The sequence below is a fragment of the Podarcis vaucheri genome (assembly GCF_965113315.1).
Source record: "Podarcis vaucheri genome assembly, chromosome: 14".
NCBI lineage: Eukaryota > Metazoa > Chordata > Lepidosauria > Squamata > Lacertidae > Podarcis > Podarcis vaucheri.
Window position 1 is genome coordinate 21,250,264 of NC_138752.1, and position 512,883 is coordinate 21,763,146.

The window sequence follows — 512,883 nt, forward strand, 5'->3', positions numbered from 1 at the left end:
TTGCCAAGGGCAAAACAAGGATTGTCATGATATATGACAGTCTGTCAGAGAGACAGTGTAGTATAGTGGCTAAAGCACTGGAGTAGGACCTGGGAGACCAGGGTTCAAATCCTCACTCAGCCATGAAGCACACACTGAATGACATTGGACTGGGGCTGTCTCTCAGCCTAGCCTATATAGTCTAGCCAACTATTTAGAATATTGATTTGTGTTTTAACCTGTTTTTAGTTTATGGTTGATTTTATTTTTTGAATGCTTAAAATTTTTGTTTGTAATATTTTTTATCTGTAACTTTATTAGTTTAACGTGTGTGTGTGTGTTTAAAAAAAAACAATCAAGGAGTGTATTAATTTTATGACATAAATAATAAAATAACCTACCGCACAGTGTTGTTTTGAGGATGAATTGAGGAGTGTGCATACCACATTCAGCTCTTCCGAAGCAAGACAGGATGTAAATGTAATAAATAAACAAATAAATAAAACGTGAGGGGTGGGAAACAGAAGGAAGGGATGAAAAGAGAAAAAAGACAAGTGTAATAAGGGACTGATGCAAGTCGATGCAGTTTCCTAAGTTTAGGGGTTGTTTTGATTGCAGATGGGCAAATTGACTAAAACTGTTGAATTATGCAATAAAAAACACGCAATTAAAACCTGCTTTTTAAAGGGGATGTTGCCATTTAAATCCCCCGTCTCAAGATAGAAGCCCCTATTTATGTTACCCTCTAACCAGCATTGATAATATTTTATTCTAATTTAGAGGCGCCTGTGCCTTTAATGAGAACAACAACAACAACCAGCCTGTACTGTACTGCACTCCTTTCTTTCCCCCCGCCCCTTTGGAGACTTTCAGACCAATCCTACAGCTCCACCCAAGAATCTTTCCCCCGCCATCTGATTGGTGAATCAAAGCGCTGAGCCACTCGCCTTTTCTCTCCCAGGAGACGCATCGATTGGCGCGGCCGGGTCACTCGTCACAATGCTCCCTCTTCTGATTGGCTGCCTTGCACGTAGGCTGCAACCTCCACCTCCTGTTTGGGGAAACTAGTTACTTTGATCACCCCCCCTCCCCATTACATTGTATCATGTGAATGAGTTACTTTTAAGTGGCGGGGGAGAGGGCATGAGTGCTAATCAGCGGAGGAATCTACTGTGATCTGCGAAGTGAACCATCATCCTGGAGAGATCTTGAAGGTGAGTACTGTACTTTTGATAGGCGCTCTTTTATGAAGCATCCTTCCTGGGGGCGAAGAGGCGTCACACCGGAGGGAAGAGTCGGTACTGGAGAAGTTAACATACAGAGCGCTGATCTGGATGCAAACGAGATCCAAGTGGGGCCACTGCTGTTACCTCTGAGCCCAGCCTGGACAATCCAGCTCCGACGAGTCCGCGCGAGAGGTCAGGGGTTCGGAGAGAGGGCTCTGCTAGTTGCTGCCTGCCAGGGTTTTGCGAGCAGGGTTTAAGCAATTTGCAAATAATGCTGGAAATAAGCAGAAAGGCAGGGAGGGCGAGAGAGAGCGCGCGCGCGTTCAGGAGGTGCAAAAACCCTGACTTTGAAAAAACAACCCGCAACGCGTCCAAAATCAGTGTTGCTGTCTGAGTTTCAAAACTAGAGGTGGGTTCTATTCTCACCCCCATCCCGATTGTTTTATCTTTTGATGCAAAACCTTTTGGCCTGGAAACAATTTTTTTTTAATGCATGCTAGCTTAAAAACATTGACACCTTTTCTAATATATAGTCATGGTGTTGTAAGGGAAACGCTTTCTTGCGGATTCGGGTTAAAAAACATCAACTCCTTTGTTTACTACATAGTTATATGATGGCATATGAGGTTAGGATAATACCAGGACAAGCCTACGGTTCGCAGTATGGGATCTGAGCTTTTTTTTGGTTGTTGAATTAACACCCATCTTTTTTCTTGAGCTGGTTGTTTTAAAATATACTCCGAAAATCAATGTGGGGTTATTGTGGACGGATGCGTGCTCTATATGAGTGTCTTTTAATGTGTGTCTGTGGTTTTGAGAGAAGGGAGACTTTACAGAACAGCTTTTAGAAGGTGATGTGGACTGCAACATAATTATTTCCAGAACCCTTTCCTGCTCTCTTGAGTGCATTTGAACGCCCAGGGAGACCTTAATTAGGGTCACGGATTGCTGCTTCCCTACATTAAATACCTAACTTCCCTGCTGATGCTGGTATATGACACTCTGGAATGATGTCGTCTTTGTCTGCTGAGCTAAGACACAGCTTTAAAATCCACGATCACCATTCTTTTTTGTTGTCCAAATTCTTCTGAGATAATATATATATATATATAAAACACACACACGCATGGAGGTGGGGGAGAAAAGAATATGTTGTGTGACCTATATCAGACTATTATGTGTGTGAGACTAAGACTGCAGGAAGCTTAGCTAACTGGATGTGTTTGTTCATTAATTTCATATAGCTAGAAATACACTGAAAGTGATATTTGGGTCACCACAGGGTGCTGTTTACTGCAAAAAGCCCCCATTTCCTGCAGTACTTAGCCAAGCCGTTTATAATCTTATTCAGCAGCAAACAATGGATCTTGCTTTGGAGGGCATGCATGCTAGTAAAAAAAGAATGATTGTCTGGAAAGTGACACCCAGAGAACCTTTGTGTGTGTGTTGTGTGCCATTGTATGCAGAATCACCTGATTCAGGCTAATTTAGTTTGAATTGCTTGCTATTTAGGCTGTGGTTGTTTTTTTACATACTTCTTCCCTCACATCAGGAATATTCCTTTATCCCTGCTATCTTGATTTATTTTTCAACAGTACATTTTCCAATATAGTTTTTTTAATGTTAATGAACATGACTAACTTAGGTCTGAAATTTCACTGGTGAATGCCGGCCCCTCCATGAGGCAGATGGAGGCAGCTGCCTCAGGCAGCGGAATCCTAGGGGCCCTTGGGCAGGCAGGCACCCCTTGATGCCTCTGCAAGAGAAGGGAGGAGAAGAGGCTGGGGTGGCTTTGGGGTCCACTGAGATCTCACAAGAGCAAAATCATGCAGAGGCCTCTGCAGGGCTCTTACATTTTTCACTAGTGGATGTTTCCAAACATTTTTTTTTTTTAAGGATAGCCTTGTGCACAATGCATTGCAGTAATCCCCTCCTGTCTCCAGCACAGTGCTGCAGCTTGTGTTGGGATGGGCCCAGGTTCAGTTTCTGACACACCCCCAGTTTATAAGAAAGCACCTCTTGCAGAAGAAGTGGCAAAGAAAAGAAAACAAAAACCACATTTGAAACCTTGGAGAATCATTGCCAGTTAATAACCTACAAGTCTTGCAGGATCTGACCAAAGGCCTATCCTGTTTACAGTAGTGTGCCCAACACTGGGGCTTGCTGCTTGCAATCCTGGAGGCAGCCTATAAGCAGTGAGGGCTAGTCCTTTAGCTACCAACCTCAGTCTGCCTCCCTTCCCACTTATCACCAGACCAGGAGATTGCATGAGATGTCAGCTTCTTCCTCCTATTTCTTGCTGTTGTTTAGTCGTGTCCAACTTTTCGTGACCCCATGGACCAGAGCATGCCAGGCACTCCTGTCTTCCACTGCCTCCCGCAGTTTGGTCAAACTCATGTTGGTAGCTTTGAGAACACTGTCCAACCATTTCGTCCTCTGTCGCCCCCTTCTCCTTGTGCCCTCCATCTTTCCCAACATCAGGGTCTTTTCCAGGGAGTCTTCTCTTCTCATGAGGTGGCCAAAGTATTGGAGCCTCCGCTTCAGGATCTGTCCTTCCAGTGAGCACTCAGGGCTGATTTCCTTAAGAATGGAGAGGTTTGATCTTCTTGGAGTCCATGGGACTCTCATGAGTCTCCTCCAGCACCATAATTCAAAAGCATCAATTCTTTGGCAATCAGCCTTCTTTATGGTCCAGCTCTCACTTCCATACATCACTGGTGGGAAAACCATGGCTTTAACTATATGGACCTTTGTCGGCAAGGTGATGTCTCTGCTTTTTAAGATGCTGTCTAGGTATATCATATTAATAGACCACCTTTTCTCCAAGTAGCACAAGGTGGCATACATGAATCTCTTCCTCCTCATTTTCTCCTCATAACATCCCTGTGAGGTTGGGTTAGGTTGAAAGACTGTGACCGACCCAAGGTCACACTGTTAATTTCTTGGCTGAGCAGGAATGGTCCCAGGGTGGTTGACACAATATAGTGGTACCTCTGGATACAAACGAGATCCCATGATGACTTTCTGTGATTTATATTTTATTAGAAGATTTTCATTTATAAAAACATAGTGACCAAAAAGAGAAAAAAAAGTGTGAGAATGAAGAAGGGTGGAAGTCAGTTACATTACCATACATTAGTATAAAGATGTTTATAACTTATTATCTTAATACATTTAATACATATAAATAAACCCCACCTAATATATTCTGTATAAACTCATTCCAAATATCATTATATTTATTTAGTGAAAGTCTGCATCCATAAGCAGTTTGTCCTCATGTTGCTAATATTGTCATGTTGTCAAGCCATTGATCATATGTCTATTCGTCCACTTCATCTCCACCATTAGAGCATGTAGAATCCAAAACCTGGGATACTGTGGTCAACAGTATCAAAATCCACCAAGAGATCACAGAGGGTGAGCAGGTTCACATTTCTCCCTCCTCTCTCCTGATAAATGTCATCAACCAGGGTGACCAAGGTAGTTTCAGTGCCATGTCCAGACCTGAAGCCAGCTTGGAATGGTTTCACAAACAACACTAATCTGGATAAACGGAACCCATATAGAGAGGGAAATGGGATCATAGTGGCAAATGCCAGCCCCAAACTACACACACTTAGTTGGTCATGGGAACAAACCTTGTGTGTATGGGCTCGGAACATCCAGCCGTAAACTCTGTACATAAGCACATGTACATTGCATTGTCTCCACACTAAGAGCCAGTGTGTTGTAATGGTGAGGGTTCAGGTCTCCACTTGGTCATGAATCTCACTGGCTGAACCTGGGGCAGTCCTCCCCTATCTACCTAACGTACCTCAGAGAAAAGGCAGGGACTTTGTGGGGCTTCCCTTGGGAATGGTCTGGAAGGTGCAGCTTGGATAGGATGTTGTGGCCAGGTTGTCAAGTGGAACACCTGGATGTGCATATTACACCTGCGCTGAAGGAACTGCAGTGGCTGATGATCAGCTAGAAGGCCATGCTTAAGGTACCTGTTATTAACCTATAAAGCCCTCAACAATTCAGGACCAGGTTGCCTGAAAGACTCTTTGCCCCTATATAGACCCGTAAGATCACTTAGATCAGTGTTTCCCAAACTTGGATCGTCAATTGTGGTTTTTTTGGACTTCAACTCCCATCATCCCTGGCCACTGGTCCTGCTAGCAAGGGATGATGGGAGTTGTAGTCCAACAACAGCTGGAGACCCAGGTTTGGGAAGCACTGACTTGGATCATCTAGGGAAATTCTACTCATGGCACAGCACTCTACAGAATATCATAGGGCAGTGACACAGAAATGGGCATTTCCAGCTGTTACCCCTGGTCTGTGGCGTGCCCTTCCCTCTGCCATACATGAGGCAACAACTATTAGCTGTCTTGTGAAAACTTATCTCTTTGTCCAGGCTTTCCATGAAACATAAGATGCTGCTGCTTTGTTGGAGTTTTTTTGGGTTGTTGTTCCATTTCTGTTTTAATGACAGTCTTTGCTTTTCTATTGTATACTGCTTAGAGATCTTTAAAAATATTATAAATGGCTTTGAAAAAAATCAAATAAAATGGGTGTGTTGGCAGAAGGATGGAGAGATATGTATGCTAATAAGCTCATGAGCTGAAAGATGGGATAAAAAGGTTGTTGTTTAAAAAAGAAATTGTGATTAGCATGTATTACTGAAACTGCTGCGTTTTTAACACTTGGCTATAGTTTTTCAGTTATCCCTACAATGATCCTGTAAGGTAGCGAGCATGACGACTCTGAAATCACCGGGGGGGGGGGGAGGTTGAGCATGAGAGCTGCTATCAATTTCTGGAGGCAGTCCATGGATTCCTGCCTGAGATGAGGTCTGAACCAGGGCCACCCTGGCTAAAAAGCTCCCTTCTCTCCACCAGTGTGCTTCCTTTAATCTAGTTAAAGCACAAACTGTGAGCCTCATCTCCATAATTCCAAAGCAATTTGCTGGTTCATCAACTTCTTAAGCAACAATCAGAGTCGGGAGCAAGTGGAACAAGATAGACAGGACCAGGTTAAATGTGTGGACAGGCTACAATTAAGGACGTGCCGCAGAACGGTATATACTCTGTGCTTGAAAATCTAGCCTCTGTCCCAAGTTGAGCAAGATTTTGGGCCTAAAATATTTAGTTCTGCAGCCTGAGTACAATGTAGACATGTGTCTCTGTTTTATCCATATCTGTTGTTTTATCTACTAACTTAAAAGAGGTGAATCTTTCCAGCCAGTATTCCCGAAGAAGGCAGCTTGCAGAGAATGTCTGCCGTGTCCTTTTTTTCTAATGGAACAATAAAAAAACTGAGTTGTGAAAACTGCAAAAGCTGTAAAACAGTGTAAGAGCAGTAGAATAAAACCGTATTTTAAAAGGCCTGAGAAAAGTAAGGGCACATGATGGCAAAAACACACTACAGAATAGAGAAGGGGACCAAGCAGCAGCTCCCTGGGAGATGGTGCCACAGCTGAAAAGGCCCAGATCTAAGCATCTGACTAAAATCTGGATGTGCAGGCAAATACATGTGAGAAAGCAACAGTACCTGTGTTTCTGCCTTCCAGGGGAAATGACTTGTTGGAACTATGTACACCTTCAGAGTTCTTAGATGACTGGCAGCCCTTGTGATTCATGCATCCCCTCAATCCTGAGGACTAGCGCCTTGCATTTTATTAAAAACTGAAAATCTTATGGTTCGGAAGGTGCAGCATTGCACATCACACACCAGATTGCCTGCGGGTAGAATACATCATTAGAGACCAGGAGCAGCCAAGAATTTAAGCCTACAAGGAAAAAATCCAGCAGCAAGCAACAGGAGATCTGAGTCGTTGCGGACAATCCCAAGCCAAATAGATGAGGCTTGCATTTATTTAGGTTGCATCTCTCCAACTGTTGCCAGAGATGCTTGGCAATCTGCTGGCCGGATGTACTGTAGGAAAAGGGCAGGTGAATTGGAAGTGCAAATGTTGAAGCTTGTTTATGGAGAGTTGCATTTCTTCCTTTCCCTTGCCAACAGTAAATTAAATTGCTCTGATGCTGCCTAACAGGACCCCGTTCTGACAATCCCAAGCCCACAACCACCGACTTGACTTTTAACCACAATCACATCAATGCGTCTTTCCTCATCAAGTTTACATCCCCACAGTGACAATTAGCACTGCTTCAGCTGGCCAAGGAGCCCTTTCTGCCAATGCTGGGCAGTCCTTTTGCAACTTGTCTGATTTGCAAACTTCCAGAGGCTTTAAATTCTGATTTGTCGGCCAAAGGCCAGCCTGCCTTTGCCCTTCATTCCAGAGGCAGAGATGGGTGCCTTTGATTTATTAGGCGGGGTGTTCATGAAGGCCAGAGTGAAATAGGGGGAGGGCATGGTGTTGTGGCCTCCTAACCTATGGACCACTGTGGAGTCATATTGTGGAACAAACTCTTTTCCATTCCAGTGTTAGAAACTCAGATATATAAGCTAGGCACCAAATGGCTCTTAAAACCAAGGTTACAGTCGCCAAAATAGAATGTCCTCTTGTTGTTTTGGAGCAAGATGTCTCTAAAGTCTTATTTTTCAGATGATGGACTGATTGATTCCCAATTAAAGTTCAGATGACCTTGAGCTAGATTAAGAGCTTTTAGAACTTAAAGAAGAAAAGTCACTTGATCCAGCGAGAGTCCACGTATATATTGGCCTATTCTGACCTCTTTATCTTAACGGTAGCTACTCCTGCTAGACGCGGGTGGCGCTGTGGGTAAAACCTCAGTGCCTAGGACTTGCCGATTGCATGGTCAGCGGTTCGAATCCCCACCGCGGGGTGAGCTCCCATCTTTCGGTCCCAGCTCCTGCCCACCTAGCAGTTCGAAAGCACCCCTAAGTGCAAGTAGATAAATAGGTACCGCTTTATAGCGGGAAGGTAAACGGTGTTTCCGTGTGCTGCGCTGGTGCTGGCTCGCCAGAGCAGCTTCATCACGCTGGCCACGTGACCCGGAAGTGTCTCCGGACAGCGCTGGCCCCCAGCCTCTTAAGTGAGATGGGCGCACAACCCTAGAGTTGGACACGACTGGCCCGTACGGGCAGGGGTACCTTTACCTTTACCTTTTACTCCTGCTCAGGTTGCACAGAAAAAGCAATTTGGTTTCAGAATTCATTCTGATTGTGCAGATAAAATATAACCGATAGAATTCTACAGGACGGGGTATTAAGTTTGTGAAAACAGTCCAGATCCAATGATCCCCAGATGGTGGAGACGTCAGGCCCCATCCTGGCACCCAGGCATGGTAAAGGTAAAGGACCTCTGACAGTTATGTCCAGTTGCAGATGACTCTGTGGTTGCGGACTCATCTCACTTTACTGGCCGAGGGAGCCGACATTTGTCTGCAGACAGTTTTTCCAGGTCATGTGGCTAGCATGACTAAGCCGCTTCTGGCAAAACCAGAGCAGCGCACGGAAACGCCATTTACCTTCCCGCTGGAGTGGTACCTATTTATCTATTGCACTTTGACGTGCTTTCGAACTGCTTGGTTGGCAGGAGCAGGGACTGAGCAACAGGATTCGAACCACTGACCTTCTGCTTGGCAAGCCCTAGGCTCTGTGGTTTAGACCTGGCGCCTGGCTAATTTCGAACACTGCCTTTGGCATAGCCTAAGTGCTGTGTGCCGCTCCGATCAAGAGTATCTGTCAACTTCATGCTTTACCAAGATCTTGTTTGCAGCCTCTTGAAACACACAAAAGCAAAGGTATCTATGTACCACTGCCCCCTGAGAAATTCCATAGTAAGGTAGTGTCTTTAGTTAGACCACTGCAAATATCAGAGAACAGAGAGCAAGGCCTCCATTGCTCAGTGGCTGAGCATCTCAAAAGGTCTCAGGTGCAATCCCCAGAATCTCTAGGAAGAGCAGGAAAAGACTCCTGTTTGAAAACTGCTGACAGTCAGTTTGAAGAGCCACTGACTGTGGAATATACAGGTTTGGGGTGGATCAATGGCCTGAATTGGTATAAGGCTGCTTCCTGTGCTTCTAAGCTTTTGAGATCCTGAACGCTTCATCAGCGGGAGGGGAGGAGGTAAGTGAAGCGGAGGGTGGGGAGACATTGGTGTTAAAGCGATTGGCCTTAAGGCAGAGTGTGGGAAGAAGTAGCTGGCTTACTAGAATAGGCCAACCTTTCCCAGGCTGGGGACTTCCAACTGTTTTAGACTGTTTTCCCATCAGCCTCAGCAAGCACAGCTTCATGTTAGCATTGTAGCTCAGTGTCCAAACATCTGCTCTGCATGAAGATGGTCCCAGGTCCAGTTCCTAGACCTGGACCTATTAAAACCTCCTTGTCTAAAACCCTGGAAAGCCACTGCCTGTCATTGGGAACAGGACTGAGTGAGATGGACCAATAGCCAGGCTTTGTGCTGGATGAAGAAATGCACAACATCTGATGCCCTGGTTTTGAAAACAAAATCCAGCAGTTATCTTAGATCTCTCTCCAGTCTTAAACACAAAGCAAAAAGGTTCTTTGTGCTAGAGAACAGCAGTAAAAAGAAACCTGGTGATTATTATATTAGCAAAACTAGAGTTTAAATACATACTTTCGAAATAGATATTCCTGGCTATTTCAGGGCATTGGCCAGACAGGACTTAGGCATTGTTAATGCCTCCGAAAAAACAATGGCAATTTGCAATGCTCAGTAAGCTGAAGGCATCAAAGCGTTGGAGCTGCATTGCAGCAAGACTTCAGCGCAATGTTCCTGACTTTGAATCAACAATAGAGCAAACTTTGAAAAGAAAGTCCCTAGAGGTACAAATACATGCTTCATTTGCACACACATGAAAAAGCATTTCTGCTTACAGAATTGAGGTTTCCCCTCCTTGCTTCCACTGTCTCCCAGCTTTAATGATAATAGTAGTGTGGTTGTACTTGATAAATGAAGTCAAATCTAATGGGTAATGATGCGTTATCTTTGGGGGCAAGCTTGCTTCTGAGAGTCCACACACAAGCTTGTTGGGCTAGAAGCTTGCATGGTTCAATGTATGTTGGAAAAGCAAGAGAGATAATTTTGGGCTTAACTAATGTACAAGATACCTTCAAAAAGATTTCCCCTCCCTGAGGATCCCCAGCAGCTCAGCTCAGGGGTGCAGATCTCTTCTAAAGAGTTTTGAATGTGCTCACCCAACTATTGTTTCCATTTCCAGAGGGGTATTATTACTTGTGTTTCAGTGCAACGGACAAAGGGTATTTTGGCACCTTAGATAGGGGGACATTTATTATGGTGCAAGGTTTCGTGGACTGTACTTCATCAGATCCACTTGCATCTAGTGAATTGGACTCTAGTCCGTAACCCGTGGAAGCTTAAGGTGCCAGAAAATTCTTTCTTATAGTTCCCATGACTCTCAGGCCGGGGACGGTTCTCCAAATGTGGCCCCCTGGTGTCTCTCTGTCCATTGGGTCTCTCCCAAGGACACACCCCTTTCTTTCCAGGCCCCCTCTTTCAGCAGCTTTGCTTCCTTGAGTGCTTTTTCCTGTCTGGAAGTATTCTGAGATTATGGTAGCACTTTTTCTTTCTTTCTTGCCTGGATAGAGAGAAATGTGTACAGCAACCTCAGATTTTTGCATGGTTGGAATGTAACCTAGTACACAAAGGCAAGAGTTCCATCCATTGCTTCATGTGCTTTTACCTCTGTTCCTGCCCAGCAGTGGCCCCTGGAAGGTTGCCCATGAGGCAGTGTGGCCCTCTTGCTGAAACAGCTTTCTCACCCCTGCACTAAAATGCACCATCTATTTTGTATCCCTGGGGCTCCTGCAGCAACTGCAGTCTCTAAAATGTTTCTAAGCCTACCTAAATCTTTTTAAAATAAATTTTATTTTTAAAAGATTTTTACATTATTCTTTGCATTACACCACAAACAATCCCAGTATCTTTATGGGGATTCTTCTAACCCCCGGACTTCCCCCCACTCCTGTCCCTGGTTTCCAATATTTATCTCTTCTCGTTTCTACGTCTAAATACCTTTATACAAACTATTAATTTTCCTTGTTGATGTCCTTTACCAAATTATATTACAAGTGCTAATCCAATCCTGCTAACGTTTTTAGGTGCTTACAGTGTTCCTTCATGTATTCTACAAAAATAATCCATTCTCTTTTAGATTTCTTGTCCTCTTGGTATCTGATCTTCCCGGTCAGTCTCGTCATTTCAGCATAGTCCATCAATTTCCATAGCCATTCTTCTTTCGATGGGGTTCTTTCTTTCCGTAAAGGTAAAGGTAAAGGTACCCCTAACCATTAGGTCCAGTCGTGGACGACTCTGGGGTTGTGGCGTTCATCTCGCTTTATTGGCCGAGGGAGCCGGCGTACAGCTTCCGGGTCATGTGGCCAGCATGACTAAGCCACTTCTGGCAAACCAGAGCAGCGCACAGAGACACCGTTTACCTTCCCGCCGGAGCGGTACCTATTTATCTACTTGCATTTTGACATGCTTTCGAACTGCTAGGTTGGCAGGAGCAGGGACCGAGCAACAGGAGCTCACCCCACTGCGGGGATTCGAACCGCTGACCTTCTGATCGGCAAGCCCTAGGCTCTGTAGTTTAACCCAGAGCACCACCCACGTCCCTTAATCTTCGTTCCACAAGGCTACCTAGAGCATTGCTTTGGCTGCAGTCCTTAAAGAACTTAACAAAGTGCATTCATTTGAGCCCAAGGAAGCTGCTCAGACTGAAGGCGAGGTTGGCTACACCCAAACTTGTGCTGCTTAAAATATAAATGGGGGAACACCCTTTGCTGCTAAGGGTAAGCCAGGACGGCCTTTTCGTAAGGCATTGGCCAAGGGAGCGCCACCCTCTCTTCTCCGGTTGTCTTGCATTAGCCTTGTGGAACTGAGGACATTGCCTACCTAAAATTAATTGGCAGCCCCCGCCTATAAAGGTACAATATCTTTTCTTGTAAATGGGATGGGATGCTTCTTTCAAAACCATTTTTGGCAGCTTCTGGGAGTTTTGCCACCACCAGTTCCCTCTTTTCGTGCTAAGTATAAGTTGCTATTTTTACTCCTCCCTTTCTAAATGTTTACTGGGAGGGTGTAATTAGCAACAAACATCTGTTTAGGCCCAACCAGCTGCAGTGGCCCGTGGGGAAATGTGTTGCTGCAAGAAAGGCCTGGAGGAAGATGATTTGGTTTCTGACTTCAGGAAGATTCCCTCCTTAAAGGCTCTGGTCCTCTGTGGGATGGAGCAAGTGGGAATGTCCAGCTGGAGGCTGGGTGTATCAGTGACCTTTGGATGTCCCAGAGGTGCCAATTGTTCTTATGCTCCATTATAAAGACAGGTTTATAGGTTTATATCGAGAGATTTACTCCTACTCCTCAAAATGATCACGGCACTTCCACAGCATGGATGGGGGAGAAATTCCATTCACATTTCAAGGAAAATTTGACCTAATCCACACTTTCTGAAACATGTGTGAACTGAAAGAGTGCTGTCTTTTGAAATTTGCAGGTCTCTGACCTTTTCAGTGCCAATCTCCAGCCAAGTAAAGTGTACAAAAATATACACTAGTGTATAAAAGTGCAGTATATTAGAGGAAATTGCATACAAACATGTGTATATTAGGAGAAATTAAAATGATTGTGAATTTTTGGAAGTTCTTTTTTAAAAAAAATCTCATATGGATATGGAGAACTGAATTTAAGATACGGAAAAATGAGAAACTGAAATCGACATCTTTGCCTAACCCTATTTCACCCTACCCACAAAACTGAAATTGGGCACACATGAAGCTCAGAATGCCCTGATTTCCAGGAAAGTCTAAGCGGGTTAAAAATGAAGAACATGTGGCACACCAGAGAGCTGGTGTAGCACGATGGCCAAAAGACTGAGCTGTGGATCAGGAAGACCCTGCTTTGAATTTTGCCTCTGCCATGAGCTCACAAAGAATCCTTAGGCAAGCCTGTTTCTCTCAGCCTCTGGCCTCCCATTTGCTAACTAGGGATGCTGAGAGTTGTCCAAAACATCTGTAAGGCCCTTGGTTATCGTAAGGCAAGGTTCGGGAGCCTCTTCCACCTCAAGGGTCACATTCCGTTCTGCGGCAGCCTTCCAGGGGCCACATGAGTGGTGAGAGGGGCCAGAGGCAAAAGAGGGTGGAGCAATTGATACAAATATGACCTTTGCCCAACAGCAGTGATGGCAAACCTTTTAGAGACCGAGTGCCCAAACTGCAACCCCAAACCCACTTATTTATCACAAAGTGCCAACAAGGCAATTTAACCTGAATTGGTGCATAATCTGCAGTAGCTGACACTACTCTGACTCCTAAGGTAAAGGTAAAGGTACCCCTGCCCATACAGGCCAGTCTTGACAGACTCTAGGGTTGTGCGCTCATCTCACTCTAGAGGCCGGGAGCCAGCGCTGTTCGCTGACCCTTCTGGGTCACGTGACCAGCACCAGAGCAGCACACGGAACGCCGTTTACCTTCCCGCTAGAAAGCGGTACCTATTTACCGTATTTTTCGCCCCATAGGACGCACCGGCCCATAGGACGCACCTAGTTTTTTTGGGGGGAAATAAAGGGGGAAAAATTATTTTTCCCCCAGGTGCGCTGTGCTAATCCCGAAGCTTGGGGCGTGCAGAGCTCATCGCGCCCCAAGCTTCTGGGTGCAGGCAAGCTCTTCGCTAGCCGTGGGAGAGCCGCGTGACTCCGTGCGGCTCTCCCACGGCTAGCGGACTGCTGCGCTAATCCCAAAGCTAGGGGCGTGTGGAGCTCAGCGCGCCCCAAGCTTCTGGGTGCCGGCAAGGTCTCCGCTAGCTGTGGGAAAGCCGCGTGGCTCTCCCAGGGCTAGCGGAGCCCTGCGCTAATCCCGAAGCTTGGGGCGTGCAGAGCTCAGCACGCCCCAAGCTTCTGGGTGCCAGCAAGCTCTCCGCTAGCCCTGGGAGAGCTGCGTCTCCCACGGCTAGTGGATAGCTTCCTGAAGCCTGGAGAGCGAGAGGGGTCGGTGCGCACCGACCCCCCTCGCTCTCCAGGCTTCAGCGAAAGCCTGCATTCGCCCCATAGGACACACACACATTTCCCCTTCATTTTTGGAGGGGGAAAAGTGTGTCTTATAGGGCGAAAAATACGGTATCTACTTGCACTTAATTGTGCTTTCGAACTGCTAGGTGGGCAGGAGCTGGGACTGAACGACGGGAGCTCACCCCGCCACAGGGATTCGAACCACCGACCATGCGATCGGCAAGTCCTAGGCTCTGTGGTTTTACCCACAGCGCCACCTGCGTCCCTCACTCTGACTCCTACTTCGCCCTTAAGAAAGAAGTACCTGGTTACCATATTGCATTGCATTGTATCTGGGGAATTTGTGTGAAGTCTAGGCAAGCTCTGTCAGTGTTTGCACTGAAAGAGAAGATGCATATAGATCTTTTTGCCGTTCATTAACCCAACAATTGCCCATTCTCAACACCGTTGTTTGCCTTCATGAAGGTTAAGTGTAGTTAATATGTTTTGACCAGGTTTGTCTTCTCTATGAGATACTCATCTTCACTGTGAGGATAAAATATTTGTTTCTGCAGCAGCCGGAGCAGCTTGTAGAGAAAATAAATTCCAGCAGTGTTTTCCCTGCTCCCTCGCCCAGCCCCGACTGGCCCCTGCGCAGGGTGTCCGGCGTGTCCCAGGGCACACCCTCACCCGCTGCACTTGGCTGTGGTTGAGCTCGGTGAGGAAGCATGCCAGTAAGTGGGAGGCGATCATGGCGTGGCGAGGCTGCTGGGGCCCAGAACACCCTGCTCAGCGCCTCCCTTTGGCCCCGGCCAGAGGGTGTGTAAAGCCTCAGCCTCATAGCAGCAGCAGGAGGAAGGTGGCTGCTTGGCTGCCCAAGTTGAGCTGAGGACTCAACACACCGCCCTTGCCTTCTGCCGGCTCTCTGCTGGGGCGACGGTGCACATGCCCACAGAGAGGGCACTGAATGCCCCCTCTGGCATGCGTGCCATAGGTTTGCCACCACTGACCTATAGGCTAGTTTCTAGCCACACTTACCTTATATCCAAGCAAGGAAGAGGCATTGTCAGAGTTCAAGGACACATTCCCACCACTCAAAAGGTAAAAGGACCCCTGACCATTAGGTCCAGTCGCGGACGACTCTGGGGTTGCGGCGCTCATCTCGCTTTATAGGCCGAGGGAGCCGGCATACAGCTTCCGGGTCATGTGGCCAGCATGAGTAAGCCGCTTCTGGTGAACCAGAGCAGTGCATGGAAACGCCGTTTACCTTCCTGCCGGAGCGGTACCTATTTATCTACTTGTACTTGATGTGCTTTCGAACTGCTAGGTTGGCAGGAGCAGGGACCGAGCAACCCACCACTTAAGGAGAGTATAAAACAGGGGTGTAGGGGGTGTTACCAGAAGAAAATTCTGAGGGTCGTATTTGGCCCCCTGGGCCCGAGATTCCCCAAACCTGTAATAAGGGTTGCAGCTAGAAAAGCATGTGAAGTAGCATAGAAAGTAGCATAGAAATGTTTGAGGGTGGTTATTCCTCCCATGTGTTTATTCAATGAAACAGGAATTCCGTGCACAAGTCACCCAAGACGGGGCAGGGGTGGGGTGGGGATTCCCACTGGGAGGCAAGTAGGTAGATCTGTGCCTGCAGCATGTTAGCTGAATGCGCTAGCGTGCATCCCGTACAACATATAAGTTGTACAATGCAAGCTGGCATTGAAATGGCAATTAAAGGCAGTGCTGACAGAAGGATTTATTCCCTTATCTTATTTGTATTTGTCATCTTGCTTCTAGCTGTCCTCAGCAAAATTCCCCCTCTGCTCCCCAACGTAGCGTCTTGCTTGCTGTTGATCCCTGCCCAAAAGTTTGAACCAGGTGCCTTCAAACTCCGGCATATTCATCTTTGGCAGATTAGGTGAATAATTAGCTCTCGTGTTTACAGAACACTTTGCCCCTTGAGTCACTCTCCAGAGGAGAAGCTGCTAAATGCCACACAGGATGACGAGGGCAGACATTAAGGGAACTCCACCTCTTGCAAACTAAACTCAATGGGTGGAATATCATCAAGTGGTTAAGGATCGATCAAAGTCAACACCTGGCTAGGAATCCGCTGTGGAACCAGGGCTCGGGAGGGTTGTTTTTTTCCAGACACAGCACTTGGATCGCATCAATGAGGTTGTTGCCTGATTAACAGACTGAGATTTTATATAATTATTTAACTTTGCATGATGGGGGGGAAAACAAGGTTCTGCAGCCAAAAATGATGACGCAGAGATCAGTTGCCCTTCTCTTAAAACTGGGGTGGGCAACCTTGTTTCTGTCTACAGTAGTACCTCAGGTTACATACGCTTCAGGTTACATACGCTTCAGGTTACAGACTCTGCTAACCCATAAATAGTGCTTCAGGTTAAGAACTTTGCTTCAGGATGAGAACAGAAATCATGCTCCGGCGGCGTGGCGGCAGCAGGAGGCCCCATTAGCTAAAGTGGTACTTCAGGTTAAGAACAGTTTCAGGTTAAGAACAGACCTCCGGAACGAATTAAATACTTAACCAGAGGTACCACTGTACTTACAAAGAGTAGTATTGGGTAACTGCCTTGGCCCACAGAAAATTGCAGGTGACACCATGGATGATTTTGTTGTTTAATATTGATATGAACCTGCTAGGTATGAGACAAGCTGGTACCCATATACTGATGATACCAAGCTCCGTTTCCTGTGTAACATCTGAATCAGGAGAGGCTGTTCATGTCCTGAACCGTAAGAACACAAGAGGAGCCTGCTGGACCCATCTAGTCCAGCATCCTGTGCTCACATTGACCCAAGCAGGACAGCAGAAGAGCACTTTCCCTCCTCTGTGTTTTCCAGCATTCTGGTGTTCTGAAGCATCACTGCCTCCAGCCTGGAGGTAGAGCATAGACATTATGGCTATCAGCCATTGATAACCACCTTCTCCATCAATTTGTCCAACCATCTTTTAAAGCCATCCATGTTGGTGGCCATCACAGCCTCCTGGGGGAACGGGTTCCATAGTTTAACTATGCAATGTGTGAAGAAGTCCTTCCTTTTATCCGTCCTGAACTCCAACATCCACCGGATGTCCACAAGTTCTAATATTACAAGAGTGGAAGAAAAGTTTTTCTCCATTTGTTTTCTCCATACCATGCAGTTTTATAAACTTCTATTATGTCATGCCATATTCACTCCCCCCCCTAAACTAAAATGTTCCAAACACTGCAGCCCATGCCTGGAATGTGAACTACTAAATAGCAACAGAATCCTGACAAGACAGAGGCTGCATCCATACCACACATTTAACACATTCTTATTCCACTTTAACAGGTATGGCTTTCCCAACACAATTATGAACGTGGGCCCTTTCCGTGGCACTTAGGTGCTACACCACTGAGCTGTGGAGGCATTTGAGTAGTCACTGTGGGTGTCAGGATGCTTGACAAGATGACTTATTGGCTGGGTGGTGCTGTGGTCTAAACCACTGAGCCTCTTGGGCTTGCCGATCAGAAGGTCGGAGGTTCAAATCCCTGTGAATGGAGTGAGCTTCCGTTGTTCTGTCCCAGCTTCTGCCAACCTAGCAGTTCGAAAGCACGCCAGTACAAGTAGATAAATAGGTACCGCTCCGGCGGGAAGGTAAGCACCATTTCCATGCGCTCTGGTTTCCGTCACAGTGTCCCGTTGCGCCAGAAGCGGTTTAGTCATGTTGGCCACATGACCTGGAAAGCAGTCTGTAGACAAACGCTGGCTCCCTTGGCCTGAAAACGAGATGAGCACCGCAACCCCATAGTCACCTTTGTCTGGACTTAACCATCCAGGGTTCCTTTATCTTCTTACCTATTAATTTCAAGTATTACTAAGCACTGGTGTGCTGTGGTAAAAATGGTTTGCGTCACATCAGCTGAATGCCTTTGCACCCAGAGCGGCTTCAGTGCCACATCTGCAAATCCGTCATGATTCAGACTAGTTTAAAGGGAAGAGGCAATAAAAGTATGCAGTGCGTACGCCACTCTGCAAAGTTTAACAGTGTGTTTTCTTTTAAATTGTTTCAAATCCTCCGAGCCTTCAGGGATCAGCACAGGAAAGTGAAAGCTTTAAGTGGGTGCTTTTGCATGCTGGGAAAAATGAAAGTGTTGGTTAACTCACTTCTCTGCACAAGCTTAGGTATTTACTGGATTGTGTGGGTACCTGAGGAGACAGATGCCTAAATTGATGCCTTTGAGTAGATTCATACATATTTCATTTGTTGCTGCTTTGGTGATGCTGAAACCTCTTGCATCTGCGCACATCCATCAAATATTGGGCTAAGCCCCAAACTTTTAATTCAGAGTTGATGTCTTCTTGATGACTCTTGGTTACCCCTGGAATCAGCCCTTCAGGAGCAGAAGCAAGAGCTCTGGTGGGCTTGATTATCTCTGTAGCAACGGGAACCTCAATCTTGCCAATAGAGTCCTGCCAGAAGCGCTTTGCAATAATGTACATTGCACATAGAGCCAGGCTTGTTCAAATAACACTCAGCTGGTCACCTGTAAAGGAGTGAAAGTTACCTCTAGGTGAGCAGGAAAGGAATACTTACGCAATGCTCCTTTTTTCCTTGTGTTTCTGGAAAACTCTCCCGATAGCTAGAGAAGGAGCTGAATTGAAATATTTAATTGGTGGTGGGAAATTCAATAAAGCATGATGCATGCAGTTTAAATTTTATAAGCAAACAAATTCAAAGCTTTACTTGTAAATATTTTAAGGTATTTGACCTCTATAGCAAACACTTCCCTTACATTATTTATATTTGCTGTGGGGGGCAGGGTGAAGGCACTGCAAACATAGTAATTTTAGCAAGCCTGAAAAACTGCATGTTTCCTAGGAATACTGTATTGACCTAAAATAAAAGCAAGTTAGATTTGATGGGCATTATATTCCTTCCAGTTGTCCTTCTTTTTTTATCTTGCCTTTTTTCATTACGCTGCCAGTTTTACTGAAACAATGCATTTCTGTCGAATGTTGTTCTGGGGAAATGTCCAGAAATCTCCCCATTTATGCCCCACACCAGTGACCTGCCCCCCTCAAGTTTCTTCCCCAGGGATTTGAGTCTCTTTCCATTCCCAGAAACATTATAATTGAAACCACCAGTCTCTTTACCTATCATCTGGGAATGTGTACCAGGAAGGCGAGGGGGGGGGAAGGGAGGGGAAACCACCCCTCAATTATTATTCTGGGATTTTAGCTTTGTAATTTTCCTCTTTATTTCTTGCATGTGTGGCCAAAAATAAAATGAAATAGGCTGTTCCCTCGAGCTAGATCCTAGTCAGCGGGAGTGAGCAATGTGGGCAATTTGCAGCAAAACAAACCCAAATTGGGGATGGATTCTTTGTGTGGGTAAATAACTCTTGGCAAGGCCTTGTTGTAGCAAGTGGAAGGATGTCTGGAATCCAGATGAGTCACCTCTGAACAGCAGGTGAGAGGCCTGGCTTGCCAGGAGCCAATGACCACCAGGTGGGCCTGCGCAATTCGTGACCCACCAACCGAGCACAGCCTGCTGGCAATGTGCTGGGGCTGGAAAACACTCCCCAGCACTGCCGCCTTTAAAGAAAAAAATAATATTATTTCTGCAGGCTGAGTTCAAAAGGGTTTGTCAAGCCCTGGAAGGGGGGGGGGAGCATGGTCAGCTGACTGCAGTTGCTATTTGTCGTATCTTCATAGAGGAGATGGGAGCACTGTTGACCTGGGCTTTATTCATACAGTACCATACATTTAAGCGCTGCCAGGGCCAGATTTAAGTTTGATGAGGCCCTAAGCTACTGAAGGTAATGGGGCCCTTTATATGTCCAGCTGTCCTTTGTCAACAACAAATTGTCACTTTTTTGTGTTGAATATATGCTATATGGTAATTTATGGACCTAATAGGTATCTAAAGCCATTTGCACTTAACAAAATATGTATTTTATCAAAGTAATTGTTGAACTGAAACCAGTGATATTTTAGGGAGCAGGCTAGCAGGCAGCGCCCATTACTTACAGTACATCATAGGAGCCTACACAACACAAAACACTGTTGCTGTGTATAGGTTTTATTTTATTTGTTTTTAATCTTATATTTTGGAAATGTACATCCAATTTTTCCCCCTTTAATATTTTTTGGGGCCCCCAAGAGAGTGGGGCCCTAAGCTATACCTTGTTTAGCTTATACGTAAATTCGGCACTGAGCGCTACTATGCTACTTTAGAGAGTCATTTTAAAAAAGGTAAGGGACCCCTGACAGTTAAGTCCAGTTGCAAACAACTCTGGGGTTGCGGCGCTCATCTCGCTTTACTGGCCGAGAGGCGACGTTTGACTGCAGATGGTATTTCTGGGTCATGTGGCCAGCATGACTAAGCCGCTTCTGGCAAAACCAGAGCAGCGCACGGAAACACCATTTACCTTCCCGCCGAAGCGGTACCTATTTATCTACTTGCACTTTGACGTGCTTTCAAAGTGCTAGGTTGGCAGGAGCAGGGACTGAACAACGGGAGCTCACCCCATCGGAGGGATTTGAACCACCTACCTTCCGCTCGGCAAGCCCTAGGCCCAGTGGTTTAGACCACAGCACCACCCATGTCCCTGCTTAGAAAGTCATGGCTTCCCCCAAAGAATTATTTGTACCCCGATTTTCTACACGTAGGTCACTAAAACATACTAACATAGAAAATAAAAGATGCATACTAAAAAAAAAACATCTCTCCAAGCCTTGCTGTCTGAAATATTTTAGGTGGAGCTTTCAGAGGCTGAACCTGTGTTACGTAGTGACTGGGAGTATTGAAGAAACCCAGTTTCAAATCCCTCATCTGTCCTAGTTCATAAGTTTATTGTTCTGGCCAAAGACCATGACACACAAACCCCTCGTCAACCATGGAAACTAACCTGGTGACCTTGGGACAGACACTATTTCTGAGCCTGCCCTACCTCACAAAGTTGTTGCAAGGATTATGGGTATATGTGAGGGGACTTTCTTTTGGGGGAAGGGATATAGGTTTGTGGTAGTGTCTGCCCTGCATGTGGAAGACCCGACATTCAATCCCCATAATCTCCAGGTAGATCTGGGAAAGTCTCCCTTCCTGAATTCCTGGAGAGCAGCTGTAGGTCAGTGTAGGCTCTACTGAGCTAGATGAACTCATGGTCTGATTCCTACATTTCCATGTGTGCACCACCTTCAGTTTCTTGGAGGTAGGGTGAGGTGAAAATGCAATAACCTTGCGACCTTGCTATGGTTGCTTTCTAGATGGAGGACAATTTCGGTGGAGTAGCTTCAAGACATGTAGCTGTCGATTTGCCAGCTGTTCATGGGGTTCCATTAACTCATGTTGTGTTAGCCTGAAGATTGTTATGCTATGGGCGTAGCTTGCCAAGAGATGCAAGACTGTCATATCCATACAAAAACACTCTAAATAACCATCTAGTTGGGCGGGCGGCTTTGGGAGTTATTTGTTTTGTTTTAAACCAGTTGGTAGACAGGTAGGCCTACCCAATTCCCTGATGGGAGCTTAAACCTGTTTTTTTGCAAAGCAAATGAGTCTGGCAGAATTGGGAGCACAAGGCTGTGCAGAAGCACAGGCTCAAATCTCTGCACCTTGCTAATAGCCACCTGTTTTATAAAGAAGCCAAACAGCCTGCCTGCAAATTGCAGCAATTTCTTCTTGCACTCAAAGCCAGCAAGACCCAGGCTAAGCCAAGAGCAGCGCAGCGCCCTTTTCTCTGAAAATACTGTTCCCTTGACCAGGCTTACGAACGCCTGTCTGCATGCAGAGTATAGATTTATTTCTCTTCAGTGTCCAGTGGGAGAATGGTGTGAAATTTTCATTTATTTTCATATTTGTTTTGAAAAAAAAGAATGATTTCTTGCGAAATGAATCCCTCCTGACACCCCACGGTTCATGTACAGTTAGAATTGAGAAAATGATGTTAACAGGATTTTTCAGTGTTTGGATTGCAAAACTGAGCCGAGCACATGTCAAAAGGGTGCAGTCTCTGATTTAGTAACTCCTGGAAATCAGAGTAGAATTAAAATCAAGAATATAATAAAGTGCAAAAAATAACAATAAATTTAATAGCAAGGATGATTTATAATAAAGCTTTATTTGAAACACGCTCGAGTATTCCAAGTGTTTCCTAATTGGAATCTTTGCAGCAACTCTGTTAATTTAAGTCAGTATTGTGATCCCCCATATTGCAGATGGGGGGGATTGAGGTTTAGAGAGTAAATAACTAGCCAAACGGGGCAATCCTATGACGAGATCAACTGAGATAAGCAGTTTAGGCTGCACTGGATCTCCAACTCAGAAGCTTATTCCTAGTTCAGCTGGATTTAAGGCCTCAACCAGGGCTGGCCTACCCATGAGACAACCGCCTCAGGTGGCAGGATTCACAGGGGCAGCAGACCCCAATGCAGATTTTTATTCGGCTCTTGTTCATGATGTAGATAGCTGCTTTTCATTGATGTCACTGTTGGATCTGAAGAAGTGTGCATGCACACAAAAAACATACCCAGAACATACTTAGTTGGTCTCTAAGGTGCTGCTGGACAAGTTTTTAATTTTTTTATTTATTTTGACTGTTGGAGATGGATTTAGTCATTCTCCTAGGTGCTCACCCTCAGCGCCTCATAACTGTAGGCATACTTCTACGGAAACAAAACGTTGCATTTAACTGTTTGGGGCAATATGCAATACATGTTTCTGGCTCATTTTCTTGAATGGCTCTTGGTAGCGTACAAAATGTGTGTCCCCCACCCCCCTTATCCTCACAACAACTTTGTGAGGCAGACTAGACACTGTGACTAGTACAACATTGTCTGCTGAATTTTCCAGCTGAGGATGGGCTTGAAACTGGGTCTCCCTACTGTTAGTTGAACTTTCTAAGCACTCGGCCACATTGGGTCTTGATAGCTCATGCTCCATGATTCTTGGTTTTTGTAGCGGTGGACCTGCATTGCTGATCTCAGGTGAGAAAAAGCAGCAGGTGCCAACCTATTCATTCCTCTGAAACTCAGAATTTCTATGTTCATTTTCTTACAGATAGCAGTCCAGTAGTCATGTCAGTCAGCGTCCATGAAAACCGCAAATCCCGAACGAGCACTGGTTCAATGAACATCTTGCTGTTCCACAAAGCCTCCCATCCGGACTGTGTCCTGTCTCACCTCAACACCATGAGGAAGCACTGCAAGTTCACTGACGTCACCCTCTGGGCCGGGAATAAGTCCTTTCCATGCCACCGGGCTGTGCTTGCTGCTGCCAGCAGGTACTTTGAAGCCATGTTTAGCAACGGCCTTCGCGAGAGCTTGGGCGACAAGGTGAATTTCGACGATAGCCTGCACCCAGAGGTGTTGGAGCTGCTGTTGGACTATGCTTACTCCTCCAAGATCATAATCAACGAGGAGAATGCAGAGTCCCTCCTGGAAGCAGGGGACATGTTGCAGTTCCAGGACATCAGGGATGCAGCTGCCGAGTTCCTTGAGAAGAACCTGCACCCTTCCAACTGTCTGGGCATGATGGTCCTTTCAGATGCTCACCAGTGCAAGAGGCTCTATGAGCTTTCTTGGAGGATGTGCTTGGTCAACTTTGAGACAGTCCACAGAAACGAAGATTTCAATAACCTCTCCAAGGACACCCTGCTGGACTTGATTTCCAGTGACGAGCTGGAAATTGAGGATGAGGAGAAGGTCTTCAAGGCAGTCATGCAGTGGGTGAAACATGACTTGGACAAGAGGAAGTCTTTCCTCCCAGAGATGTTGAAGCACGTGCGACTGGCCTTGCTGCCTTCCGAGTGCCTGAAGGAAGCCATGACCTACGAGGAGCTGATCACGGCGGAAGACCAGAACAAGCAAATCATGGATGAAGCTCTTTGGTGCAAAAAGAAGATCTTGCAGAACGATGGGGTGGTCACCAGCCCCTGTGCCAGGCCTCGGAAGGCTGGGCACACTTTGCTCATCTTAGGGGGCCAGACGTTTATGTGTGACAAGGTTTACCAAGTAGACCACAAGGCGAAAGAGATCATCCCCAAAGCTGACCTCCCCAGCCCTCGAAAAGAGTTCAGCGCCTGCGCCATTGGCTGCAAAGTCTACATCACTGGAGGCAGGGGCTCCGAAAACGGGGTCTCCAAGGATGTCTGGGTCTACGACACAGTGAACGAGGAGTGGTCCAAAGCTGCCCCAATGCTTATCGCTCGGTTTGGACATGGGTCAGCCGAACTGGAAAACTGCCTCTACGTCGTCGGTGGACACACCGCGGTGGCCGGGGTTTTCCCAGCTTCTCCTTCAGTTTCACTGAAGCAGGTGGAGAAGTACGACCCTCTCGCCAACAAATGGACCATGGTGGCCCCTTTGAGGGATGGCGTCAGCAACGCGGCCGTCGTCAGCGCAAGGCTGAAGCTCTACGTCTTTGGTGGGACCAGCATCCACCGCGACATGGTGTCCAAAGTCCAGTGCTACGACCCGCTGGAGAACCGGTGGACCATCAAAGCCCAGTGCCCCCAGCCCTGGCGCTACACGGCGGGCGCTGTCCTGGGTAGCCAGATCTTTATCATGGGTGGAGACACGGAGTATACGGCGGCCTCCGCCTACCGCTTTGACTGTGAAACAGACCAGTGGACGCGGATTGGGGACATGACGGCCAAGCGGATGTCCTGCCACGCTTTGGCCTCTGGGAACAAGCTTTATGTGGTGGGTGGCTACTTTGGGACCCAGAGGTGCAAGACGCTGGATTGTTACGACCCGACCTCAGACACCTGGAACTGCATTACCACTGTGCCTTACTCTCTCATCCCAACAGCGTTTGTTAGCACTTGGAAACACTTACCGGCTTGAGGCACACAGTCTGCAGGAGAGAACTGAGGAGCTTGAGGAGGTAAGGTATCTTAACGGAAGTTTCTGCTGATGCCTGCAGATTCCTCTTTTGCATGGACTTCTAGACAGGAACCCCAGAAGCTTAACAAATATAAAAGATGTGACAACCCTGCAAAGGTGTGTATTTTGATGGCGTCTTTGCTCTGGTACCATGACAAACATTTATTCATTTATTTTTGAGTTTTGTTGTTTTAAGAAAAATTATACAGGCCTTCAACTTTTCTAGGGTGAGTTTATAAAAGCAACAACTAGAGACTTTTTTGTGGGGTGGATGGGAACTGTGCTGAAAGCATTCCAAGCAGAAATAAAAATGCCCTAGTGATTGCCAGCTCTTGAGGGGGTTACACTTCTTTGCTGTGGCTTGAGGCTCAGTTGGCTTGTTGCCACAGAGCACTTTCCATCAGCTTTGGCTGGTAGCCTAGCTGCACACCTACCTATCTGGACAGGGATAGCCTAACTTCTGCCGTCTGGTAACATCTAGGGCTGAGTCTACACACGGGAAAACCCCGCTATAAATAAGTCAGAAAAGAAAAGAAAAACGCTATGGAAAATTGTGTAGATTTATTTATTTTTTACCCTCCAGTACCATCTAGTGTTGCATGTTTATAACGCATTCAAAACGTGGTTTCTTTCCCAGTGTAGCTGAGCCCCGAGTTGGATTAATGCAACACATTGCATGTTAGGCTGCCACTGAAGATGGTTCATAAACTTCAGCCGTTTCAGAATTCAGCAGCCGGGTTACTCACCGAGGCAAGATGTTTTGAGCATAGGACGCCACTCCTGGCCAGCTGCACTGGCTGCCAAGTGGTACCTGGGCCCAATTCAAAGTGCTCGTTTTGACTTACAAAGCCTTAAATAGACCAGAACTGCCTTCCATCAAGGACTGTCCTATGAATCAACCAGATCAACGAGCTTGAGAAGGCCTGGTTAAGCTTGCTGTCCTCTTTGGGGTTCTAACACAGAAAGAAGAGGTCTGCTCTGCCATGAAGCAGCTGCTTGCTGCTGCTATGGGACTGACCTGTGTTTCCCCCAGTTCCAGCCTCCAGTCCTTTCACACCCCATTGCTGCCCCTTCCCACTCCCTCCCCTCCATGCCGCACTGCCTGACAACTGACACAGCCACTTCAGCATCTAATTAACTGCCGCTAAGCTATTAAATACTGCTGCAGAATGCATTGAGGAGTCCATCTTTTCTCCAGCTCAGGTTACAGGGCTTCCCCTTAAGAGCTGCTTTCACACTGGAGATTAATTTTATGGGCCTGCCATGCAGCTGCGTCCCACGTAGTGAAGGGCCAGGATGCTTGTATCAGCAGCAGCTGAGGATAATGGCTGGTGGTTTTCTTCCCCATAAGAAAAAGACCCAAGCTTTCGCCATTCTTAACAGAAAGAGGTTTCCACCAGGAAAGCTGTTTCAGCTGGGTATAAGTTGTCACAAAATGCTCTCACATACCAATACATATTAGCTTGTAATTATCCTTTCCTTCTGTCCCTGCACTGTCTCTCAATAACAATAACATCAGGTCCCAGAATGGGAAGTCTCCTGAACAGCAAACTGCCAATGTTTTCAAGCCACCTTCAAGGGAATAAAGGTAAAGGGACCCCTGACCATTAGGTCCAGTCGTGGCCGACTCTGGGGTTGCGGCGCTCATCTCGCTTTATTGGCCAAGGGAGCCGGCATACAGCTTCCGGGTCATGTGGCCAGCATGACTAAGCTGCTTCTGGCAAACCAGAGCAGCTCATGGACTCACCGTTTACCTTCCCACCGGAGCAGTACCTATTTATCTACTTGCACTTTGATGTGCTTTCGAACTGCTAGGTGGGCAAGAGCAGGGACCGAGCAATGGGAGGTCACCCCATCACGGGGATTCGAACCACTGACCTTCTGATCGGCAAGTCCTAGGCTCTGTGGTTTAACCCACAGCACCAGGGGATACTCTGCCCTAAAAGGGTTGAGAATGAGATAGTTTTACACCTTAAATGTTTGAGCCAGATTTTACTGGGGATTTCAGGCTACCTCTGCTGACAAACAGGTTCTTGGGCTTTTTATAAGCAAAACTGTTGTGTCCCCAATGTGCTCTGTAGTTTAGCAGCAAAACCTGTGCCAAAGAGCAGTGAAAAATCAAAGTTGAAACAGCTAGAAAAACAGTGATGAAGTGTTTGCTGAAATATATACTTCTGTTTCTTTACCGTTTACATGTATATACACGCACACACATACCTTTAATGTCAGTGATGGGGAAACCTTTGGCCCTTTAGATGTTGCTTGACACCAACTCCCATCAGCCCCAGCGAGTGCAGTCAGCCTTCATCCATGATGGAGTTGCAATCTAGCAAGACGGGAAGGGCCCAGATTCTCTTCTTTGCCCAGTATGTTTTCACAAACAGAGCTTGTCCCCTGCAATTAGTACTGGGGCAGGAATGATATCGGCAGAGTCAGATAGGATGCCTCTACCTTTTTTTGCAAAGGAGAGGGCCTCCATTTCAAAGCAAAATGTTGTTGTGAAAAGATATGCAACTCTTAAATCACACTTTCTCAATAAAGGGACCTCCACCATTTTTCAGACTACGACTCTCATCAGACCAGGCCAGTGTGGCCAGTAGCTATTGGGAGTTGTAGTTGAAAACATCTGGACGTCACCAGGCTGGGAAGGTTGTCCTAACCTTTCAAGATCTTACTTGGAGGTTTGTAAATCTGAGCCAGAGATGAGCAGGAAGCTCCCTGCTGGAAGTTCTTGCTGCTGCGGTGGGGACAGATTGGAGTTTTCAAACTTCTGCCTTAACTGGCATTCTCCCTGACAAATTGGCTTCCTAAGGGCTTGAGTTCCTTGTAGTACCAGCAAGCATTCATCCATTCAACTTCTCCCTACCTTCTGTCCTCCAGGAGCTGCTGCATGAATTGGATCAGCACTTGCCAGTACCCCCAGAAGCCTGTCCTCCCTCTTCTTTAGAAGTGATTTAAAACAAAACAAAACGAGGCTGGAATAATCTATGATGATATCGACAAATTGAAGCATTGCCCCTGTAACATATATGCGTAATAATGCTGGCTATAAAGGAGGAATGTGACCTGGATTGCCTTTCCCTGGTGTTAATCGCATTAGATCATATTTCAGAATGAATTCTCGTTTGCTGACCAGAACGTCCAGTGACACTAATTTATTACGCAGGCAGTAATTCTGCGGATTAACTCTGATTAACATTGTGAAAGTAAAGCCCAGATATGCTTTCCAAACACAGCACGATGTCCTAGATTTCTGTGCTGTAAACTGGCTGCTAGTGCTCCATAAAAATGGATTTCAGGTTATATTGGCTCACCATCCCACTGCTGTCCTCGATGCTCACATGATTATCTCCAACCTCCTCTTCCATTTACATATATTTAATGCTGTATTGTTTTTAACACTCGATTGGGAGCCACCCAGAGTGGCTGGGGAAACTCAGCCAGATGGGCAGGGAATGAATGAATGAATAAATAAATAAATAAATAATTACAATAAAACTCTCCTTTTCGTTTGTTGTTTTACTATGTAAAAACCACAGCCTAAATGAGCGTTCCCCAACCTGGTGCCCTCCACATGTTTTGCAGGTGGCCACAATTCCAATTGTTGGGAGCGGATGGGAGTTGCAGGCTAAAATATCTGGAAGGCACCAGGTTAGCAAAGGTTGGCCTCGACTACCAGTTGCCAAACTAGTACGATTTTGTTGGCCTAGCTTGGAAGAAGAGTGAGGATGTGGTGCTGAACTTCTGGCTCCTTTGCCAATCAACCCATTTATAGTTAAGCAACCCATGGGCCTCAGGGAGTTCAAACACCACGAGTAATTAATTATAGATGGCTCCCCGTGACTCATCTGCTGTGAAAAGCTGCCAGCCATGAAACTCTGCAAGAAGCTGACTGCTTGGCAAGTGAGGTACTCTGGCATTTCCAGTTCATTTGGCACATTTCTGCATTTGGATCTGCACAAGATCCAACCACGCAACTCACCTGCTTCCTCCCTCCCTCCCTCCATTTGTGGAAATCTTGTTTTTCTCATCTGGGGCTGTAAAAGCAAGCAATCTGCTTAATGTACCAACTTGTGTCTTCTCACAGTGGCCAGCAAGATGCTTATGGGAAGCATGCAAGCAGGACTCTGACCACTTGTGGTTTCCTGCAGTTATAATAATAAAATAATGATGGTGATGATGATGATAATTTATACCCCACCCATCTGGCTGGGTTTCCCCAGCCACTCTGGGCGGCTTCCAGCAAAATATTAAAATACAGTAATTCATCCAACATTAAAAACTTTCCTAAACAGGGCTGTCTTTAGATGTCTTCTAAAAGTCAGATAGTTGTTTATTTCCTTGCCATCTGCTGGGACTCAATTCCACAGGGTGGGTGCCACTACCAAGAAGGCCCTCTGCCTGGTTCCCTGTAACTTTGCTCCTCACAGGGAGGGAGCCGCCAGAAGGCCCTTGGCGCTGGACCTCAGTGTCTGGGCTGAATGATGGGGGTGGAGATGCTCCTTCAGGTATCCTGGTTTGCCAAAGCATACTGCATCTGACAGAGGAAACACTCCAGGTTTTCAGGCCGGGAACATTCCCAGTCTTACCTGGAGATGCTGGGGATTGAACCTGGGACCCTGTGCATGCAAAGCAGAAACTCTACCACTGAGCTACAGCCCTTCTCCAACTAGTACCCATTGAGAGCCTCCAGCAGTCCTCACCTAGATAGAGGGGGATCTTGTGTTGCTCAGTTCTTTGGCTGCTAGGGACTTCAACGTGTATGACTGACGGCTCTCGGCATCCCAGATTTGCTTTCCCTTTCCATCCATTTTAGGCTCCCTTTGTCTTGCATCCTCTTCCTTTTCCAGACACCTCCTTTCCTACCCTTCCTCACCTGCTCTACTCCATGGTAGCTTCTACACAAGCTCATCCAACAAAGAGCCAAAGGGCCTTTAGTTTTAGAGCAGTTCCGCCAACAAAATCTAGAGCCCCGTCCTCCTCTGACATCAGAGCAGTTCAGCCAATCGTCACCTCAGCATTCCTCAGCTGCTGCGAATCCACGTTGTTGGGCTTGAGGTGCATTGCCTCGCAAGGAGGAATTAACTGGAATGTCCTCTGTAACCTGGGTGGGAGAAGACTGGCTACGGAAAACGGGCTGGTTCTGCGGAGCAGATGGTTGTCTCCAGAGCCTGTTTATCAAGCCAAGCTGGGTGGGAGTGGCTGCCTTTTGGAAACAAGGTGTTGTGCAAACCAAGCTCTAGCCAAGCCTGGATTGAAATCATAAGGTACGACACAAGCACCAGCACAGAGCACTCTTACACAGCAATAAGGGGGAAAAGGCAACCCTTCTCCTTCCTAACATGATGGTCCTGTGCCCAGCATCATGGGTAGGGGTTTCTGAATGTGCCAGGGAACTCTCCAGGTATGCAGAAGATATATTAGGTAAAGGTAAAGAGACCTCTGACCATTAGGTCCAGTCGTGGCCGACTCTGGGGTTGTGGCGCTCATCTTGCTTTATTGGCCGAGGGAGCCGGCGTACAGCTTCAGGGTCACGTGGACAGCATGACTAAGCCGCTTCTGGCAAACCAGAGCAGCGCACGGAAATGCCGTTTACCTTCCCGCCAGAGCGGTACCTATTTATCTACTTGCACTTTGACGTGCTTTCAAACTGCTAGGTTGGCAGGAGAGAAGATATATCAGTTTGCATTATAAAACCCCAAATAAACTCCTAATGGTCTGATGAGGACTAGGGGCATGCAATCCCCCGCAGAAGCCACAGAATATACAGCATTCAATCCCATCTGCACGGTGCATTTAAAGCAGTATCCTTCCACTTTAAATAGTCATGGTTTCCCTCAAAGAATCCTGGGAACTGTAGTTTGTCATGGGTGGTGCAAGTGCTTAGGAGGCATCCCCCCCCCATTCGCCTCACACTTTACAATTCCCAGGGTTCCCCAGAAAGAGGAATTGGTTGTTAAACCACACTCTGAATTATACTTCTTTGAGGGGAATAGGGGTCTTCTCACAACCCTTCACAAACTTACAAAGTCACTCAAACAGTTCCTATCAACAGCTTGTTGCCAGCTTTTTGATTTGAAAGATTCTGGCCCCTCCACCCAGTGACTCTGAGCATGTGCAAAATGAAGTTATGCTGACTGGAACAAGAGAAGTTTTAGTTTGTTAGAACTAAACAAACTAAATGGATGGGGGGCATTGTTAACAAAAGCAAAATTTACTGAACTTGCATTTAGCTCTTCTGCCTGTGCTTAAGGCGGCAAACAACCCAGACACAACACACACAAGTAAAATGGCAAGACGTATAATTAAAAACATGAAAAAGAGTAGCACTTGCAAAGAGTCCAGTCATCAAAATCTTAGCAAGCTCCAGTAACCAAAAACGTAAAATACAGGTCCTGAAGCAACATAGATCTGAAAATCTAAATGCTGCGACAAAAGTTCGGCCTCACAGTAACTTCTGAAACAGTGTTGGGAAATTTGTGGTCTTCCAGATGTTTTTGCCCTGCTGGCTGGGGCTGATGGGAGCTGGAGTCCATCAACATCTGGAGGGCCACAGGTCACCCATCCCTGAGAAATAATAATAATAATAATAATAATAATAATAATAATAATAATAATAATAATTATAAACCCCCCCCATTCTGGCTGGGTTTCCCCAGCCACTTTGGGAGGCTCCCAATAGAAAAAAAAAACAGAATAAAACACCAAATTAACCCCTGAGAAGGGAAGGCAGCAGGGGCCTTTAGGTTGCACATCCAGAGTTTGCACCTGAAAACCAGACTGAGCTGGCCAACAGGGCACCTGGTCAGAGTCCTCCTTAAATGGGCATTTTCATTTGTATTATAGTAATTATTTCCAAAGGTTTGCCCATGCCTAAAAAATGAGCACATTTAATGCAAATCCCCGTGGTCTTCTGACAACTTCTTTTGGATATACATAAGGGGCCACCCTAGCGACGGGACTCAGTTGCTATGCAGTTCTAATCTCTGGGCTCAAGATAGAGGACTAGCTCTGGACTGGTGCCATTTTGCTTCGCAGAGGGCAGCTTGGTTTGCTGGTGCTCAAATCACCAGCTGCTGCACTGACACATGAAATCAGATAGCTGGGAGAAGGAAAGCAAATAGTCCCACTGTTGGTAGGTAACTGGGAGGCGGACTGAGAGAACGAGGACTGGGCAGTCCATTTCTCTGAGGTGGTTCCTGCAAGCTTTAGTTTATTGTCCAAAAAGCCTTTCTGGAAACAAGAGGCCTCCTCCAGATACTTTGGACTCAAGGGAGCATATAAGTAGTTGTGTGGTCAGGATATTAATGTTTTATTCCCTCTCTCCCCACAGATAGCGACACTGAATTTGTATGTCAGTAGTGATACTGGAATCTGCACAAGTGGCTACTGGCTTTGCTGTCTACTGCCTCCCACAGGGCTCATTCCTCGCTGCCTCAGTATGGGGAGGGATGTCAGGCTGCTCCAAGAAGTAACCAGATGGATGGATGGATGGGGAACCTGAGCAAATCATATTGGTTCGCTCGAAGGTAAAGGGAGCAACGCACTGTGGACATCCTTCGATGGCGGCAGCTTTGCCAGCGCCACATCGGTGCCATGTTGGCATCGGCTGGGTTTGGAAGAGAGCCCAGTAAGGGAAGGGACTGAAAAGCCTCAGCATCTTTCTTCAGACAAAGGAAGCCTTTTGAGGACTTCAGAAACTCGTCTCTCGGCTGCACCACATGAATGAAGCACAGGCAACTCTGGAAGGGCTAGATTTGCGTTGAGTTGTTTTGGAAAAAAGAAGCACGTCTTTCTTTGTACTACTTTGATGGTTCCCCAGGAGTTCTGACAATTTTAATAAAAGCTCTTTGGGAAGCTGTCTGCTTTGGACGGGGCTGCTTCTTTTTGAAGTACACCTGATGTAGGGATAATGACAGGGCTAGTGAAGCAGTAATTACAAACACACTGTTCCCTGGTATGGTACAGCCTGCAAAACACCGCCGTAGAAATCGAAGCAATGCAACACTGGCAAAAGCGAGGTTGGGGGGGAAGAGGGACAGATACTGAGGCTCTGCTGCAGAACCTGGGAGGGTTAGAGTTAAGCCCTTGTACATAGGCAACCTCTGTGGGCACAGGCCTTCCCCTGGTGCCCACAATGCCTCATTGTCCCTGCCAGGAACTCCTTCAGCACCCATGAAATATACCCTCAAAAATACACAGCTCACGATTTGGCTCCCCCTACTCTGTTCCTGTCTGCACTGGCGCTCAGCCTATCATGCATTAAATGTGCCCACGTTTCACCAGATGCCAGGATTGGGCACCCGCCCTTTCTTCCGTCCAGGTCAAATAGCTTCTCTGTGAGTGAGCTTGGTGGTAGCTCCTTTTTCCTATTGATGGGACGACTGCACCCTTTCGTCCTCTGGTCTGCTCCTTTAGGTGTGGTTTCCATTTTATATTATGCCACACACTCCGCAACAGGGGTCAGCAAACTTTTTCAGCCATGGGCCAGTCCACCGTCAGACCATGCGGTGGGCCAGACTATATTTTGAAAAATAATAATGAACAAATTCCTATGCCCCACAAATAACCCAGAGATGCATTTTAAATAAAAGCACACATTCTACTCGTGTAAAAACACGCTAGTTCCCAGTCCATCTGCGGGCTGGATTGAGAAGGCGATTGGGCCGCATCGGGCCCACGGGCATTAGGTTGCCTACCCCTGCTCTACAATAGCCATTTTGTCATTGGTACCCCCTACAAATATCACTCAAGTGTCCCACTCCTGTGCTGCAAAGATGGGAGCCTGTGTCATGTAGCTAGGCTAGGATGGGTAGGAAAGGGACCCAGGTTCAAATCTTTAATCGGCTCTGAAGTTTACCGGGAAAACCTGGGCCGTCTCTCAGCTTCACCTACCTTACAAAGTTGTGAGGACAACAAGGGGTTGGGAGAGTAGGGGGGGGGACCATTTATATCACCTAAGATTCCTGGATCTCTTGGATCCCCTCTCTGTTCCTCTTCTATTGAGCTACTTCTGCACTCCTCTCTTTGTTATTATTTATTTTATACAAACGCATTATTCTTCTTTTAAAAGAAACACCCTAAATCTGAAGAGGTAGTTTAAATTATGCAAAGGAATTCAAACACATGCAAACATATTTAATTTCCAAGATTCTGAACGCAAAGATTAACATTCTTCCGCAAAGAATTTAAGCAAGCACCTATGTGTTTGGGGTTTTGTTTTGTTTTTATAATCGTACAAAACACAACATAAATAAATACATTTATTTATATGTCACTGAATGCTCAAATAGGCTCCTAAGCAGTTTACAAATATCCAAAATTAAAATACACAATCAGATAATTGCACAGGTAAAATAACAATTCAAAACAGAGACTTGGGTGCATTGCAAAAGACAAACAACAGATTCACGTTTTGGGTCTTTTAAAGCTAGTTTTTCTCTTCTCCCTTGAAAGGCCCGAGCAGGGAGAAGGTTGGGGGAAGAGGGGTCTTACTGGAGGACAAAAGAATGAGAAGTTATTTGTTCCTCTTTAATCTTTAGACTGGTGTTGGCCCAAAAATCCAATTCAGAGGCGATTGGCAAAAGCAAGAGTAGCCCCCCACTGTCTGTTGCTAAGGGATTAAGTAGGAGGGGGGCACAAAAGAGTCTTTGCGATAGCTGAATAATAAGGTTCAGCCTGAGGGACATTTTGGTTAATGCTTTGGGGAGGGGGAAAGAAACGCTGCATGCTAATACCCAGCCCCAGATTTATTCTCCAGGCTGAAAACAAAGAGCATTTTGTAAACAATGATGGGTTGTCTGCCTTTCAGGGTCAACTGCTTACCCCTTTCTCATGCCCCAAGTCCCAGACGCTGCATCCAAGTTGACTGAAAAGAGGGATCAATCTCTGGCATCGTTCCTGGGACATGAGTGTAGCAGAGTATGGCCATCTTGTTCTGTCAGATCAGCCTGCTCAGATTTATCTCCTATGATGCACAGAAGCATGAGGTGGCCATTGCTGTACTAGGCTCCATTTGCAACATACAGTGGTACCTCGGGTTACATACGCTTCAGGTTACAGACTCCGCTAACCCAGAAATAGTGCTTCAGGTTAAGAACTTTGCTTCAGGATAAGAACAGAAATTGGGCTCCGGCGGCGTGGCAGCAGGAGGAGGCCCCATTAGCTAAAGTGGTACTTCAGGTTAAGAACAGTTTCAGGTTAAGAACAGACCTCCGGAACGAATTAAGTACTTAACCCGAGGTACCACTGTACACTGAAAACACAATGAGACTACTTCAATAGACATTGCCACCGCCCCACCCCCAGCTTGGCAAATAACCCTGGAAACTAGTTAGTTAAGAGTGCTGGCATGTTATGTGACACCAAGAATACTGACCGTGGAGGCCCCAAATTAGGACATTAAATCTCATTAGTTACAGAGTGTAAGTGAGATTCGTAATAAAAAGATGAATATTACCAGCAGTGAAAATTCATAGCCCAAGCCTATTAGTCTCCAATTTTGCCAGCTCATTACCAAGCAGCAGTGAGGAGAAGGGCTGCAAATTCATTGATTTCAAGGTTTGCTCTGTGCGCTGGGTTTCTAAAGTATGAACGACCTACGCTGTGTAAGAATTACATGGAAAAGCGGAGGACAAAATGGCGTTGTCCACGCTCATCTTTTCCCTTTCATCAGGGTCCATTAAAAGAAGCAAAGCTAGGGACTGACTGCCTCGCGAAACAGCCACGTGAATCCCAAGATGAGCAACTTGTGGCACGGTCACAACCAAAGCAGCTGTCATTTCCAGATAACCCAACAGCCGCCTGCTTTAACTAATCCCGTCTTCACGCTGCCAGCATTCTTCGTGTCCCCGGCTCTCCCAGGCAAAGGTGGTGTGCTCCACCACTGGCTCCCTTCCATCGACAAAAAGAGGCCTCTAAAACCCAACTCAAGGGGTTAACCCAGGTTACTCACACAAACACACACACACACACACAGAGAGAGAGAGAGAGAGAGAGAGAGAGAGAGAGAGAGAGAGAGAGAGAGAGACAGTACAAGGGAAAGTGAAGCATTAGAGTGGAACTGAGCCAAGAGCTCAGCATAAGGAAAGCCCTGCTGGTTTAGATCAAAGGCCCGGCAGCCTATTCTCACAGCAGCCAACATCTGGGAAACGCAACAAGAAGAGCAAAAACCCCACATTTGTGATCCCCAGAGACTGGTATTCAGACGCAGTCCAGAACCAGATGCACTGATGAACCTAAGGCAGTTTCCTATGGCCTAAAGCACTCTTCCAGTGGGGAGTCGTTGTGGTCCATAAGGACTTATGAAGAGCCCTACTACATCGCACCCAAGGCCCATCTCATCCAGCCCCCCGTTCCCACAGCAGCCAAGCAGAGGCCCGTAGGCAATGCTTTTATTTTTGGTTGAAGAAATGAGGTGCCCGTACTCTTCGATAAAGGTGCTGTAGGTGCCAGCACAAAATGGCCGCCAATGACAGCCCGTCCCCCCTGGCCACGGTGAAGACAAGATTCTGGTCTAGATGGACATTTAGGTCTCATCCAGCAGACCTCTTTTTATGTTATTTCTTCCTTACCCAGAGCCTCATGAAGGCATCCCTACCACCCTCACTGTGGGCACTTACATTTTCCTTCTTCTCTTCCTTTGCTGCATGGGAAGAAAATGAAGTATCGAATCCAGGCGTTCAAAGGAAGGGCTTTGAAAATTTCCATTCAACGCAGTTTGATTTGACATGAAAAAACAAACGCACGCAGGCAGGCAGGCAGAAATTCATCAGACTTAAAACCAAGATTTATTTAGAGGGGAGGGGGAAACGACTTTACAAGAAATTGCTCTCATTAATTAATAAGGAAGGCAGATAAATAAAAGCTATTACAAAAATCTGATTTTTTTTCTTCTTTTTTGCAAATTACGAGGGGGGGGAGCTTTGTAAAATTTTACAATCAGTAACCTACTTTTTACATAATTACAAATTAACATACAGCGGTTTAGGTTGTTGGTCTTTTTTTACCCTCTTCACTGTTGTATGTTTCTATTTTTAAAGTGTGTTTTTTAAACATTACTTTCAACCAGAAATATGAAACAGGTACCCTTATACAAGCCTAGATAGTGGGGTGGGTGGGAGAGAGAGAGAGAGAAAGTCCAAATGAGTGGACAACATCATTATAATACATTTCTCTGGCAAGTATGCAAATGTACTCGTTCATTGTCAGAAAGGAATTATCATACCTTTATTTTAACCATATATAATTCAGCTTTCCCCAACCTGGTGGCCTTGAGATGCTTTGGGTCACAACAACTCCCACTGGAAGGAACCAGGTTGAGGAAAGCTGAACCAGAGAATAATTGAATAGAAGGAACCTTTGAACACCTACTGATTTTATTTAAATACACAAATGCATATCTCCTTTTTTTTTTACATGTATGTAACACCGGACTCTCTGTGTGAAGAAAAAGAACAATGGCAGCAGACTTTTAGAAACTTTTCTTTTTCTAAAACGTTACCACATGAAATAGCATTCCATTTTGCTCCCAGCCTCTGGTGCCTCTCGGCATCCATGCAACGACCCACGGACAATAATAATACTAGATTAAACCATTCGTCTTGAGCTTTAAAACTGAGCTGCACTGCTAAAGGGGAAACCCTGTGGATCGTGGTCCTTTGCATGGATGAAAACTGGATTGTAAAGCGCGGACGGGGAAGGGGATGGAGGGGGAAACCATCAACAACAGCTAGTCTGCTATAATTAAATAAAGTTGGAGACAATAGTTTTTGAGAGGAATGAAGGTGGTTCCAGGCAGGCTCTGCTTTCTGTGTCCTATACATGCTCATTTTCTCTCACTGCCACCTCTGGACAACCTGCCTTTAGATCTCTGAAACGTGGCGAAGAGACACTGGGTTTTAGAGGTTGTTCCCTAGCAGTGATCAATTGCATTCAATGCTCTACAGGTCATTTTTTTAATTTATCGATTTAATATTTACAGAAGCAAAAAAAAACAACACCCCACTTTGGGCTTGACAAAACAGCTCAGTAAACGTTTCTCTCATCTTCTTTTTTAATCCAGATCTCTTTCAAACAAACAGAAAGATTTATTTATTTTTATGGCAAGCCCAGCTTGCAGTCAAGAGAACAAGCAACAACAACAACAACAAAATAATTAAAGTAACAACAATAATAAAAAGTAGACCTCCACAGCTGCCTCCTGCTGCGCTTTTGGAGAGTGAATTGCTTAGAGAGCTTTCGGACTCAGCCAGGCTGAGGGAGGTTCTCCATTGCTGGCCAAGACAGACCCGACGTACCTGCCGCGGTCCCAGCACTGAAGGCTTGTTAAAGAGTTTTCTCTGATTTTCCGCGCAAGATTCTTGCACGGAAAAAAAACAACACAAATCCTGAGATGCTCTAAAGGGAGAAGGCATCAGGACAATAGTGCAAACCTTTCGTTAAAAAACAAGTCTGAAAACGTGGTAGGAAAAGGAAGCTTTCAAAATGCTTCAGGGATTTGGCGGGGCAGAGGCAAGGCGAGAGAGAGAGCACTATTTGTGCCCTTTTCTCCAGTCTACAGGAGTAATCTCTGGGGAGTCTATATTATTAAAAAATATCATAACTGGGGACCTTTCATCTTCCCTTGGCATCACCACATAAGGAACTACTTTGCCAGCTTGTTCCACAGTTCTTTTTGTATTGGCACAAAGTGCTAGGGAGAAAGTCCTTTCACACACCAACTCCAAAAAAAATTCCACTGGGGCTGCATCCCTCTCTGCCCTGCTGCCTTCCTGCTCCCAGTGCAATGAAGGATGCAGTTGAATCTCTTCACCCACTCAGGGTCACCGCTTGCTTTGCAGAAGGAAAAAGAGCTTTCTGAGATTCCATACAGAAAGCACCAATCTCACAGGATGCATTTCTGAACCTGATAAAGCATCACCTGTACAGGAATCAGCAGGTGCGCCTATTAAGTGTGACTGGTGGAGCAACGCCAAATAGTCAAGAAGTCATTGGATCTGGCCTGACTGCCTATGCTTGTATCCGCCAGAGTGAAGGATGCTTAGTCTGCGACTCAAACACTGGAGTGTGCATGGCCAGAAGAATGAACTGGAGTCCAAAAAGAAAAGAAGGAAGAACTATGCACCAAACCCTCCAAAAGGCTGAGCCATCCAATCATTTAAAAGCTGGGAAACTTGCCATGAATGGATTCCTCCAACCCACGGGGTTCAAATTGCAAAGGGAATTGTCAAAAGTTCACCCATATCACATGGTGCTAAGTCCGAGAAACAAATCCAAGTATTTTCAGATGTTATAAGGAAACATTTTATCAGTTGGGGGGGGGGGCATTATTTATCTCTTCCACCTCAAAATGATGGTCTGCACTGACGCAACCTGTGATGCCAAATTTGGAACTTTGCAATTCTTAAAGGTGGCAAAACTGTGGCCCTCTAGCGGTTGTCTGACTACAACTCCCATCATCCCTGACCATTTGGCTGTGCAGGCAGGGGGCTGATGGGAGTTGGAGTCCTACTGCAATTGGAAGGCCACAGCGTTCGCTCACCCGCCAAGTTCCCCTTACCAGATGAGGAATGTTCAGAAGCTACAATGGACTCCGCTATGCATGGAAATGAAAGGCCATTGCACTTCTGCTTATATGGCTCATTTCCCACCCAAGTTGCCGTCAGTTGAACACCCTTCAAAATGGCTATGAAGGTAGCACTTCTAGCAAAGAGATGAACCAGCAAATTTGGAGAAAAGCAAGAAGCAGAAAGCCAAGGGAAGAGAAATAAGGATTTGGGCTGCTGTTGATTTTTGCCTCTAACCATCTCTTGGGCAAAAGCAGTCAGTGATCTCTATGGTGAATTAGTGGCTTTCTAGTTGAAACTACTATTAATACTGAAGGCTGAGATGGGAGAGCCGGGAAAGGAAGTGTTATTGGGCCAGGGAGTCGGGCCTTCCCTTGTGCTCATTTCAAAAGGGACTTGAGAGTAGTTGTGATTTAAACATTGGCCTGTTGCGGCTTTCCTGAAGTGGCTTCTGAAGAAGGGAAGGGGAGCATGTGGCTCTTAAGAACTTGTTGGACTACAGCTCCCATCAGCCTCAGCCAGCATGGCCAGCAGTCAGGGATGATGGGAACTGGAGTCCAGCAACTTCTCAAGAGCCACAGATTCCCCTTCCCTGTCCCTAAAACATACACTCCATCTCTTTCAATTTTCAAAGATTGCCCGTTCATATTTCATTCCGACTTGGTAGCCTTAGCCAGCTCAAATCCATTCTTACACTTTTGCTTCTATCAAGCAGAAGATGCCTGATACTGTCCTTGGAACTGTGAACCAGCCAAGTGCCTCCAGTATTCCCACAATGCACCTGTGTGTGGATCCTGCGGCACAACTTACTCTGTGTGCAAACAGGTCCTCAGAGCCTCTCTAATGGGAAACCACCTTCCTAACTGAGTTGGCCAATTTGCCGCTACGTGGCCTTGAGTCCATTCCCCAACACACAGATGGATATTTTGGGGGAGAAGGTGTTTTTGCCAGTGGAAGAAGCACTAGGACAGAGTGCCGACAAGTAAAGAGATATTTAATATCAACACAGTCCCTGAACAGTTTCAGCTAAACCTTTAGGGAAGAGCTAAGCTCAGCCAGCTTTTTTCTGTACAGAATTAAAGCATACCCCAACGGATATACAGCTACATTTTCTATATTTATATTTATATATAAGTATATATACAGTACTATCTATATATATGGCAATGTAGAAAACATTGCATTAAAGAGCCCCATGCTTTTGCTATAGAGGGCGATGGTTTTTGGTGGACTTCCCCAATAGAAGATCAGCCAAGCTGCCACCCGGGACGCACTTTCCCCCCAATCTTTGGAGATGAAAACAGAAGCAGGGAGTGTCTGTCTTAACAGCCAGCATTGCACACAGAATGGATGCTTTTCTTTTCCTTTCAGAGAGACACGTGCAGCCAAAACCAAGCCCGCCCAGTCTGGCCACGCCCAGCGTCTGAAGCTTTTGCCTCCCCTGCTTCCTTTTAAAAGGTAATGGATCCAGGACACGGGCAGAGCCAGCAGCTGGGAGCAGGCGGCAAATTGTAGGCACGCAGGTGGGTTTGCGCTGCAAGGACAATTCAGTTCAAGGCAGACAAGAGTCGCTGCTGCATCTGCCCTGTGCTGGGGAGAGCTCTGCAGGGCACAGCACGGGGCAGCCTCATCCTTGCAGGAGGTGGAACAGTGGGGTCAGCAGAAGATTTCCTCGCCCTCCGGTGCTGCTTCTGGCGACTGAGCCTCTGGACAAGGGAAGGAAATCACAAGCAAACGACATCAGGACCATGCAGAAGGGGCACGTATTTCCTGCTCTCCCTGCTCATAGCTGTGAAGACCTTAATGCCCAAATTAAATATTCCTTGAAGGTGCTCCTGACCTGCTTTCAACCCCACCGCTGGGTATCGCAACGAATCTTTCCTTGGGCAACAAACCTGTGCCTTCAAAGCAGGCAGTAGTGACAGGCTGTTGTAGCGGCAGATTTCTGATTCCCTTTCCAAGGCACGTCAGGAGCTACAGAGGAACCAATTCTCTCCTGTCCGCACCGGAGGAAAGAACTGCAAGCAGTTCACATCGAGGCATGGTGCACCCAAATCCTGGCCCTGAGAATCAGATGGCCCTGGCGGTGGTGGAGCTTCATGCTCCGGCACCAGGGGGCGGAGAGCAGGCAGGGGCAGGGCGCATCCTGGGGGTGTGGTGCACCACCCACAGGGGCGGGGCATGCTGCCTGCGGGGGCGTGGTGCCCAGCGCTGGGGGGTGGACAGCCGCAATGGCACCCTGCCAGGATCGCTCTGCTGGGGGCGGTGCACTCCCCCCGCACTCCTCTTCCTCCGCCAGTGGATCCTGGAGAAGATTGCCCGCATTGCTTAAAAGGCACCTCTTCCCCTTCCTCACTTCTTATTTCTTCTAAGTGCCCAAACAGGGCTTGCCTGCTGCTGCCTCTTCCTTCCCTGCTCCAAATAGCTGCTTCCTTTCCAGGTGTGAGGGCTGGTCCCTTATGGCAAATGGGGTGCTGCCCCACTAACCTCAGTCTGCCCAGAGCCAGCGCCCCACTTGTCTGCCTTCTTACTTACAACCGCTTCAGGGGGTAACTATGGCTGTTTGCTTCCTCCTCCTCAAGTCTCAGTGTTGCAATTGTATAACTTAGCAGGGAAGAGAAAGATGGGGACAAAGCTACAATTAATTGGCCCTCGCACCACCTACTGCTGGGCCTCCCAGCCTTCTGCCCTATCTGTCTCAATGGGCAGCAGCAACCACTGCAGGTAAGTTGGTGGAAGGAGGTCTCATGAAGACATCTTAGCAAGTAGAAAGAGCCCTTTGCTTACCGGCTGGCTGAGAGCGGTGCCCTTTGCCCTTCTTCTTCTTCTCCTTCTTCTCCTTCGGCTTGGCCAAGCCAAAGAGGCGGTTCTGCACCTGACCCTGTCCGTCAGCTGCCTTGTTGGCTTGGCTCGACGTCGTCGTGCCAAGCAGGTGGAAAGCGCCTTTCTCCTTGTGTGTCCTTGTGAGGCTGTTCCTTTTGGGCGACGCAGACAGTTCTTTCTCCAAATGGCCCTGTTGCCTGGAAGACGAGTCGTCGGGCACAGGAAGGGAAGGTGTCCTGGTCATCTTGCCGTGCTGGTTGGAAAGCTGCAAGGCAGGAGGCAAAACAAGTGGTAGAAGTGAAACAGGTGTGGCAGCAGCAGCACCAGGAGTCCAGGCATCACACGGATAGGAGCAATGCCTCCCCACCATGAAAATAAGAGGCTGCCTACTGGATGCTTTAAGCCAGTGTGACACTGTTTTGCAATGAGCAGTCTGCAGGTGATTTGGCTGCGCAATCTGTTCCGCAACAATTTTCCGCTAGGAAGAGATCACAGGATGGCCTGTGGGAAACTAAGCAGGGCCCCAGCACAGGAACACCCTCCTCTCCTGCTGTTTCCAGCAATTGATATTCAGAGGCATGACTACCTCCAGCTGTGAAGGCACAGCACTGCCATCTCGTCTAGCGGCAACTGATAGCCCTTCTCCCCCATAAATTTGTCTAATTCTCTTTCCAAGTCATCCAATTCGGTGGCCATCACTGCCTCCAGTGGGAGTGAGCTTCACTGCTTAATATGCACGGTGCGAAGAGATGCCTTCTTTCATCTGTTCTGAAGCCTTCAATCAGCTTCCTTGGATGCCCCCAGCATCTACTGTTAAGTGAGAGGCAGAAAAGCTTTGCTTTCTCAAATAGGGCTACCCCAAAACCCTGGAGAGTTGCCCCACTGGGCTTCAACTGGTAAATAAGGACCCAGCACTGGGTCTAAGATGGGTCACAGCTGCAGCACTACGGCCATACAAATACGAAGTTTTACAAAAATAACCAAAACGGGTCTCCTGTTAGAAGGTGGGTCTGATTTCTGAAAAGGCTCAAGTCTTCTGGTGTGGGCCAGTGGGACCAAACTCAGAACAAGGTGGCTTCCTATACGCACCTGCCTTTGCCAAAAACTAGAGTGAGGAGGTGACTTACTGGACTGTGGTTGGGCTCTGCCCGCAGCTGGGAGATCTGCTCCATGTCCCTCTTGAGCTGCTCCTTCTCCTTCTCCAGCTGCTTCTGGGCTGCGCGGAGGTGCTCCAGATCAAGCTGGTAGGTGGCCTTCTTCTGCTGCAGCTCCTCCTGCTCCTTCTCCAGGCTGTGGTGCCCCTTCTGGAGCTGCTCCTCCCGCTGGGCCAGCCGGGCCTCCCGCTCCGCCACCTCCTTCTCGCGGGCCTCCCACTCCCTCTCCCTCTTCCGCTTCTCCTCCTGGTGCTGGGCCTGCTGCTTCTGAAGGTTGGCCAGCTCCTGCCGCTGCTTCTCCAGGCTGCGCTGCTTCTCCTGCTCAATCAGGGAGTTGGGGCGCAGGGAGCTGCGGGTCAGGGCCCTCTCCGTCAGGAGAAGCTTCTGGTCCTCAATGTAGGTGTCCTGCTGCACGACAACAGCCTGTGGAAGGGAGGGAAGGCTTAGGGAAGGCTGGAGCTCGGGGCTTTGCATGCAGGAGACGCCCTGCCCTCCAGTTCAACCCCTGCTTCTCTCCAGGAAAGGCCCGGAGAGACGCTTCTCTGAAAGGACAGGAAGAGACTCCTTTCCTTGGATTGCCACTACCAGGTGTTGTAGAGAAGAGATGGGGAACTTGAGCCCATATGTGGCTCTCTAGACTTCTATATCTGAACTTGGAGTTCTACTCAGGCCATGTCACTTCCCTATACCATGTTGTCCTCTGGTCCTGGCCCTGCACCCTCCTTTAGTGTTCTTGCCTGGCTGCAATGTGTCCTTGAACACAATAATACCTCTTATTTGCCTGGTGCATAAGAGTGGTGTATTTCTGGCCATGCCCAGTTTGGCCCCATTATCATGTGGCTCCCAGAAGGCTGCCAGCGAGGGAAGGTGGCTCTCGGCTTGAAAAAGGTCTCCTACTCGTGGTGTAGACAAGACAGAGCTAGTTGTGCCCATGGCCCGAGTGGGTATGAGGCAGCTCCCTCTATTTCGGACCTCTCCACGCAACGGGGCTGGCTTGAGAGGCATTGTATCCTGACAACACCAATGCCATGCTCTTCCCTTGCACATAATCATCCCTGCTTCTGGGAGAGACCCTTTATTTCGCTGGACCCCTTGCTAGAACTGAGGGCTCCCCCAACATTCTGCCAGCAAGTACACCAGCAGAGGGAAGCTTAGTCTAAGCCTAAGCATCCCAACCCTTCTGATATGGAGAGGGCTTGTGAAGACTTTAAGCCAATATTACATGGTGCATTGTGCAAGCAGAGAATCCACACAGCAAAGAGCCCTCGGCCAATGGCCATATTCCTCTCCACCCCTTCCTCCTGGAAGTTACTCACCTGCAACATACCCAGCAAGCTGTGGAGGTGAGTGATGCTCTGGAGAACTTGCTGCAGGAGGGGAAAAAAGAAATAAGCTGCGGTCAACTGCTGATTCAGTTACTGGCGACACTGATCTGCTGCAGTGTTTTAGCCCAAGAGGGGCAGAAGGGAGAGCACACTCTACTATTGATCAACCATTAGCAAACCTCAAGTGAGCCTCTGTAACACTGATCAAGCATCTGACACAACAGAGTGTTCTGGACTGGTGTTCATTGTGCTCCTCATGCATGCAAAATTGTTTTGCAGTGTCCACACAATGTGTTTGGCATCAAAATGCAAGCCCGTATCCTGCTCCTTCCACAAACTTAAGTGTGGATATCTGCTATTTTTTATTTATTTTAAAGTCTTCTTGCAACAACCCATCTCCAGATTAGACCCTCATCTGGAAGCACCCATATTCTTTGGATATCGAGTTTTTGTTCTATTTCCCTGCTGGTTGAAAACGTTTTGATTGTTTTTAATTGTGTTGCATGCTGCTTTGGAAACCGTGTTCCTGAAAAGCGGAGACCAGGTTCCTTTGGCTGTGTTCCTCAGCAAAGAAGGCCAAGTGAGAACAGGAATGTTTACCTCATTGTTCCTTTTCAGCACAAACATCAAGTTAGCTGTTCCTCCCTGGGAAGAGAGCAGACAGTCTTAATGAGAACAAGGCAGAGGAAAGATAGCAAGGATCAAAGTCAGCCTCAGGCAGCAACACTGATCCCCAGGAGGAGACAACCTGTGACCCTCCACTTATGGATGGACTACAACTCCCATCATCCCTGACACATTGGCCACGGTGCCTGCAGCTGTGGGGAAATGGAATCCAACAAAATCTGGAGGCCCACAGGTTGCCTGCCCATGCCTCGCATCGGGTGTTTAGTCCATTTTGCATCAAACTCTTTGGAAAGGGGAGACAAGGCAGCAGCTCAGAGGTAGAGCATTTGCCTTGCATGCAGAAAATCCCACGCTCAACTTCCAGGCAGGGCTGGAAGGACCCTCTCTGCCAGTCAGTGTGAACAAAATAAAATAAAATAATTAAAAACAAGGCTTTATGTGAAGGGGTTTTAATGTTCCAGAACGGTGATTATTTTTTATTTTGTTTGTTTAAATTGTTGTTGTTTAGTCGTGTCTGACTCTTCGTGACCCCATGGACCAGAGCACACCAGGCACTCCTGTCTTCTTTCTTTAAATATCAGGCCTCAAAGTTCATGTTTTTCAGGAGGAAAAATAAGGCGCTGCTGAATGAGCCAGAATGAGCCCCAAGGAAATTGTCTGGGTGGGCACCCCCATGGGAGACTGTGGCGTTTGCCTCCTAGTTTGGGTCAAGGAAAGGGTTAAAATGGGTGTGATGTGATTGGCCAGTGAGAATGCAAGGGGGGAGTAAAAGATAGAGTGGGAGGTTTTGAAAGTCAGTTGAGGTTTGGGAGTTGGGAGTTGAGGCTTGGGTGTTGGAGAAGGAAGAGGGTGGAATAGGCAGTGGGTTGGTAGAGTTGTATTGTGAGAGAGTGAGAGGAATTGTTAGGTGGAGTCAGATAGATAGTTGAGAATAATTCAGTTTGGAGTTGTTAGGAACTAAGATTAGGAAACTGACAAGAGAAAAATAAACTGCAACCATACGCTTGTTCCTGCATTTAAAAATAAACTTGATTATTTGTTTATGTTAACAACTGTCTGGACTCCATGTGTCCCCGTGAGAAGCGGGGTGGTGGCAGCGAAGAAAGCTATCGCAGTGGTGGCACAGGGTCAATAGACTGTGAAACGTCCGGGGGCCCTGTGTGATCGCCACAGAGACCTTTTTAAAAAATGTGCCTTTTTAGTGAAGGCTTTTATCCCATCTGTATTTCTGTTGGATATGAAATTGTTTGTATACATGCAGCTGCTGTTTCAACTGTTCATGGGCTGTTTTTTTGTTTAATTGCTCTGAGGTGTTTCATAGGAAAGCGATTCATGAAATATGCAGCCTTCTAGACCTCTGGCACATTGGATACAACACTGTCTCTTCCAATTTGCAGGTGCACTCCAAGGTCTTAATAGCTGGAGATGCTAGGGAACGGACATAAGAACATCCCAAGAAAAGGCCTGCTGGATCAGGCCAATGGTCCACCTACTCCAGCAGCCTGTTCTCACAGTGGCCAACGGGGTGCCTGTGGGAAACCTGCAAGCGCTAGAGGACTCCCTCACCCCACCCGCTCCTGTGGCTTCCAGCCACTGGTATTCAAAAGCAGTGCTGCCTCTGACTTTGGTGGCAGAGCACTGTTGTCACGGTTAGTAGCCATTGACAGCCCTATAGGCAATGCATCTACTGCTAAGTGAAGGACCCGCCTCAGTTCCATACTGTCAGGGAACTGACATCGGAGCGAGAGGCGAAGGGGAGGCTCTCAGATGATGCTGGCGAAGGACCCAGCAGCCGGGGGAGAAACAGCTCAGTAGAGGGGGAAGCCAATCGGCACAACACCAGGGAGAAAGGGGGGCAGATGGGGGAATCAGAGGGAGGGCTCCAGGACTCTTCACTGGACATCAGCGAGGAGAGCCCAGGTCCTCCGCTACCCACGCCTTCCCTGCGCAGAAGACTCCCGCGCAGTGAGAGGAGGAGGAGACTGGGTGTCAAACAACTTTTATGCTGGAAGAGGTTCAAGAAACGCCCACTGGCGGATTCTGCCAGTGACTGAGGCAGCCATGGGAAGAAGGGGCTGTGCAGTCAGAAAGGTTTAACAAGGGAAATTAACCGAGAAATGCACCAGCTTACGCACGAGTAACTCATACCCACTACACATACCTTCTTCAAAACACTGTCCGACTCTGTCCTCCGAAGATCCTGCACATCGTCTCCTTCAACCTTTTCCACCCCTGAAAAGTCAGATGTTAACGTGAGTTCCTTAGGCCCAGGAAAAAACATAGAATGAATGCAATATTCCAGCCGTATTGCTGAGGGCAGTCTAGAACCACCTCTCCGCATTCTTGTTTGAAATGAAGTCCTCCACTTTCTTTCTTTAATTTTTTTTAAATCATTTTTTAAAAAAGCAGTTTACAGCAATCACACACACAAACACACAGAGAGAATTACAAGTCACTATTTCAGAAAATTGTGGCGATATTTTGAGGCAATCTGCTAAGATGGAGCACAGAATATACTTTAACTTGTATAATCAACTCTAACTATTATACAAACATGCTTAATATCTGAGTGTATAATTTACATTGAATATGCACGGAATATTCCTGGGGGTGGGGGTGTGACACCATACAGGGATTCTTCGTTCTGTGTACTTTCAGAAACCAAAAAAAGAAAAGAAAAAGTTTTGTTTGTCCAGTTGACAGGGCCTTGTCTGTAGCAGCCCTCTATTAGTGGAATGGCCTCTTGGATGAGGTGTGTCTGTCTTCCTCATGATTGACTTTCAAAATGAATTTAAAAATACTACCATCCATGAAAGAAATGGTCCCTACCAACCCTGAAATCACTGTTGGAGATTTTGTGTGTGTGTGTGTGTGTGTGTGTGTGTGTGTGTGTGATTTTTATTGATAAGTTTCTCACCATAGACACCTTCAGGAGGAAGAGTGGGAATATAAATGGAATAAACAGATTTTAATAAAATGTTTAAATGGTCTGCATAAGACTCACAGTATAAATAAGTTTTCAGCAAACATTTCAAGACTAACACAAAAGATGCCTACTGAATCTCCATGGGGAAAGCATCCCACAAGATGCCACTAAAGACTCCGTTTCCTGTTGATGTCAAATGAGCCTCACCAATTCGGGGGACAACCAGCAAGACTCCCTACAGGTGATCTCAGCGATCGAGCTGAAGCAAAAGGGTTCAGGCGGTCCCTTAAGGTGCCCCAGACCGAAGCTTTTCAGGAATTTACAAATTAAAACGAAGACCTTGGAGCAGATGGGCATGCAAAGACCAACACAAAAGCAGTGTGAATTCTAGGGAACACCATGGCAGATACTCACCCTTGCAGACATTCATTTGGTGACTGTCAAATCCTCCAAATGTCTCTGCCCTCCTGGGGAGGGAGACGGGTCCCACACCCTCTTGCTCCAAGGTGAGGCTGCTCATCTGCTGCCCAAGGGCACTTCCGAGGCTCCTGCTCACCAACCCTTGCAACAGCTCAACTGAAAGGAGAAGAAGTAAGCAACCAGAAGAAGTTGATTATATGACCAAACTCCATCCATGCTCACCTGCTAAGGTAAATTTGAATGTTAGGAAGAAACTAAGTTGTGAAGGCAGTGGTGGGTGACTTATGGGAGTCTGCAAAGTCACCCGCATTCAAGCTAGACATCATGAGGATTCATCCAATGCTTGCAAAGCACACAGGGCTTTACAGAGAGAGTAACATTAAGATGAAAAGTCCCTGCACCCAGAAAAACTCCCAATCTGCACTGAGACAAAGAGGAAGGGCAAGAGAAACAGGGCAAGAACACGTGCAAATGAAATTATAAACGCTTATGCTAGACTTTGGCAACCTGGTGCCCTACAGAAGCCTCAGCCAACATAAATGTGCTTATGTATCGGGACCTTTCAGCAATCAGTCTTTAGGTAAAGGTAAAGGGACCCCTGACCATTAGGTCCAGTCGTGACCGACTCTGGGGTTGCAGCACTCATCTCACTTTATTGGCCGAGGAAGCCGGCATACAGCTTCCAGGTCATGTGGCCAGCATGACTAAGCCGCTTCTGGCAAACCAGAGCAGCGCACGGAAACGCCGTTTACCTTCCCGCCAGAGTGGTACCTATTTATCTACTTGCACTTTGACGTGCTTTCAAACTGCTAGGTTGGCAGGAGCAGGGACCGAGCAATGGGAGCTCACCCCGTCGCAGGGATCTGAACCGCCGACCTTCTGATCGGCAAGTCCTAGGCTCTGTGGTTTAACCCACAGCGCCAGCCGCGCCCCCAATCAGTCTTTACTTTCCCTATAAACAAAACTCCACAAGAGCAGCAACATCTAACAACTGCAACAGTCAACAGGCTAAGTAGGGCTGATGGGAGTTGGGAGTCCAAAACGTCTGAGGAACACTGGGTTGGCAAAAGCTGTCTTAGGCTTAAGTTTCAGAAAAGGATGAAGGTTAAGGGATTAAGAATTGGGTTGTGGGTTCAGGAGAGATTTGAAATGATGGTGTGTGGGTGCGCATGCCACCAAGCACAGGTGTCCTGCCTGGGAGACTATGCCCCCTGACCTGGGCAAAGTGGTGGACAAAACGGGGGACCAATTCCAACTTCATTTCCTAAATTAAATCTGTCTAACCACATTAGATCTGTCTCACCTTTGCTGCAGTTTAGATCCCTGCATCCTAGCTTAGGATTGTCTACACTGACTGGCAGCAGCTCCCAGGCCTCCAGACGGGGGATGATGCTCCCTGCCCTCACCTGAAGATGCCAGAATTGAACCTGGAACCTGGAAGCAGACACTGCCGCCCCTGAGCTACTGTGCATTTGCTAAGGCTGAATATACAGGTGAATATACAATTCCTTCTGGGGAGAGGGCAGTGAATGGAAGCTTACCTTCAGTTATCACGCTCTTCATCACACTTTCCCCCTTGGGTGCCTCTTCCGTGTTGGCCCGGAACAAGGTCCTAGCCCCCGAGCTGTCCTCGTGCCCGCTGCAGTCTGTCATGTCCCGAAAGATCTTCTCCTTCTCCTCCAGCAGCGTGATAATCTGCTGGTCTTTTTGATGGAGCTGTTCTGTGGGGTAGAAGGGGAAGGTCAGTCGAAGAACTGCTGCAGAACACAGAACGTGCCTCGGCAACTCAGTGGGACTCGCAATCACTGAGACCCAGGCCCCACCTTCTGGCAAGTCAGGGAATCACAGGAATCGAGAGAAACTCGGGTCACAGAGAGTTATTACCATGGGGAAAGGATGCTTTGCAAAATGAGGGGACAGGGCAAACTGATGCAAAGCAAACCAACACTGTACCTAGGCAGACCATTATTCCTTCCAGCTAAGAACTGTGTAGACGTTCGACTGAGATTCGCACCCATCCTAGCCAACTTGGCTAACAAACAGGGAGTTATAGTCATGTAACATCCAGAAACCCCCAGGTTTGCAAAAGCTGGCTTAGGTTTAGTTTCAGAAGGTTTATCTCGAGCGAGACAAAGCATGGGTTTGGATGACAAGTTAAAACAAAACTGTGGTTCAGCTCACAGCAGCAGCAAGACTAGAGGAGGAACGAAGTGGCCACAATGAGCTACCTCTGGGAGCCCGGCACATTCACACTAAACCATGGTTTGGCTCAGTATTACATATGAACTGAGTCAAAATAGAGTAAGTGAGGGGAGGTTTAAGAGCCAGCGCAGTGCTATAATTAGCGAGTTAGGTCTCAGTACAGGGCATTTGGAATCAAAACACCGTGAAGTTTACTGGGTAGCTTCTAAAAGGCCTGTGGCCCTCCAGTTAGTGCCATCATCACTGACCACAGTGGTTGGGGCTGCTGGGCTTATGACTCTCATATTTGGATGGGCGTTGGTTCCCCAGCTCTGCACATTTATGGCATGTTTTAGGCAAAGGTTTTGGTCACAGCTTCTGTTGTTTTTACCTTTCAGTTCCCGGGCTTTGGTGTCAAGCACTCGCTTTTCCTCCTCCGATTCACTAGGGATGCCTTCATCTTCTTCCTTATCCCTGCAGGAAGAGCCAAAACAGAGTAGAACAGGGCAGGAAAAACATCAACATCTCTGCATCTTTTTTGAAACCCCTGAAGTGCTCATTTGGGATGTCAGTGGGAAGCAAATGTTTTAGGAGGAAGGAAAAGGCTTTCATTCTTTGCAGAGGTGACAAGATTTCTGGCAAGGCTTAGAATGCCTGGACTTGAATATAAGCAAACTTTTAACAAACATTACAGTAAGTCGGCCAGTAGGTGGCCAATTTTGCCTACTGATGTCCAGCATTGGGCAATTTTACATCGGATGGATTTGTAACTTGCATTATTTAGTAATTTGTTTATTTTGTTGCTATTTGTACTGCATTCTCGTCTGGCGGTACATCTTTTCCCGGTTTATTTAACTTTACAGTAAGACACTATCAGTCATATTTAGTTTTATGCTCATTTAAAGTCGTATATAGACAAGATACTTAGCTGTATGTACAGATGCTACTTATTTATATAACAATTCAGTTTTAGCAGCCTGCGGCTAAAAAAGCAAAGTGGTTGATTGATGATTAAACTGCAGAAATGCAGTGGATTAGCGTATCTTAGAATTGCTTTTGTATACCTCATTAACTTTAACAACGATGTCAACACAGCTCAGTTACACAGAGACCTTTTTCCAACAAAGGGATCTGTGTCTTTTGCATGCCTGCTTACTATATAGTCCTGTTTAATAGTTTACAACAACAATCAGCATGTAGAATGCTTGAGCTAGCCAGAAATTTTGGAACTCCTCCCTTTTATTCAATGTGATGCAAGGACACCGAGCTTAGGAACACAGGAAGAGCTGCCTTATAACTGAATCAGGCCGTTCGTCCATCTAGCTCAGTAAGGTTAAAACCCCTGGACAGTTAAGTCCAGTCAAAGGCAACTATGGGGTTGTGGCTCTCATCTCGCTTTCAGGTCAAGGGAGCTGATGTTTGTCCAAAGACAGCTTTCCGGGCCATGTGGCCAGCATGACTATAAACTGCTTCTGCCGCAACGGGACATCATGACGGAAGCCAGAGTGCACAGAAAAGCAATTTACCCTCCCACAGCAGTGATACCTGTTTATCTACTTGCACTGGCATGCTTTCAAACTGCTAGGTTGGCAGAAGCTGGAACAGAGCAACAGGAGCTCACTCCGTCGTGGGGATTCGAACCGCCGACCTTCCGATCAGCAAGCCTAAGAGGCTCAGTGGTTTAGACCACCTGCATCCCTTGTCTAGCTCAGTACCCTTACTACCCTGTCTGGAAAGTTGCTCTCCAGGGTTTCAAACAGAGGTCTGCTCCAGCGCTAGCTGGAGATGCTGCGGAAGGCATGCAAAGCAGATGCTCTACCAGATCTATGATCCTTCCATTCAACATGGCACCACAACACCATCAAAAATGGACATGTGGGTCCTTGACCTGCACATCCTAAGAGCATTCAAATACTGGAGCAATGCTCTAGGGCAGCCTCCACCTTGATGCCACCCTGCCACAGAGACACAGCCAATCCTAAACTTGATTGCAATTGCATTCCACACACAATGCCCATGCATTCCGCAGACCAACCACCAGCTGCTTACATAGTATTCATGGTGTCCTGGATGCTTTGTATCCAGCTGTTGCGCTCTTCCTTTGAGCTGGCGCGAACTTCCACCATTTCTGGGTCCTTCCCTCCCATGCTGATAAGGAACAAACCCTTCTCCTCATGGGCTACTTCTCGGACAATCAACTTCTTCAGAGATATCACTGTGGATTTTTGATCCTTTTGGGAAGAGAGAGGAAAACAAATCAATCAGCTTTCAGTCTGATGCAGCCTGACAGGCCTACTTTTCTATCTTAACCACTACAAGCCCTAACCAATGGATTATTTAATACATATCCCACTCTAAAGTACTTCAGTTTAAACACACACACAGGTGCAGGGAGTTTCTCAAGCCTGCAGCCAATCTTTTGTTTTTGTTTTATTAAAGATTTTCTTGTTTTACAGAAGTATGTGTAATGTCTCTCGTATTTTTTCCATGTAACGTTTTTACAAATCAGTTTCATTACCTGCAGCCAATCTTAGATGCTGTGGCGAATGAGAGCAAGCGACTTACTAAAGCATTTCAGTAGGTTTTAATGGTAGGGAGAATTTGGACTAGGAAAACATCTTGGCTCAACTCTTCACTACTGCTCTGATTTGTCCAACACAAGTCCACCTACTATATAATGAAGCTGCCCTAAATCACAGCCTAAATGGGGCTCTAGATGTTGGTTTAGATTGGATTCATTGTACAGCCGAGGAGGAGAACCAGTGGCCCTTCAGAAGTTCCTGGAGTCCAGTTCTCAGCATCTTTGGCCACCGGTCATGCTGGTTGCGGCTAATGGAAATTGGAGCCCAACAACATCTGGGGAGCCACAGATGCCCCATTCGTGTTGCAGAGAGTCCGGAAACTGACTCTCTTAAGCTGTGTGTTGCTTCCTGACAGTATATTTCCTTACTTATACCAACACAGGAACATCATCACAGATTGCCAAATACATTTCTGCGTCTCTGCAAAGGGTAGGACTGAATGGGAAAGGAGAACAAAAAACTTTTGAAATGCACAGTTAGGTAATCACTACTGCATGTTATGGCCTTGAGGTCAGCTAATGCAACGAAGACTTCTGGGGAACTTAATCGCTTGCTGCAATCTTGTGGCATTTTGGTTGTTTCTAATAAAGACATTGCCCCACTGGGCATTTTGGAGGTTCCCCCCCTTAAAGATCAAAAGCACCATTGCATTTTATAGGTTTTTGAAAAGATTTTTAAAAACCAGCTTTTTAAATCCCATTTTGTAATTTCATTCTGTACAGTTCTGCTGTTTTAACGTGCTGCTTTATTCCTGCTATTTCTTGCTCTTTTAATAACGGTGAGCTTTGCCCAGAAGGGAGCAAATGCTTTAATAAAATAATAGTAATAAATTTGAAAGATGCTAAGGAAAATGTACACAGAGAAAATGGGAGCCAGGAATTTTTTGCCCCCAAACAAATATATTCAGAGGCTGTGTGCCTTTCCTTAAAAATGGTAAAAAGGAGTGAAAGGAGCAGATAATTTAAAAAACAAACAAAAACTAAATACAAGAATCATCTTTGATTCAGTAACTCATTTTTCAGCCAAATGTATATTTATCATAATTATTATTATTGATTAGAAAGTACTAAAGATCTTACCAGAGATGCAAACACATATTTCTGGTCCTTTTCCTGAAGAAATATCAGAACATCTGAGAGGAGAACAGCCTGGACTTCTGGCAAAGAAAAACACAACAGACCATGTAAAAACACACAAACACTTGCTCACTTCTAAACCTCAAGTCCTTTGAGAGACCTGGAAGTTTAGGGAAGAGGTGGCTAAGTGGGCAGGAGAGCGCAAATGCTCCTTATTCACAATCAATGCTTTTGTCCCAAGAGGAAAAGGTGTTAAAACGCTGTTTTTCTAAGGAGTGGTTTTTGCTGGGTATAACTCTCATTGGCTGCAGGCAGCTCTCCACCCACCCACCTCGACCATCAGTATCAAAAGACCAAAGTGTCAGGTCAAGGGGAGTTTCTCCAAAAGTAGTGGCCACAAGCAGCAAGTTTCTTCCACAAGGTGCAGCAATGGCAGTGTTTGAAGCTCATCATTTCACTGTACATGAAGTATTTATAGAATACTAGTTTCTGGAAACTAAAGACGAATTCTCCTTGACACATGGCAGGATGCTTACAGGACAACCAATATGTTCCAGGGTGAGAGTTCACCCAGAAGGAGAGTTTAACCATCTCCCCCAGACTAAGGTTACCAGACGTCCTCGTTTCCCAGGGACAGTCCCTGGATTTACAAATCAGTCCCCATACAAAATCCATTGAAGTTGAAAAGTGTCCCTGGATTCATTGAAAAAAATCTGGTAACCTTACCCCAGACTGAAGGTGGCACATCCTGGAGCAACTTAGAAGGCAATGGCAAACTTGGTTTGCACAGCCCCACGGGCTAAACACTATTCGAGCTGAATCACGCTGTACAAGAAGCAATTCATTCTTTAGGATCCACCTCTGCTATTCAGATAGTTTCCCAGGTACCATATAACAAGTGTCCAGCAAGTATGATGTACCACCTGGGTCTGTGTGCTGGACAGAAGCATCAGAAGCATCACACGGCTGTGCAGGAAAAAAATATCCCTACAGGTAGCACTGGGAGGGACTCACTTCTGAAATCCTGGAGAGGCCACTGCCAGTCAGAGTAGATAATACTGAGCTAGATGGGCCGATGTTTTGACTTGGTATAAGGCAGCTTACTATGCAGGGGTGGGGAAAACTGTGGCCCTCCAAATACTGGGGGGCTCCGACTCCCATCAACCCCATCTAATAGGGGCAATAGTCAGGGATGACAAGAGCCAGGGTCCAGCAACACCTGGGGGGTTAACTCTGCATGAAGGTCATCCCCCAAGGCCCTGTTGGTGGGCAGCTACACAGGATGGGAGCTTTGCAGCAGTGACATCCAAACTCCCACCCTAGAGAGATTCACCTTGCTTCATCTTGGCTGGGGTTTGGAGAGCACATTAAAGCATTGCAGTTGCAAAAGGCTTATGGGGGTTCACTGCTAAGTGAGGGTTGCTGCTGCTGCCGTCTTATGCCAATATTGCTGGCTTTATTGGCTGTTATTATGGTCCTGATTTTTCTCTCTCTTTACAACACAACAGTTTTAAAGTACTGTAGGCCTTTGGAAATCCAGTGGGGAAAATGCAGGGCGCACATTTTTAAATAAGCAGCTGTGCTTAAGCAGTCTAGGAATTTAAAAGACTGTCCCAATGTGGAGGGTCCAACAAATTACACCTTTATCCAATATGCAGGGACAGGAAGGGAATACAGATGGCAGGGCTCACTTACCTTTCAATTTGCTGGCTGCATTTCTCAGGGAGATGGGCCCGTCCCGGACAAACTTCCTGCGCCGCAGGTCCTCTCTGGCGAACATCTGCCCGCTCTTCATTCTCATGATAGACTTGCTGTCCGTCCGGGTGTAGATTTCATTGAGGCGCATCTTCTTCTCGTAGTTGCTGACTTTGCTGTTCACAGCAGTGATTACTTCCTTCACCAGGTTTAGGGACAGCACCAAATCTTGATGTTCCTCGTCGTTTTCTTAAAACACAAGGAGACCCACTTTTCAGTTCTCGCTTAATTCTTTTCGCCCAGCTCTTGAGCTTTAGCTAACTTCTTTTACATTCCCTTTCCCTGACTCTCCCAGCTATTTGCTGAGCACACATTTGACAGTGACACTTAGATCTCGCTCAATTTGTGTAGAGTTGAGGTGGGGAACCTTGGGGCTTGGGGTCGAATGGAGCCCTCCAACCCTCTCTGGCCTTCAAACTCTCCCCTGGCTAAACCCTTTAGCTGGCCCTTCTTCACACCTAGAGTGTTTTTTGGCTCTTGCTTGCCTTGCTTGTAGGGGTGTGGAGAGACAAGCTAACTGTATGGAGGTAAAATTAGCATCGTGATACAGTACAAGTGCCAAAACAGGGATCATTGCCAGAAGCAGCATGAAGAATCAGCAGACCCACACAAACCTACACTTGTGCAATTGAACTAAACAGAAACAACTTAGAAGAATGAGGGTTTCAGAAGCCGCAGGACCATTTCCATGAAATGGAGGCTGCTGTAGAGACAGCTTTCTTTCACCTAGAATATATCCTAAGACAACAGTCTCTCAGCAAGCAAGCACAAAGGGATGCTAAAAGGTTTTGCAATGGGTGCTTTCTATGCCACAAGCCCAATTATAAAATGCCAAGGTTTCTGAGGTCCATATCGCCATTGGCTCACCAAGGTGGAAAATGGCAGCTTTTCTCCTACCTTTGGTATGCTGCAGTATTCTTTGTAGCAGCACAGGATATTTGGTGATCCTCTGTGTTACTAGCAAGATGCACTCAGGAATGCCCAGACGCCTCACCACAGAGCTGCTCATCTTTTTCTAGGGAAAGAATAATGAAATGAAAGATAAAGGGTACACTCCTCACCATTAGCCTGCTCCTGCTGCTGCTGCTGCTGCTGCTGCTGCTGAGCAGTTATTCCTTGCAAACTACCCCTACCTCACCCCACTTTGATCACACACACATATTCTGCCTATAAACTGGATACTAGAAGCCCAGGGTTAAATATCTGGAGGGCCACAGGCTCCCTATCTTTGCAATATGTGGTTGACTTTGGTGAAAGAATCTGGATTTTTAAGGAGGAAGCACAATATACAAGAAGCTTCACCTGCATGCTTCTTCCCCCTATTCCCTACCCCACCTCTATACAAGAGAACATTTGCAAAACACCGGTGTTACCTTGATGAATGCTTGAAACCGTTTCTCCTTGGAATGAAGGTCTTTAAAATAATTCACCGCCTCATTGTGGTGCCCACAGAACTTGCCGTAGGTTTTCTTCATTTTCTCAGCGTTCTCCCCAGAAAACTGCCAGAAGTTAAAACATATGTTAAGAGTTCACCAGCGGTCTCCCCAAGTGGGTAAGGCGACCTAATCATCAGCCACTCGCTCAGTTGAAACATCACAGCAGACCATGGTTTGTGCTAAACGTCCCAGCACTTCTTGTGGGAAAATGAAAGTGGTGCCTCTCACGGTGGTATTAATGCTTTTATTCATTTATAATTGTTTACTTATGTCCCACTTTTCACCATCTTATGTCTCAGAGTGTCTTACAACTATAAAAATCCCATAAATTAAGCCTTAGAAATTTAATCTCTTGGAAATTTAAAGGAAGAACATCCATGATGCAAAAGCCTTCCAAAATAAAATGGTTTTAACCAGACACCTGGAACTTAGCAGGGACAGGGCCTGTCTGACTTCTAGAGGGAGGAAGTTTGACAGAAGTGGGCCCACAGCACTGAATGCATCACTTCTTATTGATGCAAAGCTGTGTTTCTGATCCATGGGAGACCACTAATAGTGCCCCTCCCCCCGATGATGTCAGTGATCAACTTGGGACACTTTTGCATAATATTAAGGGTTACAGTTTTGTTTTTTAAAGCCCCTTTTACACATTTAGGGTTATAACTGGACCTCAGAGAGCTATGAGTTATGCAATCTGACTTCCCTGAGGTTGTGCCCCTTCTTCAGTAAACATGCCGTTCCTTCTGTTGTGCTTCAGTTCTGCTCCCATTGTGGTTTTGCTGCTGCGTGTTTTTCCACTGGATCCACTAAAAGAGCTATCTGACTCCAATCAAGTGAATGTTTAAAATAATCTCAAAATAAATAATGTAAGTGTCAATCTTTATGCATCACTGTACAGCATCATTTGGAGCGCTCCACAGAGATGCTGCAAGGAATCAAATAGGTCTGTTTGCAAAAGCAAATACAGCCTTTGACTTCACTAGAACGGCTGGATCCTGCCTCGCGCCTACTGAGCAGGATTTGCAGCGACGTGGGGGCTTTAGGACCCGATATAGCTACTTGCTCCTGCTCACACCTGGCAGAATAAATTGTGCAAAACAGACACTTAATTTGCTAACAGAGGCTGCAGAATTCTGCCATTCCTCACACAGAATCATGGCTTTTAGTTTGCTGCATGTGCAACCCAGATTAGTCGGACTGAAACACAGACTCTGTGCCCTGCGCTGCTCTCAGATACACTTCCCAGTGCTTACTTGGTTCACAAGGATGTCCCCTATCCTCTTGATGACAAAATTCTTCTCGCTTCTGTCCGCCAGCGACTCCTTCTTCCTCTCCAGAATCCGCTGGAAGAACTGGGTGTGGATGTTTAGCAGGTCGTCCAGGCAAGGGAAGACTTTTTCCACCATCTGCTGCTCATACTGCAATTCCTGCACCATTCCTCTGCTGTACACGTCACTCATGATCTTCAAGGTGCGGACGTGGTGCATTTCCGTCTGCATCAGTTCTGAAGAAGAACAGAGAGGGGTGAAGGCAAGACAGACACAGGGGGTGTTAGCAGAGAAGGGCCTGGCAAAGCAGAGAAAAGCCACAAAATGTAGCACTGGCCATTACAACGTTTTCCAGCCTGAGGGCCACAGTCCCCTCTAGGCAAGTTTCCAGTGGCCACATGACAGCAATGGGCCAGAAGCAAAAGAGCAACTCATGCTAATTTTGCTTTTATATAGTAAGTTGGTTAACTACACACCAAGGATAGCCAAGGTGCTGCCCTTCGGATGTTGTCCAACCACAACTTCCATCATTCCTGACCACTGGCCATGCTGGCCGAGGCTGATGGGAGTTGTAGTCTAGAAACATTCAGGTGGCATCAATTTGGTATCCCCTCTGTAATATATCTTTTTCTACCCTCCATCCAAACAAGCATGAAGAATCATCTGAGTTTAAGGGCTCATTCAACATAGGCGAAAATACTCAAAGGCATTGCAAAGCAGGACTAGTTAGGAATGTGTCCACAGAGTGCGAAGATTTCTGAAGGCCAGATAAAAAAAGGCTTGGAGGGCCACATCTGCCTCTATAGCTAGAGGTTCCCCTTCCCTGGGTCACAGAACTTGGCTCTCGAAGCATCTCAGCTCTGGTTTAGTAACTGAGGACGTTCCTATACTTGAAATCAGAACTTTCTTGAGGCAGTTCACAGACAATATAAAAGGCAACAAGAATCTCCAAGAATACACACATCAAACAGTAGCAACGTGATAAAACAGGACAGCAAAACAAACAACAGCATCTTAAAAGGATGAATTCTAGAAGAAAAAGAAAACACCAAGGGGGAGAATGCCTTCTGAAATAATGAATGAGATTGGGGGAAAGGGGCTTCAGTCGTCTCTATACCATCTTGTCCCTCCCTGGGATTAGCAGCAGAAATAAATGTAAAAAAAGAGAAATCACACACTTTTGCTAATGTACAAAGGTTGCAGAATTTTGATTAAATTAGAATTAAATTGTGACGCTCACCATAAATGACATCTTGTCGCTTCACAACATCCTTCTTTTGTTGCCGGAGAAACTTGGCGTCTACGACTTGACTCCAGGACTGGGCTTCCAGCTGCTTTGAGTCTGTTTCGAAATCTCCCATGAGCTGGCCTTCATTCATATCTGCACCTGGGTAGTGGAGAGAGGAAATCTGAATGACAAATGCTCCTAGTATTTTTATCCCCAAGTTTGCTGAGCTGCAGGGTTGATGCTTTTAACAATACATGTGCTACAAAATATAGTATTGGCGTCTCATCAGATGATGACCCAAATTTAGGATCACCTGTCCAGGAAGCCTAAGGACCGCAGAATTCATAGAACCTCCTTGAAGACATGTCAGAATCTGAGTTAGCGGATCCTGAACTTTGGAAGAGCTTTTGGGTGGGGAGCTTCAGACAATCAAATCCTGGCTTAATAAGGCTTCTCTGTGCTTCTGTGCTTCCTCATACAGCCCCTTCGTGCAAGAAAGGATTAAAAAAACCCCCACCAAAAACCAAACCAAGAGCTGGAAGCCAGCTTTAGATCACAGCTTCATAGGCCAGGTCACACACAAATGGAAAGTGCAGCTCCCTAGTTTGCTTCCCCACTTCCATGAAGAGAAGAGCCAAGTGGTAGCAAATGGGTAACATGGGTGCACAGAGCTCACGAATATTCTGGCTTACTGAGCCAGGATTTGAGCACATGAACCTGTTCCACCCACCACCCAGAAGTGGTTCAGCACAATGAAAATGTACTAGATTGGTTCTGTTAGTGCTTTCGCCTCACTCTTCTCAACACCTTGACCTGCTCTCTCCTAGTAAGTAACAGAGACCCATCTGCAAGGAAGCTAGAATTGAGGCTTTGTCCCCTCCACCCCGCAAGTTCTGTCTGCTTATCTTCCACTGGGGAAGACAAGAGCACCACCGAGGCCATTCCAATGCGCCACTTACAATTTAGTGCACTTTAGTTCAAGAGGCAAGGCTTTGGGAGACATCAGGCCCTGCCTAGGGATGCAAGGACTCAACGGAGGACTCAGCAGAGTCAGCAAGCATTTTGCGACTTCCCTGGGAACTCTCCTGGCAAAGTCCAGGCCTCTATTAGGTCTCTAAAATCTGCACTCAGCCTCTTCAGCTGAACTGCTCCTACTGAAGCTTACTCTCCTTCAGTTTTACACCCCAGGGGCTTGGAAGTTACCAATACGGGAAGCATCATTATGTGAATTGGACAGGAGAAGTAACTAGTAGAGATGAACAGAGGAAGGAAGGAAGGGTGGTGCATTTTACAGGGCAAGAGGAACCTCCCCAAGCAATATCATACCCACCCAAGCAAAAATTTTGGAGGAAGGGTCTTTTTTAATCCCATTCTGAGTGAAGGCAAGAAGGAATATCCTCAGTGTAGTTTGAGTTCATGATGTTGTTGCACAGTAAAATCTGACTGGCTAAAGGTTGCTTTGATGTCTTTATCACATTACCGAGCGTTGAGATGATCGTTTGTAGAACCATTAAACTCCATTCGGGTAACCATGTAATTCTTTTACCCCCCTTTTGTTTTTCAAAAGTCTTCCATAAGTTACTTGGTAGTTAATGCTTAGTAAATCCGCAATTACAGTGTATATCTCCGAGAGCGAACCATTTATGTAATGACATGTAATTGCATTGTAATTAAGGTGCAATTTATCCGCCTTTGTTTACTCTGGTGAAATTAACAGAATGGTTGAAAGGGGCTCTGCGAAGCCTGCAAATTCGAGCTATGAAAGCAATTAACAGATGAGCCTGGAGCCGAGGATTATCCAGCATAGCAGCATATCGCGCAGCGAGAGAGAGAAGGAAACTGCTTACTTGTACTCTGAATACAATTTTAGAAAAAAAAAATCTGCTACCAAAGCAGCCACTGCTCACTGCTGCTTGAAAGGACACCATTTTGTGTGTCTTAGCTGTGCCTAGATAAAATGAATTAACGGATGGGCTATGTCCTGGCGCACAAAGAAATTTGGTTTCCAGGTCCAAAACAACCTACTCAGACATTGAACAGAAAAAGTAATCATTTGATTTGGGAACTATGAAAAGATAGCAGGCCACATAGTGGCAGCAGTCACATACTAACCCAAACCACGTGTGGTCTCCCAAGGAGGAGATTGCAGCCACTCTTCTCCCTCATCCTTTTAGCTTAGTAAGTTGCAGCAACTAAACCAAAGTTTAGTTTAGCACACTTTTCAAAACTGGGATTGTGGTTAAGATCTCTCCCCCTTATCCACAATCTGGAGTGAAGGTTTGGTTTATGATTTTTAGGCTGTGGTTAAGAAGGAAAATGCTAAACCATGATCCTGGGCTCAGGTGACTTAGTACTGTATTCACTCGAGTCTAATGAGCCATCAAATCTAATGCATACCTCAGTTTTCAGAACTTTGAAACAAAACAAAAAAAGGATTTGCTGGTGAATGTAAATTGTGCCGTTGAATCTAATGCGCACCTTAATTTTCTCGATGTAATTTGGCCAAAAAAAGGTGAGCGTTAGATTTGAGTAAATACGGTAAATCAAACCTTGGCTTAGCTGCCTTGCTGTGATAAAAAAAAACCCAGGAAGGAGCAAAGTGGGTGCAATGCCTCTCCAGGAATAAGCACTGGATCACCATGACATGCAAACCAGACCAGTATATAAGAGTGTGAGAATTGTGTTATAAAAGTGAAACCCCTAATCGTAATTGCCAGCCGCAATTAAATTTGGAGCCTAGTTCTAACTGAGGCAATAATCTTGTGTCTAGGCCGTAGCACAGAAGTTTGGACCTCCGGATGCTATTTGGCTACAAAGCCCATCAGTCTTGATGAGCCTTGTCAGTCATCCCCCCCAAAAAGCTCAACAACTCCAGTCCATTCTCCCGCACCCTCACTGCGAGTAGATCACAGTCTCTTGGGAGTTGGACGTGCCTGCAAAAATATATTTGCACATAGTAAAACTAGTCCATCAGGAGGCAGTCTACAATAGACCTAATTTGATTTGGTGGATGTTTTCAAGGACATTTTGTACACATAGGATGCTTCAAACCATCACCACTTGCAGTTGAATCTTGCTTGCTGATTTTAGCCACTGTGAGAACAGGATGCTGGACTAGATGGGCTATTGGCCTGATCTAACATGCTCTTCTTATGATCACTACTTGAGCCTGTTTTACTGCTGCCACTTACCTTCATCTGTTAATGACTCCATGGATTCGTTCACCCGGCTTATTTTATTCAAGGAATCCGTTGACTGGGAGAGGAACTTCCATGAAAGTATGTTTTCATCGTTCCCAACTCTGCAGGGACACAGAGGCAGAAAAGAACAGGCCATTCAGAATTTTACCTTTGCTGGACAGCTGACTCAGGAAACCTGGGTCTCCACTGAGGAATGCAGGAAGGATGTGATATGAGATGGGGAAGGGGCAGCTGCCTGCATCTTCTCCCCTGCAACCCCCATTCCTCCAATAGCATTCCTACCTCAATCAATTGCTTGAAATCTCCAATTATTCAAACACATCGATTATTAACATCCTTCTGCCAGCAGGAGACAGCATTTATGCCCAGATGTGGTTATGGTATCCAAAACCAGGGATGGGATACCTGTGATTCTGCAATTATCGCTGGACTAAAACTCCCAACTCCCATCGTCCCTGACCATTGACCATGCTAGCTAGGGCTGATGAGAGTTGGATTCTAGTAAACTCTGGAGGAGCAGCGCAGGTTCCCCATCCATACTTCAAATCACCTCACCATACGAAGGTGCGAACCTCCACTCAACACGCCAGGTTGTCTTACAAGGGTGAGGAACCTTTTTGGCTTGGTGGGCCGGATTGTTACCTGTCCCCATCCCCATGGGCCAACGTTGACAGGTGAGCAGGGCAAACCTCCTGTTGATCACCTGACGTTATGACACCCAGTGAATGGTAGCTGGGTTGTCCTACCCATCCTTTGCACAATGTTTGGGACCAGCAACAGCAGAGGCTTTCTGCATGGGCCAGCAGTGCAACAATAGTTCCCCCATGGGCGATTATTTTGTGTAATCAATCCAGCCTACGTATAATGGCACGCAGAGACAGATAACAGCAGGTAAACAGGGTTGGGCAGAAACAGCCAGAATGGAATCCGTGCTGGGCCAAATATGGCCCATAGCCTGTAGCTTCTCCACCCCAAAGTGAAACCACGTACAGAGGAGTAAAACTACTGATTCATCTAGGCCAGCGGTTCTCAACCTGTGCGTCCCCAGATGTTGGGGGACACTTAGCTAGCAATGCCAGAGCTCAGGGATGATAGGAGTTGTAGTCCAACAACATCTGGGGACCCACAGTTTGAGAACCGCTGATCTAGGCAGTCGCTCTCCACTCTGATTCGCATTAGTTCTCCAGAGTTTCAGGCAGGGTTCTCTTGCAGCCCTGCCACTTAAAATCCTTCCATTTGCAAAATAATAATAACCAGGAACTAAGCCTGGGATTTTCTTCACAGGCTCTTCCTTTGAGTTGTGCCTCTACTCACTGTTCAACTCATCAAACCATGCACTTATTAGTGCCAAATGTACCTGCCCAGAAAGAATGTCCCTTACCCAGCAATGTTCTGGATGGAGACACTTTTCGAAAGGGAAGGGTTATGCTGGGATCGCCTGCTATTGAACATGGAGGTCACGGTGTTCTCATCAGGGGCTAGAATCGCAGATCGAGGTCTCTCCTTTGGCTGAGAGGCTGCAAAGGGGGACATACTGTCATCATCTCTTTAGTTACAGTCAACAGGCCTGTGAGAATTTTATAGCAACTTACAATAATGTGAATAAAAATACACACATCAGTACAAGTGAAAAAAAAACAGAATTAAACAACACACACACGGCAATCGTGAGTGGTATAAGAAGAACAGGCATAATTACGAAGCTTTGCAGCTGCATTTTCAGCACAACATTCAGAATTCATGCACCACCAAGGTAAGAATATATATATATATGCTGGAAAAGTCCTACTCCAGAGTAGACCAGCTGAAATTAATGAGCCTATGTTAGTAATGTGACCAGCACTGGCTACCACTTTATGTTCTGCTCATGATCTTAAAGCACATACAACTGCTTCTATGTCATAATTACAATAAGAAAAGAAAAAAAAAGCTCTGGTGCCATCTTTTGAGGTGCTGCAGCGAGAAGTAAAGAAGGGGGGGAAGGTACTCACGCTTATTTCTCATAATTACTGTAGGTAACGAGGAAGTATCATTGACTAGAAGGCCTCCTCCTTTCTGGAGATGGAAAGAATAAAGAGAACAAATGAATTGATACTCTGCATTAGAAACAATTTGTTGAAGGAGCTTAAAACATACACAGGCACCTCCACATTTACCCTTAAAGTGTGACACAGCCACCCTGTTAGTATTCTGAAGACTTTCGTTTCATTCCAGCAGGCATTTTAACTGAATTCTGCTTCTATAGGTTAAGTGGATTTTTACTCTTTTGTACTGAACTTTTGAAAATTTCTTGAGAGGCCTCTGTAGTTAAGCAGTATATAAATTAACAGAATAAATATGTCCAACCATGGTTTGCTTTGTTCAAGCTAACCATGATGATGAACCAAAGTTTGTTCTCACATATGCAAGAACCAGGGCTGGAAACCAATGTATGAACTGCCCCCAGTATGAACTGACACGGACCCTGAAATCCTCATCTAAGGCTTCTCTCCATGTGCCCAGTCTATGGGAGGTCTGGAGAGCAGCAAAACAAGAACAGGCATTTTCAATGGTGGCTCCCTGCTTGTGGAATGCTATTCCAGAGAGGCTCGCCTGGCGCTATCATTACATATTGAGGTTTTAACTTTTTGCATGTCTTAAATTATGGTTGTAAGTCTCTTAGGGATTTGTAAACCACTTTGTAAAAAAAACCCAAACAAACCTCAAAGTGGTTTACAGTCAAGAAGTACAAAAAATTATCTACCTGTCTTTAGGTGACAGGCAAATACAATTTCTCCTAGACCTCTGACTTTTAATTATCTGCTGTCTTATTCAGGGAATGCGATGTTTAAGTCCTGCCTTTTCAAAATGGGAATGAGGTTTATATTTTTCTCTGTTTAAAGTGGTTTTAATGTATGTTTGTTTCTTCTTGTAGGTCACTTTGAGTTCCGCAGTAGAAAAAAAATACTGAATAAACAAACATTTAAAAACAGCAGAAAACGTGAGATTTTTCAAGACAGAGAAAACCTGCTCTTCTAAAAAGCAGCGGTCTGTGTTCCAGACATCCTGGTCATATTACTACCATACGATTTCTAGGCACAAAGAGAAAATTTTGGATAGTTGTCTCTTTTTTTGCACAAAAGGAAACAAGAGCACTCTTACCTTCATTTTGGCTTTGGCACAAGCAACCACGCTCTCCTTGCAGTTTTTATGGACCAGAATACCACAACCTGTATAAAACGAAGGGCAGCAGTAAATGTCAATATTTGCCTAGTTTCTCATGATGGTCTTCAGAGTTTAACAATTCAGACCTCCTTATGCGCCCAGCAGCCATCGGGACAGCTAAAATTTGCTTTCCTTTGTGTTAATTATTTATGCCACCCAAATGAAAGACTGGCTCCTCCTAGCATCCTGCCACCAAATCTTCCAACTTTAAAATGCAGAAGAATGGGGAAATATCAAGTTCAGTGGGAAATGAGATGTAAAAGAAAGCCAATGGACCAACATCAAAGTAAATAGAGACATTCTCCATTCCCCCTTCCCTTACTATTCAGATTTCCAGTAAAGGAACCCTTTGCAATTTGTAAGCACCCAAAACTCACTTCCCATTCCTTCCTCTACAGAATTCACAAGGAGCACTGGTCTTGCTATACACATGCCCTATGCCATCACACCTGGGCTTGCCATCATTGAGAATTTGTGATAAAGCAGCTACAGTCAATCTGACTCCTGGGCAAGATGAGCACTTATGGGAGCTGTTATCTGTCCAAACTAGCTGCCTAACTAAGCTATGTTTTTCCATTTCTGCTCTGAGCTTCTTGAGGGAGAGAAATGTTATGTGTTGTCACAGAACATCAGAATAAGTTGTCAACTCTTCCCATCACAAGCCCTACGGCGCTACGTTATGCATACAAGACTTTGGGGGTGGGTGCGAAGAAAGCCGAGCTACTTTCGTTTCTCATAATCCTCGTCATCGCCACAGTCAATACTGGTTGGGCAACAGAAAAATGTCTAATCGGTTAACCTTTGCATTTTCACCTGAGTCAATAGCAACAGACCAGCAACTTCAGGTTCTCAGACGAGGAAATGCCCCGTGGAGATAACGTGGCTCAGTTTTGACATTGTACACGTTAGGCAAAGGAAAATACTGAATTGCGTCACAACCTGTGAGTCAGGTATAGATCCCCCAACCCAATGTCAGTTTAACAGATAGCTTTGTTTTATTTACTTATTTTGCTCAAAAGCCTCACTTGAACCCAAACTCATTTTGATTAAGGGCTCACAGCACATGCTGACTTTAAAAGCCCTGACGTAAGGGTCAGTATTCTTAGGTTTTAAAAGGGACTATACAAGGAATATTCTATTCCCCTTCTGAACACTTCCTCCCCCAGGAAACTAGCTTGTTAGATGTAATGCCATCATTTTCTATCTGGAAACAATAATAATAATTTTGACCTGATTTTTGTGCTATGTTTCCTGGAATGAAAGGAGGAGGGGATTTGTCTCTGGCTACTTCCGTACACAATGACTTACAGTTCAGTATTCACCCGCATCACTAAAGAAAATTTTACATTCTGAAAGGCATCACCTTTTGCCCGGTCATGTGAATAAACTAATAAGCATATAAACTGAAGACCAGAACTACTAGATGTGTGAGAAGTGATTGAAAATGAACGCATTGCAGTCAAGAAGGTCATTAGCAGAGGTATGCAAACTCCTAACAGGAAAGCAAGGATTTTAATGAATACTTCCTTATGAAAATGGTCCTTACTGCAAAACCGATTTTCGTTTTTTGCAATGATGTCATACACCAAGGGCAAAGGGTTTCAGCTCTCCTGACACTGAACCATTCAAACACCTCCTGATTTCAACTTCTGGAGGGGGGGGGGCACACCAGGTCTCTAACAAAGAACAGCACCCCCATTTTTAATATCCACAACCTTGCAAGCTAAGACTGACTCAAGGTCATCCGTTCATTTGAACCCAGATTTCCCTGGTCTAAGTCCAACACTCTCTAACTCTGCCACAGCACAATGGATTTTTTTTTAATGATTTTTTTTTTTTGGTCCTTGTTTCTTTGCTGCTGTTTACTTTGTACAACACTTAGCGCTGGGTGAAGACTGGATTCAAATCTCCCAAATCATCCATGGAGCTCAATGGGTCAGCTTGCGGCCAGGACCCAACTCTCACCTTAATCTACATCACAAGGTTGTTGGGTGGATAACACATAAAGGCAAGATATAAAATAAATAAATTTGGCTTGTCCCGGGTGTTCAAATTGGCCTTATTGTTGGAACCAATTTGGAGTCTATGAAATTGCTCTCTGGGACCAAAATGGCAGCCACTTTTGTTAATTTCACCATCATCCATCTACATTTTGATTGGAAAATAATGCTCCACGTGTCTGTCCGCAATAGAACACAGGGCAGAAAAATGCCACTCACTTGCACAGGCAAAGGAATCCTTGTTAAAAGGCTTCAAACAGTGGCAACAATGGACAGGCCCCACCGTCGGAGTGGCACTGAAGAGGTGCCCGTTTATCATCTTCTTGTCCTTTTCTTTGGAGTCTCTGTCCTTCTCTTTTGTTTTCTCCTTATCTTTCTCTTTTTCCTAAAAGAAAGAAAGAAAAGAAATGTGTGAGGATGGGAAACCCCAAAGACAATGAGCTCTTTGTTTTGTGTGTGTGTGTGTGTGTGTGTGTGTGTGTGTGTAAGACACTTTTCACCTGAGGGAGAACATATTTGGGAGCCATATCACTGGACACCACAGGTATTCTCACCTCCCATTCTGTCTCACACCAAGCTCAGTCCTGAGTCATTGGCTGTGGACATTCAGAATGAGGCACATCTGAATCAGCCACATGACCAAGGCTGTAAGTATTTACCTTTGCAAGTGCCTGTGGACATTCACTCCTGTAAGATTTTTTACTATTGCACTTTTATTAATTTATGAATCACCTTTCTTTGCGTGTGTCAAGGCAATTTACAAACGTATCATAAAAACGGTTAAACTAGGTGGTGGTTGCTTTTAAGTACAAAAAATAACAAGCTAGGTTTAAAAGCAACACAAAGCAAACATCTACAGGAGAAATATTTTCTTCTAGCTGGAAAAGCCTGTTGAAAGAAAAATGTGTGTGTGTGTGTGTGTGTGCAATTAATTTTTTCAAACATTTTCACAATAACCTTCAAATCAAACAATTACATTATTTCACGAGTTGACTTCCCACTCTCACCTCCACTGTGCTTTTGTTCAAACCTTTTCTTCTGCATTTTATCTTTATCTACAACCAAAAATCCTCTATTACGATTATCTTGTCGTTTTTCTTCCACTTGCTTTTATCTCGAATCCCACTCGCAATTTCATTTGACTCTAATGCTTTTTTAAGTAGTCCACGAAAGACCTCCATTCCAAAGAAACATGTTTTCAATTGCTTCTGGAAAGCATAAATAGTGGGTGCCTATCACAGTGATAGCCACCAACTTGGATGGTTTTTTGGGTTTTTTTTAAAAAATGGAGATTAGATAAATTAACACAGGATAAGGCTATCAGTGGCTGTTTAACCATAGGGCAATGGTTACCTCCACTGTCAGAGGCAAGGCATTATGCCTCTGAATACCTGTTGCCGACCATCAAAAGTGGGAAGAGTACTACTGGACTCAAGTCCTTCTTTTAAGTTTCCCATGGCAGTGGCGTAGCGTGGGGGGTGCAGGGGGGGCCGGCCGCACCGGGCGCAACATCTGGGGTTAGGGCAAATCCACGGGTTAGGGGGCGCAAATCCACGGGTTAGGGGGCGCAAATTACTTGCCTTGCCCCGGGTGCTGACAACCCACGCTACGCCACTGTCCCATGGGTATCCAATTGGTCAATATAAGAACAGGATTCTGGGATATATGGACCCAATTTGGTCTGATTCAGCAGTCTCATTATTTTCTTATGACTGATGAACTCGCTCATATTTAGTATGAATCGGCAGATATTTATGGCACTTGTCAAGCCACAGACCTCAAATAGTATTTCAGAGGGCAAAAGATGATTTGCAAGTCTGTTTAATTCTATCAATTCCAAGTAGCTGCCAGAGCGGCAGCGACACAGGTAACTGCAGGAGGGAAGCTGAAAGGGTTGGCAGCGATAGCGGAACGGCGACAAAAATTATGGCAAGCCCTGCAGTCTTCAGGGGGAAAAGCTCTGAGCCCCCTGGATGACACATGCAAATCTTGGTAACATGCTACGTAATTCTGCATCTCCGTGTCTCTCTGAATTCAGTCCTAAGTGTCTCGAGAAGCACAGCGCATACCTACAATTCTGACTGTAACCCCTGAGGGAAGTCTTATCAGCCCCATTTCAAGCACTACATTCCAAAGCGAGAATGCAAAGTTATAAAGCTGTAGCAAGCAGTCGTTCTTTCAACTAGGCCTGTCTGAAGCATCAATCCTTCTGTAAACACACTTTCTCGGAAGTAAGAACCACTGAATTTTGTGAGACTTACTTTCAAGTAAACGTGAGCAGGGCTGGGCTGCTTGTTTGCTGTGGCTTCCATGGGTGTTTTATCCTGAGCCTAAGTTTGCTACCCTGATTCCAAGGATGCAATGACTTGGGAGAGTAGTGGAGGCTACTAAGGAAAGATACTTTGACTGTGGCCTTAAACCTGGGGTAGCCTGCGTAATGCCTCCAGATGTTGCTAGACTGCAACACCCACCATCCCTGGCCATTAGAAAATAAAATAATAATAATAATAATAATAATAATAATAATAATAATAATAATATTTTATTACTTATACCCCACCCATCTGGCTGGGTTTCCCTAGCCTCTCTGGGCAGCTCCCAACAGAATACTGTATTAAAAACACGATAAAACATTAAACATTAAAAACTTCCCTAAATTAGACCATGCTGGCTGGCTGATGGGAGCCTGTCAGTTTCCAGACTGCATTATGTTGGCTACCTTTGCGCCAAACACATTGCCAAGAGTTGTTGAAAACTACACTCACTGTCAAGCCGGTTTCAATCCAAAACTTACTTCTTTTCTGAAACCACGGAAGCTTTCGTTACTATTGAACTCCTATCAATGATACAAATCGTGAATTTTAATCTGGGAAAGACATTGCTGAGTGAAGAACGTCACGCCCCCCCCAAAAAAATAAATCACTGGAACAAAGAACAACTACACTGGACGTTGCTGCTTTAAAATATTCAGTAGCATCTGGAACATTGAGGAGTAGGAATTTACAACATTGCCATTCTCAGGATTCAAATGAGATCCTTCAGTCTGCAAAAACAAGTTGGAGCAAAAGAAAAACATACTTTCACCCCACAAGGAATAAATTTTGCTCTTTTTTGCATCTGCCTTTCACACACCTTGTGTCCCCCCCTCCCCCGACAACATGATCTGCACACAGTGTTTGAGGAACTTTAATCTCACTCTCAGGAAGCCCTTCTGCCAATTTAACCCTTTTGTTTGTTTGTTACACAAGAAAATCTTGAATAAAAGATAATTTTACAAACAGCCCTCCTGCCTCAATGTGTTGAACATGAATCTGTGCTGAACCACGTGGGGTCTCAAAGGATGGAACTCTCTCTCTCATGCACGTATAACCCCAAAAACCTACACAGAAAAGGCTAGGCTGAAATCCTTGTCTTTGACATGCAAGTTTTCTATGTAAAGGAAATGCTTTTTATAAGGAGAGGCATTCTGTCACACAGGCCCCCACCTGACTGAAATGGTACAACCCAGATGGAGGTTTATTGCGTCAGTGAGAACTAGACCCAAGAATACTGGAAGAAAGTTGCTTGGTGCTGTGGCTAACATCGTGAAATTTACAATTTTACCTTAGTCATGAACTTACTAAGTGGCCTGACGACACACACTTCTCTTATCTTCAACGCTTCCTGAACAGAGCAAGCTTGGGCCAGATTAAGCATAACCATTGGGAAGGCAATATCTTTCTGAACGCCAGTTGCTGAGAATCTGAAGCAGAGAGTGATGCTGTAGTAGTCAGGTTCTGATTGTGAGCTTCCTACAGGTATCTGGTTCTCCACTGTGAGGACAGGATGCAGGCTAGATGGATGGACCACTGGCCTGATCCAACAGGGCTCTTCTTCTGCACTGTAGGAGGTTATTTGGAAAATCCAGGAGGGCCATGATATAGCTCCTAGAGCGCTGGCTGAGACCAGTTTTGAAAGAACATACCAGAATGGTTCTTAAATACTGTCACTGGTTAGCTGCCTGTTTGCTGGTTTAGGACCCAGGTTACCCAAGGACTGTCATCTATGCCTAAATGAACCTGCCCAAGTATTGAGATTATCTTCGGAGGCCTCTGTCCGTCTGAGATGACATGAGTTGAGACTGAAGAAAGGGCCTTTTCGGTGGTGGCACTACAGTCATGAACTCTCCCCACAGAGAGACATGCCTGGTAATGAATCCTTGGCAAGAAAGGGCCTTTTTATTTGCCAGGGTTTTTCAATGATCCACAGCTTTTAAGTGTTAATGGCTGCTGATCCCTACTGTGTCCTCAAAACAAGCCTGAGAGGTAGTTTGTGTTGGTCACAGGGAATTTCAGCTGAGGGTCTTCCAGTGAGTTTCACGGCTTAGTAGCAGTCTGGACCCAGAACTGCCTCACTCCCAGGTTCTGTGCCACACTGGCTCCATATACTGTAACTGCAAAGAACTATTCTATTCTATACTTGTAAGACGCCTAATTGAAATGACGGGTACGATGTCGAATTTTTACAAAAAGCAAACAAACAGGAGAGGGTAAATAACACCAACTTATTGAAGGCAGCTGTTGCAAGGATTACTCAGTTAATATGTTTTGAGATGCTTTGAAGGCTCTGAAAAGACTGTGTAAACACTAAGTAGCATTATTGCTTAATCCCGTCTTCTCCTTTTGACATCAAAGAGCACGGATAACTCAAAGAGGCTAACAAGACGCCTACACGCGCAGCATGAATTCTAAGTTTTCTTCTCAACACCTATGGCTCAAGGAGGCTTCTGTGTGAGTCAACAATCCTTCACTTCCAGGACTTTAAGAATCCATTTGTCCATTAAAAAGATATATTTTACCTGAGCGCTTTGCTTCTCAGCCAGCAGGACCAAAGCTAGCACCAAGATTCTAAATTCCCCAACAAACATAGCCCGTCTTTTTAAGGGATTGTATGGCTTTTGTTTGGTTTAGGACCAGCCTCACTCCAATAATGAGAGAGAAAAGGGGGGCGGGAGGAGGAGAGAGAAGAGAGAGACAGGCAGGCAGGCAAGCAGATACTGGCTTCAGTTAGAAAACAGGAAATGGTATATAACAGCTTCAGCAATGGAAAAGGCCTTTTCAAAACACCAATCAAAAAATGTTTTGTTTGTTTTTTAAAGAAACCCACGACCCATCATTGAAAGCAGATAAAATGGAATCTTCTTCCAAATCCAGTAGACATGGCATGAAAGTTCAGGCCGCACTAGAATGAAAAAACTGTTTTTGGAGGATTTGTTCCACCAGACAGCCAAACCTGGACTTTCAAGACATCAGCCTCCAAATCAGGAACAACCAACTAATGCTTTCTGTGTTTAACACACACACACACACAAGCCTCAGCATCCAAGGGCCGTAGCTCAGTGGTAGAACATTTGCTCTGCATGCAGAAGGTCCCAGATTCAATCCCTAGCATCTCGCCTCCAGGTATGGCTGAGGGTATCCCCTGTCTGAAACCCTGGAGAGCCTTTGAGGTAGATTGAGGTATTGAAGTAGATGACCCAATGGCCTGTTTCAGTAGAAGGCCACTTCTTCGTTTATCTGGCGAGACACAGACTCTTACCTCCAAGTGCCACCGTCCAATCAGCCTCACCGTGATCTGGGGTACGTCGGATAGTCTGTTCCATTTTAGGGACATGTTTCCCAGAGATATTAGTGCGAGAAGAGCAACGCCGGACACCTATCCATCCATAAGGTTAGTGCGGGGTGTGTGGGGAGAAAACCCTCCTTGCTTGCTGCTAAGGCTGCTGTCATGTAAGGGAGTTTGGGGGAAAGGAAGTCAGAAACAAGTTGAGCAAGAGAAGGAGGGAGGGGAGAAGGAAGGGCTGTTTCTTGCGAGTTTCCTCGAAGAGGATCTTAACCCTTCCGATGCTAGAGAGGTGACAGCTGTTATCTCTCAGAGATTTTAAAGAAATTTAGAAAAAGTAGTGGATGAGTGCAGGGGAAGCGCGCTCTCTCTGACAGACACACACACACACACACACACACAGAGAGAGAGAGAGAGAGAGAGAGAGAGAGAGAGAGAGAGAGAACAACAAGAGTTTATCTCACACCCTTGCTAATAATCATTTCCGATTGCTGGTGGCAAACCAGCAGACTGTAATGATTTGCACTGCTCACTACGGCTTCCCTGCAAGTTTCAGGTACAGAGTCGGTTCCAAAAGAAACAGCTGCATCTTTAAGAAAGATGGTAACGGCAACCTGCAATATTAAAAGCAGGCACTGAAAAGAGACTTCCTGTTTCACTTCCTCTTTTGAGATTTTTTTTTTCTTGAAACAGAAAGAAAAGAGGGGAAAGGACACCCGTACACATTTAAAAGCAGAAGAAAAAGCCCATGCCTCCAGCAATTCAAGACAAAGGAAGCTCTGCCTATGTGTGATGGTTAAAACTGTCAGAACACAACCAGGAGTTCTTTAACTGATGGTGGACTTCATGTTGGAGGGAGCTCATGATGACCACCTCAAGTGGCGGGCGTTCATCAAGCTCCCTGCTCCTGACATCATGGGAGTGCGCATGAGAAGTTAGCACAGGGATAGCATATGCGGCTGACACAGACGGCCATGTTGAGACACACACTGTCATGGACTAGCTGGGTGCAGAGAAGTGGTGGGAGGCATTGGCTGGGGAACCTCCAAGGGCATCGCCAGGGGAAGAAGGCTCAGAGCCAAGGGTGGTGGAGCGACAATGAGTAGTCAGAGGGAGAAGAAAGAGCAGACTGGGAGGAGAAGGTGTCGGAAGCTGAAGAGGCAACTGTGTTTGGTGAGAAGGAAGAGGCTGTGGCAGAGGGTATGGGGTCAGGAGACAGGCTACGGAAGAAACCAGGGAGTCTCCCCCTCTTGCTGCAACCAGCTCCCCTACCCCTGGTCTCCTAGAACATGCAAAGAGGGCAGAACAGAGAGGGGTTGTGCACAGGCACTGTTTGCAACTGCTTGGGAAAGACCCTGGAGAGGAGGAGCTTTAGGACGTGGTGAGAAGGCAGGGACCTTCAGTCCTTGCAACTGCCTTATTGGAGCAAGACCTACTGGGATGAGCTGCTGGGATCACTAGACCTGTGCTGTTTTGGTTTCTTGAACAAAGAGTTAACTTCAGTGGCCTCAGTGTTTGGCTTTGATTGCTGACCTACGCTTGACTCCAGTTACACACTGTGGCTCTTCAGATCTTGTGGGACTCCAGCTCCCATCAGGCCTAACCTACATAGCCAACAAGAAGACAATATGGAGCCCACTAACAACTGGAGTACCACAGGTTCCATGCCCCTAAGTTACTGGAATTTTGGGGGTGGAATGAGCGAAATCTCAACATAGCTACTGATTTCAGAAGCAGCCCAGCTTTGGTTTCTTACAACATGTAGCTCTGCTTCAAGATGAGGACCATTCTTCTGAGTGTGGCATAGGAGTGTTGGGACCAGGACCAAAAGATCAAGAATTCAAATCCTTCACTCAGACATGAAGGTCACTAGATGGCTTTGGGCCAGTCATTGTGTCTTGGTCTAAACTCCATGACAGGGTTGTTGTGAGGATAAAATGAGGAGGGGGAAACTGTTGAGCTTTTTGGAGGAAAGGTCAGATATAAATGTAATAAATCTATAAATAATTTGTTTAAGCCAAGGGTGAGGATTCTCCAGGTGCTGTTTGACTCAAACTCCCATCAACACCAGCTAGCATAAAGGTAAAGGGACCCCTGACCATTAGGTCCGGTTGTGGCCGACTCTGGGGTTGCGGCGCTCATCTCGCTTTATTGGCCAAGGGAGCCGGCGTACAGCTTCCGGGTCATGTGGCCAGCATGACTAAGCCGCTTCTGGCAATCCAGAGCAGCTCATGGAATCGCCGTTTACCTTCCCACCTGAGTGGTACCTATTTATCTACTTGCACTTTGACATGCTTTCGAACTGCTAGGTTGGCAGGAGCAGGGACCGAGCAACGGGAGCTCACCCCGTCACGGCGATTCGAACCGCCGACCTTCTGATTGGCAAGTCCTAGGCTCTGTGGTTTAACCCACAGTGCCACCCGCGTCCCCCACCTAGCATAGCCAATGGTAAAGGATGATGGGAGTCGTAGTCCAGCAACATCGGGGGAGGAAAGGTGTTCCACCCCCAGTTTTAAGCAATGAAAATTTTAGTTTAAATTGCTCTTTTTTATCCACAGGAGGATGAAAAATAATAACAATCGCTTGCTTTGTGTATAGTACAGTAACAATTTCTGACTATAATCCGGAGAAAGCCTGGCTGTGAAATCGATTGAACTGATAAAGCAACTGGGAGCTAAGCTGTTATATGTACGTGCAATATCACTTGCTGTACCCTGAATGTTTTATTTTTAAGAATGTCTAACAGGCTTCATGGAACAGTGTGCAAAGCGAATTAAGTGGTTTATTGAATGTTCTCTCATAAAGGCATAACCTGCATAAGGCAATGGAAACTGAGACCTCCACACCAAATAGCTAAAGCAGGAGCAGTAAACTGCACAGGGCCCAAAGGGCCACATCACATTGTGGTCAACCCTCCACCACGCACTTGTCAATCACCTGAGTTCAGGTGGATTCAACTCCAGCCAAAATATGTGCAGCTTGCATTCAACATCAAAGGTAAACAGCGCTGAATGCAAAGTGTGCTCGCAAAGGGGAAACTGGGAGCAGACCCTAAGGTCGTTTCTTTACAGCCACAGCTGGCCTGTCCCACATCTGACATCACATGTGATGTCAGTTGAGTGACAGAAGGGCATGGTCCGTGAAAAGCAGCCTCACACACACACACACACACACACACACACACTTTGAAATAAGGAGTGTGGTTTTCCCCTCTCACCATCTTCAGACAAACTCTCACGAAGTCTGTACACACAAGAGACACACACACCCGCAAAAGGAAGCCAGTGTCCCTTGCACAACTTTGTCTAACAGTGTTGTAATCTTTAGGAAAGATAATCACCGGCACATTAAGGCAGCTTTTTACAATCATGTTGTATATAGCAACCAAAGTGCTATTGATACACAGCAACTCCACTTCATATCAAATAGTTGTTCTGGATTCTTTCCTTATTAACTTTTGAATTCCTTTTCAGATTACTGAATTGTATGAAAAATTGTGGGACAATGCAGTGATATTTAAGATACCAAATCCCCCCCCCCAAAAAAAAAGAAAGTCGTAAGGAAGAAATTCTGGGTGTAGTCAACTGAGTTTTACTCAGAATAGACCCACTGAAAATAATGAACATGATTAAGGGCTTATCCATACTTACCTTTAGCTCCGCTGTTTCCAGGCAGAGCTTAAAAGCTCTCTGTGTGTTTTCCCTGTAGCTTTCCCCGCAAAAACCTGATCTTTAGTGCTCAACTGGAGCAAACCTCAATTTGGGCTTTCCGTGGATTGCTGTTTGCTCCAATTCAGCTTTAAAGAATGGTTTCTATCTAATCTAATCTATCTATCACAGGGGAAATTCTGGAGCAAAAGAAAGAACACTCAGATATGGAGCTTTAAAGCACAGACCATGCCTAAAAAGAGCAGAGGAAAGTGTGGATAAGCCCTAAGTCAGGTCCATTAATTACAAAGGGTTTACTGTAGTAAAACTTAATTGACTACCACCCCCTTTTTATATCGAAACGAGTCTTTGTTGTTTTTGCAATTTGAGGATGGACAGCTCTAATACTGAAAGAATTGCTATAGCTAAGGCTTTGTTTTCCTTTTTTTGAAGGTTTAATTTAAGAAGAAAAACAACCCCGACAAACTTCTGCTTTTAAAGCTCCTGACTTTTACATCATCCTTCCAAGGCATCATCCGTATTCATCATACAGTCGTCTGCTTCCAGTGTCCTAGCTGTGGACTATCGCTAATGCGATCACGTAGCTCTGCCAAAGGAGAAGTTATTGGCACACCGCATGGGAAAGACTAAGTTAAGCTCAGCTTTCCAAACCTCTCCTGGCAAACGTCCTTCCCACCAGTATTTCTTAGAAGAGCAGAAGGGTTGCAGGAGACAGGTGATCTCGCTTGACTCTCAGAGCATGACTATGAGAAATACAGACTTTCTGAGTAGGTTTGAATGTAGGAATATAGGAGGACAATTCCACAGAAGCACAGCTGGTTACCCATTGATTACTAATGTGATTATGATTGTAGCTGAACACGGCTGTGCAGACAGTGTTAAGAACAAATGAAGATCCCTTAGCCAGCATCCTGTTCTCAAAGCAGCCACACAAATGTGTGCGGGAAACCCACAAAGCAGCAACTAAGTGCAACAGCAGCACCCCTTCCTGTGGTTTCCAGAAACTAGCATTCAGAAGCATATTCATTCTAAAGCACCAGATTACTGGTGCTATTGGGTGTACAGAATACACAGGATTACCCATACCTCCTTGATGACCCTGGGCATGCTGGGCACACTTCCAGGCAATAGATAAAAAACAGTGGAGACTGGTGCTCTGCCCCACTAACCTCAGCCTGCCCTCAGCCAGCCTCAACCCAGCTGCTTCCTTGCTTACAGCCAGTCCTGGAGGGCCGGCCCTACCTGCCAGTGTCCTCTTCCTTAGTCTCTGTCGCTCTTGCAAAACACCAGGAGTATGAAGACAGAACTAGAATGAGTTGGCTCTGCCTGTTATTGGCTGCAGCACCTTTGATCTCTCTGCCACCAACCCTACCAGTACCAATGGGCACCAGCCGCCATGAATAGTCAGCTTTTATCTGAATGGGGATGCCTTACTTGTGCACGGAGTTTCCAGCAGACTTCTCTGTGACAGACTAGTTGAATATGGGCAAAGTTCCCCCACAAATAGGGAAACATTCAAACCATGCAATCCCACCACCATCACCCGTACTATGACATGATACAATCCAGGAATCACTTTTCCATCTCTCCTGCTGTTTACTTGAAATTGATTTTTGATTATCTCTGCCTTCAGCTAATCGTATTTTGTTGATAATTTTCTCTATTAGGACCAATTCTCTATCAAGCCGGTTTGATGGCCCTTCCAAGCCTTTTAAAACTGGGCTATAACATGTCTAACTGCTAAGAATAAATAATATCTTCATTCTGACAAGTTTTCAACTGCTAATAGTAAATAACTAATAGTAAAATATCTTCATTCTGACCATGAAGTACATTCAATAAAGATAACTCAGGGGTCTGAATGACATGTTGAAAAGCAGTATTACGTATTTCTAGAAAAAAAAATCTCCCCAAAACCTGACACCTTGATGCAATACCACCACAAAACGTGGTATGACTTTACCCTGAGTCTCACATCTTCACGAACAGAGCAGGTGACAGGAAGGGTTGATACATGCAAGACAAAACAGGTTCAATATGCCCGTGTCACACTATTTTCAGAGAGAGTTCCTTTGTAGACTTCTAGCTCCTTCCTAAAACCAGACAGCCAGGATGAAGAGGCTGGAGCCACAGCCATCAGAAATGGCCACGTTTCCCCCTGCAGCTTTCCGTTAACAAAGAGTCATTTGCTAAACCTGCTGTTGAGAGTAAAGCCATTCTGGCTCTCTGTGCTGAGAGATCCTTCCTTACTCTGGAACTGAGCGCACCCACCCACCCGTTCAAGTGTTTTGTACCCTCCACCAGAGGGGGAAGCAATTATGTAGGAAAAGAACCTCAGATTATGAGAATCTCATATTTAACACAAGATCAACCTCCACGCTCTTCCTGCCATGCTCAGTGCGCCGAACCGCCAAGGCCGAGTGAGCCACAAACATCTGGAGCTACTTACTTTGCTCTTCTTACTGCTGACCATTTTATTCTTGAGGTAGCTGAACGTGCGGCTGACTTTCGTTCCACTTTTGCTGTCCAAGTCCTTTCTGGATGGGCTGGGAGGCAGGAAACTGCCGCTCTCCTCGCAGATGCTGGAAGCCAAGAGACACAACATTGTCAGGGAGCGCACAGAACCCCCTTCTTTTTCCCACTTCAGACAGCAGAAACTGATTTTGTTTTGTTTTGTTGTTCTATGTTACCAAGAATTCCAGCCCATTCGTGTCTTTAGATCGTGCATCTTTTTATGACAAAATCCAGCTTAAGTTAATGACAACTGCAGCTGCCAACTCTCCTTTACTGACCCTGCTCCTGTGCGGAAGGAGACCACAGATACGAGGGGCTGCTGGTTTGGAGAGTGAGCACATTCAGGAATCTGCCAAAGGAAAAACCACCCTTTGGGGTAGATCCTTTGGAGGATTCCAGGCACTGCCCAGAAACCCTGCTCTGCTGGCAGCAGCAAAGGGGCAGCAACAACAACCTGCTCCTCCTCCTCCTCCTCAGTACAGTGGTACCCTGGTTCTCAAACGCCTTGGTACTCAAACAACTTGGAACCCAAACGCTGCAAACCCAGTAAGCGTTCCGGTTTGCAAACTTTTTTCGGAAGCCAAATGTGCTCCGTTTTGAGTGCCACACTTCCATTTTGAGTGCCACACTGTTTTTGCTATTTATTTTGTGTTTTTGTTTTTGAGGCTTTTTGTTTTGTTTTTGTGACTGTGTGGAATCCTGTGTGGCTGCTGATTGATTGTGTGACTGCAATACATTGTTTATTGCTTTCATTTTATAGATCAATGGTCTCGTTAGACAGCAAAATTCATGTCAAACTGCTGTTTTAGGGGTTGTTTTTAAAAGTCTGAAACAGATTAATTCATTTTGCATTACTTTCTATGGGAAAGTGCACCTTGGTTTTGGAACTGACTTCTGGAACAGATTAAGTTTGAGAACCAAGGTACCACTGTATTAATTTTAATGATACTTATGACCTGGTCCAGTTCAAGGTGCTACTAGTCATACATAAAGCCCCAAACAACTTGGGACCAATTCACCTGCAAGATTGCCTTACCCAATATATGCACACACAACTGCTTCGATCAATGGAACTAGCACCATTTACAGGGGCCACTTAATACTTGTTCCACAACTGTAAGAAATTGAACTTTTAGTGAGGCAACACCTACATTTTGGAACTCTCCCCGCCTACTGCCATCAGGCAGATGCCTTAACTGTGCTTTTTCAGTGCCTGCTCAAAACCTTTTTGTTTAGACCAGGCATAGGCAAACTCGGCCCTCCAGATGTTTTGGGACTACAACTCCCACTGGTCCTGTTAGCTAGGGATGATGGGAGTTGTAGTCCCAAAACATCTGGAGGGTCTAGTTTGCCTATGCCTGGTTTAGACCAGCCTATCCAGATGTGTAGAATGCCAAAGTTTACTTCAATCTTTTTTCTTTTTTCTTACTATCAATTTTACTTTTTGATTGTTTTTAAAAAAATACTTGCTTTATACTGTCTCTTATTGATAATTTTAACAATTTAATCTTTTATAACATTATATAAATGTTGTAAGATAACTATACCAAGCATGCCATTAAGTATTTTATGTTGCATCTTTGCTGTTTTTCACTGCAAGCCACTCTGATTCCTGTTTTAAATTAAAGTGGTGCATAAATATTATGTCCTGGCAAATATTTTGACAGGCAGAAATTAAGCAGGTGAAGCTTTATCTATGGCTTCATCTCTGCTCAAGGAAAAGCTTCACATGTTGTTGTTGTTGTTGTTTTAAAAAATTGCTCTCAGATTTTCTACAGCCAAGCAGTATATAAATTGCATGAAATAAAGTAAATACATTTTAAAACGATAAAAAGGTAAGGTCCATGGGGGGGGGGGGGAATCTGGCAACTCTAATGAAAGCTGCGTTGCATCTTGCCAATGGGCCCAGCGCCTTCTTATCTCAAACAAGGCCTGTTGTGCCTTCAACAGGTGAGGCTTTTTTACCCCCAAGCTTCTCTGGTTGCCATTTTCCCTTAAAGGCCAAAGGAGTCCCGCCAAGAACAGGCAACCAACCAGCCTAAGTGCGAAGAATCATATGCATGCTCCAAATACCCACAGTGCCCTCTGCTGTCTGAAAGTGCAAGTACAGCTTCCTGGAAGATGAGGAGGAAATAGAAAGCAGTTTGTGCTGTTTCCGGTAGGCATTTAGGGTGTATGATTTTCTCGCCCCCTTAGATTTGAGTAACATGTTTCATTTAGCCAATCAGCACACACAAAAATCAAGAAACTGGGAAGGTGTCTTCCACTCTTCCCAATTTATCAGTAAAGGTAAAGGGACCCCTGACTATTAAGTCCAGTCGCGAACGACTCTGGGGTTGCAGCGCTCATCTCGCTTTACAGGCCGAGGGAGCCGGCGTTTGTCCGCTTCCGCAGACAGTTTTTCCGAGTCATGTGGCCAGCATGACTAAGCCGCTTCTGGCGAAGCCAGAGCAGCGCACGGAAATGCCGTTTACCTTCCCACCAGAGCGGTACCTATTTATCTACTTGCACTGGCATGCTTTCAAACTGCTAGGTTGGCAGGAGCTGGGACCGAACAACGGGAGCTCACCCCGTGGCGGGGCCTTGAACCCCTGACCTTCCGATTGGCAAGTCCAAGCGGCGCAGTGGTTTACACCACAGCGCCACCCACATTCCAATTAATCAGTAGGCTAATCTAATTATTTAAAATTATTTTAATACAAGAACTTATAAAGATTGCAGATAGCTAGGGCCAGTGTTATTTTTCTATTAAAAATGTTTAGGGGTACTCTCCTTTTCCTACTCATATTGAAATACTGCCCCTCCATGAAGCCAAACTTAGATTCAACAAAATGTTTAGGAGCATGCGTACCCCTGCATACCCTCAGAAAAAAAGGACCGGCTAGGGCCATTTCTGACGCACCCCCACCCCATCCCTAAAAAAGGAGTAACACCTCTTTTTAAAGCTGATATCTGCTTTTACAGGCATACATCATCTAAAATAAGTAAATGAAAGAAAAGAATGATTTATCCCCTTTAGAAGTATTGTCCATTCCTATCATATGCAAAGCCATGCAGTTTTAGTCACTTAACTAATGAACTGACTAAAACTCGCACAGTTAAATCAGCATGATTTCTCTTGATTGGGTGACAGCCCTGATTTTTCTATTTCAAGGAAATGGAGAGAGTTTTAAGAGTTTGCATAACAAAACAAAACCCTGCCTTCAATTTTAGGGGGGGAAACCAAAAGCTCACCTTTGAGTCAATGAACTGCCGGTACTGCTGAAAGATCTGTTACCTGAGGAAAGACAAGGAGAAAATGTTTTTAATTAACAATAATTGCACCTGGGATTAACCTTGACGGCTATGACACATTCTAACGCAAAATCCCGGTGGAAAATTGGTCCATTGGGTCCACTAAAGGTTTATTAACCATGGTTATAAAAGTACAGTGGTGCCTCGCAAGACGAAAAGAATCCGTTCTGTGATTCTCTTCGTCTAGCGGTTTTTTCGTCTTGCGAAGCAAGCCCATTGAAGGATTAGCAGATTAGCGCTATTAGTGGCTTTTAGTGGCTTATCTGCTGATCGGATCAGCTGATAAGCGGCTTAGCGGCTTAGAAAGGGGGGGGGACCAGCAGGAACTCGCAAGACATTGTCGTCTTGCGAAGCAAGCCCATAGGAAATTTGTTTTGCGAAGCACCTCCAAAACGGAAAACTCTTTCGTTTAGTGAGTTTTCCGTCTTGCGAGGCATTTGTCTTGCGGGGCACCACTGTAGTAACTCTGAATGGGTTTTTTCCCATTCTTTCTTTACAAAGTCCTGAATAATGAAGACAAGAGGGGCTTGCTTGTTCACTTGTTTCCAGATGTTAACACAACTGTCTCCAGAGATACCCTCCGGAGCATCCCAGAACTGGTTACTACTGGCATCTCAGGACCTATGATTTACAAAATAACCAACACAAAAGTTGCCCAGAATCCCAAGCAGATTCCTGCATAGCTGGAGAAAAGCGACTCAAACATGACTGTGCAAGCATCACAGGCTCTTATTGGATAGCAGATATGACATCATTGGTGATAACTGGGAAGTAGCCTGCAACCTAAAACTGACAGCTCTCAAGAAAAAGTACAGAGAAGCCCCTTGTTTAGTTTCACCTCCAGGCTGCAAACTGGGTGGATATCAGGCTGTGACCTTTGCAAGACTATCTTGCAAAAGCGGAGACGCAAGCAGAGCGTGCTTTGAGCTAATTGTCAAGATGACTTCATGGCAAGAAGCTCACTATTTGAAATTCCTGTAGTCTTTAGAGGCTCCACCCCCCACTAACAGTTTAAAGCTGCACAGAGCTCCAGACTGTGGTTGACCAAGTGCTAAAGGCAAGTGATTATAAACACTGCTTTGAGTTCTATCCGCCTCTCTCTGCAAATTAAGAAAGTGATCATCACCTGTTCTGATTATCTGGACTGCATCTATGGAGGCCCATGCCAGTTAAAGTCTCAACTTCTCAAAACATAAAGGTGTTGGAATAACTTTAACTAGGAGAACTGCCCAGGACCTCCATTTCCCATCCGTAACCTGGGCAAACCAGGGATCTCTATATCACGTGCACCAGAAGCATTATCAAGAAATTTCTCAAGTAAATAATTCAAATGAATTCCTCACCCCTGCTATATATCAAATGTACAATTCCCAAGCAAACACACACGGTTTAAAAACATACACATATCCGTGACTCTTACTGTGAAGCTTTTGACATGCAAGAGTGTGACGTGGCAAAACTACAATGGTGGCGTTGAACCATTGCCCAAAGCAAACCCCTTCCCCTTCCTCGCCAAGGAATGACCCACAGTGAAACAGCAAAACAGATTTTCAAAAAGCTTGAGCGCCGTGGCATCTACAGGAGACAGCACAAAAGCACTCTTGGGAGTACCAACGTTTGTAAGCAGTTGCGAAGGGAAGGCATCCCTTTTATGATGCAGCATGTGAAGTTCAGAAGCACAAAGAAAGGGATGAGGCAACTTTAGCAAGCAGCACTTGCATTAAAGAAAAGCCAGAAAAGCCAGGTAAAATGTAAGCGCTTCCCTGCCTAGCGCCACCCCAAAGCCAGCTTCATTCTATCCAGGCAGATTACTTACTATCCAACTCCTCATCCTCATCACTGGAAGAAGAGCCAATAGAAAAGACAGTTTTAGACTTAGGAATGAGTGGAGAGATGCTGAAGGAGAAGGAAATTCGTCTGGATGGCCGAGTCCGTCCCTGGGCTGAGAAGTGGGTTAACAGCAGACGTTAAAGCATGCATTTCAACAACAACAAACAATAGTAGATAAAGGAGAGGGGGAATGGCAACAGGAGCAGCCAAGAGCAAGCCAAAGAGGGAAAGCAAAACCAATGCAGAGCAGAAGGCTTTCTTTTTTAAGGAGAGAGAGAGAAAAAAATAACACAGGTTTCATTCAATCTGTAAACTATAGGCTTGAGGCTTTTTATTTACTGGCAACCTTTCCCACAGCAATTCTTCAAAGGCAGAGGTTCAAGAGCAATGCTATAAGATGCAAGCATCTCTCTTTAGTGACCCCTGGATGGTCAGCCCTCATTTGCGCAAGGATCTGATTGAGCATGGTGCAACACGGCTATTCAAATCCGCAGACACCTTCTTCTTCAGCTGTGAGCACAAATCCTCTCCAGCATAATAGCTTGGGGAAAATAGGGACCCACCCCATGACATTAAGACCCCTTCAAGCAACTTGGCCGAGGAAGGTATAGCAGGTTTAAGGCATGGCTTATAGCATACCATACCATGGTGAGCCAACACGGCTGATGTTTACAATCTACAGAGTCATCCCTCTGCGATCTACATCAGGACTTGGTGCTATACTCCTTAAATCAGTTATATCCCAAACCTCTAAGCACTTAAGGTACATTTTTGGATGAATTAAAATTGAAGGTGCAGCCACATTTCGCCCATTAAGTTTGCTTTTGGAGTGTGGATGAGAAAGAATCAGACAAGCACCCACCTGCCCACCCCCATTCCCGCATGAATCATTAGTCTGGATATACCTCCTGGTTGGAAGGAGGAATGCTCAGAGCAGTGACTCTTGCAGGGAAGCAGCAGGGAAGCTCCTCCAAGGGTAGGTAGTTTCAGAGACTTCTCTACATCAAGACTGATTGGATGATCCCAAACATATCTGGTGTAGAGCAGTGTTTCCCAAACTTTTTTGGGCAACGGCACACCTGTTTAATGAAAAAAATCTCGCGGCACACCACCGCGGCACAGCCCCGTGACGTCAGCGCGCAGCGTCACGCCGGGAGGGACGCACGAAAGTGAAAGTTTTTTCCCTCCCCCTTGCCGGGGAACCTCCAAGCTTTGGGGGTGGGAGGAGGCAGCAGAGCGAGGGACTGAGAGGCGGCGGCGGCTGTTGTGGTGGTGGCGGCGATAGCGGGCGGAGGAGGGGGCGGCGGCGGGGCTTGAGGAGCCGTCGCCGGGAGTTGCTGCTGCTGTTGTTGCTGCTGCTGCCCGGACATGCCGGCCTCCTCCTCCTCCGCTGTCTCGCGCTCCTCCCTTTTGCACGCGCTGCCCCGCCGCTCGGCACCACCACCGCGGAGCCGCCCCCGGCTCGACGCGGATCCTCGCCGCCGCCGCCTCTCACCGCCCAACTCGCCCGCCTCCCTCCCACGGCACACCAGCCAATGTCTCACGGCACAGAAGTGTGCCGCGGAACACCGGTTGGGAAACACTGGTGTAGAGAGAGGGCCAAAGTTACCCTTGGTCCAGTTCACAGGAAGGAGAGCAGAGCAGAGCAGTAATGTGAGCAGAGTCACAATGGGCAATCCCCTTTGCATGTTGGTGGGGACTTTGGGGTCACAAAAGAAACTATTAAGTTTGTTGATGGAAGGACCATAGCTAAGGAGTACAGTATGGCCTCTGTATGCAGAAGGGCCTTCAATAAATTAAAATGAGCATTGTTCTATGTGGAACAATGTTTTTAGATGGAAGAGGGTTGAATCACTGAGTCCTTCACCTGCAAGCTAAAGTATGACTTGCTAAGATGCAGAGGGAAAGGACTACAGTCCAGCTACAGAGCATTTGCTCTGCACACAGAAGTTCACAGACTCGATCTCAGTCAGCTCCAACCAAAAGGCTCAGGCTTAGGTTATGGGATAGATGTTCCTCTGTCTGAAATGTCAGAGTTGCTGCCAGTCAGTGTATACTGAGCTAGATGAATACACAGGCTGCCCTGGGAAGTTTCCAAGTTGTTGTCTCTCATAGCACATTAATGGGCCCACCCCACAGTGTTGGGAAATTACTGGTTTAAAACAAGACAAACAACTAAACAGAATTTAGAGGGTACAATACAAGGCAGCATCACCACAGGTAGCAGCAGAAAGCCACCACCCTGAGCAGAACTATCTCCTAAAAGGAACAGCTCTCTACTGCAGAAGGCTCCAAGTGCAACCTTACCTTGCAGAAACCTTTTTACAAGATCCATGTAATTCTTTAGGGCTCCTCCTGCCCATTAACCCCACAAAGCAATAAGGGTAAAGATAAGGGTAGTTAACTCTCAACTGCAATCAAAAAAAATATTTTGGAGAGTCCTGGCTCTACAATACTAAAGATATTCTGCATGGAAATACATCCAATTTCTTTCAGGGAAGCTTCCACATAATGAACAAAATCCAATCCAAATTGATCATACCCATAATCCCAATCAATTCATCTATGGAGATTTTAAAGACATGTTTGACTTTTCCACTGAAGTTAATGGGGGTTACTGTGCATGTAACCCTAAACCTTGGTTTAGCATTACATGCACAAGCCAGAATGAGCCTGAGCAAAGCCAAATGTCCATCTTCCCTCTCCCATACAGCCAGGAAGAAGGGCTTTGTTAAAGTTTAATTTATGGTTTCAAAGAATCCAGGGTTGATATGTTGGATCATGCTTTGAAATAAACTCTGGTCAGTTTCTTTAAAAAACAACCCAAATCCAACTCATATGAGCTGGTTTATTCAACTAATCAGAGTCTGTTTCAAACCACAATTGCTGGTTTGTATGTAACAAACCTGGATTCACTGAGACTAACTGCTAGGAAAGTCCTTCTCCCAGGATCACAGGAGAAGGGGATGGAAGGAAGAGCACTCAAACCCAAGACTTCACTCAGCAACTTGTTTGCATTCATTCGTGTAGGTTCAAACCATGGTTTGGCGTTACATGCAAATTCAGCCCAACAGCACCTGAAAGACGCTTCATTTTGGCTGGACTGCACCTGATGTGTAAAGCATAGCACACAGCTTTGAAGACTCTTGATGCTCTTTAGTAAAAGCCAGGCCCCATCTCAGCAGTTAAAAGCCTCTGCACAAGCTCAAGGTTTTGGAAGCGGTACATTTGTTTAAACTTTAAATGAATTAGCAAGCACAGGAAAAGGAACAAAGTCAAGCTATTGTCCGGTGGCTTAAATCCTCAGTACTGAGGTCCTACCCCTATAGAACCACCCGGGGGGGGGGGCGCTTTAACAACTTTTCTTCCCTTAGCTGACCCTTACAGTTGTTCACAAATGGCACTATTACTTCAAAAGGTAAATACACACCCTACTGTATTAAGCTATCAAAAGGGTTCAGTAGCCTTCTTCATAGTATTCTGGCTATTCTTGGAATTCCCCTGAGAAATGCCACCTTTTCTATCGGACCCCTCTTGTGGCTTTCTCAGATATTTCCCTGCAGGAGGAACCTCCAAATTCACTGCAAAATCTCAATCCAAGAAAAACGTCTTTGGGAATTGTAACTTACAGCAGGAAAGGCAAGCAAGACTCAAAACCGAAACAGGTTCGCTTCAATGAACTCCCCGCCATCACCAGCATGCCCTTGGTCCTTCCTTCACTGGGGGGGGGGGATTTCATTCTTTAAAAGCTTCTGGCTGCCTTTAACTACCTCTCACCCCCAGCATTTTCCCCACTGATTTTTTATATTTTTTATCCCCAGGTTAGGAGCAGCCTTTGGGACATTCTGGCAGAAGAGCTCTTCTAAAACCTCCACTTCTACAAAATGCTGACGATGAAGAACGGCCAAGCATCTGCTTGCCAGCAGCCTGGGGGGGGGGGGCGGGAGGGAAGTGCAACAGCTCAAGGCTCCTACGGGGCTGAGGTTTCCCTCTGGAATGCATCAAGCCAACAGATCCCACATTCTGAGAGAGAGACAAAGAGAGAGACTTAAGCCTGCTTCGCTTTCTCTCAGCTTGTACTGAGGGAATGCAGGAACCCTCAGGCGAAAACGCCTTGTTAGTGCTAATTGAGATCTGAATTCAACCAGACCTTTGGGCAGGCATTTGGCTGTCACTCAAGAGTGGTGGCACCACTCCTCCTCCTCCTCCATCCCCACCCCAAAAATTGCTGGGACTACAGAGCATCCACTGCGCTGCATGTTTCTTTGCTGCAGTTCACTGGCTCTCTGCAGGGGAAGATCCGCCGTGCAGTGATGGCATTTTTGGGGAGTGGGTAGGATGAGGGGAGAACAGTACAGCGGCAGAGCATGTTTTCTGCAGGCAAAAGGCCGCTGCTTCAATCCCTGGCATCTCCAGCTGTGTCTGGGAATGGTCCCTGCATGAAATCCTAGACAATCACTGCCAGTCACTGCAAGCCAGAGATAGGAAAAGGGCAGGTCAGGATCTCCTGGTAGAGACTTGGGTGATCTGCAACAGAACACCAAGGATTTTCAAATCCCAATTGTTCAGGTGTGGGGAACCTTTGGTCCTCCTGCTGAGCTACAACTCCCACCAGCCCTAGCAAACATGGCCAATGTCCAGACGCAATGGGAGTTGTAGCTCAGTAACATCTGGAAGGGCAAAGGTTTCCCATGGCTGAATAATAGCAATAGCTCACCACCCTCCACTAATTAGGCGGCTGAAACAAAATCGGTTTGGAGGCAACCCAAGAATGCATTTTTGCATTAAAGAGCTATGCGCTCAGTTGAAAAAAAAAACAAATTCCTGGGCTATGTTGCACTCAGAAGTGCCCTCTTCCTTAATTCTATACCTGCTCCCTTTTCTAAGCCACTATTTGGACTTGGATCCAGGCTGATGGTTCGACGAAAAAGCAAAGCAGATCGCTCAAGCTTGCAGTCTGCCCATTCCTGCTGCAGACAAAATACTAAGCTAGATGAGCTAATGGTCTGACTCAATGAGAGGCAGCTTTCTAGATTCCTACTGGATTTCCTTGAGGCAGAGGAACAGGGTGGCAGTTTCAACAGCAGTTACACTTGTGTACAACCATCTACTTCCCGTCAGAGATGTGATGCTTGGTTGCTCTCAAGAGTCCACTGTGCATCCTCCAGATGGTCAACTGCAATGCTGACCCCCACATTTTTATGAGAGTTCTTTCCCCATACCTGCCAAGTCCCAGTTGGTAACATATGCAAAAGGAGATTCTGCAGGGAAGGAGGGAGGAATGTGCACAACGAGCCACAGTTTGCCTCAGACTGATGCAATGCCACTCCTTCCAAGTTGGATGGAAAGTTTTCCTCTAATGGAACAGGCAGGGGGAATCATTCATTTGTCAGGCAAGCCTGTTTTCTGGGAAGAAATCTCCCCCCTCTTTTTATTTTTTGCTTTTAGTGTTTGGTTAGCAACTGAGGAAGAAAAAGATACCAAATGGTTATTTCCTGTTTCTTTTTCTTTATTTTTTAAATGACAGGCTTCGGGAGGGGAAGGAAAATTGGTGCAATAAGGCAAAGCAGATGAAGCGGTTATTTTAATAGATGGACAGCTTAGTGCTTTGGTTACTATTGCTAAGGGACAACAACCTCTAGTCAACATCTTTATTAGTCACAAGTCCTGAGAATGGTTTTTCTAAAAAGGCTTTCCTCCTTGTGAAGCATCCTTAAGAAGCTCCCTAATCAAAAGGGTCTCTCTCCTGTAAGAGCACCCTCTTTGCTAAAATGCTTCAGGAGGGTGACACTTCTGCTTAAAAATAAAGGGTCAAACAAAGGCTGTTGCTGGCTGATATTGATGGGAGTGGCTGTCATCTGGGAAAGACTTTTTTTAAGGAAATGGCAGAAGTCACCTATGAGTCAAAATCCAGATTTCTGAATGAAAATGAATATGGGGCAAATCCAATCAGATGCTCAGGGCTGGCCCAACACATTTTGCTGTCTGAGGCAAAGCAGCAAATTGTGCCCTCCTTGAATTCAAGGCACATAATTCCATTACTATTTTGGCACCTGAGACAGAAAATTTCACAAGTGCCTCTCCCTGGCAGTAAAAATAGAACAGAAACATATCGCATAACTAACCCTTGATCCATATTTCCCCCCCCCCTGGATTTTTACAACCCTTTTATAATAAACCAAAATCAGCTGCCTGAGGCAGCCGCCTCACTCAGCCTATTGTTAGGGCCGGCTGTGCAAATGCTGCAATCTCAAAACCAATATGGAATGGAACTCCTCCACCTAGCGCAAACACTACTATCAGCACACTGCAGAAAAGGTTCAGGCATGGGTACAAAGCATTATAGCAATGACTTCGTTCTCACGTAAGAACAGCATTGCTGGATTAGGCCAAAGGCCCATCTATAGTCCAGGATCCTGTTTTCTTGCAGTGGCCACCCAGATGTTTGTGGGAAGCCTACAAGCAGGATGGGAGAGCAACAGCACTCTCCCTGCTTACTGTTCCCAGAAACTGGTATTCAGAGGCAATTCTGAACTAGGTGGAGCAAAGGTGTGACTTAGCATAAGGCTGTTCCCTATCACCTAAGGCACCTTTCCCCATGGGAGTTGTGCTGGTCCTTAAGAACACAAAAAAGTCCTGCTGGATCAGGATGAAGGTCCATTTAGTCCAGCATCTTGTTCTCACAGTGGCCAACCAAATGCTTTAAGGAAATCTGCAAGCAAGACATGAGTACCACAGTGCTCTTGCCACTCTATATTCCCAGTAATTCAGAGGCAGAACACAGTCACTGCACATGTGTCAAGGCTCATGAGATGCTCAGTGGATCTGTGCAAACCAGCACTTACTGACATAGCTCTGGCATCAACAAAACACCCTCAAGGCACACAGTCATCTAACAGGTGTGTCATCGCATATCCGCTGGAGAGTGGAGCAGATGTAGAGATTACTTGTTCTCCACGTCTCTCAAAACTCCAGAGATACGTAAAATCACCAAGTGGGTATTTTTCAAAAGGGGGAGAATGTTAGTCACAGGGAGCTTTTTGAGGACCACCAAAGAACCAGCTGCTTCTGATGTGAGCTAGCGCTGTTGGAAGTGGAAAGGTGCATCAGTGCTGTTTTTCTGGAGGAATGAAGTCCATCCTTGTTCTCTGCAACCACCTCCACCCCAACTTTGTTTATCTGAAGATTGCCAGAAAAGATTGACAGCTCAGTGGGAGGCTGCATGCTTTGTATTCCTAGGTTCAATTCCAGGCAACTCCAGTTAAAAAGACTCTCTGGCAGCCAAGCTGGGGAAAGCCTCACCCTGTGTCTCCTTAGAGAATCACTGCTTATTGGAAGTGGGCAGTACTGGCCGCGATGGACCAAAGGCCTGACTCAGGATAAAGCAGCTCAGTGTGTTTGTGTTCTGCTCCAGTTATTTATATCCAAGCTGCCATGGCACAGGAAAAGGGGAAGGTGCTATTAGTACACTCAAGGTGCAGTCACCACCAAACGCTGTATGCAGCAAGAAAGACAAAGAGCCACGTGTACTCACTGTCTGGTCCAGCTTGGCCAATGGTCATCAATGACATGGACTTAGTCAGTGGGGGAGAAACAGGAGTTGCAGTGAAGCTGAAGGCACGGGGCTGAGATCTTTGGCGTATCTGCAAAAAACAAGACAGCAAAGCTGAACTACAAAACCTCACTGCACAAAGGGGGACAGGAAACCCGTTGCCAAGAGGTCCAATCCCTAGCATGATCCCATCTGAAGCCCTGGAGAGCTGCTTCCCGTCAGGGTCGACAATACTGAGCTAGACAGCTCACAGGAGCCCTGAGGAAATTCCCATTTGACTTCCAAAGCAGCAGACTCCAATCCCAAGCACGTGGTCTCTATTATTCACCTGAGTCAATTTCTCCTGTGCAAGCTGAGACCCACCAAGTAAAAGGTTGTTTAACTCTTTCCTCACCAGCATGAGCAAGCAACAACATCTTCAGCAGAGCACCTGTGCATCTCATCTGACCAGTCTCCATTTGCTGACTGCCTTGTGCTGGCGAGTTAAGCAGCTGAGATCGATAATAAGCAGAGGGCTATGTCCAAGTCTCTGTTAATGCTCACAACCGGGGAAGAAGCAGCTAAAGAGCCCTTTGCCTGGGTCTTTGCTTAGGCATGGATGAAACCAATTCAGCCCTCTGGAACTTGGGGACAGAGGAAACACTTGGCGAATCTAACATCCACCAACACCGTGGAACCAAAAAGGCACCCAAGCGGACTCCCCATTGTAGGACCACCTTACACACAGGTTCAGACACTAAGTATGCCACAAATGCTAAGCAGGCGCAACACAGAAAGGTGAATGCAGAGTAAATAGCTCAAAGTGGCACAAGCAAGCCCATCAAGACTAGCCACATGCTGTACATGGGTCCCTCACCACCACCCCAGAAAATATCCCCAGGTGATCTGAAAGAAAGAAACTCCCAGGTTCAATTCACAGCATCTCCACATAGTAATGAGAAGCTCCTGCCTGAAATTCTGGAGAGCCACTGCCAGCCAGTGTGGGCAATGCTGAGTGAGCTAAATGGACCGGCAGTCTGACTCTGTGCAAGGCAGCTTCTTCCTATGAAATGGGTTTAAACGCGCAAAACTGCCCATTTTTCATCTCCATAGCAGCCTTCCCATACCTGGTAGCCCAAAACATGCGGAGCATACAGCTCCCACCATCCCTGGCTACTGGCCATACTGGCTGGGAGCTGTAGTTCATCTGGAGGGCAGCAGGTTGGGCAAGGCTGAAAGAAATATAATTTGCCCTCTTCTCTTAAGCTGTATAAAAGCAGGGTCACAGAGTGGGAGGCAGGCAGATCAAATGAGGAACAACCTGCTACAGATCTATTCAAGGAAACTGGAGTTCCCTTCTGGCAGGAAACGGCCCCCTTATGTCCTCACTACGACACGACAGTCTTTCCGTTGACTCATGTCACTTCTGCCGATATCTGACTGGGTCACACTCAGACCATACATGGGAGCCGCTGAGAGTTGTTAGGAAACCCATAGATTCCCCTCACAGAGGTACAATTCCCAGAGTTCCCTGTGATTAACAACTCCTGTAGCTCTGGGAGGGGAATAGGAGTCTCCTAACAACTCTCAGGGCCCTTAACAAACTACAGTTCCCAGAAGCCTTTGGGGGGGAGCCTTTACTGTTTAAAGTGGTATCATAGTGCTTTACATATATATGGTGCAAATGTGGCCTGGATGGGCTACTCAGCTCACCGTAGATATCATACAGATGGAATTAAACTCTTAATGGGGGGGAGAGGGGGAGAAGAACCTTGTTTACCTGGCGGTTAAGACTTCTAATTGCCCCTTGCTCTAGTTCCAGCTCCTCTTCGGTGAGTGAGACTAGAGAACCACGCTCATCATTTGCCAGGGGGCTTTGCCGGAGATCTTTGGTGTTCAGAGTTGTCGTTTCGAGGCCGGAGGGGGGCTTCTTAGTACCATCACCCTCCCCAGCAAGGCCTTCTAAGCTGTAACTAAAGAGAGAGAAAACAGATCTCAAGCTTCTGCAGATTCTCGGTGGATCAACATACAAGCTCACTGCATATCTGAGAGGAAGCTTCCAATCAAAAATAGGTTTTAAAATCAGGGGTCGCCAACTTTTTTGGAGCTAGTGGGCACATTTGGAATTTTGAGGAAGTGCTGTGGGCACCACTCATAAAATGGTTGCCATTGAGGCATGGCATAACACCAAACTGCCACATCTAAGTGAGCAGAAGAATATAAAAGCAGGACCACAAAATGGTTCAACCATACTCCCCACCCCCACCCCCTAAACCAATATGGCGGGGATGGGGAGGCATATATATCAGCTCCTTGCAGACACCACTACATTGGCAACCCCTGGTTTAAATGATTCGGTTGCAAGCACCCTCATATCTATCTCATCTCCTTGGTTAGTTAACGTGATCTACTGTTAGTGCAGTTAGCAGCGGAGACAACAACTGAATGGAATATACTGGAAAAGGGCTTCGTTGGCTAGCTCAAACCCTGAACAGGAGCACTTCACACTGCAGTGACTTCCCCAAGGCGAAAGATGCTGAAAAGGATGACCAGTTTGAAAAGCTATTTTGCAATGGTATTTCGTTGGTTTTATGACTATGCTATATACCTACTTGTCAAACGTCTTGAGAATTTTTTTAGATGTGATTTTCTAGCAGCCACTGACAGCCTTATCATCCTTGAATTTGTCTAGCCCTCTTTTTAAGCCATCCATGAGGGTAGCCATCACTACATCTTGTGGCAGTGAATTCTGTATTTTTAAATATGCACTGTGTGAAATTGATGGCCCTGAGTTCCAGTACCAAACACACCAACATACCCCTTCTTCAAGTTTGCATGGAGGAAGGGCCACCACAAATTCTGGCTTGCCAAACTTTGAGCATGTGCTCAAAGGCTTCAAAAGGAAGCAAACCAGACAGAGACTGAACAATACTCAAATCAGCAGACACACAGCGACACCACAAGGCTACAACGCCACACCAGAAGCCGATAACTTGGGGTTTGCAAGCTCCCTCTATGGCTGCAGCACATTTATGTATACTCTACCTTCTGCCATTCAGATCAGCACCCATGGCAGTGCACTGGACATCAGAGGGACACCAGCTCAAACTGAGGACACCAAAAGGCAAAAGAGAGAGCAAGAAGGCAGCCATTACAGGGCGGTCAGAGAGGCAGGTGCTAACAAATCCTGCTATCCATTAAAAGGAAAACAGCTCTTTTAAACCAAAGCACCTGATGCTCATTTGTTAATGAGGGAGAGTAGTGGATTGGCAGGCATGCCTCAGCTTTGCAGTAGTGATGTCAGCAAAGAGCTGCTTTCCCCCCATTAACTTTGCATGGACCAGTTTGTGAATGCCTGGACATGTGTTCAACACATACACTGCCACAAAGAAGTCCCTTTCTTCTGATCTTCACAAGTGAGAGGGTCTGAGGCGAAGGAGGTGGTCTCTCCTTAGAGAGTTAGAACTTGGGTGGGTTAAGTTCAGGCCCACAGTGCCTGAGAGAAAGCTATGTCTATGTAATTAACTAAAACCTAGACTAGCTATTGGGTGAGCTGCTCTGATGTCACAGAAAACCCACAGACACTGCAGCTCCTAGGGAAGTTTAAGTCCACAGAATATTGACCAGGATTGGGGGGTGTTAGTGAGAGAAAGAGAACAGCCAGTTTGGCTGGGACAGCCCCAATGGAAAGGATATGGCTGAGAGAAATAGGGGTAGGAGTGAGTTTAGGAGACAAGAGAGTTTAACAGATAAGGCACCCAGAAGACAGGGTAATTAAGAATCATGGAACCTTGGGAAAGAATGAATGGAGGAGGTGGAGTTCTGAATGGATGGATAATTCATGAAGGTGATTAATGGAACATTCACATGAGAGGGAGGGTTGAGGAAGAACATCACCCAGGATTAGGGATAGCAAGAACTGAGTTTTATTGGCACTGAACAGAATAGAAAGGCAGAAAAAAAATCTATGAAAACTATGGAACTGTGGGCCAAAAAAGCCTATGTAGGAGACCAGGAAGAAGGGGTGTGCGTGCCTGAATACTGAAACAGTTCAGTTATCGTATGTTTGGGCTACATACCTTTATTTAAAAGTATGCCTAAACTCCCAAATGTTTTAAAATCTCTAAGTGGTGTACACTGTGTGCAATATACAAATATCCATTACAACAAAAATACAGCCTAAAAATCAATGAAGCAGAATAAAAACATAAAAGCATATAAAAGGATTCAAACAGATTCAGGCATCTAAAACAGGGTCCAATCTAATGGGTCAGGGAAAGTCTTGTCAAAAGGTTAAGTTTTTACAAGGCACCTGAAGCAACTTTTGTATGCGTTATTAACACAATCGTGCACTAAATGCGTTGAGACTGACATTTCCTCTTTTCTTTCTTTAATGGGTCTAACACGGTACAGTGGTGCCCCGCAAGACGAATGCCTCGCAATACAAAAAACTCGCTAGACGAAAGTTTTTTCCGTTCGCGATTTGCCTCGCAAGACGAATTTCCCCTATGGGCTTGCTTCGCAAGACGAAAACGTCTCGCGACCTTTTTTCTTTGACTAAAAACAAAGACATGTTTTGTTTATAAAGTTAATTTATTTTCCCTTAAATTTTTGAACTGCTCTTTACAGTATGTGTGACTTTAAAGAGCAGTTAATAAACTGTTGTTGTACCAAATTTGGCTTTGTTTGGACTTTTTTTGACCATAGGAACGCATTAATTGATTTTCAATGCATTCCTATGGGATTTCGTGCTTCGCAAGACGAAAAATTCGCTAGACGACAAAAATTGCGGAACGAATTAATTTCGTCTTGCGGGGCACCACTGTATACCATGGCTGGAGTCTTCCTCTTTCAGCATTTAAAGCTCAACAGTGTGCGTAATAATAATAATAATAATAATAATAATAATAATAATAATAGACAATCAAATTTCTAAGCCACCTTCTGCCAAATTTGTAGAAACATGTTTTTTGCAAAAATCACCACTCAAGCATGGGATGCCCTATTAATTCTGGCAGGATTAGGCTTGCTGAGGTTTTTTGGTATGGAAATCTACAAATCTGCCTCAAGCAGCGTGTTTAAATTTAAATTAGAGGGTGGAGGAAAAATTCGTTGAACACAGAACGTAACAAAAAACAGGGAGCAGGAACAGACTTATATACCCCCAGCTTTCAAGGGAGTTAGACTGTTTTTGTTTTGTTCTTAAAGGAAAGGGATAAAGAAAAGAAGACCAGCCAGATCATGGGTACTGAATATTTTGTAAATCTGTTTCATCTCCTTCACATCTGCCTATTCTGAAAAATCTAGGGACAGTTTTGCAAAAAATCACCGTATTTTTTGCTCTATAATACTCACTTTTTCCTTCCTAAAAAGTAAGGGGAAATGTTGTGTGCGTCTTATGGAGCGAATGCAGGCTGCGCAGCTACCCCAGAAGCCAGAACAGCAAGAGGGATTGCTGCTTTCGCTGTGCGAAATATTTTTTTCTTGTTTTCCTCCTCAGAAAACTAGGTGCATCTTGTGGTCTGGTGTGTCTTATAGAGCGAAAAATACGGTAATTATATTTAACTGAACTGTTTATATTTTGAGTACTGCCATCTAGTCAAAAGGTTGTGCAGATAGTAGCTCAGTTTACATGGGATGGGCTTTATCCAATACTGGAGCTCTGCTCATGCAAGAAGCTTCTGTGCATGCGATGGAGCTTCCTCTTCTCTCTCCTCCACTAAATTGCACCCAAATTAGTTCAGGAGAGTTGGGGGACCATCTGGAGAAGATATGGGGGCATGGGCGGGGAGGAGACAGAGTGGAAGTCCTGTTTTGCGAGTGGAAGTTCCCTCATGCAGGATGGGATACAACCCAATGTTTCCACTCCTCTAAACCACCACTTGGGAGGAGTGGGAACAAGTCTTGTGTTTGCACTCTCCCTCCTCCTCTCAGTCAATTAGTTACTTCCTGGCTTGGCAAACCATTGTTTCCTGTTACAGTCAAATAGCCAAATTACAGCTTGCACTACCCCACCCTCAAAATCAAACCTAGAAAGGAGTTCCAAACCATGATTTGCAATTCCTGGACTCTAGACATAGGGGAGAGGAGGTGGGAGGGTGGAGTTACGCAAGCACAAGGCTTATTCCTCCTCAGAAACACTGTGTGTCAACTGATCCATTTTATGGTACATAATAGAAGAACATACAATGGGGTGGGGGAAGGATCCTGCACATTTACAAAAAGAACGCAACCCCTCAAACTATGCTCTGTTCCTGCCACCTCAAACAGCAAATCCAGCCATCCAAGGAAAGTAGTCCAGGAACATTTTGCACTGTCTCAAACTTGAGGGGCAAAGCTGCTAACAAGCTGGCCAGTTGTGTTGGGATAAACGAAGAGATGTTGGCATAAAAGCAAGATGTTAGTAGCCATTCAAATGCAACATGGTTAGTCAGCATCAGAGTGTGGTGCTGTACCTTCTCCTATGGGTGGGAGGCTTCCTTACACCATCCCCCAGCACTCGCATTGAACTGAAAATGAATCATGGACAATGGTCAGTCAGCAATGACAAAGGCGTAATATGAACAAATGAGCAATCCCCCAGACTGGGACTGGCCGGGGAAGTACTGGGTAAAAGAATGTGGAACAAGAAGTGGAGAAAGGCAACATGTAAATAAGGGCATGTTTTATAAAGCTCCAGCAACGTACCCAGAGAGCAGTAAGAAAGTCACCTTGGGTCTAAATCAACAGACTCAAAAGGTGAAGCTTTTGCAGGACCAGTTCCACTTGTGAACGAAGGTGCAGGAGAGTTGTACGCTTGGATACATCTACACCAGGCATAGGGAGCCTGAGGCCCAGGGGTCTTCAAGCCTCTCTCTGTCTGGCCCTTGGACTCTCCCAGGCCCCCTCCCCTTCCTAACTAAACCCCAAACTAGCTGTGCTTTGTGCCCTCTGTTTTTGCAGGTTGGAAAATATCCTTGACCTCAGATAGTGCTTGTCTCAATGGAAGATAAGAGAGGGATACAGAAACTAGCAACAATTTGCATTTCTTGCATTTCCTGTTTCAGCCTCTGGCCCTGCCCACTGGCTGGCATGTGGCCCCCAGAAGGCTGACGCTAGGGGAATGTGGCCCTCAGACAGATAGAGGTTTCCCATCCCTGTTCTACACATATGGGAAAAGCAGGATGTCAGGGTGAAGGTTCAGACTAACCTGACATCCTATTTTTCTATGTGCATGGAGGGTGTTCTCACCATCACGTGATCATAGGAATGAGCCAGAAGGAGCACAATCTAGGGCAGATTTTGTTCTTTATTCTGCTTATTGTATTTACTGACAGTCTGTCGATTTAAATCGGGGTGGACCCAAGCAATCTTAATGGCCCCCAAAGCCACCCCAGAATTATATGCATGGATTTCAATTTAATAATAATAATAATAATAATAATAATAATAATAATAATGTATTTGGGAGGGAGAGTAGATGCACAAACTTCAGTCTGCACTCACTTTTAAATTTAGCTTTGGCATGCAGCCCATGGAGGGTTTGCAGTGAGGCAATATGGTTCTCAGATTAGAAAAAAATTACACCTCCCCTGCTTTAAATGCACAGCTATAATGTCAGATGACCCCCCCACCTGCCAACACTACCTACCTTCCTTAATCTTGAAGCCTGAAGTGTTACCTGCTTTGCACCTGTAAGCTCATCAGCCACTCCCCACCTTCACCCCCAGTGCATGAGTGATGAGGCAATAATATGAGTTACAAGAATGACTTTGTCCTAAGAATCCTACTAGGTTATAATCACACCGTTGATTGTACACAATCTGGCTTTCTAGTATTCTGTCAATTTTCTTCAGCTATCCCGTTTTTACTTAACACGCACAAACAACCTGAAATTAAAGGTTTCCGGCTGCCCCATAGTAACAGACAACAGGGCAACAGGGAAAAAAGAAAGTTTCACTTCAATCTGTAAAACCTAAAGTAACATCTGGGGTTGGATTTTATGGCAAAGAGCGAAGTAACTATCTGATTGCTTCTCTTCATGCCATGAAACTTCCAGCCCTGTGCCCTGGACTGAAGTGATGCAGTCCAGCAACACACTTCTACCAAGCAGACAAGCAGAGGAGGGATCAAGCAATCCGCTCCTCTTAGCAACCTGTTGCATTTCCATGTGGGTTGCTAAGAAGGGCTTTCCTTCCTCTGTAGCTAGGATACAAGAGCCACCTGCCCCCCTCCAATCCATTCACTCACCTGTGTGAAACTTAAGACACAAGGCTGCTTTAATGCTTTCTGTGGCTTGCTGCGACCCAAGCGCACTCGTTCCAAAACCAAGGACTCGTGCTTGCACTTGTGGGACATGTATTTAGACCTCTCAAATTGAAACAGAAAGTTTTGCTCTGGGACTGCACGAATACACGTGACACCTCATCGTTGGTGAGTGCAACTTTCGTTTTCTTGAGCACTTGGGAGAAAAGGGAGCAGAATCTGTGACCAACACCCTTGGAGAAGTTCAGAAAGCAGTGCAAAGTGTCTCTCTGAGTTCTGAGCTTCTCCGTAGCTCAGTGCAGCAGGGAAGAGATAGCCACACATGCCTCCAGATTGTGGAAAGAGGCTTGTTCTATCATTCAGTGTGTGTCCGAAGTTTAGCCAGACGACAGACAAAACCCCTGGTCTGTGGCATGCATAATTTTGTCTGGTTTCTAAAGCTGGCCCCAATTTTTGCCCCCATATTCTGCTATGCTGTATGTATTTATGCTAACAACATTTTTGTTGTTGTATGATAATCAATTTTGTCAGTAACAAAAATATCCAGCCAGTATTTCTACAAATGAGAGGTGGACATGCTATTGATTTGTCTCAATACAGCTTCATGGGTAGATAATTTCTAGCTGATGAACACCGTGTGTCAGCTAACTGAATTTACTCACTGGAACCCATAAAATTGCTCAAAGATCAAAATAATGTTGTTGGGTTTTTAAAAAAATGTAAAAATCCAACCCACAGGTACAAAGAAGGGCTTATGGCGATTGACTGTCACAGAATTTGCCCCCTTAGAACTCAAGCAATAAAAGACAGCGGTGCTTTTGCTGACCTTAAAACTCTTCTTACTGCAGCCTTGTATTTAAGAACTAGACAGGCAAGAAGGTGAGGAGGCTGACAAGGGAGGGACCGATCCTTCCATTCCTCCTTCACTATCCCACTTGGTTTCTGTGCTCGCTGCAGAGGAAGTAAAGCATCTTCCCTCCACATCCAGCACGGCAGCTACAAAGGCCGGAGCGGGGAGACAGATCACCCCTGTGCCTCTTTCACTAGTTTGCTTGGTAGAAGGCTATTTTTAACACTGCTTTGAGAAATTGATTCTCATGCTGGCTGCAGAAAAAGGAGCTCCCATTCTTCCACATGGAAATATCAGCTACTGTTCCCTTAGGTGGTTAGTAAAAGAGTAATAATAAATATTGGGTTGTATTCAACTAAGTCCTACTCAGAGTAAGACCGCTGGGTGGTATTCCATGGACCTGAGCTAGTCCTATCTGGATATACTCTGAGTAAAACTTCACTGCATACCACCCAAAAATTGCAGGCTAATAACTTTTACGAGCTTATTTGCAAGGCTGCCTTACTGCCCTCTCCCACCCCCCAAAAAATAAAGATCACAAGGCTGAAGTTGCCACAGCTATGGGTCACTGGGTGCCCACATCCTTTACTCACCTTCGATGGTTCATCTCGGCCTCGTTGCTGCCATTCTTCCCAGGGCCCCAGCTATGCCGGCGGAAAGGAGACAGCGGCCTCATGGAGCTCTTCAGGGCAGAGGCAGGAGGGGGCACTTCCGTGATGCTGTCCAGCTCTTCGTCCAGCTCTCCGGAGACGCCAGCTTCGCCATCTTGGCCCTCGGCGCTTGTTGCCATGTTGAAGCAGCTGCCATCCAGGCTGTACCGATCCTTGGGCCTGCTGATGCCTAGCGCCTGAGCGAGGGAGATGTCACTCCCAAGGGACGAGTTCCTTTCTAGGGACAGCGTATCGTCGGCAGAGAAACTAGAACTTGTGCTATCGCCCGCCGACTGCTCCTCTTCGGGCTGCTGTGAAGCAAGGGTGGGAGCAAAGGAGGAGGACAACGACAAAACAAGCAGAAACTGTATTAATCTATTTAAAATTATTTGCAGATAATCAAGGCTGCAGGCAATATTTACACAGACCTACATGGCACAATCGGGTCGCAGGTGGCGCTGTGGCTTAAACCACAGAGCCTAGGACTTGCCAATCAGAAGGTCAGCGGTTTGAATCCCCGTGATGGGGTGAGCTCCCGTTGCTCGGTCCCTGCTCCTGCCAACCTAGCAGTTCGAAAGCACGTCAAAGTGCAAGTAGATAAATAGGTACCGCTCTGGCAGGAAGGTAAACGGTGTTTCCGTGCGCTGCCCTGGTTCGCCAGAAGCGGCTTAGTCATGCTGGCCACATGACCCGGAAGCTGTACGCCAGCTCCCTCGACCAATAAAGCGAGATGAGCGCTGCAACCCCAGAGTCGGCCACGACTGGACCTAATGGTCAGGGGTCCCTTTACCTTTACCTTTACCTTTACATGGCACAGTAAGATAATGAGTTATTTGAAACACCTCCACAGTTATAAAAGTCTTAAAACTACAACCAAATCCATCAAACACCAGCTGAAGGTTGCTGAACGTCTTGCAGCGTTTACAGAAACAAAGAAGAGAGGACCTTCTTTTAGAAAAGAAGACCTGTTCCAAAAGTTGAAGCCCACTGCAGTAAAACCCCTGCTTCTCACAGACACAGTGAAGAAGGTGAAGACGAACCCTGCTGGATCAGGTTGAAGGCCCATTTAGTCCAGCAGCCTGTTCTCGCACTGAGTAGCTAGCTAGATGCTTATGAGATGCTCACAGCAGAAGATGAACACAGTGACATTCTCTTGACCTAGGATTTCCAGCAACTGGAATGTAGACACATAATGCCTCTGGCATTGGAGGTGACATTAGAATTTTAGGAATTCTAGGTGCCAAAATCCCAAGGGAAAAGACGATTTATGTATGTGACCATGGCTGTGCAGATGTTATTGGCCCAGAGATGGAAAGAAGATAAAGTACCTACCAGAGAAGAATGGCAGGTCAAGTTGATGGATTATGCTGAAATGGCTAAAATGACCGGGAATCAAAAATCAGGAAGACCAAAATTTTAATAAGGAATGGGGAAAATTTATAATTGATCTTAAAAACCACTGTAAACAGTTAAAATCATTAGTAGGATTGGAATATCACTTGTAGATTAATGGTGAATTTTGGATACAATGGAGAGGTAAAAGGTTTGGATTATTATAAAATATGCAGGAGGAAATGATTAACAATAGAACCCACAAAGGGGAGGAGGGAATGCCAGAAAATTCTCTGGAATCTTGTTTTTATGTTGTATACTGGATATGTGACTGTAAAATTTTAATCTGAAAACCAAATAAATAAATTTATATTTTAAAAAAGACCTTGGAGGTGGATCTCATCTCCTCCAGGAGCCCATATAAACCCCTAAGAAAGCCTTCTCTACATCTCACAGGAAAGAATTCCATAGTTAAACTATGTGCTTTCCATGCTGGCGCTGTTCATATTGGAGGGCCACAGCTCAGTGGTAGAGCATCTGCTTGCATGCAGAAGGTACCAGATTCAATCCTCAGCATCAGGTAGAGCTGGGTGTATCCCTTTGGCTGAAACCTTGGGAGAGCAGCTGTCATTCAATGTACACAATACTGAGCTAGATGGACCTGTGGTGTAAGGGTCTTCCCTGACCAGTGATAGGTTGTTGACCGGGGCTGATGGGAGCTGGAGTGCAAGAACATCTGGACGGGTGACAGGTTTTGCATTCCTAGCCTACTATTCATTTGCAAGAGATTGTCAACAACGCCTCAAGGAAAGCTGCAGATTAACAACAAACATGCCTAGATGCGCCTATTTCTCATTATAAATGCAAATAAAAATAAAAATCTAGCTGCCCTGTGGGCCTCCAGATCTCATTCACATTAAAGATAAATGAATGTGTGTTAGAGGGCTGGAACCAATATTAGTTCTACTAAGAATAAAATATACGATTCTATGAGTATCATAGGTCCTTTAGCTACAAAGGGTCTACATTGGGCAGACATATGATTTAAAGATTTTAAAAGTTTTTAAAGATTTCACAGCCAAATTCTGAGATTAGTATTTGGCAGATGCTGTTGGCTTTCTTTTTCTTTTTTCGAATCTTTTTTGAAGTATGACATGGGGTATAACTGTTCAGGATAGCTAGGTTTTTAGTCATGTGTTTTAAAGATTATTATTTTTTGACCATGTAACTTCCATTATATTTTTAAACATCATGGTACTAATATTGCCCCTTTTTGTCTACAACTCCTGAAGGAGTTCTTAACTCTGAAACACCGAGCATCCTCCTGCTTGGTTAACCCCGGCCCCAAATTAAATGTAGAAAGATGAGGCAGCAGAGATAGCTAGGAAGGGTGATCTCACTGGGAACCAACTCTCCCGGAGGGGATTTACAAAACCCTTGCCAGTTATTTACAAGACAACGTAAAGAAGAAGTGCCTCCCACATCCTCCTTACATAACTGTGACTTTGCACAGAGATGTTTGACAGAAATCCCCTTGAGCATATTTTATGCATAAACTGAACATAGATACCGCATGCAGCATAACACATCACATGGCGGGATGGATCACGAGCCTTACATGAATATTGTTGCAAGAGGTTGTTTTTGAATCCCGGAATTTTTCCATCGCGGTAAAATCAAGAAGATGCCACTTAGATTACAATTAGCATGGTGCAGTGATTACAGTGTTCACAAGGACCGAGGAGACCCAGGTTCAAATCCTGACTTGGCCAGGAGGCTCACTGGGTGACATTGGGCCAGTCAACTATTTCAACAAAACCTCGCCGGGTTCTTATGAGCATGAAATTGGGGAGGGGTGAGAGAAGAGGCACACAAGCCACCTTTAATCTCAGTGGAGGAAAGATGGGAAACAAAATGTAATAAATAATAATACTGTATTGCATCCTCACCAACTCGTAGATTTGCTTCAAGGAACTGTAGTAAAAGGTAAAGTAAAGGACCCCTGACAGTTAAGTCCAGTCGCAGATGACTCTGGGGTTGCAGTGCTCATCTCACTTTACAGGCCGAGGGAGCTGGCGTTTGTCCGCAGACAGTTTTTCTGGGTCATGTGGCCAGCATGACTAAGCCTCTTCTGGCGCAACGGAACACCGAAACTAGAGCAGTGCATGGAAACACCGTTTACCTTCCCGCTGGAGCGGTACCTATTTATCTACTTGCACTGGCATGCTTTCGAACTGCTAGGTTGGCAGAAGCTGGGATCGAGCAACGGGAGCTCACCCCGTCACGGGAATTCGAACTGCCAACCTTCTGATCGGCAAGCCCAAGAGGCTCAGTGGTTTAGACCACAGCGCCACCCACGTCCCGAACTCCTGAAATGTCTTACTGCCTTTCTTTTTAAGAACACAAGAACAGCCTGCTAGGTCAAGACCAGTGGCCCACGTAGTCCAGCATCCTGTTCTCACAGTAGCCTACCAGATGCCTGTGGCAAGTCTGCAAGCTGGACATGAGCACAACAGCACTGCATACATGGCGGTTTCATGCAAGGATCATCTGCATTCAGATGAAGGGATGGCTGCAGTTGGGTTGGAGAGCTTGGAAGGTGAAGTTAAGTTCAGGAGGAGTTTGACAAATGCTAGAATTAGAGTATCATTGTGATCTACTGAGTGACCTTTCTTAGGAGGCACACACCCTCTCACCAGACACAGGTTGACAGGTGAACCTGAGAGCCAAGGGAATCCCTGGCGTCAAGGCCTAAAATCTGTTTTTAGGCCTCTGCCAAACTCCAGGAAGTCTGCAGGTGGGGTGAGGCAGGAGATGTGCCGCAAGCATGGATCTCGACAGAGCAAGAACCAAAATACACGGCCGTTCTCAGGTTGAGAAAGAGACAAAGAGGGCCAAGGCAATCAGTAGGGCTACTCAATGACCACAAAGTTGCTCAAACTGAGATGTTGGTTTGGATGCGAGGGCTTCATAAGACCAGGAGGGTTCCTGTTCCCTTTGGGTCAGCTGCTCATGTTTGGGGAAAGTTATCGGCAGATCATATTCCGGCTAAAACTGCAGCCTGTTTTTTTATTATTTTTTTATTTATATACTGCTTAATTGTAAGGGGATGGAAAAAAGACCTCTAAGCAGTTTACAATAAATGTTAGAATTATCAGTAAAAACAATTAAAACCAGTAATTAAAAAAATTATCTAAAAACAGTTAAAATCAGAACTAGACTTAATGATTAAAACGTAACAACCTACAGACTGCTCCTTATCCAGATAATTTGGTGGTCTCTCCTCAGTAGGAGACATGTGATGTAGGAACCTGGGAAAGGACCTTTTCAGTGGCAGTTCTTTATGTGTGGAATTCTCTAAAGAGGTGAATCTGGCCCCATTTCTCTATAGTTTTAGGTGGTTAGTTAAGATACATCTTTTCTAGCAGGCATTTGGAGGAGGAGGAGAAGCCCTGGTTGCTGCTGCTGCTATGTGACTTGTAGTGCTCTTGTGTTCGAATCTTGCTTGTGGGTTTCCCAGAGGCATATGGGTGGCCATTGTGAGAGCATGATGCTGGACTAAGATGGGATACTGGCCTGATCCAGCAGGCTCTTATGATGTTGCTGTTTTCAAAGCACTATGTCAATGTATGTATTTCCTTTGCCTTTTATGAACCTCCCTGTGGCTTGTGCAAAGGATGGAATGCAAATAATTTGAAGAAGCATTTCATGCCTGGGGTGCAGTTCTCTGCCCACTCTCCCCCAATTTAATACGCTTCACTCTTGGGTAGGCATTTCTTCAGGCACCTTCCAGAACAAAAGGCAGGCGCATTCTCACTGCAACTGTGAGATACTGCTTGCTATTACTGCTTCCAGGCACCCTCTCCTTGCTCAGTTGCAGTCAGGGCTCAGGGAAGCATAAGACGCTTCCTGGGAATTCTCTTGGCTTCTGTCACATCCTTGGTCACGCTCTTGGGATGATGTCACTGCTCATCATTTACTTGCAGAGGGAGAAGGAATGAATGCCTCATGCAGCTTCACTGCTCTCACAGGCAATGATGAGAGGACAGCAATGTGGTTTCCCTGAACAAACTTTGGCCAGCTCCAATTGCAGCCCCAATAACAGAGCGTTTATGCACCCCGGCACACAATCTGAGGATCCACCAACAGAGGTAATGCAATAATAGGTGCTCTGCCAGCACTTCCAAGAACACTCTCATCTGGTTTCAATACTGTGCTCCAAATATTCTACTTATAAACAACTTCCTTTTCAATTCTTTGGTGCTACATTACACAGATGCACGTTAAAAAACAAAAGTCTCTCACAGAGAACAAGAAAGAATAGAAAACCGTTGCAGCAAAGCCAACTATTAGGAGATTTTTTTGTGTATGGGGAAAAAAATCTGAATTGCATTAGTGGTAGTTGATTTCCCCCCTTTCCCCCACCCCCCTGGCCAGAAACCAAAGCCAGAATTTTGCAGATGAAAATTACAATTCATCTCTATGCCTCACCCTTTCCTCCGGCACTCCCTGGCTTGTGCACACAGCTGAAGGAGTTGGAAAGTCATTTCTCAACTCCATGTCCAGAACTTTTAGTCTGCTGGCCGGGTGCCCTGTGGCTCTTGTCAATGCTCATCAAAGCACCACCGAGCACGGCACCTATTTCGGCAAGGACCTGACGCTTTATAATTTCAACATAGCAAAGTTTCTAGCTTGTACAAAGGACTCTGAAAAGAAATTAGGTCTTGGAACGCTAAGGTCACTGGACGTTCAAGGGTCTGCTGGGGAAAGTGACTGGGGCGGGGTGGAACAGAGGGAGGGAGGGAGGCTTTAGCAGAGACGACTGCAGGAAATGACATTAGAGAGCGTGATTCACTCAGATGGGAGAATGTCGCAATGTCTGCCCATAGCACTGAGTGATCATTCTGAGAAAGGATAATGAAGAATAAATCCATTGTGCATAAACAATGGGACCCAGCCCAGGCCATTGCACTGGTGTTGCTGAGTGCGTATCATATCGCCAGATCTCCCCAAGATACTTACTACAGGGCATTTCACAGGGACTAATAATCTCTTACTAAACATCTGTGATAACAGGATGCTAGACTAGGTGGGCCATTGGCCTGATCCAGCCGGGCTCTTCTTGTGTTAAGAGTTTCATTTAGGTGCATCTATGCAGCACCAAAAAAGCAATAATCAAACATGACCAAGACTCAAGCCTTACCTTCCCAAAGTCCACCTCGTCCATCCCATCTCCTGAGAGAGGAAAGAGGTCACATTCGCTCTCAGATCTTCTTTTAAGTACGTCTTGCGATGAAGTACAATCGCCACTTAGTCCATCTTCTAGGAAATTATCACTTTCTGGGGAGGGGGAAATGAAGGGGGGTGGGGAATATATGGCAGTTTGAGATTGCTCACCAAACTAATGCAAGTGTCATTCAAGAGCTACAGTAGTATAAATATGAACCAAAATATGAATTATCATTGAACTATGGTTCTTCTCCCCCATTCCAAGGAATAATAAAAAAGCTTAACATTTCTATAGCATATTCTGAAGTTCAAAGTGCCTCACAATCAAGGGTTATTAAATCAAGAACCCTTGCAATAACCCTCTAAGGTAGGCCAATGTTCTTCCATGCTAAGAAAAAGAAGTAAATTCTGCACCCAGGAAATCCCATTTCTGCATTAAGAAAAGCTAAAATTCTGACTGTGACATGTATTCCTTTCTGCAGATTTGCATGATTTCTCATATTCAGCCCATTTCTGAAAATTGCCATTCTGCATACTTTAGGCTGCAGTCCAATAGCTCTGAGGAAGATCAGGTCTTCCCTCTCTGAGGGGAACAGAGCTCTGACATCAGAGGAGGAAATCCAATGGCAGAGCCTGCTTCCCTGCCACTACCTGATCCACTGATGCGCTGGCCCCAACCACCAAAGCTGGAGTTCAAACACTGGTGGGGCCCAAAAATGGGAGCACCAGGGGAGGACACAAGGCCATCTGGGTCCCAACATGCCCCTAAACTGGGGAGAAATACAGGCAAGTTCAGGAGTTCAGCCAAGTCTCTTCCTCTTATTTCCCTTCCATTGTTCCCATTGGGAAAGTTGGTTTTTTTTCTTTTTAAACAAAGCTGCAAAAATAACAGAGTTGAACCTTTCTCCGTCTTCACTTGAACCCAGCAATGCACTGAATATGCTGGTCAAGCTACCTTTAACCTCCCCCCCCCCTTTTTAAATGAAGTCTTTCACAGGCAGGGGCTGAGAACAACGCATGCTACTAAAGCCAAATCCAACAGGAATCATATCCATCCGGACCTCCTGTTTCCACGGATTCTACCCATATCTTTCAAGTACAGTGGTACCTCTGGTGATGAATTTAATTCGTTCCAGAGGTCCATTCTTAACTTGAAACAGTTCTTAACCTGAGGTACTACTTCCAGGTTAGCGGAGTCTGTAACCCGAAGTGTTTGTAACCCGGGGTGTTTGTAACCCGAGGTACCACTGTATATCTTCCCAGCCACAAGGCCTAGAAACTTTCCTTTGAAAAAGCAAAAACCTGAGCTTCCCAGAACTGCATGCAGTGGTACCTCGGGTTACATACGCTTCAGGTTACATACGCTGTTACAGGCTCTGCTAACCCAGAAATAGTGCTTCAGGTTAAGAACTTTGCTTCAGGATGAGAACAGAAATCGTGCTACAGCGGCGCGGCAGCAGCAGGAGGCCCCATTAGCTAAAGTGGTGCTTCAGGTTAAGAACGGACCTCCGGAACGAATTAAGTACCGTATTTTTCGCCCTAAAGGATGCACTTCTTCCCCTCCAAAAATGAAGGGGAAATCTGTGTGCGTCCTATGGAGTGAATACAGGCTTTCACTGAAGCTTGGAGAGTGAGAGGGGTCGGTGCGCACCGACCCCTCTCGCTCTCCAGGCTTCAGGAAGCTATCAGCAAGCCTGGGGAGCCCGCGGGAGTTCCTGCAGGGCTCCCTAGGCTGCGGATAGCAGCCTGCCGCCTGGCGCGCCCTGAAGAACAGCGCCCCACGCGCCGGGCAGACATCTGCAGTGTGGGGAGCCCTCCCGCAGGGCCCCCTACGCTGCGGATAGCAGCCTGCAGCCCGGCGCACAGGGCGCCCTGAAGCAGAGCGCCCCACGCACCGGGCAGACATCGGCCAGCCCCACAAGCTCGGGGGACAGCGGGGAGGCGGGGCGCTGCCATACCACTGTTCCCCGACCTGGTTTGGTTTCCCCGACCTGGTTTTTGGGGGGAAATAAAGGGGGGGAAATCTCCTTTATTCCCCTCCCCCCAAAAAACTAGGTGCGTCCTATGGGACGAAAAATACGGTACTTAACCCGAGGTACCACTGTATTCTTGTAGAATCAGGGCATAGACACATCCCTGCCATTAAACGACACCAGCATTACTGCTCCCATGTTGCAGACTGTGGCTGCAACACAGCTAGGCTTCCTTACAGCTTGAAAAGCAATTCTTTGGCTATGCAAAGAGTCAACGCACATTCTGCATCCTCAATGCAATAGGCCTATTTCACGCACCAGAAAAACTCTGCTGGGGGAGATGAGTACCAGGAGTGGAAATACTGGCATTCCACAGAGGAGCTTCCACACCGCGGAGGGAATAGCTCTTTTATTTTATCAGGTGCAGTTTCTTTCCCTGCACCTTCTCCACTTTCAACCCAACCTTGGCAAGTCTGCGTTTCTTTTCCATTGTAAGTGGGAAAGGAAAAAGTTGGGATATGTGCGGGTTGGGGAGGGGGGAAGAGACAGAGAGAGGCAGGGGCGGGAGAGAAGACGTAACAAACTGCAAGCCAGCATTCCCACCAAATCCAGCTGGCAATTTAACAGACCATGTCCCACCACATTCCAGACGGAAAAACAAGCCGGCTCCGCAAGAAAGCTCAGATGGAAAATTGAAAAGGACGTTCCAGGCTGGCCACTGGGCACATACCTTGTCCAAAGAAGTTAATCAACTCACATGCTGAGAAAAGGTACAGCTAGGTCAGCAAGAGGGCATGAGGAAGGTATGAAAGAAAGCACATCTGCCCCCCCATAGTAGCAGTAGTAGTAGTACTAGTAGTAGTAGTACTACTAGTAGTAGTAGTAATAGTAGTAATAATATTAATAGTAGTAGTGGTGGTGGTGGTAATAATAATAATAATAATAATAATAATAATAATAATAGGAACTGTAGCTTACCCCTCACATGAGCTACAATTTCCATCACTCTTAACAATCTACACTTCCCAGAATTTTGGGAGGGGGAGCAAAAGTGTTTCAGGTGTGATTTAAATGTGTATGCAGCCTCTCACCCCTCTTTCACTCTCATAACGTTTGTCAAAATCACTTTACTATTCTAATACAGTCGTCTTGGTTCTCGAACGCCTTGTGACTCAAACATTTTGGCTCCCTAACGACGCAAACCCAGAAGTGAGTGTTCCGGTTTGCAAATATTTTTTGTAAGCCGAACATCCGACGTGGCTTCTGATGGAGTGCAGGAAGCTCCTGCAGCCAATCGGAAGACGCACCTTGGTTTTCGAACATTTTTGGAAGTTGAATGGACTTCCAGAACGGATTCCGTTCAAGAACCAGGGTACAACTGTAGTGGGATCATATTGACTCAAGTTTTGTCACTGTGGTTTTTTAAAGAAGTGTATAAAACGGGGTGAATTTGACAATGGCCTGAGTCCAGGCACAATGCAAAACCATGGTTCCCTGCTATGAGAAGGATGGAGAATCTGAGGTCCTCCAGATGTTGTTGGACCACAACTTCCATCATTCCTGACCATTGGGCCATGACAGCTGGGCTGACAGGAGCCCAGCAACATCTGTCAAGCCCCAGGCTCCTTGTGTGAACAAACCATAGCAAATCGTAGCATATCGCAGGTGGTGACAGGAAGCTTTTCCTTCCAATTTTAAAAGCACACCACAGTTCCCTGTTACATCCAAACATGGGGAAAGTGTTTTTTTTTTAATAAATAAATAAATCTTGAGCTGCTGAGCAAACCAGGATCAGAAACAGTGGTGTTTGATCCTAGCTTCTTCTCACTAACAAGAGTTTAAAAAACTTAAGTTAAGATGTAACAGGGTACTGTGGCTTGCTGAAAATGAGAAGCAACAGTTTCCCATCTACTTCTCTGGTGCATGGAAGGAGAGGGGGGGAATGTGCGAGTCAATGGTTTGGTAGGGTGTTATTTGTGTAGTATAAAACCACGACTTCTCATTGCCTCCAAAATGGTCTACCGATTCCAAATTAATGTAAAAATATGAACATGTATTAAGGATTATTTTCAGAAGAACATTGGAGATGGGGAATGGAACTATGGTACTGGATGCCATCTAGGGCTGTAATAACCCCATATACCTTTGTTGTGCTTTTCCTCCTATAACTCTAGAACTCCTGCAAATGTGATTTTAAAAACACACACCCAGAGAATGAATTGTTGAAACCTCTTTATGATGGATGATGGAGTTAAAATAACATAATTACTGGCATGAAAGGATGTCTTTCATCAAATCTGGGCAAGTTAGACCCCAAATACCTTGGAAATGCAACTTGCTATTTCCTTACAATCGTTTAAAAATTGGGGCCCGAGTGACCACAATGCCCTTTTACTGAAAGCCTCAAACCATACACACATGCCAGGCTTGAAACACCAAAGGGCAATTAAAGCCTCTGCTATGGAAGAACAAAGGGAGTTATGAAGCAGCACAGGTTTCAAGGAAATTGCTTTTCTCCCACTAGAGTTAGTTATGACCAGAAATGTGTAGAAGGAATCAGAAACAAAGAAGTGTTGAGAAATGGGTGTGGGGGAGGGAGAGAATAATTTGTCCTATGTGCTCTGAGAAGGTTGCTTTGGAAGTGTACCATGTCTTCTCAGGTAAAGCCTGGTTTATTGTGGGGGTTTTTATTGCCTTTGTTTTAAGTGTGTGCCTGTGTGTTGTGCAATCTGAGTCCGTTTCCACCTCTACTGATGGCTTGATAAGCCCCTACCAATGAAAACACCATCACAACAAAGCTGGAAGGATGACAACAAGTTCCTAGCACACGTGCCACGGGCTTCCTGAGCACGAGCGATTTAGGGCTTGCATCCGTCAACATCCATCACTTGCAAAGCTCACAGAAAACGACACTGGGGACCTTTCCAATGTAGAGACTGGCAGAGGCTCCCTGGTCTAAAAACGCAGCAAGAATGAGGTGGTTCAAGGCCAGGGAGGGGAGAACACATGGCTGTACCTCAAACAGCATTTGGGGAAACCTAGTGTCACTTTTATACATTTTCCACCGTATTTTAGTACAAGTCTTTACAAGGTGGCTCACAATCAAATAAGTCGCTTGTTTTTAAATACTCTTCTATGTTAAAAACTTCCTGCAACAGGAAACCAGCATAGCAGGCAAAGGACTAAGCAAGAACGTCTACCATTGCTGTGCTGGTTCTCTGTCTGTAGAGAGGTATCCTCTCTCCTCCCCTTTAAAATAACTAACTAAAAGGAAGCATTTAAAAATCTACGGCCCTGGACAACCTGTGGCCCAATCACCTGAGAGAATACCGTCTCCCATCCAAGTTGGTTGGAATCTCAGGATCTCTTGGTTGTCCTACCAACTGCACAGCTACATCTTGCAGTGACCAGGAGGTGGGTCTTTTCTGCTGTGATGCTCCACCTTTGGAATCACCCCCCCCCCCCCGTTCCAAAGGTAAGACAAGCACCACCCATGTCAAAGAAGTTTCAGCACCTTTTAAAGATCCACCTGTTCGCCCGAGCATTTGCTGATGTGTTTTGTTATTACTACATCATCTTGATGGCGTAAGAGGATATGGGGTTTGCCCATTGGGGTGCAGCTTGTATTAAGACTGTGTCTTTCCACAAGGCAGGACTGTCCCACATACGTGAAAGGTTCTACCATCTTGCCAACAAGGATAGCAGCTGGGAGGTTATGCAGCCACCAGAGGGCATATTTAATATAAACTCAGTTTGCAGAGAGATTATATGATGCTGGCTGCTTCTTCAGCATTTATTCCGAGCTGCTTGCAGAGAGGTTACATGACGTTAAGTCAAGCAATCGTGATCCTTTGTGTTCTAATGCAATTTCCCATCACTTTCTTTACAGCAAAAAGCCCAATTTGGGGAGGGGGAAGTGAGTTTGTTGCACACAAGCATTAAATCTCATTGCACAATTTGAGTGTTAGTGTAAAATGCATGGAGGGTCACAGGTTCATCACCCCTGGTCTACACTGATTGGCAGCAGTCAGCACTGCTGGGTTCCAGACAGGGTCTTTGGTCCTCTCCAATTCTTCCTGGAGATGCCAAGGATTGAACCTAGGACCTTCTGCACGCAAGGCATGTGCTCTACTGCTGAGCTACGGACCTTCCCAGGGCCTTTTAAAGTTTAGAATTTGCACTGAATCGTGCTTGGAAGCCAACCTTGCCCACTTTAGGCTAGCAAAGAGTTCCAGAGAACTCAAATGCTCTGTGCAGCCTCTCACCCAGAGAAGCCAGCTCAGTAACAACAGCTTGCCTTTCTGATTTTGTATCTCGAAGACTAAAGAATTCATCTTACCTGCAGAACGACATGGATGCTTTGGCTCCAACAGTGACGGATCCTGAGCAGTTTCAACAGGACTCCAGCTTTCACGGTTAATCTAACAGAAAGCAAGAGAGGTGAAAAATTAACGGGTTGCCTCTGTACTCATGCCAATGGCATCAGACTAAACAGATCCAAAGTTCAGCAAATAAAACCCATTGGTGCCTGGATAAGAGGGAATAGTCTAAGGCTATGCATTCCTTAGAGTGCTGACTTCAGACACACAAACACATGTATAACTCTGCAAGAAACTGTTTGAAATTCCCTCTCTTTTTAAAGAACGTGGTTATGTAAACTGCTTCTATCAAAATATATGATAGCTTGTTGGTGGTTGGTTGGTTTTTAAGAAAACTATTTGGAGAAACAATTTAAGACACAAATATAAGATGGGCTATCAACTCCCTGATGATCCATGTAAGAAAATATACAAATGGAATTTAGCAACAACACCACATGTAAATATTGATACAAGTTTCAATAAGATGCCATTATCAAGTAGTACCCAAAAGACTTCAGAGAATATATAAATTTACCCGACTTCGTTTATACTTCAGTGAACACAAGGACAGTGCAAGTTCTTATTATAGAAAAAGTTTGAAGGAAACTGCTTGACTATATAAAGTATATTGTTTGGGTTCTCCCTGCTAAGACTTAACGCCCTTCTTATGCACCCTGAAAGACGGAGGCTAAAACTCAAAGCCTTCGAGTCAAACCTAGAGACTGTGTGCTATGCTCTTGATCGCCAACCCCAGATGAAAGGTGGTGAACCTAAGAGAGATATCAGCAGACTTGGGAGAATCAAATGCTTTATTTATTTATTTATTTAGAGAGAAATGGAGGAGGGGAGAATGTGACAGACAAATGAAGACATAGTGAGTGTTGGACTACAATCAGAAGCCTGGGGTTCAAATCCTCACTCAGCCATGAAGCTTGCTGAGCGACCTCAGGCCAGCCACAATCTTTCAGCCTAACCCAAAAGGTTGTTGTGAGGATAAAACACAGAGAGAAAAGAACTAGAGAAAAGCTGGAACATAAACGTAGTAGTAGTAGTAGGAATAAAAATAAATATAAATATAATCTCACTGGGAATGGAGTACTGACCAGCTGTTGGGGCAGAAAAGAAGTACAAAACCTGAACACGAGCACTTCACGCTGCAACGTTTTGTTGTAGGTCCCACTTATAAACATGTAAACATACGCAAACCTGTCATGTACAGAGTTGGATGGTTGGTCCATAGAGCTCAGTACTACCTACTATTACTCGTTACAGCTCTTCAAGGTTTGAAGCAAAGGTGTTTTCCATCACTTGTTGTCAAAGAGTTCCTTTTTAAATTGGCGATGACAAGAACTGAACTCAGGACTTCATGCATTTAAAGTATGCCTTCCACCACTGAGCTATAGCCCCCTCTCCCAGGTCACCTCAGTACACTTCACACATTTTTTGATGCTGGAAAAGCTCCCTAAATATAAGTGTTTTTGCAAGATTCACCCTTGCTGATATAGCTATAAAATCAAACCAGAATCACTGGGGGTGGGGGGAGATTATTTTTAGCTTTCATTTCCTTTTAAAACCCTCGGATCTGCATTTCCTTTAATCATGTTTTAATTTAGCCTCCAGTGTGCAAAGGACACACTTTATTTTCCTGTTTTGATAAAAGGAACTTCTGATCCCTGTACAATATCAAGCCCACGTCTGTATTTTGGAGGGAAAGAAAGCAAAGTAGTTCAGATGCTGTAAGAAGATTCCTAGCCATGAAGTTGATAAGTAACCCACCTCTCCAGAGTTTTGACTATTTTGGATAACCCCACCCCAACCCCCCCAAAAAACCCTTGCAGGGTGCCAAGCTGAGGGGGCACAAAATTGATAACAACAACAACAGTAATAATTTATTTATACCCTGCCCGTCTGGCTGGGTTTCCCCAGCCACTCCCCAACAGAATATTAAAAACATGATAAAACATCAAACATTAAAGACTTCCCTAAACAGGGTTGCCTTCAGATGTCTTCTAAAAGTCAGATAGTTGCTTATTTCCTTGACATCTGTTGGGAGGGCTTTCCACAGGGCAGGTGTCACTACCGAGAAGGCCCTCTACCTGGTTCCCTGTAACTTGGCTTCTCAAAGGCAGGGGGAACCGCCCTCAGAGCTGGACCTCAGTGTCTGGGCTGAGTGATGGGGGTGGAGACGCTCCTTCAGGTATACTGGTCCGAGGCCGCTGAGGGCTTTAAAGGTTAGCACCAACACTTTGAATTGTGCTCGGAAACGTACTGGGAACCAATGTAGGTCTTTCAGGACCAGTGTTATGTGGTCTCGGCAGCCGCCCCCTGTCTAGCTGCCACATTCTGGATTAATTGTCGTTTCCGGATCACCTTCAAAGGTAGCCCCATCATTGGGAAGATCCATTTGGGGTCGCCGAATTTTGGCCTTGCTCAGGGCACCATACTACCAAATACTACTGAACAGGTACACCATGCTCGCATCACACATGCAAAACATGCAACACATCAGTGTGCCTCACAGAGTACACAAGTGGCGTCAGCATGCCACAGGGCGTGACCACGCCACAGGGCATACTAACATCACGTGGACACACTGCGGGGCATACTGATGTCATGATTGCAGGCTATGGGGGTGTGCACGCCTGGCATGCTGATGTCTTGCGGCCGTGGCCCCCTCAATCGCGGGGGCAAGGCAGTGCGTGTACTACCCAAGTCAACCCTGGAGGAAGACAAGAGAGAACGGGCTATCGCACAATTCCTGCATGAACAGAGCCGTCAACTTGCTTCTCTAATTACCGTATTTTTTGCACCATAACACTCACTTTTTTCCTCCTAAAAAGTAAGGGGAAATGTCTGTGCGTGTTATGGAGGGAATGCCTACGGGTGGCATGCCTACGGATTTTCCTCCTCTAAAAACCACGTGCCTGTTATGGTCGAGTGCGTGTTATAGAGCGAAAAATACGGTAGCTGCTTCTTTCCAGGTGAATCAGAAATAGGTACTTCACCAAAGTGCACGAACACTTACTTAATATGGGAGGGAAACCTGCATGGTTGATTATAGCAAGAACAGAGTCGTGAAAGCCAGGTGGGAGAGAGAACCACCATTCATTTTCCCAAGTTGTTTTTCCTGGCGTTTCATATCTGGAGAACTTTAGGACTGGGGGCTAAATGCAGGTATCCAAATCTCTCTATCTGGCCCTTGGGACTCAACCTGAAGCCTCACACCCTCTCCACAAACCACACCTGTCTTGGGTCCAATTTGTACTCTGCATGTTTTTGCTTGGCTGGAATGCATCCCTGAACTCTGATAATACCATAAATGTTTAATTTGCATCCACTGCTCCACCCACTTTTGCTTCTGGCTCTGCCTATCACTTGGCCCTTAAAAAGTTTCCCAGAAGGGAATGCGGCCCTCACCCTGGACGACAGCATCAACTCAATCTATTATTAACACAGGAAGTCACTGGCCAATGAGAGAAAGCTATCACAGCACTGAAAAGTCGCATTTAAAACACAACCTCCAAGAGCACCTTCACAGTCACCCTTATTAACAGCATCTAGCAACTGCATCAGGCTAAACTAGCTGTCCCATCACTCAGCACATCACATCACACATTTAAAGCACACAACTTCCCCAAAGATACTCTATGGCAGGATAAGTTGGGATATGAATGAGGATTTCCTAACTCCTAACCATTTCATAGTAAGGGCAAAAGAACAGTGACTTCCAGTTATAGGAAAGTTGTCAGAATCTGGTTCAATTCACCTGATGGCTTTCCACAAATCTGCCTTACAGCCAGATCTGTGTCATGCTTTGGTTCTGCAGGACGGAAAGGAAAGTGTGACGTTGGATATTAAGCACAGAATCCAGATTGCTAATAATTTCACCTTCAGTTTTGAAAGGACTTCGCTTTCAGCCTCCAAACTGCAACAAGATGCTTCAAAGTCTAAGGGCGCTGTTGGCTAAAACCTCAAATGCCACAGAGGTGGCCAAATGAAATTTCCAGTGGCTGGAGGTGTTACTTCAACAATCTGTGTGACTCCCTTTTCCCAATTCCATGATAGCAAACCAGAGTTATATCTAAGAGAATGGCACAACCAGTTCTGCAAAAATATTGGCAGAATTTCTGTATATTTGCTGAATTCATGCAGCTCACAGAACTCTGCCCTGTGGGATGCAAGATTCAAGTCACCTTAGCACACAGAGTTTTATTTTTCATTTTTAACTTCGCAAGTTTGATCAGGACAGTTTGGGTTTCTGCTTTGTCTTCCTCCCTCGATGAAAACCAATTGAACTAGACACTTTTGAAATCAGGAACGGACTGGGAAATCTTATGTGCAATGCCCCTTTAGCCTCCATTTCAGAGAGGTCCCTCCTTCCCAACTTTATATCCTAGCCAGACTGCATTGGCCGTTGAACTGGCTGCCTTCCTCCAGTCGCCTTCTCTGCCAGGAAACTAAAGCTCTTAAGAGTGACAAAACATTCCCAGACTGCCACCTTACTGTTTAGTGGAGCAGTTACTAATTTTAGATTTGGGGGCGGGTGGAGGGGGTGAAGAGGGAGAGGGAATGCTAAGAACCGTTAGCCAAGAGAGGTATTTGCAGCTCCCGCCTACACACCCTATTTAAAGGCAAAACTAAATCTTTATTCCAATGAGGAAAAAGAAAACACATATACACAAAGTTCGGGTGGCGGAAGGAGGGGGAAGAGGGAGGCACCCAGCTTTATATTAAAATGCCTTTTTTAGGCAGATGACAAAGTCATCCACACAAAACAAATGGGAACTCAAATTACTTGCATTTTCAAAATCAGTCTCCTGGCGGTGTGGCAACTTGCCTGCTTGGTACAGAAATTTTAATTTCTGGGGGTACACAACTCTTGAAAGATTTGTATTCACGCACACTTGGTTAGACTGTATACACTGGACAACGATGGGTTCAGAACTGAAAGGAAATGGGAATAACTCTATTCACTTGATGGGAAAATGTCGTTCTGTTAGGGAGGGATTAGTGTGTTCCCATCCACTGACTGTAGAAGAGCAAAATTTGGAAGGGGGAAAGGAGTAAGGAATCGGCAGTTTAAAAAAACGCACCTAGAAAACTTGTACTACTACTACCAATTTACATGCCATAAGTAAGTAGTTCCTGCACTAAGTACAGGAGGGGTATTCTCATGAGGGTTGGACCAGATGACACTTGGGAAAAGCAGAAATTGCCCCCCCCAAAAAAAAACCCCCGGTTGCATTAGGATGCACAGAGTTCAAATTCTCTCTCTACCGTGAAGCTCACTAGTGACTGGTTAGCTGAGCATAATCCAGGGAGCTAATACTGGTTTGATGGACAGAGCACATCATTCGGAATCTGACTGGGGGAAAACCCATTCATATCCATCACTTAGCAATGAACTTTACTGGATGACCGTGAGACTGTCCCTCTCACTCAGCTTAGCCTACCCCAGAAGGTTGTTGTGGCAATAGAGCACTCCACTCTGAACAGCTTGGAGAATACAAACAAAAACAGTGACCAGCAGAATGACTACTGTACAGAGTACACCAAATGCAACCGAGTCAGATAACTATACCAAAAGCCACCAAATGGACAAGTATAAAGAGAACATTGCCCATCTTTCTATTTTATTTCCATTATTGTAAGCGCACTTGTACTGGGCTTATTACCTCTGCGTTCACCTATCGAACCACCGAGAAAAATGTTTAAGCGAAGGTTGTGTGGGGTCCCCCCTCTTTTCTGAAAACCCTGTGCAATTTTGCCTGTGAACATTGCACACCTCACTTCTGAGTCAACGTGCAAAGGGATCACACTGCAAAATACTCAGCTTCTTTGCAGTTTTAAAGCATGCTGTCAGAGCTGCTTGAAGATCCTAGCTCACAGAGGATCACGCTAGCCAGCGATCATTAAGTAAAAGTCTTTATTGAATTACAGTTTCCATTCTCACGCTGCTGCGCGCAACTCTACGTCTAGTAGCTAGATCGACGAAGCTCCGTCTGAGTCTCCGCCCCGTGCGCACCAACTTAATATCCTAGCCCTGCTCCACCTTTTCCGCCTGACTGTCCTCCTCTGGGTCCCTCTACCCCCCGGGGCTTCTTCCTTCCGGGATTCTTCTGACGCTGACCCGGACCCTCCTGCCTCCTTGCGCCGGGCTTTAGGACCTGGCTCCCTTTCCGGGCTGCTTACTGCGCCGCCTTCCTCTGCATTTGAACTTGGCGCGCGCGCCCAACCTTCCACTTTCCTCTTAACCGTTTCTTCGCTCCCCGATGGAGGTGTGGCCACTCCTGACTCATGCCCTCCCTCCTGTGGTGAGCTGCCAGCGCTTGCCCCCTGGCTCCCTTCCTCTTCCCTGCTCTCTGGTGGTGACGCTGGTCCCGATTTCCAACTGCTCTCCTCTGAGTCCCCTCTGGCTCTATCTTCCTGGGGTGCCCCCCTAGACTCCCCCCTTGCCCTGGCCACTGGTGCTCCTTTCTGTGAATCCTCTGATTCACTGGAAAGACTCGGAGATCTCGGGTCGTCGTCATCACTCATCTTTTCTTCTGCCTCCTCCCCTTCGCTCTCTGTTTCCTCCCTTGCCCTTGCCTCTGCTCCTAAACCCCTGACATCCATCCCCCCCTCGAAGCCCCCCATTCCCCCCTCCCCTCCTTCCGGTGCTGGAGCTGGGGTCTGCTGTTGCAAAGGGACGAACGTCGGATATCGGTCGCTTCCCGTGGCGGGCCTCCATCTGAAGTCTCGCGGGTCTCCCTCCCTGCTCTCGTCGACGACGGTCACCTCCGCTTCCATCTCTGTGCCGCCGTGCTCGAAACCAGGGTCGTCCCCGAAAACGTCCATGTCCGTCTCTCCCTCACTTCCTCCTGGCGGCGTTGCTCGTCCTGGGCCTTCCAGCCACCTTCTGCGGAACTGCTCCTCTGGTCTATCGTCCCACCAATACGAGGGTTCTGATGCAGATCCCGAGGGTGACCCCTCCGGGGAACGGACGTCTTGTGTCGGGTCCTCGTCCGAGTCGAACCCCCGGAAAGTGCTGGCCGAAAGCGTGGGCGTGAAAAGCCAGTCGTCGAAAAAGTCTGCTGGCATAGGTCTATGTGGGAAGAGGGCATGAAACTCGTCTTTGAGTAGAGGTTCGTCCAAGGCGTAGCCCGGCACCCAGCTGTTCGCACTGGCCGGGGTGCCCTCCTTGGCGAGAAAGTATTCTACCCCCTCTTCCCCCCATCTGGAGTCCAAAATCTCCGTGACGTCATTGATGCGCTCCTTCTGTGCCACTCCCGCGTGCCCCGTTCTGTCTCTGACCGGACTCGGCGCCGTTCCGGGTTCCTGGAACCTGTGCGGTGCCTTGTAGGGAGTGAGCACCGATCTGTGGAACACCGGATGCATTCTGGAACCCTCCGGAAGTGCCAGTCTGAAAGCTACCGGGTTGACCTGCTCTTCGACTTGGTAGGGCCCCAGTTGTTTATGCCCTAATTTCTTCTTGGCCAACGACCTGGCCGGCACTGCGTGGGCTGCTAACCAGACCCAGTCTCCCACGTGGAGCTCTTCGCCAACCCTTCTGTGCCTGTCCGCTTGTACCTTGTATGCGTGTTTGGCCAGCTCCAGGTGGCGCCTCAGCTGATCGTGGCCTTCCTGCAGCTCCGACGCGAACGCATCTGCTGTCTGCGGCTCCCCCTCCCCCATTCTTTCCAGTCCCGGGAAGGTTCTGGGGTGCCTCCCGTTGTTGGCGAAGAACGGCGTGACCCCCGTGGACACGTGCTTCGTGTTGTTGTAGGCGAACTCGGCAAGCGGCAGGTAATCCACCCACGTCGCAGGCTGTTGATTCGCATAGCATCTCAGGTACTGCTGCATGATGGCATTGACCCGCTCCGCTTGCCCGTTGGTCTGCGGGTGTCTCGCCGACGCCAGGTTGATCTTGACGTTTAGGAAGCCCATCAGCTTCTGCCAGAAATTCGAGATGAACTGCCGCCCGCGGTCGGACAGAATAGACCGCGGCAGACCGTGAACCTTGAACACGTGGTCTATGAACAGTTTGGCGGTTTGCTCCGCCGTGGCCACCTTCGCACACGGAATGAAATGTGCCATCTTGGAAAACAGGTCCACCACCACCAGCACTGCCGTCTTGCCCCTCGAGCTGGGCAGATCTGTGACAAAGTCCAGAGCCACCCTTTCCCAAGGTTCGACCGGAGTTTGCAGCGGTTCCAACAGTCCTGCCGGCGGTCTGTGCACTGGTTTGGCCCTCTGGCAGGTGTCACACCTCGCCACGTAGTCTGCGACCTCCCCTCTCATTCCAGGCCACCAGAAGTCTCTGGCGACTAATTCCACCGTCTTCTCCTTGCCAAAGTGCCCGGCCGTGGGCGCGTCGTGCAGCTGCTGCAGCACCTTGGCGCGAAGGTCGTCTCCCGGTACGTAGATGGCCCCTTTACGGATGAGCAATCCATCTCGTAGCTGGAAACCGTCGGCCTCAGCCTTGCCCCTTTGCACCTCTGCCATCTTTGCTTGCGCGAAGGAGTCATCCTGCAACGCTCGCCGCACCGCCTCCAGGTCCACGGTGGCCGCGGCGCACGCCCATACTGTTGGTGCGAAGATGTGCATGGCGGCCGCTGGCGTTGCGTCCTCCAGATACTGTGGCTTACGGGAGAGGGCGTCCGCCATGATGTTAGTGTCCCCCGGGACATACTCTATGCGGAAGTCGAAGTTCGCAAAAAACTCAGCCCAACGTATCTGCCTCTGGTTTAGGAACTGTGCCGTGCGCCAGTGCTCCAGATTCTTGTGGTCCGTGCAAACCTGCACCGTGTGCTTGGCGCCGATCAGGAAGTGCCTCCACGCTTTGAACGCTGCATGAATGGCCAGCAACTCCCTGTCCCAGATGGTGTAGTTCTGCTCGGACTTGCTGAGCTTCCTGGAGTAAAACGCTCCCGGCCGCCACACCCCCTGCTGGTCCTTTTGCAGCAGGACCGCCCCCACGGCTCTGTCCGAGGCGTCTGTCTCCACCCTCATCGGCCTGCTGGGGTTGACGTGAAGCAGCTGCTCTTCCGACGCGAAGAGACGCTTGAGTGCCTGAAAGGACTGCTCCGCCTCCTCTGTCCAAACGAACTTCTTCTTCTTGGAGCTAAGCGTGTCGGTGATGGCCACTGTCTGCATAGCGAAGCCCTTGATAAACTTGCGATAGAAGTTCGCAAAGCCGACAAACCTTTGGACCTCTTTCCGGTTGCGTGGACTCTTCCAATCCAATACCGCTCGAACCTTGGCGCTGTCCATGGCGAGCCCCTTGTCAGACAACTTGTAGCCCAGAAAATCCACCTCCGTCACGTCAAATTGGCACTTCTCCAGCTTGGCGTAGAGCCTATGTTGCTTTAGTCTGGTCAGCACTTCCTTGACGTGTCTGTCATGCTCCTGCTGCGATTCCGAAAAGATCAGGATGTCATCTAAGAAACAGACGCACGTCTTGTAGAGAAGTCCCGCCAACACGTGATGCATGAAAGCTTGAAAAACGTGGGAGCCATTTTGCAATCCAAAAGGCATAACTCTGTATTCGTAGGTACCCAGGGGCGTGAACATGGCCGTCTTCCACTCATCTCCCTCCCGCATGCGAATGAGGTTGTACGCCCCTCGCAGGTCTAACTTGGTGAACACTTTTCCCTTCCGCACCTTCGCCAGGAGGTCGTCTATTCGGGGCATGGGGAAGTCCGACGGCTTGGTCCCATTGTTTAAAATGCGATAGTCCACGACCAGTCTTTTTTGGGGCGTGTCTCGCTTTTTAACAAAGAATACAGGACTGCCCCCCGCTGCCTTGGACTCTCGGATGAAACCGCGCTCCAAATTATGATCTAGGAACTCTTTGAGTTCCTGCAGCTCGTCCTCTGACATGGAATACAGTTTCCCTTTAGGCAGCGCCGCCCCCGGAAGCAGGTCAATTTTGCAGTCATATGGTCTGTGAGGGGGTAGCCTGTCCGCCTCCTTCTCGCAGAAAACTTCCAAAAATTCTGCATACTTGTGGGGAATCGCTTGCAGCGTGCCTAGCAGCATCTGTGACTCCTCTTGCTCCCCTTCCTGCCGGGGCACGATGCAGTGTTCAGCACAAAAGGAAGAGCCGAAGATCAGCTGCCTCTGGTACCAAGCCAGCGTCGGGCTGTGCTTGTCCAGCCAACTCATTCCCAATACAATGGGCGTATCTGATAGTTGAGTGACATTGAAGCTGATGATTTCTTTGTGATTCCCAAGTCGCATCGCCATTGGCGGCGTCTGCTTCACCACTTGCCCCCCTAGCAACTCCCTGCCATCCACCGTGACAACCTGCAGGGGCAGTGTGGCCGGCAGCAACTGTATAGCGTGCTTGTCGACAAACTCCTGCCCTATAAAGTCCGCGTTGCTGCCCGAGTCGATAGTAATTGGCACGTCCATGGTGATTCCATTGGGCAGCTGGAGAGATGCGGTGAGCCTCACCACTGGTTTGGGCGGGAGGGGGTTCACGGGCTGTAAAATCTCTGGGGACTGCGTCACTAACACGTCTGGCTGGGCCCCAGGGCCTCTTCCTCCAGCCAGACTGCTTCGTTTCCCTGCTGTGGTCCTCCTTGCTGCGTTGCTGCAGCCACCATTGCTGAGGCTGCAGTGAGCTTGTGGAGCCTCTGGGGACACTCTTTCGCCATATGCCCTGGCTCCTCACAGACGTAACACTTCCTGTTCCCTCTAGGAGGCTTCGCTTTCACTGCTGCCGGTGCTAGGGCTCTGGTTGCTGACTGAGCCCTTGCACCTCCAACCTCCATAGGTTCGGCTCCACCTCCTGGCGGAGGCGTGGATTGCGCCCGCGCTGCTTCTCTGGGAAGGAAGGAGGGGCCCCTGGCTGGTTCGCGCCCTCCACGCCCTTCGTCCCTGCTCCACGGACGTTCTTCCAGCCTCACCCCCACTGCCAGTGCCCTCTGAACGACCTCCTGGGTGGTTCGGGGTCTCTCCCCCCTCGCGATCTCATCTTTAATCGAGCTGTGCAGCCCCTCCCAAAAGAGGTCTCTTACCGGGGCCGAATCTCTGTCCCATTCCAGGGCACTGACCAAGGCGAAAAAGCGGGCATGGTACTGTCTGACGCTGGCTCTCCCTTGTCTTAGTCCATGCACCTCCTTCCGGGCAAGATCCACGTCAATACTTGATAAAAAACACCCATCCATCGCTTTAATAAAGGCATCTGCATTCTGGAGCGCCGGATCCTTATCTCTCCATAAATTGCGTAGCCATGCTTTAGCATCCCCATGCAAATGGGACATGATGAATCCCACTCTCTCTTGCTCATCTCTAAAGTCTTTATGCAGCAGTTGCAGTGCGCACAGTACGTCTGCTCTAAAGTTGGGATACTGTTGCAGGTTCCCATCGAAGTGAGAGACCAGCCCGCCTGTCCGTCTCGCCAACCCAATTCCCTCCTGCCGGGGTGTCTGCTTCGTCAGCACGTCTAACCTGACCTGGAGATCCCTGCAGGCGGCAGCTGCCTCCTCCTCTCTCTTCCTGGATGCGAGAGCCTCGGCATTCAGTTGTGCCACTGCTTTTCTGAGTTCCTCTATCTGCTGCTCAGCCGTCATGTCGTCTGCTGTTCGTGAGCTCACTAGTAGGCACCTGTTTCTCTCCCCTCCTCGGGGCTGTAGATGCCCACAATTTGGAGACGGAGCTTACTGTCGGAGCTGCTTGAAGATCCTAGCTCACAGAGGATCACGCTAGCCAGCGATCATTAAGTAAAAGTCTTTATTGAATTACAGTTTCCATTCTCACGCTGCTGCGCGCAACTCTACGTCTAGTAGCTAGATCGACGAAGCTCCGTCTGAGTCTCCGCCCCGTGCGCACCAACTTAATATCCTAGCCCTGCTCCACCTTTTCCGCCTGACTGTCCTCCTCTGGGTCCCTCTACCCCCCGGGGCTTCTTCCTTCCGGGATTCTTCTGACGCTGACCCGGACCCTCCTGCCTCCTTGCGCCGGGCTTTAGGACCTGGCTCCCTTTCCGGGCTGCTTACTGCGCCGCCTTCCTCTGCATTTGAACTTGGCGCGCGCGCCCAACCTTCCACTTTCCTCTTAACCGTTTCTTCGCTCCCCGATGGAGGTGTGGCCACTCCTGACTCATGCCCTCCCTCCTGTGGTGAGCTGCCAGCGCTTGCCCCCTGGCTCCCTTCCTCTTCCCTGCTCTCTGGCGGTGACGCTGGTCCCGATTTCCAACTGCTCTCCTCTGAGTCCCCTCTGGCTCTATCTTCCTGGGGTGCCCCCCTAGACTCCCCCCTTGCCCTGGCCACTGGTGCTCCTTTCTGTGAATCCTCTGATTCACTGGAAAGACTCGGAGATCTCGGGTCGTCGTCATCACTCATCTTTTCTTCTGCCTCCTCCCCTTCGCTCTCTGTTTCCTCCCTTGCCCTTGCCTCTGCTCCTAAACCCCTGACACATGCAATTGGAAATGAACGGATTTCCACGTCCTACCAAGTCCCATCATGACAAACAGCTGGGAAGAACAACAGCGGGAGAGAAAGCAAGAAACATCTGGCTTCTTCCTGCAACAGGAGCTAACAGAGATGCAGACCATGAAAACCATGAAAAGAAGCAACAGCACCATACCTTTAAGAGAACAACATCCACAGTCCTGTCCACCTTCGAAATGTCACACAGGCTGTATCGTCTCTTGTGACGTTCGTACATTTTGTCTGAGGATTGGGGTTATGAAGAGCAGGGCTAATCATCAACTCCAGGGTAGATTCAGCAAGCAAGAGAGAACTAAAAAAAAAGCTCTCTCTCCCAGATGTGTTTTTTTGCTAAGGGTCCTGGAGTCTCAGCAAGATCTCTCTCTCTGAATCACATTGAGTCTGGCCAGTTCTCTCAACAGGAAGAAAGGGGGGAGAGAAACTTCACCACTGTGACTGGTTGATTTTTTTTTTTAAAAAAAAGACTCACTGGAACATAGAGCTACTTGTATAAAAGATGCAAGCAGTACGCAGGATGGATATGGTTGGCTATGCAGAAGGAGATTTGCTGCTTGGGACAGGGGCACGCCAAAACTTCCTTGAATCTTTTTGCCACCGAAAAGTTTCCCAGTCTGGTTTGAAAAGACTTCAAGATCCAAGGAAGAAGAAAAAAGAGGGAGGGGATAAGGACCCAACAGCCAACAAAATCCAGATGTTTGAAACAGGAACTTTCTATAAACAAACCAAAAAAAGGCACGTTGTCGTCTCCCCGTGCAAAAATAAAATAAGATCCAGGCTAGACTAAATCCCAATGTGCCTAATTCAAATGGAGAACAGTATCAAAACACAAACATTAATTTTGCTGCAGAGAGAGAAAGTAACCGCCAGAGATGTGCCACACTTTTCCTTCTGATCTTCTCTGTGAGTATAGTCAGTCTTCACCAAAGGTTGCTCTAGAGTAAGTCAAAAAGTCTAATGACAGAAGACAGCTGGAGGTGGTGGAAAGGATATAAAAACCACTCCCTCCTGACCAGAGCTGAGACGTCACCACTTGCTCACTGCCCTGGTGTTGTGTGAGAGCTGAAAACTTAATTGTAATTTTGGGAATGTGATTCATCTCTTTGGCTGGGAGAGGAAGAGGAAGAGGTTCCTCCTTTCGGTTCGCCTCTTCCACCTTGAGAAGTAGCCACTCTTGCTGCAAGAATAAAAACCGAGGCTAAACCTCCAATTTTGTTTCTGAACAAAAAAACCAGGGCTCTTAGAGGAGCAGTCCCACCCGCTTCTCTCTCTTGTCCTGGCCCTTGCCTACAAGCGGTGCCTCTTTTGCTCACAATAACTTACAGTGGTACCTCGGGTTACAGACGCTTCAGGTTACAGATGCTTCAGGTTACAGACTCTGTTAACCCAGAAATAGTACCTCAGGTTAAGAACTTTGCTTCAGGATGAGAACAGAAATCGTGCAGCAGCAGCAGGAGGCCCCATTAGCTAAAGTGGTACCTCAGGTTAAGAAGAGTTTCAGGTTAAGAACGGACCTCCAGAACGAATTAAGTTCTTAACCCGAGGTTCCACTGTATTCACATCGGCCAAGCCTAGAGAATGAAACACACACTGCCACACAGTTCCTGATTTCAAAATTGACAGGAGCCCCCTTCAGTCTCCACCCCTGGTCTCTCAGGGGACAGGCTCTTTTTTTGTATTTCTGCTTACTTTACTTGAGTTCTTTGCTTCAGAGTCAAAAGGACTCTGTGCAGGGAAAATCGGGGGTGGAGAATTGGACGATGAATCAGGGGGGAAGGATGGCAACTTTTCCATCAATTTCATTACAGGAGAGCAGCTATACCAGCTTGACACACTGAACACCCAACGTCTGCTTCTTCTCCAGTGAAAAAAGGGTACTCATAAGTAACGCTTGAGGAATTCAGTCTTTGCAAACACTTGCATGCAGTGTGTCCCAAATCCACACCTTTCAGAATAACATGCAGGTCACCATTTAAAGCAGGGATAATGGATATCTCTGAATGCTTTTTGACTCTGAATCCAGTGCTCAGCTAATGAATCAAACTATGTACACTTTTTCAAACTCCCTATATATGTAAGTATCAGTTTCAATGAGGCTGGTTGTTGTTGTTGTTGTTGTTGTTGTTGTTGTTGTTGTTTAAACAAAATAATGGAACAGAAGTACAGCTGAACCTATGCAAAAAGTGACACGGCCCAGAAATAGTTTTGTCCTTCCCTGATCAACAAAGCAGTAACATGTTGGGCAGAGAAACAGCACTCTTATGAGAGTGAACACAGAAAATGTTCACAGTAGGACCGTAGCTCAGTGGCAGAGCGTCTGCCTTACACGCAGATGGTCCTGGGTTCAATAATCAGCTTCTCTGGCTAGGGCTGGGGAAAGGCCCCTGCCAGAAATCCTGCAGAGCCGCTGCCAGTCAGACTATACAGAGTTAGATAGACCAATCATCTGACTCAGTATAAGCCAACTTCCCATGCAATTGGCACCACACATACAGGTATCAAAAGCTGAAAGCTGGTGCAGCTTTCTAACATGTCTCTTTCTAACATGGTTTAAACTGTCTGTGAGCCTTTAAAATAACTAAAGTGGAACATATCTGTAATCTATTATTATTATTATTATTATTATTATTATTATTATTATTATTATTTACTGGCAAACATGTTGAATATAGCTGCAAAACTGCTCTGGTGATAGGGAGCCAGGTGCATTGGGAATGTCACAAATGCTTGCCGATAGAGGTGTCCTCCACAGCTGGTTTCTTCTTTGTTTAAAGGAGGGGTGAATAAACCTTCTGGGCCTTCCAGATGTTGCTGTGGACCACAACTTCTATCATTCCTGACTACGCTGGCTGGGGATGATGAGAATTGGAGTCCAATAATATCTTACTGGGCTGGGGTGCCAAGTTGGGGAAGTCAAGGATAAAGGATTCACGGAGCATAATACTCTCTAATGCTACAGGTTCAGAGGCAGCATGCTAGCGACAAAAACTGGAGAGGTCTATTTGCCTGGAGGGGCATGTGCAGCAAATCTGCTTCGCCACTGTGGGAAAGGTTGCTGGACAACACAGGCCTTTGGTTTGATCCCACAGGGCTCTTCTGGAGTTCTTATTGTAAAATAGGGAGCATGGGCTACGTGAGATGAACTCAAAAAGCAGATCATACATGATTAGGCAGATGTTTGCCTGATCTGATTAAACCGGGGGGGGGGGGCTGTGTTTTCCCATTAAAGATGAGGAGGGAAAACATGTTTAAGGTTTCGAAAAGGAGGCATGACGTGTGGGGAAGCTGATTAACCATTTCCCCTCCAGCCACCACCAAAGGATATTGCAAAAAGGTTCATTCATGCCTATTTTCCACTGTACTGATTTCAGCGATAAGCATCCTCTTCTCCGCCGGCCTACCTTTGAAGGGGTACACAGTCCAGGCAGGTCACGGCATTAGATGCAGATCAGGCACATTTTCATAGGCCACAGAATCATATGCTGAGGACACCACAGTCGGAACAAAGATTTGTGGCAAGAAGAGCGCCAGGATTAGCAGAAGGGCCCACAAATGTCCTCATCAGTCTTTCCTGGAAACCTGAAGCAACTCCTATTGCCTTTAAGAGTAGCTAGCTGTTAGCTGGGTCCATCAGCTATGTGTGTGAGCATTGAGGCCATGACATTATTGAGCCCTGTTTACTTGCTATGTTAATATAACCATACCCTTCACCCCAATGCCCTCAAGACTGCTTTCAACTTGCAATGATGGCATGCCATCCAACAGCTGTGATACAAAAGGAAAACTGAATGGGGAGGGCAGAGGAAAATAAGCACGTCCGTGCTCTCACTTTCACAACAAGGTTACCAAGTCGTTATAATGAGAATGTTGAATGGCTGCTGAAGGAGATGCTTCTGGGCCGGGAGGAGCAAAATGGTGGTTAGCTCCAGCCAAGACTATGGAGGGGCCCAGCCGTCTTCCCTCTCTGCTGTAGAGCCAATGGAAGGGGGCCTCAGTGGACACATTCACACCATACATTTGAAGCCCCCCCCCCATGGCTGTAGTTTGTTAGGGGTGCTGAGAGTTGTTAGGAGACCCCAATTCCCCTCATGCAGCTGCAATTCTCAGTGATTTCACAGTCAATTACTCTTGCCAGGGAACTCTGGGGATTGTAAAGCTGAGGGGACAAGGGGTCTTATGGCGGCTCTCAGCACCTGTCACAAACTACAGCTCCCAGGATTCTTGGGGAGCTGTTTAAAGTGGTATCATAGTGCTTTAAATGCATGGTGTGAATGTAACCACTGCCTCACCTCTCAAAGGCCAGGCTGAAGGTGTGGGCTTTGTCATCTAGCCCTCTCTCACCCTACAGGCTAAAGAAAATGAGAAATGGAAGGCACCAGCCAAGGAACAAAGAGAGGTGGCTGCAAAAGGTGCACTTAAAACAATTTGACCTCAAAGCCTCTTCAAGTCTGAGCATTCTTCTTCAGGGACAAAGAAACGTACCCCACCAAAAGATAGCTAAAAAAAAATCTGTTAACATGGCCTGTGCAGTTCACATGATATCAGAGAAGTCACATGCTTCAAGAAGGAGTCTTCTTTATCAGAGCCGCTGGGCAGAAACTCATGGCATTGGCGTTGTGCAATCGAGGGGTTTCTCTGGCTCTGCACAAAGCCAGAGAGAGAGAGAGAAATTACGAAGAGGATCGATAGTCACCAAACTAATCGAGGCGCCTTCTTCTTCTTCTTCTTCTTCTTAACAGGCAAAGTTTACTTGTAGGCAGGGATGACTCAGCTCCACTTCCTTCTTGGACACATAAAATGAACTTTTATGAGCTCTGCTGCAAGAAGACCTTCTAAGCTAGAGACTTGGAAATTAGCAGCATTGAAAAATGGCAAGCAGCAAAACCGGTAACATGCTACAGCTCAGGGTACTCAGGATTTGCCCAAGGTACAGCACACTCTGGTTGCCCCGACCCCTTCACTTGGAAAACACGGGGAAGGCAATCTTGAGAATTTCTCCCGACTGCTTCCAGCTTTTTCAGGCCCTCCATACAAAGCGAGAATGGTTGTGCTGTTTGGAGTGGCGGGCCTTATGCCAAACTTGGGATCCAAACACATGTTCCTGCTCCAGTGTCAAAGGCAGCATGTGCTTCTGCTGGGAATCATGAGTGGTGAGAGGTCCTGCTGTATTCAGGTCCTGCTTGTGGGCTCCCATCTGCATCTGATTGCCCAGTGTAAGAACAGGATTGCTGGGCTATAATGAGTCTTCTTATGACATTAACTGTGCCACGGTTTAAACCATGCGTCCTTCCGGTCTGTCCCATTTATTTTCTTTAAAAAAACCACACTTCTTCTTCCTCCTCCTCCTCTTCTTCTTCTTCGGCGATCACTCGTAGCCAAGTAAGATTGTCTTCCATGAACAAGGTTTTAACAGTGAGTCTGTAAGTGACTGTGGAGGCCAATTCTGGATCCACACGTCCTTCCACAGTGGGGACATTGGTTTCCGGGAGGGAGTTGATCACAGTGTGGATTTGCCAAGCGTGCCTTCCTCTTAGCATGTTTCTCCCTTGCGTCCTGAGTTTGAGTGTCTTCAAAGCCCATGACACCTTTGGTAAAGGCTGTTCTCCAACTGGAACGCTCACAGGCCAGTGTTTCCCAGTTGTCAGTGTTTATACTACATTTTTTTAGATTTGCCTTGAGACAGTCTCTAAACCTCTTTTGTTGACCACCAGCATTATGCTTTCCATTTTTAAGTTCGGAATAGAGTAGTTGCTTTGGAAGACAATCACACATACTAACAGCACTTCACTCCGGAAAGTATAGTTCTTTGAAGCTGGTTCTTTTGCTGCATTTAATTTAATATACATATGAGAAACGGTTCCACCTGATGTATTGCCTACCCTGAAACAACATTAATGAATCATGCTCTGTAGCTTTGCCTTCGGCGACAGAGAAGCTCCTGAAAGTTGAAAGATTGGAAATCTGATGGCTCCTCTCACCTTGTCCTCCATTCTTTTGTATATTGCCAGGTTATCCCCATCCTAGGAAAAACAGCACTGGACCGCTAGCACCACTCAGCCTGCTTGGCTCAGAAGATGGGGCCTGGAACCACTGATCAACATTATCAACCCAGACACTTCTGCTTTCAATATTACGACATGTCTTTGCAAATGGCAAGAAGGGGGAACTTTTCTGGAGCTGCAAATGGCAAGAAGGGGGACTTTTCTGGAGCTGCTCTCTTGCATCCCTGCCTGTATGCCACCAAACAGCATAAAAACTCATGACAGGTCTTCCCCATTACTCATGCCCCAGTACAGAAAGTGGGGAAAATCCACACACCCCACAAATAACTTCCAGTTTACAAACAAAACCCTTCTGCCGCTTGATCCAGGAAAGGGCCACAACGAGGAACAACGATGAGTGAAAAAGGAGGTGCGTAACATGACAATGCAATTCTTTTTGGGAACTCCTGTAACTTGCTGTGACGTCCTGTGGAACCCCAAGCCCCTATTGCAGACAATCCCACTTTCTGAGTAGAGCAGCAGGAGTGAATGGTGGTACCACAGAGGAACCTTAACGCAAGAGTTTGCAACATTTCACATCACTCCTGAGGGACGGTGGTGGACTAAAGGATTCTGTGAAGCCTCAGATGAAAAAATAAATACAGCCTTCCAGTTCATTTCACTAAGGGCTTGAACTGATTTATGTCATGTGTAATTAACCCCACTGATATGTGCTTTCCTTTGGACCACAACAGCAAGGCCAAGTCTTGTCATCTGGGCAGCCCAGGACCTCCATACACATGGCTCAGACTTGCGCCCTGCTGAGGTCACTTCCGTGCTGTTACCCAGCAGTTTGACTTCACCCCTGGAAGTGCACTCCATTGTCTCTCAAGGCGAAGGCCAACAACAAGCCTTCAGAGTTTATATTATTAATCCCTGCCCCACTCCTAATATTAGAGATAGGGAAAGGTGTTTTATTTATTACCTTTATATACCCTACCTTTCCTCCAATATGCTTCTCATTCTCCCCATTTTATCCTCACAACAACCCTAGGAGGCAAAGTAGACTGGCAGACAGTGGCTGGTCCAAAGGTCACCCAGTGAGCTTCATGGGCGAGTGGGGATTTGAACCCTAGTCTCCCCAGTCTCAGTCTATTACTCTAACCACTACACCACAGTGGGACGATCCTCATCTCTTCCACCTTCCAGATTGCAAGTTTTAACCAACAGCCAGTCGGCAAGACTTGCAAAGCACTATGCAGGTACAACTCCCCTTTTGGCCCAGCCATGGCTTTTCCTGACCCACAATATGTCAGGTGTAAGGTGGGTGGACATGGCTTGGCCAAAACAGCCTCATGGGTCAAAGTGGATGGCCAAATTCTCCTTCCTCATCCTATAGACCTTGCAGATCATAGGTAAACATCATGGTACACTTCAGATGTTGCAGGAATCCAACCTAGTTGGCCTGACCAATGGCCGGGGATGGTGGGAGTTGTAGCCCAACAACATTTCCAGTACACCAAATGTTTAGTTACCCCCAGCATAGACAATTCTAACCTAGATGAAGCACCAGGCATACTTGGTAGAAAGCAGCTTCCTAAATCCATATGAAAAAGCCTTCTGCCTATAAGTCCACAGAACGTTTCACCATGGTCAAGACCTCATTCTACATGCCTCAAGCTTACCGAGATCTGGAAAATAAAGCCCTACCGAATTGAACCATAAGTCGGTTGCAATGGATTTCGGCAGTAACGCATGAACAGCAGACAATATCAGACAACCCTTGCTTGATGTGATAAACGACATTGGTCACATGTAAAAGGTCTCTTGCGTTGTGATGCAAGGTCCACAACAGACCAAAATCCAAGGAATCCAGAGTTGCAAACTTGGCTACCGAATTCTATCTCAAACAGATTTCTGTAGCACCCGCAAATACACAAATTGCATGACTGTTGTACACAGATCAATCTTCCTGTTCCCCATGACCACACCTCCCTTATTCAAATCACAGCTTCCTTGGTTTAATTTTATATCTGCTTCCATTTCCCGGGGCCTCAGCTGTATACAATTACTGATCACAGCCCCCTCCCCTTCTTGGTCTGGGGTTTGGGCCACCTCAAGCTTCTTTATGCTGTAAACAGCTGTGGTAAGGAAACGGCCAAACTGCTTGCACACACAGTTGTGAGGAAACCCACTGCACTCTTCTCACATTTGGATAGAATCTCTGCTGCTCCATCGCCCACAGATGGCAGTTCTCGAATTTCAGACGCAAGCAAAGGGCTTTAAACTGTTGGGTCATGTTGGAACATAGGAAACTGCCTTCTACTGAGTCAGACTTGCTCAGTACTGCCTACAATGACGGGCAGCAGCTCTCCAGGGTATCAGGCAGGAGTCTCCATCTGGAAAATGCTGGGGATTGAACCTGAGACCTTCTATGTGCAAAGATGATGCTCTGCCACTGAGCTACGACCCTTCCCATATGTGTTCCATTTGTGTTTCTCCAATTTAAACTCATACAGGTAAACTCACTCAGCCCAAGGGCCACATTCCCTTGGGGGCAATCTTCCAGGGACTGTGCACCAGAAGTGGCCAGAAAAATACATGTTTTCCTTTGCACAGTAGTATAGTTTTCTCACTAACTCAAGCACCCTTTTTGTGCCAGATGGAACAAATTCATTAAATAGTTAAGATCCAGCATGCACACACCAAGAAGGAGAATACTGTACACACAGTTAACAAAGTTCTAAACTATCTCCAAGGACACAGATAGATGACTGGGTGCTTGTACAGGCAGTGGCCATTTTGCTTGGGGGTTCTGTTCCCCGCCCCGCATGCATGCATCAGCAGAGAGCGCATAAGACCAACCCTGTTTGGGGGCCACTTCTGGGTAGGCAGCAACGGTCGTGAGCATGTGCATGCGTCAATCAGACACACATAAAATGCTTGCTGCCTGTACACAGCAACCTTTTTAAAAAAACCAGGCTGGCTGCCAATTTGTTTCTGGAACAAAGCTGCAAATATCCTTAAAATTTTTTATCAGAGGTAGGGAGTCTTTTTCAGCCTGGGGGCCCCAATCCCACAGTGGGTGTGGCGTGGCCAGAGGCAAAACTGGGTGGAACAATGGATGTGACTCTTGGTAAAGGTAAAGGAACCCTGGATGGTTAAGTCCAGTCAAAGGCGACTATGAGCTCATCTCGCTTTCAGGCTGAGGGAGCCAGTGTTTGTCCACAGACAGCTTTCTGGGTCATGTGTCCAGTGTAACTAAACCACTTCTGGCACAACAGAACACCGGGACATAAACCAGAGCACACGGAAATGCTGTTTACCTTCCCATCGCTGCGGTACCTATTTATCTACAGTGGTACTTCAGATTAAGTACTTAATTCGTTCCAGAGGTCCGTTCTTAGCCTGAAACTGTTCTTAACCTGAAGCACCATTTTAGCTAATGGGGCCTCCTGCCGCCACGCTGCCGGAGCCCAATTTCTGTTCTTATCCTGAAGCAAAGTTCTTCATAGAAGAACTATTTCTGGGTTAGCGGAGTGTGTAACCTGAAGCGTATGTAACCTGAAGCGTATGTAAACCGAGGTACCACTGTACTTGCACTGGAGTGCTTTCAAACTGCTAGGTTGGCAGAAACTGGGACAGAGCAACGGAAGCTCAGCCTGTTGGGGGGGATTCAAACCACCGACCTTTTGATCAGCAAGCCCAAGAAGCTCAGTTATTTAGACCACAGCGCCACCTGCGTCCCATGTGACTCTTACCTTTGTACAACAGCCTACATTCCAGCCATGCAGCCACTGTAAAGTAGGGATCACTAACAGGCTGGCTTACTTTTTTCTTCCTTGAAAACTGCATAGAGCTGAAGGAGGAAGTTGGAAGAAAGATGCTCTCTCTCACTTCCTCTTTCAACTCCATGTGCCGTTTCACGGCTCAGATTAATTCTACTGGATTCCACTCTTACGCAGATCCCCTTGGAAAGGCAAAGTGCGTACATGTGCACTCTTATCTTTGTCTCTGATGTTGGGAAGAAGTATAGATCTGGGGAAGGGGTTGGGGAGAAGTAACCGGAGGAAGTGGCACCCATAGCACTCACTGAACAACCCAAGTGTGCCCACGGGCAAAAGAAGCTTGGTGACCCCTCTTTTAAAGAAACTTGCGAACGAGAAGTGCTCAAAACAGAGCAAGGACGAGAAAACCCAGCAGCTAAGCTCTCTAGACTGCTGATGCGACAGTTCCAAGCTGCATTATTAAAAACATCTGGAAGAGCTGCAGAATTGTGTTTAGCAGAGCTTTTTTTCTTTTTCTTTTTTAATGGAAGCTAACCAGTCATTTCAATTCCAAACCAAAGTCTAGGGCTGCAGTTTTCAAAAAGACACCCCCCCCACACACACACAAACTCAATTGTGTGGTACTTCATCCAGAAAATCCTCCTCCCCGTATCATCCCCTTCCACTTGCTGACCTTTTAATAAGGAGGAAATCACAGCCACGCCGAAAACAGAGAACCTCTTTGATATCTGTTTTACATTAGGCTTGTCATGTTGTTATGAAAGCCTGAAAATGATGCAATCTGCAGAAATACTGCAGAGCATTAACGTCCTAAACCGTGTAGCTCTACAGATTAGAGGGGAAAGATGGCAGCTGCTCTTCTTAGCCTGAATCAGACCGATTACCCAAAATCACACCAGATTTCCACAAAAAGAAATAGACACAACCCTAAGAGGTTAGGCATGTCACACTAGGACTTGAGAGGCCCAGAATCAAATCCCCACTCTGCCGTGAAGGTCACTGTGGGAAAGTAGCAGGCTGCAGAAGGGTGAGGAGAATTGAGGTAAGGGCTGCTCATGGTGGGTTCAAATTATTTGCTTATCCCGAAGCACCTCATTGCTCCCACCTTCTGTGAAGTTTCACTGCAAATCAGGGGGAAATCCCTTTACTCAAAGGGACACACACCTTCTCTCAGCTATTCACAGCAAATTCTGGAGGACAGGATCTTTGTGCTGGATGGGAGAACGAGGGGAGGTCACTGTGAGCCTCCTGGCAAGTGACTGCATAGACCTCCGTTTTCAAATTTCTTTCCTTGTTTTCATTGGTCTGTTCGTGGAAGAATATGTCCATCTCTGTGCTTTTGCAGAGGGTTCCAAACACGTCCTAGGACACACATACAGCTCACAAGGGACACAGACTAGACCTCACTGCATTGCATTGCATGACTAGAGTGTGCCCCCCCCCACACACAATGGTTTCCTTGATACCCATAGCAGTAAAAAGTTCGGTAACAGTGGGCAAGCTGCCTTTTGAGAAAACCATTCTGCCATTCTTGATATTCTCCACCAGGAACTGCTGTGGTAAGCCTTGGAAAAAAATCCCCAAACACCACTCAGAAACCTCCAGATAGGTTATCACGCTTCCTGTTCTTTGATTCCCCTACACTCAAGTGCCTTCCAGGTAGGAAACATATTTGGAACTACATTCCGTTCAACTGGACCAACTGCCAGAGAAATGTGTTCTAGATGGAGATGCTAGAAAACATTTTGTTTCTTTGGGCAGAAGTAGCTACAAAGGAGAGGGAAACAAGCAACAAGGGGCAGTCTTTAATTTTGCTTTTTGAGGGGGTGGGGCTTGCTTTTGTGTGGAACAGAGAGGCAAAAATTCACTGGATTTAGAATTGGGGTGGAGAACAAATTGGTTTGCATCCATGTCACATATTTAATATATATTTAATCTCTAATGATAACTGGCTGTAATTTTTGCATCTCATTGCCATTCAACTCCTGCCTTACTCTACTTTAGATTTCACTTTGTGCATCTCATGAACAAGGTTCGAATCCATGAAAGCTCATGGCCATAACACATTTGCTAGCCTTTAATGTTGCACAAGACTCTTGATTGTTTTTACTCAGGAATGGTGCTTTGACAGGTGTACAGGTGACTCTGCAAATTGCCACTGTGAACCAGTTTCTAGGGCTCAGCAAAAATGGCCTCTCAAAATACTTCACATTATTTTTAGGCAGCAAAACTTGAGAAGCATTTCACCTTGGGAGAAAGAAGTGCATTTCTTCAACTATTTTCCTTAGAAAATCATCTTCCACTGAACACAACTCTTACTATTAAGCCATACTGAAAAATCTTATTAAATCTGAATCTACAGTTGCACCCAAAGTTAAATGATGGTGAAGAGGAGGGAACAATATTGCCAAATATTCTTCAGAGGAAGAAGGAAGTTTTCAAACAGTTGTGGTCCTAGACAACTGGGGGGGGGGGACCCAGTGCTTTTAACCATTTTTCAGAAAACTCTTTTGAGAGATTTCACCTCAGCCCTGCCAACTGCTATTTAGGATCACACTTAAAGTGTGCAAGCATACTGGATATTAAGATTCTAAACCAGGAAAGCAAAGCAGATTCATGATGAGGAGATAGCTTTCTGGAAAAGAAAGAAGCTTAGTCTGTGGTATCAAAAATGACTGATTTATTTGTGGTTACGCGCTCTCATGGGCAAGAGCCATATAAGTGAAGGATTGTACTTTGCTCTTTTATTTTATTTTTTGCTTTCATTATGAAAGAACAAGCACACTGGCAGCTGATGTGGCAGAGACTGCCAAGATCTCGCATTCTAAAGCACAAGTCCCCACCTCAAGATGGCATCCACAAACTTACGAGGTAATGAGACAGCTAAGACCCTGCCTGCATGTTACATTTAAAGAGGGATTACTCTACCTTAAACAATCATGGCTTCCCGCAAAGCATCCTGGGAACTGTAGTTTGTTAAGGGTGCTGTTCAGAAACCGCTATTCCCCTCACAGAGCTACAATTCCCAGGGTGGTTTAACAGCCAATTCCTCTTCCCAAGGGACCCTGGGAATTGTAGCCCTCTGAGGGAAATAGGGTCTCCTAACAAGTCTCAACATCCTTAGCAAACTACAGCTCCCAGCTTTTTTGTGGGGGGGAGGAAGCCATGACTTTTTAAAGTGCTTTAAATGTTTAGTGCCGACGGTGCCCAGATTAACAGGCAACTAATAAACACACGGATGCGGGTGGCGCTGTGAGTAAAAGCCTCAGCGCCTAGGGCTTGCCGATCGAAAGGTCGGCGGTTCGAATCCCCGCGGCAGGGTGCGCTCCCGCTGCTCGGTCCCAGCGCCTGCCCACCTAGCAGTTCGAAAGCACCCCCGGGTGCAAGTAGATAAATAGGTACCGCTTACCAGCGGGAAGGTAAACGGCGTTCCATGTGCTGCGCTGGCTCGCCAGATGCAGCTTTGTCACGCTGGCCACGTGACCCGGAAGTGTCTCCGGACAGCGCTGGCCCCCGGCCTATAGATGTGAGATGGGCACACAAACCCTAGAGTCTGTCAAGACTGGCCCGTTCGGGCAGGGGTACCTTTACCTTTACCTTAATAAACACAAATAACAGGTGGCCTTAGGCAAGTCTCTGCAAGCTTTGTGCAAGCGAACCAGGATGGTCATTAAACAGGGGTTTTAGCATAAATGCTATTACTTTCTAGAACAGAATGGGTCTTACATAGATCTTAGACAAGATCTAGAAAATCTAGGTTAGGCAGGAGACATGCTTTTACATGCACAAATCCCAGCTTGATCTCAAATAAGACAGCTGCCTAAAACTTCTGGAGCATCACTATGGACAACACTGAGCTAGATACACCAATGGTCTGGACTCAATATACAAAGGCAGCTTCCTCTGTTCCTAAGAGCTCAGCCTCTTTTTTCACCCTCTGTTAAACAGAGCTCAGAGGAAGACCTTACAGTACATGACAATAAAGACTTGAAAGTAGATCAAGCTTGAACGCCACCTAGTGGTACAATAATAATAATACAGTGGTGCCCCGCAAGACGAAATTAATTCGTTCCGCAATTTTTGTCGTCTAGCGAATTTTTCGTCTTGCGAAGCACAAAATCCCATAGGAATGCATTGAAAATCAATTAATGCGTTCCTATGGTCAAAAAAAGTCCAAACAAAGCCAAATTTGGTACAACAACAGTTTATTAACTGCTCTTTAAAGTCACACATACTGTAAAGAGCAGTTCAAAAATTTAAGGGAAAATAAATTAACTTTATAAACAAAACATGTCTTTGTTTTTAGTCAAAGAAAAAAAGTCGCGAGACGTTTTCGTCTTGCGAAGCAAGCCCATAGGGGAAATTCGTCTTGCGAGGCAAATCGCGAACGGAAAAAACTTTCGTCTAGCGAGTTTTTTGTATTGCGAGGCATTCGTCTTGCGGGGCACCACTGTAATAATATTTTATTTATATCCCGTCCTCCCCAGCCGAAGCCCGGCTCAGAGCAGGGAAAAAAGGCCGGGTTTCTGAACTAGTTTTATGGGAGGCAACGACAGATGCTGCTGACTCCGGACATTAGCTAGTAAAATCAGGAACTACTGAGAAGCATCAACCAATACTTTCTCACATCTTATTTATCTCGTAAAATATCAATCTCGGTGTACTGATCAAAGTTCGCTGCGCTCCCTGCCTCTTCACAACAAATCCCTGCCAATTTGTTTCTGCAAGCCATAGTTTTGCAGCTTGGCTGTAGCTGCAAACTATGGTTTGCCCCAAAGCTGGAAGGAAACTAACCAAGCAGAGTGTGAGAGAGGAGAAGGGTAGAGTGCCTGATTAGAAGACTCATTCCCACAGGCCAGTGCTATGGCTTGGTATGATGCATGAACCAACCTAACTTATCAGTACACCATAACCATGGCCACAATGAAAAGCAGGCTTCTTTCTTGTGTGCCCCCACCAACATACTGTTCCATTAACAAATGAAAACCAGAAGCGGATGGCTTATAAGAAGCAGGGTCCTTTTGGTAGTGGTGCCAGGTTCACGTGCTGCTCCTCTCCAGAGAGCTCTGCCAAACCCCTAACCCTGGCTTCTTTCACTGCTGACTAGAAAACCGCTGGCTAACATTGTTGTGATTAGAATCACAGAATCGTAGAGTTGGAAGGAACCCCAAGAGTCATCCAGTACACCCCCGACAATGCAGGAATCTCAATATGGCGTTCCCCATCCATTCTGAAACCATACCGGACCCTGCTTAGCTTTGCAAAAGCGTTAACGGTTTTTACTGCTGCACCACTAGGACTGGTCTGTTTTGGTTTTGTTTTCTTCCACTATTGGGGATGTTCTCCCAATACTATTCTGAAAGAAAACTGAGGCATGCCTTAATAAATTAATAATATTTATAATTTATGCAAAATGAGGGGGCAGGAAAGCTGAATAGCTTTGATCAATGAGGATTAGAAGCCATAAGGTAAAGAAGAAAGCAGAAGGAGATCAAGTGCAGAAACTTCACAAAGAAGTAGCAGTGATGGGAGTGGGAAAGTGTTGTTTGCAAATGCTTTGAAAGGATGTGGCTACACTACCAACTTAAATTGGGTTTATACACTTTATGGCCCCTGCCCCACAAAATCCTGGGCGATATAGTTTGGCAAATAGAATTCTCCATTAGAGCTTCCTTTTCCAAAGAACTACAGTTCCCAGGGTTCCCTAGGAAGGAGGAGTTGGCTGTTAAACCAGTTTAAAAGGTAAAGGGACCCCTGACGATTAGGTCCAGTCGTGACCGACTCTGGGGTTGCGGCGCTCATCTCGCTTTACTGGCCGAGAGAGCCGGCGTACAGCTTCCAGGTCATGTGGCGAGCATGACTAAGACGCTTCTGGCGAACCAGAGCAGCACACGGAAACACCGTTTACCTTCCTGCCGGAGCGGTACCTATTTATCTACTTGCACTTAGATGTGCTTTCGAACTGCTAGGTTGGCAGGAGCTGGGAGCAAACAACGGGAACTCACCCCATCGCGGGGATTCGAACTGCCAACCTTCTGATCGGCAAGCCCTAGGCTATGTGGTTTAACCCACAGCGCCACCCGCGTCCATTTAACCAGGTTAAATGTGCCCAACACATTTTCTCCTGCGTGTTTTGTTTAAAGCTATCACAACACTTGGAATCCATGTGGTTTTGTTTACAGTTCCTGCTGGGCATCCTGATAAAAGTCCGAATGAGAAAGGCGGTCCTCCCCTTTCTCAATTTAGCAAGATAATACAGCAGACAAGGAAACAGTGAGATTAAAGTTGATGTGCAGAAAGCATTTAGCATCCAACTGTATTTCCTGGCCAATTGTTTGCTTCATTGCCAATGGCAAGGAGCAGAAGGGATGAAGACACTGGAGTTACTTGTTTCGTCCCTCATTTTTTTCTATTTAGGGCGGCTGGAGGCACCCTTGGACTCCATCATCAGTAATTGGAACAGATCTGTGATTACAGCAAAGGAACTTCTCTGCCCACGGAACAAGCCAGTAATTACCATTCTAATTGGACCCCATATCCATGCTTGTTTGGAAACAAGACAGTTGCAAACAGGGAAATCTAATCCTTCGCCTCCAAAACCCCTTGCAACCAGTGGCAGAATTTATAGACAAATGAATGCACTTCATAAAGCAAGGGGAAACAATCAATAATGTAATTTTAAAAACTCAATAAAACAGAACTTGGCATGGTTGAATTCATTGGAGAGAGACTAAAGCCCCACCTTTTCCTAACATCTCTAAACCCTAAACTCTCATGACACTTTCAAAATGTTCTTAGCCTTGATTTTTGAAAATTCAGGATGTTCAGGAAGGGGACTGCATTGTCTCCTTATGCCCTGGGGTGAGCAAGATGCATGTTTGATTGGGTCACTAAGTCAAGATCTCCCTTGTGAAAAGCTAGCCTACCCAGGAGGTGGGTAGGCGGCGTTCTGCATGGGGAGAAAGAATTTAACATGGAGCACACACTTGCCATGTTAAAACTCTCAAAAGGCACCTTCCCCTCTCAACTGTGGATGGTTATGGATGCTGAAGTCCAGTCAAAGGTGACTATCGGGTTGCAGTGCTCATCTTGCTTTCAGGCCGAGGGAGACAGCTTTTGTCCACAGCTTTCCGAGTCATGTGGCCAGCATGACTATACCACTTCTAGCACAACAGGACACCATGACGGAAACCAGAGTGCACGGAACCTTCCCACTGCAGTGGTACCTATTTATCTACTTGTGCTGGCATGCTTTCAAACTGCTAGGTTGGCAGGAACTGGGACAGAGCAATGGGAGCTCACCTCATCGCAGGGATTCGAACTGCCGACTTTCTGATCGGCAAGCCCAAGAGGCTCAGTCCCTGTATGCAGCCCTTGAAAGGTCTCCTGGGAGCGAATGCATCCCTTGATATGCCAAGTGCTTCCCAATCCCTACCCCCTGGGCTTAGAGCTATTGAAAGTTCAGGCATGGACCGCTTTGAATATCATCCCCTCAAATATCAGCTGGAAGTTTAGGGGGAAAGATGCAACAGAGGAAATGCCCTTTGAAATTCCCAGGACACTGAAGCACCCAACCATTTATTGAGCCAACCACAAGGAAAAGCCCATGGATAAATCCCACAAAAGCAGATTCCAGTGAAATCAATACAGAACAACAATAAGGGGATTTGGGGGCCTAACAAGGATTACAAGAGATTATTTTGCAAAGCAAGGAAAGAAGGCGGAAAAAAAGAAATTCCGTCCAGTTTGGGGATAGTTAATTAGTTGGTCGGCAACCCACTCCTCGTCTATTTACCTCCGTTAGCAGCCTATTGTTCAGGATCAACGTCTGATTTTATTTTTTTTACATCCACAAAAACCAAAACAAAAGACCTCCTTCAAAACATAACACAAAAAAATTAATCAATCCCATATGGAGACATTGACATTATTCCTTGTTTTCATAAGAGGATCAAGTTCTGCTAAAGAAGCTTATTTAATGCAGATGCTGGGGGGGGGGGTAGCGGGAATACAGCATAAGATCTAACGGAGAAACTTTTTTCCCTTTAATTTTCTAGTAGAGAGAAGAAGGGACAAGCTAAGGCGGCTGAACAGCTACAAAGAAGCTGGGCTAAGCAGTAAAGTATGCTTCCTGCCCACAGACCTGGTGGATGGGTCACTCGCCATGCCTGAATACTGAAGATGGCCAACCCTGAACTAAGCTAGACGTCTGTAAGGGGACCTATCATTTTGCTTTATAGGAGCCAGGGTAAGAAAAACAAGCCAGAACTGAGGCTAATTAGGGTTCAGCAGTCAGCCAGAACCAGCTCTCTCTTCCTTCACCACACCTAGATTAGGAATCTCTGACAGGAAGCTGCAAGTGATGATGGCAGTAGAGTAGGGTTGCCATAATTTCCCGGACATAGCCGGTATTCGGCCCTTGTAAACAGAGTATTTTGTAAACAGCAACTTTTGTGTCCAGATTTTCGCTTTTTGAAACTTGGCAAACCTTACCATAGAGTCTTCTAGCCTCCACCAACTATGGTGCCCTCTAGATGGAACTACAACCCCCATCAGTCCTAGCGCTGTCTGGGGCTGATGAGAGTTGTAGTCCAAAACATCTGCAGGAAGCTAACCTGGCAAAGGCTGCTCTAAGATTACATCAGCTTCTTGCCATCATTCTTTAAAAAATGGGGAAGGAATCTAATTCCGTCAGAGTTGGGGAGGGAACATATACAATACATTTCTCAGAAAATTTCAGAGAATTTATTTTATTTTATTTTTTGCAATGTATCCGAACACAAAGGTGCAAAATAGGGATGTTGAAGAATTCTAATGAAAATAAAATGCAGAGGACAGTACTAATGCTTGCATATTCATCTCACATCTGGAACAGAAATCCATCTGACAAATACAATCAGTATTTGTTGCTGTTGTTGCTTTTGGTCTGTAAAGTACACATAAATCATTATGTGCCCCCCACAACATTGTGCTTACTTTGTATTGAAATGAACGTGGCGAAAGAATGGGGTGACATTATTTTTTAAAAGTGGAGAAGGAACTCTTTAGCATCTTCTCCAAGGGACAATTCTTCAAGAGACATCTCTCAGATTATTTGCTACTAGGGCTGAGCAGTATCCGGTTTTCAACACTGTGAAATATCACCAGCTAAAAACATTGTGATATATTACCAATATATCACAATGTCTGAAATAAGGATGAAGATATGTAATGGCATTGGCTGGCTTCAAGGCTTTTCCTGCATTGTGATTTTTGCCGGAGCTGGCTCTTGCGATTCGCTGCCCCCCTGTATGAGGCAGCGGAGAGTTGAGCCAGTAGAGTTAACAGAGGCTGCAGGAATCGAGAGACACATTGGCTGGCTTCACAGTTTTCCCACATTGTGATCCCACACCCCATGATTTGCGATATATTGCCAGGGCAAAAATTCTGAAACCGATATAACGATATGGACTTCAAACTGGGTTTGGACGATATATTGCCCGGCCCTATTTGCCACTGAGGGGAAAGGCATGAGCTTTCTGCCAACAATACCACGTCGTTTCCTCTTGGAAGGAGAACACAAGGCCAACCACCTTGCAAGGTCCAGAAATGTAGGATCACACACACACACACACACACACACACACACAGAGAGAGAGAGAGAGAGAGAGAGAGAGAGAGAGAACAAGGAAATAAATGACTAAGCCTCCCCTGGTGATAGTGACATGGCCCAGCTGTCTCCATCCATCAGAGTTCGCGTGTCAGATAATCATCAGTTAAGAACTGCACCCACAGCACTCGGAAAAAGCAAGGGAGACTTCAGGGTGCCAAGCATCAGATTAGAATCAGAGAAGGAAACTGTATCTCCATCTTCCTTGTCGCTGCACTACACCACCAATGCGGAATTTAAAAAAAATCAGCCCAGCAACATTTGAAGATGCTGCGTCACAGCTGAGCAAAGAGACCGTGGACAGAGAACTGGGATTTAGGCACGGGTTCAAATCCTCGCTTCACTATGAAGAAGACCCCTGTGCTTTTAAGCTCTCAGCCTAATCTACCCCACAGGGTCATTGGGAGGAATGGGAGAGAGGATCGGAGCTCCTTGAAAGGGGGGTAAAAAATTAAAAAGGAAGAGGGGAGGAAGCAGTCAGGCAGCTAGGATCTAGAGCTTGGCTCTGAATTGTTGTGACATGTACTATTATCTCAGACGGAAAAAAGTCCTGATGTTGAACAGACCCAATGCCAAGTCTCTGACCTAATGTGTTTGCCCGGCGCTCCTATCTTCTTTCAAGCAAGAATTATCAACGTATGAAATGGCCGTGGTGTTTGGAGGAAGGGGAGGGGGGCATGAAGCTCAAGATATTCCCCCACATGCTGGAGGTAACAAATAGCAGGAAGGTTGGATATGTCAATTTCTGCTCGGCTCTCTCTATCTTCGTAAAAACGTTGAAAGCTGGCTTGCAGTTTGGGCTTACAGCACGGGTAGGCAAACTAAGGCCTGGGGGCCGGATCTGGCCCAATCACCTTCTAAATCCAGCCTGTGGACGGTCCAGGAATCAGCGTGTTTATACATGAGTAGAATATGTCCTTTTATTTAAAATGCATCTCTGGGTTATTTGTGGGGCATAGGAATTCATTCATATTTTTTTTCAAAATATCTGGCCCCCCACAAGGTCTGAGGGACAGTGGACCGGCCCCCTGCTGAAAAAGTTTGCTGACCCCTGTTACAGTGCACCTGCCTGGCAGCTGCACTTGGAAGCTGAGCTTTTGCTGAAAAGCTCACCTGGTCTTGCAGGTTCTCTCTTGCAAAGTGTATTTCCCTTTCTTTCAATAAGCAGCAGGGGTGGCGAAACCAAAGAAAATTATCTTCAAGGCTGCATGCAGACTTTTAACATCTTGCCCTCACTTCTGCCAAAAACCTGTACACAGGCCTAACGTTTGAGAGACTCAATTGAGGCATCCAGGAAATTGACCTTGTCATGTGTTATAAGGATGAAGCAGATCCACCCCCATAGTGAGTGTTTGTGTTCAAAACAAGTACCTGGATATGTGGATGGTAACCATACAAAAAGGACCAGAATTTTACATTAGATCTTCGGTAGTCGGCATGGTGTGCAGTGACTAGGACCTGGGGAACCAGGGTTCAAGTCCCCACTCAGCCTCTTAGTCTAACCCTACCTCACAGGGCTGTTGTGAGGGAAGAATCATGTACACCAGGTCTGTCCAACAGGTCGATCACGATCTACTGGTCGATTGCGGGGCGCCCCTGGTCAATCGCGTGATCCTGAGCGATCTACACACACACACACCCCAAAAAATATGCTGCACAGCACTCAACGTCTGTGAGAGACACTGTGGCTTTGGAGCGCGCAGGCTTCCCACTGCCAAAAAAGGTCCCCTGCTGGCTCTCACTCAGCTGTAGGGCAGCCAGCAAGGCAAGTGATCGCCCCCCAAAAAGCTCAACAAATTTGGGCAGATCACTGCCATTTTTTTAATAGTGAGAGTAGATCGCAGTCTCTTGGGAGCTGGACATGCCTGTGTACACAATTTTGAGGTCCTCGAGAGAAAAAGCTGGGATACAAATGCAAAAAAAAACCCCCCCCAAAACAAATCTATGTTGAGGACTCTGCTGGCTGGAGTTAATGGGAGTTGAGAGGACACCACATTGGCTAAGTAGGACAATATGAAGAGGTGGACGACCACCACACTTCCTCATTTTCAACCTTTTTCATTGCTTTCAAGGAACACCCTTTCCCCTATGAACCTGCTAGGACACTGCAATAGGCATCTGACATCCTCTGTGCCCCACTAAGTATTGGGGGCGCTGGCCAGAGAACAGGCCTTCTTTGCAATAGCTTGTCCCCAGAATACTCTCCCCAGATACACCAAGTTCCAACTTCACTATCATTTCGGCATCAGGTGAAAGTGTTGTTTTTTTCCTGGGCAGCTTTAATGGCACTGTTACAGCTATGCAATCCAGGCATAAGCACGGGTGGTTTCTTTAACAATTGTTATTACGCAGCTATTTTGTATTGTTTCAAAGCTTTTCTGGCATTTTATTGTCTTCTACATACAATAGAGACAAGAAGCTGCCTTATACCAAGTCAGACCACTGGTCCATCTAGTTCAGTATTGCCTACACTGACTGGCAGCAGCTTCCCAGGTTTCCAGGCATGGGACACTCCAAGCCCTACCTGAAGATGTTGGGGATAGAACCCAGGTCTTTCTGCAGGAAAAGCAGGTGGTCTACCACTGAGCTATGGTTCTTTCACTAAAACAAGACTAATAAATCAAAATCAAATCACTTCCCTCGAACTGAAACTTCCAGACAGTCCTCATGCACAAAGAGCACGTTGCAGGATTTTAATCAAGGCAATGAAGGATTGCTCTCATACTCGATGCATTTTGGTTGGGGGGGGGGAATTGTAGACCTCAGCAACACATTTCAGTTACAGTCCAGTGTACCTTTTGCTTCTCTCTATAAACATGCCTAAGGAGCCAGGACTTCAAAGCTGCTTGCTGGAGTAATCCAAAAACAAATAGTTTATCCTGAGATCTGCTGAGCTCAGAGGCAGCGTTTGCAGTGAACATGACCTTTGCACGGTTCAGTCACGAAGCAAATTGAGCTGGGTATTTACCAGCGGTGAGATTTGCTTCATTCAGAAATTACCATGTTTTTTGCACCATAACACTCACTTTTTTCCTCCTAGAAAGTAAGGGGAAATATCTGTGCATGTTATGGAGCGAATGCCTATGGGTGGCGGGGGGGGGGGATCTGCTGCAGTCGTGAGCAGAGGATCCATGGTTCCCCTTCCTTCCCTCCTCCGTGGCTCGCTTTGAAACGGAGAGGAGCCACTGAGTGGGGAGGAGAGAGGGACAGAGAGCCTGCTTGCTTTAAAGGAGCAAAGCGGGAGAGGAGAGGAGCCTTCTCCCCTTATACTCCTCTTCTTCATTATTAGCAGCATCCTTCTCCACACACCCCATGCGTGCTCCTTGTCCCTTGAGTGCTTTTCCTTCCCTCCCCACTTAAAACGTGGTTACAAAGCACGGATCCACATGGATCCTCAGGATTTTTGCACTGGGTCACCCCAAATTCACCATCAGATCACATGTCTGTGGCCACAGCATGAACCACAAAAATCATACACCCACTGTTTCGTTTAGAATATTTTTTTCCTTGTTTTCCTCCTCTAAGAACTATTTGCGTGTTATGGTCGGGTGCGTGTTATAGAGCGAAAAATACGGTAACTACGCTCAAGAAAACAGACAGGGGATTCTAAAAGGGCCAAGCCATCAGCTGTTCCAATGCCTACACGTCCTCATGCGCGGCCTTCGCTGCCCTATGGCAGACCCCAGTCAGAAAGAGGATGCTGGTGGGTGTGAGAGAGGCAATGACTGGACTGATGCACTGCTCTACAGGCTATGTCATGCTTCCTGGAACAAACAAATCTAGCAGACACAGCCCAGTCGGTAAAGCGCCTGAGCTTCTCTCATCAGGAACCACAAAGTGGAACAATACTAGATGTAATCATTTAGAGCACTGGGTTGCTGCACTCCACATTTGCCCCAGGGTCAACCCGATACTGATCCCATTAGAACACAAAGAAAAGACTTTCTGAATCAAACCATAGGCCCATCTAGTCCAGTACTGTATTTTTTGCTCTACAAGACTCACTTTTTCCCTCCTAAAAAGTAAGGGGAAATGTGTGTGCGTCTTATGGAGCGAATGCAGGCTGTGCAGCTATCCCAGAAGCCAGAACAGCAAGAGGAATTGCTGCTTTCACTGCGCAGCGATCCCTCTTGCTGTTCTGGCTTCTGAGATTCAGAATATTTTTTTTCTTGTTTTCCTCCTCCAAAAACTAGGTGCGTCTTGTGGTCTGGTGCGTCTTATAGAGCAAAAAATACAGTGTTCTGTTTTCACAGTGGCTAAAGGGATGCCTAATGGAAGCCAAGCTCCAGCAGGAAACTCACATCCAATGCATTTATAAGATGAAAGGTTCTTTCTAGGTAAAATGTCACAGCACCCTTCATTCTGAACATGTGCATCTCTCCTTGACCAGCTCCAAGGAGACTGAAGGACAGGGATGCAGGACAGAAACCTCCTCCTCGTCATCATCAATAAGTTTATTGTACTAGCCAAAGGTAAAGACTATTTCAGAACAGTTTGCTGAACTACAAACCATAATAAAAACATAGGCCAAAAATATAAAACAAACCTCAGTAACAGGAAGAAAGAGAAGTCAGAAAAAGCACTGCCTAGCTCAAACCTAGCTCAGCTTCCAATTAAACCTCTGTTTCTCCATATCAGCTTATAGCAATGTTCTCTCTCTCTAATCATTTTTGCAGCCAGTGCATAAAGCACCATGTTATGTGTCACAAAGCTGTTAGGATCACTCGAAACGGAACCATTTTTGCCACAGTACGCCTACTTCCATGCATCAGCAAAGGTTTCAAAAATCCAGATCCCTGTAGATGGGGCAAATTAACAAATAATGGATAATGTCTTCCACCTGTGGCTGGTCACAAATACAAAATCGGCCACCCGGGTGGGACATTATTGTAGCAGCCATCCAAGACTGCAGTAAGCATCACTTGAAACCACATCTCATTAAAAGCATTTAAAGAGACAGGCATGAGTTTAGTCAAATAACAGGTTCCAGCTTCTGCCAACTTAGCATTTTGAAAGCATACCAGTGCAAGTAGATAAATAGGTACGGCTGTGGCAGGAAGGTAAACGGTGTTTCCATGTGCTCTGGCACTCGTCACAGTCCTCTGTGCACCAGTAGCAATTTAGTCATGCTGGCCACATGACCCGGAAAGCTGTCTGTGGACAAACTCCAGCTCCCCCGGCCTGAAGCGAGAAGAGCGTCACACCCCATAATCGCCTTTGACTGAACTAAACCATTCAGGGGTCCTTAACCTTTTACCTTTTTAAAAACACACTCTTTTTAAAAACACACCTTTTACCTTTTTAAAAACACATGGTACCATGGAGGAAACTTGGAGTTCCAGATAGGAAAATGGGAAACTGCCTTACACAGAGTCAGCCCATTGATCCATGTAGCTGAGTATTGTCTACACCACTGGTCTGATTTAAGGTGGGTTGCAACAGGTGCATGACCATCATGCAGATGTATGGTGAAAGAAATGGCTCCCCAAATTGCATGTTTGGATTAAAAGTGTGTCCAGGGTCTGAAAAGGTTGGTGGACTGACAACTGACTGGCAAGTGTTTTAGACCAGATTCCCTCCCAGCACCTCGGTTAACGAACTTAATCCGTTCCAGAATTCCGTTCTTAAACCGAAAACATTCTTAAACCGAGGTGCACTTTCCCTAATGAGGCCTCCCACCACCGGTGCCCTTCCACCATTTGGATTCCGTTCTTAGACCAAGGTAAAGTTGGCAAACCGGGATACTACTTCCGGTTTTGCGGAGTTCGTAAACCGAATCGTTCATAAACAGGACTGTTCTTAAACCAAGGTACCACTGTAAATAGGTAACACTGCAGCAGGAAGGTAAACAGCGTTTCCATGCGCTCTGGTTTCCGTCACGGTGTTCCACTGCACCAGAAGCGGTTTAGCCAAAGGGTGGAAGGGAGAGAAAGTTCCAACAAAAGAGGAGTGGCAGATAAAACTACTTGAGTATATAGAACTTGGAAAGATGACAGAAATAATCAGGAATCAACCAAATCAAAAGTTTAAAAAAGAGTGGGAGTGTTATAGAGTGTACTTAAAAAAAAAAACATTGTTCCCAAGTAACATCTTTGATGTGCTCTGATTAATTTTCGCAGAATATATGACAGACAGATAATGTATTACATATAATACTGGTGAACTGTAAGATGATAAAGGATGCAGTTAAAAAAGGAAGAAAGGACCCGAGGTGAGGTGGACAGAAGTCACATTGAAACAGTAGAAGGTTAATTATTTGTGATTTATTGTATCGACAGCTTTTGATGTTGAATCTTACTATCATGTTCTGATGTTTCTTGTGGTTTTTTTTACTGTTGAATTTGTTTGTTTGTTTGCATCCCCACCCCTCTTTTATTTTTATTATATTTTTAACAATGAACAGAATAGTTGTAACACTTAATAAAATCAATAAAGAGCATTTACCAAAAAAAAGAGAGAAGTGATTTAGTCATGCTGGCCACATGAGCCGGAAAGCTGTCTGCGGACAAACGCCGGCTCCCTCGGCCTGAAAGCAAGATGAGCTCCGCACCCCACAGTTGCCTTTGACTGGACTTAACCATCCAGGGGTCCTTTACCTTTTTTTTATCTTAGATGAACTGAAGATCTGACTCAGCCCTTTCTTCAGATCCATGAGGACTAGAATCATACTTTATTTTTACATCAAGGGCCACAGTTCAGTGGTAGAGTTTCTGCTTTGCAAACAGCTTCAATTCCCTGCATCTCCAGGTAAAGCCTGGAACCCTGGAAAGCCACTGCTCATCTAGGTAGATAATAGTGAGCTAGATGGACCTATGGTCTGACTCAATATAAAGCAGTTTATTATGTTAACACCTGCGTACAGAAATTAATGGGAGGTATATACTGGTGACTACTCATTTGGGATTTATTGTGAACCTAAATGTGTCGGAGGGTTACACAGAGTTCTGAAGATTTTAAGCGGTGTTAATACAGTGCTGTTGGCTTTTCTTAAAAAAAAATATATATTCCATCAAACTTAGCAACAGGAAACTGTGGTCACCAATCCAGCCGCAAACTTTCCATTTGCCTTGGCACTCCCAATCCTGTACCAGAACAGCCAGATTCTGGAGATGGGTTAGAGAGGGAGGCAGGCAGACAAACAAACAGAGAAAGAGAGGCAGGAAATGATTGGTACAAGCTCATTTTCCCCCTGCAGGGGAACAAAAGAGAAGAGCAAAATAGAAGCTCCAACTTGTATCGCATAATGATGACACTTGTTTTCAAAAGGGTTGCTGCTTTATCCCTTTTCAACTGCCGCAAAAAAATGAGAGAGAAGAGGGCATTTTGATGCCAACTTGTAAGAGGCACCAAGTGTCCTCTAATAAGAGGCAGGTTTGCTCATAAGACGGAACATGAAACAAAATACAGGGTGTATTCTTGTGGCACTCTCTTTGACAGATGGCCTTTCTGCGCAAAGCAAACGCCCAAGGATTAGTCACAGAAATTATCTATAATAAGATGTGTAGAGCAAGTCAGCAGCAGCACCTTTTAACTTTCTGGTGGCCCAACTCACTTATTATTTATTTAAAATGTTTTAACCTTGCTCTCCAGCTGGAAAAAAAAGAAAAGAAAAGCAGCAGCTCCCCATCAGTAATGAAACTATCCTTTCCCTCAGGCTTGCAATATAAAAGACACAACACAAAAGGAAAAGGGAATGGGAGGGAGAAGGAAAAACATAAGTGCAGGGGTGGCACAACCCATTTAACCCTGGCGGCACCCCTGTGCCTCCCACTCCAACTCCACTGGCGCAGAAATCTTGCACACTCCATAAAATCCCATGAGATCTCGCTATAAATTGGCACCAACTTCTCTGCTGGTGGGGGGCAGAAGGGAACCCATGGGGGCACCGGCTTGGGGGCTTCTGGCACCCATTGGGGCAGCTTCACCCCACCTCATGGGTGGGATATGCTTGCGTAAGTACAGACCCTAGTTCTTTGTTTTGAAAGCTCCTGTTAGTTATTCTTTCCTGCAAGGGAGAACAGCAAGTTTTTTCTTCTCTGCCTGATGGATGGAACCAGGTTGGGCTCCCCTTTGCCGTGATGTTTTTCCTGGGAGGCAGAGGAAGCAGGTCAGAGTGTGCTGCCCTTCATCTGGAAGCTGGGAGCTGAATGTTCTTCTGGGCAAGAGAAGCTTTCCTTCTCTAGCTGATAGATAGAACCAGGCTGCTCTCCCTCTTGCCACAGCAGTTATTTCAACAAAGTCTATGCATCCCATTGGGGAAAAAGAAAGCTGATTAGCTTGATGACCAACCTAAAGCAAGTGCCTAGGAGATCAAGCTACGGGTCAGCAAGACCCTGCTTTGAATTTCACCACTGCCAGAAAGTCATCGGATGGCCTGAATCTCCGCTCCTGTCTCTGGGTTGTATCCAATAATATGCCTACTCAGAGTAGACCATCGAGGTAAATAGACACATGACAATTTTAAGTTCAATAGTTTCAACAGGTCTACACAGTTGGAAGAGCATGAGACTCTTGACCTCAGGGTTGTGGGTTCAAGGCCCCACGTTGGGCAAAAGATTCTGCATTGCAGGGGATTGGACTGGATGACCCTCGTAGCCACTTCCCACTCTATGATTCTATGCAAGCCTTTCCTTCCCCTACCCCACAATTTTCAACATGGAGATAATAATAACCTAACTTGCACAGGATTAGAGCAATAATATAATATATGCAGAAGGCTTTGAATACTTTGAAATGCTATACAGCAGGGATGTCCAAATTAAAAGAGACTGCAATCTACTCCCACTATTAAAAAAACTGGCGGTGATCTGCCCATTGGATTGACTAAAGTTGCTAACCTTTTTTTTTTTTTAGGGAGAGCCAAAGAGCTCTTTTAAGGGAGTCGAAATTATTGAGATTTTTTTTTTTGGGGGGGGGAGGATCTCACGATCAACCGTGATCTACCACGGAGACGGAGATGGAGACACACACACACCCGTGATCGACCAGTAGATCACAACTGACCCGTTGGACATCCCTGCTATACTGGACTCTGACTCTAACCACAGTTTAGTGTGAATATGCAGGTTTCCAGAGTCATCTGCTCCTCTTGATCGGCCAGGGGAAAGGACACTGTGGCAGTGATTGGGCAACCCAGAATGGACAATAAGAGAGGGGTGATAATCTCATTCCTAAAGAGTGCAAGCCAGAAGGGCATTGCCCCACTGATTTGGTACTGCCATCTCCACAGGGACATAAGCGTTTTTCATGTGGAATATGTAGGAATCATTGCTCAAGTACAGCCGAGGGTAATACATTCAATCTTGCGAGGGTAAAAGTGCGTCTATATTTTGGGTTTGCTGTATTTTGGGTTTGCAGTTGATTGAGCTTTTTTCAGGAAGTTGTTCAGCTTCGGGGGGGAGGTTGATTTCGTGATCAACCATGATCTACCACAGACGATCGACCAGTAGATCACGATTGACCTGTTGGACATCCCTCCTATATCGGACTCTGACTCTAACCACAGTTTAGTGCGAATATGTAGGTTTCCAGAGAGAAGACTGCAGCTGCTTTGATCCTCCCTCTGGTCCCTTCTGGTACCATATAAGCCATGGTGAGACCTAGCATGTCATCCAAACACAGGCTTTGCAGCTTCTCTTGCTCCAGAGCTGTAACCATAGACCACAGTTCATGGCTGGTCTGCGGACAGGGCAACCAGGTAAGCAAAGGCTGTTGTAGGCACACACTCTGTGGAGCACTTTCAAAGCAGCCCAACATTCCCAAACTGTGCACATATGAATAGAGTATGAGACTTAGAATTCACCCCAGAACGCTCTGCAAACATGTACAGAGATCCATGGTGGATTAGTCAATCTGAAAACCACCACTGCACAAGAACAGCTTCAAAAGTAGACTTAAACATCACAAGAAAGCAAATCTTTACACAGTTACAGCAACTGTTTGCTGGCATCGACAGCAATACACCAGATGCTGTATACCAAACTAAGATGACAAAACCGGAGTCTATCACTACAGCAGAACCACACACAAGACAATGGCGACAGCTGGTAAATTTTGCAAGCTGTTTTTCTAAAGCAAGTAACCTTACAGAATGAGATCTTATGCTTTGTTGAGACTGTGATTCCTCCAAGGCACCCCAAGTTATCCCAAGTTGCTCACACCAGGTATTCAGCTAAAAGCACACAGGCATAAAGAGTCCAAAGAATTTACTGAAACGGAACAGAGCTCTCCTCGTCACTTTGCAAGCATCCAATGTGGTTTCAGGATGGTGGGGTGGGAATTCAGCATAAAGAGCACAGCCTCCTTATGCAGGCAACACATATGCCCCATACATGCAACTCACTAGTCCCAGGTATGTGATGCAGCAACTCAAGTTGACACTAAACAGCTCTGTGTTCAATCAATGCTTAGACAGGAAACCCCATTTATTTAACGCATTCCAAAAAGTCTGGTACCTAAGGGTACGTAGACTTGTAACTCCACCTTAACAACCTACAGTTCCCAAGATTCGGGGGTGGGGGGGAGAGAGAGAATGCGCTTTACATGTGTGGTGTGCAAGAAGAGACTCGGCTCACTTTAATGCAAGAGGGTAGGTTGAAAATAAGCTCTTTTTTGCCGAGCAAAGAGCTGCCTAGATAATAAAAGTACATCTTCTGAATCAAGTGATATATGGAAGGAAAGGGGGGCAGATTCAGCTGCCAGTTGCTGGTCACTGGCATACACAAGACAACTCAGTGGAGGATGACGACCAGAAACCAAGGAAGCGTGTTCAGAAAAGACCAGAGCAGTCATCCCTTGACTGTCAGTCTAGCTTTCCAAGCTACTCTGGACCAGGGCAGTTTCTTTCATCTAGCATATGCCAATGAATCACCCCAAGGCAAGCAGGCATGCAATGACAACTCCATTCTTGGAGCAGGACAGGAAAGATCAACCCACAAACTGACTGGGCATAATCCGCAGGAATTTTTCCAGAGAGGGAGAGGGAGAAGTGCCTGTACCAAAAAAAATGAGATTTAGTGCCTGTACATTTTGCTTCGTATCTCAGGTTCTACAAATGCTAGAAACTTATTGTTTTCTCCTTTTCTAAGAAAGCAGAGAATCTGGGAATTATTGTGCACAGAGGGTGCACAAGACAGCAGGCAGGCGGGCAGATGGGTGGATGGGTGGGGGAAGAGAGACAGATCACAGCAGCAAACCAAATGGCCCAAACTATATTCCTTCCACCATGAGACCAAAAGATCTCCCAGAAACAAAACACCAACTTCAGAAACAATAGTGCTTTCCACAAAAGGGAGAGAAGGAAAACTTGAGGTTGGCTTCCTCATAACAAGGGGAAGGGAGAGAAGGAAAATGGCCATTTATGGCACAGAGATTTACTTTCAGACATGATTGAAACAGGAGATATACACAAGAACTCACCATTCCTTCAGAAGCCGAGCTCTCAGCGAGATCCCTCAAGAAACCCACCTCTTCTTCAGTCTTCATCTGTACAGCCTCTGCAGTGACAGAAGGAGAACAGTCATGGGGCTTTTCGACAAACTTCCCTTCTCGCACCACCAGTACTGCTGATACAACTTTGCTCACCCAAATGCATTCTCAGTCACTCAGCAAGCTCTTCCCACCAATTCCCCTCACCCCATCTGCTTTCCACACAGCTGGTTTGTTTTATGTCATTTCTTAAAAACAGCTTGATTTTACAGTAACTCGAAAAGGACAGCACAGTGTGCTGAGAAGCTTCAAGACAAAGATAATGTGAATTTGGAGAGCAGGCAACAAACAGCTCATTGGTAGAGCACACTTGCTTCACGTGCCGAATGCCCAAGATTCAATCACGGCCATCTCCAGTTTCAAAGGATGGGGTGGAATCTGATGAGAAAGACATCTCCCAAACAGAGCAGGGAACACAAGGCTAGCTGGACCAATGGTCTGACTCAGTATAAGGCAGTTTTGTGCGCTCACGTGACAACAGCTTACAGGCATGCACCCAGGGGTGTTTTTGTACATTTGATGAGAACTTTTTTGGCTGCTACTATGACCCACATTGTACTGGCCTGCTAGCCTTCTTCAGGCTGCATTCCCTCCCAGACAAACTTCCACTTGTCACACATCAGTGGTGGGCAGGGTCAGGAGGAAGTGTGGGCAGAGCAACTAATGTTCACACACTCAAACACCCTCTCTGTTTAATAGGTCATTGCATTTTAGTGTTCTGTTGGAAGCCGCCCAGAGTGGCTGGGGAAACCCAGCCAGATGGACAGGGTATAATAAATTACTATTATTATTATTATCATCATCATCATCTTCATCTCTGTATCCTCCCATCCAGACAAGCAAGAAGCCCTTTCAGAATCGAAGGACACGTTTCAGCCAGGCAGAAACACTTAGGATTTGATGCAGGGCCAGCAAGGGCTGTGACCTAGGGAGAGCTCCAAGGGCTGGAGGGCCACATTTGGCACCCCGGGGCCCAAAGTGCCTCACCCCTGCTTTAATAGACATTCAAGAAGGAACACACATACAGAAACTGTTCCTTCAGGTTGCCTAAACAGTGACAGATTGAAGAGATTGAATGCGAGGAAAGAAATCAAAGTTTGGTCTGACCTAGCAATGTCAAAATTTCAATGCTGGATTCAAATTATTTAACACACACATCTAGCAATCTGGGGAGTCATCTTACAAGCCTGCATAAAGGTACCCTACCACTACGACTAGGAGTTTTATCAGGCAGCAGCATCCCCCCAATGCCGGCATAATTTGTGAGGGAGGCACTTCTGGTAACACAGCTCAGCATTTTGACAACTTGGCAACAGTTGTAGAAAGATCCAGAGAAATAATGTTGCATTGTTGTTGTTTGGTTGTGAAGCCCCTCTCCTCTCACACAACAAAAGGAGCTGCCAGAAGAGGATTTCATGTTTGTTTTTGTAGCGTAGCGGTTACTTCTCCACAGACTCAAAAGAAGTGCAACTTATGACTTGGCAAGCAAGAACAAGTTCAGCTCCAGCTCAGAACAAGCATTCCAGGCATCCATGGCCAACAAAAATTACACACACAAACGCACACAGAGTGGTACCTTGGTTTATGAACTTAATCCGTTCCAGAAGTCCGTTCTTAAACCAAAGCATTCTTAAACCAAGGCGTGCTTTCCCATAGCAGCGGGGGACTCAATTTTCAAATGGAACACACTCAACAGGAAGCAGAATATGTTCTGCTTCCAAGGCAAAGTTCACAAACCAAAACACCTACTTCTAGGTTTGCTGCGTTCTTCATCCAAGTTGTTCACAAACAAAGCTGTTCTTAAACCAAAGTACCACTGTATATATAAAGTCGTGGTGATTTGGACCTTTCAGAAGATTTTGCAACAGAACCTTGGAGACAGAAAAGGGGAAAGGAAACCCACCACTTCATCTCTCCAATGAGAGTTGGAAAAGGTTAGAGAAAGGGATCAGGGGCTCAAGGGCAACCTGTGGCCGCTACAGATGTTGTTGCACTCCAGCTCCCAACAGCCCTCAGTCGCCATGGCCAATAGTCAGGAATGATTGGCGCTGTGGTATATCAAACATCTGGAAGGTGCCAGGCTCACACTACCCATGCCACGGGAGGAAAGTCAAAAGTACACAGGTGTCTTTAGTTTAGAGAAGAGAGAAAAGATGGGGAACTCATGAGAGAGAATTTATTATAATCAGCCTGTTCCTCCCCACTCCCCACCCCAATATAATACAGGGTAGGAGAGAAGCATGGGGGTTACCAAAAAGAATCACCCAGCAGGAAGTGCTTGACTGACAGAAGGAACTAGTTATTCACCTGATACATAATCAACTTATGTAATCCCCAGCTGCAAGATGTGCTGAGGCCCACCAGCTGAAATGGCTTTCAAAGGGGTTGGAGGCCTATCCTTCCACAAGTGATGGCACCCCAGCTATGGAACTCCCTCCCCACTGCGATCTGACTGCCCCCTACATTGCATGCAGTCAGATGGCAACCTCTTTGTTCCAACAGGCCTTTGGAGCACAGACTGCATTCTCATGGCAGTTTATTCAGTTTTCACAACTCTTCCTTAGCTGTTAATGCTCTGCATTGCATTTGAGCTTTCACATGACGGATAAGCTACTTCTGGAACTACAGTGGAAGATAGTTCAAAATCAGTGCTCATTTCCATGTTATTTGCTTCCGGGGGGGGGGGGATCATTTGCAAATATGGAAATGAATACTAAAGATGTGTTATATTCCACTGCAGTTCCATGATTCTTCACTTCAGTTCTGGAAGAGACTTTTATGTTGTGTGAAAGCTCAAATATAATGTGGAAATTAATAGTCAGAGAAACATTGTGAAAATGGAATAAACTGCCCATGAATGCAGCCATTGTAAAACACAGATTACCACTCAAAGACTCAAGGAGATTTACACAGATTAAAACAACACAGATAAAATATAGAAAGCGGGGGAAATAAAAGATAACAATTAAAAAGTCGTTAAACAATACTAAACAATTAAAACTATTTAAAATGATCTATTAAAATACAGATAGTAAAAACAGCACATTGCTATTTAAAAGCGCTGTTAGTCACTTTCCTCACAAAAGTGACCCAAAGTGGCTTTAAAACACATAAGCACTTATATTTGCATGATTCAATGTCAAACAAATTAAAGCAAGATTCAAATTATGTAACATAAACATCTAGAACCCTGGGAAGTTACTTTCCATGTCTGCATAGATGCACCTCTACTAACTCTCTGTATACGTTTAATTTTCAGAACTGCAGAGTTGAAAGGATCATCTAATCCAGGCACGTCCAAAGTCCATTTGTGGGGCCTAATCTGGCCCCTGTGGCAGTTTATGTCCTAGAGTAAAATCCTCAACAACTTTGGGGCAAAACCATGAAAAAAGCTCAACAACTTTGGTCTGCCCTCACGGCCCTTCACTTCATCAAATCTGGCCCTCTTTGTAAAAAGTTTGGACACCACTGATATGATCCAACTAAATTAATATACAAATACAAATTTGTGCTCGTGTAATAATTTAGTCCACTACAATTCGCATTGTGCTTACATTTGATTTTTAACATTGTACTATTTTGTCGTTAGCTACCTGGGTTCTCTTAAAGGCTGGGCAGCATCAGTAGCTGCAACATCACCACCATTCATGGTTAGAAACAGGACAAGAACAGAAGAAGAGGAGAAGAGCCTGCTAGATCAGGCCGGGGGTCCATCTAGGGCAGCATTCTGCTTTCACAATGGACGACCAAATGCCTGTGAGAAATCTGCAAAGCCGGACCCGAGTGCGAGAGCACTCTCCCCTCCTCAGGTTTCCAGCAACTGATGTTCAGAAGCATTTGTGTCTCCAGCCGTGGAAGGAGCAAAGTCAACTAGGTGGCCTTTTAGTCTGATCCAGCAAGGCTATTATTATTATTATTACGCAGCTGGACTCGGCAGAAAAGGGAAGGAGACCACCTTTTGCCTCTGCAGCCAATAAAGCAGCAGGAGAAAAGTGCTGTAACCTCACCTTCTCTTCCCTCTCAGAACAGCAACAACAAGCCGGGAGGGAGGAACCAGCAGGTGCTCCAGGGATCAGCAAGGAGGGACTGCCAGGGGAATAGGAGGCAGAAGAGACACGCAAGGCGGAAGGGGTAAAATGAAGGCTATGGATGCTGTCTTTCCAGGGTGTCAATGCTTTCTCCAAGGAGCCTGTTTGCCACACGCTGGAGGCAGAGGGGCAGATGGGCACAGTATGAGCAATGGGAATAAATAAATATGGGACACACTCTAAAGCTGTAGAGATGAGACAGGCACAAGGAAGTTTTCAGAAACACGGAAAAACTGGGTTGCATCCAATGTTAGTCACACTCAGGATCAAATGGACATGGCAACGCCCCATCTGCTCTACACATTTAAAGAAGCATCATTTGTGGTCAGGACTTTTATTGCCTAGGTTCAAATACTCAAGTTGGCCACAAAATTAAGGTCCGCTTCACATTAAGGCCCTTCTGTCGGCACTGTGTGTTCAAAGCCGCATCGTACCACTTTTAAGGGTGTTGTGAACTCTATTCCCCTGACAAAGCTACAATCCTCAGAGTGGTTTAATGGGCAATCCCTTTTCCCAGGGAACTCTGGGAACTGGAGTTCTGTGAGGAGAATAAGGTCTTCTAACAATTCTCTGCTCCCTTGACAAACTACAGCTCCCAGAATTCTTTGGGGGAAGGCCTTGCTGTTTAAATCAGTACGACACAGCTGTAAATATATAGAGCAGATGGGGCCTAATCTGGGTCTATTAATTAAGATGGGTCACCCTACAGTGATTAAACTACATGCTACACTCAGCTGTGTCATAGATAAGGTGGCATACCTTTGTTACTTATTATATATGTATGGATTGCCCCATAAAATAAATTATCTAGGCATCAAACAAATAAGAGAGTGTACAATAAAAGCCATAAAATCATACGCCAAGAAAACCACAGTAAGCTTAGGAGGGGCAAGCTAGCATAAAACCCCACACCCAAAACAGCACTATAAACTACTACATTCAGCACAGAACTAAAATCAATCACATACATTAAAACCACCAACCATACTACAGATCTTTAAAATCCAGGGGGAAACATACATGCTGAGCTGGTGCCAGAGACAGCAATATGAATGCCAGCATTCCATAACTGGGAGGCCACCACAATAAAAGGCCCTGTGTTTTGTGGCCATTAAAACGGGTACTCTCTTGAAAAGCATGCAGGAGCAAACTTCATCTCAAAATCCTTGCCCCATTATCCCATTGTGAGCTGTTAGACAAATCAAGGTAAACGAGGCAGGTCTCAACTTTGAAAACGACTCTGCAGATTCTGCCAGTCATCCCTGAACAAGCCACTTGGGCAAAGATGCCTAAACAAACAACCACCCTCTGCTTTGTCAATTTCCCCCTTGCCCGACTGCCTGGAAACCGCGCCTGCTTTGCATAAGCAAATAGGTCCAAGGCTTTTCAGAGACACTCTGCAACAGCCTTGCCTTGAGCTGGTGCCCTCCATCTGCTTTGGAGGGTTGTGGTCCAAAACATCTGAAGGGCATCAGGTTGAGGGAATGCTGCACTACCAAAAAGCAAAGCAAAAAACAACAGCAACAGCTATTTAGCAGACCCAGCTCTGTTATCGGTGAACAACCTCCTACCTTTTCGCTGAGAAAATGGCGGCGGCTGGTGTTGACAGGAGAGGAACGCTTGCCTCTGCTGTGCTCTGGCATGGTAGGCAAAACTACAGCTTAATCCTGCTTGTTTGTTCTCTTCAGCTGCCCAAGAGCCAACGCCAAACTGCACTTAACAAACGGTGCCTGGGCAAAAACAGCATCTCTCCCCACCCACCCCTTCCAGTCCCAGCATCAAGTTTACAGCAGGTGCAGAGCAGGAAGTACTTCTAATTATAGGCTTCCATTCTCAGCCGCTGGCTTGCACCTTCCTACACTCTCTGGCCAACAACACTCCCCAACAAAGCTGTTTTGGATGCACTGATGGCTTTCTCTCTGTTTAAGCTTCCTGCGAAGCCCACCACAGGCAGATAAACCCCCTTGCTTTCCTGAGTCCTCCAGACCTTTCGAGACACGCAGCAGCACTATTATTAGCCACTTGCCAGCCCACCTGGTGAGCTGTCCTTAATTATATCTAGAAGCCATCACTGGGCATGGCGCTTTTCTTTTTAGCTGAAGTTGCAAATGCGGCGGCGTGGCTTCCACCCTTCACCTTTTCCTATTATTCCCTGCACCCATCAAAAGTTTCCGAGAAGGAAAGGTGGAGAAATAAATTTTAGGAAGCAGCCGCTGACGTCCGGAAGGAGGAGGAGGAGCTCTCATGAAGCCAACACTCCAGTGTCTCCCTTGCAACCACTCCCATGCTATTGAAACATCAAACTAAAAATACAGCGCAAAATTAAAATGAAATGGGAGCTTGTTAAATGCTGATTCACGCCAAGCAGAGGTGGCAGCTAGATTTTCCACTTTCACATCTAGTTCTTTTTTTCTTCACCACCTGTACACATGGCCCTAAGACATTTCAGCAGCCAGAAACTACTCAAATCTTTTACTCTATTTGCCAACCAGATTGTTATTATTTATGAAAGAGGGGAGGTTTAAGCTTTTATTTCATGCACCAGCACTTCGATTTGCAGCTCTACTTTGTATTAAGTCTGCTGGCACTAATTTGTTGCAGATCAACCTTTGCTTGAGATGGGATGGGGCTGCTTGCCACACCTGTGATTCCTCGGGGCAAAACAGCATAATAGCACCAGACACCATACACATACGCACACAAAAAAGGGAGGGGGGAGGGAAGGGAGGAATCAGCTGTTTACATTTTAACAGCTGTCTGAGCAGGTGGGGCCCAAAAAGCCTGCATTAAAACTATCATTAAGCGTTGCTAAAGATTCCGCCTCTAGGATTTCAGCTCGGATTGGAAAAAGTCCCTCTCTTTCTCACTTTTTAAACCTTTTTTGTTTTCATTTTTTAAAAGGAAACTAAAAAGTGTTCAATGAACTCTTGTTGCAGATGAGGCAAAATGCTTTAATAAAGGTGCCCGACCGGTTTGTCCTGATGCTGTCAAGTCCTCTCCTGTCAAAGTTTGCTCATCAGCCAAAATCCATCAACCCTTTGTTTTGTCAAGTCGGAAATAAAGGCTTGAATCCCAGATCCAGCTCTTAAATGTGCTGGGAAGGGCATAATTGTGTTCGGTCAGGGTTTCAGAAATGCAAAAAGGGGATCCGGGTGGGGGCAGGGAGGGGAGTAAGACTCTTTCTCTCACTGTGCTGTGTGTGTGTGTGTGTGACCTAAAAGTACCACATTTAGAAACTGGCAGGCTCAGACTGGAAGGACACTTTTAGAACTTCAACAGCTGACATGAGGGAGAAGCTTCACACATAGCCCTTCTGGGTTCTCCAATTCCAAGTTAGCAGAGAAAGTTAGCACAAGCGAAGTTTGGATCAGCTTGGGCACTTGTTTTAGAAGAAAAAACATAAGGTATAAAGCCCCAGTTGCTAACTATTTAACCATACATAGCCTCTCTCACTAAACAATAAAACGTTTAGTGTTTGTTATCCTGGGCTTATTTATATAGCAGCACAGGTGCACATTTATGGCAATTAAAAGAAGTAAAAAAATGAGGACAGGGCGAGGTCTCTGCCTCAAGGGGCTTACAATCTGAATTTCAACTACAGGAAAGAGAACAAGCAGCAGGGAGGGACAGGAGAGAACAGCCAGGGAGACATAAGATTCTCTATGGATTGTGGAAATGCAGATTCTGGGAAATTGCTGACAGGATCCATGAAAACAAAATAATGGAAGGAAGATGGGGGAGAAGAAAGGAAGTGGTAACCTCATCCCCTCTTTCACACACAACAAGTTCCCATGAACCAAAGAACACATTCCCTTTGCTTGCCTAGGAAAAACACAAATCCCAAGGCGCTATCGTAGAATCAGTCTAACTTCACTTACCTGCAACAGGTGAACAGCTTGGAAGTGCTGGGCTTGCAGCTCCCTCCGCCAGTCCGCCAGGCTGCAAACTTAAATCCGCTTCTCCATTAGGGATGGATCCAGCATCCGTCGCATGCTGTGCCTCAGATCTGGACTCTGCTAAGGGGGCGATTTCCACAGAGCTTCCAGCCAGAGACACCAAGGGATCACATGCTTCTGCCACGGCTGTCGCCTGATCGGAGCTTGTAACTGTCTTGTCAACATTATCCACCAAGGGACCGTCAGCTTCTTGAACAGAATCTGCTGCCTCCCCTTTTCTCAGCGGCTCGACAGCCAGGCAGGGAGAGGGTTGCAAAAGCTGGGAATCCTGTTCAGCTTGGCTTCCCTCCCCTGTGCCATTGCTGGGCTGAGCTAGGCCCTCCATCTCGGCTGCTTCAACTCCAGGCCTAGCTTCCCCCTCGCTGGCCAAAAAGAACATTTCAGAGCCAGGGTCCCCATCGCACGGGGGCTCTTCGGCAATCGGCTGAAGCAATACTCTGGAAGGCACGTTCTCCACCTCCTCCCCTCCTTCCCGTGGAAGAATGGCTGCAACAGGTAGATCGCTAGTGACCAAGGGGGCTTCCATTAAATCAGACACCCCACCAGGTGGAGGGGCTGCACACTGATCTGGGCAGCTGGGCTCAAGTTCTTGGTTCAGCGTAGCATCGGGGAAGGGGGCCCCGCGGGGGCACAGAGAGCCATCCTCTGGCGGCCCAGGGCCTGGCAGAGCATCCCCAGAGACACCCGCCTTCGCGTTCTCATCTGTGCCTGAGCTGGAGGCTTCTCCCTTCAACCCTGCTTCAGCATTACTTTCGTTGCCTCCAAGCTCCTTGCCCTGACGACAAGGAGGAGGGGATTGCACAACAGCTGCTGGTGCCGGGCCCTCCGACAGAGCCTCCTCTTTGCCAGGCAGCTCCTGTCCGCTTCCAGGCAGCTGTGCGGAAAAGCCCTCTTGGTTTTCTCCCCGGTGATCCACCAGAGAGAGAGTCTCTGCCGTTTCCTCGCTGCAAACAGGGCTTCCCTCTGCGGCAGCTGCCGTCAGCTCTGTTGCTGTCTCTGCTGCTGCTGCTGCTGCTCCTACTTCCTGGATTTGTTTGGATTCTCTATTATGAATAGCAGAGGGTGTGCCCATTACATTATCCTGTGCACACTCGGTGCCCTTGCCACACAAAGGTAGGGCAAGGTCCTGGTGGTGCAGAGATGCCTCCTGGCCAACAGGGGCCGCTCTGGCCTTGCTCTCCTGAGCGACGATCAGCTGGGCCTGCTGGATCGCTTCTTCGACAAGCAAGGAAGAAGCCAGGGCAATGAATTCCTGAGCGCTTTTGCTAAACCGGTCCAGCTCTCGGCTGCTTTCCTCCACTTCTGCCTGTTTGGGAAGGGAAAGAGGCTCCTCTTGGGCAAGGGACGACACTGGAGGGCTGAGCGAGTCTGCCTGCAGTTCAGAGGCATCAGCAGAATCCGTACACAATACAGGGGCGCTAACTTGTTCCTCAATGTTGACAGCTCCTTTCTGAACATCGCAAGTATCAGATGCCCCCTGGCTGAGGCTGGTAGAGGCAGCACTTCCTCCACAGCCACAGTTAGCAGTTTCGGTTCCCGATTGCATCGGCTCAAGGTCTTTTTGCTTATCCCCCACCTCGGCCACAGGCTCTGTTCTCTTATCAGTGACGCCAGGGGCTTTGGGCTCCACCACAAACGTTCGACCCAACTCATCATTTTCCACATTGGCATCAGAATGAGTGTCAGCAGGCAGGTTTCCACCTTCCAGTTTCTGCCCACACTCATGCACTTCCACCCCAGGGTCACGCTTTGGAGAAGACTCTGAAATCCCTGTCACGTTCACTGCTGCTGCCGTCGCTTCTGTCGCAGGGCTCGGGCTTGTGCTCTGCGCCTCCTCACCAGGAAGCTCACAGCCCTCCGGACACTTTGTAAAATCCTCCCTCCCGCTGTCGCTGGGAGTCTCTGATCCCGCCGTTTTGCTACTTCCGCTCTCGAAAATACTAACACCTGCGCCACTACCTGCAGGTGCATCACTTTGTAGGTCCACCACTTCAACCCCCTCACCTTTGTGCGCAGCAGAAGCAGCGCTGTCTCCTGGGAAGTTTGCAGCAAGCTCTCTCAGCACTGCACCGGCTGGAAGCAAAGTTTCAGTGGCTCCAGCAGGCTCACAATCCCTCTCCCCATTCGCCACACGCTGCTGGGTTGCAGCATCCGCAGTCCCTGTACAGCTCCTGCATTCGCCCTGCCCCATGCTTGCATCCTGGTCCTTGCGGGAAGTCGGAGGCTTCAAAGGGACACTTCCAGCTTCTTTCACTTCAGCTGTCTGCACTTCCTGGTCAGAGGTACCCCTTCCACACAGGTGTTCTTCCTCCAAAGCAACGCTGGGGGTTGTCATCCCAACTTCCTGGCTTGTATTTCCACAGGGCGGGAGGCCGACAGCACTGTGAAGTCCAGCAAGCGGGCTCAGCCTGCCGTCATTTGCCTCCAGTATTGCTCCGGCCTCTACAGCAAAGGCTGACTCCGCCTCTTCCTCTTTGTGCAGCCTGGTAACTGTATTTTGACTCTCACAGGAAGACTCTGGGTTAGCCACTTCCTCCAGCCTCAACGAATCTTTTGGCGTGTCTAAGGGCACCTTCAGCTGTCTATCTTCCTCAGGGCAGGCAAGGGCCAAAACCTGCATCGCAGCAAGAGCCAGCGGGACAGAAGCATCTCCTTGGTTTCCTTCTGACGTCATTTCACCAGGATGGCAGCTCGGAACAGCTGTGTGGCCCTCAGCTCCCTGGCCCAAATTACAGTCTTCGCAACTGGTTTCCTGCTCAGGGTGTGGGTGTTCCCTGGTATTCTGGAAGAAGAGGAGAGAGATTTAACATTCATTTTATCGTACCATGCTCTGGAAGCAGACGTGCTCTGTTTCTGAGTAACTTTAATAGTTTTCTGCAACAGTTCTAAGTAATTGTTCATAAAAGAAACCACACAGACAACAATTAACCATAGGAAGACATCAGTCCCAGGGTGGCAATCACAGGGACATAAAAAGATAGACCATTGGTCCATCTAGCTCAGTATTGTCTTCACTGATTGGCTCCCCATTGTTTGAGGCAAGAGCCTCTCCCAGCCTGACCTGAAGACGCCAGGGATTAAACTTGGGACTTTATGCTTGCAAAGCAGATGTGTTTTCTGTTAAGATTCTTGCAGCCTTTTACCATCCTGTTTTTCAACTAGGTTTTGTTGGAGCGCCTCTTTGGGATGTGGCCCTCGCCTCCCTTCCACAAGGGAAAAATGTGTGCGCAGACACAGGCACACACAGCAAGGTCCATTGCCCCAGCCTTCATTAACAATTTGCCTCTAAATGCTGTTGATGTCAGAGACAATATGCCCCTGAGTACCAGTTGCTGAGGATCACAAATGAGGCTGTTGCGCTCAAGTCCTGCTTGTGAGCTTCTCACAGTCACCCGGTTGGCAATTGTGGCAACAGGATGCTGGACTAAGATGGGCCACTGGCCTGATTCCAACAGGCCTTTTATTATGCTCTTAAAGTGGCCATGGAAGACCACCTCAAATGGAGGACTGGGCTCAAAGCTGCCAGCTGACAACTACTTTTCACAGGAGACCCTGTGGCCCTTCCAGCTCCTATCAGCCCCAGTCAGCATGGCAAGTGAGGAGGGATTAAGGGAGTGGTAGTCCAACAATATCGGAAATGCCACTAGTTTCCTGCCCCCAGCCTTTCCTCTGCAAATACCCAGAGCTTCACTGAGCTTAGCTGCTTTTGGTTTATGACGCACTTTTGCCCAGATTGACCTCCCTAGCTGCTTTTATCATTTCAGGCTGTAGGCTAGATTACTCTCTTCTTTATTATTTCCTTCCCCAGCCCCCAATAAATAGAAAATGCAATTATGCCCTGCATGAAGAAGTTGCAGACTTTCCATGGGCACCTGACTGACCACTGTGAAAGCAGGATGCTGGGCCAGATATGCTTTCGGTCTGATCCAGCAGGGCGGCTCTTATGTTTTTATCTTACCCTTTGCTTTAAACACGCACACACAGAACTCTGCATAAAGTAACTCAATCTCACTTTCGTGAAAAGCTGGTCTCCCTGAATTATGTTAACATCATACAAACTGAGCAATTAAAAGTAGTTCTGAACAATTTGACACAACTTAGCTAGTGAACGGCATCCAAAATGACAAGGACTCAGGACACCCTCCCCATAAGGAAAGGCACTGAAGCTTTTTAGTTTGTGGGAAGAAAGACAACTGAGAGGGGACTTTTCTAGAATGATGAATGGTGTTGAAAAGAGAATTAGAATTCAGGGGAGCAGGTAGAGGGTGGGCTGGGGGGTCAAAGTGATTAGCAGTACTGTTTAAGATAGGCCAAAGGAAAGAACTTCTGAAATTGAGTGTTTAATGTAACATAATTTGCTGCCACAAGTCATGGAGAGACACACTTATTTAGCTGGCTTTAAATGTTAAATTATGCAAGTTAATAGAGAAGTATTTATTAACCGTTACAGCGATGTGAAACCTCCAGCGACAGAGGCAGTCTACCATTAAATTCCAGCTGCTCTGGAGGACAAAACTGCTTGCAAGTTTTGCAATGACCCTAAGTATCTGCTGTTGAAAACAGAATGCTGGACTCTAGCTAAACCTTGCAAGGCTTTTGTTATGTGGAGGCGCAAGGAATTATTATGTCAGGCAGAGAACTGCTATCCTCTGGAAATCGTGCTGAACACACCTAGCTGCCTCTCCCCCTGCTTCTATGATTTCACCATGAACAGAAGAGGCCTGCTGGATTAGATCAAAGGCCCATCTAGTCCACAATGTCCAACCAGGTGCCTGTGGGAAGCCCATAAGCAAGACCTGAGCACAACAGCACTTGTGATTCCCAGCAGCTGAGATGCAGTACAGAGCTAGCCTTGATAGCTGCAATGCTCACACACATTTCCAAGCCTACAAACTTGACTTTTTAAAATCCAAAGCGGGGGCTCTCTCGGGATGCTGAACCCAGCGTTCAGATTCTGCGCTTGCATGGTGCATGAGAGCAAAGCGCACACAGCTGATTCGTAGAAGTAAAGGCGCCTCTACTCTCGCTCTTTGTTGCAAGTATCACCCACACGTCAGAAAAGAATAGATTTCTCTCCCCTCCCTCTCTGAAAATTATCAGCACAAGTGGACACACACTCAAATGAAGCTTCAGCTGAATCTCCTGTGACTATTGATGCTGCTGCAAGAGCAGAGGGAGAATTTTCAGCTGGTTCCCAGCCAGCACCATGAGGGGAGACAGGGACAAGTGTCACTTGTTCTGGAACACAGAAGTGTCCTGGAGAGAAGCAAAGAGGGAAATGGGAGTTGTCCATCATCCTCTGAATGAAGTCATTCTGCTTCCACACAGACTGAATTGGGGGGGGGGACGACTCAGTCCCTTTCCAGAGGAAGCCGACAGCCTCTCAGCTGACCCTGCACGAACTGAAATGAAATAATTACAGGCCCTGGTCCAAATCCAAATTAGATTAGATGTGAAGCAAACCAGGCCTCAGAGGAAGGCCATCTAAACATAGCCTTTCCGATTTGTCAGACATGATGTACCCGTATCCAGTGCTTGCGCTATCATTTAAAAAAATCCTGGTACATGATGTGTTGCTGGCTGCACTTTACCGCTAGCTGAAAACCAGTGGGAGTGTGAAGCAACAGGTTAAAGTGTTGTTCTATTTTAATACATACACACACTCCTCTCAATAACCTAGACTCTATTTTACTAATTGGGGTTCCAGGAGCTGATGAAATCTGGACATTTCTCAAAAGAAACACAGTGTTCCCTATTTCCTCCTGCTTAATCTATAATCTATAATGCAAGATGCAATTACGGCTGGGGTTAAGGAGCCATTTTCAGTCTCAGGGCCACATTCCCTTCTTTGAAACCTTCTGAGGGCCACATGCCGGTGGTGGGAGGGTCCAGAGGCAAAACCGGGTGCAGCAATTTATGTAGTTTTTCTACCTCTGTACAGTGAGCTACTTTCTACACACAACTCTCTCCTCCATTCAGGCACACACGAGGCAATATCAGAGTGGAAGGACACATTCCAGCCAAGCAAAGCACTCAAGTTGCAGAGTCGTGTGAGAGTCAGGTGGCCGTGGTTCAGGGGAAAGAGCCTTGTGAGCCAAACTGGGACCCTCGTTGGGCCAGATTTGTCCTGCAGGCTGGACATTCTCCACTCCTGCCGTAAATGCACGTCATTCCCTCCCTTCCAAAAACGGGAGACAAACAACCCAAATTGTGCGTGAGCAAAAAAAAGCAGGCAATTAAGCACCCATGAAATTCTGAACTGAATGGCTGGAAAGTTTTTTTAAACTCCTTATATAAACTCCAAACTTGGTGTGCCAAACTGACACAGTCCTCTTGCCCTCACCATGTGCTGATGGTTCTGTATGTGCGCTTGGAGGCAGACGACATCGCTCTCCATGCTCGATCCTGCTCCTTCCTTCGTTTCGACCGTCAGGGTATAAATGTTTAGCCCCCGGTGGTACTTCACACAGTACTCCCCGGAATGCACTGTGTGCGACAAGGCGCTCCAGGAATCTGGTTCGCTGGCTCCTTCTCTGAAATGACAAACAGCACCAAAGGTTAAACCCACAAACTCGAGTTAATGCATGACAAAGTTGGCCAACGGGCTATATACTGTAGCCCAAACTAGCTTATTAACGGTACAGTCAAAGCATATCTCTCCAGCTCCTTCCAAGCCCACTCAGGAATCATCAGGAATGCTCTCTTGGAGGCATATTATCCAAAGACAGTATAGATTACTCTACAAAAATCATCTGCTAAGTGTGATGGATAGAGCATTTGAACAGGGTGACTGAGGTTCAAAATCTTACCTGTCTTTGATTGAGCTAGAGTGTGATGATGGAATACCTTATGAATCTTCTACCTGTTCAATTCCTTTTGTAAACTGCTTTCAAGTTTCATTACAACCACACGATATTATAAAACAAAACAAATAAATAATCCTCATTTCAGCTACTCGCAGGATCACTTTACTTCATGTGCCAGCCTGTGCAACTGGCACTGTCATTGCAGGATCTCACCTGCATAGGTTACATTAACTGCATCCCTCTCTCCTCTCCCTTCTTTAAAAAAAAAAATTGAACGGATTGCAATTCTACTTATGTAATTAACTTATTATTATGAGTCACACGCCACTTTTACACAAAGAAGTGAATGGGGACGAAGTTAACAAGAGCACTGTGCTCTGCCCCAGCAACCGGCTTTGTTGCCAGGTGTCCTTCTACAAGATGTTATGCAATTATTTCCTTGGTAGAACAGGTAGAAGACTCAGAGGGTGCTTCCCAATGACCTGTTTACTGAACGTTCATCCTAATTTGCTTGCAGGGAGATGAGACAGCATTGGCTGTTTAACAAGCATTTATTCCAATTTGCTTGTGCAGAGCTTAGATGTTTATTCCACACCTGCATAATGAAGTTTCCCATAACTTGCCTTTTTGCCGCTGCCCCCCCCCAAAAAAGTCTGATCTTTTGAGGAAGTGGGTTAGTTGCACAAGAGCTCCTAGACCAGCTGTAATGGCACAACCTTAATTTGCTGGTGTGTAGCTGAATCCCAGAGGGACGCGGGTAGTGCTGTGAGTTAAACCACAGAGCCTAGGACTTGCCGATCAGAAGGTCCCTGCTCCTGCCAACCTAGCAGTTCAAAAGCATACCAGTGCAAGTAGATAAATAGGTACCGCTCCGACGGGAAGGTAAATGGTGTTTCCATGTGCTGCTCTGGTTTCGCCAGAAGTGGCTTAGTCATGCTGGCCACATGACCCAGAAGCTGTACGCCAGCTCCCTCGGCCAATAAAGTGAGATGAACACCACAACCCCAGAGTCGGCCACGACTGGACCTAATGGTCAGGGGTCCCTTTACCTTTTTAGCTGAATCCCACCCCCCAAATAGCAACTGTCTGCAAGGACCCAGAGAAGCAACAAAACTCCTAGGGCACAACCCAAGTAAGCAGGGTCACATGAACACCGTACAAAAAATCCTGGGGAACCACCCTTATACCACCCTTAACATACCAGAGTTCCACGGATTCTCTGGGGGAAGCCATGTGGTGGCTTAAATCCATGTTGTGGTGCCAAGCACACGGTTTTACCCCTGCTCTTCAGATTTCTCTCCCCTCCCCTCACCCTCCAAGCATACACAGAGCTATTCTCACAGGTCAGCAGGGAGCGTTCCCCTCCTCCAAGAGGACAACACCTTTGTAAGCCAACCTGTTTTGAAATGTTCACATTGGATGCCGTGTAGCAAACAAACAAAAAAGAAAACTGCACACAACAGCAGTCGCTGGGGTTACTGCGGCATACGTATTATAAATTCCAGTTGCTGTAATTGCCTCCCATTAGGAGAATCCTGCCTCTGGCTGTGGTTCTCACGCCCATATCAGCTCAGAAATCAAAGTGCTCTTTGGCCACCTGGTGGCTCACAAAGGATCCATGCACACCACACATTTAAAGCTTGTTATTTCCCCCCAAAGGATCATGGGAGCTGTAGTTTGCTAAGGGTGCTAGGGAACGGAGCTCTGAAAAGGGTAAACTACAGCTCCCAGGATTCTTCAGGAGAAATAATGTGATTTAAATGTCTGGCCAAAAACAGACAACTTCCTTTCAGGATAATCCACCAAGCTGCCCAATAAAGTGCTTTGCCAGCTCAGCACAAGCGTTTGGAACCATGTAATTAAGGTTCTTAATTGCTTTGCTCCCCTTTTTCTTCTTTTCTCTTTTTGTTTTCAATTTTCAGTTATAATATTAATTATTGTTGCTTAAAGTTTACTCAAAATTTTATGTATTCTTCTAAATTCTAACTATCGGCTTGTTTTCATTTTGGTTTTTTAATTCGCAATGTACTGATATGTACATAATTCTAATGGTGGTGGTGGTGATGTAATTCTTGGGTTCTTATACTCTGGATTGAAGATTAACTAAGCCTGAGTACAAAATGGAACTGTTAAAAAACGTTAGCAGGCTGCAATTTTTTAAGGAAGGAAGTGGCCAAGTCTTTCAAGCTCATGTCTCTGCTACAGGGGTGGGGGACGTTATCCAGCAAAAGGACCAGATTCCCTTCAGGTCAGCGTTTTCCCACAGGCCAGGAAGCAGGGGGTTCTTTTCCTTGGGGGGGGGCATTCAAACAGGCCCTCACCTGCAGCCTGAAGTGGTCCAGTTCAGGGAAAACCTTCAGACTCTGCTGAATGTATACAATACAGTGGTACCTCGGGTTACAGACACTTCAGACTACAGACTCCGCTAACTCAGAAATAGTACCTCAGGTTAAGAACTTTGCTTCAGGATGAGAACAGAAATTGCGCAGCGGCAGCAGGAGGCCCCATTAGCTAAAGTGGTACCTCAGGCTAAGAACAGTTTCAGGTTAAGAACGGACCTCCAGAATGAATTAAGTTCTTAACCCAAGGTATCACTGTACAAACCTAGACCAGGAACATAAGGTGGATAGCTCAGTCAGTAGAGCAGGGGTCAGCAAACTAAGGTCCAGGGGCCGTATCAGGCCCAATTGCCTTCAGGGTCCAGGCTGCTGACTGTCTGTGGATCAGCGTTGGGATTCTGTTCATTCAGGGTGCGCCATTTTCCCCCCTACGCCATTCCATTCCCCCCCCTCCCTCACACACACCGCGGCGGCGCCTCTTCCCTCCCTCCTCCTGGCTTTTCCCTGCCCTGCCTAGAGGAGGAAGGAGGCTGGGCTGGCCCCTTCCAGCTCTATGATTCTATATACTGAGTCAGATCCTTTGGTCTACCTAGCTCAATACTGTCTGCAGTGACTGGCAGAGGCTCTCCAGGGTTTCAGACTGAGGTCTTCTCCAAGCCCAGCCTGGAGAAACTGGGAATTGGTCCTGGGAAGCTGGCAACTTCTGCATTAAAAGCAGGTGCCCTCCCACTGAATTACAGGTGCCACTACCAAGAAGGCCCTCTGCCTGGTTCCCTGGAACCTCACTTCTCGCAGGGAGGGGACTGCCAGAAGGCCCTCAGAGCTTGACTTCAGTGTCCGGGCTGAATGATGGGGGTGGAGATGCTCCTTCAGGGTAAAGCCATTGAGGGCTTTAAAGGTCAGCAACATCACTTTGAATTGTGCTCGGAAACATAATGTAAGTCTTTCAGGACCAGGCAGCCACTCCCAGTCACCAGTCTAGCTGCCACATTCTGGATTAGTTGTAGTTTCTGGGTCACCTTAAAGGTAGCCCCACATAGAGAGCATTGTTGTAGTCCAAGAAGGCACCATGGAATCAGTTCTGCTAAGAGACCACCACTGTTTGGGATGGGCAAGGATTTCCTGTTTGGTTCAATGGGTCAGACTGAACTTGACAGCCACCTTCTGGCTCTGAAATGAAAAAGCCGTGTTGTGCTTCCTTGCTGAAGAGGCGATTTACAGCTTCACAACCTGCTCAGTAACCCTTTATCTTGCAGCTCCAAGCCACATTTGCTGAAATAACAGACACATTAAAAAGAAATGCCTGTCCCCCAAAACAAATGACTCCAAGCTTAGAGGAAATTGCTCTAGGATTTGAATATACCCCTTCAAACTTTTAGAATGTAATATGCATGGCAGTCGACGGAGGGGGTGACTCATTCTGGCTCCTAGTACTTCCCTCGATGCTGCCAGGGCCATGATTAGCTGCACAGAGATTACAGGCACTTAGATTAAGAGCTCTAAAGCTGTTTAGGAAGGTGGTACTTGGCAGATGGATGTGCAAGTGGAAAAAGAGGGGACTCAGAGGCAGGAACAGTGATAAGAACATAGGGTTCTTCATAATAATAATAATAATAATAATAATAATAATAATAATAAATTTGATTTATATCCCGCCCTCCCCGGCCAGAGCCGGGCTCAGGGCAGCTAACACCAATAAAATCACAGTAATAGTGGGGGGAAAGGAGAGAGAGAGAGAGAGAAAACCAATTTAAAATACAGGTTAAAATGCAATTTAAAATGCAGCCTCATTTTAAAGTAGCCGATAAATCAAGACCATAAGGGGAGGGAAACATAAGGGTCAGACTGAGTCCAAACCAAAGGCCATGTGGAACAGCTCTGTCTTGCAGGCCCTGCGGAAAGATATCAAGTTCCACAGGGCTCTAGTCTCTTGTGACAGAGCGTTCCACCAAGTAGGGGCCAGTACTGAAAAGGCCCTGGCCCTAGTTAAGACCAATCTAACCACCTTGCGAACTGGGACCTCCAAAATGTTGTCATTTGTGGACCTTAATGTCCTCCGCGGGGCATATCAGGAGAGGCGGTCCCGTAGGTACATGGGTCCTAGGCCGCATAGGGCTTTAAAGGTCAAAACCAGCACCTTAAACCTGACCCTGTACTCCACCGGGACCACCTCTCCACATGTGAACATGGCCAGGCTCTGAGATCACCATCTGAGGGGTTTCTCTTCATGCGGCCTCCAAGGGTGGCAAGAGAACAGGAAGCTGGAATGGATGGGCCATTGTTCTTGTGACCACAGAACAGACCCTTTCCGTAGCTCGCCATCTACAGAACGCTCTCTGGCATCACCTTGGTCATAGTTTTGGCACCAGGCACTGATGTTTAGGCCTTCCTGGGTATTTTGGAAGTACCAGTGATAGGGTGTTTTTTATTCCGATTAGATTATTTAGGGGTTTTGTTTTGTTTTGCTTTTTTCTACCGTTACATTGTATTTTATCCTTGTGGGTCATTTGAGGCTGTTGTGGGAGGTGATAAATACACTGAATAAACTAACTAAGAAAAGAAAAAGAAAGAAGAAAAAGAAAAACTAACTGCCGAATTAGACAATTTGCTAGTATAATTATGACTGGCAGCCAGTCTCCAGGGTTTTTCCCACCGCCTGCTAACTGGAAATACCACAGATTGATTATGGGAGCTTCTGAAGGCAAAGTCTCCTCCTCCCTCAACAGCCTTAATTCCACTCATTAATTTGTTATTAAGTTTGTATCCCAACTTTCGTCCGAGGAGCTCCAGATGGTGTATATGCTTCTCCCCTCCCCCCCCCCCAATTTTATGAAGCAGGTTAGGCAGAGATACACAATGACTGGCCCAAGGTCACCAAGTGAGCTTCACGGCTGAGTGGGGACTTGAATCCAGGTCTCCGAAGTCCTAGTCCAGGCTTCCTCAACCTCAGCCCTCCAGATGTTTTTGGCCTACAACTCCCATGATCCCTAGCTAGCAGGACCAGTGGCCAGGGATGATGGGAATTGTAGTCTCAAAAGCATCTGGAGGGCCGAGGTTGGGGAAGCCTGTCCTAGTCCTACACTCTAACCACTACGCCACACTGTAGAATTGATAGGGATACGGGCTACCTTGGCACTGGTCAGCACACTAACCAGGGCTCCTGTTAAAACTGAAACCAGTTTTACAATGCTAAACCCTGGTTATCATCAACCACAACCAACATCATGCGGTGGTGACACTTTATCATGGCTAAGGTTGTTCAGGAAAGGAATCTGTGCACGTGAGGCGAGAGAGCAGCTACAGAAAACAAAACAAGCATCCCAGGGCATGGTTCATGCACAATGCAGTGGAATAACAACAATAACAACAACGATAACGATAACAATAATAATAAATTATTTCTACCCTGCACATCTGGCTGGGTTTCCCCAGCCACTCTGGGCAGCTTCCAAGTGAATATTAAAAACTATACAGCATCAGACATTAAAAACTTCCCTAAACAGAGAACAGTTGTCTTTTAAAAGTAAAATAGTTGTTTATTGCCTTGACATCTTCTGGGAGGGCATTCCATAGGGCAGGCACCACTACCGAGAAGGCCCTCTGCCTTTTCCCCAGTAACCTCACTTCTTGCAGAGAGGGAACCACCCGAAGGCCCTCAGAGCTGGACCTCAGTGTCTGGGCTGGATGATGGGGGTGGAGACGCTCCTTCAGGTATACAGGACCGAGGCCGTTTAGGGAACTGGCAATGTTACAAGTGCCACCTATTACTCGTGCCGCATTTGTAAGAAACCTGTCTTTTAGTATGGAATGGTTCGTAACGCTCTGCCTACTGATATCAGGCAGGCATCTTCACTGTACTCAGAATGTTGGGGTGCATATTAATCTAGCTTTTAGCTTATCATTGATTTTAATTATTTTCTTAATGTTTTAACTGTCCTCCTGTTGATAATTTCATTGTGGGTTTTCTTGGGGGGGGGGAGGAAACTGCTTTGAGGTTGTTGTTTTTTAAAACAATCAATTTTATGGAATAAAAGAAAACAACCTCACTGAAGCTGAGCACGTATGGGTCTGGTCAGTGCTTGGATGGGAGACCACTCGGAAACCCCTTGAGTATGACGTCGGGATATAATAAACAGAATCACCACGGCAATCAGAAAGTTAGCCTTACTCTGTCAGGAGTTGATGCAGCTTCTGATATCCCTTCTCCAAGGCCAAGCTCACAGGAGTGGCTCCTTCACGGTTGGGGACACTGAGGGCTCCTCTTCCGCCTGGCTGTTGCAAGAGGAACCACGTAAGTCGCAGCAGTCCAAGCCTTACAGCAAAATGCATCAGTGTCTCCCGGGCAACATTCTCTGAGAGGAAGAAGAACCAGAAGGAAACAAAAGGGGTTTAGCTTTAATGCCATCTCTAGAAATCTCCATTACTATAAGGAGGTGGAATGAGTGAACATTTGCACTCTCTTTCTCTCACATAACACACACACACACACACACACACACACACACACACACACACACAGTCAAACAGCTGGTATTAAAGGCCAAAGTGCCATTGCGAGCCAAGAGGAGCTAATAATTAAATCAGTTGGGAAACATATAACAGAGAGCTTATTGGCTCAAACTCAGAAGTTGTTGATCATCCAGGCCTGATTCAAGGTGTTGACATTCGTCTAAAAAAGCCTAAAGGTAAAGGGACCCCTGACCATTGGGTCCAGTCGCGAATGACTCTGGGGTTGTGGCGCTCATCTCACTTTTTTGGCCGAGGGAGCCGGCGTACAGCTTCCAGGTCATGTGGCCAGCATGACTAAGCTGCTTCTGGTGAACCAGAGCAGCGCACGGAAACGCTGTTTACCTTCCCGCCAGAGCGGTACCTATTTATCTACTTGCACTTTGATGTGCTTTCGAACTGCTAGGTTGGCAGGAGCAGGGACCGAGCAACGGGAGCTCACCCCGTCACGGGGATTCGAACTGCTGACCTTCTGATCGGCAAGTTCTAGGCTCTGTGGTTTAACCCACAGCACCACAATAAACACTTTCCATAATACCTGTCTGCCTTAAGATCTGCTGTGATTCCAACTGGGTCTAAACTGAGGTAGGTGGGGGGAAACAGGGGCGTGTGCCCAGGGCAGCAGGTTAGTGGGTGGCAAACTGCGTCCTGCTCAGCCCCCAATGATGATGCAGACACGGTGTGGGGGGCGGGGCATGCCCTTGTGTGCTAGGTGACTTGAATTCGGCCCCCAGGGCTGAGGTTCTCTAACCCTACTCTGAAACAAGATACAATACAACCTTTCACTCAATATGCAATCTACATTTAAATGCCACCAAGCACTATCCTGTTCCCAAATCAAGTAGGTAGCTAAGAGAATTTCTACACCACCTTAAAAGAAAAGCTGGCTTACTGCCTTCATTAGCAGGCTGTCTCTCTCCTTCTCATATCCCATTTCAAATAAATCAGGATTTTGGCATTGCTGAAAGGCAATATGCAACTCAAACACACTGGATTTTTCCAGGACGTAGTAAGAACAACAGGCAGAAAACACGCCAGAGACAGAAAAGAACAGTCCAAAATTCTCTCGCACAAAGGAAATGCAAGACATGTAAACAAAGCGGGGTTTCTTGTTTGTTTGCAGAAAGACCTACTTTGCAGTGAAGCTTTTAAGGAAACAGGATTGCCTGCATTTGTATTGATCATTCCTTTTTTATACTGCACTTTGCAGAGTACTACAGAGGCAGTTCTCTGCACAAAGGAACATTATTTAAGGACACACAAACATACGCTTTAGGTAAAAAGGCTTCTACAGAAGCTTACAAAAATCAGTGTGTGTTTTTATCTTAAAGATATGGCACGAAAGGAAAAAGGGATGAGGAGGGCAGCAGTCCAGTTCGTCTAATGAGTAGCTGGGATGGAAACAATTTAGGTAGCCAGATGGAACAGCCAGCACTAGGTGAACACGTGAGCGTTGACCAAAGGCAGGATTTGGCAAGGTTTCACCTGCCTGGGCTGGTCAAGTCCCACGGAGATCTCTCTGTGGGCCGGAGCATGTGCATGCAATTTCCGGCATCTGGGCATGCGCAGACGCGATTTCCGGCTCTGCGAAAGTGAGTCCCCGCGCCGTGCTGGTTCAGCGCAGCGCATTGGGACTCGCCAAGTGGGCGGTTCGGGGGCTGGTTAAACTGCCCCTGTGGGCTGCTTGTGGCCCATGGGCCGCAAGTTGCCGACCCCTGACCAAAGGCATCTGGTCTTGGCAAAACTTAGAGGATAAGCACTGCTTCACTCTCCTCCCTCTGTTCTGTGTACAACACAATCTATCAGCATGTGTATGTATCTTCTGGATGACACCTAGCAAGGTCCGAAACAGAATGTTCCTTACCGTATTCTCTCCCCATGGTTGACAGACACCACTTGATAGTTTGATAAAATTAAATCTGAGCTGATAGATAGATAGATAGATAGATAGATAGATAGACAGAATTTTAGATTTTATTCTATTTTAGTTTCAAGCTGGTTTTACCGTATGCGTTGTTTTTTGTTGTAAATTGCTTTGAGTTACATTTTGTTTAAAAGGTGGGGGGACTAATACGTTCAATAAACAAATAAAATCATCTTGTCTGTCTCAGTCTGTAACCAACTTGAAAGAACTCATCTGCACTACGTGGAATGTATTGTACAGCATTTATCATCTCTGCATTTAGAACTCCTGAGGACATTTTTTATTAATAATGGTAGCATTATAAATGATGTTTGCTTCTGCTACCGCATAGCTCGCTAGAGCACAGCTGCAGCAATTCAATCAAGCAAAGAGCTCTGGAAGAGCACCTTGAGCGATAATAGCAGTGATTTATGAGTTTATATAAAACAGGTTGGCTATGAGACCCACAGAAGAAGTTTCCAGTGAAAACCACAACTCTTTCTAGTTTGTCAATGAGTTAACTGTGGTCTCAAGTGTACAGGTATAAGCCAGGACTGTGTGTTACTTGGCAATGATGATGATGATGATGATACAGTGGAACCTTGGTTCTCGAACAGCTTGGCTCCCAAACAAATCAGCTCCCAAACGCTGCAAACTCAGAAGTAAGTGTTCCAGTTTGCAAACGTTTTTCGGAAGCCAAATGTCCGATGCGGCTTCCGCTTGAGTGCAGGAAGCTCCTGCAGCCAATCGGAAGCCGTACCTTGGTTTTCAAACGGTTTCAGGAGTTGAACAGATTAAGTTTGAGAACCAAGGCACCACTGTGAAGCTTGTGCTCACTTCTGTGACCTGTAAAAAAAAGTATACCAAAATGCCATTTTAAAAATTTGCTTCTTACTATTTCCCATCATTTCTATCCATGGGCTGTTAGGCTGCTAAATGAAAAGATAAGAACAGGGAAACTGACTTTCGGGTTTGGTGGTTATGCGTCAGTAAAGGAGGGGAACCAAGGCTAAGAGAGCTGAGTGGGGGGTGCTCATGTAATCTCACTGTATACAAGTTGTACAAGTGACAATAAAGTATTTCAATTTCAGTTTAGACACAAGAAAGGGAGTGGGTGAGGGACACAAGAAACTAAAGACCTTCAGTCTTGGACTTTTTATACCACCAAACCAAGTAAGTATAGCTAATCATAGGAAAATAGCAACATACAAAGCTATCTTACGCTGAGTTACACCCAGTGCTGTTTTTCTAGAAAAAGAGGTTCCAGAATTCACCATGAACGCCTCCCTTGTTCTCTTATAATGGCAATGGCGCCCACCTGAGGGGTGCCAGAGTTGAGTTCTGGCTAGGAAAAAAAAGCCCTGGTCGCATCATTAGTCCATCTAGCTCAGTATTGTCTCCACTAAGTGGCAGAGGCTCTCCGGGGGGTGGGGGGTTAAAGGAGGGAATCATTTCCAGGCCTACCAGGAAATGCCTCTGGAGGCTACATTTCTGGCCTTCTGCGTGCAAGGCTGAAGCTCTGCAACCTTTCCCTCAGTGGAAGCTGATGGGAGTTGGAATCCAGCCATTTCTGGTACCTGGAACTGCCCTGAGAGCTACAGGTATAAGGGCAGTATGCAAATTTAATAAATAAATAATGCCTATAGGCAAGAAGGAATTATATGGCAGAAGTTTGGAGTGCTCTGCCCCTCACCTGTGCCCAGGCATAGAAACACAGAGAGTTCCTACAGGACAGGAATTCGTTGTCCCACCTCTGCAATCCCTCAGCAGTCCAGTAATTATTATTATTATTTTGAGATTAGTAACTTTTGCAGGCTTATAATTAGAAGGCTTATTGTCCTACTTCTAAACATACCCTCACAACCATGAGGCCCAGAAGCAGCTTGCTTTGTTTTTACAATTAAAGATTCAGGTAAGTAGCCATGTTGGTCTGACACAGTCGAAACATAAAAAAATAAAAAATAAAAATGTCCAGTAGCACCTTAGGGGCCAACTAAGTTTGTTCTTGGTATCAGCTTTCATATGCATGCACACTGATATCTGAAGAAGTTTGAATGCACACGAAAGCTTATACCAAGAACAAACTTAGTTGGTCTCTAAGGTGTTACTGGACATTTTTAAATTTTATATGTTTTTTACAATTAAAGACAGAAATTCTCAGAGAGCTGGGCTCTACACCCCTCACGAGTGCCACAAACTCCTGGGCTCCTGGAAGCTGTCCCATTCAGGCCAACAGGGTACTGCCCCCCCAAAAAACCTCAGCCAGCCCCCAGCTGCCTGCCTCCTTGCTTACAGCCACTCCAGTATTGCCCCTTGTATAACTCAGCAGGGAGGACAGTAGGGACAAACCCAGAATCAGTTTTGCCTTTCATTTGCTGCAGGTATTGCCTTTCATTTGCTGCAGCTTCACATACAGTTGGGATCCCTGCCTTCTGCCCCACCAACCCCAATGGGCACCAGCAACCATTACAGACACCTGGTTGATAAGGACATCTAAATAAGATCTAGGTTGCCACTGAGGTCATGAAGAACATCTCTCCTGCTACCTGGGGCTCCTGGAACATTTCACCAGCTCCTAAATTTTGCAAACACTTTGGCATACACATCGTCAGAACATAAGGACCTTGTTTCAGTGCTCTGAGTCAAACAGAATTTGCTGTGTGACTCAAAAGCACTTGGGCTCCTTAACCTGTGCTCACAAGCCAAAAATGGTTCCTGGGTCCTGGCACGCCTCCCCAAGCATATTTGAATTAAACTTGGCAGGAAGCCACTGCAGCCTCACCCCGATAAGAGCCGAACAAGGAATCAACACCTTGTGCGCTTGGTAGCAGGTTTCAAACACACCTGGAACCGTTCAGAGAAAGGAACGCAATTGATCTTGTTCAGAGGCAATATTAATTTGAAGACAGGTAATCTGTTCCTGTCCTGGCTGGAGATGCTGGGGACTAAACCTAGGGCCTTTTGCGTGCAAAGCAGTTGCTCTACCACTAAGCTACTCCTTCCATATCCTGCCTCAGGGTCAGCTCAATAAATTTTGGCACCCAAGGCAAGCCACGAAATGGTACACAAACACAAACACACACACACACACACACACACACACACACACCCCAAGCCAGGGAAGAAGTGGAAAGTGAAACTCTACATCAGGAATGGGTGGGGGGTGAAGATCTACATGCAATGTGTTGCTTGGGGGGGTCGCATCTGCTGCCCTGGTGGGTCCTGCCACCCGAGGTGGTCGCCTCACCTTGTGTCTCATGGGAGGGCCGGCCCTGTCCTGCCTCCATCAGCAGCTCTGAACTGCAGGTGGCAACGTTCTACATGCAAAATCACTTTTTTCACAACACAAGAGATGAAGAAATCCACAGGCACAGAATCAGCTTTCTGGTGGCATTTAACTCCGGGATTAACTTCCAAAATCCTTTCTAATTCTCAGGAACCAGAGCAGATCCTTTCGGTGGCTCATTTCCAGCCTTTCTGATCATGTTCCAATATAACCTTTGAGGCTCACTTTCTCAACGAGTTGAAATCTGGTCACCGGGCAAGTCTTTCCAGATACCATCAGCTTAACCTACAGCAAACATGGCTCCCCCACACGAATTTTATGTGCAATTTCCCCATGTAGCTATTTTTCTCTTCTTGGGGCTTCAAACACCTTTCTGTGCCCTTCTTATGCCATTTCTTTCTGATCGCATTTATCCCCTGCCCCCAAGGAGCTCAAAGTAGTGCTCATGGTCCTCCCTCTCCTGTTATCCCCACAACAAACATGGAGTGAGTGCAGGCCCCCAAACATGCCCGGGACCCTTCTGCGCCACACAGGGATCTCGTGAGCATAAGAAGAGCTTGCTGGATCAGGCCAATGGCCCATCTATCCCAGCATCCTGTTCTCACAATGGCCAACCAGATGCCCGAGGAATAAACCCTGAAGCAGGACCTCTGAATTCAAGAGTTTTCTCCTGCAGTTTTCAGCAGCTGGTGTTCAGAAGCATTACTGCATCTGTCTGCCTCTGAAAGAGGGGAGGTTTTTTTGTCTGGTGAGCAGAAATGCTTGTGCTGATGGAATGATCTCCTTAGTGTGTGTGTGTGTGTTTTTACTGTGACACTGAATTCCACCTAAAGAAATAAAGCAACGTGGCTTAATTTAGGTCCATTCATTTCAATGTGTCTACTGTAACTTGGATGCAGCCCATTGACTTTGACATGCTCAGTGTGATTTTTGGCTCTTGAGCAGCAGAACAGCTGGATCACACATTGCTTTGGGAAGCCCCTCCACCCCGCCGCGTGTCTGAGAAATCTTTTGTTATGTGGCATGGCGGGGGGGGGGGGTGGACAACTATTATCAATGCCAAGCCTAAAGCCACCTCCCTCGGGTGTATGGAAATTGCAGGACTCCATCAGGCCTCGTCTCCAGTCTCTTGGAAGCCCACTTCCACCAGAAGAGGGGATGGCCAACAGCTTAGATGGCTTCAAAAGTCAAATTCAATGACTACTAGCCAGGATTGATTTACATGGCCCCCAGTGTCAGAGGGAGTGTGCCACTTGTTACTACTTTAAACAAACAAAACCCAGCAGTTTTCCAAAAAGCATTTAGATGGAAAACAAAAGTATGTTCTTGTGTTGGATGTTAGCTTTGGAATATTTTGCCCCTGGCTGTACCTTATTTCACCCACCGCCAACCACATTGCTGGGCCAGAAGTGGAATTGGTTAGTTGGTTTTCCAGGCTTTCTGACCTCTGCTTATTCCAGCTAAAACCACTTCCTCCCCCCTATTTCTTGAGTTTTGAGAGGGAGGGAATGTTTATAGAGGGAGAATGGTGAGATAAATGCACACATACTCCCATAATCTCATACATATACCTCATTCTCCAAACACCCATACCTATGTCTCCAAACAGCACCACTCACACATACAAAACCAAAGTACTGAAGTGCAGAACATATCAGAACAGAAAACCAGAAATGTTGGTGCCTTTTCTCTCTACGCATATAGTTCTCAGAGTGGTTAAGTAGTCCCTCTTCGCCCACAATGGGGTGAGCTCCCGTTGCTCGGTCTCTGCTCCTGCCAACCTAGCAGTTCGAAAGCACGTCAAAGTGCAAGTAGATCAATAGGTCTACTTCCCTCCGGGGGGAAGATAAACGGCATTTCCGTGTGCTGCTCTGGTTCGCCAGAAGCGGCTTAGTCATGCTGGCCACATGACCCGGAAGCTGTACACCGGCTCCCTCGGCCAGTAAAGCGAGATGAGCGCCGCAACCCCAGAGTCGGCCATGATTGGACCTAATGGTCAGGGGTCCCTTTACCTTTAAGTGTTGAGTGGGAGGGAGAATAATTTCTGCCTCTGAATGTGGAGGCAGAGCATAGCTAGTAGCCGTTGATAGCCTTATCTTATGTTGCAAGAGCGCCTTGGAAGCTGAATCAAGGTAGAGTTTCCTGGCAATTGGAGGTTTACAGGAAAGAGCTGTGGCTCAGAGGTAGAGCATCTGCTATGTATGCAAAAGGTCCAAAGTTCAACCCTAGCATCCCCTGGTAGGGCTGGCGAAAGACCCCTGCCTGAAACCTCGGAGAGCAGCTGCCAGTCAAAATAGAGAATACTGAGCTGTTGGTCTGGCCCAATAGAAAGCAGTCTCCTCTCTTCCCAAGTTTGAAGAATGAATGAGAGGATGTGGAGCACTCATGGGTGGTTGATTATGTAGTGCAAGCACGTCATGGCATGCAGAGTGGTTGGGCTTCAGTTTCAAGAAAGCCCACTGAATGCAAACATTGTGACCACTCAGAAACAATTGCTGGTTCAACTGCGGCCGCTTTCCTCATGTTTTCCTTGTTTGCATAAAGAACAAATGGTGGTTACTATACAGTAACTCGTGAGCAGCAGCCACAGGGGGGTGGAAGGGGAAACAGCCAGGCAAAGAATCAACCACCATTTAAGAGCATCCCATAGTAACCTGAAGATTCCCCACATATTCAAAAGGAGGGGAAACAGCACAGAGCACAGAGGTCACAATCCCAATTCACCCCTGAAGACATTTTCCACAAGTCACAGAAAGAAAGAAGCAACTGAATGGAATCATTTGCAAGAAAACTGAAATAAAAAGTTTTTTTTAAAAAACCCAATATCAAAGTCCCATTCAAATATTAGTGTCCAAAACTCATTCAGGTATTTTAATTTAGATTTTCCGCTCTACCTTTTGATTCAGTTCCATTTAATTTGGCAACATGGATATAAAAGGATCTCAACAAACCATCTTACCATTTGCAGTGTGGTCTGCTCCCAGCACATTCCACCCAGCCGGCAATTTCAGATGACGAAACGCCAAAGCCACTTTCTCATCCAGGAAGTCCACATCCCCAGCCGGCGGCCTGGACCTGTCCAGGAACCTCGTGAAGTTCAGAGCCTGCTGGTTGCCAGCGCAGGTTGCCAAGAACTGAGCTGCGTCATAAGCTTCATCCTGAACAAACTGAAGGCTGTCCTCTGCCACCACCAAGAAAGGGGAGCCTTGCTTGGCAGCGCAGAGAGAGACTTTCACCGTCTCGCAGCAATCGTGGCCTGTGGAACAAGAATGGACACAGCTGACAGTCTCCATCTGCAAAAAAAACCTTCATTGCACCCTAATTCTACTCCTAAAACCACATTGCAGCCAATTATTCCACTGTAGCATCTACATGATGGATTCAAATGCTGCTTAAACATTGCACCAGCTTCCTTTCAGATTTGTTCCGCTATGGGCATAGAAAACCATTGTAGCAGTCCCATGCTTATTAGTACTGAGGAAGAATATCAGCTTGTGCACCACAATGTAATGAGCCTGGGATTAGACTAGATGGGGTTTTGTGGTCACCTCCAGTCCTGTGATTTTAAAGCGGCAAGATGGGATTCTGTAGGAAACGAGGACCACAAAAATTATCAAAACACTTCCTTTCTTAAGTAAATAGCCTACCCAGGTCTGTTAAGTAACTGTTTGTAATTAAGTTAGAAAAGGGTTCCCATCATTCCTGACCACTGGTCCAGCTAGCTAGGATTGATGGGAGTCGCAGTCCAACAACTGGAGACCCAAGTCTGTGAAACCCTGAGCTAGCACAATGAGTTGCTACAGACACTAAATAGCTAGAGACCCTTCTAAAAGGCGAGTGCAAACACAGATCATTGCACTACAACTACCAAGTGGATTCAGGTTTCGGGGGGGGCACACAGGGCAGCATCGGTGCCAGTGTGGTGGAGTGCTTAAGAGTGCCAAACCAGGCCGTCAGAGACCACAGTTCAAATCCCCTACTCAGCCATGATATAGCACACTGGGTGACCATGGGTCAGTTGCTGCCTCTCCACCTGACTCACATCACAGGGTTTAAATGAGAAGAAGAGGAGGAGGAGGAGGAAGAAGAAGAAGAAGAGGAGGAGGAGGAGGAGGAGGAGGAGGAGGAGGAGGAGGAGGAGGAGGAGGAGTTTGGATTTGATATCCCACTTTATCACTCCCTTTAAGGAGTCTCAAAGCGGCTAACCTTCTCCTTTCCTTTCCTCCCCCACAACAAGCACTCTGTGAGGTGAGTGGGGCTGAGAGACTTCAGAGAAGTGTGACTAGCCCAAGGTCACCCAGCAGCTGCATGTGGAGGAGAGCGGAGACACGAACCCGGTTTGCCAGATTACGAGTCTTCCGCTCTTAACCACAACACCACACTGGCTCTCTGAGGAGAACCACATACACCTCCTTGAGCTTCCGGGGGGAGGCAGGGTATAAATAATAGAATTGTAGAGTTGTAAGGGACCCTGCGGATCATCTTGTGCAACCCCCTGCAATATGAAGCAGAGGTGTTGCAAGGTGGGTGCAGTGCGCCCCGGGTGCCACCTCCGAGGGGGATGACAAAATGCTGTGCGGCAGTCAACGGCTGTGAGAGACGCTGTTGCCTTGGCACACGCAGGCTTCCTGCTGTCAAAATGATCTGCCCGCCAGCCCTCCCTCAGCTGTAGGGCGGCCGGTAGGTTTCTTGCTGCAAGGCACACAATCTCCCCAAAAGAAGATGAGGGAGGCGAGAGTAAATATTTGAACTATATGAAAGGCAATTGTAATAAACAGATTATGCTAGTAGGATTGCAAGAAGTTCTGTAAGGAGGACTTTGTGAAATACTGCAAGGAAGACTATGAAAAGAATTCTTAGTTAAGGACAATCAAAAGTAATAGAGAAATTAAGAAATGCAGAACAAGTGATAAAGAACGGAAAATCTTCAGAGGCTGTTGATGGAAGTCTAAAATATTGTACAGTGGTACCTCGGGTTAAGTACTTAATTCGTTCCGGAGGTCCATTCTTAACCTGAAACTGTTCTTAACCTGAAGCACCACTTTAGCTAATGGGGCCTCCTGCTGCCGCTGCACCGCCGGAGCACGATTTCTGATCTCATCCTGAAGCAAAGTTCTTAACCTGAAGCACTATTTCTGGGCTAGCAGAGTGTGTAACCTGAAGCATATGTAACCTGAAGCGTATGCAACCTGAGGTACCACAGTATAAGATAAGAAGTTATGTTAAATGATTGTTGGAAATGATATGTTAAAAAAAATGATAGATGATAGAGATAGATAGATAGATGATAGATAGATAGATAGATAGATAGATAGATAGATAGATAGATGATAGATAGATAGATATAGATAGAGATATAGATAGGAGATGAGGGAGGCGGATGAAGAGCTAAAGGGTAGCATGCAGATTAGAGCCCAACATCGCCATGCATTTTATTCTCTCTCTTTTTCGAGTGTTTGTGTGTGTGTATAGATCTCAATTGCTGTCCCCTTTCTCCCCCACCTTGGCTGACACGCACTGGGATCATACCCCCCCCCTCCTCTGGCCACGGGGCTGGAGAGAGACAGAGGTATGCATGCATGCACCAGCGAAGCCCTCACCAATGGGATCGTTGGCGAGGCGCTTTCAAAATCTTTGCAGCTCAGTTTGGCCCACCTCTCTGTCCTCTCTGCAAACCCAGATGCTCGTGGGGGACAGAGAAGGAATCAGGGCAGAAGCTGTTGCTTTGGCGCCCAGCTCCTGCTTGAAGGTAAACTTGGCTGCGGCCATCAACAGCTGTGAGAGACGCTGTTGCTTTGGTGCACGCAGGCTTCCCGCTGCCATAATGATCTGTCCGCTGGCTCTCCCTCAGCTGTAGGGCGGCGAGCAGGTTCCTCGTCGCAAGGCACACAATCTCCCCGAAAAGGCTCAACAACTTTGGTCCCCCCCCCAAAAAATGAAATGAAGTCAAACCATAGTTGCAGACAAAAGAAAAGAAAAGAAAAATTCAGGGGGGGGGGGAGGTGACAAGAAATTTTCTGCACCAGGTACCACCTAACCTTGCTCCGCCACTGATATGAAGCTGCCCCATACGGGGATTGAACCTGCAACCCTGGTATTATCAGCACTATGCTCTAACCAACTACATGCAATAAATAGATAATAAATACGAATTTATGAGCCTAAGTACTTGAAGGGGGAGAGAGGTGGGGAAGAAAGAGTGTGTTTGGGGCACGTCTTTGAATTTAACCGTCCAAGCAAGTTGTGCAGACCCAGGAAACGCGTGACGAACTTCAAACAGCATGCTGAGAGGTGGAAGTTTCATATTTTCAGCACAGCCATTGTTCCATAATTGCCAGCCCAGCCCCCTTTAATAGTCAGGTTGGTGACTTATGTCCTCTGCAGGCTCTGTACCCTCCCTCTTTCCCCACTGATGCACTGACGTCAGGACTCCTTGTGCCAGAACAGCAGAGACCATTCACTAATTACTGGAAAAGTTGCTCTGCCCCATTACCTCAGTCTCTGACTGTGTGAATCAACTCTTATCCTCCTTTTCTCTTTGTTTTTAATTGCATAAATGGAGTCGGATCCCTCATCGCCCCCTTTGCCACCGCCCAGAAAGAAGCTTGAAATTTACAACTAGCTCACTTGGGACAGTGGCAGGCGGGAATGTTCCTTTTCCAGAAGTACAGAAAAGAACTTTGCTCCCAGTTGAAGAGAAGAACCCCCCCACCATCAAAGCTGAAATTACAGGCTCAAGCAGACTAGGAAGTTTTAAATAATTGTGACTTCACGAGCAAGGAAAAGGAAGCAGCTGGGGTTGTTCTTTACAGCACTGACTGCATTCATTTCTTTAACCTAGGGAGAAAAACTCAGCCGCTTCGCTCCTCCTGTGCTATTGGGGACTAAGCCATAGTTTTGCTGGTTACATCCAAACCCAGAACTGTGGCTTGTTTCCCCCCCAAAAAAACAAACCATAAGCAATAAAAAGCCAAGAAAAAAGACATTGGTTACAGCTCGTGAAAGGTCTGGAGCCAAACAAACCATGAACCCGGGTTTGGTCACAATGCTAATCCAAACCATGGCTTAGCTCTGGTTAATATGGCAGGGACGTGGAGCAGGGGAAGGGGGAAGCAGCCATAACTTTCTCACTGTGCACCAAACCATATTGCAGCTTCCAGTTATGTGTGAACGAGTATTATTAAGTACAGGGGCAGGGACTCAGGTAGCGAATTGGGCTGTGAGAAGGGTCACGCATACACACACATACCTCTGCCTATTTTCACCAGTGAAATTCTGGGAGGGGATGCAGAACTAAGCAGCATCTGAAAAACCCCAGCTTTCAGAGACTTGGACGAGGTGACAAATTGGATTTGATCAGATCAAACGCATATCCGGCTACAGCAAAGGAGTTTAATGTGTTCCTCGAGGGCAACATGTTCAGTCCCTTTCAAGTGCTTTGATGTCCCCCCCCCTTCCCTTGCAACTGACAAAGATTTGAGGCCAAGAGTGGGGGGGGGGCCTTGGGGCGGGGGGGGGGGAGATAAGTTTTTGACTTTGGCAATTAGTTCAAAAGATCAGGGGAGCTATTCCATAATGAGCAAGCAACTCCAGGAGGCCCCGAACCTGTCACTTGAAATTGTCTGCCTAGTTTCTGCAATAGCCGAAAAGAGAAAAGAATTACGGACACAAAATAGGCCTTGCTAAGGCTTTGCGCTACAAATGTAGTCGAATGCAGAACCAAAACCAACTTGTTAAAAACTGCATAACCCTCCACTCCACCCAAATATGGGAAATGTTTAAATTAAACCCCTATCATTAGGTCTCCTGCATTTCCAGAGCTCTCCTCCAAACAAAATGCAACTCTGCAGCCACTGGGCAGAGAAACCAAACCAAGGATTTCACAGCAAGCTGAGGCTTTTCCTCCCCTATTTATTTTCCCATCTCCATCATGGCTGCTCTTAAGTGGAATTTAATGTTGTGTGGCGCATGCATTTTATTGTTTGTTTGTTTGCACTGTAATTTCAAAGGACAAAGGTAGAACAGAATGCAGCAGCACCTCGGCTTAGGTTACCTTTGGGTAATGTAAACTTCGGGTTGCGAAAGTGGCAAACCCGGAAGTGTTTCGCCGCGCGCACATGTGCAGAAGTGGCCCCTCCGGTTGCGGAAACCTCAGGATCCAACTGGAGCTACGGAACAGATCCTGTCCACAACCGGAGGTACCACTGTAGATAGATAGATGATGATAGATAGGTGATAGATGATAGATAGATGGTAGATAGATACAGATAGATGATAGATAGATAGATAGATAGATAGATAGATAGATGATAGATAGATAGATAGATAGATAGATAGATAGATAGATAGATAGATAGATGATAGATAGATAGATAGATGATAGATAGATAGATAGATAGATAGATAGATAGATGGCCTCCAATATGACAGACCCTCCAAGTTTCCCTATTTTCCATGCCTTTCCCTAACTTGTAAATGGTAATAAATACCTAATTCCTCACTCTGGACACCGCATGCCTGTCAGCACTGTGACACTGTCCGGCACTTGGAAAAACCACGGGTCACAGCCAATAATAGTCCTTCTCAGAGCAGACCAACTGAAATTTTGGCAAATGACTAACTTAAATTCATTGACTTGACTGGATCTACTCTGAATAGGTACCACTCCGGCGGGAAGGTAAACAGGGTTTCCGTGCGCTGCTCTGGTTCGCCAGAAGCGGCTTAGTCATGCTGGCCACATGACAAAGAAGCTGCACGCCAGCTCCCTCGGCCAGTAAAGCGAGATGAGTGCCGCAACCCCAGAGTCATTCGCAACTGGATCTAACGGTCGGGGGTCCCTTTACCTTTTTACTCTGAATAGGATTAGCAATCAATAAAACACCATGACACTGCTTGCTGATTTTTGCATTTGCGCAGCAGGAATGAGCTCCTGTTCTCCTGTGCGGTGAGAGAAGGGGCTCACCGCAATCCCCTCCATATACACACAGTTGGGCTGAGTTTTACACGTGAATTAATTTCAGAAGACCATGCCCTCCCCCCACTGTCTCTGGTCTATGCTCCTTCAAAATACACTTTGCAGAATTCTTTGGGACTCTTTAAAGATACTGCTTTAAATGCAAAGTGCAGATAGGGCCTTAGTGCGAAACGGACCTCAATTCTGTGGCCAGTTTGAGTGTTTGAACCCATTGGCCTATCTTTTGAGATAGGGAAGGCAACAAAAGTCTAGACAGGCAAACAGCAAAAAGTGGCGCAGCCCACAGTTCAGCATTTTGGCTCGCGTCACGGTCAGCCGTTTTCCGAACGAGTGGTAGCCATCCAAGCAGGCTCCTTTATCGTCAAGCTGCATGGAGACAAAAACACTGCTGTAGCTAAACAAGTGGCAGCTGGAAGCCAAGCTCAGCGCATGACTTCATGGCCTGTCCAGCCAGGAGTGGAAGTCGACCCGTCCAAGAGCTCCTATTTTGAGGACTCGGATCTCACAGAACAAACAATGGGCGTTCAGCTCCAGCAGCTATTTTTAAGTTTCCATAGAAAAGGCAGGATAGCATTGCCTCTGCAGGCAACCGCAGACAGCAGCTCACCAGGACTGAAGTCTGGGGGTGCAAATCTCAAAGTGCATAAAACTAGATTAGGCATCTCTAAAAAGCACCCTTGTGTGTACGTGCACCACACTAAAAGTAGTTTAGGACATGAAAAGGGGGGGTTAACTTATTAAGCTGCATTTATTGGCCACTTAATGTAAAAGAGATGCCTCAAAGCAAGTTAAAGGTAAAGGTACCCCTGACTGTTAGGTCCAGTTGCAGACGACTCAGGGATTGCCGCTCATCTCGCTCTATAAGCCGAGGGAGCCGGCGTTTGTCCACAGACAGCTACCGGGTCATGTGGCCAGCATAACTAAGCCGCTTCTGGCAAACCAGAGCAATGCATGGAAACGCTGCTTAACTGTGTGTTTCTGGGCCCAATTCAAGTTGCTAACATTAAACTCTAAAGCCCTAAATGGCTTGGAACTGGGTTGTCCAAAGGACTGCCTTTGCCCAAATAATCCTGCCATTAAAACCAACTACTGAGTGCTTGCCAAGACAGTCAATTAGATTGATGGGCACAATAGATTCCCTGTGCTGGCTCCCATAATTATAGAACTCCCCCTCCAATGGGCTGCACCCAACATTTTCTGTCTGCTAGTATGAGGGAACTTGTGTTAGTGAACAGGTGAGTTTTAATGTCGCACGAGAGAGGAATCAAATGCAGAAGCTGCGCTAGTGGGAAACCATTTGTGCAACAGACTGTGCAATTCATTGTGCATCGAAGTCACCAGCAACCTTTGCATTATCTTGTGCAACAACATTTCTCCAGCAGAACAAGTACCACTAAGTGACTTTACCTTAACACTAAATTTGATGCAACCACATGAACTATCTCTTCAGTACAGGTCTTCAAATGTCAAAGACCCATTTGTTCTCGTGTGCCTTCCTTCCTTCCTTTCTTTCTTTCTTTCTTTCTTTCTTTTAATGCCACTGTCTTTACGTAATAAAAGTTAATGGTCAGCCCCTTTAAGATGCCTTCTAAGAAAAATTCTTGCTCAACAGGGCTTCATGATGCTCTCTTTTGCCTTTGGGGTGGGGAAATGATGCTATGTTTCATACGAAAGGGTATTTTTTAAGAAAGGAAAATCAAGGCCACATGACTGTTGCTTTCAAGTGACCATCTCTTACACAACTTGTTTACTCTTGTGGTCTCCCAGGACAAAGATTATTTCATAAAAGAAAGAAGGGAAGAGAATTATTTTTACAGCAAACATTTAAAAACTCACAAGAAATTGAGAGAGGGTTGCACCCTGGGCAAAAATAGCAAAATTAACGTATTTATATTTATTAACCTAATTGAACGAAAAGTTAGAAAGCATGCCTTTTTTTTTTCTTTTTTTACAAAGCTGCAGATCTTCATAGGCAACTAAGTTAAGAAGGGTGCAGCTGCTCACACAGCCTGTTCCTTGGGCTAAGCAACCACAGACACACAGGGGACACTTCCTTAGCCATGGTTAAATGGTCAAGAGAGTGCTGAAGGTTATGTGCTTCCTTACGCTGCCCCATCTCTTCCCCACCTCGAGTTGCCCCATCTATCTAAACCACAGTTGATGTTCCCCAGCTACACATCATTTCGCCGGGCTGGAATGTGTCCTTGAATCCTGATAAGGCCTGTTGCTTGCCAGGGAGGAGGGAAAAGGGTGTGTGTTTATAGAAACTAGCCTACTGTACAAATCTAAAGACCCCCAATTTTGCCTCTGGTACTGCTCACAAACTGCCACAGGCTGTCCAGAGAGGAAGGCTGAAAAACTTACCAGGAGCAATGGTCTCCAATGTCCCTGAATCAAGCTTCCTAGTGCTGGTGCAGTGCTGAACGGCGGATCCAGTAAACACAAGGTAGAAAACTACATCATCGCTCCCAGCTTTGTCATCCTCGGTAAGCAATACGGTGATTATGCAGTCGCCCTAAAAGGAGAAGAAGATCATAAGGATTTAATATTTCTGGAATTTATTTTTTGCATTTCTGGCTCACAGCCTTGTGAGAGAAGGTGACTGCGAGCTTCATGGCTCAGAGCGGGGATTTGAACCCTGGTCTCCCAGGCCCTAATCCAATACTTCATCCATCCAAAGGTCTGGGGTAAAGATACAGCCTAACAACCTCCTTTCCCTTTCCCAAGAAGCACATTTAAAATAAAACGTGTTGGTTTTTTATAATAAAAAAGAATACACAAAGACACAGCCAAAGAGAAGCAATAATTTACTCCTTTCCGTGGGGAGAGCAAAATCCATTCAGCTGCTACCACCAAGATCAAGCTGCCAGCAGGCACTGAGGAATTCTCTCACACCTCCTAATCGCCAATAAGATAAAGGAAGCATGAATAAAAAACATCAGACCTGGAACTCCAAGACCAGAGTTCAGGTTCCCAGTTACAAAGCTCAGCAGGTGACCTAGGGTCTGCTCTCAGTCTAGTCTACCGAATAGGATTGCCAAGGGGAGAAATCCACACAGGGCCCTAAATTCCTTACGGAAGGGGGTCTGGTACAGATGAGATACTTAGTGCATGTTTTCCAGCTGCGAATTCTTAGGAAAAATTACCACCACCGGTTCTTTCTTTCTTTCTTTCTTTCTTTCTTTCTTTCTTTTTAGTAAAACTGGGTCCAGAAATATGTTTCCCTCCCACACACATAATAAACCCTGTCAGTAATATAAATTCACAATTTCTGGTGTAAGGTTCACGGTTTTAAACAACTCTGGAGCTACAGCAAAGCGCAGATGAATTCCTGTAACCTAGGAAGGCAATCTGTTTCCAAAAGCACTGCTGCCCTCAACCCAGAGAGAGACGTTTTAATTCATGCATGTTTACCTTTCCTCATTTATTATTACCCAAATAATGTCATCTGCTTGAGATCACTACCACACAAGGTGGTTATTATAACCCCGGTTCATTTGAAGCAGCCAAGCCGGGCAGCCAAACCCCATTTGGAGAAAACTCTCCCAAGATCAAAAGAGCCTCTGGCACAGGCCGGCAAACAAAAGTATAACTTAATTTCGTACCTAGCTTTGATTGACTAATGTTTACCTGGCTTGGTGCCCCGCTGCCAACGAAAACATGCCATTTAACTCCACCGCACACAAAGGTCACCTTTACTTTCAAGTCAGGAACCTTTCAGAGACGTTTACCTGGAAGTAGCTGTGTCTTCACAGCCCAATCCATTTTTAGCTACAAAAAGAGGGGAAAGCTACACCAACAGTCCGACAGCCAAAAGGCAGCTAGCAGCAATGGTCAAGAGAGCCCTGCTAGATCAGGCCAAAGGTCCAGCATCTTCTTCTCCCAGTGGTCAACCAACTCCAGGCCGAAAGCAGGCCCTGGTCATAGCAGCCCTCTCTCTGCTCATGACCTCCAGCAACAGGTAAAGGTAAGGTAAGGGGACCCCTGACCATTAGGTCCAGTCGTGACCGACTCTAGGGTTGCGGCGCTCATCTCGTTTTATTGGCCGAGGGAGCCGGTGTACAGCTTCCGGGTCATGTGGCCAGCATGACTAAGCCGCTTCTGGCAAACCAGAGCAGCAGCGCACGGAAACGCCGTTTACCTTCCCGCCGGAGCGGTACCTATTTATCTACTTGCACTTTGACATGCTTTCGGACTGCTAGGTTGGCAGGAGCAGGGACTGAGCAATGGGAGCTCACCCCATCGCGGGGATTCGAACCGCTGACCTTCTGATCAGCAAGTCCTAGGCTCTGTGGTTTGACCCACAGCGCCACCCGCATCCCTCCAGCAACAGGTACTCAAGAGGAAATCCTGAGCAATGGTCTGGCTTAGCATAGGGCAGTTTGCTATGTCCTACATCAGCCTTCTCTAAGGGAAGACTTAAGAACATAAGAGGAGCCTTGCAGGATCAGACCAGAGGCCCATCTAGTCCAGCCTCGTGTTCTCACAGTGGCCAAACGGATGCCTATGGGAAGCTGAAAAGCAGGACCTGAGCAATTGACGTTCAGAGCACACTGCCTCCAATGGTGGGGACTGCACACAGAATTTGTCTCAATTCACTTAGGGAAGGAATGGCTAACCTTTTCCCGTCTGAGGGCAAGAGTGACCCACCCTTGCACTTCCTAATGTGGCCCTGGGGAGTGTCCCCCTTTCCCTCCAAATATGAAAAAGAAGGGCAGGTTTTCCTTCAGAGCCAACAATTTGCTCATCGCCGGCAAGCGCATTTGCAAACCACGGTGTCACAGCTACCGCAAGATAGGGATGGCGCTTAAACAAAAGTGTCCACCTACTCTAAACCTACAATCTAATGAAATCCAGACGTCAACACAATGGCTTTTGTTTTCTTTTCAACTGAAGGGCAGCAATTCTTTGCAAAATTAAAAAAACAGCGTGCCAAACGGAATGAAAAACTAACAGTCAACACTTGCTCATAACGCAGCCATTCTCCGCACTAGCAGAGGATTGTTAATACTAAGCAAGCAAAGCCTCTGGTGACAGTTTGCATCAATCCCTTCGCAGCAGGACTGGCCACCAAACCGTATCGCAGATGGTCAAGGACGATTTCCCAAAGTGGCTGCCCACAAAACAGACCTGACACCTTTCATCAGCTCCCTTTGTAAGCAGGCGTTAGCCAGGGGAGCATCTAACACTTTGTTAAAGGTTTCTGCCTGGGAGTTAGATTAGATAACACAGACCCATGAACATGTCTAGCTGTTCTACATTTTTTTTCAATAATAAAATAAAATCCAATTATGTCTCCTGGAGTTAATGTGCAGGTTACATTCTGGGACGAGGGCTACATTCACACCATACATTTAAAGCACTGTGACACCAATTTAAATACCCATGGCTTCCCCACCGAAGAATTATGGGAAGTGTAGTTTGTTAAGGGTGCTGAGAGTGGTGCTGTGGTCTAAACCACTGAGCCTCTTGGACCTGCCAATCAGAAGGTCGACGGTTCAAATCCCCATGATGGAGTGAGCTCCCCTTGCTCTATCCCAGCTCCTGCCAACCTAGCAGTTCAGTGCAAGTAGATAAATAGGTACCCCTGCAGCGGGAAGGTAAATGGTGTTTCTGTGCACTCTGGTTTCCGTCACACTGTTCCATTGCACCAGTAGCGTTTTAGTCATGCTGGCTGCATGACCCGGAAAGCTGTCTGTGGACCGGAAAGCTGCATGACCCGGAAAGCTCCCTCTACCTGAAAAGTGAGATAAGAACCACACCCGATAGTCGCCTTTGACTGAACTTAACCGTCCAGGTGTCCTTTACCTTTACTCTTCACAGGGAGTTACGAATTGTAGCTTTGTGAGGTTTAACAAGGTTTGCTGATTTTATCTGTGTTTTATTCATAGAATCTTAATACTAGCAAACTCACACCAATCGCTCCGGAATTCTAAAAGATCACACACACACACACACCAGTGCCATTTTGAAATCAGGGATTAACGTTTGTGCTGTTTTGAAAACCTCAGTTCGCCATCTTGATTCAAAATGGGATCCAATTGCATCCAAACAGACGAAAACTTGTCCTTTCATCTCAGGAGCCATCATGCAAATGCATGGTGAACAAACAACATTTCAAAATATATAGTACATTATTTTATTATGTACACCACTTAAGAGAGATTTTTCTGATTAAGCAGACTATTCATTTTTCTAAACCAATGAAGTAAAATAAAGTAACTATAGACCAGTGGCATTGGCATGGGAAAATTACCACCCACCAACCCCTAGGCTCTTGCTTATTTATACAGGTTACAAAAATGGTATGAGCTTTAAAAAGAGGCAGCCTCCAATTGCAAACTTACAACCCAAAGGATATACATCCCCCTGTCCTGCTCCACATGGAAAGATGCCAGGAAAAATGTGCAAATCATATGGGAAAAGGCAAAGAAAGGAGTCTTTAAAAATTCGTCTTCTGGGTAGTGATGGATGAAATAAGACAGATCTGCAGGGTTGCAGGGTGGGGTGGGGGGTGGGGGAGAATAAGCTTGGCAGTCACGCCGGTGTAGTCACGTGAGCTAAGTCACTAAGACCCCTAGTCTATATTCGCTGGACTTTAACTGGAGAGATCTGGGCCCAAACTCACACTCATGAACTTCGCTGGCTCACCTTTCCTCAGCCACTCTCTCTCATACGAATCTGCCTCTCAGGGTTGTTATGAGCATAAGAACATAGGAAGCTAGATGATACCATTAGCCCATTGAGACCAGTCTTGTATGCTCTGACTGGCAGCCGCTCTCCAGATGTTCAGACACATTCCCCGTATTGCCTGCTACCTGGGGATTGACCTTGAGAACTTCTATTTGCAAAGCAGATATTCTGTCGCTGTGGCGGAATGATCTCCACGTCATACTGAGTTCCTTGCGACCAACTATGTAAACTAAGGAACCTGTGGCTCTCCAGACTCCCCCCCCCCCATCCCAAATCAATATGGCCAATGATCAGGGATGATGGGAGCTGTTTGTGCAGCAACAAAGGTTGCCTGGCCCTGATGCAAACCATTCCATCACCCAGCCTCAAACTTTTGTCTTTGCACATTTACCCAGAGAACAACACCTGGAAAACTGCCTAGGAATGCACGGGCTTTGCAGGGCTGCAGGTGATGGGTGTTCATAACGTAAGCCTGTCTCTGAAGCTCAAGAGATACCTGTTTGTGCAACAACAACAAAATAGCCCCCAGTAAAAACAGTGACCTGGGTCAAGAACGCAGAGAAAGAGACATATGTCATATGCCGGCTTCAGCAGATAAATGCCTCCAAGGGAAAAATTCCAGAAATAAATGGAATGGAAAATTGCCTGTTGGAGTTGAGGCATTTCAAGTTACTTGCCGAGTGTAAGAAGAGAATATATCTGCTGCAAGTATTTTCACAACATGCGGGGGAAACACTACATAAAGAAGACATGAAGATATTTTAATTTTACCAAGCTTTACAATTTCATATTGAAATTTCCAGAGTCGTTTTTAAAAAATAAAATCCACATCGCTTACAAACTGATAATGGTTCCAGGGTTCCAAATATTAAGACCAGGGGCATTTGAGAATACTAGTTTTAGGTGTATATGCTGTTCACATTAACAAACATATTTGAATATGATGAGTAAGCAGCAGCCAGGTAGAGAAAATGAAATTTTGCTTCACGCAATGTCTGTTTCGATGTGACGCTAAAGCACCAATTAGCAGGAATGGGCCATTTAGAAAGAATAGGGCCCCCTTTCCTGCTCTCCTGCCCCAATGCAGCCATGAGACAATTGGAAGCTTCTTTTCTGCCAACTACAGTCTCTTGTTTCATTTGGACAGAGAACTGTGTTTCGTATTACCTATGGTTTGTTATGGTCTTCCCCAACCTGATGCCTTCCTGGTGTTTTAGACTACAGCTCCCATAATCTGTTAACAATGGCCATTCTGGCTATGGCTGATAGGAGTTGTAGTACAAAAACATTTGAACAACATTTGGGGGAAGCTGGTTTAGGGGAAAGAAAGGAAGGATCATAAACCATCATCAAAACTTGGTTTCTTGCCCTAAGCCAGAGGTTCTTAACCTTTTAAAGTCCACGGCTCCCTTGACCAACCACATTCTTTCTGCGGCACCCCGTGGGGCTCAGAAGCCCATTTATGCCACCCCTTGCCTGTAGAGCTCACCCTTTTTTGAACACCCTACCTTGTGGAGTACAGTGGTACCTCGGGTTAAGTACTTAATTCATTCCGGAGGTCCGTTCTTAACCTGAAACTGTTCTTAACCTGAAGCACCACTTTAGCTAATGGGGCCTCCCATTGCCTCCGGAGCATGATTTCTGTTCTCATCCTGAAGCAAAGTTCTTAACCCGAGGTACTATTTCTGGGTTACCAGAGTCTGTAACCTGAAGCGTATGTAACCTGAGGTACCACTGTATTCCCTCAGCCTCCTCTCAAGAGTCCTCCACTGCTGCCACCCCTGGTCTCTGAGCTGCACCCCCCTGCCCCAAAGAGGTGCCTCCTCACACTGACACACGGGGCTCTGGGACTTGTCTGTCCATTCCCAACTGCAATGGCTGGACTGGCTGGCTGGGCTCCCTGGCCTGCTTGCTTGCTTACTGAGGCCACCTCAGCTCCTGGCAACCAGCACCCCCTGGCTAGTCCCAGAGGCACCATTCACCTGCTGAGCTTATAGCCAGGGCTGCTGCAACAAACAGCTGTGCAAGTCTTTGGGAGGCAGAGACACGAGAGCACATCAGAGGAGGGAGGGCAGGAAAGAGGGACAGAGGCCACTGTTGCCCGCGGCACCCCTGACCATCATTCAAGGCACCCTAGGGTGCCACAGCACACTGGTTGAAAACCACTGCCCAAAACCATAAAGGTAGAGGGACCCCTGACCATTAGGTCCAGTCGTGGCTGACTCTGGGGTTGCGGCACTCATCTCGCTTTATTGGCCAAGGGAGCCGGCGTACAGCTTCTGGGTTATGTGGCCAGCATGACTAAGCCGCTTCTGGTGAAACCAGAGCAGCACACGGAAACGCCGTTTACCTTCCCGCCAGAGTGGTACCTATTTATCTACTTGCACTTCGTGCTTTCGAACTGCTAGGTTCGCAGGAGCTGGGACCAAGCAAGGGAGCTCACCCCATCGCAAGGATTCGAGCCGTCGACCTTCTGATCGGCAAGCCCTAGGCTCTGTGGTAAACCCACAGCGCCACCCGCGTCCCTGCCCAAAACCATAGTTAAGACTAACAATAGTATGTCCATATTTGAACATATTGTGTTAGTCAAAAACAGAGGCAAAACTATTTGATCACGTAGCCATACCACGGCAGGGGGGAGGAACATGCAAGCCCCAAGGTTCATGCAACTCTATGATTCTATGTAATGCTCAGCCATAGTTTAGGGTTACATGTGAACCAGGTCAATATGTTAAAAAAGCCTTAAGAGCCTTCCTACTGAATACCTACAGAGCAGTAGTTTCTGCCAACAAGGACACTGATCCACTAGAACGTTAAACCCAGAAATCCAGGTGAACCCTCAACACCTAAAGAGCTGACAAATAGTACCACTGCTTAACCGCAGACCACAACTAGGGTAAAAATCTGAAGAGCCCTGGCTCCATCTCTCTGCAGGATAAAAGTGTTTCCATGAAAACTTCAGAACACATCCCTTAACATTCTTGCTCCTTGAATTATTTTCCAGATCCAAAGTCCAAGGCCAAGATTGCAGAGCTAGTGCTAGCCGACTCTCCGCCTAATCCCCTTAAAGCCATTTGCCAAAAGACACAGCAGGGCTGAGTGGTGCGTTTCAGCTTTTTGAGCAGTTGCTGAAGTATCCCAATGGCAAATATTTCAGACCGAGTTCACGGGTCAGTGCAGATGTAACTCTTAACTCCTCAACAGATGAGGAGCAGCACCGTGCAAATGTAAAACTGGCTCTTCTGACTGCAACTGAGAGATTGGGAGCAGGAGGCAGGCCTGCTTTCTTCGTATCCATGGACCTTCTTTAAATTAGGAGTTTGTAAGTAAATCATTGCCCCCTCTGATAGCAAACACAGAGTCTGTGTGCCAACAGGATTGGCACAAAAAGCTAAGCTACTAGAAGCTAGAAGGGACATTAGGTAAATCCTGAGGAATACAGAAGTATCAATACACACAGAGTGGACAAAATCCCTGCCCCTACCAAAAAAAAAAAAAAATCCCAGTGAGGACACTCTCCAGAAGCCATGGAACATTAAGTTATGATTAGAAAAGAAATATGAAAACTTGAGAAAGAATAAGAGGCTTCCTTGATTGAGTCCCTAACACAAAGGTGGGGAAAACTTTGTCAGCCTGGGGGTCATCCCCCTTCATGAGCAGTCATCTGGGGGGGGGCTACACCAGTTGCACACAGGGGGTGCAGAGGTAAAAGGGTGGTGGAGCAACAGAGGTGGCGTTTACCTTTGTGCAGCAGGCTGCAAGTCAGCCATAACAAAGTCTGAAGATTCCTACATGCTATTCCTCCAGCCAGACACACAACAGACATTATCTCAGTTTAAGGACACATTTCTTCCGGGCCAAAGTACCCAAGGAGATCGCGATGTGGCCTGCGGAGAAGTCCCAAATGGAGGCCGGGGGTGGGTGGGTGGAAGGAGGCTCATTCAGTCCCCAGGTCTGAGGGTCCTCACCCAAGGACTCTAAAGGATATGAAGAGGCTCCAAGACAGAAAAGTAAATCTTAGTTTCTTATCGACCCTGTGTTGATAGTAAGAAACACCGGCAGATGTTCTTCAAATTCAAGACCCTCTGTAGTGTGTCATGTCAAAACCAAAATGCTGTTTGAAATTTACTACTTCTGTGTCTATTTATTTGGTTGCGAATGAGATTTGCACCATGCAGAGGGCCTCTGAAGAATCGTTGCCAGCAGGGATGACTAACTGGTGGCCTGCATATGTTGCTGGAATACAACTCCCATCATTCATGACCACTGGCCATGCTGGTTAGGGCTGATGGGATCTGGAGTCCAACAGCAACTGGGGAGTCACAAGTTAGCCAATCCCATCTCAGAGTGACACCTGTAAAGAACCACTCCTGTTGGAGACTAAGGATATACACAACATTATGTTGCAGGACCCAGCAAACCATGCTTTGCTCTAGGAAGCAGCAAAAGAGGAGCAAAAGCTGGTTTAGGATCACTTTAAAACATTGAGTAAGAGAGTCAGTGCCTTCTGTTTGCAGCAACCTTAGCTGGAGCAATGGCGATTATTTTGAAAGAGTCTTGATCGAAACAGAAACGTGGTTTACTAGTATTTCAATGTGAGGGCCACTTCTGCAAAAGCTGAGAGAAACCAGCTTCTTTTGTTTCTTCAAAGTCCCCATTAGCACTAACAAAGGAAAGGGAAACTTTGGGACAGAAACCAATATCTGAATTTGGTGTGTATGTTCTGCTGCGGGCGCCAGGTGGCGCTGCCCAGCCCTCAACCTAGACTTGCATTTTACATGCTACACAGACTTAAGAACAAGGAGGAGAAGGATGGAAGGGAACAACTAATTTCAGACAAAGCTTCCAAAACTCACTTACAGGCAGTAAACCCTTCAGACTGGCGGCGGTGGGGTTTTTTTGTTTTGTTTTTTGCAAGGGTATTCTGGAAGGTGTCACTGATGCAACAATGGAGCATTAGGTGTGATTTACACAGAACCCTCGACACGTCATTCCACTTTACTAGTTGCTTCTGCTAGGCTCCACCAATGTTTCTGCATTATTGCCATCTGAGTAGCACAGACTCTGGTTCAGGCAACAGCCAGAACTGCTGGCTCTCAGCAATCAGAACCAAAGCCACACAAAAACTGCAAGGGCCTGCCCCCAAATACAGCCGCAGCACGCCACTTCCTCTGAAGCACCATGTTACCAGAGCCATGGCCAAGGGGCCTTTTCAAGGAAGCTGGCCTTCAAAACGGGGCTCACTTATTGAGTTGCCACCACTGACGTCCACACTTATTCCAGGCAATTCCAGGTTTGAAAGCTGTTGCGCCGCGGGTGGGGGGCTTCCCACAGACCTGTTTACTGAGCTTCCATCCCAATTTGCCGCACAAACCTTTCACGGATGTTAAGACTATATACCCAGCCTTCACTGAGAATACGTTCCAATTTTTTATGGAGCGGTTATATGACAATGAGCATTCCTCCTGAACTACTTTCTGCAGTGTTTGCACGTCTTCCTGTTAATTATTCATTATTCCCAGTTTTCAGTGCATTTCCTGTTACTTTTCTAACCACAAAAAGTACCAGGGCAATAAGAGCACTTAGTTTCACTTTTATTACACAAAGCTATCAAGTTCTGGTAAGTATTTCCATCCCTCCTGCAAAATACTGACAGTCTAGAGGCAACCTAAGAGCCACTTCCCTTTGTGTTTACCATAGGATGATCTGATGATTACCCACCCTCCGTCCTCCTCCAAATGCCCTTCCCACAATCCATCATGGCTCCCCACCAACACAGAGAAACACTTCCATGCACCCCTTTAAATAACAACAACAACAACAACAACAACAACAACAACAACAATTTATTTATATCCTGCCCATCTGGCTGGGATTCCCCAGTCACTCTGGGCAGCTCCCAACAGAATATTAAAAACACGATAAAAGTTTGAACATTAAAAATTCCCTAAACAGGGCTGCCTTCAGATGTTTTCTAAAACATCTGATGGGAGGGTGCCACTACCGAGAAGGCCCTCTGCCTGGTTCCCTTTGGCTTCACTTCTTGCAGTGGGGGAACCGCCAGAAGGCCCTCAAAGCTGGACCTCAGTGTCCGGGCTGAACCAAGGAGGTGGAGACTCATTCAGGTATACTGGGCCGAGGCCGTTTGGGGCTTTAAGGGTCAGCACCAACACTTTGAATTGTGCTTGGAAACGTACTGGGAGCCAAAGTAGGTCTCTTATAGTGTATAGCAGATCCTTTCAAAATGTTTCACAGGAAAAAGGTATTGCAAAGCAATGTTCACTTGTTCAAATTATGTCATCCTGTTTTCTCAGTCACACATACTCAGTACTGCACCATTCTCACAGTCGATGTCTCTTTTTTTAAGGAAAATGAGTAAGCATGAACACCTGAATGGAAGTACCAAGTATGATCTCCAGGACTGCTTGGTGGATTCTGGGATATTGTCCAGAAATCCAAGTGTAAACAAAAATGTGCTCAGCGACCACATTTTAATATAAGGGACCACATGAAAAGGATGTCTGAGCAGCTTACACAGAGCTGGAAAACCGCAGGCTGCATCCTTGCCACAAGGTAATTTGTGTATTATTATTTTTATTAAAAAACCTAGCGTGCAAAGAATTCTTTTTATTAAGCACTATAAAGCAAGGTGGCATTCTACCAACAAATGCAGGTCCCTGACTACTGGCCATCTTCCTTCCTTCACTATATTAGCAAAGTCACTTAAATAATGCAGATACAGAGTCCAGAGAGAAAAGAAATCCTGGCAAAATTGAACGAAAACACTGAGGAGAAATAAACAGAGAGGTGACATTCAACCAAACATAGAGAGGAAAAACTCCCTCAAAACTACATAGCCAATCAGGGCACATGCTACCTCAACAAGCATCAGGCCACTCTTCCTAGTTGTTAAGCAACACCTTCGCTCCCCCCCCCCTTGGTTAACTGATAATAGAACTAACTGTTAAGCTCCAAAATGAATGTGCTGTTGCACTTCCAATATACCCTACAGCCAATTCCAAGCGGGTGGAAGGGATAATGCAAATCTCACAGCACAACCCTTCACACCACACTTTTGGCTTGCTTGGTGACTGGAGTTGTGATCTCTACAGGTGTACAAGCATCACATGGTTCATCCCCCCAAAAGGAGGCTAAGGTTTTGCAAGTGCTCAATTAGACTAGCTAAAGGTTCAAGGTCACTCACAGGAATACCAAACTTGCTCACCTAAGCACAGACAAGTGACCCTTCTGGTCCAATATCCTGTTCTCACAGTGGCCAAACAGATTCCTCTTTCCCTAAAGCCCCCAAATTTACCTTTGAGGAAGAAAGCGGCAGCAGCTGCTCCCAGGAGCCCAGCAGAACATCCTTCCCCACTAGGAACAGGACACTAATTAGGGTTACCATATTTAAAACAGTTAAAATCCAGACAGAGAATTTTTATTTTTTGCCAAAGTTGTTGAGCTTCTTTGTCAAAATAGCAAAGAAAGACATTTCTGGGCCCTTTTAAGGAAAATTGGCAAAAACAACACTGCCATACATTGCCAAAAGTCCAGATTTTCACTGACATTTTCCCGATTTCCACCCAGACGCTGCTTATGACTGCGGTATTCCGGATATATCCAGGAAATTCCAGACTTTGGCAACCCTACACTAATCCCGGTATGGTGCAGGGGTTAGGCCTGAGTAACCAAAGTTCAAATCCCCACTCAGCCATGAAGGAGGAACAGAGCACAGTGGTAGTACATCTCCTTTACATGCAGAAGGTGTCAAGGTTCAATCCTTCCAAAACATTCAAAAACCAAGCCGCGGCTTCCAATTGGATGCAGGAAGCTCCTGCAGCCAATCAGAAGCTGTGTCAGACTTTCCAAAGAACGTTCACACACTGGAACACTCACTTCCAGGTTTGTGGCATTCAGGAGCCAAAACGTTCAACTCGCAAGGCATTCGGGATCCAAGGTACAACTGTACTCTAAACTATATGCTGCTTTCAGTAAATCTTGGAATCGAGTCCAGTTTAACTACTCATCAACAATACTATAATTTCACACAAATGCAATTGTTTCTCAGTAGCATGGATTTTCAAAGGACATTTGGTTACTAGGTAAAAAGAGTATCGAAGCTTAGTTTCAATAACCCACATGGATGGAAAAAGTAGGTAAAAAATTTTACTCACATACAACGGAGCTTGCTGTGGATTAAGTTTCATGACCCAGAACGCTGAAAAAGAAAGGAAAGGAAAAAGAAAAAATGATTACCAGAATAATTTTCCAACATCCACATCACAAAAATAACATCCACTTGGTGAAGTGAAATCTAGTACATAAAAGCTTGTACTTATGTGTTAAGGTTTCACAAGATTCGGTCCAATATTTTCAAAAAAGAACAAACCCTAAAAATTCATACATTATTTCCAAGATCATTCATGGTCATGCTTAAAAATACTTTGAAGGTGTTATTTTACTCAGTTTCTCAATGGCAAATGTTTCTGTTGGGGTTTTTTTTTTAGTCAAACACAGTGGAACAAATTAGAGAAACATCATCTGAAGGTTTTCAAGAAACGAAATGCTGAAATAGATTTACACCCTTAAGTGCGGTGTAGTGGTTAAGAGCAGTGGACTCGTAATCTGGTGAACCGGGTTCGCTTCCCCGCTCCTCCACATGCAGCTGCTGGGTGACCTTGGGCCAGCCACACTTCTCTGAAGTCTCTCAGCCCCACTCACCTCACAGAGTGTTTGTTGTGGGGGAGGAAGGGAAAGGAGAATGTTAGCCACTTTGAGGCTCCTTTGGGTAGTGATAAAGCGGGATATCAAATCCAAACTCCTCCTCTTCTTCTTAAGAGAACAATCCTAAAGTCATTATTGACAATCACAGTTGACACAGATGCATACCTAAGTCACAGTACTCAACTAGCTGCCTTTGAATGTGACAGCTACACCTGTCAATGCAAATGTACCTCTCCTTCCAGGGTTGCTAGATGCAAAAAAACAGCAGAGACAAAACCAGGGGTCTTGATATATGCAAACACCTTTTATGTGGCCGAGGTCTGGAGCATGCCAATAGCTGCCATTAGGAACTTCACTTTCAACTTTTCCCACACACCATCTGCTTAACTTATCAGAAAACTGACCTATCACTGGTTAACAAGAAACATTTAAAGTATGCCCCTAGTATCCCAACTAAAAGAATGTCCACATTGCCTGGGAGAATATGCAAAGCAAAACTTTAGGCACACAAGACAACATAGTTGTGTGTTTATTTGCTGACCTCAACTGATACTGAATCAATGAGAGAGAGAAACTCATCAGGATCTCCAGAACATGCAGCTGCCTCTTTCTGCCTGACCTCTAACCTAATCAAATCAGGATCTCTGAAATGATTTAATCTACTTAAAGCCCTAAAGGAAGGTGTCAAATGCCCAAGGCACTGCCACCTCCACCCATTATCCCTTGTTAGAAAGAATCAAGGTTAGAATCCTCCAGCAGATATCTGCACATTATTTGATACTTCCAGAGTCACACAATAAAGTCATGGTCCGTAAGAAATATTCTCAAATCCATTATAAAGGCAATACTTTTATTAGGCCAACAAAAAACACACGCACAAAACAGTGTGCAACCTCTTGTATGCTCCAGAGTTCTTCACTGCCCATCAAAGAACTTGTGTCTAAGGATCTTAGACACTACTGGGTAATAAGTTTTTGTGTCCCCAGGTATGGGGAAACAACCATTGTTGTATTTCTTGTTCTCAGCAAGATGCAAAATTAACGGCTTCAAGTACACCCATTTCCACTTACCACCACCCTGGTCTGTTTACCACCCTAACTATATAAAAAAAAATTCTACACAACATGGAAACTTGGACTAATAAAGTTTCCCCCCCTACTTGTTTCATCCTCCTCCCCCCCAGCTGCTTTGTAGTGACCAGCATATGAAATCCAATTTCCATCTGTTTGGGAATCTGTCACAAATTTGATTATTAGTTTTCTTTGTTGCCCAACAGCCAATTTCCCCAGGTATAAACATATAATTTGCCCCATGGCACACTGCGACTCTAGGCTCAAGACCCCAAAATTAAAAACTGTGCCTTTCCATCAGATTGCATCAGTAGGGGAGATGTGAACCAGACCTTATTTACTCCATCAATTATGATATGGCAGACCAGCTCCTACCCTTGAATAGTGCAAGCTGGTCCTTGTAAGAACAACTGTTCAAGAATTGGCGACTGAGCTTGATTTTTCCTCTTCCTTCCCTATTCCATTTCCCTTGTGTGTTGTGTTTTTAAGATTGTAAACTTGTGGGCAGCGACTGTTTCATTTTAACTGATTGTATGTAAGCTACTATGGAGCCTTTTTTACTTGTCCGCAGAGCGGAACGAAAGGAGGAGCTTTTTCTGCCTCCCCTCTTCCAGCCACTCTCTGAAGACTGCAGAAGGGACCCTCAATAGGAATATTAGGGGGACATGCAGGGAAAGCATGACTTTGTTTTTTGAAATCTTCAGATGAGGCCTAGACCATGTGAAAAATGAACAAGACATTTTAGCTGTGGTTCATTCATTTTCAGCTTTGTATCCTTGTTATAAAAAAAGCACGCCTAGACATTCCATTGTTGAGCCCATAACCTAGGTTTAAGGTGCCGTTCAGCTCCTAGCTTTCGTATCTCAGTTTCTAACACTGCCTGGCGGGAAGACAGGACCTGTTGTTGGAACAGCCATGCAGCCTCTCATAGCAGATCCTGGAATCCTGATCCCTGGGCCTTGTCCCTGAACTGTGATTGGGGAACCTTGAAGCACTTCTCCTAAGTTGTTTTGATCCTTGCCTCATCGCTGGAGCCTTAGGGCATCTGGACTGATTCCTGCTCTCCTACTTTTGCTGTGTTTGCACTGTCAAATTGCTAGAATAAAGCTTGGCTTCTTTACTTACAAGAAAGTGCACCTGCTGTTATTCTTGGGCAGGAGCCAGGACTCTGAGCTACAGTTTTCCCCTGTGTGAATATAGGGTTAAGTACACACACACATTGCTCTGATCTGATCACATTCAGTCTCCCTACTATCCAGGGCTACTTCATTAGACTAAATAAAACTTGCCAGCAGGCTAATACATATGGGTAAGTGGGCCACAGCCCCACCAAGCTCAGTTTGTCACCAACCCATCCTCACCAGGCTACAATCAGCCCAGGAGATGGTCCTGACTATCAGCCAGGTCTCCATGTTGCCCTTGCAGAATGCAGGGAGGAAGATTGAGAATAAACTAGAATCATTAGGCTCTACCAACCATAGGCTCTTGCTCCACTAGCCATTTACTCTGGCGCCCCCTACTGCTGGCCTCCCTGCCTTCCGCTCTACTATTCCCCTACTAGCATCCTTTGCACTCCATGCATCTCCTGTGTCACACTAAGTTTAGCCCAAAGAACAACTAAGAATATAATTTTTCGGTTGGTTCCAATAAATGGGAAACCTTCGGCCCTCCAGATGTAATTGAACCTTATCTCCCATCAGCCCTAGCAAGAATGGCCAAGGATCAGGGGTTATTACCCGATTGTGGAGTTTGATAATCGACTGATAATACTTCCTCTGCTTTTTCTATAGCTTAACTTATTTGCTTTTTCCTCTACCCCACTTCCTTGTTTAAACCATCTAATTTTATTTTTCATTCAAAGTTATTAATGCTTCAATACCGGAAATGAAAAAGTAATTTTAAAAAACAGCATCACTTTAAACTCGTGTATTTAAAAAGCACTCTAGTATCCTTTGGGCATCTGCATGGGTTTCTTAAGAAACACTAAGTTGAACAAGCCTCTTAAAGATTTGTCAAACGCAGGGACGCCTTAGAGTTTCAAAAGCATAACCATACTTGGTTGCCTCTTACCTTGATAGCTCGTAGCTCATGCAAACCTCAGTTATTAACTGTTCCTTAAACGTTTTCAGAATCTGATAAAACTTCTCCATGTATGGCATTAGTATTGCTGTGTTATACAATTGTTATATGATTCTCCCATTTCACTCTCTGCCAGACGTACTACGCAAACAATTTGCTCCTGGTACATTTAACAAGACAGATTCTTTGCTCTGGTAACATCATCTTTTTCTTTTCTTGCAGAAACAGGATGCAGAGATTTATGGGAAGGAATAGAGCACTGTGAATAAGAAAGCATTCCATCCAAAATATTAAGGCTATTTTTAGGAAGGGTTGCATGACAATGCCCAAAAATGTTTCCTTTTCAAATTTTGGAAGAAAGCACAACACAACCGGACCGTGTCCTCTTTTTAGCAGGCATCTGTACTACTGATTTAAACGATATTTAATAACCATTCATGCGCCCCAAACATGGTGGATGGAAGCCATAGGAATTCTTAGCACCCCTGCCAAACTACATTTCCCATAATTCTCTAGTGGAATCCATGACAGCTAAACTAGTATAAAACAGTACACATCTTCAGTATACAGTGGTACTTCTAGATGCGAACGTGATCCATTCTGGAGCCCCGTTCGCATCGAGAAGCAAACATAACCAGCGACAGCACTTCTGCGCATGCGCGTGACATCATTTTGAGCATCTGCGCATGCGCAAGCGGCGAAACCCGGAAGTGTTACTTCCAGGGTGCCATGGAGCGCAACTCGAACATTCAACCTGAGGTATGACTGTAAATACACCCAGAGCTATGTATCCTGTTTATTTTCCAAGCTAAAAATATTCAAGTTTTGGAATGGGCAAAAACTACAAATTGAGTCAGTTTCCCGCAAATTAGCACAACTTGCCTATTTGGGTTTTGCTAATCAGCGGGAGGTAAGGAGCAGCTATGCAGGGCAGCAAGTGACAAACCTCTTGAGGCCTAATTTCAAATCACATTTCTATTACCTCTGGTTTTAATAAGCATTGCTCATGCTGAATCTTATCACAATGCAGGGGTACTAAAAACTTTGCTCTTTTTTTTTTCCTTTTGAGATGAAACCCAAGAAAGCTGAAGCCGTGGCACAAACACCACATTCTACATTATTCAGTGCTCCTGCAGAATCACTACAAACTCTCAGCCCCGGCTGAGTACACGCTACCCATTGAAGTGTACCAACATCACAGAAGAGGGAGCCTGTTGTGTCTGATTGTGCATGCTCATGGTTAATGTGAATTAAGCCATTCTCAGGCATTATTAGAGCTCTGTCCAAGAGGAGTCTGACCCATTCATCCCTGCTTCTTTGTGGCACAGGGAAAACCTGCAGCTTAGTGCAGAGAATCTGCAGAAGGTCTCAGATTCAATCCCCAACATCTCCCAGGGAGGGCACCGAGAGAACCCTACCTGAAACCGTGAAGATCTGCTGCCAAATCAGTGTAGGCCAGTCATTCCCAACCTGTTGCCCTCCAGATCTTACGTTTCGGTGTTCCACATGAAGCTCAAATCCAAATATACAGCAAAGAGCCTGGTGCCTAGATCCAGCTTCAGATCTACTCCACTAATCTCAGCAAGAAACAAACTTTCCCACTGAGGCATTAAAACCCATGTGTTGCAAAATAAATAAATAACCTGTTTCTTTAAAAAACAACAACAACACAATGTAAGTCAAGAGTTTTGTTTAAATTCGTTTAATGGACAAAATCTCCAGTGAAGAGAAACCGGACACATTTCTGATCTCCGTGTTTTAGCAGACATGCCAAGTGGCCGATATCAAAAGAATTACATTGAGTACTGTATGCAGATACACTAGGCTTTTACCCAATTAGCATACAACAGGTCATCTAGGGGTGCTGAGGTCAACAACACCAAACCAGTGGCAAGGTTGCACAAGTTTTAAGAACCAGTCTGCATATGAAGAGAACTGGGATGGGTGGCAGAACATCATACACAGGGGCTGTGGTTTGCACATGGTAAAACACAGCTGTGCCCAGGGCTGGATATTTGCTGGAATTCCATAAGAGAAAAGAATATGAAACTGTATTCAGAATTCAGCTTCAGAACATCAGCTATCATTTTATGTGAAAGCAAGTAGTGTCATATCTTGGGTTACAACCACTTCAGGTTGTGTTTATTTGGGTTACGGACCGCCACAACCCAGAAATACCGGAACAGGTTACTTCCAGGTTTCGGCAGTTGCACATGAACAGAAGCGCTAAATCACGCTTTGTGCATGTGCAGAAGTGCCGAATCACAACCTGTGTGTGTGCAGATGCGGCGCTGCAGGTTGCAAACGCTGTGGGTTGCGAATGTGCATCCCATATGGATCACGTTGGCAACCCAAGCGCCCACTGTATCTAGACCTTGTGGCTGCAAATATTTACTTGAGAGTTTCTGAGCGACACTTACCAGATTCTAAGAACCCAAGCAGCCGAGTTAAGATTTCCATTGGGGAAATCTTGGGGCAGGGATTCAGTGCTCTGAATAGTTTCTTGCCTTTCCCCAGTAACAGAAAACCCAGATTTTCTGGATGTAAAAACTGAAGAAAAGCAAAAAACATTTTTTAAAATGCTCAATTTTCCTAAATTTATAGTGAGCACTAAGGATAGCAAGATCTGTCAGTTTTTGTTCTCTAAGTTATTCACTTTTTCCAATCTTAAACTTAGTTCTCCAAATTTCTGCAAGAAATTGTGGTTTATAAAATCCTCATGAAAACTTAGAATCATAGAATCATAGATTCATAGAGTTGGAAGAGACCACAAGGGCCATCGAGTCCAACCCCCTGCCAAGCAGGAAACACCATCAGAGCACTCCTGACATATGGTTGTCAAGCCTCTGCTTAAAGACCTCCAAAGCAGGAGACTCCACCACACTCCTTGGCAGCAAATTCCACTGTCAAACAGCTCTTACTGTCAGGAAGTTCTTCCTAATGTTTAGGTGGAATCTTCTTTCTTGTAGTTTGGATCCATTGCTCCGTGTCCGCTTCTCTGGAGCAGCAGAAAACAACCTTTCTCCCTCCTCTATGTGACATCCTTTTATATATTTGAACATGGCTATCATATCACCCCTTAACCTCCTCTTCTCCAGGCTAAACATGCCCAGCTCCCTTAGCCGTTCCTCATATGGCATCGTTTCCAGGCCTTTGACCATTTTGGTTGCCCTCCTCTGGACACGTTCCAGTTTGTCAGTGTCCTTCTTGAATTGTGGTGCCCAGAACTGGACACAGTACTCCAGGTGTGGTCTGACCAGAGCAGAATACAGTGGCACTATTACTTCCCTTGATCTAGATGCTATACTCCTATTGATGCAGCCCAGAATTGCATTGGCTTTTTTAGCTGCCGCATCACACTGTTGGCTCATGTCAAGCACTTACCAGTGCTTTAGTGCAAATTTCTCCTCATCATTTTTCTATGCAGTTCTGACTAATGTACGTATTTCTGCAAGCAATTTTTCTTTAGACAGTGAGTTGTTGTATCTTATTTTCATTAATATATTCATCTGTAGGTATACTTTTACCTAATATATGTGTTTTTGTAAACAATGGTTGGTTGGAGAACTGCGAAATTCAAACATGCACAATTTCAAAGGATGGCTGTGTTTTGGTTCTCATATTGCTTCAGAAAGTGCGGATTTGACAGATTCATCTTTAGAGGCGAACTGAATCAAATTTCTCCCCCATCCCCACAGAGCACAGAACTTAGCTTTTCTTTGTGCAAAATCTGGATTTCCTGGGTACAGAATTCATTATGTAATCACACGTAGAACTTTCTTAAAACCAGGGCTATTGGCTACAAATGACTTGGCCACATGACAAAGGATGACAACACGATGTCTAGGAGAAAGGACTACGTTTGGAGTAGTCCAAAGGAAGTTATGCAAGGGAAGCTCACTGGGGCAAAACAGTTACAGAGACAAAAGTGGAACTTGCTTATAAGTGAGCTATTCAAAGCAGCAAAAAAAAAAAAAAAAAAAAAAACAGGAAGGGGGAAGTAGAGGAAGAGACCACAGATGGGTGGTGGGAGAAAAGAGGTGAGAGATGCAAGCTTAAAGTCTAAACAAAGGAACAATTGTGTTGCATCCTTGACGTTTAACAAGGATGTTTACAGAGCCTCAAGGGAAGATGATCACTGTCAGTGGCTGCTCAGAGCATGAAAGGGTTTGGCTTTTTTTGGTTCTCCTGCTCAGGAGGAGTTTTGGGGTGGGAGGAGGCGGTTGTGGGGAGTTGATTTCCCTACAACAGTGTCTTTCAAGCTCTCCTGCTAGGCTCACAAAAGAATAATCAGTAAGGGCAGACAAATGTCCCGCGACAATAGCATGGCTGATATTACACTGCTGGGGAGTGTCGGGCACATCCCAGGGCATGCCCTAAGATCAACAAAGAGCAATGCTGAGGTCCAGCTCGCTTGGCTGTCGCCCTGCACATCACAGAGACATGTCCAACTATCAGGGTCAGTCCTACCATTAGGCAGAGGGAGACGGCAGATGCTGGGGAAAGGGCAAAGGAACAGAGGTGATGCGCTCGGGACAAAGTCGTGTGAACCACATAGCAGGCCCTGCACCCTCTAAGTCATGGGTGGGGAACCTCCAGATGTTGCTGAGCTTCATCTCCCATTGGCCCCAGCCAGTGCAGCCAATAGCAAAGCCTGATGGGAGTTGTAGTCCAACATCATCTGGAAGGCCTCCCTGCTTTACAGAACAGTTTCAAAGGAGCAACACACCCCATTAGGAAAACTTCTGCTGATTGCTACTTTGGATGATTTCTATCAGGCAACTATTATTAATATTTCATTAATTGTTATTGATTAAAAACGGGCAACTTTATACTACCGGATCAAGCTAATAGTTCAGCTGAGTTGTTTAAAGGGTTGTATAACAATGCTGGAGAAGCAGGATTGCACTTGCACAATAGGACTTCCAATTTCCACTCCTCACCCCCATGTCTTGTCATCAGCATTGAGACGGGGAAGACCTGCTCCCTGCCTTGCAGGTCTTTTTCCATCTGGCCTGAGAGGGGAGGGCCCTGACTGACGCTAGTTACAAAAGCTGAGACTGCTGAACATACTTTGGGGTTGGAGTGCTATTTAGGGGTTTCTGTTGGCGCAGGGAGTGTTGCTGCTGTTGCTGGTTTTGATATTATTTTTGTATCTTTATTTTATACCTTTTTATGATTTAATAATAAAAATAAAATACAACAAGAACACTGTTTGTAACCCGGCCATCTGACCGGGTTGCCCCAGTCACTATGGGCAGCCTTCAGCATATATAAAAACATAGTAGAAATTGTTTAATTTGGTTGTGTCTTTTTGGATGTTTTACTGTTTATTACTGCTTTTGTTATGTTTGTAATTATGTTTTTTTTCCAGCTTGTAAGCCACCTTGAGCATGGTTTTAACTATGGAAAGGTGGCATATGAATAACATCATGTATGTATGTATGTATGTATGTATGTATGCCACCCCTACTCCCAAATCTGCTCCAGAGGGTCCCCCACCTGGAGAGGAAAGGAAAGGAAGGGGAAGTTTTGATGTGCACAAAAAGGTGTGTTGTGCCAGTGGAGCTGCAGTGTTGGATAATACTGAATGCTGTTGTTGTTTTGAAGAGATCAGCCTCTAGTAACTTCCATTGGCTCGTTGGGCACCCTTCACAGAAAAGTGCGATACTTTCAAAATCCCTGGGAACAGATCATGCTGAAGATAAGACACTGGAGAAGAATGCTGCTGCTGATGATTTATTTAATTTATATACTGCCCTATATCAGGAAGTCTCAGAAGCAGTTCACATAAAAAGGTCACAGTATATAAAATTAAAATAAAAGCGATAACTCAATAATGCCCCCCTGCAAAAAGAGCCACATTTTAAAAGGGTATGGGATATTGATCAGGTCAACCAAAGGTCTGGTTAAAAAGGAATGTTTTTGACTGGCGACTAAAGCAGTGTTTCCCAACCACTGTTCCGCGGCACACTAGTGTGCCGCGAGATGTTGCCTGGTGTGCCGTGGGAAAAATTAAAAAAATTGAAAGATTTTTTTTTAAAAGTCAAATTTTCGATTGGGCCGTTGTCACTAGATGACCCCTGGGGTTCCCTCCCTCCCTCCCGCTCTGCGCCTCCCTCCTCCTCCTCCGGGGAGGCCCTTCCTGGCTCTCGGCCAAGGCTTGGCGGCTGCCACTCACTCACTCGCTCGCCCACCCGTCCCTCCATCCCTGCACCCGGCCTCTCCCCCTCCGTCCCCGGCGCGGGGGCTGCCGGGATCCGTAGTCCCCTCGCCCTTGGGCTCCGCGCCCGCGCGGGGTGCGCAAACTACGTTCCCCAGCGTGGCCTGGCGGGCCGGGCGTTTTGTTTGAAGCGCTCTTCTCCCGGCCATGGAATGAGCGCGGCGGCGGCGGCCGGGCGGGCAGGGGCTCTTCCGCGCAGACCCCGCGCAGCCTGCCTGCGCCCCCGCGGAGATCGGGCGGCAGGATGGAGCCCGGGGATCCCCGCGGAGGCGGAGCGGCGGAGGCGGAGGCTGCCCCCCAGGTAGGGCTGCGTCGGGGGGGTTATTTTTGCAATGCTGCATCCGCGCCGGAGGGGACGCATCGGACCGTGGGGAGACCCCTTGGCGGGCGTGCAAGGCAATGCATGCATGCAGGCGTTGCATGGAGTGCAGTGCAATGCAATGGCAACGCGGCACCCTGCATGCATGCATGCAACTTCCACCGGCGCTCCGGACTTGGCAGGTGAGGGGGGTCCCCAGTGGGCGGCAGAGAGAGCCGGGAGGGCGAAGGGGAGCCGGGGGGGAGCAGCGCTGCTCCCCGAGCCGAGCCCGGGGGGAAACTTCGGCGTCGTTGCGCCGGGTGTTGGAAGCGGAGGCTGGCGGGGGCCCCTCACCTGCAAAACCTGGTCGCCTCTCATATATTTCGTGCATTGCATTCATCGCCCGCTTTCTCCTCCAAGGAGCTCCCGGGGGCGCGTGTGGTTCTCCCCGTGTTATCCTCGCAACAACAGCCCTGCGAGGTGGGTCAGGCGAGTGGCCCAAGGGAGCATCCAGGGATTGTCCTGGCCAGGTGGGGTGATTTGAACCCTGCTCTCTGCCCGGTCTTCATCCTCATTTACCCCCACATGTGCATGACTGTGCATGACTGAGGTTTTCCCCCCTCGTCTTGGCTATGGTGTGAGTCTGTGCTGTTAATTAATGGGGTTCTGCCTTCGGAGAAGATGAGCCAGCCCTCAAGGAGGTGATTATGTAATTTGCTAGCAATTCATGTCCCTCCCGGCGTGACGCTGCGCGCTGACGTCACGGGGCTGTAATGGTGGTGTGCCTCGAGATTTTTTTCATGAAACAAGTGTGCCTTTGCCCAAAAAAGGTTGGGAAACACTGGACTAAAGGTTTATAATGAAGGTGCCAGGCGAACATCCCTGGGGAGAGCATTCCACAGACGGGGAGCCACTGCAGAGAAGGCCTGTTCTCGTGCTGCCACCCTCCAGACCTCTCGATTAAGGAGCTCAAGCTCAGACCTGCTGGTGGAAGACTCAGCAAGTCATCAGGGTACAAGACACTCAAAACAGGCCAACGTCATTAGCAAAATACAGACATGAAGGAAAATAAATAAGGCTGCTTTTTAAAGCAGACAATGTTTTTACAAAAAGGCTGCACTAAAGTTAAAAGCAAGGCACGCCTGTGCCTTCTTTAGAACTGTTTCGAGAGGAGCTCCACAAACTGATCTCTTCCGTGTTTAAATTGCAACCTGAGTTTCTGGCTTCCTGATGAGAGCCGTCAACTCTTAAGATGTGCTCCGTGCAACACTCACAGAGCACCAGGGTATGTTCCCCAGCAGTATCCTGTCTCCCGTAAAGGGAATTGCACTACACCACCCAGAATGTAGCCAGGCTACAACAGGAGCTGGTCTGGGCTGAAACTGGATTATACAGTACTTAGAAAAGACAAGTGAAGAAGAAGAGGAGGAGGAGGAGGAGGAGGAGTTTGGATTTGATATCCCGCTTTATCACTACCTGAAGGAGTCTCAAAGCGGCTAACATTCTCCTTTCCCTTCCTCCCCCACAACAAACACTCTGTGAGGTGAGTGGGGCTGAGAGACTTCAGAGAAGTGTGACTGGCCCAAGGTCACCCAGCAGCTGCATGTGGAGGAGTGGAGACACGAACCCGGTTCACCAGATTACGAGTCCACTGCTCTTAACCACTACACCACACTGGATTCCCCAGCACTCTAGCCTACCTCTCTTCTCAGTGATGCTCAGCACATCTTAGTGAGCACACATAACTGTGCATGCACAAGCCCTCTCCTGCAATTCCTTAGCTCCATTTGACCCAACAGTGACACTTCATGCACCCATACAGGATCACTGCTATGATTTCGCAACCCTACTCATCTCCTCTGTGCAAGGTACCAACTGGGGCTGCAACAATCGGGTTGACTAATTAAAATCAGGAAGGTGGCTTTAAAAATGACTTGTATCAAACAAATCTTAACATAAAAAACACATAGGTAGAATGTGCACTTTTACAAAAGGTAACCCCCTCTCACGGACAGGCAGGGCAGAATGCCTCTTCTAAGATGGCAGTGGCAGTAACATAGCTAAAAACAGAAGTATTTTTCCTTACGCAAATTGCTTTTTATGCATATGCAACTATAGGCATATTTAATTTATATTTAAAACCAACTCAGTTAAGCTTACTAAGATGTTCTTAATAGGGCCAACCGCCTCAATTTCATCATCAACTTCCCAAGAAGCTCGCTTTCACAGCTTAAATGCCCATCCTCTTCAACCTGCCATTAGATACTTCTTAGGAACATGTGAATATAGGAAACTGCTTTATACTGCATGATACCATTTGTCCACTCAAGTAATTAATAGCCACAGTGACTGGTTGCTGCCTCATCACAACTAACAGGAACAGCACCTCCAGAATTGCAAGACTGGTACAGAAGCAGATAGGAATTCCTAAGCAAATCAGTTTTAAAAACAACAACAACTGGAGGGTGGGGTGAGAGAACGAGAACTTTAAAGAGAAGAGCTAAAGCTCAGAGGGTAGAGGATTCACTTTGCATTCAGAAGGGCCCTGGCATCTCCCAATCCTGGAGATCTGCTGCCAACTGCTGTGAACCTACTGAGCAAGATGGACCAATGGTCAGTACAAAGGCAGCTTCCCCTGCGCCTAAAAATAATCTTTCTGCAAATAGCTCAAAGTGGTTCCAGGAAGAAATGTTGCAAAGTTTTCAACACGCCTCACTCAAAATTCCTAGAAATGCAGCCTCCAGTTCCCTCATCCAAGGAAGTGCTGCAAGCAGACAAAACAGGGACAAGACGTAAATAACGCCTATAGACACCTTATCGGCCATCCTCTGAGGGAAGGGAGGACAGCAACAGCTTTCCTCTTCTTTGAATCCAGGCATCTTGCTCCTCTCCTCCATTCCACTTCTGTCCACTCTGCAAAAGACCCCACTCCCACAAACACCATTTCAGAAACCCTGCCAGGAAGCAACTGTCTGCCACTCACCATTCTCGCCCTTTCTGCACTCTCGTTTCGGATAAAGCAGAAATATCGTCGATGCGGTAACGGGTGTGTAAAAGGATTATCAGCTGGCTCTAATAATACTGACTGAGCTCACCCTCGTCATAAGCCTCTTTCCCTTGTCCAGAATCTGTAACACAATGCTCACTGTTTTACCACAAGTATTGATGCACATAGCTGAATGGAGAATACACAATTGCCTGCCCACGATGACTCAATCTACTTTTTAGAAAGGTATGCGGAACTGAAAGCCAAAGCTAGATAACTCTATTCTGTGACTATTTTTATGCAGTGGCCCTTTCCAAACATAGCCTTGTTCTTTCTGCTTTCAAATTGGAAAATAAAGCAGCAACTCAATAGTTGCTTAAGACAACTAAACAACTTCCGACTTGTCCAGAATACAGCCGCACCAAGTGTTTGTTGTGATATGTTCCAACTGGGAAGCCCCAGTAATGCTGTACCAGAGATCGTTTGCACTATACAGTGGTACCTCGGGTTACATATGCTTCAGGTTACAGACTCCACTAACCCAGAAATAGTGCTTCAGGTTAAGTACTTTGCTTCGGGATGAGAACAGAAATTGTGCTCCGGCAGCGTGGCGGCAGCAGGAGGCCTCATTAGCTAAAGTGGTGCTTCAGGTTAAGAACAGTTTCAGGTTAAGAACGGACCTCCGGAACGAATTAAGTACTTAACCCTAGGTACCACTCTGAAAACAGTATCATGGCATTTTGGGGAACTGCAGTTTGTTACAGTTGCTGAGAGCTGTTAAGAGACACTCTATTCCCCTCACAGAGCTACAGTTCCCAGAGTTCCCTGCGAAGAGGGACTGACTACTCAACCACTCTGAGAACTATATCCATAGAGAGAAAAGGCACCATTTGGATTCTCCATCTTGAGCACCAACATTTCTGGTTTTCTGTTCTAACGTGTTCTGCACTTCAGTACAGCGGTACCTTGGTTTACGAGCATAATCCGTTCCGGAAGTCCATTCTTAAACCAAAGCATTCTTAAACCAAGGCGTGCTTTCCCATAGCAGCGGGGGACTCATTTTTCAAATGGAACACACTCAACAGGAAGCAGAATATGTTCTGCTTCAAAGGCAAAGTTCACAAACCAAAACACCTACTTCCAGGTTTGCAGCGTTCTTAATCCAAGTTGTTCATAAACTAAGCTGTTCTTAAACCAAGGTACCACTGTACCTCGATTTTGTGTGTGTGAGTGGTGCTGTTTGAAGACATAAACACATGGAGAATGAGGTGCACATATGAGATTATGGAGGTATGTGTGCATTTATCTCACTGTTCTCCCTCTATAAACATTCCCTCCCACTCAACACTTAAGAAATAGGGGGGAGGAAGTGGTTTTAGCTGAAATAAGCAGAGGTCAGACAGGCTGGAAAACCAACTAACCAATTCCACTTCCGGCCCAGCAATGTGATCGGTGGTGGGTGAAATAAGGTACAGCCAGGGGCAAAATATTTCAAGAGCTAACATCCAACGCAAGAACATACTTCTGTTCCGTTTAAATGCTTTTTGGAAAACTGCAGGGTTTAGTTTTTTGTTTAAAGCAGTAGCAAGTATTTCAAAGTGCAAATTCACAACATTCGCTACATTGAGTGCATTGAAACAAGATTTATCTTGCCACACCTGGAAGACTAAGTACTTAAGAGCAGCCCTGCTGGATCTGACCAATGGTCCATTCAGTCCTGCATCATATTCTCGCAGTGGCAAACCAGATACCTACAGGAAATCTGCAAGCAGAATGCAAGCAACTGCTATTCAGTGGCACGCTCCCTCCGACACTGGGGGCCATGCAAAGCAATCCTGGCTAGTAGTCACTGAATCTGTCTTTTAAAGCCATCTAAGCTGTTGGCCATCCCCTCTTCTGGTGGAAGTGGGCTTCCAAGAGACTGGGCCTGATGGAGTCCTGCAATTTCCATACATCCAAAGGGGGGGGCTTTAGGCTTGGCATTGATAATAGTTGTCCCCCGCCCCCCCCCCCCCGTCACATAACAAAAGATTTCTCAGTCATGTGGCGGGGAGGAGGGGCTTCCCAAAGCAATGTGTGATCCAGCTGTTCTGCTGCTCAAGAGCCAAAAATCAACACTGAGCATGTCAAAGTCAATGGGCTGTATCCAAGTTACAGCAGACACATTGAAATGAATGGACCTAAATTAAGCCACGTTGCTTTATTTCTTTAGGTGGAAGTCGGTGTCACAATAAATTTTAAAAAGCTTACTAAGGAGATCATTCCATCAGCATAAGCATTTCTGCTCACCAGACAAAACAATCTCCCTTTTTTCACAGGCAGACAGAAGCAGTAATGCTTCTGGACACAAGTTGCTAGAAACCACAGAGTCCTGCTTGGGTCCTACTTTAAGATTTATTCCCCAGGCATCTGGGTGGCCATTGTGACAACATTGTGAGAACTAGATGGGCCATTGGCCTGATCCAGCAGCCTCTTATTTATTTTTTTTTTTTTGTTCTCCCTCCCCACCCCCAATTCTGTTCTGGAGGATTTTCCTGATACTTCCAAGCAGTTGGGGAGAGGCAGGGGGAGAAATGTACAGTTGCACTAGTGGGACGTGTTGCGCTAGCACAGCAACTTGGTTGAATCTGACTCAATGGGTCTACTTTGAACAGGACTTGCCTTCCCTGTGTAAGACCCTTGGACACAACTTTGGATCCCAGCTCATTACAGCATGAGCACCTGAGAATGTGAGAGACCTACTGGATAAGGCAACAGGCTATCTAGTCTAGCATTCTGTGGTGTCAGGTCAATTGGAAATCTCCATAAAAAGGTATAGATTATTATGTGTGTGTTTTTTTTAACTTACTGTAACTGCATGAAGCAGCATGCAAGCTCCAGCAACTTCTGCCAAACCCCAAGAATCAGGCACAGCAGATCACCATAAATTATGGCAGAGCCCTAGAGAAAAGAGAAAACATTGTGCATAAGTAGAAAACATGGAACTTACCAACAATACAATGACTAGTCTATTTAACTGTTTGGCAAATATATTGATCCTTTATTAATTCAACATCTTTGTATTTAAACAAAATGTTCACTTTATTAACACATAAGAAGAAAGAAAAACAAAACAGAATGAAAATTAAGATTAAACATACACACACACACACACACACACACACACACGAACAAAAGTTGGGTTGTTTAATTCATATTCCCTGGGGGAATATTATTATTATTATTATTATTATTATTAGGGTTGAGGTAGAAATATTTTTTAAAAGATTTAATCTATTTATAAATATAACCTGGAAGTCGTTATTGTTCTAAGGTGTTTTGTACTTCTGCAAACCTTGAAGTTTGGCAACACTGGATTTGTGGCTGCTGCATTTTGGTGACATAAATATGTATCAATTTTTAAGGGACAATCGCAAGAACTTTCTGAAAGTGAAAAGGGTACAAACCCACCATTCAACTTTACCCAACAGTAATTCTCGTGCAATAAAACCTGCCCCAGATATTTTAATCACCTTTAACTGTAAATTAAGACCTAATCAAAATTTGAAGGGAAAGCGCTGCAAGAGAGATATAAATATTACTTGGGAAAATTCTCACCGAACTGGTAAATGCATACAAACGTCCCAGCCTTGACTGAGCTTACTACTTCTGGTTGCACATTTTGCAGGAAGGACTCACACGAACTGGTCCTCTGCACACAAAAAATTGCCTCCGAATAGAAACCTATCATGACAGAATCCCTGACACACTAGGTTTCTATTTGCAAGGAACCTTTTCACATGGAAGGGCCCTCTTCAACCAGGTGAGCACAGCTCCAGGCAGGGTTTTACCACTAACAATGAGAACTTGGTCAAGGGGCAGCAATAGCTGCAAGTGACTTAACTTTGCATAACTGTACTGCTCTTGCTTTCCATTGGACCACATCAGCAAGGCAGAAGAGAGATCTTGTCTGGGGAGCCCAGGACCTCCATACACACTGCCCAGCCTTGCACTTGGGGGAGGTCACTTCAGTGATTGCTAACACAGTGGTTTAACTTCACCTCTGGAGACGCACTCCACTGTCTCTCAAGACAGATGGATGTCAACAATGCCATGCAAATTTGAATCTAGACTCATGGTTTCAGAATTCAGAGCAGAATCAAAATGAACTTAGGCTTTAGGGATGCTCTAAAGCAGGCTTCCTCAAACTCGGCCCTCCAGATGTTTTTGGCCTACAACTCCCATGATCCCTATCTAGCAGGACCAGTGGTCAGGGATGATGGGAACTGTAGTCTCAAAACACCTGGAGGGCCAAGTTTGAGGAAGCCTGCTCTAAAGCAATGTTAGCAATTAGTCCTATGTAGTATCAAACCAAGGTAGAGGTGAATCAGAGGAGGTGGGATGGGGTGATTTCACAAGAAAGAAAAGAAGGCAGAAGGAACTACTCAGCCCCAGAGCCAAATCCTGATACTATGGTTCGGTTTCATATCTCCCAGCCACAATAACTTCTCTTTCCCCCACCCAGTGTTAAAGATATAAGATAGGCGCCAAATAGCTCCTTAAACCAAGGCTGCAGTCACCACAACAGAATGCCACGTTGCCATCTTGGAGCCAGATGGCTCAAAAGTCGTATTTTTCAATAGGACCTTTTGGTTCCTGAAATGCGTTCTGACTGTGCAGATAAGGTATAACTGATCCCCAGGCATACACCCACACACAGTAAAGATGCCAGGAGCCATCCTAACGCCCGGGCATCTTTAAAGGTAAAGGTAAAGGGACCCCTGACCATTAGGTCCAGTCGTGACCGACTCTGGGATTGCGGTGCTCATCTCGCTTTATTGGCCGAGGAAGCCAACATTTGTCCACAGACAGTTTTTCCAGGTCATGACTAAGCCGCTTCTGGAGAACCAGAGCAGCGCACGGAAACGCCATTTACCTTCCCGCTGGAGTGGTACCTATTTATCTACTTGCACTCTGACGTGCTTTTGAACTGCTAGGTTGGCAGGAGCAGGGGCCGAACAATGGGAGCTCACCCCGTCGCGGGAATTCGAACCGCCGACTCTATTACCATGAGTGATCTCTTATAAATTACCATGTCACAAAGGGGATTTATTAGGTAAAGCTTATAAGCGATTAGCAATTTGACTAAGCCAAAAGTAGCAGCTGTTGCAATGTCTCTCAATAGGAAGCAAATTCTAACGATGATTAAAATAACTGTGGCCAAGCAGATCAAATTATGTCTGAATTATCTGAATTTTGAACCCTGTATAAAACTATGCAAACTGGCAATTCTTAAGAGTTTTAAATAATTTATTCAGTCTTTAATAGTCATGGGTGCACAAAGAGGAGGGCTAGGATACCTATGCAAACCACTGACACAATGGAAATAATATTCAGCTGCCTCTTTGACTCCAAGGATTTTAGCAGTCATTACCCACACAGTGCACCTCGGCGTAAGTTTTTCAAACTTATAATAAGCTGAATTTCTGTGTCCAATCAATGCCACTTCCAGAGCTGCTCCTCTGGAAAACCCCAATGTGCCCTGAGTAATAATGATGATGACGACGACGATTTATCAGTCACTCTTTTCATGAGAAATTATCTAAAGTGGTGCCAGGAGACACAACTTCGGGGGGGCCACACAGAGAAGGTTATCATCCCTTCAAGAGGAGGAAAAAATTCTACTGGTGTGCAGGATTTATCTAAGCACCAACTCCCAACCTTTGCCACACTTTCAAGTTACTAGGAAGTGGGGTTGGGCAGGGAGGGAACAGAGGGAGGGAACCCAGCTGAGGGACAGAGCTCACATCTGGCATGGAGAAAGTCCAAAATTCAGCCGCTGGCATCTCCAGTTCAAACAAAAAGGTGATGGGAAATACCTCTACCAAAAGCTTCTGCCAGAGGAGACAGTATCAGCCTACAGCAGGGTGGCTAAATTGAGTGATTCTGTTAGGCTGCAGCTCCCATAATCTCCATTAATGCTGCTTGGGGTTGATGGGATTTGTAGTACAGCAACACTATCCAGAGGGCCACAGTTTGGCCTAGACCAGGCTTCCTCAACCACGACCCTCCAGATGTTTTTGGCCTAAAACTCTCATGATCCCTAGCTAGCAGGACCAGTGGTCAAGGATGATGGGAACTGTAGTCTCAAAACTTCTGGAGGGCCGAGGTTGAGGAAGCCTGGCCTAGACGGACAAATAATCTGACTTGGCATCAGGCAGCTTCTTAGCTTTGGAAGACACATAGTGTTAGGCTGAAGCTTAACCTCCATCTCAACTTCAACCAAACACCTAAAAAGCAACCTTTTGCTTTGTTTTAGGTGATCCGGTCCCTCATAGGGCCTTGTAATTATAAATGTCCACCAATGCTCCACCTGTCACACTATTGCTTTCTCTAGCGGAAGAGTGGGGAACCTTTGCCCCTCCCGATTTCTGCTCAACAACAACTCCCATCAGCCCCCAGGAAGTATAGCCAATGGCCAGGGAGGATGTTGTAGGTTCCCGACACCTGCTATGGGAAAACATCAACACAGCATACAATACACATAACCTTTCTCCTTGCACTACCGCTGTACTCCCAACACCAAAGCAATGGCACCCTAGCCTCAGGGCTGGAATCCTTTTGCAACACACGATTAAAAGGCCACATTCACACAATATGTCTGAAGAGCTTCCCTCAAAGACTTCTGGGAGATGTGTTTTGTCAAGAGCGTTGAGGATTATTATGGGACCCCTACCCCCTCTTAATGAGCTACAATTTTCCGATTCACAGGGAACTCTGAGAACTGCACCTCTCCGAAAGGAATTGAGAGCTTCCTGACTACTCTCAGCCCCCTTAACAATTCCCATAATTCTTTGGGTGGAAGCCATGCTTAAAGAGAGTTGCATCATAATGCTTTAAAGGTATGGCATGAATGTGGCCAATTAAGATTCCAGTATCCACCGCACAACAACGTGGTTCTGCAATATCTCTATGCCTCCCTCTTTTCAGAATGTGTAACCTTTGGTGTTTGAAACCCAATGCTTGAAGACTTCTTGTCTCCCCAAAAAGGGGGGGGGGAGATGACTAGCCTACGGACACTGGATTGGAATGTGACGCTCCCAGAGTTTTTAAAAAGAACAGTTAAGAAGCAGATTTATGAGCATTCCTCTCCAATTGTTTACTTTTTGGAGGTGGGGAGGGATTTACTTACGCAACTGCCAGATAAGGAGACCAAGGTTCTTCCTCCCTGTTATTCCAGGAGCAGGTAGATTGGACACAGAGGACCCAAAGCACACACACTTACAACTCAGCAGCAAAGACTCGGTTTAATTTTAAAAGGAGCTGCTGCTTCCTGCCCCCAACCCAACACAGGCCTTTTTGCTGGCCTGCTACCTAAGTAACCAATCTCTTGGGAAGTTGGGATGGAGAATAAGCAGCAGGAGCAGATTAAATCCTAAGCAACAAGGATCCTGTTTTCATGTAAATGCCCTGTACAATTAGAAGGAATTGTGAACAGACAAGGGAGCAACCAAAGACAGAGGGGAGCAGAAGTAGGGTTTCAATGGTTTAAAAAAGGGGGTAGATTTAGAAAACAAACATTTTAAAATTAACATAATTCCCGCTCCCCCAGTCCAAAGAAACAAATGTAATCACATACTGATCTGCTGATCAGGCCAAGACTCTCAGCAGCCGGATTTTATGCAATTTGTGAACTTAAAGCTGCCTTTGTATTCTGTTCTGAAGGCTGGAATTATATTTTATTTGTATTCTGTTGTATTTCTTAAATATATCTTTATTTATATAAACCACACTGAGGCCAATTGGCAAAGGACAGAATACAAAACTCCTAAATAAGATTTAAACAGATCTGGCCATTGTAATCTACTGTACAGGACTGGCGCTACTCACTTTTATTGTGTTCTGAGCCTTGAAAGGACCCTGAGCGTTTTTGTGATGACAGTAGTTTGTATTTTAGAGACGTTCCCTTAATTTGGGGCACCATGTCAACGCTTTCTTAAAGGGCTGTAATTTGTGGACATGCCCTAGTCATATGGAGCTGTTGAAGCATTGGAAAAGCAAGAGACTGATGCTGTACAAACTGCTGGCTTGAATTCTGCTGATTAAAGCTGTATTGTTAACGCCTGTCTTACATCTGCAATCTTTTGGATAAAAAGAAAAGAAATCACTGCACTGGATAGTCCCGGGTAGCTAAATCCCAGCTTATTTCAAGCCCTCTTTTCATTGCAAGCAATCTCAAAGCAAAGAAAGCCAAGAGTTGTATGTTCTTCCATGAAAAAGATAATGTTCTTCCATGAAAAAGAAAACACACACAGAAAGATGTCATATTGCAATCTCAACTTATTAAGGCTGCATACATATGATACATCTAAAGCAAATTTACCAATAATAATAATAATAATAATAATAATAATAACAACAACAGAAACTGTAGTTTGTTAAGGATGCTGGGAATTGGAGCTCTGATGAGTAAACTACAATTCCCATGGTTCTTATTTGGGGGGGTTGCTTTAAATATACTTTAAAATGAGTTCATTTTAAAGCATTGTAAAATTAGTTGGGTTCCTTCTGATTGACGCATGCCAACTATTTCTCATCCTCTTCTGTGCTGCTGTGGGAGTGGTTAATGGGGAAGAACATAAGGAACCTATGGCTTGTTTGCTTTCAAGACACCATGTGCTCATTTCTCTTTTTTGGGGGGGGAATGTCTTCAAAATGACCCACCTCTGACCTCCCCACCCCACACTCCTGACTCAAACAGAGGAAATGAAAATACAAAAAAACAATACGCAGGGTTAGACTTTAAACTAACAAGGAAATTGCAAGTTAAGCCACCAAGCAATGCCCTCGCTTCACCTCTGTGGCATTCCTCGCCCCTACTGCCATTCCGTTCAAAGGCACCCTTTGTCCTTCTGAATACCCAAAACTACAAGAGGGTTTGTCCACAGAAAACAGGTGGCCTCCGCCCCAAATGGACACATGGTCACTTTCTCTCCCTTAAGCCAGACACTCTTGCCTCAGCCCCTTCCCTCCCCATATCTGCAACACAGGCAGAATAAATAAAAGGCATAACAGCATGTGGCTCAAGCGTCTCCCCTCAAAACCTGACATTTCTACAACTTTGCGTTGCTACAAGACTGGGGAAGGGCCTCTGAAATTTGGATGGTTGCAAGGTTAGGGTCAAGCCCTAGCCAAAGGCATGTCTATAGGCCTAACTAAATGGAGAAAGGCATTATACATCAACGGGTATGAAGAAAGAGCTCTCTAATATCATGCCCATTCGGCAGTTATATTTGTGAGCTTTTTAATAATAACAACCAACACCTCGACGGCTTCATGACTCAACATTCCCAGCTCGTCACTCCCTCGCTGTACAAGCCGGTTGTTTCCAACAAGGTTTCTATGGCAACGGCACAAGCAACTAATTAGGAGGGGACATGAGTATTTGTTCAGTGGCTTATAAATCTCCACTCCTAGTCCCAAGTCATAAAAAAGAGTCATCCTAGTGCAACTGGAGGTTTAAAAAGAAAAGAAACAAAAAATAAAAAAATTAAAATGAGGAAGGTTTCGTTTTTATCGTTTTCCCATTTTCCAAGCAATTTTTTTACGAAACGGATCGCCTGTGGTTTACAACCAATTGAAAGGCCGGAATGTAAAATAGAAAGCTGACAGGAATAGCATCACACCACAACATCCACATTCCGGCTAAAACAAAAAACCAAAAAAGGGTTGAGCTCAACCACACCACACTACCACCCCGGGGAAAATTCAGGTTTAATTCAGTTCACTTCTTTTTCCTTTCAAAAAAAAATTTTTTTTAATCCTACTTTTCTCCATAGTGGACAGGTTCACCCATGCTTAACCATAGAATCATAGAATCATAGAGTTGGAATAGACCACAAGGGCCATCGAGTCCAACCCCCTGCCAAGCAGGAAACACCATCAGAGCACTCCTGACATATGGTTGTCAAGCCTCTGCTTAAAGACCTCCAAAGCAGGAGACTCCACCACACTCCTTGGCAGCAAATTCCACTGTCAAACAGCTCTTACTGTCAGGAAGTTCTTCCTAATGTTTAGGTGGAATCTTCTTTCTTGTAGTTTGGATCCATTGCTCCATGTCCGCTTCTCTGGAGCAGCAGAAAACAACCTTTCTCCCTCCTCTATATGACATCCTTTTATATATTTGAACATGGCTATCATATCACCCCTTAACCTCCTCTTCTCCAGGCTAAACATGCCCAGCTCCCTTAGCCGTTCCTCATAAGGCATCGTTTCCAGGCCTTTGACCATTTTGGTTGCCCTCTTCTGGACACGTTCCAGTTTAGTGCTACATGCATGCAGCTGGAAGGAGTCCAAGTGCGGACTTGCATGCTTCCACAAGAGCAAGAGGGGAAGACCTCTTCAGAGATTTGTTCTGTTTTCCACAAATCCCGGTTTATTGCTCACAAGCCAGAGCACGTCTGCCTTAAGAACAAACGGGTTGAATAAGCCAGCTTCGGAACTCATAGCTTGAAACTGGCTTGCCTTGAAATTGATAAGGGTTTGCTTTAAGCCACAACCCCCTACTTTGCAATTTGCAAACCAAGATTTGTGGAAAGTGGAACGATATGCTGCAGAAGTCCTCCCAGCAACTGCAGGAGAGGAAGGGGGGAGTTTGAGAGTCAGCTGCTTCACTCAGGGGCAGCTCGTATATGTAGCCCTAAAGCAGCGTACTGTGACGCGCAGACCGACCGAGCCAAAGCCTCAATAAATTACACAACAAAGTCCACTTTGTGTGTGTTTTTTAAAAAGTCAATAAAACACAAAAATATAAATAGGCATAAAAATACATTGTGGGCCCATGCTGGATTACTAATGCTCTTGGGGAAGGAGGAGTACATCAAGTACTTTTTGCTACATCTATGCTGTGGTTTGTTTATGAGACCCAGGATTTGGGTGTAGAGCGCTGTACACCAAATAATACTAAGGAACAGCTGCAGCTCCATGGTCAAGTACCGTATTTTTCACTCCATAAGACTCACTTTTTTCCTCTTAAAATCTAAGGGGAGATGTCTGTGCATCTTATGGAGTGAATGTGTGGTCCCTGGGGCTTGGGGGGGGGACCCGGGCTTCCCCCACCAGCCCTGCAAGCTCTGGGAGCAGCAGGAAGGCTGCGCGCAGCCTTTCCGCTGCTCCCCGACCTGCTTTTGGGGGCTGGGGGTGGGGAAAAGCCAGCCCCACAAGCTCTGGGAGCAGCTCCCTGAGCTGCTTTTTGGCGCTGGGGGGACGGACCCAGGCTTCCCCCACCAGCCCTGACAAGCTCCTGAGCAGCTCTGGGGTAGCCCGCGAAGCCTCCGCAGGGCAGTGGGGAGCCTTCATCCTGCTGCCCTGGGGAGGCTTCGCACAGCTATCCCTGGCTTTTGCAAAGCTCTCCCACCTCCCACAAAAGCCCCCAAGAGCCACACTCCCTTTAAAGAGCTGCACGGAGTGTGCGTGTGGCTCTTGGGGGCTTTTCCCTGAGGAGGGAGAAGGGCAGCTCCTTGGGGGAAAGCCTGCAAGCGCCACACACACGCTCCACTCAGCTCATGAAAGGGAACGCTGAGCAGAGCCTGGGATGCATACAGCACTCCCTTTAAATAATATTTCTTTTCTTGAATTCCCCCCAAAAAAGTAGATGCGCCTTATGGTCAGGTGCGCCTTATGGAGCGAAAAATACAGTATATGCTTTCCAAGTGTAGAGTCCCAGGTTCAATGCCCAGCCTCTCCAGGTATATCTGGGAATGTCCCCAGCCTGGAACACCCTGGAGGGCTGCTGCCAACCTGTGTTGGCAGGACTGGGCTAGATGGGTCAGTGGTACAAGGCCAGGTTCTTATATTCCTAGAGGAGATTCTTTTGTGTTGCAAGCATATATTCACAAGACCATTGTGGAAATCTCCCAGTTATGACAAACAAAACTTTGCCCTTCAATATTCTCAGTGTAAGAGTACAGCTAGGAACTGTGCGCACTTTAAATTTTAACTTCTACGAAAAAAAATGTTATGCACTTTATTTGCTAGCACAGTGGTACCTCAGGTTACAGACGCTTCAGATTACAGACTCCGCTAACCCAGAAATAGTACCTCGGGTTAAGAACTTTGCTTCAGGATGAGAACAGAAATCGTGCGGCGGTGGCAGCGGGAGGCCCCATTAGCAAATGTGGTGCTTCAGGTTAAGAACAGTTTCAGGTTAAGAATGGACCTCCGGAACGAATTAAGTTCTTACCCCAAGGTACCACTGTGCTCCATGTACCAAATGCTGGTTCTATCGTTAATATCCAACTGCACTGTAAATGTTCGTCATATCCTATTCCAGCTTATATATTTTTCCTAAATGATATCAATTTATATGTTTCAAAGTTTGAGAGCTTATGAGTACTTTAAAATGTTTTAACAAATATGATCAAAACATTTTTTTTGTGTGTCACACTATGTTTTGAAATGAACCAGCATTTAGACCACTATTGCAATGTATTGATTGGTGTTTGTTTTGTTTTGCAGTGATGTGAGCTGTTCTGGGCATGTTTATGTGGGAAAGCAGCATACAAAAGTGAACTATGAAATAAAATAAATTCTGAAAAGCCCTCCTGGGCAATAAGCATCACAAGGTTCCAGATATCTGGAGGATTGATGCCTTGGGACAATTGGATGCCCTCCTGATGCTGCTGCGTTAGACTAGAATAACCATCATATCCCACCATTGACCACTCTAGATAGGAACTGATAGGAACTAGGGACTCAGGCATTCACAAAGCCTGCCTGCCCTTGACTCCAGTCACCACCATGCTCTGGCTAAAAGGAAGAATTGTAAGGGGGAGGTGGAGTCAGCCACAGTCTTGCTGTATTTATTTTGGAAGTGCAGTTCATGAATTCAATAAAAAACACAGAAATCAGGTCTGACAACCAACAAAAATTAAAAATTATTTTAAAAAAACTGGAGTCAGCAACAGCCTAATAATACTTTTATTTTAAAAAGAAATTAAAAATACATTTATTTATCCTCACCATTCACCTTAATGTTCCTGTGCAGGTTACAACAATTAAAGCAATATATTGAAAATAGTTGGAATATAATTTTACATTCAACATTTGCAGCTATTGAGCCCGTTAGCAAAAGCACTTGACCGGCAAAAATGCAGACTCCAGGCTGTGTCACAAGTACCCATTCTACGTCCAGTGAGCTTTATGACCGAGTGGGCCCACATAAAAGCTAGAGAAGAAATGCAAATTCATCTTTTTTATTTTTTATTTTTTTAAACCTAAGCATTGACTCTTGCTTTTATTACAACAGACAGATTGCAGTTACAGAGGGCAGAGGCAGCGGAGAAGAACGTCAGCCAACTTAAGAGTGTTCCAGTAATAACACAAACTGCACCTACTCAAACATATAACCCCTTGTAAATTCAGCTGAACCAATTGTGTGTGTTGAGTGTATGCATATTATAATAGCTCAATTTGTTAGTGAGTACACACACACACACCATATGATGCTCTGGCCAAGTGACCTCGCAGGATCATAGAATTGTAGAATTGCAGAGTTGGAAGAAGAAGAGTTTGGATTTGATATCCCGCTTTATCACTACCCGAAGGAGTCTCAAAGCATTCTCCTTTCCCTTCCTCCCCCACAACAAACACTCTGTGAGGTGAGTGAGGCTGAGAGACTTCAAAAAAGTGTGACTAGCCCAAAGTCACCCAGCAGCTGCATGTGGAGGAGCGGAGACGCGAACCCGGTTCGCCAGATTACGAGTCTACCGCTCTTAACCACTACACCACAGCGGAAGGCGCATCGAAGGTCATCTAAGTCCTTATATATGCTTTATGGCCAGAGACGGCAGGGACTGAACCTGGACTCTTGGGTGCTTCCACATGGCAGCTTATGGCAAACTGGGTGCTGCTTGTTCATACAAGTTTTTCGCAGCATGCAAATGTCTTCCTCATCAAAACTCATCTTCATCGAAACACAGCTCATATGTTCCCCTAATTTAATGGGTTTGATTGTTTTTCATTTTCAGATTTCTGTGGAAACTCTAAATCCAGAGTAAAAAAATTGGGGGTGGGGTCAACACCAATAATTCTGGGCACAGTAACTGCTAACTAGGATGACACTGGATATTCCAGGAGTCCAACCCCTTCAGTTTTTCAAATAACCACCCAAGATAGTTTCACAGGGAGGTACGGAAAGGATTCCAAGCAGCCCAATATTGGTTTGGTTCTTAAAATGTTAGGAATTGCATTCATTGCTGCAAAAGGCACTTAAACCACCACAACTGTAACTTAGTGAATTTTAGCTAAGCCATGAAATAGAGAATGCCTCCTACACAAGCCTTCAGGTTCACCATCCCAGTTAATAATAATTGTGCGTATCAGGCTGTGTATGCATTGAAAGCACACACTTTCCGTCCCCTCTTTAAATAAATGCCCAGACCCTGCTTGCATAAAGGTACAGTGGTACCTCAGGTTAAGTACTTAATTTGTTCCGGAGGTCTGTACTTAACCTGAAACAGTACTTAACTTGAAGCACCACTTTAGCTAATGGGGCCTCCTGCTGCCGCCGCACTGCTGGAGCACGATTTCTTTTCTCATTCTGAAGCAAAGTTATTAACCCGAAGCACAATTTCTGGGTTAGCGGAGTCTGTAACCTGAAGCGTATGTAACCTGAAGCGTATGTAACCCAAGGTACCACTCTATGTTAAAGCGTAGTTTAAGAGGAACAAGGTCTGATCTGCCAGATGCAGTAATGAGTAAAACAACTGCTTGACAACACCACAACACGGAGGCAGTGAGATGGGAGTGTGAAAGCATACCTCCAGAATCACAATCCTTTATTATCTGCAAAAAATATTTATGCTCCAAGCCACCGTGCACATTGATCCTTACCACTGGAAGAGCCAACGTGGCAAAAAAAAGTTGGAACGCTAGACAAGAGCGTGGGAGCTGTCAAAACTACAGCCTAAATAAGTTAATTAGTGGGGGGTGGGGTTCATCTTTATCAAGAGCCAAGCGGTGGTGCTGATGAGGGCCTATTCCCACGCTATATCATGTTGTCTCCTACAAAGGCATCTTGTGGTCTGGTGCCAAGGAGGGAGGGAGGGAGGGTCAGAGATAAATAACTACCCTGATAGCAAGGGAAAGCAAGAGGAGAACATGAGAGTCATAGAGGCACCTAGGTGACCGAAAGACAGCAGCGGCGTGCGGGGGGGGGGGTGCGGGAGGACTTTTGCAAACACCTAACGTTTATCACATCTGCAGAGAAGCTGTTCTGCATGGAATCCACCTGCTGTGCTAATTACCAGCCCACCACAGTGGGTAGAGGGGACCACACAAGAAAGAAAAGGAACGGGGAGGGAGGGGAGTTAAGTTGCCTTAACTTGAAGATAAGGCTATCATCAATGCTGACTAGCCATGGTGGTTATGCTCTGCCTCTGTGGTCAGAGGCAGTAATACTTCTAAATGCTATTGAAGTGAGAGCTGATCAGAAGGCTGATCGCCGAAGAATTGATGCTTTTGAATTATGGTGCTGGAGGAGACTCTTGAGAGTCCCATGGACTGCAAGAAGATCAAACCTATCCATTCTGAAGGAAATCAGCCCTGAGTGCTCACTGGAAGGACAGATCCTGAAGCTGAATCTCCAATACTTTGGCCACCTCATGAGAAGAGAAGACTCCCTGGAAAAGACCCTGATGTTGGGAAAGATGGAGGGCACAAGGAGAAGGGGACGACAGAGGACGAGATGGTTGGACAGTGTTCTCGAAGCTACCAGCATGAGTTTGACCAAACTGCAGGAGGCAGTGGAAGACAGAAGTGCCTGGCGTGCTCTGGTCCATGGGGTCACAAAGAGTCGGACACGACTAAACGACTAAACAACAGCAACAGAAACTGCAAGGTGGGAGAGGGCTCTTGTTCTCCGGTTCTGCTTGTGGGTTTCCCACAGGACTCTGGTCAACAACAGCTACAACAGGATGCTATATAAGATGGGGCATTGGCCTGATCCAGCAGGTCCTTGTGCCTCTGTTTTACACGAGGGGCAGAACTTTAGGGTGCTTTCAGAGCTGACAGAAATGACACTTTTCAGTCATGTTTTACTTTGGACTTAGACAACATATACCAAACATATGAAGAGCTCCAATAATAATAATAATAATAATAATAATAATAATAATAATAATATAAAAAGCTCTACCTTGTCCATATTCTGCTTCCAGCAGCAGCCAACCAAATATCTTTGAAAAGCACTTGCAGAGATTCTATTTAGATATCCTAATAGTCATTGGTAAACTTGTCCACCTGGGAATGTGACTAATCTTTTAATAAGAAACTGCCCAAAGCTGATCTGTCTCGTAACAAAGAATGGACAGACTTTTTAATTCTCAGGTTCTCATTTTTCTAGTCTCAAGTTCAGTTCATTGCCCTTTTCACATTAGATTGCAATTATTATTTTTTAAGTCCTCATGAAAATCTGTCATCAGCATGATCAGGAACATGGGCAAAACTGCTTGCAAGAAATTGTACTGCAATGCATATTTGCATGCTATTTTCATAAACATGTGCATTTTTAGGCACACTTTCCCCACTATAAACTCTCTCTTCTTTTTTTAAAAGAACTGCACTGAAAAAATTCAGAGAAGTGCAAAATTTCAAAGGTTAACCGTTTCAGTTCTCGCACTGTTATAGGAAGTGCAGAATTGGTAGGTTTGCCTTCAAATGCACGCCAAGCCAAATCCCTATCCCTCCCTGCCAAATGCTGGGAAACAATGTTAGAGGTCAAGTGACACTCTTAGTTGTTTCACATTCAAATGAGCAGAGCTGTATTCTTTAACTATACAGTACAGTTGGCTATCGGCTATCAGCATCTCTTACCACAAAGAAGCAAAACAATCAACCAAGCTCTCCGCCTAGCAACTTTGCTTCTCCCACACGGGAAGACATCCAATGGAGTATTTTGGAGAGAGAAGCACAGCTGATGCTCAGATTCGCATGATATCACCAGGCAAGAAGAGTCAGAAATTCAACACAAGAGCCTGTCTGGATCAGGCCAGAGGGCCATCTTGTCCAGCATCCTGTTCTCACAGTGGCCAACCCCTGTTGGACTAGATATTCCACGGGGCCCCTTCCAACCAGGGTTAGATGTTAGCCAGACTGGGGAGAGCAGAATGTCACTTAGAGAAGGATCTGAAATATTTTCATTGAAGCTTGAATCATTCCAGATTATTTTATTTGAGGTTTTAATGTCTTGCAAACTGCTTTGAAATTTGTTCTTTTAAAATATATAAAGCAGTATAGAAATGAAATGAATAATAATACAATGGTACCTCGGGTTAAGAACTTAATTCGTTCTGCAGGTCTGTTCTTAACCTGAAACTGTTCTTAACCTGAGGTACCACTTTAGCTAATGGGGCCTCCCGCTGCCACCACACCGCCGGAGCAAGATTTCTGTTCTCATCCTGAAGCAAAGTTCTTAACCCCAGGTACTATTTCTGGGTTAGAGGAGTCTGTAACCTGAAGCGTCTGTAACCTGAGGCACCACTGTAACAGCAACAAACTTCACTGTAGGAGGAAAAAAGGCGCCTAGACATCTGTTGTGGCAGCCGTAACCTAGGTTTAAGGTGCCATTTGGCGAATGGATTATATATCTGAATTTCTGACACTGCTTCTAACTCAACAATTCTATGATTCCACATCTATTGAGAAGCCCACAAGCAGGAGCTGAGAGCATCATCATTCTCCTCACCTGTGATTCTCAGCAATTGGTATTCAATAGCATATTGCCTTCCACAGTGGAAGGAGAACATAGCTTTATCCTCCATCTATGAATTTTATAAAGGTCACGGGATGCGGGTGGCACTGCAGGTTAAACCACAGAGCCTAGGACTTGCCAATCAGAAGGTCGGCAGTTCGAATTCCCATGACGGGGTGAGCTCCCGTTGCTCGGTCCCTGCTCCTGCCAACCTAGCAGTTCGAAAGCACGTCAAAGTGCAAGTAGATAAATAGGTACCACTCTGGCGGGAAGGTAAACAGTGTTTCTGTGCGCTGCTCTGGTTCGCCAGAAGCGGCTTAGTCATGCTGGCCACATGACCCGGAAGCTGTACGCTGGCTCTCTCGGCCAATAAAGCGAGATGAGCGCCGCAACGCCAGAGTCGGTCACTACTGGACCTAATGGTCAGGGGTCCCTTTACCTTTATAAAGGTCACATCTACACAAAAGCACAAGGCTTCTCCCAAAGAATCCTGTGAGCTACAATTACCAGCATGCTTAACAAACCACAGCTCCCAGGGATTCTCTGGGGAAAGCCATGAGCTTTTAATACGCATGGCATGGGATGTGACCTAAAATCCATGGGGCGGGTTGCGCCCAGGTCTCACGGCTGATTATTCCTATAACCAAAACAAAAACCAGGAGAGCCAGCTAATGGGCCAGTGTGCTCCACTTCCTTATAGCAAGTCATTAACTGCTGCAGAAAGAGTGAGCTTTGTTCCTAGCTAAACTGTGCTGGGAAATTGCTGCTAAAAAAGGCAAAAGGTGATGACAGAAGGGTGATGATGGAAGGATGAGGTCAAAGAAAGGAGAGGAGGGAATTTGAATGGAAATAGACCTTTCAGGCAGGCTCCTCAGCAGCTGGCCTTTGCTATCATTGCTTCCCATGAATAAGAAAGCCAGGATGAGACACTAGATGGAAGCGTCAAACAGCACTTCAGACAAGTTTGTTATAGAGCCTGGCAAAATGTAGTCCATTGCCAGTACCATATATTTATTCCATTGATGAACAAAACAAATTCTTCATTCTCGCAGCCAAGCATATCTGCTTCCGCTTCCACCAATCGCTCTGTAAAAAAATGGCGCTGTGTCCAAGGTGGTAGTTTTGGAACTTTGAAGAGGGAATGCTCAGAATGGCTTTGTTCGCTGAAGCTAAGCAATGTTGGCACTATCCTTCAGGTTGAGGCCAGGCTGTGTTAGATATCCAATGGGTACATCCCAAGTTCTCCCTTTTTGTTAACATTGCTATAGGTAATGCCAACAGATCCAACAATTACTGGTAAGTCCAACACACAAACAAATGCGTGGAGGGTGGTCCACAGGAGGAAGCCATTTCTGAATTCGCCTGGTCACCAACTGGAGAGAATGTCATCCTCATCAGCTTCAGTTTATCTTATAACAAACATCATTACACAGTGAAATAAGGCCACACCGGCACCATAAATCTAGCGCATTATGACACAGGAAATGGCTGCCTTTTTTTTCTACCCACGAAACCACCTTGAAAATTCCCATATCCATATTTGCAGGTGTACACATCCAAACCATACATTTAAAACCCTATGATACAACGCGGGTGGTGCTGTGGTCTAAAACACAGGGCCTAGGGCTTGCCAATCAGAAGGTCGGTGGTTCGAATCCCCACAACGGGGTGAGCTCCCGTTGCTCAGACCCTGCTCCTGCCAACCTAGCAGTTCGAAAGCATGTCAAAGTGTAAGTAGATAAATAGGTACCACTTCGGAGGGAAGGTAAACAGCATTTCCGTGCGCTGCTCTGGCTCACCAGAAGCAGCTTAGTCATGCTGGCCACATCACCCGGATGCTGTCTGCGGACAAACGTCAGCTCCCGCGGCCAGTAAAGCAAGACGAGTGCCGCAACCCCAGAGTCGTCTGCGACTGGACTTAACGGTCAGGGGTCCCTTTACCTTTACCTACCACTTTAAACAGCTATAGCTGGGAACTGTAGTTTGTTAAATGCGCTGAGCGTTGTAAGGAGACCCCGATTCCCCTCACAGAGCTACAATTCCCAGAGTTCCCTGGGAAGAGGGGTTGGTTGTTAAACTGCATTGGGAATTGTAGGTCTGTGCAGTTCACATCATAGTTCTGGAGGATCCAATAATAATTAGGGACACCAAGCAAGCTAAAAACCCCGGAATAACACTTAACATATCTCTGCCCAACAGCTGCATAGCTTGACCAGAGCAAGGCAGCCAAAACGAGAACACAAAGGAATGCAAAAAGCTTCTACCTCCTGAGTTAGAAGAAGAATGGAATGCCCACCCCCAAGACTTAATAAAGCTTTTTAAGGAAGAAGTTGAAATAATAATTTGACAATTTAATTATTAAATAATGGAATGGCAGGCTGCCATTGAGATCTTTGGTTAAAAGCACACACACAAAAGTTCTTGTAGCAGTGAATTGTGTATAGAAGAGAGGCATACAATGGCGCTGGCAGTAATCCAACACGCAGGGCCTAGCCGAGAGGTTTGGCTGTGAATCTTTCAGTGCTAAGCAAATGGATATTTATATTCTTCTGTGGCAATAGCAAATGGTCTTCAGTGAATATGAGGGAGAGAGAGAGAGTGAGAGAGAGAACCAACTACATATAACGCACAGTGTGGAGCAATGTTTGGATTTTCAGGCTGCTGTCAATCATGGCATGTACACATGTGAAAAAATTCTCTGAGAACAATAATAATGATTTGGGTTTTGATTATAAAATTAGGTGATCAAGAAAAACTAGCAAGCTATGTTTCAGGAGAATCTAAAGCAAATAATTAGCACCATGAGGATAATCTTTTATACAATTTCTTAGTGCACCCTTCAATATAAGGTCCCAGGGTGGGTTAAAACAATTTTAAAATACAGTATTAAAAACAAATCAGAACAGATTATAATCACAACAGTAGGATGGTCCTAAAATATCTCTCTCTCTCTCTCTCTCTCTCTCATGTGTCAAAATGTCCGACTGGAGCATCTTCAGCATTCACAGAAAGCTGTATAGTGAAGGTGTCAAGACACACCTCTGTGGGTTGGGAATTTCTTGACTTAGGGGTTGCCACACAAAACGCCCTTTTCCCGGCTCTCCATGCAAACACCCCAACAGAGGGCAACAGAACTAGCAAAAGGATCCCTTCTGCAGATCTTAAAACCCAAAAGCATCGCTGTAAGGAAGGACTTAGCCTTTCGCAACACAAAAATTGAAATGGCCCGTTAGTGAATATACATTGGAAGCAATTCAGCCTGAATTGCGATAAAAACAATTATCTGGGACCCCAGATGTGGAGAAAGCAAGGCAAGCATTGCAGCAGGCAGCTCAAGGGCTTAGCACCCACATACACTCTGCCGCTCTGGAAATCATTCCCTGCCGATGCCATTTTTGAGGCAGAGCAGGTGGAATCTACATAACATGAATTATCTGTGACTTCGTTTTAGTCTGGGAAACTCTGCAAACTGCATTATCTCAATGATACAGCGACTACTAACACGTCAGCAGATAAAAAGCAAGAAGATGTAGTGGAAGGTCCTATCAGGTGTAGCTAAAGAATTCCATGAAGGAAGTGCGTCACATTAAGTCTGTCTCGGGGGCGTAATCCAGCCCATAAATCGGTTTAATCCGGCCCCTGTGGCAGTTTATTTCCTGGGGTAAAACCCTTAAAAAAAAATTGTTGCAAAAAAAAAGCAAAGCTCAACAACTTTGGTTGGCCCTCACGCATGTTCACTTCATCAAATCTGGCCCTCTCTGAAAAAAGACACCCCTGCATTAAGCGATCAGGGCTTCACATTTTCGCTCACCATGGTGAGCATGCTGCTGCCACCCTCTGACACGTGTGACTGGCCCCAGCTTGCCTCCAAACCTTGAAGTTGCAGGTATGGGAGAGGGCACAGTGGTCACCATCCACTCCCCAAGTCCCACAAATGTTTGTCATTTCTGCGCAAGAACTTCATTCTGGCAAGGCCAAACCAGCCACCTCCCCATCCCACGTGGGTCCTGTCAACATTTTCTCATCACCTCCGAGGCAAATCAGAATGCACCCATTGCCCTTTCCTGCAGGCAAAGGAGCTGGGGGAATTTGCTGTGGTTGCACAATGTTCAACTGGGGTAGAAGCAGGAGCCACAATTTTTGGCTTAGCGAAGGCAGGCTAGTCCAGGTTTCCTCAACCTCAGCCCTCCAGATGTTTTGAGACCACAATTCCCATCATCCCTGACCACTGGTCCTGCTAGCTAGGGATCATGGACGTTGTAGGCCAAAAACATCTGGAGGGCTGAGTTTGAGGAAGCCTGGGCTAGTCAAAACCTTTGGACAAGAGCTAATGCCAGAACATCTTCCCCTCCACCCCCAAAACTATTAGGCCAGGAAGAATTACACATGGGTCTATTAAAAACAAAAACAAAAACCAGAACGAGCTGTGCTGAACATATGCTCAAGCACACATACACACACACGTGTTTGGAATTTCCACCTGCTCCTATGGAATGTGAAAGTCAAAACAACAAATGCCCCACACTTATGCAATAGTGCCAGGTCAGAACAAAAAGCTACAAGGGTTAAAGCCACAGAACAGGTGCAAGAGGAAGGAGGAGGAAGGGGGAAAGGAAAAGGCGGTCACCTCTCTCCGTCTTGCACATATATTGCTCAGAACAGATGCTTTATCGTCTCAGATGCTCTCGGGAAAGGTAAAATTGGGAAGATGATCTGGAAGATCATGTCTCAGCAGGCTCTAGAGAGCTGCCACCCAACCGGGCGGTACCTTCCACCTCTAAATCTACATGAGAAATGTAAATGTCTCCCCACTGACATGAGCTACCAGCCTTTTCCCTTCACTGCTTCAGAGCCCTCTCCAAAATCTGCCCTGCTTGTAAGGCCAGAGGGCAGAATACACAGGTTTTACTTTGGAAAGTTGCCCATGGGGTTACTGAGCACTTGTTGGGCTGGGTCCACACTTGGGAGGGAGCATTTGTTTATAGGTGTGTTTTTGTGAGGCAAAACACTTTATTGCCTTTAGATGACGTTCATTAACACAACTGCAGTTATGTATCAAGTTCCTCCGGTGACACAGAAAGTTTTCCAAAACAGGTCATTTTCTGGAAAATTCCCAGTGCTTTATGTTTCTGCAGAACATTTTCTAGTTCATTAGCAACAATGAATAGATGTACAGCTTTAGGGAAGTGTGGCAGTTTGGGTTTTTAACTCTTTGCTAAATGCAATTAAATCCAAGGGGCTTATCAATGCCTTATTGGATTGACGATCCATTTTTGTGTGTGCATTTTATATATATGTACTTTATGTTTGTATTGTAATGGCTGTTGGCTACAAACCATAATAAAAACTTGACTGATAAATACAAGTAAAAGCCAAATATGCTAGATTAGATCATTCTACAGCAAGAGTGGCCAATGTTGTGCCCTCTGGATACTGTGGGACTACAACATGGGTTGGCAAACTAAGGCCCGGGGGCCGGATCCAGCCCAATCGTCTTCTAAATCCGGCCCACAGACAGTCCAGAAATCAGCGTGTTTTTACATGAGTAGAATGTGTCCTTTTATTTAAAATGCATCTCTGGGTTATTTGTGGGGCATAGGAATTCGTTCATCCCCCCCCCCCCCGCCGCCAAAAAAAATATATAGTCTGGGGAACAGTGGACTGACACTCCCTGCTGAAAAAGTTTGCTGACCCCCTTGACTACAACTTCCATCATCCTTTACACATTTTTCTGTGGTGGCTGAGGCTAATGAGATTTTTAGTGAAAGGAGGGCACCAAATTGGCTACCCCTGCTCTACAACATGGGGAGGGGGGAGTCAGATCCTAACTGAAAATTATCAGATGCAGACTACCATAATACGATTAAGAAAATTCATTTTTTTTCTTCTGGAAAACCCACATCACTGACGGTTGGAGGATGGATGGCGGCTAACAGATTGAGGTTGAATCCTGACAAGACAGAAGTACTGTTTTGGAGGACAGGGGGTGGGCAGGTATGGGGGCCACCCTGGTCCTGAATAGGGTAACTGTGCCCCTGAAGGACCAGGTGCGCAGCCTGGGAGTCATTTTGGACTCACAGCTGTCCATAGAGGCGCAGGGCAGCTGTTTACCAGCTCCATCTGGTACGTAGGCTAAGACTCTATCTGCCCACGGACTGTCTCACCAGAGTGGTGCATGCTCTCGTTATCTCTCACTTGGACTACTGCAATGCACTCTATGTGGGGCAACCTTTGAAGGTGACCCGGAAACTACAACTAATCCAGAATGCGGCAGCTAGACTGGTGACTGGTGCCTGGGAGCGGCCACCGAGATCACATAACACCGGTCTTGAAAGACCTACATTGGTCTTGAAAGACCTACAATTCAAAGTGTTAGGGCTGACCTTTAAAGCCCTGAACGGCCTCGGTCCAGTATATCTGAAGGAGCATCTCCACCCCCATCGTTCTGCCCGGATACTGAGGTCCAGCGCCGAGGGCCTTCTGGCGGTTCCCTTACTGCGAGAAACCAAGCTACAGGGAACCAGGCAGAGGGCCTTCTCAGTAGTGGCACCCACCCTGTGGAACGCCGTCCCACCAGATGTCAAAGAGAACAACCACCAGACTTTTAGAAGACATCTGAAGGCAGCTCTGTTTAGGGAAGGTTTTAATTTTGATGGATTACTGTATTTTAATATTTTGTTGGAAGCCGCCCAGAGTGACTGGGGAAGCCCAGCCAGATTGGTGGGGTATAAATACTAAATTTATTATTATTATTATTATTATTATTGTTATTATTATTATTATTATTATTATTATTATTATTATTATTATTATTGTTGTTATTATTATTATTATTATTATTCCTCACTCCCCCTCTGCCCATGCAATAAATATGGGAAGGACTGTGTTGCAGTGGGAAGCACCGCTTTGGATGCAGAAGGTTTCAGGTTCAGTTTGCAGCAGATACAACTGGGAAAGATGCCTAGAGAACTCCTGCTGGCATTCACTTCAATGTACCAACACAACATAAAGCAGCTCCCTATGTACAGCCAAGTGAGCAGACAGCATAAGTGTGCAGACCTACATTCACACTGAACACTGCACACTCAGAGGTGGGGAGAAAGAGCCATTTGAAATCCTGACGCATCCCCACGCACCGCTGGTTGAGTGTATGCGCCAAGGTCTTTCTCAAGCCAGCCCTCCAGAGACCTGGATGCCATTACATCACAGGCACCGCACCCAAGAACCACTAGCTGTACTTGATGCAAAAACAACGTGCCCCTGAAATTCCAATTCCTAAACACAACCAGAGGTCACAACTGAAAACTGTCCACCCATCCACGCCACACACACATATCCTGGCCTTTTGTGTCTGTTTGCATCAATAAAGCCAAGACTCTGCACAGAGCAGTAACCCGGCCTGTATCCCATTTCACATCGTTCAAAGCCCGGTTGACATGAGCAGGTCCGATCGAATTCCTTGCTTTATCCACGCCTGAATGAAGGGCTCGGCCAAGAGCAAGGAAACCGAAAGGCGAGCTATATGATCCTTTGACCCAGTTTTTTGTGACAAAGGGTGAATTGGCCAAAGGCCTGGCTTAGTTAAGAGAAGGTCTCCGACAAAGAAGGCACCTGTGTCGGAAAGCGCTTCCCGGTCTACCTCTGTATACTACGTAGAATCAAGTTTGTGGAATTCGCAAGACATGGCAACTGATGCTGGCTCAAGACTGCTTTCAAAGGAGGGAGTAGCAAACCCATGGAGGACAGTCGCATAAACAGCTGTAGAAACAGAAGCATGAGGCTCAGAGGTGCTAGAATTCTCAAAGGCATCTGGTTGGCCACTCTGAAAAAGATGGTGCTGGACTAGGAAGGGCCACAGCTCAGTGGCAGAGCTTTGCATGGAGAAGGTCTTCCAGGTTCAAGCCCCAGCATCTCCGGCTAGGGCTTGAAATGTCCCCTGCCTGATACCCTGGACAGCTGCTGCAGGTCAGCATGAACAATACGGAACTAAATAGTCTGCCTTGGTATAAAACAACTTCCTACATACTTCTGAGCAGCAGAACAACAGTGCAAGAGAGGGCTGCTGCCATCAAAACCTTGCTTGTGGGCTTCCAAGAGGAACCCAACTGGTCATGGCAGGGAACAGAATGATGGACCTTCGGCCTGAGAAACAGGGATTTTTGTAGGCTGGGATGACCAACATAACACACATGGGTACAACAGTGCCCTTCAAGCCTTTCCCTCCCCCCAAGCACCCACAAAACCTCAGGGATGGATGGACACACACACACACACACACTGCCCCCTTGGTCATGAGATGGCAAGGGTGGTTACCTTATACTCCCATGGAAGGAACACAGAACTAAAGGTGAGCTTGGTAGAATAATGCATTTTGCCCATTTCCTCCATCAGCTGCATTGTGCTTTTCAACACTCATATTAATTCAATCTCCAGGAATAAACTTTTACCCAGATCCTTTCATTCCTATTTTCAGGTGTGCTGGCAGGGGTCGATAGGACTGGATTGCAGTTCAAAGCAGTTCAGAGGGCACCGGGTTGGCAAAGGCTAAGCTGTATGTAGCCTTGCAGGCTTTCAGAGCTATGATGCCAAGTGGGTCAGACGGAGGAAATGTCTCCGCACACTCGTGCGCTAGAACAGATGGCGAACTGGATGAATGAATGAACCCTCTGCAAGCCAATGAAATAGAAGCCAGGCGCTGCTCCTGGATGCTTTGAAAGCAGCTCATTTTTCCCGTATCCTGTTACAAGTCATCATCATCGAGAAAGCAAAAAGAAGTGCCCTACAGCAGGAGCTGTACAGAGAAAGTGAGCAAGGAGGATAGAAACCAATTATTTTTAAATTAGAATTTTACATTGGATTTATTTGTTTACATTATTGCAATTATATAAATGTCTCTATATAAATACAAATGGATAAAAGTAACATGAAATCTCAATCCAAGGCTGACCAGTTAGAAACTACAGATTATATCCACTAAATTAGCGGTACACTTGTTCCACTGGTTAAATATTTTGTGCCAGTCTAATGTCGTTGTGCAAGGGAATGCATAAGCAGGTTGCTGGTAACTTTGTGCAATGCATTCAACAAGTTTCCACTAGCTCAGCTGTTGCACAGGATTCCTCTGTTGAACAACATTAAAACTCGCCTGTCCACTGATGCAACAGCCCTTGTGCTTGCGGACAGAAAACTACCTACTTAGGCCTACCGTTCCCACAGGGCTTGGCAGATACACAGGGTAGAGGTCGGAGGTTAAGACAGCTCAGATGTTGTGGACTACAACACCCAACCCAGCATGGACAATGATCAAGGACTATGGGAGTTGTAGTTCACAACATGTGGGGGGGCACCAAATCTCATCAGCCAGCCTCACTGCAGCTCATGGGAGTTGTAGTCCACAGCAATATCTGGAAAGTAACAGGTTAAGGATGGTTAGGATCAGCGCAGAGGGCCAACCTTGTTGCTTCCCACAGTGACCAAGTTGAAGAAACTGCAGGGCAAGAGAGGCTGTGGTGCCCATTTCTGGTTTCTATTGTTCACAGATCTTCTAGTCAGCAAGAGAAAGGGCTGTAGCTCCAATGTTAGGCATTTGAGGTCCCAAGTTCAATTCCCAACATCTCCAAGTAGAGAGAGTCCCCTGGAGAGACACTGCCAGAGTGTCTTTCATACTGAACTAGATGTACCAGTGGTCTGACACTGTATAAATGCAGCTTCCTACATTCCTAGTGGTGCAGGGTACAAGGAACTAGACTCACAGATGCCCTCCCATCCAGAGCCCTAAGGTGCCACACACAGATGTGTAGAAGAATGTAAAATTCTGAACTTGTATACCCTAGGTTGCCCACAAACCAATACTGCTTTAGACCCTCTCCAGATTTATGTTTTTAGATGGGTGTATTCTGCAACATTGTGGGTTAAACCACAGAGCCTAGGACTTGCCAATCAGAAGGTCGGCGGTTTGAATCCCCGCAACGGGGTGAGCTCCCGTTGCTCGGTCCCTGCTCCTGCCAACCTAGCAGTTCGAAAGCACATCAAAGTGCAAGTAGATAAGTAGGTACCGCTCCAGCGGGAAGGTAAACAGCGTTTCCGTGCGCTGCTCTGGTTTGCCAGAAGCGGCTTAGTCATGTTGGCCACATGACCCGGAAGCTGTACGCCAGCTCCCTCGGCCAATAAAGCGAGATGAGCGCCGCAACCCCAGAGTCAGCCACGACTGGACCTAATGGTCAGGGGTCCCTTTACCTTTACCTATTCTGCAACATGTCACTGATGCAATAAGAGCGTGTTCACGACAGACCACTTTATACTGCTTCACTAGCTGTTCTGAAAAGCCTCCCCAGTGTTACCACATTATTGCCATCTGGAGGGAAATTCCTGCACTATAGCGCAAGAAAAACAAGGCCAAAAAAAAGCACAGAACATTTGTGGTATGGACAGTTACAGAATTTCAGCAGGAAGCTATAGGAAGCTTTGCACTGATTGGAAATGAAAGTGTATGTCTGCCCCCAACAATATTGAAAGCGTGATCACGTATAACCACCCTGATACCATCATGAGCACAAGCAGTCATGAACGCACAATAAGAAAGACCCCTGGAGGGGGCTCTCAGCTTGTCTTGGGAAGCCAGTCAAAACCTTTTAGAGTCCAGGAAAAAGAGATAGGAGAGGGAAAGGGAACCCCCTGGCAATATTTATTCTGAGCAGGAAAGGGGGATTTAATGGACACGCTCTGCAAACAGACCAAACTGAAAGTCGCATTGTTAGCCAAAGAGGCCCAAAGAGAGCCCAGCACAAACAAGTTAAGGGCTCCAGCCTTTCCAAAGAAAACACATCTGGAGAAAAGAGCAGGAATCCTTGCAGAACTTCCTCTGGAAAGCAAGCATGTTGCTACAACAGTTCTCCCCATATGTTAATGTTCCAAAATGCCTGCAAGGTCACTACTGTGCAGATGTTTTCCCCCTGCAAACTCACCAGTCAGTAACATGTTTTGATGGAGATACCATTTTAGGAGATGATAAAGGAACAAAGGGAAGCTGCTGGCTTATACCAAGTCAGACTATTAGGTCCATCTAACTAAGCACTGACTGACAGCAGCTCTCCACCGTTTCAGAGAGGGTCCACACCCACTTGGAGATGCTGGCGATTGAACCAGTTACCGTCTGAATGCATGCTCTGCCACTGAGCAATGGCCCTTCCTGAAAAATGGTGGTGAGTCAGATTCCCATATTCCCCCTACACTAGACTACAAGCAGGGCTCACAGCTGTATCCACCACTACACCCACACACATACACCAACACATACATCCTGGCTTATGAAATGACAACTGAGAGGTTCACACTGTTTCTGGGGCAAGTGCAGATTTGACTGCCTAGCTCCCTCTGTTTATCAACACAACAACGGCACACAGAGATGCAATTCCAAAAAGGTGCTTCAAGGCTGCAATGGAAGAAGCCTTGTTGAAGTTTTCTGCAACACCCTGCTTTCTTCAACAAACTGGAAGCTCAACTGCTGTGTGTGTGTGTGTGTGTGTGTGTGTGTGTGTGTGTGTGTCTAAGGGTGACTGGCCTAAAGCAGAAGTGGATGCAAGGTAGAACAGGATCTACTGGTAGATCTCCGGATGATTGGCAAGGATTTCAGACACCCAATTGTTTAACAATAGCAAACCACCAATTTTTCCCCAATGAAAAAAACCCAATGAGAGCTGGACATGTACATGGAAGGTCGGTGAGTGCAGTGCAGCTCCAGTACTGAAAAGGCCATTCCTAGGCGCAGAGTGTGCGCAGATTGTTCTTTAATTCTAAATACAAGTCTCTGCACCTGTTGCTGGTTGGTTGCTCCTCAAGCTCCAGAATAAAAGAAAAAAATCAAAGTAGATGTGATAAGACGACTCAAATCTATCCACCCCGGTGTTAAGTTCTGTAAAAAAAAGTGCAGGTTTCATACATTCCACAAAGCAGCAAATCCAACTCGTTTTACTACTAATGATGCAACTTAAGAGCAAGTCACCTGCAATCCACAGTTTAACATTGACAAATGTGCATTTAGCACATCCATTATGTGCTGAGGTGTCCCCAAACATGACTAAATTAACAGGAGCAGCAAACACCTGTTCAAAGTTTACCATCCTCCCCATACATACATACACATACACACACACACACACACACACACGAGAGAGAGAGAGAGAGAGAGAGAGAGAGAGAGAGAGAGAGATGATAGGCAGCTATACAGTAAGTACTTTTTCCTGAGCCCTATGCATTTAAAGCAAGCTATATAACATTTCAGTAACCACTGAAACCCTGCAATGGTAAGTCAACATCCAATACAAAGGAGCAGGGAGATTTAGTGACAAGAGACTGTGGATTGTTTCAAGGCCATCCTGTGTGTTCACACAGCTATGATACCATAGTAAAACACCTGAACTCCAAGATCGTAGTCTTAGTCGTTATACCACATTAGTTCACAACCCCCAAACCACAGACCAGGAAGCACATAAGCAATTACCTCCCATCTTCTCGCAATAATAGAAGTAGGGTTATCCAACGAAGCTGAAAGGTGGAAGATTCTGGCATTAAATCAATGGAATTTGCACCCACAAGATACAATGGCCAAGATACCCTGATGGCTTTCATTCTGGATTAAGGCTACCAATCATGATGTCTCAAGTATCAGAGGATGATGCTACTAAACACCAGCTATTTGGGGAGAAGAGTAGGAGACTGCTGTTGCACCCAGGTTCTGCTTGCAAGCATCTGGTTCACCAATGTATAAATAAAAAGCTGGACTAGGTAGATATTTGGTTTGATCCCAGCACAGCTCCTTTGACGTCTTGTAATGACGAAAGGCAAAAATTCCAGCCAATTTGAATCCCTTGCTTTTCATTCAGGGATGTACTTAAAACCCAACATCTAAGAATCTGTATCACATTCACCGAATTAAGGATAGAGGAAGCAGTTAAGAACTCAGCCTGAGTACTGCCTGCAAGGGGGAAGCATTTTGTTTAAAGGGGGGGGACCATTGCTCAGTGGTAGAGCATCTACTTTGATTGCAGAAGGTCACAAGTTCAATCCCCAGCATCTCCAGATAGGGTTGGGGACATCGCCATCTGAAGCCCTCGAGAGAAAATGCCAATCCATGTACTGCCCTATTTTTCTTTATTTTCAAGGTGTATATCCTTGCTTTCCACCACCTAGGTCTCAAAGAGACTTGCAAGGATAAATATATGCAAAATACAAAATTGAAAACCTACACTAAACCTCTAAAATTTAAAATCTCAGAAATGTAAAATGTAAAAAACACACACACAAGCCATCAGAGAAGCATTTGTGATGCAAAGGCCTCCTGAAATGAAACGGTTTAACCAGATGTCCTAAACTCAGCAGGGACAGTGCCTAACTTCTAGTGGAAGGGAGTTCTATAGAAATGGCCCACAACACTGAAGTCATGAGTTCTTGCTGTCATGAGTCATGCCTGGTTTAAAGGGGACCATTAATGGTGCTCCTCCAGCTGATCTCAGGATAACTTTCTTAAGTTACCTGGTGCAAATTATTCAGGGCTCTGTACAAGAATCTTGAATCTGGCCCAGTAGCCGATGGAAAGCCAGTGCAGGCCTTTTAATCCCTTTGTTATGTGTTGGTGCTAGTCTATTCCCATCATCAGTCTAGCTGCAGCACTCAATACTAGCTAAAGCTTCTGGACCAGACTCAAGGGCAACCCTGCAGAAAGCATGTTGCAGTAATCTATGTAATATAGACAATACCAAGCTATAGATGGACCAGTGGTCTGACTTGAGTCAAGGCAGTTTTGTATGTTTCAAGTTAGTTGTCTTTCTTCCATGCCCCACATATGCAATCCTAGCTGCACTCAGTTTCCTGGGAGTAAGTCCCACCAATGACGGTGGGGCTGGTGTCCAAATGACTTATGGATTGAGACTCTGATGACTCAGGTATATACTTACATGAAGTTAAGAGGCCAGTTAAAAAGTGTATGGATTTCTAGTCTTGTGGGTTTTCCTTGCAAGACTTGGGAGTTAATGGAAATTTGTTCTGGAAGCAGTTCAGCTACAATAGATTTGTACCCAAAATGTTTTCACTCCTCCTCCACTACAAACCCACACGTGCACACGCACCTCTGAATCAATGGTAGTATATTACACAAAACATGAATCACGCGAACAAGGCGCCATCGCACAGAGCATGTCTTTGTATATAAGGAAAAGTCCCTCTGCAAAAGAACAGACACCAGCTAACAGCCCATCAAACCTGCTACAAATGATTATTAAATCAAAAGGAGGCAGAAACAATGTCAGCTCTGTGTGCGCTTTTCGCTGTTGAATAATGACAGTGTTTAACTTTCCAGTGTAAAAAGCATTACCGCTCTGGACCCAACTTGAAAGCTGAACAGACTGTAGACTTAATTAGGCCCTTCCCTCATTAAAGCTACCAGGCTGGAATATTTATCAGGTAGGTCTGCACAGTTTTGTACGCTGAGCTTGCAGAGCTTTGGCAAACATCAGCATATGTCATTTTATTATTGCTTCCTTGCTCCAAAACATACCTTAAGATGAGCGACAAAACAGGAGCCAGGAAAATATTTAACTAGCTTTAGGAACCCAAGCAAAGGCAAAGGAGAACAGGGGCCCCCCAAATACACTCTCAGCGTCCCAACCAGCTGCCAATGGAGACTATTGATGTACAATATATTTTGCCATGAAGCACAAAGCAAAATTCCAAGGTTTTGCTAGGAAAGGATAATTCAGATTCCTTCAAAGCACTGCACGATTGTATGTTAGAATCCCTACATCCCACCTACGGTTACAAGATTGAGCAGAAAGAGTCGGGTTTGCCTGTCCAGGTTCAGATCGTCGTCTCTTAGCTTTTTGCTCCCTCTCGCCCGCAACCCCAAACACACACACACAGGTTCTTCTGTCCTCCCTCAGCGATCTACCTGAACGCAACGCAGAAGTCACCAATTAACCAGAAATTCCTGTTTCCTCCAACACCAGGAAAGTACAGTTAGCAGCTTCAGAACATAGAAACCAACCGAACTGTGATTTAAGATCCTGGGTTGCTCCAAAGCTGGTAGCCAGAGTTCCCTAGTTTGGGGCAGGGGGAGAGGAAACTATGGTCAGTTGTAGACTTCTGCATGGCACACAGGAGTGCCAGAAATGGAGGGGGAAAATGGTTGTGTGCACGGACCCCCAAAGCTCACTCAAACGCAGCCTCTGCCATGCTGTGCTTCCAAGGCTCTCTGAACACATTGAAAGCCCAGCGCAGTCGAAGAAATAGATAATCTCCACTGCCTGCTCCCAAGCTCAAGGAGTGTGGGGCTTTTCCCCATGTTTACACTCCACTGTGGAGATGCTCTTAGCATTTTGCACAGGGTCAAGGGAGACTAGCTTCAGCCATCCTACTGAGAAGGGAGCTGGAGAAGAGGGCAGGGAATCAAACCTAAATTACTGTTTGCTTTGGGCTTGGGAGATGCTGGACATGCCTTGGGAACTCAGCGTTAACTGATGTCAGCCAGGAAGGGGGTAGTGGCCTGGCAGCTACAAGTTCTGGCAGGCAACCACACACCAGCATCTCTACATCAGGAACGCCTTTCCTAAGCACCTGATACACAGGGTTTAAATACCGTAGCACTGGAAAAGGTGCATAAAAGCACAACCAAGACAATCAAGGGACTGGAGCAATTCTATGAGGAAAGGTTGCACGTTTGGGACTTTTTAGTTTAGAAAAAAGCTGAGTAGGAGGTGGCACAAGAGAAGCTTATGAAATTACACAATGCATGGAAAAAGTAGAGGAAACTTCTCAGGGTTCCTTGTGAACAGGGACTTCCCTGGGAGGGAAGCAGGAGCCTCCAAACAACTCTCAGCACTCTTGAGAAACTACAGTTCCCAGAATTCTTTGGGAGAAGCCACAACTGTTTAAAGTGGTATCATAGCACCCTCAAGTATGGATATGGGAACTTGTGAAGGAAAAAAACCAGGCAGCTATTTCCTGGGTCAGCACTTTGGGCAGTAAGATTATAATTAGTTGAAGAGGGAACATTCTTCAGCCACAAGTATTAATTACACTCAGCAAGTCTTGGCTACCTCCTGTGGGTCTAATCATCGCTCTGGTACATTTCACAGAGACAAATTCCCCCTCCTCGTTGCTCAACGCCATACACACCACACCAAAACACACACACACACACACACACACACACCCTCTTGGCTCTTTTTTTCTTTCTTTCTTTTACACAGACGGTGCATTATCAGAAGTTCCTGCTATTCATTCTGCTTCCTGTTTGGTAGTGAAAAGACCCTTTTTATACATCTCTCTCTCCCCCTGGGTGAGAGAGGCTGTTAAGACAACCAGAAGAAGGGTTTACAATACAGCAGATAAGGCACTTAAGACTTATTCGGCAGGAAGGGGTGGCAAGGCTCAACAGCCGCAGTTAGAAAAATAAAACCTCAGAAACAAAGGCAGCAAGTCCAACCATTTTCTTGTTGAAGATGTGTAGCTGCACACCCTAAAGATGCTTTGTATATAAGGAAAAAGAGGGTGAAGCAAAATTGGACACTCTTGTATCCTTGGAGAGCTTTTTGGTAAGCGAACCTAAAATTTTGTTGATAACTTTGGGGGAAATCGGGCTCCAAACCGCTTCACTCAAGGTTGCAGATTTTTTATTTTTGTGTTTTGGGGGTGGGGGGTTCAACCATCACTTTCTGCCACTCCCCTTTCCACACCCACGACTCCACAATGGTTCCTTTCCGGCAGTGCTCCTATTTTTGCTGTGCTCTTGAACAGAGGAGCAGAAACTCACTTTGTTCCTTCTTCAGATTTGCAGAAAACACCACACATTAAACATCTCCACACCAGCGACCTGAAAAATGTGTGCTGAGAATTTACAATTGCTTTCACTTATTATCTGACTGTGCTTAGCATGCTCCTGCACAGAGGGATGCTGTCATATAGTTGCACGAAACAGTAGACTTGAATAGATTTGCACATAACCCCCAACTCCAAAACTGCACAAGCAAATTTACAACTTCCTGACTGTATGCATGTGAACTTCCTCAGCAGGGATTTTTTTTTAAGTGCGCACAGAGCTATCTACACGCATGCCTTGTTGCTACTTCAATTGCCATAACAGAAATTTGAAGAAGAAAAAAATCAAAAGGCAGAGACAAACACAAAAGGGACCGCCTACTGGTATAACCGAAATTGCTCCTCACACTGACAGGCAGTGTGCTGTAGTGGTTAGAGCGTCAGATGAGGGCCTGTGAGACCAGTGTTCAAATCCCAACTCAACCATAAAACTCACTGGGCGACCAGTCACTGCCTCTCAGCCTAACATACTTCACAGGGTTGCTGTGACGACTGAATGAGGGTGAGAGCCATGCACGCCACACCTTTGCATTGCAGGGGGCTGGACTAGATGGCCCTTGGGGCTCCCTTTCCAACTCTACAATTCTGTGACAAATGAAACAATTGCATAAAAAATACAAATTCAAATGCATGTCGGAATGGACTTACAGGGTAGTGAAAAGAACGGTCTTTATGGACATTGGTCAAGCAGGGTGAGTGCAGATGGAACAGAGTTCACCACTAGCATGCCTGGTAAAGTACTTGATTATCTGGAAGGGAATAGGAAGCTTTACAGCATCTGGAAACTCAATTTCGAGTAAGGACTCTGAACAAGCTCTTCCTTTCCAGCAGAGTACAACCAGATGGATTGTTTGTGTTTTAACTCAGTGCAGTGTGACTTAAAAAAAGAAAAGAAAAACCTACACAAACACACGCATGCCGCTAACATTGCCATAATCTACAACAACTCAGAAGTGAAACGGGATGTGAAGAATATAGAGAACTCTGCAACCTTCAGGTAGGAAGTATAAAACCAGTAAAAGGCTTTTGGAGGTGGAAGGAGTAGAGATTGATTTTTTTTCTTCATTAGAGGAAAGGCTTGATCTTGCAGCGCATTAAGGGGGATTAATAGGCTATAATTCAGCTCCATTCGTGACATCCACTTCACCTAAACACCACATGCATTAGCAGAATATTACAGCCACCACACACCTAATGATCGCCTGCAGAAGAAAATATTGTACACACAAAAACCCAGTAAGGGCCATTTATTACACAGCCTACAAGATGACAGAAACGAAGATTCAATGCAAAATTGTCTTCTCAGGAAACAGTCTGTGAACTGCAATCCAGCAGAATAGATTGCACAATGTGATACTGAACAAAGAATTCAGCAGAGAATGTGTGAAATCTCTTTTCTTTCTTTTTAAAGGAAGGAACCACAACATTCTACCCCTCAAGCGAGCAAGAGCATCGGCAATATCTGCTGTGAAATTCAGAAGCTCAGAATAAAATTCCCAGTGGTCAGCAGTCAGGCTTTCAAGTGTCCAATATAGCTTCTTCTCACCCCTTTTCTGACTAGCAAAAGCTGAATGAAATTTGCAAAACACCCACCAGATTCCTTTAACTTGCATGATTTTTAAGCATCACATAATTCAGGTTATCTTAGTACAGATAGTCTTAATACAGATTAGTCTTTTAGCACAGAATATATAGAGGCCTGAGAGCATCGTCTTCCCGTAAGGGCAAGGACCCAAGATAAAATCAGTACTTTCCAAATGAAGACCCAAACTGCACTTGCCACATAAGATCAGCATTGACTTTGAACTGAACAACAATGCTGTTTAATCCTCTCATCCCACACAGTGTTTCTACAATTTAAGTACCGTACATTCACACACACCTCAAAACTGCTGCCAGGCCCACTAACAGCTCTTTTGGAGTTATAAAAATAAACAGTTCTTGAGAAGTCCTAATGACTGTACAGCTTCCCTATCTAGTCACCTGGAGCACAGTCTTGTGCACCACCAGGAGAGTGGTTATTTACAAGCCCCATATAAAGTGTGCCCCTAATGCTGAGCCATCTGTTGTATGCCCACATCACCAAATGGGCCATATAGATTCAATAAGGGCTCTTACTAAACGTCCAAACTCACAGCAGCATGGTTTCCTTTTAACCTGTCCAGTTATTCATAAACATCATGGTAGATTTCAGTTAGGCCATACAGCAGCAGGCAGAGAGAAGGCAAGCATGGGACTGAAGAGGAAAGAAAATGTTAACCAGGTTTTAATTTCGTCAGGTTCTTTTGGTTATGCAACGGATTACGTAATAACATGGACACAAGGAGACTGAAGGGCTGGCTTGACTATTATCGCTCATGCCCGTGGGCCAACCTGATTTTCCAAACGTTCAGCAATCCCACCTGTATGAGAAAAAGTTGAAACTGAGCTACCTGTGACAAAAAGCACGGGCTTCAGGAGCAGCATCCTTATCCAATGGCTCGTGTCTCCATTTTCCAGTCCCTTTGGAGAAATGGGGACCCTGTGCCTCTCTATGTTGCTTGACTGCTCCTCTCACCTTCCCTAACCACTGACCACACTGGCTGAAGATGGTGGGAATAGGAGTCCAACGTCACAAGGATGGCCAAAACTACTGTCATTATATTTTTTTAACCCCCTTTCAACACCAGGTCCTAGGGCAGGTTACAACCATTTAAAATTCAGAAGTCAGTAACAGTTAAAGCAAATTATAGGGTGGATCCTGAAAACACACATCTCAAGTGTCAATGAGGCCAGGGTAAAGAGACACATCCTCAGCATTTGCTGAAAACTGCATAAGGAAGCTGACATGTGCAACTTTGGGGGGAGGGATTCCACAACTTAGGGGCTGCCACAGAGAAGACCCACTTGCAGGCCACAAACTTCTGGTGGCTATGTTCTTCTACCTGTACATAGGTAACAGGCTTCTGAACGCCAGAGAATTGCAAGTGGCAAAAGCACTGCTGTGCTCATGTGGTTTATTGGTTGGCCTCTATGAGAACAGAGTGCTGGACTAGATGGGTGTCTGGCTTGATCCAGCAGGACTCTTGTCAGGTACGATGCACTCTAGAAGAATACAGCAGATGAAAGTTCTAAGAGTGGAGGCCACAGGAATGCAGAAATGGCCAAGGAACACATTAGTTCCTGTACCTTCACCACTCCTCCAGAAGTCGGGGAAAGACATCAAACTAGTCCAAATAATCAGAATAGGTAAAAGGTGAAAAGGTATGTTCTCCTGGGCTTGCTTGTATTATTTATCTATCACATTTGTATTCTGCTCTTCCTCTAAGTAGCTTGCAAATTAACCACTAATTTCTCAACCCTGAGAGACTGAAGCTAGGAGAAGGCAATCAGCCCCAAACCAGCCAAACAAGCTTTATGACCAAGAAGATATTTGAACCTAGGTGCCCCCAGTCTTAGTCCAGACTTATCCACTACAAACACAATGGTCCTCAAATGCATATCCACTCTAGACAATAGTGTTTGGAAACTGGGTGCAAGTCAGCCCCAGCAAAGCGTACAGATTCTCCATGTGTGTTTTTAGTTTGATCCAAAAACACACCCACTGGGCGTTTCCTAGAACATAGAAGTGTTGCAATGTTTTTGCCAGGATGGAGTCTGCTCATCCTGCAGACTTTGCAAGGGAGTTGGTTCTATCAAGTCACAGCCTTTGTTGTGCCAATCCTTAATTAAATTGAGTATCGTTCCCAGGGTATGTTTCAGAGCCACGTGAAGCTACCACCTTGTTGAAGCTAAGCAGATCAGTGCCTGGATAGAAGAGTGCCTTGAAACATGTACGCCTTTTTTGATTCCAGGACCAAAGGCAAGGCAGGATATAAAGACAAATAATTATTCAAGAAGCACACTCATGATGGATCCATTTATTATCAGCAGTTCAAATCATACCCCATATGCCAGTGAAAGAACATATACAGTGGTACCTCTGGTTACATACTTAATTCATTCCGGAGGTCTGTTCTTAACCTGAACTGTTCTTAACCTGAAGCACCACTTTAGCTAATGGGGCCTCCTGCTGCCGCCGCGTCACCGGAGCATGATTTCTGTTCTCATCCTGAAGCAAAGTTCTTAACCCGAGGTACTATTTCTGGGTTAGCGGAGTCTGTAACCTGAAGCGTCTGTAACCCGAGGTACCACTGTACTCTGTACACAGTCAATCTCCACATTCAACCCTTTTTTATCTCCACTGAAAGAGGATCTGAAGGATCTGAAAGACTTTCACCTGACAGTGGAGAACGACTGCTATTCAGAATTGACAGCACTGGGATAGATGAACTAATGTTCTGACTCAGAATAAGGCAGCTTTAGGTGTGATCAGGCTGCTTCCTCCCCCATCCCCCCAGTTACTGATTCAGAGATGCTGTGCCAATCTGTCACCACATTAGGCAATTACAGGATGACTTAATCTTTAGCATGTCTGAACCAATTATCCATGTAACTTTTCCATGGAGGCAAATCTGACAGGAAAGCTATTCCAGAGAGGATCCCACATTATTGTTATTTCTTGAACTTGTTTGTTATTGATGACATACAAAAGGTATCTGAGTGAGCATAAGAATGGATGGTGGTAAAGTTAATAATAATAATAATAGCAGTGTGCAATTTGTTAAGAAAATCTACAAAACTCCAGTGGCAGAACCAGAAACTAAAATTGGCAAGCATTGTCATCAAAGACTGAGAAAAGCTTTTAACTCAGAACCAAAAGGAAGCCTCTTCCCTTGTTGCCCCCCTCTGAACCTCTCAAAGGAAAGCCTCAGATAAAAATCCAAGGGTCTGAGTAGGTTCATACTGAAAGACATGTTGCAAAAGATAATGGGGGTTATGAGCTGTAAAGATTTAAGGGTCAAAACATTTTGCCACATGCATAAAGCTGAATGCGCACAGGTTAAATGCATGAAAGTTGCAGGATTATTGTATATGATTTGTTACTCAGCGTTGTCTGGTTGGCACAGACCCACAACAGGGCCTTCTCTGTGGTGGCTCCCTGCTTGTGGAGTGCCTTTCCTGGTAAGATGTGTCTGACCCCCCTCTCTATAACTTTCAGGTCTGCCTGGGCATTTGAAGGCTGAATGTTTCTGTTCTAGGCACCTTTGAAACTATTGCTGAGAGAGTATTGCTGTCAGATGTTTTAAACTTGCTAGTTTATTTTAACTTTAATGCTTTAACAGCATTGCATCTGCCATCTTAGGCTCCTTCAGGAGGAAGGGTAGGGTATAAATTTAACAAATAATTTCTGCGCTAATTGAAGTTTATGGACAGTTTTCAAAGGAAGATTACGTTGTAGTGATCTGATCTATGAGAGCATATATTAGGTAAGTTATCCCTGTTCAAATAGTGATTCAACTGTGAGGTGACCAGCAGGATATTTCTGGAAGTACAAAGATTATTTACATACACACCAGCCAAGCTTTGAATGTGCTGCAATGACTTAAAACAAAATTGAGGAGAAACTAAAGAAGATTAGTAAGGAAAGTTGCAAACTAGTTGCTTGTGCCATCTTATCTGCCAAGCTAACGAGCAATTCTAAGTCAATGGATCCCTGGAAAAACAGTTACACAGAGAGAAATCAGCGCCATACAGCATTTCCGTATTTATATACCTAACAAGAACATTGGTGGAGAGAGAGAGAGAGAGCATGAAGAAGAAAAAAGACATTCAGCGGACACCAAGCATTGTGTCCAAATTGGGGCTATAATCTCCAACTTCCGAGTTTTTATCAATAGTCACACCTCTCTTGGCTGCTAAGTAAACCTGAACTGAGCTTGTAAACACTTCCAGCATTAATAACAAGTTGATATGGGAATTCCGTTTCCTTTGATGACTTGTCAGAGCCAACAATAGAGCCTCAATAATACTGGCACCAGCAGAACTCCTCCATTCCGAGCCGTCATGTGGGAAAGCACTTCCCTTATTTGCTTAGCAATTGCGCTTATCCATTTTTTTAATTTTTAAAAGGCCAGAACTGATAAAGACAGGTGAAGTTGAGAGTGCTCAAGATGGCGGGTGTTCAGATGTTCAAATCTTGGGTCAGCGTTGCCCAGAGTAGGTAGAGCAGCTGTTTTTCACACCATTTTTGTTGTTGTTGTTTAGTCGTTTAGTCGTGTCCGACTCTTTGTGACCCCATGGACCAGAGCACGCCAGGCACTCCAGTCTTCCACTGCCTCCCGCAGTTTGGTCAAACTCATGCTGGTAGCTTCGAAGACACTATCCAACCATCTTGTCCTCTTTTCACACCATACATCTTTCTAAATAAATTTGATTTCTATTGTGGAAAAACCAGCCAATTCATGGACAGCAAACAGTAGACAGAAGACTACTGCCTAGCCTTAAGTTACATATATACCCTCATACAACAGTTCAACATTAGTTCAACTGTTGGAAGAGGGTCTTTTCAGCAATTGGCTTCAATCCTCTAGAATTACTGTAATTTTTTCCATCTATAAGACTCCCCCATGTATAACACGCCCCCTAATTTTTGACATAAGGGTGAAAACCTAGTTTTATACACAAAAGATACAGTAATTCTCTAGGTCAGGGGTCAGCAAACTAAGGCTGGATCAGGCCCAATCACCTTCAGGATATGGCCTGCAGACTGTCCATGGATCGGTGTGGGGATTCTGTTCGTTCAGGCTGTGTCATTTTTTCCCCTGCGCCATCCCATTTTCTCCCCCTCGCACACACCCCAACACCACCTCCTCCCTCCTCCTGGCTTCTCCCCGCCCTGCCTAGAGGAGGAAGGGGGCTGGGCTGAGCTGGCTGAGCGCCATTTTAAGCAGTCCCTCTCCAGAGCCAGCCCTTTCGTGCTGCTTATCTCCACCGCCACCGCCCTAGGGCTCTTGTGGGCCAGAGAGCAGAGTGGACAAGCTGCCTCTGCCTACCCACGAGAAGCGGCGGCGGCAGCAGTGGTGGCAGTGCCAGCCCCTGGGAAGGTAAGTGCAGTGGCTGGGGCTGCCTCCCCTCGCCTCTTCTTCCAGCTCCCCCTACTTTGTGTCCCTCCAGCAATGCCTACTTTTGGGGGTGGCTTTGGGAAAGGAAGGGTCTTAAATACTATACTGGTAAATATATTGTAATAGTTTGCTGTACAGGCATTCTATACGCAGTATTATCATGCAAACTGCCCTAATTGACGAGTGGTGAGAGGTTCAATTTAAAATATTTACAGATTGCTCCTCAGTCTACAGCTAAATAAACCCTGCTTTATACGATTGCAATGTTATGTGTCAAAAGTCCATCATAAATAAGTTAAATCTGCCATCATGGATTCATGCAAATAAACAGTCTGCACTGTGATACATATTTTACAGTGCCTTGCCCCATTAGGTGGTATGCTGGCAGCATTGCACCTAAGGTAAAGGTAAAGGGACCCCTGACCATTAGGTCCAGTCGTGACCGACTCTGGGGTTGTGGCGCTCATCTCGCTTTATTGGCCAAGGGAGCCGGCGTTTGTCTGCAGACAGCTTCCGGGTCATGTGGCCAGCATGACCAAGCCGCTTCTTGTGAACCAGAGCAGTGCACGGAAACGCCGTTTACCTTCCCCGCTTGCACTTTGACGTGCTTTCAAACTGATAGGTTGGCAGGAGCAGGGACCGTGAAACAGGAGCTCACCCCGTCACGGGGATTTGAACCGCCGACCTTCTGATTGGCAAGTCCTAGGCTCTGTGGTTTAACCCACAGTGCCACCTGCGTCCCCAGAGCATTGCACCTACAACCATGCAAATTGGTCTAGGACCCTGGAGACGGGGACTCTGCTGCACAAATAGTAATGGGTCTTCAGCCACCTCCGCTCTCACCCAATCCTGGACCACTACACACTTCTGTATATATGCATTTCTGGGCGGGGGGGATTAAGACAGATAAAAATGCAGCTCTGAAAGGTCGCAGATTAGCGGAAAAGTCTCAGGAGGCCATCACCTTGGTGAAGCTAAGCAGGTCGGGAGCCAGTCAATGGCCAGATAAGTGACAGCCTGGAAACCACATGTACACAGCTGTACAGGATATAAATGCAAAAAAATAAAACGGTCCAGGTCCAGTCCTCACAGCATCATCAGGTAGGGCTTGGAAAGATTTATGCCTGCAGAGCTTCCGCCGCTCCTTGCAGACAGCACTTAGCTGCATGGTTTAATGTCTGACTCAAGAGAAAGCAGCCGCCTGTGTTCAGTGCTGGATTTACGTATAAGCTAAAAAGCTATAGCTTAGGGCCCCACTCTCTTGGGGGCCCCAAAAAATTAAAGGAAAAGAAACTGGATGTACATTTCCAAAATATAAGATAAAAAATAAAACAAAACCTACATACAGCAACAGTGTTTTGTGTTGTGTAGGCTCCTATGATGTAAGTAGCCTGCTCCCTAAAATATTACTGGTTTGCTCATTTCTATATATAGGGTGCCTACATTCTGCTTGGACTGCTTGTATGGCAACATGTGCAAATGGCTATTAGGTCCATAAATTACCATATAGCATATACTCAACACATACAAAAGTGACAATTTGTTGTTGACAAAAGACAGCTGGACATAGAAAGGGCCCTATTACCTTCAGTAGCTTAGGGCCTCATCAAACCTAAATCCGGCCTTGACTGCGTTCCTAAGCACATGAACACACATATGGATTGAAACACGTCAAAAAAGATTAAGTGACAACACTCAGCTGTGATAGATATTAATGGATGAGCAAATGCCTGTCATCTTAGAATGGGGTCTTTCAGAAAGTGCAAGACATGTTTGCAAAATTGGGTGGGAGAAATTTGCTAACATGTATGTGGAGAGCAAACATTGACCATTACTGTTTTACGTAAAATTACACTATAAACTCAATGCTAGGTTTATTCATTTATTTTTTCAGAGACTATTAAATTTTATTTAATCAATAAAGAGGAGCAGTGAAAGTGCAAGAACTTCAGAGACCCAAAAAAAAAGTCAACATGCAAACTTTTTTGCACATCTCCACTAACTTCTGTCAGCTCTGCCCATGACAGACTCCCCACCACTTCCTTCCTTGCGATACGTGCTTTAAGAGACAGCAAACACATGGCTCAGAAAGTGGTTTTAAAAAAACCACAATCCAGTTCTACTCCTGAAGCTGGATGACCAATAGCCTTGATATAAAAACACAAGCCCCTCTGAACTATTTGGTGGAAGAACAAGGCATTACAAGCAAAAAGAGACTTGTGCCCAGCTCACCTCTTTCAGGCTTAGCTCTACCATTCTCCTTCTCTGTCTCTTATCAACAATACTCACAGGAATATAGGAAGCTGCTGTGCACCAAAGCAAACCCTTGATTCATCTTGCCATCTTTTGATACATCTCCTACTTGGAGATACTCTGAATTGAATGAGCATTGCAATATGTCCCTTCTCTATCTCTGCCACTGGTGTAGACAGTGCATCCCAAATTATTACCATTGTGTAATTATAAGATTACTATGTAATCTCAGACGGTTGTATAATCTGTGGCTATCATGAAGGGAACAATGCACTTCTGAATTTGCCACTAAGCAATCACTTCTCAATTTTTTCTAATGGATCAATAGCTACCTGCAATTTTTTAAATAAATAAATAATAATAATAATAATAATAATAATAATAATAATAATAATAATCCTACTGCTATGTCTTGCTTCTTAGGATTTCGTGTTCCGGGCCGGTAGCTATTTTTTTTTAGTGTTATTCTATTTATTAAGAGAATTCCTTGTTTGACCATGTTTAACCTGGTGCTTTGTGGAATTGTTAGTTTCACTTATAATCCCTCCTCTCCAAGAAACTCAAGTGTAAGGAATAGGATTCCCAAACGTTTACCAAACCCAGACCAACTTGGCTTCAGCAAGATTGCCGTGCAACACATCTTAAGATCATAAGCCTGGACCAACCCTCACTGCTGTCCTTTTAGACCTGCTGGTTGATTTAAATGCGTGCAGCTGAAGGGAGGAACTGTCTTTCCACTTCATAACAAGATCCTTTCCAGCCTGAGACAACTGTAGAGCAAATATGAAGAAAGCTAAAGAGGAAATAGACAGCTGCTTTGAGTCAAGAACACTGCCAAAGGTTTCGAGCAAATAGACTTCACTACCTGACTATAGATTTGCATTTCTCAACCTCTAATCGTTCTGCCAGGATCTTTTAGCTGAACTGAAGACAGGGTGGATAAAATTCTCTCACACATATACAAACAGCACACTCAACTTGGATTTAGCATCTGGTGCCCGATTTGCCACTTTCCATAGTACCCTCCTTAAATTCGGCTCCAGCCCCGACTAAAGTGACTGGTGGCATGTTTTGCTGCTTGTCTTCACTTGACCATGTCATATCATAAAACTGGTATGAGCCCAGAAACCTACACCAATCCCTTTCAGGTTTATAATTGAGAAAGCTTGCTTCCGTTGCCCACACACATCCCTGGTCATTCAAGTTTCTTTCTCTTACAGTCTTCCACCTGTTACCACCTCCTCACACTGTTTAAATGTAGATCACCAAGTTTCTGGGGGCAGCAAACTACCCATTTTACTTCTGTTATTCTTGAACATGGGCATGTAGGCTGATGGTGGCATGTAAGGAAGATATAAATCATCTCATTTGCTCTGTGCACCTTGTTCCTGTCCAACTAGCAGAGGTTCAAAGACTGTCTCAAGGCAAATCTAAAATTTTTTAGTATAAACACCAACAACTGGGAAACACTTGCCTGCAAGAGCTCCAAATGGAGAACAGCCTTTACAAAAGGTGTCATGGGCTTTGAAGACACTCAAACTCAGGACGCAAGGGAGAAACGTGCTAAGAGAAAGGCACACTTGGCAAATCAACACCGTTTTCAACTCCCACCCAGAAACCAATGTCCCCGCTGTGGATCCAGAATTGGCCTCCACAGTCACTTATGGACTCATTGTTAAAACCATGTTTATGGAAGACAATCTTACTTGGCTATGAATGATCACCAAAGAAGAAGAAGATACTTCAAGTGTCCACTTGGTGGGAGAAGGAAAGGAAGTTTATGGTTGCTTAAACACTTGTAGCTTGAAAGCACAATCTTTTCAGTTTTTTTGCCAGTTTGTACATTTGTACTCAATCTGGCTAGTCACGGGGAAGAACACTAGACCCCTATCCGTCAAACCCTGGAAATTTTATTCAGCCACCTTCTGACTTTCAGGATTTTAGCCCATACATTTTCAAGCATATCACAATGACCAGCAATTTTTATTTTTTAAAAAAACTATTTGTTTTCAGGAAGGTAGGGCTATACACTCAGACCTAACTAAAGGGCTGCTTCCTCCCCTGGCATCCCATGTCCTACTTAAAACATGAGGCTTCATAGCCCCCAAAATTGTTTCTTTGAACAAGTGACTAAAGAGCTTATTCCACCAGCTTTCTGACACAAGAGAACTCCCAAATGTGAATAGTAAACTAATGCCAGATAAAGGAACTGACTTATTAAACAGCCAACATCTTTTAAAAAAACAGATACTAAAAGACAGCAGCCACGGCATTCAAACAGGTGTGCCTGCTTACCACAATCCTCCTGTGATTAGACTCTTCCTTTCTGTGAAGGCACCAAAGGCTGTAAACAGAGATTACAGTGAAACTAGGCAGGTTTTCAATTCATTATTCATCAATGGGTGGGTAAAGCTTTCACTTCCGGGAAGGAAGGATCCAAAAAAGTATACGCAGCTAGCAGAGAAAGGCAAAACTCTTCCCAAGTGAGGTTTAATAAACCAGCGCAATGGATGACTAAGCAGTAGCAATGTGCAGGCTCCCCGAGTCCCCCTCATCCTGCCAAAAGTCTCTAATCCAGAGCAGGAAACAGTAAGAAAATACTTGGTCAGCTCCATCTAACTCCTTGCAGACGCTTTGTCATAATGAGAAACCGAATCGCAGCCATTTGCAGCATCCGAAAGAGAGGATGGATTGTTCAGAGAGGGAAATGAGCTACTCTAGAAAGATACAATCATCCTTTATAAAATAAGTTTTATTATTATTTACTGAGCAGTTTCAGAAGGATAAAAAATGTTTCAGAAATTGTTTCAGAACAGTTTCAGAAGGATAAAACCCATGTCATTCTAGAAAGGCAAGACACTTTTTTTAAAGTGCATAAATATTTACTTAGGGCAGTTCGGATGTCTAGGTATCAAATCTGTCCCTGGTAACCACCTTTTAAAGAAAGGTGCTATTCTTCAGATTTCAGTTCTATAGAACTTACATTTCTAGGCAAGCAGTGATGTTGGTTTCCCAGGGAATTCTGATCTGGAAGTCCTTCCACTTCCCTAAAATAGATTGAGACCTGTCTATCAGAATTGCAAGCCACTCACATGCTAAAACAGAAACATAACATTAAATTTACATGTTGTAAATAAATAAATAAAAAGTATTTCAGCTAGCTAAAAGTAGTTGAATGGAAATATCAGAAATTCGACAGACTGCATTTTATATGGTTTTTAAATGTCCTATTCAAAAGCTTTACTTGAAAATCTCTTCTATGAGAATACTTGTAGTAAATGCTTTCAGAGAAGACAGCAGGATAGCATACGCATCCCTTCCATTATTTAGATTTTAACGGGAGGGGGGAGGCACTGTGAAGTGTTAAAATACTTGGTTAACTTGAGCATGCCTGCAAACATTAGGGATGGTCAGCTGAAAAAAAGTCAGAAAGCTATTGGTTTCATGTCACAGGTGGTTGCAAGAATGAACTAAGAGACAAGATTGAAAGAGCCATGCAAGGCAAGCGTACCAGATTTCAAGTCCTTGCCTCCCATAGCTGTCAACGTTTCCCTTTTTTTAAGGGAAATTGCCTTATTCCAAATAGGATTCCTCACAAGAAAAGGGAAAAGTTGACAGCTATGCAATAACTCCCCAGCTGGGAAGACAAATCTCCTGAAAGTCTGGAGATCCTTCACAGAGCTCAGCTGAATGTTGCCTAAGAAGCCACCATAGGAAAGGAAATTTGTGATTGTTATAGTCGCTGCAAATGGAGGTGCCTGGCTGTGCAATGGGAATCTGGAAGCACAGTAGTAATAATTAACAGAGAGCCAGCTGGAAGTGACCTGCAGGCACAATCTTGTGGACGTCAGGAACAGCCACCAGGCTCAAAACACTTTGGGCTCTCATGAGTCAGAGGAATCCAACCACAAAGCATAGCCGGGGTCTATTCAGTTCTTGCAGACAGATAAGCAAAGAGGGTTTGTTTGTTTTCAATGAAGACTCCTTGACAACTCGACTGCCAGGAACATTAGCTTCATTTTCTAGATTCAGGTCCTCAGGTTTACGTAGCAACCACCCAAGGTTTGCTTTCGCCCAGGTCTTTAATTATGAATCCTCCCTCCCAAGTCTGGCCTTCAGAGAGACAGGCAGAGGTTCTTACAAAATGTGTACATTAAGGCAGTAAGATAACAAGTTTAGCTGGTTTTTGACGCAAATCTGATACTTTGAGGGAACATTTACAAAAGGCCTAATAATAGCAACCACATTAATAGCAATACCTACTTGGGTCTTCCTGAATGGTTACAAGAGCTTCAAGTCTGGGTGATTTAAAAATCCCCAAGAAAGAAGGCTAATTGTGAAAATCTGATTTAAAATCAGCTTATTAATATAAGCGGGGGGGGGGCCCTCTTGACAGTTCTCCAAATGTACGTTTGGGTTAAAGATGGGTCCTGTATCAGAAAAGATTGAAGACTACTGCCCTATGGCCATACCCACACCATACATTTAAAGAACATCGCTACCTGCAAAGAATCCTGGGAATTGTGGTTTGTGTAGGGTGTTTGGAATTGTAGCTCTGTGAGTAAACTACCATTCCTAGGATTCTTTGGGGAAGCCATGCCTGTGATCAGTGCTTGAAGAGCCACAGGCATCTCACTAAGCTAGGCCCCAGCCCAGAAGGCCTCTGAAACCAGCATTGTTGAAGAATACTGAACATCCTACAAACTGGACTTCTCACGGCCACATTTTAGCAGTGTTCAAAATTAGCCAGGCACCAGGCGCATTTTGCAACCAGGCTTTCGACAACTTGCAACCAAGTGAAGATGCCTGGGTGCCAGGATGATGCCTGACATCCCCACCATCTGGAAGTGCATACCTGGGGATCATTGGATCGGGACTGTTTTCACACCCTAATACCCCATCCTGTACAATTCTATCCGTTATGTTTTATCTGCACAAACGGAATGAATTTCTGGAACCCACATGCTTTTCCTGCGCAGCCTCAGCAGGAGCAGTCACCGTTAAGAAAAAGAGGATGGAATAGGCCAATATATATGTAGACTTTCCCTGGATCAAGTAAGTGGCTTTTCTTTAAGTTCTCAAAGTTCTTAACCTAGCTCAAGGTTGCCAGCTGAACTAGCCAGGTGTTTAACTGATAATCACAGTCAGTCCATCATTTGAAAAATAAGACTTTAGAGCCTTCTTGCCCTAAAGTGACAACTAGACACTCCATTTTAGTGACTGTAACCTTGATTTAAAGAGCCATTTTGGCGCCTAGCTTATATATCTGAGTTTCTAACACTGCATTTTAGGTATCCATAGAGAAGTTGCCGTATGATGCAACCATTAACTGTCCTTTCATATTCACAGAGCAGAACTCCAGAAGATAATCCATTGTCTCCCGAGACAAACGGAGGACAACACCAAGAACTCTGTATCCCCACTTTACATTAGGGACCCCTGACTGTTAAGTACAGTCGTGGCCAACTCTGGGGTTGAGACGCTCATCTTGCTTTATTGGCCGAGGGAGCCGGGGTACAACTTCTGGGTCATGTGGCCAGCATGACTAAGCCGCTTCTGGTGAACCAGAGCAGCGCACAGAAACGTCGTTTACCTTCTCGCCAGAGCGGTATCTATTTATCTACTTGCACTTTGACGTGCTTTCGAACTGCTAGGTTGGCAGGAGCTGGGACCGAGCAATGGGAGCTCACCCGGTTGCAGGGATTCGAACCGCCGACCTTCTGATCGGCAAGTCCTAGGCTCTGTGGTTTAATCCACAGCGCCACCCGCATTACATGCTACTTATTGGACACAGGAAGTTGCCTTGCCCATGGTTGCTGGTAGAATCGCTCCTAGGTTCCAGGCAGGAGACCTTCCCAGCCGTACCTGGAGATGCCAGGGATTGAAACTGGAATCTCCTGTGTGAAAAGCAGATGCTCTGCCACTGTGTTACAGCTTCCCCCCCCAAAAAAACTCCCCAAAGATCCCAGAACATTGCCTTCCGTAGTTTTGCTGCAGTTAATGCAAGTCGGAGAAAGAAAAATAAGCAGTAATTGAAATCACTCTAGCGGGTTGCCATAATTTTGAGGCAATGCAGCAGACATTGCTTTTATTTTGCTCGATTAGTATCATCTGACATTTCAATTATTTTGTTTTCCACCATGGCTGATACGGTGCTAAATGAGTCCTGAATGTTATCTAAGGGCAACTCCAGGCTGTCGCTGTTTTTTGGATGCAACTCAATCACTTAGCCGAAAATTCAGTCTGAGCAACTGTACGCCGATTGGGAGGCTTTTGCTCAAGAAAAGCTATAAGGAAAGCGACAGGGGAAAGCACTGGGAAAAGTATGAGATAACACTTCCTTTGACACAATGTCGCCTAGCCTCCCCACTAACAAATCCAAGCTCATTAAAGCAGCCAACTTTATCTAGTCTCCCTGTAATGAAATCAGGATGAATGCTCAACCAGCCAGCCTCCTGGAAGGGTTCTAAGTTACCTGCTGTAGCAGAATCAGAATAAAATGGTACATCTGCAGAAGCACACGCCATACGTTCTAAACACATCTATCACACATTTAAAGCACATGAGTCCTCTCAAAGGATCCTGGAATTTTGGTTTATCCCTCGCAGAGCTACAAATTCCAGGCATATTTAACAAATCATGCTTCCCATGATTCTTCAGGGGAAGTCACGTGCAAACATCCTAGGAAACAGCAACCAAACCTCTGCAAACCTACAACTCAGGTTATAACTGGCCTGATGGCCTCACCCAGTGACACCCACTACAGTTGTACCTCAGGTTACATACGCTTCAGGTTACACATGCTTCAGGTTACAGACTCCGCTAACCCAGAAATAGTGCTTCAGGTTAAGAACTTTGCTTCAGGATGAGAACAGAAATCGTGCTCCGGTGGCACGGCAGCAGCAGGAGGCCCCATTAGCTAAAGTGCTGCTTCAGGTTAAGAACAGTTTCAAGTTAAGTATGGACCTCCGGAACGAATTAAGTACTTAACCTGAGGTACCACTGTACTGTTATGCAGCCCCCAAAGGTTGCCAATGCAGGAATGTAGCTCCTTGGCTGAAAAAGGTTCCGCAGCTCTGGGTTCTCAGACTTTTTTGTCTTTCACCTAGCTTCACATAACTTTGCTCACAAAAACAGGCCCATCTTTCATGTTAGAAAAGCAAGCCTATACCAGTTACTAAAGTCTGAGTTGTGCACTGTAATTTATAGAACAAAGGAAGTTGATTAAGTGGCCCACAGAAACCCACAGCAATGCTCAAGTGGTCTGTGAGAGCAATATTTGAGAACTGCTGATCTAATTGATTAGATCCTCAGATGTCACAAGTCTACAGGTCATTTCTCGCACTCACAGTTGAAGAACACAGATAGCAAGAAAAGGGTCAAATGAGAACAATATTGGCACATGAACAAGAAGAACCTTTTAGCCTACAAGCCAGTGTGGTGTAGTGGTTAAGAGCAGTAGTCACGTAATCTGGTGAACCGGGTTCGCGTCTCCGCTCCTCCACATGCAGCTGCTGGGTGACCTTGGGCCAGTCACACTTCTCTGAAGTCTCTCAGCCTCGCTCACCTCACAGTTTGTTGTGGGGGAGACTCCTTAAAGGGAGTGAAAGGTGGGATATCAAATCCAAACTCCTCCTCCTCTTCTTCTTCTTATTTTAAGCCACATGCTCAACAATTCTGATAATAGCTTGACACAGCATAATTCCATTTTACTGCCATTATGTAAGGTCTACTGTTCTGGAAGAGAAGGTGCATCACCAGCACAGGGCGAAAACAGCCATTTTGCCACAAGCATTTCTTTTCTTTTTGAAGTTCAGATTGCAAAAAAGTGTGTGCGCACAAACAACAGGTTTGAAAGATGCTTACAGGTGGATTACATGTTGGGCCACCTCGGAGAGAAGTCATGTAGCTACATGCAGGATGCAGCACGGGAGCAACTTTGAAATGCAAACCTACAGAGAAAGGTATCTGGTCCCATAAGTAGGCAAGGTGGAAAGAGCAATCCCATCTTAAGAAGGCATGTGTCTCTGGGCTTCCTAACCAACCCACTTTTGAAAAACTGCCCCTGTGAAGATATCCTGCCACTTCAATCATCCCAGCCTTTGGTCTTTAGCATCAAACCAGAATAACGGAAGACACTATTATGGCAACTCAAATGAAAAGACAAGGGCTTTTAGAGTTCTTGGTCCTATCAGGTGCAAATCAACAACTAGAATGGAAGATTACCGTGCCCACTAATTATTAGGAAAGGCCTCTTGAAATGAGAACAAGGAATTCAATCCAGGCATGGATTTAAACTGCTTTGGGCCGTCGACCTTGATGAACATTACAAACCTCCAGTCACTGAAGCAGATCCCACGTCTGCACAGAAAAAGCCTGTAAAAACATTAACCAAGCGAGGACGGTTGCTAAGCAGTTACCCTCAAAAGGCTTAGAAAGGGCACAAAAGGGGAGTGCACACTGCACATTAGTCAGCATCAACACCGCCACCACGAAGAAACTATTCAGGGAATGAAGAAACAACCAGATCAATTTTAGGAAAGGAAGTTTAGTAGCCGAAAAGGAGATTCATGAACAGAGATGGCAACATGAGGGTGCAATTAAGTTGTCCAGGTCACCTTTGAACAAGTACTTAAGACCTCTCTATTCTGCAAGGGTTGGGAGTAGGTAGGTTGCGGTATTGGGTACAAATTTACATTTATATCTCACCTTGCCTTCAAGGAGCGCAAGGTGATATACAGTAAATGGTTCTTCTCTTCTCCAAAGAGCTGCAGCTCTGGGGTAGAACATCTATTTTGCATACAGTAGCCACAGGTTCAATCCTCAGAATCTCTGGGTGTGGGAGAGACCCTCATCTGAAACCCTGGAGAACCGAACCGCTACCAGATAGTGTGGACTTTGTTCCAAAATAAGCCATTTTATCCTCTCAAGGACCCTGTCAAGTAGATTACACTGAGTGGTCCAACAAGTCATGGCCGAGTAAGGATTTGAACCCTCGCCCAGAGAATAAAGAATTCATTGCAGAGTACATGTTATGTAAAACAAACAAGTTTGCATAGTTTATCAAAGTTGCAGTTCAACCTGGCCTAACACAGAACTTGGAATGCCCACCTCAGTTTTTATCACACACTTGAATTAAGCGCCTATTACAAACAGGGGAGAGTTCTGTTTGGAAACATATTAAGAAATTGCGTGTTGTAATATAATTAAGTGGAAGATACTTGCTTGAATTCTGTCATCACTAAAAAGAGTCACATAGATGTTCTTCTTTAAGGACGGAAAGGGGCGTATATTTTAAGTGGGAATACTGTGCTCCCTATTTTCACTACTCAGAAACCACATCTGCTGAAATACAGCCAGTACAGTTCTTATCACAAACTAAAGGAACACCAAGGTGATGTTTATGGCTTTCTAAAGCAGCTTAAAGATTAACTCCATATGAGGAACACAGCTAAGAAAAGATATTCACTCAGTAAAGCGACTAGAGCTTTTTTAAAACAAACAAAGAGGTGGAGAACCTGTGGACCATCCAGATGTTGTTGAGACAACGGAAGTTACAGTCTAACAACATCTGGGGGGCACAGGTCCCCCATACCTATATTATGTTATTTTAAAAACTTGACCCTGGAAGCAGATTTAACCTCCCTGAATGACTAAGTGGTGTAGATTTATTTCAGGACACTAAAGTCCCCACATTGGCCTGATGTTCAGTTTTGGATGCGGAACAGTCGAAGTGCATCGAGATATAACATGACTAACATCTGAGTACACAGATGACAACAATAAAGGGCGGATGATGTCCCTGAAGGAACATGCGCACAGATGAGCACCAGAAGCAAATGTCTACTAGCCCTGAGGCTGCACCACTCCTCCCTGCCCCTAATCTGATGAAACTCAACTTTTGCAACAGGGAGACTTTTGCATCTATCGCAGTAAAGAAGCCTGGAAGATCAGAGTTTTCCATGGACACAAAACGTTCCCCAATACAGAAGGTTCACTTCTATCACAAAACACAAGGCTTGAATAATTCACCCAATCTTGGGAAGTCAAGAGCTGAAACATACATACCCCAGCAGAGCTGCTACACCCATGTTCCTTCTCCACTGGATAAAAGTGCTTAATAAGGCTGAAGTTATCAGGCTAAAACAGCTTTATAACCGTTTTCAAAACACAGGCTGGCATAGGGTGGGAACTGGTATCTGCTTTTGCAAAATGGTTTTGCCTTTTCTTTTCTGGGCTTGTTGTTCAGTTGTTTAGTCGTGTCTAACTCTTCGTGACCCCATGGACCAGAGCATGCCAGGCACTCCTGTCTTCCACTGCCACCCCCAGATTGGTCATACTCATGTTGGTAGTTTCAAGAACACTGTCCAACCATCTCGTCCTCTGTCGTCCCCTTCTCCTTGTGCCCTCCATCTTTCCCAACATCAGGGTCTTTTCCAGGGAGTCTTCTCTTCTCATGAGGTGGCCAAAGGATTCAAGCCCCTTCGCCACGACAAGGCAGTGATCCATGAAGCAGTTTCTGGGCTTAGCAGTGCCCAATTAAAGCACAAGGAGAGTTAGCAAGAGGGAAAATCAAGCCCAAAGTTGAACCTGCTCCATTTTTCACACTCTACCCCCCACCAATTTATTAAGTGTTCTGGACACAGATCAGGTTCCATACTTGGCACTGTTTTACCTGAATATAACCTGTGACTCTGGGCCAGGTTACACGTTTTTTTCGGTTACAGTAATATCTACTTTCTTCCTTCTTTTTAAAAACTTTTGCTCCAAGACTGAAAATATAACTACAGAAGAATTTAGAACAACCAACGGTAACCCAAAAGAAAAAGGTTACAGCCACTTATTCAAAATAAAATCAGGTAAGGAAGGAGAGAAAGATACAGCCGTTGCTAATTGAGTGCTGCTTTCTCATTTTTCAGCGTAGGTGACCAGTGACCTGGAAGACTATAATCTGCTGCTGAGTTCCAACCCAAATACCCCAGGTCAAATCTCCAAGATAAAGGTTGTAGGCTTGTTCACATGTCACACTGAACACAGATACAAGCTGTATTTCACACAAACGTCATGTGTAGAGTACACACCCAGGTGAGGTTAAAGCTGGGGAGGGGCTGTGAGCTGGGGAAGGTCAAACAGAAAACTCTGGAGGGCCACATTTGGCCCCTGGACTTGGGGTTCATCCAACCCTGCTTTAAAGAAATGTCTCTAGAGGGCTTTGGCACCTGACTGAGGTTCTAGTAGCAAACTAAGTAGATCCCACAAGCCCGAAGTCAGCTCTAATTGCTTTAACAACTCTGAGAATGGAACGCTTTGCAACTTACATTTTTTGTAACATTTATCGTTTTTAAAAAGCCTCAAAGCAGTTTACAAAAAAAAAGAATAGAACTGAATTCTCAACAGAACACAGTTAAAAACAAGTATTTAGAATATTCAAAAAATAATTAAAATCGACGATAATCTAAAAGCCAGGTTAAAAACACGTGTCAACATAGCCTTAAACAAAAATGGTTTTTTAGGTGCTGAAAAGAATACAGTGAAGGTGCCTGCCTCGTGTAAATAGGCAGGGAGTTTCAAAGCGTGAGGCCTGCCACACTAAATTATTAACTCTTATGTGGTAGGCAGTGTTTCTGATCACACATAGTTCTACCGTTGGAATTGACTGCTAGGAGCCAGGTGCTTTTAAAATCCTGAATCAAATTGCCAGGCAACTTGCTATCATAGTAGAGCTGAGCAACATGGCTTGCGATCTATTCTCTATTAACACTTGGGAATGTTAATTGGGAAAAACCTTGCACATTCAAGATCAGCACATCAGGGATCCGTAAATATGCAATGCCACCTGCTAACATTTTGACACAGAAGTGCCAACAACCCCAAGCATAGGATCCTCACATGGGCAATGTTTTAAAAAACAACTACCTCCCAGATTCACATTTAAGATGCCCAGGCCTAGAAAAAGATTGTAAGGAGGCTGCCAGGAAACCACAGTAAAATGACTTCAGATAAGTGCCACAATAAATGAGCGGACATTTGATGACACCACAAAAGCAATCTCAGAGTACCTTTTGATGCTCAGAGCACCACAGATCCCATAATGTTTCCCCCCTTTCAAATCCTTTATTATTTCATTCACATAATATACATTCTTTTCAACAAACTCCAAAATAAACAGACAACTCCAAAATAAAATCATATGTAACAAAACCATCAGTCTCATGTTTTCATTTACACTGATCTCCGCTCCAATACCTTTACTTGATATTTCTTGCTGCTTTCTGCTTTCCTTATAGAATCTTTATAAAAATGTAAATCTCTTAAATCCTATACCAATCTTTAACAATTTCAATTAATCCCTTCACCTCCCTCCCCAACAGCCCAGTACCTCCCTTCACCCATGTGTGATCTTCTTTCCCCACTATTATTTTTTGTTATTGTTGCGTTATTCACTTCCTTTGTTATTCCATCCTTAATATATTATTATCCTATCTCCTTGCGCCTTTTAATGTTTGCTTCTGGCCAAAACCCTGACGTTTAAAATTCTGCTGTCAATACTTCGCTGCAAAACTAGAGCGCGTAACAGGAAGTAGCTGTTCCAGGCTTGGGACAGCTGCAGCCACCTGGCCCAAAGAAACTCAAGAGCAGGGCTGTTGCTAAGATACCAAGCCCTAACTGCAGTTTTTGGCGTTGGAGACCAGGGTTGGGAGGAGAATGCAAGGACAGCTGGGGGGTAACTGGTGGAATACAAGTCTGGGGTCCTCTGAGGGAGGCAGGGCTTTTTCTTCTAGATAAAGAGGGGCTGAATCTTGTTGACACCCTTCCTAGAGCCATCCTAATGCATAATGGAGGCTGCATCCAAACACAACTTTATTCCATATCCCCAAACGTTTCCATATCCATAGATTTTAATGGTTTATTTCAGATTTCACTCAATGCAACCACGACTTCTGGAAATCAAGTCACATATAAGAGAAGTTCAATGCTGATCTCCATGTTAATTGCTTCCAGGAAAATCACAATTGCAACTTCCTAACCTGGAAAATCGCAGGAGTTTTCCACGCTGTAACTTTCTTGTGGTTTTCATGGATGATACAATGTGATGAAATTTGGGGTGGTATTCTGGCGTAGTTGTTTTCCCACAGTTTTCATGAGGGAACAGAAACATGCACACCTATGAAGTCCATGTCCAATGACACACCATTGGTGTGAATTAAATTTAGCGCAACGTAGCATTATATGTATCAAAAGCCACAGTTCCTTAAAACAACAGGCAATGTAGTGTAAAAGGAAAGAAGCGCTAGCATTACAACCAGGAAAACAAATGCAAGACTCCCAATGTCTGAAAAATGCACCTGTAGTGGAGAAGACATTGGACTTAGGCTGGTATCACATCTGCATCATACATTTAAAGCACAATTATACCACTTAAACAGTCATGACTTCCCTCAAAGAATCCTGGGAGCTGTAGTTTGTTGGCTGGGAATTGTTAGGAACCCCCTAATCCCCTCACAGAGTTACAATTTCCAGGGTTCCCTGGGAAGAGGGATTGACCCAAACCATGCTAAGGAGCGTATGGCGTATGCATTGTTAGGATGCGGCCTAGTTCAAATCTCTATAATCCCTGAAGATCAAGATGTTACATTGTGAGAAATCATTCGACCCTACCTCACAGGATTGTTGTGGCGATAAAAAGGGGGTGGCATTTATATTCTACTCTAGGGGAAAAGAGGAGGCCTGACATTATCATAGTGGCCTCTTTTTTTGCATCAAAACCCTGGTTGTTTATGCAGGTATTTCAGATAGGCCAATGATACAGTTATTATTATGATTTTCCTTTGGACTTATTTTATTGCTGACAGGTTCAGTTTTCACGTCAAGTTTATATTAACATGCACTGCTTTTATGAACCCATCCCATGGTCTAGTAATACAGGACAAGGCAGAAATATTTAAATTAAATTAATTTGTTTTAATTTGTTTTCCCAGTAGTTCGCCTCCTCTCAAAATTATCATCTGGAATATTTGAAAAGGAATGAAGTATTAACGACCGGGAGTGGAGCGACATGCAGTCATTCTACTTTCCTCCGTAGCATCTAAGACCAATCATCTGCAGGGACCACAAGGATCACAATCGCATATCAATAATGTGATTCGTTATGTACAGGGGTCCATAAATGCCTTCGTCAGGGTGGAGAAAGCAGAAAAATAAAAAAAGAAATTCTCTCAGCACTAATTCATGGAAACTGAGGCGGTTCTGCCTCAAGGCATCAGGATGATGTGTCCGTCTCAAGTGGCAGATTTTGGGTCGCTGTTTGGAGTCACAGAGAGGGAGACAAACGTTGACTCACAGGACGTTATCCACCACTTCCCATACTGGAATGAATGGGAATGACACATAAGCTTTTTTAAAAAAAAAAATTGCACTGGCACTTAAAAAAACGCAAGGAAGGGTTTTTACTTGGCTCTGGTGGAATGCTTTGTAAGTCATATACCCACCCCCAAGTCCTACTACTGCATCAAAATGGCTGTATTGGAAGTCACATTAAATAAGCCACAGTTGTGCTTAAAGCAAATGGGCAGCCTGCTGGTGCATGTGGCTCAAAAACTGGCTCCTCGCCACCACACACTGGGAGCAACTGCTCTCCTTCCCCTGTCATCTGGAAGCAGCCATTTCATCAGACAGCCTTAGTGGGAGAGATGGAAAGCAGGACTCTCACTCCATCAGAAAAGGCCAGCTCCAACCGTCACCGCCTACCCTTGAGCTGGGTGAGCTGGACATTATAACAGATTAGAAATTAGTGTCCAAGTCTGATTTCCCCCTTCCTTCCCTTTCACCTTGTGTGCCACAGTGGTGGTGTTTTTTTAAGATTGTATGTAAGCCTATGGGTGGGACAACCATGTTGTAATTGACTGTGAGCAAGCCACACTCTGGGAGCCTTTTCGGCCGAGGAGAGGGGTAACAAATGCTCTTAGTAATCCCGCATGGCTCCTCGAGATTCATGGTTTGTTACCCACACACAATGAACCATAAGTGGCAAGCCAAAAACCAAACTTGGCTGCAGCTTGTGATTTTTATGGAAGGGAACAAACCACAAACCCACCTTCGGACAACGAGGCAATGCCTCCAAATTGTTGCTCCCAACGAAGTGTCCTTTCTGATGCATTGCTTGCATCAATGGAGGATAGAGAGGGGTACACGAAACTAACCTACTGTATGAAGGTAAAATTCATGTTCATTTATGCCTCTGGCCCCCACCCACCCCGACATGTGGCCCCCAGGTGGTTGGCCAGAAGGGAATCCAAACCAGGCCAAAGTCTTTGGCTGTGTACCCATTATACCTTCAAAACACATTCTTTCCCTCAAAGAATTCTGGGCTAGTTCTTCCCTTCATAGTTTCAATTCTCGGTAACAATAGAGTCGGAAGGGACTCAAGTGTCATCGAACCCACCCCCCTGCAATGCAGGAATCTCAACTAGGTCAAAACCCTCAACTACAGTAACCCAAATTCTTTGAGGAAGAATGTGCTTCAAATGTGCTATAAAGATATAGTGTGTGCACAAACCTTCCTCACGGCGCTCACTTTGTAGAACGGAAGCAGAAAACCTAGAACTGAAGCCGAGATTTTAGAGGCACACTTCATACGCCTCTAACCCAGGTTCTTCACCGGGGAGGGGGGAGCGTTTCTTTTTAATAAAGGGTAAATAAACAAACATACATACATCCGCTTTGCACAGACTGGGGGGGGGGGGACATGTACCGATTATGCTGCAAGATTAAAATCTCCCACGCACATTAGGACAACAACATGAACTACTAGAAGCGCCCCACCCATTCCTTCAACTTCACATAGTTAACTCTGCAAAACAGCTTCAAGAGGCTAAACTAGAGATCAGGCACTGGAGAGAGCCACCACCCAGGCCAAATCTGGCTGACTCAGAATGCAAGGCCCCACCGCAAGGTCGGGCAGGAGGGAAAGATCTCCCCCATCCCACCCGGCAGCAAAGCTGGGTGGCGGAACACCTGCCCTCTTCCCAAAATCGGCAGGAGGGGAGGAGTTCTGCAGAACTTTGCCACCCAGTCCCTCTCTGCCCCAAGATGCTGGGGAGACTGGCAGCGAAGCTGGGTGGTGGAATTGGATGGTGCCTCCTGGGAAAGTGCCGCCTGAGGCAGCCACCTCATTCTGCCTCATAGGCAGGGCGGCTCCAGACTCAAGTATTAATAATAATAAAAATAAAAATAATGTGCATTTTTTTTGTTTTAAAAATCAAAGCAAACTTCTGTTTATACAAATAAAAACATGGATTCACTGACAAACACACAAAAGCTTTAGGAAGATAAAGGAAAATCTAGCAGATGTGAAAGGAAAATACGCAAAATAGCTGTAAATTGGACTTTGGACATGTCCTGAATTAGATTATACATGTGTGTGTGTCAATAACCGGTAGAGAAGGTAGGAAGAAAACAGAGCGCATAAAACATTATTGTTATTACAGAAAAACCCTTGAATGTACTGTAAATAATTTCAGCATTCCATCAAGGCGTACTCTCAGCGTCTCCAGATTGTCAATATTTTGAGGGAGAGATTTAGACACAGACTGTCAACGTACATTTGCACAAATAAAGTGGATTGTAGAATTACTGTTGCCCCAGCACAACAAATCCACTTTTAAAAACCAAACTTTTTGTGGCTTGGAAAGTGATGGAGAAAAGGCATTTAAAGTGTGGGGTGAATGAACAAATACATGCTCAACAGAGAACTTATGAACAGAAGTATCAGTATATATGCTCATTGTCATACAGCCCATAAACAAATCAGAACAAATGCTCAATAAAGACTGGACATAATCCAACCACCATGTGAGCTTTGAGCAAACAAAACAGAACGAATGCTGAATGAACAAGCTCATAGCAGACCAATGAAATGTACTGCACAGTATTCAGTAATTTCCTATTAAACCTTTCCGCCAGCTATTCATCCACTAAATGGGATGCATGTACGTTCTGCTCAAGAAGTTTTCCCAAAAAACTTTATGCTGTACGCATTTAATAAAGCAACTCTCCACCAGACCTTCCCCTTCCTCTTAACCAGAATATCAAGTGGATCAAAATTAAAATCATTTTTAATTATGGTGGTTTATATTTTAATGGGGTTGCTTCGCTGTGTATTTCAAATTTAGATGTGCTTTTTAACAATTTGGGATTTTTACCAATGCTTTGCAGTTCCTTTTCAGGTTTTTGCAAGCTGCTTAGAAACTACCCAGAGTCTAAATGGTACGTACATTAATGAAAAACAGAATAATGGTAAGAGAGAGTATGTGTGCGCTATAACCAATGGCCTTCAATAAGAACTCTAGAAAGAAAACTTGCAAATTAGCTTTCATATGCAGGAACGATCACAATCCCAAACCAGAATTGGGGGCGAGGGTACAGTATTCAAAAATCAGACTTCATATTAGTGAAAAGTTGCGAGGTAGGTGGAGGAGGAATGGAAACCTCACCACAATTAGTTCTTTGTAACCGCCTCCCTCCCCCCCCCAAAAAAAATGGCATTCGGTTTTGTGTGTGTGTTTTTAAGTTTCTCTCAATCACGCTTTCAAAATTTTAAAGTACTACTTGAGAAATTACAGTGTTGCCTGCTCAAATGAAGCTTCGTTTTAAGGCCCAGATGTTACAAAACACCAGCCTATTAGACAGAAAAACATTTGGAAAGGGAGGGGTGGAGAGGAGAGAAGGAACACAATGACTTTACAGGACACAATTGGAAGTGGGGGGGAGAGAAACTGAGATGGGAGGGAGAAAAGGGGGGGGCCTTCAGACATCCAGGACCTCCCCCCCCCAACCCACAGCACTTAAATCTCCCAAGAGATTCCTGTTTTTGCGTGCACACCATGCCTTTAAAGCACAGCCTCTCTCTGCAGAAAATCATGGGAACTGTAGTTTACCCCTCCCAGGGCTAGAATTCGCAGCACCCCTTAAGAAACTATACATCCCCCGGGTTCTGGAAGGCGGGGGTGAGGATGGGGTTTAAATGCCTCGTGGGTGCAACAGCCTAGCCCCCCCCAAAAAAAAAACCCATACAGGGGCACAGTGGAATTCAACAGGCTCACGCACAGTATGTCTCCAAAAGCGCAAAAGGCCGGCAGACATAGCGGCAGTCGGAGGCAGGGGGCCCCCTCATAGGCATAGCACAGATCACATCCCGTTCCTGGCCTCTACCAAGTCAGATCACCCAAAATGCCAGAGATTAGACCACCACACGCAACCCGAGAGGAACTTTGGAAGAAAAGAAAAAACCAGCTTCCATGCAGTTAAAAGTCCCATTCTCTCCGCCCTACAACATTCTCAAATACTGAAGAATGTGCAGAAAGAGGAGGAAGTTGTTTGGGGGGGTGGGGGTGGAGGAAGAATCCCCCACCCGCATTGCAAAACAATTTAAAAGAGTTGGGGAGAAAATGAGTCTTCTCCTCCTCCGGCGCCTTTTGCAAAACTTCACACCGACCTCCCCCAAGCGCCCCCCTCCCCTCTAAGATGTGCAACTTTGCCTGGTCTGGAATAAAGCCACGTTTAAATTGAGGAGGGGGCGCTCCCTTCGAAGTAGATAGAGTAAAAGGGAGCTGGAAGGGGGGGGCTTTTGCAAGGGGGAATCAACACACACACCCCCGCCAAACAAGCCCCCTGCCCTTAAAGGAAGAACAGCAAGGCAAGCACAGACGCCCCCCTTCCTCCTCCCTCTTCCTTTCTACCCACCCCCAAATCTTCGCAGGGGATCCATGATCAGCCCCCCGCCACCCAGAGGCCATCTGTAAAATGTCAGACTTTAGAAATGCTTTTAAAAAGACAAAACTTACCCCCCCCCACCTCGCCCAAGATCACCCTTTAAAGTGGCATCTACCCCCTTTCTGGATCCCATCTTTGCTAACACACCCACAAAGCGGCCGGGGGGGAAGAGAAGAGGCTTACTTCACGCAAGGCGGAATATGGAGGACCCCCCCCCCACGCGCGCGCTTTCCCTGCAAGAGCCGGCCGACGAGCAAAGGAACCTGTTGCCATTATTCGCACGTGGAAGCGCACCGATCATTGACTCGGATTAAAAACCACCGCGCGACGAGTTCCATGGGACTTACTCCCAAGGAGGCGCGCGCGCTGCCAGCCTTGCCACCGTGCGCGCCCGATCCTAAACCCCCAACCGCAAGGAAAAAGCTCGGCCTGGCCAAGATTGAATTGGCACACTTTTCCCCTACAGCAATTTTTTTTTAAAGCGCAGAAGAGGGTCGCGATCCCCGATCCTGTGCAGCCGCTGCATCGCGGGCTCCCCAAACCAGCAAAGGCGAATAACAAACAAGGAGGAGGAAAGTTCCCCCGCTCACCACGAGACTCGCCCGCCGAGGAAGTTTCCCTCTTTGGCCGCAGGAAGAGAATTGAAGGGGGGCCCTCCAAGCATCCACGATGGGCAGCCGCGGGGGGAAATGGCCGCTCACACACCGCCCGCTGCTGCTGCGTGGTGGCTGTGGCTCTGTCCGGGACCCGAGCGCTCTGGGCTGCCCCCTCCCGCAACGAGCAAGCAGGCAGGCTGCTCTCCAACGCCGTGCGCCTGCGTGGAAAGCACAGCCTTTGAAAGAGGACATTGGAGAAAAACTATTCTTCCCTTTGCGCTTGCATGGAACGCAAATCGGTTCCATGACCGCCACCTATTGGACGGTGAGCTCAAAACACAGGTCCCCCTAAAGCAGAAGTGGGGAACCTTTTTCCGGCCCAATGGGGGGCCACGTTCCCCTCTGGACAACCATTCGAGGGCCACATGCCAGTGTAGTGGACAAGGCCAAAGCAAAAGTGGACAGGCAATTAATGCAAATTTTGTCTGTGGACCATGGGCTACTTTCTACTTGCACTCCTCTCTAACCTCCTCCCAGGCATGCAAGAGAAATTATCAGGGTTCAAAGCACTCAAAGAAGGTGCAAAGCTGTGTCAGTGGCTAAGGAGGAGGTGCAGCCTGCAGAAAGTCCCAAGGGCCAGAGACAGGGGCCTGGAGGGCCGCATTTAGCCCCTGGGGCGGAGGTTCTTTGGCACTGTTCTTCCTATAAACAAAGTGTTTTGCGTTGCACCATAGGGCATGTCTACACTGCAAGGTTAAACCATGTTCAAACCCAGTTTAAAGGGTGTAAGGGAACTGTGGTTCTATTGAAGGGAGAGGAAACTCTTGCAGAGAACACAGCATTTTTGCAGAAGTTCTACTTCCTGGCACACTGGAGAGGAAGCCATAAAAATTATAATTTGCAGGGCACCTGCACAGAGAGAAATTTGTGCTTAAGCATATGCTCTTACAGCACAGAGCAAGGGGAGCCAATGTGGGCCCAAGCAGGTACTGCCTTAAACCTCCACCATCCCTAACCATTGGTCATGCTAGCTGGGGCTGCAGTCCAACACCCTGGGGGGGGACACAATATTGGTTATCCCTGCCCTACAGACCACTTCACCAGTTTCTAGGCTTAATCTTTTAAGGTGCTACAAATATCCTTTGTTGGTTTTGCTGCAGCAAACTAACTGGGCTACACTATTGGAAGGTCTAATACCTGGAAGCACCTAATATTCATTCCGCTAGTCCTCATTACTATTCCAGTGAACACACCTTAAAAGGTTAAGGAGCCACTGCAGAGGGTTCATTGCAAAAATCTCCTTCTCCTCCCCTCCTTATTGTGTCTCATTTGCTGTTTTTACCACTTAAGTTAGCCACCCAGAGATTTCAGATTAGATACTACTTGAGAGTCTGCTGCAAACAGGTCAATCCCCTGAGGATATTTATTCTTAGATAATACCATTCCTATTGTTTCAGTCATAGGGACATAAGAAGAGCTGTGCTGGATCAGGCCAAAGGACCATCTAGCAGAGCATTCTTTTCCCATGTACGTTTCCGAGCACAATTTCAAAGTGTTGGTACTGACCTTTAAAGCCCTAAACGGCCTCGGCCCAGTATACCTGAAGGAGCGTCTCCACCCCCATCGTTCAGCTCCGAGGGCCTTCTGGTGGTTCCCTCACTGCGAGAAGTGAGATTACAGGGAACCAGACACAGGGCCTTCTCAGTAGTGGTGCCGCCCTGTGGAACACCCTCCTATCAGATGTCAAGGAAATAAACAACTATCTGACTTTTAGAAGACATCTGAAGGCAGCCCTGTTTAGGGAAGTTTTTAATGTTTGGTATTTTATCGTGTTTTTAATGTTCTGTTGGGAGCCACCCAGAGTGACTGGGGAAACCCAACCCAGTTGGGTGGGGTATAAATAATAAATTATTATTATGGCCAACCATATAGATGCCTCTAGGAAGCCCACAAGCAGGGCATGAGCACTACAGCACTCTCCCACTGTCCTCCACAAAATTGCTTCCTCATACCTTTGCAAAACATTCCAAAAATAAACATTCCAAAAATTAAAAAGGAATATTGGGCACCATTAAAACTAACAGAATGCAAATTAGAGCTGTCTCCATCTGATGCATGAAGCTGGCAGGGCTATCATGACAATATATTGTTGCATAATAGAACATTTATTACAATATCAGAACATGTGCAGCCCACGCTTCGCCCGGAAAAGTGGCACTCTCAGGGCAGCTTAAATGCAACCAATTCAAATAAAACAGTCCCCACCAGCTAGGCTTTCTCTAAACAACATGGCACAAAAGGAAGGAGTGACAGAGAGGGAAGAGGAAGAAGCAAAACCCAGCACCAACTCTTAATTGAAGGCACTGAAATGCACAATGTACAACCTATCTACGCAAAGCTCAAACATAAAAGCAGGATGATTCAACACACAGCAGTAATCGATGGCGCCACAATTTTCCCAGTATTGATATGCTAATTTCCCAACCTTGAGGGAAAAAAAATCTGGTTTCACCTGAATTCTAAGTGAATAGAAACAAACTAGCAGATAGCTCAGGAATTCCACGTCCCATTCTCCCTTTTTAAATCATTCTGATGAAGAGTGGCTGCTTTCAGGTCAGCCCCATGTAATCCGAAAGCAAGGGATATTCCTCCTCTTCCTTCCTACCAGGCAGACAAGACTGAGTTCCTGCCATGAAGACTGCTGCCCCATCTGCAATGGGTTGATAGTTAAGGGATGGAGGGGACATAAATAGAAAAGGTGTAGTGGTACCTATTGCAACTGTGCATCCCAAGCACATGCATCTTTATAAAGTTCAATGAGAGCTTACTCCTTAGTAAGTAAACATGAGACTGTAGCTGGGGGTTGCTGTAGTTGTGTTGTTCTGGCTCTCCTGCTGGACCTTTGAACATCAGCTTAAGATGCAGAATTTATACAGGTAAAGCTTTTCCACCTGCTTAAATCAGCAGGACAGCAGTTGAAGGAACAGGAAAGATAAAAGCATGAAAGCATGAATCACTGGACTCACTCTTTCATTCATGAATCACTTCCTATGAGGCATCCTAAAGCAGCGTACAATAACACAGAAAGACAGTTACATATATAAAACAGTTTGAAACAATTGCACTGTTTAGACAGCCCTTCGCAATATGAATTTCTGCAAACCGTTTTCTACTGATGTTTTACTAACATTTTTAATTACGTGGCATATTTACAGGTTGGTGTTATTGCATTTCATATCGTCGTTATTTATTAAATTTTTATACCGCCCTTCACCCGAGGTTCACAGTGTGGTTTACAACATAAAAACACAAAAATGCACAACATGCTAACAAAGAAAACTCATACCACCCCCACCCCAGATTGTTTAGGCCTGGGAGAAGAGGAATGTTTTGCCTGGTGCCTAAAATATACATAATGAAGGCGCCAAGCCAGCCTCCCTGAGTTGAGTATTTCACAAGCAGGGAGCCACCACAGAAAAGGCCTGTTGTGTTGCCACCTGTCAGGGGATGATTAGCTGCTTGTGCTTAAAATTGTGCCCCTTCAGAGTTTGTGCGGCCCCACAAACCTCTGTGTGTGACAGAGCTCCTCAGACATGTCTGCTCTAGTCACTAGTAGAGTCTGACAGTGGCTGCCTGCGGAAGCGCTTCCAGCAAAGAAGTTCCTTAACGGAAACGCGTCTCCTGGACTCACGACGTGGCAGCTTCCGGCGAAGCATGGGTCTCCCTGCAGTTGCTTCTGACACCTCCCCGCTATTTTCGCTGGATGTGTCTCTCACCCCTTTCTCTCCCCTGCTGTTTCCTGCCTGGGCTGCTGCGTCTCTCTCAGCATTACTGAGATCCTCCTCCAGAGACCCCTCGCTCCCCCTCCTTGTCCCTGCTTTAGCTGCTGACTCTCTCCCAGTCTCTGGGAGCCCTACCAACTCCCTTTCCTCTGATGTCAGTTCCCTGACATCCACCTCCCCTCCAGGGCCCCCTTCTCCCCCGCCCCTACTCTCTCCTCTGGGCGGTGAGGAGCTGAAACCCCGAAAAGAATCCTCTTCATCTTCAGACGTCTCGAACATTTCCCTCCATCGGTCTTCGTTCCGACTCGCTGAATCCTCCTCCACCTCAGAATCAGAGAACCCCTCCAACTCTTCTTCTTCGTCGGTGGTGGCGAAGTATTCCCTCCGGAACCTCGCCACTGGCTGGGGTTTACGAGGGAATCTCTGATGAAAAGTTTCAATCAAAACCTCGTCATCTACATCCTCTGCCCTGACCCAGGTGTTTTCCGACTCCGGCTCCCCTTCCCACATTACCAAATACTCTACTTGCTCTCCCTTCCACCTGGAATCGAGAATCTCCGCTACATGGTAGCTGTGTTCTTTTTCCTCCATAGCTGGTCCCCTATTGACCCTCCCCTCTCTGTCCCCTATATACGGTGACAGCAACGACCTGTGGAACACTGGGTGCAACTTCATGTGGTTCGGTAACCGGAGTCTGAAAGCCACTGGGTTGACCTGTTGCGTGACTTCAAATGGGCCCAGCCTTTTGGGTCTTAACTTCTTACAACCTCCTTTGAATGGTAACCCTTGGGTGGACAGCCACACCTGGTCCCCCACCCTAATGCTTTCCCCTTCCCTTCTGGTTTTGTCTGCCTGCCTCTTATATTCCTCCTTCGCCCTGTTTAAATTAAGTTGGAGCTGGCGATGGATCGCTTCCATTTCTTCAACGAACTGTTCTGCGGCTGGAACGCTCCAGTTCTCCCCTTCCCCCCCTGGGAAGGCTCGGGGATGACACCCGTGATTAGCCAAAAAAGGGCTCATCCCCGTGGACACGTTCTCTGCATTGTTGTAGGCAAATTCTGCCAACGCCAGCTTCTCCACCCAATCATTCTCTCTGTCATTCACATAACACCTCAAATATTGCTGGAGGACACCATTAGCTCTTTCCGCCTGCCCGTTGGTTTCTGGATGACGGGCAGTAGAGAAATTCACCTCTACATGCAATAAGCTCATGAGCTTCCTCCAGAACCGGGAAGTAAATTGTTTCCCTCGGTCAGAAACCACCCTCAAGGGGGCGCCATGCAGCCTAAACACATTTTCCACAAACAATTTAGCGGTTTCTTCCGCTGTGACCGCATGTGAGCAGGCTATAAAGTGGGCCATCTTGGTTAACAGGTCTACCACAACCATGATGGCTGTTTTCCCTTTGGACCTGGGCAGATCAGTCATGAAATCTATTGCCACTGCCTCCCATGGCCTTTCCGGCGTGGGTAGTGGTTCTAATAAACCTGCCGGTGCCCTCCTCTCCCCCTTGGCTCGTTGGCATTGGTCACACCCTCTCACATATTCCCGCACATCTTCCCTGACCTTGGGCCACCAGAATTCCCTGGTAACCAGCCACATGGTTTTGTGTTGCCCAAAATGCCCTGCTGTGGGGCTATCGTGCAGTTGCTTGAGTACCTTTTCCCTCAATTCCCCTTCAGGTATGTATAACGCTCCCTTGTAGTACAACGCCCCGTTTCTCTCCTCAAAACCCCCGGGTTTGTCTCCCTCCCTCCTGAGACCCCTGAGTTTGTCCTGGGCGTATTCATCCTGCACCGTTCCCTCTACCAGTTCCCTTTGCCCCACCAATGCCACCCCACACACCCAGCGGTCCTCGGGAATGACATGGGTCTCTTCGGGTGCACCCTCTCCCTCCAAATATTCAGGTTTGCGTGAGAGAGCGTCCGCCCTAACGTTCTCCGGGCCTGGTACGTAACAAATCTCAAAGTTAAATTTGGAGAACTCCTGGGCCCATCTCAACTGCCGTTGGTTGAGCACTCGCGCAGTTCTCCAATACTCTAGATTCTTATGGTCCGTGCACACTTGCACCTTCTGTTGTGCACCAATTAGCAGGTGCCTCCATCTCCGGAAGGCCTCATGAATCGCAAGAAGTTCCCGGTCGTACACCGTGTAGTTCCTCTCAGATTTGTTCAGCTTTCGCGAAAAGAAGGCACACGGTCGCCACTCTGACCCCTCCTTCCCCGGCTGCAGAAGAAGCACCGCCCCTATGGCTCTGTCAGAAGCGTCTGTTTCGACCCTCAGCTTTTTTTGTAAATCCACATGTAGAAGTTGTTCATCAGAGGCGAAGGCCCTTTTCAGTTCCTCAAACGCTCGCTCCGCCTCCCCCGTCCAAACAAACTTCTTTTTACTGCTGAGACAGTCCGTGATGGGCGCCGTCAGGTGGGCGAAGTTTCGGATGAACTTACGATAAAAGTTTCCAAACCCTAGGAACCTCTGCACATCCTTCTTGGTCTTGGGTGTTTTCCATTCCAGCACCGCTTGAACCTTGCCGGGGTCCATGGCCAACCCCTTGTCTGACAAGCGGTACCCCAGGAATTCCACCTCCTTGGTATGAAACTGACACTTCTCCAGTTTCACCCACAGTCTGTTGGCTTGCAGCCTGCTCAACACTTCTCTGACGTCTCTCACATGTTGCTCCTCATTCTCCGAATACACCAACACGTCATCTAAGAAGGCCACGCAATTCTTGTAGAGCAAAGGCCCCAGTACGTGGTTCATGAAGGCTTGAAAACACGCGGAGCCTGTTTGTAATCCAAAAGGCATAACGAGGTATTCAAATGCCCCCAAAGGGGTGAACATGGTGGTCTTCCATTCATCCCCTTTCCTTATACGTATCAGGTTGTACGCCCCCCTTAGGTCCAGCTTTGTAAAAATCTTTCCTTTTCGCACCCTGGTCAAAATATCATCAATCCTGGGCATAGGAAAAGCCGCCGGCTCTGTCACTGCATTTAACCGCCGAAAGTCACATACCAGCCTCGGCTTGTCCGTGTTTTTTTTATCCACAAAAAACACTGGGCTACCCCCCGCTGCCTTGGACTCTCTGATGAAGCCTCTCTTCAGGTTCTTGTCAATGAACGCTCGCAACTCCTGCATTTCCCTGTCTGACATGGCATACAACTTGCCTACAGGAAGCTGTGCTCCAGGGAGTAAATTGATCTGGCAATCAAAGGGCCTATGCGGGGGTAGTTGGTCAGCTTCCTTCTCGCTGAACACGTCGCTGAGATCAGCATACTGTGGTGGCACCTTCCCCTTCCCCATTACTTCAGTCCCTGCCAGGGTGGCTTGGGCCCCTGCTGACCCCTTTTCCCCCCTGCAGTGTTCTAAGCAATGTGCTGAACCGAAGGAAACCACTCTTTGATGCCAGCCCACCAGCGGATCATGTAAGGCTAGCCAGCTCATTCCCAAAATAATGGGAGCGCCTCCCAAGGTGGCCACATTAAACGCTATCAGTTCTGTGTGCCTTGCCACCCTCATTATCATTGGGACGGTCTGCAAGCTAACTCCTCCTCCCAACAGTTCCCTGCCATCGATCGTGGTCACCTGCAGGGGGTTGCTTAAAGGGATAGTCTGTATCTGATGTTCAGCAGCAAACTCCTTGCTCATAAAATTGCAGGAGCTGCCTGAGTCCAACAGCGCCTTTATTTTTAGGGGGTGTCCATTTTGCAGCTCTAGCAACACTTCAATCACTAGAGCAGGTCGAGGAGCTTCTGGCACGGGCACTTTCACTGCTCTTTGGCCTGGCTGCAGTGCCCTGACGTTGGCAACCAGGCGTTGGCTTTTACCTGCTCCGTTTCTCCCTGCTCTCCCCCCTCAACTGCTCCCACCATCCCTTGCCATTCCTTCCTCTGGGGGCAGACTCTGGCAAAGTGGCCTGGCTGTTGGCAGAGATAGCATTTCCGGGCTCCCTTTCCCTCCTTCTTCGCCCCCTCACTGGGCTTTGAAACTGCGCGCGCGCGGGCTGTTCCGATTTCCATCGGCTCTGCCGGCGGGAAAGCTGGCTCAGGAATGTCTGGAATGCGTAACTCCTTCCAACGTTCCCCTCTCCCTTCCCGCCTCTCCAAGGCTCTTGCCTCCTGGCGCGCTCCAATGGTCAGCGCAGATTTGGTCAGCTGATCCATAGACACCGCCCTGGGGCTCCTGGACAGCTCGTCTTTCACAGCCGAAGAAAGACCTTCTTCAAATAGCATCTGAATGGGTGCTGCCGATAAATCCCACCCCAATCTGTGAATCAGCATGGTAAATTCAGTCCAGTACTCACGGACAGATCTGCTTCCCTGCTTGCAAGCCATTAGCTGTCTGCGCACCACCCCTTCCTCAATATCGCTGGAAAACATGATATCCATTGCACGAAAGAATTTCATAGTGTCCTTTAGGATATCGTTGTGCGTTGCCATCAGGGGTCGAACCCAGTCCCGCGCCCCCTTCTCAAGATGCCCAATTACGAAAGCAACTCGTGATTCCTCATCAGGGAACTCATCAAACTGCACATTCAGGGCATATTGCATCTCTGTCCTAAAGGCATGGTAATCCTTGGGGTCCCCCCCAAACTTCTGCACCAATCCTGGTACCTTTCTGGGGAACTGAGTGGTTCTCCCCTTTTTGTCAGCATCCTGAGCCCTTCTCTCCTCGAGCCTCGCCGTCTGCAGCGCAAGTTGGACCTCCAGAGCTTGATACCTTTCTTCCAAGCTTGGACCAGCTCCAACCCCTGCCTCTCCGGTTCCGGCTGGGTTGCTCATGATGCTTTCTCCTGCACAGGCAGCGTACAAAGACTGTCAGACTGCTGTCAGGGGATGATTAGCTGCTTGTGCTTAAAATTGTGCCCCTTCAGAGTTTGTACGGCTCCACAAACCTCTGTGTGTGACAGAGCTCCTCAGACATGTCTGCTCTAGTCACTAGTAGAGTCTGACAGTGGCTGCCTGCGGAAGCGCTTCCAGCAAAGAAGTTCCTTAACGGAAACGCGTCTCCTGGACTCACGACGTGGCAGCTTCCGGCGAAGCATGGGTCTCCCTGCAGTTGCTTCTGACACCTCCCCGCTATTTTCGCTGGATGTGTCTCTCACCCCTTTCTCTCCCCTGCTGTTTCCTGCCTGGGCTGCTGCGTCTCTCTCAGCATTACTGAGATCCTCCTCCAGAGACCCCTCGCTCCCCCTCCTTGTCCCTGCTTTAGCTGCTGACTCTCTCCCAGTCTCTGGGAGCCCTACCAACTCCCCTTCCTCTGATGTCAGTTCCCTGACACCACCTTCTGAACCTCTCACAGAGGAGGCACAGATGATGACCACAGGGTCTGGGGTGGTTCATATGGGGATGTATTGCAGTCCTGAGACACTTAAGGCTTTATAGGTGAAAACCAGCACTTTGAATTGGGCCTGGAAACTAAACAGCAGCCAGTGCAGTTGGACCAGGATTGGCATAATATGCTCAAACTGTCTTGCCCCAGTGAGCAACCTGGCTGCTGAATTCTGAACCAGCTGAAGTTTCCAAACTGTCTTCAGAGGCGGCCCCACATATAACACATTGCAGTAATCTAACCTGGAAGTTATCGGAGCATAGACGACAGAGGTTAGGCTATTCTTGTCCAGATAGAAGAAGAGTGTGGATTTGATATCCCGCTTTATCACTACCCGAAGGAGTCTCAAAGTGGCTAACATTCTCCTTTCCCTTCCTCCCCCACAACAAACACTCTGTGAGGTGAGTGGGGCTGAGAGACTTCAGAGAAGTGTGACTGGCCCAAGGTCACCCAGCAGCTGCATGTGGAGGAGCGGGGAATCGAACCTGGTTCACCAGATTACGAGTCTATCGCTCTTAACCACTACACCACACTGGCTCTCGGGTGCACTGGGGTGCAGTTGGGCCACCAACTGAAACTAATGGATACCGAGTGTCAAGTGACAGCAAAGGATCCAGGTGTACCCCCAAGCTATGTACCCACTCCTTCAGAGGGAATGTAACCTCATCAAAGTGGGCAACCTTCCATCCATTCATTCAAGGGAACTACCCACTAACAGTGGCTTAAATATAATTTATCTGAGCAATGCAGTATGGGTGGGTTTCCCTTTTTTTGTACATTTGTGAATGAGCTTGCTTCTTCAGCAGTAAGAGCAACAGCACATCTCCCCCCAGTGGTCATGAATTTCATTGCCTAAAATAAATGAATACTTTTGTTTAGCAACAGATAGGTAGCCGTGTTGGTCTGCCATAGTCAAAATAAAAAAAAATCCTTCCAGTAGCACCTTAAAGACCAACTAAGTTAGTTCTTGGTATGAGCTTTCGTGTGCATGCACACTTCTTCAGATACACTGAAGATACACTGTGTATCTGAAGAAGTGTGCATGCACACGAAAGCTCATACCAAGAACTAACTTAGTTGGTCTTTAAGGTGTTACTGGAAGGAATTTTTTTATTTTGTTTAGCAAGTGTAACTGATACACAAAATCCAACTGTATTGACCCCTAGCTAGAGATGGGGGGAAAACCCAGAAAAAGTGGGGGGCAGGTTTTTCTCCAGAAAAATTGGGGGGAAAGTATGTGGAATATTCAGACTATATCAAACTGTTTTTTTCAATTTTTTTGAGAAAAAACAGCTTAGGAAAAAAACTGTTTTTTTTTCCATTTCCCCCATTTTTTTTCAGGCCTTCCCATCTCTGCTCCTAGCACCCAGATTAAGTATTGGCAAGTCACACAAAAAATGGGACGCGGGTGGCAGTGTGGGTTACCACAGAGCCTAGGACTTGCTGATCAGAAGGTCGGCGGTTCGAATCCCCATGACAGGGTGAGCTCCCGTTGCTTCGTCGCTGCTCCTGCCAACCTAGCAGTTCGAAAGCACGTCAAAGTGCAAGTAGATAAATAGGTACTGCTCTGGCGGGAAGGTAAATGGCATTTCCGTGCACTGCTCTGGTTCTCCAGAAGCAGCTTAGTCATGCTGGCCACATGACCCGGAAGCTGCACGCCGGCTTCCTCGGCCAATAAAGCGAGATGAGCGCCATAACCCCAGTCAGCCATGACTGGACCTAATGGTCAGGGGTCCCTTTACCTTTAAGACACACAAAATGCTGACACATCTTCGAGCAGGTATGGCATCTTCAACTTTTTAAGACCCAGGACCCACATTTAACCCAAACAGGCATGGGGGGCCCCACTTCTCAATCTTTTATCACATATTTACATGGTGATACTGCTCCTGTTGTGACCCACCTTGGATCAGGCTGCAACTGGTCCCGATCCACCAGCTGAAGACCAGTGCTGTAGAGCAGGTGTGAATAACTTCTGGCTCTCCAGAGGTTGCCGAATGACAAGTCCCATCCATTAGCCATGTTTGCTAGGGCAAATGGGAATTTCTAGATCAGCAACATCTGGAGGGCCAGAGGTTTCCCACACCTGCTCTAGGGCAAAGATTCTCAAATAGTGGTCCAGGAGCTGCAATTCAGGCTGCAGAATAGCCGAGGAAAAAACTGTATGTGTGGTTCCTGTGCTCAGGAGTTTATGAATTTGTGTTTCCTTTTAGTTTGGGGAGACAACACAGTGCTGCTAGTAGTCACTACAGTGATATAGCTCTGGGTTTCTACATTGCCTCCTATGAACAGCCATCACTTTTACCACTCTAACAAGAGATGGAGAAGGCTTCAGAAACAGCCAGGAAATCCGGTCCATAGGCAAAAGAACTGCAGGTCTAAGGAAGTCTGCAGCTGGAGGCTTGAAAACTGGCTGCGCTCACAATCTGTGAACTTGCGCCATCTGGTGGTACTTTCCTATCATTAACGGGACTCATCATCACGCACACGCTAGTCCATCATCCAAATATAGATATCAATAATCCTGCCACAATTCTGGGGAGGTGGCAAAGCAGGTACATGCACAGCAGATTCTGCAATTGTCTGGCCACACAAAGCATAGCTTTCCGGACCCCCAATAACCTGCAAGGCAGCAGTAAATGCATAGCAGTTAGAGATGCACAACCTAAAGAATGTTGCTGCTAAAATGCCCAAAGAATAAAAAGTACATCCAGCACCAAAGAGAATGAAAGATGGCACAAATTTGCATATTCTGTGTCCAGGTGCACATTTAGAATTAATTAAAGGTAAAGGTAAAGGGACCCCTGACCATTAGGTCCAGTCGTGGACGACTCAGGTTGCAGTGCTCATCTCGCTTTATTGGCCGAGGGAGCCGGCGTACAGCTTCCGGGTCATGTGGCCAGCATGACGAAGCCGCTTCTAGTGAACCAGAGCAGCACATGGAAACATGGTTTACCTTCCTGCCAGAGCGGTACCTATTTATCTACTTGCACTTTGACGTGCTTTTAAACTGCTAGGTTGGCAGGAGCAGGGACTGAGCAACGTCGCAAGGATTCGAACCGCCAACTTTCTGATCAGCAATCCCTAGGCTCTGTGGTTTAACCCACAGCACCACCCGCATCCCTTAGAATTAATTACTATGATTTAAAAAGAAATTTGATGCATCTCGCCAGAGTGGGGAACAAGGTCTCCTGTGTGCCTCCTCACTCAGTTTGTTGTCTAGATGCTAACTGTTGATAGGCAACTGCAAGCTCTCCCACCGTACGGTTCTTTATGTTTTCATTAGACTTGGACTGGACAGCCCTTCTATTGGGATACAACTTCAAACAGAGGCATGTCCTCTAAAGTAGAACACACAGCCACTAATTGCACAGGTCAGAATATCCAAATGGGAGCAAAAAAATGTGTACCAAATCACTTCCAGTGTGTTGACTTTAATGGCATCTCGACATTTGCAGCTTGAAGTGGGCAACCCCACTCTTCCCAAAAGTAGGGCTGACTCCCTTTGTTAATTTTATAGACTACTTTTCTTCCATGATGGAACCCAAGGCAACATGCATGTGGCTTCCAGGAAGTCTCCCATCTAGACAATGACCAGACCAAGGCCTCAGCAAATTGGAGGCCTCAAGTGCCTGAGAACGTAGATTATATTGCCTGCCTTTCCGAATACCATCGAGACAGATGTACCACTTGCCCAAAGGAAGGGGCTTGCATTTCATTACTCAGTAAACCAACGCATTCATACCTTCTGTTTGTGAAAACCTCGGCTACCTTTGCAGCAAAAAAAGCAATCTCACCTGCTCTGAATTACACTGTGCTAGTTGAGGCTGCAGAGAGGAGAAACTGTTTTCACTCTTCCCTACAAGTAAAAATAAAAATCTAGCACCTAAGGTGCTAGCCTAGTGTCTGCTAGATATGCTAGTTTTCTAACTGCATGGAGTTTTTGTTTGTTTGTTTGTTTGTGTGTGTACACACACACTTGTGTTTCAAACACAGAGCAGCATTAAAAGTTTGAACCCCTCCACCTGCAGCCTAAGACATTACAATCCATTCTACCATGGAGAATAGGGCAGTCCAGCCTGCAACACTTCTCCATTTATCTGGATTCAATTCTAGATTTTCAGCAAGGAGGACTCAAAACACCTGCAAGCTTTAACCTAGGAGGGGGCAACTGCCAGCTAACTCCCCAATTTCAGCCTGTCACTCCCTCCTGCCTGCCCTTTAGCCTCTCTTAAGAAAATCACAGTATGAACAAGCAATCTGGCCCCAAATGTTCGCACAGTCAAAAGTGTGCCATCAAATTGCCAGTTCCAAATTAGCCTCCACTAGCATTAGGAAGATAAGCGAATAGGCAGATTCATAAGTCCATTTAGTACATTCTAAACAGCTTGCACCAGTCTTTTTCAAAAATTTATACATGTAGTCTAATTCTTACTTACCCCTAGCAAAGGCCACCTATCTTGCTCAGCTGAGGTCCAAATTCACACGAGGAAAAGCTGACTTTTATCCCAGCAGAACTGTGGGCAGGAGCTGGAACATCTCTCAATCAGGTGCATCTAGGAGATGGTGAATGTGTGGGAAGGTGGCTTATTAAGGAAGAAGGGAGGAAGAGGTGTGGAATGGGAGAGAAGGCAAGGCCTGCTATGGAACCCCCCCCCCACCGCCCGCCCCATGGTGAATATGATTGAGACTGTGACAAGGTGGCTGCTCTGTAATGAAGAATCTAGGTCACTGGGGCAAAGGGTATGGGAATGTGAATGAATGAGTTATTTTTAAAGAGACAATCATTTTATTCAGAGCCCTCCTCCACATCTACCACCTTAAATTCAGACCTTACTAGCATCATCTGAGGCCTTTCTGCATGAAAGACACCCAGAGAGTAGGAACAAGGGAGAGGGTCTTTTTGGTTGCGGCCCCGCTGCCTTGGTGCCAACACTGACATATTTTAGGCACTGGGTTAAGACTTTGCTCTGAGTAGCCTAACCTGCCTCATAAGGGAGAGACTGATGGGCCAAAGTTCACACAGATAACTTTATGGCTGAGTGGGTATTTGAACCCAAATCCTAGTCTGATGCATTTACCACTACAACACGGTGGTGTGATGAACATTCAGAAGTCTAGAACAGGGGTGGGAAACTTTGGTCCTCCAGCTGTTCCAGGATGGCAGCGCCCAACATCCCTTGCCATTGTTGGCAAGGGCTGATGGGAACTGGAGTTCAAAAACATCTGGCGGGCCAGAGATTCCCCAGCCCTTACCTGGAGGGACTCTTGTCGCTGGCTAAATAGTGTCAGTTCAAGCACTTGGCTATTTTCTGGGATTGCCCAAACACATTTATCTCCACAGGGCGATTCTAAACATGCTTACTGAGAAATACAATGAATTCAGTGGCACATAAGCGCAATCCTCTACATATCTACAGAGAAGTAAGTCCTGCTAAGTTAAATGGACTGTGATGCTGTGCCCTACTTACCTGGGAGTAAGGCTCATTGAACTCAATGGGATTTACTTCTGAGTAGAGTTTGTATTGGAGTCTGATGTTATTTGGTAATTTGCAAAAGGAAACCCCAAAGTGCTGAAAGCCCCAAACTTTCCCACTTTTTATAGCTCTTCAGAAAGAACAGAAGCAGAAGAAAAAGAAAGCAGAAGACAGAGGCAACTGTATGTTTATTGTCTATTTCAAGGGGCGCAACATGGCACCCTTGAGGTCTTCCTCTGGTGCCCACAGGTAGTGATGAGCTTACATTTTCCTCCCCAGAAAAGTATATAAGGCTGAAGGAGGGTGTTGGGAACAAGGGAAGCTGCCTTGGAGTCGGACAACTGGCCCACCCAGCTCAGTATTGTCTACACTGACTTGCAATGGCTTTCTAGTGTTTTAGTCAGAGAGTCTCTCCCAGTCCTATATGTCCATGTCTGAAGGCAAAGCAGATGTTCGGTCTCTGCCACTGAGTTAAAACCCTTCCCCTAGAGGTGCTCTTTCACATCTATGTGCTTTTCCAAGTCTCAGATTATTTCAGCTAATTTGCACCCAGATTGCTTGGAAAAAAATGAAGCCCATGAATGTGCACTTTTTCTCTCTTTCTGTCTCTTTGGAGTGAGGGGCTGACAGAGGGGAGAGAAGTGGCCAGAGCAGGTGGTGCTCATATCGCCCACTCAAAGAAACAGATCTGCCCATGGACCTAAAACAGTGGGTCACCCATTGTCTATTTCAACAATATGTATTGTTCATGCCACTAACAAACATGCGTCACAATCTGCCAATTAAATTGTCTGATACGTAGCGATTTATGCAACCCACATTCCAACATTCCACCGCTTTGGTCTGGGGAGGTGTGGCTATGGCTCATTGGCAGAACCTCTAAATTTGCATGCAGAAGGTCCCAGGGTCAATCTGTGGTGTCTCCAGACAGGGCTGGTACAGATCCTGGCCTGAAATCTTGGAGAGCCTCTGCCATTGTAGACAATACTGATTGATATGATTCAATGATCTAAGTATGACAGCTTTCTGTGTTCCTGTGTTTGCCAGAAGTATGTGTTTGAAATTACTGAAGATGTTAGTTCATGTGCTTTTAATGTGTGTGTGTCTCTCTCTGTGTGTGTTTGTATGGACAACACCAGAAGCAGTCAAGGGAAATGTGTGTCTCCGGCTACAGACCTTCCTGTGGCTCCACTGTCCAGTCTCCTGTCCCAGAATAAATGTTTATAGTTTCTCCAAAGAGGGAAGGAGCAAAGGAGCACTCTTCCTGTTCGAGATGGGCGCAAAGAGGAAGCCAGGAGAGGAAACAAGCTCGTGACAAAATGCAAAGGAGATGTTTGGCAGCTTTAAGGCACTTGGTTTTCATTCTAAGGCACCAAAAATAGACTCTGCATTTCGGGGTGTTAACTTCCTTCCGTGAAGTCTCTGCATGAATTCAAAAGTTGGCAGCAAACCATAAAAAGAGAAGAGAGGAAGCAACAAGACCTCTACATGGCAACCCTTAATTTCTGGTTCCCATCTAAAAGATGCCCTTCAGCTGGCAAAGGTTCGTGATGCAGGCCAAGGGGTTGCAGCACTCCCCAGTTCTCTGTGGGTGCCCATTTGCCTGCCACCAAATCAAGCAACGACCTCGGAAACAGGAAACTGCTGATCAGTCTGCAATTTGGCACAAGGATGTAGGAATGTGGTCTGTTAGGGCAAATGGGGTGCTGCCCCACCAACCTCAATCTTGATTCCCCCAAGCCCACCTGCTTTCTGACTTGCACTGAGTCCTGAGAGCAGCTCTGGCTGTCTGCTTCCTCCTCTTTGGACTCAGTGTGGTCCTCCTTAAACTCAGCAGAAGGAGGGGGACAAATAATAAGTTCCCTGGCTCCAAATAATAAGTTCCCTGTTGGGCTCATTGCTTTCCACCCCACCAGTCCCAGTGGGCACTACTGCCAACCTAGCGGTTTGAAAGTACACCAGTGCAGTGGGAAGGTAAACGGCATTTCCGTGCACTCTGGTTTCTGTCATTGTGTTCTGTTGCGCCAGAAGTGGTTTAGTCATGCTGGCCACATAACCATCTGTCTGTGGACAAACGCCGGCTCCCTCGGCCAGAAGGCAAGATGAGTGCCACAACTCCATAGTCGCCTTTGACTGGACTTAACCGTCCAGGGATCCTTATTTTACCTTTACTGCCTTCAGGGTGGGACTTTAGGGGAGAAATCCAGCGCTCCAGTCAGCAGAATGGCCAGGAGGGACCCCAAATGCAAGACGGTCAGCTTACTGCATGCATATGCAACCTGATGCCCCCCGGAAATGTTGAACTACAACCATTAACCCCAGTATTCCACAAATGCCACTCTCTGGAGAAGCAGATCTCTGTGTTGTCAGGATACTGCTGCCAATGTCCTCCAAGACTGGATGACCCCACTCAGCGCTTTCATGTAGATAGATGTTAAGCAGCATGAGGGATGAAATCAAACCCTGAGGAACCCACGAGGCCAAACGACACTTCACAAGCATCATTCTCTGTGAACAACCATCTAAGTAAGATCAGAACCACCACGAAACAGTGCTGTCCACCCCCAGCTTGGACAGCCACTCCAATACCTTGGTCAAAAGCCCCTGGGAGGTCAAGAATAAGGACACATTTCCCCATCTCTCTCCCAACAGAAGTCATCATACAGGATGACCAAAGCAGCTTCTGTGCCAAAACCCGGCCTAAAACTCAATTGAAATGGATCTAGAAAATTGATTTTCACCAAGAGAGCTGGGATCTGATTCATGATCACCTGCTCAAGGACCTTGCCCAAGAAGGGGAGATTGACAACTGGCCAGTAATTACTTAAATTTTCAGAATCCAGGGAATGTTTATTTAGAAGTGTTTTGACCACTTCCTCCTTTAAGCAAGCAAGGACAAACCCATCTCCTGAGGAGGCATTAATCACTTCCCTGGCCCAGACAGCTCTCCCCTCCCTCTTACTTTTTATCAGCCAAGTGGGTCAAGGGTCAAGGGTCCCTCTGCATAGGATTCACTGATGTGATATCTGGGTACTGTATTCTCCAGTGGCTGTTCACAAGATGCTCATCTGCTTGGACCTTTGGCCCAATCCAAGAGAGAATTTCTTACAATCTTAAACATAGGCTAACATTGTTCCCTGCAGTTCCTTGCTTTGCTCTGCATGCTTAAGAACAAGGATCTCCCTCTTCAGCTTTCAGTGGCATATGGGAGGGCTAATCAGCTGTGAAAATATCTCACAGACAAAGAGCGCATTGGGGGTTCCTTCAGTCTGCTGAATAAATCCAAACTTGCCTTCCTCCATTGGGTCTATTACAGTGTAGATGATGTATTTTTAGGCTGTGTTTATTTATTGACTGTGTTTTAAAACGCAGCTCTGCAGCCCCCGAAAAGCCGGTTTCCTCTTCCATTGAAACCAATGTTGATATTGGCTGGCAACTGTGTGATATTGTGGCGCTGATTTGTATTGGCTCAGGCAGAGCATAGGCGGCGGTGTGTTCTTAGCAGGAAGAATACACTAAGTGCCTACCTAGTAATCCAAAGACAGCCAACCTGATGCCTTCCAGATGTTTTGGACCACAGTTCCCATCATCCCCAGCCAGCATGGCCAATTGGTCAGGGATGATGAGAATGAAAGTCTGCAACATCTGGAGACCACCACATTGGCATGACCAACCACTGTAGTCCATGTATTGGTAACATTGAGGCTGGATTACTGCAATGTGTTCTACATCCAGATGATGCAGAATGCAACATCCAGACTGTTGATGGGGGCATCTTGCCAACAACACGTGATACCATTGCTAAAACATCTGTGCAGGCTGCCCACCTACCACAAAACCAAGCTCAAGGTCTTTGTATTAATTTGCAAAGCCTTGAACACCTCGAGTCCAGGGTACCTTAGGGACTGCCTCGGTTCTTATATCCCAGCTCAGTTATCAAAATCGTCTTCAGGAGTATTATTGGTTGCCTTCTGCAATGGTGAGGCTCATGAAGTTGTAGAGACTTTGGCATCCTTGGCCAAGTCCTAATGAATGCTCTGCCAACAGATTCAGCAGCCACCTTCTGTTTCAACATTTAAAAGCCTGCTGAAAACTTTTCTAAGCTGCCAAGCTTACGCCGCCAGTTAAGAAGGTATCTTTCAATAATGGCTGTTTGATGTTCTCCGGTTTTAATTTTTAATGTCTTTTTATTATATATAGATATGATTATAAATCACTTCCATTTTTTATGGGATGGAGGTTCTGAATACAAAGAGCAGGAGAACAATACACACTTGAACTGCACTGAGTAATCACAGTCATCTCTAGCCTTTTAGGGCAAAGCAGCAGCTGGGATCCTTGGTCCAGGTCACAAAACGCCTCCTGAGCACTTTTCTGTTTGCAGATGCAAACATCGCAACTTGTGGCCGGGAACTTGACAGGCCGCAGGAGCACACTGTGCCTTCCTTATTAGGCAAAGACTCTCTGAAGCTCTGCGAATTGCATCTGGTTTGTGGCTTATCTGCTGGAGGATTTTTGCCGTTTCGTAAATACAGCACAGCCAGATAATTCACCCAGCTGTGCCGCAGCAAGGAGAGGTGTTGTGCAGGCTTCGTAAAACGGCTGGCTTTGCTAGAGGGAGCAGGGGGAAAGGACTTGTTGGAAAGAGCAGCGCTGTTCTGAAAAACGGACGCTTGCTCACCCGCAGCAGCCAGCTGCTTGAAAAAAGGCCTGTTGTGCGTATGCCAGATTCCACCACCCTATGGCCAACAAGTTGTGCATGTGACTCTGCTGCCATGTGCGCAACCTCCACTTCTCTTTGGCAGCTTCCCTCACAGGCTGGGAAAGGGATGTTTGCGGTTTAGAGACCTGCAGCCTGCGCAGCCACAGGGGGAAGACTTCAAAAGAGGAGTTCAGAGAAGGGGTCCCAAAGGCAGCAGGATACTACATTTTTAAGCGATATGGTACATATTATAATCTCAAATGGGTCCTCTCTGTAAGGCCATTCAGTCCAGAGTAGGGAAGGGGTGGGATTCAGCTAGGTTTGCATTTTAATGCAGATCTACCCCCTGGCATAGCGGCAAATTCAGAAGTGCAGTGTTGCTTCATGAAAGTCACAGCCTCATCGCTGCACCTTTCTAGGATTCTACAACCTTCTAAGATTATACAATAATCTTATAATTCAATATAACGATGACGACGATGGATGCATTGCAGATCTCCACGTGTTGCCTTTAAGCTAGACGTGCTGTTTTCTGTGCACATAGACAGGCAAATGTTTTTGAATGCTCCCTTACCTTCTTTGAGACTCAAGTTGTGCTTTCGTTGTACAGTGGTACCTCGGTTTAAGAACAGCCCTGTTTACGAACTATTTGGTATGAGAACTCCGCAAAACCGGAAGTACAGTGGTACCTCAGGTTACAGATGCTTCAGGTTACAGACTCCACTAACCCAGAAATAGTACCTTGGGTTAAGAACTTTGCTTCAGGATGAGAACAGAAATCGTGCTCCAGAGGCATGGCGGCAGCAGAAGGCCCCACTAGCTAAAGTGGTACCTCAGGTTAAGAACAGTTTCATCTTAAGAACGGACCTCCAGAACGAATTAAGTTCTTAACCGGAGGTACCACTGTAGTGTCCCAGTTAGCGTACTTTACCTCAGTCTACGAACAGAAGCCAAACAGTGGAAGGGCACCGGCAGTGGGAGGCCTCATTAGGGAAAGCGCACCTCGGTTTAAGAATGGCTTTGGTTTAAGAATGGACTTCCGGAATGGATTAAGTTTGTAAACTGAGGTACCACTGTACATTATGAAGACCTTGCCCACTGTTCTCTGGAAACTGAAGCGCCTTGTGCTTTCAGTGTTCCTCAGTGCTTAGCTTTGGAGGCTACAAATCAACAGCTTCTCGCAGTTCTTCCTGCGCACCTTCTCCAGAGTTAGCCTTGGAGACGGTCCTCAAGGGCCGGCACAGCTCCTTTCACCTTGATTGGCCTCAAAAAACAACAATAGCAGGAAGAGCTGACTGGCCTGGCCTTTCCAACATTAAAAATGCCCCCTTAAACATAACAGGCATTTCACCAGATGCCAGGATTGGACACCCACCCTCTGTTCTGAACAAAGTGCAAAGAGATTCTCTGTGTGAGGAAATGCCTTTTCTCCCACTAAATGGGGAGCAGACCCCACAGCATTCGTCTCTTTTTCTGCTCTTTCAGAGGTAGCAGTCATTTTGTGTTATACTACACCCACATGGTGGCCATTTTGCGATTTGCATCTATGGAAATTTCTATAATTTCTAGGTGTGCCCACTGTCCCCAAAAAGGTTTAAGACTCCTGAAATGTTTGCATGTCCTGTTGGTTTTGTTTCATGCTCTATAGAGCACACTCCACATTATTTGGGAGAGGGGGGGGTTGTTGAAACATACCCTTAAGCCCAAAGAGAAAAATCAAGACACTAAGAAAATCTTGGTTTAATATATATATATTAGTTTCTCAGGATTTTAAGGACTTGGGTCACCAGTTATCAATATGTGTGCCAGCTACCTCATAGGCTTACAAGGTTGCCACACTTTTCAGAATGAAATATTTTGGAAAGCGAGTTCTCCCACAAGAGATTCAATCCAGCCGGTATTGCCAAAAGAGGCTTTAATTTACTCTTATTTACAAGATAGTATAGAAAATAAGTTTTAAGTTACTGTTAGTATATAGGTTGTAGAATATGTAGCTTCTAAATTTATGGTGGGGGGGAACCAGCTGTGACAATTCAGAGGTGACTTTCTTGTTAAGGTTCCTATGGAAAGCACTTTGAGAAAATATATCAGACAGTTATTCAGTGTAAATTAAATATGTACGGCATAAATGGATGATGCAGGAGATACCAGCAGGTATTTCCTTCAGTGCGTAACTAGATAAATAAGGGCCAGTTCACACATTACATGGGGTATAGCCTTGCACATAGCAGCACAATTAATACTGGTGCCTTCAGAAATGTGTCTGTGTGGTTTTGGCTCCAACATGTACAAACATCACTTTCTCTACACTTTATGACTGACAGTGGAACGTGTGGCATGACTTGGTGTTTTTTTTAAAAAAGCATTGTGTTAAGAGGTGATGTGCGATCTCTTTTTGAGGCTGATGGCAGCCTGTTCACATGTGCAGATCTCCACGCGATGCTTTGCTGGAGATGAAAAGGCATGTGTGAACCAGCTCTTTTTGCAAACATGTGTTACATTCACAATCATACATTTTTTAGGCACACACAAAAGCCATCATGGGGTATACCTAAAACAGTTATGGGGGGGAAGTAGCCCTAAACACAAATATCTATCACGCTTTATTTAAAAGGAAAGCTGCTAGTGCAAAACAATTGCATATATGCTAAAGAGGAGCCCAGCTTCAATCCAGTTTTGCTCCAAGTTTGGAGAACTAGAACTTAGATATAATCATGTGATGAGTCACATGATCAGAGCAGCAAAGCTCCCAAAAGGCCAAGTTGGGAAAGCAAAGAAGGGCAAGGGAACTAACCTGAGTGAACATAATGAGGTTGTTAGCTATTGGGTAACCACTTTTGTGGTGTACGTACAACTATTCAGGGCCAGCTCCAAATTTGAGAGTCCCCTTACATTGGCAGCTGCATCTGGGGCAGGCAGCTACAGGCCACCATTTGACATTTCCCACAATTCCTCCAGCACAGCATAACTCTGGGGTATTGTGAGACATTAAATGGGAATGTAAGATGCTTAAACATGAGCTAGACAACCCACAGTGGGAAGGTGCAAGCGTCACGTGCAAGTGTCAGTACTGGTGGAGACTGCTGGGACAGCAGAGGTCCCAGCAATTGCTTGAGGGCTGCCAGGCCCTGGTACTAGGGCCGAGGTCAGGATTAAAGAAATATGCTCTGAAGTCATGTGGGGCACCATGGAGCAAGAACCGGAAGTCAAGGGACAAAAGCCTCCTGCACCCTGGAGAACCATTCAGCACCCATTGTGCCTCACAACGAGCAGGGTGCCTGCCCTTCCAGCATCCTCATTTAGAGCCAAGCCAACCTTATCAACAAACCCTTCAAGGCAGTTTGCCCACCTGCCCACACATATATTTGTTAGTTATTTGAGGCTGGCCACCTGGAGGCAAATTTTATTCACCAGACAGGTTGTTGTTTTCAAGCCTCTTATAGGCATTCACACTATGCTTTGTATTAAAGCGCTCTGATCTACAGTGGTGCCCCGCAAGACGAATGCCTCGCAAGACGGAAAACTCGCTAGACGAAAGGGTTTTCCGTTTTGGAGGTGCTTCGCAAAACAAATTTCCTATGGGCTTGCTTTGCAAGACGACAATGTCTTGCGAGTTCCTGCTGGTTTTTTCCCCTCCCCCCCTTTTCTAAGCCGCTAATCAGCTGATCCGATCAGCAGATAAGCCGCTATAAGCCGCTAATAGCGCTAATCCGCCAATGGGCTTGCTTCGCAAGACGAAAAAACCGCTAGACGAAGAGAATCACAGAACGGATTCTTTTCGTCTTGCGAGGCACCACTGTACACCAATTTTGTAGGTGATCCAGAACCCACCCTTCCTTCCTTCCTTCTTTCCTTCCTTCCTTCCTTCCTTCCTTCCTTCCTTCCTTCCTTCCTTCCTAGGAGGGGGTTCCAACCCTCAAAGGTGCAGAAAAAAAAATGAGCTAAGCCCGTCCCTTTGGGCTTTGTTAAGTCATTGTTCACCTCACTCACTTTCCTTGTTTACCCTGCAGGAATAGTTGCATGGTGTATTCTGCAAGAGCACAGGGCCACTGTGCTAGAAGTCAGCAACAAGAAGCCCCAACGAGAAATCTCCCTTCCTCCCGTGAAAACAGATGCATCCTTCTCTGCCTCCACCCCACCCCACTTGCTTGCCAGTGTACAGATAAAATGAAATCCATGGCAAGGCTTTGCTAGCTGGCCATTTGAGGGGCTGGGGGTAAGGGGCCTCCTCTAGGAAAGCCAGCCAGGGTCATAGCTGCTAAGTACCGCTGTTTCCTGCCACCTAGCCTGCACTGCAAATGATTATTCACTATTCACTTGTTTATTAATGTGGTGGCAATTTAATGCCTGCACAATTGTTGTTGTTTTTTTAATGACATGTGAATGTTAAAAGAAGCATCTGAGGAAAATGTTCAGCACGAGGTTCCCACATGTCAGGCCCCAGAGCGCAAGAAGGGCTCATGTGAGAAAAAAGCAACCAAGCAGAACTGAAAGTAAGTTATTCTGATATCAGGAGTCCTGGAAATGGGTAGCATTCATTTCATTGGGGAGGGGGAGCAGGTGTGTAGAAATATTAATACTGGGGGGTTGGGGGGTGCCTATGCTCATGGGTCTTGCAAGGGTCGTTTTCCTAACATTAGCCCCTTGTTCATATGGTTGCCAAAGCTGCTGCACCATTTCATGGTGGGAATGAAGGCGCATGCCCTCTCCTCCTTCACTGCGCATCTAACGCACAATAAGGTCATCGCCACATTAAAAAACAAAACAGAGTTGGGGAGAGCTGAGCATGCGTTGGCTTCCTGTGGGGAAGCGCCAAGCACCCCATCCTCTACAATTTGCAGTGGATGGCTAGCCTGGCAAGGATAGGGATTCTGCCATTGCTGGAATGCAAGAAGGTTACTATCCACGTCCCCTAAGTGCTTGCTTAAGTCTCTGACTGGAGTCTCACAGCAAGTAGTTAGTGACTCTTCACACCCTGTTTCCATTTGAAGCTCAGGATCCAGCTGGACAGCCAAAACATAAACTGGCAGTTCCCAAACTTTGGAGACTCCCCCTGCTCCATCTCTTTTAAGAGCTTACTCGGCCTCCATCTCTCTTAAAAACAACTTACTTTTCCCAGCCTCAGACTAACCACCTGCTTTAGCTGGTAGGTTTATAGAGATTCTTGTGTGCTGGAGTTTGTGTTATCAATTCCACTTGCAAGAATCTTGTGGGTCAGGACAAATGGCTATTAAAGGTGGGTTTCAGGAGGTGTCCCATCCCTGTTTTCCTCCTACTCTCTTGCCAGGAAGTAAATAACCCCCAGTTTATCTAGGCTTTCAGTTGCTGTTTGCAGAACTGCTGCAAAGGGTCTCCAAGAGAGCAAGAAAAAGAGCAGAGAGAAGCCCTTTCCTTGTCCTCTTAACCCCCCTGCTGCTGTCACCTGACCCACCAGGGGGTTCCAGCCCACAGCTTGAGCTCATCAGAGCAATACTTTAAAATTACGTTTTCCCCTCCTTCTTAGCAGTGCGCAGCAAGATGACATCCCCCCATTTTCAAAACACCGACCTAGCGGAATAGTGGAAAGTTGTGCTGCGATATGGCAACATTTCAGCTAAGCCACAAAAAGCAGAAGCGCCTTCCTTTCAGGGAGCACTTCTCCTATACAGAGTCACTAGATCCTTCTGCGCCCCTTTCCGAAGCTCAGCCGGTTCCTTTTTCAGTTCTCCTAAATCTCTGATCTCTTGCAAGACCTGCGAGGCTTGCTGGAGCTGCTTTGCCGCCTCGTTGAGCAACGTCTCAGCATAGATGGGAGGCCCGTTGCTGCCCGCCTGGCCCTGTTCAAATCCCCCCTGCAAAACCTCCTTCAGAAGTTTCTCTGTTCTTTCCTGCTCGCTGGCCACTTTCCTCTCCATCTGGGCCACTTTGGAGGCAGCTCCCCGCTGGAGGAGTGGTCCCAGAAGGGGCTTCTTGGCTGGTTCCAACAGCAGGTCCCCTACGGAGGCACAGCGAGGCTTGGGAACTGGAGGATTTCCTTCAGGTTGCAAGGAGGGCAGCTGATCTCTAGTCGCCAAGTCCAAACTCTCCTTATTTGCTTCTTGCTCTGACAAAGCTTCTCCCTGCTCCTCTCCATCTTGGAAAACAGTCTCAGAGGTTTCATCGCCAGCAACACCGGGGCTTTCACCATTCGGGACATCGGGTGGGCGTCCGCCTTCAGAAGAATCCACCTCTGAGCTGTTCCTGTTCAATTTCATGCTGGCTCTCAACTTCTCTGACAGAACCTTAGGAGGAGGAGCTGGAGGTTTCAGCGTCTCCTTGGCTGCTTCAGATAAATTTTCTTTACTTCCGTGCACAGACAGATCAACGGCCTCGTCCTCCAGCTGTTTAGAAGCTGGACTGTCCCATGTTACCGTCATCTTATCAGATAAGATCTTTGGGGGAGGAACTGGAACTTTGGGATTGTTTTTGTGGGCCTCTGTTAGCTCCTCTCCGTCTAGGGTGGCTTCAGGTTCTTCGGCATCATCGCCTGTAGCAGCAACATCTTCTTCCGCAGAGTCCGCGTTGTCACCGGGTGCTGCGGTTTCCTTAAGAGGCTTCGCAGGAGGCACGGGGGGCTTCTTGGCTTCTACATCTTTGGGCACGGAGTCGGCGCTCGGCTTCTCCGAAGGAGGCATAGGCGGTTTCGTAGGTGGCATGGGTGGTTTGGGGGTCTCCTTTGGAAGAGGAACGTCAGCAGCCTCGCTTGTGTCCACCATGACGGATGGAGGACCGCTGTCTGGTACGTCCAGGTCAAGCCTCAGGATCCCATCTGACACCCCACTGGCAACCTAGGCAAGGAAACAACAAGACAGATGTTGGGCATCAGGCTGCAGCAGAAAGGGAGATGGGAAGCAGCGCCACCCCAGCAACTCCACTGAGACAATAGCTCCACCAGGTTCTTCCCTTCCGCAACTGTCTTTTGGCAGCAGCCATTCCATCAGGCTGCAGCTAAGGGAAAGAAAATAAGCAGAACCACCCCATCAGCTCTGCTGGGAGACCAGCTACATTTGGCTCCTCCTCTCCCTGAACCATCTCCATTCCACCGGGTCATTACAAGACCTACGCTTTTTTTTTTTAAAAAAAGGTGGCCCTTGCTTGTTTTTCCCCTCTCCAGATCCCTTTTTCCTTTTGTGTCATGTCTTCTAGGTTGCAAGCCTACAGCGGGGATTGTCTGGCTTTTATTGCTATATGTAAGCTGCTCTAGGAGGTTTTTCATCAGAAGAGAACATTAAAAGAAGATTTACATGATAATCAGTCCTTTGAGCCACCTGGCTTTCAAAGAACAGTTTAGGAACTCCTGAAACCAAAAAGGCAATTACAGTCCTCCCTCGGCTTATGCTAGCTTTGGGTAACGTAAACTTTGGGTTGCGAAAGCGGCATGCGCAGAAGTGCTCTATGCACCACATGCATGCACAGAAGAGCTATATCACGCCACGTGCATGTGCAGAAGCAGCACCTCTAGTTGCAGAAACCTTGGGATCCGGCCAGAGCTCCAGAATGGATCCCGTCTGCAACCAGAGGTACCACTGTACTACAGAGCTAAAATCAGGCATCTGACATAGGCCCTGAGTATGCACGACTAGTTTTCCCTTACTGACCACCATGCATTCATTTTTTATTTTAGTTAAGTTTTCCTTAATGTGGCAGGTTCACACAGCATGTAGGCAGACACAAGAGTGAGACCTGATCTCATCTTCCCTCCTTATGCAGAACCTCAAACATGAACCAAGTACTACAGAGGTCCTTCCAGCACTGCTGTCGGACAACAGTAACCTTGGTTTTATTGTAATCCTTCCAACATAGAACTGTTGTCTGGAAAGTATGTCACATGGGTCCCTTACATCAGTCTTCACTAACCTGGTGCTCGACAGATGTTTTGGACCGCAACGTCCATAATCCCCAGGCAGAATGGTTGTGCTCTCCAAAACGTCTTGAAGAAACCATGTTGGCTTAAGGCTGTGGGTGGTTTGCATGAGCAGAGCCTTCTCTTGCCAAAGAGGGCCACCCCTCCAATATGCACCTTTCCTGCCTATTGAGGTCATCATTTAAGTCCTTCTTGTGTATCCTCTCACCATCAGTGAGGGCGTCCGTGGTGACTGTTTTATTCCTTTGGGCTTTCAGTTTGGAGTGACTGTGATGCTCTGGCAATTCACTTTCACTCTACTGGTTATTATCGATTTTTAAATCATGTACATGTTTAACCTTGATTTATGATTTTTTACTATCATTTGGATTTGGCTTGTTGGCTAGCAGTTTCAGAGGCTTCTGCCAAGCAGCAACCTAGAAACATTTGGACTAAATATAAGCACCAAATTGTAAGGTTCTGTGCACAGGAGAAGGGCGGCATGAGAGCCCAAGGCTTGATCCTATAGCTTGCAGCATAAATAACTTACAGTGGTGCCCCGCAAGACGAATGCCTCGCAAGACGAAAAACTCGCTAGACGAAAGGGTTTTTCGGTTTTGCGTTGCTTCACAAGACGAATTTCCCTATGGGCTTGCTTAGCAAGACGCTTTTTTTAAAAAGCCGCTTGAAGAGGTGCAGTTGCGATGGACCGTGCTTCGCAAGACGAAAAACATCGCAAGACGAAAAGACTCGCGGAACGAATTGTTTTCGTCTTGAGAGGCACCACTGTATATGCAAGATTTACTACAGATCTGGAGGTGGGGGGAAAATGTGCTATATATAATTCCCTTGTCCAAAATTAATCATATACCATATAATATAACAGAATATATACTTCCAGAACTCTTTTTCAGCCGGAACTCAGTTCCAGCACATCAGTTGTGTACGATTGCCATTCTAAGAGAACAAGGGAGGTGTTCCTAGTGAGTTCCGGCACCTCTTTTTCTAAAAAAATAGCACTATATATTTCACACATATACATGCAAAGACAAAGACTCTCAACTAACAAATTTTATATTTGCTGTAATGAATCTGTTCATCTTTAAGGTGACACAAGATATTCTGATTGTTTTCACTGCAAGAAATTAATGTGGCTACGTGCCAGGAAATTGTTTACAGGGGAAAAGCCATAGCACAGGCCTGGCCAAACTTGGCCCTCCAGCTGTTTTGAGACTACAATTCCTATCATCCCTGACCACTGGTCCCTTTAGCTAGGGATGATGGGAGTTGTAGTCCCAAAACAGCTGGAGGGCCAAGTTTGGCCATGCCTGCCATAGCGCATAGCTGTGAAAGCAGATGGTCTCAGGTTCAATCCCCAGCAACTGCAGTTGGGGATGAGAGAGACTCCTGCTTGAGACCCTGAGGAGCCGCTGCCAATTAGTGCAGACAGTACTGAGGTGGTTGAACCAATGGTCTGACTCAGTATACAGCTGCTTCCTAGGTTCCAAAGGCTGAACATATTGGCTCTTGTGGTGCATTTAAGATACAGAATTCAGACTACCAAACATAAAAAGTGGAGTTGGGGTTTTTTTCTAGCCTTGATTATTACCTCTTTGAGATGGTATCTGGTTGGTGGACGACGGCCCTGAGCCAATTTTGCTCTATTTCGTGTCACGTGTTCCAGAGAGAGGTCTGGATCAACCTTCACCTTTAAACAGGGAAGAAAACAGAGGAGGGAAACAACATCACCTTCTTTGCCCATGAATGGATGAAGACTAAAGGAAGCCAGCCTTCCAACCCTGCTAAAACTACCAAGTTTCACACATTAATTGATGCAGCACAGAAATCAATCACTGCATTAAAAACAACTATGAGGTATAATTTATATAAGAGATTGCCTTGTTTTTCCAACCCTCCCAGCACCAAGTAGAGAGTTAGCCACTTCTGATCTGGAGAGCAGTAGCCCTCGTGTTACAATAGAAAAGGTCTCTGGAACATAGGACTGTAACTCAGTGGTAGAACACAGTCTTTGCACACAGGAGGTCCTAACAATTCTACATAAGGCAGGGAAAAATAACAGAATCATAGAACTATAGAGTTGGATGGAACCACAAGGGTCACCTAGTCCAACCCCCTGCAATGCAGAAATGTTTTGCCCAACGTCGGACTCAAACACACAACTCTGAGATTAAGAGTCTCATGCTCTACCAACTGAGCTACCCTAGGAATCTTATTCAGAAACCCTGAAGAGTCATTCGGTGTAGACAACACTGAGAGAACATCTATGTTTTCTCATCTTATATAACATGTCAGTTTTCAACCTCAAACTAGACCCTTCCACTCAAACTACTTAGGGTCTCAACAATGCCGTTAACATCTCTTCTCCTGCTAAAGAGAGCCCCCTACCACCAGGATGAAAAAGTTGGCTGTCACAAGTTTATAACATTTGCCAGAGGGGTACAAGCAGGTATTTGGGGTCCATGGGCTGGGACGGTTGATGCATGATTTGCACACAAAGACACGGCCATTGTTCAAACATTTAAAAATTACAAGCTCTTTCTGAAAATCGACTGATTGTGTGTGAAGCAGCCCTGACTTCCAAATAACTATATAGTACATATAATACTGCCATGCAGGGGCTGGTGGTTATATTATCCTTGATATGCAATTGCACTGGAATGTATAGTATATTCGTCATTAATCAATATGTTGTTATGATTGGCAGTTCATTTTATGATAACCTTAAATGTTACAATGTTCATATAAAGCACTGATAAACTGACATATTTGTCAGCTTGATGTGTTACGTTTTGAAATGATTTTAGTATTTGATTGTTATGAGCAATGATGTATTGACTTATTGATACAATAAGTAAAGATTTTCTGCTGTAGCAGATTCCAATAACCTTAGAATCATGCTGAGATTTTTCAGCAATGGAGAAAAGAGCCCCATTAAAGTCTTTTCCAGCACCCTTCTGGATTCTCTTCTCGTACATAGTTCTTTTTCCAGAAAGACCCAAGTTTTCAGCCTTAGATGCTTTGGAAGCCTGCTCACCCAGGAGACTCTTCCTTTTGGACGCTGTCAGCAAGGGGCAGATGGAGTTCATTAGCACACCCACCCACCAGAGGAAAACAATATGTCCAGACTTCACAATACACTAGTTCAGGGCATCCACAGCCGCCTCTGGCAGCGACTCCATAGATACAGCAAACGCTGCCAGCATCACCCAACATGACATCACTCCTGCAATTCCTTCTTCCTGTGTAACGGGAGCCCTGAATGCCTTGAATTCAGCCTCCCCCCCCCCCCCCCCGCCTTGGATTTGCAAGGCAACTGCAATTAGTCTGCTGTTCCCAGCTGGCCCTGTTGTGCTCAGTTTGAGGAGCGGCGATACCACGACGCTCAAAGCCAATTCAGTTCTGCTAGAAGGGGGAAATGTTGTTGGTGGGAGAGGGATGGGTTAGTTCTTATGAAACCGTTTCCTTCTCAACGGTTACAGCTCCACACTGCACACACACACACACACAAAAATCTCCCTTTGGGCTTAATTGCGAGAGAGAGCGAGGAGGGGAGGAGACGGAAAACCAGACTCCAAGTTCATTCAGAGTTTACATTCCGCTGCCAAAACTGCCCTTGATACAGGCCCACGGAGGGCCAGCCCAAGCGGATTTTCTTCTCCGGCCAAAATAAATCCTTTCCCCTCGGCACCGCCAAGCCTAGAGCCAAATGCAATACTGGGGGGAAAACCACCCACCTGAAATTCACTTGCTCATGTGATATCACTGCTTATAGGGAGGAGCAGGTGTGGGACTTATTGCAGCCTGAGAGCTGCATTCCTTCATGGGAAACCCTCAGGGGGGGGGCACATGTCAGTGGGGCCAGGGGCTGGGCCAGAAGCAAACGGTGAAGCGGCTGGAGGGACTTTTACCTCCGGATAGTAGGTGACAGAGACGCGGGTGGCGCTGTGGGTTAAACCACAGAGCCTAGGACTTGCCGATCAGAAGGTCGGCGGTTTGAATCCCCGCGACGGGGTGAGCTCCTGTTGCTCAGTCCCAGCTCCTGCCAACCTAGCAGTTCGAAAGCACATCAAAGTGCAAGTAGATAAATAGGTACCACTCTGATGGGAAGGTAAACAGCGTTTCTGTGCGCTGCTCTGGTTCGCCAGAAGCAGCTTAGTCATGCTGGCCACATGACTCGGAAGATGTACGCCAGCTCCCTCGGCCAATAAAGCGAGATGAGCGCCGCAATCCCAGAGTCGGTCACAACTGGACCTAATGGTCAGGGGTCACCTTTACCTTTACAGTAGGTGACATTCCAGGAAGGAGAGGTGTGTGTGTGCAGATTTCTGCGCGGCTGGGATGTAGCCTGCTGGACAAAAGTAAGAGTCACATCCACTGCTCCACCCAGTTTTGCCTCTGGCCCCACCTACCACGGGCGTGTGGCTCTTGGAAGGCTGCCAATGAGGGAATGTGGCCTCAGGGATGAAAAGGTTTCCCTATTCCTGCTACAGACAACGCTGAGCTGGATGGACCAGTATGAAGCAGAGCAGAAAGCAGCTCCCTGTCGTTCACGCTACCTCGTCCAGTATTCTGTTTTTGCCCCGGTTGATGCCGTCATTGAGAGCTTTCATCCACGACTCCTTTTCTTCCCCGCTGGATGCCTGAAATTTGATATCTTGCACCTGAGAAAGGAAAAGAGAGAGGTGTGAACTATACTCAAGGACTGCAATTTGGGTTAGGTTGGCTTGTGTTTTTTCTTTTCTTTTTAAAATAAAATCAACGCCCATCCTGCATTTCAATCAATGCTGAGAAATCCATCGAAGCACGGGCAACGGCTAAACCAGGCAGCTCAAAGGAACAAAGATTTTCTTGTGCTGTAGATCAGGGTTGAAAAAGTTGATCACACCCAACTGCAGAGGACCAGCCACCTTCTAAAGAACCAGCAATCTACTTTCCTGTAGACCAGGGGTGATTAACCTGCAGTCCTCCAGATGTAACTGGACTTCAGGTCCAATCATTCCTGACTATTGGCCATGCTGTCGAAGGCTGTTGAGGGTTGGAAGTCCAAAAACATTTCGAGGGACAAAGGTTTCCCATCCCTGCTGTAACGTGTAAATTCAGTTTTAGCCCAGCTAGAAAATGTGTTTTCAGCCAGGGATGGGGAAGCTATGACCTTCCAGATGTTGTTGGACTTCAACTCCCATCATTATAATAATAACATAACACAACACAACACAACACAACACAACACAACACAACACAACACAACACAACACATCACATTTTATTATTTATATCCCGCCCATCTGGCTGGGTTTCTATGACCATGGCCATGCTCATTGGGGTTGATGGGAGTTGGAGTCCAAAAACATCCAGAGAGCGACATGTTGACCACTGGACTGGTATCTACTGGGTGACTGGATTCTTCCAAAGAATTCTGGAGTTCGTGGGCCTCTGTTATTTACTAGAGACACCTGTAAAAATGTAAAAGCTAGCAGCACTTAAAATCAGTGGTTTGGATCTTAACTCTCTTTCTATCGTTGGAAAAGAGTTCACATTTGTGAAAAATGAAAGTAAATGGCTGTGGTGCCCCCAAGCAGAATCCCCAGCATCTTCAGGTACGGCTGGGAAAGCTGCCCTGCCTCCAGCCCTGGAGAGTGGCTGCCAGTCAGTGTAGACAACACTGAGCTAGATAGAAGAATCTTCAGACTTGGTATAATGCAGTTTTCAGTGTTCATATAAATGGGACGTTGCTGCCTTCTCCTTCCTTCTGTAGTCCCATGTGCCCTTCTGTCTGTTTCTGTGAGCTGGGGGGTTGGGGGTTGGGCAGAAATCGCCTTGGCCACATGCATTAATGGAAGAGCAATTTAGGATCTAAGACAATAAGCACAACAGCAACACCCTAAAAGCTCAGTATTGTCTGGTGGTGGCTCTCCAGGGTTTCAGGCAGTCCAGCCTGGAAGTTCTGAGGACTGAATCTGGGACCTCAACTACTGAACCACAGCTCTTCCTCTAAAAACTGAGTGAGATTCTAGTCCTCATTATTCTGAATAGTTGATTGGAATGGGATGCTGCCTTATACCAAGTCAGAATATTGGCCCATCCAGCTCAGTATTGTCCACACTGACTGGCAGCAGTTCTCCAGGGTTTCTATCTGGAGATGCCGGGGATTGAACCTAGGGCCTTCTGTATGCAAAGCAGATGTTCTTCCACTGAGCTATGTCCCTTCCCCACCTCTGCCCCCTTGTAGACAATACTGAGCTAGGTCTAACTCTGTAAAAGGCAAATCTGATGGGATTATTTTTTTCCTGCTGCTGCAGCTGCTACCAAGGTAAAAAGGGTCAGCAGCCCAAGCAGACAACCAAGAGGGACAGTTTGTGCTCCTCCCAAGTGCCCAGCCAGCTGAGTCTGAGTCACCCTTATAAACACAGCCCTGCAGTGCCAGGGAAAAAAAGCTGTTCTGGCAAATCACAGCATGAGAGCACCCATGCTGAACAACCCGTGCAGCTTACTGTAATTTTAAGAGTGTCCCAATAGCCCAGCCATCTTTTTCCATGACAAGCCATTGGCTAGAAACCCACAGAATGAAGGCGGGGGGAAAGGTGTGTTTTGGGAAGGGAGTGACACACATTTTATTTGGAGAGAGAGAGAGAAGTCACTCGATGCATTACAAAACAGACACGCTTCCCCCACGAAATAACAGCAGCAGCATCCATCTAAATTGCCCAGAACAGTAAGAAGAGGAGTTGAAGGAGGCCTTCCAAGCCTGTCAGTCTGGTCCACAGGACTTTACCCCAAACCATGTCCCTTTTCCATGCCACAGCTCACATCAGTCCTCCTGATGCGGCCCCATAAAGTGCTTCTGCTTGGCTGAAAAGCATCCTTGAACCATGATACCCGTATACCCGAAGGAGCATCTCCACCCTCATCGTTCAGCCCAGACACAGAGATACAGCGCCAAGGGCCTTCTGGCGGTTCCCTCATTGCGAGAAGTGAGGTTACAGGGAACCAGACAGAGGGCCTTCTCAGTAGTGGCACCCACCCTGTGGAACACCCTCCCCTTCAGATGTGAAGGAAATAAGCAGCTATCCCATCTTTAAAAGACATCTGAAGGTATCCCTGTTTAGGGAAGTTTTTAATATTTAATGCTGTATTGTTTTTAACATTTGATTGGGAGCCGCCCAGAGTGGCTGGGGAAACTCAGCCAGATGGGCGGGGTATAAATAATAAATTATTATTATTATTACTATGCCTCTTGCTTTCCTGGATGAAACGTTCTTGTTGAGGAATACAGTGGTACCTCGGGTTAAGTACTTAATTCGTTCCGGAGGTCCGTACTTAACCTGGAACTGTTCTTAACCTGAAGCACCACTTTAGCTAATGGGGCCTCCTGCTGCTGCCGCTGGAGCCCAATTTCTGTTCTTATCCTGAAGCAAAGTTCTTAACCTGAAGCACTATTTCTGGCTTAGTGAAGCGTATGTAACCTGAAGCGTATGTAACACGAGGTACCAATGTATAGCCTGCAGTATCAAGCTGATGCTGTAGTTTCCTCCACCCACTTTGCCTCTGGCTCCACCCACCAAAGTACGGGGCCCCCGGAATATTGTCCCTACACCTGGTCTGACCAGCAGCAGCACTTTAGGATCTAAGACAAATAAAATTCTACCCCATCCCATGAGACTTCTGATTGGAAAAGCCAGGGGTTGAATCTGGATTTTTTTCTGCACAATATCTTTGGATCTGCATATTCTTCCAAATGGACAGCTGGATTAGACTCCGCATCACGCGACAGAGGCCATGAAATTTCTAAGCATCCTGGCAAATTTTCAGCATCTAGAGATGCAATATGGGCACGAGTCTCTCCCCGGGCCCCCACCTCCGAAAGAGAACCCATACCCTCACGTCAAATCCTCAGCCGTGAGCTGACTCTCCCCCCCCCCCCCGCCGCACCTCTCATCCTACCCCTTGACAAGAAAAAGCAACTGCAGTCCGCTTGGGGTCAGGGGGTAGAAGGGGCTGAAGCTTCAGGACAGAGGAGCAAGTGTCACAAAAGTGTGTTAATGCTCTGTTGATATATCTTCCCACAGCTGCAATTCCAAAACAGGGAAATAAAAAAGGGACGCACAGTTGTGTATGCTGGCCTGCTAATGGAAGCACGGTGTAACATCTGCACAATTATGTTGCCTGTCAACACTCGCGCCAGATTCCCAGTGAATGCAAGCTATGTGGGGGTTGGGGAGTCTCTGAACAGTAAACTTTTCGTTGGCGTGAGTCAACCACTCCAGCCACAGAGTTTCATTCTGAAATGGGTCCCCCTGCATCCCTTTGGCCCTCAGCAAGGCAGGATCAGAAACCAAGAACTGCAAAAGGGATTTGTGCACTGAAAGGCTCCGCAAAAACCCAAGATGCCTTTGCAACAGTGTACAGAGATCCTCCATGTGAGGGGTGATCCTGAGCCAGTTATACAGGCGATGAATTTGCAGCTGGTGGGAGGCACATCTGGATGGGAGGGGGGCAGAGAAGGCCTACACAGTGTGACCCAGGATCCCACCCCGCCCCTCTTGTGTGTTCTTTCAAGGCATGCAGGAATTAGAACAATGAGTGTGTGGCTAAGAGAAGTTTCATGTTAATGTTAAGTAAAGGAAAAGAGACCCCTGACCATTAGGTCCAGTCGTGACTGACTCGGGGGTTGCGGTGCTCATCTCGCCTTATTGGCCGAGGGAGCCGGCGTACAGCTTCCGGGTCATGTGGCCAGCATGACTAAGCCGCTTCTAGCAAACCAGAGCAGCGCACGGAAATGCCGTTTACCTTCCTGCCGGAGCAGTACCTATTTATCTACTTGCACTTTGAGGTGCTTTCGAATTGCTAGGTTGGCAGGAGAAGGGACCGAACAACAGGAGCTCACCCCGTCGCAGGGATTCGAACCGCTGACCTTCTGATTGGCAAGTCCTAGCCTCTGTGGTTTAACCCACAGCGCCACCTGCGTCCCTATGTTAATGTTAGTGAGAGGTTATAAGAGAAGCCACTGGTCCTCTGGGCTACTGCCACATAGTAAGTAGTGTAGTGGCAAACTCAGAAGTGCAGGGTCCCTTCATAATAGTCACAGCTATGACTCCTCATTGTCACACCCCCTCACAGCCATGCCCATTCTAAGATTATACAATAATAATAATAATAATAATAATAATAATAAGGAATCCATTGCAATGATCAGTGCAGATCTGTGTTGCCTTTTAGCTACCATCTACTATTTTCTGTGCACATACATGGGCAAATGATTTGGAGTGCTCCAATATCTTCCTTTGGAATTACTTATGGTTGCATTTCCCTTATACGTAACAGAACCTACCTACCGTTCTCTTGAAACTGAAGCCCCTTGCGTTTTCAGCGTCCCTAAATGCTTAGCCTTGGGGCATGCAGAACAAACTCCCCCTCTGTGTTCTTCCTGCAGACCTTCTCCAGAGTGACCCCCAGAGCCAATCCTCAGTGACTGACAGTGGCGTAGCGTGGGTTGTCAGCACCCGGGGCAAAGCAAGTAATTTGCGCCCCCTAACCCGTGAGCCAGGTAGGGGCAGAGAGCTGCGAGTGCGAGTGTGCCCCCCCAGATGTTGCGCCCGGTGCGGCTGGCCCCCCTCTGCACCCCCCACGCTACGCCACTGGTGACTGACTCACCTCCTTTCAAGCTGACTGGCTCCAATCAACACAAAGTTGGTTCATCTCAGTAGATAAAAGAACTTCTATTTCATGCTGATTGGGCAGTTCTGGGATGCTAGAGGCACGGACCCTGCTGCAGAAAGCATAGCAGGTCTTTGACGGTGTTATGTACTGAGTTGAATAGGATCCAAAATGCAACATTCTGATTGGTCCTAGAACAATAGGATCCAAAATGCAGCAGTCTGATTGGTCCTAGAACAATAGGATTCCGAATGTAGCAGTCTAATTGGTCCCAGAACTATGCAGCAGTATGATTGGTCTGCAGGAGCCACCCAATCCAGCTCCAGATGGAAGTGAATCCACAACCTGATTGGCCTACAGGAGAATTCCGGAATTAGCCAATCACGTGCAGATACTTTGGGGGAACTTTCATTCCTCCTCACCACTATGAGCTGAATAAAGAGCATGAAATCCACTCCCAACTCCGAGTATATTTCAGACCGCTTGCAACCCTGAATCACCTCTGTTTGCTCCCATAAATATGACCCTTCCAACAGGCAGAACGAGAAGGCTGCTACACGGGAAAGTCCAGCTCTTCAACAAGCTACACCATGCCCCTAGATAAAGCAACACAGCACACACTTTATATACTGAAGGTTTTCAGTTCAATCTCTGACTTCTCAAGCCAATACATCTGCATGACACTCTGGAGAGCTGTGAAAAAGAACAGCTGTGAAGCATGGATAAGTACACAGCACCAAGAAGAAGTACTGGCTTCTTGGGGAGGGGTGTCAGATAAACGCAATTCATCCATGTACAAAGAGAAGGACATCCTACCTTGTGACCCGGAGACCGGATTAAAATGAACCGATTTTTCCTTTTCAGGAGGGCACGCAACTCTTGGCACCTGTCGTACCGTTCCAGCTCCACGGTCTCGACACACTTCTGTTCGTCCTGCAAGGGGCGGGGGAATAAAATGCACTGGGTTACTCTGATCTAGGACATGAAACCAGGTGCAATGTTGTGCGGAGGGCACTGGGCTTGGACTAGGACGTCCTGGGTTCGAATCCTGCCTCAAGCCGAGGCCCACTGGCCAGGCCTTGACCAGCCATTCTCATTTCAACAAGCGTTCTAGGCTGTGCAATTCTGCAAGGGTGTAAAAAGCTCACAGATTGCAACACTGGACGGCAGAAGGCAGCTTGTGAGTGTGGAAATGAAACTTAGTGATTTAAGTTCATGGCCAAAGGAAAAGAACACAGATGTAATAAAATTCACACACAATTAGGAATTTCAAACTTTTACACAGAGATGGAAAATATAAGAGTATGTCTACCATATATGAAAGAAGAGTCATTTTTTCTCATTTTAGATAATTTTTTCCTGCAATTTCCGCTACTTTACATCACTTAAGATGGTTCTGCTTGTGGTGAGGAACGGCAAGGAGTTTCACAGGGAATTGAAATAAATCTCTTTGCCCCCCCCAGCCCCCTCAACTGCTGGAAATGTTACATCCTTTTGTGCCTACGGACCAGGTGTGAGGAAGCTGCAGCCCTCCATGTTGCTAGACTACAACTCCCATAATCCCTGACCATCAGTCATGCTGATGCTGAGGCTGACAAGGTTTGGAGTCCAGCAACTGCTGGAGGAGCACAGGTTCCTCACAGTGGGAATGTCAGCACAGGGAAGGAGGCCCAATTGACTGCACTGTAGAAGCAACTAAAATGGTCACTGGGCAGCAATATTCTAAGGGTGCAAAAGTGTGCTGTTCCAAATTCCCTTGAGACGAAACATGTCCATATATCTGGTGCTGCTTGCTGGGTAAAGCAGAAAAATAATCTTATCATTATGGGCCCAATCCTGCAAAATCTAGCTTGTGCAAGAAACCAAGTCACAGGAAACTGAACACAACGGAAACGTTGAGCAAACACAGATTATTTTTGTCTGGGTCCGTTTGAAGTCATAAGAAGCTCACCAGTCAAAGCATATATAGCTAGATTGAGATTGCCTCTCTCAATATTACTGCCCTGTCCCAGCCCAGCAGAGTCATGGGGTGCCTGAAACCCCACTGGTTTTCTTTCTTCTTCTTTTTACTTTCTTTCTCTCTCTCTTTGCATTACAAGCAAATCCCAGCTCATTAAGCACATTTAAACCATAAGAGCTTGCCCCCAAGGTGAGGCCACAAAACACAGGAGTTCTGCCTCAGACTTTATTGCTTCCATTACATATAAAATCATTTTTCTCACACCTGAAAACTGGCACTGCACTAGATGATACGTGGTTTAACTTGTATTTTTACTGCATCTTTTATTTCTTATATATTGCATTTTATTGATTACAATTTGAATCCCATAGGTTTCATATTGCGATACCATAAAATACAATACAAGAAGCCATAACAAATACAATTAAAGATCAGTATGGATAGTTACTGTGAAGGACGTGCTGTCTCCCGTCTTCAACTACAAATTAACAGAGACAAACCCTCGCAGAGCTATAATTTGCAGAGTTCTCTGGGAAGAGGCATTGATTGTTAAACCTCTCAGGGAATCGGACCTCTGTGAGGAGAACAGGGGTTAACCATTCTCAGCAATATAACAGATCACAGTTCCCAGGATTCTTTGGAGGAAGCAATAACTGTTTAAAGTGGTTTGATACTGCTTTAAATGGTATGGGTGTGGCCTAAGATTTAGTTTCCGGATTGGTCTGCTTCTGTACATGGAATCTGGGAGCAGGATGTGTCATCTTGTCCTTTGTCTCAAGCAGAAAGACATCATCAGCCAGTCCTGAGCAGGTATGTGTTGGAGAAGGCACGGCTTTAAATATTGAAATACCCAAACCACTTAGGGCTTTATAGGTAATAACCAGCACTTTGAATTGTGCCCAGGAATGAATCATAGAATTGTAGACTTGGAAGTTAGTAAGGTAAAGGGACCCCTGACCATTAGGTCCAGTCGTGACCGACTCTGGGGTTGCGGCGCTCATCTCACTTTATTGGCTGAGGGAGCCGGAGTACAGCTTCCGGTTCATGTGGCCAGCATGACTAAGCCACTTCTGGCAAACCAGAGCAGCGCACTGAAACGCCGTTTACCTTCCCGCCGGAGCGGTACCTATTTATCTACTTGCACTTTGAGGTGCTAGGTTGGCAGGAGCAGGGACCGAGCAATGGGAGCTCACCCCGTCGCAGGGATTTGAACCACCGACCTTCTGATCGGCACGTCCTAGGCTCTGTGGTTTAACCCACAGCGCCACCCGCGTCCCGAGACTTGGAAGTTAGCCTGAGGATAATCTAGGCAAATCCCCTGCAATATGCAGGAATATTCAACTGTCCCATGAAGGGATCGAACCTGCAAACTTGACATGATCAGCACCACCAACGAGCTGGAAGCCAGTTCAGACTGAAAGGGGAAAATAGTATTCTGCTCAAAATACCAGTGAGCCCTGAGAACACTCTGGGAGCTGTATTATTATTATTATTATTTATTGAATTTATATACAGCCCTATACCTGGGAGTCTCAGGGTGATTCACAGAATGAAATCAAGACATAAAACCACAAAATACATAATATTGGCACCAGCTAGCATTTCCTCCTAACTTTTCAAGGGCAGCCCTACGTGAAGCATGTTGCAGTAATCCATGCTAAATGTGCCCAAGGTACATGCGACAGTAGCCAGATCAGCTTCACCTAAAAAAGGGTTGAGTTGACACACACTCAGACTGTTCCTTATATGATATTATAATAGTGTGGTGTGTGGGTGTGGGTGTGAAGGAACCCCTTTGCTACCTTTCATTGCACAAGGCTAACACTATTGTATCATTTTATTTATTTATATCCTGCCCTTTTTGCAGAACTGGGATTCAAGGTGGCTCACAAAAATTAAAGCAAACATGGAAAAAAAGCACAGATAGCTAAAAGATAATAATTTAAAAGGCATTTTATCTACAATAGAATTAAGCAAGTTATAGAAATACAGCACAGCACTATTAAAGGCCCCTTCCTTAAAACCAGTCTGTTCCCAAAAGTCTGTTGGAATAAAGCAGTCTTCACCTGCCAGTCAGCCACAATACAACCACTGTCTTATATTTCTCCGTTTGTATTTCATTGTATATTTTGGCCACGAAGAAAATAATATTTAAAAATACCTATTTCTCTCTATCTACCTTTATACTATGGGAGGGGACTGTGTCCTAGACTCAGGACTACTTTTTCAGATCAAGTACAAATACCAACACACCAAATGCTCATTGCAAGCTTGAGGGACCACCTTCGCCTCTTGCTTGTGTATTTTAAGCTCTCATGCAAACTGACTGTAATTTTTGCAATTCACTGCCATTTACCTCCCAACGTCCAGTTTTCTCCTTTATATATATCTGCCAACATTTCCCTTAATGCATGTGAGTCCACAAGAACTTATGCCATAATAAATTTGTTAAGGCCCAAAGGCTCTTAAATTGCCTTTGCTTCAAGACACCAACCCTATGGAAATCAACTGGAGAACAAAGTGCTATTGAGCCAGCAACATCTGGAGAGGTATCACCAGAGGTGTCACCATCTAAGGCAGAGAAAAAAACACAATCAGACAAGTGTCCTTCATGCCCATAAATGGGCAAAGAGGAGAAAGGGGAAAGGCAGACCAGAAGGTATGAAGGACAATTGCCTTGGCGCTCAGTAGCAGTCAGGAAGATGAGCCATGGCAATTAAATCAGGGGTTTGTTGTGAGTGCATCTTTTAAATTTCTTATCTCTCCCAGGACTTGATGACTTCCAGCTGCCCAGGGGATTAACGATTGATTAGGAACGCCTATATTTCTCCTTGTAGCCTAGCCGCTGCTATCTGGGATCTGGACCACTGGCATGTGTTGCACGTGGAGCTTCCTTTGAAGGCTTTTCATTAAAAGACAATGCGGGGGGACGGGGGTAGCTAGGCTACCAACCGGGACTGGTGGAAGCAAACACACTTTGCCAGCCCAACGCTCCCAACAGTTGCCAGTCCATTTCAGATCTCAATCCAGGAAGCTTGCCTTAAAAACACAGTAGCATTATGTTGCTGGGATTGAGCAGGGATCCTGACACCGAGTTTAGAGTCTACTGAGGCAACAACATTCACTCCATACATTTAAAGCACCATGCTTTAAACACCCGGGGCTTCCCTTGAATAATCCTGGGAAATGCCATTTGCTAAGGGAGCCGCGAGTAGTTAGGAGACCCCATTCCCCTCACAGAGCTTCAATTCTCAGAGTGGTTTAGCAATCAAACCCTCTTCACAGGGAACTCTGGGAATTGGAGCGCTGTGGGGATCTCCTAACCACTCTCAGTACTTTTAACCAACTACACTTCCCAGGATTCATTGGGGGGAACCATGCAGATGGGGCCTGGGTTTATGCTTGAGTAGCCACAGTAGTCTGGTTTCATGGCCTGGAGCCTCACGTGGGCTGCTAAACCCAAGGCTGGGACACAGGAGCCCTCTGGACCGATCCCACAGCACTAGGGCTTATAGAACGAGGACTAGGACCCTCATGGGACCCTCTCCTGGGTCCAAGGAAGTCAGAGGCTGAAAAGGGCTCAATCCAGTCCCAGTCTCCAGTAGAACAGGTTGCCCACTAGAAACTCTCCATGGTCCTGAGGGTTCCTCGGACAAGACCCTTTCTGGTCCAAAGCTGTTCTCTTTATCAATTTTGTACTGGTGAAATCCTTGGTATTTGTGGGTGCTTGTGTACTTTTACACTGCATTCCTGAAGGATGGGTTTTAACTGCAGAACAATAGCGAGCCAAGAGACACTGCGAAACTAGAAGGATAAACACTCACCATCTATCATGCAATGGTCTGGAGACCATAACATCCTTGCTATATCTGAACACACATTTTAGAAACATCAGCTTCATTTGTATACATATTTGGACATTTGGTTGACATGTGGAGAGCTACCTGTGTAAGCTAAGATGGATGTATTGATGGTTATTGTATTGTTAATGTGAGCTGAAATGTTTTTCCTCTCCTGTGTGTTTCTTTCTCTCTCCTGTCCCCCCTTTTCTTCCTCTCCTTTCTATATGTTTTTTTCCATTTCTTCAATAAATTTGCATTACAGTGGTACCTTGGTTTTCGAACATTGCATTGCTCTGTCATTTCTAACAAACCCATCCTTTGACATATTAGATGGCATCTTTCTCAGTGATGGTCTGAACACGGCCCTGAGAGGAAGGGCACCAGATACACACTTTTAAAAATAAATAAGCACCATCGCAATCTTTGCACCATTTTTAATTTTGCAGAGTGCTTTTACAACAGCCTTGCAGAGAAGCTCTGCAGCTTCCAGTTTTATTTTAGTTTTATTAGCCTTCGAGCCCACACTTGCCTCTGTTAGCTCTTGCAAGCTCACCGCTGAGGGTGGAGTGAGGGGTGTGCACGCGTGAAGTTACTAGTCACAGCTAGCAGAAAGCTGTGGGAAGAGGGCAGCAGCGTTAGCAGGTGTCAGAATGAACTACACTACTTGTGACGGCAGGAGAAACGCCACATTTTCAATCGTTCCCCTCTGTGTGTGCTTGGGGGAGATCTCTGAAAGTAAAAAGCAAGCATAACACGGAGCAGGCTGCTGTACAACAACAAAGAGGCATTGCTTTTCCTTTTAAATTTGCAGGGAGCTCTTACAGTGGATAAGCATTCAAAGATGGCATTGCCCCACCTGAAGTTAAAAGTGGTACAGCCTATTCTACTACTTCAGGGTTCTTGCAGTCTTATTCTGTTGCCTGTGTGGACCAGGTCTATAGCTGGTCACCTGGAGGAAATGGGGGGAATACCATAGTTGACCAGGCAAGTGGTTATTTACAAGCATCTTTTACAATTAAAATAACCCTTTTGCACATCCTGTCCCGTTCCCCCAAGGAGCCAGAGGTTGACATGCAGGGGGGCTGTCTCATATTCTCCTCACAATCACCCTGCAACATAGGCTAGGCTGAGAGCATGTAACTGGCCCAATCTTCACAGACGTCATCACTGAGTGGGGACTTGAACACAGGCCTTACTCCAGATCATGTTCTATGACGCTCTTGCTTAATACAACTACTACCCCATCACTCCACCCCAGTCTTTATTCCCAACTTCCAGGAAATCCAAGTCTTGTATGTGCAACTGCAAGAGGAGGTCTGTGTTTCTGAATGCTCTCCAATGTGAAAAATGCTCTCCCTTTGCTCTCTTCCCGTTAGACTGTAGGATCCTTGGAGCAGGAACTTACTCCTTTTTTGCCTATAATATAAAGGGCTGCAGACACTGATGGGGCTATATATCTCATATTTCTTAAAGTATATTAAATTAGCACTTATTATAAAAAAAAAATCTTTTAAAATATCCAAAATGAAAGGCAGCAAGGAGCATCATTCATAAAATCTTTGCTCGGTTGTCTACGAGGGCTTATTCATTGTATAAGTAACCACCGATCCCCAAGTCTGAATTATATTCTGATGCTTAGGTTGCAATCCTAAATTCCAAATTTTCTTCCTCCAAATTTCACATGCACAGGACTGCACCCTTAATTGCTGAAAAGCTGCGAATTAGTCTTCAGTTGATTGTTCCCAAATCCTATGAAGTCATTTCACCTTCTCTTGATGTGGTTTTATTTTCCAGTCAAATCAAAACAAATTATTTGCAAATAATATCCTGGCCAATTCTCAGCAAATGTAAGAAGAGGTTCCTGATATTTGTAAAAATAATAATAAATATTATTATGTTGATTCTCACTAAGTCCTGTGAGGCACGTCCTTGTTATTCCTGCAGACAGCTGGGAAAAATAAGGCTGAAGGAGAAAAATAGTGACTCACCCAAGGACAAAGAATATTCATGCCGGAGCTGTGATTCAAACCCAGTTCTTCAATGTCCAAACACAGCTCTTAACAAAAGAGCAACACAGAGAGCTCCCTTATCATGAGTCAGACCACTGGTCTATTGTTGACTTTGACTGGCAGTAGCTCTCCCTGGTTTCAGACAGAGATTCTCTTCCAGATCTTCCTGGAGATTCCAGGGTTGAACCCAAGACCTTCTGCATGCACAGTAGAATGTCTACTGCTAATCTAACAGGCCTTCACCAACACTGGGCTTCAGACTGCATTTCATTTTCTTCTTCTTTCTTTTTAAAAAGTTCTGCCTACTCAGAATTAAGTCCTGTTGAATTCTGCAGGACTTACTGCAACGTAAAATTGCACAGGACTGCAGCTTTATTTCGACATGAACGTTTGTGGCTTAGAATCTATTTGATCCTTAGATGGCAGAACTGTATCTCTCACTGGCACACATGAGTATAGCGGGGGGGGGGGATGTGTAGCAGCGCTTCTAAGAAAATGGGCTCTATTATTACTAGTTCAACTTTTAAATCTGTATTTCTTCTAAGAGGTAGAGCTGCTTACCCCCAAGCAATTAATAAAAGAAAGAAGCAGAGTTAGATATTAAAATCCTGTTTGATGAATAGACATGTTTTCAATTTTTGTCTGAAAAATAACAGGGAGGAAGCTGGGTGAATCTCTGCAGCAGGGCTGGGGAACCTCAAGCTCTGGGGCTGAATGCAGCCCTCCAAATCTCTTTATCTCCCTTGGGACTCTCCCCAAGAAACACCCCAGCTTTGCACCCCAAGTGTTTTTGCCTGGCTGGAACGTACCCTTGAACACAGACAACGTGTCTTGTTAGTCTGGATGGAGAGGTGGGTGAACGTGTGTAGAAATCAGTATAAAGGTAAAGGGACCCCTGACCATTAGGTCCAGTTGATTCTGGGGTTGTGGCACTCATCTTGCTTTACTGGCCGAGGGAGCCGGCGTACAGCTTCCAGGTCATGTGGCCAGCATGACTAAGCCGCTTCTGGCGAACCAGAGCAGCGCACAGAAACGCCTTTTACCTTCCCACCGGAGTGGTACCTATTTATCTACTTGCACTTTGACGAGCTCATCCCGTCGCGGGGATTCGAACCGCCAACCTTCTGATTGGCAAGTCCTAGGCTCTGTGCTTTAACCCACAGCGACACCCGCGTCCCAGAAATCAGTATACTGAACATTTATTGCCTGCCCACTGGCACATGGCTCCCTGCAAAGTTGACCAGAATGCAATGTGGCCCTCGGGATGAAAAAGGCTCCTCATTCTTGCTCTACAGGGAAACCTATTTCCACTACCAAAAGGGCCTTATCTCTTGAGTGGCTGGGGAAACCCAGTCAAGTGGGTTGCATACACATAATTTATTATTATTATTATTATTAAGCACCTTGGACAATGATACAGACAGCAGGACCTCCAAGGCAGGTATTAAAGCCTGAGCAGGTTGCGCTCCCCAAAGCTTCATGCCACAACACTTTCAAGTGGTACAAGACTGCTGGTTTCTGTTGCAATGGACCAAAACGGCAAGCTCCCTGGAATGTGATGTCTCATACAAGGGGAGAAACAGGAGCTTATTTTGATACGGAATTGACAGGTGCAACCTTAATGCAGGCGAACTATGAGCGCCACTGGTCTTCAGGATTTAGCAGGCGAACGTACTGAAAGGCACCGTGTCAAGACAAGAGTGGCTGATCCTATCATTGCATTGTGGCAGGCCCCAGTGTCACCGAGCACTGAGCAAGAGAACAGCCCTCTCCAGAGAAGCTTTCCTTCAACTGTTCTTACCTCATCTTCGTACACTAACAGTTTGGTTTTGCACAGCTGGATGTAACGCTCCTTCCAGAGACCAAAGAGCCCTGCACTGCTCTTCCTGATCCAGCCAGCTTTCTCCGCTTTAGTAGGACACTTTGGCTTCTCTGGGGTCTCCTCCTTCACACCCTAGAGCCACACCAGGAAAAAAGAAAGGTTGTCATTAGAAACTCAAACCTTTATACCCCCCCCCAGCACATCATGCAGCTATACAAGCAACTTTAATTTATGTGCACAGCATAAGAGGTGCTCAGTTTTTCTCCTGTGTCTCCCCCACACCACAATTCTCCGTTATTTAAGGAGAAAAGAAATTGCAATCAAGGCGAGAGCAACCTTTTGTGAAATGTTTGTTTGTTTGTTTGCATGTGTGTGTGTTTTTATTGCACTGCAAACGAGACAGTCGCGGCCTCAGGCTCTCAATAAAAAAGACACAGCACACAAGGAAAAAAGAATTGGAGGGAAGAGGAAAACAAGTTCCTCCAAGTTACAGTTCTTATAATTGGCAATTGCCCACAGATCAGATCCAATCCAAGAGGTCAAGGCAGCTCCTGCCATGTAGTCCTTCCGTCAGGATACTAACCCTCCCTCACATATTCATCGAGGACATGAGGCAATGCACTCAAACTGGGGCAAGATGGGCACCCCACTTTTCAGACAGGCTTAAGTGAGTCTTGCCTAACATTCCCACTTCCTCCCCCCTCCAACCTTTGAGGACTGGCATGTGGGGGTTCACCTGAGCACCCCTACAGTATAACGTAGAATAAATGTGTTGAAGAGAAAGGTATGGTAAAGGAGAAGTGAGAAATCTAAAGTAAAAAGTAAAAAAAGAGAAAAGGATAATAACATCACAGAAACTGAGATATGAACCAGGAGAGAGGCAAGGATCTGGAGCTCCGGATTCCACGACTTCTACACAGAAGCAGTAATGTTATATGCAACAATGGTAGACAGCAGGCGGTTGCTTGCTTGGCCAGGCCTGGGATATATAGCAGGAGCCTGGCCTCTCTCTAATCTACTCCTGCCACTTCCAGCCACATTGCTCACCCATGGGGACTAGCAGAAAATCAGCAGGGAGACTCGCACCCTGAACATGTGTGTTAGGTGGGGGGACAGGTGCTTTGTCAACGCTACCTCTGGAAACCATCCAACTGACTGAAAACGTATTTTTTAAATTCGTTGAAAGAAATGGTTTAGGATCCCTCAGTAATTCAGGGTTCTCTTTGACGAGACTATACATATATCACATTAGATATATATAAACTGTGGACAGATAGATAACTAAATGTATATATAACTATAAATATAACATGGTGTTTCCTGTTCTCACTTTTCAGTCACATTCATACCCTTTTTTTTTTGCCTTAAAAAAATAAGCCTTGGCCTCAGGCACACTTGCTCAGAGCTGCACTAATAGAAGTCCATAGCCAGGATGGCTACTCAAACACACCAATATAGTCTAAGAAAAAACATCCTAAATTCCAACACACCTTCCTATTAAGGGCAAACAGCTTCTATTTTCCAGGCCAAATAGCCACCTCCCCCCACCCCCAATATCTCTCTCTCTTTAAATTAAAGTCTCATAATATCTTGTGAGAGCTGACAGGATGAGTTCAAATACACTTTGCAGCACACATTCTCAGAAGATCAGATATAAGCTTCCTTTCATGAGTCTGCCCCCAACATTGGAAAATCTTCAAGATTGGTTTGCATGACTTTCAAATAGCACTGCAAAGGGGAAATATGTTAGAAAGAAAATGGGGGAAAGCACAAACACAGAGAATTGCTGAAATGGATATTCTGGTGATTTATTTGTTTGTTTATATTTTTATTTGATTTATATACCATCCTTTATCAAAAGATCCCAGGGCAGTATTATTATTACTAATATAAGTATTATATTAATAATATAATAACCCTTTATCAAAAGATCCCGGGGCAGTGTACAACATTAAGAACACATTTTATGGAGAATCAATAATAAAAACATAATAAAAAGCATAGCAACAGGCAGCATAATAAAAAAATAATCTTAATAACAGTCATACATGCCACCAGCTTTAACACACCGTAAGTTATTTAATGAGTTAAAAGCCCGAGTAAAGAGGAATGTTTTTGCCTGGCATCTAAAGACATGTAATGATGGCACCAGGCAAGTCTCCCTTGGGAAAGCATTCCAGTTGGGGGGCCACCACAGAAACGGCCTGTTCTCTTATTGCCACCCTTTGAACCTCTCTGGGAGGGGGATATAGAGAAGGGCCTGAGGTGATAAGCGCAGGGTCTGGATCGGTTTGTATGGGGAGAGGCGGTCCTTAAAGTATTGAGGTCCTGAGGCTTAATAGGTCAACCCCATCACTTTGAATTTGGCCTGGAAACTAACTGACAGCCAGGGCAGATGGGTCAGGATATGCTCCAACCATCTTGTTCTGGCGAACAATCTGGCCATTACATTTTGCACCAGCTGAAGGTTAGGTTATCTTACTCTTTTTTTCTCCCACTGCCAATTAAAAACTTCTCTTCTGTTGCTGCTCAACATATTCATTGTAAGTACTGCTCTTTGTAAAAAAAAATTGTTTGAACATTTGTGTTTTAGTGCTTGGATCACTGTTGCACTGATGTTTGCTCTTTATTTGTAAGTTGCTCTGAGCAACTGCTTTGTGAAGAGGGAAAGCAGGGCATAAAATTGTTTTGAATAAAAAATAATTAAATCTGGCTATAAATGTGCAATACAAACAAACAAACAAACAAACAAGTACCCCAAATATATTCCTTATGGGAACCTGACTATTCCTAATTTTAATTAGACTGATGCTGAAAAGGTTTGCAATTTAGATTTCTTATTCAAATCTCTTTGAGGGACTGTATTTTATATAATTGACTTTTTATTTCTATTCTTTGTATATTGTATTGTTGTTTTATTGCTGTGCAAATAAAGATTCATTCATTCATTCTTTGAGGGCAAGGATATGAGGAGTGCTTAAATCAGATTAAATGTACTATTTTTAAAAAACAAGAACTCATCTTTCTAATATACCAGGAACTTATGTCTTACTATGTATTACCACTTCCTGCAACTTTCAGTTCTTGTACAAATATAGACATGTCAGGATTTCTGATTAAGCTCCTTTTGGTGCAACTCTTAGAAGCATATCAAGAGTCTATATCAAGAGTCTCCTTTGCACAGGGCTAAAAAAAGAAAAACTATGAACCAGATCATTGAAATTCAGGCAGAAATCTTATGGAGTAAGTCCCCACTGAATGTGTATGAGGCTTACTTCTGAGACATATGCAAAATTGCAGTGCAACAAATACTGTACAAGTTCTGCAAATGGCAGTCCTGGGTTTCTCTGCATGTTTGACCCCAATGATCACACCACTGTCATGTATTTAATGGTTTGTTTTTTGGGGTTTTGGGGGGGCAGCCAGTGCATCAAAAATAAAGTTACTCCGGTTGCTGGAACGAGCATACCAGTTCACTTCTTTGTAGTGGTCTGCAGCTAGTGTGGTCCAACAATAAACGCGGTGGACTTGGAAGCCGCACTACTGCTTTGAAATCAGTGCTCTGACATGGATCCAAAGGATGCTCATTGGCAAGTCACCAGGTATGTGGCCAACAGAGGTTAGCTCAGCTGTTTCCGGTGTAACATTGGCTACAGCAGATGTATAACAAGTGGTACCCTCCCTCCTAGTCTCCTCCCACACTGTAACCAAAATGTGCACAGTGGATTCGAACATTAGTGATGAAATTCTGGACTGCACCATTTCAACTTCTGCAGGGGACAATTACATTTTTGGATACTCACACACAAATTTTCAAACTAGCCTATCTAGAACTTCTTTGGCCCAGAAATGGAAGACACAACATGACTTAAACCACTTGTTGCGGTAGAAGGGTATGTGAACTCTGGCTATTGCAGAGAAAATAACCCACAAATTACATGTTTCTAAGGGTAAGGAAGACCTGGATCATTTCAAAGCTGTTGGTGGGATTTCATTTCTTTTGCGTCAAATTATGATGTACAAAGCTCTCTTCCCCCACATTAGTGAAAATCTTGATATACAGTCATACCTTGGATCTCAAACGCTTTGGCTCCCAAACAATTGAAACCCGGAAGTGAGTGTTCTGGTTTCTGAATGTTCTTTTGGAACCCGAACGTCCATCATGGTTTCCGATTGGCTCAAGGAGCTTCCTGCAGCCAATCAGAAGTTGCGCTTTGCTTTCCGAACATTTTGGAAGCTGAACGCACTTCCGGAACAGATTCCGTTCGACTTCCGAGTTACGACTGTACCAATCTCTCTCCCTCTCTCTCCTGGAGAAGAATACTTTAAGCCTTGCTTCCAAGTATACTCGAATATTACCTGAAGGGAGCTTTGCATTTGTATGTGTGGAAAATTCAGACATATGACTTTACACATACAGTCTAAAAAAGGTCCTGTCCAAAATTTAACCTTTTGGCTTCCATTGTACGCTGAACATTTATTATGGGACAAACAGAAATTCCAATTTGCAAGAAGATACAAAGAATTACAACAAGGAGAGGAAGAGATTAAAGGAGCAGAAGGAGGACTAAGAAGGAAGGAGGAATCTGAATTAGGTGAAGAAGAAGAACAGAGCGGAAGAGAGTCGGACGAAGAGGGAGAAGAAGAAGAAAGAGAAGAGACAGAAAGACTTTAAGTTTAAATTCTTAAATCTAGATAGTGGTAAGGAGAATGATGTTAAAATTATGGAACTGGAATATTAATGGAATGAACAATAAGAAGAAACGGAACGGAATTGAACGTATTCTAAAGAAGAAGAACTTGGATATCATATGCCTACAGGAAACGCACGTGGCCAAAAAACACAGGAAGATCCTTATCAATAAAAGGCTAGGGAACGAATTTGTATCTTCAGACAAAAAGAAAAAAAGAGGGGTGGTTTTATATATCCAAAATAAAATTGAGTCCCGCCAACTATTTAAGGATGAGGAAGGAAGAATAATAGCGGCTCAGATTAAATGGCAAGGTGAAGAACTGATAATTGTTGGAATCTACGCCCCAAACGGGAATAAGACAGAATTTTTTAGATTATTGGAAGAAAAATTATTTGAATATATGGATAAAAAAATTATAATAATGGGAGATATGAACGGCGTGGTATCAATAGAAATGGATAGATTGAGGGAAACAAAGAATAAAGAAGGGAAGTTGCCAAAGACTTTTTTTATGATGATTAAGAACTGTAACCTAATTGACATCTGGAGATTTAGGCATCCGCTAGAAAAACAATTTACGTACCATTCAGAACCAAACCAATCAATGTCAAGAATAGACCAAATTTGGGTGTCGAACGAATTAGTACCAAGAATCCAAAAAATTGAAATACAGGCGAAAGTTATCTCAGACCACAACCCGATTAAGATGGAGTTAAAAGGACTCGAAGAGCGGACTTTCAGATGGAGACTGAATGATAATCTTTGGGACGACCAAAAATTTGTTGAAAAAATACAGAAAAAATTGTCAGAATACTTTCAAGATAATTTAGATAAAGGGATAAAAATGAGTGTAGTATGGGATGCATCCAAGGCAGTGATGAGGGGTCTATGTATCCAACAAAATGCATGGAAAAGGAACAACAAGGAAAAAAAGACAAGAGAGATTTTGAGACAAATTACGGACAACGAACAAAAACTGATTAAAAAACCTAATAATGAGAAGATAAAGCAGGAAATAAAGGCTCTACAAACCCAATTCGCAATGCTAATAAATAAGGAGGTCGAATGGAATATAAAAATGCTAAGACAAAAAAAATTTGAATTTGCAAATAAATCTGGAAAATGGCTTGCTTGGCAGGTAAAAAGAAGGAAAGAACAAAAACTAATTAACAAAATTGAATTAAATGGGGAAGAAATTACAGATCCGAAAGAAATCAGGAAAGGGTTCGTGGACTTTTACACACAACTATATAGGAACAACGAAAGGAACAACAAGGAGGAAATAGAAAGATATCTCGAAGAAAAGATGTTGAAGAAGATCACGACAGACCAAAAAGAACAACTTAATGCCCCAATATGTAGAGAAGAAGTGATAAAAGAACTGAAAAGAGGGAAGGCACCGGGCCCAGATGGGTTTACATCAAGCTATTATAAAGAAATGAAAGATAAGTTGATAGCCCCGCTGACCGAAGTAATGAATAACATCTTAAAAGAAAAGGACATTCCTGAAACATGGAAAGAGGCTTTTATTACAATAATTCCAAAACAAGATTCGGATCCAACACAGATTAAGAATTACAGACCTATCTCCTTATTAAATACGGACTATAAGATCTTTGCCGGCGTTTTAGCCAAAAGATTAAAAAAGATACTATCAAAAATCATACATAAAGACCAAGCTGGTTTTTTGCCAGGAAGGCAAATAAGTGATAATACAAGGAATATAGTTAATATTATTGAATTCCTTTCCGATAGGTGTGATAAACCAGCAAGCTTAATTTTTGTAGACGCGGAGAAAGCGTTCGACAACGTAGTCTGGGACTTCATGTTGAAAAACTTGGAGGTTATGGAGGTGGGACAGGAATTTCTGAATGGTATAAGGGCAATTTACACAGAACAGAAAGCAAGACTGATAGTCAACAACGTCATTTCTGAAGATATTAAAATAGCTAAGGGAACAAGACAGGGATGCCCCCTTTCGCCACTGTTATTTATAGTGACTCTGGAAATCTTACTAAATGCAATAAGACAAAACAGGCAAATCAAAGGGGTCACATTAGGGGCTAATGAGTATAAGGTTAAAGCCTATGCAGACGATGTGGTTTTGACTGTGGAAGAGCCGATAGAAAGCATAAAGGAGAGTTTGGAAGAGATGGGGAAATTTGGAAATTTAGCAGGTTTTAAATTGAACAAAGGGAAAACAAAAATGATTGTCAAAAATCTAGACCAAGATAAGATCGAGATACTGCAGCAAAGAACAGGGATTGAGGTAGCTAGAAAAGTTAAGTACCTGGGAATATGGCTTTCCGGAAAGAACATTGATTTGTACCAAAACAATTACACCCCAGTTTGGAATAGAATAAAAAAAGATATGGAGACATGGGCCAGAATGAAACTATCTTTCTGGGGACGAATATCAATGATTAAAATGATGGTGCTCCCCAAGCTGTTATTTTTGTTCCAAACTATACCCATAATAAAAGGCACAAAAGATTTCAAAGATTGGCAAAAGGTGATCTCAAGATATGTCTGGGAAGGGAAGAAGCCCAGAATTAAATTTAAACTATTGACCGATATAAAAGAAAGAGGTGGCTTCTCCCTACCAGACATGAGATTGTACTATGAGGCAGCATGTTTGTGCTGGATAAAAGAGTGGGTAAAATTGGAGAATAATGAACTTTTAGACGTGGAAGGATTTAATAACAGATTTGGGTGGCACGCCTACCTCTGGTGCGACAAAAAGAGGGTTCACAAGAGGTTTAGCAACCATGTTTTCAGAGGCGCTCTAATAGAGGTTTGGGATAGATATAAAAATATACTAGAACCCAAAACTCCTCACTGGTTATCTCCGTTAGAGATAATGGGGGTAAAGAAAATCAACATGAGAGGAAAGTGGGGAAAATATGAAGAAATGGTGACAAACGAAGGAGGAAAGTGGAAAGTAAAACCATATGACCAGGTTAAAGTTTTCACATATGATTGGTTGCACTATTTTCAGATTAACGAAATGTTCAAAAAGGAGGTGAAGGAAAGGGGTTACGAGGAAAAAGAGTCTAGGTATCAAAAGGAGATAGTGAATAATGAATGTAAAAATCTGTCGAAAATGTATAAAATACTGTTGGAATGGAATACGAAGGACGAGGAAGTGAAATCAGTGATGGTCCAGTGGGCAAGGGATTTCGGATACAATATCCAATTGGAGGACTGGGAAAGGCTATGGAAGGTGAATATAAAATTTACGGCCTGTACGCTTTTGAAAGAAAATATGATGAAGATGCTTTACAGGTGGTATATGACACCAGTGAAGTTGGCAAGGATGTACAAAGTAGATAACAAATGCTGGAAATGCAGACAGACAGAGGGGACATTTTACCATCAATGGTGGGAATGCAAAAAAATTAAAAGTTTTTGGGAGGAGATCTATAACGAAATGAAAAAGATGTTGAGATACACCTTTGTTAAGAGACCAGAAATCTTCCTATTGGGTATTGTAAGAAAAGATATAGAAAGAAAGGACCGCAAACTTTTTCAGTATGCGGCAACGGCCGCAAGAATCGTGCTAGCACAGAGATGGAAGCAGGAGGAAACTCCAACGGTGGAAGAGTGGAGAGAAAAATTGATAGAATATGTAGAATTGGATAAATTAACAGGGAAAATTAGATACACTAAAGACCAAAAGTTTATTCAAGACTGGGGGAAATTTGTGGGGTATCTGGAAAACAACTGTGATGTAAATACAACGCTGGTGGGTTTAAAAGAGGCACTGTAAAGAATCAATAAGTATTGTCGAATAGAAATAATGAAGGAAGGGAGGGAAAACGGCAATATGTAAGAATGGAATGCGTATGAAAGGGAAAACTACAAATGATTGTCAGTAACGTTGAAGGAAGTCCAAAATGGATAAGAATGTTATGATATGGATAAAAATGTATAATTGGTTGGAAACCAATAAAATTTTAAAATGCAAAAAAAAAAAAAGAAAGAAAGAAAAAGAAATTCCAATTTGAGGGAGAAGTTGACAAATGTTAGATGGCTTTAATAGTAATCTAACGTTTAGGCTGTATATCTGAAGGAGCGTCTCCACCCCCATTGTTCTACCCGAACATTGAGGTCCAGCACCGAGGGCCTTCTGGCAGTTCCCTCACTGCGAGAAGCCAAGTTACAGGGAACCAGGCAGAGGGCCTTCTCGGTAGTGACGCCCTCCCTGTGGAACGCCCTCCCACCAGATGTCAAAGAGAACAACAACTACCAGACTTCTAGAAGACATCTGAAGGCAGCCCTGTTTAGGGAAGCTTTTAATGTTTGATGTATGACAGTATTTTAATTTTTTTTGGAAGACGCCCAGAGTGGCTGGGGAAGCCCAGCCAGATGGGCAGGGTATAAATAATAAATTATTATTATTATTATATAGGCTTGCCAGGACCCCTGCCCCTTTCCCAATAGGGAACAACGGTGGAGTGTGTGAATCCTATTTCCCATTCAGCTTCATTCAGAGGCACTTGGAGAATCTACAAGGTGCAGCATAAACTCAGAGGCAGTCAGGAAGAGGGCTTAAACATGTCTTCTATTGCCTCCAAGGCACTCAGAGGACTCTGCAACACAGACTTAAGTTCCAACAAGCATGCCTGTTGGGTTGGTGGGCACTCAATGTGGTGAGCAAACTTGTGGACAGTTGCTTCCTGAAGATCTGAGGCCACAATTTCCTTTTGCAATCCTTTCAAAGCAGTTGCCCTCAAACACTTTCAAAAATGATTATTTTTTTGCAGTTAAGTTGTCTATGGAGGTTCTGCTGGGCTTTACAAGGGACCAAGCCTTTAGTGTGACAGACCCAGTCCTGTGGAACTCCATACCACTAGAGTTTCAGCAGGAATCTTTAAAAAATGTGTTTCAGACAGGCCTTTGCAATGTGAATTTCTTTTTTAGTAACCAGTATTTACTGATGTTTTAATTGACCTTTTTACAAATTGGTATACTGTATTTGTTTTTGTTTTTTTATGAAAGCGCAGACATAGAAAAAAAGATTTCTTTTCTTGCAAATAAAAATGGCACAAGATTGTAAAAAAAGCACCTTTGCAATTTTCTGTTGCCTAAAATCCTGGAAACAATTAAGGAAGATAACAGTGTGAATGTGAAAAAGGAAATAAGAAGATATAGTGATGGCAACTAGCTTTAAAAATGAATCAAATCTATCATCTCTTAATTAGCATGATCAGTGGATACTAGCCAAAATAGGTCAATGTAACCTCCCTGTTCAGTAACGGTTTAGCTGAGAATACCAAATGCTAGTCAAAGGCAAAGTATATTTTCCAGGTATGGGGAACTTGCAGTCCTTTCGTAACTGCTGGACCACAATTCCCATCATCCCTGGCCATTATCTGTGCTGGCTGGGACTGATGGGAAGTGGAGTCCAACAATATATAGAGGCCACAAGTTCCCTATCCTTGTTATAATTCCTTAAATGGTCATGAACATGGCAGGCTCAGCCTAGAGATGACACCTGTAGTTGACCTATCCTGTGTGTTAACTAATCCTGAAACAAACCCACTGCTCAATGCCATACTTGCAAGATATGTCACCATTCCCTCAACCACCTGAGTACAGCACAGTGATGACAAAGGACAACTAATTACCGTAAGCTGCAGCACCTTGGGGCTGAAATGGTTTGACTACAACTCCCAGCTAATGAGAACTGTAGTCCAACAGTGTCTGGGGACCCAAGGCTGAAGGACACTCTAGCCTAGCCCATACTTTGCAGAGCCAGTCCAAGGCTTTTTGCTACCTGAGGCAAAGAATAAAATGATGCCTTCCCTTCTGCTACATTGTGGGTAAAAAATCTAACCAGACTGACAGCTGAATCTTACTTCAGCTCCGGTAATGGGACAGTGCCTTCCGCTGCACCTGAGGTCAATAGGCTCACCTAGTGTTCACAATATGGCACACACAGCTTTGTCCATTCCCCAACCCTCAGCATCTACCACCTGAGGCAGCTTCCTCACTCTGCCTAATGGTAGGGTCGGTCTTGAGGTTTTGCATGCAAATGATTCTAGGTTCAAGCCCCAGCCTCTCCAGGTAATTTTGGGGAACTCTCCTTTCTGAAAACCTGGAGAGCCACTGTCAATCAGTGTGGACCAGGAATGGGGAACCTGTGGCCCTCCAGATGTTGTCGGACTGTACCTCCCATCGCACCAGCAAGCATGGGCCAACGGACAGGGATGATGAAAGCTGGAGTCCAGCAACATCTAGAAGGCCACAATGTAGACTAAACCAGGGTTTCCCAAAGTTGAGTCTCCAGCTGCTTTTGAACTATAACTCCCATCATCCCTGGCCACTGGTCCTAGTACCTAGGGATGATGGGAGTTGTAGTCCAAAAACAACAACTGAAGATTCGTTTGGGAAACTGTGGACTAAACCAAGCTTGATGGACAATGATCAGACTCAGTATAAAGCAACATGCTATGTCTCCACGGCAAACTTATATAGATTTTAACAATATAATTGTTGCGGCTTCACCCACACTTTTCTGGGAATCACAGAATGCCTCACAGAACTACAGTTCCCAAGAAGCACTGCGGAGATAGTAGCAGTACTGAACCTTTTTAAAAAGTCCGATGAGTAAATACTGTACTGTATATGCTCTTATTCTTCACTGCCCAACAGGATTGAAACTGGTTTACATCTGTAGCATCGCCATGCCCTTATAAAGCCTTGCAAGCCATCTCTTTTCCTTTCCCCACTTCCCATTTCTCCAAGAGGACGGAACAGCTGAAGGCTCCATGAAATCTCTTTTAAAAACAAAACAAAACCCACTCGATAGTGCAACAGCCCATTAGCAGAGAGAAAGCAGCTTATGGGTTGCCAGTACAAAAGTGCCCTGACAGAATTGGTGCAAGCACGAGTTTGTTGGCAGAAGGAAGCAGCAGCCCCATTTGAAAAGGCAAGAGTTTCAAAATGCAAAACAAGGGGGAAACCAGGGAAAGAAAGAAGCAGCAGCAGCCTGATCTTCTGGACAGACCCATTTAAACTCTAGGATGAGGGAAAACGGTACACCCCAGGCCAGAGGCGATTTGGGTAGAGATGCCCAAAAGAATAAACAACATTTTAAAGGAGAAGCATGCTAACCTATATAGGAAAGTAGTTTTTAGCTGCAAATAAGCACACACTGAAAGCATGCTAAGTGCTCTTAGCAAAGCAGGTCTCTATCTTGGGTTACCACCTATATCCTATTGCAGCAACATCAGCACAGGAGAGGCAGAATGTAGTAAATATAATGGGTTCAGTTGCCTTCTTGTGACCCTTTGAATTAATTATGTCAAGAGTTTAAATAGCCCGGTGGTCTGTACTGAATTGCTTCCAAGCACAAAATGTAGGAAGGGCAATAGTTCACCGGCAGTGCGCATGCTTTGCATGCAGAAGGTCCCATGTTTAATCCCTGGCATCTCCAAGAAGGTCTGGAAAAGATTTACTGTCTGAAACCCTGGAGAGCTACTGCCAGTCAATGTAAACCAGGGGGACCCACTAATGTGCTGCTACACTGCAACTCCCATCATTCCTGACTTGCTGGCTGGGGCTGATGGGAGTTGTAGTCCCACATCTGGAAGACACAATGTTTGCTTTCCCAGTTGTAGACAATATTGAGCCAGGTAAACTAATGATGCGACTTGGCAGCTTCCTATGCTCCTATGAGTTTGAGTATTAATTTATCGAGTTATTTGCCCACAAACTATCAATAGCTATGGGTGTGGGTCATTGTCAAGGATGCTGCTGGGTCCAGGGAGGGATTGCTAAGATGTGTCCATGAGACATAGGAAGCTGCCTCATACTGAGTCAGACCACTGGCCCACCTAGCTGCATACTGTTTGCACTAACTGGCAGCAGCTCTCTGGTCTTTCCCGGCCCTACCTAGAGACACTGGGGATCGAAATTGGGACCTATTACATGCAAAACAGATGCTCTGTCAGTGAGATACAGGCCTCTCCATCCCAACCAACTGGAAAATAGGAAGCTCCCTTATACTGAATCGGACCACTGGTCCATCTAGCTCAGTACTGTCCACACTGACTGGCAGCAGCTCTCCAGGGTTTCAGTTTAGGGGCGTTCCTAATCCTACCAGGATCAAACCTTGGAACTTCAACATGCAAAGCAGACATTCTACCACGGAGCAACAGTCCTTAAAGGCATTTCTCTCAGGTTGCTTCATCAGACTGCATGTCAGAGTTGCACAATGGGTCACTACCATCTGGAGAGATTGAGGATGCCTGAGCCTGGCCCCTTCTACCCTGGACTATGACAATTCCCTGCTTCTTGTGAGCCATGGCAACCAAGAAACACCCACACACACCCAGCTGTCTTGAGCCAAAAGCATCATTTCCTACAGCGAGGTTCACCCAGTTCAATTTATCAGCAACTGCTACCTAAGCATTGCCAGCTTTTGTTTTATTTTTTAAATTGGCCCTGCTCCACTGTTTTCAACAGCAACTTGGTGCCCAGGAATTAAGCCAGCAAAGCTGTCCCACCGACACTTGATGCCTAAGACTGGAGTGTGCTAAGCGGCTACAAAAGGCACAGGAGCAAGGTTAGAGCAGGAAGCTTGGCAACTTTCGTCCACCGCCTGAGTTTTCTCATAGCAGGGCAAACCAACTCCAAAGAGACCTCTGAAGCACGTGCTCCTTTTCCAGCAGCCTCGGACATCCATCAACAAAACAAGCTATGTTTTCCTCCCTCTCCTTTTCCCAGGCCAAAGACCATTCCATGCCAATAGGAAAACAAACTTTTAAAAAGACTTTCATCCAGGCCCTTTTGAGAGCTCCCTCTGTTTAATTTCAGCAGGAAGCAGGGGGAAGGGGGAAGCGTCCAGTCGTCGTCCCCAATTACTTCTATCCTCTACTCCACATATTTGCCCTCCACCAGCTTTTCCTAACCCCCCCCCAAAAAAAAAAAGCTTTTGAAACTGACTTACTCCTCTTCGGATGTTAAAGTTAACAAGTTCAGTCAACTTTCAAAACAAGATCTGGGTAAGAATGTTTAAGAAGGTAGTTTCTGTTGCTTGCTCTGTACCCTAGTTTCTGACAATCTATCGATCTAGGATCCATCCTATTCTCTTGACCGCAATTTGTTTAAACTGATTTTAATATTGTGTTTTCACACGGCTGTAACCCGCCCGGGGCCCCACAGCGAAGGGCTGATATGAAATCTAAATAATCACAGGATCAAACACACGCCGAGCCAAGAGGAAAGCAAGCAGTTGGACCCAGCGGACTAGAAACTTAACTTCTTGAAGGAACAGAAAAGGGGCGCATTCCTCCCTCCTCTATCTTGTAACTCGCCACATCTCGCCCATTCCTTCTCCCTCCCAAGTATGCAAAGCCCTTTTAAGCTGCCTTCCTTTGCCAACCCATTGCACTTGAAACATTACTCACATCTTCCATGGTGGAGATGGGGGGGGGAGGGAGAGAGGAAAGAGGAGGGCGATGCGTCTCCCACCCCTTGCAAAAATAATAATAATAATTCTTATTATTATCTGGATTCCTCTCCAAACACGCCGGGCGCGCTTCTTCGCTCGGAGATCGCTTTTTAATGCCTTCTCAGGAGCCTCGGGGCTGTTCTTCCATCCTTCGCCCGGGCTCTGCCGAAATCCCGGAGCTTGCAAGCAGCAGCAGCAGCAGCAGCCGGCGGATCAAACATGCCGGGTTTGGGCGCTGGGGAGGGAACGGGGAGATGGAGGTTCAACAACTTTCCAGGCTGGCGAAGAGAAAAAGAAAAGTCCAGGGTTCGTTCGGAAGTTGCAAAGAAACCAGCTCCGCCGCCGATGCTGCTTTGCAGCGCCTCTGACTGCGCCTCTGTTTGCTTCCAAACAACTTTGCAAAAAGAAGACACAGCGGCAGCAGCAGCAAAAAAATATCGGTTTCCGGTAGTAGCTTGAGCTCTTAGGGAAGGAGAGGAGGAGGAGGAACCAGCAGCAGCTGAGAAGGGGAAGCTGTCCCCCCCCTCCCCACCTACACAGCCACACTGGGTGAGATCCAGCTCCAGCTTGCAGGGCTGTCTCCAGCGTCTACTCGGGAGTAAGTTCCGCATGAGCGCCTCGACTCCAAAGCGAGAGGCTCTGGGGACACCGGACTTGCCCGAGCTAGTGACTCCCAGGTGTTGCTGAACTACAACTCCCCTTTTTGGGTGCTGGGAGTTGTAGGCAAACGACCTCTGGAGGGTGTCATCTTGAGGACCAGCTGGTGTCAGTGGCGTAGCGTGGGTTGTCAGCACCCGGGGCAAGGCAAGTAATTTGTGCCCCCTAACCCGTGGATTTGCGCCCCCTAACCCGTGGATTTGCGCCCCCTAACCCCAGATGTTGCGCCCCAGATGTTGCGCCCGGTGCGGCCGGCCCCCCCTGCACCCCCCACGCTACGCCACTGGCTGGTGTGAATTCTGAACAGCCCTATACGCAATCATTTTATTCATTTGTCACTTTTTTACCAGCAAAAAGTCTCAGAGAGGCATAGAATGGAGGTTTCAACTGCAACACATAAAGACAAACAAACCCACAAATTCAAAACTTGGGGTGTATATAAGGGGACCACCTTACTGCATAATAATCTTTTACGTTTGTCTAAAAGTGCAAAGAGCTTCACCTGCATTATCTACTCCTAATCCGTGAAACAATTGCCGTAAACAAATTAAAATATATAAAAATCCACTGTTAGGCAATACTAGATCCTGCCCCCTTTAGGCTCCCCAGATTCTACACCTCTGATTTAAGAGAGCAGAAGACCTTCAGACAGGTGGGTGGGTTCTGGGCTGGAGGAATGAAGGAAATAGGCAGGGATGTATTGGGCTATAAGAAGAGAAAGTGATGGGGACCCAAGACCCCAGGGAGGGGCACTTAGCACAGTCATGGTTAGTAGCCCCTCTCCTACCTGGGGAATTGTGGTTGTCCTATCAGCCAGCCCTCAGGTCTACTACGGCTGCTGTTGCTGAATACTAGGCCGGCTCTGAGTAAGACCTCCCTCACCTATGATGAGGAGGCTGATCTGGACTGTATCACAGAGACCTGGGTGGGTGAGCAGGGTGGAGTTGGTCTCCTCTAGCTGTGCTTACCTGGGTGCATAATGCAGTATCAGGGCAGACTTAAGTATGGGGAGGGGAAATTGATATAGTCGATAGGGATTCCATCTCTCTCTCTGTGTGTCCAGTTGCTGCCTAGTAGTCTTCCTGCAGTGTTGAGGACTCCCAGACTCCTGTTTTTGAGGGACTTCAACATCCATGCCAAGGTGAATGGCTCTGGAGTGGCTCAGGACTTCATGGCTGCCATGATGACCATGGGACATGTCATCAGTCCAAGACGTGGCAGGCCACAGTATGGACCTCGTTTTCATAACTGGGAAGAAAGAGAGTGACCTGAAAGTGTAGGGGTGTATTGGCATCAGTCTTTTGTCTGATCACTTCCTGTTGAGATCACTTCCTGTTCAGATTTAGGCTTTCAGCACCTCTTCTGCTCTGCAGAGGTAGGGACCTACAAGGAGGGTCTGCCCTCAAAGGCTGATGGATCCAACTGGCTTCCAGATGGCCCTGTCGAGTGCTGTTGTGTTGGATGAGTTGATATGACTGGCACTCCTGTCAAAGCCCTAGCCAACTTATGGAACATTTAAATGGCTCAGGCTCGTTGACACAATCCGCCCCGAGAGTCCTCTCCCACTTCGTAGAGCCTATTTGGCTCTGTGGTTTAGGGCAATGAGACAAGCTGGAGTGCAAGTAGAGGAAAACTCCCATTAAATGCATTCAAACACTGGTGGGGGCTCATCATTAAGCTTACTCAGTGGCATCCTCACTCTGCAATACAGAGTTTTCCTTTTGGGCCTTTTACAGTCTGGCCCAAACAAGGTGGTAGAACCAACAGTAACCTGCTGTGACATGTTCGCAAAGCATTTTGAGGATAAAATCCTTTTCATTCACTGGGACCTTGACTCCGCTGTTACAGCAGACGAATCTCAAGAAGTATTCAGAGTACTGTCTAGTGCTATTGTGTTGGATGAGTTTCAGTTAGTAAGGCTCAAGGATGTGGGCCGGGTGCTTGGCTAGGTCAAGGTGATCACCTGCACACTTGAGCCTCTTACCTTGATAGGGTAAGGAAGCTGTACCCCCTGGGGCTGATGGGATTTGTGCTCCAAAACATCTGGAGAGGAACAAGATTGTGGAATGCAGGGATAAGGCCATTGTCATCAACAGGCTTCTCCTTGATTTTTGTGTCCTGCTACGAAAAAAATCTACAAAGCTCGTTGGAGCATACACAATAGTAGTGCGATATTGGGGGGGGGGATTAGTGTATTTGCATTGCAAGCAACATTGTCTCTCTCGTACCAGTTTCAGATTTCGAAGGAAAAAATAATATTGTTTCTATCTGGCCATAATTGGACAACAACCCACACTCGGCTATCTTTCAAAATGTAACACCCTAGCTTTAAAACAGCACAGCTGGAGGAAATAATGGGTGAGTAACTATAATGACTGGGTGTTGGCCAATAAAATTGCATTTCCTGGAAAATATTAATCAGGTTTTTTAAAAACAAAACTGAGAATATTTTTAGACAGCACATGTGTATGTGTGACAATAGAGATTTAACACATACATAAGCGATGTTAGTTTAGAACTTTCCTCTATTTGGGAGGGAGGGGGGTTGAAGCTGACAAAACTGTACCAAAGATCAGAGCCTGTGCCATGCACCAAGCAATTTATCCCATCAAGGGCAGGAAGCTCAAGAGAACAATGTAAGAAGACTCCTACTGGATCAGACCATGAGCAAGAAGAGAGCCTACTGAATCAGGCCAATGGCCTATCTAGTCCAGCATCCTGCTCTCATACATAGCTGTCAACTTACAGATTTGAAAATAAGGGATCAGCAGCAAAATAAGGGAGTTTCCAAGCACAGGTATGTTCAACTTATGAGCCCCTCCAAGCCAAAGGCAGAAAGCCCAACCAGCAGCCAAACGAAGCCTCAAGCGGTGGTTCCCATAGCACAGCAACCTGGCAAAGGGGATGCAGCAAGGAAAACCACCGTCACCTCTCCGCTGGGAAGCGCTGAGCAAAGGCGAGTCCCCAGGCAACGCGGCCGATTTGATTGGCACAAGGCATGGAAGCTCCACCCCCAGTCGTTCTTAGACTACTTATTGGGTGAGCAACGCAGCCAAGCAACACAGTTGGAGCCTCCCTCCTCCCTGGCCGGCAGAGAGGGAGGGAGAGGAGCTGCTTCCTTTGAAACCCAGGAAATTTAAGGAACATCATCAATAAGGGACAGCAGCGGGACACGGCGCTGGGATAAGGGACTTTCCTGCCAAATAAGGGACGGTTGATAGCTATGCTCTCATAGTGGCCAGACAGGTGTCTGTGGGAAACCCGGAACCAGGACCTGAGCACATGAGCATACTCCGCCTATTTGTGATTTCCAGCAGCTGGTATTCACTGCCACTGACAGTGGAGGTAGAACATAGCCATTTGGGCTAATAGCCATTTACCATGTACACACCTGGTCCTGCATCCTCCTTCCAATGGACCAGCCCTACCATTGGGCAGAGTGAGGCAGCTGAGGGGTTGCTGGACAAGGCTGTGTGTGTGTTCCATATACTTTGGCCTACACTCCCTTACGCTACCTGGCTGCCCTCAGGTGCAATGGAGGGATGTGGTCCCATTGCAGGGAGTAAAATACAACTGCTAACCCAAGCGGCTTGTGCATATGAAATGTTTGGTGCGTTTTCCCCTCCAGCCAGCTTCAATCCAACAAGAAAACTTAAGCCACATTCACTTCATACTACATTTGAGATAGCTATAGAGGATGCTCAGATGAGCACGCAGAGGACAGCTTCATGAATAGGGGTGGCGCTGTGGGTTAAACCACAGAGCCTAGGACTTGCAGATCAAAAGGTCGGTGGTTCAAATCCCAGTGACGGGGCGAGCTCCCATTGCTCGGTCCCTGCTCCTGCCAACCTAGCAGTTCGAACCCACGTCAAAGTGCAAGTAGATAAATAGGTACCGCTCCGGCGGGAAGGTAAATGGCGTTTCCTTGCACTGCTGTGGTTCGCCAGAAGCGGCTTAGTCATGCTGGCCACATGATCCAGAAGCTGTACGCCGGCTCCCTCGGCCAATAAAGCGAGATGATCGCCGCAACCCCAGAGTCAGTCACGACTGGACCTAATGGTCAGGGGTACCTTTACCTTTACTATGCAACCCAAAGACAGAAAAAAACTAAAAGGTCATGCCTGTCAGGTGAAAACAACCCTGTCCCCCTCTCTGATGTGAACAACACTGTGCAAATGCAGACCCTTCAATTGTCCCTATTTTTCAAGGACGTCCCTGATTTAGAGAAGCCGTCCTGGTTTCTGATTTGATCCCGGAATGTCCCCCTTTTCCTTAGGATGTCCCTATTTTCATTGGAGAAATATTGGAGGGTATGGAGTTATCTGACCCCCAAGGCGTCTGAAGACAATCCTGTATAGGGCAGTTTTTTCAAATGATGTATTATGTTTTTATATATGTTGGAAGCTGCCCAGTGTGTTGGGGCAACCCAATAAGATGTGTGGGGTATAAATAGTAAAATTATCATTATGGAATGGGACATCCCTATCTTCATCAGAGAAATGTTGGAGGTGGGTATGCAAATGTGGCTTGAAACATAGCAAGAATGACCTTGGGGTTTAAGCTGATAATGTAAGTGTAACCTCACTGTACCCAAAGATTTAATAGGTATCCCAACATGGTAAAAATAGGGATAAAGTTGGAACAGTTAATTATGAGCAGACTTACCCTGGTGATCATGAGAAAGAAGTGATTGCAGAAGTGGACCAAAGGAAGGCTGCTTCTGTGTCCAGCCCATGAGACAAGGGTCATAGCTTTCTGAACAAAAATAGATTTTTAAATACTTTTGTTTCCCTGTGCACGGTCTGCACTTTGGGACTCCTCTGGCATCCCCCCCAAGGCCTTAAATATCACAGCTGAGTAGCAACGTCATTGCGATTTCAACACACCGGACAGATAGAGGAAGTCATGTGAAGATGAGCATAAGAGCACTTCCCCCAAATGTAAACTGATTTGGATGAGGTTTCCAAGGGGGTGGAGGTGAGGGCGGCAGCATTTAGAACCACAAATGGAAAATGAAGAAGTGCCTACATGAAAGTGTAATAATAAATAAAATAAATCATCACGTCAGCAACTAGCACCCGGACAGCTGCTTGGAATCCAGTTCCCCAGTGGGATTCATTGGCTAAACACAGGTGCAACTGGACTGTAGAATACTATGAGTGGCCATTTTTAATTTCCCACAATGCCCCTGGCATAGCATCGCTCCAAGACTGCCCCCTCTGAGCCTCCTTAGCCCACTGTAAAACTTCAAACTACTAAAATGGTGAAACTATTTCTCTTGGCTGTGAGCTATGCATGTGGGATGTGTGGGGTAGATAACAGTTACGAGCCGTCAAAATCTATTGATGTTCATTCAAGCACAAGCCATACCCATCAAAGAAGTATATTTGGTTTCTAGCTACTGGGTCCATATGACACTGGTCCTGAAAGTGCCACACTGGCTGCCAGTGAGCTACCAGCCAAATTCAAAATGTTCGTAGTACTATCATATACAGCCCTAAACAGCTTGGGATCCAAGTAGTACTTAAAAGAGTGCCTTCCGTAATACTCACCATATTGAACCCTGTGATTGGCAAGTGAGGTCTTGTTGGTGGTGACAGGGCCTTTTCAGTGGTGGCTCCTTGGTTGTGGAATGCCCTTCCAATGAGGTGAGCCTGTCTCCATCATTATCAAATTCCTCCATCAGGGTTTACCCAGGCATTTGGTGGCTGAAGGTATTCCAGGCAACCCTCAGATCTTTGGATGGATAGATGTTTGTGACTGCCTTCAGGATGTTTTTAAACTGCAACTGATTTTAGAAATTTTTAATTGTTTTTTAGAATGTTTGTTTCATTTGTTTTTTCTTTTAAATGGTGATCTGTTTGCCACCCTGCGCTCCTTGGGGAGGGAGGGTGGGATATAAATTCAAGACGTAAATAAAATACTGAAAAGCTGAGAGGAAATGCAACGGACATTGATGTAAAGCCAACTCCAGAACTCCATGGAGTTGTGCAAGTGTAACGGAGAGAGCCAATTTAGCCCTTGAATGAACAAGTCTGTGGCTGGCCAAAGGGACGCTGAAGGAGGACAGGAGATGTAACATTTCTCACTGAGAAAAGGACAGCCCTGTATCCAATATAGAGATGAGGATGGGAAACAGAAAAGTCACCCTCCCAGTGAAATATAACACCCCTGCGCTGAAGAGCCATATGTTAGCAAGTATGGGGAAAGCTTTTAACATCAAATGAAACTCTCGCTTTTGGGACCGATCACTCTAGATCTCCAGTTTTCAGACTTCAGGACAGGGTTCGCATGATAGGTAAAGGTAAAGGGACCCTGGCCATTAGGTCCAGTCGTGGCCGACTGTGGGGTTGCGGCGCTCATCTCGCTTTATTGGCTGAGGGAGCCGGCGTACAGCTTCTGGATCATGTGGCCAGAATGACTAAGTCGCTTCTGGAGAACCAGAGCAGTGCATGGAAACTCCGTTTACCTTCCCGCAGGAGCAGTACCTATTTATCTACTTGCACTCTGAACTGCTAGGTTGGCAGGAGCAGGGACCGAGCAACGGGAGCTCATACCATCGCGGGGATTCGAACCGCTGACCTTCTGATCAGCAAGTCCTAGGCTCTGTGGTTTAACCCACAGCGCTCAGTGGCGTAGCGTGGGTTGTCAGCACCTGGGGCAAAGCAAGTAATTTGCGCCCCCTAACCCATGGATTTGCGCCCCCTAACCCGTGGATTTGCGCCCCCTAACCCTAAGCCCCAGATGTTGCGCCCGGTGCGGCCGGCCCCCCCTGCACCCCTCCACACTACGCCACTGACAGCGCCACCTGCGTCCCTTAGGCATGATAGAGGTGCATATAAAATTATGGATGATGTGAAGAAAGTGGGTAAGGTAGGAATAGGGAGACTCCAGATGTTACTGGACCCTAACTAATGGGGGCTGTGGCCCTTGGGACTGGTAGTGGAGCCCAAAAGTAGGTGGATCCAGAGCCAAAGACAGGCACAGTCAACTAAGTCTAGTGGTGGCTGGGAACAGCCACCGAGACCACATAACACCAGCGTTGGCTCCCAGTACGTTTCTGAGCACAATTCAAAGTGTTGGTGCTGACCTTTGAAGCCCTAAATGGCCTCAGCCCAGTTTTCCTGAAGAAGCGTCTCCACCCCCATCATTCAGCCCGGACACTGAGGTCCAGCGCCAAGGACCTCACTGTAAGAAGTGAGGTTCCAGGGAACCAGGCAGAGGGCCTTCTTGGTAGCGGCACCCGCCCTGTGGAACGCCCTTCCGTCAGATGTCAAGGAAATAAACAACTACAGTGGTACTTCTGGTTATGAACTTAATTCGTTCCAGAGGTCCATTCTTAACCTGAAACCGTTCTTAACCTGAGGTACCACTTTAGCTAATGGGGCCTCTCGCTGCCGCCAGTGCACGATTTTTGTTTTCATCCTGAGGTAAAGTTCTTAACCTGAGGTACTACTTCCAGGTTAGTGGAGTCTAACCCGAAGTGTTTGTAACCTGAGGTGTCTGTAACCTGAGGTGTCTGTAACCTGAGGTACAACTGTATTTGACTTTTAGAAGTCATCTGAAGGCAGCCCTGTTTAGGGAAGTTTTTAATGTCTGATGTTTTATTGTATTTTTAATATTTTGTTGGGAGCTGTAATGTGTATGGGTTGCTCGTGCGTAAGTTGCCGCCTCTCCAGGCTTTGTTGCCTTGCTAAACCTTTCAGTTTGGGCAGCCCTTCACTTCGTGGCTGCCTCAGTCGCTAGCAGAATCCATCAGTGGGCGTTTCTTAAATCTTTTCCAACATAAAAGTTGTTTGACACCCAGTCTCCTCCTACTCTCTCTGCACGGAAGTCTTCTGCGCAGGGAGGGCGTGGTGTCCGGTGAAGAGTCCTGGAGCCCTCTCGCCGATTCCCCCATCAGCCCCTCTATATCCCTGGTGTTGCGCTGATTTGCTTCCCCATCTGTTGAGCTGCCTCTCTCCCTGCTGGGCCCTTCTCCAGCATCATTTGAGAGCCTTCCCTCTGCCTCTAGCTCCGATGTCAGTTCCCTGACAGGAGCCGCCCAGAGTGGCTGGGGAAACCCAGCCAGATGGGTGGGGTATAAATAATAAATTATTATTATTATTATTATATTATTATTGTCTCCATGCTCCTTGTTGCTGAATTCTATAAGGGGCAACACTGAGAATTCAGGAGGATGAAGCTGTCAGGCAGAGACACTCATGGACTGGTTGTAAGAGAGAAGGTAGGGAGGTGGGGGCTGCCTGGGGGAAGAGGGGCAGCACCCCACTTGCAAATAGACTTTCCAAACATGCGGAGGAAGCTGTGGAAACACAAACAGGTAAACTATAAACAATTGTGATAGCTGAGATTGTCTCAAACCATCATCTGTGTTTACGCTTATGGGAGCTAATCCTGGAGACTATAAAATGTGGTTAACCTCGCTAAACAAGATTAAGCCAATATGTATGTATAATTCATTACTCTGATTTCATTATTCTCAGTCCAGCAGATCCCTCTTTCCATACCTAATTATAGATACACCAGCTACATTGGATCAGCACTGTGATCTCAATGACTCTTAGATCTGAAACAGAATCTTTTGACTTTGGGAGGCAACTCAACCAGAAAGGCCAATCTGAATATATTTATGAAGGAGCCGCACTTTCAAATGGGATGAAACCCTTCTGCTGGAAAAAGAAATATGGTGGTGATAATTTAGCATTTATCTGGCACATATATATCTATATATATCTCATAGATAGGTAGATAAAATTTATTTTTATTTTAAAGTTAATTTTGGCAACATTCATCATAAAAAAAACCTTGAAGAGAAACATTGAACAAACCTTATACAATTATACTACAGTTTCACTGACACTTTTATCCAACATATTTCAATAATGTATTATCAAATAAAAATATTATAGGATCATTAATGATTATGACTAAAAAAAAGTCGAACCCAGATTGAGAATGTGGGAGGTAGTAGTTCTCTTGACAGAACATAATTTTTACATTTATAGCCACCCCCTTTTCCCCAAAGAGCTCAAAAAGTGGCATAAACCGTTCTCTCTCTCCCCATTTTTTCCTCACAACAACCCTAGGACAGGCTGAGAGACAGCGAGTGGTCCAAGGTCACCCAGTGAGCTTTGTAGCTGATGGGGATTTGAAACCTGGTCTTTGTCATGAACTGGCAGGACGACACATAAGAGGTTCCTTCTTCACAGAAAGTGTTGTGTAACTCACCAATTATTAGTACAGTGGTACCTCGGGTTAAGTACTTAATTCGTTCCGGAGGTCTGTACTTAACCTGAAACTGTACTTAACCTGAAGCACCACTTTAGCTAATGGGGCCTCCCACTGCCGCCATGCCGCCGGAGCACAATTTCTGCTCTCATCCTGAAGCAAAGTTCTTAACCTGAAGCACTATTTCAGGGTTAGCGGAGTCTGTAACTTGAAGCGTGTGTATCCTGAAGCATATGTAACCTGAGGTACCACTGTATAGGATCTAGCAGCACCACTAGGTATGGCACATTTCTAAGGGTTCAAAATGCTTCATGTACATAATCTCGGTAGACCTTCTGTCCAAATGCTAACTGTTATACGGGCAACTTCAAAGCCCCTGTTCTCACTTCTTACGGTTCTTATCTTTACACCAGGGATGAGGAACCTACAGCCCTCTGGATGCTGCCTGGATTTCCATACCTGTTAGCCAGTAAAGCCAAGCGGACTTGATCAGGCACATAGATTTCCTGGCTACAGTCATCCCCTCTTTGGTGAGATGCATCATATTTCTATTTAAGGTGTAGTAATAATGTGTGTGTGCATTTTATGCAAATATTTGCCCCATTTTGCCTTATTTATTTGGAGAAGCATTTCCTCTTTTGGGTCATGCATAAGAAGCAGTCATAACCAAGGGCTAAGAAGAAAGGGGGCTGGGGGAAGCTGACTCACATATAGCTTGTGTGGGGAATGTACATAGGATACAGAGAATCGGAGTACTTTGGAGGCAACTTCTATCAGTCTTAACTCTCTCTCAAACAAACAGACACACATTCCCTGTATCTGCGAAGAACTGATAGCCACCTGATTCTAAATAGTGCAAATATCAGTGGTGGCTGCTGGCCACTGGGACAAGAAGGGCTGAAGGAGGGAGCCCAACAGTAGGTGCAGCCAAAACCACTGACAGGCAGAGCTAACTTTTGTCTCTGACCTACTCCCTGATGAGTTCTACAAGGAGCAAAACTGAGACTAAAAATCCAGACGGGGGACAGCTGAGGGCAGGTAATTCAGCACCCACTTGGTCTAATGGACCAGCCTTGACTGGTTATTATGACCCACACATTGGGGACTGAGGCTGAAAGAAAAAGGCAGGGCCACTTCCAAGCTTGAGGGGCCTCTCAGAATGATGCGCTCTGGAGGACACTTCCATAACACTCCTGAGCCTTACCTAATGATGACAGCTATTCTCCAGCCAACTGTTACAGCTGCCATTTTAAATATCCGCATGGCCAGAAAGCAATGTGATGTACAGTGCTCTGGGACACCGAGGGAAATTTAAAATAGTGGCTTATAGGAGCATTTCACCCAGGGCAGAGATCAGTGGCAGTGGGCCCTGCCTGAGGAGCAGGGTTGCTAATGCCAGACCAGGATGCAGGCCCTTTAATGAGCTTCTGGCTGTGGTGAGATTTGAATCGGAGACTTCCCAGTTCACACGCTTCTACTATATTGTTTGGGATGTTGTTTGTTTGTCAGTTCTGTATGCTCTTAAGACAGCAAAATCAAATTTTGCATGGTTCCTGAGATCAAGGTGCAGGTTTCCGCCTATTTCCACACCGTTGGACATCATTTTGATATCAAAATGGCGGAGTGAACCTTTCAGATCTGCATAAGACCTATGACTACTGATTTCATAACTGCACTGATTTGGAGGGGTTTCTTAGAATTTATGATCAATCCTTAGTGTGAGTCTGCTAGTAGCCATTAAGGTCCACTCCACCAGCTCTACAAAAACAGCACGTCTTTTCCAAACGTGGATCTACAGCAATGAGGGAGAACTGAATGGGCAGAGTTCTCAGTTTTTGTTGCCCCAGCTAGCACAGCCATGGCAACCCTCTTTAGTGGCTACTGAACATTATTAGGCTGGCAGCGTTCAGAAGGTGGCTCCTGATATCCAGCAGGTCAAAGTGCAGCACAAAGCTGCACAGTTTGCAGAACCTGCAATGGTCCAAGAGGCTTCTCTAAAGGGCACTTCACATGCTGCAGGCTCTTAAAATAAACTGCAAACTTATTTTTGCTTAAGCAATTCAGCTTCCAGAGGAAGTGTGCTTGTTGAAACTTTTAAAGGGTGTGGGCCTTGTGTCATCTCTCTTCCCCCTCCAACTTGGCTCAAGGTCTCAATGGTAGAGCATCTGCTGTGCATGCAGAGACGTTCCTAAGTTCATTTCCCTGAATTTCCAAGTTGGGCTTAAAGCTGAAAGTGGAGGCTGAGTGTCAGGCAGGAACCACTTCCACGTCTCGTCCACCACTTTCAGTGGGTTTAATTGGGGATGTAAAAAATAAAGTGATTGAAATCAGATGTTCAAGCTACAAACTCTCACGTTGTGGAATGGGGAACTAGCTGTAATATGGGACAGTTTCTCCCATGTGTGTGAAACTTGCAGAAGAAAAGATTTCACGACAACGATTTTTCATCGTATTAGAATATGTTCAGTTGCCTTAAACATATGCATGGGGTGGTGGTTTTGCATTAATTGGTGTGGTACTGACTTTGCAGATGATAATAATAATAATAATAATAATAATAATAATAATAATAATAATAATAATAATAATTTATTATTTGTACCCTGCCCATCTGGCTGGGTTTCCCCAGCCACTCTGGGCGGCTTCCATAGAAACCAAAAAACACTAAAATATCATACATTAAAAACTCCCCTGAACAGGGCTGCCTTAAGATGTCTTCTGAATGTCAGGTAGTTGTTTATCATTTTGACATCTGATGGGAGGGTGTTCCACAGGGCGGGCGCCACTACCGAGAAGGCCCTCTGCCTTTGCAGACAAGTCATTTAAGGAGATCTCTGTTTGAAGAGTTTTATGACCCGAGTCTGGTTTAAAGAAAAAGAACCCTGAGAAGGGGAAAGAGGGGCCTTGAAGTTTCCTGTCCCCAGTTAGCGTCTGGACAGCAAGACTGAGTGTATACACAGCTCACCTGGTCATAGTCCTCCTCACTCTGGTGAGATGTCTTTTCCCCCCTATTTAAATTATCCCCAAAATGTGTTCTGTCATACTTCACATCCACACTATACATTTAAAGTACACAACTTCTCCCAAGGACTCCAGGGAACTGTAGTTTGTTAAGGGCACTGGGGATTGTAGATCTGTGAGGGACACACTACAGTTTCCAGGGTCCTTTTGGGAAAGCTATGCGCTTTAAATGTATTTTGAATATACTGCATGGATGTGACCTCATTAACTTATTCCCTAAGAATGTCAACAAGTGCGTACATAGAGGCGAGGGGGACGTGGGTGGTGCTGTGGTCTAAACCACTGAACCTCTTGGGCTTGCAGATTAGGTTGGCGGTCCGGATCCATGCGACGGGGTGAGCTCCCATTGCTCTGTCCCAGCTCCTGCCAACCTAGCGATTCGAAAGCACACTAGTGCAAGTAACTAAATACCACTGTGGCAGGAAGTTAAATGGTGTTTCCATGCGCTCTGGCCTCTGTCATGGTGTCCCATTGCACCAGAAGTGGTTTAGTCATGCTGGCCACGTGACCCGGAAAGCTGTCTGTGGACAAACGCCAGCTCCCTTGGCCTGAAAGCGAGCTGAGCGCCGCAACCCCATAGACGCCTTTGAATGAACTTAACTGTCCAAGGATCCTTTACTTTACCTACACATAGAGGCTATCCAACCTGACTCTGTAGCTATTCATGCTGGGAAGGAAGCCCTTTAATGAGCCCTTTAAACTTTAATTGGGTCACCTGAGTTGGCAGCAGAGCCAAAATGGTCAGCCTTTCAGCCTTCTCTCCATTCAAATTTTAGGGTGGCTGGGTGAAAAAAATGAGGACAGGGTTCCTGCACATATGATGGATGAGTAGAAGAGAAAATGTCAGCACCTGTAGCTTATCTCACAGAATTGTGTCACAGGTCTTTCCCACTACTATCCTTTTTTTCCACCTGGCTACCCTATCTGGTGGTGGCTGGGGCCCATGGGGACTATGTGGGACAGAAGGCAGAGGCCAGAAGAAAGCGGTGTCTGAGCCAATGACAAACAGAGCCAACTCAGTCTAGTTTTTGCTCCATCTTCCTCCCTGGAGAGTTCTACAAGGGGCAACATTAAGAGTAAAAGGTAAAGGTACCTCTGACCGTTAGGTCCAGTTGCAGATGACTCTGGGGTTGCACGCTCAGCCGGCATTTGTCCGCAGACAGCTTCCGGGTCATGTGGCCAGCATGACTAAGCCGCTTCCGGCAAACCAGAGCAGCACACGGAAACGCCATTTACTTTCCCGCCAGAGCAGTACCTATTTATCTATTTGCACTTTGACGTGCTTTTGAACTGCTAGGTGGGCAGGAGCTGGGACCAAACAACGAGAGCTCACCCCATCATGGGGATTCGAAATGCTGACCTTCTGATCGGCAAGCCCTAGGCTCTGTGGTTTAGACCACATCACCACCTGTGTCCCATCTAATATTAAGAGTAAGGAGGAGCAATCTGGGAGGCAGTGCTCTCCCCTGGCTGGTTGTAAGTAGGAAGACAGGCAGGTGGGAGCTTACTGAGGGCCGTCCAATGTTGGTGGGGCAGTGCCCCATTCTCCCTGATCAACCAGCCTCCACTGACCCCATTCAAAGTACAATCTGCGTTAAGAATTAGTTGCTCAGCGTGATCCTGCAGGAAATTCCAATCAGCCTCTGCACAATCCCACAGCAATTTTGGATTGGTATCTCAGACGAAGTGGAGTCTTCTGGGTGTATGACATCACATTTTGACAAAAGAACTGAGAAACACACACACGCACACACACACACTTGCTGCATGAGGCAAGGACATTTCAGCTGCCAAAAAGCTGGAGAGGGTTGGTGGCTTTCACCTAAGATTTGTCATGATCGCGTGAGTTTTGTGGCTGAGCAAGGAGACGAATGCCAATCTCTCGCATCCAAAGACAATGCACTAAGTTTCGCATCAAGCTGACTCTCTGGGTTGAGGTGGGTGTCGTTCCAGTGGCCTTCAGTGCAGGATTATGAGAGGCTGAGACCTCCCACCACTCTGCAACTAGGAAGGCTGGCATCCATCTGTCTCACAAGACAATGGAAGAGTGTGCCTTCAGAGGTGAAGTCAAACTGTTGGAGTGTTATAGCACCTGCTGTGGCTGTAGAGAACAATATGAGTAAGATATGTTTTGTTGCAGCTGAGACAGATGAAGGCATCCAGTTGTGCTGATGCAGGTGTACCATGGCATTTCTTCTTTCTGCACTCCAACCAGCAATCATTCCTCCTCGGGTCACTGCTGTGAATTTTAGTTGTGTTTATTTGAGCCATATAGCCAGTCCATTTGTTTTCCTGATGTCTTCCTGATGCCATTTCATTTTGAAATGAAGGTCCATGGAATAATTAGCCACTAGGCAAACTGCATAGCAAAAAGACAAGAGAAATCACAAGTGGGCCCTGGAGAGAAAATCAAGATGGGGGACAAGCTTCTTACCAGCCATCATCATTTGTAGGGGAGCAGTGTTAGAAACTGAGGTATGAAAGCCAGGAGCTGAATGGCACCTTAAACCTAGGTTATGGGCACAACAACGGAATGTCTAGGTGCACTTTTTTATAACAGGAATACAAAGCTGAAAATGAATGAACTGCAGCTGAAATCTAATGTTCATTTTTCACATGGTCTGAAGACTTAAAAAGCAAAGCAATACTTCCCCTGCCCGCCCCACTTCCCTAATATTATTAAGAGGCTCCCTTCTGCAGTCTTCAGAGAGTGGTTGGAGGTGGGGAGGCAGAAAAAGGTCCTCTACTCCTTTCACTCTGCAGACAAGCCCTGGATTCTCTCTACATCCCCTTTCCTCCATATAAATATAACTTTTTGGCACCACAATTAACACATATTAAAGGTCTATACAACTGATAGCAGAGACACCCGCCTTGAGTGTCCATTTAGCAAACCTAAGACTTAAGGGTCCCTCAGTGATCCCACTCCAAAATTTCTTTTTATTTTAAGCATCACTGTGAGAGTCTAACATGCACTACTTAAACCATCATAACTACTGGTAACTGGCTAGTATATTTCAAATTAAAAGCACGTCATACATTAAAAGTACATTAAACAAGGCAACTAAAACCTGAACATAACATGTTGTGTTTAAAAGGAAAAAAGAGAAATTTTGTCAGATCCGCCAATCCATGAATGTGAGCCAGTGTAGTGTAGTGGTTAAGAGCGGTGGACTCGTAATCTGGTGAACCAGGTTGGATTCCCCGCTCCTCCACATGCAGCTGCTGGGTGACCTTGGGCTAGTCACACTTCTCTGAAATCTCTCAGCCCCACTCACCTCACAGAGTGTTTGTTGTGGGGGAGGAAGGGAAAGGAGATTGTTAGCTGCTTTGAGACTCCTTAGGGTAGTGATAAAGCGGGATATCAAATCCAAACACTTCTTCTTCTTACTTGGGAGGAAGCCCCATTGAACATGGTTGGCATTTACCTCTGGGTAACAATGGCAATTGTAATCTGAAATCTTAGGTGCAGTACTGCACCCACAGCTCAGAAACTGCTCGCGTTTATGAAATTCCCCATGGCTAACCCCTCAGGCCAAAGTGTGTGTGGCCAATGCCAACATTTCTCACTCATTTGCTTTGTTAAAGACACTGAGCCCCACAACCCCCTTTCCCTAATATACCTTATTAATTTCCACTCCAAAAAAACAAGGGGGAAAAAACAAGCACCTTCATCACCTTATGAACTTGGGGGCAGTGAGAGGAGCTCAGAGGCTTTGTGGGTACCAAACGAAGGTCACAACCCTGGGCTCAACACTAGCATCCACTGGTCTAAGGCTTATTCCTCAGGTAGCCATCTACAGTTTGAGCATCGTGACTGGAACTGGGGGGCTCGGATCCTTAAAAAGATCACTTACTCTAGTCTAGAGTAGTCCCAGTGAAACCTAACTCTCCACTTTATAACAATGACCATCTTGGCTTTTGTAATGTTCATAGTTTAAAATGGCCTATGTTGGTCATATTATCCCCAATCTGATCCATTTTATTCTCATTTTAGGCATTTGATCTGCCATTCCTGTCCCAGCAAGAGAATTGCAAGCTGTTAGCTCTCAGAGTGGATGGAAATAGTAGTATCCATTGCATGAGACTGTCCCGTTTAGGTGTTGGCAGCTCCCTGCTAAAAGCAAAAAAATATTTCTGCATTACAAAGAACATGGGAGTCTAGGAGATGTACTTTCCCAGTCAGATTAACCTAATGTAATAATGGCCATTTGCAGTCTTAAAGAATAGATTGTTGTGTCTGCGCAATTGGCTGCACATTTCCCCCTCTCCATTCCAAAGATAATCCTGGTGGTGACCACTTACTTCTGCATACGCATTAGCCAGTTTTGAACAGATTGGTTTCAAACAATTTTGGGTCTGTAATTAGAAAAGCACATAAGAAATGCTGATATCATAAGCAGGCAAGCACACAGAACTAGGGTGGAGAACCCAGGGCCCACTGTATGTTGTTGGACTCCAACTCCCATCAGCCTGTTGTTGTATAATTTCCACACAAATATATGCTTAGTAAAGACCTGTTTATTGAATGTTCGTCCTTGGTTGCATGAAGTATTGTGCAACCAAATTGAGATGAATGTTCAGTAAATAAGTCACCGGAAGGAGCCCAAAATGTTACAGAAGGAAGCCTGCTTATAACTTCCATTTTTGCATGGATGGTGCAATTTTGGCTACCTTTGAGTCTACAATAGATAGATGATAGATGACAGATGACAGATGACAGATGATAGATGATAGATGATAGATGATAGATGATAGATGATAGATGATAGATGATAGATGATAGATGATAGATGATAGATAGATAGATAGATAGATAGATGACATAGTGTGTTAGTTTTTAGAACAGCAACCTTTAAAAGCTGCCCCTGCTGTTTTCTAACGATCAGATCATTGACTCAAACAATTCCATATAATGTTCGGGAATCCAGGCCATGTTGTATGGTTTTTTTCCCAGTTAACCAGGGTCTAGAGCAGTTCCAGGTCATCCAAAAAGGGGGAAAAATAGCTTTATAAAGACCAGGCCCTGAGACAGCTGATTTGAGGACGTGGATTTCTGGTGGGCTTTTCTTGTGCTTAACATTTTGAGTTTGTTCTAAATAAAATGTTTTGCTCCCTATCCTTCATGCAAAGAGCAGGCTCTCCAAGTGCCCCTATTTTCCAGGGACAGTCCCGGATTTACAGAAGCCGTTTCTCAGTCACATTTTATTTGCCCCTTTCTGAATCTTTCGAGCTCTAGAATATCCCTTTCGAGATGTGATGGCTGGAACTGTACACAGTACACTAACAGTGGCCAAGTTCATAGATTTATATTTCCCATAACTGGTCTTGGTCTGATTCAAGAAGTAGGTTAGGATAAAGTGGATTAGACATGGATTTACAGGGCAGCACCAAAACCCTTTTCACGTGAAGGTTCTAAATCTTTCACGCCATTATATATGCAGAAAAGGCCTTTTAAGAGGCAGCACATGGCTGCTAATGAATTAATGCAATTGTGGAGCATGCTAAGCATATGAATAAAGTTGCAATGCATTTTCCACATGGACTTTCTTTTTGGAGATGGCAGTCCTGTAGCCTGTATGCATGGGGAATGGGGAGTGGAGTTGATTCCATTGGGCCCCAGAACAGTTCTGTTTCTCCCAGAACCAACTGTGCATAGTACCACAGTGTTCCCCTGAGGATGCTGCAGCTCAGACAGGTTGTTCAAATCTGGCAGAAGCCTTCTGAGACTTTTCTTCCAAGCTCTTACCTACCCTAAAGTTGGGGAACCCCAGGACTGGGAGCCAAATACATCTGTTCAGTCGTCTCTATTGCCTCAGGCGACACACCCTTTCCCCAGGCCTATCCCCTCACTGGCCCTGATTTACCCATTCCTTGAGTATTTTGGCCTGGCCGAGATGCATCCTTAAACTCTGAAACTGCACCTTGCTTGGCTGGGCAGAGAGGGGCATGGATGTTTCCAGAGGGTGTTGCTTGGGGAGTGTTCTTTGTTAGTATTTGTATTGTCTTTGCATTGCAAATGTATTTCACAAAGAATAAATAGCATCCTGGAAAGGAGGTAGCAGTTGGCAGTTGGTTGGTTATTCAGTTTAGTTGATTCTTTGAGAATGAGGGAGCGTTTTGACTTCAAGCAGAAGCTGGCTAGAGAAGTTTGTGAGGGCAGGCAAGCTATGTATTAATATAGGGTTGCCATATTTCAAAAAGAAAAAATCCGGACAGAACAGCTTTTTGTCGTTGTTGTTCAAAATCTCAAAAATAAAAATAATTGAAGATTTTGAGCTATTTTTAAGGGGAAATGCCAAAAATGACACTGATGGCATGGATTGCCATACATTCAGATTTTCCCGGACATTGAAGTGATTTCCACCCGGACGCTGTTTCTGGCTATGCCAACTATGTCTGGGAAATTCAGGACGTATGGCAACCCTAATTAATAACTTACTATATGTACTGCTATGAAAGCGTTTAGCAAGCAAAAGGACTAAACCCTCTCTTGGGCTCAGGGGCGCGAAACACGTTGCATTCAATAATAAATATATATGAATAATACTTGTTGTTCAACCGTTGCCAAACTGGCAAGTAAAGATTTATCTGCAAGTCTTGTGTAAGGCATCTATTTTATCACATAAACCTAACATTCTTCAGCCCTGTGGAGCCTTCAGCACCACTTTAAAGAATAATGGCTTCCCCCAAAGAATTGTGGGAGCTGTAGGTTGTTAAGGGGTGTCAAGAGTGGTTAGGGGACGCCTATTCCCCTCCCAGAGTTCCCTGTGAAGAGAGATTGACTGTTCAACCACTCTGAGAATTGAAGCTCTGTGAGGGGGAAAGGGGTCTCCTCACAACTCTCAGCACCCTTAACAAACTGCAGCTCCCAGGATTCTTTGGCGAGGAAGCCATGACAGTATGAAGTGCTATTCTAGTGCCTTAAATGAGTGGTGTGAATGTGGCCCTCAAGCAGGGCAGTTCTATTTTTCATATCAAGTGGGACTCCTTCTCAAAGCCCAGTGCCTTGCTTACCTGGCTTTGGGAAGGAAGTGAGAGAGCTGGGGGAACATCCCATATTGCTGGGGGCCACCAAAAAGGCCTTGAGGGCTGCATATGGCCCTGCGTATTGGACTGCCTTGCCCCTACATCATACTTTAAATCCTGGCCTTTCTTTCCGTTCCTCTCATTGTGTTCACACTTATCTCTCCTACAGCTAAATAGCATCTATTACTGAGAACACTGGAGATTCATGTTTAAATGAATTTTTGAAAGAAAGAAAAAAGAATTAGAAGAATGTGCTTGGGATTAGTTGTGGGTTTTTTTAATGGTAATCCCAAACTTCAGCCCTCCTGCCAATTTGCTGTTGCATTTATATACAGAGAGAGCTGTTCTTATTTTATCTGTAAGCCGCCTTGAGTCCCTGTCAAGGAAAAAGGTGGGCTATAAATAAATTCATTATAATCAGTGCTTTTTTTTGTGGGCACGCAGGGGTACGCATACCCCTAAGCATTTTGTGAATCTTTGTACTTTTATCCATTTACTGTAATAATTTTTCCCGATTTAACTATAAAATGGTGATTTTATTGAGTCAAAATGAGAGTACACCTAAACATTTTTTAGAAAAAAGCACTGATGATGATGATGATGATTATAGCTTTGCAGATGCCTTTTGCACCCCTGACTATGTTTTCCCAAGAGCTTTCCTCTTTGTCTGACTTTGTGGATGTGAAAGTGGACCTGTTGCAAGAAGCACAGATGGCTTTGAGTGTCAGAAGGGAAAGCCCTCGTTGTTGAAAGCTTCTTAGTCATCACTTCCCGCCATCCTCAAACTCTCTCCCCCCCCCCCGCTGCAGGGGGCGAGAACCTGGCCTTTTACCGGATTCCCTTCATAATCCTCTTCTGTAGCTGATGGGGCTTGCTTCCTGTTTCCTTTGCTGCCTGGGTTACAGCCCTGTAAATACAGCTTAATACAGGCTGCAGTGATAATCCAGCCATCAGACTCTCTGGCCGTTGCTGTGACTAGTGTTAGCTTGGCTCCGGTTTTTTGTTTTTAGATCTTACTTATTAGCTACATCTGATTGTTATGGCTCTATACTGTATGTTGCTTTTAACTCGGGTGGAATCTGCACACATATAAAATCCGTTTTGAAAATGCTTTTTTTTTTTTAAAGCATTTTTAAAAATACATTGAATTTTCCATAAGGCTCATCATCACTATCTAGTGCCGCATTGTACATGGCACTTAAAACACAATTACAACATTTTATTTGCAGCTGTATAGGTGAGTCCTTAATGTGTTTTGGGCCAATACTCCAGGGAGCTGTAGTCCAAAATATCTGGAGGGCGCCCGGTTCATGCCCCCCAACATTTCTCTGATGAATATAGGGATGTCCTATTTCATAATAATAAGAATTTTACTATTTATACCATACCCATCTGACTGGGTTGCCCCAGCCACTGTGGGCAGCTTCCAATGTATGAGGCCCCATCTACACTATACATTTAAAGTAGCATCATACCAGTTTAAACAGTGATGGCTTTCCCCAAAGAATCTTGAGGACTGCATTTTTTAAGGGTGGTAAGAGTGGTTAGAAGACCTTATTCCCCTCACTGAGCTGCAATTCTCTGAGTGGTTTAGTAGTTAATCCCTCCAGGAAACTCTGGGAATAGTAGATCCATGAGGGGAATAGTGGTCTCCTAACCACTTTCAGTACGCTTAAGGCCCTCATGATTCTTTGAGGGAAACCAGACTATTTGAAGTGGTATGAAACTGCTTTAAATGCACAATACAGATGGGACCCAGGTCAGCTTCATTTAACATAGAAGTTGTAGACCGGGGCTTTAAACTGCAGAGTTGAAGACTATTCATATTAGATATAGATAACCCCAGATGACCCACAATTATGTCTCTTTTATTTAAGGACTAGAACGAGAAACAACATTGATTTCAGAGGGGAATCAATCAAGGCAGGTAAGAGTAATTGCAGAGTGGGATTAATTAATATATTCAATTAGCAACATTCTTGTTGTTATCATCATCAACATCATCATTCCAGGAAGTGTCCCCCCTGCCTTAGATCTATAACAGAGCCTTACCTAGGATGGCAACTGAAGCAACTGGGTGGGTGTATAAAAATTAGCAGACGAGTTTGTTCTGTACTGTATTTAATGTGCAGATAAGGTGCAGAATGCCCACTTAATGAAGAAGAAGAAGAAAGGATAATTCAGAAGGATTTATAGACTAGTTTCAAATCAAAATGTGTGGGGTGTTCTGCCCTGTGTAAGATTCCCAAAGAACCCTAGGTATTGTAATTATGGGTGCTTTGAATTGTAGCTCTATAAGGTTCCAGTTACAGGTAGGTAGCCGTGTTGGTCTGCCATAGTCAAAATAAAAAAATTCCTTCCAGTAGCACCTTAAAGACCAACTAAGTTAGTTCTTGGTATGAGCTTTCGTGTGCATGCACACTTCTTTGTTATCTGAAGAAGTGTGCATGCACACGAAAGCTCATACCAAGAACTAACTTAGTTGGTCTTTAAGGTGCTACTGGAAGGAATTTTTTTATTTTAGCTCTATAAGGGTTAAACTACAGTTATCAGAATTATTTGGGGGGTGGGGAGCCATGCATGTTGAATGTGCTTTCAATGTGTGGTGTGGATCAGGGGTGGCCAAGGATGTTTTGCCACCTGAGGCAAAACTGAAAGTGCCAACTTTTGGGGCCTCCTCCTCCTCCTTTGCAACCCCTTCCCTGCCGCTGCCCACGCCTTCCTCCTCCTTATCTGCAGTGCTCAGGTGCACCAGCACTAAGGTTGCTGGTAGGATGCTTGCACGGTGGTCAAGAAGATTATGGGGTGAGGGGGCAGGATGGCACAGGCTCACTGAGGCTCCAGTCACTACCGGAGCATAATCAAGGTGCTGCTGAGACACATGAGGAGGGAGGCTAAGCCTCTTTTCCCTCCTACCCCACAGGTTGGTGATGGGGGCACCACCTGCCCCTCCTTGCAAGGGAGGGTCATGAACTTGGCCAGTCAGAGTGGCAAGACTGGCACCAGCCAACTTCTCTTTGCTAACTTCCGCTCTGTTCTTTGTCAAGAAACAAATCCTGCATTAAAATCTCACACCACTAGAGGACACCCAAAGCCTTCATTTCTTTTCTCGCATGTACCAAAACTGGAATTGCCTGACTGATTCCGAAGCCTGCGATTGAACTCATCCACTGCAAAAAATATATATAGGGCCCACCAAGTCAAGAAATATGAGGTTTGCCTCTGAGAATGAACCAATGTTGTTGCACGGATTTCTGAGGGTTCCCCCCCCAAGAGGCTTAGGGTTAGGTAGGAACTGGGCTTACCATTCCTTAGCACAGTTGCATCTTTATGAAATAAAGTTATGTGTTAAATTGAGCTCGCTGGTGATGTTGATACCCCACCTCTATCCTCTACCCAGGCAAGCAAAATTATCAAAGTTGAAAGACATATTCCAGCCAGGCAAAAACACTCAAGGAAGGTGCAAAGCAGAGCTGCTGAGAAGAGTGGCCTGGGGGGAGTGGATGTGGCTGCGGAGAGTCCTGAGGGCTAGCTAAAGAGACCTGGTGGGGGGCTGCATTTCCCCCTCCCCTTTTCCAATCAGGCCTGAGGTTCCCCATCCATGAGAAAAATAATTCAACACAGCTGTGCTTTTCGACTTGCGGGGGGTTGGGGACATGGTTGTTACAATGAGCTTCTGCTATGGATAGATGAATCTGTCAATTTCTGCTCCCCTCAGCTGGTTATTTTTCCAATCTTTAATTCAGTTTTCCACATTTTCACATCAGTTTGCCTTTAACAAACCATCCACATGAAAATTTGACTATATATTTGCCCCCTTAATCTACGTATGCCTGTATGCAGTTTTGCCTAATATTCACAATTTGCAAAGCAATTTTCTTTGTGATACATTTAAAATGATTTACTGTTTACCCTATTATATGCATTCCTGTATGCACTGATTGACTGGAGAAGTGCGTTGCAAAATTCATAGGTGTGCAGATTTCAAAAGGTGGTGGCTTTTTGATTTACGTATTGTTTTGGAAAGTTTGGATTAAATGATTTTTGCCTTTAATTGTGAGCTGAATCAAATTTCTCCCCTATCCCTAGCCTCTACTAATTTCCCACTACACCACAGTGGGGTGGAGGGAGAAAGGGAGAGCCCTAGGCTCCCAAAATGGCTTTCATAAATTTGCAATTGAAGGAGCCTGGTGTGGACAAAGGTCAGGTACTCTGTGATCTTAGCCTTTAAGCTGCTTGTCTCTCTCAGGCTTCCTCCTCCTCTGTCGATTCAAGGCCAAGTGACTCACACTTTCTCCTGGCAGTGTTGCAGCAAAGTGTCTTCTCCAAGTCATTGTCCTCCTGGAAGCCGCTCTTTGCAATTAACAATGTCCAGTTTGAAGGCTGGATCTCACTGAGCAACGGCCTCAAACTCTGACTGGCCTGCAGCACCGGCGACAAAGCCAGAAATCTAAGCCCAGCTGCCAAATTGGCTGTGGCCGAGAAATGAGATAGAGGGTTACACCTTTCTGGACATCCAGCGAGGCTTGTTAAAATCTGGGATGCTTTGATTGTGGAAAAATGGACCAGATAAGCGAGGAAATTGCTGCATTTGGCTGAAAAGGGTGAAGGAAAGAAAGGAGCTCATACTATTCGGTCCTCATTTTTTCATTTGTCGAAGCAGACATGGAGTTTTCTCTACCCAATCCTGCTCATAGTCAACCTGTTGAAATATAATGGACATGACTAACTTTAGAGTAACTCTGAGTTAAACCTAATTGGGTACAACATCTCTAACTTAGTTCCATTAGTTTCAGTGGGCCTATCTTGAGTAGAACTTGGAACACAACCCAGAGATTCAGCCCATTGCTCATAGAACAGTATTATTATTATTATTATTATTATTATTATTATTATTATTATTATAGAATAAACCATATGTAGTTACAGAGGGTTGTTTAATGGTGTGTACAGAAAGGGGTGTGCACCTACCACACATTTTAGCAGCTCAAGGAGAAGCCAGTGCAACGTCAATTCATGGATAGCCCAGTTGATTAGAGCATGGTACAGATAATGCCAAGGTTGCAAGTTTGACCCCGTATGGGACAGCTGCATATTCCTGCGTTGCAGGGGGTTGGACTATGTGATCCTCGGGGTCTCTTCCAACTCTACAATTCTGCTGCTCATGGGATAGAAGATCAACAAAGACTCAACACTCTGCTGAGTGGAGTGGGGCGGGAGAAATCTCCTCCTGAGTCAGAAGGAGGGCAGGTGTTCCTCCGAGCTTTGCCACCCGTTGCTCTCTGACTTTAGAGGCTGGGAGACCAGCAGAAAAGCTGGGCTGTGGAACAGGATGCTATCCCTTGGGAGATGCCACCACACCCAGCCTCAAGGGCAGGCAGGTCCTGATTTGTAGTAATGTGCAGGGAATAGAGGCCTCCTAGACACTCTCAGCACCCTTAAAAAACACAGCTCCCATGATTCTTTGTTTTATATTGTTTTATGAGTGTCATACTGGGTACTATTGTAGATAAATTATATCATATTAAATTTCCCTTCCCAGTTGAAAGAATAAAACAGATGGATCAAGCTGCTCAAAGTTAATTTGGCTCATCTGTGTAGGTTCGTTGCTGTCTGGCTTTGAGAGTTTCTTTTTGTGCTTGAGATTAGCTTGTTTTCTGTTCTTCTTCTTATTTGCACATTAACACGTTTTGCATATTATCTATGCCATAAAAATTTTTAAGTAAGATATTTAAGAGGCATAAATGGCATAATGAGAACAGCCCAGTCCAGAGTTGCTAACATTCACATAGATAGAAATGTTTGAAAAAAACATTACAAATTGTTAATAAATATTGCATGCTCGCAGTTAAATTACAACCTACTTATACATCAGAGCTGGGACAACAGCTTTTCTGTTTCTGGCATTAGTTTATTATCTTAACATAAAAACAAATTCTGCTGATGGGTATAGAGGCTGGTGATTTAGGAATTGCTTGTGGTCTGGTACAGTTCCCTTGACTTCAGAGAAGTTCATAACAGGTTATGCCTCATGTGTCTATGATAATTTCCTGACTGGGAGCAAGGTCCATGTGTGGTAAATGCTTTGGCTTAAATAGGATTTGTTTCAGCATGGAAACATCCCAAAAGCTTCTTGATCGCCGGGGGTGGAGGGAGGCTGGATGGTGAAAGTACATCCTTATCTCTCTGCTGTTCAGTTCCACAGAAGTATTTCCCGAAATTTACATTTTTCTGGTAGCACAATCTCATTGCAAATATGCAATTTCCTGCATTCTTGATGTCATCTCAAAGATTAGAACAACTCAGGAATTAAAAGATTGTTCTCTTCTCTTCAAACAGCTTGTACCGTTTGCATACGCCTCATCCTTTCTGCAATTGTTATCCCTCCTTTCACCAACTTTTAATTTTTCTGATTTATGGCTCAAGCTACATGTTACATTAGCTCTACAGCTATTTTTTTTAAGTGTGTGAGGGTTGCTTTAACACACTGTATGTTCTGGCCCCCATCCAGACAAGGACCCTTATGTGGGGCCATAGGGAACTTTAACCAGCAGGTTTTGGATGGCTTGGAAAACCCCACAGTTTACCAAAGTACAAAAGGTTTTTTGGGGGGGCAGAATCCAAACCGGGGACTCTCAAAACAACCTAATGAGGAATCGGTGGCCACTGCCAGTCAGACTGACTGACTGGGGCCAATTGGGGTGGGTGGGATTGAGTGGCCGGAATCTTGAACATGAACACTCCATGCTGCAAACTTTTGCTGCAGGTCCCATTCAGAAATTTCTCTCAAGGTGGGCTTGTGGTTAGGACTGCAGCTGTGGGTTGTTTTGGGAGAGTGGGCCATAATTCAGTAGAACAACATGCTTTGCGTACAGAAAGTTCTAGACTAGATCCCTGATATTTCGAGTTAAAGCACAGGTGGGGAATCTCCCCCCCCCCCCCGGTATGTCATTGGATTTCAACTCCCAGCAGATCCAGCCAGCATGGTCGTTCATCAAGAATGATGTTTGCTGTGGTCCAGAAACATCTGGAGACCTTCAGGTTCCCCACCCTTGAGTTAAAGGTTCTGGTGTATAGGGTTGGGGGAATATGTCAGTTTCAGTTTCTCTCAGCTCTTCTTTCTTCCTTAAGTTCTGTTTTCCACCTTTCTACCTCAGTTTGTGATTTGTTTTTTAAGTCTTCATGAAAATTTGCCTGCATTTTAGTGCAGATTTATTCTAATATGTGCGTTTGTATGCAGTTTTACCTAATATATACATTTTGAAAAGCAATGTCCTCTATTATGGTGCATGATTGTATGCTGCTTTCATGACTATATGCAATTTTGTGTGCTTCTTACCTTAGTACAGGGGTAGGCAACCTAAGGCCCGGGTGCCGGATCTGGCCCAATCGCCTTCTAAATCCAGCCCACAGATAGTCTGGGAATCAGCGTGTTTTTACATGAGTAGAATGTGCCCTTTTATTTAAAATGCATCTCTGGGTTATTTGTGGTGCTTGCCTGGTGTTTTTACATGAGCAGAATGTGTGCTTTTATTTAAAATGCATCTCTGGGTTATTTGTGAGGCATAGGAATTTGCTCATATTTTATTTTTTTTCAAAATATAGTCCAGGCCATCACAATGTCTGAGGGATGCTGGACCAGCCCACGACTGAAAAAGGTTGCTGACCCCTGCCTTAGTATATGCATTTTTGTAAACTGCGTAGCTGGAGAAACGCATTGCAAAATTCAGAGAAGTGCCGATTTTGACATACATCTGTGTTTTGTTTCAAGTACTGTTTTGGAAAATGTGAATTAGGTAGATTTCCCTTTAAATGCAAATGGAATTGGATCTCTTCCTCATCCCTAGTGGGTAATAAGGACAGCATCTACAGTGGTGCCTCGCAAGACGAAAAGAATCCGTTCTGTGATTCTCTTCGTCTAGCGGTTTTTTCGTCTTGCGAAGCAAGCCCATTGACGGATTAGCGCTATTAGCGCTATTAGCGGCTTTTAGCGGCTTATCTGCTGATCGGATCAGCTGATAAGCGGCTTAGCGGCTTAGAAAATGGGGGGAGGAAAAAAAAACCAGCAGGAACTCACAAGACATTGTCGTCTTGCGAAGCAAGCCCATAGGAAATTCGTTTTGCGAAGCACCTCCAAAACTCTTTCGTCTAGCGAGTTTTCCGTCTTGCGAGGCATTCGTCTTGCGGGGCACCACTGTACTAGACAGAATAGATGGACCAATGATTTCTACTCAGAATAAGGCAGCTTCCTGTGTCCATTTTAATGGAGTATGTAGACACCATAAATTTAAACAGTGCTTCCCCCGGGGGTACTCAAGGGTACACAGTACCAGCATCTCTTTTTTTGTTGTTAAAAAGTATGGCACTTACTGTAACAACTTCATGGTGAATACTGGCACCTATTTTTCTGTTTAAAAAAAGCACTGCATTTAACGCACTGTGATACCACTTTCAGGCCCCTATTCCCCCCACAGAGCTACAGTTTCTAGAGTTTTCTGTGAAGAGAGATTGACTGCTAAACCACTCTGCAAAGTGTGGCTATGTGGGGGGAATAAGGCTCTCCTAACAACTCTCAGTATCCTTAACGAAGTACACTTCCCATAATTCTTTGGGGAAAGCTATGGCTGATTAAGTGGTACAATTGTGCTTTAAATGGTGCGACTATGGCCTGATAACTATAGCAAAATCCCAATGCAAATGCTAGCAAGGCTGTCCCAAGATTCCCATTTTGTGAGTGCTTTTGGCAATGTGTGTGCTTTTGTTTTAATCGCTGCCCTGGGTATGCCTCTGTCCATCTCTTTATCTCTCCCCAGCCCAATCTTATCAAGTGCTTCCTTCCTCCAGGCCAATGTGACTGCTTTCGGTGTGATAGATCTTGCCCTCTGAGCTCTCTGGCAACTCTCCCATCCATCTGACCAGCTGCTTGCTCGGTGATGGTTGTAATGAGCCCACTCATTCCTCTGCCTTAACCAGAGAGAAACTTATTTAATAGCCTCTGCCTATTATCCTGGCATTTCTGTTCAGGGATGAATTATTAGTGCATAGCTTGCGGCAGTCCTACATGCAGGCCCTCTCACTTGTTGCGGGCAAGTTTGTGATTCTTGAGGTGGGCCCTTTTGTTTAAAACCTCAGTGAATACACAACAGGATGTTTCTTTTGACTTTTTAGAGGCCTGAAATCTCTTTAGTGTCTTCATTTGAGATATCTTTTGGAAATGGAAGCAGAAATCAGCGATGTTCACTTATTTGTCCTATGTCTGCAACAGAAATCAATCCAGCAAATATGACTGGTATTCACTGTAGTTGCTTTTCAGTCTGCAAATGATACATAATTGATTGCCCTCCCCCCTTTGTACTGCATTTTCTTAGTGTTGAAATTAATGGTGTGAAATAACATAATGATAACGTAATTAAATTACAGCAGACAGGGGAGACTAATTACGTATATTGTGAGCATTCTTTTTATTTTTATCTAATATATATATATATATATATATGCTTTCGTAGATTTTCACGGGTACAGGAATGCAGGTTTTGGTGTCTTCGGGTGTCTTCCCGTGTAAGAGTCGGGGTGTCTGGGCGACGTTTCGACGAGGTCTCACTCGTCATCTTCAGGCTGGTGCTTTCGGCTTCTCTGTTCCAGTAACAAGAAGCCGAAAGCACCAGCCTGAAGATGACGAGTGAGACCTCGTCGAAACGTCGCCCAGACACCCCGACTCTTACACGGGAAGACACCCGAAGACACCAAAACCTGCATATATATATATATATATATATATACACACACATATATACTGCTCAAAGGTACTAAAACCTCAAAGTGGTTTACAAAAAAAAATTACAATAAAATTATCAGCAAGAAACAACTATTTAAAACATTAAAAAATATTGCTGAAATCAATAAGAAGCTAAAAACTAGATTAAAATGAGATTCTGAATAGGCTTGCCTAAACAAAAATGTTTTAGGCAAGTGTTGAAAAGTGTATGTGAAGACGCCTGCCTGATGTCAATAGGCCGGGAGTTCCAAAGTAGGGATGCAACTCATTGTCCAATTGGGTTGTGTCCAGCGTAGTGCTAAGCTACGTTATGCTTGTTCTGTTGTCAAAACGTTTGGCAGAACATATTTGTGTAAGAAAATATATTGATGGGTTGGTGGTAACTCCGTTGCGTAATAGATTGCCCAATCTGCACAAAGAGCTTCAAGTAGCACAACTTGGATTCCTATGTTGCACAACATTTAAACTCACCACTACGCTAGCTCAAGAGTTCCTGCACTGTGGGACAAAGAAGGTTGGATAAAGCATAGGTTTTGTCAAAAGCCGAACTGCAGCAGAACAGAAGCAGCACTGCATGTGACAAACACCGGTCAGAACGAAAATCAATGCCTACTTAACATCCCTCATCCCCATTGGGCTTTATTTGGGGTTTCCCCTCTACCACCATTAGGTTTTTTTAAAATGTACTTCTGCAACCATTAGAGTCCCCACGACCCTGCTGATACAGTGGTACCTCGGGTTAAGAACTTAATTCGTTCTGAAGGTCCGTCCTTAACCTGAAACTGTTCTTAACCAGAAGCACCACTTTAGCTAATGGGACCTCCCGTGCCTCCAGAGCACGATTTCTGTTCTCATCCTGAAGCAAAGTTCTTAACCCGAGGTACTATTTCTGGGTTAGCGGAGTCTATAACCTGAAGCATCTGTAACCTGAAGTGTATGTAACCTGAGGTACCACTGTACCGCCTTCTTGTGCAAATTTGGTGCACATAAGGATCACCACTCACAGCCTGGAAATCAGAAATGGTGGGCATGATGTTGTCTCTCTCTCTCTATGGAGGTCCCATTTCAGTGGTAGCTGGTACCCATAGGCTGGAAGGAATGGGGGGCAACAGTAGGTGGAACCAAAGAGAAAGATGGGCAGAGCTAGAACCAATAATAGGCGGAGCCAGCTAATTCTTTTGAAGAGGGGAAAGAAGAGTAGGGGAATAGGACAGGGCCAGCTTCTGGGCTGGTTATAAGCAAGAAGGCTGGCAGGTTAGACTGGCTGAGGGTAGACTGAAGTTGGTGGGGCAGTGCCCCATTTGCCCTATGGGACCAGGCTCCACTGTTCTATTTAGTTGTCACAAGAGCTATGTGCAGAAAACATTCAAGCAGAAAGTACACTCATCACCAGCACAACTGTGCGATGCTGCCAGTTCCCGTTAGAGCTGAGAGGACTGTAATTTTTTATTATTCAGAACTTGGCGGCTTAAAAAAAACCAAACCCAATTCTGCGGCGCAGCAAAGGAAACCTGGGACTCTTATTTCTCCTACCTGGAGGATAGCAGGCATGCAAACGAGGCCCTCCATCTGCTTGTTCAAAGTGACTCCTTCCTTCTCGTCAACTCAGGTGGGTCTCCGAGGGATTTCGGAACAGGCAGGATGCCAGCCTCACTTGCAACAGATGCTGAGAGGTAACGGCTGCCCGTCCTGGCACACGCTTTCAAGTGTCCTTAAACTCACAAAGTTTCCCCACACCCTCTCTCGGAAATGTGATGCGATGAAAAGAAAAGCACCATATGCCCATGATGTGCTTTGGGGAAACACAGCCTTTGTGGCAGCTCCCAGATCTTTTCATCGGCTCCTTCGTCCTTCTTCTCGGCTTCTGAGCTTCTTTGTAGTGAAGCTGGAACAGGTGATCTTACGAAATGTTGTATGGCGGAGCAGAATGTGGCCCTCAGGGTCTCTCCATCTGGCCCTCAGAACTCTCACCAGGCTGCCCACTCTTTCCACAGCCTGTTCCAACCACTGGTCCTGCTCCACACTCTCCCCAAGCACTTTTGCCTGGCTGAAACGTGGCCTGATCCAACATATTGTATTTTTCGCTCTATAAGACGCACCAGACCACAAGACGCACCTATTTTTTGGAAGAGGAAAACAAGAAAAAAAAACATTCTGAATCTCAGAAGCTAGAACAGCAAGAGGGATCGTTGCGCAGTGAAAGCAGCAATCCCTCTTGCTGTTCTGGCTTCTGGGATAGCTGCGCAGCCTGCATTCGCTCCATAAGATGCACACACATTTCCCCTTACTTTTTAGGAGGGAAAAAGCGAGTCTTATAGAGCAAAAAATACTGTAGCTCTTTTGTGTTCTTAGCTCTACTGAAATTCTGGTAAAGAGCTAATACACAAAACATCTTATTTATAACAATAATCAGTGTAGGTGATATAAAGTTGTACCCAATACTAGTCTTGCTCAGAATGGACCGACTTAAATTAACAGACATGGCTCCTATTATTTACTACTACTACTACTACTACTACTACTACTACTACTAATAATAATAATAATTTATACCCCGCCCATCTGACTGGGTATACTTATTGTATTTATATCCCACCTTTTCTTCCAAAGATGGCATACGTGGTTTTCCCGCTCCTCATTTAATTCCCACAACCACCTTGTGAGGTGGGTTAGGCTAAGAGGCTGTGGCCGGCGCACTGTCACCCAGAGAGCTTTATGGCTGACTGGGAATTTGAACCCTGGCCTTCCAGGTCCTACTCCCAACATTCTAACCACTACACAACACTGGCTCACTTGGGTCCATTTATTTCAGTGGGTTTACTCTGAGTAGCTCACCTACAGTCTCCAAGGTTACATACACAATCTCCCCCATATATGTTGAAATCTTGAGAAAATAACTCCTCCAAACTGGGTTGTTGAAATTCCAGTGTGCCTTCAGCATACAATAGTTGCATGGCAGCTGAGGAGCTGATTGAAGCAGAGATGTGGCAATAGGGACCACACACCAAAAAATGCCACCACACACAACAAACCACCCACCAGAACAACAACAACTGTGGGCTAATGAGCTTCCACATCAGGAATGGATATTATTGCACAACAGACTTTCTGCAGAAAGAGAAAAAGGCAAATGAGGAAATGTGGATTGAAAATTAAATCTGGATTTAATGCAAAAAAGCACCGGTTGGCATTTGAAAACTGTGATGTCACGTGGACGGTGCGAAAAGCTTTCGTGTATGAGCAGCACCAATTCCACAATAAACTTCCACTGGGAAGCATCCAGTACTATTGAAGCAGGAAACAGTTTCGAAAATAAGAGCAGTAATTCTCTTGTCAGACCAATTCTTTGAAATATAAGTCCCAGTGAGTTCCACAGGGCCTGCTCTCTATTCAGTTTGCACCGGGCAGCAGCTGTACAGTTTGAGGAGGCCACGTTTACTCACAAGAAAACCCCACTGCATTCAGTTGAGTTTACTAGGGATGGACAAACCAGCCAATTTCAGTTTCTCTCAAGGCTCTAATTTTTCCAATCTCAAATTCAGTTCTCCACATCAGTAATAATAATAATAATAATAATAATAATAATAATAATAATTCATTGGCATATTAGCACAAATTTATCCCAATATATACATTTTTGTTGCAATTTTGACTAATATACAAAATTTCCCCTAATACAGTAGTGCATTTTGTATGTTTTCTTCCTTCACAAATATATACATTTATGTGTACATCTTTGCATATAGATTTTTGTACCCATTACTTGGTTGGAGAACTGCATTGAAAAATTCAGAGAAGTACAAATTTGGGAGGATGGCTGTGTTTAATTTGTTTGCTTAATTTAATTGTTTCAGTAAATGCAAATTAGGTAAGCTTGCCTTTAAATTCTAACAGAATCAGATTTCTCTCCCCTCCCCCCTTCCCGGTCAGTGTGCATAAGATTATAGCCTCAATATGAATCTTCCTTGGTCATATCACAAGCCAATATTCAAAGAGCTATTAAAAATATATATAGATAATTGTACAATTTTCAGCCAGAAGAGGAAGAATGTCTGTTTCAAACAGTATCCTTGATCAATTTCCTTTTTGAAAAACTGCCTAGTTTTCTTCCTAATTGGTTACTAAGAGCTTATTAATTTGACACAGGTCACAATTGTGCACCCAAGTAGCTACCAGAAACAGCCATCCTAACACATAAATCATGTTTAATATACAGTATTATTTTTTCAATTTCTACATAATCTTAGTAACATATTAACTTTCCATTAAACAGTAAAAATTCTTTCGGATGCCTCATTTTGGGGCAGAGTGTAATTATGTTTAACAAGGACTAATAAGTCATTTTCAGAATAGAAGCACATTAACTCCTCCCTTCTCTTGCCCTCTCTGAAGGAGAAATGGATGTTTAATTTATCTGGGGCTTAATTTATCGAGTCCAACGTCGAATGTACGTCAGCTACAGCCCATGAATTTTGTTAACATTTCAATCTCTGTTTAGCCTGAAGAACTGCCAGCTTCAATAATGCTGTCTAAATTTTATTTTCTCTGTCTATTAACTATAATTTGAGTTGTATCGTATTTGTTGAGAGAGAACTACCCATATCTCCACTCTGGATCTCAAACTGGGATTAAGCACTCCAAGATGCAAATTCTAAAAGCCTAAGGAGAATGCAATTGTGGGAGGGACTGTTAAATCTTGCAAGGAGTGCTGTCATTTCCTCCCCCTTTCCAAGACAGGCTCCTGTGCCATTAAATACTACATAACAGGGAGAAATTCAACTGGTGAAGCTTTCCTCACCAATCCATCTCCATCAACACTGGGGAAAGGTGCTGAAGGTGTGTGTTAAGTTCTTATTAAATACTAGAGGCTGCCACTATATCTGGAATCCTTCCTTACACATACACATATCCCTGATGGGCCGCATTCCCTTCTGGGCAAGCTTCCGAGGGCCGCGTGACAGTGGTGGGCGGGGCCAGTGGGGAAGTGGGCGGAGCAACAGATGCAAATTTTACCTTTTGCACAGCAGGCTAGTTTCTACACACACACACCTCCATCCCGCTCAACAACAGACATTAGTGGCTCCATTGAAGGAGACATTCCAGACTGGGGAAAACACTTGAGGAGGCCCCAAAACAGGGTCGGTGAGGGAGGGAGTTTTGTGGGCCACACAGAGAGGGCTTGAGGGTCGCATTGTTTGTTTTTAACACTTGATTGGAAGCTGCCCAGAGTGGCTGGGGAAACTCAGTCAGATGGGCAGGGTATAAATAATAAATTATTATTATTATTATTATTATTATTATTATTATTATTATTTGTCCCCTGGGCCTGAGTTTCCACAGAAGACTAAGCAATGAGAGCAGGGGATGGAGGGAGTGTTACATCCTCTCCTTTTTGTTTTGCCTGTGCTTGCCTAGTTTAATTATTGCCATTCACTCTTCCCAACATCTGTGTGCTCTGCGAAAATTATTATTGAAGATTCTGCTGTATTAGGTCCTCCTAGCGGCCTGTCTAGAGAGGAGATGAAGCTGGCCGCCGCTTCTGGGGATTACTCAACGGTAAATTAACAAGATTGCTCTCCAGAGTACACAGCCTGCGGCTGTTAAAATTTTAGCTTTAACCACCCCTTTTTTATTTTATAAGGAAGAGCAAGAATTAGCAGGCCGTTTTATTGCAGTTCTCTGATATATCAGGAACATAGGACTCTGCCTTATACTAGGTCACACCATTCGTCCACGTAGCTCAGCATAGTCTACACTGACTGGCAGGTCTCCAGGGTTTCAGGCAGGGAACAGTCCCAGCCTTACCTGGAGATGCCTGGGACTGAACCTTCTGCCACTGAGCTACAGCCCTTCTCCTGAAGCCTTAGCCAATGCAGCACATATAGGGTTGCCAACTGATCAGGGAGGGACCTGTTCTGCTCCTCTAAAAGCCATTGGTTCGGTAGAAATACCGTATTGGCCCGAATATAAGCTGCACCCGAATATAAGCCGCACCTTTAAAATTCAAGAGTGGGGAAAAAGACAATACAGTGGTACCTCGGGTTACATACGCTTCAGGTTACATACGCTTCAGGTTACAGACTCCCCTAACCCAGAAATAGTGCTTCAGGTTAAGAACTTTGCTTCAGGATGAGAACAGAAATCGTGCTCCGACGGTGTGGCAGCAGCAGGAGGCCCCATTAGCTAAAGTGGTGCTTCAGGTTAAGAACAATTCGACCTCCGGAACGAATTAAGTACTTAACCCGAGGTACCACTGTATAAGCTTCTCTCTTAAAACTCTGCAGGTACACACACCCGTTCCATTTTACCGTATGTCTGTTTCAGCAGCGATATCGTAAATGCCTATTTTTGTAAGGTCATGAATTTAAGCCCCACTTTAATATTTCACGGTCGGAATTTGGGGAAAAAGTGCGGCTTTTATTCGGGCCAATACAGTAAGCAGGTTAGGCTTTTAATGGTGTACAGAGAAGCATTGTCATCTGCTTATGTCTACAGATGAAAACTGCTGCTAAATCCCCCTAGCCCCACACAAAACATTTAAAGTATTGGGCTAGATCAATATTCCGTTTCACATTTTAAGGAATTGCCTTGGGATTTATAATATTACAGAGATAGGTCAAGCTGCTGATGGTTTTCCCGTATGGAATAGAATTCCTCAAGGCACCCGAGGGCAGCAAGCTAGTTTAAGGCATGCAGGATAGGCTATGGGGCACATGAAGGCCTGTCCTCCAGCAGAAGGGAAGGCCTCAAAAGGCCCTCCGGCAGCTGCAGCCTGAGGCAGTTGCTTCACTCTGCCTGACGGTAGGGCCGTCTGCGTTGATACGTTCCAGAGGCTGGTCAAGCTGCCAATGGCTTTGCCAGTATTCCAGATTCCGAGAGCTGCCTTCTGTTTGTTTTGAAACCTCTGGGGCTAAAGGGAATGATTCTACCATCTGTAAATACCTGTCTTTCGGGAGGACAGGTGAGCCTGATGAGCAAGAGCTATTTTTGACAGGGAACATCTTGTGTAAAGGAGGCTGGGGGGATTTCTAAAAAGATGCTCTCTATTCCCTGCTCAGGAAATTCCACCCATCGCTCCTCATCCTGCTGCTGCCGCCGGCCACTCTGCAGTACTCAGTGTGCAGTTCATTCAAGGGCACCTGTTGCCATTTCTCCTGACATTTATGAATAACACCTTTTACCTTGACTGCCTTTTGTCCTGTTCTTCCTCTTCTCTCTTTTTTAATTTAGCATGTTTTACCACACCTCTGTTTAGTTAAGGCAGCGCTGGCAACATAAGGACAAATCCATACTATACATTTTAAGCACATTCAGTGTGCATTCAAAGCACATGCACACACACACACCCAAATCCTGGGAACTGGAACCTTACGGTGCTACCCTGTCCAGCACCCATAACAAATTAAAGTTCCCAGAATTCTTTGGGGGAAGTCGTGTGTCAATATGCTTTAAACGTAAAGTGTGGATCTGCTTTCGTATAGTGTACTTGTCTCACCTGGGTGGCTTGCCAATGAAACCCAGAGAAAGAACCGCAGCTGCTGGATGCTAAAAATAAAAAGAGGAGGAGGAGGCATTCTTCCTCCTTCTAGCACTTATATCGAGGAGAGGGGAGTTGCAGCCCTCCAGATATTCCTGGACTACAGCCCTCATCTTCTCTGTCCATTGGCCATGCTAGCTGGGGCTGATGATCACACCTGGCAGTCAAAAGTCCCCAAACCCCTGCATCCTTGGCAGCATGCAGACAATAACGAAATAATCCCCTCCAAAAGTCCTTTAACCAATAGTGACTTTCCAACAGTCAAGGCAAAAGGTCTTTTCAGCTCAGCTACCTCAGCTCCTTTTACGTAGGTCGGGAATTGGAGGCACAGTAGCAGTTGCTGGTCTGTTCTTTCCATCACCCTTTCACAATTGGTCGTGCTGGCTGGAGATGATAGAAGTGTTAGTCCAACAACATAGGGAGGGCTGCAGGTCCTTCCCCACACACCTGTGCCTTATATATTCCACAATATTTGTAATTGATTTAATTAAGCCACAAACTTCAAAGCTGGGTTTGCTAACGGATCAGGGGGGGAATGGCCCAGCCTGCTCTTGTGCCTTTTCCAGAAGCTTAACTTGCAGAAATGTGGAGCTTTTGATGGAATGGAGACAAGTTAGCTGCTCATTCCCGCAGACTGGATCACTCTTAAAAGCTGGTAGACCCTGGAAACAACCAAGTTTTGGAAATAACCAAGAACCTCCTGAAAGCAATGTCCTGAATCCGCTGCATTTTGTCGATTCCATTACTGAAGGCACACACATTTTTTTGTCTGTCTCTCTTTAGAGGCCTTAATGCAGGGGCTGCCGGTCTTTGTGGGTCCATGGGCACATTTGGAAACCAGAGAAACTGTTGTGTGCACCGCAACCATGCATGCACAACATGCATGCACTGCAACCATGAATGTATCCCAGCCACACTCCATAATTGCAAACCCACATGTGCATGCAGAATGGAAAGCTTTTTTCAAGCTGAATTTCAGTAGGAGGAGAGATGGGACCCTGTGGATGCCAGGGAACACCTCTAAGGGTGGTTCTGTGCCCGCAATGCTGTATTGGTGACCAATGTCTTTACAGTGGTGCCCCGCAAGACGAATGCCTCGCAAGATGGAAAACTCGCTAGACGAAAGGGTTTTGCGTTTTTTGAGCTGCTTCGCAAGACGAATTTCCCTATGGGCTTGCTTCGCAAGACGAAAAACGAAAACGTCTTGCAAGTTTGTTTCCTTTTTCTTAACACCGTTAATACAGTTGCGACTTGACTTCGAGTAGCAACTCATAGAACGCGGTGTGGTAGCCTTTTTTGAGGTTTTTGAAGACTTTGGTGATTTTTGAAGCTTTTCCAAAACTTCTTTTAAACTTTTAAAACTTTTTTTGGGGGGGTTTGGATTTTGGGTTGGGGTGTTTGGAATTCAAGGACTTGGTGTTGGGGAGGGGTTTGCAAGAATCTGGAAGCTTGTGTGTTTTTTTCCTGCATTTTTATGATTTTCTGTGACCATTGGGCCACTCTGCTGTTTTTTTAAAAAACAATTCTGGATTTGAATTTATGTGTGGTGGGTGGCTGGGGGAACAGTTGAGGAGGGGTTTGCAAGAATCTGGAAGCTTGTGTGGGTTTTTCTTCTGTATTTTTATTATTTTCTGTGACCATTGGGCCACACTGCTGTTTTTTTTAAAAAAATCTGGATTTGAATTTCTGTGTGGTGGGCGGCTGGGGGAACAGTTGAGGAGGGGGTTCTTCAGCAAGAAGCAAAGAGTGGAAGAGGAACCTTCTTCGAGTTGTCCCCCAGAGTCTTAGAAAATGTACTGTACACTTTGTTGATTTTTAAATGTTTTTCTGTCATGTTTAGAAACTTAATTTATTGTTCCTTCAATTTTTGAAATGCTCTTTACAGTATGTGTGACTTTAAAGAGCACTTAATAAACTCTTGTTGTACCAAATTTGGCTTTGTTTGGACTTTTTTTGACCATAAAAGGTAAAGGTACCCCTGCCCGAACGGGCCAGTCTTGACAGACTGTGGGGTTTGTGCGCCCATCTCACATTTATTGGCCGGGGGCCAGCGCTGTCCGGGGACACTTCCGGGTCACGTGGCCAGCGTGACATCGCTGCTCTGGCGAGCCATAGGAATGCATTAATTGAATTTCAATGCATTCCTATGGGATTTCGTGCTTCGCAAGATGAAAAATTCACTAGACGAAAAAACTCGCGGAACGAATTAATTTCGTCTTGCGAGGCACCACTGTATGTGTTTCTGCTTCCCTCTCTTTGGTGGGAAAGGATGGTGACCACTCAAGGAAGGCCTGGGTTTCAGTAACTCCATATTGTGTTGCTAGCCATGGGAAACATTGCAGTTCCTATCTTCTTCGGGGGGGGGGGCTTTTCTGTTTCAAGACAAAGCAAGCAAGAAGTGACACAACAGACATATGTAATATTATTCATGGCATGGAGAAAGCGGTCAGAGGACAGTTTTTCTCCCTCTCATAACACTGTAATTTGGGAACATCTAATGTTGGAAGACACAGGACAGATGAAAGGAAATATTTCTCTGTGCAGCACATAAACTATTTAACTCTCTCCTACAGGAGGCAGTGAGGCCAGCAACGTGGATGGCTTTAAAATAGGATTGGGCATGTTCCGGGAGGATAAGGATATCAATGCCTACTAGCCATGATGGCTAGGCTCTGCCTCCATGGTCAGAGACAATGATGCTTCAAGTACCAGTTACTGAAAACCACAGGAGGGAACTGTGCTCCTGTGCTTGGGTCCTGCTCGTGGGTTTCCCACAGGCATCTGGTTGGCCACTGTGAGAACAGGATGCTGGACTAGATGGCCATTGGCCTCATCCAGCAGGCTGTTCCCATGTTATGAGGTAAGGTAAGGTAAGGTAAGGTAAAGGACCCCTGGATGGTTAAGTCCAGTCAAAGGCGACTATGGGGTTGCGGCACTCATCTCGCTTTCAGGCCAAGGGAGCCGGCGTTTGTCCACAGACAGTTTTCCAGGTCATGTGGCCAGCATGACTAAACCGCTTCTGGCGCATGGAGGACCGTGATGAGTGTTAGAGTGCACGGAAATGCCGTTTACCTTCCTGCCGGAGCGGTACCTATTTTTCTACTTGCACTGGCATGCTTTCGAACTGCTAGGTTGGCAGGAGCTGGAACAGAGCAATGGGAGCTCACCCATCGCCGGAATTCGAACCTCCTGTGACGTTAACATATGAGAGTACTGGAGGTGAAATAGTTAAACAGGTTACCCTATCAGAACCCAGGGGGGTGGAGTCAGAGGGACTATAAAACCAGCTCTGGGAGGGGCGAAGGGAGGAGTTCGTTGGGAGTTGGGTGGTTGGTTGGAGTGGGAGTGTGGGTAGGTTGAGTTAGCGTAGCGAAATAAGCTGAGTCAGGAACAGTTAGGGGCTAGGCAGACAAGTAAATATCTGAAAGGTGGTTTAGTGAGTGAGAGCAGGTAGCAGAAGTTATAGGTCTGGTTAGGCACCCCATGATTGTAATTGACCAATACCGTTTATGAAACCACATGCTTGTTAAACTGCAATAAATAAACAAAAGAAGTTTATGTTCCAATTTAACCCTGGCTGGACTCAGTATTGTACCAGGTAGGGTCTGGGTGGTGGCAGTGAGAAATAAGGTGGTGGCACAGGGATCAATAGAGGTGAAACGTCTGGGGACCCTGTGTGATCGCCACACCGCCAACCTTCCGATCAGCAAGCCCAAGAGGATCAGTGGTTTGGACCACAGCGCCAGCCCTGCTCCATCCCCAGTGTCTTTAAGAGCAACCCAATGTGGAGAAGTGGAACAGGCTTGGATGCTTTGCATTCTTCCTTTTTGCACCCCAGCCAAGGGAAGCTTCACCCATTGAATTTCTGCCTTTGGGGCCGCTGCCTAAAAGCTGAAGAGTTTGCAAACTCCACAGCCTGGCGATGGCGAGCCAGACTTCTGCCACATCTAAGGAAGAGAGGCTGCTCTTTGTATGCTGCCGGAACAGGGCCTTGGTGGTTTTCCACTGTATTTGCATCGACACCAATTTCCAGCGTGGCTCGCGGAGTTTCTCGGGGGTGGGGTGGGGAGGGTGAGCGCTGCACATGGAGAAGACTTTAAAGCTTTATTTCTTTCAATAATATATTGCTTCTTGGGACCAGAGCCATGGAAACGCACACTGAGTGTTTGTATGAAGGCAAAGGAGCAGAAGAAAGCCCAGGCTTTTTCTGTTTGCCTAAGGGAATCCATTGCAGGCCCGCTCTGTATTTACTGAGCACATTCTTTATTTATTTAACTTATTGAACTCGTGCTACTGAGGGTGCCATTGCCCACAGTCCGTCTGGCTTTCCCCGTCGCTCTTTTTATGAAAGGAATCTAGGAACCAGTGGTGTGTGGGTATGGGTGAGAAATTTATCTGCTTCACATTGGCAAAGGTTGAACTAGTGGGTGCTTGGGGTCTAAAGCCCGGAAATACACTCAAAAAGCAACCTGGAGATATGTGCACACTAAAGCTTCAGACCGGCAGATCCTGCAGTGTGACAAAGATGACCATAGGGACAGGAAGCTGAGTCAGACCATTGGTCCATCTAGCTCAGTATTGTATGAACTGACTGGCAGAGGCTTTGCAGGGTTTCATAGAATCGTAGAATTGGAAGGGACCTAAGGGTCCTTTCGGGGGATGCAGGTGGCGCTGTGGTCTAAACCACTGAGCCTCTTGGGCTTGCCGATCAGAAGGTCGGCAGTTCAAATCCCCGTGACGGGGTGAGCTCACATTGCTTGGTCCCAGCTCCTAGCAGTTTGAAAGCACGCCAAAAAGTGCAAGTAGATAAATAGGTTCCGCTCTGGCAGGAAGGTAAACGGCGTTTCTATGCGCTGCTCTGGTTTCGGTGTTCCGTTCCACCAGAAGCGGCTTAGTCATGCTGGCCACATGACCCGGAAAAACTGTCTGCGGACAAACGAGATGAGCGCCACAATCCCAGAGTCATCTGCGACTGGACTTAACCATTGGGGATCCTTTATCTTTACCTTTTTAAGGGTCCTTTCAAACACAGTTTTTCCCAGCCCTACTTGAAGATGCCTGGGGTTGAACCTGGGACCTTCTGCATTCAAAGCAGATGTTCTCCCACTGAGCTATATGGTACCTGTCCCTTTTCTGGGTATATGTATGAGACCCCAATGTTCTCACACCAAGGATCACAGCCTAAGGCAATGGTAGCTAATGTGATGCCCTTCTGATGCTGTGGACTGTCGCTTTCAACAGCCCCATTCAACACAGCCAATGGTCAGGGGCACTCAGATTAATTTGTTGCAAGCCTTTGGTCATCACAAAGATGCAAGCAGCATAGAAACACATTTGAGCACAGGTGGTTCCCAGCACACAGGACCCCATGCTGTACAACAAAATTCTGTCTGATCTGTTGAGCTGTGGAAGCAAACTTAGAAACCTTGCACGAAGCTTATTTATCCCCATCTATCAACAAATAACAGGTTTTCTCTTTATTATTCAGAAAAGGAAGCTCTCTGGAGAATTCCTTTGAGAAATCTGTCCCTAGGAGAATTGTACAAGGAGCGATAGTGAACATAATGAACAACACTTTCCACCTCTCCCTGGCTGCAGAACGGTCATGGCTGATGGGAGTTGTATTCCAGCAACAGCTGGAGACAGTGCCTTATCATTAGGCAAAGTGAGTGGTTTAACAGCCAATCCGTCTTCCCAGGGAAATCTGGAAATTGTAGCTCTGTGTGGAGAATAGAGGACTCCTAACAACTCTCAGTGTCTTTAACTAACTACATTTCCCATCTTTGAAGGAGGCCATGACTCTTTAAAGTGGTACGATACACCTTCAAATGTTTAGTGTGGATGGGCCCATACTCTTGTCCCTGTAACTATTCACCAGAACTGGAAAGTGCTGAATTAGCTTTGGAATGAACGTCTTCTCTTTTGAAATTCACTGTTTTCCGCCTGACTGCAGTGACCCCCTGAATTCCTTGAGACGTGACAGATTCCTGCCTCACAAGGCACATGCTTCTGAGAGGCTAATCACAGGATTAGATAATAAAATCTGTTTGGTGTGATTCCAATAATCCAGTCTCTGCTTTAGCAAAGTGAAAGGTAAAGCAAATCTCAGATAAAAATCAAGCCGGGGTTTTGAGTACTCGATACTTAGGAAAATCTGGTCTTAAGAGTTGAAATCGCCTCGGCTTTTATGGCATCTACTATTCCGTGCTAAGTGGCAAAAAATGCAAGACTGAGTCTTTTGCTAACCCACTGCTTGGAGTTGCAGCATAAGTATAGTCTTATGATCCAATTCAAGGGTAGCCAACTTGGATCTCTCCAGTTGTTGCATGGCCAACAGTCAGGGATGTTTGGGATCACTGGAGGTAATCCATTAGGCAAGTAGGACGCTGTCCCACAAAGCTCAGTCTGTCCTCAGCCAGCCCCCACCTGCCCACTTCCTTCCTTACAACCAGTCCAGGCTGTGGCTTAGATGGTCCACCTCCTTGTCCCTGGTCACAGTGTTGCCCTTGGAGAGCTCAGCAGGGAGGAGGATGGAGACAAACACAGAATTCACTAGTTCCACTTACCATTGGGGCTAGCTCCACCAGCCATGTGCTCTCGTGCTGGTGTTGGCCTCCTTGACTTTTTTCATATTCTTCCCAAAGGGCGCCAGTTTCCGCTGGTGGGAACTGTAATCCAACAACATCTAGAAGTCACGATATCAGCTACTCTGGGTGTTCCAGACAGGGACTTAAAATGGCAAATAGGTTGGTAACACAAATTGGCAGCTGGCATGTTTTTGCAATGCTGCATTTTCCACAGAAAGGGAAAATCTGGATTCAATTTGAGAAGGGAAGAAAGATAGGCTGGCATTTTGATGCTAACAATGTTGTGTTGACACTGTGGCTGTCTCTACACTAGGCATTTAAAGCACATGCCTTCCCCCAAAGAATCATGGGGGTTGTAATTTACCCCTCACAGAGCTACAATTCCCAGCACCCTTAACAAACTGCAGTTCCCAGAATTCTTTACAGGAAGGCATGTGCTTTAAATGCATGGTGTGTACACAGCCTTTGAAAACTCTGCATTCATAAAGAGCAGCAATCCTCCAATAAACATTTATTTGAAAGCACCCTTTCCCTTCCTTGCTATTGCAGAAAGACCTCAGATTGCCATACTGGCTGACCCTAAGAATCTCTGCATACCATTGGCTGAACTGCTCTGACCTCCCAGAAGGACCAGGCAAGACAGGGAGTCCTAGGAAAGGAAGGCTGGAGAAGAATATAAGGGAGCATTTGAAAAAAGGAGAAGGAAAACTGGAAAAGGAACAGAGGAGAGCTGCAGAAGGAAAGGAGCTTCAGAGGTAAAGAAAGCTGAAATTCTTGCAGATACGAACTCTTTCACCTTGCCAATTTTTGCGTCCCCTCCTCCCCTCCCCTCTGGAGAAGTATTTGAAGTGGTTTTTCCTTACCCTTAATTGCTTAGCTCACAAATTTCATTGAACTGTTTGCATCACACAGTGTGCCTCTAGCTTTGAATTGAAACATTCATGCAGGAAAGGTTATTATGATAAATATTCATTTCATGATTGCATCCACTGCCTGGGCTGGAATTCTGGATCCAGTTCGGGGCTGGCATCAGCACCTGGTGCCCCAAGGCCCCTGTAAGCCCTGACAGGGTCCACTGCTGAAGCCCCCACCCCCTACATCAGGCAGCTGTATTTAGCCATACATATCCCACCATGTCCCAACCTGGCAATACTCTGGGACATGAGAAGACATTAAAAGGGTGGCTAGACCCAGCTGCCCAATCAGCACTCTCTGGAGGGCTGTCATGGCAGCCGGATAAACCCAACAGAACACACTGAAAGAAGAGGTGGCTCATCTGAGGACACTTTGACCAAATCTGCTCAAACCTGGAGCCCTCCCTGACCCAGTTTGAGGAGATTTGAAATAATAACTAACTACGAACTAGCAGCAGATCTCCAGGGTTTCAGACAGCTGTCATTCCCAGCCCTACCTGAAGATGCTAGGAATTGACCCTCAGCATCCCTAAAGCAAAGCATCCCTACCAGTCCTTGGTACATAGGAGCCTATGAAGTCAGGCTACAACTAGTTCAGTACTGTACTGTTTACACTGCATGACGCTGGCTCTCCAGCTTTTCAGGCAGGGGACATTCCCAGCCCTACGTCAAGATGTTAGGGATTGAACCTCTGGATGCAAATCAGATGCTCTACCACTGAGCTAAGACACTTTCCTCAGGGCCCAGTACCTTAAAGAGAGCAGAAAAAGACAACATTAGCTTCCATGACCTTTGGTTGTATAAAGCAACCTTTTGTCTGTTGCTTGCTATTCCTTCCCTGATTGCACCATCCCAGCAATTATGACACCTTTCTTCCCTAACCAGGAAATGGTCCTTTGTGTGATGCATCATCAGAGGGTCGTAGTCAGGCAGCAAATCAGACTCAGGACATCAATAAAACAACAGCCTTTCCCTTTGATGGCATGTTGGTATAATACATCAGTGGAGCAATGGGTTGCCCCGATTATGTATCGGCGCCATCCATCATTGGCGGAGGAGAACCTCTGAGAATGTATTATTCCTGGCACATCATCATCATTCGATAAACAGAAGCACCATGAGCTAAGAGCCACTGTAAGTTCGCAGGCAAGACAAATATCTGCTCCTTAATGGTCCATTCAGGGAAATCGTAGCTCAAATGCGATGAATTCGTATGGGTTTTTCTCTGCTGATTTTGCTGTAGCTGGAGGGGCTGCAGATGGAACCAAGAGTGAGGGGTGGGTGGGGAGAAGCACATTTCTGTGATGGGAGTTGGCCTCTCCCAAACACACACAGGGTTGAGATTGCTCAGCTGCTTGTGACCATGGCAGCACTGAACCCGGTGAAAACAGCCTTAAAACAAGGACAGGCTAAAATCCTTAGCAGAATATAGAAGCTGGGCTTTTATTTAAAACTCACTGACCCATTTCTAAGCCTTAAAGCAGTGCAGAAAAATGCAAATGTGTGTATGCCCTCTGAATACATACGTATTGAATTATACCTATTGGTAAATGTTTATTTCCATGCAAAAAGCTTTATGATGAGCCTTAAAGGCAGAGTTAAGAGGGTTTATTTGGTGTTGGTGGTTGGTTGGTTTAGAATTCTACTCTTCCACTGAAAACAGAAAGGATTTCAAAGTGTTTCACTGTGGCTGGATTGTGATCAACATTAAAAAGACCCAAAAGGAACACAGGAAGCTGCCTTATACTGAGTCAGAGCAATGGTCCATCTAGCTCAGTATTGTCTACACTGACTGGCAGTGGCTCTTTGGGGTTTTCAGACCAGGGACACTCTCAACCCTGTCAGATATGGCACCTGGGACCTTTAGCATACTAAGCCATTCAACAATAAGCTACAACCCTTCCCCCCAAACCAATGAATTAGTAAACTCACAGAAACAACTGAAGCTGCCTATATACTGAGTCAGACTCTTGTTCCATCTAGCCCAGTGCTGTCTTCACTGACTGGAAGCAGCTTTCAAGGGTTGCAGTCTCTTTGCTGCCTGAAGATGCCAGGGACTGAAATGGGTAGATTTGAGTTAAGAAACAACTATTATACACACACACCCTGCTATTATGCACAGGATAGAAGCTTAAACTTGGGGTCTCCTCCAAGCCACTGCCAAGGTTTTGCAGTCCTTTTGCAGAGTTTTGCAGCCAATAATACCTCGTGTTTTTAATAATAATAATAAATTTTATTTATACCCCGCCCTCCCCAGCCGAGACCGGGCTCAGGGTGGCTAACACCAAATATATAATACATTAAAAACACAAAATCAAACGATTAGTTTAAAATACAATTCGAATCACATTTAAAATCAGAATAAAATTAAGTGGGAACCCACGAATCATAACCGTAGTGATAAGGAATTAAAAGTTCACCAGGCCCGGCCACTCGTGTTGAACCAAGGAAGCCACTTACATACAGGGTCCCATAGAAAGAAGGGGGTCAGACTGTGCCCGGACCAAAGGCCTGGCGGAACAGCTCCATCTTGCAGGCCCTGCAGCATCCTGTAAACTGAGCAATTGATACATCAACCCTGGGGGTCATAGGTAACACCCCAAAAAAACAACATTCTCCAATTCACCCCAAACCGGGGCCAAAGTTTTGCAAAACCCCACATTTTGCAGTGTCCTCCAAACTTAGAAATCAGTACTCAAACTGGGGGTTTGTAGTTAATGAAGCTAAATAGGCTGTGCTTCAGAGTACATGGAAGAGCCAGATGTTGAAAACTGATAAGCTTTGGATAGGTGTTGCAAACCATAATCTGTTCTTAAAGGCCCATCTACACAGGTGTGTGAGAGAGATGTCACACCATCAACTTAGCATCCCAATCAACATACTGTACAACTGTTGCTTTGTTTTCCAGGCAGTGATGCATTTCCTCTTTATAATCACAGCCACCCATCAAGAGTAAACCTTCCTTTTAAAATGATAAAAGAGACAATGGTCTGCCCTAGACCTGACCCCAAGCTAATCGTGTTTTTTTAAGCAATGGTCAGTGTCCTTTTTTTACAGCAAGGTGCTCAATTCTAGATGTTCTTAGATAAAAGAGTTCTAGTTACAGGTAGGTAGCCTTGGTCTGCCATAGTCGAAACAAAATTAAAAAATCCCTTCCAGTAGCACCTTAAGTTTGTTACTGGTATGAGCGTTTGTGTATCTGAAGAAGTGTGCACTTTCTTGTCTCTCTCCCAATATCCAGCTTCATTGGACGACCTGGGTTTTCCCCTATCCAGTTTCCTCACACCATGCATAGTTTTATGCAGCTCAGTCACGTTTCCCCCCTTTTTTCTGAGCTCAGAAAACCCCCAAACCTTTTCTCACAGGGAGTAACTCCCTTGTGGATCTGGATTGCCTTTTTGGGCACCTTGTGGATCTGGGTTGCCTTTTGGGAAACTTTGTGTAATATTTGTGGGTCCGATGACAAAACACCCTGAAAGTGGAAGTTTTGTGAAGAAGCTTTATTCAATGCGGCCTCGAAGACCTTCTGCTAAAACACAAAACTAAGAACCGAAGCAGCGGCCCAGATCATGTGACCCAGGAGGGGGTGACCAGGAACGACTGATTTGAACCCCATGCGATCCGCTTTCGCTCGGTTTAGACGGCCAAACCAGTTCTTCCGACTGGGAGGCGACAGCAACGGCTCCCAAACTCTCCCGCTTTTCCAACAGCGACAAGCTGAAGAATAGCGCGCGAGGAAGGGCTTCGGCGGCTTCCAAATCTGGGATCGCCTCCCCCCGCCGGCGGGCTTGCCAATCTCGGCTTCTGCTGCGCCGCCGGGATCCCGAGCGGATCCTTCCCCGCCTCCATCTCTCCGTCCGCCCCATCCTCCCCCCCCCCGCTGCCCGGCTGTGCCCGCCTCAAAAAGGCTGAGCTCCCCCCACTGGCCGGCTGAGGCAGGCGGGGGCCTGTCTGCGATTCGCTCGCGCCGGCTTCGGAGCGGGCGTCTGTGCGCGCCGTCGCCGCCAGCGGCTCTCTCGCTTCTCCTGTCCCCGCGCGCAAAGAGCCCTGCGCCGCCGCCGCCGCCACCATGCGCGCCTTCGGGGCTTGCCTCCTCCTCCTCCTGCTGGCGGCGCTGCCCGCTTGCCCGGCCCGGCGCCCCCGGACCGTCTACACCAATCACTGGGCTGTGCGGGTACTGGGGGGCCCCGACGAGGCGCATCGGCTGGCCTCCGCTTACGGCTACCTGAACCTCGGACAGGTGAGAGAGGCAAAACTTTTATTTCTTTCCATTCGCTGTTGTGGAAGGCGAGGATCCTGCACGAGCGGATCCTGAGTGTGGGGGGTGGGTGGGTGCCGGGGATGATTTTTTTGGGGTGCTCCAGGCTATAGTTTCGTAGCAGCGCTGCTCCCCAGAAGGAACTTTCCGTGCGCCCCCGAAGGAACTTTCGGTCCAGTTTTTGGCACCGCTTTGCCGCCGTCTCCCTGCTGGGAGAAACCCAGGAAAGGTGCAGTGTCGACGGTGCCGGTCCGGTTTAAGGCAAGCATCGCTTCTGGATCGAAGGGGGTTAGGTAGAAAAATCCGCACGCGCGTGGCAGGTAGCTGCGTGCAAGTGGAAATCAGGAGCCTTGCCGCACCTTTAAGACTAGCACGTTTAAGGTGCAAGCCTGTACGTGTCTGCTCGGCAATAAGCCCACATGGAGTTCACTGGGACTTCAGGCAAATGAGCATAGGATCGCCGCAGTATTAAAGCCGGCTTCCTTACATGCAAACTGGGCTCCAGGCGATGAAAGCCGGGAGGACAACGACCCAGTGAAACCAGTGGAATCCTTAACAGGTTCCCGGGTTAAGTACTTAATAGATCCCTGCCAGTTTCTGTAGAATAGTGAAATCTGAGCATATTCTTAGCTCTCCTCTTGGAAACGAATGGGGCTTTCAAAGTGCTGAACTCCAACTGGGTGAGTGCCCTAAGAAAATTGTGGCAGATGTTTTCAGGGGCTGGAGTCCAGTTTTGCAGATGTGTGGTCTGTGTAGGTCTCTCTCTCTTCTCTCTCTCTCTCCCCAGCTTTATTTGGTCCCCATGTTTTTGGGACTTTCACTCCCAGTCGTCTCTAGCCAGCATGGCAGTGGTGAGAGATGATGGGAGTTGTAGTCCAACAACATCTGGGGATCCGAGGTTGGGCAAGACTGCCGTAACCTATGAAAATGTACATCACAACATATGTGTGAGTCATTTTTTAAAAAAAAAGATGTCACAGATTCTTTGCTAGGACTGAATCTCTGGGTTTTAAAATATACTACTACAAAGTGCGTAAGACTGATTGATTCTTTTCAGAATGGAGGCTTGTCAGGTCTTTGGGAAGATGCTAGATGCTTGAAAGGTAGAGTCCCAGCATTTCAGTTTGTATGTCATTTGGGAGAAGGGCGAGCTACAAGTTGCGGAGACAGCAGTGGCGTAGCGTGGGGGGTGCAGGGGGGCCAACATCTGGGGGTTAGGGTTAGGGGGCGCAAATCTACGGGTTAGGGGGCACAAATTACTTGCCTTGCCCTGGGTGCTGACAACCCACGCTACACCACTGGGAGACAGAGCAAGCTTTTACGCTCTTACATAGTGAGCTGCCTTATCAGACCATTGCTCCAGCTCTCTCGGTGCTGGCTAGTCTTGAACAGCACTGCCCCTCCAACTCTCAGGCACACAGGCCTTTAATTTGATCATTTACCTGGCATTGCTAAGGGTTGAACCCGGGGCAACCTGGCTTCTTCTTAAGTAAAGAAAAGGTAAAGGTACCCCTGCCCGTATGGGCCAGTCTTGACAGACTCTAGGGTTGTGCGCTCAGTAGGAAGTTTTAAAAGTCCAGGCAGTGTTTCCGTGTTCGATGCTGGCAATTTGCTGCTGCTGGTTCTGTGGAGCTGGATCCTGGATCAGTGGGAGCCAACAGGAATTTTCTTCTTCCCTTCATGACCTCTCCCCTTCCCCACCATCTGCATTCTCTGTAGTCATTCCAGTGACACCCCCTACTCAGCCTCAAATCCCTCTCACTCATTAAATCCATCATGACTCTCCCAGGCTATTGTTCTTCCAGATTCTTTCTTTCTTTCTTTCTTTCTTTCTTTCTTTCTTTCTTTCTTTCTTTCTTCAGTCTCCAGAGCTTCTTAGGCTGTGCATGCTCCATACATTTAAAGCTTACCCATCCCGAAGAAGGGAACTGTAGTTTATTCAGATGGGAGTTGCAGCTCTGTGAGTTGTTACCTACAGTTCCTGGGATTCTTAGACTGCATGTGTGTTTTAAATGTGCTATAAATGTACGGAGAGTATTCAGTAGCCTGCCCTCCCCATCCCGATCCCCACCAATTAATTTTCAGCTCAACCCCAACTTTTGTTGAATGGTTCCATCCAACCGGCTCTAGTTGACACATGATAGCAGATGGACCCAAAAGGTAATTAGTCAGCTAAAGCATGACAGAAAACATCTGAGGCGGACTCCAAGGGGAACTGCCAAGTGGAAATGAATCAATATTTAATTTTTGCACAGCAAAATGCACCCTTATCAATTTAATACCGTTTATAAAGCTATTTTATATATTTCTTCCCCAACTGCTGTACGTAAGACTAATCAATTTTTCTGTTGGTGTTGGGTTTTTTTAAGGGTTGGGGTGTGTGACAGTGGAGGGGGGAGCGGAGAAGGATTGCTATAAAGATGGAAATGTTTATATTGAGATCACTGCCAAGATTTTTTCATATTTTTTTGGTAATTGCTTGAACTTTATACTATCTTTGCAGATTTTAATAACAACTCTGCTTGGGGAATTTTTAATTTTTGTTATTTTTAGGTATGCGGGTCATTTAGTAAAGGTGGCAAAAGAACCAGCATGGGACTCATAAAACACACCCGTTGGTGTTTCTTAATTGATTCTGTGAATGTCAGGAAGGGGGCAGAATATCAAATGAAAGCACAAGGGAGATCTGATTAATGGCTCTCTCTGTGTGTGCTCGTGTGTGTGTGTGTGTGTGTGTGTGTGTGTGTGTAAGTAAGAGAGTGAGATCAAGATCGCAATAAGGACAGTGAAACAACCCAGTTGTGACACACTGGAATGTTTAGGTGGCCCCACTCTGAATTCTTTGCATTTCCAGTTTCCATCCAAATTAAGCAAAGTTTCTAGCTCTCTTGCTGTTGTATTTTAAAGCATCTTGAAATCCAGTGAAAACCAGGGAGGAAACACAGCAACATAAAACCCATTATCATCATCATCATCATCATCATCATCTCAGTTCTCTTGATTTTTAAGACCAGAATAGGAAGCCAATTTCTCCCCAGATGTTTTTGGGCTACAATGCCCATAATCTCTGACCATTGAGCATTCTGGCTGGGCCTCAGTTTTACCCATGGACGGCCATCTGTCTAGATTTTAATTTGCTCTGAACTAATTTTAAGATGTATTTTAATTACTTGATCACATGTTCTTATGTTCTTTGTATACTGTGTTAGTTTTATGATGTTAGCCGCCCTGAGCCCAGCTCCGGCCGGGGAGGGCAAGGTACAAAAATTTATTATTATTATTATTATTATTAGAGACAAACAACATCAAGAAGGGCCACAGGTTCCCCATCTCTGCTGTAGGACCTTGGTTAGGAACTAGTAAAACCAAATGGTCACGTTGATAAGGAGCGGGAAGAGAATGGGCCAAAACTATATGACATCACTACATATGTTTACACACACATACATGCAACCTGCCAGCGAAGCATCACCTGCATTCTCCAAATACAGTGGTGCCTTGCAAGACGAAAAGAATCCGTTCTGTGATTCTCTTCGTCTAGCAGTTTTTTTGTCTTGCGAAGCAAGCCCATTGAAGGATTAGCGGATTAGCGGCTTTTAGCGGCTTATCTGCTGATCGGATCAGCTGATAAGCGGCTTAGCGGCTTAGAAAAAGGGGGGGAACCAGCAGGAACTCGCAAGACATTGTCGTCTTGCGAAGCAAGCCCATAGGAAATTCATTTTGCGAAGCACCTCCAAAACGGAAAACTCTTTCGTCTAGCGAGTTTTCCGTCTTGCGAGGCATTCGTCTTGCGGGGCACCACTGTAATGTTTTCTCCTGTTGGTCAGATTTGGTCCAGAGGCTGTCAGCTGCTGACCTCTGGTGGAGGAGACTGTGAGAAGCGGCATAGAAGAGGGGAAGGGAACCCAGTCCTCCCAGTATCTGAAAACCTGATCCAGCCTTATGGCTTGAGGAACCTCAGTCCCAAGGGCCAAATGTGGCTCCTAGGCCTCTCCTAACCACTGTTCTTACTGGCCCAGTTTTGCACCCTCCTTGAACGTTTTTGCCTGGCTGGAGGAATAGGGAGGTGAGTGTGTGTAGAAGCTCACCTACTGCATAAAGTAAATTTACATTTGTTGCTTTATCCATTTTTGCCAGCAGCCCCCACCTGCCACTGCCATGTGGCCCCCAGAAGGCTGCATGGAAGAGGATGTGGTTTTCAGGTTGCAAACGATTCCCCACTCCCGAGTTGCCGTTTAGTGGGGGAGCAGCCATTGGCACGTGCTTCCTACAGCATATGCCATTCAGGCAGGAGTAGCGGGTGGTGAAATGGCACCACCCACCCACGTGGTCTTGCAGAAATGACCTTTCCTTTCTGGGAGTTGGCCAGTGGGTATGTAGAGAGGCCTCCACCCACCTGAAAAATACTTCGCTCTAGAGTCTCGTCATGGCTATATCGCCATTTCTCTTGGGAAGATGATCTCACAAGATGATGGAGCAGCAGATTGAATCAGTGTAACTTCCTGCATTTGTAAAAATTCTGGGCTGATGTCTCACCCTCCAGGAGATATGAAAACTGTGAAGCATCACAGGGTGGGAGCCCTGCACGCTGCAGCCCATTGCTGGGGGTGGGAGAAGAGAGAGAGAGTGAATACCCCCATAAATAAGAACGTAAGAATACACTAGCATAAGAGGATCAGGCAATACCCCCTCTAGTCTAGCATCCTCTTCTCACAGTGGCCCACTAGATGCTTGTGTGAAACCTGCAAGCAAAATTTGAGCATGAGAGCCCCTTCCTCTCATATTGTTTCCAGCCAGGTGTGCCAACCATGGAGACAGCACATAGCCATCATGGCTAGTGGTCACTGATCATAGAATCATAGAATCATAGAGTTGGAAGAGACCACAAGGGCCATCGAGTCCAAGCAGGAAACACCATCAGAGCACTCCTGACATATGGTTGTCAAGCCTCTGCTTAAAGACCTCCAAAGAAGGAGACTCCACCACACTCCTTGGCAGGCAGCAAATTCCACTGTCGAACAGCTCTTACTGTCAGGAAGTTCTTCCTAATGTTTAGGTGGAATCTTCTTTCTTGTAGTTTGGATCCATTGCTCCGTGTCCGTTTCTCTGGAGCAGCAGAAAACAACCTTTCTCCCTCCTCTATGTGACATCCTTTTATATATTTGAACATGGCTATCATATCACCCCTGAACCTCCTCTTCTCCAGGCTAAACATGCCCAGCTCCCTTAGCCGTTCCTCATAAATAACCTTAGTCCTTCATGAATTTGTTCAGTTCTCTTTTAAAGCCATCCAAATTGCTAGCCATCACTACCTTCTGTAGGAGTGAGTTCCATAGTTTAACTACGCTCTGCTTGAAGAAGTGTTTTTCTTCTATTTATCCTGACTCTTCCAGCATTCAGCTTCAATGGGGAGGCCGTGAGTTCCAATGTTGTGTGTGTGTGTGTGAGAGAGAGAGAGAGAGAGAGAGAAAGAAAGAGAGAAAGTAAGTAAGTAAGGAAGGAAGGAAGGAAGGTGAACATAGGAAGCCACTTCACACTGGTCATTCTAGCTCAGTGTCATCTGCACTCATTGGCAGTGGCTCAGAAAAGCGACGTTCTCAGGCTACCTGAAGATGCCAGAGGTTGGACCTGGGACCATTTGCCTGCAAAACACTGACCTACAGCCCTTCCCTGTACCTAATGAGACCAGTGTTCTATCTAGCTCACAAAACTACAATTCCCATAGTTCCCTGGGAAGAATGATTGATTGTTAAAACCACTCTGGGAGCTGCAACAGCTCTCAGCGCTCTCAACAAAGTCCAGCTCCCAGAATTCTTTGGGGGGCGCCATGCTTGTTAAAAGTGGTACCATAGCTCTTTAAATGTAGGGAGTGAATGTGGCCATGCTGCTGTTATAGAGTTGTGTGCATTCTTTATTAATATTATGGACCTGCTGCTACCTTCTTATTTATGGGGTGTCTTCACTCCCTCCTCTCCCCCATGTGGACAAGGCTATGTGCTACCTCCATTTTTTTGAGGCAGTAGTTAAATTTCTATGCCACCCTTCATTTGAGAATCTCAGGGCAGTTTACAATACAAAAACACATACCATACAAAACAAACAAAACAAACAAAAACAATACCCCCTCCCACAGCTTAAATGGCCATAGATTGTTTAATTAGCTGTGGAGAAGGGGAATGTTTCTGCCTGGTACCTATAGATATGTAACGAAGGCAGCAGGTGAGCCTCCGTGGGGAGAGCATTTGGCAAGTGGGGAGCCACTGCAGAGAAGGCCCCGTTCTCATGTTGCCACCCTCCAGACCTTTTGTGGAGGAGGCACATGAAGAAGAGCCTCAGTAGAGGAACGCAGGGTAATTATATAATTACAGTTTGCTCAAAAAGAGAAAACCCAGTCTGCTCTCTCAAGGGCAGAAGTAAGTTATTATGAACTTGTAATGTATACAGGCTTTCTCAAGGGGTTTGGGGCGGAGCAGGGCGAGGGGAGCTGGGGTTAGCAAATGCATGCGAACGACAGACACAAGCAATCAAACAGAGTTTAAAGATAAGCTCTTTTTGTAATTCAAACCATAGCGTCTTGCAGTGTTTCCACATGGAGTGTTATCATCCGTGACGGAAACCAGTAAAGAGCAGGGTGCTTTAATCTAAATAGAATTTTTCTTTGCATCACAAATCTTGTCCCAATAGCAGTAACGGGCAGTGATTTTGGTGCTCTGCAAAAGATTATCTCATCCTTTTGTGCTTGCGTGTCTCAGTGGTCTGCCGTGCCTCCGGACTGACAATTTAGAATGGGCTTTCCCTGAGAAAGCTGGAGGGCAAGGGGGAAACCATTTTTGGCTCATGCTTTCTAGGCAGGGGAAAGCGGAAGTACGGATGAGTCCACAGCCTCTTTCCAGGCTTAAGAAAACGTTGCAGACTTCACTGGCTAAACTCTGCTTCTGTCAATACATGGGCAGGTTGCAGGATACGGAGGCAGACCATTGATCTACAGTGGTACCTTGGGTTAAGTACTTAATTCGTTCCGGAGGTCCGTTCTTAACCTGAAACTGTTCTTAACCTGAAGCATCACTTTAGCTAATGGGGCCTCCTGCTGCCGCCGCGCCACCGGAGCACAATTTCTGTTTTCATCCTGAAGCAAAGTTCTTAACCCGAGGTACTATTTCTGGGTTAGCAGAGTCTGTAACTTGAAGCGTCTGTAACCTGAAGCGTATGTAACCCAAGGTACCACTGTATTTATCTCAGTAACGGCTATGCTGGCAGGCAGTGGCTGTTCATGGTTTCAGGCAAGGGGCATCCCCAGTCCTCCTTGCAGATGCTAGGGATTGACCCTGGCATACAAAGTAGATGTTCTGCCACTGAGCTACAGCTGTTCCCCACTACTTCCTAAATCTTTTTCTTATGCCCTTCAGTTGCAAAGAACAAAGTTGGTGGGTTGGGGCCAGTGGGGGCCAGTTATCCTAGCTTATTGCTTTCCTTGCGGGCTCTGCACTCTTTTGCGGTTCACTGCTCCTCTGCCCAGGTGGCACAGTAATTTGTCTTGGTGCTAAAAAGGATCCGTTATAAATTCTGGCTTGACTTTTAAATTTCAGCCTTGTTCCAGTATAATTAAGCTGGCAGATGTTTGGGTGCAGGAGTGCGAGGGAAGGAACACCAAACCCTGTAAACCACTGTTGGAACCAAAGCTGCCAAAGGGTGGTAGTATATCAATTTAAAAAAATAAAACAAAAATAAAACAGGGATTTCTTGCTGGAAGCTTAAAGTGGAGATTTTCCTTAAAAGCCCATCACAATGGAAGTTTGAGTGTGCCATTCGAGTCAAATGTTGGGCTTGATCTGGGCTTAGATCTCTGCTTATCCATGAAATTCACATAGACTGAGTGGCTCAGTCTGCCTTGCAGTATTCTTGAAAAGATGAAATGAGGGTGGGCAGTCATTCCTATGTCACCCTGAGGCACAATACTATTGTGATTCTTCACAGGGCTTTTTTCCAGCCGGAACTCAGTTCCTGCATCTCTCAGGTGGGTGCCATTGCCATTCTAAGAGAACAAGGGAGGTGTTCATGAGGACTTCCAGCACCTCTTTTTGCCTAACTTGTTGGCCTGCTCCAGAATTTACCCAACAATATATTTAGACCAGAGTGCTCCAGACTTGGGTCTCCAGCTGTTTTTGCACTACAACCCCCATCATCCCTAACCACTGGTCCTGCTAGCTAGGGATGATGGGAGTTGTAGTACAACAACAGCTGCAGACCCAAGTTTGGGAAACCCTGATTTAGACTATGCCACGTGCCTCTAGTCCAGTGTGTGTTTTGCTTGCTCCAGAATCCTGTTTGGAACTCCATCGTTTGCCTTTGACCTAACTGGGCAGGTGAATATCCCTCAGGCTTGCATTTACCGTGATGACTGGAAGCCATAGGTGACCAGGAGCTGCATGCAGGTGCATGAGCAAGATGGTTGAGTGAGTCAACCTGGCACTCTCCTTATGTTTTGGGCTACCATCTCCGCCCTGTCTCTCTTTTTTTTAAATAAAATTTTTATTGGTTTTTCACAATTTTTATAAACACAAACATTACACAATACAAACAAACACATAAACAAACATGTATAATTTCAGATCCTTTTTTCTTTAACCTTACTTCACCGACTTCCCCATACCTCCCCTTTCTGCATCCCAATTCCAAATTTGTTTCAGCAAATCCTGCCCCTTGGTTTTATCAAATTTTCCCCTTATTCTTTTCTTTTACAGCTGTAATCCCCTTTTTTCTAAAACCTCCACATTTTAGCATTCATTAATTTTGTAATGTTTCTTAAGATAAATTTTGAATTTCTTCCAGTCTTCATCCGCCGTCTCTTTCCCCTGGTCACGGATTCTGCCAGTCAATTCAACCAGTCCCATGTAGTCAATCACCTTCATCTGCCATTCTTCCAGAGTGGGTAGATCTTGTGTCTTCCAATACATCTCCCACCTGTCTCAGCCATTGTGACCACCGAGTTGGTGCAATCTGGTCTAGTGGCACTTGCACTTCTTTCATTTGTGGGTGACTCATGCTTGAGTGAGTCTGACAGGCACCTGCATGTTTAGGGGAGTGTCTCCTATATCAGGTTGAGGGTGGGGTGTGTGGAGGATCAAGGCCAAGGCAATCTGCAGCTAGCATAAGAAGCAGCTGCAGCGGAGTCTGCTAGTTACTAAGACCAGCAAGCGAGGCAACATTTACTCTATACATTCAAACCACCATTGTACCACTTAAACAGCCGTGGCTTCCCCCAAAGAATTCTGGGAGCTGTAGTTTGTTAAAGGTGCTGAGAGGTGTTAGGAGACCCCATTCCTCACAGAGCTACAGTTCCCAGAGCTCCTGGGAAGAGGGACTGACTGTTAAATCACTCTGGGGATTGTAGCTGTGTGAGGGGAATGAAGGTCTCCTGACAACTCTCTGCACCTTAAGAAAAACTTTGGCTCCCAGAATTCTTCAGGGAAGCCTGTTCAAAGTGGTATTGGTGCTTTAATGTGTGAATGTGGCCCAAGTCAGACTCAGAAGCTGTCTAAAGTCGTCTTACCTGTTTTTGGAATGCTGAGGGCCAGTGTGGCATAGTGTTGGGCACCGGACTAGGAGCAGGGAGATCAGGGTTCAAATCCTTGTTCAGCCATTAAGATCTCTGGGTAGTCTTGGGCCAGCCACTATCTCTCAGCCTAATTTACCTTGTGGGGTGGGCGTTAGGATAAAATGGGGAGTTGGAGAACCATGTAATGCCACCTTGAGCTTCTTGGGGGAAAGGTTTGGTATAAAGGTAAAAATAACCCTGGCTTGGGCCCAGGCTGCCTAAAAGAACGTATCTCTCGAAATGAACCTGTTTGGGTGCTAAGATCCTCAGGTGAGCATCTTATCTGGGTCCCGTTAACATCAGAAGCATGGTTGGTGGTGACACAAAAGAGACCCTTTTACTGCGGCTGCTTCCATATTGCAGAATTCCCTCCCAAGCGATTTTAGATTGGCTCCTTCTTTGTTGTTCTTCTGCCAGCAGGCCAAGACCTTCCTCTTCAGTCAGGCTTTTGAAAACGAAGGTGCAGATGATTCTGATCACTGATGGGCAAACTTCTTTTAATGGCTGGTTCTAAATGTGTTCTGATGTATCCTAATTATTGTTCTTAACTTCTTTGTTTTTCTTAACTTTGCATTTTATAATGTTGTTTTTAAATGTTGTAAGCTGCCCTGCATCTCAGTTTTGGAGGAAGGTGGGATATAAATTCTACTACTACTAATAATAATAAACAATAAGATGTTGTGTACCAAATCCACATCTTATTCACTTCAGGTCCTAGGTTCAGGACCTGATGTGGGCTTGAGTCCTGAAAACCGCCTAGCAGGCACAGGTGAGGAAGCTTCCACCTTTGGCGCTAAGCCCCACAACCGGAAGATGCTCCAGTACCAGAGAAGGTACTTCCTGTCTCTTGGGCATTCTTGCTTCTGCAGCCTCCGCTGTCAACAATATGTGGAAGTGCCCCAACCCGTACACCATCCTTCTCCATTATGACTTCTTTTGAGCTCAGCTGGTCCGTGATGCATAACGTCCTTGGTCCAATTTCACTAAATAGTGATGAATGGTTCCTTCAGTGCCTGGCAGTTAACACTTAGTCGGATGGAATTGGCAGGGCCCCATTTCCATGGCAACCGAGCCAGCCGTACCCTTCATGTGCAAATGGTGGCATTGCAAGGCAAAAATAACACTTTCTCATTGTTTTGAGACTTGCTTGCTGCAGACGTAAACACCCAGAGCTGAGTGGTGCCAATCTGGGGCTTTGTGACAACAAAGCAGAAATATGCAAAAGAAGGCCAAAAAAACCAAAACCAAAAAGGGACTTTTGCGCTTCAGGAAAACAATAAAACCTACATTGGTTTGAGTTAAAGGCCTAATTGGTGCATGGACTTCTGTCATAGCAGCGTAACATTATTCATCACTTTTGCAAATGGATTTTAACATTGCTGATTGCTTCTATTGCTAGCTAATACTTTCAGGCCCTTGGAAGAATGCAGATGAAAATCTAGTGTGCTGTACCTCCTGATAGCTGCCTGTTTCTGAACTATGCTTGGCACCTGGTCCCAGAGTGCCACTGATGCTGCTGGGAAAGCTGTCTGCCCAGTGTTTCCTTCCATCACTAAATGTATGGGACAAATTGCAACTTGTCCAATGGCTGGGCTGGCCATACAGGAGAGGACAAAGTCATCCTCTGGATGTTGTGGGGCCCCAGCTCCCCTCTTCCCTGATCACTTGCAATGCTGCCTGTGACTGATGGGGAGGCCACAGCTCCCACCCCAGATTTAGAAGATTAGCCAGGCAAGGATGTTGCTTCAGGCAGTACCAAAAACGAATCAAACAAAAAATGTTTGCAATGTGATCATTGCTTATCTCAAATGGTGAAGACTGTTCTTAGCCTCTACATTTCATCAGGGATCTTAATAGGGCTGGAAAAGTCCCTTTCCTGAGATCTTGGACAGCTACTTCATGTCAGAATAAGACCATTTTATTCTCAGTTAGGTCTACGGAACTTGCAGTCCAGCAACCTCTGTTGGGCCACAGCTGCTTCTTCCCATGGCTAGATGTACCCAGCTTCATATGTGTTCAAAAACTGTTTCCTAAAACCAACTAAATGTATCTAAATTCTCATGGCCCTAATCTTTGTGCATTGGATGGGCATGCTTCTGTGCACTTTAATAATATCAGATTTCGTATGGCATTTGCAAGAGCCTGTGATAATTAGGGATGAGCTAATTAATTTTGGTTTCTTGCGGTTTCTCATTTTTCTACTATTAAGTTCAATTCTCCACATTTCTGCATCAGTGTGCTTAATAAAAAAAGATGTCATGAACATTCACTAGCCTTTTAGTGTGAATTTAGTGTGAATAATAGCCACATTCTTACATGCGATTATACTTAATGTACAAATTTTGTGTGGAGCAATTTCCCCTAGTATCATTCTTGCATGTTATTTTCGTGTGTGTGTGTATGTATCTCTCTCTCTCTCTCTCTCTGTGTGTGTGTGTGTGTATATATATATGAGAATGTGCACGCACGCACACACACGCGCACACACGCGCGCGCGCGCACACACACACACACACACACACATTTGAATGAATATATGACACCTGGGAAGAAGGACTGATACACCACTCTGGTAATTCCACCCTGTAACAACTCTCAGCACCCTTAACAAGGTACAGCTCCTAGGATTCTTTGGCTGAAGCCATGACTGTTTAAAGTGGTACCATAGTGCTTTAAATATATGGTGCAGATGTGGCCCTATTGATAAAGCTACATAGAGCCTTGCACGCAGAAAGTTGCATGTTCAATCCCCAGCATCTCTAGGTGGGATTTGGTAAGACTACAGTGAAACCTTGGTTGTCGAACATAATCCGTTCTGGAAGACCGTTGAACTTCCAAGACATTCAACAACCGAGTCTGCAAAGTTAATGGAAAATTGAGAAATGCCCGTTTGACTTCCGAGGTGCGTTCGAAAATGGAAGCATTTACTTATGAGCTTTCGATGTTTGGCTTCTGAAACATTCAGCAGTCGAGACGTTCGAAAACTGAGGTTCCACTGTATCTGAAACACTAGAGCATGCCCTCCAACATTTCTCTGATGAAAATAGAGGTGTCCTATTCCATCATCATCATCATAATTTTACTGTTTATACCCCACCCATCTGACTGGGTTGCCTCAGCCACTCTGGGTGGCTTCCAGCAAAATAAATGGATAATAAAACATGAAACATTTTTTTAAAAACTTCCTTATACAAGGCTGCCTTCAGATGGCTTGGGGGTCAGATAACTCCCTACCCTCCAACATTTCTCCAATGAAAATAGGGACATCCTGAACGAAAAGCGGGCTATTCCAGGATCAGATAAAACACTGGGATAGCTTCTGTAAATCCGGTACCATCCCTGTATAATAGAGACACTTGGAGGGTCTGCTAGAGAGCTGCTGTGGAGCAGACAACAGTGAACTACAGAGACAAATAATTTGACTAGGTATAGGACAGCTTGTTATTTAATATCTGAGCAGGGAACAGACAGGAGAGGTCCAAGATCACACCATGAGTTCCATGGCTAAGCAGAGATTGGAACTTTAGTTTCCCAGATCAAGCGCTCTAACCACTACACCATCCTAGCTCTTTGCCGAGCATCCAGACAAGCCAGAGCCATTATCAACATTCTGGGGCACATTCCAGCCAGGTAAAAGCACGTGAAAAGAGTGCAAATCAGAGCCAATGAAGGATGTGGCCAGAAAAATTTCAAGGGCCACAGAGAGAGGCCTGAAGGGCCGCATTCGGGCCCACGGTTTCCCACACCTGATTGTAAGATAAGGGGACATTCCAGAGGAAATCAAGCAAGAAGCTTCCTAGACAGATTTTGGAAGTGAATCTTGCCATTCAAACTGGGATAACTTCCCAGATACGTCTTCCTGGACCGGCAAGAAATCTTCCTTGGAAGATTTCGCCTGCTCACTAGGCCAAGAGAAGACATCCTTTGCCTGAAGGAAACTGAATTTCCATAGTTTAACTTGGTTTCTCTTTTCTTTCTTTTGCTTTTTGGTTTTGGCCTTGAATTCCTTTCCCTCTTCTGCCCCAACAGCTGCTTGTTTTCCTCTGCTCTTTCACTAGTGGTGCATTTCAAACCTTGCGTTTAGATTTTACAAATGACAAACACAGGGGACTGCGTAGCTCTTCGCGGGTGGCGGGGAATGTGAGTGCTTCCTTTGCCTTGCTTGTTTATGAATTTAATTTATACTAAAAATGAAGACCCCAGGGGTTGCAGATTAGTAATAGATTTAGAGGTTAGAACTAAATGAACATAATAAAGACTGGAAAAATGTAAACTCTTAACAGCAGGGGGGAGGGGGAGAATATGGCAGGAAAGGGAAAAAATGACTACCCAGCAATGGGGATTGGAGATAGATGCTGGAGAGAGATGCATTTGAATTGCAAACATCTGACGTAGTTTGGTCAGATATTTAATGCAGTTTGCACATGCACACGCAAACTGTAATATCTGTATCGGGATGGCGAGCCCAGTTGTGTAAGGGTCCAAGATTGTGAGAGGGGGGCATCAGAGTCCTGTTACTATTTCTGCAGCGGGGTCTGTGTATCCAGCATCCTAGAGTCATCCCATCAGTGTGAAAGGGGACCTTTTTAGCCACCCTGAGTTCCAAAGCTAAGCATTTCGGAACACTGAAAACACAGAGGCTTCAGTTTTAAGAAAATGATGTGCAAGTTCTGTTATGTACAGTGGAAGACACAGCTTAAGTCACTCCAAAAGAAGGTAAGGGAGCACTCCATATCATTTGCCCACGTATGTGCATAGAAAACGGTAGATCTAGCTGAAAGACGACATGTGGATCAATGCATCGATAATAATAATAATTTTATACAGTGGTACCTTGGGTTACGAACTTCATTGCTCCAGAGGTTCATTCTTAACCTCAAACCGTTCTTAACCTGAGGCACGCTTTCGCTAATGGGGCTTCCCAATGCCGGCGCGTGATTTCCGTTCTCATCCTGGGGCAAATTTTGCAACCCGGAGCAATTACTTCCAGGTTCACGGAGTTTGTAACCCGAAGCATTTGTAACCTGAGGTACCACTGTACAGTGGTACCTCGGGTTAAGTACTTAATTCGTTCCAGAGGTCCGTTCTTAACCTGAAACTGTTCTTTTTTTATATATATATCTGAGTGGGGATGATAGGGTAAGGTAGTCTCTGTGTGCCCATGTGCTCTATGTGTGGCAAGCTTGTGGTTTGAATAGTATGCAGCCATTAGAGGATTCAGCACAATTCTTGGGCCCAAGAGGTTAGGCCCCTCTGATCTATGGCATAATCGAAAGAGGGTGATAAAAACATGTAGCCGATGATAGCAAAGGCAGGAGTAAACAAAACGACCTGGCAAAATCTTGCTAACAGAAATGCACAGATTTATTGTAGCTTCACAAAACATGGTGCTAAGTTGGTGCAAGGCATAAACAAGTTATGCCAGTCACAGCTGCTGCACGTGGCTGAAATGGCAGTCCACCAAAACGTCATTGCAATACCGGTAGAAGTGGTGGTGGGAGACATGCAGAGACATGTTGGGAAGGGCGAAGGCTACTGGAAACCCAGTTGTGACGTACAAAGCTGGCAAGTTGGAGAGAGGCTTTAGAGTTGCAAGTTCTGTCGCAATGACTGGGGTTTCCCAGTAGGTGTAGGAAAGAGCATAGGATGCGGACTTAAACTAGGTCATGTTACTTGTTGATTAGGCTCAGTGGTGTCTGCTCTGACTGGCAGCAGCTTTCCAGGGTCTTGGGGAGAGGACTTTCCTTATCATTTAGTACCTGATCCTTGCCGCAGCCATCGTAACAAGGGCAAAGGGTTAAGCTCACCTGCACTCGCACCAAAGGCCCAGTCCAGTGTTCTCTCTCACTCTCTCTTTTTCTCTCTTTCTCTGTGTATGCATGTGCACCTGATATTTACTTAAAAACCACTAGATCAGTTGCTCCTTGTGTGAATGTTCCTCAGTTAGATCACCTCCTGTAGACCCTGGTATTCTCTCCGAGATGTTGTAGGTAATAGATCAGGCCAGTGGCGCATCTAGTCCAGCATTCTGTACTCACAGTGGCCGATGAGATGCCTTTGGGAAAACCACAAGCAGGACCTAAGCATAACAGCCCAACTGTCCTGTTTTAAGTGGGGCATCCTGGATTTACAGAAGCCACCCCAGCTTCTGATTCTATTCCCTGATGTCCCATTTTGGCTCACCTTGTTCCTGCGCACCACCCACTCCTCTTCTTCTTCTGGACCCAGATACCTGGAAGACCACCTCTTCCCCAACAGACCCCCTTCAGGTGTTTAGATCAGCAGAAGGGGCCTGGTTTTGACCTGCAGCAGAAGTATATGCCATACAAATGGACTTAAGTCAGTGCACAATGATATGCCCTCCAAATAGATGCCACTGAAAAGGACTTCATGAGTTCGGCAAGTCATTTGGAGCACATCCTCTGTAACCATTGTTCATCTTTTGGATGGGTGGAAGTGTTGCTGAACATAATCTGCCTGGGATTTTGGAAATTTACTGCTGGTTGGAATTGTTAAGACTTAGGTGGATGGATTATAAGATTGATGTGGTGTAAGGCAACTTCATAGATCCATCTGAAGTTACTGGTACACTTTGTTTTTCCTAAACCTCTTTTTTAATTTTGGTTTTTATTGCTTCCTATCCTCCTGGTTAAATATAGATGTTTCTTATTTATAATCTCCACTTTCCAGAGAGGAGAAGCCAAGTCTAAGCAAGAGCAAAACTTGCTTCTGAAACTATATAGTGATGGTTCTTGGCACATATGAATTGTCTTCTATCTGGGCCGGTGTCTCTGATATTTATGTGGTTTCTTAAAGGAGGAACACCATACTTTACATGGGCCAGAAGCCTTCTGGTTGCTCTGTAGCAAAATAATAATAAAACAAACCAAGAGATGGATAATTCTGGTGCGAACAATGTCTCTTATGAAAATAGAACAGCTGTCAGTCTGATTTGCCTCATTTCCCTTTTTGGAGTTGTGAAAAGATTAGAGCTGCAATGTTTAGTAGAGCAATTGGATATATGCAGTGCTTTTTTCTTCTTAAAAAATGTTTAGCGGTACTCTCATTAGGACTCAAGAAAATCACCATTTTATAGTTCAGATCGGGAAAAATAAATACGAAGTACAATACAGAAGTACAAAGATTCACAAAAAGTTTAGGGGTATGCGTCCCCCAAGAAAAAAAGCACTGGATATACCAATGTAAGAAACAGGCTGCTTCAGAAAGTGGTAGTTTCTCTTTTACTGTAAATATTTAAGTATCCACACCATATGTTCAAAACATCAAACGTTGACTCTTTCTTATTTTTTTATAGACAAAAAAGATCCCTCTGTCATTAACAGAAAAAAGTTACAAATATCCAACACAGGCAGGAGACAATGTTATATTAGAGTCAACGGCATAAACCTCAAAACTTGCGCATTTCAACCACTGTGGACCTTATAAAGAAATGTATACGGTCACCAAAAAATCAGTCAAAATAGCATTGTTCTTGGAGAAGCAATTCACGCAGTAAAATATACATTATGCATTGAAGGTTATTTATTTTATTTTAATTCTCATTGTTTATAATTTATAATTCATTAGTTGCCTAATATTGCAACATCTGGGTCCGTGCTTCCCAAACATTTCTGGGGCACATTCCAGCCAGGCAAAAACACACAAGGAGGATGTGAAGCAGGGCGCATGGAGGGTGTACCTTCGGGAGAGCCCTAACGGGCTCATAGAGAGTCCTGGAGGGCCACGTCCTGCACCCCACCCCAGAGGTTCCCACCCTTGACTTAGTGGGTCTGTGGGAGTGTACAGGCTGCTGTGCTGAGCTAAGCCAAGGTTTGGTTTAGCACAGGGGTCAGCAAACTTTTTCAGCAGGGGGCCGGCCCACTGTCCCTCAGACCTGGTGGGGGGCCGGACTATATTTTGAGGGGGGGATGAACAAATTCCTATGCCCCACAAATAACCAAGAGATGCATTTTAAATAAAAGGACACATTCTACTCATGTAAAAACACGCTGATTCCTGGAGCGTACGCGGGCTGGATTTAGAAGGCGATTGGGCCGGATCTGGCCCCCCGGCCTTTGTTTGCCTACCCATGGTTTAGCCTGTTTTCTGAACCAGGGCTTGCGGCTAAGCCCTTTCCTCACTAACCATAAGCTGTAACCTTGCTCCTCTTGGGGAGCCTGCATACTTCTGTATGTCCCACTAAGCCACTGTTTGGCTTTGCGTGATGTACAAACCAAGCCAATATAAATGAAGATTTAACATGCCTGAGCAAACAAGGAAGCCTTACCTTGGCGCTGAAAAGACTGTAATGTTGGTGCCAGTCTTCTGAAATGGAGCCTGTTGCAACATGCATGCATATCTAAAAATAATTATAGAAAAATAAGTATTTTCCTCTTCTTCTGCACTACAGTACTGGTTTATTTCTTCCAATACAGATTTAAGCAGAATTAATCATAGGCACTTTAGTGAATTCATCAAATACGGCTTTAATCAAGTGATAGCTCTAGGAAAGATGGCTCATAACAACTTGATTTTTATTTTTTAAGCAAGAGGCTGTATTTGGCTTGATTCTGACATGTGCCAGTGGTTTTCTCCCCATTGAGTTAAATTTGTGATTTACGGGCACAGTCCCGACCATGGCTACTCAGAAGTAGGTCCTATTGAATTCAGTGGGGTTTGCTCCCAGCTGATTGGAATAGGATTGCAGACTAATTCTCTTAAACCAAGGCGGGGGAACCTGGGACTCTCCAGTTGTTGCTGGACTACAAATCCCATCACTCCTAGCCATTGGCCGTGCTAGCCAGGATAACAGCATCTGGAGGGCCAAAGTTTCCCCGCCAGGAGACATTTGCAGGGAAATCGCAGCCGTCACTTTTGCAGCTGCCTGTATCTGGAGACCTTGAGCATCGTCTTGGCAGCATCACCAGATGCTGCACTTCATTGTACATTTTGTCAGAATAAGTGCATCAAGCGCTGCTGCCCTGGCACAGCCACACGGCTCTTCGCCTGCATGATGTGTGTGCACCTGTGAAGGGCAGATGGTTTCCTGAGGATTTTGGTTCCAAGAACTCTGGAGGCTGTTTTGGACCAGGCATATTCTGTTGCTATTAAGGCGGGTGGAGGGGAGGCCGTATGCATTTCAGAAGTGCAGTTTCCACATTTTATCTTTGGCCCATATGGTGAGCAGGAGATAAGAGACCCTGAGCTCATCCATTCACATATGCCTTTAACCAGAAGTGGAGACAGATGGGTCATGCAACTGAGATTCTGCTCTGGAAGAGGTGTAGCTCAGTGCTTTGCATACAGAATGCCCCAGGTTGAATGCAGAAGCCCTCTAGCTTCTCCAATACCTTAGTCTGAAACCTTGGAGAGAGATGCCAGTCCGTGCCAACAAAAGCAAGCCAGATGAAACAATGGTCTGATTTAGGGCTTGTGCACACTTTTGCTTTTGTCCTGAGCTTAGAAAGCATGAGTCTGGTTACGGTAGTTTTCTGAGCAGTTTCCCCATGCTTTCTAGGCATGGATCTGAGTGGTTCTGCCTTTGCCACACCATGCCATTTCCCCCCCGAAAAACCTGAGATTCAGGTGCTAAATCAGAACAAATGATGATCCACGGAAAACTTGATTGCCATTTGTTCCGATTCAGCACTAAAACGTGGGTTTTCCCCCTGGGGAAAGTAGCGAGACAAGTGGAAGTGTGGAGGAGCCCTTAGTGAACCAGGGCTCAGCCAGATCCCTTTGCTCCCATCTTTGATACTGCCCACATTTTGATATGATGATAAACCATGCCTACTCTGCCTCCTTCCTCCTTGGCATGACTGCAAAGCGGGGTGTGATGTTTAATTAATTACACGTGACAAACTCTGGTTAATGTTAATTCTGTTCTGCTTGAAAAAAGTCCGCTGTAGTTGTGAAGCTGGCTTGTTTCAATAAACTGTAGCTAACGTTAACCACAGTTTGAGGTGCACATGTAACACTAAAATGTGGCTAGTTAAAATTACCTAATCCTTATGTAGCCAAAATGAGGCCATCCACATAGAAAAGGGGGAGATATTGTTTTGCAGAATTCAGAGGCGAAAACTGAAAGGTGTGGAAAATGCAAAAGCAGCCAGTAAGGATTGTTCTTGTTGAGTGGCCTTGGAATGCTGATGGACTATTGGTGGGAGAGGTAGATGGAGTTGGAGTGGGAATGGAATGGAGTCTCCTGGAGCCGAGCTTGAAAAGTTGATACCCTGAACAGGAGCTTCCCATCCTGCAATGTTTTGAAGGTCCCACTTGAACTCTGAATTCTCTTTTCTGGAGGGTAAGCTGCTGGCAAGGGCTGTCTTCACCTTGTTCTGCCTGTGAGCTTCCTAGTGGTATCTAGTTGGCCACTGGTGGAAGAAGAGATGGACACTTGGTCTGACCTCTGCATAGGCTGTTTGAACGCCTCCTGGCGACCAAATGCGTAAGAGGTTTAGCTGTGTGAAATGAGCATCTTTGGTTGCTTGTTGAAACTTTTCCTGCCCGAACTGAATTGCATTCCTTCCTGGTTCTAGTGTGCTGTGAAAGAACATGGCAGCTGTTCCTTATGGTCCTCATTGCCTCCTGTCCTGACACCTGTTCTGTATATCGCTCATTGCAGATTGGCAGCCTGGAAGACTATTACCACTTTCACCACAGCAAGACGATTAAAAGGTCAACGTTCAGCAGCAGAGGCCCACACAACTTCCTCAGAATGGATCCAAAGGTACAGCAGGAAGCTACTGGTGTCAGGTCTAGTTTGCAGGCTTGTCTTGCATTAGCAAGGGGAAGTTACAAAAGGCAAAGGGAACTCGGTGAAAGCCCAAAGTACGCTTGGCGGGAAATCACCTTTTTTATTTAACTAGCTTTTGGGTGTGTGGGTATGTGTCCTTAAAACCAGCAAGATTAAATATATGATTACCATAATCCCAGAGTTAAAGGTAGGCAGCATGAAATGATGATGGTATATATCCCCAAATATATTGCCTATGAAGCCCCTTAGGCAAATGCCATCTTGGCAGGGGCATCATTGGGTCAACCTTGATGGGCTACATCAATGATAGTCAACATGGTGCCTTCCAGGTGATGTTGGACTCCAACTCCCATAAGCCCCACCTCACATGGCCAGTGGTCAGGAACGATGGGAGTTGTAGTCCAGTATCTTCTGGAGGGCACTGCTTTGGCTATCCTTGCAATATGCCTGCCTGCAAACTATACTCTCCAGAAGTCTGTGCAAATGAAAGTCAAACGAAAGGTTAACCCACCATAATGGCGGATGTTTTGCTAGACTATAAGATTGGGATAACAGTGGGCCCCTAGGTTTTGCAGGGCAACTTTATGTGGGGTTTACTTTATGTCATTTATTTGTATTTGCTTCAGTTTGTAGTACAGTGCTGTAAGTTGCCTTGGGGTGACATTCCTCTCTGCAAAAGCCCTTTTAGTTGGCAGAAGGAAAGCTTTCCTCTGGGCCAGAACCATTTTAGTGGATGATTAAAACTGGGGGCATGAAACTTGTGTACAGACAGCGGGCCTACCCTGAAACAGTGTGATATAGAATGCATTTTCTTCCTGTGTGCTGGCTGGGCCCCATTTTTAACCAAGGTGGCAGGCTGAACCTTTCAAAACTTCATTTGATCTGCAGAACACTGATTATGAAGGCTGCTGGTCTACAATACAGCAGAGAATGGTGCTCTCCGACCAATTCTGTATTGCCAAATGTAGCTTCCAGACGTGTGCACATACAGCAAACAAATCAACCCATGTGCCTTCCCGTTCAAATATTTGAACTTATTCGCTCACTGTCTAACAAGCTGTAGATAATTCTTGAATGTGCACCCATATTGCATCAATAATAGTTGACGATGGTGTGGGATTTGGGGGGGTGGGTGGAAGAAAGAACAAGAATAAACAAACTGCAAGTGTCTGAACATCCCACCAATTGCGAGAAAAACGGAAGGCTGGTGGTTTTTTTGGTGTTCTAATTAGGTTTTCGAGCCCTAGGGGAGCTAGGGCGAGGGAAGGGTATGAATCTATATCTGAAATGGAAAAGCACGCATTTTAAATTACCGGTAGTCTACTTGATGCAAACCAAATGATTTTTTAAAAATTTAGTCTATTTACCTAGTCATATTGATTAATATGACATGCATACCAGACATTTAAAGACCCCCCCCCCTCAAAAAAAGAATAATGGAGAAATGTGATTTCTTAAGGGTGCTGGGAATTGTAGCTCTGTGAGAGGTAAACTACGGTTTCCAGGATTCCTTTTTTGGAGCGTGGTGGGGTGGGGATACACTTCAGATGTATGGTATGTATGCAACCTAACAGTCTGCAAAATAGAGCACCGCTGTATTTTGGGTGCTTGGAGCTAGGCTGGATTCGTAATCCATGCCTTGGTGTTCTCCCTTAGCAGATCACTTGGGAAGTGTTTTGCTACTTGACTGGTATACCTAATGTGTATGCATGAATATGCTAATAGTGGTGCTAAAGCAAGCCTTTAAACAAGTCATGCCGCCTTGAATTTAACTGGAAAAGATGGAACTGCATAACTTAAGGATTTGGGGGGGGTGCACGCGTTGTTTTTAAAAGTTTAAAGCTCCTAGTCAACTAAGTGATTTGGTGCTTTTAAAGCTGAAAACTTCTCAAGTTTATTTTTGTTTTTATATAAATCTGTATCCTATTTCAGAGGCTCCCTGAACTGGGCGATCTTTTGCCAATGAAACTTGGTAGATCAAGTGGCTTTTCCCACAAGCTTTGCAGTTTGTCTCTTTCAATTTACCTAGACTTCCTTGATGAAGGAAGGAGAAAATGTTCTCAGAAATGTGTGGAACTTGTTAGCTTTAAAATATTAGGAAATGTCTCTAGTGCTACTTACTTCTTTTTTTCCAGGTCAGTTGAATCAAGTTCTGAGGGTGGGGCACGGCATCTATATCCCACAAGTTCTATTGTAGGGCCAAGCTGTTGCAATACTGCATATAGACACAGAAAGCAAACACAGTTGGGGATATCTGTCAGGGCAGCTGATCGTAATGCTAAAAAGCACCAAAAACCTTCAGATTTCTGACAGGCGTGATGAAAAAGGAAGAAGAGTTTGGATTTGATATCCCGCTTTATCACTACCCGAAGGAGTCTCAAAAGTGGCTAACATTCTCCTTTCCCTTCCTCCCCCACAACAAACACTCTGTGAGGTGAGTGGGGCTGAGAGACTTCAGAGAAGTGTGACTAGCCCAAGGTCACCCAGCAGCTGCATGTGGAGGAGCGGAGACGCGAACCCGGTTCCCCAGATTACGAGTCTATCGCTCTTAACCACTACACCACACTGGCTCTCAAGAAGAGGGAACTAGGAGGGAAGAGGAAGGCAAGCAAATACTGGTATCAGTTATTAGAGCAGGGGTGGTAAACCTGTACACACCATAGGTCAATATTGGGCCCGAATTGGCCCATGTAGCTATTTTCCATAAATCATGCCCACCTGTCCACTGCTGGGTGACATCAGCTTCACCAGCACATTCCCTGCAGCCAGCAGGATTGAACCCTCCACTCATACTTGTTCTAGAAAATCTTGCTCAGCTTGGCTGTGCCCTCAGGCACCTGTAAATTGTGACCCCACCCCCAAGGGTGGAGAGATAAGAAGCTGACCTGCAGGCCAGAAAAAGCTTCCTGCCTCTATAACTGATCTTATAGTGACCCGCTGGAATGGCCACCCAGATGACGGGAGACCAGATGACCATTGGCCCCAGATGATGCAACGGGTCAGCTTTGCTTGCAGATGGAAGCATTTCTGGAAGAGCTATCTATTATTGCTCTTTCTAGTAATGATCTCAGCTGGTGAGTGGCAATGGGAAGCCGCCCATAGCAGCTAGGGCAACCCAGTCAGATGGGCGGGGTACAAATAATTTAGCCAAAAGAAGAGTAGGATGTAATAAGGCATTGTTTTTCCATCCCGCCTTGTGGTCTTTGGATTCAGTGCTGTTTTCGTTCCACTGCATTTAGTCTTCTGCCAAAAGCTACATTATTTGTCCCGCTGTTGGCCATGGCAAGATTACATCATTATGTTACCCTATCCATGTCAATGCAAAGAAAACACCGTGAACAGATTGTTTGTGGACTGAAAGGGACAACAACTGATCATATTTGCTGGATTAATTTTTGTTCTGGACATGGGGGCAAAAATTGCAAACATTGGCAATTTCTATTCCTGTTTCCATTGGAATTTTGCAGCATCCCTAGTGAGGAGAGTGGGGGGGGTGGAACTGGTGTCCTTTTCCTTTCCCCACCCCCCGGAGAATTGTGGGAAGAAAATAATGCCCAAACAGCCATCTTTCCCTTGTCATTTAAATGCAATGAATTGCAAAAGCCTAAAAGCATCAAATCGGATGATCATTCTACATGCTATTCTGCTGCATCTTCTGTGTTGGAAAATCATAACAAATAAAGACATCCCAAAGGGATACCCTTCATTAGCATTACATCATGATGAGGGCATCTTGTTTTAATGACTAGGCTGAAGTTTTAGTCAAGGTTCTGGGTTGGATTGGCTTGGCATTTTCGTTGTTTTCCCTCAAGTGAATTGAATCACTTTCCTGGTTTATACGTGTCTCGGCCTGCGTCTTGCAACATTTAGGCAGGGTTGGAAGTAGCCCAATAAACCAGCATGCCAATTAGCAAAATGCAATTAGCCATGCAAGATTTCGTTCACTTCCCAGTGGGCGTCGCTACGGATGCATCTGGAGGCAGTGCCGGATCTACACATTTTGCCGCAGGGGGCAGAAGTCTGTACGGTCTGCTACCCGCTTCTCCTGCAGATTCACATCCTCCCCTCCATCACCCCTGCGCTGCCCCATGGGATTCTGCCACCCAAGGCAGCTGCTTCAGCCTGCCTCATGGGCGACCGGCCCCAATGGGCACCAGCCTCCCCTGGAACTCTCTCCCTATGGAGGTGCATCTTGCCTCACCTTTTTATAGCTTCAGGCGTCTGGCCAAGGCTCGTCTTTTTGGGGGGACATTTTGAGGAGGAGATATGAGGTTGTCGCTGCTGTCAGTAACTGTCAGTCAGTGTGGGCCTGCTCAGACTTCCTTACACACAACAAAATTCAAAGCCACCATCTCTTGTTCTGCATTTATTTACAGTGGTACCTCAGGTTAAGTACTTAATTCATTCCGTAGGTCCATTCTTAACCTGAAACTGTTCTTAACCTGAAGCACCACTTTAGCTAATGGGGCCTCTTGCTGCTGCCACGCCGCCGGATCATGATTTCTGTTCTCATCCTGAAGCAAAGTTCTTAACCCGAGGTACTATTTCTGGGTTAGCAGAGTCTGTAACCTGAAGCGTATGTAACCCGAGGTACACTGTATTACATTTTTACCTTGCCTCTTCTCCAAGGAGCTCAGAGCGGCGCACACAGTTTAACTCCTCAACTTCACGTTTATCTTCTCAACAACCTTATGAGATGCTTCTTAGGTTATGGGGTTATAATCCAGAATGCGGCTGCTAGATTGGTGACTGGGAGCGGCCGCCACGGCCATATAAAACCTGTCCTGAAAGACCTACATTGGCTCCCAGTATGTTTCCAAGCACAATTCAAAGTGTTGCTGCTGACCTTTAAAGCCCTAAATGGCCTCGGCCCTGTATACTTGAAGGAGCATCTCCACCCCCATCATTCAGCCCAGACACTGAGGTCCAGCTCTGAGGGCCTTCTGGTGGTTCCCTCACTACAAGAAGTGAGGTTACAGGGAACCAAGCAGAGGAGGGCCTTCTCAGTAGTGGCACCTGCCCTGTGGAATGACCTCCCATCAGATGTCAAGGAGATTAACAACTATACAACCTTTAGAAGACATCTGAAGGCAGCCCTGTAGTGGGAAGTTTTTATTATGTTTCTGTAATTTATTATGTTTCTGTAATTCTGTGTTTATTATGTTTCTGGAAGCAGCCCAGAGTGGCTGGGGCAACCCAGTCATATGGGCAGGGTACAAAAAATAGAATTATTACTATTATCAGTGGTAGTATTCATATTAGTAGTATTATAAGGAAGTGACAGGCCCAGTGTCACCCAGTTGGCTTCATGGCTGACTGGGGATTTGGACCCGGGTCTTCCTAGTCCTAGTTGATCACTGTAACCACTACGTCACACTGCCTCTGCTTTGTTGTTGGACATGAACCCCACTCCCTATCTGTGAAGCTGGTACCCAAGGGGTGTTGGGCTGAGAGAAGGTTTACGTAACGTATCCACCGCCTCTGGCCAAATGGAAGAAGGGGACAGCAGTAAGTCCTAATAGGTCAAGTGGTTTTCCTTGCCGAATAAAACCTTCTGGGTTAGGTTTGTATGCTAGGCCTGATCAATTAGACAATTGTGAGTGCCTTTTAGCAGACTTCAGACTGCCTTTGCTTTGTACTGTACTAACCATCAATTTCCCCAGTCCCATCCTGCTCCCCAGCTTGACAGGAGCTGTGTGACTTGGCAGGAAATAACCTAGACAAGTGTATTATGGAAATACTATATTATTCTCATCATCTTAAACAACATAAGAGAGAACCCCCAAACCCTGCTTTTAACGCCCCCCATCAATCCTTTGAGGTTTCTTATATTTCTAAGCTTCTGAGGCTTGAAGGGGTGAAAGTGCCGATAATCCTTTAAAACAATAACTCAAGAGTTGGTTGAGCACATTAAATGTCTGGTTCACGTTGTTTCTCAGCTCTTGCGTTTCAAAAGGTCACAACCGGCCTTCCCCCACCCAGGGATTCCTATTTATTATTACAGAAACTTTAGGCTAATCCGTGTGTCGGAAATGTTCTCCCTTGCTGAGAATCCACTTCAGATCCTTTGACTCCCCTCGGGGATTCTTCCTACCTTGGAGACTAATCCCAGATTTTCATGACTCCATTCCTTGATGAAACTGTCCTTGTAAGAAGCTGGGGATGTGGAGGATTAATTCTCTTATGTACTTGAGCAGGGAAGTTTGCATTAATTCAGTGGAGTTGTATTATAATTCCGATCTGTTCCGATGAATAAACATTTGCTTTAAACCTCATACTTTTGGTATACAGCATGCCTATAATCTAATTTATCTTGTTAATGTTCTGTGGAGGGGTCTGTACAGCTGTGGAACATCTGCTCTATCAAAAGCTACTTGAGAGCAAAGGGGAGCATTCTAGAATTTTTATCTCGACTTTTGTTATCAAAACTCACTGAGGCCCTTTTAACCGACTTTCATTTTTCTTCTGTGGCGTGTGTTTGAAGTAGGGTTTTTTTTGTTTTGTTTTTTGTTTTGGCTCTAAGCACACACTGCTCTAAGAATTACGTTGGTGCTTCTTTGTACTGGGATTTGTTTAGGTTTAAGAAGAGAAACCCATTAAAAAATGGCAAAAACCAGAAAAAGGCAGACGGTTACTTAGAAAAACAATATTCACAGGATGAGGAATTATTCATGTGCTTGAAACTGCTTTTAATTAGATAAATGGCCTTGATGTCTAGTGTCATTCTGATGAGGTTAAGATAGGCACCTCAATAAAATGGAAAGGCGTTTTCATTCCAGGCAATGAAAGCAAAGGAAGAGAGCACTTTCTGTGGCGAATTTTTGTAGAATTCCCTACCTCTAGTAGGCCCACCAGACCTCTTTTGTTGTTTTGAGCAGATTAGTAGCAAACAGTTTTTGGTGCTGTTGGGGCTTGTGGGTAGGCATGAATAAGTTAGGCTTTGTTAATTAGTTAGGTTCATTAAAAGAAAAAAAAATTCTCGAAGGTTTATTGCTCGTAGCATAAGAGTACAAGAATAGTTAAATCAAACAGAATAGAGAAAAGCCTGGGTCGAATTATTCCCAAGAACAATACAGTATTAAGATAGGGAGATTAATGCAACAAAATTATATCTCTATATATTTTGCTTGCAAAATCGTCATACTGTACACAAAAAAGCCTATAAATCTAGACAAAGTCAAGTTTCAAAACAACAGATACTGATTAATTCAATTGAAGAAAATGTTAGTTCGTATTGAATGCTTGTTGGGTGAAAAAAGATGCATATTAGGTTGTGAGGTTCATTTTTGATGTTTTAAGGTTGTGTGCATTTGTATGCATATTATTACTTTCAACAACCTGGATGATACACAATGTTAGTGAGAGTCAGAGTAGACCTAATGTAGAGGCCATTGATTTCAATGGAACTTCTTTTGATATGATGTGTTTTCATAATCTGGGCATCCCATTTTTCTGATTTGTGCCTTCTTGTTTAATTGCCAGAAAGAACAATTTGAATGCTTCCTTTATTGTATTTTTAATGTTACAATTTATTCTCTTAATCTTTGTGAGCGTATGTTGTTGGCTGGTCGTACAAACAGAGTTAATAAGCAATTTGTGAGCCATATGGCAAGAACTGGGATTTAGATGTCAAAGCAAACAAATATTTTCTTATTGATGCTGCTGTTAAAAAAAACCAAGCATTCCTGTGAAACACTGCTATTTAATTTTTTTTTCTAGGTAAGGTGGCTGCAACAACAGGAAGTTAAACGAAGAGTCAAAAGACGCGTTCGGCGTGACCACCATTTTGTTTCCTTCAATGACCCACTCTGGCCTGAAATGTGGTACATGGTAACTATACATTCACTCTGTGTGTGTGTGTGTGTGTGTGTGTGTGTTTGTTTTCGTATTATGCATATTTTGGGAATCTTGTAAAAGTCTTTTGGCATCACAGAATCACACATTCTCTCCACCCCCTTCCTCTGCTTTTCAGGTGTGGCAAGACTGTGAGGGTGAATGTGTGTCCTAACGTGGCCCTCCGAGCTTCTGTATCTGGCCCTTGCAACTCTATACCTCCTCTTCCCAGTTTGTGCTGCATTAACACGGCAGTTTATTCATTCTTACTTGATTCCAGAAAAAGTGGCTGTTTATCTTTAAAAATATATTTTATTCATTGAAAATCAGGATAGTGTATACAAAATACTCTAGATCAGCAGAATGCGGTCAATAAATTCAGCCTGATACAATATCACACTTTATACAGATTGCCTTTTAGAAAAGATACAAAGAAGAAAAATAAAAAAGGAAAAAAACTAACAAATAAAACTACCGACATAGTAAGCAGGCTTAAGTACAAATTAAAAATAATCGTAACGTAAATGTCGACCCAGGTCAATTTCCCATTTTGCTCATAGTATTTCTTATATATAATAATAGGATGTGAAATCTAATCTTAGATGCTTCAAAATGCTTAGATTTGTGTGCATTAAGTTGGGCTACAAGTTAAAAACCTAAGCAGCTGGTTTTGAAGACTTGGCTAGTTGCTGTTTACAAGGCTGACTTCGATTGATGGACAGAGCGCATCACAAGGCTGGATGGGACATTTAAACCTCCCCTGAGCTTCTAGGGGTAGCCTTGGCAAGAATGACCAATCCACTGAATTTGGCTTTCTGTCCAGGAAGCTGTCTTACACTGAGTTAGACCATTGTTCCATCTGATTCAGTACTGTCTACACTGACTGGCAGCAGCTCTCCAGGTTTTCAGGCACGGTTCTCTCCCAGCCCTACCTGGAGATGCCGGGAGTTGAGTCTGGGAGCTTCTGCGTGCAAAACTGATGCTCCACCACTGAGCTACAGCCCTTCCCCTATCCTAGCTTTTAAACTTGCTTGTTTAGTCGTGCGGAGTGTTGCTTGCTGGTCTGTGTGAGGAAGAAACGGCTAACTGACTGCTGCCTTTGCCCTCAGCACTGCGAAGACAACAACAGCGACTGTAGATCAGAAATGAACGTCCTAGCAGCCTGGCAGAGAGGATATACTGGCAAAGATGTCGTGGTGACCATTCTCGACGATGGCATAGAGAAGCACCACCCTGATCTTGTGCAGAACTATGTAAGTAAAGCTGGAGACCCTTGGATCACCTCTTTTACACTAGCCCTCAAGACCACAGTCCTATACAGTGGTACTTCAGGTTAAGTACTTAATTTGTTCTGGAGGTCCGTACTTAACCTGAAACTGTTCTTAACCTGAAGCACCACTTTAGCTCATGGGGCCTCCTGCTGCTGCCGCGCCGCCAGAGCCGGATTTCTGTTCTCATCCTGAAGTAAAGTTCTTAACCTGAAGCACTATTTCTGAGTTAGCGGAGTCTGTAACCTGAAGCGTATGTAACCCGAAGCGAATGTAACCTGAGGTACCACTGTACAATGGTGTTTGGAAGTGAGTCCCATTGAACGTGCTTCTGAGCAAAGGTGGCCTCAGGTGGAAATTGGTAACTTGGGCTTTGATTTGATTTTAGCTGGAATGGCAGTTATTGCTTTGGGGTGGAAAGAAAAGGCCAGATGGAATATGGAGAAATGGAATGATTATGTTTTTGAATACGTACAATCAGAAATATTCGCACAGATAGTGGCAGAGGATAGATGGGAAAATAAATGTCAAAGAATCACAAATAAATGGGCATTTTACAGGAACTGGATAGAAAGAGGGGAAGCCAATCCTAACATACAAACTCGAATGAACATACTGTATACATGGATAAAGATATGAAGAAGGAAGGCCTGACCGGGGGTGGGGAGGGCTGGAGTGGGGAGGGGAGGGGGAAAAAGTAAACCGGATGATATTTTGAATTGATTTTGTTATGTAAGCCTTTTTTCAAAAACCATATATATTAATGTTATGTAGTTATGCATTGTAGTATGAATGAATTTTGTTTTGTATTCTTTGTTTCATAGAATACATATAATAATGTTACGTTACTAAGCAAATTTAATAAAACAGAAAAAAACCCTTGGGCTTTGATTCAGTTATGTTCTGCATTGACAGGAGACTGCCTATGGACCACAAAGAATCATAGAACTGTAAAGTTGGAAGGGATCATCTAGTCCTCCAACCCCCTGCAAAGCAGGAATACGCAGCTGTCCAATCCAGGGATTGAACCTGCAACCTTGGTGTTATCAGAACCATGATATTTGAATAAGTCAAGGGCATGGGAACCTGTGGCCTTCCAAATGCTATTGGACTCGAGCCCCCGTCAGCCATAGCCAGCGTGGCCGACGGGGAGGAGCATCTAGATCAGGGGTCAGCAACCTTTTTTATCCGTGGGCCGGTCCACCGTCCCTTGGACCTTGTGGGGGGCCAAACTATATTTTGGAAAAAATATATGAATGAATTCCCATGCCCTACAAATAACCCAGAGATGCATTTTAAATAAAAGGACACATTCTGCTGTCCTTTTACACGCTGATTCCCACACCGTCCGTGGGCCAGACTGAGAAGGCGATTGGGCCGCATCTGGCCTCCAGGCCTTAGGTTGCCTACCCCTGATCTAGATTATCAGAAAGACTGACTTAAGGGCATTAAGAAAGGAACCCTGTTGGTCTTCCCAGGCACCCTCCAGCAACTGGTATTCAGAAGCAGAGAATAGCCATTGTAGCCACTGATGGCTTTATCCTCCATGAAATTGTCTGATCCTTTTTTAAAGCTCTCCAAATCGCTGGCCATGGGAGCAAGTTCCACAGCTTAACTATGCATTGCACAAAGAAGTGCTTCCTTTTCTCTGCCCCAAATCTTCCAACATACAGCTTCACTGGATGTCCACAAATTCTAGTGCTATGAGAGAGGAAGAAAAACTTTTCTCTATTTACTTTTTTCCCACGCTGTGCGTTATTTTATAAGCTTCTGTCATGTCATCTCTGGCTCACCTTTCCTCTCAACTAAAAAGTCCCCGTTGCTGCAGCCTTTCCTCGTTGATCATTTTGGTTGCTCTTTTCTGAACCTTTTCCAACTTTTCAATATCCTGCTTGAGATGAGGCAACAAGGACTGCACACAATATTCCAAATGCAGTCACGCCATAGATTCATCTGATAGGTATCTCTCCAAGCACAAAATAAGGGAGTGGCTCAGAGGCCTCTGTGTTATACATGGGCCCTCCAGAGCATAATCTCATTTCAGGATTTTTTTTTAAAAAATCAACTAAGCAACTAATTTAATAAATAAAATGCCGCAGCCCTAAATGAATAACTCAAAACAATTTCCTCCCACCCATACTCTAAATGCATTGTATTGTCTATTGGCTTCCATAAAGGAGAAAAAATATTCTGTGAGGTGAACTAAGCCGCTGAGGAGAGTTGGGTTTAAAAAAACAAACAGACAAAAAACATTTTGTTGAATTTGCACGCTTACCTGCTTTTAGAATTGGGCTGGACATCTGTGAGAGCACGATGAAGTCAGCGCTCTGGAATTGACATTTGCTTGATGCTTACTGGCTCCTTATAGCCTCAGATGAGGAAATGTAAAAAAATAGGAATGCCCGGTTATCAGATTGAATCCCTGGCGTTTCTCATTAGTGTTAATGGGGCACCTCAAAAGGCTTGTGGGCTTTTCATTAAAAGTGCTGTTGTGCTTTGTTTGGAGAGCCAAATGTGCTTTAAAAGCCCCGCTTGAATTTGTTTCTTTCTGACCAAGCCCTCTTCATCACCTAGAGCAGAGATGTCCATGTCAGCCCAAGCAAGCATAGCCAATTCTCAGGAGTGGTGGGAGTTGTAGTTCAGCAACATTTAGAGGGCCACAGGAACCCTACCCTTGTCCTAGAGTTTTGCTTCCTTTTCAGGCAGAAAAAGAGGCAGAATGGGGGACCTCATAAGAAGCTACCTTTACATCAGGCCCAACCTTTTGCCCCATACAGTGGTACATCGGGTTAAGTACTTAATTCGTTCTGGAGGTCCATTCTTAACCTGAAACTATTCTTAACCTGAAGCACCACTTTAGCTAATGGGGCCTCCTGCTGCTACCACGCCGCCGGAGCACGATTTCCGTTCTCATCCTGAAGTAAAGTTCTTAACCCGGGGTATTATTTCTCGGTTAGCGGAGTCTGTAACCAGAAGCATATGTAACCTGAAGCATATGTAACCCGAGGTACCACTGTATAGCCTAGTAATATCTGTTGCAACTGATAGTGACTTTTTATTAATTTAATAACATTTATATCCTATAAACTGTGTTGTTTGTAAGAACCTCTATCCTGCCAGAGTGTCTCTTGTCCTGGTAGAAGCTTGTTCCTGGCAATCACTTCTTAGTTTTTCTAACGTGAACAACTCCCTCTGTTTCTTTCAGGACCCTCGTGCAAGCTATGATGTCAATGGGGATGACGAAGACCCAACTCCGCGCTATGATGCCAGCAATGAAAACAAGTAGGCCTGTTTTTTAACACTGACTTAATGCTTTAAGGGGTGCGGTCTGCACTTAACCTGAACCAAACACCAGCTGCCACCTGTGCTGTATGACAGCATACGGGCACTTTGCCAAATTACATTTTGATATAGATTATAGTCCTTTCTGCACAGATTTATAAAAAGAATGGATGGAATTCAGCCTTGAGCTAACATGATTGTTCCATCAGTGCAGGCATTTTTGCTTTGTTAGCCGAAACAATCTCCCCTCTCCTTCCCCGCCACATGTTGTTCTGGAGGTTCTTTTGACCCACCAGAGCAAGATGGGATCGTGCAAGAGTGAGGAGGGAGACCATGTTTCACTAGCAGGAATTTGGGCTAATATGACAAATAATTGTGCCGCCTTTGAGTATATTTTTGTCCTTTCAGAGTCTGCTTTCCCCATTTCTATAAAGAAAATTGGCCAATTATCTTAACTTGAAAATGAGTATTAAAATGATATACACAGTCGTACCTTGGAAGCTGAACGGAATCCTTTCGACTTCCAAAATGTTCGGAAACCAAGGCGCGGCTTCTGATTGACTGCAGGAAGCTCCTGCAGCCAATCGGAAGCCGCGCCGAACGTTCGGCATCTGAAAAATCATTTGAAAACCGGAACACTGCCTTCTGGGTTTTGATCGTTCAGGAGCCGATTTGTTCAGGAGCCAAGGCATTTGAGATCCAAGGTACGACTGTATATTTAGAGGCCACTCATCTTCTGAGGCCCTAAGATGTTGTTTGCTTAACGTGTGTGTAAATCCGGCACTGAGAATTATAGTGGAAAACACCTGGGGCCATCAAGGTGCCAGGAAGATTGTGGCCTCTTTGAAGGCAGGGCTCTGGTGCCTGTGACAGATCTCCAGTGACTGGTTGCTTCCTTTTTCTGCTGGCAACCGCTGCTTCTGCCTTTGAGGCTCTGAAACCCCCCCTAGAAAAAAGGTCATAACCCTATCCGCACCTTGCCCCTTTAAAGTTAGTGAACCAGTACAGACATGATCTGACAGCTGTATGGTTGTTGGGCCATCTATAATACATGGTACATTACAAAGAACAAAAGTACTGGTCCCTTTCCTGAGGGGCTTGTGAAACAGAGGAAGTGGAGAGAAATAGAGGCAGGATAAAGAGTGGAATAAAAAGAATAAAAGATGTTTCTAGTTACATGTGCTTAAACCCAAACCCCACCTGCACTGTATATTTAAAGTAGCTGAATATACTACTTTATTTTTTTAATAAAGTATTTTATTGTTTTTTAAGAAAAATACAAAAAACAAACCAAGTGCATTCAGGCCTGGAATACAACTTATGGTAACCATACAATCTTGTGTATCATACCACTTAAACAGTCATGGCTTCTCCCCAAAGAATCCTGGGCACTGTAGTTTAAGGGTGCTGAGAATTATTAGGAAGACTCCCATTCTGGTCACAGAGCTACAATTCCCAGAGTTGTCCAACAGTCTATCCTTCTTTCTAGGGAACTCTGTAGTAGTAGTAATAATAATAACAACATATCTGAAGGCGCCGAAAAACGCTGCATTCCCCTCCCCTTTCCAGATAACTTGACCTGTGTTTAACACCTATAATGCTTCTGATTGGAAAGAAGGGCGGGATAAAACTGTTAACCATAAATAAAAATGAATAAATAATAATAATCTCCACTATCACGTGGAACTCAAACCATGGTTTCTGCTTGCAGATGTAATGGCAAACCATGGTTTATGGCCACATGGTTTGCTTTGCGCTCCAGCTTTAGGTGAAGTGGCCAAAACTGCTCAGTCAAACCAAAACTAAGCTTTAGACTAAACCATTAACCATGGTTTGGTGTAACATCTAACTTGGGATGCTATGATGGCTACATCAAGTGCAGAGCTCCAGCTCCAGCTCCACTGCTGCATCCCACCTGGTATGGAGAGAGTTGCCTGTGATTCCCTCACAAGGGCAAGTTGTGTGGTGGAATTCACAGATGGCTGGCTGCAGTGCAAAAGCAGTTTCCAAACCGGCAGAATCCAAGCCAAGAATTCATTTTTATTTGTATTTATTATGGAGGCCTTCTGTGAATTTCTCTCTTTAATGACACTAATCCTCTGAGCACTTCATTAATTCGGGGGATTAGTTACCAAAAACTCCTGCACACTTCTGAAAACTCGCAAGAGGTGAGGGTTTCCATACAGAGTCTCCACTCCACACAGAAAATAGAAGGGGTATTTTCATCATGATTTTTGATAAAGAACTTTCCCACTCTAAAACACTGTAATTCCATTAAGGTCAGGGTACGTATATTAGGTGTTCACAGTGTACAAACTGTGTACACAAGGTGGTTTAGCTGTACACTCATACTATTATTCACATGTAGCGTTCAACTAGCATACAGTCTTGTGTACCTGTGTACACAATATTTGAGAGATACAAATCAACAAATGTATACTCTTTCACTCAAACACTTGTATATGTGCAGAGATAGCATTCTTCAGAATGGAGTAGTAAAGCTTTTTCTGAACTGAATCGCTTAAAGATGAAAATCGGGCTGTTGCATATTTCAATGTGTCCCCATTTTTTTTATTTAGAAAAAAAGACAGTTCAGACACCACCATGTAATTTTGAAGTGGTCTGGAGTCATGGCACTCTATATATATAACGTTTTCCAAACGTTTTGGAAGTCGACTTCTGGAATGGATTCTGTTTGACTCCCAAACAGATGATAGATAGATAGATAGATAGATAGATAGATAGATAGATAGATAGGTAGATGATAGATAGATATATGGAGGGGGGATAGAGGGAGCAGACTGCATGTGGAATAAAGCTCAGTGTTCCCTACACATGCAGTCTGCTCCCTCTGTCCCCCCTCCAAATATCTATCTATCATCTATCTATCTATCTATCTATCTATCTATCTATCTTGGAAAACAAGGTGAAAGCTCCTGCAGCCAATCGGAAGCTGTAGAAGCAACGACGGACGTTTGGGTTCCAAAGAACATTCGCAAATCGTAACACTCACTTCCGGGTTTGCTGCGTTTGGGAGCCAAAACATTTGACTTCCAAGGCGTTTGACTTCCAAGGTATGACTGTATTTGATTTCTGAAAGAGAAATAACATTCTCTGTATTCTTTCCCCAGGCATGGCACCCGTTGTGCCGGGGAAGTGGCAGCGTCCGCAAACAACTCCAACTGCATAGTGGGAATTGCATACAATGCAAGAATTGGAGGTAAGGAAGACGTTTCTGCAATCAGTGGTCTGCAATCAGCTTTTCTGGAGGGTTGATTTGAGAAAGTAGCACTGGATGTGTGGCAGCCCTATGAGTAGATAGCATGGGACAAGTAGGATGCACCCTGAATATTGCTGGACTACAACTCCCATCATCCCTGCCCATTGGCCGTGCTGGCTGGAACGGATGGGAGTTTAAGTCCCACAACATCCAGAGTCCTCTAGGTTGGGGAAGCCTGTTAAAAAAATAATAATTACCCAGCCAATTTATTTATTTTTAAATAGTGATTCATGGGGAGCATTGTACATTTTGTGGATTCACCAGAAGCGAATCTAAACAGATTGCTAAAAACTACAGCTGGTAAGAACTAGGCTTGCCAGATCAGCAGCATACCAACCCTGAGATATTGGGGCTGAAACGTGAGACGTAGGGTGGCCCCTGGTGACTGGGGTTAATTGGGAGAGGTGAGCACAGGAGGGCAACCCCAGCCCAAGTGTCTACACTATAATTTATAGCCAGGTCCTGCTGGGCTAAAGCTGGACGCACAGCACCTTCTTAATATATATATAAATTGAAGGCACCCTTGGGCACCAGCAGATTCACCTGGAGGGGACCAGGCAAACTTGGAGACTTCAGGTCAGACTGGTAGCCCTTGTGAGGATTGTGCTCAGCTTGATGGGGAGTCCTATCTGCCACAGTCCAATTCTTTTTCTTTTACTTTCCGATCTCTCATTGCCCTTGCATTTCCTTCCCTCTTCTTTTTGCTTCTGCCGAGGGCACAATACATTTACCGCTCAATAAACAAAAAGGGGATGCCAGCCCATCTTTCTTCCTCACACTCCCTCCTTTAAAGCTGTGCGCCTTCTGAAGCTTTTATTGCTCGCACCGTGGGAAGTGGCTGATTTATTCCTTCTCCTTCCCATCTCCTCTCTTTAACCTCTACTTCACTCTGACAACCTATAGATTCCCCCCGCAGTTTGGGCTTCTACTCCGGGCTTTGATTGTTGGCTCTGCTAACTGTGTCGGATGTTATGTGTTGGGGAATTAAGGTGATGCATTTCTCGCTTTAATGCGTGCCCCTGTTAACTTTAATAAGCCTGATTCACAGGCATTGGCAGGTTGATTCAGAGAAAGAAAAGTCGGGAGTGTGGGAGGGGTAAGGCAGCTAGCCACAGACCAGTTTTAAACTGGAATACTTGAACTGAGCCTTCACCAGACATGCAAAAGAAATTGTGCTAGCTTAAAATAGGGTCCTAATGTCCCTGGGTACACCAGATCCTTTCTTGATCTTTCAATGTTATTTATTTCACTGCTTGATTGTTTTGAAAAAAGTCCTCAATGTGGTTCAATTTGCAGGACTGAATGTGGATTCTAGCTATATTCAGCTGGATCGTAGCTAGAATCCTTCCCAGGATTGGGAAAAACCTGCAGTCAGGGTTTCCAATTGAAGAGAGGATTAGGTACATAGGAAGCTGCCTTATACTGAGACTTCGTCTATCTAGTTCAGAATTGCCTGTACCATCCTTTCTCAAGCTTGAGCCCCCAGAGGTTGTTGGACTACAACTCCCATCATCCCTGACCACTGGTCCTGCCAGCTAGGGAAGATGGGAGTTGTAGTCCAACAACATCTGGGGACCCAAGCTTGAGGAAGGCTGGTCTACACTGACGGGTAGTGGCTCTCCGGGGTTTCAGGTGGGACACACCCAGCCTTACCTGGAGATGCCTGGGACTGAATCTGTGATCTGCTGTATGCAAGGCAGATGCTATACCACTGAGCTGTGTCCCTTTCCAATGCAGTTAGAATCCTCCCTGCAGTTCAGCCTACAGGTCAAGGGAAGAGAAGATAGGTTTGGAGTCAGTGCACGTGTCCCAGTTCTCTCTACCCAACTTGAGCCCTCATGCTTGAAGCAACTTCCTTTCATTTTTAATCTGAGATAAATTTGGGCCAAACTCTGCTAAAAGTCTCAAAATAGTTAAAACAGCTATGGATTTGTCCTGAATAAGTTCACATCTATGCTGCTGGGAAAGAGTTGAGTTAACCCTTCCCCTTGTGCTGTTTTCCTGATCTAAATCTCCCACCTCCAGCGCCCAAGCAAAAGCACAGCCTGGTGGCAGTGCAACCTATGTGGGCATTCCTAGCCGCTTGCTGAAGCTCACAGTGTCCTAAGTAATGGCACCACCAGCCCATCCATGCCAAATCCATATCCTGTTATAAAGCTTCTCTCTTTCTAAAGGGACTTCCTGTAAATAGCTATGAAAGCAATCGGTGGTGTCTGGATCTGTGAACACAGCCTTGATCCACCAAACACTCAAGGCCAGAGTGTCTGAAATGGAGGTTTCATCCTCCCAGGTGCGTATCTGCAAGTCACTTTCAACACTGAGTGCATTAGCATCGCCTTTCATGAAGAATAGATGTTCAATCCCTCATTAATGTCAGCAGTGGACTCCTTCTCTCAGGTCAAAAACAGTAGAGGGTGGCCATCAACATTTTGGAAGCATTTGGCTGGCAGATGTTGGCAGTAGAAAGCTTAACTAAATGAACCTTTGGGCTGATCTGGCGTGGAAATGTTTATGGTCTGGCTTAATTGGGTTTGTAATAGCATAAATGCTTTGGCAAAAGGATCAGACATTGATTGATTTGGTTATTTCCTTCTGTCTTGCTCATGTGACTTTATCCCCCTCTGGAAATTCAAATACCACTCCTCTTTGTTTTGCCCTCCTGTTAGGACCGGGGTGGGGAACTGGATCTGACTGGTCAGTTGGGTCCTTATCTCCTACACACCCACCCATGGACCATGGGCCAAGTTTCATAGGTGGGTGGGGCCAGCCACCTGTTTATCACCTGCTGTCAGGTGACCTGTTTTTGCCTGTCTAGACGATCAGCTGATGGTTGGAGAGCTACAATTTTCAGAGTGGTCTAGGAGTCACTCTTTTCTCCCTAGTAAACTGTAGGATTGCAGCTCTGTGAGGGGAAGGGTGTGTGTCTCCTATTAACAGTCAGCACCCTTAGCAAACTACAGTTCCCAAGATTCTTTGAGGGAAGCCATGACTGCTTAAAGTGGTATGATGATGCTTTAAAAGCATAGTGCACATGTGGCCTAACTGAGGAGACCTGTGACCTGCCACAGGACCATCTCAGCAATGGCTGCCTGGTAATCGAATTGCCTCCCCAACCTCCTGCTGGTGCCAACTGATGTCTGTTTTCTGGCACCGGTTGAAGGCAGTTCGATTCCTCCAGGCCTTTGAGCAGACCTGCGTCTGAATATTTGCGGACTTGCGACAGATGGATGTGTTAATGATACGTTTTGAGTTTTATTCCCTTTTTATGTTTCCTTTTATATTGCTGTGATCTGTCCCTGAGCTCACTCATGATGAGTGGTCAAATACAAATTTAATAAATAAATAAAATGTGAGAGGAATTGTTTTGAGAGCCAGCTTGTGCAATAGATTTGTACATGACAATAAGAGCTTTGAAAGAGGCAAAGGGATAGCTCACCCTGTAGAACAGGAGGCCCTTAATCTCTAGGTTGTGGGTTCGAGCCCCACGTTGGGCAAAAGATCCCTGCATTGCTGAGGATTGTGCTAGATGAACCACATGGTCTTGTCAGGAGCCGGAGTCAGCAGTAGGTCAGCAATAAAAAATACCGGTGTGGGTGAACTCAACTCTTTATTCAAATAAACAGTGCAGGCCTAGTGATCACTGCAACTCTTCCCAGTAGGTCTTGCCCCAATGTGGTCCCCACCACACCCTAAGGCTTCTCCCCTGGTTCCTTCTTCAGCTCCTTCATCTTGTGTCTCTTTGCTCTGCCTTCTTCATTTCTCTCTGTGTTCTAGGAAACCAGGGAGGAAGGAGCCTGGTCCCAGAAAGAGGGGGAAATTCCCTGGCTTCTTCAGCAGCCTGCCCCCACTCTGCCCCTTGGTATTCCCCGCCCCACTGCTGCCTCTCAATCTGGACTGCTGTCTGCCACAGCCTCTTCCTGCTCACTAAACCCTGTTTCCTCTTCAGCTTCGGACACCTCCTCCTCCCCCCAATCTGCTTCCTCCTCTCCTTCTGACCACTCATTGTTGTCCCACCACCAATCCCCAGGCTGTGAGCCTTCTTCCCCACCACTCCTCTGCATTCAGCCAGTCTATGACATGATCCCTTCCAACTCTATGATTCTCTTATTCTGTTTTGTCTCTGGTCAAACATGTGGGTTTGTAAGAACATAAGGAGAACCCTGTGGGATCACACTGCAGACCTATTTAACCTTTCCTTTTAGCAAGCACCCCCAAACTCGGCCCTCCAGCTGTTTTGGGACTACAATTCCAATCATCCCTGGCCACTGGTCCTGTTAGCTAGGGATGATGGGAGTTGTAGTCCCAAAACAGCTGAAGGGCCGAGTTTGGGGATGCCTGCTTTTTAGCCTACCCTTTTAGAATTTTTGCCACCTGTTTTTCTAAGTATATATTTGTTACCATGAGACCTTGAAACTTGTTTAAAGTAAATAAATAAATTGCAAAATGTAGAATCTTCAGAATGCTACTAAACTCCCAAATGCACCATGTGTATCTCCCAACTGTTGCAGCGGTCACGGATTATAGATTTTTTCATCCCGAGTTTGTGCAATCTTTCTCGTATCTCCCTTTTCCCTTGACCAGCTGTTCTTGTTAGGTGGCAAGGCCCGGCAATGAACTTTTTGTATCAATAAACTTGCTGGGAAATGCTTCTGAGAATTCAGCTCGAGGGGAGGTTGTTGCTAAACAACCTTGCTCTATTCCCATTATATTTAAGAGGTATCTTTGCGAGCAGAGAATAATGTTAGAAAGGAAATCCATTTAAGTTGACTGCTGTCTACCACGTAGCCGCAACCTTAATTTTATTTCTGTCTCTCGATTTTTGTTTTTCTTAAGTAAAAACGTACGAAAAAATAGATACGTCACGAAAAAAGCAAAAGAAAGAAAAAAAGGCTCCTTGCCTTGCTATATTAAGCTCTAAAATTATAATCCACTGTGCTTCCTTTTCTGCCACCCACAGTAGCCCTCTATACTGTGATAAATAATCAACCTTTCCTCTTTACAAAAATGATGAGTCAAATGTCCCAAAACCTTAAGATTGCCTCATGTGCATATGAGAGTTATATATATATATATATATATATGCAGGTTTTGGTGTCTTCGGGTGTCTTCCCGTGTAAGAGTCGGGGTGTCTGTGCGACGTTTCGACGAGGTCTCACTCGTCATCTTCAGGCTGGTGCTTTCGGCTTCTTGTTACTGGAACAAGAAGCCGAAAGCACCAGCCTGAAGATGACGAGTGAGACCTCGTCGAAACGTCGCACAGACACCCCGACTCTTACACGGGAAGACACCCGAAGACACCAAAACCTGCATTCCTGTACCCGTGAAAATCTACGAAAGCATATATATATATATATATATATATATATATATATATATATATATATGAGGTTGGGCACTCTGCTGTTTGTAATTTTGTCTTCCTGTTTGCTTGGCTGTATTTCTGTCTGTTTGAAAAAATATTTTCAACTGCAAGTAAGATTTTGGGTGCAACCCAACACGAGCAGCTGCTGCATGAATGCCATTCATTTTGATCAGGCTTGTGCTGGAGGCTTCCCAGCGGATCGTGCCCCTTCTCATCCTCATCCAGGGGAGCTAGGGCCAGTTAATCGCTTGATCATGTTCAAAGTCAGCCTCAGAGATTTAGACCCCCCCCCCCCGGATTTCACTAACAAATGGCTTTAGCCCCCTGTAGAAATTCCATAAATCTTTTGGTTTCCTAAATGAAGGAATGTATCTTCCCGCCACCCCCAGCGATTTCTTGTTTATTCTAATTTTTGAAGGCGTTGCCTGAGGCATACCAGAATTAGGGACAAAGCCATCGTCTTTTCAAGTTGCAGATATGGCCAAATTGCAATTTGCCTGTGGTTATTCAAGAACTGGAAATCTTATTACTGGGAAGCATTTTATCTGAACGCCCTTCTCAAGACTGTGTGGAAGCTGTATCTGGTCCAAATTTCAGGCTGTTTCTATCTTAGCATTTTCTCTGGAATGGTCATTGTTAGCTCACTCAGTTATGGTTGGTTGACTTTTATTATTGCGTCCTGTAGACCAAAACTAGGAACATTGCGGTCCCTCCTAAAGCCCTGTTCATTGAGCATTCGTCCTGATTTGCTTGCACAAAGCTCATGCAGGTATTGGATTATATCCGGTCTTTATTAAGCATCCGTTCTGATTTGTTTGCCAGGCAGTTGTACAACAATGAACATTCGTCTTGCATTTATCCTTATTTGTTGGCAGGCTGGTTATACATCTTCTCCTTGGACATTCATTAATCCCGCACTTTTCAATGCTTTTCCCTGTCACTCTCCAAGCCTGATTCTTTTAAAAAGAGGATTTTTTTGCACTAAGGTGCCAGGCAGAGCCCATTAATCCACTTGAACTGTACAAATCTAAAATTCTGGTATGTGCTTGAATCCCTCCTACAAAATAGTGACAGTCTGGAGGCACCCTGCAGTTAAAGATACAACTACTGGCCTTGTTTGCATATGGTTTGTTAAGCCTCAATGTGGTTTGTTTGAATGACTGAACCCAACCCATCAACTTTACTGTAGTTTGTTTTCCATCAACAAAGCACAATGTGAAGTTTTTGGCCTATGAACCATGGCTTGTCAACTGTGGTTGGGCCAAACCTAACAGCCTTCCTTAACCGTGGTTCGTTTTGCTACCCCCATCCCAGATGCTCGCCAAGCTACAGAGCAACAAGGCAGCTAGAAAACAAAACTCAAGCGTTGGAGAAATCGGCCATGCTTTGGTTGCTTGTATTTGTGGCAACTCATGGTTTGTTGAATTAAACCATGGTAAAAGCAACCCACCCTGCCTACATGGCTGCCTGCAAACTTTCCAGCTTGCTTCTGAACTGCCAGCCCAGACAGTTGAAGGCAGTGGTGAAATGCCAATTTTGGGTGTAGAAGACAGCAGTGTAGTAGTTGCCATTTGAAGAAGAGTTCTGTGTCATCTGGAAGTGGCTTTCATAGTTTTGAAAGAAAAGTCACTTGCGTCACTGGCTTTGTGTCGCTTTTTCCTGTTGTGCCAAGAAAGCTACTTCCAATATGCAGTTGAATCAGGAACTCTGGAGGGGGGGGGAGAGAGAGCACATCCAAAACAAGCTGGCAAACTGAGAGCACAAGTTGCAATTGTTTTGGGCCATTCAAGATTGAAAGCATCTTTTCATGCCTCAGAACAAAAGCCTTTGATTGCAGTCCTCCAGCTCTTCTGGAAAAGAAAAAAAAAGAGGGGGGGGACCTTGAAGCTCTAACGCCTGATACATTTTTTTTTTAATTTGGGGGGGGTGCTTTTAGGCATTCGGATGTTAGACGGCGACGTGACAGATGTGGTGGAAGCAAAGGCGATTGGCACCAAACCTGAATACATCCACATCTACAGCGCAAGCTGGGGCCCTGACGACGATGGGCGGACAGTCGATGGGCCTGGCCCTCTGGCCAAGCAAGCATTTGAGCAAGGCATTAAAAAGGTGTGGGGAAAATGCAGTGCATTGTGCATAACCTTCTTCTTGGGTGTTTTTTGTTTTCGGTCCGCATTTCGCATAGGGATCTTAATGTTTCTGGCTGCTTTGGCAGGGGGTTGCCAGCCGATTCCTGCCTTCTCCAACCTCTAGTCAGCAGCTACCAACCACAATGACGATGCCTAGCCTTCAGAGGTGGTATGCCTCTGAATACCTCTGGGCACAGCTCTGAATCCCTCTAGGATACGCAGGAAGGCAGAGCTCTGTTTGGTCAAGTCCTCCTTGAAGACTTTGCATGATCACTGTGAGAGCAGGATGCTGGTCTAGATGGGCTTACTTGATCCAGCAAGCTCTTCTTACGCTCTTCTGATCATGTTCTTTGTATCCTCCAGGTGTTTTGTGCTATAACACCCATGATGGGAGTCAAAAACACCTGGAGCGTCTATTCAGACAGTCACTGAATGCTGTGCCCCAGCCCAGAGTTTGCAAAGTGGTCAGCTTTGGGTTAATTCTTGGGAGGGTGGTGATAGCTCCACTGCCCCCAGCCTGCGGCAAGTACACCCCTCTGAGCTTGGGAACCCCTCGCTCATTGAGGTATAGGTCCTAGAAAACCAGCCGCCAGTGGAAAACATACTCTGCCGACAAAGTTTGGAGGCGACACCATACTGAAGCAACCACGTTGAAAGGCAGAAAAAAACCAGACAGTTGTTAGTAGCCCTTATTTTCACTGAGAGTGACCCCCCTTGTGGCAACAGTGGGACCCACAAGAGGGAATGGGGCCAGTCATTTCCTGATCCCTGAAGTTGTGGAAGGAAGTTGTGGAAGATGCATCCTTCCAAAACTTAAATCTTGTGGAGATGTAGGAATCCAGGCCAGCGCCAGCCAATGAACGTATTGCTTTCCATTTCCATTTCCTCACTCTAAATACTCAGGGCCGTAGAGGAAGGGGTTCCATATTTGTCTGGGCCTCTGGGAATGGCGGAAGAGAAGGGGACCACTGCTCTTGCGATGGATACACCAACAGCATCTACACCATCTCCGTCAGCAGCACCACGGAGAACGGGAACAAGCCGTGGTACCTAGAGGAGTGTGCCTCCACCATTGCTACCACCTACAGCAGTGGGGCTTTCTATGAGCGGCAAATTGTAAGTAGACGGTGCAGCCAGTTGACTGTCTAGGCTGTGGGAAACCTTACCTGCCCCCCCCAACCAAAACTTGGGATGTGAGTTCTCCAACTCAAGCGTCCCTGAGATTGACTACAGACGTACCTTGGAAGTCGAACGGAATCCGGTCTGGAAGTCTGTTTGACTTCCAAAACATTTGGGAACCAAGGCGTGGCTTCCGATTGACTGCAGGAAGCCCCTGCAGCCAATTGGAAGCTGCTGACGTTCGGGTTCCAAAGAACGTTTGCAAACCAGAACACTCACTTCCGGTTTTCGATTGTTTGGATTTGGATTTTTGGATTTGATATCCCACTTTATCACTACCCAAAGAAGTCTCAAAGTGGCTAACATTCTCCTTTCCCTTCCTCCCCCACAACAAACACTCTGTGAGGTGTGTGAGGCTGAGAGACTTCAGAGAAGTGTGACTAGCCCAAGGTCACCCAGCAGCTGCATGTGGAGGAGCGGGGAATCGAACCCGGTTCCCCAGATTACGAGTCCACCGCTCTTAACCACTACACCACACTGGCTCTCAGTGGGAGCCAAAACATTCGGCAACTAAGCCATTCAAATTCCAAGGTCAAATTCTGGAGTCAGAACTAGGAATTAGGATGGAGCAAATCCTTCATACTTTTGAAGGCATGAAGTTCACCAGGTGACCTTGGGCCAGTCACTAACTCTCACGCTAACCTGCTTTGCAGGGTTGTTTTGAGGATAAAATGGGGAAGAGAACTATGTATGCCCCCTTGAGCTCCATAGAGAAAAGGTGGGATATAAATGCGATCCATCAATCAGGAGATGGTCAGTGTCTACCTTGTAAAATCTTGCTCTGACTTACTCTTGAGGGCTACAGACTGCCTTGGACTTGGCCAGCTGAACAGAACCTGGGCACAGTGGAGGTTGGTCCATTATGACAAATGGGTCACTGCCCCAATAAGTTTTAGTCTGCCTTCAGCCAGCATCCCCCCAAGTGCCGACCTTCCTTTTTTCATCCAGTCCAGAGGATGGCATGGACTGTCAGCTTCACCCTCCTCCTTAGTCTCAGGGTTGCGCTTGTAGAACTCAAGCAGGGAGAAGGATGCAGGCAAACCTGGAATGAGCCGGCCCTGCTTGACATTAGGTCTGGCGCCACCTGCTGTTGACCTCCCCACCTTCTGGCCTTCCAGTCCCAGTAGGCCTGAATGTGAACCGCTCTGTCACCTCCACTCCCTGCTAATAGCTGCACTGACTTTCTCCTTAGGTTACCACCGATCTGCGGAAACGTTGTACAGATGGACATACTGGCACCTCTGTGTCTGCCCCCATGGTGGCAGGGATCATCGCTCTGGCTCTGGAGGCCAAGTAAGAGCTCCGTTTCTTTCTCTGACAGTTTGTAGATTTGTTGTTAAAAGCAAGTGTCTGCTCTGGGGAGCAGGACACAGGAGAGAGGAAGACAGCACAACAAACCATTGGTTTTCAAGTGTGCTGCTTTCCATGAATTGCATATAATTGCTTTCTGAAGTTATGTACAAGAGCATAAGAAGGAGCTGCAGATTGAGACTCTCGTAAGCCTGCCCTCCAGATGTTTCAAACTACAGCTCTCATCTGGGCAGTCTAGGGCCGATGACAGATGTAGCCCAAAACATCTGGAAGGTACCAGGGGAAGGTTCCTGTGGTGCCTTAAGCAGAAATGAACGGTCTCTGATGCTCTGGGCCAGTTGGAGCATGCCAAGCTGTCACTGATGAAGTTTGTCTGCAGCCTGGGTAGCTCAGTTGGTTAGAGCATGGTGCTGATAACGGCAAGGTTGCAGGTTCGATCCCCATATGGCACAGCTGCGTTGCAGGGGGTTGGACGAGATGAACCTCAGGGTCCCTTCCAACTTCACGATTCTATGATTTCGTTGGTTTATTTTATTTCACAAAATTCATATACTGCTTGATTGTAAGGGGCAAAAAACCCCCAAAGCAAGAAAGAACAAGGCGATGAATTCATCAGTAAAAACAATTTAAAACATCTTTTAAAAAAATGATTGAAATCAATGATAAGCTAAAAAAACAAACAAGATTACGACGTATGTCAACATTCTACGTGTCTGGATGGACTTGCCTAAATCGTGAACCTCCTCATTGAACAACACACCTTCCCTGGATAGGCTTGTGTGGAACCCCTGAAAAGCACTGCCCCATCTTCCACTAAGGGGGCAGGCATCAGCTTCCATAACTGTGCTGCATCTTCAGTGCCACCAACCTGGACAGCTTTCAAAGTGTGTTAGAAAAAACCCTTGGAAGATAAGGCTACCAGCAGCTCCTAGTCGTGATAGTGATATGCTCCCTACAGCATCAGTGTCTCTGGGTATGCCTCTGAGTACCAGTTGCTAGGAGTCACTAGCAGGGAGAATGTTGTCGCACTCGGGTCCTGCTTGTGTTCTTCTGGTTGGCCATGGTGAGAACAGAATGCTGGACTCGATGGGCCTTCGGTCTGATCTGGCAGGGCTTTTCTTAAAACCTCTCTCCCTGGTTTCTTTTGCATAGCAATAGACTTTTTCCAGCTTTGTTTTATTTTTAGAATTAGGAGGGGTGGGGAAAATGAACCCCCGAGCTCAGACTGCTGACTACTTTTAATACTCCCATGCTGTGACTTTGGCTCTCGTCGCTAATATATTGTCGGCTGCTGTGAGCTCACAGCGGTCGAGACGGTTAATTTGTTACATTATTGTGACTGGGGATGTGGAAGTGTCTTGCCAGCACAAAGAGAGCTGGCAGCGGTGGCCTCGCTCCCCACGCCCTGCATTTTGGGGTGGCTTGGCTCAATTCTTAAACACTTGTGTGAACGCAGTTTGAAAGGAGTGCAGTGTTCGTGACCAGTACATTGGAGAAGGTTAAGCCTGTAAATTTTGGAATTGTTTAGCTCTTGACATAAAATGCACCATTAAGTACCCGGGATCAGGCGCGTTAAGCGATGCTGAGTGCTGAGACGTTTCCTTTTTTATTGCCAGGGAGCAAATGAATTAACATTTTCCTGTTGCTAAATGCTTTGCTATAATTACAAATCTGTCTCTCCAGGTCAGGGAATGGGGAAAACTTTTCACCCAGAGAACTGCATAGGCAGTGGTGGAGCGACCCAGGGTCACAGGAATCCAAAGAGCTATTGCTATTTCTGCAGCAGGGTCCCCGTCTCCAGCATCCTAGAGCTGCCGAAGCATCATGACAAAGGGAGCTTTTTCAGCCACTGGATGCTCCAAAGCTAAGAATTTAGGAACACTGAAAATACAAGGGGCTTCAATTTCAAGAGCATAGTGTACAAGTTCTTTTAAATACTTCGTGGAAAGCACAACTTAAGTCACCCCGGAAAAAGTTATGGGAGCACTCCGCATCATTTCCTATATGTGTGCACTGATAATAGTAGATCTGGTCAAAAGGCAACACAAGACCTGCACTGATCGTTGCAATGCATCTCCAATGGTTATTGTATAGTTAACAGATTATTGTATAATCTTAGCAGGGGTGATAGGGCTGATAGGGATAGTTCCAGAGGCTGTGTGAGAGCACAGGGTGGGGCCAGCGGCAAAAATGAGTGCAACGCTGGATGTGACTCTGACCTTTGAATGGAAGCTACATTCAAGCCTTGCAAATGCCAGAGGTTTCTATGCATGCATGCATACCTCTCTCTCCATCTAGGCAAGCAAGAGGCATTGTCACAGCTGAAGGATGCATTTTGGGTTTCCGACCAAGCAAAAGCACTTGAGGAAGGCATGGAGCGGAGCGTTTCAAACTGTGTGTCATGACATGTTTGTGTGTGGGCTGCTGTGTGTTGGTGGCGTGCGAACATTCCCCACGCTCCTCCCAGGGCTGGAAAGCGGTTAGTTTAACCTCTGGTTTGATAGTAAAACTGAATTGCTGTGTCACGAAATTACACATGTCTAAAAAGTGTGTCGCCGACATGAAACGTTTGGAAAGCTCTGGCATAGAGGGCCAGGTAGGAAAGAGGGGCTGTGGCCTAGAGAGTGTGTCCAGAGGGCCGGATATATAGTTCCTTGCTCCAGGCACTTTAAGGAACACCTGCTGGGCAAAAGCATCACAGGACCATGTGACAGCTTGTAACTGGAATTCTTCTAAATATTTTGGCTTATACACACATAAAGACATTCTCAGAGGCAAATGTTTAGGGTAGCTAAACTACTTAAATCAAAAAGGTACATACCAAAATCTTCATACAAACTCCACTTATCTAGCTGGTATAAACAAGCACTTCCATTTTGAACCCATGACAATGGGGGGGGGGAGGATCGCTTGAGTTACTTATTAGAAACCTATTCTATTACTTTGATATTCCTCTATACCAGGGGTTGCCATCCTTTGGGGGTCACTGGACACATTTGGAATTTGGATAAAAGTATAGTGTGTGCCAGTCACAAAATGGTTGCTGGGGGCGTGGCACAACACAAAATGGCTGCCACATCCAGAACAGCAGAAAAGAGACTGGACCACAAAATGGGTATGGTCATGCCCCATCAGTAGGGAAAAGATACCTACACCGCTGCCAATGTACACAGAAGGAAGCTCTTTGCACCCCTTCTCTGTTCAGAACAGATGGGAGAGTGGGTGTGCAATCCTGACGTTCTATGGGGCATATTTAAGGGGGTAAGTTCAGTGTAGGAGAGACTGAGCCTGTGCAAAAAGGAACTGAGTGGGAAAAGCAAAGAGTCTTTTGTGAAGTCTGCATTTTTGAGAGGATGTTTACTGAGACCGTTTCATGGGCACCGTAGGAGATACTGGCAATGCTTGCTATATATACTGACTGATGTTAGAAAGTTTTCTGCTGTTGCCTTAGCCGTAGCCTAGCCATTTCAAAATCCTACCAACAGAACAAGAGAGATGTTGTCTTATCCTTGGCTTGTTCTTCCTTCCTCGACTTTTAGCCCTTTGCTGACCTGGCGAGACGTTCAGCACCTTCTCGTTAAAACATCTCGACCAGGACACCTCTTGGCCCCCGACTGGAAAACAAATGGAGCTGGACGTCGAGGTGAGTTAACATGCATGCTTGGGGGCTGGGTTTGGTTTCTGCATTGCTGAATGGAGGTGTGTCAGTCAACAAATGGGGACAACACTCTGCAATAGCTGCAATCTATGGATCATCTTCAAGGAACAGCCCAATGTAGAGCACATTGCAGTAGTCTAAATGTGAAGAAAGCATTTATCCTGCACCTGCCTGACCTGGCCATTTGAAACTAGCATTAAAAATGGCAAAAGTTCTTTCTCTGCTGTTGAAGCTCCATATTTCCAATGGTTAACAAGATCACCTACAAAGATCGCCTTGTGGGTCCCAAGTCTGTGTGCAACACATTCTCAGTTAGGTTCCTTCATCTGAATGCTCCAGCCATATCAGTTGCAGTCTATGTACACTCCTACTTTTTAGAGGAAAACCTCGCCACTAGGCGATAAACCTGTATGATTCTTCTGTTTCTTACTCTTAGCAATGCATCTCCCCACATGGCTCTTGTGGGATTAAGTTATAAATCCAAATCAATATCCACAGAGATTTCTGAGCTGGAGATCTCATGTATCCATTTCAAACAGCTCCTTCTATTACTTGCCCCACAGACCTGCCAAGAAAAATGATTATTGGTTGTTCGGAGGTCTGATAATCCCCTTAGAAGCCTTTTTTATCAATGGGTATTTGCGAGCTCCTGTCTGTTTCAGGAGACAAAATCCAAGCAGCGGTGACAGATGCAAAAGCAAATAGCATTTTGAGAAGGCTTAACTTCTACTGGATTGGAATAGTGATTCGATGTGGGAAATCCTGCCTTTTTCTGTTTTGTTTCATTTTGTTTTCTTAGTTGTGACAAAAAACTATTGCCAAGGTGCAAAACAAGCCTGTGTCAAAATTAAGTTCTACCTCTGGGATTTCCTTTCAGTGACTTTAAAGTAATCCTTACCGTAAGACTGTTGGTTACTTCTGAAACAAAATAATCTGTAGGTTCTACATTATTTTTCCTCCCAGAAACTGTTTTTATTAGGGATGGGTATGTATGCAAAAGGAAGTACCTTTCAATTGTGTGTGTGTGTGAGTGAGAGAGAGGGAGAGGGAGAGGGAGAGAGAGAGAGAGAGAGAGAGAGAGAGAGTGAGAGAACCAGATAACAACACTAGTTTTCCTTTGCAGTTTTACAGTCAAACTGAAAATCCTCAGGTTTTATCACAGATACTGGTTAACTTCTTTAATATAAAATACATTACCAAAGTCTGATTTGGACACATGTTGCAGATGTGATTCCATTCCAGTCCTCACAGGTTAATAGGTGGGCTGAGTCATATATCAACTGTTGTGAGAGTTCAGTGGCCCAAATCATTTTATTTGTCTGGCCTGTAGGCAGAAGAGCTTGTATAAACATTTAAGATGGGCAAAGCAATGCAAACCTCATAGGAAGTTAACACACTCCACCTTGATTTGACATTAATTTCAACCACATAAAAAACATTGAAGAATCAATTATCAATCCCCCGCTTCAGATGGTTTCCAATGGTCTCTACGCATTACAGCACAGCTGAAACCTCAAAGTAATTATTGAGAAATGTGTAGGTTTTGAAGCCAGGAATGTAACAGCTAGAAAGCCTTTACAAACTTTTTCAAAATTAGCAAATGTGAAAACTGCACTTGCAGTCTTGCATTTGTGGAATTCCTTGCTCTGCACCTTGACTTTAGTTCTGATTCCTATGGTGTTCTGAGCATTGAAGCTGTTATATTTTTAAACGTGTTGTAAGTCACTTGGAGACCTTTGGGTAACAAATGTCTAAAAAGTCTAAATAATAATAGTAGTAATTAATAGTAGGGCAATATGGGATATTAGAGACAAGTCTATGAGGCTGGCTTTATCTTTTGCATTTTGCCTCTGGATGCTGAGCATGAAGTTAGATATCTGGTTCTGTTCCCCATTTTTATTTTAAATGCTGTATTTATTTCTATCAACAATTTATATAACAATACTGTGTCTTCTAAATTATGTATCCAAATCATTGATACAACATTATTTAAAACTAAAGCTGGGGAGGGATCAGAATATCTAAGCTGATGGCACAAGAGGCGCAAAATACACAACGTTTTGTCGGTTTTGAATGGAGGAAAATTAAAGCTGTTCTTTTGTGAAAGCGTTGCACAAACACATGAACAAAGCCCACAAGGTGCTGGGGCAGGGGAACAGTTTTGAGAGGCTGTGAAAAATAAGGGTTTGTTTAATAAACCAGTGAATCTCTGAGACACCTGTCTTTTCAGTTAGCCATTTGTATGGATTCGGCCTGGTGGATGCAGAAGCTCTTGTTGTCGAGGCAAAGAAGTGGCGAACAGTCCCCGCTCAGCACATTTGTGTTGGGACCTCAAATAAGAAGCCTTGGTGAGTGTTTAAATGTGTGCATCAGAAGTGGCTTGTCTGGTGGGGTGGAAGCTATGCTGGCTTCCTGGTAAGTAGCACACTGTTGCTTACCTGTGGAAGGGGAAGAGGGGAAGGGAGGCAGTCAGCTCAGTGCAAACAAACTAGTGGAACCAATTTAGTATGCCCACGAGTGCGTTTGCACAGTGTCGACCTTGCCCTTTTGAAGCCATCCGAGTTGGTGGCAGTGTCTGCTTTCTGTGGGATTTTGTTTCATAGTTCAATAATGTACTGCATGAAATAATTTCTTTACGTGTCCCAAATCTTCCAACATTCTGCTTTATTGCATGTCTATGAGTTCCAGTGCTTTGAGAGAGGGGAGAAAAAAACCGTTATCTACCCATTTTCTGCACACACACACCATGCATAATATTATAAATTTCTATCATACCACCTCTTGCTCGCCTTCTCTCTAAACTAAAAAGTTCGAAATGCTGCAGCCTTTCCCCGTAGGGAGCACGCCACACTGCAACATTTTGTTGCAGGGCCCACTTGTCAGTAATAAATCTCTCTCACACACACAAAACAGGGTACGTTTTAGAATGGAAGTCCAATGAGTCTGAGAAACACTGGCAAGAGATGAAAAGCTATATCACCCCTGCTGTGGTTTAACAGGCTTCCTTGTGTGCTTTGGCTCATTTGCAGTGTTTATAATCACCCAGTCATGGAGTTGTCTGGAGTTTGTTAGTACAGTTTAATGTGTTTACTCCTTGTGAGGCTGCAATGACAGATCCATTCCTAGATCTCCTCCAGTATTTCTTCCCTTCATGCATTATGGGTTTTTTTGTTTTACATTTCACCCCCCCCCTTTTAAAAGTTTGTTTGCTGCTGGTATAACTTGGTGTGGCTTCCATGTTGACAACTGTTTCTAATTACTGAACTGCATAACCTTTTCCTGAACCTTGAGGATGACTGGAAGTTGGTTCAGTTTGGCCTTGATCCCTCTCTTTCCCCTTCCACCCATTTTGGGGTGGGGATAGGTTACAACATAAAACACACACACACACACACACACACACACACACACACACACAGAATTTATAAATATTGCCAAAAGGTTCTGATTTCTTTGATCCTGAGTGAGTGTTGCTTAAGTATACGTTCACAAGCTGTGGCAAGACTACAGAGCCAGTGTGATGTCATGGTTATGTCACAGCCCGTCCCAGTTAAGGAAGACATGTGTCTGATAATTAACACTTTATTGGCAAGAGAAACACTTTCAGCAGCTTCCATGGTGCTCTGGATACACATGCACACATGCTTCTAGTCTCTAGGTAGCTGGCCACAGGTCTGGGCCACTTGGAGCAGTTGCAGCAACAGTGGGATCCCTCTCCTCCTCTGGGTTAGGTACCCTCCTCTGACAGCTTGCCTGCCCACAACCTGAGGCTTCTCTGCACAGAAGTCATCACTGCTGCTTAATGATAACAACAACAACAACATATGCCGCCTATCTTACTGAGTTGCCTCAGCCATTCAACAAAAAATAATAAAAACATAACATCAAACAATAAAAACTTCCCTGAACAGGGCTGCCTTCAGGTGTCTTTTAAAAATCACAGAGCTGTTTATCTGCTTGACATCTTCTGGGAGGGAGGGCACAACTACCAAAAAGGCCTGGTCCCTCTTCAAGCCCCTCCTGGTTCTAGGAGACATTGGGGTGGAGGAAGTGAGGAATCTACTGACCTGTCGCTCGTCCCTTTTACCTCCGCCTCAGACTGCCTTGACTCTCCCGCTCCCCTGGCTTCTGCCTTGTGGGTGGCATCACACCCCATAAATCACTGGTCCCCTCTCCTGGGTCACTCCCCTGATCGCCTGCCTCATCCACACTCTCTTCGGAGCCCTCCCCCCAATCTTTGAGAGGTCAGTGTTTCAGATGAAGAGTGGGAAGACCTGGCTTCAAATCCCACATCAGGTATGTAGCATACTAGGTGACTTTGGTCCAGTTACTGTCTACCTCACAAAGTTGTTGTGAGGATAAAATGAAGGGAAGACCCTGTAGGCTGCTGTGAAGAGAAATTATAATGCAGTTAATTGAACCTCCAATAGGGGGAGGACCAATGCCCATTTACTAATAATAATAGTTCATTAATAAAGCACCTAAAATTGTTTGGCACTGTATAAAAATAAAAACTAACACTGGCTCAGTCTACCGGTTATGGTCTAAAGCCAAAGTAGGGAACCTCTGGTTCTTCGGATGTTGTTGGACTACACCTCCCATCATCCCAAGGTAGGATGGCCGATGGTAAAAAATAATAATGATGATGGGATTTGTAGCCTAACAGCATCTAGTGGTAGAGGGACACAGTTTTCCCACCCTGATCTAAAGAAATACTTACTGTTTATTAGAATCCTGCTGTTCTGCTCAGAGCATCCAAACCAATGTTTAAAGCATAAATAGATACAATAGACCAGTGTTTCCCAACCGGTGTTCCGCGGCACACGAGTGTGCCGTGAGACGTTGCCTCGTGTGCCGCGAGATGCCTGGAGGGAGGCGGGCGAGTCGGGCGGCGAGAGGCGGGGCGGCGGCGGCGAGGAGAGGCCGCGCCTCCTGCTGCTGCCTGGCGCTCCTCCTCGCAGCCGGCAGCGCTGCCTGGGCGCCTCCGCGCGACTCTGCCTCGCTGGGTTTGGTCTCCCAGCAGAGACGGGTCACACGCGCCCCTCCCTCCCTCCCTCAGCCTGCGCGGAGGGAGAGCCAGAGAGAGGCATCGCTCCTGCGCGGCGGGAGAGGGAGCAGCCGGAGCGATGCCCCAAACGAAGGCATGGGACCGGAGGGGAAATCCTCTCCGAGGAGGATTGAGCGCAGCTGAGAGAAGCCTTTCGAGGAGCTGCCGTGTCCCCTGGAAACCCCCTTCCCAGCTCTGCCTGCCTGCCTGCCCAAAGCTTGGAGGTTCCCCGGCAAGGGGGAGGGAAAAAACTTTCACTTTTGTGCGTCCCTCCCGGCGTGACGCTGCGCGCTGACGTCACGGGGCGGGGCTTTAATGGTGGTGTGCTGCGAGATTTTTTTTCAGTACACAGGTGTGCCGTTGCCCAAAAACGTTTGGGAAACACTGCAATAGACAATGAAATAAATGGCAGAAAGTTGCATGTTGATAAATACAACTTTAAAAGTGGCCATCTCAGTCTAATAACAGCAAGCAAAATATAGTATAAATTAAAACAGCATTTTACACATTAGTGTTTGTAAACCTTATAACTGTGAATACATTAGCATCGCATTCATTTTTGTAAAACTTACAGTATGTGTACATATAACACACATTATCTCAGTGATCATTACAACAACCCTGTAAAATAGGTCAGGGCTATTGTCTTTGTATCACAGATGGAGGGGAAAGGGAAGGCTGGGCTTGAGATAGTGGTTTGCTTGTGTGTGTGTGTGCAACTGGGTGTATATGTGTATATGTATATGACTTTGGCCCTGCCCACATTTGACGTTCGTCCCACCCACCCTTGGTATGTGCCTCCTGGAAGGTTAACCGCATGGAGATGCAAGCCTTGGCTTGAAAGTTGTCCCCCACCCCTACAGTAACACATCTCCAGCTTGCCTTGTGTTGACTAAAAGCATCTGGAAACTGGTGTTTAACATTTGCTGGAATCTTACAGTCTGCAGCTGGTCAATGAGGATAACCTAATTTCCTATCATCCTCCTCTCCATTTCTCCTACCCTGTGTCAGTATTTTCCCCTGTGGAGTGAGGTGATTGAGGACTTGGGTCTGAGGCTTAATTCAAGCTGATACTCTCCAGTGGAACTTGTAAAAAGAGGATGGAGTTTATAGCCCAAGCAAGTAAAGGAAAAGGTAAAGGGACCCCTGACCGTTAGGTCCAGTCGTGACCAACTCTGGGGTTGCGGCGCTCATCTCGCTTTATTGGCCGAGGGAGCCGGCGTACAGCTTCTGGGTCATGTGGCCAGCATGACTAAGCCGCTTCTGGCAAACTAGAGCAGCACACGGAAACGCCGTTTACCTTCCTGCCAGAGTGGTACCTATTTATCTACTTGCACTTTGACATGCTTTCAAAATGCTAGGTTGGCAGGAGCAGGGACTGAGCAATGGGAGCTCACCCTGTTGGGGGATTTGAGCCGCCGACCTTCTGATCGGCAAGTCCTGGGCTCTGTGGTTTAACCCACAGCGCCACCCGCGTCGCAGCCCAGGCAAGTAGCTGCTCAATAAGAGGCTGTCTGATTGCCATGATGATGATGATGATGATCATTCATTCCATCTCTATACCACTTTCTATTTTAAGGAGGGGAAATCCCAAAGCGGTTTACAACATATTAAAACTTCAAATAAAACAATCCAGAATAAAACAAATTCAAGCTTCAAAATATTTCAGATCCTTCTCTAAGTGACATTTTGCTTTCCCCACTCCTGGACCAGACCCCATTGACCCAGGTGTCTGATGAGCAGTCATCTTGGATGGATAAGCGTCTAGAAGCATGTTGAGTTAGGCCACCAGGGCGACTCGAGGCAGGTGTGGAGATGCCTTCATTGCATCCTCAGCCATAAGATTGAATGTTTCCTTTCACAAAGACTGGAGCAGGAGGAAACGGGCTTTGGGCTAGGATCTGGGAGGACTCCATGCCACTTGTAGGTGGGGCAAAGGGCAAAACTGTGTGGAGCCATAGATGTGGAGCCATAAAGGTAAAGGTAAAGGTACCCCTGCCCGTACGGGCCAGTCTTGACAGACTCTGGGGTTGTGCGCCCATCTCACTCAAGAGGCCAGGGGCCAGCGCTGTCTGGAGACACTTCCGGGTCACGTGGCCAGCGTGACATCGCTGCTCTGGCGAGCCTGCACCAGCGCAGCACACGGAAACGCGTTTACCTTCCCGCTATAAAGCGGTACCTATTTATCTACTTGCACCCGGGGGTGCTTTCGAATTGCTAGGTTGGCAGGCGCTGGGACCGAACAACGGGAGCGCACCCCACCGCGGGGATTCGAACCGCCGACCTTTCGATCGGCAAGTCCTAGGCGCTGAGGCTTTTACCCACAGCGCCACCCGCGTCCCCCGCCACCCGCGTCCCCCCTATGTGGAGCCATAGATACAGACAAATAAGAGGTTTCTGTGTACAGACGTCGTTCCACTCTCCATCTAGGCAAGGAAGAGGTGTTATCGCTGTTCCGGGAGACATTCCAGCCAGGAAAATGAAGTCTGAGAGTGCAGAGCAGGTTTGGTGAGGAGTGTAGCTCAGGGAGAATCCTGAGGGCCACACAGAGAGGCTTGCAATGGGGTATTCGGCCCCAAGATTCCCCACCCCACAGCAGGTTCACATAGAAAGAAGATTTTAGCTGAACTTTAGGAAGCATTCCTGATGGCACAAGTTGTTCAGCAGTGGACCAGACCGCCTCAGAAGGTGGACTCTCTTTTGTTAGGGGACCGTGCTAGTCTCTGCTTAAAAACCTCTATCGGGAATCCTGTAGTTGTCGGCTCCCTGTATAGGCTGGGGGTTGGACTAGATGACATTGGAGAGACTCTTCCAACTTGATTATTTTAAGCATTACGAGCCAGACAGAATTCACTTTGTATGACATCCTAATGGTGAAGTACCGGTATATTGTTTTCCTGAGACTCCCTGAGGATAGATTCCATTATATTCATGGGGAATCTAGGTATTGTAGTGGCTAAATAGTAAGATGGATACATCAGGCAGAAGAGGTAGCTGTGTCTCTGTGTCCCTCTCAAACACTTTTGTCTGGCTCTAGCAATCTGTTTTATTTATTTAAAAATCCTCTCCTCCCTTCCCCTCAAAGTTGTGATCTTGAGGTAACAGCAAGTCATAAGAACGGCAGGCATATAGCAGTAAGTTTGCCTGTAAAAGGAAGAGAAAATCTAAAGATGTTAAAATGCTGTTCAGTGAAGTTAGTATTAAGAGCAAATAAAATGGGCTGTCAAAATAAAAATGTCTTAATCTGCTCTCAGAACAATGTAAGTATGACTGTTGCCGGCTTATCTTTGGTAAGGGTATTTCATGAATGAGGTGCCACCACTGAGAAGACCCTGTCTGTTTGCCACACCCTTAATCTCTCCCAATGCAGGCACTCAGAAGAGGGTCTCTGAAGCGGGGAGGCCCATTTGGGAGAAGACTGTTCTTTAGATGCTCTGGTTGACCAAAGCTGTTAGGTCTTTTAAAATTGGTTCCTTGAACTAAGCCCAGAAACTTACTAGAAGCCAGCACAGATCTTTTAAGATGGGTGATAAATATTCAGATACAGTGTGGGCATGGGAGTTGTGATCTACACACAGAGAAATCTTCATTGTTCAGATGTCCCCATTCCTTTTAGCAAATGAGTCAACCTGTATAGCAGGTTATCAAGATAATCTTTGATCCTCCAGATGCTATTGGACTCCAGTTCCCATCAGCCCTAGCCAGGATGGTCAATGGCCAGGACTGATAGGAGTTGTAGTTTGGCAACATTTGGAAGGCCACAGGTTCCCCATCCTTGCGTCACAGGCTTGTGCTTAAGCGCTCCATTGTTCCAAAGGGAAGTCCATGCATTCAGGAACATATGGGGCTCCAGTTCTGGAGGTAAGCCCTGCTGACTTCAGTAGGAAATATTTCCACACAATTGACTGAGAATCTGGCTGAAAAACATTGCTTTCTTGGCCTTATGCGATTTGTCGGTGTTTGCGATCAGGACGCTAGAGCTGACGCTTGCTTAAACTGAAAGTCGGGAACATTTGGCCAAAACAGCTTCTTTAAATCAGTTCATGCTGCATGCAAATAATGTTTTGAAGTCCCCTTGTAAAAATCCTGTTCTCCCCGGGAAATGACATCACTGTTTATAGCTTTCATCGATTCTCCCTTTATGACTAAGGCAAAATAAAAGACCGGCGATGTAATCCCCACGAGTCTCTTCCACCATATGCTGAGAAGCGTCCCTAGAGCAAGTCTGGGGACTGGTGAGCAGCTTCCTCCCAATAAATTAGACATTAACAACATGCTCCAGACCCTGTGCTGGGAGTTGGTTCATTGCTGGTGGGCGGTGACTGTGTAGGAGAGACGATGGTCTCTGAAAGCATGAAATCCTTGGCTGAACGAGATCCAAGACTGCTGTCGAGATTGGCTTCTCGCTTCAAGAAGGCTGTTAAGAGCAGTTGTAGGCTGACCCATTTTTTTTCTTGCGAACTAAAGTGGCAGTTCCAAGAACCAAGTCGTCAGCATCCCCACCTGACTAAGGTAGCATTCCCGGGGGCAGGCCAACATACAACTTGGTCTCATGGCACCAAATGCAGCCCCTTTGTTGAAGCTAAGCAGGTCATGGTCTGGTCTGTGCTTGGATGGGAGACCACCAGGGAACACTGCCTATGTGACCTTGAGTTCCCTGATGGAAGAACAACAGGATATATATGCGCTTACTAAATAAATATAAATGCATTTTAAAAACCCTCTAGGCTGCAATACAAATTGTTATTGGAGCAGCATGTGGTGGAGTTTGGCTAACTACCAAAATGTGCTGGTCCCGTGGGTTACCCGAGAGGCGTGGTCCAAGTCCGGTCCATGGTCAAAGGTGCAACGTGGAGTCAGTCCATAGTAGCTGAAGCTGGGTGCAAGGCAGGGAGTTGGGTGAAGTCAGGAACAGGCAAGCAAGCAGAGAGCCAGGGCAGGTCAGGAGCTCTGGCAGAAAAGCAGGACAGGGTTCAGGCAGGAACTATCAACCAACAATGTTGCTCCCACAACTTGGGACTGGGGCTGGCCGGCTTTTATCTGCCCTGAGGTATAGGGTGGCCCAATCCTCTGGTGACTTGCCTCTCCTGGCCTGGAGGCGAGCACTCCTCCTGCGGGAACTTGGTTCCCTCCGCCTCTCTGCCCTGAGCCTCTGTAGCTCAGGAGAGGCTGGAGGGTTCCTGGACCCAGAGGCAACCTCCGCTTCTTCTGACGGGGCTGAGAGTGGAGCACCTGCAGGCAATGGGTCCTCCATCACCTCAGGAGCCAGAGCAGACTCAGCACCTGAGGACTCAGCACAGGTGAGGACCCTTCAGTCTCATGCCCCAGCCCCAGCTCAGCTGGTTCTGGAGGCGGGGACTCCTGTGCAGGCTGGGATCCCTCAGGTTCAGCATCCGAGTCCAAATCCCAGGCCATCACACAAATGTCTAAAGTGTTCCACTTTGACTTAGGGCAAGGCTGGGGAACCTGGGGCCCTCCCTTCCACATGTTTTTGGACTCCAATGCCCATGAGCCCCATCCATCATTGCCGGTAACCAGGGATGATGGGAGTTGTAGTTTGGCGTGATTCGGCAAGCGAGAACAAGTTCAGCTCCAGCTCAGAACGAATGCTGCAGGCTTCCTTGGCCAACAAAGGAAGAAAGGAAAGCATTGTCTGGATATTATAGCTGTTTTTCCAACAGAGAATTGGGAGGTAGAAAGAGAAACTGGCGGACCACCAGAGCTGGGTGCCACCTCTCTAATGCGCCTCGCCATGTATAAAAGAGCTGGAAAAGATAATAGAAAGGGGCTGTCTAAATGAATGAAGGCTTGGAGCCCATTTCATAGGCTGGGGATGGGCAAGCTGTAGCCTTTCTAGATATTGTTGGACTCCTATGCCTCTCAACCCCAGCTAGCATGGCCAGTAAGCAGGGATTATGGGCAATGCCATTCAGCAACATCTGGAGGGCCAGCCCTGATTTAGGGTGAACCTATTCTGTCAGGATTCTGGACTGCTGACCTCTGAAGGCTTCCCTTTATTTCCCGTTCTCTAGGTTCATCCCCACCAACAAGACGGTGCGGACGGCAACTCTAACTAACGCCTGTGTGGACCACCCTGACCATCACGTAGCCTATCTGGAGCACGTCATTGTGCGGGTTTCTATTGCACACCCGCGCCGGGGAGACCTGCAGATAAACCTCACCTCTCCTTCTGGTACGAAGTCCCAGCTCCTGGCTAGAAGGTGAGCCATTACACAGATGCCCTCCTGAGAGTTTGTAGCCTGAAAAGGCATCCTGGGTCTGCTCCTCATAAATGCCAGTAGGTGGTACTGGGTGAGGACAGCTTGGATTTTGCAGGTGGGATTGCAGCTCTACTAGGCCTGCCCATTCATAAGCCTATTTTGGCATTAAATGGTATGGGTTGTATTTAGTTGGGGGGGGGGGTTCTGAGAGGAGACCCATTGAAATTAATGGGTCTCCTTTAGTCCTGGCCATTAATTTCAATGGGTCTACTCTGAGTAAAAGTTGGTTGACTGCAACCCTATGTAAATAAATAATATAAAAGCCTTCCCAAATTACTCAAAAATTTAATAAATATATTATTATTACATTTATACCCCACTTTTCCACCAAGTGGTGGTTCTCTCCCTCGCCATTTTGTTCTTCACCCAGTGAGCTTCATGGCTGAATGGGCATTTGAACTCTGGTCTCCCATCATGCTAACCACTACACCACACTGTCTGCAGTTTTAAATTTTTTATGTTTTGATACTCTTTTCTTAATCTGCATTATGCACTGTATTCTGTTTCTGTATTTCATCTTTTATGCTGGTTTATTCTTTAGTGGTTTGCATTTTGTTGTCAAGTAGAGTTGTTTCAAGGTTAGAGATTGTGAGTTGGTTTCTGGGGGAGTTCCTCAAAAAGCGGGGTAGAAATTTTGCTCTTAAAAATATAAAGAACCAGGCAAAGGATTGAGAGGGAGGAGAGTAGAACGTGACCTGCCCCAGCAAGACTGCAAGCCCATGAGCTTCTAAAAAAGACCTGGAGTGCGTGGGTTTATTTATTTCACTGAAAAGTATTTCTTAACGTTAAAAAAAAATAAAAATCCTAAGCAATGTGTGATGACACAAAACATAAAAACACAAAAACAATTTAATTACAGTGAAAATATTTTTTTTAAAAACCACACAAGTTCCAGTCTTATGCAGGAAAAGCCTGTGCAAAAACATACACACAGGTCCTGCCTTATGAACAAAATGTGTTCTCTGGAAATCATTTGTTAGGTGAGCATTTGCATAATGAGTAAACAATTTTAGTTCACATAACAAGTCAACAATTTCCACCGATTCCTATTGATTCCTGACCACAGAATCTGCGGTGTGTATAAGGAGCTTTGGGTGCTAATTCCTTGTGTTCTGATAAGTGAATATTTGTGTAGTGAGTGTTCGTAAAGCAGGACATGTCTGCCTTTAAAATTCTGAGGTTTCGACACACACACACTCCTCCATCTTCCATCTAAACAAGCAAGAGGTAGCACAGTTCAAGAGCATCTTAGAGCTCTGCAAAGGCACTTGCTGGGCTGGTGAGGGGTGTGATGTTGAGGGAGGGACTTGGCCTGGAGAGAATCTTGAAGGCCAAATAGAGTCTCAGAGGGCCACTTGTGTGGCTCCCACATCCGATGTCCCTCACCCCTGCTGTATAGAGAGCAGGAAGCCAGGTGATTGCTGGAAGATAGGCAAGGTAGCCATAAGGAGGTTGGGAACCAGTCAAAAACCAGGGAGAACCTCCCTCCTGACCCCTGGAGGACAACAGTAGAACTCCACCCTTTCTCCTCAAGGCTTGAGGCTCTGGGGAAGAATCCCATGGCAGTTTCCTGGTGCCTCCAAGATCCGGTCCCCCCACCGAGGGCAATGTAATCAAGACCAGGTTACACACTATGTCCACACTACACAAGGGTGGCTATAGGTAGCCACTGAAATCCACTGGCACTTGAGAGCTGTCGTTCATCATTTTATTGATACCTGCCCTCATTGGTCTCTACTTCCAGCTGCACCTGTTTTGCATATTTGCAACAGGCTTTTCGGCCATGCTGCTTTCTGCTTTCTCCCCTCCTATTAGCACTAGGTGATTTGGAAACCAGAGAGCCAGTGGGAAACAGTGCATTTTCAGGGAATTGCATGTCCCTCTGCCAGCTGCAACTTCACGTACCGTGAACACGAGCAGGAGGCCGTTACTGTCCTTTTGGATTTTCTTTTATAAAGATGCTGACAGGGCATGTGTTGCCAAGTCAGGGTCTGCTAATCCGGAAAAGCAACTGATGCCCTCTAGATACAAGCTGCTCTATGGCAGCGGAGCTGAATCAAAACAGTTAAACATTCCAGGATGCATGCTGGCAGAAAGCAGCCGAGTGTGTCCAGAGACATGCATGCTGAAATAAGTGCTCGCCTAGATATCTTCTCCCACCCCACAACTCCTCCTCTCCAGTTTTTTATGGCAGATATTAATTCATTGTTCTGTCGATGTGTAAAAGGTTAAGGTAAAGGGACCCCTGACCATTAGGTCCAGTCGCGGATGACTCTGGGATTGTGGCGCTCATCTTGCTTTATTGGCCAAGGGAGCCGGCGTACAGCTTCCGGGTCATGTGGCCAGCATGACTAAGCCGCTTCTGGTGAACCAGAGCAGCACACGGAAACCGTTTACCTTCCCACTGGAGCGGTACCTATTTATCTACTTGCACTTCGTGCTTTCAAACTGCTAGGATGACAGGAGCAGGGACCAAGCAACAGGAGCTCACCCCATTGCGGGGATTCGAACCGCCAACCTTCTGATCAGCAAGCCCTAGGCTTTGTGGTTTAACCCACAGTGCCACCCGCTGTTGAATGGTTTCTTTAAATGTAAAGGTTCATCATTGTTCCACCCGATGTGTATGTCTTTAAGGGGCCAGAGCAAGGGCCAGAGCAAAATAATGAGACCCAGCTTTACAGCTGTGAAACATAGCACATGCTGCTGAGTTGTATTGATTAAGCTGTGTCAGCAATTGGGTGTAGTATATAAGGAGCAGCACCTGGCTCTCCCATTACCCTGGGGGATGGGTTGGTGGTTGGGTCATGGTTGATGTATTTAGTGTAAATGGAGTTTTTGTTTTTGTAATTAAAACCTTGTTTAAGTACTTTTTGAGTCCCTCTTTTAATGCATGGTCTCCCCAGCAAGCTCTCTGCAGCGCTACCAAACTGCAAAAAGCCAACACCCGCATCCCTCTGTTGATGTGTAGATGTTCGCAAATAATTCCTATTCCTTTGGTGCCAAAAAGGAGAGTTTTCAGGGTCAATGGCAAAGTTGAATTTGGAGTTCTGTTCCTAGCTTTAGTATAAATGGGTAGAATCCAACCAGTCCTACTTAGAGTAGGCATGGGGAACAGGGTCGGATTTAGGTTTGATGAGGCCCTAGGCTACTGAAGGTAATGGGGCCCTTTATATGTCCAGCTGTCCTTTGTCAACAACAAATTGTCGCTGTTTTTTGTGTTGAATATATGCTATATGGTAATTTATTGACCAGTCCATGCAGAATGTAGGCACCCTATATATAGAAATGAGCAAACCAGTGATATTTTAGGGAGCAGGCTAGCAGGCGGGGCCCATTACTTACATCATAGGAGCCTACACAACACAAAACACTGTTGCTGTATGTAGGTTTTATTTTATTTGTTTTTTATCTTATATTTTGGAAATATACATCCAGTTTTTCCCCCTTTAATTTTTTGGGGGGCTCCCAAGAGAGTGGAGCCCTAAGCCATAGCTTGTTTAGCTTATACGTAATTCCAGCACTGACGGGGAACCTTCAGCCTGTGAGCCTAAATTAGGTGGTTGAACTAGATAGCCCACCAGTTCTCTTTGCCACCTCTTGGTGTGACCTCTTGATGTCTGTCATCCTATTAACAGACAGCACGATGATTCTAGTAATGGTTTCAAGCACTGGGAGTTCATGACTGTCCACTGCTGGGGAGAAAGGGCTGCAGGAGAATGGACACTGGAAATCCAGGATAAGCCATACCACGTGCGAAACCCAGACATGCAAGGTAAGTGCCTCTGGATTGTGTCGTCTCTTGCAGTGAGAGGCCCAAATGTTTGGTGCAGGTGAGACATGTGACAGGCTGCCACCCTACAACCCCCTTCCCTCTTTTCTCACCCCACAGCCATGAAAACGTGAAAATCAGCACATAAAACTCAAGCTTCCCTGCAGTGTTTGCACTGGCAATGTAGGGATTTCTTTTAACGCCTCTTGCATGCTGTTTTTAGCTCTGGACGGGGCTGTTCTCTAGGTTGCGTCATACGGTATAGATCTATATTTATTTCTCGCCGACTGAAGCTTTGCAGTGTTACAGAGAGATGACATATTAACAAGTGACGGTGTGTGTTTTTGTGCTTGGTACCAGGCCTCTTCATTCCTTAGGAGTCGCTCCTTCTCCCTCTCCAAGATTTCTGGCCCCTAGTCTCTCCCCCAACCCCCAACCCATCCTGCTCCCGGTTAGAGTCATGAATGGTGTTCAGAAACATTTCCCCCCTGTTAATACAAGAGGAGACAGTGTTCTCAGGAACTGGCTGCAGTTTGGGCAAAACAGCATGAAATACCTCTGATACAAATGCCATTAAAAGGCCTCAAGTTGACTTTTAAACACTGAACAACACATGTCAGGAGTCTGTGCCTTTACAGCAGGGTGTAAAAGGCTGGCGTAGGGACAGGATTCTTGTCCTTTTCTTTCCTTGGTGTGATTCTGGGTCTCCAAGCCTTGGCAGTGAAATAAAGGGGCACAATTTCCCTCCCCCCCCCCATGTGACCCTTGCTATAATTTTTCATTGAGGCTCTCACAGTTGACATACCAGCTTTGGCTTAGCTTTGTCGAAGGGCTGAGAATATTCAGGTTATTTGGGTGTAGAAATAAATGGCAGTGCTGCAGAGGGGAATATTGCCACCTGGACAAAGATGGGAGTCTTTGTCAACGTTCGGACACCAGGCACCATTTTGAATCAAGATGGCGGTCCAAAATGTGACTTCACCCTTCTTTTGGCATAGATTCTGCTGCTTCTGGATATATCCTTGCCAAACTTTGCATGAGGGTTTCCAAAGTAGGGTGCAATGGTTTTCTTTGATGCTTGGGTGCTGGGTGCCATTTTAAATCAAGATGGCAGACCAAAACACGACTTTGGCCTGATTCTCGACGCGACAGTTCAAAATGCACAAATTATGCTATTCATTTTAAAAACACAATTTTGTTTTGGTTTATTCAAATTCCTGGGCTGCTCCTGGCACTCCCTGCCACTTGTAAATAAGTGGGAGAATTGTTATTATTATTGATCATTGCTTTATCACTCTCCTTCTAAACCACCATCTGAAGGCAATTTGCACATCATATAATTTTAAAAAGTTAAACACAGAAAAACAACGCACACATTTAGAACAAAACAGATGTGAAACTAAAAGACTAACATGGGGCAGAAGCTCCCTGTGATGTTCAAATGTGTGCCCCTCACGCCTTCCATGACATTTTGGGATTCCATAACATAAATTTGATGGATTGAAAGTCATGATCATCTTGCACCTAACAGTGTTACATTTCTGCACTCGGTTTAAGCAAATCAGTGCAACGTAGTCTGTTTAATGCTGCACAGGCATGTTAAATGTGCCTGCTTTGCTGCTCTTCAATATTTACATTTTGTCGATCTGGAATGTGATGTTCCACCACCAAGAAGCACTCTGGAAGCAGGAGGACAGGTCTGGGCCAGGGCTGTAGCTCAGTGGTGGAGCATGCTTTGCATGCAGGAAGGTTTAGTCTCCAGAATCCCTAGGGTGGGCTGGGAGAGCTCCCCGTCTCCTAGTCTGCATTGTTGCGCCGGCTGCAAAGAAGTGGGATTGCACCAGGGACACACAACACACATTCTCTTCCAGCCACCTGTGGCCCTTCCCCAAGCATCTACCTGCTAGACTTGGAATGGTCCCGGTCCAAGATCTTGGAGAATTGTTGGCGGCCAGTGTGGACCATATTGAGCTAGTTGGAACAATCGTCTTACCTTTGTGTAAGGCGGCTTTCTTTGGAAAAGCGACAGCCAATGGTGCGGATGTGAGCCCCTTAAAGGAAAGGAGGGATAAATGGCGTACCTGCAACTTAAGTTATGTTCTGGGGATCACGCCTAAAGCCAAAATTGTGCATAGTCAAAATACATTGAGTGCAATGGTGGGTGGGATTGTCGAAGTCATTTTTTCCAGATGCCTGCCCTCTTTTCTCCTCCTTTTTAATTTTTTAAAATTATTCTGCCTGGCATGTCAACCTGAATGTGCGTAAGTTGCAGGCTAACTGTAAATAAATAAATAAATAAATAAATAATGTGCTCGTTGTGGGTGCTGCTTATGATCGCTGCACCCACTGGGAATGAGTTATTGCAGCTTCTTTTCTGAATGCCTCCCAACATATATTAACCACGGGAAGCAGCAATAAATCCCTGAGAACAGATTCCTCCTCATGCCCTTCCTGGAGCTTTTTAGAGCAAATTTGTTCTGGGCTCAGGTGGATTACTTCTAATGCCCTTGATATTTGTTTTTTTAATAAAACTCTCAAAGCCCACCCTATTCCTGAGCTTTCATTGTAAAGGCAACCCCCCTTCCCCCCCTTTTGCTTCTGTGATACCATTGCAGCACAATCCTAACCATGTCTACTCAGAAGTAAGTCCTATTGAATTCAGTGGGGCTTTCTCCCAGGTAAGTGGAGTTAGGATTGCGGACTTGAATCAGGCTGGTTGATACGTTTTAGGTTTTTTCCCTTTTAGCAACAACAACAACAACAACATGCTTATGAAAAGAATGAGCAAAAAACAAGGAATTGTACATGTTAGCAAATCTTTAGCCCCCTCTCCTGAGAATGATTTAGTGCTTCTGCTTCATAACAAATGTTTAAATGCTTGAATAGCCAGCCTTTTTGAGGACCATTTGTAAATCTTGGACACCAGTTCAAGTTGCAATCTTTACACTGGAGTAGGGTGACTGCACAGACTTACAAACTGTCTTCCAGGAAGTCCTGAAGTCACTCAAAACTTGTCTGGAGCTCCTCCAATTAAAACAAAGCTTGCCAACCTTTGGGGGCACATTTGGAATTTTGAGAAAGCACTATGAGCACGTGCCACAAAATGGCTGCTGTGGGAGTGTGAGAACACAAAATCTGGTGGGCGCACTGGTGCTCACAAGCACCACGTTGGAGATCCCTCAGTTAGAAGACCATCAAAAGCAGACCAGCAGTTTTGATAGACAGCTTTCGGGCCACTACTGATCTTCCTCAGCAATGTACATCCGCCAGGGAATGAATTATATTTATGCTGTGGTGGAAGCGTTGAAGAATATGATTCACCCTTCTGTAGTTTTAAGCACTAAAGGCCATTCAACTGTCTCATAACTCTGCCACCTCATTCTGAGGTATGTGTCAATGAGGTCTTAAAGGATGAAGGAGAAACTAAATTGTCAATCCCTCCATTCCCTTGTTATCTCAGAAAGTCACTTATGTGTACATTAGTTTCCTCATAACCAGTGTTGCTTGGGAAATATTGGAAACAAAAAAATCAGTGCAGTTTTGAAAGGTTCAGTCCACCATCTTGATTCAAAATGGCATCCAGGTGTATCCAAACACAGATGAAAACCTGCTTCTTGACCTCAGGAAGCATCATGCAATATTTGGTTAGAGTATCTTAAGATACTCCAAATTGGTTCATTCCAAATGTGCATGGAATGAACCAAGAACTTTCCAAAACATATAGTAGACTTTCGTAATTTTCACACTTATTTAATTTGAATTGATGTTTCAACCACTTTATTTGAGCATTCAAACATTTCAAAAGAGTAACACATTTACCAAGATTTCATTAAGCACTCATTTCAAACGTAACTGCCAATTTCCTCTTCCACGGTCTCTTTTCAGAGTCATCAAGGATCAAATTCATTAAAGCAGATCAACATCAGAATAGGATTAGTTCTAGCAAGACTTTTACACATCTCCCTTTTGGAGCGAATATTTACCTGAAATAGGGATCATTTTCACAAGAAATCACCCTTGAAATTAGGATGCAAAGCCGCCTTAATTTGCATAGGCGTTTTATCCATTTTAAGTAATTGTGTCCATTACAACCTTGTCAAATAATCCATTAGTAGGTGGTACCTGGGAGCATTTCCATCAGTTAAGGCAGATGACTGATTATTAACAGTTAATAGACTTAATGACCTGGATCATACATAATGCTAAGCGTTGGTTCATTTAAGGCAGCCTTCCCCAACGTGGTGCCCTCCAGATGTTTTGGACTGTTAATTCCCATCATCTCTCACCATTGGCCATGCTGGCCTAGGATAATGAGTGTGTAACCCAGATGTTTTGGGTTACACACTCATTATCCTAGGCCACCATGGCCAATGGTGAGAGAGGGCACCAGACTGGGAAAAGCTGTTTCAAAAATTGTTTAAACTATGGTTTGTTTAACAAAGCATGAGTTAACCATGATTTGTCCCACAGACAACCAATCAAACAAACTATGGTTTGTTCCTCCAAACTTGGATTGGTTTTTAGCTGCTCTTGCCTCGTGCTTTTATAGCTTGGTGAATACCTGAGTTGGGGCGGCCAAGCAAACCATAGTTAAAGAACAGTCCTAGGTTCACACCTCAATGCCAAGTTATCATTTTTAAAAAGTTGTAAGGTAACAACAAGCTGTGGCTTAAGATTGTGGTTTGTTGGGAGTAAACAAATCCCTGGACAGGCTCCAGACTATCATATAAACCATAGTTTAATGCACTGTTGCTTAGTATTAATGTGCAAACCAGGGCAATATTTATGAATGCCGAATCTTTTGCAGGAAAGTTAAAAGAATGGAGCCTCATTTTATATGGAACAGCTGAGAGCCCATATTCCAATTCCAGCTCCCATCACTCCAGGTCAAGGATGCTGGAGATGCCATCTTCTGACATGGAAGCCTCAAAAGCAGCTTTCTTCCAAACTCAGATGGAGATACTGGAGGATGAAGAGGAATACACAGGTAAAGTGCCCAAATCCCATTTCTCTGTCTGTCCCTTCCTCCCTCCCCCGCCTCAAACTCCACTTCCTTATGCAAACAACCGGAGCTGTCACTCCCCTCATCTTGGAAAAACTAGGAGATTGTTTGTAATCCAGTACACCAAGCCGTCTTACTGCCAAGTCCACCACAAGTACTATGAACAAAGATGGTGCTCCATTGACTTCCAAAAAAATTGACCGTATCCCAAACTAGTACAATGTTTTGTCCATTCTCCCTTGGTGTTCAGCGAGTACGAGAATCCGTTCAGATTCCTGAAAACGTTGGGATTTGGTGTCCATGTTTCTAATTTCAAACTGGTTAATCCCAAATGCATGATGCGGCCCCTACTAGCATATAGGAAATTAAAACCACATTACAACAGGAAGTTTCCAAGCCTTTTGAGGTTATACAGATAAACTTCCGACAGGTATGGACAATGCCTGTTAAATTTCAGAATGCAAATTGATTTTGATTTATTGTATTTCTATGCCTCTTTCCATTTGAATGAATCCCAGAACAGCTTACAAACTAACAATAACATCATAGAACATCACAAAGGCAGCATAATTAATATAAAATAATTGACGACCATCAATAAAACAATTGCTGTCTATGAAGCACTGTTAACAAAGCAGCAACTAAAAATAAGCTGAGCGTCACAATTACAGCAAAAGTCATAATATATGATTAACAAATCAATGTGGCGTTCTACAAAACAGTATTAACAACATTAACAGATTAGCAACTGAAAAGATAAGCCCTGCTAAGTTTATGCACACACTCCCCACACTCCCATGACTCATTATTCAGTTCATTAAAGTACACATGAATACATACATATAAAGTGGGGATGCAGAAAACCACACCACCAGTCCTTCCCCTTTTTCATGACCAGGGCATGGCAAATCTCTCAATTTCATTTTCTCGGTTTTTCAGTGTTATGCTCAGTTCTCCACCTCAGCTTGCTTTTTCTTTTTTAATTATTATTCCCTCATGAAATTTCATCAGTTTCGTGTTGATAATTTATCCTAATATACACAGATCTGTATGCAGTTTGGTGTAATATGCACAGTTTTGCAAAGCAAATTCTCCTCCTCGTAGAAAGCATTTTTGTATGTTATTTTCACGCCTTTTTGCAAACTGTAGCCTATACCTTTTAGTACACATTTCTTCGCTAGAGGACTGCATAGCAAAATCCAGGAAAAGTGTGAATCTCGAAGGATGGCTGCGTTTAAGTTCCTGTTATTTGCTTTGTAATGTATGAATTATGGTGGTTTGTCTTTAAATGTGAACTGAATCAAATTTACCCCATATCCCTTCCGGTGATTGGCAGAAACCAAAACAGAATGTTTTGGAAAACAATACAAATGGCAGAATGAGAACCACAATACAAATGTACTTAATTTGGCTATCTCCTACAGAGCCCAGAATTAACAGAGGGGATCTGGCTGTGCAGTTTAGGTTGCTTTAGCACAGATTTCTGATTTGTATCTCTTTGTGGGGTGGGCTCATGCACCACCCTGCGAATTATGAGGATATAACATCATGCAGCAAAGCACTATCGTATGATATGATAACTCCACACTGCATGTCAGGGTGCGCTACTAAGAAGGACTGATGTGTGCCTTGGAAAGTGAGGGATATTTTATTCATGTACTTATTCCATTTCTTTCCTGTCCCTCCTGAAGGAGCCCAGGGTAGCAATACATCTGCTACTCCATTCTGTTCAGCATAGAGAGGCGCCATGCAGTTGATGCCTACTATCTCTGCCAGTATATTGCCAGTGCCATCATCTCAAAGATGGAGTAAAAATGCAGTGAGATTCCAAAATGCACCGCTGAGCTATAGCTGACCCATGCTTCAGGGGGGATGACACAGAGGCTTCAAGAAAAGCAGAGTTTCGTATCAGTGTCATGATGGACCAGGTGATGGAATAGGAGTAGCCAATGTGGTTGGCATCCAGATATTGCTGGACTGTAACTCCCATCATCCCTGACCATGGGCCATACTGGCAGGGACTAATGAGAGTTGTAACCCAACAATATCTGGAGGGCACCACTTTTACTACCCCATGTTAGATTTAGTAACTTTCCTGTAGTTTTGCTGGATCTTTAGAACCCTCCCCAGGAACGCTGGCTTAACTGCTTTCCTCTCAATCTTCAAAAAACCAGAAATGCCTGTCTTGTTCCAGAGGGGTCCCATGCATCTGTGATCCCTCTCCTTTCTTTGAAAATATGTGGGCAGCAACCTCATCCTAAGTGAGGGGGATAAAGATGTGCAGCAGCTGACACAGCCTTGCTCAACACAGCAGGGTTGAGGATCTTGTGGCCTTCCAGCTGTTTCTGGGCTACAATGCTCATCATCCTTGATCCCTGGCCATTCTGGCTGGAGCCAATGGGAGCTGAAATACAGCAGCACCCAGAGGACCACTGGTTCCCCGTCCCAGAACTACAGCATGACAGGTGTGAAGCACCGCCGTTGCCTAGAAACCATTGCCTTGATAGTCCGGGAGTACAGAATGCCCAGGAGGCAGTATTAACTTCTGTGTTGGTATGAGGAGCTACTGGAGCTGCTGTTGCTGCTGGTTTCACTTTTGTGTCTCTATGCCTATCTTTCTATATACATAAAAATGTAAGGCTGTCATCACGCAGCCCTTGTTGGAGGATTTGTAGTGGTGCATCACAATCCTAGGTTTCATGAACTCCGAACAGGAGGAGGGAGCAAAACAGAAGGAAGGTTTAAAATGGCAGCTTTGAACTGGGTTAGGTGAGATGTAAAGGGAGAGGGGTGGGGTTTGGTGGGATTGGTAAGCAACACAAGCAAGGGTGGCAGTCCCTAGTAAATTTAGATGCATCTTTAGGGCTGAACTGTGTCTCCAGTTTTAATATAAGGGGGAAAACGCAACCACCCAACATCACGGATACCAGAAGTTTCAGAAATGCGCATGCTTTTTTAATGGACACCTCCTTGAGACAATTAAGTTGACAAGCTGTATTTCCAGGGCAAGACATTCAATTGGCCTGGTAGCTCCACTTTAGGCCTTGTAACTCTAAGCCCCATAAAGAAATGAGCAAGAAATGTGAGTTGCTGCTGCTGCTGCTGCTGGCTTGGCTGATATCCTGTATACTAATATTATGGCTGCGAGATAAATGTTAGGCTCTGTTTGACTCTTGGTTTATACAGCCTCTTCCTGTGAGCCGAGAATTCAGGAGTAGGTGAATGGGTTTCTTTGGACAGAGCCCACTCCTCCTGTTAAAAACCGGCCGCAGATGCAGCTTTGTTGTCCTTCCAATCTCTGCCCACCCCTCCCCAGCGCTATTAAATTATTCACACAAAATTTATTGTGGCATTTGGAGTCTTTTTCCAGGTGGTCTCATAAACGTTGGCAAAACCCTCAAAAATGTAGAATCGTACACAGCTGCATAGCTCAGCTCAGCTTTGAAACCTGTCCCGATATTGGACCTCTGTGTTTTGTGGGACATGCAAGTTCTTCCGCTCATTTATGTCATTTTGGGCTGCGCCTTGACACTTTTTGCTGGCAGTATCTGGATTCTAGAAGTAAACAAAACCAAGCTTAAGGGTACTTATACCTTTGACTGTATATATCAATACCAATAACATCTGGACACCAAACAAGACATTTTCAAAATTCAGGGATGGATTCCAGACAGACCAAAGCATTTGCACAGGGACAGTGAAGGGTGTGGCCTTGGAGACAGTCCTGGGACTCAGCTATACAGCTGCAAATAAAACGTTTCCATGCTTTTGGGGCATTGGGGGGCACCTGGCCCCTACCCCCAAAATATTGGGGAGGGTCCAGAGGGCTCGGCCCCCAGGAGCTGGTGGTCCTTCCTCCGTGTGTTGCCTTTCAGCTAGATCTACTATTTTCTCTGCATACGGTAAAGGTAAAGGGGCCCCTGACCATTAGGTCCAGTTGTGACTGACTCTGGGGTTGTGGCGCTCATCTCGCTTTATTGGCCGAGGGAGCCGGCGTACAGCTTCCGGGTCATGTGGCCAGCATGACTAAGCCGCTTCTGGTGAACCAGAGCAGCGCACGGAAATGTCGTTTATCTTCCCACCGGAGGGAAGTAGACCTATTGATCTACTTGCACTTTGACGTGCTTTCGAACTGCTAGGTTGGCAGGTGCAGGGACCAAGCAACGGGAGCTCACCCCATTGCGGGGATTCGAACCACTGACCTTCTGATCGGCAAGTCCTAGGCTCTGTGGATTAACCCACAGCGCCACCCGCGTCCCTATTTTCTGTGCATAGACATGGGCAAATGTTTTGGAGTGGTCCGTATCTTCTTTCAGAGTGACTTAAGTTGTGTTTTCCATGAGGTTTCATTGTTTGCAACAGAACTTGAATGCCATTCTCCTGAAACTGAAACACCTTGTATTTTCAGCGTCTGCAAATGCTTAGCTTTAGGAACATACAGTGGCTAAAAAAGCTCCCCTTTCATGCTGATTGAGCAGCTTTAGGGTGCCAGAGATAGGGACCCTGCTACAGAAACAGTAATGACACCCCCCTGACCACTAACCCAGTGTTTCCCAACCGGTGTTCCGCGGCACACTACTGTGCCGTGAGACATTGGCTGGTGTGCCGTGGGAGGGAGGCGGGCGAGTCGGGCGGTGAGAGGCGGCGGCGACGAGGATCCGCGTCGAGCCGGGGGCGGCTCCGCGGTGGTGGTGCCGAGCGGCGGGGCAGCGCGTGCAAAAGGGAGGAGCGCGAGACAGCGGAGGAGGAGGAGGCCGGCATGTCCGGGCAGCAGCAGCAACAGCAGCAGCAGCAACTCCCGGCGACGGCTCCTCAAGCCCCGCCGCCGCCCCCTCCTCCGCCCGCTATCGCCGCCACCACCACAACAGCCGCCGCCGCCTCAGTTGCCGCCGTCCCTCAGTCCCTCGCTCTGCTGCCTCCTCCCACCCCCAAAGCTTGGAGGTTCCCCGGCAAGGGGGAGGGAAAAAACTTTCACTTTCGTGCGTCCCTCCCGGCGTGACGCTGCGCGCTGACGTCACGGGGCGGGGCTTTAATGGTGGTGTGCCGCGAGATTTTTTTTCAGTAAACAGGTGTGCCGTTGCCCAAAAAAGTTTGGGAAACACTGCACTAAACCACCGATCATGGTGCAGTCTGAAGCAGAGCACCTAAAGGAGAGCTAAGTCGTGGACCCCCATTTTAAAAACATAAATTCCGTGCTCCTCGTGCCAGGCATACACCAACCGAAAGAGCCTTGCTGGCTTTTGGCTCTCGGTATGATTATGGTAAACCTTTGGGGTTGGGGAAGGAGGGAAAATGAGTGCAAAGTATTCCCAGCATTTTGGGGTTGGTTTTTGTTTTTTTAAAAAATCCTACTGGTATGTGGTACACTTGATAGAATGTACACCGGATGCAATTTTGTGGGTTGAACTAGGAGGAGTTTTATATCTCTTCTTTCAGCAGAACTGTCTGTCTCTCTAAGGTCCGTGCCATACGGAATGTGGCGACAAAGGATGCGACGGCCCCAACGCTGACCAGTGCCTGAACTGCTTCCATTTCAGCCTCGGGAGCCTTAAAACTGGCAGGTAAAGTGGACAGAAGTCTTATCGCACATGTTAGCTTTCCGAAGGAGCAGGTGCGGTGGTTTAGGGGTGGGAGAGCTAGGTCCAAAATTCCCACTCAGCCATGGGGGAGTGACCGTTCATTGTCTCCCAGCCTAACTTACCTCACAGGGTTGTTGTGTGAAGCTGAAGTAGGGAGGGGGAGAAACAAGAACACCACCTCAAGCTCCTTAGGGGCAGGGCAACTGGGGTATAAATGTAAAAAACAAAACAAAATATGCCCATCATATCTGTCTTTTCTAAAGTTAAGTTGTATTGATTTTTTAATGGAGTTAACTTTCAAGCATGCTGAGGTTTGCAGCCTCATAATTCTTCCAGTTTATGATTGACATACTATATATGAAACAGGGGGTCCAACAATGAGGTGAGGATTAGGTGAGGATGCGAGCTGCAGGCCTGGGTGGGTGCTTGTCTCCCTAACACTTCCTCTTCTGTGGCCCCTTCTGTATATTACTGATATAATAATAATATTTTATTGTTTATACCCCACCCATCTGGCTGCGTTTCCCCAGCCACCCTGGGCTCCTCCCAACAGAATATTAAAAACATGATAAAACATCAAACATTAAAAGCTTCCCTGAACAGCCTTCAGATGTCTTCTAAAAGTCAGCTAGTTGTTTATTTCCTTGACATCTGATGGGAGGGCGTTCCACAGGGTGGGTGCCACTGCTGAGAAGGCCCTCTGCCTGGTTCCCTGTAACCTCGCTTCTCGCAGTGAGGGAACTGCCCGAAGGCCCTCGGAGCTGGACTTCGGTGTCCGGGCTTCAGTTTGTGGCCTCCCAGGAGGTTTCCTAGAGGGAATGTGGTCCTTGGGCTGAAAAAGCTTCCCTGCCCTTGCTATAAAGCAACAGGACCCGATTGGCTTGATCCAGGAGTCTCTTCCTATGTCTCCGGAAGCCACATGTTGGCAAAGCAAACAGGTGAATGGGCGATCAGAGAACCATGCAACATTTAGATGGCAGGAAAGAACTGTGATGCTCACAATGGAGACAGGACCATAACAACTATGCTAGTTGGGCTTCATCCTCTCTCTTTCCTTCTGTTTCTCTCCCCCCCCCCCCAGGAAGTGTGTAAATTCCTGCCCCCCTGGCTACTTTGGGGACACTTCGCAGCGGAAATGCCGCAGATGCTACAGGGGCTGTGAAGCGTGCTTGGGCAGAAGCCAGAACTCGTGCACAGCCTGCAAACGCGGCTTCTATCACCACCAAGAGACGAATACGTGTGTGATGCTGTGTCCAGCTGGATTTTACTCTGATGAGGGTAAGGAAAGCAAATGCTTCTCAGCTAAGGGCTGCTAACCAATTGAAGGTTTTTGTTTTGTTTTTACCCAATATAATTGTCTCTGTGTTAATTGATTTCAAGTTGTGCATACTGTCAACCCCTCATTGTAGCTTCCCATCTTTAAGGAAAAATATTGAAGGGTAAGAGCACCTACAATTTGATAAACATATACCAACCCCCTTTGTTAGAATGAAAAGCTTTAGAAGTATTTTCTTTTTCATTCTCTCTCACAGTGACACGGTATAACCAAAACAGTCTCAACAAGTTCATAATTATGAACTGTTCATAATTTGCAGCACCAGCTGTTAACATTTGTCCTTGCCCATTAAAAATATACAAGCTTTTAATTATTATGCTGTTTTAATTCTCCAAAACAATGAGGTCTAGAAACTTACTAATTTAAAGTTGAAACTGATAAGTTTTGTCAGTTATTCTTTTGTCATAAAAACTAAGAATTCGTTTCCCACTTGGTCTAAAAACAGTTATACTCTTAGTATTAGATTATTGTGAATTTGACAAATAGATTGCAAGAATCTGAAGCTTATAAACTCCAATATCTGCAAGTGATCATCTTTCTGATTCCCCCTCTTCCCCAATAAAGGTCAGAGACGTTGTCAGAAATGTCATCAGAATTGTAAGAAATGCGTTGGAGAGATGGACAAATGCACTGTCTGCAAAGATGGATTCAGGTAAATTGCTAATGGGGAAAAATTGTGCTAGGCTTTCAGAATGTCTTCTGAAGAAACTAACATTGAATTTATCAAATTATTTAATGGGGAAATGGGTCAAAACTAGGCATGTACAGTTGACCCCCCTGCTGGATCAGGCCAGACGAGGGTCCATCTAGTTTGATATCCTTTTTTCCCCACAGTGGCCAGCCAGGCTTCCCCTTGGACATTCACAACCAGGCCACAAAAGAAACAGTAGTTTGTCGCTATCACCTGGCACACAGAAATTCCAATTTACCAGAGCTTTGTTCTCCTCATCCCTATCCATGCACACCTGTAATCTTGCGTACCTGTGCAATCTCTTGTAGTAGAGTCGGCAAGAATTTGGGTTGCTGGGCATTGTAGCTCTGTGAAGGTTCAGCTATACAGTGGTGCCCCGCAAGACGAATGCCTCGCAAGACGAAAAACTCGCTAGACGAAAGGGTTTTCCGTTTTTGCATTGCTTTGCTAGACGAATTTCCCTATGGGCTTGCTTTGCAAGACGATAACGTCTTGCGCTTTTTTTAAAAAGCCGCTTGAAGAGGCGCAGTTGCGACGGACCGTGCTTCGCAAGACGAAAAACATCGCAAGACGAAAAGACTCGCGGAACGAATTATTTTCGTCTTGCGAGGCACCACTGTAGTTCCCAAGATTCTTGGGGGAAGCCATGTGCTTTAAATGGATGGTGTGGGTGTGACTACAGGCTGGTGACTGTAAGCATTACAGCAAGCTAACATATGTGCTTGGACCAAGTGCTTGGAACAGCCTCCTCAAGTGCTCTATACATGTGATGTATTCATGTCTTATAAATTATGCCTAAATGTACTCACCCACCCCTGCCCAGCCTCAGTTCAGATGGAACTGGGACATGGGGAATCTGCTTGTTATAAGGCTGCAGCCCTCCTTTTCCTGGTATACCAGCGGTGTTGTTTTTATTACTTTATTACTAAATGGACGCGGGTGGCGCTGTGGGTTAAACCACAGAGTCTAGGACTTGCCGATCAGAAGGTCGGCGGTTCAAATCCCCGCGACAGAGTGAGATCCTGTTGTTCGGTCCCTGCTCCTGCCAACCTAGCAGTTCGAAAGCACATCAAAGTGCAAGTAGATAAATAGGTACCGCTCCGGTGGGAAGGTAAACAGTGTTTCCGTGCGCTGCTCTGGTTCACCAGAAGCGGCTTAGTCATGCTGGCCACATGACCCGGAAGCTGTACGCCGGCTCCGTTGGCCAATAAAGCGAGATGAGTGCCGCAACCCCAGAGTCAGTCACGACTGGACCTAATGGTCAGGGGTCCCTTTACCTTAATAAATGTATTACCCACCTTTCACCAGCAGGTCCAAGGGTGGGTATAACAATTTAAAATTTAAAACAGTTAAAACAGGAATAGAGTGAGCCCTGAAAGCACAAGTCTCAGGTGTCGAAGGTCAGGATAAAGGGGTGCATCTTCCGCATCCGCCGCAAGCTGCAAGGTAAAAATGTCAGGCACGCATCAGTTGGGAGGGAATTCCCCAACTCAGGGGCTGCCACAGAGAATGCTCTCTCCCAGGTCACCCCCACTCCAAGTTTCTGAGGGAGGTGGAACTGTCAAGAGGACCGCTCCACTGATTTTAACACATGGGAAGGTCTGTAGAGAAGGAGGCAGACTTCCGGCTGTTTGGTGCCTGTGTCATTTAGGACTTTAAACACTAACATGAGCACCCTGAGTTAGGCCCAGAAAGGAACTGGCAACCATGCGCTTACCTGCATCTTAAATTCAAATTTCCTGCGGTAGATGTGTTTGTAAAAGAAGAGGGTGCAAGCATCCTTCAGGAGAGGGAGGGCAGAGGGAAAGCAAATAAATATGTTTATGTTGAACTTTATAAAACACACATTTTTCTGCCTGGTGCCTCCTTCAGACCTGTCTAAGTCAGGCTGTGTGTGTTGCGTACTGTATGAGTTATTATTCCAAACAAGTTGTGTTTACTTAACATGACTAGTCTTGATCTGTACACTTCTAATGAAGGCGTGTCTAATATACCTTACTGAGCATGAAGATTCACCCTATAGTTTTTGCTCTGTGCTGAAACTGTCTGCTTAAGAGAACAGAGGGCTCACTCTGACTTCTGATGGTCCCACCACTTTCCTCCAGGGAAACCCACTCTTTAGTGCTGAATCGGAGCAAATGTCAGTTGGGTTTTCCGCAGACTGATGTTTGCTCCGATTCAGTGCTAAAGAGCAGGTTTTCCTGGGGAAAGCAGCAGGGTGAATGGAAAACCACCCGGCTCCGTTCTTTCTAAGCATGAGACAAGCAGAAGCCAGCACGAGTCCTGAATGAGGATCTTTCAGAAATGATTTGAGAAACTTTCCTTGATTAGCCTTGGCTAACTGATTGAGCTGCAAACATTTTTACCCCCCCCAATCCACCATGTTGCTACAATATAAATAGCATGATCCCAGAACATATTTTATTTTGTTAAAGGTGATGTAGGGGAAGTCTAGCAATCAGCTGTGCAACCTTGGTTTAAACCAGTGTTTCCCAAACCTTGGTCTCCAGCGGTTTTGGGACTACAGTTCCCATCATCCCTGACCACTGGTCTTGCTAGCTAGGGATGATGGGAGTTGTAGTCCAAAACAGCTGGAGACCCAGTTTAAACCTGGGTGCTATTGGGTTTAAACCTAAGTGCTGTTGGGAAGCTGGGCATCTAGCTTGAGGCTTTTTAGTTTAGAGAAAAGGCAAGTAAGATGATACTGTATAATATTACGTATGGTATGGAGAAAGTAGAAAAAAGTCTTCCTTCCCGTCTCAAAATACTAGAACTCACTGGGGACAGCCAATGAAACTGAATATTGGAAGATCTAGGACAAAGAAGTTGCCAGATGCAGCAAATAAATAAGAGCTGTAGATTCATGGCTAAGTACAAGTTAAGACGTTGATGCAACGAGTGACACAGACACCCCACCCTGTAACTTCTTTTTGAAGAGTGGGCAGGCATAGAACTTAGTACAGCAAGCGGCCCCGTCCAAGGACTGGACTAGCAGACAGACACTCCTTTAAGTGGGTTGGGCTTATCCTTGTCTGTGTGTCCTTGGAGTTGGCTCTCAGGTATCTCCTCCTCTGAAGGAAGCCCCTTACGGACAGGAGGGGGTGCCAAGGGTTGCTTCTCACTAGGATTCATTTGACTAGGGCTGTCCAGCACTACAGGAGAAAAACACTCCTCTGCCAACTTGCTTGGACCTTCCCTTAGTCCCAACTCTCCTTTCCCCAGACTACTGGCCTCTTCTCCAGACTCAGGCACGTCTTAGGGTCCCAATTCCACCCTCCCCATTCTGCCAGGACCTCTCCCCAGGGTCATCCGGAGCCCCTCCTCCTCCTAGACAACTTCACAGGACTCACGGCAATACCTCCCTCAAAATGGAATCTCTATTGAAAGATTAGTTTCTTTATAATCCCCATTGGGTTTTCTTCTCCCTTACCTTCTCCAGTAATAAAGTTCCATCTAGCCTTCATGAGGAAAATGATACATGGCGACTCGGAGTGGATTTAGGAAGATGGGTCCCACTGATAGGTTTCCCCCCGGGAAAGAAGCGGAACTTAAAATGTCAAACACCAGAAGCTTTATCTGAACAATTTGTTCAAGCGGGAGCCCCAAGGCCACCTCAAGCAGCTGCACGTCTGTGTTGCTCCACTGCAGAGCCCAAGGCCTCCTTGCCTGATTCATTTATAGGGCAGTAATTGGTCTGAAGTGACTGCTTCAATAACGGCACTTTGGCTAAAGTGGAAAATTGCAAGTTGCCTCCAAAGATTATCTACTTCCTAGGAAAGGGGGGAAAGTATCTTTTTATTGTCCGCTAACTTCCTTAAGCTGCTCCCCCAAAATCATGGCTTGTCACCTTGAAGAGCATTTTGCCAGCAACGTTTCTGTCTCTGCTTATTAAAAAAAGAAAAATCTTCCAGGGTGAAACCAAGAGATGTTTACAGGGATGGTTCAGCTGTAAATCAGGCTCACCGAGGAAGTGCAGATGGACTTGAGGAATCTGTCTCCATATCTCTATAAAGTAATGATGGCCTGGTCTTGAACTTGATCATTCTGTAGAGTTTGGGCCTTTTTGCCTCAAAAACATCATTTTATTTTTAAATGGCAGGATGGTGTGATGCAAAACTTCGACCAGATGTGGGGTACTTTTTGGCCCTACAACGGTTGCTGAACTACAGCTCCCAGCAGCCCCAGCAAGCATGGACAGAGATGATGGGAGTTTTGGTTTTGCAACATCTAGAGAGCCAAAGGTTTCCCACACCTGGCTTAGACCAAGGACGAAAGCTCTTCATGTGGTGGATATTGTGTGAGACTGGAGACAGACGGGATCTGGGTTCAAATCCCCTCTCAGCTGTATGTGTGACCACCAAGAGTGGGGCTAAATGGTATAACCCCATTTCCCCTTCATGGATTGACAGAAAGTATGTGGCATTCATATAACTCAGTACTGTCTACACCAGGCATAGGCAAACTCGGCCCTCCAGATGTTTTGGGACTACAATTCCCATCATCCCTGACCACTGGTCCTGTTAGCTAGGGATGATGGGAGTTGTAGTCCCAAACCATCTGGAGGGCCGAGTTTGCCTATGCCTGGTCTACACTGTCTGGCAGTAGTTCTCAAGGGAGGGAGTTTTACCCCAGCTCTACCCGGATTGAACTCTGGACCTTCTGCATGCAAACCAGATGTTCTACTACTGAATTGCAGTGTTTGCCTTGGGATATCTTTCAGGGATACCTGACTCCTAGCTTGTGCCATTGGAGCATGTTAAAGTGTTGAGACAACTACACAGCCTTGATGAGATCATAGCTGCTAAAAGTAATCAAGAAGGGGGCGTTTCTCACACAGTTCATCATCTGCACAGATATATGAGTGCATGGCTAGACGCAAGAGTATTAATAAGTATTGGTCAGTGAGTTTGTGCTGGTCAGGCTGATGGGAGTTGGTCCAAAACATCTGGAGGGAATCAAGTTGGTGAAGGCTGGTATATGGACTGTGGCACCTAGCAAAAGTGCAAGCAGCACTGCAGAAATGGTTGCATGCTACACAGTGGCATTGAGAAAATAAGCAGGCCTTTGCACGTGATTGAAGTACTCCTAAGGACCAACCTACATATAACACAACGAGGAGCAAACATTTGCAATTGCCACTCCTGTTTCGGTTTTGGTTGGAATTCTCCGACATCTGTATGGCTAACGCATCATGTAGCTCAGCTCTTAGCCAACCAAGCACTGCCAAAGAACATGCGCTTCTAACAGTAGGACACATCCGTTGGTTCAGGAGCAATTTTCCATCACCCCAGGATTGTTCATGACTTCATCTGTGTAGAAATGATCACATTTTGTGGGGAGAGGATAAGTGAGACTGAGTCCACTGGCCATGCCCCAAGCAGCGCTACCAGATCTTCATATGCTGCAGATATATAAGCAGAGCTTGTTGTTCGGTTAGGGTAGATAGGTAGATGTTGCAGGATGGACCTTTTGGCCGTGATCCTATTCTGTTTCCTTGCCTCCATTTCTCCATGGGTGATTGCATGGGTGATAGCTTTCCTTTATCTGTACTCAGTGGCTTTGCCAAAGGAACAGTTGACCTCAGCTGGATGTTAGTAGCTCCACTAATGAATGGTTGGATGAAATTCCATGGTCTGCTAGGTTAGATGACCTTGGATGGTTTAAAAGTTATTCAAGGGACCTTTCTAACATTTCAGCCCCAATCACATCAAGGCACAGCAACCTCTTATGTAAGAAAGGGTCACTGCTAGAGAAATTACAAAAAAGCAGCCAAAAGCTAGGAACCATTTATTACTAAAGTTTCTGTGGGTTGTTCATGATGAAGATCTTCAGAGAGTCAGGCTTGACTGCCCAGATATGGATATGAAAAAACATTGCCCATTCCTCTAAGTTTGAAAGTTTTTTTTTTTTTAAGGCAGTAGTTCCTCTGTTCCCCAAAAAGGAAATTAATTTCTGTTGTGCTGCTAGCTTTGTTTCAGCTGCCTCTAAAGACACTGTCAGCAGTGCTCTTCAGAACAGGCAGCTGGCCATTTTTGTGCCCACCCACTCCCCACCTGTAATTGCACTTTAAAAAGAAAATCTTTATTGCTTTGAGTTGGGTAGGTTGAGCTGGGCAGAAGAGGCAATATTGCAATAGCAGGTAGAGAGATGTCCAGAGACCCAAACCTTAATAGGATAGAAGTTGTACCGGTTCCTGCAGAAAAAGCAATTGTCGCCTGCCAGAGGCAGTCTGCCTTTGAATACCAGTTCCTGAGTATTACAACTGGGGAGAGTTGCTGTTGCACTCGGGTCCTGCTTGTGGGCTTCCCATAGGCATCTAATTGGCCTCGATGAGAAGAGGATGCAGGGAGTATGTGCATATTTCTAGGCTTCAGTGCTAGTGTGGACCCTACTGGACCCTTTGGTCTTTATCTGGGACCCCCCTCTAGGTGCACCCTTTAAGGGACAGGGCCTTTTCTGTGGTGACCCTGCTTGTGGAATGCTCTCCCCAATGAGGTCTGCCTGCTACCATCATTAGCATCCTTTCAGCGCCAGGTAAAAACTTCTCTCTTCTCCCAGACATTTGACTGCTTTACAGTGATTTTGCTGACTACTGATTGTACATTTTGCTGCTGTTTTATTGACCTGTTTTATGTGTTATTGTTGTATGGCCTTTGTTGCAATGCATTGTCTTTTATTTTACATTGTGTTTTGCACTCTTGTAACCCCCCCCCTTGGGCACTCCTAATGTGCCAGTCAACCACAAGATTGAAATGACATTGATGATGATCTCCACTGCTTTCCTCCACAGCCTTGTAGACAATAGCTGCGTTACAGGATGCAGGCCAGGCATGTACCTGATCAAGGAGCCAGTACGATGTGAGGGATGCCAGTCAAACTGCCGGACATGCGTGGGTATGTTGTGTGAAGTAGTTACAAGAGGCAGGTAGTACGTGGGAAACATCAGCTTGTTGATCTGAATTGTTGCAAGCTTTGCATGTCCTTCACTGCAGAGAACGACAAAGCCAGCCTGCAGGAGTTGCAGAAATGAAAGCTACTGGATGTGCGGCTCCACCAACGAAGGAGAGTTGTCCTGATTGATCCTTGGTTTGGGCTGATTCACATATGATCCCAAACCATGGTTTGGTTTTACCATGAGCCAGCCTATAGGCCCATGCTTTTTCTGACTCCCTGGGTCATGGGCAACCAGTCCCTTGGCTTCCATTTCTTGTTTGGAGTGCAGGCACAAACCATAGCTGATTAAATGTAATGGCAAATGTATGGTTTGCTATGGACCAGGAAGCTAGCTAGGGCTGATGGGAGTTGTAGTACAAAACATTTGGAGGGCACCAAGTTGAGGGGAGGCTGCTCTAGTGCATATGTAGGAAGGAGCTGTCCTTAATACATTGGGCCAGTTGGAGCACGTCAAGCTGTCACTCAGAATTTTTTGTACTGGCTGGGGTTGTAGACCAAAACATCCAGAGAGGACCAGAGAAGTTGCAGGAGGCTGTTTTAGACTGAAAAGCCAGTGGGGTTTCTAAAAGGGGAAATAGGTGTCTGCCTGTGGAGCATTGAGCTCTGTATCTGTTTTAAGTCAAGTCTGCCTTCAGATTCTTATTTCTAAGGATTGCATCCAGCTAAGATCTACTCAGAGTAGATTAACTGAAAATAATGAACCTAAGTTAATCATGTCCATTAATTTCAATGGATCTACTCTTGAGTAAAACTAGGATTGGGTACAACCCCAAAGAGTCCTAGGCCCTCTTCACACACCTTCTGGTTTGCCAGCTCACAAGGAAAAACAGCCAGCTCTTCATATTTAAACCAGAGAACATTTCCACAATCCAACTGGATTTTGCTCTGCCAGGGCCAGCATCACACGTGGGCAAGGCTGGGCAGAGGGGCCACTGACACCTGTTGCAGTGTGAATGTAGACTCACTGGGGAATAAGGGGGAGGGTTGTGCTGCCCAAGGGCCCACCGGAACCTACTCTTTGTTGTGCAGTTTGTAAATCAAAAGGTGCGTTCAGTGTAACATTACTTGAACAAAGCTAAAAAAGTTCATTTATATTTTACTAATGACATGAGTGCCTGAGACAGACAGCCTCCTTTCCACTCCATCACATATTCTGGATGTGTTTCAAGAAGACTTTAAAATATATATATGTGATTGGAGTATTGTTGTTTGTATTCCTTCTGCTTTAAAGATAGAAGCCTTACCTTTCATGGGACTCAAAGGGAGCCATATGAAAAGCCTGTAAGAAGCACAGCACAAGAGAGCTTTTTGAGTACATAAAAGTGTCAGTGCTTCAAAATCTGTACGTTTGCATGGGAAGCTTGTGCAGTGTCCCACTGAGAATTTGCTTCGGTTTCCAGCTTGTTCTGCCCCAGACCAGTAATAATTCAAGAGCAAATGCACTTTAAAAAAAACAAAGATGATCTACAAAACTCAGAGTGAACACAAAGCATGTGCTGAATCCTTTTTTTTTCCTCTGTTGAAAGCCGGGCAATCTCCCCTTTCCAGAACATATGGCCACAATCCAAAGAGCTACTTTATGTATGCCCAAGGGCTTGCGTGAACTTAAAGCAAATTGTCACGCGTTTGAACAGCAGAATTCTGAGCCATGTCACAATTGTTGAGTTTCAGGTGCAAATTTGTGGAGCACTGGGTGCACCGCATCCCAGAGTTCTGCTGCTCAGGTTCCCTATTCCAGCCTTCGCATCCAAATGTTTTTGACTACAACTCCCATCAGCTCCAGACAACACAATATCAGTGATATTGAGAGTTGTAGTTTTGTGCCCCCCAGAAAGGACATGTCAGCATTTTATGCTGGGATGCTACCATCACAGACCATAAACCTCCTTTGTCCGATCCCAGATTGCCAACCGCATACATGCCAGCTTTGAGGGAACGCAAAGCTCAACTTCACTGGTATGTTCATATGCACTCTTTTTATGGCCTGAGTGGCTCTGCTACCCGAGTCCTACAATTTGGAGTCCCCCAAGTCATTTGTTCCATGCCAGAAACATTTTGTCTTTGCAGCTGCCCCTTTAATGGCCTGGTCTGTAGCCAAATCGCAATTGAGAGAGACTTGTGCTTTTTCCACGAAATGTACTCGGAACGAGTCAGTCTGTCCCTGCCTGTAAAATGCTTTCTCCTGCAGTGCCACCAGCCACGCGGGACTCTGCCATTGGCCACATGTTGTAATCAAGCCTCTTCAACTTATATATCCCAAATGGCTATTGGTCTCCAGACAGAATGCTCAAGTGCAATTCTCAATATTTTTTTCAAAGTTCAAGGATTTGTGGTTCTTTACAAGGTGCAGTTGATTCAATCTGCACGTCTTTATAATTAACCTTCTGGTTTCTTCCTCCCCACCCCCCCACCCCTTTATGAGTGTGGGGAACAGTTTGTAAACAGCAGGTGGTTAGAAAGCTCTCTCTGTGTTAGAGAGCCAGTGTGGTATAGTGACTACAGTGAAGGAGCAGTACTGGAGAGACCCAATTTCAAGCCCTCACTCGGCCATGAAACTCTCAGTGGGCTTCCTTTAGCCACCTCTCAGCCTAACCTATCTAACAAGGTGGTTGTGAGGATAAAACGAAAGGTGGGAAGAACCATGTGTGCGCCATCCTGAGCTCTTTAGGAAAAGAATGAGAGGTTCATTATATATATATATATGTATGGTGAGATATGATGATAGAGATGAAATAAGACTTGAATAACACACAGCCTGAACTTGTGTGGTAAACTGAAGGTGGCTATTGACCACAGTTCAGTTAGGATGTTGCCCTATCCCTTTCTCTCTCTATTGATAAGCTCAGCATTAGCAGTTAAAGAGTGACAAACAGCTTAGGAGTGGAATTGTCAAGTGGACTGTACTCCCTTAAATTCTGAAAGAGCAGGTAGGTTTCTATGACCCAGAAGCTTGGCTGCTTGAGGGCTTCAAGACATTTGCAGATTAATCACCTGCTCGTGTTCAAACTAAGCTCTACAAGGGCTAGGAACATCCTTTTCTTAAAGAACAAATCTGAGGAATCCAAAATTCTGCTTGCATGAAATGGCAAAAGATGCCCTAGCAGTAGCTAGCTGGTATGTAAGCTGTAGATTTTTTGCATTAGGGTGTCCTTGGAGAGATGAAGCTTCTCTGGTTCATGTTTATCTTCCTGCTGGAAGGAAACCAAGGCAGATTCATCCTGCTGTCTTGTTAATGTCACATTATTTTTAAAAACACACACACACAAACAAACCTCACAATGATAGCAGCTTGTACTTCCATTGTATTGTAATCTCACAGAAATTCATATGAATTCCTCCTCCGTTTACATTTACTCTTTTCAAAAGACCCCGAGCACTTTGCCTTGGATGATAGTCCTTGGCCACCAGCATGAATCATACCAGATTCTCCATTCTTCTAAGCCATAGAAATTCAAAAGTGATTCATTCACACTGGTATCCAAGAACTGTCGTCTGTTGCACATTAACAAAGGCAAAATGATGAGAATCTTAAGGGCTCTAGCAACTCATTTCTTCTCCCTTAGGAGTAGAGCAACAGGCAGATTCCTTGCCTCCATTATCCCCCAGTTTGCACCCGGTACAGTGTTTGTCTTACCAAACTGGTGTGCTTGTTTTCCCCATGCTCCTTAGGGCCGGGCCGAGAGGAATGCATCCAGTGCGCCAGGAACTCGCACCTGCACGAGTGGAGGTGCGTCCCAGCATGTGGCGAAGGCTTTTACCCTGAGGAGTTGCGTGGGCTCCCTCACAAGGTCTGCAGAAGGTAGGAGAGCAAGCAGTTTTGGCAACCCGGTTCTGACGATGAACATTGGAAGGTTCGGGACAGATAAAAATGCTATTTCAAACTGTGCACTCTCACAGGCGGCCGTAATGGCTATCAACTTGGTTGGCTTTAAAATAGGATTGGACAAATGGATGGAGGACAAAGGCTATCAGGGGCTCCTAGCCATGATGGCTTGGCTCTGCCTCCATGGTTGTTGGAGACAGTAATGCTTCTGAGTACCATTTGCTGGAAACAGGAAGAAGGGAAAGTGCTCTGGTGCTTGGGTCCTGCTTTCAGGTTTCCCACAGGCATTTGGTTGGCCACTGTGAGAGAGGTGGGCCATTGGCCTGATCCAGCAGATTCCACTTACGTCCTTGTATCCTTTTGTGAAAGTAGCGTGGGAGCAAGCGTTAACCCTTGCCAAGCACTCTGCTTTGGCATAATACAAACAAGGATCTCTCTCCTTGACTCAAAGCAGCTCGGTTGTGGTCAGATTTAAGGAGGAGATAATTGTCAGAATCAAATTTATTCCTCTTAGTCTACCACGTGTATGCCAAGTTGATATTGTCCTCTTTTAACCTCCTGCAACATCTCTTTCCACAACAAGGAAAGAACTGGGAGGTGAATTCTTATTAAATGGCATTTAGCCAAGACCCCTCACACGCCTCCCCTTCTCTCCAGGAACCAGGCTCAGATACTGAGCATATGTTACGCATAAAGAGTCACAAGTTCAAACCACCACATCTCCAGAAAGGTGTCTTAGCTCCCTCCCAGACCACGACAATGGAGGCTCTTCCTTGAGAGTAAGGAAGAGAGATCTCTATTGAAGCAGAGGAGACATACAGACTCAGCAACAGGTAGTCATGGCAGCCACGACCCTCAGGCATAGAATTATAGAATTGTAGAGGTGGGAGGGATTATGAGGGTCATATAATCCAACCCCCTGCCATGCAGGAATCCTTTGCTCAACGTGGGGCTCAACCCATGACACCATGTTTTAAGAGTCTAGAGCTTTACTGACTGAGCTATACTAGGAAAGATGAGACTAGCCAAGCTAGAAGCAGTGGTCCATGGTTAAGGAGTCCCAGGATTAGGGCAAGGAGTTCTGGACTACACAGGAGCAACAGAACTGTCCTGGTGGGTTGGCATGGCTCTTGTGCTGGATACAATGCAGGGACAGCAACTGTCTGGATGGGAGACCTCAAATTCTCTGTATAGGAAGAGAGTTTTGGTAGGGCTGTGGGATAAGCTAGTGGTCAGATATGTCTACCCTCCTTCCATCTGTGCCGAGGATGGGAAACATTTGTGACCCTCTGCATGTTGGCTGGACTCCAGATTCCTTAGTCCCAGCCAACATGGTCAGTGGTTGGGGATGATGGTAGGTTTGTTGTAGTCCCTCAAAACCTGGAGGGCTGTGGGTTCCATGCCTTAGTTTGGATTATGGGCTACTATGAGCTACTAGAAAGAGTTGCCTTTTTCATCTCTTCCTCAGATGTGAAGATAACTGTTCAAGTTGTGACAGCTCGGGAAGAAAATGTCTCCGGTGTAAAGAAGGCTTTAGCTTGCTTAGTGGCTCGTGCATTGCTAGCGACAGATGCCACAATGGTATGTATTTGCATGGACGTTTATTAAAGATGGGCAGATCTAAACCATACATTTAAAGCACAGCCAATGCACATCTGAAGCACTTGACTTCCTCCAAATAATCCTAGAAGCGTTTTTGGTTAAAAAGTTTGTGCTGGGAATTGTATTGCTGTGAGTGGGAAACGAGACCTCCCAGGATCATGCTTTAAATGTGCATTGCATGCACTTTAAATGTTTGGTGTGGCTCTGCCCAAGTACCCACATAGTCAGGCAATATAACACACACCTGACTAGCCACTGGTACGGCTGCATCCACACCAGGCACTTAAAGCACATGGCCTCCCCCAAAGTATCCTGAGAACTGTATACACCCCACAGAGCGACAATTCCCAGCACCACTAACCAGCTACAGTTCCCAGGATTCTTTGGGGTAGATAATGTGCTTTAAATTATACTGTTAATACAGCCTCTGCCCCCCTTTGCTTAGTTCCATCAGAGCAGTTGAAAGATGATGCAGCTGGGGAGCAAAGGGGGGGGGACCCCGTGCAGCTCAAATGGAACTAGGTTTTAGTATCAAATTGGAGGGCATCTAGGGAAGAAATGTGATGGGACTTTAGGAGCCAACATTTCGATTGAATCATTACTAGTTCTGCATACCTTACATTCCCTAGAATCTCATCCTTGTCTTCGGCCAGATGTTGCTCATTCTTCACTCCCTTCTTGCATCAGGAACTTGCGGCAATTTTAATTACTTTTGAGGTTGAGATTTCATATTTATGGAATATATAATGAACTTTACTGAAATTTAACTTTGGGGCAGCAGGCGGTAGAGAAGAATCAGTGACCTGAAAATGTGCAGGTAAGGTAAGTAAGAAAGAAAATTCCTGCAATTTCTGCTGGCACAGAATTTGTATGGAGCTGTTTTAAGAATCGGCTGCTGAAGGATGGGAGAAATTGGCATATTCCAAGTCTATACATGATGCTGCTGAAAAACATTTTTATATCTCTTTCTTAAATTCAGCCTGTCCGTCATTGCACCCTTTGTCAGCTGTTTCAATGAGAATATTGGGAGATATCCCTAAAAAGGGACAGATTGACCAAGCTTTCCTTACCCACCTCAGGGTTCATCAACACTTCCTGTTTGTTCCGCTGCTTTCCCCCAGGGAAAGCCACTATTTACTGCTGAATTTGACGCCACTCACCTTTTCTGTGGAGTTACATTTGTTCCAGTTCCAGCGGCAAAGCTGGGTAGGGCTGGGGGTGCCCCCTGCCAGAAACCCTGGACAACTGCTGCCAGTCAGCCGAGAACACATAATGAAAGACCTACATTGGCTCCCAGTACGTTTCTGAGCACAGTTTAAAGTGTTGGTGCTGACCTTTAAAGCCCTAAACGGCCTCGGTCCAGTATACCTGAAAGAGCGTCTCCACCCCCATCGCTCAGCCTGGACACTGAGGTCCTCCTCCAAGGGTCTTCTGCTGGTTCCCTCCCAGCAAAGGGACAAGGAACCAGGCAAAGGGCCTTGTCGGTAGTGGCGCCCGCCCTGTGGGAACACCTTCCCATCAGATGTAAAGGACTTTAAAAGACATCTGAAGACAGCCCTGTTTAGGGAAGTTTTCAATGTTTGATCTTTTATCGTTTTTAATATTTTGTTGGAAGCTGCCCAGAGTCGCTGGGGAAACCCAGCCAGATGGGTGGGGTATAAATAATAAAATATTATTATTATAGACAGTACTGAACTAAGTGGACCCAGCAGTCTGACGTATATGGCATCTTCCTTTGTGGTGTGGGCACAATGGACAGCCAGGGTTCAGAGCTGCAGTAACTCATCCCCACCATCCTTCAGTTTTTCCATATTATCCTAATGCCGCATGAGGCCATTTTGTCACTTTCTTTTCCCTTCTTGCTCATCCCCTTGTACGACTCAACTGTGTTGGTGCATCTGTGCAGTACTTGAGCAGAAGAGTGTTGTGTAGTGGTTAGAGGGTCAGGCTGGGACCTGGGAGACCAGGGTTCACATTCCCACCCTGCCATGGCCAGTCACTGCCCCTCGGTTTAACCTACCTCACAGGATCATTATGAGGAGTTAACAGAGATGGGGGAGAATAGCTCTTGCTGTGCTTTTTCCAGTCCTACTTTGTTTGGCTAAAATGCTAATCCAATTTCTTCCCCCCTCTCCTCCCTCTTTCCAAATGTATGTATGCTCTCCCAGCTGATGAGGTCTTCTGCGAGATGGTGAAATCCAACAAACTCTGTGAGCGCAAGCCATTTATACAGTTTTGCTGTCGGACGTGCCTCTTGGCTGGCTGAGCCGAAGATTTTAATATCCGCCCTCTGGAGGCCCTGTTGTGCCAGTTCCCTAGGACAAAGTCTCCCTTCTCCTCCCTCTCTGCCCCTACCCTTACGCCCCCCCCCCCCACACACACTTTGGGAAGCTTCACCCAGCGCTGACTGAAGCTTCGGCTTGCAACTCGGACCACTTTAATATTGCCTGCCAGTCTGGTTTCTACAGTGCCACACACCTGGTTAACACCCAAGCCTAGGTAGCATCCTTGTTTTGCTTGTTGCATCTTAAAAGAAAAAAATAAATAAATAAAAATGCAGATGGGAACACAAATCCTTCTTGGACATGTCTTGCAAATGGAGAGTGACACCAAAGTCCACATGCCCAGCTTCATTCAAAATAATCAACCCTCCCAAATAGTATCCAGGCAGGTGACTGGGCAGATTTAAGGTATTTCTGCACTTTTGAGAAGAAAAGGGCACCTCTTCCCCACCCATCCCAAAAGAATGTACAGCCCTTTAGCTGTACAGTGATTGAGTTTTCTTCCAGTGCAACCCTGGCTTGATGCACTTCACCCCAGCAATGTTGTGGTGGAAAATAAGGACAATCCCCAGTTACCTTTTAGAAGCAAAATTGGCCATAGCAAACTTGCAACTTGGCAGTCACCAAAGAGGCGATCCCAGAGTTGGCAGGAAGAGGTGAGAGCGGTCTTTGTCTAAGCCCCAAGTGTCCACCTTTACTGCAAGCTGTTCTGAGTAGCCAAATCCTTCCTAAGTGACTGTCGGGAACCCGGTAGCCCTGAGTACCCTGCAGGATTGAAGCCTTCTCCGTGAAATTGCTAGGAATAAATTCATCTCTTGTCTGCAGACACAGACCAGAATAATTTCCTCTCCGCAACAAAAGATTATTTCTGCCCTCCTCCCCTCCACAAATGTTTGCATCTCCTAGCTTTTTCAGCTTTGATTGATGGCTTCATTTTTCTGGCCTACCACAACTTGCTGACAAAACCTTTCCTGTCTAATGACAGCTCAGTGACTTTAGTAAGCAATCCCTTCCAGGAGACGTTCTATTTAGCCAGCCAGGAGGGAAGGGAAACAACCAATTGTACCGAACGGCGCTATACAACACATCTGAATGTATTCACTATACATATAAATATATATATATATATATACATATAATAATATATATATTTTTAGTTTGTTGTGTGGTGTTTATATAATTGTGTTTAAATATATTTGGCTATGTTGTCTTACAGAATTTTTTTAAAAAGTAACTTATACAGTCATTGCCTTTATTCACAGAAATTTTAAATTATTTTTTACAGGGACAGACCTTTTTTTTATGTGTCTCCTTCCCTTCCAGTGACATCTTTGTAAGTTTCAACAAAAATGTCCCTCTTCAGACATATGTAAACAACACTTCTCTTTTTTCTTATAATGCCTGTTCTGATTCGCGTTGTTGGCTGTTTTAATAAGTTAAACCTTCAGTCCATGAAATTGGCGGTAAAACATTAATTGGCTCTTAACAAAGTGAGTTTTCTAAGCTTTTTTTTCCTGGCTAAAATTAACTGACATGACCGTACTGCTTTAGACCCATGCGCTCTCAAACTTGGCTTGAATGAATAGTGAAAGCCAACACAGTGTTTCTGATGTGATCAATGGCAAGAAGTTGACAAGGCAACCACACCATGAATAAAATGTTTATAGTCCTGATGAGTTATTCTGTACTTACCCCACCCCGAAGCAACCAAAGTAAATTGCTTTATTTTACTATGAATATCCTATTTCTGTGTAGTCTTTTAATTACCATCTGGAGGGGGATCAACGACCTATATTTATTGATGAGATGCACACACAAAAATCCATTGGGATGTGATTCATCTTGTAGATTATTCCCAGTGAGTGAGCTAATGACCCTCAGCATGATTCAAGGTGCCTCTAATTTAGGGATGGGGAATCTGTGGCTCTACAGATGTTGGATTACGACTCCCATAATCCATGGCCATGCTGGCTGAGGTTGATGGATTTTGGAGTCCATCATAATCTGGAGGGTCACAGGGTCCCTATGCTTGCTCTAACAGGTAAAAGGTAAAGGTACCCCTGCCTAGACAGACTCTAGGGTTGTGCGCCTATCTCACTCAAGAGGCCGGGGGCCAGCGCTGTCCGGAGACACTTCCGGGTCACGTGGCCAGCGTGACATCGCTGCTCTGGCGAGCCAGAGCCGCGCACGGAAACGCCGTTTACCTTCCCGCTAGTAAGCGGTCCCTATTTATCTACTTGCACCCGGGGGTGCTTTCAAACTGCTAGGTTGGCAGGCGCTGGGACCGAACAACGGGAGCGCACCCCGCCGCGGGGATTCGAACCGCGACCTTTCAATCGGCAAGCCCCAGGCGCTGAGGCTTTTGCCCACAGCGCCACCCGCGTCCCTTGCTCTAACAGAGCAGCTGGTCTTAAAAATATTGTTGATTATTTCTAGTGTAGGAATTTCAGAAGATACATATGGGCTTCCCATAGGCATCTGGTGGGCCATGGAACAGTGCGCCAGATTCAACTAACTGACCCTCCCAGCTGAAGCCTGTGCAGTGACTTCCACTAGCACAATGAGGCTTCCCTTCTCTCCTCCCACTGTTCGCCCCCAGGAGGGTGGGGGGTTCAGGAGAACCCCCCCCCCAGAACAGCATGTGTGAGGAAAAGAAAAATCCATCCATCCGGCAAGAAGAAATGCTTGCTCTCATGGACCATTTTCAGAACTGTTCCTGTTCAAACGCTAATTTCATACCCTCCAATGAAAATAGGGACGTCCTAAGGGAAAACGGGACATTTGGGGATCAAATCAGAAACCGGGAGAGCTTCTGTTAATCCAGGAATGTCCCTGGAAAATAGGGACACTTGAAGGTGTCTGCATTTGGTCCATTAGCAGCTTTATCAAAACTAGGTGCAAGACCCTATCATGAATACCTCCCTTGTTCTCTTAGAACGGCAGTGGCACCCAGCTCAGATATTCTGGAACTAAGTTCCAGCTGAAAGAAAGCCCTATATGTATATAGGCCTCCTAGTGGCAACCCATAATACTAATCGGGCCTGCAGCCACTTACTGTATTCACGCAAATCTAATGCACCATTGAATCTAATGCACACCCTGATTTTTGCAATGTAATTTGGCCAAAAAAGGTGTGCATTACATTTGAGTAAATACAGTAACTTTGGTGACTATGGACAGGCCTGTATCACCAGGTGCTCCTGCGCCATCTGCTAGCCCCAAAGTAACTTCTGCTTGTCAGCTGCTTGGACAGGAGACCATGTGGGAACCATATGGAAGCTAGTCAAAGCTCTTCAAAGTGTAAGCACGGCCGATAAATAAAAATAAATCCTGACGAGAAACCCTGACATCTGGCCTGCGCGCTTCATAATCCACGGGGCAAAAATGCAGCCCATCAGCCATTTATGGTGGACCTTGGAAAATCTGGCGCCCTGCTTGGAATTACAAAAATGGTGTGTGTGCAATTTGTGTTCATTTGACAACTGTGAGGGAGGCTTGACCTGCCGACGAAGAGAAAAGATTGTTTCAGAAGTATGCCTGTGTTTAAACTGAAGGGAAGGCTGGCTGCTCAATTTGCGTTAAGCTCAATAGCAGGAAAGTACAGTGGTACCTCGAGTTAAGTACTTAATTCGTTCCAGAGGTCCGATCTTAACCTGAAACTGTTATTAACCTGAAGCATCACTTTAGCTAATGGGGCCTCCTGCTGCTGCTGCTGCGCCACTGCCGCATGATTTCTGTTCTCATCCTGAAGCAAAGTTCTTAACCCGAGGTACTGTTTCTGGCTTAGCGGAGTCTGTAACCTGAAGCGTATGTAACCCAAGGTACCACTGTAGATATAACTATTTTTATTTATTTTTAGTTACAGACACATTTTAGTTTCCTAAGGTTGCAGAGAGTTGTTCAGAGACCCTTATTCTTCTCCTAGAATGGTTTAACAGTCCATCTGTCTTCATAGGGAACTCTGGAAATTGTAGGTCTGTGGGGGTACAGGGGCCTCCTAACAACTCTCAGCACCCTTAAAAAAACTACTAGCTTGTCCCTTGCTAACTGTGGTACAAGCAAGGGCATGCTTTTTTCTCTCTCATGGTCACAAAAACCCAGCAGCAGAGGAGAGTGAATGTGGGGGCCTGTGATTTACAAATTCATTTCCTCCCTGACCCAGAGCTGTAATTATAATAATGTCCTATCCTGTCATCAGCATGTCCAGAACTTCCGTCTCCCAATCTCCGCAAACAGGAGCGGTGGTAGAAATGCCAGCACACTCTCAGCAAATACCACAGGGGCAAAGAAGTTAATAGACACCGCATTTAATGCACGAGCAACTCCTGGTGCCGAACACAGCTGCAATTAGCAGCAGGGAGAGGAACAGCGTTACCATTTACTCTCGCTCCACTGTGCTCCCACTGCCGCTGCTTCAAGCTGTGTGCGCATGACGTTAGCCACAATCCATACCTATCCTGTAATTTCTTGAGAATTCTGGTGTGTCTTTCCTCAACCCAGCTTCCGCACAATTTGAAAACATAAGCCACACTAACTTCAGAGTTCTTATTATTTATTAAACTTATTCGTCATTGTTTTCCTACCGATATAACCCAAGGTGACCCACAACAATAAATAAATAACAGTAAAACCACCATAAAACAAAGCACAGAAGAAGCAAATTTTCAAAAAGCAGAATTAAAACACCCCACCCATTGAAGGGGACCACAGATAATTAAAAGCCAAAGGCCTGGCAAGAAAGAAATGTTGGCTAGGGGCATTAACTTAACAAAGAGACTGCTTTGACAGCTTCAGCAGACTCTTTTACAACAAGGGTGGGGGATACCAGTCTTGGCCCACTGCAGGGCTCAGGTTAGCATGTGAGCCCATTTTCTCTAGCCATGCCCACAGTCCATCAGTTTATAGGCAAGAGGGTTGGGCTCAGTCCTGCTGGGTATTACAGTACTTGGAACACTGCATCCCCTGTGAGGAATTCGTTGTCAAAGCAGATCCCTGCAGCCAGCAGGATTCAGGGGCAAAACTAGGCTTTATTTCAGCTGGGTCAAAGACACAGTTTGGCACACACACACACCATCTGCAAATTTGCTTACACACACACACACACACACACACACAGGCTGGGGGCCTCAATGGCATCCCTCTGGAGGGCAAAAATAACCTGGCTAGCCCCCCCCCCGCCTCCCCAGGTACCGCTCTGCAGGATTGAATCCTCCTCTCATCAGCTGGATAGCGGAGTGTTCAGTCCAGCTGGGTGCTGCTTTGCCAGTGTGTTCCTGGTGGAGACTACTCTGGCAAGGCAGATGCCCTCCCCTCCAGACGATTGACAGGTAGGTGGCTCTGGGGGGGGGGGTTCAGAAAGATTCAGATCTGTCCTGTTCTGCTAGCTACCAAAAAGCTTCCTCTGTTCTACATAATCCCCTCTTGCAGATATAAAACCAGAGATTTGGAGGACACCTAAATATGCCCCTCCCTGTCCTATAACTTTTCTTTAGGGTTGGGCCTTGTACCTGGCTCTTAGTTCATCTTGGTTGTACACAATAATAATTTAAAAACTCTTTCAGGCAACTATTAATTCTTTTCTTTTGTATAAAATTTTCACACTCGTGGGTGACCGACTGGAACCAGAAAAGCTCAATAGTGGTTTTTTTTAATAATCAGCTTTGGCAGAGTGTGGCACAGTGCAGAATAATTTATTGCTGTATTCATTGGCAAAAATGTGGGCTAGCCGCAAATTGTGTCCCTCTTTGATAGTGATGTCTGTTACCTGGATCTGCACTGCCATAAAATTAAAACGTTTTTCCTTTGTTAAATAGCTTGCAAATGGAATAGTGAAGAAGTGGAAATTTATTTGACGCTAGTGTGCCACCATGTGGTCTTCAGTGAAAGAAAAATAAAGATTTTAAAATTATGTATGGCAGAGGAAATAGCTGCTGTGGCTTGTCTTCCTAGATATGGGTTGCATCCACGTGGTCCGTTGGTTGAATTTCCATCCTGATCTGTTTGCCCAAAGTTTGCAGGAAGATTGTAAGAGGTTGGCTGCTTATTCATTTGACTTATAGTTGCCATATTTTGAAGAGCAAAAAAGAGGACACATTGGCCACCTTCTCCTATTAACTATGGATCACTATGACGACTCTCATTTTAACATACCCATGAAAAACAGGATGTGTCCTGGAAAAAAGAGGACATATGGCAAGCCTATTTGTATGCAGGTCACCTGTTAACCCACACTTTCTAGTAGTACATTCCCCACTGAGTTCCTTACTGCAAAAAGGGCCATTTTTATTTCATTTTTAATATGTTTATAGCACAAGAACAAATCCAATATAATTGTGCCCCCTCAATTCATTGAATTCCACCAGCAAAACTGCTACAATCAAGACATGACATAACATTTTATGCTATCAGACCAATAGTCCATCTAGCTCAGGATTTCCTCTGAATACCAGTTGTTGGGGAGTACGACTGGGGAAAGGGATTTTCGTTCTGCCATGCTCTTTGTGGGTTTCCCAGAGACATCTGGATAAGCAATCTAAGAACAAGATGCTGGACTAGACGGACCTTCAGTTTGATCCAGCGGGGCTATTCTGGTGCTCGTTACTCACCAAATGACAAAATAAGGATAAAACAGCAAGAATTCATCAAGAGCAAGGACTACAAACCAGAGGTCAGTTGGAACATTCAGTATGTGTGGAATTGTACGTGTGCAATTGGGAGCAGCCTTTCTGAGCTCAACAGAACCTGCTTGCAAGTATGCACAGAATTGTGCTAAAGGAATTTGGTGGGAAGTATGCACAGAACTGTGCTAAAGAAATTAGTTGTAAGTATGCACAGAATTGTGCTAAAGAAATTTGGTGGCAAGTAGATAAATAGGTAGGGACGCGGGTGGCGCTGTGGTTTAAACCACAAAGCCTAGGACTTGCCGATCAGAAGGTTGATGGTTCGAATCCCCGCAATGGGGTGAGCTCCTGTTGCTCAGTCCCTGCTCCTGCCAACCTAGCAGTTCAAAAGCACGTCACGTGCAAGTAGATAAACAGGTACCGCTCCGGCGGGAAGGTAAACGGCATTTCCATGCGCTGCTCTGGTTCGCCAGAAGTGGCTTAGTCATGCTGGCCACATGACCCGGAAGCTGTACGCCGGCTTCCTCGGCCAATAAAGCGAGATGAGCGCCACAACCCCAGAGTCCTCCACGACTGGACCCAATGGTAAGGGGTCCCTTTACCTTTTTATGCACAGAACTGTGCTACAGAAATTAGTTGTAAGTTTGCACAGAATTGTGCTAAAGAAATTTGGTGGCAAGTAGATAAATAGGTAGGGACGCGGGTGGCGCTGTGGTTTAAACCACAAAGCCTAGGACTTGCCGATCAGAAGGTTGATGGTTCGAATCCCCGCAATGGGGTGAGCTCCTGTTGCTCAGTCCCTGCTCCTGCCAACCTAGCAGTTCAAAAGCACGTCACGTGCAAGTAGATAAACAGGTACCGCTCCGGCGGGAAGGTAAACGGCATTTCCATGCGCTGCTCTGGTTCGCCAGAAGTGGCTTAGTCATGCTGGCCACATGACCCGGAAGCTGTACGCCGGCTTCCTCGGCCAATAAAGCGAGATGAGCGCCACAACCCCAGAGTCCTCCACGACTGGACCCAATGGTAAGGGGTCCCTTTACCTTTTTATGCACAGAACTGTGCTACAGAAATTAGTTGTAAGTTTGCACAGAATTGTGCTAAAAGGAATTTGGTGGCAAATATGCACAGAACCGTGTTAAATGCATGTTACTTAACTGCGTCTAACCAAGCGGGCACCATATGCTTCTCTTCTCGAGGGTAAGCGCAACTGGACCCAAAAGCCTCTACAGGCCTCCCAGCACTCAAAGCGTCGCCATGGCGACGAGCAAACGTCTCTCCGAAGGCGCCGCTCGGCACTCGACTTACCCCCTGTCTCCGTGGCTCGGCGACTCGGCTCTGCCGGCTGCGCGGCCGGCCGGCGCATGCGTATTAATTCGGCTCCCCCGTCGGCGTGCCGCTCAGGTTTTCTTTTGGTGTGCGGCGGCCACGGGGAGCGAAAATGGTGAAGCTGACGGCGGAGCTCATCGAGCAGGCGGCGCAGTACACAAACGCCGTGCGGGACCGGGAGCTGGACCTGCGCGGTGAGGAACTCGGCCTTGTGGTGGTGGCGGCGGCGGCCTGGGAGCGGGAAGCGCGCGGCGCTTGCTTGGCCTTAGTAGGCCTGAAGCGCGCGGGCAGTAGGCAAAGCGTGAGGGGCAGCTGAGTCGGGGGACGGTGGCTCAAGAGGGTCACGTTAGGTGGCCCACGTGGGTCGCGCCGCCCCTGTCCTGGAAAGGGTGTGGTTGGCGCACCTGTTGCCTCTGGTGGTAATAGGAGCTCAATGCCGCAGAGGTCACCTGGGCCTTAAGGAGCAAAGTTGGTTCGGTGGGCACCCCCAAAATAATGGACAGGTGCTAACGTAAGAAGAACCCTGTTGCATATACAGTGGTACCTCGGGTTAAGTACTTAATTCGTTCCGGAGGTCTGTTCTTAACCTGAAGCACCACTTTATCTAATGGGGCCTCCTGCTGCCGCTGCGCCGCCAGAGCACGATTTCTGTTCTCATCCTGAAACAAAGTTCTTAACAGTATGCCCCACGGAGAGCGTCAAGGTCCATAAAAAGCAACACCCTAGTGTTCCCGGGCCCTAAGGAAGTTAGATTAGCTTCAGCCAGAGCCAAGGCCTTTTCAACTCTGGCTCTGGCCTGGTGGAACGCTCTGCCTCATGAGACCAGGGCCCTGCAGGATCTGATTTCTTTCTGCAGGGCCTGTAAGACAGAATTGTTCCACCTGGCCTTTGGCTTGGAGCCAATTTGATTCCCTCCCCCTCTTTCTTTTTTCTTTTCCTTTCTCCTGCGATGAGGTTTCAATATTTTAATGTTGTATTTTAATTTTGTTTTTAAGTTGTATTCATTCAGTTTGTTTTTATTATTGCTTGTTAGCCGCCCTGAGCCCGGCCTTGGCTGGGGAGGGCGGGGTATAAATTATTATTATTATTATTATTATTATTAACCTGAAGCACTATTTCTGGGTTAGCAGAGTCTGTAACCTGAAGCGTATGTAACCCGAGGTACCACTGTACTGTAGATAGGTAAAGGGACCCCTGACCATTAGGTCCAGTCGTGGCCCACTCTGGGGTTGCGGCGCTCATCTCGCTTTATTGGCCAAGGGAGCTGGCGTACAGCTTCCGGGTCACGTGGCCAGCATGACTAACCTGCTTCTGGCGAACCAGAGCAGTGCACGGAAACGCCGTTTACCTTCCCGCCGGAGTGGTACCTTTTTATCTACAGTGGTACCTCAGGTTAAGAACTTGATTCGTTCTGGAGGTCCATTCAACCTGAAACTGTTCTTAACCTGAGGTACCACTTTAGCTAATAGGGCCTTCCGCTGCCACTGCGCCACTGCCACGCAATTTCTGTTCTTGACCTGAAGCAAAGTTCTTAACCCGAGGTACTATTTCTGGCTTAGCGGAGTCTGTAAGCTGAAGCGTCTGTAACCCAAGGTACCACTGTACTTGCACTTTGACGTGCCTTCGAACTGCTAAGTTGGCAGGAGCAGGGACCGAGCAATGGGAGCTCACCCTGTCACAGGGATTCGAACCGCCGACCTTCTGATCAGCGAGCCCTAGGCTCTGTGGTTTAACCCACAGCGCCACCCGCATCCCGTTGCATATATATACAGTCTCTAATAAGAGGCCATCCACACAGTTCCAGGAAACTCAAAAGGAGCTAATGAAGACCCTTACACCATCATGTTTAGTATTCATTTTAATTTATTAAATCTATATATCACAGGGCAGATCACAACATAAAAATGCAAAATGGGAACACAGAATACAAACCAAAGCGAAACAAAAATACCTAATAACCCTCCCTCCCACAAGTACAGTGGTGCCCCGCAAGACGAATGCCTCGCAAGGCGAAAAACTCGCTAGACGAAAGGGTTTTCCGTTTTTGCGTTGCTTCGCTAGACGAATTTCCCTATGGGCTTGCTTCGCAAGACGAAAACGTCTTGCGCTTTTTTAAAAAAGCCGCTTGAAGAGGCGCAGTTGCGACGGGCCGTGCTTCGCAAGACGGAAAACATCGCAAGACGAAAAGACTCGCGGAACGAATTATTTTCGTCTTGCGAGGCACCACTGTATTTGGCATCTAGAGTGATTTCTTAAGAATAGAGCTTTTAATTAGCTGTTGCAGCTGTTAACTGTTGATGGAATTTCCCTCTGTGAGCCTGATTTTTTAAAGCAATTTAAGAGAATGGCTATTACCACAAAGGAAGCTGTCATATACTGAGCCGACCATTGGTCTATCAAGCTCAGTGTTACTTTTACATTGACTGGTAGTGACTCTCTAGGGTTTCAGACAGAAGCCTCTCTGAGTCCTACCTGAATTTTCCAGATATTAAACCTGAGACCTTCTTCAAACAAAGCATGTGCTCTACCTCTACTTAACATGACTTGTAGCAGTGAGAACTACAAATTAGTATTGAGTGCTTTGAAGTACTATTTTTTTCTGCCTATCCTAAAACTGCTGGCACGCAATTTCACTGAGTAACCCCAAGTCCATCCTCTCAGAATTGTCAGGATAGTTGTAAGAAACACTGAGGTGATAGTTTTCTTTCATATGTCGTCTAATGCATAACTGAAGTATATATTTCTCCTGCACTATAGTTTGTTTGTTTTTGTCCCGTGTTGCATCATCAGGATATAAGATCCCTGTGATTGAGAACTTGGGCGCTACCTTGGACCAGTTTGATGCTATTGATTTCTCTGACAATGAGATTCGGAAGTTAGATGGGTTTCCTCTGCTGAAAAGACTGAAAACATTGCTGATGAATAACAACAGGTTAAGGTGAGTGTCTTTCCAACTTCAATTTTGAGATCTCTTTGGCTGCAGTTCTCAATACTCTACTTCTTGTACCACTTATTCAAGTCTAAGCTTAAAAGCAGTTGAAGTTTGGGGAAGAGGACTTACAACTTCCAAGATAATAATTATTCTGATGGCTCCCCCCTTTTTTTTTTAGCCGAATAGGTGAGGGACTTGAACAGTCTTTACCAAATCTCAAGGAGCTCATTCTTACCAACAATAACATCATGGAATTGGTAAGTGAAATAAAGGATGAAAGAAATTGGAATGATTGAATGACATACAGTGGTGCCTCGCAAGACGAAAAGAATTCGTTCTGCGAGTCTTTTCGTCTTGCGGTGTTTTTTGTCTTGCAAAGCACGGCCCGTCGCAACTGCACCTCTTCAAGCGGCTTTAAAAAAAAAGCGCAAGACGTTTCCGTCTTGCAAAGCAAGCCCATAGGGAAATTCGTCTAGCGAAGCAACGCAAAAACAGAAAACCCTTTCGTCTAGCGAGTTTTTCGTCTTGCGAGGCATTCGTCTTGCAGGGCACCACTGTACACGTAATCACTAGAAAGGCCCCAAATTTTCTAAGATAGGGTTTTCTTGCCTTTTTTTGATTACATGAGGCAACTTTCTCAGTGAAGATTTTACCCATTCTGACTTCTTGAGAGCAGTTGCAATGTAGCAGATAATACCAGTGAAATGTTACTCAGAATATTGTTTCCATGTTGTTGCTTAAAATAAAGAAATGGCCCAGGTTTGCACACAACATTAAACCATGGTTTTGTGCTACATGCATGAGCAAGATGACCCTGAACAACACTGCTCTCCCATTTCTTCCTTCCATGCAGCTGGGAGTCCTTGGCAGCGGTTTAATTTTGCTTTCCACTGATCACAGCTTATCATTGTGAATGACCTAGAGATTGTGATTTGTAACAAATTTTGCTAAGTTTAATCAAGCCAGCTGCAGAAACAACAGTTTGAAGCTTGTGGCCCTCCAGATGTTAATGGACTCCTGCTGCCTTCAGTCAGCATGGCAGTCCTTTGATATCTACCATCAATCTTGGCTGGTTGCTTGGTCTGAAAATAAATGGCCATAAAGGCTTGTCTGAGCTTAGGAAAAGCAAAGTTAAACAAATAAGCTCTATGATCCAAAACTACCTGAAAAACCTGAACTTAAAATTATTTCTTAATCAGACACTGTATTTTGTTAATATGCAATTTTGTCATTGATATTTGTACAGTGGTACCTCGGGTTAAGAAATTAATTCGTTCTGGAGGTCCGTTCTTAACCTGAAACTGTTCTTAACCTGAGGTACCACTTTAGCTAATGGGGCTGCCCCACGATTTTTGTTCTCATCCTGAAGCAAAGTTCTTAACCCAAGGTACTATTTCTGGCTTAGTGGAGTCTGTAATTTTCTTTTGGTGCATTTATATGTGGAGAGAAGCAATGTCCAATTGGAAATAGCATCTACATACAATATGGTTGGGTGTAGTAAGCCATACACACCCTTGGAGAAGAGCTCAGTAACCAAGTGAAAAAAATCAGTTGAAAATAAACCCTAGAATGTAAACTGACCCCATAAATAACTTTGTTGCTTCTGTTCTAGGTGAATTTTTGAATGCAAAGACACTAAGGGTCAATTGTCTTTCTTTTACAATGTAAAGCCATACAACTGAGACAAATGTGTTTAACATGTTTCACATAGTGAGTTAAGCCTAACTGTTCTTAAGCTATAAAGTTTGAAATGCATGCAATGATCCTCATTTTATAGTATAATTAACTCTTGGTTAAGGGGCCTCAGTGTGAGCTGGAAAACATATATTAACATAGCTTTAACTACATTTGTGTTTCTCTTATTCAGGGTGATCTAGATCCTTTGGCAACTGTCAAATCACTAACATATCTGAGGTATGAGATAATTCACCTTTGTGATCAAATATTATAATATGCCTTCCTTACCAAACGTCTGTCCTATAAATTAAGGTTGGCAACATGATCTGCCAAATATTTTTTTCCCCCGAAGCCTTCAACACTTAACAGAACTAAGAGGGCTTGCTTTGTTTTCCAAAAGCTCTCTAGGGATTTCCGAGTGTGGAGTTGTGGTAAGAATTCACCTCTACACCCCCACTGTTTGTTACCCAGGTGAGGGACCACCTTTTAAATGAACCACAGAACCAAGGAAACTGTTTCAAGTCCAGCATCCAGATTTAGAGACTCGGCATTTTTATTTATTTTATGTATCTATTGCAATAGAACTCAACCCAAAGTGCCAGTTGAGAGGGTTTGCTCTGAGCTTATATAGTAGTTCAAACATAGCAAACGAAGAGTCATAAAAAATCTTCACATACGTCAGGAAAGGTTACAGGTCATGAAACAGAAAAAATGTATGGCCTTTTCCTGCTTTCCACTCCCTCTGCTGTCGTCTTGTGGTTGACCAGCAGTGCCTAGACCTTTTGCCCATTTTGGGTATTGGATGTCCCACATTGCCCTGGCAGCCTAGTCTATTATCATTCTTTGCTGACGTTTCTCCATCTATCTTTCAGGAAGCTTCCAAGGATTTTTGATTAAGACTCTGGTACTAACTCATGTGAAAACATCCTGCCATTTGTGCTGCTTTCAAGGTCAGATAAGGAGAGATGGAATGCAGCGTAGGCGGGAGAGACTCACAAATGAGAACACACAAAACTCAAGCCTAACACATTCTGCCTAACAGTTAAATGCAAAGACAGTGAAACGCTGAAACATTATTAAAATAATAAAAATGTACACCTGGGGTCTTTAGATATGAATTCTTACCACAGAGTGATGCTTCTTCACAAGAGGAGAGTATAATAAAAGTATGATGAGATAAATAATTATATATTGAAGAGATCCCTGTTTATTTTATGTAATTAACATTTGCATGGTTCATTTTTTAACATTTTGCTGAGGCTTTTTCAGAATGAAATGAAAATATTATGCTTCATATAGTTATCAGATAATATTTTGATTCATAGGTGGCACTGAATAGCATAGGTCTTTGAAAGAAGTGTCACGTTTTCCTGTCTCTGTTTGTAATGTTTGCATAAACTTTTATGTTCATGAGCATCACAAACAGACGTAGCAGATTAGTAGGTCCTGCCTCCAATAAAATTAAATTTGAGAGCAGTTCTGGCATCAGTAACCCACTAACGGTGACAGCAATCAAAGCTCTTATTCTTCATCAAATAGTGTGATCAGTTTACTTTTGGTTATTAATCTCCCTTTAATTAGTCAAGCAACTCGGCTTTTTACCTCGGTCCTCAAAGTGGCTGGTGGACCAAAGCATGGTTAAGAGGTTGGCAGGACTCTAGGGTCTTGCCATTTGGTCTGGCCTCTTAAAAATAATTATTCCCAACATTGGTAAGAACCTGGGAGATGAAGGGGAAAGACACTTGGCAATAGGGAATGTTGGGCCAAAACATTCCTCTTCAGCAGTGCCTTTGTTTGAACTGTGTAAATATGTTTCTCCTTTTCCTCCCTTCAGTATTTTAAGGAATCCAGTGACAAATAAGAAGCATTATAGGTTGTATGTCATCTTCAAGGTCCCACAAGTCAGAGTCCTGGATTTCCAAAAAGTGAAATTAAAAGTAAGTGTTTTGGCAATTGTGAAGAATTTGTCTTTTGAGAAGCTATGCATTTAAATGTTTACTACTTGAGTTTTCTTTTCGTGCCTATAGTATAACATAATTTTCTCATTATAACACATTTTCAGACTGTGACATTTGTTTATGGCTATGGCTCTGCAAATGTAATTCTGAATGCCTTTCTCATGACCGTGCAGATATCATGAAAACACATTTATGAATCTGCAGTCATAAGCCTGGAAGCTTTTTTATTTGGAACTGTATTTTAGATTTGAATCATTATTAACATAAATACAGGATTGCCTTCTCCTCACCAATCAGCAAATGTTAGCCTAAATGAAAGCTTGAAGCAGTTTTCAGACGATAAACTTGCTGAAGCATTTTAGTCTGTATCTTATTGTGTGTTCCATTTACTTGAAATAGTTTCTGTGAAGGTAATTCCTTGAAATGGGGGGTGTCTGTTCCCTGCCCGCAGCTGTGGCTGGAGGAAAGAAAGCAGAGTCTTATCAAATATGCTTTGAGATTAAATGTTAGTTTCTTGTGTAACAAATAAACTCTAGTTTGCCTGCTGGCTGTGACTTCAATCAACTTCATACTGTTTTTGAAGTGAAATTAATGGACAGGAACTATTGCGTGGTGGGGAATATCTCAGTGGACTCCCTTGCCATCTGAGCTAAATGGAAAATAGATCTTTCTTGTGAAGGGTTATAGGTTTCACTAGGGCCAACTTTTAAGGCTTCATCTTGATGCCACCTTGTTTTTTCAAGAATTGCACATCACCGTGCCATTTCTTTTTGGGATACAGGAGCTATGCACCGTATACATGCTTCTATTGAATGTTGCATTAACTCTGTGTGTGTGGTATCGCTGTAGGAGCGTCAGGAGGCAGAGAAAATGTTCAAGGGCAAGCGGGGTGCACAGCTTGCAAAGGATATTGCCAGGAGAGCAAAAACGTAAGATACAGATAACCACTTTAAACTGGCAGTCTCCTTCAGAAACACCACAGCCGGTTTGTAAATACTCTTGGGCTGTAAGAAAATTGAGTAGTCGGTGCGCTAGTTAGCACCAAAATTGCCTTGTTGATGAATGGCAATCATTGCCTCTTTTTCCCGACAAGTACATTATGAACCCTGACAGTTTTAACATCCAAGCTAGCAGCTTGAACAACACATCCGATTGATATTTTTTTCATAAAAGGCTCTAAAAAGGGTGGGATGTGGGAAGGTCACTCTGCTGGTGTTTCTGAAGGAGCTATTACTTGATTGTATCAGTTTGTTAACAAAGATAAGATACTACACCTGATTGAAATTGGTGCTTCCGGAGACTTCTCTTTGGAAGCTTGAGAAGCATGACAATAACTCTTTGACTTTAACAAGGCGTCTTTTTTCCTTCTGAAGTTTCAACCCAGGTGCTGGCTTGCCAAGTGACAAAAAGAAGGTGGGCCCTTCCCCAGGAGATGTGGAGGCTATTAAGGTAATGTTTTTCAGACTTGTACAGGGAGGAATCTACCAAGAAAAACATTCACTGTCATTTACTTCCAGAAGATAGATCTATCTATGTGTGTATTGAGTGTGCCACATTGCTTTGTTTTTCAGGTACTACATAGTTTGCGTAGCTTTCCTTTGCAAATAAAGAGTTCAGATTTTGTAAACATACTATAACTGTCTTGCACCTTATTGCAAAAATTCAAGTTTCTAAGTGGCCAGATCAACACAGTCTGATAGCTAGGGGTAGATATCAGTAGGTTAAATATGTATTTGTCTAAGGAGGAACAGCTAAAATGTAATAGATAATAAAATGTCACCCTCTAGCTGGAATTGAATTGAACTCTTCTTGACATGCTGAATCGTTTTCAGAGCCAGTGTGGTGTAGTGGTAAAGAGTGGTAGGTTCGTAATCTGGGGAACCTCCACATGCAGCTGCTGGGTGACCTTGGGCCAGTCACACGTCTCTGAAGTCTCTCAGCCCCACTCACCTCACAGAGTGTATGTTGTGGGGGAGGAAGGAAAAGGAGAATGTGAGCCGCTTTGAGACTCCTTAAAGGGAGTGAAAGGTGGGATATCAAATCCAAACTCCTCTTCTTCTTCCTTGGTGTTCAGACCAGTCTTGTTAGCACTGTTGTAATAGGCACAGTTCAATTGTTGTGAAACAGGCATTGAATTTAATGTTAACAGTGTTGCATAAGTGACCTTTGATTTTTCCCTTTAAGAATGCCATTGCTAATGCCACAACACTTGCTGAAGTAGAGAGGCTGAAGGGTCTGTTGCAGGCTGGTCAGATACCTGGCAGAGATCGTAAAGCAGGTAAGGAATATCTTTGGAACCCTTATTCTTGCAGGACATTTAGAACAGAGGTTGGACTGCCCCTTTTCTGTCGCTTTCTTCCTCTCCGCGCAGGGGAGTTGGCCCTTGCCAGAAGTCAACAACAACACACCCACCCACCCCTGCCACCAGCCAAACAATACCCTAGCCCAAGAATCTGTTCAGCAGCCTTGGCTTTTGTAGCTGGAGTCAATCATAGCCCTGCCCTCCCAGGCCAGGTGGGAAAAGGCCTGCCAGGCAGGGAGCAGATCTTCCAGGACTCACAGCCAAGATGGTATAAGGCAGCTTCTGATTTTTAGACAGAAGTTTTAAGAAAGCTAGGATTTTCCATAGCCTAGAAAAGGCCACTATGCAAAATTAAGTATTTCTTGGCAGCAGTAGTTAGTAGAATAGCCATTATTGCAGCTTAAGGAAGCAAATAAGCTAAGAACCTGCAAATTCACTTAATGCTAGTGAGCTAAATTTGAAGCATCAAAAGCCCATCTTTGGAATACTTCCGTAGAATAAAAAAGCAGACCTGTACAGTCACTCCTTATCATCAGCTTCACATTTGTGGTGGATGGAATGATTAAAATATTAAGAAATTGTGCTCTTTTCTTTAGGCCCTATGGATGAGGCTGAAGAAGAGATGGAGGAAGATTCAATTGCCAATGGATCCTAAAATGCATTTTTCTGCATCTGGGAAGTCTACAGAATACTCTGTACCATTGTCTGTCAAAGCCTTTTGATTGATTGCTGAAGTGGAATTATTATTTTTTGTAGTTTTTGTTCAGAATCACTTGTTAATTTTTTATACTGTACATTTTGAAGTAAAATTAAAACTTTTTTCCTAAACGCAACATAACATTTGGTGCAATCAGTTGGTTTTAAAATAATATTATTGCAGCCTTATGTTCCGTGTACCACCGTCCCACCTCCATGTGCATGTGTTGATGCTATTACATCTAAAGTTTCAAGCCATAGTTTGCACTTGCCCTCCATACCAGGAGGTTACATTTGAACTATTGTTCATTTAAAAACTTTCCTTTTGGAGAGATGCAGTTCACTTGCCGAGAGCCTGGCCACATGGTTTCTTATTTGTTCCAGAAATCGCAGAGAAGAAAGGGTTGGAGGAGAGGCCTCTAAGATACAGTTACCAGATTTTTTCAATGAATCCGGGGACACTTTTTTTTTTGGAAGCTGAGTAGCAACAGGGAGTCAGTAGTGGGGATGGTGAGGCAAAAGACCCTGGTCCCAAGCAAACATTCATATTGTATAAAGGTGCAAAGCCCTTTTTTCCACCTTGTGAAACATAAATGCACAGAGTTGTTTAAAAACTGGGCAACAGCATGCTGCACGTCCGTGACTCCTGAGCTTCCCCCCGATCTGCCCCCCTCCTCCTTTGTTTTGACTGATCGGGGGGAGTCACGGGTGGGTAGCTGTTGCCCAGTTTTTTTATTTAAAAAAACCTGCGCATTTATGTATCACAGGGTTCAAAAGGAGGGCTTTGCACCTTGCCTGGCAGAGAAACAACGCACCTTGCGCCCCTCCTGGGCAACGCCCGCCCACCCATGACTCCCAAGCCTCCCCTGATCTGTCAAAACAAAGGGGGAAGGGGGCAGGAGATCTGTACCACTGGACGTCCCTGGTTCCCCTTCGGCAGTGGCGGCGGTAGCGAGCAGCTCCTGAAGCCAGCCAGAGCCAACTGCGCTACCAGGCTGGCTCCGGGCTACTGAGGCTGCCACTGCCACATTTCCAGGGGACAGATTTGCAAATCCGGGGACGACTGGTAACCCTACTCTAAGAGCCTGCTAAGCCACACCCACACTGGCAACTTCAGCTCAGGACTCGGGTTAGGCCTTTCATGCACACAAGTGTGAATCAATAACTATACTACAGCAGTTATTACCTCAGAGAAGGTAAGGTTGACCCCTATTTTGAAACAAATGTCAGCCAGAACGTCTGCATTGCTTCTGTTATGTGCCTTGGTGAGTGTGTGATGTGTCACACCTTATAATAATCCACCCCCATCATTCAGCCCGAACACTCTCTTTTGTGGAGGTCCAGATTCCCTTGGGGGGTGTTTTGTGGGAGGTACATTTTGTTGGTGGACCAGGGCTGTAGCTTGTGGTAAGTGGAGCCAGAGCTAAAAGTGGGCAGGGTTTTATGTTACTTCCTCTGCACCCGGGAAGCTGCCTGGAGAGAGACAGATCATTCTCGGTGGAATTCTGAATTGTTCCTTCTCTCCTCCATTCGCCCCCACCCCATGTGAAATCAAATCAGTGGCTGCAGTTTCCCCATTTTTAGTGTCTAAGGGCCTGCCGCTGCCACCCTTTGTTTATTAGCAAACGCTCTGGGTATGAGCGCACTAACATTGCAAGTATCTCTACTTGCTGCAGGAGGGGCCAGTTCTTATTGATGGGACTCCCTCAACCATTAGATCTCTGGGCTTCTTGTGGCTTGACCTAGCCTCTTCTGTCCTGTCTGGGATGGGGCTATGAGCCACACATGAAACCATCTCTTGCTTCTGTGTAGTAACACAGCCAGGGCCAAAGCCTAGAGCCATGTAGCCACTCTACACCCACCCATCCTGTGATCACCCAAAGAGTGGCAGGTGATGGGAGGCACTGGCAAACGGATCCTGCATCAGTATCTGGATCAGGCTCACGCCAGGCCCCACAAAATTTGCCATTGGTTGCCACAGTATCACACACACACACACACACACACACAAAGGATTCCACACGAAAACGCTTATGTCCCTGTGGAGATGGCAATACTGAATTGGTGCATGCCCTTCTAGCTTGCACTCTTTATAAAGAGTTGAGGAATGAGATTATCACCCCTACAGTGGTGCCTTGCAAGACGAAATTAATTCATTCCGCGAGTTTTTTCGTCTTGCGGTTTTTTTGTCTTGCGAAGCACGGTGTCGGAAAAGTTTTGGAAAAGCTTCAAAAATCACCAAAGTCTTCAAAAACCTCAAAAAAGGCTACCACACCGCGTGCTATGAGTTGCTCCTCGAAGTCAAGTCGCAACTGTATTAACGGTTTTAAGAAAAAGGAAACAAACTTGCAAGACGTTTCCGTCTTGCGAAGCAAGCCCATAGGGAAAATCGTCTTGCGAAGCAACTCAAAAAACCAAAAACCCTTTTGTTTTGCGAGTTTTCCGTCTTGCGAGGCATTCGTCTTGCGAGGTACCACTGTATTTTATTGTCTATTCTGGGTCGCTGAACCACTGCCACTGTCCTTTCTCTTGGCAGATCAAGATGAGCAAGTGACAGCAAAGGTTGCAAGGTTTTTAGTTGGGGCACTCAGAATAAGATCCACTACAGTGGACGCTCAGGTTGCGAACGTGATCCATGCGGGAGGCATGTTCACAACCCGCAGCACTGCATCCGCGTGCACACGGTTGCGATTTGGCACTTCTGCGTATGCGCAAAGCGTGATTTAGCACTTCTGCGCTTGCGCGACCACCGAAACCCGGAAGTGACCCATTCCGGTACTTGGGTTTCGGCGCGTCCGTAACCCGAAAAAACACAGCCTGAAGTGTCTTTAACCTGGGTTATGACTGTATTTGACTATTGATTCAGAACCCTAAAATGTATTTGTGGTGATCACACAGGGTCCCCGGACGTTTGACGGTCTATTGATCCCTGTGCCACCACTGTGCTCGCTTCCCCGCTGCCACCAACCCGTTACTCTTGGGTACACACTGAGTCCAGACAGTTAAAATTAAACCAAATAAACAAGTTTATTTTATAAGCATTAACAAGTTTATGGTTTCTCAGATAATTTTCTTGTCAGTTTCTTAACCTTAGTTTCTTTACCAGTCTATACCTTCCTAATACCTTCTGACTGATTATCTCAACAGTTTGTCAGATTCTCTCACTCTCTCACATCAGACGAGCCCAACCCACAGACTTATCCTCCCTCTCTCTTAACTCCAGACTGACTTCTTAACAACTCGAACTTGAATTCAAACTCCTCCCCTTGGGTTCCTATAGGTTAGTCATTTTACAATTACTTAACCCTTTCCTTATGAACCCAGTATGATGTCACACACCTAGGAGGGCAAACGCCACATTATTTTATATAATTGACTTTTTATTTCTATTCTTTGTATATTGCATTGTTGTTTTATTGCTATGGCCGATGGCTGATGCAAATAAAGATTTCATTCATTCTCTGCTCCTGCCTTTGGGCTTCACAGAAGCATCTTATGGACTAGATAGGTCTTTGGCCTGATCCAGCAGGGCTTTTCTCATGTTCTTGTATCATGGTAATATTTTTATTTTAAAAATATATTTGTTTCTACAAACAAAAGGTGCACTTTCCCAGGTAAGTGTGCTTAACACCCGACTTGTAGCGCCAAAAATTCCTGGACCCGTGAAGGTGCTATGATTTCAGGTCTTGTTTTTTTGTTTTTCAGTTTCTGTGCGCTTTTTCATAGTATTGTTTTCTTTTCAAAAGGGTTGGCAAACTTTTAATTTTGTCGTAAGACATCAGGAATGTAGAAGCAGTTGCACAGCATGGAATAATAGAGCTCTGCTAATTGCATACTTTTGCAACTGAAGTAATACCTAATTAGGGATTGTTTTTGATTTTTAAAGAAATCCTGCTCCTCTGCCAAAAAAAAAAGACTTCCAGGGCAACTTACAAATCACTAAAAAGAAAGTTTTTATCTCTTAATGACCTCAGACATACCATCTGAAAAACACAACACAAAATGAAAATGGTTTGCAGAATAGAGGAGAAAATAACCAAATACCCTTAGTTTTCACATGCTTTTTATCAGAAAAAAATACAAAACGGAAAGGCACTGGTGAAAAGCAACAGTAATAATAGACTTGCAGAGTTGGAAAAGAACCACAAGGGTCATCTAGTCCAACCCCCTGCAATGCAGAAATATTTTGCCCAGCATGGGTCTCCTTGACAGATTAGGAGTCTCGTGCTCTACTGACTGAGCTACGTCAGTAGACAAACTGTTTGGCAGATTACACAGCTCTCAGAGAATCGACAGTCCAGGCATCTGTTGCTCCATTTCTAGCATGCAGTCGAGGCTGAAGTTGCAACCACAGCGGTAGAGCTTGCGCAGCCCGCCCAAGCCCCGTACGATATAAGCCAGACTTGCGTCTCCCAGAGTCTCGCAGCAGGTAATGTTCAAGGTTGAAAGGGGCAAGCACCCCCTCGACAGGTGCCTAATTCCCAGGTCGGTGATATTGCAGTAGCTTACTTCGAGGATGTTCAAGCTCCTCATGCCCGACAGGAACAGCAGGCCTTCGTCCCTGATCTTCTCACAGCAGCAGAGTTTGAGGTGGCGCAAGCAGGAGAGGCCCTGGGCCAGATACCGACAGGTGAGATTGGTGAGCCGCTCGCATTCCTCAAGGTCGAGCTCCTCCAGCTGCAGGCAGCCGCGGCTGGTGATGCCCGCCAGGTGCCCAATGCCCGCGTCGCTGATTCTCTGGCAGAAGCTCAGGTTGAGGCTCTTCAGCCTGCTCAGGAGTGACATGGACGGCAGAGCCCCATCCCCGATATTCCCACAGAAGCGGAGGCTGAGGTGGACCAGGCGGGGGAGGCCCTGGGTCACGTAGCGGACGGCGTGATCGCTGAGCTGGCCGCAGCCCGCCAGGTCGAGTTCCTCCAACCCCAGGCAGCCGTCGGCAGTGATGCCCGCCAGGTGCCCAATGCCCACGTCGGTGATTCTCTGGCAGAAGCTGAGGTTGAGGGTTCTCAGCCTGGTCAGCCGCGACAGGGGCACCAAAGCCTCATCTCTGATGCCCCCACAGAAGCGGACGCTGAGGTAGCGCAGGCGGGGGAGGCCCTGGGCCACGTGGTGGAGGGCAACATCGCTGAGTCTGTCGCAGTTCTCTAGGCTGAGGCACTCCAGCTGCAGGCAGCCCCTTGCCGTGATGCCCGCCAGGTGCCCTACGCCCACGTTGGTGACCAGGTTGCAGTGGTCCAGGCTGAGCTTTTTCAGGTGCAGCAGCCTGTTGCTGAGGAGCAGGAGGCCCGAGTCACTCACGTGCCTGCACCCGAGCAACACCAGCTCCTCCAGGCCTTTCAGATGCTTGCCAATCTGCGCCAGGCTCCTCTTGGTGACGGATGGGCAGCCGGTCATGTTCAGCGCCCGCAGGGAGGGCAGCCCGGCCCGCAAAGCCCGGCACAGCTCGCTGTAGGTTTCGGGGGTGCAGCTTGCGTGGCTGACGGAGCCCATGGTGACACAGGGCGTCATCACGATCCGCACCCGACGGATGCCCCAGGCTGCCATGTTGGCCAACATCGACGGGTCGTTGCGGAGATGGCACAGGGACACGGGGGCCTCCGAGCGCCACCACAGGATCTGGTAGGAAGCGGCTTGCCAGCCGCGGCACACCTGCGACACCTGGACCTGGTCCTCGTCGTCCAGGTACTCGAAGATCTTGATCAGCAGCTCCGGAGGCAGGAGAGAGATGGGCGGCGGCGGCGGCGGCTCCTGCTCGGAACCGCCGCCGCTGCTGCCGCCGTCGTCCTCGGGAGGAGGCGCCTTTCGCTTCCTCCCGCCAGGACCCATTGCCTGCGGAGCCCGGCTGCAGACGAGCAAACTTCGCCTTGCGTCTGCTTAGCCGCTCGGCGCTGCTCGAGACTAGCTGCTTGCTGGACCCGTCCTCCACTACTTGTGCCCGAAGCCCAGCCCAGCGATGGGGCGGGTGAAGCCAGAGCCCCCGCCCCTTCCAGGATCATTCTAAAGTCGTGTCTTGCTTCCATGGGCGTAGCCAAGGAAACGGGGAGCAGGGGGCAGCTGCCCCCCCCAAATCGAGTAAATCAATAAAAATACTTACCTGAGGTTCTCTCCCCCTAACATGAAACTTGCCTCCCCCATAAATCCTGGCTACGCCCGTGCTTCCTCCCCCAAAATCTTAGGAGCCAGCTCCTAGGGGCCGACGTCCCCCCATAAAATATTTGAGGGGGCCGCCCCCCCCCAAAGTTGGTAGGCAGTGCCATTCAAATAGGGCGTGCGTGTGCCGTGTTATGTGATCGATTATGCGGTGTGGGCTTGCCTGCTTCCACTCCACCCCTTCCCCCCAATATTTCTTTCAAGTTGCCCCCCTTGCCCAACATGCTACCCTCCAGGCGCTGAACTACAATTCCCGCGAGCGGCGAGCTAATCAGCATGGGAGTTGCGGTTCAAAGCTTTCAGGGGCGCCAGGTTGCCGAAGGCCGGCCTGGATTGACCCGGCTGCGCCCCTGCTGCTGCTGCTTCGCAGAATTTGGGAGGGTTGAAGGTGTTTTTTTTAAAGAAAAAATACAATCAAGTGCTATTTCAGTTTTATGCAGTAAGTATGTCGCAAACATACTTCCCAGTAGTGATGTATGGAAGTGAGAGCTGGACCATAAAGAAGGCTGATCGCCGAAGAATTGATGCTTTTGAATTATGGTTCCAGTTACAGATAGGTAGCCGTGTTGGTCTGCCATAGTCAAAATAAAAAAATTCCTTCCAGTAGCACCTTAAAGACCAACTAAGTTAGTTCTTGGTATGAGCTTTCGTGTGCATGCACTTCTGTGTATCTGAAGAAGTGTGCATGCACACGAAAGCTCATACCAATAACTAACTTAGTTGGTCTTTAAGGTGCTACTGGAAGGAATTTTTTTATTTTGAATTATGGTGCTGGAGGAGACTCTTGAGAGTCCCATGGACTGCAAGAAGATCAAACCTCTCCATTCTGAAGGAAATCAGCCCTGAGCGCTCACTGGAAGGACAGATCCTGAAGCTGAGGCTCCAATACTTTGGCTACCTCATGAGAAGAGAAGACTCCCTGGAAAAGACCCTGATGTTGGGAAAGATGGAGGGCACAAGGAGAAGGGGACGACAGAGGACGAGATGGTTGGACAGTGTTCTTGAAGCTACCAGCATGAGTTTGACCAAGCTGCGGGAGGCAGTGGAAGACAGGAGTGCCTGGCGTGCTCTGGTCCATGGGGTCAGAAGAGTCGGACAAGACTAAACGACTAAACATCAACAACATGTCGGAAGCGCCGCAGCCAGAGTTTTTGCAAAGGCTTTGTGCTGCTTTCCGTGCAGGTCTCCTCTGGAGTAAGCCCCGCTCCCTGCCATAGACCTTACTCCCGAGCAAAGCGCGCC

The 512,883-nt window shown here is 45.7% G+C and overlaps 6 protein-coding genes and 5 long non-coding RNA genes across 21 annotated transcripts; 5 read left to right on the forward strand and 6 right to left on the reverse strand.

Moving 5' to 3' along the window:
• The first annotated feature begins 1,006 nt into the window (after positions 1-1,006).
• Positions 1,007-32,882, forward strand: KLHL25 (kelch like family member 25). 2 transcript variants are annotated; one of them, XR_014213412.1, is made up of 3 exons: positions 1,007-1,193; positions 23,196-25,138; positions 32,355-32,882. XR_014213412.1 is itself a non-coding variant. In XM_082198530.1 (3 exons), exon 2 carries the CDS (start codon positions 23,213-23,215, stop codon positions 24,980-24,982), a length of 1,770 nt encoding a protein of 589 aa, XP_082054656.1. In that variant the 5' UTR covers positions 1,007-1,193; positions 23,196-23,212; the 3' UTR covers positions 24,983-25,022; positions 32,355-32,882. The 2 variants fall into 2 exon arrangements, 1 of the variants encoding a protein (XP_082054656.1); XM_082198530.1 differs by having other exon boundaries at positions 23,196-25,022.
• LOC309518569 lies at positions 29,106-36,048 on the reverse strand. The gene is made up of 3 exons (XR_014213504.1): positions 34,847-36,048; positions 30,719-31,588; positions 29,106-30,461 (listed from the first exon to the last, which is right to left on the reverse strand). It is a non-coding gene; the product is annotated as an uncharacterized lncRNA (long non-coding RNA).
• A 2,706-nt stretch (positions 36,049-38,754) lies between these two features.
• AKAP13 (A-kinase anchoring protein 13) lies at positions 38,755-286,513 on the reverse strand. 6 transcript variants are annotated; one of them, XM_082198203.1, is made up of 40 exons: positions 286,335-286,511; positions 225,989-226,080; positions 209,935-209,978; positions 197,432-197,582; positions 189,053-189,349; positions 180,567-180,750; positions 173,597-173,786; positions 167,176-170,035; positions 159,141-159,217; positions 115,849-115,930; positions 109,511-109,647; positions 102,919-103,283; positions 99,687-99,740; positions 96,277-96,339; positions 95,012-95,204; positions 93,235-93,343; positions 85,687-85,812; positions 83,811-83,853; positions 80,512-80,644; positions 69,013-69,178; positions 66,731-66,798; positions 65,581-65,644; positions 64,971-65,106; positions 63,581-63,690; positions 60,402-60,548; positions 59,147-59,397; positions 57,831-57,956; positions 57,355-57,472; positions 56,398-56,646; positions 54,706-54,782; positions 53,094-53,275; positions 51,436-51,518; positions 50,405-50,584; positions 48,858-49,019; positions 47,679-47,749; positions 45,491-45,535; positions 44,882-44,932; positions 43,539-43,988; positions 42,376-42,676; positions 38,755-41,294 (listed from the first exon to the last, which is right to left on the reverse strand). In XM_082198203.1, exons 3-40 carry the CDS (start codon positions 209,965-209,967, stop codon positions 41,245-41,247), a joined length of 8,184 nt encoding a protein of 2,727 aa, XP_082054329.1. In that variant the 5' UTR covers positions 209,968-209,978; positions 225,989-226,080; positions 286,335-286,511; the 3' UTR covers positions 38,755-41,244. The 6 variants fall into 6 exon arrangements, with proteins under 6 accessions (XP_082054329.1, XP_082054328.1, XP_082054330.1 ...); XM_082198202.1 differs by having other exon boundaries at positions 102,919-103,286; XM_082198204.1 differs by lacking the exon at positions 96,277-96,339 and having other exon boundaries at positions 102,919-103,286.
• On the forward strand, positions 278,369-281,430 carry LOC309518576. The gene is made up of 2 exons (XR_014213514.1): positions 278,369-280,610; positions 280,953-281,430. It is a non-coding gene; the product is annotated as an uncharacterized lncRNA (long non-coding RNA).
• Positions 286,514-309,931: 23,418 nt separating the features above from the next.
• Positions 309,932-347,398, reverse strand: PLEKHO2 (pleckstrin homology domain containing O2). Of its 2 annotated transcripts, XR_014213413.1 has the most exons (7): positions 346,909-347,398; positions 332,778-332,930; positions 323,982-324,098; positions 318,068-318,172; positions 315,100-315,198; positions 310,764-312,435; positions 309,932-310,682 (listed from the first exon to the last, which is right to left on the reverse strand). XR_014213413.1 is itself a non-coding variant. In XM_082198565.1 (6 exons), exons 1-6 carry the CDS (start codon positions 346,915-346,917, stop codon positions 311,254-311,256), a joined length of 1,665 nt encoding a protein of 554 aa, XP_082054691.1. In that variant the 5' UTR covers positions 346,918-347,398; the 3' UTR covers positions 309,932-311,253. The 2 variants fall into 2 exon arrangements, 1 of the variants encoding a protein (XP_082054691.1); XM_082198565.1 differs by having other exon boundaries at positions 309,932-312,435.
• Positions 347,399-355,713: 8,315 nt separating this feature from the next.
• On the forward strand, positions 355,714-370,045 carry LOC309518566. The gene is made up of 4 exons (XR_014213501.1): positions 355,714-356,301; positions 357,254-357,370; positions 368,768-368,817; positions 369,814-370,045. It is a non-coding gene; the product is annotated as an uncharacterized lncRNA (long non-coding RNA).
• Positions 370,046-391,338: 21,293 nt separating this feature from the next.
• PCSK6 (proprotein convertase subtilisin/kexin type 6) lies at positions 391,339-489,717 on the forward strand. 4 transcript variants are annotated; one of them, XM_082198405.1, is made up of 21 exons: positions 391,339-391,544; positions 416,181-416,285; positions 424,032-424,142; positions 425,255-425,398; positions 428,619-428,695; positions 431,827-431,915; positions 439,274-439,446; positions 440,370-440,582; positions 441,838-441,938; positions 445,496-445,599; positions 447,845-447,962; positions 456,694-456,882; positions 460,578-460,714; positions 465,519-465,698; positions 471,172-471,274; positions 472,374-472,570; positions 473,193-473,280; positions 480,110-480,213; positions 483,943-484,072; positions 485,565-485,677; positions 487,867-489,717. In XM_082198405.1, the coding sequence occupies exons 2-21, from the start codon at positions 416,274-416,276 to the stop codon at positions 487,962-487,964; spliced, it is 2,481 nt and encodes an 826-aa protein (XP_082054531.1). In that variant the 5' UTR covers positions 391,339-391,544; positions 416,181-416,273; the 3' UTR covers positions 487,965-489,717. The 4 variants fall into 4 exon arrangements, 3 of the variants coding, with proteins under 3 accessions (XP_082054531.1, XP_082054532.1, XP_082054530.1); XM_082198406.1 differs by lacking the exon at positions 391,339-391,544 and adding an exon at positions 392,689-392,837; XM_082198404.1 differs by lacking the exon at positions 391,339-391,544 and adding an exon at positions 395,758-395,943.
• LOC309518594 lies at positions 410,903-420,682 on the reverse strand. The gene is made up of 4 exons (XR_014213536.1): positions 420,514-420,682; positions 418,434-418,527; positions 413,844-413,915; positions 410,903-411,611 (listed from the first exon to the last, which is right to left on the reverse strand). It is a non-coding gene; the product is annotated as an uncharacterized lncRNA (long non-coding RNA).
• On the reverse strand, positions 474,509-483,930 carry LOC309518613. Its single transcript, XR_014213556.1, has 3 exons — positions 483,908-483,930; positions 481,518-481,552; positions 474,509-474,758 (listed from the first exon to the last, which is right to left on the reverse strand). It is a non-coding gene; the product is annotated as an uncharacterized lncRNA (long non-coding RNA).
• Positions 489,718-495,961: 6,244 nt separating the features above from the next.
• On the forward strand, positions 495,962-505,633 carry SNRPA1 (small nuclear ribonucleoprotein polypeptide A'). The gene is made up of 9 exons (XM_082198836.1): positions 495,962-496,120; positions 498,717-498,864; positions 499,037-499,115; positions 500,726-500,772; positions 502,370-502,472; positions 503,343-503,422; positions 503,867-503,942; positions 504,678-504,771; positions 505,392-505,633. Exons 1-9 carry the CDS (start codon positions 496,039-496,041, stop codon positions 505,448-505,450), a joined length of 768 nt encoding a protein of 255 aa, XP_082054962.1. The 5' UTR covers positions 495,962-496,038; the 3' UTR covers positions 505,451-505,633.
• Positions 505,634-509,537: 3,904 nt separating this feature from the next.
• On the reverse strand, positions 509,538-511,541 carry LOC309518634 (F-box and leucine-rich repeat protein 13-like). Its single transcript, XM_082198954.1, has one exon. It carries the CDS (start codon positions 511,315-511,317, stop codon positions 509,773-509,775), a length of 1,545 nt encoding a protein of 514 aa, XP_082055080.1. The 5' UTR covers positions 511,318-511,541; the 3' UTR covers positions 509,538-509,772.
• Between the last annotated feature and the right edge of the window lie 1,342 nt (positions 511,542-512,883).

Bases quoted from the DNA above. Each gene is read 5' to 3' on its own strand.
- KLHL25 (XM_082198530.1), top strand. From the start codon at position 23,213: ATGTCAGTCAGCGTCCATGAAAACCGCAAATCCCGAACGAGCACTGGT.
- AKAP13 (XM_082198202.1), bottom strand. From the start codon at position 209,967: ATGAAACTTAATCCACAGCAAGCTCCGTTGTAT. The intron at 109,648-115,848 runs GTAAGATGAATT...CCCCCTCCCCAG, and splicing joins GCATCCATGTCGTTCTGCAG to AAAGTGATAATTTCCTAGAA. The intron at 51,519-53,093 runs GTAAGCAGCTGG...CTCTTCCTGCAG, and splicing joins CAGGACACCATGAATACTAT to GGATAAGGAAGAAGATGAAG.
- PLEKHO2 (XM_082198565.1), bottom strand. The intron at 324,099-332,777 runs GTAAGAACAGTT...CGCCCCTTGCAG, and splicing joins TGTTAGTGTACGAAGATGAG to GACGAACAGAAGTGTGTCGA. The intron at 312,436-315,099 runs GTAATAATCAAG...TTCCTTGCCTAG, and splicing joins CCAGATACCATCTCAAAGAG to GTTGCCAGTGGGGTGTCAGA.
- PCSK6 (XM_082198404.1), top strand. From the start codon at position 395,773: ATGCGCGCCTTCGGGGCTTGCCTCCTCCTCCTCCTGCTGGCGGCGCTG. The intron at 445,600-447,844 runs GTGAGTTAACAT...CTGTCTTTTCAG, and splicing joins AAATGGAGCTGGACGTCGAG to TTAGCCATTTGTATGGATTC. The intron at 456,883-460,577 runs GTGAGCCATTAC...TCCTATTAACAG, and splicing joins TCCCAGCTCCTGGCTAGAAG to ACAGCACGATGATTCTAGTA.
- SNRPA1 (XM_082198836.1), top strand. From the start codon at position 496,039: ATGGTGAAGCTGACGGCGGAGCTCATCGAGCAGGCGGCGCAGTACACA. The intron at 503,423-503,866 runs GTAAGATACAGA...TTCCTTCTGAAG, and splicing joins ATTGCCAGGAGAGCAAAAAC to TTTCAACCCAGGTGCTGGCT. The intron at 504,772-505,391 runs GTAAGGAATATC...TCTTTTCTTTAG, and splicing joins TGGCAGAGATCGTAAAGCAG to GCCCTATGGATGAGGCTGAA.
- LOC309518634 (XM_082198954.1), bottom strand. From the start codon at position 511,317: ATGGGTCCTGGCGGGAGGAAGCGAAAGGCGCCTCCTCCCGAGGACGAC.